We start from the raw sequence: 560,491 nt of genomic DNA on the forward strand, positions 1-560,491 counted from the left end.
TAACAAGGAAGCCCAATAGTATAGCATGCAGGGTTCATTGGGTTCACAAAAAACAGTCTCTGAAGGTGACTTTATATTGCACGAGCACACAACTGCATTTGCATTTTCAGGGCTTGAGGGATGCATGGCTGTGAAGTGTAGGCTTAAGGGAGGATAGAAATGTGTCACTGTGGAGTAAGACTGTTTGAATAAAATCCCTTCTAAAGCAGAGCACTGTGTATTGTTAACCCCTAATGTATCTGTTGTACCCAACATTTGTAATAGTTTACCCCTACTGTTTAACATAAAAAGGGAAAAATTGGGTAATTCACAAGTCCCATTTACCAGGATGAGAACCTGCTGGGAATTGCATCTCTTTTTAAGGGGGTCCTGCAAAACTGGCTACCAATATAATAATAATAATAATAATAATAATAATAATAATAATAATAATAATAAACACTGTAAAAAATGCATGGGGTTTTAATTTTGCACTTTTTTCCAGTTTTTTTGTATGCAAGTTGTATGCGTTGTTGTTGTCTTTGATGCCTTTGAGAAAAATGGTAAAGAATACATCCAGTACAAGCTCTTGTTTCACCACCATATCATAGAAAACAAACAGTAAAAACAGAATGAATACCAACAAAATAACTTGATGGAAATTATCCAATATTACTCTGTTTTTTCTAGTTGACCCCCCTATGACTTAATAAAAAAAAATCTAAACCCATATTGTATAAACATGACTATGAATACTGACACTGTTTAAATTCAATAATAGGTCTGCTTGTGATGTGACCCCCTCTCCCCCTCACCCCCTAAACCTTTCCTAAGCAACTTTGGCATGAGTGTGAATCTAAATGATAGAATTCAATATAACCTCTAGTCTCGCTATAACACCATTTCTGTTCAGATGGGAATGGGGCAGTATAATGTATTTACACAGCTAGTAAAAAGGGAACTTGAAATCTGTTGTTACAATTAAAAGTGGCAAAGCCATAAAACAATGGTGCCAGGAACATTTTATTTGAGTTGGACACTGGTATTGATTTTATTTTCACATATCAGAAGCACAGTTCAGAAAGACTTCTCGTAGTCCTGTCCATTACTGTTGTCATCGCCGGCATTGTCTGCTCAACATCATCTCTGTCTGATAGTTTCTTAAAATCACAAGAGGAGCGGCTGTCAGTAAGCAGAGATTTCCTGACTGGAGAAGCATAATGTGATCTAAAATCAATGGAGTGTTGCTTGTCTAAAGTTGTGAAGATTCAGTCAAAGGCTCGGAGTTCAAATTGCGGGGAGAGCCAAGTGTATCTGACTTTACTCTTCTTTGTTGCTTTGTACAATTCTTTGCATCTCTATTGTTATATACTTCATGCTTTTGAAGCTTTTATAGCTTACAAAAACACACAACTGTAATCCCTGTGGACTTATCTATCTGAATGGTTTAAAGACTCAGTTGTAGCAACAAACTGCATTAACACATTTGAAAGAGAGAAAAGGTGAAACAAATCATATAGTTTGCATTTATTAATAAGAAAACCCTTTTGCACTTTATTGAAACAGCATGTTTTAACCCTTAAAAGGTCACATAGCCATTATGCATAAGGACTTTGTTTTCAATTGTATTTATTGTACATATAGATCAATATGCAACATATTTCACAAAAGTTATTAATTGCATCCTCCAGTGTACCAGTGTAACATTTTCATTTTGTGTACATTTTGTGTAATCCATTTCCAAATTGTGTACTTTTGTCAGAAAAAAAAAACTGATCTTTAAATAATAAATCTAAAATAAACATTGTTTTTTTTTTAACCCCAACACAGCATATTGAAGAAAGAGCCTATCATAGACCAACTTCTGCGCACAACAAAGAACAATGGTTTATAATGTGTTTAGGAACGGGTTGAATTTTGACAAGGCAACCTTGTTTAGAGTCAGATGCAGTGCTGTCTTGAAAACGGATATCAAAAGTTTGAAACACTTCAATAGCATTACATCTGCAACTTTTGGATACCTGGTGCTTAGGGCCCAGTAACCATCAACTGCAGGTGTATTGACAACACCCACTCAGTGTCAAATCAATGAAACACTGGATTTCATTAATGTGTTTATGCTAGTACCTTTCATTGACAAGAGAACCGACTGGTTTTCATTTGACAAGAGAACAGATTGGTTTGAGTGCCTATGAGCTCAAACTATTCATTACCTAGTGGTGTTGATATTTCATTGGGTTCTGAAAATTCCACATCTTTCGTTGCTGAACAACGCCTGAAAACTTATTTTTTCTACCTGTGAAACTTATTATTATTATTATTATTATTATTATTATTATTATTATTATTACTTCATCTACAACTTTGAACGCTTATATGTAAAATACCAATAGATATTATCAAAGTAACAAACATTTTGACAAAAGTTTAAAAGTTACTTTTATTATTACTTTCTAAACTGATTTGTGTGTGTGTGTGTGTGTGTGTGTGCTTACTCTACATTTAATAATACTTATATTCCATACAAAACGCTTAAAAATATATATGTAAGAACTATTCGGTTTATATTACCATTATTCACCTGTCATTTTTACTATCCCTTTTAGCTGTTTTCTGTTTTTCTGTGGAATCGAAGGAGATGTCTTCTTCACTGCTGGAATCCCTCCTGCTATGCTCAGATACAAGGTGTATTCCATTTCTGAGCTGCTGGCTTCACGTATATAATCTGGATCAAGATCACATTCCTCCTCACTTGATGATGAGTCAACATCCGATATCTTTCCATCAGGTGGCAAAAGCGTTGTATGACTATGGGGCCTGCCATAGAGTCCTTGCTGAAATTCCCTACAAAACATATTGTACATTATAGTCACGCAAGTTCATCAGTTGTATTGGACTTTAAAGTCCCTGATGTGGTTTGTTGAGCTATATCTCAAAGGTTAAATAAAACATATATGATAGAGAAGTATAACAAGTCAGGTTTACTGAAACCTGTGTGGCAAAGCTAGGTGGTGCATAGTTCTACAGCTATTTTAGGATTGAGACATCATTAAAAAAAAAACAACTTAAAAATATATGAACATAATTTAGATCTTTTATTTAACATCATGCAATCAAGGAAACTACAAAATGATATCACAGAAGTCTACCAAAAGCCATAGTACAGTATTTCATGTCACATTTTTCAATTTGTCAGTTTTATGTAAAATATATGGAAAACTATAAAGTGGCATGTAATTCAACATATTAACGTAACATTATTCAGCAGCTTTCATTTCACTTTATAAAGCAAAATGAGTTAATTATATAGGATAATGCAAAACCTTTGGCCATAGCTGTAGGTCCAACAAAGGGTTGCAATGTCTGCCATGCCTTTTACAGAGAGATAAAGAAACTGGAGAACTTCACAATGCACTCCTGTTTTCTGTTCTGCCCTTGGCCTCTCTGAACTATTGCCACTTTGGTCATCTACAGCTGTCTGCCTTTGCAATAACTGATCAGCGCTGGCTTTCAACACTTGAGAACCACACCGTGTAATCCAAGAGACAACACAGACCATGCAAATCTGTATCTTAATAATCCCAGAACAGGACACAACAGCTGGTTGATCTTTAAGCTGGTCCTTAGTTCTGCTCCAGACAACAACCAATGGGAATGTATCTTAAGACTAACCATCTCTACAGGACTCGAGTCACTACTGCAGTCTTTAATTTTCCACCAGAGGCTTCTATTCACTAACCTGTTGCGTAACCCATAGCAATTTCACACAGCAACCTATCCACTTAGGTATATTCCCTTTTCTATGCTGAAACAACGATAATGAGGTTAATGCACATGAAATCATGCCTCAATTAACATGAAAGATTGCTTGTCAGCTTTTAAAATCGGTTTACACAAACCAATGAACCAGACGCCTGTATAGAACTAAAAGATGACCCTATATGGTGCTTGTCTCAGTTTAGAGTGAGCATGGTGGTATGAGGGAGGTTTTTTTTTTGGTTCTACAGATATATTCCCTGTCAAGACACTGGGGTCAGTTTCAATGATCTAAACGGCAGGCAATCGTGATACTGTGTCTCTAAAACCTGTAAAAAACATAACTGAGAATATATTTTTGAGGAAAACATCATGAGGAACAAAACACTGTTTAGATCATTACAATTATGTAAATACACAGTAATTAAAGACAATTAATATAAAGTGTTACCCTTTTGTTTTACATTAAGTTCTGGTTAATTTTTAATTGCTAAAAATAACAGGACACTAAAAATATAATTCTTCGCCAACAGCTAAAAATGAATTCAATCTCAACTGTAGTTGTTGTCCTTCGTTTTCTCTCCCACCTCCTTTTTCCATGTCATTTTCAATGATTTTCCATTGAATTTAGGTCACAGCATTGTATATTTCACAGAAGGGTATTGATTTTGTTTTGTTTGAAGAAAGAACACTAAGAACACATAGCAATGTATAGCTGGTTCCAGCAGTTTTATATATGAGAAAAAAACTGGTTTAACAACCGCTGACTTTGAATTAAAAGCTATTATATGATGAATCTGAACCATTGTTCAAATTGAATATGTGTTCCTGTCTAGTGTCTAAAAGTTCACAAATGGTGTTTGTACTTTAAAAAGACTTAAGAAGCCATTATACTTCAATGGAGTCATTCCATCATTTAAAAACAAAACAGAAATCTTTAAACATTAAAAAAGGGTGTTATAATAAAGTAACCAACTGACTTACTTGGCAGCTGTAGTTTATGTATTTGTAACAGGACAGAGGCATGATGTACACTGGTTACCTTGCACACCGCGGGCTCTTCTGAATTCATGGTTATAGAGCTTTTAAATCTCACCGGCAGAGGACAGGATTTGTAACGGCTGGGCATCACTCAGCACTGCCCGGTACATATTGATCAGTGTCTGATTTTGTAATATCAGTCTTACAGGTGTATCCTGTAGAATCAAATCATTATAAAAAACAAACCATTTGTTTTGCTTTCATGTATTTACTTTCTGAAAGTCTTACGCTTCGTAGGTTATTTCACCTGTAGAGTCAAATATTAAGAGAACACATGAAGGTAAGGCAAGCTGAGAACTAACATTGCAAATGGAATAGCGTGACAGATACGAATTTTCAACATTTATAACCCCTTCACGATGCTTTCTTACTCTAAGATACACATGAATTCCCTTTTAAAATACTGTTACTTTGAATGACAGTCAAGACATATCTAATTATGAGCATTTAATTAAAAATCCACTATTAAATGTTTAAGGGCAATTTATCATTGCGACATACATTCTTTTTTGAACACAGCAGTAGAAATATAATTGCTTTGTACAGCTCATATAGAGATGGGGTTCTGCTATATTATGAAATATAGAGCATTCTCCATGACATACCTACATCTACAGTGTGCAGTACAATCATAGGAAATTAACTTGAAAATATACAATGAACCAAATAGAAAAAAACAACAAAAGGAAAAAGAAATGTGCTTTTCAGACATAAGCTTTAAATTACATTTTCTCGTCATTTTTATGTAGTTTATCATCATTCTGAGTTGTACTTAATGAAATTTCTCAAATATATTTTTGTGTGTGTGTGTGTGTGTGTTTATATTTGCCTGACGTAATGTAGGCTAGACCATCTAAAATCTATTGCCAGCAAAACAAACAGAAATCATTAGACTGTAAGGGCATGTGACAGGAGAGCGGCGAGACAGAGACTCAGAAGCCAGGAAACTGCAGTACAAGCGCACTTTAATAAACAGAAATTACACAAAAGTACAAACAAAAAGGCACAAGGGCAAAATAAAGATTTAAACAAAAATACAAAAACTGTTCAGGCTAGGCAGAGCCTTCACTGAACTTTTAAAGACAATGTGGAGACACAAAAACAACACAGGTTCCCAAAGTTCCTCTCTCCCAATGGAGCCCTGGGCTCTCCTTTTGTGGGAGGTGGCTGGAGCCCAATTAATCAATAATTAGCGATTATCTAATTAAGGCTTCAGCCACATTCTCACATGTTTTTGGCAGGGAGGAATTAACCCCATCCCTGCCAACCACCACCAAACACCAATAAATATACACAGGGCTCTTACTTTTAAAAAGATTTGTATTCAAACCCCAACCACCATAATAATTCAAATATACCATGTCCCTTCAAATTTAAGACGCTCTCAAAATTTAAGATGCAGCCCAAATTTCGCACCCTCAATTTGATGAAATGAAAGAAATAGGCTGTTTTTTAGAAAAATTAAATTGTTTAAAAAGTGTGTATTTCGAAGAAATACTGTAATCCTGGACCTACAAGTGACAGGCATCCAGGCCACTGATTCAGCTTCCTGTGATATCTTGCCTCACCTTGAGCCCTGCAGTCGTCTTCCAATCTTGACACAGTATTTGACCGAGCCTTTTCCACAACTGCTTCAGCCATTGCCCTTGATTAGCTTCAATCTGTCTCAAACAGATGGTGCTTTCCAAAGCTACAGAATAGATATCATACAAGAAACGTTCCCTGGCACGAAAACCCTTTCTTCCGTATAATCTGTTAGATCAACAAGACCCATGTAACACATACTAATAACAGATGTTTCAAGCTTCATGGTAGTACAGAGGCCGCAAGGAAGTGCCCTAAGCACAGGCCAAACCTCAAAGTGCAAGCCAGATCTCAACCTTAAAGGAAGTTTTCAAATCCCATTTTTTTTCTGCCTCATTAACATGACTACGTACACAAAGTTAAACCAGCGTGGTGGTTTTATAATCCACCACTGTTTAGATCATTAAAATAGACTCCATTTTCTTTTAAAGGTTCAATATAGCTCAATGACACCAAATTATAGGGAGTTTTTCCTCCATTTGTGGTTAATGCATAAGCCATGTGTGTTAAAGGGTTCCAGGGATGTTTCCAGGGATCATGCATCACATGGTGAGAACGTGTCTGAAGGATGGAGGATCCTAGGTAAGTACTTCTGTATCATTTTAAAGCTTGTTTCGATGGAAAGTAAAGATAATGAATTGTTTCATCGATGTATTGTTTAAAGAAACCTCCCTTGGTCTGTTGGGGCTGGAATGACCCAACAGGTACAGCACACGTCTTTTTCTTCCACACTTTCTTTCACGGTCAGAGTAAACACGTGCAGTGTCATTTTGCTTTACTGAATCTCAGACAGGTGTCTCACAGAGTTCAGTATTTCCTCTAAAGTCACCAAATGTTTGTGCCAATGAAGGCATTAGCTGTAATTACTTATGAGAAGATTAATCTATTTGTAATAGACTAATCCCCTCGCAGATTCATCATAATTACATAACACTGACCTGATTCATTACTTGTCCGTACCACCTTTCCTGTTCTACAAGTCAGCTTCTGCGGTATGACAGCCTTATAAGGCAAGCTGGTATTAGATCGTCAGATTGTAGGCAGCGTCTAAAGCTGTTATGATCAGTGGCTGGATAAAACTTGTCCAGCTTCAAGCCATAGTTCATTCGCTGCAGAGATTCATAGAAATGTCACAATAGCTTTTACAAGATCATGGAAGAAATACCAAAATACCAACCTGAATTGCCAATAAGCATGTATTCTATACCAGGACCAATATAACGTTCTGGGGTTATTAATCTCTTAAGAGCAAATGGTCTATGGAGAGGTTCTCAATCAGGAAGCACTATTCCCCATTTAGTTTATAATGTGTATACTCTTGTGGATCAGCCAATCAGGTTTGTGAGTGGTCATTACCTTCCATTCAGGACACCTAATTATATAGACTGTGTATAAACTGTGTAAATCAACATGTTCACATATCTTACAAATATAACAGGTACCAGTACTTATGATACTTTACTGCATTAGCCAGTTATTATTTGCTGTTCCTCCGGTATAATCTGTAATAAGCATTTAAACCAAAACTGAAGCACTTTTAAAAACACCTCCTGATGCATATTATGTCTATAGCTAGAAGTTCATGATAAAAGTGAAATCAAGGCAGGTGTGATAGAGAACACTAATAAAAGTCCTAAAAAGAGTGTTAACTAAAACCCTGCAAAAATGCCATTGACATATGCATAAGAAATCCTTATACAGAGCAAACATGAATAACAACTCCGATATTCCCATTGGCATGTCCCTGCAAAGCCAAACATCATTTAGCGATGGTATGAAAACTGATTTTGAAACAGTTTCTAAACTCATTTTTAAAGAAAGTAAAACTGGTTGACTCAAATCTTACTTGCATAAGAGTTTATTTAAAATGTATATATAAATTTACATGAAGAATATGACAAGCAGGAACATATTTTCAGAATCTGATGCATTTCAAAGAGAAGCACGGGGAGAAATGTATTTGTTTTCTTTTTAGAAGTTTCTTTCAATTATCATCTGAAATGCGGTGAAGAGCAAGCAAAGTCTTAAGAATTTCAATTTGGCAGAACATTCAACATTCCAAGCATTTTTTTATATATTCAGTGTTTCTCTTTAAAAAAAATATAAATATCATATTTTGTTCCCCATAGCAACCGAATATTTGTAACTAGTTTATATTTGTTAAGTCTGTTTCATAATGGTTTTCAGTGCAAGATTTATAATATATTGTATGAAAGTTGGAAAGCTAGGACAAAATACATTAGGATGCCCCCTGGGAAAACTGAGCTCATAATGAAAATGGAAGCAATGAAGAACCTGGAGCATCTCAAAACAAATACTTGAAAGTTTAGAAGCAGTATTCTACAAAGTGTGGCCATTGGTAAAGGAACAATGGGGCCCCAGCGTTGGGGTGTAATGCATTACTGTAATCGGATTACATTCTTCAGAAACACTTTACATTAAGGGTCTCTCATTACTGTGTATTTACATAGTACTTACACAGTAAATACATGTGTACTTACACATAATGACAATGTTATTATGCATAGTTACAATGTACTTAATGCGTAAATCTTTTTTGCAAGATATACTGTATGTAAGTACACAATTGTATACGAAAAGGGTTAGGGTAAGGGATAGGGTTAGGATTATATTATGCAAAACAAATGACAAATTAAGCACATTTTAACTATGCATAATAACATTGTAATTATGTATCTTGCAACTGTAACGGCTCCTTTTTCAAACAGGTAACTAAATGTGGCAACATAACATAGTTACTTTTAGTTACATTTAACAAAAAAAACTACTGCTAATGCATAATATGGAAATCAGAAAGCACTTCCACAGTGCAAGTTAAAATTTACATGCACATGAACATGATTTTCATATGCTCTTTCTAGAAAATAGCATCAGAGGAGGGAACGAGTGGGTTCGAGAGCTGGCTCTACAAAGGATATATTGAGCTGCAGCCTGACCAAACCGAAAAAGAAAACATCTGTGTAAAATGTCAACTGTGCATGACAAGTTACATTTTTCTGTCAAATTAATAAGCATGGGGGGATTCAATTAAAAAACACAGCTATGTGACCCTATTCTGTGGTCTTTTTTGAAGGATAATAGGAAGGAGAAACAAGTGTCTCTTACTCATAGCAGCGAGCAAGTTTACACAAACTGAAAACGCATACCAAGATAGCAAAATAAGTGGGTAACACTTTACATTGTGTCTCTAATTGCTGTGTATTTACATGGTAGTTACTTCATAAATACATGTGTACTTACACATAATTACAATGTCATTATGCATAGTTACAATGTACTGAACATGTAATTTTTTTTGAGCAATATAACCCAAGCCTAACTCTAACTCTAAACCTAACCCTCTTCACCGTAATCTTTTTATTATACAATTGTGTACTTACATATGTTGCGCAAAAAGATTGACATATTAAGTACATTGTAACTATGCATAAAAACATTGTAATTATGTATAAGTACACGTGTATTTACGAAGTAACTACCTTTACTATGCAGACTTGGGCACATTATTAAAAAAAAAAACCTACTTGTTTCTTCAGAAAAAATATAATGTCCTTACTTATTAATTAATAAAAAAAGTAGCATGTTATATTACTCATTACATATTACTTGTTGTATTTCTTTCTCTTGTCCTATCCTGCGAAACAGTTGTTGTGACTATTGTTTACTTTTTAACTATTGTATAGGTCTGTGTGACAGACAGAATGATTCTTGGTGATAAACCTCCCTCCCGACCTGTGAGGGCGCTGTGTAAAGGGAACAGAGTGCCCTGGACTGGATGGCCAGACAATTCATTCCCAGGGTTAGGCGGAAGTCGGCCATCTAGAAAGGGGGCGGAGCTACGGTACACTAAATCATCGACCTGGAAGGGAAACAATGTGGCAGCCGTGAATTGGAGGAGTGGTTGCAATCGTTAACCAAGGGGTCATGATTGACGGTATATAAGGGGACGTAACGAGATGATCTGTTCCTTTGTTATTGTTAAATCAGAAGGAGAACTGTATTGTGTATCGTGAGTGTTTTGTTTGTTTTATCATGTCTAATTATACTTGTTTGTTGTTATTAGATGGCTAACACGATCCAGAGCTGTCGCTACAGGCCAGCACTAAACCCAGACAACACTGCACTTGTTTCACGATAAATTGTATTTGCACCACGAGCATTACAGCACTCACTTTGGACTTGTGACCATGTGTGTGCATTTAATACCATGTGTATTGTTTCGGGACTGAACCCCTGGGTTATTTACCATGGTCAACTGATTTTGGATTACAAAATAAAACACATTGCACCTGGATTATCATTGTCTGTCTGTTATTGATCACCGCATCACTCCTGCACCTGCACACTGCACACTGCACACATTTATTAAATGTTTCAAACTAGTTTTTTTTTCAATTTTTGTTGTATAAATACATTTTTGGCATATAAACAATGTATTGTATATTTCCTGACTTTCAATAATTTTGCATTATGAAGAGAAAATCATACAAACATTAGAGTTCAATAAAACCACGAATAGCAAATCGACAATAACAAACAAAATCAAAAAAAGATCTATAGAAAAATGAACTATATGGTGATAAAGCAGTAAACATAAAAAAATGATGGGGTGATGCAAAAATGTGGCCACCACTGTGTAAGCAAACAAGCAAATAAATACAAACGGTACATACAGTCAAGTAAGCCTCCTCTCGAGCTTGTCCAATTACCCTTCGAAATATGCGGTGGTCGACACGTTTCCTGTGTTTAAGTGTATCATCAAAATTGGCATGTAGAGATACATTTTTTTTTGTTCCTAGTGCCTAGCCTTATTCGAAGACAAGGCTCAGAAAGACTGATTTGATTGCCCCATGGCTTATTATTGCCATGAGACATCCCAGAAGATATCGAGTCATCGGTGGGGAGGCACCGACATTAGAGCAGTCTAAAAAAGAAAAGACCACTAATGTAGGTGAACAACAGAAAAGGTAACGAAACGTACTTGTTTCTTTTTTTGCGAAAAGTAACTGAAATATTATTACTCAGCTTAAAAAAGTTACTTAAGTAGCGAGTTACCCCAATTCTGGTACTATATAAATGCACAGTAATAAGAGACACTTAATGTAAAGTGTTACCAGTAAGTGTATAGTTAACCAGGGAAGCAGAATTAAGGTAAGATGAGATTTCCCATGTAACATTTGTCTACTTTCATTCCTGGTTTTCTCTGAAAACTGTTCATGCATTGAGGCAGATAATTTAAAAAGTGGTTTTAGTCGTATTTGATGAGAACAAACTTCAATTAATTTCTTGATGGGATTTAATGAGAACGGGCAAAAGGTCAGTGGTGAAATGTGATTAGAACAGTCTGGGGTCTATAGTCCTGCAATTAAGGTCTTTTCATAGGCAGTGCATTTACATACATGTCTTTAATACGGCTAAGTGCCGAACCATGCAGAAACATACTCTCTAGTGAATACCTGGGAGTGATGTTGTTTCTTTTTTCTTTCTAGTTTTGCTTTATAGCCCTTAATTGAGAAAAAAGACACTTTATCACTTATATTGCTTCATTTTTTTTAATCTATAGAAGTCATTAAGCTAAAAGCAACTTAAGGATGTGTAATTGAAACATAATTCTTGGCTATGAAAAGCACAGCAGCAGTGTGGAGTAGTGGTTAGGGCTCTGGACTCTTGACAGGAGGTTCATGGGTTCAATCCCCGGTGGGGGACACTGCTTCTGTACCCATGAGCAAGGTACTTTACTAATATTGCTCCAGTAAAAACCCAACTGTATAAATGGGTAATTGTATGTAAAAATAATGTGATATCTTGTAACAATTGTAAGTTGCCCTGGATAAGGGCGTCTGCTAAGAAATTAATAATAATTTTTGTAACCCCCTTTCTTGGTTGCGTATCCCAGATTTTTAGTACAACAATAATAATGAAGATGAAATGGATCTGTTAGAGTAATGCTGACTCTTTAAAAAAAGGCTAAAGGGGAGATCCTATTCACTTTTCAAATAAAAAAAATCGATTATTGTCAGCTGTCTGTCATTTTAATGCCCTTAAAAAGATTATTTAAGGCATGTGTCTGAATGTGCAGGGCCAATTCAAGTTTTGAAGATCATTCATGGAGTATAATTATACAGGGTTATAAAGTACATAGAACATGTCTTTGGTTTAATATTGCCATGAGCTGCTCAGGGCAAACCAATGTCTTTCACCATGAGTTAATTAGGCCTTTTCTAACTAGTTCAGGGCTTGAAACTTGCACTAGCCCTGATGAAGACAGGACCCGAAACAACTCTCTGCTTGACTTCGTTTTGCCTCGTCTTTTACATTTTATGATTTGGTGTTTTCAAAGTTAACCCATTTAGCATTGTTCTGGTCTCACTACCTGCATTGAATGTAAAACTAAGAAAATGTACATTTTTAAGATATCTCTTTAACCCTCTTGCAAAAAGGAAGGACTTTTATTGAAATAGCAAGTGGACATAAAATAAAAGCAGACATTCTTCTGTACCCTTTTGGTCTTAGAATCGTATCATACAAAATTAGATTCCACCCATCATTATGTGAAATAATAATTTGTGGAAATAACGCATCCATCTGCATTAGAATAATCAGTTGAAAGTCATCTGTCGTTAACCTTTTGAGCGTAGCATTATTTCATTATTTCATGGCCATCTTGTTAGATTTCTGGGGAAAACCACCAGTGAATAAATCATTGCAAAATAACAGGAAATTGCAAATCAGATTAGGTTTTTAAAATCGTTTTAACACAGTTAAACATCAGACTTATTATTTACATCAGTTTCTCATGGAACCTAAATGGGATTGACTTGTATTGTGGTCAAGGGATAAGCCACCAATCTGTATGACCGTTAAAAGAACAGCATTTAAAGGTGTAGCTCCTTAGTTTTTTAAATGATTACCTATTTAAAGCGATATAAGTGCATGACAGATACGATTTATAACTATTTTGTAAGCTACAACCATGTGTATTGGTTCATGCCTTTAAAACCAATGATGAATACAAACATACTTGGTTGTTTTACATTTCTTTTTCAATATTATGATATCACTTTTACAGTATGTTACAGGGCTATGTTACTACACTATTGAGTTACCATAATTTTCTGTACATCTGCCGTTATCAAGCTTTAAGCTGCTCTGAGCTTGTCTGGAGAATCCTAAGTGCCAGGACTGAACAGCCTTCCTCATTCCATTCAAATCATGTGTGGCAAAGCGACATTTCAATTCTGTCAGCCCCACCTACTGTCAGTCTACAGCTGTGGCCAAAAGTTTTGCATCACCTGGAATTTTAGGATTGAGACATAATTAAAAAAAAAAATATATATATATATATATATATATATATATATATATATATATATATGAACATAATTTAGATATTTTATTTAACATCATTATTATTATTTATTCCCTAGCAGACGCACTTATCCAGGTTGACTTACAATTGTTACAAGATATCACATTATACACATTGGGTTTTTACTGGAGCAATCTAGGTAAAGTATCTTGCTCAAGGGTACAGCAGCAGTGTCCCCCACCTGGGATTGAACCCACAACCCTCCAGTCAAGAGTCCAGAGCCCTAATCACTACTCCCCACTGCTGCATCCTGTAATCAAAGAAACTACAAAATGACATTGCAAAAGTCTACCGCAAGCCATAATAGTAGCACAGTATTTCATGAAGGCCTTTCATCAGCAACTATACACAGTTCAATTTATATACAGCTATGGCCAACAGTTGTGTATCACTCCATAGAATTGCTAATTTTGCTTCATAAAGTCAAATTAAACCTGCTGAATAATGCTACGTTAACATATTGAATTACACACCGCTATGTAGTTTTCCATACACTTAACAAAAAACTGGGAAAAAAAAGAAAAGTGTGACATTTCAAAATCTGACATGTCCGAAACATCCTGAACAATAATATCCATGCAGTCTGTCACTATATATCTATATTGTTCAACCATACATGGCTTTAAAACCACTACCTACGTATAGCTGGCAAAACTGCTGAGTCAAAATTGCACTTGTCTGTCTGTGGCCCTGCAAAATAAAGCAACAGAGACACCATAGTCACTTATCCAAAATATCATGTAAGGTGTCATCTGCCCCTGGCATGAAGCACTCACTTCATGTCTGCATTTGGCAATTTTCATGCAAAATTGTAAGACTTTCTCGTAACAATGATCTTTCTATTGATATCTTGAGTTAGACATTGCCGATTCATCTAGGTAGTAATGACTGGTAGCAATCAAAGGGGACTATAAAAGTGATTACAACCAAGTTAGGATGATTACTGTGCCTCATTAAAATAGAAAAAGGTTACCACTGAACGGCCTTCTGCATAGTAATCAGCAGCCATGCAGCTGAAGGAATGTTTCTTTTGAAAGGATTCAAAATGTAATATGTGAAAGACTAATTTGCTGCGACTGTATATTTTACCTTAAAATAATTATTCAAGTATTTTTATTTTTTTATTTATTGATTTTTTTAAGGTCATCTGTCTTATGTTTTCTGGGGAAGCATAAATCATTGTGAAATAACTGGATGCAATATAAGTAGATATTTAAATACCGTAATAAGGATAGGTTGGGCAACACTTTACATTGTGTCTCTAATTATTGTGCATTTACTAGTTACTTAGTGAATACATGTGTACTTACACATAATTACAGTGTTATTATGCATAGTTACAATGTATTTAATGTGACTTTTTGCTTGATATGGAACCCTAATCCTAATCTTAAACTTAACCCTAACCTCACTCACCCTAACTATAAACCTAACCCTAACCTTTTTCTGATGCAATTGTGTACTAACATACTGTATATCCTGCAAAAAGATGTACACGTTAAGTACATTGTAACTATGCATAATAACATTGTAATTATGTGTAAGTACACATGTATTTACTATGTAACTACTATGTAAATACACAGTAATTAGAGACACTTAATGTAAAGTGTTAACAAAAGATGTAGAATTAGTGTCAGTTTGTCAGAGACCACAATTAGATTGACTGAATATCTTTTAATTATCTCATACCTTGGAGATATGTAGAATTTTACATCATTTTTCCATACAGACTGTGGTTCTCCTGATCACAATGCAAATATATATTCTAATAGTCTCAACATCAGAAAGGCTGGATACACAGGGTCCCCAAGTGGATCACATGACTCATGGTCTTCCAGTCAGCTGAGTGCAGGTCAGCGTCCTGGCTGTGCAAACATGGGAAACTTTGCTGGGGAATCCACAGGGAGTGCTGCATTGATAGGGAGGCAAAATAATCAGGGACATGATGCCACGCTACAGGAGACCCTACTGGCCTGGTAGCTCACATCCATCCATTCAAAACCACTGTACTGGAGCTGGGGAGGCCCAGTGCCTAATCCAATAAGGTTGGGCACTTGCTGTCCAAGACTTCACATGTGGTTGTGGATTCCACTGTTCCAGAGGTGGCCCATTTGGGAAGATCTGCTGGTGGTCTTTTACTGGAGCCCTGTTTGATTTAAATAATAGTTGTTAAGTTTATCCCACACAATGACAATTTACAGTAACTGTACAGTTTTTACACATAATGGTATGTTCCGCATTGTAGTTCCTCCACAAACTTTCACTTATAATGTTGTTTCAGCTTCCCTTGGCGCATTGTTCTATATAGCTAGGGGGGGCTCTCTTTTTGCGATTTCCTTAGCTGGGGGTGGGTGCTATAACCACTGCTACTGCATATAAGGAACAAGATGTCAATGCCATGGTTATCATTTTCTGAAAGTCTGTATTTGTGCTGGCTAAATGTTATTTTTCTTCATCCCTCAAAACATCAAGAACTAATTGAACTTCTTCGACCTTCATAGTTTTAATTTAATTGGAACGATTTAGATTTGAGATTAGAAACACCCAAAGCAATAGACCATTTCAGCACACACTTATCCTTTATTGTCAAAAAGCACACCTGCCCCCCCACACAAAGAGGGTTTTTTTTAACAGTTTTGCTTTTAAAGTATTGTGAAAAGTTGAAGTAAGCTAAATGCTTGGGTCAGGCTATGAATATAGGTCAACTAGACCTTACTTTTGAAATGCCTTTAATGGGGATAGCGTAGATAGATGTCAACTAGGCAATTACAGAGATGCCAAGTTGTTGGTAGACATTAAAAAGGTTTAGTAATATTTATGTAAATGGTCAAATTATAATGTTGTAATGATATCTGGTCTACACAGTGTAACCTCAAAGTTCGTCAGGATTTATTATTATTCTCTATTTCCTCTGTACTTCTGAAAAACTTTATTTTCAATCCATCCCCATTTTAGTTCCCATGCTGACACCTCTTATTTGTTTATAAAAAATCTCCATTGAAGGAAAAACAATTCAAAGAAAGGACAAGTTCTGCATGTTTCAGAAGATTATTATATCGAGGAGGCTATGTGGTCCAGTGGTTAAAGAAAAGGGCTTGTAACCAGGCGGTCCCCGGTTCAAATCCCAGCTCACTCACTGTGTGACATTCAGCAAGTCAATTAACCTCCTTGTGCTCTGTCTTTCGGGTTAAACGTTGTAAGTGACTCTGCAGCTGATGCATAGTTCACACACTGTAGTCTCTGTAAGTCACCTTGGATAAAGGCGCCTGCTAAATAAACAAATAATAATGGTTGCAGGTTCTTTTACTGTCCGTTTATCAAGGAAGTACATAAGTGCTGTTGGGGATAACTGTGTGAAGGCTTTTGATATCCATTGTGAAGAGAATGAGATTTTCACTGTTTATATGTAAGGCAAAATGATCCAGAATTTGCAAGGTTAGTCTTTGACATATTCTACAATAGGTCTAAAAGTATCATCAAGAAACTTGGAAATGATTTCTGTGGGGTAGGAGCATGCTGATACAATGGGGCTGCCATATATACTGTATACAGCTAAAGGTTTTGCAAAACCTGGCTCCCGAGTAGCGCATCCAGTAAAGGCGCTCTGCGTGGAGTGCAGGATATGCTCTATAGCCTGGATGTCGCCGGTTCGAGTCCAGGCTATTCCACAGCCAACCGTGGATGGGAGCTCCCAGGGGGCAGCACACAACTGGCCGAGCGTCCCCCGGGGGGAAGGGTTTAGGTCGGCCAGGGTGTCCTCGGCTCACTGCGCACCAGCGACCCCTGTAGTCTGGCCGGGTGTCTGCGGGCTTGCCTGTAAGCTGCCTGAGAGCTGTGTTGTCCGCTGACGCTGTAGCTCTTGGGTGGCTGCATGGTGAGTGCAGTGTGAAAAAAGGCAGTCGGCTAATAGCACACGCTTCGGTGGACATCGTGCATTCGTCTTCGCCGCTCCCGAGTCAGCGCAGTGGGGGAAGCCATAATAGTAGTACAGTATTTCATGTTAGATTTTGAAATGTCAATTTTTGTCATATGGAAAACTACAAAGTTTTTCATGAAGTATATGGAAAACTACAAAGTTTTTATTTGTATTCAAATACATATTAACGGCTAGTTTCACAGACCCTAGTTAGTTCTAATCTTGGACTACCTTACCTAAATTCACATTGAGTAGTCCGAGATTAGTGCTAATCAGGGTCTGTGAAACCAGCTATATATGTTTTTAGATTTTTACAGACAGGTTGAAAGTAGAGGGATTTAACCTGCCATGCTCAGTCATCATCTGGCCCAATAAAAAAAAAAAAAAACAACTGTCTCAAAGCAATTAGCTCCAAATTAAATAAAAAGACTGAGGCCTAGTGTCACTATTGCTTTCTGTCAGTATATAATGTGACCAGTGACTGGGTTATGCTCACTGAACAGTGTCTTCAAAAGATCCTCTGGGCATGATACTATGAGACGTTCTAAAGTGCCACAGCTAACATTGATGTTGTAACTAAGAAAAATACCTTACGGAATGATCTATTTTTGGAGGTATTGCATTTTGCATGAATCAACTTTATTCTGGATTCATTGGCTTTTTATTTTACATAGGCAAATTCTGCAGCTTGTGGTTCCTGATATCGATTGTTATGCTGTCTAACCTTACTGTTAATGCCTGGTACTTCACGCCTGGCATTGAAAGAAGCATACCCTGTGCTAAAATGTCCTGTCATACTCATTAAGATCAATTTCAAGAGCCTTAGTAAAACTTGAACCACAAAGCATGCAATGCAAAAGCATTATAAGCATGGGTGTCCATTGTTTGGTTCTTAATGGGGGAAAGTGACAGCCTACAGCCCTGGTGCCAGATCATGGTTTGCACACATATTTAAACTCCAGATCATGGTTTGCACACATATTTAAACTCCAGATCATGGTTTGCACACATATTTAAACGTATGTGGCTAGTTTCACAGAACACTCCTAGCACTAGTCTTGGACTGCCTAAAGTTATATTAGGTAAGTGTGAAAGGATGGCTTGAGTGGAGTGTGTGGGTGGTGCATTCAGACCAGGAAATGAAACCAAAAACAATAGAACGTACGGGGCTAAACTGAACGCTTTTTATTAAACAAAAAAATAAACAAACAGTTACAAAAACACAATAATAAACAAAAGGGCACACGGGCCAAAGTAAAATAACACACACTATAATTATGTTATACAAACGAGTTCCTTGTTCGCTAGTTGGTAGCATTCGCTCTTACTTTCCTTAGCTCTCTCCGCCACTCTGAGCCCAGAGTGGGTCTTTTATACTCTGGCTGGAGCCTTAATTACCTATTAAACAATGACCTTATTAAGGCTCCAGCCACATTCCCATGAGCTACTCGGGATGGGGATTCAACCCCATCCACGCCAGCTACATTTTGAGACCGGCTTTTTTGCCGGTCTTAAACAATAAATAACAATGATGGACGGCTTTCGTCCGTCCACACACACTCATAATATCATAATACTAGTACTACTACTACTAATATTATTTCTTAACAGATGCCCTTATCCAGGGCTAATTATAATTCTTACAAGATATCACATTATTTTTACATACAATTACCCATTTATACAGTTGGGTTTTTACTGGAGCAATCTAGGTAAAGTACCTTGCTCAAGGGTACAGCAGCAGTGTCCCCCACCTGGGATTGAACCCACAACCCTCCGGTCAAGAGTCCAGAGCCCTAACCACTACTCCACACTGCTGCCCTGTAAAATACACACAAGGGATGGGCACCCTGTCACAGGAAGGTAGTGCAAGATCAGTGCTAATCAAGGCCTGTGAAACCTGCCAACAGTGGCAGATACAGTTTTTGTAAAACTGTTTAAAACATGAATACAGTGTCTTTTTGGAAGTGGGAATAAAAGGAAACTTTATAGAAACAAAACTGAAAACTCCATTCTGTCTCCAAGGGAACCTCAGTCTGGACATTTGAGTACAATATGACAGAAAGCTTTACAATTAAGCAAAGCACAGTCACTTTTTGTTATTATTATTAAATCGCAAAGCTCCCTTTGTGTTTTTCTTCCTATCCTTGGTTGCAATAATTATATATTTTTTACGACTGCGTCATCATTCTAAAATAGAATATCTGGCAATTTGGGGGTGGTTTTGTAATGATGGGTCCCATGTCGATGATTCACTCTGCTAAATGATGAACTGGAAGCTCATTTAATGGATTGTCAATTATATACAAAGTCCTAAATCTTTTCGTAATCACTGTCTCATTGATTATAGTCCAAGTTATTAACGATCAAAAGTCATCAATACTAGAGGACAGCGATGGGGTGTATATACAATGAGATCAGGTGGCCTTGGTCCAGTTAATGCTGCATTAAACAGGTTCCCATTACTAAGCCACAATCATTCAAATGTGTATGCCTAGCTATCATAATGTCCAGCCCGATCAACTGGTTAAGCCTTGCATTTTCCCATATGAAGCGAACCTCTTCAGAAGTGCTTTTTTAAATATTACATCTAGAAATGATTTAGAGATATCTTTAAATATTTATAGATATCTCTAAATGATCATTCGGCTTGCCATAAAACGCCAGCCCCTTCTAGTGCAAAGCAATGTATAAAATAATAATTTATTTAATAATTTATTTCTTAGCAGACGCCCTTATCCAGGGCGACTTACAAGATATCACATTATTTTTACATACAATTACCCATTTATACAGTTGGGTTTTTACTGGAGCAATCTAGGTAAAGTACCTTGCTCAAGGGTACAGCAGCAGTGTCCCCACCAGGGATTGAACCCATGACCCTCCGGTCAAGAGTCCAGAGCCCTAACCACTACTCCACACTGCTGCCCTAAAATAAACATGATATTAGCGTCATTGACAGAAGAACCACTCACTAAGATTGCAAACATTCAATGGTAGCACTTTAGTTTTGGGATCCATTATAACAGATTATGAATAATCTATGAACAATAACAACAACAACAAAAATGGCAAAAGTGTATAATAACTGCATTGCAAAAGCAAAGCAGGCCCATACAATTAGCGAGACAGACAGACAGACCTGGAAAGACAGGCAGATAGACTATATCTGTTATATGCGATTATAAACAATAGCAACAAAAAAAATGCCAAAAGTTAAATAATAGTCTTATTATTTCTAATCATATTCTATAATTGTTAACATAATTAATTAATAGCATGTTTGTAGATTATTTTCATGGATCCCAAAACTAAAGTGATACCACTGAATGTTTGTAATCTTTCTTAATGGTTCTTATGTTAATGATTCTGATATTGTGTTTATTTTATACATTGCTTCGCACTAGAAAGGGCTGGCATTTTATGGCAACCTGAATTATCATTTAGAGATATCTCAAATTAATTTAGAGATATCTCTAAATATTTAAAGATAACTCTAAATCATTTCTAGATATCTCTACATATTTGAAGATATCAAATATTTAACCCTTTGCGGTCCATTTATTCAGTGCGTCAGGTCCAATTTATTTTCACATGCGCAGTTTATTTTAGACGCACTGTTTAAAAGTATTTTTTTCACAGTAAAACAGGTTTAAAAGGCACTGCATATAAACAGGTCACTCAGTACTGCATCTCCAGCCCCGCCCCACCCCTTGTTCGCTGTATTTTTCACATACCTCTTCATAGTAGTGTACACCGATAAATCATCTCCTGATCACTTGTTTTATCACCAAACTCCTCAATAATGCGATCCAAGTCATTATTTTATTACTATAACATCTAAAAAAAGCTCTGCAAATGTCTGTGATATTCTTTGAGCGCTGGATGCAGAAGCAGCCATCTTGTTTGTTTATGTCCATGTTATCTATGTGGTATCTGTATTCATGAGACACACCCCTTTTTTCGGCTTCTCTCGGCTCCTATCGGTCTCACTTAGCCATTGAATGGTTTTCTTGGCTTTGTCCAGAGAAAAAACGACTAGAGACCTGTTTTTTACGTCTTTTTGATGATGTCGGACAGTAATTTAAGCTATCAAAAAATAACTTCCTGTTCATTAGAGGTGACACTAAATCATTTACAGATATCTCAAAATAACATGCTGTTCATTCAGACATACTGTATCTCTAAATCATTTGAAGATATCTTCAAATAACTTCCTGTTCATTTCGAGATATCTTCAAATGATTTACATATACCTCTAAATGAACAGGAAGTTATTTAGAGAAATCTCTAAATGAACAGGAAGTCATTTAGAAATATCTTTAAATGATTTAGAGATATCTTTAAAACCCTAAGTTGGGCGCACCACGATAGCAAAATCCACATGGTTTCTGTAGTATTTAAAGATATCTGTAAATCAATTTGAGATATCTTTATTTCATTTTTAGATATCTCAAATTGATTTACAGATATCTTTAAATTAATTTTAGATATCTTAAAAACAGCGCAATTAAATATATCTGTAATTCAATTTGAGATATTTCGAAATGATTTACAGATATATTTAAATATTTCAAAATATCTCAAAATGCAATTTGAGATATCTCTAAATGATAATTTGGCTTGCCATAGACCCTTGGCTTCTATAAAGACACTGGCAGATCTGTCCTTCAAAAAGTGTTAATGGCACGCAACTAGAACTGAAGAGCATCTCCTGAATTCATAGCCACAGCAACGTAACACTGACTTACAAAAATAACACAATCTGTAATTCCAGTAAGAAGCATTCCAAAAGATTGCAGACAGCCATCATAAAAAGGTAAGGGAACAGTAAATGAAAACATGATTTTAAGCTACTTAATATTTAATGTAACCTGAAAGTAGTGGCTGCGGATGGACTCATTACTGTTTCCATGCTGCAACTACTGTAATGCAATGTTTAGTCAGCTGCCAGAGAGAGAGAGACACAGGGTTTAACACATCGACCGTTGGATTTTTTTTTTTTCGTTTGCTGGGGGCTTTGGAGACCTTTGATGTTTTTTAATGTTTTGTAACTTCAGAATACATTTAACTGGTGTGATGCTGAATGGTTGTGAATGAAATGCCTTTTGAAAGCATGTTTGAGGCATGGGTGTGTAACATCACCACTGACAAATCTGTTGATCACTGGTGCATCTAAACTGCTAGGCAGACTTGACTGACATAGCAGAAGACCCTCCATATGAGAGGAGAATCACTGGAAGTGTTGAGTGCATGTAATACTCTTTTGCATGCCAGATAGATCATCTTGCCTACAGTGCCCGTCATACCTGGTCAGTTACTCTACACTGGCTTGATGCAAACAGCTTTCTCATTTACAGCCAGGCTAAATTGCTGTCTACTTTGCCAGATGAGCCACCTAAAATAGGTACTTCAAAATGTTTTTACAGTGCTCGTATGTTCCAGTGAATAGTATTCAAAATGTTTATTTTCTTCCAGTAAAACAGCGGCAATTTCCAGAATTCACTACGTATGTAAGTCAAGTAAAACATTCCTTCTCTGAGTGTTTCCATGGACACTGTGAATCGTGATGGACCAATCAGTTTCTAGCTTACAAGCGATGTTGATGATGAAGGCTGAACTGTACAATCATAAACCTGAGTCAGTAACCGTACAGCAGAGTTATGAAATTGTATTTTTTTTTAAAAACAAACAACCTACGTTTTCTATGTAAGATCGTCATTTTTACTCGGTGTATGATACAGTGCGTATATGTTATAGCATTGTAAAATGTCTTATGCAGATGGATCTGAAACCTAGCATCTACAATGAATTCAGGAAACGATATTTGCATTGCACAATTAATATGACTGTTGATTATTTTATTTTTGTGTACTTTGTTTTGCCGATTCAGTCTTTATTAAATGAAAAATATCACTATATGAGCTACAAGATGTACCGATGAGATCTTTTGCTGGATAATCAGTTGTTGTAAAACTGTGGTCTAGTAATATTATTGACTGTTTATACACAACATGTATATACAGATAAAAAGTACACACACACACACACATGCACGCACGCACGCACGCACGCACACACACACACACACATGCACATACAAATACGCATAAACACATACTGTGATTGCACGGCACTAAAGATGATTAAAGACAAAGGTTCTTTATTTTAGAAGACTACCTAAATTCCCTTTTTAAGAAGTTCAGATGAATGCGTGTTATATTAAATTGGAAGTACTTAGCCCATACATTGTTTGATATGATTATGTTTACTTGATTCACATTTGTATAAGCCATTATTAATACAAACACTAAACACACCAGATGCTCCGCAGAACACTCTGCAGATATCTACTGGAAGAGTTTTTGCATATTTTGCAGATATGGACTGCTTCTTCTCATCAGTACTCGTCAGAGGCATGTGTCTGCACAGAAGGCAGGGGGTGATCAGGTCAGGATTGAGGTGTGTTCACACAGGTATGAGAGGCAGCTCTTGTGGCTCCTGCTGGCCACAGCTCAATTTCATTAGCACTAAATTGCCAAGGACTGAAAGCTCTAAACAATGGCTGTGAAAGTGCTGCTGAAGGTAGATAAATGGATTTTAATACTTCATTGAATTCTCTAGGGTATGTTTTTTTTTTTTTTTAATAAACGTAGCTCATTGTTAAATTAAAGATTTTTTTCAGTTTTTTCAGATAAAAAGACATTTTACTTCAAATATACCAAGAATACACCATTTGGCATGAATTATATGAAAAAGAAAGCTAAGACAAAAATTTGAAAAAAAAGTTAATTAGCAACCCTTGGAAAATCTCTGCTTGAGCAGTAACAGCAAAGCAAGAGTAATGGATTTTCAAGACATGAAATTAGCTGTGATGTTACAACTAAAGTACACTAAAGGGTTTCTGCAAAGCCGGATAAGAGATGACAATGCCTGATGTGACGTTGCATAGCAACCCTACAATTATCTCAGTGCTCCTTTTTGTGTTATGAGAACTAATTTAAAATGTACTCTGTTGCTTTACCATTAATATAGATGTTACAAAATGTTCAAATTAAAGTTTTCAATTTAAATGGCTTTAATTATATATGTGAGATCTGCTTTAGCAAAAAAAAAAAAAAAAAAAAAAGATATGATTATCTTCAGAGGGGGTAGTTTTCATATTTCCCTAAAACATCTTTAATTAAGTGTTAATAAATATTTAAGAGGGGTTATATGAGATATGAGGTGGGATAATAATTTCAATAACATTTCTGCACAGTTTATTTCAATATTTGCATTTCACATACAATGTATAGCACAGTTACAATAAAGGTTCTATAAAGGTTACATAAAGACTCTTTATATGTATAAATGTTCTATGGGAATTAATACAATTTTGATACATTTTTAAATATATTATTCTGGGAGAAAGCCAGCTGAACCATTAGCAGACCACAACATTTCCAGCAAATCAATGCATTTGGAATGAATGTTGCATTATACAGACTGTAGAGTATCTCTTAGCCAATCAGAGCTCCAGTTTCATGTGCCACATTGCAAGGACACCCAGTCACGACAGTAACCGCGTCGTATGGAGTTCTACTGTTATCTATTCTCTATATCGGTATGGTTGACCCGGTCAGCTGTTTTAAAAAAAAAAAGCATACCTGAACAATTTTCTACAGCAAAGTTAATTTAAAACAGTCGGTCACATACCACTTAACAGACAAAGCACTAATAATAGTCTGTCATGGCTCAAAACACTTTTAGAACGATTTTGTGACTTTTATAGGGCTTCTGATTTTCGGTTTTAACCCATAAAAAATGATAAAACACCCCCGAAGCAAAAAAGTTGAAATTGGTGTATATCCGATAAACATCGGATAAACACTGGAAATGGTTACTCAATACACGTTGACTTGGTCCCTTTCCCCATGAAAGAAGAAATAAAATACCTACAAAAAAAAAAACATTTCCAGTGCAGTTGGGCAATGTTCCTCCTTCCTGTCTTGTATCTCGTATTGATTCATTCTGAATACATTAAACCCACCCCAACTACATTTCCATGTGTACTAATACTTAATTACAATGTTATTATGCGTAGTTACAATGTACTTAACACAGTAAGTACATTGTAACTATGCATAATAACATTGTAACTGTAAGTACACATGTATTTTCTAAATAACTATAATGTAAATACACAGTAACAATGTAACGTGTTACCCTATATATATATATATATATATATATATATATATATATATATATATATTCATGGACTATATTTGGCTTCCATTTGTGAAAAGTCTTTAAGCAACATTAACTAAGTTCTTTTCAGTCATGACGAATGACAGGATACGTGACAGACGGCTGATATGTGCTCAGTTGGCAGGAGTGTCCGTTTCACAGGTGTGTATAAGGATTTGAAATCCTTTAAAATGTGCGCTTTTACAACCTGGATGAATAACTCAAAGCTATTTTGGTTTAGATGAATATCAAACTGTGCTGGCTTCCTTAATGAGAAATGTGAACTATTTGTAATCTTTAAAGAATTAATGTAATGATTTCCTGCTACTGTGGGATAATACAAAGCCAATTATAAGACGTCTATTCTTGTAATTCTTGTTTGTAGGCTTGTGTTGTTCGCCAGCTGATTAGCCGTGTACTTCAATAAAGACCATGCTTCCTGTGCGCTCAGCATTTATATTAAGACAGGCGAGGAAGAAAGAGAGGAGCTGTTCTTTCCTAGATGCAGACACACTTCCACAGCAGTGACGTCTGTTAAATTGGCTGTCTTAAACCACTCTTTAAGAGTGACATTAATTCATTTATTTTAATTTATTTTACCGACCCCCTTGACTTTTTTCACAATGTTTACATTATATCTGAGGGTTCCTATTGCAATTGCTTGTATATTCTGTTTTATCTATGTATTTATTTATTGATAAGTCTGCTCTTTCACATTTCAAGGCTGCTCCTCCTTTCGAATTGCCTGACATGCATGCTGTACAGATAGCATAGGATTTGATAGAAGAGAGAGCTAGCCAAAGAAATGCCTCTTTGAATCAAGTGCCTTTTGTTTTTCTGTCAACTGTTGGCACTAGATAGAGCTAAACAAACGTTGAATGATCCCGTCTCTCTTCTATATGTCTACAGCAGGTAACTAAAACACAAAAGCAGCTCCTGAACTCCTGAAGATTTTAAATCCATCCATCATCATTAACTGCTTACTCCTTTACAGGGTCGTGGTGAGCCGGAGCCTAACCCAGCATACACAGGGTGCAAGGCGAGACTACACCCTGGATCGGATGCCAGTCCATAGTAGGGCACCACACACACACACAGGGCAATTTAGAGTGACCAATCAACCTGGACAGCATGTCTTTGGACTGTAGGAGGAAACTGGAGTACCCAGAGAAAACCCACGTGAACACAGGGAGAACATGCAAACTCCACATAGACAGTAACCTAGGCAGGATTTGAACCTAGGACCCTGGCGCTGTGAGACAGCAGCGCTAACCACTACGCCACCGTGCCGCCCAAGATTTTAAATAAATAAATAAAATAAAAAAACAGAACGGTCCCGATTTTCAAAACGGGTTTCATTTTTGGTGGAAAAATCCGCAGCATTTTTCCACCTGTTAATCCGTTAAAAAATATCTGCCTATTTTCTAATGTGATCCTCCTTTTTATCTGTTGGCGGATCACATTTCATGGATAATTTTCTGCTTTTCCAAATGAATAAGTAATGAGCATTTTAGCAGTTATATCCGCCAAAATAATACTTCCAGTTCAGTTGTCTTAGCAAATGCTATATAAACACAATCGAAAATTGTACCAAACCAGCAGGAAAATTAGTCAAAATGCAATTGCAAACACAAGAGCAAATTCTTATTGCCATTCAGTCTTACCAATCACTTTTTTTAATTAGGACAACATAAAACAAACAAACATGTTCGGAACAAATTATGGGAGTTGTAGGTTTGAAAGGAGGTATAACTGCAGTGTACAAACATGAAAATGATTTTTTTTGGATGTAAACAAAAGGTTTTAATTAATCATTTATTTCAGGATGCTTAATTGTTCCTCTCTACAGAGATGAAGATGGGCTGAACTAAATGCTTTTTTAAACATGTAACCCTTGTGTACATCCAAAAAAATATATCTGTTTTTTTTTTCATTTTTATGTTATGAACCCAAGCCGAAATACAACCTCATTGGGATCGGGTTAACCCCATTGCCTTGAGGAGCGTTCACTGACATTTTTAGAAAGCCGAAATCTTATTCGTCTTGTGCAGATAATTTACTTTACCGAAGCCAATCTGAACAAGAGCAAATACCAGAAAAAGATCTGACCACCCCTTTGTGTCAAAGTGGGACTTAGTTTGAAATATTTTCCAGGGTAGCCCCAAATGTGTCAAACTATACTTTGGAAATAAATTTTAAAAAGTAACAAATAAATAAATAAATAAATAAATAAATAAATGCATTGCAGGCATATGCTTTTAAATAAAATCATCAAACCATCCAATTTATTTATTTATATATTTCAGAAGTACTAAAGTGGGCTAAATAATGTTTATTTGTTAAGTCAATATTGCAACAAGCATAATATCAAAACATTCAAAAATCATAAATATGCACTAAAAATGGAACAGTGCTAAAACAAAATGGTAAAGCAAGTAGCACATATGCATTGAAATACTGAATACTGTATTGTTAAACTGAAGACAGTCCCTGAAGAGAAATGAAAGCTAACTTACTTTAAGGAATGTATTTTATTTATTGTATCTTCATCCACAACTTTAAACACTCAATTATAAATCCTACTTAAAACTAAACAGCAACAGGAAAAAGTCAATTTAACAAACCATTCTGTTGTGAAGTCACTGGTCCAAGTTTACTACTTTATTCTGCACCGTACAGAAAGCAAGTTTTCCTTGTTGAAGTTTTTATTTCTACTTTTCAAAGATAAGCCCAACGTAAGCCTATATCTGAAGTGCAAAGTAATGTGTACACTGTACCATTGTTGAATATCACTCTCTACCCCTAAATAACATTTTAGTTCCGTAGCATATTTATAAGCCTTATAGTTACAGAATCATTTATTAAATTGACTTTTTCTTGTTCAGGTCTATGTGAGTATATACATATAAATAAGAAGCTGGCTGAATAAGAAGTTAACTTCTGCATCGTCACAGTTAGTTTCTTTTTAGTTTGCTTTTAGTTTTTTTTTAATTTTGTGATTTTCCAAAGTAGCCTATAGTTTGACACATTTGAGGCTACTCTGGAGAGAATAATTCAAATTAGTCTCACTTTGACATGAAGGGATGGTCAGATCTTCTTCAGATCGGCTTGAGATAAAGAGAATTGTGTGCATTGCAATGGGATTGTATTTCAGCTTGGGATCGTAATACAAACACACACAGCTGCTTCCAGGGAGACTCGGTCTGACTTGATGTCTCTTTTTTACTGGCAGATAGTCGTATTGACCGTGCTGAAGCATACAGAAGCTAACTGGTGGAAGCTTCCATTATCCACCACCTTCGTCTTTAGAAAATAGACACAGATTCTTAGATCATTACATGTTCCATCAAAAGAAACCGTCAGAATAACTAATGAAACAAACAAATGGATAGAGTCCCGGCGTTTTAAAAAATACTGAATCAGTGGGAAAAACAGGGATGCAGAAAAAAACGGTCGAAATAATGCCATCCTCCGGCAGATCTCCTTTGAAAGTAACCCCCAATATTTCAATACATAAAAAAGTCTTCAAACATTTAAGTAGGACATCTCATGTATGTCTGAAGGAACATGTTTGTCTTCTGTTAAAACGAGATGGTTTTTGTTAAATTGATGTCATAGAATTGACTTTAAAGGCCTCCTTGTTGTAAAACAAAACAAAGAGTTGACAGACAGCCTCCCGCGAGACTCCTCGTTCTCCTTTCATCTTCTTCTCCTCTTTTGCATTTCAAGATGCTAGCTTCCAGCCTCTGTACAAATGTTCGGCTTTATTGTTTGGCCATTGAGTGGCAGAGCCTTCACTTTTACACAATGCATCTATATTCATTTACCAGATTGTAGCTGCTCCTTCCCATCAACGCTAGGTCAGTAGTTCTATTGGGAACAGATGGGGGCAAGGGTGGTTGTCAGCCACTCATAGCAGTATCTTGAAGATTTATAGGTTATACAAAATGTAATAAACAATGGTAGACCCTGTTTAATTGTGTGCCAGTGTCGCTTTACATAAAGATATCTCTTTCTGTAATAAAGAAAAATTGGAATATACTTCACATAAATAGGGAGCATTATCCAAGATGCTATTGTTTAGACGTTAAATTAAAAAATATATACATTTATTTTTGTTCCAGATTATATATATATTTTCCAGTGGTCTTTGGAAAGTCACATCGACAATAAACCTCTAGGAAGGTTCTTCGCAGGCTAACCTTAACTTGTCCAGCTAGCAGCAAAGACAAAAGTGGAAACATCATAACAGCTTAAAATTCAGGTGTATCATTCTTCCTGTTTAGAATCACTTATCGAATTTTCTGTTCCAGTCATCAGAACTCAGCTTTAGTAGCAAGTGACTTTCAAACGAAATTAGTTAATAAAATCAATCCATTAATGCTTTGGAATTGAGTCGATGAGGTCGTTAATTAACACATTTCTCGTTAAAAAGTGTAATTGTCGCAGGTCACGTACATCACTTCCTGTCTCAACGACTAGATAAGGGGAACTCGTTAATCAAAATGCATGTTAACGAGATCAAGAAAAATGGATGGAAGCATAATTTGCTGTTATGGAAACTACCAGCGTACAGGGAGGCGGCTCTTCCACCAGCGAGCAGCAGCCGAACGGAAATAAAAAAATATAGATAGGAATAGATAGGAATATCTATTTTGTGTATAATTTGTAAACTTCATTTTTAATTGTGCATTTTGTCATGCAGAATGTACATTTATTTAGAACACTAAATTTACAATTATCTGGCATGTCGGTAAAAACTGGACAGCACGGATTAAAAAATAAATAAAAATAAATAAATAAAACCCCACGAGTCATTTACCCTCATTCGGGGGGATATTTTGCCACAGCTTACTATATACAACTCTTTCAATGTGCATTTTGCAATCTGTTTTTGTTTAAATAAAAAATACCGTAAGCCATCTATGTAGGCTTGGTTGTAATTTAATTGTACTTTTGTATGTATTTTAGTATGTATCATAGGCTCAAAATAAATACATTTGAAGTGCCATTTGTGTTTGTAGTTGTTAGTTATTATACACGTATACCATGTATGTAACATCATTATATATTTATTAAGCTTTTAAAATTCCAATAGAACTCCCTAACCCAATACACAATGTGTTTATAATTATAGGAGGCTGTGTGGTCCAGTGGTTAAAGAAAAGGGCTTGTAACCAGAAGGTCCCCGGTTCAAATCCTGTCTCAGCCACTGACTCATTGTGTGACCCTGAGCAAGTCACTTAACCTCCTTGTGCTCCGTCTTTCGGGTGAGACGTAATTGTAAGTGACTCTGCAGCTGATGCATAGTTCACACACCCGAGTCTCTGTAAGTCGCCTTGGATAAAGGCGTCTGCTAAATAAACAAATAATAATTAATTGTTCGCTGAATTCCTCTAATCAGGCATTTTCTCTGGTACTCTTTGCTCGCCTCAACATGATGAGAAGTAGCCACCGAACACAGTGGAGTCTGACAACATTGCAAATACATTTAGGCAAAATCCAGTTCAATGATCTGTTGCCTGTAAGGAAACTTTATTGTAATATCTAGTATGCCATTTTCTATAACAAGATTTCATTTTTTACTCTTAATTAGAGGGGGCAGGGCAAAGCGTGTTTGGCAGCGTGGATGGGGTTATAATTCAAATAAAATCTACAGTACAGGTCAGTTGTCATAAAATGTACGTATCCAGAGTTCAGATAGGCTACAGTTGCATTGATCATTTCTGTAACACTACACTAGATGAAAATAACGATATATCATTTTAGCAATACAACAAACATCCCATAAGATCACAAATGATTAAAACAAGTGAATACATCTCATTCATAACTAGAAGTATAAAAAGGCTAAAATATTTTCATAACTACAAATATTGAATTATCTACATAGTCTGTAAGAAATTAACTCTAGTCTTGTACAGTCTCTTTATCGTCAGCGTCCCAGCCACGGTCTGTTACATTTCTGTTTCAAGGTGAGTTATATACTCTTTCGTTAATTAAAATCCAAGTGCAAGTTAACTCCTGATAATATATCATTTTTAATTCCCACGCAAACAAAATAAATAGTCACAAGAAGCACTGCCTGTTAAGATATTAACATTATTTCGGAATTCAACATAATTTCGGAAATCACATTAGGACGATTATTTAATAACGAAATAGGCATAACAACCACTTGAAAATGCCAAAATCAACGCTACATACCGATTTGTTGATTAACACTGGAGTTATCATTTAAGGACTTTTAAAAATCCCCCTCCACCACCACCACATGTAGTATTTCTAACATCCAACAAGAAATAACTGTGATCATTCATCCCCCTTCACTTTTAAAAGTGCTATACGCAATACGCATTAAGTGACTCTTAAAGGTGGGGCAGCAATATACAAACTAGATTTACCAAAGAATACATGATTGAGTAACATTGTGGACAAAAGACTCATTGCATGATCCAGCTAACAGAAACAGATATTCTAGACCAATGAAGACTTTAAAAAAAGACAATGTCGAAGAAATGTGACTTAAACTCTGCATTTCCCATACCCCAGCTCTTAATGTTTTGTATTGGCAAACAGAATTATTGGGCTCTGTTCATGTTTAGCCCAAGGTAACCATTTTGTTTTCCTTTAGTGTTGAATTCCTGAAACATTTAGAATATATTGAATGAAATGTATGAAAAATGAACAGCTGGTGCTGGAAACTTGAGCAACACTAATTCTGTTACAAAACATTACTGCCATGAATCTCAGAAACCTGACCTCAACTGAATGTATAATCAACAAACCCCCAAGGCAACAGAGTCATTTTCCCTAAAACAACACAAATATAACCTAATTAGAAGATGAAGCAAGGGGTCACTGCTTCTGTGTCAGTACACCATATTGTGTTGCAATGTTGCAAAAAGGAATTGTATTTGTCTCCCTGCTTCAAGGTAGTAATACTCTTGTCTTTGGAGTTACTTTTGTTGCTGAACCTTGCTTCATCTTTTAATTAGGTTATATAAAAATACATTGCTTAACATTTTATATATGGGTTCACCTTGTGTAGGTTCACTTCTATGTCTGTATTTATCTGTCTGAGCTTGTCTAGAAAATTCAAACAGCCTAGGACTGAACAACCTTGCTCATTCAATTCAATTCTAATCATGTGACAAAATGGCCTTTTAACTTGGCAACTCACACTCAGTACAGTAGTTTGAGCTAGTAGGCTTTAAAGATCACATGGTTTGTATGGCATTTCGTTGGTTCAGTTCTAAGCAGTTGCTACTTTGTGGCTTAGAACTTGGTTTCAGGAGACTAGGTTTCAGGCTACTGCATGGGAAACTTGGGGTTAGATATGGCACAGTTGCTTTAAACTAGGTCTCCTGGAACCAGGTTTCAAGCCACTGTTCCTGAAAAGGTGGCTTCCTGTTTCCTCAGCTTTAGAAGTTTAAAGCACCCCTGGTGGCCTAACTAGAGCTCTGTAACATGTCTATGGATTCTGAGAGTTCTTGAGAGACCTTGAATTACTGGACTTACTGTAAGTGGTTTGGTTCTACGGTGATGGAAATAAGACTCCCATTGCATAGCAGTTTGACCCATTCCTTGTTTTACTAGTTTAATAAGACACACCTGAGCTTGCTACCTATACACTGTGACTAATCAAACTCGTCGTAAAACCTGAAATGTGTGAAACTGCTATGCAATAGGAGTCTATCCCTGCCCTACAGGTGGTGTTCTGTTTTCAAACAACAGGAGTTCATTAAAACTCTGTGGTCTCTTATGATAGAAGGCCTCCAGTCACTTCAATGTTAGCACAAACGTAGTCCTTTCCTGAAGTTATTTGTACTCAAGAAAGCGTTCAGAAGACAAACACTGCTGTCTAGGATATAATTGTTTTGTCAGGAAGCCAATTCGTCTCAGTCCTTTGGTTATTGTCAACTGTCTGGAGGACACTGCAGTGGTATTATTTTCAGAAAGTTTATTACAAGAACATCTGGAACCTCCTTAAATTGGCATGCCTTCAATTTTCTTTAAAAATAAGTAAATGATGAGCGAGACTATGCAGTGAAACCTTGGTATTAAGACCAGTCAAGAGGTCAACAAAATGTGGCCTTAACAAGGGGGTGACCTTACTACAAAAGGGACATAGACTTTCTTGTAATGTATGCTGGAACAAAAGTCTTTTGCACTTCCTGATTCCGGTAATTAACTTTTATAACTTCCCTTTTTAAGACTGTAAATCATCCTGGATAAGGGCGCCTGCTAAGAAATAAATAATAATAATAATAATAATAATAATAATAATAATAAGTGCTTTGTTTTTCAAAATGGAGCCTCTGTAATTTCTGCTGCAGGTTTGTTCATTCTCAGTCGTGTCAATTTGATTAGTGTTAAAACTATGTTAATACAATCTAATTTAGCATCAGGTTTGCATTGTAATTAGCAGATCAGATACAGGAATACATGACTGTTTACGACTGTAAGTCGCCCCGGATAAGGGTGTTTGCTAAGAAATAAATAAATAATAATAATAATAATAATAATAATAATAATAATAATGGCTGGAGTCTACTAGCTGGAATGGGGATGAACAAATTAAATGTAAAGTTCCTACCACTTGGATACATTGCTGGGCTTTTCAGTTCTGTCCTAGGTATATGAAAAAAAAAATCAATAAAACTTGAAACAACTCAGAATGATTGCAAATACCTTAAAGAAAGAGTAGGGGCAGTTGTTACAATGTCACTTGAAGCTAGAATAGCCACACAGCATTACTGCGGGGATCTGTCAGTACATTTTTTTGAAATCAGGTTTTAAAAATCCCATTAGCGACTGGAGTAAAAATATAAGGAGAGAAAGGTTACTACAAATGGATACAAAATGACAATACACGAGCAATCTATTGGCTTACAAACACTGACAATGTTTGAAAGTAATTTAGTTATGATTGGAAAGCTGGGTAAGGTTTTATAAGGTACTGAATCAATCAAAGGGTTTTAAACCTGAACGCTTGCAACAGTCTCTAATATAGAGGTATCTCTGTACGCCCATTTACAAACTGTAATACATCTGAGTTATTAAAAGTAACACAATCTTTATGAAGTTGCATGGACATCTGTTCATAGTAATTTCACACTATCTTGGAAGTCCGTGTTTAAGAAAATGTACAGTACCACTTTACATTAAGTGTCTCTAATTACTGCCAGGGGCAAGTATGACTATTCATGAGATACGCCCTTTTTTTTCGGCTTGTCTTGGCTCCTGTCGCTCCCACTCGGCCATTGAATGGTTTTCTCGGCTTTTTCTGGAGAAAAAACGATTAGAAACCCGGACAGGGTCCGACATTGGACCGGATAGGAATAATTGCAATGTCGGACTGGACCACAAAGGGTTAATAATATTGTTATATGCTCATTTATTTATATTAGTTGCCAAGTGAAACATATGCTTCAGCATATATGTTAATGACGCTCTTCTGCCAAGTCGCTCAGCACTTCAACGAGAAAGATTAGGGCCCAGAGTCAGATCTTGCCTAATTGTGTTATGATGCCTTAATGACCTGAAATGTCAATGAAAACAGCACTCTGGGCCATCAGCAGACGTGATCAGTCACCAAAAATCAACATAAAGCAACTTGAAGTCTCTGGTGGGTTTTTGAAAGATGTTATTACGATGTGATTTGCTCCCTCATTTCTCTGACAGGGAAATGGAGGGCAGGAAGATATTCAATCTGGCCCTGATATTTTGTAATAATGTATTCTGGTCCTCATTAAAAAAAAAAAAAAAAAAGTGTTCTTGGGCCTGTCCTGGACTGGAGGGAGCGCCCTTTCTTTTAGAGGGTGAGGGAGCAGTTAACTTGTGCACTCTGTAGTTCTCAAATGAAGAACTCTGTAGTTCAAATTATTCTTGATATGATTTAGCTTCTCTATAACCTTGTTTTGGATGGTTATCGCCCCAGTACTGTATATTCATCCCCAGTGTCCTTATTATTTTATGAGCAATCAGTATTGAAAAAATGAAACGATATAGATTCAATGCTGTCACTTTCCGACAGTCGAGAGAGTTAATTATTAATTTAATTCCCTCCTGATTTTTCTGTTTTTAACTATTTTTCAGCACTTAGATCTGCAAATGAAAAGGAAACAATGTTTTTTTGAAAATTAGTTATTTGCCCTTTAAGGGAAAAAAGGGTATAATTTGCAGATAACCTAGGAATTGTTGACAATGGCACAGACTAGCACAATAGTTTTGTTATCTCTTTTTACACAATGCAGAGGTAGCCCCTTTTATTCTGTCTGACAAGCCATTTACATCAATTAACCTTCATTTTAATGTCATCCATTTTCGATCGCTCTGCACTGAGGATCAGGTTAACTGTCGAACGGTGCCTGATCCCATTGTATAAAAGTAAAGAGGAAGCCTTTGAATTCATTACTTAGATACTGAGTAATCAAATACCAGTGCACCATACACACGCCCTGCCCCGTACACTGTTATCTCCACAATGGAAAATGAATACGGAATAACTTTACAGGCAATTAATTGCAGGGAAGTGATTGTCAAAGTGCATCTTTAAAAGCAGAATTCACATTTGTCTGTCACGACTCGTCAGCGTTTTCAAATAAACTGTCTCTAAGGTATTCGCGGGGCACCAGACTTGGCAAACAAATCCGGAGAGCCAGCTTCTCCGTTTATGGACAGTGGAACTGGGACACTAGGCTGATTTGTTGCCTCTTGATGTCTCAAGCCACGTACTGCTGTCATGTTACATGTGTAATCTAAGTGCTCCATAGAAAACTTGAGATGGTTGCAGGGCAGCGCAATCAGGATTGCGATTAACATGCCTGTGCTTAACCACTTTTAAAGAGTACGAAGTTTCAAATGCCATTTGAATTGCTTGTTTTACATTTCGCTTACTTGTGGTGTTTGCAATCATTCTGAGTGGCCCTGGTTTCTCTTGCTCCAATATTGAGTCATTTTTCTCTACATCACACTTTACCTGGCTTTGCGCTCATATGGTAGGACTGGACAACCTTGAACATTCCGTTCAAATCATGTGACATGGCAAGCCCCATCTACAGGTATATAGGCAGAGAGAGAGAGAGAGAGAGAGAGAGAGAGAGAGAGAGAGAGAGAGAGAGAGAGAGATTTGAGCTGGCAGAGCTGTTATCGATCTGAATGGAATGAGGCAGGCTGTTCGGTCCTGGCACTTAGGATTCTCACAGCTAGGTAAAGGCTAATTTAGAGTGTGAATGACCCAGGAGCACTTATGCAAAGCATGCCTTTCATTACTGGAAGCAGCTGATTGGTTAATGATGGGACAGAAGGGTCTGAAGCAATGTGGACAGGTTCACTCTCCATGAAAGTGCAAGACTATCTGAAAGCTTGCAAACAGATATTTATTCAACCTAGTGCAGTACCAGTTATTAGGTTTTAAAATGAAAATGCGTGTTTTCTAAAAGATAGATTTCTTTCAAAACTATACATTTGAGACCTATTTTGCATGGGAAATGTGAGGAATTATTTTGCTAGTTACCATTGCTTTAAATACACACAAAGCCTTTACCAGTGAGGTTTCAAAAGCCGACACAAACCACAAACTGCCTCTTGGAGATTTGAGTCAGCTGGTTTATTAAAAGGCTGAATATCATCTAAGAAAAAAAAAAACATCATCATTTTAATGCTTGTCTTTATTGAAATTATAGCATTCAATCAAATGGCACACCAGACGGTGGCAATAAGTGGTTGCAAATGTCAAAGACCTTCTCTCTCCTTGATTAAGCTCATGGGATGCTATGTATTTCCATTTTTTTTTTTAACCTGTATGGTTCTCCTGACAGCGTTGCTGAACAATAAAAGGTGATCTCTAGGATTTTGGTCTGACCTTGTGCATTCTTTTTCATTGCTAGTGAATGTTTAGGGTGCCCCCTATGAACTTAACTGCTTTCTGTTCATGTTATTCTGTGAAAGAATGCATACCCAGACACGGGTTTGACAACAAAGTTGGAAACACCTGCTGTATTCAGCACACACTTTTGTGTAAATCTATTCTGTAATATACAAAAGCTGCATCTCTCTGTCCAAATGAAGAACTCAGCAGACTGATCTTGATGGAGCTTTGAGACTGTATCAATTACTAATCAATGCAAAGGATGTAACTGGGGACTACCCAAATATAAAGTTTCCAAAAAGTGATTTATTATTATTATTATTATTATTATTATTATGTGTGCATGATGTGTTTTCATAGCTGAGCTACATAGTTGGTAAAATGTACTAGAATTACTAGTACCATAATTAAAAAAAAAAAAAAAAAAAACACCTGTCATTTCTTTCAGTTTTAAAAGGTGTCCTTTAAACAACAGTAGGTACATTTCACCATGGCTGAGCGACTGAGTAGGGAAAAGTCAACACTTTTAATTGATCCCTCTATACCTGTATAGGTCTTACTGGGAGTTGATAAACTAAACCATTACATTGAGAAATGAATTCCACAGGGAGAGTAATGCATCCTGTTGGTTACTGGATATTCAACTAGGGCACCGTCACACAAACACACTTACCTTAGAACCAGCTTTTAAACGAGTGACAGGCAAAAGATTCCTGTGGTACCTTCTACCATGAAGACTCTCCCCTTATGAGCCATTATTCTCAATGCGATTACTTCAGCCTTTAAATAATTACTGTTCATTTTACAAAATTAGAACTAAACAACTGTGTGTATTCTTTGGTTGTACTTCAAGCAACTTTGTGAAAAGGGTGGCAATTTGATCTCTGTAAGATGTTCATGTTGATTCAATAACGCAGCGGATTGTACATGCATGTTGAAGAAGACCAAGCCATGACGGCTATGGAAATTTAGTAACGAGTTTAAAATGGGGTGTGTATGGCACATGGCATGTAATTCAATTGTAATGCAAGTTTCTTCCAGGACTGTGGTATAACTGCATGGCTATAATTAAGTGCATAGTTGATAATACATTTAGATGGCTTGGGTTGGATTTGTGCTATGTAATAAATTAATGGCTGGCTATCTGCAGTGGTGTTCGGTGACTTTTTAGCAAGGCATACAACAGCTTTTAGATGACAGATAAAAACATGTTCTTATAATGTAGGCTACTAATAGCGATTCAATAAACAATACCACAGATCCGTTCACAACTGCTTGGCTGAAATACCTCTTTTCCTGCTTTTCTGTAAGTACTCAGTTTTTTATAATTTCTGTTTTTGTTGCAAAGTCTCTTGCAGTAAAGGAATTAGTCAACAAACATTTCACTACGTTTTTCATTTTGATTTTGACGACAAGAGTTTGCGCGCCACTCGGTGTTCAGTTAAGGAGGATTCAATTCTACAGTTGCATGCCTGGCCTATGTTTTCCAGTGCTCGACCACCAGGAAGTGAGGTGCACGCTGTGCCGCGTTGCCTAAGCAACCCAATGCAACTTGGAGCATTGCATGCCTTGTCAAACAAGTAGACAGCCGAGGCGAACAGATTACTTGCATACAGGTCTATCTTATCCTTACAAATGTTGTAGAATAAACATATTTTTCTATCATATTCTTAAAAATATTGTGGAATAAAATGTATTCCAAGGTATGCAATGCATGCATTGCATAGATAGACAACACGCCACTGGTTATCTGTGCTCAGGTTGCATGAAAACTTGCACGTTGTATAAATGTAAATGTATCTGGATTCTGAAGTGCAGGTAACCAATTGAACAATTAGTGATATGCCTGAACATTGTTCTTTAACTTTCTCGGTTTTTAAGAAAAAAAGTCTGTTCTCTCCAACAGTAACTGTGGAGACCATGTACTGTATCTGTGATTGTGATGTATTCGTATGCAGGTGAAAAGCAGGACATTCAAAACCAAGCTATTGCTCATTGTATTATTTTGATGTGTTTGTGTTATGGTGCAAGCTGTAGAACACACACACTATACTCAGTAATTCAATCACTACGGCTTAACTTTTTCTTTTTTAATCAACAGGAAAACAAATATGCATCTTGTCCATAAACACATTTTTCAACAGGGTGTGAGTGATTACAGCTCCTTCCTCTTCGAATATCGAATGAATGGATGATAAATACTTTGCAACTCCAACTATTCTCTAGATGTTTAATAAGTCACCTAATCAAAGCCGTAGCTGTAAGGAGGGGAGCTTCATGCATTATGAAATACCATTTATTTCCCACGACTTCTTTTTGTTTTTTTCATAACTGCTTCACTGTCCACCAAGCATTTTTTACTGCAGGGGCATCATTTGCTATGGTGCAGGAGGGGCAGGAAGGGGCAACACCCCCGAATTTTTCTGAAATAACGCCCCTGCTTAACTGCTTCTTGAATTGTAATCACGGCTGTAGTATGCTGAACCACCTGCTGCCAAACAACTTATGGATCTGCTGCCGTATAAAAATAAAAGCACAAAGCATATGCCTCCTTGTTAATAAATGCTATTTCCAGAGCAGACCTATAGATGACTCGGTACACAGACACACCCATGGAAGGAGATGATGGATATACCCTCCAACAAGGACGTGAATTCAGTGCTGCTTTGCAGAACCAGGACTGGCCAGAGAAACAGAATCAACTTGGCATTTCACTGCAAATAGGGTTTAGACCCACTATTGTTATTCCAAGATAGCACTGAATTGTCAAGAACTGCTAGGTGTGCATCAGAACCCTTGAAAAAACGTGCAATTTTTATTACAGCTGGCAGCATTCTTTTAGTAGCGGAGGCTGTGTGGTCCAGTGGTTAAAGAAAAGGGCTTGTAACCAGGAGGTCCCCGGTTCAAATCCCACCTCAGCCACAGACTCATTGTGTGACCCTGAGCAAGTCACTTAACCTCCTTGTGCTCCATCTTTCAGGTGAGACATAATTGTAAGTGACTCTGCAGCTGATGCATAGTTCACACACCCTAGTCTCTGTAAGTTGCCTTGGATAAAGGCGTCTGCTAAATAAACAAATAATAATAATATTACTCCATATTGTAGCACTGAATGATTTTTATACTTCTTCGTGCATCATCTACGGCATCACAGGGTCCACTTGATATGGAATCTTGGTATCTTGGTATCTTATCAGTTTTAGGTCACGGGATGTTTTCAGTTAAAACAGATCTCCAGTATATACACATATGTTGAATAATAGAAAGATGGAACCTTTTTGGAAACACTGCATTTCTTTTATATTCAAGTCTCTTTTTTAATATACCCCCTTATACTCTGCAGCACCACAGTGCCAGTGACTGACTGTACTTTACTCTGACGCTCTATAATAATAAGGAATTATGCACTGCAAGTACCACACATATTATCACATAATAATAATAATAATAATAATAATAATAATAATAATAATAATAATAATGAGACACCATACACACAACATATTAACTCATATTAGGGTCTATTAGCCACTTAGACAAAAAAAACAAAAACAAAAAACACATAACTGAAGACAGTGGGTCATATTTTCAAGGTCTTGAGAAAAAAAACTCTCAAGATTATTTCAAGGACTCAAAGCGATGCCGAAGGCATTTATTCTTAGTTTTTTTTTTTTGTTGTAGTTTCAATAATAGAGACCTGATTAAATGTGGCTCTCTGCCATTGCTTGCAAGTTTTACACATGGTTTATTTTTGTATACTTTCTTATGTCCTTATGTTTTTATGTTCTTATAATAGTATGGTAAAGCAGTAGTTAGTAAAGTATACTGACAGGATAGGCAAGCACATCACATTTAAAGCATAGTAAATGCCTGTGACAGGGTAGTCTAGGGTTGACGTACAGGCAGGTAGTCGGGTGAAAGGCTGTCTGCGGTGCCATTTTTATTACCAAAATAAAATAAATATTTAAACAAAAAAGCACTGCTCACAGAACGAAAATAAACGTTTAAACAAAAGTGATCTCGAACACAAAACAAGTACTGTGATGGTGCTTCCCAGCACGAGTAGCAATTGTTTTCTTTTTCTTTTATTTTCTTTTCTTTTTACTCTCGTTCTTGCTCTCGCTCTCGTTCTCGCTCTCACTCTCGATCTCGTTCTTGTTCTCACTCTCGCTCTCGCTCTCGTTCTCGCTCTCGCTCTCGTTCTCGCTCTCGCTCTCGTTCTCGCTCTCGTTCTCGCCTCTGAACACTCAGGCTTTTATACCGGTGACCATCTCCAGACTAACAATAAATTAATCAATTAATTAATCTGGAGATGGTCACCTTCTGCACAGGGTCTACAGGGATGGGGCTGCCAAACAATAACAAAAACACACAAAACACATTCCAAATCATAATACAGTACTTTTAAACTCGTTTTAAATAACCATAAACCCATACGACAATAACCCAACTTATATACCCATGCACATACCAATAACTACAACCATTCAAACAAGAATTAAATTTACCATTCCCTCAAATGCATCTCTGTGTTTCCCATTCAGCACTAGCGGCTTCTGGAAAATGTAGTTTTTAGGCCTCTTCCATGACACCCCTCCTGTGGACTACAAAATCACAATACATTTTAATTACATGCAGGGATTGGCCCTGCCCCCTTTAATTATGTGCCGGGCTCTCTTCTGCCCTGCCACATTCAGTCCCTAGGACATGCACTGGCACCAAGCTTTGTGTTCTTCAGAACGACATCTTCTATAGTACGGAGTTTATCCATAGATTTGAGTAGGTAATTGTAAGATATGCTTTACATAGTGTAGTTTAGTATCGTTTTTAAATTAAACAAACTTTTTAATTTTATACAATGGTCAAGATGAACTATTAAATAAAGATTAGTGTTCCTAATAAAATCAAATTAAACAATAAATAAAAGATCAGTGCTTAAAAAAAAGACTACGGCATTGGGTACTGCAGATTGTGAATTCCAGCTGTGTATACGGCAAATGGCGCACTCTGCTGGACAAAGAAGGTATTGAGTTTACAATTAAAGCAGCATCGCACCAGCATTACTGTAATGTCCACATTAACGAAAAAACATTGACTCCAGGGGAAAAAAAGCAAGCTTATCGATTTGTCATAAAGTGAAAGAAGCCTTGTTAAAATATTTAATAACGATACTTAGCTGCTCTTTAAGAGATTTACCTGCACACTTCGAGATGCTGCAAAGTGGTCCTACATTTAAAGGTATCTCAATGGATGATGTTATTTAGCAGTTAACAGCTGGAACACTTTATAATTGAGGAATTCAGGATGACAACCAACAGCTTAGTGTTGCAGAACAGTGTGGTGTTTTTTTTGTCATTTATTTATATTAACTCATCTGCCTGTCTTATCTCTGTGCAGTAGTTCTACTTTGTATGATTGGAATATGCAGTAATGCTAAGCAGATACCGATTTCACTGGGAATTGTTCATGGCAAAGAAGGAAAAATCTTGAAAGAAAGCAATCACGATGACTAGTGTGCATTAAACATTGCTCTTATAAAGTTCATACACTCACCGTTTAAAGCATGAACACACACACGCACACATACAGTGAAACTAGAGATAGAAACTATAAGATGAATAGGCTTTTTAAAGGTAGGAAATGGACTTTAAAATGACAGCTGATATACTGCATTTGTCTGTCCCAGCTAATGCTTTAAGATTTTATTTTATCAGATAGTAGTAATAATTTGGGTTCAAGGCCCTTTGAGCTTATATATTGTATGAATCCATTTGTATGCTATTTTATATGCAATCCACCACTTACAAAATGCAATGTTGTAAATACTGAATATGGTGCAAGCAGTAAAGCTTTTACATGACCACGCACAAAGTAAAGCGGCTTTAAGCTCTTCAGAGAAAAGTGTTGTTAGTGTATGTTAAGAGGATAATTTCAAGGTAACATCGGTAAGGAGAGTGGGCGATGTAAAACATGATCATTATTTGCTTGTCATCCTTTGTGCTTTTGAATAGAGGAAATAGACTTTGAGACCATTCTTGCTGTCAAACAACTACGCAATCTTGAATAGAAATGCAGTCCAGCTATCATTGCAATTGATTTTTACTATGGTGCAAGATATTTGCAGACTGGAACCACAGTGGCAGAATATTTTGACATACCAATAGTATCACACTGGTTTATCATCCATAACTACTAAATACCCGATTGTACTAAAAAGAAATTCAAGTGACGAGAAGCCTTTCATTACAGTACCATGAGAGCAGGTCAGAGCTACTGTATCAGGACCTCTGTGTTATATTTGTTCCAAATCCATTGCCAGTGCTTGTAAGACTGTGGTCTACAAATGTATCCAAATGTAATTGGTCTGGCAGCTGGTCGAACAATAACCTAAACTAGCTTGCTATTATTAAAGCAAGTTGAATGTAGCTTTTATAATAATTGCTTGTAAGACACAGTTTGACAAATTAACAATAGGGTACATCAATGCCATTTAAATAGGTGGTACAAAGGTGCTCACTGAATGAGCAATGTTGCTTTTTTCCCAGGAGTCGCATGCATTCCCTGCATGCATGTAGAATGAGAATGTGACTGCAATCAGGAGTTCCTAGGAGATGGCACGGAAGCTCACACAAGCCCTGTTCAGTCAGAATCTGCTTCTGGTAAGTCTCAGAGGGAGAAAAGTGTATTTTCCTCATGCTCATGACGAATGCAGCTGTCAGCTGCAACAGACATCTATACACAGCAGACTGACTTATGCCAGACAGGGGCGCCACAGCCTGGGGGGCGGGGGGGGGGGGAGCATGGGGCCCCCTCACTTTTTAACAGAAGGGGAAAAGGGTGCTCGTATAGCACAGAATGTTTAGTTGCGGTTATACTCTGTGTCCTACATAAAAACAAGGTGCAGATTATATCATATACGAACCTACCTTACTACCTCGGTGCCTGATGCGACTGATCAGCGCAGCTTTCCATGACTTCGACGGCTGAAAACCTACCTACAATCATCCTTGACTAAGGCTGAATTTTTTACGGTTATCACAAATTTCACAATTTCTGTGAAATATACCCATTGCCGTGTAATATGTACTGTAGTTCCCCATGAATAATCCCATTTCAAAAAGGGGACATTTCACATTGTTATTTTTACATGTATTTATGTTTTTATTCTGTTTGATAATTCACTGATGGTGAAAATAAAAGGTGAGCATAAAAAACAAAATATTCTACAGTTTAGCATTTACTGTTAGGTAAGCATTTAAATATTTAGGAGCATTTGTTGTATAAATAAATACATAGTATGTTTAATTGTGAAATATCTAGAAATACTTATTTTTAGACTGTAAAATAAGCCATTTTTTACAGTGAAAAAATACCGCCCTATTCATTACTGAGCAGTGTTTAAATGACCTTCCTCCATATTCAGAAACATCCGACTGATTCTATACATCTTATAAATGTTTTACCTAACCTTTGTGTTGCCAGTGACACACCATAGGTTTTTGGAAAGATCTGAAAATGAACAATCTAGTGTTAATGTCAAATTGTATATTAAGGCTTTATGTACAAGTGGCATTGACACAACATGTACACTACAATTTACTTATAGATGTGCCTCTGTCGGCAACAACCAGTTGCGTTTGTGTGTGAACAGCAGAGTAACTTGTTTCAAGGTCAAAGCAACTCTCCAAGGTGAACTCTTTGGGTTTTCTCAAAGCATTTCAATGCTGTTTGTTCTCATAAACATATTGATTGATGGCTCTTATCTGGAGAAAACATTCACCTCCTTGTTTACAGTGCCAATAAACGGAAATTCTGGTAAGGTTTGCGGTTTTGTCTTTGAAGCTGCATTATTTATTTCTAATAAAATATGTGCAGTACATTTTACACCTTCATTTAAATATTGATCGTCATGTTAGGTTTACCATTTCTAGGAGTTATGAGGGGTAGGTGTAAGTAATCATTCTGGGATTATCTCAGTGAAAACGTCAGTAGAGTGCTAAAGGAATATAAGACGGCAATTTTGCCTGCAAGTGTCGGTCAAAATGAAAACTGTGGAAGTTGTTTTACCTTCAATGGACGTTGTCTGTTGCCACATTCTTACTGGTCCCATGTGTATCTAATCCTATGTAGGCCCACTTGTCCAATTGTTCTCATTTAAAGGTCTTTTTTCACACTTCCCTTCCATATAGCATCTCTTTATGCTAAACAACATACTACATTTGTTTTATAAACATATATTCATATACATTTCCAGTTGGTATTTCAAGCTAAATGCTATAAGTATATACAGCTATGGCCAAAAGTTTTGCATCACCTAGAAATTTTGAATTGAGACCTAATAATTAAAACAAAGTAACATAATTTAGATATTTTATTTAAGATAATTTAATCAAAGCAACTACACAATTATATCATAAAAGTCTACCGGAAGCCATGTAACGTTAATGTATTTATATTTGCACGTTCACAATATCGTGTGGCATTTAATATCACATAGATTATTATTATGATTCATCATGTATTATGATCGTTTGTTTTGTTTATTCACTATTGAATTATTGTTTGATCACGACATAAAGCGTGTGTAAATATTTAATTTGTTTTGTGTTCCTACCCCTGCATCCGTGCTTTGAGTGAATGATCCTGCTGAATTTCAGAGCATGGAGTTGATTTCCAGTGATTGACAGCTGTCCTCAGAGTGGGAACAAAATGGCATTGGAAGTGTCGATTGAAACAATTTCCGCTTGCGGCTTATTTAAAACAACAAACCAGGTTGAAATGAGAAAAAAATGGAGGGTAGAAAATAAATCACGCCTGTGCTTCGTGTGTGTTGCTTTGTGTCTGTCTGTCTGTTGTTGTGGTGTGTTTTTGTGTAAGATATCAAGCTACCTTCGGTCTTTTTCATTTCTGTTTTGTTTTTGTCAGTCTAACAGGTTGCAGACTTCATGTGTTGCCGATAGCGAGAAAGAGAAAGCACATTCAGTAGTATTATAATACTGGATCTTTTGTATGTGAGCAAATATATATTGTACAGTATGTAACTCTTAGAATAGTTCTGAGCTATAAAGGTCTTGGGTATTAATTATATTAGTTTTGAGAGTGTAGTATGTTTTATTGGTAGTCCTTTTTGTATTTTATTTTACCAGTTCTAAGCTTGTAATTTTTAAATGAATGTTGTATGTAAATGGTAAGACGATCACAGTCCCAGCCTGGTTGTGCTCTGTGTGTGTAATTGATTCATTAGGGAGGTTATTTGGGCTAAATTTTATTCCTGGTGTCCTGAGGTGTGTATTGAGTGCTGCTACCTGGAGGGGAGCAAGAGCTTTTGAATGTGCCATCCTCTGTACAATAGAGAGTTTGGTGGTGATTGGCTGGTCATGTAGGCAAAAAGCTTAGTCAATGAAATGGCACCATTCAGGTAAGGGGGAACTGCTGGTGATGTGCTTGGCTGCCTAGGGCCATTCCGGCTATAAGCGCTTGTGTGTCCCCTCAGGATATCCGGACCCTAGCCATTGGGGTGGGTAGTGATTGGTGCTTTTTAAATGTACTAATTTACAAGAGACTGCTACTATTTATTGCTAGTAATTGGTGCTACCAATTTGAAATACTATGTGGTGTTAGTAATGATTATTGACATCTATTGAAATGTCATTTGGTGTGATTTAATGATTATTGATATCTATTGAAATACTATCTGTTAATCATTGATACCTGCTGAAGTATTATTCATATATCAGCCTTTCTGTGTATAATTGCTGAGGAACATTGGCCGTTAGAACTGGCTTACTTTTTTAATAGGATGGTACTGTGACAACAATAAAAACTGTTTAATTTTAAACAAACCTTTGGGTGTGGTAAACTTCTTTCTGCATGTGTGGCGAGTGTCCATCTGCTCTGCCAAATAAAAGAACCTTTGTGCATGGAACGACTTTATTCTGGTTTGCCTTTATAGCTGGGAGCAGAATTAATACAACGGATAGTATGTGTTTTCTTTAGGTAGCAGGGCGCGGGCTTCGCTCACGCCAGCCCCCTGTTATAAGCCGAAAGAGTATTTCATGTTAGATTTCAGAATGTCACATTTTTTTTTCAGTTTTTTGTTAAGTATATGGAAAACTACAAAGCGGTGTGTAATTCAATATGTTAACGTACCATTATTCAGCAGTTTTCATTTGACTTTATGAAGCATAATTTGTTAATTCTATAGTGTGATGTAAAACCTTTGGCCATAGCTGTACTACTGTTATGGCTTCCGGTAGACTTCTGCGATACCACTTTGTAGTTTATTTGATTACATGATGTTAGATAAAAGATCTCAATAATGTTCACATAGTTTTTTTTTTCTGATTATGTATCAATCCTAAAATTATACGTGATTATTATTTATTTCTTAGCAGATGCCCTTATCCATCGCGACTTACAATTGTTACAAGATATCACCTTATTTTTACATACAATTACATTATTTTTTACACATTATTTTTACATACAATTCCCCATTTATACAGTTGGGTTTTTACTGGAGCAATCTAGGTTAAGTACCTTGCTCAAGAGTACAGCAGCAGTGTCCCCCACCTGGGATTGAACCCATGGGATTGAACTCCGGTCAAGAGTCCACAGCCCTAACCACTACTCCACACTGATGCACAAATGTTGGCCATAGCTGTACTTGTATCTAACAAAATCGATTATTGTGAAAGTAGCTAGTTACACTAGTTTAACACCCAAGAAGGAACTCCCCAAGGCTTCTGCTGTATCTGTCTTTGAGGCAGATGACCCTGGAGTCACTGAAAATGAGATCCTGGAACTTGCCTAACTCGTCATGACTGGAGTGAGGGGGTCAGGACGCACAGGCACAGAGATGCAGCGTGCTGAGGATTACTGTCCATGCAAGAGACACAGTGCTTCAGGAGTGTAAGAAAAAATAAAATAAAACAGCTGCTATGATAACCCTGGCTAGGTTACTATATCTGTCCCTTTGGATCTGATGTATGGAAAAAAAATCTCTGTGGGCCTGCTGGCTTGTAATGTAAAGACATATTCAGAATGTTTGAGTGGTGTACCGTATTATACAACGCCAATCAGAACTCAGATAGGCAGCATCCAACCAAAATCATTTAAATATACAACACAGTTATACTGCTAACCATGTAATTATACTGGTACAGCCAATTGAATTGAATTGGAGTTGAAGACCGCCACTGAGATGACAATGTTTGTCCTTTCAAAACTGTACAGACAGACGGAACCTTAGACTTTAATGTCCACAGCGTTGTATTAACGAAAGCGAGATACGTCACCAATTCAATGTATTTATTTATGTAGTGCTTTTCATGCCACAGTATCTCAAAGCGCTTTCATATCAGTAAAATCAGAAAGAAGCATACAAATATCAAGAAGAAATAAAAATTACAAAATAACCATAAAGTTATAATATTAATAATATCAATAAATAATAATGCAAAATAAAAAGAAAACAGGAAATGAATAAGAATGAGAAATAAACACCAAATAAGCCAATAAAATTGATTAATATGCGTGTGTGTATATATATATATATATATATATATATATATATATATATATATATATATATATATATATATTTAAGTTCCCAGGGAATTAACATTCTATTCTAATAATCATGACATCATCCACAGAATTTTTGTATAATTGAAAAGTCAGGTTTAAAAGGCAAAACTATAAAAGTAAGCCTTACTCTTCATTTTACAATATTGACTGAAGCAGCTTCTCTAATAGAAAAGGGCGATGAGTTAGTGTTAGGGTTAGTGTTAGGGGGCGTTATAACTGAATGCACTTTCTCCTCTCCTTGGTTTTAAATCAGTCTGGGTCAAAGCTAGGGTCAAGATTTAGCTTGGAGCACTTAACTTATAGTTACATATTGCTAAAGTAGAACTATTAAGAAAAGAAAGGGAAAGATAAATAGTAATAAAGTATTGAGAGAAAGAGAGGGGGCGTGTGTGTGTGTTTAGCGTTGGTGCAAACAGTTTGGTAACATGCAGTAATATTGGGTTTTTATGATAAGCTGGAGTGTTAGTTGCTATTTCAGGTTTTTTTAAACTCCATCTGCTTGTATTTCACCCTGAATTCATTAGAAATAAAACATCCTTTTCCCTGCTGATCACGCTTCGTGCTACTGCGCTTCAGCATAGATGCTCTTGACCTTAGTGACTCAAGGAAGTTTCCATTGCATCTCGTTTGTTTTTTATATCAATAAACCATTTGTTTTGAGTGTGGCGTCTAAGGAAATGTAGGAAAGGATCATTTATTCCTTAATGGATAATGCTATTTTTGTAATAAATAATAATATGTCTTGACCCTGTTTTATCACAATCCAGTGAGTGTATTGCTGGGCTTTTCATTTATAATATATTATTTATCGCATGTTAATGTACACTCTCTTCATTATAAATGAATTGTCCGACCATTTCCAGCTGTTTATGGATGTTTCTGGAATTTCAGCAATGTATGCCATCCTTGAGAAAGTGTTGGATCATCCCTGATATAAAATCCTATCTAGGCCCACTTTCTTTCTATTTTGGTCAATTTCTTTGGTCCATTATGCCAAACAATTAGACTTAAGTCGTTTAAATGTGGTGTTGTCATTTTGTTTCTGCAAATACACCCTGTGGTAGTTCCATTAAAAGTGAAACCACTTCCGTAGTAAATATTGCTTTTATGGTTGTCCCTGGTAGGCAATATTCCCATCTTATAGCCTCTTGTCTTTTAAGGAACCCCTGCATTACCATCAATGACAACATCATGGATTTGGAAAAAATGATCCTCATACGGTAGCACACTGTCTGATACTGATTACCAGCAGTTTGTATTATGTGCCCTTTGCTACCATTGCCCCCTAATCCAAACCGAACACATTGCCATCAGACTGCCATTACTGCAGCTCCACTGAAGATAACAGTCTTCAAAAATGTCAGCAAAAACATTTGAGCTTTCATCAGTATCAGGCAGTCAACAACTGCAAATGGATGTTACAGCTGGCTCTTCTTGAAGTTTCAAAGGAGGAACTGGTTACATAGTCTTAGATAAAAGTCAAATATATAGCTTCGCTAAGCGTTTGATTCCTCAGGTAAATATTATATTTACAGGCCAACGGAATCTGCTATTTACCGTTTACCTTTGAGGACAAACTAATCTAATACCATTTTAGAAAAACTAATTATCACTTGACACACGGCTGAACACATTTCTGCATGCTTAAAGTGCATGATGCTATTGATCTAATAACGCTAAAACCAAACTCAGGAGGTCATTTTTTATTGAACAGTTAATTCAATATATTGAGGCAGAAGATCAGCGTTGGCTCTTTTCTCAGTGGAGTACAGGGTGTTTTTTTCTGATTTGATCACATTTGGGTTAATATTTGAATTTAGTTATTTGTCCATTTGCTGTAAGATGACAGAGGGCTTAAGTATTGAAAATATTTCATTTCAAACTATAGGCCTGCATTGTCTTCTGCTGGAGTCATATTTTATGGCAACGCAGTGACACACAAAGACCACGTGTCTGTACCTAGAGACAAAGGTAGTTCAAGGACAGATTCAATGAATGCCATTGTCAGAATGGTACTACTTTATTTATTTTATTTCTTAGCAGACACCCTTATCCAGGGCAACTTACAATTGTTACAAGATATCACATTATACATTATTTTTACGTACAATTACCCATTTATACAGTTGGGTTTTTACTGGAGCAATCTAGGTAAAGTACCTTGCTCAAGGGTACAACAGCAGTGTCCCCCACTGGGGATTGAACCCATGACCCTCCGGTCAAGAGTCCAGAGCCCTAACCACTACTCCACACTGTTTTATTTTTATATGGCAGCAGATCCATAAGTTGTTTGGCAGCAGGTGGTTCAGCATACTACAGCCGTGATTACAATTCAAGAAGCAGTTAAGCAGGGGCGTTATTTCAGAAAAATTCTCGGGGGGGGGGGGGGGGGTTGGGGGTTGCCCCTCCTGCCCCTCCTGCCCCATAGCAACCCCCACAACCCTCCGGTCAAGAATCCAGAGCCCTAACCACTACTCCACACTGCTGCCCTACTACCATGGCAATATTTTACCTTTTGACATGCCTTTATGAATATTAGCCTGCATATGTCACCTTTAATGGCAAATCCATACACTGGTGTGGGGTATGTTCTCCTAGAATACCCTGGATCCCTTGATTACTCTGAGCCAATGTTGCAGTTCACTTAAGCATCGTTGGAGATCAAGACCACTCAACAATGCTGCACTGATGACGATGGACATTTTCAAGACGTTAATGCTGTCATCCTTCGTGCCAGAATTGTTGCATGGTTTGAGGAGGATGACTTCAATTACTCAGATATGTGTGTTCTCTAAAAGAAAATGTGTATAGGTCAGTGTTAAAGCTGTGTTGAATTCAGGAGCTGCCCTTCATTCCTAGATACCTAGATACCTGCCTGTGACAGGTGACGTCAGGCCAGAAGTAGGAACCAAAAACTGACACCAGGGAAGTACTGCAGTTAAAGGCGCTTGCACCATTTTATTTAAATAATATAAAAATAAATAAAAAGTTTAAATACAAAACACAGTGCTCACAAAATAATCACAAACACAAAAATATTACAATCCCAGGTCAGGCTGGGCAGTTGCTGTCACTGTTCCTGGAATCTTTTAAGTTTCGTTTTCTCTGTCGCTCGTTCTCGTTCCTCCTCTTGAACACCCACCCTGAGTGCAGAGAGCTGCAGGCTTTTATGTAGGTGACCATCTCCCGATTAGCAACAAATTAATCACTTAATTAATTCAGGAGATGGCCACCATCTGCACAGGGTTTTTTCAATTCCTGTGGATGGGGCTACCCATCCACGCTACTAAACAAAATAACAAAACACATGGCTCTGCCGCTATATTTATACAAAAATACAAAAACAAATAAATACAAAACAATAAACTGCACAGGGGCGGAGGGGGAGACCCTGTTCTAAAAATAAACAAACAAACAAACAAACAACACACATGTACAGGGCTCCTCGCCCTGTTACACTGCCATAGCAAGAAGTGTCTTTATGGAAGTAAGAGTCTGTGCCATCTAATGATATGCCAAGTTTTCTTTTGCTGGAAGTGCACTTCTGTGCACTAGAGGGCGCTGGTGCTTACTAATATAAATACATGTTAGCTGATCTAGCCTACATTACTTATGTCTATGGCAGGCAACTGGAACTGAAGAGCAGCATGCAAATATAATATGATATTTAAAAAATATATAGATAATGTAATTGTAAGTTGTTTTGTAGGTACAAACTACTGTTATGTAAGACAACATAGAGGTTTCACTGTTAAAAAAACACAACTAAAGGACATGTGTGCCTTGAAGGGGTTGTCAATGTTAAAGTTAAAAAAAGATTCTGGCAAAGTAATAAATGATTTGACCTGAGCCACTGATTTTTTTGCCTATGGTGACAAATTTAGTAGTTGCTCTACTTTTCCAGGAATGTTTTCTATTGCATGCAGTACACAGTACTTGGATAAGGCATTTGTAGCAATTGCTGTACACAGTATGTATGTGCTGTGCATTGACGATTATTATAGGAAACGGTCCACACAAACGCATATTCTTAATTTGGAATAAGTTTAATATCTTTATTCATGCTAGTAGTTCTAATATATACCACTGGAACTAAACTTATATGATCTTCAATCGCAATGCAGCATCATTGACAATGCAATGGTTTTGTACTGGCAGTACAAGGGTACAGTAGCTACAATGATATAAGCTATTGGTGGAACATACAACACATAGCATTATATCAATACCAGAGTCCTATAGTTAGTAGGGTCCTTTTATAATGCTATAGTCTGTATCCATAGCTACAAGGTTGTGCTATTTGTGTACAGTCTTATAACAAGTGTGAAAGTCCTAGTGGAATGGCATTATTATTCTGCAATTTGAAGCTCTGCAAAGGAGGAGCACTGTTTGTGAATGGCCACTTTTGGTAATGCTTTTGTCATTTAATTTTTTTGTGAAATATCACTACATATTCCAGTATTATTAATACATACACAATGTTTGTGAGGTAGGCATTAGGGTTAAGGTAAGGGAATTGAAAAATGTAAATGCACAATGAAGTGAAGTCACGATAGTAAGTGTAAAAATAACCACCGTGTTCATGTAAATTAACTCAACTCCTGACCTGGAGAAAATTGCTTTTGTGTCAGGGAGAGAACGTTTCCCTGGCCCCCAGTTTGGGAACCTCGGACGTACAGTGCGCCCCCTTTTCAAGGCGGCCCTTTACACTGTGGAACAGGTTAAAAGGCAAGTTATCATGGCTTTCACTTGCCCCATAATGCCACTTTCATTCTCATTATACGACAGATACCACAATACCACTACTGACTATAGCTCCTGACTATAGCTGCATTATAACTAAATCGAATATGAATAACATTTTAGGCAACCTAACTTTAATAACTAAATAAGAACTGTGTTTATATTAGTTCTGTATTCATACATAATTTATACAACAGCCTCAATACATTTTTTAATCATGTCCAGTAATTAAAAGGCAACAGGTACTGACGCAGTGTGCAATTCCATTGACACCAGACCTATATTTCTTGTCATTAATAATTGTTTTACAGCTTCAATGATTACTGATATGTGCACTCCAAGGGCTTCCTATTCTGCTGCATTGACATGCAGAGTGCGAGTTCATTAGTTTGATTTCATATACATCAAGTGCACATTAAACGGAAATGAAAATGTTAACGACCCAACACCTCTTTTGAAGAGAAATCAGAGAACTCAGAACTCTTTTTTTATATATATATTTTTTTTAACAATGGTTCAAGCTAATGCCTTCTGAAATTGTTTACCCGGGACAATTACATATTACAGAGTGCTACCGAGAAGTGAACCTAAAACAAATATCTGTCAGAATGTACTATCAGGGGAGAATTCAAGAGAGGAAAGAAATACCCATTTATTTCACAGGTCATTGTTCATGTCAAGGTCTAATAACACTCAAAGGCATCAACCACACGCATTACTTTATATTTAATTCATACTGGTTTATCACTATCAAGAAAGGCTTTTAAATGCTGTTTTAGCCTGATCATAGCTTCAACCACTGTATGGTGATGCATACTAACATGATATTACATAGTTTTTAAATTGTCTCTCTGCTCAAGGGAACCCTTTCTATGAATCAGTGCTTGCTGTGTGTACTGACAAAGATAACTCAAACGGCATACAATGTGAAATAGTTTTTCAGAGGTAATTTGATATTTGTCTACATAGCTTGAAACTGTTTCATCTCCTCAGAGAGAGAGAACGAGAGTAAGAGAGATAGAGAAAGAAAGAACTCTGTTGTATACTGTGAAACCAAATGGAAACCATTCTTAAAACCCCAACTATATATTTTTTTTTATTCTGAATAAATAATGTTGTCATTCTCTGAATCTAAGCTGGTCCCTGATTGGCTCACCTGGAGGCGTGTTGAGTAAGGAGCATCGCATTGTCTCTGGCACTCCCAAGGGTTAGGAAGGCTCAAAGCTGACACCAGCAGGGCCTCATCCTCCAGGGGTCGTGAACTCACTGTCATGCGCTGTAGAACAGTTGTGATGACAATCCTGTGTTTTGGGGTGTGATATTGTAAGGGTTGTGTTTATAGGTGAAGGTGCCTCCAGGCCCATAAGAAGAAGACAGACACTCACATGTTGCAAGAAGTCTCTGGCTTATCGCAAAATTTCCAGGATGGTCATACATAACCCTAGGCAGGTCAGTTTCAGGCATACATACAGTTTACACGCAAAACTTCCCTTGTTCCTATACTGTATTCAAATACTGTTGTGCAAATTCACAGTAATTAGACACACTGTTACCTGGACAATTTCGATATTACCAGCACTTGCAGTTCAGGAGGACCGAGGAACAACCGTCGACCTTCGCTATCAAGCCAATCATGTTTTTACTGAACCCTGGAAGTGAGGGCCCTGCCTAGGAAGCCTCTGTCCGGACTTGTCGGCACCTAGCCAGTAGGGGTGGCTGAAGTGCAATGAGGTGCACTATCCCTAGACCAGAGGTTGCCAAAGTTGGCCCTTCCACTCCTGGTCTTTGTTCCAACCCATTTCTAAATTGTTCAGTTGAACCAATTCCTCCATCCTCCATCCAAAAACCTGGAGTGGAATGGCCCTTTAGGACTGTGATTGGCCACCTCTGCCCTAGGTGAACCCCACGGGAATGCAGAGCCCAATGCTACACTTCCTTTAGGTCCCCCCACCCCCTCCAACCGGGGGAAGGGGGATATTAAACCACTCTCTATGCATGCTTAATAAATCAAAAGGACATTTGTTTTCTTTGTTCTCCTATAGCAGCAGCTAAATGTAAAAAGTTTCAGTTTAATATGCTCCACCTCCACATCTTTGAATCGTATCTTGAATTCTGTTCCCAACTTTAAAATGGTATCCTGCTCTTCCCCTCCCTAATTTATAATGTAATTTCCTCTTAAATTCACTGCACTCTTCACCAAACCATGCATGATTACTGAGTCTTTTTCTAGGACCAACAGTAGCAATTTCCTGTTAATATGGCGTGTATGACTTCCAATACCAAATCCTTATCTGAGTTTTACTGTTTAACTAATTATCTTTTAATTCAATGAGGCATGTGTGTCTGGAAATAGTGATCTATATATTTTTTTCTGTTGATTTAATAATCCAGATAATCCTTCGATTTTCATTTCCTTTCTATAGTCCAAGGGTGGTTGGAGGGTATCCTTCAACTATTCTAATTTGCTTAGAAAGTGGTCTCTATCAGCCCAATCATCCCATCTAATTATGAGCCTCACAGGTTAGAGAATCCGGTTTCTGAGCAGAGTAAAGCTCTGAAGTAGAGTAAAGCTCTGAAGTAGAGTGTAAATTATTATCCTATGGTACTAGACATTATTTATTATTTTATTTATTGTGCCCAATTATTTTCCCCCTCGATTTTCCCCTCAATTTAGAATGGTCAATCATTTTTTCCCCTCACCGCAGTAATTCCCCACAGAGCTCAGGAGAACTGAAGGTTTAGTGGGCGTCTTCCGATCCCACGACCAAGCCAGCTTCCTCTTCTAGACCCAGGAACTCGAGAGCGGATGTCAGCGAGCTACCGGCCTCTGGAGGACAAAGGACAACCCTGCAGGTGTCTGTCTGAGCTCACTAGGCACCTGGTCATTAGGCTCTGCTGTAGTAAGATAAAACAATCCCTGCATGCAAAAGCACCAGAGCCAATGCAACCCTCCCTCCGGAATCCCCAGCGAAAACCAACGACTTCGCACTGCCAGGAAGCGAACCTGCGCTCCCTTTGCTGTATAACTCACCCTGCACGCCACTCAGCCGTGTTTTTGCCAGCCTAGCCTCTCGGGGACCCTGTACAATACATGTTTTACCATTTATGAAAAAAAAAACATTACTCATAAAGATTACTTAACATTTCTTTCCTATTTTTAACTGTGTTTTTAAATTGAGGTTTAAAAACCAGCCACAGATTAATTACCGACCCAAAAGCCATAAAACACAGATTCATACAGCACTCTGTCCTGTAAAACATTATTGAATAAAATGAAATAAGGTTTACAGCAAATAGAATAATTACAGACAACAAACAGCCGACTTGATTGATTGATAATAGACATTTTTTGTTCTTTGTCCATCAGTACCATTTTGAAATCGTCTCAAACCAGAATCTTACAATCCATAACTATTAAACATTGAATGGGGCTGAATTTAGAAATACTAAAAGAATTAATAAATGCAATGACAAATGCAGGAATGGTTTGATATTCTCCACATACATGATTTTGGAGTATGGACTCCACCCCTCAGTGATAAAGCATGAATGGTCTCTTAATGATCACACTAAGAGGAGTGGGTGTGTGCAAATGATACACCAACGGGACATTGAGCTTGAAGATGTGCGAGTTGCTAGAATAGAAAAGAAACAAAATAATCAAAATAAATGCGTTCCTGCTGAGCATCATGCTCTTGAGAGGAGTAATCGCTGAACTCATTTAGCTTCTTAAAGTCGACTGAAACCTGCTGAGTAATGTTACGTTAACATATTGAAATTGCATACCACTTTGTACTTAACGAAAAACTGTCAAAAATGTGACATTTTGAACTCTATCATGAAATACTGTGCTACTATTATGGCTTCCATTAGACTTTTGCAATATGTTAAATAAAATTATCACGATCATGTTCACATAGTTTTTTTCTTTGTTAATTATGTCTCAATCCTAAATTCCTAGGTGATGCAAAAAAAAAACTTTTGGCCATAGCCATAGATTAGAAGTTACGTGTAACACTGATCGGTCATATATTATTCTTGTTGTAATTGATAAGTTTACACTTAAAGACTCAGTGGCATACATAACTTGTTTTATTATTATTAAATGGTAATAATAAATGAATACACTTTCTCAGATTTGTTAAAAACTTCTTATCAGTTCTTTCCACAAGGTGGTTAGATTTTTATGTCTCAGCTTTTTAAAAGAAGTTTAGGATTTGGGTATTTTCCTCATCCTGACCTGGGAATGCGTTACTAAACATTCTGAATGAACCTGCTTGCTGAGGGAGAGAAGGGCAATCATTGGAACAGCACAGTGCTCAATGGTGTTGAGAACGGGGATCCACGTGTAAAGTGGAAACACAGCTTTGGTACTCTAGCAAAGGACGCGCCTCAATGGGTCAAACCTCCTCTTCATCACTTTCAAATATTCCCTATTTCAGTATGTTTTGTGACTCCTGCAAGACCTCCTTTCTGTCCTCCCTAAGAGCCTATAGCTGTCACGTTATCTATCAATTTGCAACAAATCAGCTCTGCTGGCTTGAAAGACTACTTCACACTTGTCTTATATGTATTGATTTCAACTCCACAAATATTTCGCACTGAAGCTCAGAACACTTAACGACACAGCCACATAGACTGATATTCTCGAAGGATTGACGTTCCCCCCAGTGGGTTTCAGATGTGACAATGGCATGTAACATGTTTCAAAAACCCTTGCCTGTACACTCCAAAATGCAATTTGCACCACATTTTACAAAAGTAAAATCTGTTATTACTCCATAACAGGCCAGTATTTAATGTGCAACATTTATTTTTGTTGGCTGTTTCACAGAAGATTTCAAATATCTTTAAATTACTATGGCGTTTACAATTATTATGATGGGAGACAGGTCCATTGTCATTTGAATGAAATGAGTAAGGCTGTTCAGTCAGTAACACCATTATTAATATTATTATTTATTTCTTAGCTGACCCCCTTATCCAGGGTGACTTACACTTGTTACAAAATATCACAATACAAAGTATCACATTGCAAAATATCACATTACACAATATCACATTAAAAAATATTATGTTACAGATAAGTGCAGTTATAAAGTATAGTAAAATCAGTAGAAAATAAGATCAAATTCAATTAAGGGCAAAATAAAAAATACAGTAAATAATTACATTTAAGAGTGAGTTCAACAGTTCAACAGTTAAACATATAGTGAAAATATTTTCTTTTAAGTGTAGATGCCATTAAGAGCACGTACGATAAATGGATAAGAACAATTTCAAATAAGAGCAACTTTACATTAAGCGTCTCTAATTACTGTGTATTTACATATTGGTTACTTAGTACATACATGTGTACTTATACATAATTACAATGTTATTATGCACAGTTACAATGTACTTTATGTGTAACATTTTTGCATATAACCATAACCCTATCCCTAACTCAAACCCTGATTCTAAACCTAACTCTAACCCTAACTCTGAACCTAAACGTAACCCTTTTGTCTACTTGAATTTATCGTGCAAAAAGATTTACACGTTAAGTACATTGTAACTATGCATAATAGCATTGTAATTATGTGTAAGTAGACGTGTATTTACTGTGTAACTACTATATAAATATACAGCAATTAGGGCCTGCATTGTTCAGTCTGGACACTTTTCCAGAAATGCTGAACGCAAATTCAAATTCAGGTAAAGGCAGAGAAAATTGATGTTAACTCAGTATCAACATAACCCAGAACCGCTCTGAATGTCTGCAGGCACCATAGAGTAGTAAATGGATGTGTAAAAAAAAAAAAAAAAAAGCAATTAAAATTACATTTGACACAACTTACTCTTCAGGTGTGTATTTTAAGATTTATCATTTCACCTGTACCCCTGCCTAAGCTTTTCAGGGCTGCAGGTGGTTCAATCCATCAAGCCTGGCCCCCTTTGTTCTGTACAGCTCAGTAATCGCCTCCAGACACAACTGTGAGGGCAAGGTGGAATTTAAAATAAAAAATAAAACAGCATACCTACTGCAAAAGTACTAGTATGAAGTTTATGTACATCAAACGGTTTACATACAAGTAAGAAATTTAATACATAAGTAACAGCAGCTTGAATTAAATACATAGTTCTTGAGAAAGCTCTTATTCAAAGCAGGAATCCTCACACGGGCCAGAGGAGAATTCCCTCTGTATCTTGTTTTCGGTAGTGCATTTTGTATTTCGCTTTGAAAACCAAATTTTCACAAGTGAGGATTAACCTCTCCTTCAGACGCAAGCCTCATCAAAACCCCGCTTGCCCTGTTCAAGCGAATTGAAAGAGAATTGAAAGCATTACAAAATCAGCTGTAGAGGTGTCATGTTGCCTTCAAAATATACAGCTTGTTAACGCCCTAAATTGGAAACGGGATGTGTGTAGGTTATTTAATAATTTATTTTGTTTTCTTTATATATGGATGCCAAGCCCATTCAAACTTAAAAAAATTCAAACATATTTTAATTTCTGTTGCTGAGTCGGATAAAAAAAAAATTACAAAGGTTTCTAATTTCTTGAGGGATTCTGAAGACGTTCTTTTTTCTGCCTTTCACAACTAGAACCGAAGACCTAGCTATTGGAGAGGGCGGGGCTGAGGGTACTTTAGGGGCACGTCACGCCGTAATCGGTTCCTTTGTTGTGGTTAATGGGAGGAAACAAGGACTGTTAAGATGTGAGTGAAAGTCTTTTTTTGGGTACTAACAGTGTGTTTATCTTCACCAGATGGCTAAATACGAATCCGGGAGCTGCAGCTTTACGACAAAACCAGATTGAACGGCACTTGTACACCTATCAGCACCACTGTTTCCAGCACCGCACCTGCACTTAGAGCACGCACTGTCTGGAGACGTGTCTGTGTCTGTGTTGTGTGTCTGTATTTTGTATTATTATTTCAGGACAGCAACCCCTTGGTTTTGGAGCTGGCAATACCCATAGTTGGGTAGAGCCAGCTGTATTATTTAACCATGAGTCAGCTGAACAGAAACAAGAAAGCAAATAAAAAGCTTGAACTGTGAACTTTGTGTTTGTCCTTGTTTTGGAGCACCTGCGTCTCCTGTACACCCGAGCACTGAAAAACAAAAGATTCACAGCAACACACAAAACTTAGGAGCTGACTCATGTCACATGGCAGCAGTGTGGAGTAGTGGTTAGGGCTCTGGACTCTTGACCAGAGGGTTGTGGGTTCAATCCCCAGTGGAGGACACTGCTGTTGTACCCTTGAGCAAGGTACTTTACCTAGATTGCTCCAGTAAAAACCCAACTGTATAAATGGGTAATTGTATGTAAAAATAATGTGATATCTGTATAATGTGAAATAATGTATAATGTGATATCTTGTAACAATTGTAAGTCGCCCTGGATAAGGGCGTCTGCTAAGAAATAAATAATAATAATAATAATGACTCAAGCCTTCGTTTTGGTTTGCTGTAGTTTCGCTTAGGAACGTCTGTTCAGGACATATGATACATCATTAGAAAGCTCTAGTTCTGTACATTCAAACAAGCCTTGAACCAGGAAGCCTGAGATATTCACACAAGAAGGTCAGGCCTGCCGATACACTACGCCTGGGGTCCATACGGACCCCAAACCTAAAACAATTTGGGAAATTCAACCAGCCTACCTGGACTAGAATTATCCTTTGCATAGTTTAACAGGATGGGTGCTTGACAACTACCTAAAAGGAAACAAAAAACAAGTTACTCGATCCACATAATAACTGATACTACTTATGAGGGTTAAAGCACCCCTGGGTCCTCTATTGAGCTCTTAAACATGTCTCTAATTACAGCTGGTACACCCGAGTGTAACCATTAACCTGTCCCCCTGCAACACTGCCCCCAGTGGATGTAAGAAATACTTTGTACCATGGTGTATTTCTTACTGGTGTAGTTCTAGCATACAGATGGGGAAGAAGAGGGGAGGCAGTTTATTATTATTATTATTATTATTATTATTATTATTATTATTATCATGAGGCGTGAGCAAATTTAAGGTAGTTGCTTTGGCTTTTAAACTATGAAAACGACACATTAAAAATACAGCTACAGGCAGGAATCCAGTATTATAGTTCTCAGAATTGATCTGTGTTTATTTTATGGAGGGGGTTTAGTGTATCGACGTAAAGCTGTATTTTCCTTGATTGTGATTTTAATATTTTGTTTACCAGTACTATATGTTTCAAATTGTAGTGAAATTTCATAGAAGAGCATGAAGTTTGTTTTAAATACATATGTTTTTTGACTGGTTACTTCACACCAAAGCATAGTCACTTTACTCGGGACAGAGTGGATTTCAAAATTTGGTGCACACTCAAGTTGTGAGGATCCGGTACCAGAGTAAGACAGCCGGTATTGTGCCAGACAAATCGATACAGTTGGAGGGTATGGTGATATTTCATATCCATACCAACTTGCCCTTTAACCTTTTCAGTCCTGGATTATTTTTCTTAAATTAAGTTATACAATTCAAAAAGGAACTACTGTATGGAGTGTATATGAGACCAGTACATTAACATACAGTGCTACGATAAGGACTGAAAGGGTTAAACTGTGCCACCCTTGTACCAAACGGTGGAGTATTATTTTCTTTGTTACTTACATAAAATATTTGTTGCTGTGATGCACGATCAACTGGGAGGCTTTTTTCTGGTAATTCAGCACTGGCAAGATGTTATGAAAATAGAGGAGTAAACAAATCAATACAGATCCAGCAGTCTTCGCCTAATGAAACATTGTGTTTCGCACTAAATGGATGTAATAAAATCAAGTGCTTCTTACAGCAACAGGAGATAGGAGCCTGGGTTGAGATCAGTGATAAGCACTGCACTCAACAGGAGCAGAAATAGATGAGACACATTTTATTTTGCTTTTATTACAATGGTTGGGAAGAGGTGGGCGGCAGCTGGTAAAGTAAAGTGCTGCTTCTAGAGGACCGTATGTCTTACAGATCAAATCGTATTGAGCTGCGCTGCTAAAGCGTAATCTCGTTAAATAACATAAAAACACATCACATCAAAATAATGATTCCAAATGGTGCAGGCTTATGCAGTAATAGCCAGTTTACTGAAGTCAGCAATCTCTCAGTCAAAAAGTGGTTTGCTTAATGTAACAGAAATGTGTAATGTATAGGACAGGCAAATTAGTAATATTGCATGTAAAAACACTGTCATAAAATCTAAGTAAATATAAACATCTTACTCTAGCAGACAAATGTTCCTGCCAGTGTCTTTTTCCATATCTGATCAAAACAAACAAATAAATAAATAAATAAATAAATAAATAACTGCTCAAACTGAGTATACCGCATTTCATTGTAACTCTGAATTGGTTTTAATGGATAGTCACTTGAAGGAGATACAAGACGTGTATCTACTTGACATGACTTGAATTTCTTCTAGGTTGTACATGTGTATGAACAGGAAACATGCATTGGTTGGAACCAGATTATGATGCAAAAAGATATTCTAGGATCAAAGTTGGACTAATGGATTTTTTTTTAATTATCGTGTATCTGCTAAATGATCACAATTATCATATTGGAATTGCCATTAATTGGGACTCTGTTCAAAACATCTCGGTAGCAGTATACAGTAGAATACAGTCCTGAAATCTCAGGAGACAGCAGCTGTAATGTGGCTTTGCTGTATACAGGGTTCAGTATTGCTCAAAACCACAAACTAGACATGAATGCGCACATACACCAATGCCACCTTGTGACAGAGACAGAATGATTCTTGGTGATAAATCTCCCTCCCGACCTGTGAGGGCTCTGTGTAAAGGAAACAGAGTGCCCTGGACTGGATGGCCAGACAATTCATTCCCAGGGTTAGACGGAAGTCAGCCATCTAGAAAGAGGGCGGAGCTACGGTACACTAAATCATCGACCCGGAAGGGAAACGATGTGGCAGTCGCAGATTGGAGCAGCGGTTGCACTCGTTAACAAAGGGGTCATGATTGACGGTACAAAAGGGGATGTAGCGAAGTGATCTGTTCCTTTGTATGGTTTAAAGATGAACCGGAAGGAGAACATGTATTATAATCGTGAGTGTTTTGTTTTTTTGTTGTGTCTAAGGAACCACTTTGTTTGTTGTTATTAGACGGCTGAACACAATCCGGAGCTGTCGCCAAAGGCCAGCACTTACCCGGACATCACTGCACATTGTTCATGAATAAACTGTATTTACACCACAAGCACTATATCACTCGCTGTGGACTTGTGTTTGTGTTTTGTGTTACGTGTAGGCGTGGGGACTATTATTTCGGGACCAACCCGTGGATTAAAACAGAGCAACACACACCGCTGTATTGCCTGTTCTCATTGTTATTATTTGCTGTCTTTGTGTTATCAGACCATTGGAATGCAAATAAAATATCATTGCACCTGGATTATCATTGTCTGTCTGTTTATTGCTCACTGCTGCATTCCTGCACCTGCACACTGTTAACCACTTTGCCACACACCTGCAGGGCGTTTAACACCTTACATCAAAATGAATACAGTAGTGTAGGTAGCAAATGACTAACTGTGCTCAAATTAACATCAGGTTTTAAGACCCCAATTAGTACAAATCCTGGACTACTTTAGGTAATACAAGATTGGTGCTTATCGGTCTGCAAAACCAGAAGTTAGTGTTCAGTTTAGCACCTGCAAAAAACTGCCATTCATTATGCATTCAGTTCAAGTGAACCATTGGTTCTTTGGATTATTTGTACTTTAATTTGCACTTTAATTTTGACTGTACCACGGAATCTCAGACCCAAGGGGAATTCATTCAGATCATGCTGCTAGATAAAGATACACTGTGTATCGCTCCAATGCAGCATAGGTTCCCAACAAGAAAAAAAAACATATTTTTTCCATTTTGATTAGCTTGAGGGCTTTTGCTAATCCAATCTTGCAGGATGGGAAACTTCAATGGCTTTTGTATCCTGAAAATATAGTTGAGCCACTAGATTTATTGTGATTGGATAACTTTTCTAGCCACCTGTATCTTTAATAGAGACCTTTCTATTCTGCTCTTCTGCTGTCTACACTATCATATGGCTTGGCTCTTGACTCTTTTCTTTATCATTAATATATTTTGGTAATGGCAGTAATTATATTTTATTCAAAGGAATTCAAATTCAATGAATATAGTATCACAACAATATAAAATTAGTGAAACATTAATATCAAGAATAAAATTAGTTCAGTTAAAGAGCGACTTGGTACGGTTCTGAAATATCACAGTTATCTTGTTCTTAACTAATGTATTCTTTGTGTTTTTTAGAATCATTTTGTATATAATTTTATGTTGCATGCATCACATACTGGTGATTTTTAAAAATTCTGAAGTTAGAAGCAACCCTAGGGTCTCAATACAGCTCTCAAATGTAGTGTCCCTTTAAGATTCACCTGCAAGACTCTGCTCCCAGTGGATTTAAGAAATCAGTAAGAAGAAATACCACATGGGAGGCATACATTAACAGAGATGTGATATTCAGACTGCAAGATATTCCGTGTTGAGAGTTCTAGCATTGAATAACGTTTTCGCAGTGGTTTAAGCATAACACCACTTTTGTATGTATTTGATACATAAACAAAATACTCCATGAACATTCAAGGAGTGCTTGTTTCACTCATAAGGATGGCCGCATACAGCCCATTAGCCCCTTTCCAGGCTTCATCAGTTAATTGGCAATGCTCATTCGTGGAATAACTACAGTACTCCAAGCATGTTCATGGACGATCCTCTATCTATGGGGTTATGATATTGTGAACTTAATTTGTGAGCAATGTTGAATAATGATTCAGAGCCAGAACAGACAGTAGAGGTTTAATTATAGTGAATATCGGTGTAAGAGGGGGTTACGGGATCTAAGGGCTAAGCAATAACCTCGACTGAGTTCTTTTCAACCCTGTGATTATTACAATACAGGGATATTTTTAGACCAGACCTTTTGTGCCCTTTTTAAAGAGGATAAAAATCACAAGCGAGAAAATAACTGATATTAAATAAAATATAAGCTTTTCCAAATGGAACCTTCAAAAGTAAAAAGCTGACTAAATAGCAACAAAGAAAAAGGAAAAGTTTTTACCAGATGAAACTAAGAGCTCATTTTGTTGCACATTGGCTGTGCCTTCAAAAGAGCCATACTGTGAAGGCCAAAGAGCCATGTATGGTTCAAGAACCATCCGCTGGACCCTGCTTTTGACAGACTTTGTTAGTTGAGTTATAGGGGTTAGCATCTCCCTCAGATTAACTGGGCTGAGCCAGTTCTTTGTAAATGTGAAAATGTGTTCAGTGACTATCCTGACCCGAGTCACACCCTTGCAGTCTGAGCAATCAAGCATCCTGAAGCCACAGGGCAGCAGCTGGCATATGCAAACACATCGTCGCAATAATTAAAAATATACAAACTATGAATGATTTCTATCTGTTTTGGCACTGAATCCATCTTTGTACCTTAATAAAAATCAAAGGTATAATTTAAAAAACCTCAGGGCATCGTCTGGAATTAATGAGTTTCTGCTTTGTAAAAATAGCACATGCCAATAGCCATGCTGAATGTATTTCATACGAACATAAGAGCAAGTTTGGGAAGCAGAAGAGGCTGTTCAGCCCATCAAAGCTTGTCCCTTCTTAGCTCACTATTTGCACCTGCTAAGGGAATCTAACTTTATACTGTACAGCATAATCACTTGTTTTAAATATATTCATAGTGTTTTAAATGTTAATACTTCCTGCCCCATTCATGTATACCCCTCTGTTCTAAACATACTGATACTCAGCTTCCATTAATGCCTCTCCTCCTACACTGTGCTAAATCTGAAGTAATGACTTGGGTCTATCTATATCATTTAGCTTTTATAAAATTCAAATACATGCTCTTTACATGTAGTTCTTTTAATCTGTCCTCATAGCTCATGTCATGAAGTCCAGAGATCAATTCCCTTTTTAAAAGCAATTCCGAATTCCAATCCCAATACCCATTCCCTTTTAATGAATTCCTATTCAAATTCCAGTTCCAAGTCCTTCCAATGAATTCCTTTGAAGGGCTTAAGAAAGGGAATTGGCCCCAACACTGTTCCTAGGTGGTGTCTTACAAGAGCATGACCTTAGTGTAGCTAGCATTAGACTTGTATTCCACTCGTTTGGCAATATGACCTGATATACTATCTGCCTCACCACTATATAGGGCAGCAGTGTGGAGTAGTGGTTAGGGTTCTGGACTCTTGACCGGAGGGTTGTGGGTTCAATCCCCAGTGGGGGACACTGCTGTTGTACCCTTGAGCAAGGTACTTTACCTAGATTGCTCCAGTAAACACCCAACTGTATAAATGGGTAATTGTATGTAATGTGAAATAATGTATAATGTGATATCTTGTAACAATTGTAAGTCGCCCTGGATAAGGGCGTCTGCTAAGAAATAAATAATAATAATAATAATAATAATAATAAGCCCAGGATCCTTTTCAAAGTCTTCGATCCCTACGTCATAGCCATGCAGCATGTAATGATTCTCAGCTAGCAGAATGTGGCACACCTAATATTGATGTATTTCAGCTCCTCCCCTTTTGAATGATTTTATGCAGTCTTCCAGTGAACAAGTGCAGAAGGAGCAAGAGAGAGAGAGAGAGATTCAACCCTTAAGGGGGTAACCTGAGAGATGAGCTCTGAAAGTGGGAACGTTCCCCGATGTGTGAAGGAATTTAATATAATATAATGTACAGCTATGGCCAAAAGTTTTGCATCACCTAGAATTCTAGGATTGAGACATGATTAAAAAACATTTTTACATGAACATAATTTAGATATTTTATTTAACATCATGTAATCAAAGAAACTACAAAATGATATCGCAAAAGTCTACCTGAAGCCATAATAGTAGTACAGTATTTCATGTTAGATTTCGAAAATGTCATATTTTTCAATTTGTGTCAGTTTTTTGTTAAGTATATGGAAAACTACAAAGCAGTGTGTAATTAAATATGTTAACGTAATTCAGCAGGTTTCATTCGACTTCATGAAGCAAAATGTTTTAATTCTATAGGGTGATAAAGCTATTGGTCATAGCTGCATCGTGCTAACTGGAACCTACTTTAACCTGTGCGTTCAAATAAAAGTCAGGAAGCTGCTGCAGTATTGCCACTCTCAAGTGTGATGGACTTTCTCCTGCTTCCAGGACCAAGGGGACATTTCATTACCAGCACAATGCCTTTAAAAACGGTCTTTAAATATCTCAAGAGTTATCGCTTTGTGAATAGGGCCCCTAAAGCGGTTTCATATGCACGTGCTTTATTTACAGTACGTGCTTTTTATTTTTAAATTACCACATGCTTTGTTGATTTTTTGTTCAGGATAATATGGAAAAGAACACAATTGTCTGTAAACCATCTGAAGGATGCTACATTGTGTTAGTATGTGAAGGGATCAATAACGATCAAGATTAATTGGTTCTGAATTTACTTCAGCAAGCTGACAGATGGACGGGCAGACAGATAGGGGTTTAATGGTCTCTTTACTTTAGGGCTGGGAAATAACTAATTATTTCAACAGTCGCTGATTGTGATTTAGGAAGTTCATGAAGGACTTGAAGCAGCTGGGCTAACCATTAGGATAATACTGTGCACCAACTGACATGCAATGCCTTTGTTCCAATGGGGAACCTGAGAGCGCTAATGGGGACATCTTAGTTATCAATCAATCTGTTCTGTCTCTTTCTCACACAAGTACCTTCTTCTCCATTAATCAAAAGTGTGAAGATTTGTACTTGTGTGAGAAACCAATCAGCAGTACAAATCAAATCAAACAGGACACTTATGACACCCCTGGGGCTTCCCTGTATCCCTCGAGTGACATGTTCTGCGAAAGTGACAATCAAACCACCTTGCCTGAATTAAATGGCTCAAAGTAAAACACAAAACATGCTGTCAGCCATGTGAATAAGAAAGTAATTTCTTACCGTGGCATTTTTTGCAGTTCCATGAATATTAGCATCTTATCCAAAATGATGACTGAAGGTCAGTTGGCATCCTCCGATTCCACCACCAATCCAGTCACCTCTTTACATTGATGTAGCATTAAGTACATTTCAATATTGGCCACATTTTATTTAGGAATTAAAGTCTGGTGCATTGTAGTGATAGGTTGGGTATAAAATGTTCATCCTCTATTTAATTACTACTGTAATATAGAGAATAGTATACTGTTTGTTCTGCTAGGGGACTGAATAGCAATTTTGTACACAGATTGTGACTTCCGGGTTAGGACTAGGTTTGAGGCTAAATAGTGATGTAATGGGTAACTAGTTATAATAAATATATTCTGCTCATTGTTTGGGTTGTACTTCATTTTTTCAACTTTTTTAAAGCACCCCTGCGGTCTCAGTAGAGCTCTCCAAATGCAGCTGGTACACCAGAGTGTAACCAATAACCTGTCCCCCCTGCAACACTCAGCCCTTAATGGATGCAAGAAATACATCAGTAACAAGCATCCATTGTTGCATGGGGGAAAGGTTAATGGTATACAGTACAGAGTGCATCAAAACACCAAGAAGAATACATTAATATTACTTTAATATTTCTTTACTGGAACGTATTGAAACTATAATGTGTAGAACTATAGATGTTGAAACTTACAGAAAGGTTTTAGTGTCACTGTGTATTTATAGTAACACTGTGCTTTCTTGACTAACACCACGGGGAGCTTTTCATGCTGTGTCAGTCAAGCCGGTTCTGACCCTCATATTAATGTCTCCCAGAGAAGCATCCACTCCCCTAGCAAAGTCTATGGAGACACCAGAGCATTCTCAAGAGGCATGCTGTATGAAATATCTTCCAACAAGAAAAAGTATAAAGCAAAATGACATGTCATTGTTTTTAAAGACCTTGAATCCTCCTGGCAAAACTACATATAAAAATGTATTTTTAATTCAATACCAATTACTTTTTTATCTTTTTTTTCTGGGTCGATTGTCGGTTCATTTGAGAAAGCCTTATGAACAGTTTTCATCAGCACCACGGACAGCTACTAAAGGGATTAGAACATTTTTAATCATCTTTAGGGGGAGAAAATATTCCTTACTAAAGTCAGTCTTAAATCGTAGGATAAAGAGTCCCTCTTTCAAAAGAAGGTGTGAGTTAGATTACACTGGGTCAAGGCATCATTCACCACGCACAACATTGCATAGGAAAGTATTGTAAGCATTTGGTTTAGCATGGTAAACTATATGCATAGTGTAATCATGAGCAAAGCATGCAAAAACTGCAAGAATTAAGCAAACTGTGGCAGGGAATTCATTTTTAATCTTAGATCAAATCAAACATCAAGCATATGTTAGGCGCTTCCAATACCAGATCAAATTGTCAGTCGAATAGCTAGTATCCTATTTGTCCTTCGATAAACAATACATCCAGTGATCGGCAAGGAAAGGATTTATTACCTTAATCCATTACGTCCCTTCTGTGCACCAGAGTTTGCCTTCACCTGCTTTTTGGCTTCTCTAACAGGGGAGGCCAGCTGTCCTGCCCTCCTCCCCATGGCTTCCCTATGGTCAGCCTCTTAATTTGTTTGCGAGCTAATTTACGGGTAGAGGTACCTTGACAATTGAGGCCAAAGAATGTAGTGTAAAATATGTATAATGTGGTCGTGTTGTCTAGTCTAAGCTTTAATAAGCAATCTATCGTATGAGTTTCCTGACTAAATTACTGTGACAATTACCATGGTATACTTTTCTCATGAGCAAAGCACTTCAAAAGCATTGAGCAATCACTTATTGTTCTTATTATCTGTTTCTATCCCCTTACATTTTATGATGCAATCATCCCAATGGCTTCTATTGCAATTACTCAAGTGTTGTGCTAAGGGGCTTTGACTACAAGCTCGGAGGCTTTTTTTATGCCACCGTTTAAAATAAGAACTTGAAAATTGACCTCGCTTCCCTGGCTTAATTCCAGTGTTGGTCAAATAAGATCAATATGACCTCTCCAAATGTAACCTCTGCAATCTACTTCAGTCCCACAATACCCAACACCTACAAATGGAAATCTATTCTGTACATTATTTCCAATTGAAATGCCATTCATTTGTTTATCTAGTTTACTCTGAAAGGAAATGATTTTCTAAATAAAATTCTACTTTTAATTTCACCAGTACAGTTATAACATGGCGTTAAGGTTGACATTCAATCAAATCTAATAAACAAGGCATTTGAAATGCAAAGACATTATTATTTGTTTATTATTATTTGTTTATTTAGCAGACGCCTTTATCCAAGGCGACTTACAGAGACTAGGGTGTGTGAACTATGCATCAGCTGCAGAGTCACTTACAATTACGTCTCACCCGAAAGACGGAGCACAAGGAGGTGAAGTGACTTGCTCAGGGTCACACAATGAGTCAGTGGTTGAGATGGGATTTGAACCGGGGACCTCCTGGTTACAAGACCTTTTCTTTAACCACTGGACCACACAGCCTGTTTTCCCACAATACATTAAGTAAGAGTAGAAGGTTCCATTGATCTTTGCGTACTGTAGTTACCTTGCTACCATAGCTACCTATAATAGTTTTAGACTGCCATTACTGGTGATGTTATTATTATTATTATTATATGGATAAGTACTAGAATTGCATCTCATCCCATATGCAAAAAAGTAATAAATAAGCGATGTTTCAACACTATTTATGACTTTCCCAAGTATTGTTTTTGTAATCCTCTGTATGTCTTTTAAACTGCTGACTGTCATTTTTATTTTAAAAAATTCCAGGCCCTGAAAATGTTGGCTTGTTTTGAAATTCCCCTACTCATAGAAGCCAGAGAATAATTTATCAGAGACCAAGAAAACAAAAACACAGTAAAGGCAACTGCCTTTGATATCAGCCTTGTGAAAACACAGGCCTACCTACAACAGGAAGGAGATACTTGCATGATATTAGCAATAGGGAGCTTGATGCTCATTTAGCCAACTTTCTATTCTTGTGTAGACCGCCATTTAATTCCTATAGCACCATGTGAAAGGATAGCGTCACAGCCAAGGCTGGTAAATGTCAGGAACCAGACCCAGAGACAGCAGCAGCAGTTTAACGGTACTGTTGTACACTTTTATTTAACATAACAGAAAGCAACAAGCACAAGGGCCAAAACCAAAGGTTTATACAAAAGAAAACCTCACTTGTAGTGCTGGGCATTCACCTTCACTACTGAGCTACTCTTTAGACACAAATCATACAAGCAACAACACACAGGTTACTCACCCCAGCTCCCTCTCCCAAACAAAGGATTTCTGGCTCCTTATATACAGCTGTGGCTGGAGCCTAATTAATCATCAGTTATTCACTTCCAGACACATTCTCACATGGATCTGGCAGGGAGAGATTAACTCCTCCCCTGTCAACTCAACACAACCCCTGTGCAGGGCCTTTGCCTTGTCACACACCACCTTCAGAAGAGAGAATGAACTGCTGCCTCCCAGAACATACATGTAAAGCCTATTTTTGACAAGGGGGTCACTGTACAGTGTTTTAAAATGAAAAACCTATATATTTTAACAAGTGTTAGGGAATCCTTATGTTATAAAAAAAAAAAAAATCAAACAGGCTGCAGTGAATTACTTTAGGTATGATTACATCTCAGGGTTCGGGTGAATTCATCGAGCTTTGCTCTTCTGGTTTATAGTGTCACCAGAACCCCTCGATGCCATTATAACCTTATAATTCACATCTGTTATGCTGTATATAAATATATAAATCACAGTTACACATTATCTATCTTGTGTACAGATGTCATCCCGTGCATAGAACACCCACACATCCAAAACTCTTAAACACGCAACAGTGCTGAATTTAGAAATACAAAAATAAAATATACCATAAATTCAATGACAAACCTTCAACTAGAAGTCGAAACATCTGTCATTGAATTTATTAAGTTTCTTTAAGTGTTTCTAATGTTAGTATTTTTAAATACTACCATGATATTTTGAACGTTAAAAAAAAGTAGAGAAAGTTTTATAAATGTCATTGTGTGCATTTTGAGCGCCTCTGCATCTCTTTGCACTTCATATTAGAGGACAACTCCTACACACCACGTATCATTTTGATATTTCCAGTATTGTTGTTGGCAGCACTGAAAGGAATTATGAGCTTTTGAAGGCTATTGACGAATGTAGAGACAAGCTGGACATTGTTGGTTCAAAGACAGAAACCGTACAATACAATCCCCCTTGACTTAAGGTATTTTCAAGAAACAACAAATATTGACACGCGAATCGCAGTTCTGTTGTATGCTGTGTGGTCCAGTGGTTAAAGAAAGGGGCTTGTAACCAGGAGGTCCCCGGTTCCACCTCAGCCACTGACTCATTGTGTGACCCTGAGCAAGTCACTTAACCTCTTTGTGCTCTGTCTTTCAGGTGAGACGTAGTTGTAAGTGACTCTGCAGCTGATGCATAGTTCACACACACTAGTCTCTGTAAGTCGCCTTGGATTAAGGCGTCTGATAAATAATCAAATAATAATAACCTTGCCCCACAACTCCTTTAAAGAAAAACGAGGCAATAGGCAATGACATTGTTTTTAATGGGAAATAGAACTCTGTTATATCTCTATCTTCTTTGAGAATGAGGGGGAAAAAAACTTACATCACTGCAGATTGAGGCCCATAATGATGATTCCACAGTAGGACTTCAAGGTCAGAGTGGGTGGGTGAAAAGTCACATTGTTATATAGCTTAGAAAAGTTTACCACTATGGTTGCCATATATATATATATATATATATATATATATATATATATATATATATATATATATATATATATATATATGTTAACACTTTATATTACTGTGCATTTACATAGTAGTTAGTAAATACACGTGTACTTAAAATGTTATTATGCATAGTTACAACGTACTTAATGTGTAATGTGTGTGCATGATATAATCATAATTCTATTGATAAAACTCTAAACCTAACCCTAACCCCACTAACCCTAACCCCCTAACCCTAACTCTAAACCTAACCCTAACCCCCTAACCCTAACTCTAAACTTAACCCTTTTGTAATACAATTGTGTACTTACACTACATATATCATGCAAAAGGATGTACATATTAAGTGCATTGTAACTGTGCATAATAACATTGTAATTACATGTACATACACATGTATTTACTAAGTAACTACTATGTAATTAGAGCCAATGTGAAGTGTTACAAAAAAAACAATAAAAATGGCATTTAAAGCTACTTAATCTATAAAAGAATACAGGGCTTTATTAGGGCGGTCCTTTGTACCACAGAATCGGTTATAAGGAGGTACAGTCCTGGCTCCCACTTGCTCCATAATGCCAGCACAGTAGCATTTTTATATTTTATAAGGAGGAACACAAATAGTAGTATTGTAACTATAGCTCCTGACTATAGCGTTATAAAGGGGGGGGGGGGGGGCTGTACATATGAATATTGCACAGTGAAGTACACATTGAAAACACCCCTGTTCACCTACCTCAGTCTCTGTTAGCGACCGCTTATCCAGTTTCTGTCCTCACCATCGGTGAAGAATTTTCCTAGCAGCTATAGACGTCAAACCTTTCCTCTGTACAGCTATTCCCCCTCAGGTGAAATCACAGCTCAACAAGTTCAAAGCCCCACAACGTAGCGCAGACAAGACTAAGCATTGTCAGTATCACTTTCTGTACTCAAAAGTTAAGGAACTTAAATTACATTTAGTTATTTGATTGTCCTTTTTTATTTTTTTTTTACAACCTCCTTCCTTTTTTTAAAAGATTTACGAGTGAGTAGTTCTTATTTCAATTGCTCATATTATAAGTTAAGGTGACTATCGACTGGTCTTGGACGAATGTACCTAAAGTAACATTAGGCAGTCCTAACACTAGTGCTGATTTGGGTCTGTGAAACCAGCCTTATGGGTTCAGGAGCATCTCCTCAGTTCTAGTCTCCTGCGGGAGACTGTGACAGGGTAGCGTCATGGCCAAGCTGTTACCTGCAGGAAGAGAGACTCAGAGACAAGACAGCTGCAGTGATGCACTATCTCACATGTTTAATCACAAACGCAGCACTAGACAAAAACAAAACACATGAACAAAATAAACAGGCACAAGGGTCAAAACAAAAGGTCTACACAGAAACTCCCGGACATAACCAGGACACCAACGTTAACCCTCTAACACCTGTGATTTCCCTTCTTATAGACCTGTAGCTGGAGCCTCATTACCCATTAATCATTCAATTATGGCCCCAGCTACACCCCCCCCCCCTCAACACACACAGACTTTATACCGCCCTGCCACATAGACATATAGAAAGCCTTGAGACACTTTAGGCCCTCAAGAAATTCATATTTTATTGTATTGTATTTCCATTCTAAAGTCTAAATTGAAAAATAACCAGGGTGAATTTCTGTTATTGATATTCCGAAAGATTTATTCTAGAACACAGACAGATATATAACTCATTTTGTACAATATTTCTTTTTTGCCATTGTGAATAATTTATTATTTTGTAAAAGGATAGCTCTTAAAAACAAATACATGCAGAGCAATACGAAACACTCTTACCCTTTTATAAACCATTCTAAATACCATGTCCTGAGCATGTCATTCTAATCATTCTTTGCAATCATTCTAATTCGAGTCCTACTAATTGTAATTCGTCAAATACTGTTTTTCTGTTTAGATTTTTGTTTTTAGTTTGTGTTAAAGTGATTAAAACAAAAATCTGTCATGAAACTTACCTGTCCTGCACTTCCATTCACTATATGAGTACATTTTCAGAATAAAACCTATGATATTGCAAACATACATTTTTATTTTAACACATGGCCTCTGGTATTACACTATGTTAAAGAAAGTTCTCTGTTTGCTTGCCCTGCCTTCAAGGAAGTCTGTTACACTTGCACTTCACCTCAGCAGTGCCTTTGGGGTCAAGCATCTTACAGACTGCAAAGCATGTTAGATAGTAGGGGAAGCAACTGGGTGGAGACAATGAAGGTGTACCATGAAGCAATACCCACAAACAGGGATTTCTTGAACCCAGTTGGTATCATGTTTTAAAATGAAAATACATATTTGCTAAAATATTGACTTTTTTCAAAACTGTCCCAAAGCATGGATAAATAAAACAATTGTATTGTTAGATGCAATAATTTCAAGGTGCTGTCATCCGAGTTCAAAAGCTGCTCTTTAGTTCTAGTGGCGTGTCATAGATATATATGTAACCTAGGCTCGTTCAAAAGTGTCTTTTTACAGTGTATGAGTAGATTATAAAACAAAGTGCATGTTTATTTCAGTTTAAGAGGACACAACATTTCCTAATTCAGTCCAGTAGAGCATGTTCACTTAAGCCACCTAGTGGTCCTAATCTGTCATGGCAGCGCGTGCTTTGTCACTGCAGAATGATTGACAACATGGGAAAGTAAATCAATAGATGCCTCGGTACACTCTCATTATTTCACAATGTGCTGTAACTCAGGGCGACATTGTAATGAAATCTTAAGTAGCTGTACTAAAGGCAGCTAGCCCATTGCCGAGCACCTGCTACTGGTAAGGTAGCCAACAGAAGCTTGCTTTGCTATATTGAAAAACATGACTGACATTTATGGATGCCAAGACTCATCAAAAAGCTCCTGAAATGGGCTTAGATGAGCTTTCCACTTTGCAATTCGAGCAACTATTATACAGAATCAAAGGGCACCCTCACTGGTTGTGGTGCTGTGTGGCGTGATACTGCTTGACCTCCCCACAATGACAGGCCTTAGGTTCAAAACCCAGGAATATGCCATTGCACAGTGTGGAGTCCATAGATTGATACTACTTCTTAATCCACAGGGCTCAACTTTACCTCAGAGTGATTGTTCACTGGTGTATTAACAGCAACTAATCAAACAATCTCTCTCTCTCTCTCTCTCTCTCTCTCTCTCTCTCTCTCTCTCTCTCTCTCTCTCGATATTTACTGTACTTGAATTACACTGAATTGGTGTATTGGGTTCATATGTAAGATATTACTTGGTTGCAGACTTGGTTGGATGCACTCAAGTTGGAAATCCTGTAGCTCTGAACGGCTTGTGTGGCAGCTGTTTCTTTGCATATAAAAAATGAGTCTTTGACTGTGATTTTAGTAGTGCAAAGTTACTCAGTGTTGCAAAAGCTGTAAGCAAGTATTCAGATGTTTACAAGTGGGTTTGCATTACAGATGTTTTACATTTTGTGTTGTTTATGTTCTGCTTGTTTAAGTGAATAGACATGTCATCAAGCAGCTGTTTACTATTATCCGCCAGCAGCCCTGGAGAAGTATGTGTGTGTTGTATACAGACAGATAAAGAAACTTGCTGTGTCTTTGCGAGTGTGGATGGGGGGTGACTAGAAGCTTTCTTGTATTTTCTGTAAGCGTCAGAGTGAGGGGATGAGGCAGTTGCCCCCTGCCCCCCAATAAGTAGCTTTAACTTAGCTTTAGCTTTTGGTCGTTTCTTTTTTTTTCTTCTATTTTCTGATGTTTGTAATCATTCGCCGTGGATCTGGGCTCTGTTTCTCCACTAATGAGTTATTTTCAGTTTCATCTAAATCTGTCTTTACGAGGCTGTGGGTTTCTCTGCAGAGTATTAAGTGGTGGAACTGAACAGACTTCCTGAAAGGAGTTCAGTGCCAGCATTCTGCAGACAATTCCAGGCAAAGACAGATTTAGAGACAAATGATAATATCTCACTGGTGGAGCAACAGAACCCAGAGCCACTAAAATAACATGCTAAAATAATTTATTTGATATTTGCTGGTTTGGCCTTTTGGTTCTGCTTCTGTGCTTCACAATCTCTGCTGTCACGTTCAAGTCATTTACAAATGTTTTGTATAAATTCCACTTACATGTGCAACATCTGCAGATAATGGAGCAACATTTTGACACAAAAGGTACATCTCCTGTACGCTATTCATATTTAAACTGCATGTAATATTCTGGGGAAAATGCACACAATACAACCTTATATTTTTCATCACTGTTCCCATGTTCTTGGAGATGTCTACTTCTTTTTCCTGTCATTCTTTGAAACAGATCCATTGAACTCAAAGACATCTCATTATTTGCATTGGAATTAAAATGATATTCACATTTATAACTGTATTCTGCCACATTCTGAATGGCCCCACTGTCCCCACTTTAACTTCTCCAGTTCAAGCAATCTAATGACCTGATTTTCACCAAATACATTCCAATATGGGGTCAGAAATGATGGGCTGGCTTTCTCCTTTTCAAAATCAATTTTCTTTACAACCTTTCCCCTTAGCTGGTGGCAGGTGGACCTTTTTAGAAATGAGACTGAACAAACCAAACCTATTTCGCACAGTGGCATTTCTTTCAACATTCTACCTCTTGTAATTAAATGCTAAAAAGAAATAATATAAAAGGCTACAAGAGGCTGTTTACTGAGAACACTTGACTATGTGATGTTTCCTTCACGTGAAACTTTAGTTCTGTGTCTAAAATGAAGCTACTTTTAAGACTTTTGTAACTTGAGATGACTGAAGTTCTTGCACGGATACATGCTGTACAGCTATGGCCAAATGCTTTGCAACACCCTATACAATTAACTAATTTTGCTTCATAAAGTCGAATAAAACCTGCTGAATAATGTTCCATTAACATATTGCGTTACAGACCGCTTTGTAGTTTTCCATATACTTAACGAAAAACTGACAAATTGAAAAATGTCGAAATCTAACATGAAATACTGTACTACTATTAGGGCTTCCGCCAGACTTTTGCAATATCATGTTGCAGTTTCTTTGATTGCATGATGTTAAATAAAATATCTAAATTATGTTCATAAGTTTTTTTATTAAATAAATTATGTCTCAATCCTAAAATTCTAGGTGATGCAAAACTTTTGGCCATAGCTGTAGGTGGTATTAGTACAAGTATGTCAACAAAATCTGTCTACGTGATCTTGTAGAATGTGTGAGTGTGTTCAATTTAGCAGGACCTCTCAATTGTACTGACTTCCTGTCTGTAACAGCGTATGATCAGATAGATAGTAAATGCTGACCTGTGTTGCTGGGAAACACTTTTAGTGCGTCCTATCACTTTCAATACTGTCATTTAAGAGGTTCGTAAAGAGCAATTCTTTAAAATAAAAACTGTTACATGGGGCATGTGCAACCTTGATCCAGATGCAATTGTCCAGGAACATCTGCATCATATTTTTATATGATTAGATGCCTGGTACTAGGTATTGAATGGGTTAAATAGTAAATATTATGCTATGAATTATATTTAGATCAATGATTATGTAGAAGCTTCACATTTTATTTTCAAAATTGTTCTCCTTTTTATGATGTTTGCAATCATTCGAAGTGATTCTTATTACTCCTAAACAGCTGTTGTTTTTTGTAATGTGTTAAGTTGTGTTCAGAAGCTGCTTTTCATTTCCACTTGCCTGCCATAGATATATGTAACACAGTGTCTTCATAGGAGGAAGAGCCAGGGGCAGGTTGCTAGGTCCACTATATGACACTCTGTGACGTTATTAGTTTAGGAGATAAAAACATGTGAGTGAATCACTTTGAACCTTGCCTGCTCACTGTCCCTGCAGGTTTTACCTCTCAATATGAGGTAACCCTACTCATATGCTGCAGGGTATCTCATGAATACCACAGCACATGAGCAACACCACACACGCTTTAGCCTGCAGCAGCAGAGAGGTGGAGCTGGTCCAGCTTACCCTGAGGCAGGCTTTCCATTGTGGAATTACAGTCTCGTATAACAAACTGTGAGGCTGCGTGTTCTCCACAGCTTACGCAGATCCGTTGTCATTAGTTACGTTGTGTTAATCCACTGCAGGCAAGTGCAATTTGCCCCCAGCAGTACGATGATCTATGAAAACAGCAAACCTGCTCTCGTTAAACAAAACAGCTAGTTCATATGCTGCCTTTCCTTGAAACTACACTGCACAAATGATTTATTATTAGTATTTATTTATTTGGCAGACACCTTTATCCAAGGTGAACTAGGATGCAACAAGTTAAGATTACAACATGTTATATCTACAGTGGAATAGTGCAAAGATCATGCATTAGCTGAGGATCCAGTAACGTGGTGCTGAGGTCAGGCAAATCAAGTGCACAGAGTAAGAGATCTGCAAGTGCAGTATTTAAAGGAGTTCCAGTTAATGAAATAATTCCACTAATGTTACCTGTCATGTATTTTTGCTCACAATGTACAGTAGGTACGCAGTTATGAAAGAAACTTGTTATAAGAAATATGTTAAAAAAAATGTAAATCACATTAGGTTAAGGCTCTCAGTTTGCATGCCTTTTTCTAGGGCTCCAATGGATAGCTCTTGAGCCACAGTCTCCCATTTGGGTGCTAATGGGTTTGAAAAGATGGACAGTCTGTAGTCTTTGGTATAGGTGAGTACAGTTAAAATTCAACAAATCCAACGTTTAATGAGCAGAAAACTACAGAAGCGGTATCTCCGTGTAGTTGAATATAACAGTATATAACAGTTTAGAGACACTTAATGTAAAGTGGTACCAAATATTCACTTTGAGAAGCAGAAAGGAAATGATTCATTTCGTTGTGATATTTTAGAAGCAAAGCAACACTACGCTTTCCTTGTACTGCTCTTGAATTGTTTGTGTCCAGGTTGCCCTGCCTGAGGTCTTGGTTTTCAGTTTATGGATCAAGTGAGCAGAGGCACAACAAAAACAGCTGCAGGCTTAACAATGGGAAGGGACGGCTGTTTATTAATTTCTTACTGGGGACACTGGTGATCTAGTAAACCATTATACGATTCCCATAAGCACATGTATATACATTTGAAGACCAATTTGGTAACACTTTACATTAAGTGTCTGTAATTACTGTGTATTTATGTAGTAGTTTCACAGTAAATACATGTGTGCTTACACATAATTACAATGTTATTGTGCATAGTTACAATGTACTTAACATGTACATCTTTTTGCATGATATATTTAACTATACAATTGTATCATAAAAGGGCTAGGGTTAGATTTAGTGGGGTTAGGGTTAGGGTTATATCCTGCAAAAAAAACGGTACACATTATGTAACTGTGCATAATAACATTGTAATTATGTTTAAGTGCACATGTATTTACTAAGTAACTACTATGTAAATACACAGTAATTAGAAACACTTAATGTAAAGTGTTACCATCAGTTTGTTATAGTTTTACAGTAATGTGATGGTTTCCTCCTGAACAGCAACACCAGCTTGTAAATAAGTACTGCAGTCTTACAAGCAACTGATAAACTTCACAAATACTAGCGCTGACCGACTTGGATTCTTCAAATTGAAGGTCATTGTCAAGTAATGTAGGAGTGTGTCTAGTAGGCCTGAATAAATAATGTACTGGAAGAGAGACCATATAATGAGATTGAAAACAAAAATAATTCTATCCAAGGTGACTGAACAGCACATGGAATGCATTTGAACATTTAACTAAACCAAAATATAAAATGTTGACCCTCAAATTAAGTGCAACATAGAATTTAGACTGAATTGCTCACTTTTTTCAGTTCACATTTTTTATTATTAATGTAAAATGGCTGGTGGTGTCATGTCTGTTTACCCACTCTGCTATCAAAATGAACCCTTGTAATCCGCAGTTACCAGAAATAACCAGTGTTGAAATGAAAACCAAAGGACTGTTAGATAATTCTAGAAATTCTAAGACACAATGCGCAATAAAACATAGCCTGAAGCTTTGATGTATTGAGGTGCTTATAAGACTGAGTACCAAATGTAGTTGGAATCCAATTACTGTGAGCTGATGAGGTAATTCATGTTTCTCTTTATTGCTCTGATGGTGACAGCACTATTCTGAGCATTCACAGGCATCACGTATGATTCTTGACAGCTGTCACTGAGTCCTACCCATCCACAACCAAAATCCAGAGCAGCATAATTATAGATCTCACGTGGTTTGCACTCGACAGGTTTTTTTTAAATACAGGGAAAATATGAATTACAGCCACTTTCCCTTTGTGTTTTAGATTGCAATCTTTGTACTGAATATATAAGCGCCTCTGTAGATATTTATAAACGTGAGTCAGTGTCAAAAGATATTGGATTGATATATATAAATATATATGGAAACACTTTGCATTGTGTCTCTAATTATTGTGAATACATGTGTACTTACATGTAATTATTATGCATAGTTACAATGTACTTAATGTGTAAATCTGTTTGCATGATATATGTAAGTACACAGAAAAGTGTCAGGGCTAGGGTTATATCATGCAAAGAAAAGTAATTAGACTTATAAGACTTCCAGTCGAATCGTTTGCCAAACAATTTTACTGCATATGTTTCTTTAGTATTACAGTACTTAATGTGGGTGTAAACAACTCTTCAGGGGGCTTGTTGGCTATTCAGCCATTCTCATTTGTGAAATCACCACAAGTTTCCTCTTTATATTTTATAACCACCTGTGGAAGGGTGATGTGCAAGTCACTGACACACACAGGAGACAGAAGGTTTATTTGCAACACCGCACTGGTGCCCAGTTTTATTATTTTCTTTTTTTGTGACTTTATTTTCTCTTTACCCCGCAAAGGGCGCTGTTGTTTGAAGCCTCAACGGAAGTCAGGTCCACAGTAATACCAATACAGGTACAGTCCAATTGTTCGCACTCACAGGTGCTCAAAAGAATAATGAAAACAAAAGGCGAAAGAAAAAGGGAAAATAAAACACAGTAATAAAACTACAAAATAAAGGTGCTGTACTCGGCAGCGTTACCCCGACTGTCACTATCCGCACGGCCCGGGTCTCCATCCTACGCTCACCCGTACCCTCAACCTGCTTGTACTGTTTCGGGTTCTGCCCAAGTTTTTCCCCGCTACTCAAAATTATTTTTATTTTTCTTTTTAATGAATTTGTTGTTGTGTAGAGCTTCCGCCAGCTGGCTCATTTCATCTTAGAGGGGCAGGCTGAGGGAACAACAGAGCGTTATCTTATAGGGTCAGCAATCCCCCAAGGCCCGCCTCTCAGCCACTCAGGGAAAGAGAGAGGGAAATCCAACACACCCTCTTCCCCACCTCTCCGTGTCACTGCCATGACTGACAGGCGGATCTACGAGACTTCTGCCTCCTTCCTGCAGTACCACGCATGTGCCAGACAGTCAGCACAGATCTCCCCTATTACCCCATCCTCCTGTCGCCCTGGATGAATGTAGCTGTTGTGCTTTCCAAAATCGGGCATACTGTAAACACATCTGCGGCAAGAGCCAAAGAAATAGGGTTGTCTCAGCACAACACCTGACCTTGCTTAAAGTGAGAAATATCACAGCGGCGATGTAGTTCACTGTATTTCATCATTGCCAAAATAAAAAAACACCCAGATAACCACAGTCACAATTGTCATTAAATGTCTGTGCTGCTTATCTGCTGAAACACCCAGCTACTGCATGCATTTCTAACAAAGAGGTATTTTCTTTTTGTCTGTGACAGCAGCAGAGGTTTTTGCCAGGACCATACTTAATTAGTTTTATATCTCTTGAAACCGCTTTATAATTTATCATGACCTTGCAGCAAAGAATTTGTTAAACAATTTTTATCAAACAGTCGTAGAGGGAGCAAAATGGTATTATTGATCTACATTTCTCCAACGCGCCATAAATAAAACACATGGGCGATAATAAAAAATAAAAAAAAATCTCTGTAAAATGTAATTTGAAGTAAAAAGTCAAGTTTTAAGGTATGTGTGAATGTTGGTATTGAGAAACTAAAAATAACACTGCATCCCACAAGCTTTTAAAAGTTCATCTTTATAATTTTCCAGTTCCCTGAAGTATGAAAGTTAGTTTTAGTTGACCTTTTCTGTACCTGAAGGACATTTTGCCCAAAATAAAAAAAGTTGGCAACTGAAGCATGCCATGTAATACAAATTAATTTCTTTATAATCAGATTGCCTTGGGCTTCTAATCTACAGACCCCAATTTGTTTCAAACTGATGGGCATGTTTCTTGTTTAACCAACTGGGCAATGTGTTCTGGGAGCTCGGTAACATGGTCCATGCACACGATGAAATAAAACCAGAACCCCCATACAGAAACGTTCAACAAATAGCATTGGAAAGAGTATTCCCCTGAAGATCCCACAGCAGAACCATTAGTAGACCACATAATTATGTGCAATGGCAGCAACAATGGATTTAGAACAATATTGTACTATTGCACCTATACAGCATGACATTGATATGGCACCATGACACTGACTTTTACAGAATGACTGCTTGAGTCTTTAAACAAGAAATAAAAAGTACAGCTATGGCCAATACCCATCACCCTATAGGATTAACCAATTTTGCTTCATAAAGTCAAATGAAACCTGTTGAATAATGTTCCATTAACATATTGAGTTACAGACCGCTTTGTAGTTTTCCATATACTTAACGGAAAACTGACCTATTGAAAAATGTGACATTTTAAAATCTAACTTGAAATACTGTACTACTATTAGGGCTGCTGGCAGACTTTTGCAGTATTATTTTGCAGTGTCTTTGATTACATGATGTTAAATAAAATATCTAAATTATGTTGATATCATTAATATAACCATTTGAAGTTGGCAGCTTGGAGTGGATGGAGTGGGTTCATACATTCTAAAACATTCTATGTTGTGGCACCAAATAAAAAAAAGCCTTTGTTCAATCCCAATTCATGTATCTTCATATTCACCAGTGAAGATACATTTTATACAGATGAACATCACTTTTCTGCCAAGAATATGATTTCCATAGAACAGCACTTTACTTATGCTCCAAGGATTTATATTTGACATTCAAGCAATGATTGTCATATATTTGGTCTTTTAAAAGGCTGCAAGGTTTATGGATGATATTTGGCACCTCTAATACATCCTATAAAATGTTATTAGTCTATCCCGGTAATGCAATTTAACTGCAAGGATTGGCGCATAGACTCCTGCTTATGGTGATGTGACTAAAATAATGTTGCATATCAACTAGATATGACAGCAATGAAAACACTGGACAATTCCTCTAGACTGATATCCTGATCTGGTAGAATAAGAATCTGTCTCTGTAAGCAATCACTGCCTGTCAGAATTAAAATGACGAGAAGGCAAAGAGAAAAATGTTTAAAAGCAGAAACTGGTTTGCTATAATATGCTAACTTTGTACTTTTAAAAAGCAATACAGAATAAAGAACAGAGGCAAGCACATGTGAATTCAGCTTGTCTTGTTAGTAAGTGAGTTATTTGAATTGCTTTTTTATTATTATTTTTCCCTTACTATTTTATTGTGTTTGACATCGTTCTGGTCTTGGTGTTCTGTTGCTCCCGTACTGGGTTAATACCATTGTTTTTTAAACCTGCCTTTACCTGCGTGAACAGGATGGCTAGTGGTGACGTCAGACCCGGAAGAAGCGCTGATGCGCACATTTAATAAATAAACAAATAAAACAGTTGAACAAAACACTAGCACAAAACAAACAGCACGTTGGCCAAAATAAACAGACACGCATTGCAATTGTTAGGAGTTTCTGAATCTCTTTTACTTCACCTCCCGACTCTCGTTCCACCTCTGAATCTACCAACCTCGTGTGCGTGAAAAACTGACTCTTTTATGCAGCTGTGCCAGGACTCGCTTGCTAATCAATCATTCACTTGAATCCCGGCACTAATTGTGCACTCCCTATGCCCCCATACAAATACCCACTTTAATCTGCACGTGAAGTGATTGTGCAATCACCGTGCCTAAATACAAATATACATTTTAAATCCCCTGTGCTACATAATCCACACTATAACCCGTGCACCACTTCATACATACAAACAACAATAACACACCATGTATAACACAAAATGCACACAGGGGGCGGGGTTACACCGCCACAACCTGGCTTTGAGCTTGTCGGGAGAAGTCTGTTCAAATCATGTGACAGTGTAACCTTTCAACTCTGTCTCTACAGTAGGTGGGGCTGACAGAGTTTAAAAATCACATTGTCACATGATTTGAGTGGAATTAGGAATGCTGTTCAGTCCCGGCAATTAGGATACTCCAGACAATCTCAAAGCACCTTTAAGCCATAATCTAAATGGAGATTTAGAGAAAAATGAGAACAATAGAAAACCATGAAAACTCATAGATCTATTAACAGCTCTTTTTTATGTTCCCTCACCACGGCCATTCACCACAACAGCTCGAGAGCAGAAGATCAGTAAATCCTCCCACAAACAAGCCAATTGCCTCTTCATCCCCTCGAGAAGGGAAGCTACTGGCCACTGGAGGATAAAAGCCAGCTCTGCAGGCATCTGCCCAAACTCTTCAGGAGCCTGGCCAATAGGTTCCACTGTAGAGCAATGAGGAGACACAGTCCATTCCAGTTCTGCCTAACCCGATGAGCCACTCAGGTACCCTTGCATCTCCACAATTTTGGCCACCATTACTGGTAGTAGAACTTGTACTGGTGATAAGAAACCCACAAAAGTCTGCTTCCAGTCGATTTTCTCATTTTTTTTTAAAAACTGAATGGTATTGCATGGTCCAACAAATATAATATACTTCTTAGGTGTTGTACATATGTGTCTGTATCCACTTCCACATAATCAGGTTAACGTGCTGCAGCTTTTTTGTTCTGCATTGTTAAAGCTAACACATGAAACTACCGGTAACATCCCCCGGAATATATGAGAATGTTCCTTTAAAGAAGCCACTCTCATGACAGAAAGCTCATCAACAATTAAACTGTTTTCTTTTTCTCTATTTCAGCGTCTGAGAATGGGACCGGCTTTAGTTTGTACTCTGTACGCTTGCTTTCAGTAGATCTGAGCTGACAGGATTGTAATCTTCTGCATTGCTTTTGTTTAAGGTTGAGAAGGAACTGTGTCAACAGAACACCACGTTTGCATTTTTATTTTTCATAAAGGAAGAGAATAGCATTCAGTAATATATTCTAACCAACCATTCAAGGCTTGGAGTGGTATTATCTAAAGGGAAAGGGTCTATAGATGGGACAAGTAATGGACAAAAATGAAATATTTACTATTGAAGTTGTTTCGCATTTAATGTAACTAGCCTAGGATATATTTTTTAGAATTGGATTTTGAATATTAAATGATCTGTCTAAAATATTGCTCTTCAAGATCATTTTTCCTACTTGACATGCATTTTTTATGTGAGCACCATCTTTCAATAGCAATCCCTTTTAATATTCATCACATCTCATTCTAAGTAACATACTGCACTGAAGTTGTTTAAGAACGAAGACAGATCTTCCTGAAAATCCTGCTTGTAGGGATTGAGACAAACTCTGGAATGCAATATTGCAATATATATCACATCTCAGAGATGCTGACTTTTGTTTCTGCTAGTCTGTGCTTTGAAATGTGACTGGGGGGGGGGGGGTCTGCTTTGTGGAGTGGGGGTTACAGCCTCTGATTAAATAAGTATGAATTATTTCATTAATGTACTTGCGTTACGCACACAGTCTTCACTAATGTCCCAATTTAAAGACATTATGTCTCACTGTAGCTCTCTGGTAAGGACTTGATGAACATTAAGGGCAGCAACATGATTCAGCCCCGTCTGTCCCATTGATGACAGAAGATATTTATTAAGTCTGCAGTCTGAAGGATTCTTAAAAATATGCAGTACTATGTGATGACATCATGACCACATGAACACCTCATGCCGAACAGCGGTCTTATTCTGCCTTCCTGTTTGATACTACATTGAGGCAAAATCATCAGGGACTGAGTCACTGACATCCACTGTTGAGCTCCTGGGTAAAAAGAGCTGATTGGCTTGACAGTGGGATCGGAGAGGATACTCAAAACCTGTAGGCTGTTACCTTTTTGGACTGACCAGAACACCAGGATGTGATATAGCAGACACTGCGCCTTTAAAGATTAGGTAGCAGGGTTCCAAAAATATAGCGTTCCACGTCCCCATGTGTTGCTGCAACTGTTTAAATAACTTACCTGTAATGCTTCTTTTCATTGTTAACATCTTAACAACTTTTTACACTTAGTGTTTGATCACACTTACCCAGGATGGCAATGATTTCGGATAATACGTTTCAGCTTGGTTCCCCAGCAGAATCGCTGAGCCCCTGTCAGATCTCATAGGGAGTATCATCAGTCATAGTGGCATTGCTGTCAGGGAGTCTGTGAAGACACCATCACTAGAGCCTTTTCAGAACGACAAAGGGAGAGATTTGAGGGGAACACGATCTAATGAAAGATTCCTTACAAACCCAGAATGGAATGCATTGTGACACGATGCGAATACAATCTCTGTATGTACTACCAAGCAATGAAATGTCCCATTTAATGGATAGCTATTCCTCTGGGAAAATGCAATGGCTTTATTACAATATGAATGTGGACCTGCATATTTATTGCTGTAATGCTCGTTGGCAGCTTGGCCTACTGAGAGGCGGTGGTTCAATCTAGAGGAAGGCAAGTACCCAGAAATTACAGGTACCTTGTAATCAAGGGTAGAAGAGGTAGGACTAGCAGGGTTAAAACATCACATTGCAGGGTCCCTCAGTACCTCACTAAGCAGCATTAAAGTTTAAGTAGCTTCAGTTACATTTTCTTATTTTGTTTTACTATTTTGTTGCCTTTGTTTGATGCCAGCAATTATTCTGAGTGGTTCAGGAGCTGCTCTTCAGATCTAGTTGCTTATCTATCTATCTATCTATCTATCTATCTATCTATCTATCTATATATATATATATATATATATATATATATATATATATATATATATATATATATATATATATATATATCACATATATATATATATATATATATATATATATCACATTAAATATATAATACATGGATAAAGGCTATATTTGCATCCTAAGCAAAAACAAAGGCATAATACCACAGTAGTGACGTCAAAAAGTGATAATTCCTCTAGAGGAAAATATGCTTGAGCTTTGACCCATTCAACTCCTCGAAACCAGATCACTTTTAATTCAAACACAAAATGTCTCGTTTTCAATAACCCGACAACACACACAGTACAGAAATGTTCATTAATGATCAACAAAATTAGAATATGTTAAAAAAAAGATGTAATGCTGGTACATTCTGGAGAGGAACGGAAAATTAAAACAAGGTAAAGGCAATCATCCAAATGAAGCTGAAGCACTAACGGATAACAACATAGAACATCTGTACAGCACTGAAACACGACGTTTAAAAAAAGAGAACTGTACTGCTGAACCTCGTCTTCTTTAATATTAGCATCACAAGGATATCCATGTATTATAAAAAAAATAATAGATATCCTCTTCAGTGAGTTACAGGAAAACAATTCCATCTCGGGTTTCTGTGACAGTTTATAAATTACTTGACCTTCGGTCTCGTAATTTATGATGTCACAAAAACCCTAGATGGAATTATTTTTCTCTCTCTCTCTCTCTCTCTCTCTCTATACAGTGGCATCATTAGCTCTTACCTACTCTCTTAAGACTACAAAAACATCTGATCCAGCCTATATTACATGTATCTATGACAGACAAGTAGAACTGAAAAGCAGCTCCTGAACTCGTAGTCAAAGCACCTTAAAACAGACTTATAATAATAATAATGATTGCAAAGATCACTTAAAGCATATATTAAAATTAAATTGGATCTTAAATAATAAATCTCTGATATAATATACACATGTACAGTACAGTGCATTTACTTGCAGAGACCCGATTGCATGTCCCTTGCAGTCAAACCTGAATCTTTCTCTTCATATACTGGCATGTTTTTATAGTACTGGTTTTGACTGCCATTGATACTGGAATGGGAATTCACAGCTGGTCTTGAGATATCCACTGTTGTCTGCCAGTTTGGTCCCTCTTTCACTCACACGGGTCTTCACAATGAGATTTCACACTGAAGGAAACATCATTTTCTGGTAATTTTGATATCAGATTTTTCAGTTTCAAAATCCCTTTTTGAAATAGGTGCACAGTAATTTCCTGTGATTTCACAGAGAATGCAGGCTAGTGCCCCTGTTGCCGTGAAATAAAGGAAAGGTCCAAATGCTAAAAATTAATTGGAATAAAAATGAACTCCGGGGTTGTCAGGATTTATTAAGTTTTCTGACAGTTCCTTTCTTGATGTGAGTACATGCAGTATGTTGCACATGTACACTGTATGTGTGGATATAATGTATATTTTCCCTATATATTCCAAGCTGCAGTTACAACAGTTTATGATCAGGTGGCGCTGTGGGCTATGCAAAACTCTCCTATTTAAAAACTACTTGAAAGGGGAACTGCTGTATTCAGATTTTTCGTGGTCATAGTAATTCAGATGGTCAGTTCAAAACTATTGCAAGGATATTTGCAGCACAGGCAAAAGGAACAAACTGTTAGTTTGTTTAGTATTGATTTAAACATTTAAAAAGGTCTGTTTGTTCTTTCCAAATTTGTTTAACTTATTGGTGTCGTTGCCCTACAGTGTATTAAAACACCTCATTGCTTCTGTTGTTTTGATTTGTTGTGCATATGAAATCAAACTGAACATCTTGGTAATTGTCCAAATTAGTGATTGTCTAATCTAATTGTTGACTTTAATAGGCCACATTTGCAATTCATTTAAAATAGTAAGAGAAAATTAACATACAGTATAGCCACATGGTAAAATGTATGAGACTTTTTAGAAGTTGTTTAAGATGCCTAATTAAAGCACAACGTGGTCAAGCATTTTCACACATGAGTGCCTGTTTTTTCTATATCACTAATTACTGACCATAAATTAAAATTAATTCTCACACCCAGAGGTTTTCATGCAGGTAGGTATATAAAGGATATAAATGACAAATCTTGAGGTGTTTGAATCCATTTGCACACTACTGTAACTTTTCTTTTTAATTCACAATAGTGTCTCCTGTTACACCATGGGTAGGGCCAAAAAAATGAAAACTCCTTCCATATGTAGCACATACCTTTATGTAAATGGGCTGTCCCTCACTTGACTGTTTATTTGTTCTGCAAACCACATAGCTGAAGTTTCTTCTGTAATACATAAAAGTTGCATATCCCTGTTGCAACAGTTTACTAGATGTTGATAGAGCGCAGATAACAGACTCTCGGTTGGTAGGTGCTTCTATTCCCTGACTGCACAGAGCTTTCAAAAGGCAGTGCCAAAGATAATTAGACAGGTCCTAACTTCATTAATCCATCCCTCAAGAACAAATCAGTGACTGTCCTACTCCCTGATGACAGTGTTATGGCAGGTGTTTCTATTATTTTGTCCATGTCCTGTACATATGCTACTAGCCTATCTTACTCCTTTCCTAATCACAGTCAGTCAGTCCATTGAGACAAGTGAGAAATGTGACGTTGCTCCACATGCTGTAGCTTTGGAGATGCATTAATTTAACCTGGCTGTGATTAAAAATGTATACACGGCCATTTACCATCCATACATTAAACACAGTAAGAAAGCAGAGTGCTTGCCCATCAAGGCATATTTAACAAGAACACACACAACAGTAAAAATACAGTGAAACCCTTGCTCTTAAGGTGGGCCTTGGGACCAACAAAATGTGGCCTGAATAGTACTACTTACTACATTATTTTTATTGAATACCAGAGGATTTTTCACTGCTGCTGGAAACAGTATTCATTTCTGACCTAGTAGATAACTGACTGTTGCAATCGGTTTTGAGACACCTATTGGTCATTGCCCTGTACATAACCAACCTTGTCTTTTAACTATTTTTTTAAAGTCTTTCTTGCTTTAAAGCTAGTTTCAAGATTCTACAGTCCTGTCAGCTTTTAGAGGGCATCAACCTGTGTTATAATGGCTGTTACCTAAGATGATGCATGCAGGTTAAAAAGAACAATTTTTAAGGCATTACAGTTTTAAACAACAGTTTTAATACTGGGTGTAAAGGTAATGGAACAGTGTTGGGACGCAGAAGTTATTGGGGTGTGGTTTATACAGTTCCAAAGTTCCCAGCTCACAGCACACTAGTGTATATATGTGTCAGGTATTTTTAGGCCATAGTGTCTAACGTGAGCTATTGACAGTAATTGGCAACTCCTTTGGAAGCGTCAGTTAGGAGATGGTGGACATGGTTGAGTCTGCACAGTCCATGGAGGGCTGCTGCTGAGCTACACTGTGTAGTAATTGTCAGTAAAAGAGGTCCCCAGCAGAGCTAGAGCGAACACAATGCCTGACCCCGAGTGCAAGCCATTCAGAACTGTGCAGCACAGCTCTGCGGCACCATAATGAACACTTAACATTAGTAATGACGGAGCACAAAGCAATCAGAGACAGCGGGGGACCCCCTTCTGCTCCATGGTAGGTGAATAAGGTCAAGAAAGGCTTTGCACATTATTTATTACATTACTGGTTTAGTTTTATAACATTTAGTCTATTTATTTTTTTATGTATTTGTTTGTTTATTTATTTGTTTGTTTGTTTGTTAAATTTTCTGTAGCTGTGTTTGTACTGACATTGGGTCAGCTCATGCACAGCTACGGCAGGTCTGACTCACTGGCACGGCTGTCGTTGTGATCCCGCACGTTGTCGGTGTAGGAATGCCTGCTCACTATCAGTGAGGTGGTAGGATACACCTGTAACTAAGGTGATTCTGTCTAATGTGGCGCTGCTGCAAATCCATCTCTGTCTGGCTCGTAACAAACAGCAGCCGAACCAGCAGGAGCGGAACAACTGAAAACAGCAACGGTGGTGGCGATGAGGAGTATGAGGAGGAGAAGATGGACAAAGAAGAAGAAGCAGAGGTCTCAGACTCACTATTCTCTGACATTCCTGGAGGCTGGGGAGCTTCTGCTCAGCTATCGGAGGGCTGTGAGCAGTCTGCTGCCCAAAAAAAACAGTCTCAAAGGGACCAGTCTCAATTTTCTGATTTTAAGATTTTTTCTAAATGTAGAAAAAACTAAAGAACTGCATGGACAAAATAATTCACCCTGACTAGACTTATTGTATACCTGGAAGAGCAATATTCGATAATCTATTTTTATTTATGGACTTTTTATTATAGCCAAGAACGGTGATGTAGGGCTGGTCTCCTTAGATCAAGAGAAAGCTTTTGATCGTGTTGACCACCACTACCTTTTTGAAACCCTGGAGGCCTTCAGGTTCAGCCTAATTTTCCTCATTCAGTGCCCTCCTCAGCCCCTACTGCTACAGTGAAGGTGTCAGCCTACGCTAATGACATCACTGTTATCACCAGCAGTAACAGAGACATCCAAGAACTGCAGCAGAGTCTCAACACGTTCCAGAGAGCATCATCAGCGGGGATCAGCTGGGCCAGAAGTGACACCTTCTTGTCGGGGAGCTGTCAGGCTCTGCTGTTCTGCCCCAGGTGCTCAGGTGGGGCAGGACAGGGATAAAGGTGCTGGGAGTGTTCCTTGGTACAGATAACTACATGGAGCAGAATTGTGAGGGCCTGATAGAGGTGAAGGGCTGGCTGGATCAGTGGCGGGGGCTGCTGGCTCAGCTGTCCCATAGAGGGAGGGTCCTTATCATTAACAACCTGGACGCATCAATGTTATGGCACAGGTCAATGTGTCTGGACCCACAGAGAGACTTGATGACAAGCCTATAGAAAGCTCCTTGTGGAGTCTTTCTGGGTAGGGAAGCACTGGCTGAAGCCGGCTGTGCTGTATCTCCCCCGTGACCAGGGAGGGCAGGGTCTGATTAGCATAGCTAGGGTGGCAGTGTTCCGACTACTTACAGTTCAGAGGCTCCTATAAACTAGAGAGAGGGCCCACTGGAAGCAACTTGCCTGCCACAAAGTCGGAGGGCTGAGGTTTAAAAATGACCTGTGTTTAATTAATCACAGTGCTTTGGATAGTTCTGACCTGCCGTCTTTTTATCACAGTGTTTTACAGACTTGGAAAAAGGCAAGGGTGAATAGAGAGGAGGCAACTCTGACCAGCCAGAGGTTGTTAGAGGAGCCCCTGCTCTTCAATCCCCTATTTTCAGCACAGTTCCTGCAATCAGAGGCTCTGTGGACCAGCTTTGTGAGGGTTGCGATCATGAGGCTGGCTCACCTGATGGCACCTGGGCTCTCCCGCTGGCTCGGCACGGCTGAGCTGGCTGGCAGACTTGGCTGGCTCTGTGAGAGGCAGGCAGGGAGGGTGGTGAGTCAGGTGAGGTGCTGTCCTTCCCCAGAGTTCAGGGAGGCTCTGAGGGGAGAGATGGCTCGAGGACAGGAAGAACAGAGAGAAGATACCTACTTCCCAGGGCTGCTGGTGACTCCCGCAGAGATTGAGGAGGAGGAGGGGGAGGAGAAAGAGAAAGGGAAGCTTTTAAATATACAGAAGGTAAAAGAACTTGATCTTAAAAATGTAAATAGTAAAAAAAATGTACAAACTGTTTTCTCTAAATAAGAAACTCAGAACGTTCATCTACCAATCAGGAAGCTCCATTGCAGGCCTCTACCACATGGTGAAGCAAAAGTGAAACAGAAGGAAAACCGAGAAAAGGTAAATAAACCTGTAAATTAGACATTTAAAACAGCAACAGGGCTATTTTTGCCAGTAACAGGAATAATATCCTGATTATTGATCTTTACTTTAGTAGTTGACCTTGTCTGTACGTTATCCCATCATCTATGGCTTGGGTCCTGCCTTCATGGCAGATTAATATCAGATGGTAATGCACCCTGATCATGGTTCTATTGCATAATTGCTGAAATGTTTGCACAAACATTTGTAAGTAAGTGTAATGCTAATTGTTGAAAATAATCCCTTTATTAATCTTTTAATAGAAGTAAGATAATAGTATTGATATTGCTTGCCTCGGAACAGTTGAGAATCAATACCTAACTGAGCTGGTGCAACCTGAGTGGAATCACTTACTGAACGATCTTCAATGGCAATGCAGCAGTGGCGCTACAATGGCACAGCACTGGTCCTTTCCTAAGAGGCAATGATATGCACAAGGCAAGCGACAGCGGTATCACATAGCGGTAACTTTTTCATTGTATCTCATAGTTGCAATGCAGTATCATGCCGCAACCAGACATTATCGGACACGAAGGCATAGTCTTTGATTCACTGTGTTTTCATTCTGGAAATTCTGTGGTCGGCTAATGGGTTCAGCTCCAGTTTCTTCAAAGTAATGTAATTGGGATTATAGTGATATTTACGTGTATATCAACCTTGTCCTTCTGAGATACTGGTTGGCACATTCTAGGGAAGTGTCATTCTTGCTATCTAACCAGCTGGAACAGAATCATCCAGTCTATCAGAAGGTCTGAAATAGACCCCTGACTGTGACAATTGAAGTCCACGTGACAGCAGATGAAAGCTGTACTGCTTATATGATATCTGTTTGTTGATTGATTTTAATCTTGACCTGGTGTTTATAGCTTATTCCCTGCTGTGTAGGATGTTTCAGTCCTTATTGCCTAAGAGTATAGAAACTGGTGGAGGTGGGACTGGGGAGCTTTGAGATGCACTCTAACTGCTGCCTATTGAAGCCCCCTCCTAGTCATGACAGGCAGTCCTGATTTTAGGAGCACCTATTCTCACCACCTACTGTTTTAGGTAACACTTTACATTAAGTGTCTCTAATTACTGTGTAATTACATAGTAGTTAATTTGTAAATACATGTGTACTTACACACAATTACAATGTTATTCTGCATAGTTACAATGTACTTAGATCACAGCTGTAAATAAACATAGTTACAATGTAAATTTTTTTGTAGGTTCTTTCAAAGTTGAGAGGTTACATTGTAACAATGAATCTTGATGAATCTCTTATATTTGTATCCCTGCTGCCACCAGTAAGTAAGCTCCTTCACCTGTTGTCAATAGAATAAATACCGTGAGCAACTTCAGACCTGTTGCCACCCACAATTTGTACACTTAACATTTTCTGACCAGTATTTTTGCTTCTAATTAGTTGGTAAATAGTTAGTAAATAGTAAAAAGTAAATAGGACACTAATTAGTTAGTAAATAGGACACTTTGAGAAATACCATGCACAGTCATCTCAATTTTTCTCCCACAATTCTGGCCAAATTAGCGGCACGTAGTAAATCAGGCCCTTGGTTCCTTTCATTTCCTGTGCACAGCTGATATGTCCATAAAAAGAAACAGTGGGAATGTAATGTGATGTAATTAAACTGGGCATTGACAGTCAAAGAAAAAGAGTGCGTGAGAAAGAACTATAAACTAGGGAGAAAGTCACAGACAATGACATTTGTGGCTGCAGGCCAACACAGAATCTGAAATATTCTACATTATTTCTAGATAGCGTTGTAACAGCTTTGCAGCTAGTGCCACCCAGGCCAGAGAATAACACAACAGCTTTGTAAAATAACATCCCCCCCAGTGCACAAAAAACACACAAAACAACGTGTAACACTGATGAAGACATTAGCCATCGTGTGCGTCCTCTCGCCTCTGTTTTATATGGCCTTAGATCTTGTGATTATGTGTTTGAAGTTCTTGTTGGGTCTCTGTGATCACAGTGTTCCATTATGCTGTCACCCCCCTGGAAGATCCCAGTAAATGAAGCACTGGTTTATAAAGGGTTCTGCAGGCTGACCCAGTACACAGCATGGATCAAAGGAGGGGCAGTATCCATGAGGGGGCATTCATTACTCATGCTGGTCCGACCAAGCAGTCTTCTCACGTGCAGCTCATTTCATTTCTCTTCTGGAGGAATGGGTTTCTACATCAAAGCAGGTGTGTACTGTGTACTACCCTGGAGATGAAAAAGATTATTGCTGCAGGAACGCAGGTGATCAATTTTTCCACTGAAAAAGGCTTTGGAAACATCCACGACTATACACTTCTTCTATGAAGAACCTGACTACTCTTTTCTTAAGAAAAAGGTTTGTAACAAATGTGTAATATGCTCCTGGCATATATTCCGTTTAAATGTATCCTTGTGTTAATCTCAGGAATTGCTCATGCCCATTTCCCTCTCTCTAAAGGACAATACAATTGAAATGTTTCAATTTATTCAGCCCTGTTAACCCTATTAAACACATTTCCGCTCGGCAAAGAATTTAAATTGAAACCCGAAAATGAGCTTCCTAAGGCTTTTAAGTGAATAAAAGTAATAAAGAGTAGCGTTCCCACCCCAGATATAATCCCTGTTCTACACAGTGGAAGCCCAGGCCATTGTGCCATTCGGAGGCTTAGAGAAACAACAAAACAGCAACCTAACCCTTAAAGGTATGACATGTATATGAAGATACTCCTGGAGTCATGGATGTTGCTAACCAGCAGTAGAAACACATGCTTACCCCATCCTTGAAACCTGCGTGTCAATCCTAGATCCAGGTCAGTACAATCTATGCAATTACATGCAGTTTCTTAAGTTGAGGAACAGTGGCTTGAAACCTGGTTCCAGAAGACCAGGAGACCTAGTTTGAGGCAACTCTGCTGTATCATGCAGTGGCCTGAAACTTTCTTGTAACCAAGTTCCAAGCCACAAAGTGGCTTTGTGTTTAATCAGCTTTAGAGTTAAATGTTTACAGATCACTTTTTACAAGACGTGCATTACTTTACCTTAACCTGTATCCTGTGTTGCAGGCATCATAATGATATATTTTTCAGCATGATCCCAATTGTTTTTGATAATTTTTACACTGGTTTCATAGACCCTGGTTAACACTAAACTTGGACTATCTAATGTTACCTTAGGTAAGGTGGTCCAAGATGAGTGTGAATCAGAATATGTGAAACTAGCCATAAGATTCTCTATTGTTGAAAAATATAGCACTGAAAGTATACAACACAGGATACTACAAAAGTAACGCATTACATGGTAACTGTCTTAATATTTATCAGTGACAAGCCATGTGCTACCTATCTGCTCCACTGTAAAGTATGTCTTACAAATTGATTGCCATTGCTGGTTATGCTGTGGTCTGCAAATGGTTCTGCGAGCTAATACACAGATATTATAAAGGGCTCCCAGTGGAGTTTTATACATTTTCTGCAAGGGAGAATTTCTGTTAGCTTCCGCTTTGTGCAAAATTGTACCAAAGGATATCAGAAATCAATAAGTATAGCTGGCCTTCTATTGATGGATATTCCCATTCCAGGCCTCTCCCAGCTTCTTGATGCATTATGTTCAAACCATTTTGTAAATGCGTTCGCTGTGATTTGATTTATGACTAACAATTACATTAGAGTCACAAAATAAATGCCATGCCTATTGGCCTGATCAATAAGGAACTGTCCAGGCCTTCTGAATGACAAGGAAAACACAGAACAGGGAAGAAAATGGACTGAAAGGGATGACGTCAGTGATACCTATACTACATAATGGGCACCTTAAGGCTTTTTTCTTAACTCATGGAATCGTACAAGATATAGGGAAGACATTCTATTGCCTGTTATTATTTATTTCTAAGACATCAACCCTTTTGATCGTTTAATTGATTAATTATACTATAGGGCTAGAAACTATGGATTTCCAAAGAAATTATTCAACAGCTCTTCATTGGCCTGTTCCACATATCAGAGCTTTTTTTTATCCCTATTGTATGTCCTTTCATTCTGTAATTCATGTTCATGTATGGCATGAAGGTCATTTATTTAATTTGGCAAATTGATATTTGACACTGAAATACTTAAAAAAAGGTAGAGAAGAAACCTCAAGTCAAGCAGCCAAACGTTCACAGTCTGCCTTCATCTGTGTTTGATTGGCTGTTCTGAAGTTAAAAATAAATAAATAGCAAACTGAATATATTAAACAAACTGGCAGATTGTAAAAAAAAAAATGCATGCAAGAAAAGGTTTGTTTTCAATCCTACTAATCTAGTAAAGTATGTACTGTATTTTCTAGGTTTAAATTAAGACATGAACATTGGTTTTCATTAAGGGGTTTATGCAAATCATTTTTATGTTTCAAATCTCGAAATTAACAATGTGCACACATATTTCAACACATTCCATTGTTGGAGTTATTTAAGAATTCTTGAATCTTGACAGTTCTTGTTACAGTTGCAATTAGTTGAACCTATTTTCCCAAGCATCTTTTTCTGGCTTTCTGTTCTACGCATTCTGGCAAATAGCCCAATAAGCTTGTAATTCTGATTGCTTTGGTCAATGCCAAAATGCTCCATAATAATAATTCACAAGGAATGGATTGTCATTGAGGATTGTTGGGATTCTATGTTAATGGAGATTTTCAATGCACATCAATCAGTTTCTTCCAGAAGGCTGATTCCATGTAAACATATTGCAGCAAGCCAGGGGGTCCATCAGCAGTTCTAATGTTTGCAGTCAGGCTCTCCAGGGAAGTAGCTGGATATCTGGGAGTGCATGTTTCCTGCTGGCAAGACAGAGGAGTCTGATCAGTCAGCAGCAAGCCGGAGCAGTGACTTGCAGCCGTTAAAATGTTTCCTGTTTAAATTGAGACCTTGTCTTTTAGGGTTGGGCATTGCTATATTATTAAAGGTTTACTGAGTGCACAGTATAAGCCAGTATGGAAAATTACAGAGAACATAACACTGAGGAAGGCATTGGCTGGTACGGACCACAGAAGTACTATTTTGTTATGCATGCTTTTTTTTTTACACATAATAAAATCTTTTTTTTTTTTTTTTTTTACATTCCACCCTTTTAATATATTCTGTTTATTTATTTTGAACTTCAGAACGGCCAACCAAGCACACCAAAACGTTTGTCTGCTTGACTTGAGGTTTCCTCCGACTTTTTTTAAGCCTTAAGTGTCAAATATCAATTAGCCAAATTAAATAAATGACCTACATGCCGTATATGAACGTGATTTACAGAATGAAAGGACATACGACAGGGAGAAAAAAACGCTCAGATATGTGGAACTGGCCAGCGTAGAGCTGTTGAATGGTTTCTTTGAAAATCCACAAGTTCTAGCTCTATAGTATAATAAATCAATGAAACGATCAAAAGGGGTTGATGTCTTAGAAATGAGTAAAGTGAGGTTATAAAATGACCTATAAATAGCAATGTCAATGCATATTACAGGCATAGGACACTGTGTAATAACCATGTGCATTTACTGGGGTCAATTTTTACATGGGTTAGGTCTGTGCGTGGGTCAAAGGAGTTTGGTGTTAGGCCAGAAATCAAATAAAAAGCCAAAGTAAGAAAGAACAGGGGAAGCCACAGAGAGGGAGTGTTGTGAGCAGAAAGCACACTGAGGGATGAAAGTGAGAGACGAGGCCACTTGCTCATCGTGCTGAAGGAAACAAAGCAATGAGAAAGCAGCCACCCTGCCCTGGGTTGTTTTGTAAGCTTAACTAGTCTCCTGTGGGTAGTTATTTAACCCAGCTGGCTTTAGAATGTAAACACATACAGTTCTCAGGGCAGTGCAGCTGCTAATTTATGTAACGCTACAAGGAGCAGTGCTCCCCTGTGCTACAGAAATATTTTTATAAATGAATAAATAAATATCCAGGGGGACAGAATCTGCAGAGTTAGGGTTACAAAGAGGATTTATATATATATATATATATATATATATATATATATATATATATATATATATATATATATATATATATATATATATAGTATCAGAATTTATGAATACAATACAGTTTGATATTGTTTTCCAAACCATTTTCATAATTAACATGAATCTCATCTCAAAAATGTATTTCAGTCATAAAAACAGAATTTAATTAATAAATAAATAAATAAATAAATAAATAATAAATAAATAAATAAATAAATAAATAAATAAATAAATAAATAAATAAATAAATAAATCAAAGTGTTTCAAATAAACTTAACTTCTCAACTGATTTGAATGTGTATACTGTATTATATTCTAGCAAATAAATATCCAGCCTGTGTTAATGAAATCAAAATCATATCCAAGCTGAAATCAGGGCAAACGGTGGCCCGACCCCGATATGTGGGACAGGTCCTAATAAAGTGTCCAGACAGCGTGTAGTGTGGAATACAGGGTTAATAATGTGCAGTAGGCAGTGTGAGCATGTCAGATTTTTCCCTGGCTCCATATGATTCACATGTGATTGGTGGTTTGTTCTGTTCTAGAATTCTCTTCTCTTTAAACAATCCAGAACTGTAGGGGCGCCGGTTACTGCAGAAGTCTTTCTGTTGAACATCAGAACATTACCCCAGCGTGAATATAAACAGAGTGCGGAAATACGACAGCAGCTGTGAACATGGAAGTGTAAACATGTCAGTCAGACTTCCAGCAGATCACAGGAACTCACTCTCAAACTGGAAAAGCAGGCATGTAACACATTGGTGGTTTTATCTATGAAGACAATGGTGTTTATTAAGCACAGGAGCTTCAAATTCCATTTCTTTCTTTTTTTTTTTTTTTTTTTGTTATTACCGTTCCCTTACCCAGTGATGTTAGCAGTTATTTTGAGTGGTTCTTAATGCAATCTCTCAAATAAGCAAGAGCCAGCGCCATCTGGTGACCTGACTTTTCGGGTCAAGCTTTGTATTGCTGGGAATCAACTGTTGTGAATTAACACTGGCTGATCTAGCCAAACAGTATTTAAGTAATTGCAATAAGAACCACTCAAAATGATTGCAAACAGCGCGACAAGGACACAGGACAAAGAAATACATAAGAAAATGAATTTTAAAGCTAATTGCTCTTTAATATTTCATCCACGGTGATACTGAGTGGTAGGAAAGCATGCAGAAGTAGTAACTTACAACTGCCCTGAAGCGAAATCTACAATGACAATGCAGTGAATCTGTACTGAGAGGTAGCATATGGTAACACAGTGGTAAGCGATTGCCACTGGTACAGTAGACTGGTACCACAGTGATATGAAGTGGTACCCAGTACGCACTGCTAATCAGTATCCTGTCAGTAGCAGACAGACAGTGGACAGCAATGTAGATCAATGTGCAATATCTTTTCCAAATCTATTGTGCTGCCATTGCTTGTAATACTGTGGCAGTTCCAAGTTGTACAGATGAAATGAACCTGTGTTCTATTAGGCTCTCTTGCTCTCCAAAGGTGTATATTCAGCAATGGAATGCTTGAGGAAAATGTTATAAATTAGCAGTGATTTCTATCAGCTCTTATCCAATCTTTCTTGATTATTGTTTTGCATTTGTAAATACATTTGTGAAAATCGCATCTTTATCCATTTCAGAGACTCGGCCCTTATTGGTATGTATAAACATGCTACGCTGTAAAATACAGACAAAAAAGGCCATCTTCAGATCAACTATCAAAGAGTTACATTGCCCTCTAGAGGAGATTCGGTGGTATTACAGGAGAGTTAGAGGGTAATCTAAAGGACAGGGTGGTCCTTATTGGCCAATAAAACTACTTGAAAGTGTAAATTACCATGTGTTAAATAGAACTAAGAGGGGAAAGGGGATGGAAAAACAGTTTTTGTTACCTTGATAGCTTGGAAAACTCGTTTTTGGACAATATGTGCTATTAGAAAGAAACTAAAGTAATCTTTAGTCTGAATGATTTTTGATGATCAAAATGTATTTTATTCACAAGCTCTTACCTCTAATCCGATCAATGCAGGATATTCTGATCCTGTGGGTTATATATGTTTCAACAGCTTATTAAGAAGTGAGTTATCTAGGAATACATTATTTCAAAATAATAATTTCTAGAAACATACCAGGAAAGAAATGTATAAACACCTAAACATTGTGCCCCTTTCTAGTTATACATGGTGGTGCACACACAATAACAAGAATGTCTTTTATGTAAAAAAAATTGACATGCTAGTATATCAAAAGCTCTGTAGCCAGCACACATAGTGCGTTGATAAATGAACAAAGAGTTCTCACAACTTCATTCACCAACTGCCAGGTTGACAATAATTTGCATGTCGGTTTGCTTTCCAACCACCTTATTATTTATTTAATCAGGATATGAAGCACTGAAAGGCTATCAAGCCACTCCACCATTGATTAATGACGCTGTTAATATATGCGTGTAACGTACTTAATAAGCGCTCGTTTATTTTTTATAAATCTTTCTAATTTACGCGAAATTCCAATTCCAATTAATCAAATGCCTGCAGCTTTAGTAAACTCTGAGGGATGAACACAAGATTGTGGCTCTATAATTTAAAAAGGGCTGTAAAATCATTTTATTTGGATAAGCTATGACTGCATTAATACAGGTTTGATGTCTTAAAGTAAGTGAGAAGTATAGTAAAACTTTAAAAGGGTCTTATGAATCACTACCGTAGGCTTTGATTGCACTGCCCAGCACGCATTAAATTCCACGCTGTGTACTTTCTTGAAAAAGCCATATTTAAGCTTTCAAATTATAATTTCGCTGACTGAGGGCAGGAGCATTGTAGCTATGAAATTTCACAACTGAAGATACATATGGTTTATGATTCATTTTTCAATTCAATTGTCAGTAAGGGGCAGATTTACAGTATGAAGTGGCACAATGGAAGAGATTAAGATCACAGTAGTAGGCTGCAATGGTCTACTGCACCTGTATTGAAGAAATCAAGTTGACAATTGCCGGAATAACATTCTGGTCTCAAGAACCACTGAGCTGAAAAGCGACAGATCTTAATAGCCCTTGGGTGGATTATTTACTCACCTATTAATATTCTAACATGCATTAATAAAATATGGTAAATGGGATCAGAGAAACATTTCATTTGAAGGTAGCTGTTCTGAGATCCTCCCATGTTTAGATCATGAAAATCGACCCGGTCGTTAAGGAAAATCGCCCAGCAGACCACACAAGAACAGCAATCATAGCATGCTACTTTTTTATTGTTAAATTATTTGCATTTTCATACATTTTCAATAGTTATATACAGTTTAAATGTTAAAACACCTTTTGACTGTGCTGTCATTATCACACTCCAGCATGACAATTACATTTCACAGCAGAACTGAAAATAAATGTAATACTACATTTAGACAAACGTTTGCTCAGGTAGTCTTTCATTGCCTTATTTCATTTCATTTTCGGAGACTACTACATGTTACAGTACATTATTTTCTGTGGCCAAGAGGTTGCCTTGTATCCTTGTATATACTATGGCCTATATTTTCCATTGTGGGCAACTTGCAGGCAAATTGCCCACTCCATAGCAAATGTATGAAGTGGGCAACTTTCCCACAGTGGAAAACCAGGCCCTATATCTCTAGCCCATATCTCTTTTTTAAATAGTCATAATTAACATAAGTCTCATCTGGAATGGTAGGTTGTAACTGTGTAGGCTGTAATGACAATGGCCTGGCAATTTATATGCTATAACTAAGATGCATACTACACTTTCCTTATCAGATACTTTAAATCTGTTTTTTTTTGTGGGAAAACAGCAATAATGTTTGTGCTCCCTGTGAAGTTGTGTACTGTATGTATACATATAACTTTCAGACAGATATTGTTTCGGGAATCAAATAACTGGCTTATACATGTGATATAAAGAAGCAGCTTGTGTACAACAAATAGTTCACTTTCAAAACATAACTTATTTTTTGTTTTCACATTAAAAATTTGATGGAATTTGAGCGGTTAAAAGAAAATCCCTATTCAACAAACTCCACTCTTGGGACCAGCTCACCATTCCTCCAACCTCTGTTGAAATCAGTTTTCCATTAAGACCATTTTACTCTATATACAGATAATGATCTCACTCTGTGCTTTTCTTGGCCATAAGCTTCACCATGACATTATCGTATGTGGTATCTAGACTCTCATCCTCCCTTATGTCGCAATCTTCACAGTACTCATCTTCACAAAAAGCCTTCTTGGGCGGCTTAGGAACTGCATAGTCATCGATGTGTGGGTTATACGGGTATTCATGGCCAGAAGGATCTGCAGTACCCTGGAGTTTCCAAGCATGGCCTCGTACCTCCTCAGGATCATCGTACAGAGAGGTTGCAGCTGCAGCCAGTGCACACCCTTCTGGCTCATCGTAGATGTGTTCCACTTTATAAGTTGAGCCCTTCCGTCTTGACTGCACTGCTCTTTCATCTATGGAGTCGTACAGTGGATCGGTGACTTGGATGTGAGTTGAAATGGATGGCTCCTCTTTTTCAAAAGATGCCTCGTCTAGGCTGGGCAGGGAAAATGCGCCAAAGCCGGAGGCCATCAGATTCTTGGCAATGGTGTCAAACGGGACCGCGTATTCGCAGTCTGGGTTTTTCAGATCTGCATGCTTTTTCTCTGCTGCTTTGTCTTTTGGTTGGTCCACCACCATCCTGGAAATCTGGGAATAGGCCAGGTCTGAAGACAACGGAAGGCTTGGATTGTTCTTGACTGGTGCTTTCCTTGGTTTAGGGTCAAGAGTTAAGCTCTTCACTCCTGAAGGCAAGGTCTCGCTTGACATTTCACTCCCCCTGGCCCTGTTAGGAATCTGAGATTCAAACGTTGGCTGGCCTACTGTGCTGTAGAAGCCACTGTCCCCCACCGGAGGAGGCCTAGGGGGTGGTGGGAGGTCTCCTTCAGATGAAGCACAGTGCCAGTTGGGATCTGTTATGCTCGTTTTCTGCACGTCAATGGCAGATTCGATGGCTTGGAAAATGCTGTTCCCCTGTTTGGTTTCAAATTCAAAGTTGCCTTCTCCGGAAACGCACCTGCGTCCTGCTTCGAAGGAGAACGTCACCTGCGAATCAACAGAGTTAATTAGGGGTTAATCCCTTCTATATGCCATGATTTAAATACATTTGCTTTAAAAATCCATCAAAAATAAATTTATCCGCAGCAAAAGGACATGAAATATGTGTATTGATTATCAGTGTAATTCTATTAACAGTGTGGTGCTGGCTCACTTGCTACAATATATACTTTATGTGTGTGTTATATTCCACCTTCTACAATCATTAGGGCTGTATGTCTTCCTATATGTGTTGCTAGCCTTTTTGTCTGCCTGTGCTGCTCTTTTGGACAACATAGACACATGACAAGTTCCCCTGACGATATCTTCAATGGCAATTGACAACAATGGCATTGTAATGGTTCCGCCCTGCCTGACAGGAGTAAGTTGAATAATGTGTGTTAAGTGAATGGAGAAGAGGTTTTATAATGTGCTCCTCCAAAGCTGGTCCTGATCATTTACAGCACAAGCTGCAATGTGCATGAACATAGGAGACATTGGGAACACCACTGCGCATGAAGACTGGGACTATGACGGGACTGTTGAGCCCGTCGAAGCACACCTTGTGCCAGAACACCACGTGCTCCATCAAAGGTGATCTTACATCATCTACAGTAAATGTCTTTTGAATGATCCCGGGGTTTTAGATGTCACTACATTAGTTTGACTATTATAATTGCTAATCTTCACATCTTTTACAATAGCCAGGAACCCTGTTACAAGGGGAGTGGTTCAGCGGTTCGTTTGTGAGTCTGGCTTTCTACTGTACTTCACTTGGTAAGCCCCTTATAAAAGTCTACCACTATTTTTGCATGGTATTTTTGCAGTTTTACCATGTTTTCCCTATGATTATACTGTGCATTTACCATAGTTTACCCTGGTGTGCCATGTTTCTTAGTATGCCTTACCATGCCTAACTATTCTTTACAGTGCTTTACCATGCTTTCACTATGTTTTATTGCACTTTGCTATGCTTTTACCACCGGGAACACCCTGCATCTATTTGTGCAGTCTCATCTTACTGTGCTAAGTTTGAAGCAGTGACTTGGGTATATTTATAAACTGGAATGAAACCCCCTCCTATCTGTCTTTCTGGTAACCTGCAGAGCTTCATTGTTTTAATGTATCCTCATAGCTCATGTAAATGAGTTCTGTGATCAGGGATAAAGGATGACTGCCCCTTTCTGTACTTTCTTAAGTGCAATAACACCCTTTTTGTAGCGAGATGACCAGAGCTGGACACAGTATTCAAAGTAAGATGTAACCTGTTGCATTAGATAAAGAATGCGTAGCGGTCTTCAGAGAGCACAGTATCTGCACGTGGAAAATTAAGCTGTATCCTGTTAGACTGTAGAGTTATCACTTCTGCTAAAAATAAACTAGTGTGTTCAACAAGAGTGGAAAATATATTTCAAATGGGTGTCATAACTGTCCAGACAGGAAGGACTAGTGCTAAGATTGTAAGACTGTACATATTGCATGTGAATGAACGCCAACACAGTCAAGTAATAGGCGAGGCAACATCTTTATATTGGGCTTTGAAATGACTGTATTAGAAAAAATTCTCAAATGAAAGGGGGACGCAACTTAACAGAGAGGAGGAAAGAAACATCACAGTATACTTTAAGCTATTAGTAAAAACTTTTTATATTGGTCACAGCAGCAAACCTTAAAATAATAAATGCACTGCAGTAAAATGATATGAAATTGATATACAGAGGATACTGAATGATCTTAAGTCGTTACTGGGACATCCTTCTGTGGCGAATAAAAAACGTACACCACAAACCATCATTTAATTTTCTGTTTATACGACAAGTATATTTTTAAAATAAATAGCAATGCATGTTTTAATTCAATTAATTCAGGGATTTTTTAACCATGCAGATCTTTACTTTCATTGTGAACAGACTATGCTTCGATGCGGATTAATTTCGAACCCTGTTTTTGGCCTCTTTGCAAATGTCTTTTTAAAACCTTGAACTCAGTCTTGTCAATTTGCAGCCTCAGTAACTGGCATTTCTTGACTAAACTCGATCTCAAGGAAATTGGAGTCCAAATCAAAACAACAATAAAAATTTGAAATTACAAAATTCATCTCGGTGACAGTATTAAGTGGAATAACAAAAATGTATCCCACGCTAGATATACCCACGCTTGTCGTATAAAGTCAAACAAAGTCAAAACAAGCGCTTTTCAGCTGTGTTTCAGTCCCCCTGTTTTGATATTAAACCATAGCACAGAGCAGGTGAGGCCAATATAAAAGGTTAAAAAGCCTCAAAGCCTTATAGAGACTATTTACATCTTTAAAATGAGTGCAAAGAGAAAATGATCTCAATGTTAGAGCTTTGAATTAGATCTCAGAGGCGGAACTCAAAATGCAAAGTAAAGCGGTATGTGAAGTTTTAACCAGAGTGGCACAATGCTGGTCCTTGAGGGCCGGAGTCCTCTTGTCTTTGTTCAACCTGTACCCTAAATTACTGAGACTAACCTCTTTCCAGATTTAATAAGTTCATTATTTAAAGATATCTATAAACCTGTAGGACTGAATTTGTGCACCTCTGCTTTATGCTGCTTAAAATATTTACCTTGTCCCGTCCGAATCTCCTTAAAAACCTGTAGGGCCACATGAACATGGCTTCTCCCGATTTCTTGTCTCGGAGAACCAGGCTGTCATCTTCTGCATTCAGGATGTATGTCCCGCGTAGTCGGCATCTTTCCGTTGCATCAGTCTTTCGTACAGACACTACAAACTCCTTCGCTGATTACAACAAAAAAAACAATTTCAATAAATTACTTTTAAGAAACGTAATAAATCTGAAATAAATCAGCCATTCAAATTCATGTGAACTTCAGGTCACTTTGTGATTGGTGTTTCCATCTGCCAAGCTTGACACAACAGCAGCATGAAGTGACTGCAACCATATCATAACCTAGCCTAAGAAAACAATGCCATGCGTTCTACTATATCTTCTCAAGAGCCTAATTATAAAGTTGTCAGTGTTGATTAATCTATAAAAAAAGTTTTAATTAATTGCTACTTCAACTAAAATTGATGTATCATTTAACAAGAAATATTTATCTGTCCCTAACGTAGTGATAAAAACAAAGAAATCAACGCTGAACTCCCCTCTATCTTTGTTTGCTTTAGATGTTATCAATTGCATTTTGGGACAGCATTTCTGTTAAGAGGTTTTTGACACACATGGCTGATTATACAATAGAGTTTGGTTGTTTATTTCTACAATGACAGGCAGGGTACATTGTTAAACTGCTGGTTTGTCTTTGCAGGCTAGTGTCTACCATGGGCTTGGCTGAGATAACTTAACAAACTCCCTCTCATCTGACCTGAGCCAGATGACAGAGGTTGTGCATTAGCCCACTGTCTTATACTGTTTCCTGTATTCTTTTGGAACATGCGTTTGCAACTGTAGTCCAATATCCCTTATATATATGTGGTGCAATGTTCCGTGGCAAAACCATATTAGTTACTGGAATGTTTGGAAGCTTCAGAGCAAATCCCCTTTTCTCTAATAAATCCGCTGTATGCATTTTTTTCATTTACCCTGACAGAAAACCCTTTTGGATATCCTTATTATTATTATTATTATTATTATTATTATTATTATTATTATTATTATTACTTATTTCTTAGCAGACGCCCTTATCCAGGGTAACTGACAATTGTTACAAGATATCACATTATTTTTTTTACATACAATTACATTATTTTTTTACATACAATTACCCATTTATACAGCTGGGTTTTTACTGGAGCAATCTAGGTAAAGTACCTTGCTCAAGGGTACAGCAGCAGTGTCCCCCACCTGGGATCGAACCCACGACCCTCTGGTCAAGAGTCCAGAGCCCTAACCACTACTCCACACTGCTGCCATTATGATACTAGTTTTCCATCACCAGAAAACCCAGCACAACCAAATGATTGCATTGCCAATATGACTGGGTTCACACAATTGCATTGTATCAAAATATGAAGCCACTGTGGTACCATTCTACCAGGTGCTCACACCATCGTAGCTACCTTTGTGCAAACATTGCCATTGCAGTCTTACTACGCTGCACTGAAGATCAGTACGGAAAGCAAGGTTTGTCACAGCTGCGTAAATAATAGCGCTTGAAAACAGTTAAATCGTTTACCTGGAGTCTTTTCTTTTTGAATAAATGCAGCTGCTAAATTTGATACCATCTAGAGCCCTTCCACAAAAACAGCACCCAATTTCCTTCCTGCAAGGCTGAGCACTATATTAGTACTCCCCTGTGCAGAAAATAGATTCAATAACTTCCGTATGTGGTTTATGTCTCTGCTACTGTGTTTGAGTTACAAACAGGTGCAAACAAAAAGAAATGAAACCACAATATAACTTTGAGATGTGAATCGGTTCTGGTTCCCCCTTTGTTTTCTAGTTGCCTTTTTGTTTCATATACACCTAGCTGAACAAATGCAATCTGATCTCCAAAATGGTTTTGCATTACGTACAATAGGCCTTTCCCGCAGCAACTATAAATACTCTTTTTGCACAAAGAAATAAAAATACCCAAGTGTGGCAAAGTGCCCCGCCCCTGTGTGCATTTGTGTGTTCTGTGTTGTATGTTGCGTGTGTTAATGTTGGTGTATAGTCATTGGTACACGGGATATAAACGGGTCTGTGTTTCACGTGTATTTAAAAAGTGTAGATTTGTATTTAGGCACGAGGAGGGCACAAATCACTTCACGTGCTGGTTAAATGTAATATGTGAGCACGGGGTTGCACAGAATTAATTCACGTGCTGGGATTCAAGTGAATAATTAATTAGTAATTGAATCCCAGCACAACAGTATAAATAGGCACATTTTTAGTCAGTCAGGGTTGGGTGTTCGGTGAGTGGAGAACGGGAGAGAGAGGAGTAACGTAAATATAAGTAAATAGTTAGAGTATCTGCTCACCGTGTTTGTTTGTCTGTGTAGTCCGTTTTGTTTGTCTTTTTATTTTGGCGTGTAGTGCCGTGTGCTGTTTTGTTTTGTCTGTTCAAACCTTTTATTTGTTAATAAACGCTGAGTGCAGCCATTGCACTCAGCTCATCACAACCACTGTCTGTGTCTGTGTATTCCTTTCTGGTCTGACGCCACCCACTCTGGCCGTCTTTGTGACACCAAGTCACTTATTTATAAAGTAATAACAAAGGCAAGTCTCTAATAACATGCAACCTAGTCTTCACCAAGTATGCAAACATTTCTGCTAGTGCCTTCAACACAGTTGTCGACTTCACTTACTTGCTTTTGGTATATGCATAGATTCCAGATATATGTCAATCATTTAGTGGTTTAAGTTCTATTGATGCATTGTCAAATGACTGAGACGATTATCTTTAAAGTAGACAAAGAGAGTTTATCTTTTGCATACACGTCTGAAGGCTGCTTTAGTGCTTTCAGATTCTATATAGAAATAAACAGTACAGGCTTAACCATGCATAAACCTACACTCTACAGAATATGCATACATACATTTTTAGGAAGAGTTTAAATATGCTGCAGAAGCAGTCAAAATTTATGATAATTTGCTGGGTGCTGAGACGTGCAGGAAATAATAGTGTGTGTGAAAACTATTATTATTCTACGGTCAGTTACAGGGCTTAACTGTGGTAATAGCTCTCACAGCCACAGAACAGGAACATAACTGAGCCACATAACTTGTTTCCATTACGTAGAATCTTAAGAACTAGAATAAGCTGACCTAGTTTGAAGCACGGTCAGAAGGGTGTCATGAAACTGTCAAGAATTGATTTCAATAAAAAAAAATGGAAAGCAAAGCATTATATTGTACTGTAGCATTTTGACTGTCATTACTGTACTAAAATGTTGTTGAGCATGTCTTTGTTCTAGCACTTAACAGTGCAGGCCCTACTTTCCCCTGTGTTGATATTATATATTAGACACTGACGGATTTGATTTATTTAGGTCAAAAACTCATTCAACAATCCCACTGAAGTAGACACCTCTTTTTCAACTGTCACTGTATGCAGAAGCATACATTTTCAGGTTTTAATCTTCAAAAGTTCTTGTAGGACTAGGGGTTTGTCCTTTACCACGTGTTTCAATGCACTTTCCATATGTTTTATTTACAATCGTACACCACAGTAAAATTCTAAAATACAATGTCATTTTCTCACTAAAATGTATTAAGAAAACACACACACCCAAGTAAGTCAGGAATCCTCTTTTCAGGTTTATTATTCTGCCAGATTTAATAAAGAAAAAGAGAAGAGGATTTGGAGACTATTTTTTTTACCTTATCTCCTTGGTTTCATGAAATATTTAATGAAATTCAATTGAGATGTGCCTCCAGATATATAGCTTAATAACCACAGTGGCTACGTGGAAGATAGCGCCTCGCATTTTAATTTCCACTTACTTTATTATCTTCCGATCAAGTGTGCAAGTACCATCTGCTATTCGCTCAAGCAGGGGCGATAAGCAGTGACAGGTGAAATCTGCCCACATGGATTTCCCTTCTCTATATCTAATAAGAAGGAAGCCATCTGGATGAAAATCTCCCAGTTTGTATTATTTTATTTGGGTGTACATAAGAAGGAGAGAGGCATTGGTGTGAGCTACATAAGATGCAAAGGGTGACATATTTCTAAAGAGTTTTACCATACGGCAGTGCTGGGCTGACTTTGATGCATTTAATTTGTTTTATAAAAAATAACCCCCTCTAAAGCTGTCAATGCCTATTGTGTTGTCTCCGACTATCCCACCCTAGCGACTATCTTTTTAATATTGTGGTCCAGGAACACGTGCAAAAGTATGAGCCACAGGTAGAATGGTACCATAGTAGTTACATTTCCATACATATAGATGGAAAGTATGCAGATACATTTGTAAAGATAAAAGTGAAATCGCAAATAGAGAAAATAGACATTCAGTCATAAGAAACTCGTTGTGCAAAACTAGCAACCTTGTTCATGGTATATTTTGTCAGAAATGTAACAAAAATAAAATATGTACGAGCGACAGGTACAACATATAAAGAATACAGAATCACTTATGAAACATAAGAATAAAAAAAGGATATGAACCAACACTTTACAAAAAATGAACAATAACCTACAATTTGTAGTTTTAGAAGAAATAAATTAGATCATGTACAATAGCGGCTTCACCTAATTGGGTTATCCTTGGTAATTATTGTAACGCTCCACCTTTGAGGGTATTACACCTCCACTGTTTGTTTTCAATCATACCGAAATGTTGAGAAGTTCTTTTGAGCAAAAACCTATAGCTATATAGAAATATAGATGTATTAATATTCTTGTTTCCTTACCACTTCCTCTAGTGCTGTAGAGGGAGTTTTCCTCCATCGCCACAGCAGACTGTCCCTTAAATGATCTCTGTACACTGCCCCTCTTGCAAGCCAAAGGCTGCTCAGTCCAGTTCATCTAATTGATAGAAAAATGACCCACAAATTAATGCTGCGTGGTCACCACAATGGCAATACATTGAAACAAATACACCACTGTGTCAGATCATTGCAGGTGTCCTTAAGTATATGAAGAGTAAATTGCATAGGTTTACAAAGCAGTTACATACCACGAGCACTGTCTTTTCATTGTGCCCAGAATCCTACCCATTATAAATTGTGGCAGGGCCGAGCCCTGCTTGTAAATAGTGTTTGGTTTGTGTGTTGGTGGTGGTGGTTGCCAGAGATGGGGTTATTTCCTACCCCTGCCAAAAACATGTAAGAATGTGGCTGGAGCCTTTATTGAATAATTGATTATTAATTATCCATATGGGATATAAGGGGAGGAAATCCTTTGTTTGGGAGTGTTTTGAAAAGAGATAAGTTTTTGTAGCAGTCTGGGAGAGGTTTTAGAACTGCATGGAGAGAAAGTAAGAAGGAAAAAAAACTTTAAAGCCAGACCTGCATGATGCCTGTTTTCCTTATTGTTTATTTTGGCCACTGAGCTGTTTTTGATTGACTGTTTGTGACTTGTTTTGTTTAATCTTTTTATTTTACTCTTCGAGCAGTGTTTTTCATTTATTTTTGTTTAATAAATGCGCGTCCCAGCGCTTAAACCCGCAGCCACTGTCTCTGAGTCTCTCTAACCCTTTGCCATCCTGTCACATAAACACAATGGATTTCAAACACGAAATCACCTGGGAGTGGAAAATCTGCCTGGTCTGTGCACTTTTATCAAATCTGCCCCAGAGGCAGAAATCTGATTTACAAAAAGCATTCTGTGTGAGTCACCCAGTGATCCTGATACAATAGCACACTCTTATGGATAGGCTCCCATTCCTAGTGTGTAGAGGTGCGTACTATTGAGAAACCATCTGTATCACTGTGGTCGCATTCTATGAAAAATATATCGGAAATATACTGAAAATATATTTGATTAATTTTCAGTTTTAGTAATGTATTTTTGGGATCAGATATTAAATATATCTATGAGTTATATTATGGAAGATATACTTGCAAGGCATATTTATGCCACCATTAGTGTTAAAAGTACACTATATTTAAAAAATCATCTTTGATGCATTTGTGAGCAGGTGGTAATTATTTAATTCCAGTTATGTGGGTGTGATGTTTGCAACTTCTTTCACAATTCTGCCTTGTAACTCAGCAAAAGGTTTTACATGCACTGACGTCAGGACAGACGACCCCACAATAATGAATCCAACGGGGTCAAGTCCGGTGAGCGAGGAGCCTGCACACAGGGCCTCTGCTACACATCCAATGACCTGGCAATGGGTTTCTATAGGTACGTAATTTGTTTTGGTTTTTTCTTAATATTGTGTGTTGTTTATGAATCACCCTGTATCTATTTCGGAAATATATCCATTATTTGTAAGTGAAGTCATTAGAACAAGAGCATGTCATCTTTTGCAAGACTTGTAATGAAGTGGCTTAAACAGTTGGCAGAGAGACAGTTTCAGGGGTGAATATATCAAACGCCTGGAAGCATTGTTAATACAGAACTATTTAATACATTTCACACTCATTTTTTGGCTTCAGAAAAGTCAATTGAATCACAGCTAATATCATTATTTACGTGGTTTCTGCTCAGTGAATTATTGTATGAACATTTTAAAAATGCCTATCCACATATTTCACATGATTATACTATGCATTTACCATAGTGTACCCTGGTTTCCAATGTTTATTAATATGCATTACCACACCTCGCTATTCTTTACAGTGCATACGTATGCTTTACCATACTTTCACTATGCTTTATTGCATTTTGCTATGCTTTTACTATGGGAAACTTTTATAGCAGACATATTTTTGAGAACCACTTCTCCTATTGTGATGAATTAAGATCTCAGGGTATATGAAGGTATAGTATAATAGTTTATCTATTTTATCATGTCACTGATGGCTCTAATTTTGAATTAAAAGCTGTTGCAAGGGATGTCACTGACATGCTTGTTTCCTAAGTACTGTGGCAGCAATAAACGATATGGCTGCTATCACAGCACCAATCAGAATGTGTGTCAGAGATTTTATGCCACTGTTCTTTCGTTGGTGTTTTAGGTGCTGAAATATCACTGGCCACTTGGGGGTTGGGTTTAATTGTCAAATATTGGTTCTATTCCTTCAATTATTCATAGCCATTTGTTTTGCACCAACTAACCACTACCTCCAGTCTTTAATGATGCCTAAGTTTATTACAAAACTAGAACCAAACATACAATTCTATTTAACATTAGTGTGCAATGTTCATGCTTTCTAACTAGGAGTTTATTTGCAACTGGGGAAATGCTTTTGTCGCACTTAACCAAACTCTGTGTGTCTTACCACACACCATTTCCAAAATCCTTCCACCACAGCACTTTTTAAACCCAACAGGAATGGTAAATGTAACGTATCATCTATGTTATAGCTATAAAAGTGGATTTTTTATCACACTGAAAATCTGCAAAAATCAGGTTGCATGGGAAATGTTAAACTATCTTTCAAACTATACAGGAGATTGCACCTTGAAACCCAGATACTGTTGTCTACCACAAAAAAGGAAGAGCTATATTTATTAGTGTGATTGCTGAGGTGTGGTGAAATGGTCAATAAAAATGCCTTTGCTTTTTCTGAGAAAGTGTTTTTGTCATGTTAGTTGATACAAAAATTAGTTATTTTTTTTTAAATACATACTGGAAAAGCTACTTCACAGAGAGTCTGTGTCCATTCTTCAACCTCTGAGCTCTCCGCTGCAAACACAAACAGTTTCTCTGTTGTTTCCACAAGAAAAGGGATGGATTCTTTTGGGCATCCATCCATCTTTACATCCGTCACTCGGATACAGTCACTCAGTTTGATCACTTTCTTATTCTCCTGTTTGCGAAGATTCTTGTCGAACTCAAAGAACTCCATGCGAGAAATGGAGCAGGTGCTTTCTCCGTAAACAATCGACCACATTTTTTTCCATTTCTGTGTAAAAATAAGAATGATAATGAAGTCAGCGAGGCTGTATTTAAAATCTGAAGTGTTCTGCGTTTAATTTAACACTTAAAATCATGGAGTAATTATGTGGTGTCTACTCCATGGTTTGTGTACCCTACCTATCTAGAAAGCAAACCTGGTTGACAGTCAAGTTTGTTCACATTTGTTGGTGAAACCTGCTTGCACCCTTTTGCTTCTTCATGCAGCAGTTGGAGGTTATAAAAGACATAATCAAGCTTTGTTATAACTGTGACCAGGACGTACAATTCATATCGCCCGATGCCCAAGACAGAACAAGATTTGTGTGAGAGACAACAAGTTTTGCCGTTAATACTTTCCTGTTGGACAAATAGTTTTTATTTATTTATTTGTCTTCTGTTCATTCTGTTACTAGAAAAACTGAATTGCGGAAGTCTAGCACCTCCACACACAAACATTTTAAAAGTGTTTACGCCCCATCCCTATCACTTCTGATTGGCTACCTGTGGAAAAAGCTGATCTTCTATTGGTTACAAAGACACACATAAATGGCTGTCAAGAGAGCCTCTGGCAAAGCACAGACTAATATTTTATTATTATTATTATTATTTATTTCTTAGCAGACGCCCTTGTCCAGGGCGACTTACAGTGGTAAACAAAAATACATTTTAAGAATCACAGTACAAGTATTAATACAATTAAGAGCAAGATCAAATACAATGACTTCGGTTCTAGCAAGTACAAGTATACGACAAAATATGATTCAATAATGGAGCAGATAACAGTGTCATTGATAGTTAGTCATTGATCAGGATATAATTAAGTACAAAATACTACAGATTAAATAACATGTGACAGATTACAGTACTCTAAAGTACAGGATTAAATGCAGTAAAATAGGGAGCAGATCAGAGCAAGGAAAGCACATTAAGGAAGAGTGATAAAGTGTCCAGAGGGAAAAGAGGAGTTCTACAGGTGCTGTCTGAAGAGGGGAGTCTTGAGGAGGCACCGGAAGGTGGTCAGGGACTGAGCCGTCCTGACATCTGTAGGAAGGTCATTCTACCACTGCGGGGGAGGGTGGAGAAGAAGCGGGCTCTAGAGGCAGGGGAGCGTAGAGGAGGTACAGCCAGTCTTCTAGTGGCTAATTTCAACAAGGTATTATTTATGTTTTTTGTAAATTAGCAAATAAGTTGTACTGCTTCCAATACATGAACCTGACATTTAAATGAAGCAATCTAGTAAAGTTACACAAAAGAAAACACCACAGTCGCTAAGGTATTAGCAGATTTGAAAAAATCGTGTTGTGTAATTTATCAAATTATTTCTGAGTCTACTAAGGGTCAAGCGTGTACTTGCTGGGATGTTTCAACAGATGTGGCAAAAAACGGAATTCATTTTTTTGTTTCGATTTGAGTGCTGTTAACCTCGTTTGCCATTTACCACATTTAGCATAAAATTATATACATGAAATGCTTATATATATGAGATTATCTGAACAATATTTTATTATTTTAAAATACATAAGAAAGTTTACAAACGAGAGGAGGCCATTCAGCCCATCTTGCTCGTTTGGTTGTTAGTAGCTTATTGATCCCAGAATCTCATCAAGCAGCTTCTTGAAGGATCCCAGGGTGTCAGCTTCAACAACATTACTGGGGAGTTGGTTCCAGACCCTCACAATTCTCTGTGTAAAAAAGTGCCTCCTATTTTCTGTTCTGAATGCCCCTTTATCTAATCTCCATTTATGACCCCTGGTCCTTGTTTCTTTTTTCAAGTCAAAGAAGTCCCCCGGGTTGACATTGTCTATACCTTTTAGGATTTTGAATGTTTGAATCAGATCGCCGCGTAGTCTTCTTTGTTCAAGACTGAATAGATTCAATTCTTTTAGCCTGTCTGCATACGACATGCCTTTTAAACCTGGGATAATTCTGGTTGCTCTTCTTTGCACTCTTTCTAGAGCAGCAATATCCTTTTTGTAACGAGGTGACCAGAACTGAACACAATATTCTAGGTGAGGTCTTACTAATGCATTGTAGAGTTTTAACATTACTTCCCTTGATTTAAATTCAACACTTCTCACAATATATCCAAGCATCTTGTTAGCCTTTTTTATAGCTTCCCCACATTGTCTAGATGAAGACATTTCTGAGTCAACATAAACTCCTAGGTCTTTTTCATAGTTCCCTTCTTCAATTTCACTATCTCCCATATGATATTTATAATGCACATTTTTATTGCCCGCATGCAATACTTTACACTTTTCTCTATTAAATTTCATTTGCCATGTGTCTGCCCAATTTTGAATGCTGTCTAGATCATTTTGAATGACCTTTGCTGCTTCAACAGTGTCTGCCACTCCTCCTATTTTTGTGTCGTCTGCAAATTTAACGAGTTTGCTTACTATATCAGAGTCTAAATCATTAATGTAGATTAGGAATAGCAGAGGACCTAATACTGATCCCTGTGGTACTCCACTGGTTACCTCACTCCATTTCGAGGTTTCTCCTCTAATCAGTACTTTCTGTTTTCTACCTGTTAACCACTCCCTAATCCATGTGCATGCATTTCCTTGAATCCCTACTGCGTTCAGTTTGAGAATTAATCTTTTATGCGGGACTTTGTCAAAAGCTTTCTGGAAATCTAAATAAACCATGTTGTATGCTTTGCAGTTATCCATTTTCAATGTTGCATTCTCAAAAAAATCAAGTAGGTTAGTTAGACATGATCTCCCTTTCCTAAAACCATGCTGGCTGTCTCCCAGGATATTGTTACCATATAGGTAATTTTCCATTTTGGATCTTATTATAGTTTCCATAAGTTTACATATAATAGAAGTCAGGCTTATTGGTCTGTAGTTACCTGGTTCGGTTTTGTCTCCCTTTTTGTGGATTGGTATTACATTTGCTATTTTCCAGTCTGTTGGTACAACCCCTGTGTCAAGAGACTGTTGCATGATCTTGGTTAGCGGTTTGTAAATAACTTCTTTCATTTCTTTGAGTACTATTGGGAGGATCTCATCCGGCCCAGGGGATTTGTTTATTTTAAGAGCTCCTAGTCCCTTTAACACTTCTGCCTCTGTTATGCTAAAGTTATTTAAAACTGGATAGGAACAGGTCGACATGTGGGGCATGTTGTCCGTGTCCTCCTTTGTAAAAACCTGTGAAAAGTAATCATTTAATATATTTGCTATTTAAAATACAATATAGACTGTCAATCTCACTGCAATGTGTTTATGTATTAATTCATTTATGTATTTATTTTTCAGTGAGAGTAATGCAGGATAAGACTGTTATCTCCCAAAACAAAAAAATGGGTATGAAACCACGGTCACCCTGCTGCAGCAGTGTTCCAGTTAGCCATCATGGGGACAAGAGATTAGATGAGGAAAAATAGCTGTAAAATGTTGTACACTGTTTTAAAGAAAATAAGTACCGATGTATTATAGAAATAAACAAAAGAAAAAACATATTTTTTCTTTGCAGAATTTGATGGCGCCTACTGTAAATACTGCGTGCATTTTGGTAAAAAATACAGTAGAAATGCAGAGAAACTTGACCCGTTCTACACAAGTCCTTTAAAAATCTGGGGTTCAGCAGGAAAGAGACCCCGAGACCCAAGCTGCTTTTGTGCATGTTTAATACTAAATAATGAACAAAATAGACACAAGGGCCAAAACAAACAGTTATACAAAAAACAACAGAAAACTCTTTTCCTACACAGTGGTTTTAGACCTAGCTGCTGCTTCCATTTTAACACGGCTTCACAACTCCCCTAAACACCAATGATAATTCTCACTTTATCAACAGCACCGCAAAAACACCTTCAACAACGCTAACTCTAAAAACTCACACCCCATGATCACCCTTTTTATACACCTGTGGCTGTTCAATTTACGGCTCCAGCCACATTCCTATGCGTTTTGACAGGGAAGAATTTAACCCTGCCACACTGCCACAAGCAGTGAAAGAACATCAAGACAAACCAGAATTCCACAAAGCAGCAGTAATAGTTGGCAATGATTTCGATTCTGTGATGCAACAAACTAAAGTGCCTGTACATCAGGAGTTGAATTCAGCTTATAGAGAAAGTGTGGAAAAAACCAGACAGAAGCTATTTTTATATCAGAATAACTCCAAGATATTATAGTTGTACTCTTAGTATTACATTTACTGGCAAATGTGTTCCAAGCTGCACTGAAAGGAACCTTTTCTTAAAGTATGTTATACATTTCTTGAGGTGAGGCAGGAACCTTTTGTGTATCTTGAAGAATTTAGTGAACCCATCAAGTTACAAGGCTACATCCGCCCCTGTTAATCACTAATTGATTGATTGTGTTCACTGTTAAATAAAACCAAAATCCTACAAGTCATAGTCTACTATTTTGTGTGTGTTTTGTGAGATTGGGAGGGGCAAGTAGATTTTTAAGAAGGATAAGTAGATTTTTCTAGCATTTTGTCCCTTGGACAACAAGTTTTTTTCAAAGATTGCACACCCCTGTATGACATTAAAACAGTATTATATCTGCGTTTGCTGTGTGTGTTATACTGATTTTATAAATAATAATATAAATACATTTTTACAGCATTATCGGACAGCACACCTTCACATGCACGGCAATATCTCTTACTCAGCTAAAACAGAGCTTGAATTTGTCATTTAAAAACTCCTACTGAAGTAAATATGTTGATGAGAGTTCACAGAGTAACAGAAATCCTTGCATATTAGGCATTGTAACTGATTAAGTGATTTATAGTTTATTCCTGGATTGATGAAAATATATTTTATATTTATTTCGTTTTGCAGCAGTGGAGTCATTTTTTGTCGCACCCTATTGATTTTATCAGCGTGACTTTCCAAAAACAGTTTCCCCAAACCATTTTTTCAATTTATTCCCATCTCTTAGTTAAACAATTCAGTACGATCAACAGTAAAAAAGAAAAAGAAACTTACGGACGTACGGGACTAAAGGTTGAAGGGTGAATTTGAAACCAGAAAGAAAAACAGCGGTTAAAAACGTTGCCCCATCGGTGCTGCCTTTTTTTGGCCTAGAGATAAAGCAAGGTTGCTAGGTTACTCAGGGGTTCTTGTCTGCAAGGCCTTAGAGCCAAATGTCATCTGTGCCTTTGTTTCTTACTTTCTTAGTGTTCCTTTAACCATAACCTTTCGTTTATACAGCCTGGTCGTTGTTCCTTTCTTACGGCTCTGCTTCTAGAACACATTTTAAACTATTGTATATACACCATGGAGGATACAGTACTGTATAACGTGCATCGTGTTAACATAGCTTACAATGCTATCAATGATTTCAGTTTGAATTATTGTTATGTACATGTGTAGTTATCCTTCTCACTGTATCGATTTTAATATTGTAGTTGTCCTTGTATTGGTGCTCCAATATAACTGGGGATCATATTACATTAATTCTTACATCAACCAAGGACAAGAATACATGGTCTACAAAATGCCACATGAGTTGAATAAGCTACCATACAAACCGGAGATCTTACAAATGATTGGGTTGTTTATTGGAGTATCATAATAGAGGAAGAAGAAATGCTGCTGTAATATATTTAGGGTTGTGGTGGATAATGTGAAATGCCATTTTGCTGATGTTTTAATTTGTATTTCCTGTTTTTTTTTTCTTTTATGCTTGTAGAAAAAAAAGAAAATATCAACATTACAACAACAGTATTTAAACAAAAACAAGCTAATTACACTGGTAGTGCCGTGTAATCACAATGTTATTACATATGATTAAGGCATTTTTTTAACTCACTGACTTCAGTTGACACCAGTAGTTGATAACATGCCCTTCATAGAAAAATAATTGTCTGCAGCTCTTTCCTGTAGCATTGCCCTTGAACCTTTAGCTCTATGGGAAATAAGGCATAACTTTCTGATTTTCTACATGAATAAAACAGGTGATTTTTTTGCATAGACATGTATGTGAGAACTAGAGAAGCTGACACAAATGATTTGTGTTATCCATGTAGAACGCTTTCACATCTCAGCTGAGTTATGCTGTTTCTCCACAGAATGGAGATTAATGCCAGGTTGCAGAGGTAAGTTTCTTGTACAATGCAGCAAAAGTTTTATTGTAATACTAAACAGGAGCACAACAACCATTTAATTAATGTATTACTCCAGTTGTTTTCAACCTTTTATTATTTAAACTGTACCCCTTCTGTCTGGAGATTTCAGCTCAAGTACCCCTTTACAATTTTGGTTCTACTGAATGGTACCACAGCTGCAATAAAAGGCAGAATAATCTGATTAACTGACAAACTGCTGGTTTAGGACAGAATACCAAACTGTCATACTAAAAACTCTAAATTACAAGTCTTTGGATGCTCAGAATCAAAAGACGGTATTGAGGAACCTCACTGGAAACACACATATTCGCTCTTTATTTGGCAAAGTTATTATAAATAATCCCAAATAGTCTACATTGTAAATGTTTATCACGTTACTATTTACTTCCCATCTCAGCATAACTGTGTGTCCCATTTAAAAAAAAAACTGTATTATTATTTATTTCTTAGCAGATGCCTTTATCCAGGGTGACTTACAATTGTTACAAGATATCACATTATTTTTACATACAATTACATTTTTTTTTTTTTACACATTATTTTTACATACAATTACCCATTTATACAGTTGGGTTTTTACTGGAGCAATCTAGGTACTAGGTACTGTACCCTTGCTCAAGGGTACAGCAGCAGTGTCCCCCACCTGGGATTGAACCCACAACCCTCTGGTCAAGAGTCCAGAGACCTAACCACTACTCTGCACTGCTGCCCATATTAATCCATCATAAAATAAAATCACACTATTAACTGACACTGCAAATGGAAAATTGTTCCTTAATCCACAGTCAATGCATTCTACAGCTTTATCAATAGGATTAGTCGATTTGTATGTTCTTTAGAATGTTACATACAGTAAAAAGATAACAAATGGAAAAATATCATCTAGGCTACTGTTACTCCAGGATCCAGTTTAGCCTGCGGGGAAGCGTGATTGTTTAGTAAGTGTCTGTTCCACCCACAGTGAGTCATTCTTACTGATGCACAACGTAAACAGTTACACATGTTGTTGTTTGTGCTGTAGGCTATGCAATGCTAAAGAACAAACCAATCTGAGATATACAGTCATAAAAACAGTTTTACAAATGTAAACATGTAGTCCACGATCAATGTCTAATTAAACCAGACAGTTGTTTTGCGCACCAGAATGATTGCTTAACTCTTCTAGCATTCTACAGTACCAGGGAATCCACACTGGATTGCAAAACAAGGTTGCTACAAGCCATCGGGTTGCTACAATCCAGTGCTTGGTGTGGAAAGAGTGCACACTTTATGAATAGAGTGCCCATGGCTATTATCATGTGGTTTTACATTGATTGCCATTAGTTAACTTTTTCTAATTGGTACCCCCCAATTAACTCGCCTGGCGCAACCTCCCCCCCCCCCCCCCCCATTAAAAATAATGATTTCATATGTAAATGATAAAATATATAAATGATTACAAATTATTGAAATAGATGTTATGTTATTGGATAGACTGAACATATGCCGAATTTAAAAAAAAAAAAAAAAAAAAACCTGACTGTTTCAAAATCAATCACCACCATTTCAGGCATATAATATAGTTATATAAAGACAATTATTTTTTTTTTTTTTTTTTTTTTTTCCTGCACCTTATATTCCTAATGCCTTAATGCACAAAACATGTAAAAATCAATAAACTTTGTTACTACATGTTTGTATTCACTACTACAGCTATGGCCAAACGTTTTGCATCACCTAGAATGTTAGGATTGATATAAAAAAGTCTATATGAACATCATTTAGATATTTTATTTCACATCATGTAATCAAAAACAAACTGCTAAATGATTGCAAAAGTCTACCGGAAGTCAGAATAACAATACAGTATTTCATATTAGATTTCGAAATGTCGTAGTTTAATACTGTATATGGAAAACTACAAAGCAGTATGTGAGTCGTTATGTTAACGTAACGTTATTCAGCAGGGTTCATTCGACTTTACAACGCGAAATTAGTTAATTCTATAAGGTAATGCAAAACCTTTGGCCATGGCTGTACACTTTTGTAAAGCCCAATAATCGAATGGGCCTTGCTCAGTCTTTAGACTGTGTTACTAGTTAACTTCCCAAATGAACTAAAACAGTTTCCAGACCAATAGATTTACTATTAGCATTCTGTGGAGAGTACAGCACTATTGGCTATTGACTACATTGAAAATGTATAATGTTTTCTACTCCAGCCCCAAATGATACATCGGCTGTCTTGTCTCAGTACACTGAGGTCAAACTACAAGAAACTTCAATGCATTCACCAGTTATCATCAAAAACCACTGCCAACTTGAATTTGACAAAAATTCTAACACAGAATTCACAATGTATTGTCTATTTTAGCAAACCTTCACATTTTTATTTGGAATCCATGCAGATTCAATTCAATTCAAGCATACTATTTACTTTAGATCTTAACAATCACAATAAGGCATCCAACCCAAAAATACATAAATACTGGATCCTAAAATATTAATTCACATCAAGAGACAGGTTTGTTACCTTCATTGGAACTACACATGTATTAAATGTTATATTGCATTCTATAACATCAACTATGAATAACTATGTTCGTGCAAATTCCAGAATAAAGTAATTACTATGTAACTACAGCTTAGTTTATCTACATTTCAAAGTGCTTCCAAAAAGCCTATAATTATATTTTAAAGGTACATGAATACTCCAGAGACTCCTGGAATTACAGTACATAGCAGTCAATTGAGTTTTTTGCACATTGTTTCCATATTTGAAACTTTCTTTCAAAGTCATTACATAGTTACAAACTAGGTCAGCGCCATTGCAGGTAGAGCACTTGAAGATAGTAGGACCATGATGACCGTGTCTTACTTACCTTCCCAAACCTCTGCTGCTGCAAATACAACATTCCCTGCTTCCTGATTGCCTCCTCCATGTCGAAACAGCTTGTACCACCTCTCCCTGTTTCATACCCTAGATAAGCAGTATGCTATGTGGTATCCGAAGATGACGCCTGACATTCTAACTTCCTGTCTCTCTCTCTCTCTCTCTCTCTCTCTCTCTCTCTCTCTCTCTCTCTCTCTCTCTCTCTCTCTCTCTCTCATGCTGTGGGTTAGGTTCATTGCTAATAAACTGGCCTAGTCTCAATACTTGTTTTACCAATCAACCAGATGCCAAATTGCTTCCGGTATATACTGCAACATTTATAGCGAAGCATCACAAGACCCAATGCTTAATCACTCCGTCCCACACATTGTCAAAACTAGTCAAAACACCCATATTGTGATGTGGTGACTGCACATTTCTTTGTTTTGCCTGCACTGGTAGTCTGTAATGCAGGAAACACATTACATTAGGTGTCTTTAAGTATTGTGTAATCACATAGTCATTACTTCGTGAATACATGTGTACTTACACATAATTACAATGTTATTATGCATAGTTACAAAGTACTTCTAGAATTTAGTATAGTACAAGTAGGTCCAGATATTAGCAATTTCACTTCGGTATGCTTTTACTTTGGTAAATTTGAATTGGCATTGCTATTGTATTTTGCTGAGTGAGAAATGTCTGCTTATTATGTACTACAGACACTGTGCCTTTTCATAGAATTGCTTTTTCAGTGGATCAACAAGCCTTTCATATAGTGAAAGATTATTTCGGATGCTGTTCTTTTGCCACTTGTGTCTCTCACTGCCAGTAACAGCTTTCTGTTCTCACACTTGATATCGATCATTACTTCCTGTTCTGTCTAAAAGACTGAAGTCTACTCACCACTTAAACAAACTGCGGCCTATTTGTGCTTTTTCATTTTTTTTCACACATTTAGAAGGGCTATACTTTAAAAGTTTGAGTTCAAAACACCAGCCCTATATGTCTTTCCTGTACAATGTTAACATACAAACAAGAACATCATTCAAGCAAATACTCCTGTTAAATTTACACGGCGAGTTACTAGAGAAAGTTTCATTTTATAAATATCTAGGAATATGGCTTGATGAGCATCTTTTAATTACCATATTGATAAATTGGTTTTAAAATTAGGACACAAGACGTTTTTCACAATCTAGCAGGTTAAAGTTAGTGACTCTGCTACATACAACTAGTCTGGCTCTCACTTATGAACCGCAGGATTTTACCTTGGTATTGTTTTGCGTTTAAGTTTTTTAAATGCTTTAAAGAATCAGCTTTTGCATATTAACTCCCAAAGAAGTGGAATTGTTTCCATCATAGCATGAAGATGAAATCTGATAACCTTTCTTTGAACTGCACATGTTTTCATTGTTATTATTATTATTATTATTATTATTATTATTATTATTATTATTATTATTAGTTTATTTAGCAGACGCCTTTATCCAAGGTGACTTACAGAGACTAGGGTGTGTGAACTACGCATTAGCTGCAGAGTCACTTACAAGTACGTCTCACCCAAAAGACGGAGCACAAGGAGGTTAAGTGACTTGCTCAGGGTCACACAATGAGTCAGTGGCTGAGGTGGGATTTGAATCGGGGACCTCCTGGTTACAAGCCCGTTTCTTTAACCACTGGACCACACAGCCTCCTTGTTTGTACTTTGCTATTGTCCTTGTATTGTTTTCCAGGACCCCCTTGTAAAGGAGGCCTCCGTCTCGATGGGTAAATCTCCTGGTTAAATAAATAAATACATAAATAAATTAAATGAAGTGTGGCCATAGCAACATCAGAACTTGAAGAGGCCATTGAAAGATCACATTTCTAACTGATGCAGCACCAAGGAAAAGAGATATTGAGTCCTTATAATATAAAAACAAAGTGCACTGTCAACAACGTCAACAGGTTCTGCCATCTTTCTTGCACAGGAGGTAAAACATCATGGAATGTTTTTTTTAAGGATGGTATCTATTTTTATGATCTAAACAGTGGTGGAGATGAACACTGCCACTTTCAAACTCTATACTAACCCAGCTGGTGTTTTCCCCTTGGGAATATTTATAAACCTACTTATCAATATTACTACATACAAGACAGAATACAGTGAAATGAGCTTAGTGACAAATAAACTCAGTAATAAAATCTGCCACTGGTTATATCATTAAATAAATTGCATTTGAGGGGAAAATAGTTATTTCATTAGTGTAAAACTAGCAAGAAACTGCTTATTTAACTGGACAGAGGCTGTGAGAGATCTGGGGTCCATGCACTCCCCAAGCAAGCATCCTAACCACTGCACAAAACACTTGTTTGCAAAAGCAGTTAGTGGGATTGTACCCTCATCTCTCCACTAAGGGGTCAGAATCTGTTACAGTAGTGCCTCACACAGCACAGCCAGTAATGCACAAGACTGGATCTTCCTGCAACTAGGTTGTCTAGTGGTAGTTTCATACTGCTTTAGTTCTGTGCTTTGCGTTTCCTTCAAAACAGGACACTTCTTTTTCAAAAGGTATTTGGAAAGAACCCCATTACAAACAAGTCTGTCCACTTCTTAAATGTCTTTTGTTTCACAGTCTTGTGGGAAACCAACACTGTCTGTTTCTAAGACACACATTTCCTTTTTCACTGATAAAGGTTATCTCAAGTTAAACAACTTCCTGGAACTATCACTGCCCATACTGGCTTTGCTAGGAGTTGGTTAGAAAACATTCCTTTTAGGAGCTCTTAGCAATGTCTACTCAGTGACAGGGTCAGAATCACACAACATTTACACCTGCAACTGCTGAACATACTTTATAACCATGAACTCCATTGGTGACCCTTTACATTAAGTGTCTCTAATTTACTGTGTATTTACATAGTAGTTACTTAGTAAATACATGTGTGCTTACATATCATTACAATATTATTATGCTTAACTACAATGTACCTAATGTGTAAAGCTTTTTGCTTGATACATGTAGTGGTCTGTGGCAGATCTGCCGGGTGTGTCAACAGTTTTCTTTTTTTTAAGTGTTTTATTTTGTTTGTTTTTCTGGCCTGGACTTAAAAATTAAACTAAATCTGGTAAAACTTTCCATTTTGTTTTGAGAGTCTCTGCCTTCCTGCTTCGTGACTTGCTCGGCCCTGTTACAGACACACCCACATTGTACTCATAAGTATTTCAGTCTTTTAAAGTGTATAAAACAGTCTGTGGTTTATGATTTTTTTTTTTTTGATAAATTCTAATTGCGCAACAGGAAAGGTGACTCCCAAAAAAATGTAACACACGGAAAATATTATCTTTCTGAACATCCCCTACATAACAAACACTCGTACTTGGTATCTGGAGCCCCAAATATCTTTTTTTCATATTTCAGTTTCCCATGGTTTGTCATAAGATTCACAATAGGGTTAATATATTTGAGCAAGCCAAAATGTGGGTTTCATATATTCTGAAGTGTACTGACTGCAGCTTAAATTCATTATTATTATTATTATTATTATTATTATTAGTAGTAGTAGTAGTAGTATTATTACATATAGAATATCAAGGAGGGTGATGTCCAATACAAGCTGATATCCAACGCACAACAGTGAAGAGCAGCTGTCCGCGAGTGGCTTTCTGACTGCTTGGACCTTGAGTGGGGTCAAATTGAGCTTCCATCTTACACAGAACTCTATACTGTTCTTCTTTTATATTATGTTTAACACTCCAGCTAATCTTAATGCACAATATTGTGTTTTTTCATTTTTTGGTAAGCCTGTGTTAAGATACAGGTAGTGGACAAAAAAATGGAACCACCAATGTAAAGTCACTAAATAGGGTGTTGGGCCACTAGGTATCCCACTCTGTGGAGTTCTCGGCGCACCGTTTTTAATGAAACTGGCTGCTCGCGCCCCAGGTTCAAATTTGCAGTCAATTGATCTGCAGTTGCTCGCCTGTTTTGCCTTGCACTTCGAATTAATGCACGGATATCACGATCCTGGAGTATGCGCTTCCGCCCACTGTTGCCCGTTGCTGATGATGTCTTTCCCTGAGTTCCATGCCGACATCACCTTAGACACCATTGCTCGTGAAACATCAGCAAGTTGAGCTGTCTTGCGCCCCAACAATCACCCCTCTTTCAAAGTCACTGAGGTCTCCTCTTGCAGCCATGCTAGCCATAATTATAGGCAACCAGGCCTGTCCAGCATTTTTATACATGACCCTAAGCATGCTAGGATGTTATCTGCTTAATTAACGCATGAGCCACACCTGTGTGGAAGCCCTTGCTTTCAATATACTTGGTGTCCCTTATTTACCCAGGTGTTTCCATTTTTTGTCCACTACCTGTACAATTAGCTGCTCTTCAGTTCTAATTGCTTGTCAGACAAAGTGGCAGCCAAAGTGTATTAGTAAGCGCCAGCGCTCTCTCGTGCACACCAGAAAAACTAAAGGAAACTTGATCTAGTGTGACAGGATACTAGATGGCTCTTACTTAAGACTTTGGCTGATATAATGTTTGTCTATCATGGGCAACTAGAACTGAAGAGCAGCTCCTGAACTCAGGTGAGAGCACCTTAACACAGACTTACCGGAAAATTACAATAAAAACCGCTTTAGAATGCAAAACATCATAAAACGGGAAGGGTACTGTCAGTTACCAGTCTTTGTGAATTATCCACAGATTCTGAGCTATCCCCTATATATCAGCAGTGGAGCATCGCCAGAATGCTATTGTCTTCGGCTATTAATAAACATGATGCTCGGAGCAGAACAAGCTCTCGGGTTCTCATTTAATTTCATCCGAAGCGTAGCTGCCTGACATTTCGGTCAACTCTCGCAGCGCTAAAAGAATAGGTTATGCCATTTTTCTTTGATGTGCAATATTAATTGCATTTTTTTTTTGTTCTGTACATTGCATATTTCTTTATAAACTTAGTGTTCCAGAATGTCTTGGGGTATCAAAGCATTTACTCAAGCAAGCCTTTAATTATTTTCTGAAAGGATAAAAAAAAAAAAAACACCAGTTAACTATTGTACTTCTTCTTGCTTAGATTCACTTTGTATCTAGTTTTCTGCTTCAGTCATCTCATCTCATACACCCGGTTGTTATCACTAACCCCCTGTCCCCCTGCAAGACTCTGCCCCGACACTTATTTTGCCAGGTTATTAGTAAACTGATTTAGTCCATTCCTTCACTGTTGAGATTTAAACTCAGTCGCTTTGAAGTGACAGTAGAAGTGTTTGGCTGTATTTCCTGCAGTTTGATTCCAGGACTCACTCAGACAAAATGGCGTCCAATGGATATCAAAGCAAATCAGCAGACCAAACAGCGTGAAAGTTTAGCTCATGAGGTCACAAAATTTGATTCACAAATGTCTGGCAGAGGAAAAGAGAGATTGACACCTAACAAGCCCGATAAAGTACCGGAACAAATTAGGGGGGAAATAAGTGACTTGTATGTTTAGATGTGAAATAGCGCAGTTGTCAAAGATCTGGGCTGAACTCTGAAGTGAGAACAAAGCTACATGTCAGATGTGCAGAAGGCAAACAGATTATTTAAATCTTTCAACAAGACAGACCTGTCTACTGGTCTGGGAGAAATAACTCCACTTCAAACATCAGAGCGCTCGAGTAGAATAGGAAAGATAACTCCACTCATAACAGCCGGCCAGTCAAATATACTTATGTATTTAAAAACATATCCTTCTTTTGATTTATTTTTCAGTATCAGGCACTGAAGCTATGTCACTGAAAAGTTATGAGTTAAAAATGGTTTTCTAGTAAAAACCTGCTGATGGAAAAGGAAATTTAAATAAATAAATACAAGCAGTTAAATACATACACTGACTGGACGCTTAGAGTAGGACCTACTGATAACACGTTGGGCCACCGTCTGCCCTGATCACAGCCTTCACGTGATGTGGAAGGTTTCTCAAGGGATTCGTTCAGTCATCACCATTTCACAAGACAGCCGTTTGGTCCTCCCAAACATGCTCAATTGGATTAAGCCCCGGGGGTTGTGTTGCCATGGAAGATGTCTGCCCCTCAAATCATTCACAATTATGGCGCAGAGGATGGGTGCATTACGATTTTGAAAACAGCCATCGCTATCAGGATACACAGCATTGTTGGGCTGGACATTGTTGGGTGGCATTTGTTCAGAGTAATCAAGGGACCGAATATATATCAGGAGAGCATGCCCCACACCAGGGCGATGCCAAATCCAATCAGGTAGACAGATCTGAATAAAGTGAACAGGCAATATCTTAGTTGCAGCATGAACATACTTTACTTTTTATATTTTACTCCTTAAACAAGAAGTCTTTGTGTTTTGCCAGCACTGTCTGCACTTACTCAGCCTACTGAATCTTGAAAACTCTTCCAATCAGTTACCTCAGCTGCTGATCTCATTGCAAGCATAATATTGGCTTAATTTACAAACCTGTTGGGAGTCCCTCCAAAATTAACCTCATTAGAAAATGTTAAGTTGCCAATTGCATTAACATTTTCAGCCCTTTAAGCACAGTGGCAGTACACCTGCAGAAATCATGATGTGATTCATTAGCTCTCACTTTGCATGTGTGATGAATTAATTCAATTTCATTTTGCTAATTAAACTTCCGCACACCAAAAGTTTTATTTTATCAATTAAAACCCATTTTCACATTCATACGTTCTCTGCATACATCTGTATTTTTCGATCATGGTATGATTGTGTAAACCTATTTTTCTATTTAAAACCTACAGGCTAAGATTACATTTATAACACTTCAGCAATCTCTACTGGGTCCAAGAATTAAAACGATTTTGGACAGTTTTTGGTAAGTGCGTGCTGAAAGGTGTCTAGGGATGTTAATCTGCCAGTTAGTGCAGTGGTAAGTAAAGGATCATGGTGATGAATGTGTTGTTCAAGTTCATCTCAAAATGCTCAATTGGATTGCAAGATTATCAGAGAAGATCAGGAAATGTGCAGAGTCAGGACACAAACCTTGGTGGCTTGGTGGTCCAGTGGTTAAAGAAAAATGCTTGCTACCAGGAGGTTCCCGGTTCAAATCCTGGCTAAGCCACTGACTGACTGTGTGTGACCCTAAGCAAGTCACTTAACATCCTTGTGCTCTGTCCTTAGGAAGAGACGTAAAACCAAGGTACTATTGTATGACTCTGCTGAGTTGTTGATAGTTTACCCCCTAGTCTCTATAAGTCGCTTTGGATAAAAGTGTCTACTAAATTATTAATAATAATAATAATAATAATAATAATAATAATAATAATAATAATAATAATAATAACCCTGTGTGTGCTCCTCTGACTGTAAGACTCGCCCTGCAAACATTGTGGCTATGCCCTTACCAGGAGAGACAGTAGGGTTCCCACTAGAATACAGGCATTGTTCACTAAAGATACCCAGGTGATGAGTAAATTCAAATTTGTCCCTGCAGATTAAAGTAATAACAATGATGGATGCAATAAACAAATGTGGGTTCAAAGAGGGTTTTGTTGCAGATTCAAACAAAACTGCATGATCAGCTAATGTAAATTCATATTCAAAGTTACATTTATATTCTAGTTCATCTTTAACTTTCAGGGAAATATTAGATATTGACGTTTGAAAACAGTGGTGTTGTGTCCCATAGGGTTTTATATACAGTGCTGTGAAAAAGTATTTGCCCCGTCTGATTTTCTGCATTTTTGCACATTTTTCACATTGTATTTGGTCAGATTTTTTTGTGGGTTGTAGTATATATAGAGGGAGTCTGAGAGAAAAAAAGACACCAAAATTTGGTGCTTCTTTCATTTGTTTGGTGTGCAAGGTAATCAAACATGCAATCTTCAGGTGTGAAAAAGTTATTGCCGCCGCCCCCCCCCCCCCAGTTAACGCAACCCAATTAAAGGGATAACTAGGGTCAGCTGTTTGAGTACTTTGGTTAACAACCAGGCCTGATTTGGGCCAGCCCTGCCCAATATAAATCTGACTAGCCCACTGCTTTTTTAATCTAAATATTTTCAACGTGTTACATTATAGATAACTACCTATAAAACGAGTACAACTACAGTATGTTCTATACTAGCACTATTTGCCCCAGCTGGGTTTAATGTAGTTTTAATTCCCCACTTAGCTTTCTGGGAACAAGTCCTCCAATCTGGTTTCCATTGTCTGCACTTATCACAGATTCAGACACACAGTGACTTGAGGGAACCTGGGAAGTGAAATTGGTTATATCACACATACAGATAATGGCCAGATATTCCAGAGTCATTCTGAACCAAACCTTAACCTTTTGGTGCCTACTGTATGCATTTATTATAGGGAGTAGTAGTTGTCATAGTAGTGGTAGTGTAACACAGTTGATACATACTATACACAAAGCTGTGGTATACCACAATTGATACATACTATACACAAATCTATGAAAGGTAAAGAGGTTGTGGAACAATGGATAACAGCTGCCATCTCTATCACACACTGTGGTGTATCTGGGCTTTACACCACACAAATACTAAAAAAAAAAGAGATTCAGCTATTTTGCATTAGCTATTATAAAACTGGGTTGTCAGACCATTGATATATGGGGTCTCTATACAATTTATCTAAACCCTGGCAGATCTAAATACTGTTGACATTAAAACCCTTAAAATATGAACCTTATTTAACATATTTTTAGTGACAATAAGCTACAGTTGCATGCACTTAATACTTATTCGACTTAATACCTTGGACCCTTTCCTAATTTAGTATTTAATGACTAATTGATTCAAGTGTAGGACCTTCCAAGTGTCTTTCCCACGTCTTGCTTCGATTGCGGTCACGTTGTTTCACAACTACCCTGTCATTGCAGTCATGAGTAGCAAGTAACGGTTAGGAAAGGGGAAGTGGGTGCCTGCTTCAAAGTTCTTTTCAAAATGTCAGCTCAAGTGCTTGAGATCAAGGTTTGGGATCTGACTATAAGTGAAATTGGTATATTGGGTAAGATTCCATTCAGTTTAAATTATTTCTTACGTTTAGTTTGCTCGGGGCCGGAGGTGCTTGGGTTGTGTTTTTCTGCTTGCACAGCAGGGTGTTCTTGAACATTCTGTTGAGTGCATCCCATGTTATCAGATCAGAGCAAAGACTAACGTGTAGTCTGTAGGGTTATTAAAGTATAAGTTTGTCTTTTCTATATGCGCCCCTATGTTGATAAGTATGTAACCATTGGAGGAGCCTGGGGTGTAGGCTGTGTGCTAGTGACTATACATATCAAATGAAAAGGGGACTCCTTTGTAATTCTCTGTACCATGCAGTTTACCCAGCATGCTATGCTAAATGTGCTGTAATACCATGAAGACTTCTGCTTGAATAAAAACTACTCTACTGAAACACAATTAACGTAAGACTTTGTGAAGCATCTTACACAAAGGTAAAACACCTACACTGTCCGCTAAAGGAAGAGGGATTTAAAAAAAACAGGACAGGTGCTCTGGCTTTTCTGTTCCGTACCACATCATGGATCGTTACTGCTGTGTTACCTGTTTGACAATGTGGGCAATAATCCTGATGCTATCTGAGCACTAGAATGGACATTTTGAAAAGCGCTTTGAAACAGACTTTAAAGTTCTAAGTGTAAAAAGTTGTCTGGATGTTAACAAGAAATGACAGGTATTTAAAGTTGTAGCAACAAGTAGGGGCGTGTAATGCTAGATTTTTCAGAACCCCACTACTTATTCCTTTAAGAGGTTGTAGCTAATACAATGATTTCACAATTATTTCACATCCCTCTGTGTCGTACACTTCCTTGGTCTTTTCACCTGAGCTGTGTCTGACGTCAAAGGATCTTACTGGCTGCAAAGCATGGCAGTCATTAGGGAAAGCAGCTGATTGGTTACTGGCAGGAAAGGGGAGGGGACACGATTACTCTCCAGATGAAATGACCAGGAAGTGTGTAAGCTGTTTTCAAAGCAAGAACTTCAAACATGGATTTGTTTAACCTAGAATAATACCAGACAGCATGTTTTAAAATGATTGCTAAAACAAAAAAAAACTTCCAAAACTCACATCTGAGCCCTATTCAGTGAATGGATGTGCATGGCGTGGAAAATGTATGGAATTAGTTAGTCAGCTACAATAACTTTAATTGTACGACGCTTTACAAAATCAGTCTGTAAATGAAAAGAATAACAATTACACAATTGTGCCCAACGCAGATGGGATTATATGAGCTACTAGACATCTTTAACACTAGAAAACTTCTGGGTTCCTGTTTCCTCTGATTCTTCAAAGTCACAACAATAGACACGCTTCTATGTTGTGAGAGAGCACACTGCTTACAGTTACAACAGGACCACAGCGCCACCTACCTTACACCTAGAACTATCATGCCCAAAATGAATAGGCATCCGGAGCACGAAAAAAGCATTTGCTCAGCATTTGAGTTATAATGCTCGCCAAACATTAAATGGTTCTCCATCCTTATGTCTCACTTTACATTTTTCCATAAATCTAGAGAAAAAAAAACAACCTATCCAGTTGTTAAAACACTGTGTAGTATGTTTTCGGAATTGGGTGTACATGTGGAGGTGTGTCTCTGTCTGTTGTAATAAATCTCTTCCTATCAGCTGATCAATTAATACTGATATCAACATAAGACTTGCCTTTTGACTACAGAGCTTTCTCTGGTAAGACCTGTCTTTTAACCCTATGATATGTGGTTCATGTCCAGCTCTTGTCTTTCTATTCAATTCAATAATGCCAATTCATTACATTGTGCATCTGTATGGATATATATGATGGTGCATATAGATATGTTGGTCTATGCTATTCTGTACTTTGCTGTTGATATATGTAATATATATAGTTTTTGCTGTTCTGTACTTGTTGTTGATATACATCATGGCCATCAACCTTTTCACCATACTAATAGCTCTAATCTTTCATTTCCAGCTGTGGCGGGGATGTATTTTACTGACATGCTTGTTAATATGGTATTTTTTCTCTGTTTTGCAACCCCTAGGGACCGTTTTAGTAATGAGCAGGTAAATTATTGCTCTGAGCAATAATTCCTTGATAGTTTTACTTTGTTAAAATAGTTTTGTGTCTTTTGAAAATGTCCCTGCACCTTTGCAGTTGTAAGCCCCCTACTTTTTCTTTTCTTTTCATTTGTTTTTTATTGTGAGCTGTCATCCTGTGAATGGCTGTATAAATAAATCTCTGCCCTCATGCACAAAGCAGTTTAAACAGAATGTGGTCTGTTTTTATCAGTGCGCACCTTGAATGATAAAATAAAAGTTAAAAAAAGATTTTTAAAAAGCGTTGAGAATGGTCCGCATGTTACAAAGCTTCCAGATCATAAATTATGTATTTCTGTCAGCAGAAGTCATGAGTAATTGCCGTCCCCTTAATGGGAAGCAGATTTTTTTTCTTCTTTCTACTTTTGACAGCATTCCGAGCATTCAGAAACTTCAGAGCACACTAAAAACATGTGCTGTTGACTGTAAGTCAGCGGGTTGCCAAATTTTTCCCTGTGTCGACGAGATGACTGGATGTCAAATCCAACATATCAAAAAAGGTGAAAATAGCACACTTGGTTCAGCTGTATTTTCAGTATAGGGTTGTGGGTTCCAAATATTCCAAACCCCAACATTATTTCCTCCACAAAATATATTGGGATGTATTCAACTGATCTAAACAATGGGTGATCTAAATAGCACCGCTGTTCTAATCATTCAAATGGTGTCCTTACTGGCGTTGTACATATCAGATGTTACAGACAGCAGTACACCAAATAGACTTGTATGTATTGTTAGATTTCTATAGCCTTGGCAAACAAAGAGCACTGTTTTAAAGAATAAGTAGCTTCAGATACATTTTCTAATCTTTTTCCTGTCCCTTTACCTTTTATGATGTTTATGATCTCAGTGTTTCTTATTGAAAAATGTTGTGGGTTTATATACATATATATATATATATATGATTGAAGTTAAAATGAGGAATGGTTTGTAGCTGTATGTCACTCTTCATTAATATACTAATAATCATAGTAATCTTCTGTGTGATCAGAGATGACCGCTTCTGTTGTATTTGCAGATGAAATAGAAGATGCAACATCTGGAACAAAAAAAAAACAGAAAATTAGAGCAAGTTCTTCACTTAAATACTGTACAATAATCCCATGATCTGTTTGGGAGTGCTTGTGAAATACAGTCAGCTGATATACACCACACCTGGTTTAAGACATTGCTAAAACTGCCTCTTTTTATCATTTAAAGTGTCCAACAATCCTGGGCAAATGTTTCCTAGATTCTTCCACGGTGTAACCTTCTGTGCACTTTGCGTAATCAAAAACTTGTTGGTTGACCAGTTTGTTTACATGATCTAAGGACGTTTTAGCTTCACGCACCAACGCCTTCTCCCACCTTGAAACTTTCTGGCCACTGTGAATTAAACAGCCATCATTCGTCACGCATATCAATCTGCAGCAGCCAATGACTAGAATGAGTTTCAAAACAAATTTAAATTAGAACGGTGATTTTCTGAGATTGCTTTCAGCCATAGGATCGACTCATTGCTGACTGACATCTGAGCCTGTTTTATGATTGATTACGTGTTTTTTTTTTTTACTCATTTACTTATGTATTGTGTTTTACGTTGTTTGCTGTGGTGGTGTGAGCCTCTTGCCAGGTCGTCATTGTAACTGAGAATTTGTTCTTAAGTGCCTCATCTGGATAAAGAAAAGTTTGAATTGATTGATCCTGTTTAAGCTCCGAGAAGCAAAAAAAAAACTTTTACCTTCCTCAAGGACTGCCAGCACAGCCGAGGCTGTTATCCAGCCCAGTCTGTTACGCGCAACACAACGGTAAGTGCCCGCGTCTTCTTTTGTAACTCTTTCGATCTGCAGCCAGCTTGACAGCTCGTACTTCATGGGACCGCCCCTGGACTAGAAACAAAAGTTTGTTTTTTTTTTTAACCAACCACAAGAGTTTGAATTCAACGTGAAATTCCTGTTTGTCTTACTGGACTAAAAATCAAACCTTCAAAACAACATATTATTACCTCTCATTGCTACAACAGCCTTTTCACAACTGTCCACACTGCGCAGCGTTGAATACCGTACTTGAGAACTGGACTCAAGACCACCTCAAGGGCTAGTCTCGAGTCTGGTTCTAAATTAGATCGCAGGAGGTAGTGTGGTTTATAAATGTGGACGCTGTAATACCAAACTACATTTTTTGTGTATCCTCCAATATACCACAATGCTTTGTGATATGTTTGGCGAAATACTCAGAGCAGGCATCTGAAGGACTTGCTATTAGTGTACACTCTGCACTGGGTATTAATTTTGATGCTTAAAAAAATGTAAAAAAATCTGTCAGGACATCTCTGTTATACTAGTGGGGAAAATAACAAAAGCACAACGTTAAATTAGGCGACTGCAAAAATGAAATGCGAGTTAAAAGTAGGATCAGGGATGAAAAATTCACTTAATTTTAGCTTTGTTTGAAATAAAATTATGAGGACCAGAATTAGGTTCAGGCAAGATATGAAGGTAAAAACAAAGATTGTTTTGTAATTAACAGCTTTTTCTGAGTTTAATTATGAAACAGCACCAGCTCAATTTGTTTAAAGGGACGTGACCTGATTAAAAATAAAACCGGAAGACATCAAGCCCTACTTGTGTGTTTGCATTTACTTTTTCCAAAATACTTGTTTTATTTTTATTTTTAGCAATATGGGGCATAACACATTATTTTAAAATACAATACAGTGCATGGTGGGATACTATCGTATTAATTTCCACGGTTCGTTGCGCTGCTGGGAATTGTAACTGAACTATTCTAATGGTGTGTGGACGCATTAAACCAGACTAAACATGAAACGGTACTTTAGTGTGGATGCTTTGTGCTGGATTAATTAGAACGTTATTGAGTATGGTTCGAGATTGGTTATGTAGGGTGGACAGGGCCTTAACTCTTGATCAGTGCTGCCAGATTAGCGTTTTTCCAGCCAAATTTGGTTTGTTTTGAAAGCATCTAGCGGGTAAATGTTGTCTTGGTGGTTTGGTTTGTTTTGGCTATTTTTATCATGCATGTTTTCTTTCTATTCTTTTTGATTATGAGGTGATCGCCATCGCAGAACTTCAATCACCACGATGCCCTGCATAGTGTATCAAGTCCTCCCCACGTCTTTCTGGAGCTCTGCATTCAATACAATTACGACTCACACACACGCTCGGGTTATTTGTTATTCGTGTCCAATTTAAAAACGGTATCAGTACAGATGTTTTTTAATTTATTTTTAAAGACAACCTGTTTTGAATTTATCTGCCGACAGTTCTGGTCAAATTAATTTTACACTACATTGTGAATATCTTTTTTTTGTTCCTGGACCTGTCGCATTTGATCAGATAAAAAAACAGCGGTTGTGGTACTGTAAATTGTGAGAAAAAAAAACAAGCAAAGCACATACATAAATAGTTTATAACATTACTTACCAGTGTTTTTTTTTTTTAAATATTTTAAATAAATATGTAGCACTTATTTACGCTTTTGTAATATATATTAAATCTTAAAAGCAAGGGCAGTCGTTCGTGCCAGACCCCGGGTCTCCGCACTGACCGATATATATTACAATTGCTGTAGAGTAGAGGTGTGTGTGACGACTCTTCTGTGGTGTTAATGGCCACCAAGTTTCTGTCTAAACTTATTGTCGCCACCTACTGTTCAGATTCGGCTGTTAAAACTGCTGTGGACACTTAACCTTTTAAAATCTCTGTCTGATAAATATTCTTGAATCTTCCAGTTTTCCCAATATATTTTGCAATACATCCAATAATACCATTTTTCTATTTTTCTTCCATCACCCATTTAAAAAAATAAATATTGCAAATATTGCAATCCCTTAATTCTTTCCACATATCTTCTCTCACCTTCCTAGATCAAACAGATTCAACCATCAGATGCTCCACTGTTTCCTTTACACTACATTCCATTCGTAACCCATTCTCATGCGCTCCAGTTCTATACAGGTGTTCCTTTAATGCCCTAAATCTCTTCTATCACCCTCCCCTCCATTTTTAATCGCCTGTAATCCCGATAAGGAATCTGAAAAGATGACAGCTCTATTCACCTTGACATTTACAATCCATTGCAATGCCAATATAATCCCTATCAGTTCTGCTGTCATAATTGACACATCACCTGTAATACGAACATGCTTTCCCACCTCAAATAATGCTATATAATAAGTTGCTGCATCCCTGCCATTACCTGTATTTTTTGACCCATCTGTAAACAACTTACAATAATCTTCCCAATCATTATTAACCCATCTCAATGCCCGTTTACAAAATTCACTTCTGTCCTTCGCCGTCTCTTTTTCTTTCAACAAGCATAAATTAAGCATAGGCGTTCTAAGACACCACGGACTAATATTAGAATATACTCTTTTTAATCTCAGCCTTCCTGTATTTTATGTACTTTCTGTTCAGTTCTGGTCTCCTCGCTACAAAAAGGATATTGCTGCTCTAGAAAGATTGCAAAGAAGAGTGACCAGAATTATTCCGGGTTTAAAAGGCATGTCATATGCAGACAGGTTTAAAGAATTGAATCTATTCACGCGGCGATCTGATTCAAGCATTCAAAATTCTAAAAGGTATTGACAATGTTGAGCCAAGGGACTTTTTTGACCTGAAAAAAGAAACCAGGACCAGGGGTCACAAGTGGAGATCAAATACAAGGGCATTTTTTACACAGAGAATTGTGAGGGTCTGGAACCACTCCCCTGTAATGTTGTTGAAGCTGATACCCTGGGATACTTAAGAAGCTGCTTGATGAGATTCTGGGATCAATAAGCTACTAACAACCAAACGAGCAAGATGGGCCGAATGGTCTCCTCTCATCTGTAAACTTTCTTATGTTCTTATACAATATTTAAATTTTTCCTGATCCTCAATATCTTTTTGAGTGTGTGTGACTCATGACTCCCATACGGAGTGCACCATCAAAACTGGTATGTAGGGAATCGGACACTGATTTTTTTTGTTCCTAGTGCCTATTCGATGGAAATACTAATTTGATTTCCCGTGGAAAATAGATTGCTTCAGTGGTGGCCAGGCACCGAAATTAGACCGGTCGGGCACCATATAAACATTTTCATAACAAATTGGTAAAGATTCTTAAGTTAATTCTAGAGACAAGGTTCTGCCTATAGAAAAAAGTATCGGAACGATGTTCCGGAGTGTTCCAGTGTTCCGGCGTGTTCAAGACAGACTGACAGGCATCTCCTTATCTCCCCGGATTCTGATAGTCTCAGTAAAAACTCTAAAGTGTGATATGTGTATTGTCTGCCCCATTATATATATAATGGTCTAGGCCAGAGATTTTATATCTAACAACAAGATGGTCGACTATACATTATACAAATATAACTTGAAATGTAATACAATATTTACCAATATTTAACAAGGTGCAACCAACAAAACATGCTGTGTGGAATTTTAAAAAATTGCTTTTTAAATGGATTTTTAACTAATTTACAATGCACTTCTATGGAGATCCCATAACTCCCCTCGCGAACAAGGATCGAAAGCACCAATGGAATACGGAAAATCTGTTTATACTTCCAAAGATACTTTTGTGTACCTGCACAGAGATGTGAGGATCATCGCCAGGGAGACTGCTGTCGTCGCCATCCTTTCTCCATTCTATCACGGCCATGGGAAACGCAAAGACTTCACACAGGAAGATGATGTCACTGCCTGTCACGTTCACATGGTCCTGGGGTGGATGCTGTATACGGGGCACTTTAGAAACAGGAGTTGGGAAGAAAAGAAGAAAAAAATACAGCAGTTTGGTTAATTTCTTACGCACCGGACTGAGTTCAAAGTAAATGTCCCATTTTTTTCCCAATGTTTCTGAAAGGGGCTGGATTGACAGTACTAATGATCCTAGTTATCTCTGCCAAGTTGCCTAGCTACCAAGTTTCCTTAAACTGACCCCACCATATGCTTGGAAGGAAGATTAATGATCTGCAGATTGCACTAAGCTTAATTGACTTGATAATCACTGTTTTAAATAAGCCAGCAAGTTTCCCAGCAATATGATTGAGTCAGATAGCAGTACACATAATTGGAAACACCTGCAGCATCCTGCACACACTTTTCGGACATAGATAATTACAGATCCAGGTATTCTGTAATGCATACAAATTGCACTTCCATGTTTGACACACTAAAGGCATTGCATGTGCTTGGTTGGTAGGTGCTTCCGAATCAACGCCACTGTGTGCCATTCTGTGAGCCACATGGTCCCTGAAGAAACTAGAGGCGATAATCATTGAGGAATGTATACCTCCAGAATAGCATCCTATCGTCAATGCTGTTTCTATTGTTTTTATCCAGCTCCTGTGAATGTTTATTTATGTCCACACATTTCAAATGAAATCTGTTGTGGTCACCAGAAATATATTCTGGCACATCTGAATCATTGTAGGAGGCTGTGTGGTCCAGTGGTTAAAGAAAAGGGCTTGTAACCAGGAGGTCTCCCGTTCAAATCCCATCTCAGCCACTGACTCATTGTGTGACCCTGAGCAAGTCACTTAACATCCTTGTGCTCCGTCTTTCGGGTGAGACGTAGTTGTAAGTGACTCTGCAGCTGATGCATAGTTCACACACCCTAGTCTCTGTAAGTCGCCTTGGATAAAGGCGTCTGCTAAATAAACAAATAATAAAAATGGTTACATTGTTACAGTTCAGTGTCCAGAAAGCTTAAAGTAAAGAGAAAGTATATCTGCTGCTAAAACTACCTTAGGTAATTCAAACAAACAGGTAAAACAACAAAGCCTGATTTCTCAGTGTATGCTAAACTATGATAGAATGCACTAAACACTCTCCCATTAATCATATTGTATGATGTGGTCGTTTTTAAGTTAGAACACATAAAAGATCCTTGTCTGTCTGTTATACCTATCATTTTGGATAAAATGTTTTTGAAGTTATGCATTAAAAATAAAACATACATTCTGCGTACGCACTGACATGTTTCATACAGTAAATATGAAACGTACGTATTATCATTTTATATAATACATATCGTTCCTGTAATCCAAGCTGCAGTTCCCCCGTGGACGCTGTAATGATTCAGTCTGGATCAGTTCTGATAAGATACATCAGACACATGAGAAAAGGGCCCTTGCTGGACACAGACAGTGGTAAGCTCGCAGGAAATGACCAAGCAGCATTGCAGAGCTGCAGCGTATAACCAGTCACAGACTGAGGTTTGTTTTATTACTTTGGTCAGCAACAGGAAATGTCTGCCTGCCTGGACTGTGTTATGTAAGTGCTGAGCGGATGTATACTGCAGAACACATTGGGCCCCCACTTTAATGGTCTTAACGGTTTACATCATTAAAATGAAAGCCTTGCAGGTGTTTTGCAAAGTGACACTAGGGACCGACTCTTATGCACTATGTAGTGGGTGTTGTTTTTCAAAACCATGGTAGGGTACACAAAGGACCTCATTAGATTATGTAAATGGTGATGCAGTATTTACTTTCTACGGTAATTCTTTTTACTCAGATTATCCACATGTTTAGTTAACGTGCAAATGGTTATGGCCAAAATGTTTGCATCATCCTATAGAATTATATAAAAGCTGAATGAAACCTGCTGAGTAATGTTAATATACTGAATGGCATACCGCTTTGCAGTTTTCCATATACATAACAGACAATGTAAGAATGTGACATTCCAAAATCTAACATGAAATACCGTACTACTGTTATGGCTTCTGGTAGACTTTTCCGATATCATTCTGTAGTTTCTTTGATTATATGATGTTTAATAAAAGAGCACATTTTTTCACAGAAACTTCTAAAACAATTGTGAAGAAGAAAAAAATGATTGGTTAGGCATTAAAAATGACAACAACAAGAAATGCAATTACTAGAAAGTTTGGGAAGTTATGATAATATACCAAACAGTTTCTGTAATTCATCCTGCTTATATAGAGAATTAACGAATTAATTAACGGAATTGCCATTTGTTTATATGTATGGAATAGCCTGTGAAAGAATTCAGAACCACCTTTTATTAATTGGAAAAAAAAATGAGTGAACCAATAGTACAGCACTTCACCAGTCAAGGACATGACATAAATGATGTAAAGTTTGTAGTATTAGAACAAATTAGACAATGTGACATACAGAAGAATAAAAGAAAGTAAATGGATAAATAGACTGGACACGATTATGCCAGCAGAAAACAATGAACTAATTAACTTCAATAAATATATAACATTTAAATAAATAAAAAAACAAAATTCATTCAAAAGTTGTGCATGCTGATGCGCTGGGGAGGCCAAATCAAGGCTGATCCTCAGAGCCAGCATTGCATGATAATATAAATATAAGTTTATATAAAGTAATGTTAATTAGAATTAATACAGACTTAAAGATATAAGTAAAAATGATGTCACAATATATAGAACACCATTACATCATGTAAGAATAAATCATGGATTTGAATGTAAACAATAACAAGCAGTTGTCATGCCGTCAAAAACCTATAAATACCTCCAACATTTTGATTCAAACACAGGCTCCCTTGAGAAAGATATGTACAAGCATCCAACAGTATGAAGGGGAATTGGATTGGATTTGTTTGCAGTACATGTAATCTTGCCCCAAGGTTTATTATATATGCTTTCTTTATCATTTAGTGAATAGTTCATCTTTTTCATAACAGATGGTGTGTGACTGTGTATTGTTGCTGTCTTCCAGGACCCCCTGAATTGCAATTGAATTCAGAGAATGAGTGTTTTGAATCAGAAGTAAATACCTACACATCCTGTTAGAGATTCCAACGCCAGATGGAATCAATTAGTGACACTAATTCAAATCTGGGCAAAACTTAAGCACATATGTTTTTAGTTGTAAAATACTCCACTCCAGTGACACAATAATGCACATGCTAATCTATACCATCATGCTTGACAATAACATTAATTATTACATTTATTTTTTTCTAAAATAAATACATACATAACTGATTGAGCCTTTTGCAACAACAACAATCTAGACACTAACTGTTGAAAATAAGTGATGTTGTCTTTGTTGTATAAATGTTTTTTTTTCACTTTGGATGAGATGCATCAACTTTTTTTGCAAATGTTTAAATTATTATTATTATTATTATTATTATTATTATTATTATTTAGTTTGCAGTGGTGTCTATAACATGTATTTAAACAGTACCGCTTACCTGTGAAACATGGCCCGGTGCGGACAACGCTCGTCTGCCCGAGTGCCGCTTCTTTAAATTTACAGACGTTCTCGTAGGTCCTGCCATCTGACCCGCACACCGCCTCCTGAGATACACACACACACTGCGGCTCGGGCACCTCCCCGTGCTCCAGGACCGAGATGTCCATCCTACACTCGAGGTTGTCCCCGCAAAGGCCGTAAAAACTATTGGTGCTGTCCAAATCACACGGCTGAGCCTCGATATTACCGCACTCCATGCAACAACCACAGCGGTCCAATACGAGCCCAGCCCTGCAGTCTACAGCTACTGGGCAAAGCTCCAGGGTACACGGGTGGTAATCTGTGGCATCATCTTGTTCAGCACCGACTACAGCAAAGCCATCGCCCTGTCCGGGGTTAGGAAAACTGTCTCCGTGACAGATACAAACCAGAAAAAACAACAGTCTGCAATAAACCATTGTAGCCAACAGCCTGCTCTCTCTATGTTTCAAATAAAACGTGCATATTTTATCATCGCAAGCCATCGCCGTCTCAGAATGAATTCCTCTGCTCATTCTCCGACGTTTCTTGCTCCAGGTATTCTCCTTCGCTTCATTTCATGCTGTTGTCTAAAGCAAGTTAACTTTAGAAAACTGAGAGAGACGCGCGCATGTGAGAAATGCCAGAAGGGGTCTTCCAATCATACCGTGCTGTAGACGGTAGTGAAACTAATCACACACAGATCAGGCTTCAGGTCCTTTGAAACCGCCGCTTTCCCAGGTAGTGCATCTTGAGTTGATAAATGCTGGTATGTTTTAATGGACTAAATGATTGAGAACAGCCCTCGTTGGTATCCAGCTGCGGCTTCAGCACTTGCTTGCCTGCAGGGCCTCACGTTTAACTGTTTCAGCCGTCTCACAACTTGTGGTGCGGCCAGGTAAAGGCGGTGTAGATAATTTACCCCCAACTGCTGAGAGTTTTAGAAAGCTGTGATGCACATGTCTGTGTAGTCAGTTTTTTCTGTAGGCCTATCTCTTGACTTGACAAACATCTTTCACTTTTAAGAGAATGCGAAATGGCCAAGCAACAAACAAACACTAACCAGTAATTCAAGAAGTGAAACAGATGGTTAGTAGAGGTGTAATAAAAGTAAATTGTAAAATCATTAAGTGTATAGTTTATTGCGAAAATATATTTATTATTATTATAGCGTTCATACCAGTATTTATTCAGTATAGTTTTAGACGGCTACATTATTATTATTATTATTATTATTATTATTATAATTATTATTATTATTATTATAATAATATTTTGCATATTTGTAAATCAAATCAATGCACGAGGGTAGGCTATATACAGATTTTAATTTACGGGGGGGGGGGGGGGGGGGGTGATTGATAATAACAACAGATTTTACATCTGTAAACGTGCGCAGTGTATTTCCCTTACAGCATTGCGCCACGAGGTGGCAGTAGTAGTTCAGGAATTGAACACTGTGGTCTCAAGTGGGATCAATTAATTGAATACAGTTTAATCCCTTAAATCAAACCCAGTGTAAATAGTGACTCTGGCAGCAAATGGAATGGAGTTAATAGGACGGGAAAGGTCGTGGAAGATAGAATTATCTTACAAAACTTCACTCACACTTCTATAGCTACTTATAACACAATAGATGAAAGCACACTATATAATGTCCTTTTAGTTTTAATGACCATTTAACACATTTTATACTATATATAAAATAATTGTAAGTGACTCTGCAGCTGATGCATAGTTCACACACCCTAGTCTCTGTAAATCTGCTAAATAAACAAATAATAGGGGCTCTGGACTCTTGACCGGAGGGTCGTGGGTTCAATCCCAGGTGGGGGACACTGCTGCTGTACCCTTGAGCAAGGTACTTTACATAGATTGTTCCAGTAAAAACCCAACTGTATAAATGGGTAATTGTATGTAAAAAATAATGTGATATCTTGTAACAATTGTAAGTCGCCCTGGATAACTGCGTCTGCTAATAAATAATAATAATAATAATAATAATAATAATAATAATAATAATAATAATAATAATAATAATAATAATGTGACTCATCTGGCGCTCCATGAGTCACATGTATAAAATGCCTGCTCCAAGAACTAGATGTGCCTAGAATGTACCATGCACGTCGTTTCATTTATCCATTGTTGTGAGGCCTGCTCTGTGTGTAAGGGCAATACTGTCCTCAGGCACTTGCAGTACTGGGCTTAAAATACACAGCTCAGCTTTAATGGCGATACAGCTGCATTAACACAGGGCGCATACATTTGTAAATAACAATACAAACAGACCTAGGCAACCCTTTTGAAGGTTACATGCACAGTACGGCGTAAAGCACACATTAGAACATGTTTTTAAATTGAAGTATTGTAAATAAACCAAACGCAATGGCTATAAACGTGGTTTCTGTTTAGATTAGCGATATCATGCCTAATTACTTATCGGATACGGGGTTGCAATAAAGTAATACGTTACTTAAATTAGGAAAACATGTTATGAAAGTGAAGTTTTTCTTCCTGCTCTTTGCAGGGGTGTACTTTCACTTTAAGAATCGTGTAAACAAAGCCCCGCTGTTGGCTTTGGTGAGAAAGTAGTTGGATCTGCTATTCTGGAACAATACGCAGTTCCCGGTTCCTTTGACAACGATGGCGAACCAGACGCGGGAAATGCGTAAGTGTTGTATAGAATTCGGGCAATTACGCGCATGCTCTGTGTCTGGGGGAGTGAGGGGAGCATGAATGGAGCAAAATGGCGGATCATGTGCAGGTAACCCGGGTTTATGTTTTGGAATTACGAAAACAGATCTTTAACGATGCAATTAGTTCATTTAGGGGTTTTTTTTGAACGCAGGAGGATGTAATGCGAAAAATATTTCGGGAAACTGATATCCGGTGTCGTTTACATGTTTTGTTGTGGATGCGATTAGGATTACTACGGGAATGTTGACTTGTGGCCTGTCAAATCATGATCATTGCATGTTTTCACTTGAGAGTGAGGGAATTCAAAGAAAGCAAAGTATTTCTAAATTAGTTTCAATGTTTAACACGGCTATGCTATTCTGATTGGGACGTTAAGCCAAGCGAGTTGTGCAGCCAGAGAGCTGTAGAAATCGATTCTGCAAGTAAACAACAGACATAGCCAGGTTTGGCCTGCTGGACATTTGGGGTATGCTCTCTCTCTCTTTTTTTTGTTTAAACTCTTTTCTACTTTTGGATAAAATAATACTGTACGGCTTTCAACTATTTCGTCTACGTTATTTAAAAAAAAAGAAAAGAAAAAATGCGCCGATGATGATGATGATGTGGATACGGCGCGTTTTAATTATCTCACTCAATTCAGTTTCGGTTCAGACTGAACTGTTGGAGAACTTGTGGTCTGTATCTCCCGCCATATACAGTACAGTATATAGGATATTACAAAACGTCCTTGCATCGTAATTAATGCAATGTTTATTTAGTTATTTATTTTAAGAAATTAAGTTTTGAACACGAGCATTATTGCATATAGGAAAGTTACTGAGTCATATCGCTTGAGCTTAGTGATGCTGCTAGGCTGTAGCACCAACTAGCGCTAGCTCTCTAGTAATAATGAGCTTTTAAATATTGGATTTGGGTATTCAAATAATAAAAATGATGCTATGCAAACGTATGTAAGTGAAAGTATTGTGATCGAGATCATTAAGTTACACTACCACAGACAGGTGCTCAAACAGTGATCAAACACGATTGCGTAATACTAGTAATATGGATTGTATGCTATTATTAGGTTCTTACACATTTCATTATATAGTTAAAAAAACGGACAGCTATGCTTCGTACAATACGTTTTTATTTATTTATTTTTTTCGGAACTAAACGTCTAGTCTTGTTTGGATAAAAATAGGTGAGCAGTAAGATTCGAGAAGGCGTGGGTTGTGCTGGCGTCGTTCAGCGTTAGAGTGGGTCGTATCACTACTGTACAACCGTCGCCTTCAATGTGTCATTATGAATATAAAAGCTCTTGAAATTTTATAAATTTTACAAAAATGAAACCAAAAAACCACCCCTAAATCTTAAACTTTAAGTTGTATTAAACACTTTGTTTAAGAGATTATATATATATATATATATATATATATATATATATATATATATATATATATATATATATTATTAGCAAGACTGTAAGACAGCGAGTAAGGTCAAAGAGATCCCAGTTAAATAAGGACACAGCAAAATGATGTAAAAATTAAACATATATTCAAATATTTCCGTAGTGTTAATGCACATAAATATTATGCAGCCCAGCAGTTACACTGATATAAACTGAGTAGCAGTTAGGCTAATGCACTACCAAGAAAACCTTCACAAAAACAATAATATCACAGGGAGCAGTACAGTAAAACCTATTGTTTTGACTGCTCTTAGCTTGTCTATGTTGTAATGTATACCACTCAGGTCATTAAGACAAACCTTAGAAGTTATCTAAAGTGATTGGATTAGGTTCTTACCCTTAATGGATTTGTATTTTCTGTCATTAGTCATATGGATTGAAAATCCTTTTCCCTTCCCTTATACATAAGGAGTAGTGGTTAGGGCTCTGGACTCTTGACTGGAAGGTCGTGGGTTCAGTCCCAGGTGGGGGACATCACTGCTGTACCCTTGAGCAAGGTACTTTACCTAGATTGCTCCAGTAAAAACCCAACTGTATAAATGAGTAATGGTATGTAAAAATAATGTGGTTTCTTTTAACAATTGTAAGTCGCCCTGTATAAGGACGTCTGCTAAGAAATAAATAATAATAATAATAATACATACATACATACATACATACATGCGTCAGTAACCTTCCATTGATGTTATTGTTTCGTTTTCAGTGCTTGCTTGGCAATACTCTGTAATAGAGTCCCCATTTCTCTCTGTGCTGGGCAGAAAGTGCAGATGTAATATTTAACTCGGAACTGTGAAGGAAGCTGTGATGTTTGCATTCATTTGTCCCACACAATCATGAAAGACTTGGGCAAATTGATTACCATGTTGTGCATGCATTCAGGGCATTCCTCATGGGTAGATTGCGCTGTAAGGACCCTGCTTCCTCCCTCCTCTTAAAAAAATCATGCCCTTATAGCCCCTTTCACACTGGTTCTGGCTACCCAGGTCACAATCCTGCGTAGTGTGAAACAACATACCTGGGTCATACCTGGGTCGTAGCGATCCACCTCAGGATGTGGGTCGACATGCTTTGACCCGGGTTGAGCGAGACAAAATGCATGACGGCCGTTCGTAATCCGACGAAATAGCAAACAGCCACGCCTGCGTGAAGGTTTCACTTCCGCAGGGAACATTTCTGTTTATTTTGTTTAGCCATATTTTTGTTGATTGAGGCACACTATGAGCTAGATTGCAGCAGGGATGAAGAAACATTTGCTCTAATCAATATTTTGGGCCGACGGTGCAATCCAGAGAAGCTTGGATGGAAGCATCCGTAACAAAATGCTTCCAGGGCATTGATACATGCATTGTGTACTTGCATCTGTCACCCAGGTCAACCCTGCTTTAACAAAAGCAGTGTGAAATCGCGTGGCCGACCCACATGACACCAGGTCCTGACCCGGGTCGAGCGTGCCAGTGTGAAAGGGGCTTATGTTGCTCTCTGTGAGTGAACTAGCTGCTGCTATCAACAGCAGTAGATCAGGTTATATTCCACACAAGGCTTCCAGCTTCAGCTCAGAAAGCAAAATATACATTTATTTCCATATGATTTTTATTTTTTACGGTACATATACAATGTTGTTTGACATGAGCAACTTAAGTACAACAACAACAAAAAAATATTGTTTAATTATTTATTTACAATAGAAACAACATGTTGCTTTTATTATGGAATTGGATTAAGAGCTGCATTTTAGGAACTCGAGATTTAGGCTGGATTCCTGGAAAGTGGCAGTGTGTGGATACCAGATAAGTGTTCTTTTTAAAGTGCATGGCATGACTTGCTGAAATTTAGCTTAGCAGCAGAAGTCCATTCCTTGCTGAAGCCGAGGAAACCAGGGTTACTATATACAGTACTTGCTATTTCTCATTTCAGTTAAGACTTTTAACAAAATAGTCCATCATCAAATCACTTAATTAGTAATATTATATAATATGAATAATGCCACTTCATCAGTCTCATATTTATGTGAAAGAAACACACATGATATGAAACAGTAGTCCATTAAGATATGTATCGAGATATGTGTTGTGGTATTGCATCGTTTAAGTGTGCTGTACCCTCTGGGGGGTTATAACTTTTGGCTTTTAAGTGTCAAAGTAAAGTTATAATATATGTCAGAATACTGAACACATGCACTTGTCATTGAAAGAGGCAATTTATTTAATTTCATGGTTCTTTCTTTTTAAGCAGATAAGAGTGTTGGTTGATCGTAGCCTGCGTTGCTTCAGAGGACATGTGTCTCCATTACCTGAGCTAACAGATGCCCCCAAGGCTTGTTTAGACAGCATGTATTAGGAGGGTCCACTCTTAGACATCTTCCACACTTCAGATTAATTCACTCGCTAGTATGGCATCGCTGCAACATTTTCAAGAACCCTAATCCTTTTTTTTTTGTTTTCTCCCTAAAGACCTAACTTGAGTATTTTATAAGAATTGACATATATAATTGTAAACACCAACCGGATATCAGGGAGCCGCATTTGCTAAAATAGAGGGATTGCTTTTAAATTATTTGACAAACTGCTGTATTTTATTGCTTGGAAGATATTTCAGGAACTCTGTCATTTTAAAGAGCTACCAAATTGTGGTAAAATGCCCTGTCCTATAACAGAGGCAATGCCCTTATCTCACATGGGCAGCGCACTCTAGTAGTGCAGTTATCTCTGTGGTTTAAAAAGTGAGCCTGTTGCTGGTCCCCACCCTCTCTGGTTTGGAGTGCTATATAGCACACACAGGTTCATATTCAGGTTAGCACAGTCCCCATTTAAGATAGAGCCGACAGGGTTGCTACGGGCTACTTTTAGAATTGTACAATGTCCTCTGCAGCATATCTGCCTGCTGTAGCACACAGTACTTATTTTATTATGCCAGATGACCATTTTATGTGGTTGTGCTTTACTGTTTTTTGTAGCGTTAACACCACTATATCTTTCACAGAGAGGAGGTCAAATACTCTCATCCAGTGTATTAAAGTAGCATAGCAGTAACAGACGTGTTTTGTTAACTTAGATGTAGCTTCAAATGTCATGGTGGTTGCAGTTATTCTTAGTGGTTCTGGGCTCTGTTGCTCCAATATCGTTATTCTTTAAATCTGTATTTAACTGCCTGGGACAGCCTTCCTTGTTCCATACTAATTATGTAACACTATGGCCCTTCCACACTGCCAGACCCATCTCTCTCTCTCTCTCTCTCTCTCTCTGCTATATGTAATGTAATTACAATGACATTTGAAGCTACTTCATGAGAAGTTTTGCATGCTGTAAGAATTTCTGAAATAAGACTCCCGTTGCTTCAGCAGTTTTATAAGTTTTGCGAAATCTAATTGTGAAGCCTGGCTTATTATTGATTTCTATTTTGTTTTGGTGCATGCTTCCATTTTCTTACTAAACGATTAGCTGGGCTCTGAAGCAAATGAAAAGGGAGTGAAACTAAAATAACAACGTTGTTGCAGGAAAACCAGTTGAATTATTTTTCTGGGAAGACACTTGCTACAGTATATACTGTTAGAATTATTCTGTTCAGGGGGCGCCCGAGTGGTGCATCCAGTAAAGGTGCTCCACATGGAGTGCAGGATGCACTCTATAATGTGGACGTCGCGAGTTCGAGTCCAGGCTATTCCACAGCCGACCGTGGACGGGAGCTCCTAGGGGGCGGTGCACAATTGGCCAAGCGTCGCCAGTGGGGAGGGAGGGTTAGGTCGGCCAAGGTGTCCTCGGCTCACCGCGCACCAGCGACCCCTGTAGTCTGGCCGGGCGCCTGCGGGCTTGCCTGTAAGCTGCCCGAGAGCTGCGTTGTCCTCCGACGCTGTAGCTCTTGGGTGGCTGCATGGTGAGTCCGCAGTATGAAAAAAAGCGGTCGACTGACGGCACACGCTTCAGAGGACAGTGTGTGTTCGTCTTCGCCCTCCCGAGTCAGCGCAGGGGTGGTAGTGGTGAGCTGAGCTTCAAATAATAATTGGCCATTCCAAATTCGGAGAAAATAATAAAAAATAATTGTCAACGACTAAATTTATAAAAAAAAATATATATATTATTCTGTTCCTCCCTGAAAATGTGCCTTGGACATTTGTATTTGATTTGCGTAGGGTCCCTCCTGTATGTGTCCACAAGGCTGCTGATCTGTTTCAAGCACACGTTTGTTTTGCAGAGCCTAGCCCAGCTAGAGATCCTGTGCAAGCAACTTTACGAAACAACTGACTCAACTACACGACTGCAGGCAGAAAAGGCTCTGGTGGAGTTTACCAACAACCCCGACTGCCTCAGTAAATGCCAGCTACTGCTAGAAAGAGGAAGTGTAAGTTTACCTTCTGCCTCGGAAATTTCTCTTCTGTCTTTGTGGAAGCCTCTGGACACTGAAGTCCTCCCGTGGAAATCCACAGTTTATCTATAGTCTTTACTATCTGAATTTTAGTATCTATCCGTGGTATCCCCCCGATTATCCCTAATAGTTCGTTCAATCCGTGTGGATTTCCTGGTTCTGTACAATGCTCTAAGTAATCTTAGCAGAACCCAGTTCCACATTTTATACACCAGAAAAATCAGCAATTTGATAATCTGTGGTTTAATGTCTGATTTTACAATGTTACGTTTATCTACCAATTCCCATCAAGCTACTTTTCACCTCAGAACATTTCACTTTTATGCAGTGTTAATGTTTGCTTGAAGTTTAAAGTTTCCTGCCGCAGATTCTTCACAACATACAGCTATGGCCAAAAGTCTTGTGAAGTATATGTTACTTCTATAGAGTGATGCAAAACTTTTGGCCATAGCTGTAGATGTGACAGGTAACTTGTGCTTTGGCTACTGTGTGCTCCCAAGACTCCGCTTACAGAAGTACTTGAAGTTCTCATTCACCATGAGGGTTGATGGTGATCAGCAAGTGGAGATTCTCAAGGTGGATCTACACTGGAAGCGAGCGATGCGAACACATTTTAAATCATCAAAAGCAAATATTTTAGCAGAAACTGTCACGTGACCCTGTCCTTATCCCTCTTGCTGTTTTCCCACCCAATCCCACACAAGACAGAGGTGGCCCATTCACAACACCACTCAAGCAGCATGTAGACTACAGAACAAGAAAGTGCAACACCACTCACACAGCATATAGACTACAGAACAAGCAAGCAAAGCCAGCACACACCAAAGAGAGAGCGAAGTCGCCACACCCCCAGGAGAGAGAGAGGTCCTGCTGACGGGGGAAGAGGTAAAACATACACAGCCACGCTCGCAATAGTACAACACAAAATACCCCCAGCGTCCACCAAACAGTACACAAACAACTATTTACATAACTTCTCCTTCTCGTCCTCCCTCTCCCACAGTCCCTACAGTCCAAAGCTGTTGCAGGTGGTCTTATCCTGGAACTGGGGCAGGGATTGGGACAGGGATTAGGACTGACCCTGGGGCTGTGCCTGGAAATGGGGCTCGAGCTGTTCCTGGGTGTGGTTTTGCGAGTGGGTTGGGAACTGGCTTTGCTTCTGATTGGTCTGTTTCACGCTAGTCACTCTGTGACTGGTGGGAAAAACAGAACACACCCAATACATTCCAGTCACTTCTATGTTATTGGCTCGCATAACTCTCTTCCAGTGTAGATCCACCTTCAGGCTTTGAATCCGACTATCCAATTCCTGCTCTCTTTTTTAAAACGAGGTGGGTGTGGTTGGCAAATATCTGAGATGTGGTTTTGTGTTGTGGTTCACACTACTGTATACTGAACAGTAGGTTGAGATCCTCAGATGCCAAAACGTGGATCTTGTAATTGCAAAATATATACCATCTTTTTTATTTGTAATCCATGAAGCCCCAGTACCATAAGTTGTCTGCAGTGTGGTGATGATTTATTTATTGTTTTTTCTTGCAGTCATCTTACTCACAGCTGTTGGCGGCCACTTGTCTTTCCAAACTCATTTCACGCACAAGCAATCCTCTGCCCCTGGAACACCGCGTTGACATTCGTAAGTAAACAAAATAAATAATACATGCGTACTGTATATCCTTGCTATTGGGTGTTGAGTTTTTGTTGAAAGTCCCTTGGTTTAAACTGAACACATAATTGTATTGTATTTTACAGTTCCTTATTCCAGGGAAACTTTGTTTCGGAATATTATTGAAGTTTAAATGTGCTCTGTACTGATTGCACTTATCACAGCATTAATAAATCTGTCTGTAGGTTTACTTACAGAGGTTCTTCATGCAGCTATATCATTCAAATAATGTATTGAGTTCTGAAACCCAGGACCAGGTGCAGTGCTTGTGTTATTTTCAAGGCATGCTATTCGAATGCCTGAATTTACTATGTGTTGCTTCTCTCTCTCTCTCTCTCTCTCTCTCTCTCTCTCTCTCTCTCTCTCTCTCTCTCTCTCTCTCTCTCTCTCTCTCTCTCTCTCTTTCTTTCTTTCTTTCTTTCTTTCTTTCTTTCTTTCTCCTTCTCTTTGCAGGGAATTATGTTCTTAATTATCTTGCGACCAGGCCGAAGTTGGCAGCCTTTGTAACGCAGGCTCTTATCCAGTTGTATGCCAGAATTACCAAGCTGGGCTGGTTCGACTGCCAGAAAGAAGATTACGTCTTCAGGAATGTCATCGTGGACGTAACAAGATTCCTCCAGGTAGATGAGTTTTCAACATGGTATTGAAATATACATTGCAGTTGCTTCATCTTGGCTAAGCGAGTCAGATAAAAGGGCATGACTGGAGCCGGAGTACAAGATCTGAACAGAGGGTAGCAGGGCTTGAATTTCAGAGTGGGATCACGAGAATCGCGCATTTTCCAAATTGCTCCCGCATATCTGCAGCTTTCAGTGTGGGAAAATCCCGCAGAGATATTTTAAGACACCAAGCTACTGTATTTTTCACCCAGTTCAGAATGCCTGAAACACTACAACAGTCTCTAAGGAAGTGGGTGTCAGTGACGAAAGCACTATGAGCCGCATTCTGAGTAGTTTTTTTTTTTTTTATTACAATATGCGTTCTGAGTAATATAATGGCTTTTGTTACTTTTTGAAAACAAACACTTATTTAAATTAAGCGAACATGAAAATCCTGTGTTTGTCCCAGCACTAATAAATAGACATTTTATAGTTCTACAGAAACGTCTTTGCTTCATAAATCTGTGTCCTGTTTAATCCTGTAGGACTGAATCAATATCCATCAACTCTGCTTTTCAGCTGTGCCTCGGCCGGTGTATGTTGCGTGATGTGAAGTCCACCAGGCTTTCTTCCCATCATGTCACCTAAGCAAAACTGTTCTCCAGAGCTGAAAAAAAGTGTATAAAACCACTGCGTCCCATGGCTCATTTATTATACATCATTAACTGTGCGCTCTCTGCATTTTCAGGACAGTGTTGAACACTGCATCATAGGAGTAACGATTCTGTCTCAGTTAACTAATGAAATAAACCAAGTAAGTGCTTCAGCGTTCTTCAGTGAAGTAAGTGTCTCATTTTCATTTTCTCTTGTGGTTTTCGTGTGTGCTTGTGTTTGCTGGCCTGCTTTGTGGGTAAGGGCTTTTTAAATTTCTTTTTCCAAAGAGTACTTGAATAGTTGCTTTGCAGCTCACTAACTTTCATGTCATTGCTCAAACTATAAAAGCAATGGCCAAATCAATGACAGTGTTTAAATAATGTTGAGAAATTTTACCAAAACACATGCAAAAAAGTTTTTTAGTATCAGTTTATAGTTCAGTTATCACCTAACAGATAAATTCTAACTGCATTTATCTTAAAAAGTAGTTTAACTCCCATAATTGGTGACTTTTTATCCCTAGTTCTCTCTTTCTCACACACGCTTTTCTTTATCGGTCTGCTGTTTGCTTGTTGGCTTTTAAATATAAAGCCATATCACTGTGCTCTCCCACAACAGAAGGGGGATTAATTGAAGTAATTTTCCGATGGTCAGTTTAATTACATAGCATATAACACCTCCCTCTATCCCTAAAGTGTGAGGGGTGGTGGGCGTTGCTTACTTAATTTTAGTTAGTTCCCCAAAACAAAATGTATTCTTTGTATAGGAATTAGAGAGAGGCTGAACTTCATCACCATCGTTTTTTTTTTTTTTTCACAAAATACATTTAAACCAAATCTTTGGAAACTATGAGTCAACAGGTGATTAATTTCTATGGAAGTTGTTGTTAGGGAAAAAAGCAACCATCAGATAATACAATCATAACCATGACCTTTTATGAACATACAGTATAAGACAGGCTACCACAAATATTACAGGATAAGGGTCAATCAGAGATGGAAATAAGACTCCCATTGTATAGCAGTTTGATCCAGTCCTGGGTTTAATAAGGCACACCTGAGCTTGTTATCTATACGCTGTAGCTAATCAAGCCCGTATTGGAGTCTTATTTCCATTGGTGGCAGTGCAAATGGTTCCTTTCTTCTATGTAAAGACAGCATGTGACCGGTAGTTTTACGTTACAATGCACTGCCAATAGTGTTTGAACAAATTAAGAATTAAAGGACTTTTTCACTAACTTGGCTACATCTAATAATTGCATTGTGTGAATTGCCAGCTGTGCAAAAAGTGGCGCAACAGTGTGTTAACAGAAATTGATATATAGAGTATTTGAAAAAATGAACATGCATTGCCAGCAAATCCTAAGTCCATGAGGTAATGTGTGTGTGTGGTGGCAACATCACTTCTCGTCAAATCATTTTGTCTGAAATGCGTACGTTACAGTTGGATTCCCAAATTCTGATGTAGCTGTCACATTAAAATGCTTGCATTTCCAAAGATGTAGTACTTAAACATGCAACATGGTGGCAATGCATTATGTTTTGGAATCTTTTTTTTTTTTTTTTTAAATCTCCTTTATAGACGGCATACTGTAATGTCTTATATCACAGGGGCTTCCAAATGTATACATTTCTTTCTATACCATCCCATTCAGATGTATATCTGGTATTTTTAATCATCTGTAGGCTTTGAGCCTTCTAATTAAGGGCTGTGCTGTGAGTTTGGAAGAGGTAGCATAGTTTTATGACACGATCGCTTTCTGCAAATGATTTTACGTTATTGGATAGTTTGGATGGCAAGGGTGTGAATTACCGGCTCTCCAAAGACTACCACCAACCTTAGGCCTATTATGTCTTATTTTAATGATCTAAACAGTGGCAGATCTACATGCTGCCTCTATTTTATTACTGCAGACTGGGACAGTGGTGTGATGGCTAAATCATAGTAAATATTCCTCCCCTTTTTTTTATGTAAACTTACAGAAGTGCTTTTTCCTCGGGGTGGTAAAAAGGGTCATTCAATTGGGGTCCCTTCGTGGAGCTGTACAATAGACAGACCTGCTCACTGCCTTCGATTTCCTCATTACAGAATGTCATGTGAGGTTATAAAGGCAGAGTTGAAAGGTCAAAAACTTGCATGATATTCTTGATCTGAGGATGTTAAAAAGGCCTGAAATATTGGAGAAATGCAAAACGCTGAGTAACTAGTACAAATAGAAATAGGAAGGAAAAAAAAAAAACACATGGCACATCAAAGCTGTTTACTATTTAAAGCCCAATCAAACATGCATGCAAAATTCATCCTGCCATCTGAAGCAAATAGAACAGACTTTTTTATTTTTATTTTTGTAGACAAGAGAAAGTGGGGCAATTGCCTTCCCCAGTTCTATTTTTTTTTTTTTTTTTTTTTTTTTGGGCTTTGACAGTATAATTTCAAACTGCATTCTGCTGTTTGCTCCAGATGACACCTAAGTAATGAGACTGAGCCCAGGTTCTCTTGTGAGAGTCACTTTGACCTACCTGAATAAAGAGAAAGGCCAAGGTAAGATTTAGATACTTGAATGTGTGTGTTTTTTTTTTTTTTTTTTTTTTTTTTAATCATGCCATTCAGCACACAAATACTTTTTTCATGACTGCTCAGCATCTGCATATGGCCTTTTTGTAAATAAAATATGCACACTGTGTATACAGTGAGTACTGTATGGTTAAGTCAGTGTGTTGCACTGTTTTAAAAATAAATCAATAAGTAAACTGAAAAAATGAAGGTGTCTGTGATTCAAAAAGTCTAGGTTTACACAAGGGGCTACTCACAAGTGGGCTTTCTGTCTGTTTGTTTTTTAAGTTATGAACTATAGTGTTGCAGGATATAATGCATTGTGGCTTGAATCTTTAGATCAAACATAATCACGTTCTGCTACTTTGTCATTTTTCAGAGCAGTCTTCCTAATTCAATTTAGCATAGAATTACTGCAGCACTTTTCTTGTGATTTAAAAAAAAAAAAAAAAAAAAAGACAAGGACAGTGTCCCGTATTCAGTCGCCCCTGTTATATAAACATTATTTAAAGTCTGTGAATAGCAAATATACAGAGCTAAGGAGATATTGCTGTTGTGTGTGTGTGTACCTGTAATCTGAGGATTTGAAAAGTCTACCATTACAAAACTAGAATTTCACCCCCATATACAGCATCCCATTAATATGCCTTTTTGGTCATGCAGTGTTGCATAGTTCACCTGGGAATAAAACGCTTATTACAGAACATATTTTTCTTTCTTTACAAACAGAAGCACATGATCAGCGTGTGTGCTTCATGTTTAGCAAGTCATGGGCAGTGCCTGCTCATAGCAGAGCCCTTCTGTGATCCAGACAAACCAAAGATATTTAACAGCACAGCATGTGTTCCTGTGTGCCGTGACTTTAATGAAATGAAAAAGACTGTTTCAGTTCAAGTGATCTCAACAGTGACAGATCTAAATACTGCCATCATTTAAAATAGTATTAAAAATATGGAAATCTGAAGCGACTTGAATGCCGTTGTTTGAAGTCAACTGCCTTATTTAGATCAGCTTCAGTTTAGGTCAACTGAATATAGACCCTATGTTCTGTAATAATGTTTTTTGTTTTAATTCCCTGTGGTTTGTGAGTTACCCAGTATGAACCAAAGAATGCATCACTGTAATAGTGCAGTCAACTCTCTATTATCCAGGGTTATGGAAGGGCCGAATAAAACTAAAACATGGATAATGCAAAACCTGTTAAAAAAAAAAAAAAAAAAAAAAAAAAAACACACACAGTACAGCGTACTGTACTTTATAGTTTCTTAAAGTAGTCGGTCATCCTGGATTGTTTCATCGATTTGGCTTTCCTTTTTTCAAATATTTATCTGTAGTGTGCGTGGAAATAATTAGTCGTTCAACGATTAGTCATCTTTCTGCTCGAAGTAATCAAGCAGTGTTTGAAGGCAGGGTGCGGGCCTGTACTGTGAGAAATGCAATCCTCCCGAATCGTCTCTTTCCCCTCCCCTTCACTTTCACTCGACTCAGTTGTCTGTCCTTGGACACGCTTCACAATGTCACCGTCAGTAAGCAACACATTTGCGTTTACTTGCTGACATGTGTGCAGTCACAATGTCACTGACCTAATAATAGAACCAGTGCATGCCTAAACAATGGGTAAAGTATTACCGCACACCTGTATTTGTGTTCCTTTTTTGCAAGCACATTTATCCGCCCATGGAGAATTGAGAGTTCACTGTAAAACTAAATGGAGTAATAAAAAATTGTTTGCAAAACCAGGTTAACTTTTATTGTTGTGCTGGGTTTTATTTTCTCTGTTTTCTAGGCGGACACAACACACCCCCTCACAAAGCATAGGAAGATTGCCTCCTCATTCAGAGACTCCTCGCTCTTTGATATCTTTACACTGTCATGCAATTTATTAAAACAGGTAAGTGTTGTTAATCAGGGCTCTGCAAAATAAGCAATGTGTGTGATGGGTTAACATCAAACTGCCACTATCTCGGTATTTCCGAATAGAGCATTTTATCCCACAAGTGCAGGAGCACCCCAAATTAATTTACTTCCATTACAAAATGACTAGATCTGTTCTTCATTTTACCTCCACAATAGAACTGGTACAGCATTAACGTGAAACCTCTGTATGCACCACAATCTAACAGGAGTGAATATTTTTGAGTCACTACTGCACAGGGTTTGCCATGGTTTAAATCACTTGATTTTTTTCATAAAATCATTGATTTAAAATCATTGTTTCATTTACTACCTATTTTATATAGTTTCTCAAGGAAAAGACATGAAAAGTATGTTTTAAAAATCTTTTATTAACACAAACCTCTTAAACTCTTACTGTCTATAAACTAAAACTGTTAGAGCTGTATTGTGATCACAGTGCAATGTAACTCACGGTACTACAAAAAAAAAAATCCATAATTAAAAAATAATAATAATAATTATTATTTTAATCAAATCTGATTTTTTTAAAAAAATCGCCAACCCTGCTACTGCATAGTACTGAGTTCTGTTTAATCAGGCTTTTATTCTGCGAATACAGATATAGATTAGATGCCAATCAGGTTATAGTGTGTCATAACAAATAAAACATCATCTTAATATACTTCTATTGATTGCAAAAAAGATTTAAAGTGTCACTGATTTATAATCGATCAGTAAAGGGATCTGTCAGGTTAAACAGCTACTCTGTAACACGTTTTTTACACCATTTGCAGGGGAAGTCGTGTTTAACCTAATTTAAAAATTCTGTTCAGGGGTAGAAATTATGCTTTATTGGGTTTAACTCTTTAGCCCCTTGTTGTAGAGTAGAACTTGTTAAGTAGGGTTCTGTAGTCAAAGGGTGGAGTGAAAAGGGTATACAATCTGACTCCGGCAGCTTTAATCTTGTGTAATATGATTCCAGGCATCGGGCAAGAACCTGAATTTGAATGACGAGAGCCAGCATGGTCTCCTCATGCAGCTTCTCAAACTCTCCCACAACTGTCTGAACTTCGACTTCATTGGCACTTCAACCGATGAGTCATCAGACGACTTGTGCACGGTACAAATTCCAACCAGCTGGAGATCAGGTGAGGATGAATTCCTTCTGCTGTTCAGTCATGCTTTGTTAATAGTCAGCAACATGTCGTATCCCCACTATTAATATAGTTAAAGAAATAACTTTTTGATGTGCTTGTTAAATTCATTATTAATTGTGTACAAAATAAATAACTTGTTTGACAAATTGACATTGGCAATTTTAAGTGTTTTGCATGTATTGAGCACTAATTTTTCCTGCTAAGTTGTAGTACTTGGGTGTTGATTCAGCCTATACCCTGAGGATCCACCGCTATTCCCGGATTCCTCCTGAACATGGGTAGCTGATGGAATGTGGGGGAAATTCACTAGTGATGTAAAATGCTGTGTACAAATTTAGGGGTGGCTTATGCCAGTAAGATTTCTCTACAATATAGAAAGTGATTAGGTAGTGTACTAGGAAGTATTAATTACACCTTTAGTGTTGCAAGGCTGGAAATAAGACTTCTATAGCATAACAGTTTCACCCATGCCAGGTTTTACTACGAGCTTGATTAGTCATAGTCTATAGGTAACAAACTCAGGTGTGTCCTACTAAACTCATAGTAAAGCCAGGAATGGATCAAACAGCTGTGCAGTGGGAGTGTTCTTTTCATCCATGGTGTTGTATTTAAACCAGAAAATCTCAGCATTAATGTGCAACAAAGATCCGGAAGAATATTGAGCACATCGTAATAAGCAAATGTTTTTAGTCATTTTTTTAGTATTTAAAAACTGGTTTAGTGTGTGTGTTTTAATTTTTTTTTTTTTATTTGTCTTGTTGCAGCATTTTTGGATTCTTCAACGCTGCAGCTCTTTTTTGATTTGTATCATTCCATTCCTCCCTCGCTTTCACCCCTGGTGAGTTTGCAATAATTCATTATTATTATCCCATGCCGCCCGTCCACATTAGAGCATTTTTCTATCGCTGTAGTAAAATATAAATATGATTTGCTGATATCTTTCTCGGCAAATTAAATCTTTTTTTTTTTTTTTTTTTTTTTTTACTTTGTATAGATTGTCCCAAGCTTTATATTTTTCATTAGTAAATGGATATATTAAAAAATGAACATTGTTGTTTTTTGGGCTTCTCAGGTCTTGTCTTGCTTGGTGCAAATCGCTTCAGTTCGAAGATCTCTGTTCAACAATGCGGAGAGAGCTAAATTCCTGTCGCATCTAGTAGACGGAGTCAAAAGGATACTGGAAAACCCCCAGGTAAGTCTTGTGTGTAAGGTAGTCTGTGATGATGACAGAGGTACCTTTTTGAAGTGGTTTCAGCAAACAAAATAAATGTCTCAGATATGCAATTTTGAAAGAAACATGTCTTTTCATTTTAAAACATGATATCTGGTACTACACAAGAAATCTATTTGCAAGCCCTGCTTTCAGGTATTCTTGCATTTCCTCAGCCATTTGAATAGAGAGTGAAATTGTCTTCACCCCTTCAGAGCCTTATTTCCTGTCTATTAATCAATCTGCTGCCGCTCCCCGTGATGACTGACTTGCTTTGACCTCGATGACAGGTGAAATGACCTAGGAAGTAATAGATTCCTTGCAAATAAGACAAACAAACTGAGAACTTTCTTTAACCTAGTGTTGTAAAATGAAATTACATGTTTTCTATAATGTGTTTCTTTTAAAACACCACATTTTAGCCTTTTCTGTGGATTGAGCAAATGCATGATTCATCAGCTAACCTTGCCTGTATCAGTTCAATTATTTATTTTAATATCATGATTAGGTGTTCTTGAGATCATCTCATCATTTTCAAGGATGTCCTGCAAGCTGTTTTCCGCCTACAGTAAATTTCTTTTTCAGAGCTTGTCGGATCCCAACAATTACCACGAGTTCTGCAGGCTGCTGGCCAGACTGAAAAGCAACTACCAGCTGGGAGAGCTGGTCAAGGTGGAGAACTACCCCGAGGTCATTCGATTAATAGCAAACTTCACAGTGACCAGCTTGCAGGTAGGGTTCAATAGCCTGTGATCTAGGAAAAATGGGAAGAAAATGAAGCACAAACTTTTGAGTCTAATGGACAGAAAATGTGGCTTCTTGTCTACCTTATTTACATGAATTAATGCAATTTGTTTGACCATTCGTTAACCAGGCAGACTTGGTCAGGAAAAATTGCACAAGCAGGACTAATTACTAGCACATAATTGCAACTAATCACAATGTAATTTGTTTATGTTATAAAGTCTTCAACTACAGGATTACAACAAGTTATTAAATCTACAATTACATATTAGTAGTTCAATAGTGCAACGATAGTGCAGCAGCAGTTGAGGCTCCAGTAATGTGGTGCGTAGATCAGGCAAGTCCATAGCAGGAGGGGTAGATCGAGATCTACAAGTGCAGTCTAAACAGCTGGGTCTTGAGGAGGCGGTGGAAAGCAGTGAGAGACAGAGCAGTCCTGAAGTCCTCTGATAGCTGGTTCCACCACAGGGGCTGGGGAAGAGAAGGAGCGGGCACAGAAGGATGTAGAGTGGAGTGTAGGAATGACCAGTTGACCTGTAGAGGAAGAGTGGAGGGGGTGTAGGGAGGCACCAGATAGCAGCAGAAACTTTACCGGTAACATTGTTTTTTTAAAATATCAAAATCTTCCATATCGATGTATATAACAGCAAAAAGATCTTCAACCAAAAAAAGGGAGACCAGTGATTTTTAAAAAATATATGTCCTTAAAACTCCTTTTAAGAAGTTCCTTATTTGTTTCAGCACTGGGAGTTTGCCCCAAACAGCGTGCATTACCTTTTGAGCCTCTGGCAGCGGCTGGCAGCCTCCGTGCCATACGTGAAAGCAACAGAACCGCACCTGCTCGAGACATACACGCCCGAGGTCACTAAAGCATACATCACCTCTCGACTGGAGTCTGTGCACATCATACTGCGGTAAGGGGGACACAGGACATCTTAATGCATCGTTATCATCATTGTTTACGTGAATAATCTCTTTGTATTATTATTTTCTTTGAGGTCCAACCTGTAAATCCAAAGGCAGTTTAGATAAAATGTTAACTTGATATTGGAGCAGAATGATGCAAAAAAGGAATGTTAGAAAGCGATTTTGAGTGACATTGGAAGCTACTTGGTCATACCTTTTACAAGGAACGCACACTTTGATAGACTTCTGTTAATAATGGCTTGGCGGCGGGAATCTGTTCCAGAGATGGCCTGGAGGATCCCCTGGATGACACTGGCCTCGTCCAGCAGCAGCTGGATCAGTTGTCCACCATCGGCCGCTGCGAGTACGAGAAGACGTGCGCTCTGCTGGTGCAGCTCTTTGACCAGTCGGCGCAGTCGTATCAGGAGTTACTGCAGTCGAGTAACGCCAGCGCGATGGACATTGCAGTGCAGGAAGGTAAGGGCAGTGCAAGGCTTGCTGCATCTGGGTAGTGTCAGTATGTGCATCGCAAAGTTTCCAGTTATTCTGGGTGGTTCATGTTGTAGTCACTCAATTACTGTGCTTTTTCTTTCTGTGTTAAGGTGCTTTCACCTGTGTACAGTACTGTGTAAAATTACATACACAGCTTGTGGGATGGAATCAAAGTTGCAGACCTTTGCATGTTTGATGGCTCAGTATTTTAAGCTGTGGTTCCGTTCTCTTGTGTTTCTGTTCTCTGGTTCTTGCCATTCTTGGGAAGCACTATGCTTTTAAATATCCCAAAGTTAACAGCAGCCAGTCTAAAGTAGTTAATGCTTGTATTGTTTTTTCTCTCAATATGCTCAGGGCGATTGACCTGGTTGGTGTACATCATCGGCGCTGTGATCGGTGGGAGAGTTTCTTTTGCGAGTACTGATGAACAAGATGCAATGGATGGAGAGCTTGTCTGTCGGTAAGTATTCCAGAGGCTGAAGAATAGGAACCTGCTTACTTTTTTACCCACAGTAACCAGCTTAAGCCCTCCTCACACTGGACGCATGGCACAAGGAATTGCCTCTACTCAAGGAGTAACACCAAACGCAACAATAACTACCTCCTCGTGCATTGCAGTTTCCACATGAAAGTGAGCGAGAGAGAAAGATAAAACCAATCCATTTCACATTTATATAAAAATAGTCTGGTGTGAAGGCTTTAGTTTACCTTGTAGAATACAGGCAGGCTATATTGCTGGATTTATTTTTAAACATATGTGTCCGATGCAATGTATATAATCGTTGGAATTGTCAACACATATTAAAGTAGTGCTAAAACGAAGCTTTCAAATTCATTTTCTATCTCATTTGTGGGACCTTAAACGGATCCCTTTTTAACTGTAACATGATTAGGTACCTGAAATATCTCAGTTAAAGAAAGAAACAAAAGGTATAAAAATGGTGATAAGCCATAATAATGCTTGTGCTGAAAAAAAAAAAGTATAACCTTGTTGTCTTGCCATGTGAATTGAACCACAGAGGTGTGCACGGTTTCAAAGCTGCATTCATTACCTGTAACAGAAGTAGTGCCCCAACCCTCACCCTGTGAACGTTTTCATTTTCAGAGTACTGCAGCTGATGAATCTGACAGACTCTCGTCTTGCTCAGGCAGGAAATGAAAAACTGGAACTGGCCATGCTCAGCTTTTTCGAACAGTTCCGGAAAATTTACATCGGAGACCAGGTGCAAAAATCCTCTAAGGTAATTTAGTGCTGTCAGCAGTCTGTGATAGAAAGACTGCTGTGAACAGGCAAATTGACAGGCAGTGTAGGAAAGAATGCCTTGTTTCCATCTGCACCATTATTATAACAATGTATCATTATCTTTGCTCATAGTAACACATGAGCATTATGTTTCATTGTACCATATGTAATATAGTAGACCCTGCTACTGATGTCATACAGCCATATTTCTTTGTATCAGATAGTGGTATTAGATCATTGGTATCATATGAAATGATGCCACCTTAAGATTGGCTACACTATTTTTTTTTTAACTATTATTAAAAGTATAGTCTGGTATATGCTAGTAAATTGATTTTGTTTTTAAAACAAGCATTTATTCCTTCAGGGATTCTCAAGTTGTTATAAATGAATCCCATGTAAATGATTGGTCTCTCCACCTGCATTGAAATTAGTGCTTCAGCAATTAAATTTTGCTCAATTAATCTGAATCTAAAATATTTGGAGTAAGAAAATATGCCGCTTTGTGTAGTACCACCTACCCTGGGCTTCTCTACGCAAAGAAAGTGCATCAGCTGGAATGGCGCGTTTGCCTGCTTGCTTTTTCCTAGGATGGTGTCCACACTTTAACATGCTCTGATATTATATTATAACAATATCATTCAAACATCTGTGATATAACCAATTATAAGCACACACGCCTATACATTTCCCAAAAACAACAGCAGAACATATTGGTGTTTCGACAAAATGGAACAACTGTTTTGCAAATCAATTACAGCTCTTCTAGTTATTTGTTTGATTCAATGGAAACTGAGCTGAAATTTCCTTGTAATTATTATTATTATTTTTTTACAAATTTGCAATCTTTTTGCACTTTGTATATTGGAAATATTGTCTGAATTTAATTTAACTTTCCTTTATACTGTGCAGAGTCCTTGACAGTGTGACTAACAAGATAAGTGGTTTGAAATATACAGTGTAACTCTAGTGTTCCATTTTACCTTTTTTTTTTTTTTTTTTTTGGTCAATTTCATCATAGCTTTGTTTGCTAACTTTGTCATTGTTCTCCTAAAAAGTAGAAATTTTAGTTAGATCGCCTTAATTAACTGGTGTTGACTGTGCTTGACACAAGTATGTGATTTAAACAGCAGTTACAGGGATGGAAATAAGACTTGTATGGCTTAGCAGTTTCACCCATTCCAGGTTTTAATACCAGCAACAGTGTATAGGTCACAAGCTCATGTGTGTCTTAATAAGCTCATAGTAAAACCCAGAATAAATCAAAGCGCTATGTAATGGTAGTCTTATTTCCATCCCTGAGTTAGCTTTCATCAATGTTGAATTTGTTTTTCGTGTATTTTTGTGTTTTATTCTGCAGCTTTATCGGCGTCTGTCTGAGGTTCTGGGGCTGAATGACGAGACGATGGTCCTGAGTGTGTTCATTGGGAAAATGTACGTAGGATTTGATCTCACAGGCAAAAATGCAACCTGCTGCGAAGTGCTGCTTTTCTTGATGTATTTATTATTCTATTGCTTTAGCTGTAACACTGAACTTGGCCTGTTTTTAAAGGTGTAGTCTCTAGGAATAAAGTAAGAAGATCGTACCCAATATGTATGGCTCGCATTGTCCTATGTGCTTATGGTAAAGGGGAATTTGTTAATGGTAATTTTATAAGAACAGGTATTGATCTGTCCTTGCAGGTATTGCAATGCTACACTTTACATCTTTCATGTAAGGATATGTCAGTTCTACACTATAGACGAAGGTTTTGCATCATGTTAATTAACTCATTTTGCTTCATAAAGTTTAATGAAACCTGCTGAATAATGTTACGTTAATGGATTGAAATTACATACCGTTTTGTAGTTTTCAATATGCCTAATGAAAAACTGAAAAAAATTCTAAAATGTGACATTTCTAAATCTAACCTCAAATACTGTACTACTATTATTGCTTCAGATAGACTTTTAGCAATATCATTTTGTAGTTGTATTTGAATTCAGGATGTTAACTAAAAATAACTAGAGTTTTTCATTTTTTATTTCTCAGTCATAAAATTCTAGGTGATGCAAAATTTTTGGCCATAGCTGTATAGCCCTAAAAAAATAAATGTTTCAAAATGAAAAACATTAGAAATTAAAAATGTAACTTAATTATAAGAGCAGGTTACTATACCTTAAATATGTCTTTTTATAAATAATCCCTACAGTTTCTTTGGCATGGATAGCTATGTAAAACCTGCACAGTTTTTGTTTTAAAATGCCTTTTATAAATGTTTTGTAAAATAACTGTTTTGGTTTTTTTTTTCCTCAAGAATCACCAACCTGAAATATTGGGGACGATGTGAACCTATCACCTCCAAGACTCTGCAGCTTCTCAATGATCTGTCTATTGGATATCCTTTATTAAAAAAAACAATCCTTTTCTTCTAAATCCATTACCGTCGTCCATGAAATATAAACTGCACTGGGTGTAGTCTGTATACATAAAGACATTATTATTATTATTATTATTATTATTATTATTATTATTATTATTATTATTATTTATTTCTTAGCAGACGCCCTTATCCAGGGCGACTTACAATTGTTACAAGATATCACATTATACATTATTTCACATTATACAGATATCACATTATTTTACATACAATTACCCATTTATACAGTTGGGTTTTTACTGGAGCAATCTAGGTAAAGTACCTTGCTCAAGGGTACAACAGCAGTGTCCCCCACTGGGGATTGAACCCACAACCTTCCGGTCAAGAGTCCAGAGCCCTAACCACTACTCCACACTCCAAAGACTCCAAAGACTTTTGTCTCAATATTTGCCATTGCATTTATTAAGTTTATTTATGTATTTTTTTAAATTCAGCACTATTGAGTGTTCGTAGTTGCCGGTGTCCTCTATATACGAATACATGACAGGCTTGAGGATTCCTTCATGCAAAATGTCTTCATGAACCTTAGTGAGTTTCTGTAAGTTTTAGGATAGAGTTGAAATTCTGTTCCCTGTGTTTTTTTGTTTTTTTTTGTTTAGGTTTGTTTTGTTTCAGCATTGTACTGCATTCTGTTTTGCCCTTTTCCTTGACTTTCTTTGCACTTATAGCAGTGTTAGAAAACTAGTGAAACTCAGCGCCGTTCAGTTCATGCTGAATAACCACACAGTAAGTATCTACACGTCTTTACCATTTTAAATACTGAAGAACTAACAAAAATGTAGTGCTTTACACTGCAGGACTGTGTTAAGTGAACCTTATTGAACGAACTGTTTCAGTGTTTGGCTATTGAAGTAACAGTATTGACTGTGAATATTGGGGGTGCCCAAGCAAATAATTAAAAAAGTTCTAAAATAAGCAGATTTTTTTTTTTTTTTAAATAACTTTTGGTTATAAATTTAGACAATCTATCAATGAGATGTCTCATATTATAGTATGCTTGTCTGAATTAACTGTTTATTTTTCATAGTACTGAATATCAGATGGATGGGATTTTATTTATAAAACCGTAAAAAGTGGGGTAGGGGTGGGGGGCATTAAAAGTGATATTTTCTGTAAACTATTTTCTAACCTGGGTCGATTCTTGTCTCGGAGTAACATTTATTTATTTTTTTTCTCGTCAGAGTGAGCACTTCTCTTTTCTGGGCATTAACAATCAATCAAACTTGAGTGACATGCGCTGCCGCACCACCTTCTACACAGCCTTGGGAAGGCTGCTCATGGTGGATTTAGGTAACGGTAACTGACCTTTAAATTTACTATTTTTATTAATTATTGGATGTTTTAATGAAAAGCTACAACTGTGGCTAAGTCTTTTTTTATTTTATTTTATACTGTTTTGTACATGCTGTTGGTATGTCATCTCTTTCATCCTAATGATGGCTCTAGTTTAGATTGTTTAATGTACGTTACTGGCATACTTGTACCATTTAAATTAACATCATCATAGATCTTACATGCATTGCAAGTACAACGTTGCTGTAGTATATATTTAATTTTGTTTTTAAAATTGTGGTTTGTTTTGTTTAACATTGATTTTAAATGCAATCATTTCAGCTTATATTAAAATATAATGAAATGTATCTGGACCCAGCCAATTCATTGAATTTATCCAGTTGGACTTGGCAAAAGCATGCAAATCATCTATAGGGCAGAATACTCGAGTGCTATCTGGGATTTGGTAAATGGGTTGCGAATTTCGGTTTTGTATCTCAACCAGTTTATGCTGTAGTATTCTCTTAGTAACAGTGTTTCTTAGTGTTTGTTGCTGTCTCTCCTATATGTTCTTGAACTGCAGGAGAAGATGAGGATCAATTTGAACAGTTCATGCTTCCTTTAACGGCAGCGTTCGAAACTGTGGCCCAGATGTTTAGCACCAACACATTCAACGAACAAGAAGCAAAAGTAAGTGACATCTAAGACAATGCCCAACTACATTGTCTTCGGCTGCTCCAACTGTGTAGCATAGCGGATTTACTTATTATAAATTGGAAAGAAAAATTGCATGGCTACACAATTATAAACCACACCTGAGAGAATCAACCAACCAATAATTTGTCCAAATTCCAGTACATATTATTCTGTGTACAAAGTAGTAGGTCCTGCCTACAGCATTAGTGATTTATAATAAGTTAGTACACTGTGTGTAGGGCGTCTCTTATTAAATTATCAATTATCTATTTATACAGTGCCTTGCGAAAGTATTTGGCCCCCTTGAACTTTGTGACCTTTTGCCACATTTCAGGCTTCAAACATAAAGATATGAAACTGTAATTTTTTGTGAAGAATCAACAACAAGTGGGACACAATCATGAAGTGGAACGAAATTTATTGGATATTTCAAACTTTTTTAACAAATAAAAAACTGAAAAATTGGGCGTGCAAAATTATTCAGCCCCCTTAAGTTAATACTTTGTAGCGCCACCTTTTGCTGCGATTACAGCTGTAAGTCGCTTGGGGTATGTCTCTATCAGTTTTGCACATCGAGAGACTGAAATTTTTGCCCATTCCTCCTTGCAAAACAGCTCGAGCTCAGTGAGGTTGGATGGAGAGCATTTGTGAAAAGCAGTTTTCAGTTCTTTCCACAGATTCTCGATTGGATTCAGGTCTGGACTTTGACTTGGCCATTCTAACACCTGGATATGTTTATTTGTGAACCATTCCATTGTAGATTTTGCTTTATGTTTTGGATCATTGTCTTGTTGGAAGACAAATCTCCGTCCCAGTCTCAGGTCTTTTGCAGACTCCATCAGGTTTTCTTCCAGAATGGTCCTGTATTTGGCTCCATCCATCTTCCCATCAATTTTAACCATCTTCCCTGTCCCTGCTGAAGAAAAGCAGGCCCAAACCATGATGCTGCCGCCACCATGTTTGACAGTGGGGATGGTGTGTTCAGGGTGATGAGCTGTGTTGCTTTTACGCCAAACATAACGTTTTGCATTGTTGCCAAAAAGTTCGATTTTGGTTTCATCTGACCAGAGCACCTTCTTCCACATGTTTGGCGTGTCTCCCAGGTGGCTTGTGGCAAACTGTAAACAACACTTTTTATGGATATCTTTAAGAAATGGCTTTCTTCTTGCCACTCTTCCATAAAGGCCAGATTTGTGCAGTATACGACTGATTGTTGTCCTATGGACAGAGTCTCCCACCTCAGCTGTAGATCTCTGCAGTTCATCCAGAGTGATCATGGGCCTCTTGGCTGCATCTCTGATCAGTCTTCTCCTTGTATGAGCTGAAAGTTTAGAGGGACGGCCAGGTCTTGGTAGATTTGCAGTGGTCTGATACTCCTTCCATTTCAATATTATCGCTTGCACAGTGCTCCTTGGGATGTTTAAAGCTTGGGAAATCTTTTTGTATCCAAATCCGGCTTTAAACTTCTCCACAACAGTATCTCGGACCTGCCTGGTGTGTTCCTTGTTCTTCATGATGCTCTCTGCGCTTTAAACGGACCTCTGAGACTATCACAGTGCAGGTGCATTTATACGGAGACTTGATTACACACAGGTGGATTCTATTTATCATCATTAGTCATTTAGGTCAACATTGGATCATTCAGAGATCCTCACTGAACTTCTGGAGAGAGTTTGCTGCACTGAAAGTAAAGGGGCTGAATAATTTTGCACGCCCAATTTTTCAGTTTTTTATTTGTTAAAAAAGTTTGAAATATCCAATAAATTTCGTTCCACTTCATGATTGTGTCCCACTTGTTGTTGATTCTTCACAAAAAATTACAGTTTCATATCTTTATGTTTGAAGCCTGAAATGTGGCAAAAGGTCGCAAAGTTCAAGGGGGCCGAATACTTTCGCAAGGCACTGTATGTGATCTCTTGTATAAAAGCACAAGATGTAATAACATCGCCTGCCCCTGAGCATAGGCTGATTGCTGATTTGCTTCATTCTTTTACAGAGTACATTGGTGGGTCTGGTGAGAGATTTGAGAGGAATCGCCTTTGCTTTCAACGCCAAGACCAGCTTCATGATGCTGTTTGACTGGATGTATCCTTCATACTGTTTTAATAGTCGGGCAAAATTTCAGAAAGCAAAACAACTTTATTCTAGAGAACCGCTTATCCGGTTGTGCAAAAACGTACAGCTTTCTGATCATAAGCTATTAACCCCTTCAACTCAAGATGTAAAAAGGAATGTGAATGCCACGTACCAGATTTTGAAACAATTTGAATTGCTATTTTTACTCCTGAAATTGCTGTAAAATACTATTAATTAGATCATGCATCAAACTCTTTACTTACAGTGGCTCAATCAATCTTGTATGTTAACGTTTTTTTTTATTTGGAATAATAGCAAGCAGGTTGTACCAATATAAAGAAAAGTAAACCAGTAATACTGCAAATAAACTGTACCAAAATTAAAGTAAGTACAATATATACACTTCTAGATCGCCGACGGTTTGCTGCTGTATTGTCTTAACAGTTTTGCACTCACAGATGCAAGGTATGTTTGTGCGAAATGCGATTGGATAAAAACGTCACCGGACACACCCCTAATCCCCCGCCCCCCGGACTGCAAAACTAACATTCCACAGCACCAACACAGCCTATACAGCACGATAGGGACAGGCTGAAAGAAGCCCCACAGAATAGATGGCAAACCTTGACGTATGCAGGTATGGCAAGGTACTGCAGGTGCTCTGTCTTGACGTACCTGCGTATGTCCTGGAGCTGAAGAGGTTAAGGGGATCGTAATCGGGGGGGATATTTTGAAGGAACTTGTCTGTGTCACACAATGGATATTTTCTCTGTACTGTTATCAGCAGCATATCGAGGGACATTGTCTGGCCTCTTTGTCCGTTCACTCAGTTTTCCTTAGCTTCTGCCCTGTAGCTATCCAGCCTACATGCCGATACTGCAAAGAGCTATCGAACTGTGGTACCATGACCCAGCTTGCACTACACCTGTTCTTAAGCTAATGGCAGAGCTGGTTCACAACAGGTAAGTCTGTGTGTGTGTGTGTGTGTGTGTGTGTGTGTGTGTGTCTGCAGCTATACTGAAACTGCTCTTAACTGCCCCATTAGCCCTTTGTGGTCCTATGTCGGACCAGGTCCGACCATGAAAAAGGTGTCATTCACAGGATCTGAGCAATACGCATCGTCCCTTCACCACAGACACATCCAGCACTCAAAGAAAATCGCGGACGTTTGCCAAGCTTTTTTGAGATGTTAAAGGAATAAAGTAATGACTAGGATGTCATTATTGAGGAGTGAATAAAGGGAGTGATCAGGAGATGGATGTATCAGTATGTACGACTCAGATGTATGTGATTAATACAGCGAAGAAAGGGTGGGGCAGGGCTGGAGACGCACTGCCGAGTGTCACGTTGCTATGCAGTGCCTTTTAAACCAGCTTTTACTGTGAATAAAATGTATTCAATTTAAACAGTGCATGTTGTGTAATGTTATTTTTTCATATAAAATCAGTTGGAACCTGACACATGAAGTATAAATGGACCGTCTGTATGTATGTCACGCTTTCATTTTTGCATAGATCTGGAGAATCACTTCTCAAATGAAACATTTCGTTTGTAATTCTTCTATACTGTGCTGTACATCCTGTTGATATGTCACGGTCATCAACGTTTTCATCACACTAATGGCTCTAATTTACTGCCGTGGCGGGATGCATGGTACTGACATCATTGTGTGTGTTATTTGCAGGTCTCAAAGATTACAATTTGATGTATCATCTCCCAATGGAATCCTCCTTTTTAGGGAAACCAGCAAGATAATTACTATGTATGGTAAGTCTTTCACTCAAACTCAGACTCGCACACACTGTTGTAAATGCTGGATGTGTTTGATAATTGTGTCATATATTTGCATTATTTATACACCAAAAAAAAATCAGTTTTAGGATTAATGTAATTAATAAATTATTTCTGGGGGGTGTTTAACATCACTAATCAAATATTTCATAGTTATTTTTATATCACATAATTGTAAGCTTAATGTATTCTTAACCCTTTCACATAGCCTAACTGTTCTTTATGTAAAATTTATTTTTCTTAGGCAATCGTATTTTAACACTAGGAGAAGTGCCGAAGGATCAAGTGTATGCACTAAAACTCAAAGGAATCTCTATCTGCTTCTCCATGTTAAAAGCCGTGCTAAGTGGCAATTACGTGAACTTTGGCGTTTTTCGGCTTTACGGGGACGACGCACTAGATAACGCCTTACAGACATTTATTAAGCTCCTCCTATCAATCCCTCACAGTGACTTACTGGTGAGTATGATGAGAAGCGTGTTTATTCCCCCGCTGGAAAAGCATGTATGTCACGCTTCAGAGTCGTACGTGTGTATTATGAGACCTGCCTATCCTATTGGGGTGAAACGTGGTAAGGCGACTGTCTGTCTGTATGTCACACTTGTGTTTTAACAAAAATATACAGAACCGCTTATCCAATTGCAATGAAGCGTTCTTTAGCACAAGTTAGTATCAGAGTCAGGGAGTATATGGAGGCTGCCTGTTTGTCACATTTTTACTTGTCTAGAGAACTGCTTATCCAATTGTAATGAAACATGGGGAATATTACATTTTTACATGTGATTAGTGTAGTTCATGGTGATTTACTTTATCAATGTACTGATGGCTCTAATGTTTTATTTACAGCTATTGTACGGTGGGGTACGTGTTATCAGTGATTTTTTGTTTTTTTAAACTGGTGCAAGATTTAATAATTTCCGAACACAGCTATATATACTTCTTTTTTATTTAGTTTAGTAATTATATCTATTAATAATAGATATAATTTAAAAATATTTTTAAAATGCAGATGAACCCAGCCCTACATTTTTAGGCTTTAAAAGACAGGAAGGTTTTGAAGTGTAATGTGCTGTTCCCTCCGATCTAGGATTACCCCAAACTCAGCCAGTCGTACTATTCCCTGCTGGAAGTTCTCACCCAGGACCACATGAACTTCATTGCCAGCCTGGAGCCCCATGTAATCATGTACATTCTCTCCTCCATCTCTGAAGGACTCGCGGCACTTGGTAATTACAATGAATCCCACATACCAGTCATAGACATGCTGTTAGAAGGAGAGATAACCAAGGCTTTAAAAACATTGTATTGCTATACTTAGACATGTTTATCACTGGTCCCCTATAATTGCGATGTATTGTATTTTATTATTATTATTAATTATTTCTTAGCAGACGCCCTTATCCAGGGCGACTTACAATTGTTACAAGATATCACATTATTTTTACATACAATTACCCATTTATACAGTTGGGTTTTTACTGGAGCAATCTAGGTAAAGTACCTTGCTCAAGGGTACAACAGCAGTGTCCCCCACTGGGGATTGAACCCACAACCCTCCGGTCAAGAGTCCAAAGCCCTAACCACTATTCTACACTGCTGCCCATTTTATTTTATTTTTTTTAAATCGTGCTTGTGTGTTTTTTGAACACTCTAAATAGATGCAAATAAATAAAAATGTCTTTTTCCTTGTACCTAATCACTTCCTCTGCTGTTGCCAACATTGTAGCAAAACCGTCAGAGTGATATTTACCTACAGCACAGGAAGTAGGTAGGTAACAGGAAACAGCAACAGCTTTTACTATGGTGTTGTATTTGAATTAAAACATTAAAAAAAACTAAAAAGATGTGACAGTGTTGCTAATGCTAATAAGAGGTAAGGCTTTTAAAGCCTTTAGTTAGCACTTGCTTATTCATAGTGTCAAAACATTTTTGGATGTCAAAGACTATATTGGGGTCGACTATCATTTGAATGGAACTATTCATTTGTTGGCGAACCTCTTTTTTTTTTCACGGTATTGACGCCTGTAACATGGCGACATGTTATTGTAATAGAAATACTGTGTTAATCGTACTGCTTGCTTGCTTTCTTTCTTTCTCATTAGACACAATGGTATGCACAGGGTGCTGCTCCAGTTTAGACCATATAGTTACATATTTATTTAAGCAGCTGTCACGCAGCACAAAGAAGAGGTCAACCCCAATGGCACAGGAGAGCGACAGGTTCCTGCACATCATGCAACAGCACCCAGAAATGATACAGCAGGTAAGGAGGAAGCCAGCACTTTTTTTGGTTTATTTGTTTAATCTTATGTTGTGCCCTGTGTTCTATGGACGTAAGATGTACTGGAAGTTCGACAAATCCTTAACAGTGACTTTGTTTATTTCTTCCGTTTTTGTATATTGCTGAAATAGTGTACAATCACATTTTTTCTTCCTTTCAGATGCTGTCAACTGTACTCAATATTATAATATTCGAGGACTGCAGAAATCAGTGGTCAATGTCTCGTCCATTGCTTGGTTTGATTCTGCTAAACGAGAAGGTAATCTATCTCTGCCTTTCGGAGGTTTGAAACCTGGTTCACTGTTAAAAGTGTGGAGTAGTGGCTCTGGACTCTTGACCGGAGGGTTGTGGGTTCAATCCCAGGTGGGAGGACACTGCTGCTGGACCCTTGAGCAAGGTACTTTACCTAGATTGCTCCAGTAAAAACCCAACTGTATGGTGGGTAATTGTAAGTTGCCCTGGATAAGGGTGTCTGCTAAGAAATAAATAATAATAATAATAATAATAAATAATAATAATAATAAAAACACTGTTTCAACCAGCACAGAAGTGTAATCATTACATACGTTGTTTTTCCATGAAGGGATACAATTCCACAGCTGTGGATTATTATTATTATTATTTATTTCTTAGCAGACGCCCTTTTCCAGGGCGACATACAATTGTTACAAGATATCACATTATTTTTACATACATTTATTTTTTAAACATTATTTTTACATACATTTACCAATTTATACAGTTGGGTTTTTACTGGAGCAATCTAGGTAAAGTACCTTGCTCAAGGGTACAGCAGCAATGTCCCCCACCTGGGATTGAACCCACGACCTTCCGGTCAAGAGTCCAGAGCCCTAACCACTATTCCACACTGCTGCCCTGGAAGACATGCACCTGTCCACAGTGCTGGGACAATCATTCAAATAGACGGTCAAGCGCTGCTTGAAATGTACTGGGTAAAAATGGCCCTGTTCATATCCGTTCTGTGAAAAAGATATCCTGCAAAGGAAACCAATGCTTAAATGACTGAAAAAATAACATGCATTCTACCATACAAAATGATATACACTATCTTTCCTTTCTTTAATGGGGTCATTTTGATGGGGTATCAGGTGTTTTTTTCTTTTACTCCTGAGAGATTTTATATTGTAATATGGAACGAATTCCAGCTGATTCAGAATGATCGACTGTTAGAATATTTGTTTAAATTCAACGCAAAAACAAGATTTCAATTTTGTGGGGCTGCGGCACTTTTAAATGGACTGCTAATGTTATCAGATGTGAATAGCCATCTGATTTGTGTTTTGTTTTTTGTTTTTTTAATACTGCCCCTAAGCATGCTTTCATCAGTATTTAAGCTTCTGTATGGACGACTAAAAGTGACTGTAGCTAACAAAATGATTCCATCGTGCATCTTTTTTGCACTTCCATTAATCTATACAGGTCTCAAATCTGAAGTTTTTAAAAGAAACACAAGCAAACATTTAATTTGAAAACATCCGATGCTATATTGGGTTAACGAAAACTCAAATCTGTTACACTTATTAGGTCATTTCACCTCAAATAATGTCAGTAAATGTGGCAAGCTACTGGAAGCATGTCAGTCAATAGAGGAAGCAGCCAGTTGCATAATGACAGGAACGAAACCGTTGAAGGGATGGAGACCTCATTTCACCCTCCAGGAGAAATGACCAAAGAAGGGCAAAGCTTACTGAAAGCATGGCTTGCAAACAGAGATGCACTACTGTAGTTGCAGATACGTTTCCAAATGAAACTGCAGGTTTACTATTACAGAACTTTCAGAACTGCACACTCAAGACCTATATAGCAAATGGAAGTGCACAACAGATTTTAATACAATGATTTTGTCAGCTACGAACACTTGAACGTAGAAGCAGACAGAATTGTCTGTCGAGAAGCATTTTGTACTAACCTTGTTTTTGTATGCATTTCTAGTATTTTGCTGATTTGAGAAACAGTATAGTGAACAGCCAACCTCCAGAAAAGCAGCAAGCCATGCATTTATGTTTTGAAAATCTTATGGAAGGCATTGAACGCAACTTACTGACAAAAAACAGAGACAGGTCTGTACTACTTACCTTTTAAGTTTATGGAGTTTTAAGTAAGCTGCTTCATATTAAATTATTACTTTTGTATGATGTTTGTGATAAAGTGGTTCGTTTAGCAATTGTTCATATAAATTCCTTTGGTAAGTCTAAGGTGCTTTCTCCTCAGTTCTAGTTGCCTGTATATATAACACAGGCTAGAGCTGGGTCTGTAGAGAAGTGAGAGCCAGCACCACCCAGTGATCTTTTGTTTTGCTGGCAATACACTGCTGTGCACTAGATGGTGCTAACGCTTACTTACACTGTGTAAAGACACTTTTCAGCTGAACTTGTGTACATTTACAGGTGTCTAAAGCAGGCAAGGAGAACCAAAGAGCAGCTCCCAGACTTCAAAAGCCCCTTAACACAGACTATTACAAAAAAAAATGTTTTGAGTTATTGCCAAAAACAAAACTTAATAAAAGTTAAGGGAAAGGAAGAATAAATCTAATAAAACGTAAAAGCTGTGTGTGTGTGGATTATTTAAAGGCTGATTGCAACGCATTGAGTTGTGCCTGCCTATTCCCAATTCTAATTCAGCCGATACACCTTGAAAAGGCCATTGCCATCTTTATATAGTAAAATATGTTTTAAATGTGTCTTCTTTGACAAATGAATAGGTGTAGTAGAATGCATCTATTAAAATATTAGTCCTAGAAAATGTACTGATGCATGTTATTTTTGAGCAAGTGGTCTTTTTATTATATTTTTTGTAAATGTATTTACCCTGCCAGTTGACCATCACTGTGCAATCACTTCCTCCAAGTGGTACGTTCTCGCTTGACTGTGGTCTCTAATTTAGAGGATGTATTATGTGTTTAGGGGGCACTCTTTCCTCCCGAACCTAAGCCTTTTTTATTTTTTTCCCAGGTTTACACAGAACCTTTCAGTATTTAGAAGAGAAGTAAACGACTCCATGAAGAATTCGACGTACGGTGTAAACAGCAACGATATGATGAGCTGACATTCCCTAGATCCTGTCTGTACAGAGCAGTGTTTCTTTGGCTTGGCTGAGAAGGGACGGGCACGTTTCCAAAGCGTTCACTTCTGATCTCCAACCCCGCCTTTATCTCTTAAAGTCGGACTTCAGAGGTCAGGGTGTTAAGCGCTGCTCCGCTACCCAAAGAGGTCAAACCTCTCTCCCTCCTCCCCTTATCCCTCCCTCCACCCCCCCCCAGAAAAGGGCAGGGTGCTTTTGTTCTTTGGGGTCCACGGACTGAGGTGGAATAGTGCCCTGCTGTCGCCTGCCTTGTAAAAATGTGTACATTTTTTCATAACATTTTGAACAATGTTTATAATAATTTCAATTTGAAAAAAACAAAAAAAGGAAGAAAAAGTGTGATTGAAATTTTTACAGAGTCTAGTAGTTCAACAATGCTTAAGTGAGGGGTTATGTATGTGTGTGAAGAATATGAAGATGAATAAGGTTTGATGTTGGAATTGAGAATGAGTGAAATTGGATAGAGACATGGGGGGGGGGGTGGAGGAGGGAGGGATTAAAAAAAAATAATGCATTTCAAAATGTTAACCTGTAGTACCCTTACAGTTGAAGTACAGCTGAATTTGTTAGGGAGAGCTTCCATTAACTCAGGCCTTGGACCCTCAATTCACATGTCCATCTGTTTTAACCAGAAGAGAGACTTGAGGGTCTTACTAAAGATCTTTCTAACAAGAAGTCACTGGTACTTTTATTTAAATCTTAAATACAAATAAAAAATAAATACAAATCACACTTTGAATTACTGAATGCATATTTCTGAAAAAGAGAATTAAGATAGATCTAAGAACAAGGAAAGAATGATATTAGCAACTTGTACCATTCTCCAGAACTGTTGCTGCTAATTGTTTGTGAAGACTAGCTCACCTCCTAACCATGTCAACACTCATGGGTATTTTTTTTTTTTTTTTTTTTGGTTCCCTGATGTGAATGTCTGTCTTGGTTGATTGTGTGTTGGTGGATCCATTGAGTGAACAGATAGCTGGCTGATTTGTATGGGTGTCTGCTGCATATAGTGTAAGCATTGTGACTGCAAATAAACGCTGATGGTTTGTACTGAAATTATATTTGTGTGTGTGCATGTCATTAGGGAAAAGTGGCTTTGCACAGACATACAGAGGGTCCTTTTATAATCTCATAGTAATCACGCAGTAACTCAAAGGTTAAGCACATCTGTATAAAAGTTCTATCAGATTATAGACCAATGCATTCTGAAACAGCAATAGAAGGCTAGGAGTGTCTAATAAAGGTTTGGTGCAAAAATCAAGTCAGTTAAAATTCACCATGTAGAGTGCGACGGATATGAAAAGCGCAGAAGGCTCTCCTTTTTTTCTGAAAGACCCTAAAAATGTTAATAATTACACTACAGTTTTGACAAAGTTTTAAACTTTTTTTAATGTATTCTTATTAGGACAACAGAGCTGTGTCACGTTGACATCTGATGTTTGCAGTTGATGTTCTCACTGTTGGATGCATCATGGTTTGGTGCAGCTGTAGTCTTGATTAGGTTTATAATGTTATTATGTAAAGTTAATAACCACCAGCTGGTAAGTTTTAACATGGCATCATTTGTTATAGATAATTGTATTGTACACCTTGTTTCACTATTCTTTTTAACACCACAGTGACCTCTGCTGTAAGTTAAAGACACTGTCACTTATTATAAGATATGCAAAGTACTGTCTTCCTTGTAATTTAAATTTCACCGGCTGAGGGCAAGAACATTATAACTACTTTAATAACCAGAGACAGAAGAAACATGTTTTTATATTAAGTCTTTGACTTGCATATCACAAAACTATCATATCTGTTAGTTACAAAGTCTTCAAGCTAACGATTTTTTTCCTGTTTTGTTGATTTCACCAAACGAGGCGTATCTGTATTGTAGCCCAACCACCCCAGGGCCTTTATAACACATTGCATTAAACTGCATAATATGACCGACGTGTCTAGCGGCACGCAAGATCTTAGAGCAGGGGTGTCAGACTCCAGTCCTCGAGGGCTGCAGGGTCTTCTGGTTTTTATTCCAACTTAAACTCTCAATTAACATCATTTATTCAAATTGTTCAATTGGACATTTAATATGTTTCAAGGTCTTTTACAGTTGATTTAAAAAAAATGCTCTTGATTCACTTATGAAGCATTGAGGCATGGAGAGAAGTGTTAAATGTGTCCAACGAATCAAATGATTACTGAGCTAAATCTGCATCCTTTTTGTAAAACAACCAAGGTGCACTTAAGAGTTCATATTATTTATTATTATATATTATTTGAACAAGTGCGATCAGATTAAATAAAGCTGCATAAACAACTTCTAACAGTAAACTTATTCAGGTGAGACTTATTCACCATGCGATGAGAAGTGTGATCAGTTCATAGATTTGCCTGATCATTTCAATAATATACAAAAGAAGGGGAGTTGTAAAACATGTCTGGGTGTAGGGCTAGTGTGAGTTAACAACTTAAAGTTTCTAACAATGTTTTGTTTTCTTTCTAGAAGAAAAAAAAAACATTTAACTTGGCATGGCGGTAAATGCTTTGTGAATACAGACCGCTGATTTTGAAAAGAAATGCAAAGATACTAATTAGCAACTCGGGGATTTCGTGCAAAGCATTATACCGGCTTCTTTCAGAATGAACTAGAAATGTCTTTATCAAAAAGGTCACTTGAGAAAAGTTCTCCTCTCGAGGATGGGATCAGCTCTTTTTCTGGTTCTTGCTTTTGGAAGTGGATTCATACACAGCGTTGTTGTAGCCCTCTCTGTTCCTGGAGATTTCAACTGCAAAGAACTGGATCCTGGTGGCTGAAAAGAAACTTGCTTTTAATTACGATTCTTAATTATTTCGGACAAGCTGAACTGTAGTATAACAGGGCAAACAGGTACATGAAATAGAGCATGTGTTTCTATTTTAGAAAATGCTGCAGAGAAAGAAAAAAAATCTATCAAAAAATGTCGAGGTCTTTATCAATGTTACGAGCACAATTTACTCTGCTGTTGTGTAGTAATGCAGAGATTTTTAAATATCTTTGCCCCCACATCTTTATTTAAAAAAAGGCTTCCGTGTACAGCTGTGGCCAAAGGTTTTGCATTACCTAGAATTGTAGTCCTGAGAGAATTATAAAAAAAAACTATATGAACATAATTTAGATATTGTATTTAACATAATTTTCATTAGGCTTTATGAAGCTAAATTAGTTAATTCTATAGGGTGATGCAAAACTTTTCACCATAGCTGCATACGAGCTCATCTCACCCGTGACTTATTGGAGACAAGTTACGATCGACCCTTATCATCCGTGCTTGTACTATTTGTACAACTGTCTGTGGTAGATCTAGGTCATCTTTTTCAAAATACTGATCGCTCCGATTTTTCATTTACAGACGTGGGGCAGAGGGATGTACGTTACTAACTAACACAGACAGTTTGCACAGACGTGGAGTTTAAGAATCGTTAATCTTCTTACTAGTTTCCATTCCACAGTTGACGATTGTAAATCCTGTTCCCTTAGCCACCATGCTGTATTGGAACTGTAGTCCCTGCATGTGTCCTGAACTAATCCTAGATCAGCACAGGCCTCTTTAGCAAAGCCTGCTCAAAGTAATGAACCAGATCGCTGAAGCTCTACACACACACACACACACACACACACACACAGGGCTGCTTACCAAAAATTGTGTTCTCCTCTGTATAATCTTTTTGGCAGTCCAGCCGCAGCAGTGTGCCGTAGTTGTAGTCTTCTACGATTCCATCAAACTGCAGACAGAATGGCCTCCACTTCTACAGAAAGCAAATGAAACGTACTTTTAAAATCTCTGCACCACATGTCATGTCCACAAGCTTACTGTAATGGTTTAAAGATTAGCGACACTGGAAACCTCACCTGTTTGGCTTCTTCTGATTTGAGATCTTCTGGGTTCAAGACGTTGATGTTCATGTCACCGAAGGTCTTCTTGAATTCAGTGAAGATCTGGTCGTCGACTTTTGTGAGCTTAAGGAATTTGGGATCAACTGATGAGATGAGCTGCAAATTAAAATAAAACATGCAACTGTATGTAAGTAAGTAACATATGGGCAGTTCCACAATTGCTGACGCACATTTCTGATTATTATAATCACGGCTTTTCACTTGGGCACAGTATATCAATGGATCAGGACTAATTCAGATAGAAATAATTTGTCCACCTTTCTTGATAAGGGAGAAATGTTCATAAAATACCATGGTGTCAGACGTACTCGGACGAATTGACTTTTTCATCCACGCTGGGATGGTATCAAAATATCTGATGTTTGAGGACTTATGTACAATTGTTTCTACGTGTACTTAGATCAGACCCTTATCAATACACTACAACAGAAGCAGTCTACCTCCTTGATTGTAACTATTGTATATTCTTACAAAAATAACCCAGATCACAAAACACTAAATCATTGCCTTCAAAATGACACCCTAAATGCATTATTAGGATCATTTTGAAATGTTGACTCTGAGGTTGCCTAATTTGTGGACCTGCCCATAACAGGTGTTAGAATCCCAATACAGACAGGCCCACGTACCCTACGTCACTGCACCTGGAAAATAATCCAATAAATACCATGTGCAGGTTCCTCAAGGTTAGTACAAAACACAGGATGAACAGTGAGCTGTAAAATTGCTTAAGGCACAATGCCTCAGTTGATGGGAAGACAATGATCAGCCCAACCAATCGGAAGCTAGAACAGCAGGTCACTAATATACCCTCCAAAGAATTGTGCTAAGGAATGTCCATACCAAGTTTTTAACACAATTGGATCATTAGTTCTCTACAGTTGCCTCCACTGCCCACACCGTGGGTCTAACTTACACTAAAATACCGTAAGCATTTTATCATATATTGCACGTCTTAATTTGTATCCAATGATAAAATAAATGATTTAACTTACATTAAAATAGATTTCAGCGTGATCGTATGCCTTCTTAGCCCACATCATTTCCAGTTGAGGCTGAAAACGGGTCACATTGTTAAAAAATAAATTAATAAAAATAAGATTTTCTTACATCAAAAACTTTGCTTTTGTTCGTGATACAGTATTCCTTGTCTTCCTTAGACCCCTCTGTGGTGGAACCAGCTACCGTTCTCCGTCTCTCACTGCCTTCTGCAGAAGACCCACCTATTTAGGCTGCGTTTGTAGATCTCTTTATCTACCCCTCCTGCACTGGACTTGTCTGACCTCAGCACCACGTTACTGGATGCTGAGCTGGTGCACTATTATGTCATTGTAGATACAAATTGTTTTAACCCTGAATTGCTACTTCTTATCTCAAGTTGTATTGTAGAAGTATTTGCACTTACTGTAAACTACACTGTATTTAAATATTGGGGGTTTTGCACTGTAACACCTGCAAGTCGCCTTGGATAAAGGCGTCTAAAAAATAAACTAAAAATAAAACAACCTCTCGTGTTCTGCCTACACCTTGCACTGCATGCACCATGTCAATGGGTTCTCGTCGTGCATAAAATATAAAGGATGTAATTTATAATGCCAAATACATAAACACTTACATCATTCCCATAGGATTCTGCAGGCAGCGACAGTGCACCGGCAGCAGACACTGCCCCGCCGGCACCCTACGAATAAAAAAAAACATGCACTCGTTTTAATTTTCCCTTAGGACAGCAAACTTAAAGAATCACAGGGGGGGAATATGTGATCACTGACTGCCAGTGTCAAATATATATACGCACTCCATAACAATATGTGCTATCTTTGAGGATCAAATAGAGAATCCTTCTCACACAGATACGACACGTGGGCTAATTCGTATCCCACATTGAGTTTTAATTAGAAACCAAACGAAAAAACAAACAAACGCGGGTGTTGCCAAATGTATGTATTAGGATCGTCCACAGCCAAAAGCAACAGAATTTTTCATTATTAATCATTGTATGTTTTTTTTCTCTCACCAAAGAGCCAAGCAGTCCTTCCAAATCCATAACGTTCAACTTTCTCCTTTCAACTTTCACCGGTTAAAAATGTTACTATTTCCGGTGTATAAAAAAAAAAAAGAAAGAAATCCTGCAATTTAATGTGATCACACGGTTGTGTAGAACTTTAAATCGCTGTGTTTGTACGCAAACGGTCACATTTGTCAAAACTAAGCTGTAGTTTTCGTAAATTCTGCACACTAGTGTTAGCAACACCGGAAGTGCCAAAATAAGTAGCAACTACAGTTCATTGAAATAGGGGGCGCTGTTGCTTGGTGTTGAGCTTCTATTCACAGGCTCGCTGTCGTGTCGATAAAATTCATCTGACGTGCCAATAATAATGTGCATTTGTTTTCCTTATTCGCACGGTGAAACTTACCACTCTTCGGGATAGTCTACCACAAATGAAAATAAAAGGTGCACAGGTGTACTTTTGCATGAGGAAAGAACCGATATTCATTTTAAACTTATCTCAACAGTAGTATTTTCACAATGGAAAACATACTAATAGTTGGGCAACAATTTAGCGATTTTAATGAGCTGCAAAACGCAATTAGACAATTGGAAGCAGAGACCCATGCGAAATTCGTCATTGGTTCAAGCAGGAAGGCTGAATCGAGAAATAAGACGTTATCCATGAAGAATATTGCGTATCACCCCAAATTCGTTTATACCAGCGTATCTTTCGCCTGCAAACACTATGGCCAAGCGAGAAAAAGACCAGGCCTCGGCGTTCGGCCAAATCAAAGGTAGGGTTTTTTTTTTTTTTAGTTTGTTTTGGGTTTTTTTTGCGTGTGTGTGTTTTGTTTTAAATATAACTGATTTACAAATACAGCAGCAGTCTCGTCAACGGGTGAGCGCATTCGTTTCTGGGAAACACACACGCCCATAGTTTTGCATTGAATCATAATTAATCATTTTTTATAACTGACATGTGCTGTTGGACATGTTGCAGTCGCAGTAAGTTGCACCCGTTCAGGTCAGTCTGTTCGCGTTTGCTAACGGTAGTTTTAGTCTGACGTATTCTGCTACTGCTGCTTTATAAATGCCCATTACAAGGCATGTTATAGCTCAAGAAACAGAATACAAATGTAAAAAAAAAAATTATAATTGTCTTTTTAATTAACTTTGTTGCATGCTAATAATAACATTTTACAGGTAATACCAACCAGTACATACAATACACGCATTTTTTAAAAGCCTCGGCTTTTTAAGCCACATTGGGTGTATTGTAATCTGAGATCACAGTATTTTAACTACAGTTGCTTAAACACAAGTTAAACTATTTGTAGTAATTATCTCCAGATTGCCTTGTCTATATCTATGTTTTTAAACCGTATTTGCATGTGGTAATGTGGCGCATCACTGCCAAATGACCACAAGAGGGCAGCAAAAGATCAACAACGGGTATCCCCCCCTTATAATTTGTATTCATGTTTAGAACATCATTATTATTATTATTATTATTATTATTATTATTATTATAGACGCCCTTACCCAGGGCGACTTACAGTTGTATACAAAAAATACATAAAGAATTACAGTACAATTAAGAGCAGTGTAGGAGGCTGTGTGGTCCAGTGGTTAAAGAAAGAGGCTTGTAACCAGGAGGTCCCCAGTTCAAATCCCACCTCAGCCACTGACTCACTGTGTGACCCTGAGCAAGTCACTTAACCTCCTTGTGCTCCGTCTTTCGGGTGAGACGTAATTGTAAGTGACTCTGCAGCTGATGCACAGTTCACACACCCTAGTCTCTGTAAGTCGCCTTGGATAAAGGCGTCTGCTAAATAAACAAATAATAGTAAAAGAGCAACATACAAAATACAGTGACTTCAGTCCTAATAAGAGCAAATACAAAACACAGTACGATGTGATATTGGGGCAGTTCGAGAGCAGATAAGTATTGATAGATACATCAGGGTTAGATAAGAGTGCAAGTGAAATACAAGGTACTACGGATTGGGTTAAGTGCACGATTAAATACAATAAACTAGGGAGCAGATAAGTGCAAGTTGAAGTGTATTAAAAGCAGAGTGCTAGAGATGAGTTCTACTGGTGCTGTTTGAAGAGGTGTGTCTTGAGGAGGCTCCGAAAGGTGGTCCGGGACTGGGCAGTCCTGACATCCGTAGGAAGGTCGTTCCACCACTGCGGGGGGCGGGCTCTGGAGGCGGGTGAGTGTAGTGGAGGTGCAGCCAGTCTTCTAGTGCAGGCGGAGCGGAGAGTTCGGGTGGGGGTGTAGGGAGAGATGGTGGTCTGGAGGAAACTGGGTATAGTCTGGTCAAGGCATCGGTAGTCGAGTACAAGAGTCTTGAACTGGAGCCAGTGGAGTGAGCGGAGCAGTGGACATCACTGAACAACATATAGAATGCCTCCCATGTTGCTCTGCAGGTAATAGACACACACACACACACCATGCTCAATAATTTAGTTTAGCAAATAAGCAAATGCCACAGCTGTAATTTGCTTAACACATTAATCAATAACGTCAGGGTCAGCCCATTTTCACAAGAGTGCACTAGATATGGCATGTTTATATAACCCTTAATGTGTCTGTGTGAAACCTGCACACGCTGAGACTGATTCCACGAATGGAAGTGCACACCAGGTACGGTTTCGAGTGTTTTGTTTGCTGAAGCACTTTAACCCCAGGTGACTGCACAGTGTACCTCATGTTTGAATTGCTTTATTCAAGGTCTTTTAAATTGGATTGCCCTGCCCGTGTGCTGGCCTATGCTGACAGACACAAGGACTGCTTCGTGATCTCCAAATCTTGTCTTACTCACAACCATGACGTCAGTGCAGATGCTTACAACCAGTATCCTGAGGTAAGCATGATGGTTAAAACAGAGGTGTCCAATCACGACCCCGGAGGGCCATTCCACTCCAGGTTTGACAGGTAAAAATTGTATAATTAACTATTTCAGGGTCTGGGTGGAAGTTTAATTGGTTCGATTAATCAATTTAGAACCGGTATAGTGTTATTTTCAGGTATAAGGTAAAAAGTGGTATGCAGCACACTGTGCATGCCTAAACAACTTCCGCTAAGAAAGCAGGGAAGCGTCCACTCAAATTTGGTACGTTATGCTGTTTTCGGTCTTTTACATCTTTTTTTTTTATTTATCATATTTTTCCAGTCTTTTACATCATTGTTAATGTAATGTATCATATTTTTCCACCATTATGAAAACAGTATGCAAATATTTGTCTTGTGCAATGGTTAATGTACCTCTCTTTGACAACAGGAAAACACCCATCAGATCGCAATTGATTGTACCTGTACCAAAATCTGACAGCGCACCACTTTCAATTTGACAATGTACTGCTTTCTGACATTACACGGGTCAAGTTTTGGTACCCGTACCACATTCTGACGATGTACCACTTTCTAACACTATACCAGGTTGGAACAAAGACCAGGAGTGATGGAAGAACAAACTTTGGACACCCATGGGTTAAAAACGACCTTGGAGGACGTAAACAAACGTGTCAACAATGTATGCTCTCTGCAACCCAAAGGTTTTCTAAAATACTGTTTGTTTGTTTTTCTTGTCTGCAGTCTCGTCGGCTAAGCCAGACCGAAAAGGAAAAAGCAGAGGAACTATTGCGACTCAATCTTTCTCCAGCAAAAGTGAAGGATTACTTGAATTCACTGACCGGCAAATGCATCACAGCCAAGGATATATATAATTTGAAGCTGAAGCTCAGTAGCATCGACACAAAGGTGGTTTCGAGCCCGTCTATTTCAGACCAAGATGTCGTTCGACGCGTTATCAAAGACGAAGATTTTGCTTGCGACGCTTATGAGGACAAGCCTGTCTGTACTGTCCCAGAGGAGAATCACTGGATGCCGGCGCTTCCTGGCGTTAACGTCGACGCAAATAACTTTATCAAATGTCAACAGCCGATTGATAAACCCACATTCAAGACACAGGCTTCTCAGACCGAAATACTGTGTAAATGTCGTGATGCAGGTACACAATCTGTAGCTATTGTAAAGTATGCAATACATTTATTTATTTATTTAAATCTGTAACACGTATTATAGCAGATTATAGAGACACACTGCAATTCTTTTTTGCATAAGTCACTAAAAAAAAAAAAAGTTTCCCGCCGATTCTGGGCTAATTAGACTGACCCCCAATTAGCGTCAACGTGTGTTTTTTTCTTGCCAGCTGCAGTGTAAGGAACACGTTTGTGTTTGCCAAGTTCTGATACAACGTCTGCATTTATTCAGGTTGTTTTCCCTCCGTTTAAACCCACATGTTAATTGTTCAGTTGCATTGTTACACTGAGTTATTTATTAATGGAACAGTAAATCGCACGCTGTGTTTTTTAAACATCGTTCTGTTTTGCATTGCAGTTACCTCGAGGATAATGACGTCAAACACCAGCAAAATTGAAAAACCTCTTTCTCTGATATGGGGTAGGTGGATAGGAATTGTTGAATAAGCTTGGAGTTGGACATGCAATGTGTTTGTTTTGCTTTTTTTTTTTTTTGTTTTGGTGTGGCGGCGCAAATATTTTAGCAAAGTAATTGTAAGGTCGCTGTGTTCAAACACAACTTTGGGAGTTAACTTTTTTTGTCGGTTGTTTTCACAATTTTGTAGCGTGTGTGTGTGTTTTTTTTTTTTTTATATCAGTTGTAGTATATCAACAATATTCTCAATTCCATAGGGTGCGAATTGAATGAAAAAAACAAGACGGCTACCTTTGTAACCGATGATACAAAATATCAACACCAACTGGCTTTGAGGACGGTATGGTTTAAATATATATATATATATATATAATTATTTTACCACAACATAATACCCACGAAACTTGTATACGTATTTTATTTTAATGTAACGTAACGTGTTTAAGCTACAACATACAACTCTGTTCTTTCGCTACAGATCTGCTTAGGCGCAGAAGCCAAAGACGAATTCAATGTTGTAGAAATCGTGCCAGACGAGGGAGAGGGTGCGGATGCGAAGCCAGTCCCCCTTGCAACATTGAAGAGTTCGGTAATGCCAACGGTAAGGCGTGTTAAACATGTGCAGCTCTGTCCCTATCAGTTACCCTTAGTTTTATTAAACTGTCCTTTAATGATCTCTCTCTCTCTCTCTCTCTCTCTCTCTCTCTTTGTTTGTTTTTTGCAGGTGACTATATCAGGAATTGAACTCCCCCCTCAGGTTACATTTAGACTTAAAGCAGGTTCGGGCCCGGTCTATATCAGTGGACAACATATCTGTAAGTGTGTTTGGAATTTGATATCTCTCTTATAGAAAGTTTGTGTTTGATTTATTTGTGTTTTATGAGTTGGGATATATATATATATATATATATATATATATATATATATATATATATATATTTATATGTTAGTGCTGGGACAAGTGTCCAAATATTCGAACGAATATTTTTTTGACACATTTGGATACAGAAGTCAAATGTTTGTATTTTTACTGCCTCACCAGAATTTACGCAACAGTTTTAAAAAATGGCAAATGAAAAAGAACTCTGAGATTAAAAAATATATATATATATATATATATATATATATATATATATATATATATAAAAATATAATTTATTTAATCAACACAGCAGCTCTTGAGCCTATATTTAAAAGTTTTAGACAGCAAAAAGTAAGCAAACTAGGTTATGTGCATGCACTCATAGTGATCTCTGTGGAAAGCCATCTGGGACAAAAATGCATTGTGCTGCTTTAGAGCAAGACAGAATCCCATGGGACAGAAAGGCAAGCAGGTCATTCTGAAATGCCTTGCTTAAACAGTACCCAACTACCTGAAAATGTTGTGTAGTGATTTTTATATGGACTGTATAGATCATATATAGCTATTTGGCATCCTTTTGTTTTGTAGTTAATTCACTGGGGTAAAGTAAGTCCATTACAACTTATTATTTACTTGTGGGATATTCTATTCTAACATGTTACATAGTCTAAGGTCTTGCTGTAAAATACACACACACGGGCCACGCCCCCCTGCCCCTGCTACTACGCTGTCTCTGCCTGCGTTCTGAGCAATATAATGGCTTTTTTTATTTTGAAAAACCTAATGAATATCCAAACCAATGTTTTTAAATTGAGGGAATATCCGAAAGTGAAATTCCTGCGCTCGTCCCAGTACTATATATAATCAGTGCTTGGAAATTCTGGCCTGTAATTGGTTAAAACCTCACCATAGGAGCAAAAATAGATTTTATTAAATAGTATCTGTAGGAGGCACTTTTTTACACAGAGAATTGTGAGGGTCTGGAACCAATTCCCCAGTAATGTTGTTGAAGCCGACACCCTGGGATCCTTCAAGAAGCTGCTTGATGAGATTCTGGGACAATAAGCTACTAACAACCAAACGAGCAAGATGGGCCGAAAGGCCTCCTCCTGTTTGTAAACTTTCTTATGTCTGTCGTGTGATTGGTTCACATCACTGTCAGTCCCGTCCCTTTTCAAAGGAATGCCCTGTACCTCCACTCCTAAACAACAAGATAAAATGGCTGAAAGAAAAGCTGCTGAATGGAAAATTATTTACAAAACATACCACAAAAGAAAAAAACGTGCGTTATGAACTTCAAAATCATTTTCTGTTATTTATGTATGTTATTTAATTATGCTGTGAATATAATACTGTAATTCAAAATACTGTAAAGCCTTAAATATTTGCAACCAAAATATTTGAATCACAACAATAAAACCTATTTTGCTCCAGAAATGTTGGCTACCTGTTGCTCTGGTAGTAGTGGTATATTACTTATATGTACAGCACTAATATTCGTGCCAAAAATGTTTGCAGCTTTACAGTATTTGGTCATATTTCCTATTCAACCTTGCGCCTCTCATTATTTTGACTGACATATTAAATAAATACTGCAGCTTTGGGCATTTTCGCCCCCTGTCGGTAACAAGCCTTCCGTTGGGTCAGTAATTTTCCACTATAGTCCTCCTCTCCAGTCCATTATATATATTGGTGTGTATGTAAACCAACCAGCTCATAGCCTATCAGGTATTTGCACATTTCCATCACCGTATCCTGTACCTCCGCATCCTGTCCGTCCTTTTAATATGTGGGGTTTTATTTTTTGTTTCCAAGTCCAGGATCTTGATATTTTACAGTGTACATTGTGTTTTGCTTTAGAATATGGTGGATGGTTCTCCACTTGTCCTTGAGAGAATTGTTAGTTTCATCACAGTACATTGTCGTTTTGTGTGTGGTGCAGTATTTTAATGCATTTGAACTTGCGTTTGCAGTGGAGGAAGATTTATCCTTTGATGAAGAGGATGGTGAAGAGGAGGATGAAGTAGAGGAAGAGGAAATTGAGGAAAGTCCTCCCAAACCAGTAAAGAGGGCAGCTTCCAATAAAAAATCTGCACCAGCCAAGGTCTGAATGAATTCCTTTGCAAAAGCTGTTTATGCAGCTGTAGAGTTTTTGAACCCTGGGATTTTGTCACTTTGTGATGTCATCTCTCCCTATATCTCCTCCCCCACCCCAAGTTACAACTGTGTGGTCCCACAAAGTTCACAAACGCTTATTAGCATGTCTCATGTTATTTATTCATCGGTTTTGAAGATTTAATACTTATTTTGCTCGAATTAATCTAATCAAGTGGTAAATCCTGTAGGGCTTCATTTATTCACATAATTGTCATTTGTCTGGACATTGTCCGTCCCCCGTCCCCCGTCCCCCCCTCAGAGAAAGAAGACTGATGAGAAGGAGGAGGAAGATGATGAGGAGGAAGAGGAGTAAGTATTTGTTGGGGAGGGACTGTCTTCATCAGACCCAATGTTAACACGTGTTTGGATTTTACATGTTTTGTATTGGTACAAGTATTGTATTTGCATGAGGGAGGAGATTTAATAAAGCTTACTCCAGCGCTGTAATTCATTATAAATAAAGCTTTGCCTTTTGATTCTGGGATACTACCACAAAGCATGTGTGTATCTAGGAGAAATAGATTTCTCAATCCCAGATATGATCTCACAAAATCAGAGGTAAGTTTAGGTCAGAGCTGGTCATAGGTTTAATTAGTTCAAGTTCAGCAGCCTAATGGCAAAGGAGATACCGAGTTTTTAGAAGGGACCACCTCCATCTATCAAATAATTTTTGCAGATATTTTAACATTGTGTCTTGTATACTTTTGGGCAGTGTAGTGTGTGTGTGTGTAAGTATGCACATGTAGGCTTGATTGTTGAAATATTTTAATCAAGCTAAATGTAGGAGTTTGTACATGTGCTATGATCAACGTATATTTTATGGTTCCCACTGGCTTGACACATTGAATTGTTCTTTGCATAATGAAGAATGGTTTCGGAGGACGAAGAAAGCCCACCTAAAAAGGTAAGACCAGCAATCTGTACGTTACTGATCTATAGAGAATATGAATCTTTGCACAGTTTAACAATTAGTCTTTTGATGCATCTGATGCACCTGACCTGATTGAACTCTCTGTCTACGTAAACCATATCCTAGCACAATAAGCTTTTTTTTTTTTTTTTTTTTTTTTAAAAACCTTGCTTTATACTTGAATACCAATTGTAAAGGCCTCCGTGCCTCAGTTTGCATTGGCTGTAATAAGCCTTGCTGTGTCTCTTGTGTATCGCAGAAGATAACTTATTTTTGAATGTTTTAGGGCAAAGGAAGAGGAAGGAAACCAGCTGTGAAGAAGTAGTTGCTGAGTCTTTCAGGTACTCGTCTGTCTCTTGCAACAGCAGCATGCTATTGGCACGGGAAGCACACGCATTAAAAATAGTTTTCAGACCTGTCAAGCAAGGTAGATCTAGTACTTTTTTATTGGCACTGTCAACCACATAACTACATACAACGGTATACATTATTTACATTTACAGTGTCATTCTATAGATTTTTATAAACATATCTTTCCTTTTCTTATGAAATAGGTACTGCAAATTGCATGGAAGATGACCAGGAACATAACTTGTTCTGTAAATTATTCTACAGTGAGCCCCCCCCCCCGGCTGACTTTTGTATGTTTCAATTGTTTTCTAGTCTTGCTATCCAGTAATTCTAATTCCATTTAATAATATTGTACAGCTCTTTTGCTGAGCATGTTTTCCATGTGTTAAGTTGTTAACCAAAAAAAAAGAGTAATAAAAGTATCATCTTGTTAAATGGGGTGTTTGTTTTCTCTTAATTACAAACTGCATCTGGAATTCCACAAACATGCATGTCTTACTGGAACTGAACATACATCTCTTCAAATTATATTGTGCCGTTAACGATATTGAGTTTGTAGTAACATGACTGTGTCTGTTTTCTGCTGACGATACAAAGTTTACTGTGTTTCATTTAACTTTCCCTGATGTTCCATCTTGGCACTGCAGAGGGCACTGGTGGAGTTGTTAATGATTTAATGGGGTGACAATTAAGTCAAAGCAATACAGTTTTATCCTTGTCTTACTTGGCTGTTGTAACATTGCTTCTACTTCTGTGAAAATTGGAAAATTTTATTCTTATGTCGTCTTATATAACATTTGAGGAGGGTTGCAAATGTACTCCTGTTTAAGTTGCTCACCATATAGGATATACAGTGTTCTGCATAACACAAGCTGGCATCTTGCAGCCCCATATAGTATGTGTATAACTCTTAATTTAGCTACGTAGCCATTTCTGTATGATAAATACCTTTTTATTAGTGATATGTTGCATCATATCACTGATATTTTATGTTGCTAAAGTTGCCTTAATTCTGAAATCTCCAAAGGTGAGTTTTTAACTGATTTAAAGTTATGCCTCTATTCACCATGCCAGTTTGCCTAGTGTAGACATCAGTCCTTCCTGAACCAGAGCCTTGATCTTGGCAAGCCCCAGACAATTTCAGCAGTCACTCACATTCTATGTGTAGTATCTTAACTTGTCTGTCTTATCTGGTTTTAGTCTTTTTCTATTCTGCTCCTGTGTGGCCTGGGACAAAAACAAGTCCCCTGTGGGGTGTGGAATGAAGCCGAGAGGGTGGTCCCTAAACCCGTCCCCCCCCCCTTCTCGCTCATACCTGTTATCAGAAGAACAGTGGGCCTGCTGGGCGTTCATGGTGGCACCGAATGGGGCTTGTTTAAAGGGGAGCTGCGGGCTGATGACAGGCCACAGTCTGACAGTGACGGGCGTCTAGGGACACTCACGGAAAATCCCCATAAAGACGCAGTCTACCCTGTTAACATTTTTCAGGGTTAAGAAAATAATGTCCACAGCAAGCTGGTGCTAACACCAGGGGCCTAGCAGACAAGGGTTTATCTTTTACTGAGGAGACAGCACAGAGTTAGTGAGTGTTTTGTGGTTACTTGACGTGCGAACCAAAATATTAAATTGTATGTATTAAACAGGTAGTGATGCAGAAAGTTCTGTGCGTCACAAGGAGCACGCCTTCTAAATGTGCGTATTTGTGTGAAATTGATATGCTTCTATTTGCAGTTTGAAATCAGTCCAGTTTGTTTCCATCAACAGCAGACTGAAATCAAATCCCATTCGACTGGGGCTCGTGACAGACCCAGATAAAACTGCAGCCTGCCAGAACTCGATCTCTTCATATCGCAGTGCTGGAGAAGGTGGCATGCCTGATTTTTAAAGCAAGCCCTATGTGGACAGGATCTGTTACTAATCTGCTGTTGGTGTGCAAAGCTCACAGTGGGGTTAAGAAAATGCTGTATTAAATTAGCCCTTGCTGCTTTTGCAAACAATTTTGTAATTCTCCAGTAAGTAACCAAATGCATACTTTTGGCACTACAGGAACAAACCAGAAATTAAAGCGTTGTCAGCTCTTTCATGCAAGACCCTGTTGTAGATTTTAGTTTTCCAGACTTTTTCTTTTTTTTCATGCACCCAATATTGGGCCCTATATACAATGTTGTTTTGATGGAATAATTAATTAAAATTTGATAAGCAAGACAGAAACCAAGTTAGTTAAAGTTCATGGTCTAGTTAGTATAATTTCATAAACATCCAAAATTATTTAACTATTACAAAAAAAAAAAAAAAAACTTGTAAGTTAAAGCTTTGTGGATAGAACACTTTTCTTTATGTATTGGTGTTTCATATATAAGCACATCACCAGTAATGAATGTACACATCACAAGGGTGTAATGGGCAATAGCATGAGCCACTGGTAGAGTAGTGCCCATCTGCCATAGCTGCCAGGGACACATTGAGATGTTGTGCACATCCCAGCTCTGCATCTCCGGGGAAACAGATTCTTCGATAAGTTGAAATGACTTCTTACAATATATTTTCAGTAGACATAAAAAATAAAAAAAACTTGGTAATAAAACAAATATAACATTTGGTCTAATTGTATTGTTTTATGTTATTTATTTTTTAGCACTAATCTTGCAATTAAGTGCTTGAAGTTCCGGATGAATGATCCATTGTCAAGACTCCCAGTTGAGTCGTTTGCGTAAAGTAGTTTGCAATCTTGCCTGTTTTACACTGTTGGCTTGTGCTATTCATGACAGATTCATCGAGGTTGGGTTCCCGTCCTCCCGGGATTATAGGTGAAGGTCTGTGGGAGGAGAACACAGTAAGAACATTGATTCTGAAATGTGGTTAAGCTAGTCTATTAGTGCTCTCCTTTTTAATCGTTAGAATTGTGCACACCAGAACCTTCCAACACACTCGTGCAGTCATTTAATGTGTAACAGCCAAGGCTTTAAAAATAATTTGTTAACACTCGTTCACCTAGCAATCTCATGACTGCTGTCTTTTCTTCTGTTTCTTGCTTTGACTCGGACGAAGCCCATTTACTCTGCTGTAATGACTTCACCTCCTGTGTTGCATATAACATCATGACCCCCCTATGTGCAGTACGATACACCAGTGCAAGGCACAGGTGGAGTGTAATTCTCTGTAACTCAGGAAACGACCTCGCAGAGTCAAATTGAAAGTCTGGAAAACAGAGGATCAGCAAGAGGCGAGTTCTTTTTTTTTTTTTCTATTCAAAGTCGATGCACAGAAGGCAGACGCAGGATACTTTTGTGTTGATAACAGTTGTGTTGGCCGTCGGCTATGGCACAAATGGCTGGAGGTTAAGGGGTTAAAAATATAGATCATAAAATAAAGTGGATAATAAAGCAGGAGTGTTCAATGCAAGCACCTGATGTTTCCTTTCAAAACATGAAAAGAGTTTCGAAACGGTCTCAAAACCTCCCAGGTTTGGCGCCCTGTCCCTTTCAGTGTGCCCCTGTTGATAAGTTGAACAGCCTGTGCCCTGCAGAGACAGGGCAATTGGAGGGCATTCACACCTTGTTAAATTTTACAGCACGTACATTTGTCTGTGCTTCACCACTGTTACACTCTGGCTGTTCAGCCTTTGATGTGAACTCTTTGCTCCTCAAAATATTTTATTAACCTCTTAAAGGAATGTCAAACCAAGGTTTTAAAATCCATGTTCTTATTGGTATCAGCTGTAGTATCACTGGTGCCCCCTTTTTCTGCTGTAGTAGAATTTTTGTAGTTCTTTGGTTGTATGCTTCAGTTTGCAACATGCAGATACAAACGCTATAGAAAAGATGCTTTTTGGCACCTAATCCTTTCATCATGTTCAAACTCCAGCAGTTCAGCTACACTCAGAACAAAACCAAAGGTAACAGAATGCAACAGTTTATATATAGTGTTGCATTTTAAAATATTCACATAACTGCAGGATAAGCGGGACCATTATAAACGCTAACAAGAGTACATACCTTTATTTAAAGGATCGGTTTGCACACCTTCAAGCAAGACAAAAGCTTGAGAAGAGAAACAGGGGTCAATCCCGCATATGTGTTTGAGAATACTACAATAACTAAAATTGGTATCCAAATATAATACCCAGTGTATTACCCTAAAAAAACACTCTCCGAAACATCAGCAGCCCAAAGCGTTTCCAACGCAAAGGCAGTACATCAGTCCTGATACAATACCACAGCACTTCAAGGCATCATCGGAGTGCAATGGTTCATTATTAGAACACCACTGGCAAGTCAAAAAATGAAATGCAGTATACCGCCACTGTGGGACCATTCCACTGGTCCAACTGCTATTGCTTTTCAATGGCAGCATTGCCACTTAATGCTGGACTAATGCATACCTACTGTAGTGCCACTGTATTGCCGTTTTTGAATAACATTTTGGAAAATATAGAAATCTCAGCAGACTAACATTATTGATTATCCGTGCAAAGTACGTAGAGACCAACAAGTATTGACAAATAAAAAGTAGGGTGCGTCGTAATTTTGTGGTTTTTCTTTTTTAAATATATCATTATGTGTTGGTATAGGTACAGCACACTGGATAATGGAAAGATTGCACAATTTTAAGTTGGTTGATTTAAAAAAAAAAAAAAAAAAAAAAGATAATACTAAATTATAGTGTGCAAGAAACAAAGGCCGGTGAGCCGGGTGAAAAAGATCAAGTTACTTTGGGGACAAAAGTAAAAGCCAACCAGCCAGCCAACGTCTAATTCTGTGGTTTTCAAAGTTATAATTTAGGAAATTGCCCTTTCCTTTGTCGCCAGTCTGGGAATACCTGAAACTGTTTTCATCAAGCACCTTTCAATGAGAAAAGGCTGGTCCAGCCCTCAGTTTGAAAGTGCCTGTAGAATTAATAATCCTCTTGAGTGTACCTACATTGTAGCACCTGAATGCACAGCAAAGCTAGTTATTGTCTGCAGCTGTATTCCCTCAGGCTACTCACAGCTGCATAGCCACCTCACACTGCCCAAACCTGTGTTAAATACCAGCAAACAATTAGCCAGGCATCAAAACCATGCCACTAGGAGCTCATTGTTTTTAACAGGGCTTTGAATAGGCCCTGTTGTTTCCTATTCAGATTTACACTTTTGCTCACAGAGTGAGACAGATTGGGGGAGGAGTGTCTCTCCGTGGATGACCACTGGGTGGTTAGTTATGTCGAATGCCTTAAACTGGACTTAATTGTCACCTTCCTTTCACAGTACAGGTGTCTTGTGGATTTGCAGTGTGTATTGGAGAATAACAAAGTGTCCGCTGGAAGAGTTTTAAAAAAGAGCCTTGCAGGGGTTCTTTGCTGTTTTGTTATTTGTTTGCTTATTTATTTGCTTAAAGAAAAACATTATCATGGGTTAAAACTACCCTTAATAGCTGTTCTGTCTTTGATATGAAGGTAATATGTAAACACTATTATTATTATTATTATTATTATTATTATTCACTTAAAATAATAAATAAACACTTATGCTTGGATTACATTTTATCGCTATAACTATTTTATAAAATGTAACAAATTACCAAAACTATGATTTCTGTTTGCAATTGTTTAATGAGAACACGCATAATAAAAACTGCATTTAAAAAAATCACTTTATCATAGTTTTTGTTTCATTTGGTTATAAGATATTTAGCCCAGAAGAAAATTTTAAAAAGCAACTAGGATGTTGCTCAAGAAATAAATCCATGGAAAAGTTCCTGTTACGTAACTGGCCAACATTTATAAACTATTATTATACTTTATTTTGAAATAAAAAAATAAAAAATACATTATATTCATACTGAGTTACCAAATATTAATCATGTACAAATATAGTGTTCACATTTACCTTTTCCCTGCTCTCTTGTAATTTTGGTTGTTAAAAAAACATCATTTGGGGGAATCTGACTATCTATAGTGGGAAACACAACTTCTTAACATAAGGGAATGAACAAAGATTACCACCCCCGCCTCCTCAAAAGAATATAGAAAAGGCAAGTATTCTTAATGGACCATTTTAAGGAAATGAATGTTTAAGATAGTTCCTCCATCATTATATATACTACTACTAGGGTTGCCACCTGGCCCCATAATGGGGACAGGACAGGGTTTTGAAGTTGCTTTTAAACTGAAGGAAATCAACACTTGAATTGAGTGCTATAATTTGCTAAATTGATTCTGTTGATTAATTATCTCGAGGCAGCACGACAATACAATAATAGCTTTTAACAAATTAAATACATAAATAACTACCATCAGCAGTGACATACAGAGAGTGGTTAGGGCTCTGGACTCTTGACCAGAGGGTCCTGGGTTCAATCCCAGATGGGGGGATACTTTACCTAGATTGCTCCAGTAAAAACCCAACTGTATAAATGGGTAATGTATGTAAAAATAATGTCATATCTTGTAACAATTGTAAGTTGCCCTGGGTAAGGGTGTCTGCTAAGAAATAAATAATAATAATCATCAATATTTATTTATTTTATTAATAATTTTAAAAATATATATTTTAAAGTTTCTTCATAGTTTCTCCTACTCAAACCATTAATACTGACAGCGTGTACACATGATCAGTGTTATTATTGAATTGGGAGAGTGTAAATTATGGGCTATATATTCCTAATTACCAGGATATAAATAACAACTTTTAAATATTGATAACAGAAATGCTAATTTTACAAAACAAAAAAACATATCTTGAATAAACCCACACACATGTTTATTAAAGAGGCTTTTTTATTTTGTAAGATTTGTATTATCACAATGATTCGGATAATTAAGAAGCAGTATGTATGAAGCGAGTGTTTTGCGCTCAATTCAAGTGTTTATTGCTTTTAGTTTAAGGGCAACTTAAAAACCCTGTCCCGTCCCAAAGGGTTCCGGAATTAAGGGGCCAGGTGGCAACCCTACTACTGAGTGTCTTATAAAGACACTCCATGGTAGTAAATATAGCAATAATAAAAGAAAGTTTATTTTAGTGTTACTGGATAAGCCGTGCTGGTCCGTACACAAAAACTGTCACAGAAATCTATATGAAATCTTTGGAGAAGTACATTTCTCCCTCAAACTAATTATTGGAAATTGACCACTCGTCTGATATTGATGACTCATCAGTGTAACAAATGTACCATGTCCATGGAAGGTTTCAGATGCAGATGTAATGCGTTCTTTGGATGTATTTTAGTAAACTTTGAAATCTTTTCATGTAATTAAAAACGTATCCCAATAATATCTTTACAGTATACCATTGATATCGTCAGCATGTGTAATAACAGTGTACTCTAGCTCCACTATACTAAATTGTCCAACAATCACAAAGAAAGTAGGGTCAGTTACACGACTATAGAGGATGGTCCAGTATAGATGGGCTTTGCTTTCAGTTGGGTTCTGGGAAGCCTCTTGTGATCTGGAATATTTTTCAGAATAGCTCTCATATGCTCACAAAGGCTTAATGATGTTGCACTGGGATTCCAAATGGCTCCCTATTCAGTTCATATATACTGCCCACTGGATTACAGTTCATCTAAAGCTCCAGTTTATCCGGGGTCTGGGGGAGCCTGTGTTGGTTTATGTAGATGAGAGGATCCCCGGACCCCTCTTCTTGTGATTGCCCTGCCTGCGTCCATTAACACGACTGTTGTTTTAATAGGAATGTGACAGTGACCACCAAGGGCTTGGCAAAGCACTGTGATAGACAGCCTGTGTTTATCCCTGCTGTGGACCCCTCAACTTAAGCTGAACTGCCATCTGACAGATATGGGAAGAGGAGGGAGAGGGTGTTTCAGTAAAGTTGCAATGTTAGTTAGGACCTTGCACAGCCGACAGTCTCCTAGCAGAATGTTTATGATATTTCAAACTAAATTTAATATTTACTGTATTTAGGATACAATTCAAAATACAGATACACTAACAACATATAGTTAGACTGTGGTTACTATCCACTGATAGTTCCTTTAGCCGACAGTTCTGTGATTGTGAGGTTGGAACTCCATACATTAACATGTTATTGTCCCGATCATATTGTAAATAATGTAACAAAAGTGTAAGCAGTGTGGTTAATGTACCTGTTAGTGTATCCAAAATGACTTTTAATAATTAGCCCTTTCTCTCTGGAATGAACTATTTCACCCCAGCTATTAGGAATAGTCTTATTAAACTGTACAAAACTAGGTGTGAAAACTTCTGAGTCTTTGCAGATTGGATATGCAACTTTGATATGTCCAAAATCAAATCAGGGATGCTGGGTGGTGTAATGGGTTACTTTACTAGCATCTAACTTGGGCAGCATGGGCTGGAGTCAGCTTCTGGTAGCACAGATGAACTTAGTTTCCTGGTCTCGGATATGTACTTGCACATATGCTTATAAATGTTTATTAACATATGCTTATAAATGTTTATTATATCCTTATAATACACATTTAATATACTTTGCCATGTTTGACCGTATTTTTTTACAACGCTATACCTTACTCATCACTATGCTCCCCTACACTTTACTAAGTTTTCACCATGGTAAACCTTCATGGTATATTTTATTAGACGAATATTATGGCTTGCTCTGACTGAGTACAAGACAGTCGTTGGTTATTATTATTACAAGTAAAGATTGCATTCTCCTAAAAGAGAGAAGCCAGAAAAATAAGCGACTGGCCGATTACCTGTAAGACAGCAGACAGAAAATAAAAGTAGGTTTCGTTTTTTTTACACAACAGACCCCTGATCAGAATACACTTATCTTTGCTTGAGGCAAACTCCTGCACAGACACAGCTGCACCAGTTTTGCAAAAACAACCAACCGCAGCTTACAGTAACTATCTGCAATGGGCTCCCCCTCCACACACAGCCACGCGCACCAACGGCTTTGGACTGCAGCTAAGCATGTCTCATTTACTGTCTGATTGGTGACCTCACTCCATTTTATCAAGTACTCTTTAAGAAACAGCTACAATCTTTAACAACAGCCGTTCATGATTGGTTGATTTGTTAAACCGCAGCTGGATTTGTAGCTCAAAACACATATTCTTGTTTGCCAGGATTACCATTAAAAATAAGTCGGGGATTCCCTGATACCGTAAAAAAAAATATTAATCAAGCCATGGTTATCCTAAAGGGTTTATATTAATTAAATCAACCTCTTAGTCATATAACAGGTGGTAGATGAGATACATTTTGGGAACGTTATTTTAAATCATAAGTGCTTTGATGTAAGATGTAAAGCTAATAAATTAACTGAATAAAAACATAAGAAAATTTACCAACGAGAGGAGGCCATTCTGTCCATCTAAGCTTGTCCGGTTCGTAGTAGCCAATTGATCTTGGAACTTTGTCAAGTTGAGTCTTAAAGGATCCCAAGTGTTTCTGTCTCCGAAAAAACTAAATAGCCCATTCCATACCACTCTCTGTGTGAAGAAGTGTCTCCTTCCCTTCAGTCTATCTCCACTTCATTTCCAACTGTGTCCTTTGGTATTGGTTTGGGTTAACTATGTCAACTTCTTTTAAGATTTTAAAGACTTCAATCATGTCCTCCCTCAATCTTCTTTGTTCCAGGCTAAATAACTTCTGTTTCAGCATTTCTTTGTAGCTCCGTCCTGTGTGTCCTGTAATTAGTCTGGTTGCTGTTTTTTGGACTCTCTCCAAGGCCACAATGTCCCTTTGGTGCTGTGGTGACCAGAACTGGACACAGTATTCTCAGTACAGTCTCACCAGTGCATTATACAACCTCATCATAACCTCCTTGGATTTGTACTCTACGCTTTTGGTTCTATACCCAAGCATTCTGTTTGCCTTTTTGATGGCTTCCCCGCACTGTGTGGTTGGTGACAGCAATGAGTCTATTACCACACCAAGGTCTTGCTCTTGGTGAGACTGTTCTAGATCTATCCCCAAATGTGGTATTTGGATCTTACATTTTTGTTACCGGTATGTAACACTTTACATTTGTTGACATTTGAATTTAATTTGCCACGTTTCTGCCCAGTTCTGTATGTGATTCAAATCTGTTTGGATTTCCTGGGTAGCTGTAAGCAGGTCTGCTACTCCCCCAAGCTTTGTGTCATCTGAAAATTTGACAAGTTTGCTAATTATCCCCTGATCTAAGTCATTGATGTAAATAAGAAACATGAGTGATCCAAGAACGTAAAACAAATGTAAAACTTACCTCAAATGCCATGCGAATTCCACACTTCATACGAAAGGTCAATTTAGAAATACCAAAAGAAAATTCATCGAATTCAGTGTCAGTGCTTTGCAGGATTTCTCTATATGAACCAGCATGGCTTATTTCATTCTACAAGCAAATCCAACTGGATTTCATAGGAGTAATGTACAAAACGTCTAAGATGTATGCGAAAAATGTAACTAGAACAATCCCTTATTTGTGAAGTAATAAGATAAAAGGCATTGAAACAATTATGAAAGCTAGTGACATTTTCTTCTCCCCCCCTCAATCTAGTTAAATGTCTTTGGCGTGACAAAGGAGATGGCTGCTGTAATGACCTGCTTTGGAACCTGGTGACAGTCAGTGTGTGCAGGTGAGTGGAAACAGGAGCTGGACTTTATTTGCTTAAGTGTTTAAGTGCTGTCTCTGGAGGTGTCTAGTTACTCTGCCCTCCATCCCTGACCCCTCTGACCTTCCCGCACCATCAAAGGCAAGCCAATTACATCCATTACTCTGTGTGCGATCGTGAACACAATTGTAAGCTTTTGACTCCTCAGAAATCACACAAAAAAATTAATACATTTCCGCTACTTCGTATGCAAACCAAAACTAACTTGAATTTGAAAGATGATAATATTTCTTATAACCTTTTAATATATCAATCTAGGAAGAAAAAAAATCATCGCATCATTTGTGATAGTTTTGGTGTAGTAAATTTCTAAACAGATTTTTCTGTAAATATAATACATGTAAACCTACATTATGTGCAAACACACAGTTTCCACTCTCCATGTGCCTGTCTATTGTAATAATAGTTTCTGATATTTGTATTGAATTGGTCTAATCAGTGTCTGATATAAATACGCCATTGTTAAAATAAGCACCATCACTGGATTTCTTTCTTCTGCTTTGCATTTACCAATGAAAGTCATTTTTCTTATAAGGTTTTGGTATGTGGCTCTCTGTGTAAAAAAAAAATCCTTAAATATAATTTGTTTCTCTTTGCTTAAAAAACAAACTTTCAAAAAACAAATTGTAGGTCAGTGCAGACCCCTGGTTTGATGTCCCAGTGTGTCTTCCTTTTATCTTGTTTGCTTTTGTAATTATATGCCTAAATATCTTTTTCTGATGGGTTGCGGAAAAAGGGGGTCTGAAACCCAAGCTGGCCCAATTCTTCTATAAAACGGTCTGTTGCAATGAAAACACTGATTGGGAGTTTAGCCTGGGTTGGTAGATAAGGCACAAGATTAAGGTAGAATCTGTTTTGAGAGCGAGAGAGAGGCAGAGGGGGGGGGGGGGGGGGGGAATTAAAAGCCAAAAGATGTGCCGAAAGATTGCAGGACAGCCCTCTGTTTAGGTCCTTTGGAGGTCAGAGAACAGGTAAGAGTCACCTCAAGGAAGCAGATCATTTCTGTACACAAAGAGTCAAGCTGGTTCCCCCAGCTACAGGAGCAGAAGAGCTCTGTTAGAGATGCCTAGTAAAACATGACAGCTCCTAGTAATGCATTCTGTTTTTTTTTTTTTTTTTTAAACAAGAACATCAGTGTTAATAAATGTAATCTAAATTGTCAGTAGCAATGTAGGTAGTCCAGAAATCAGTTTTACAACATTAATGCATGCAAGTAAGAATCTTAGTCCTAAAAGTATCCCTATTGTAAAATAAACGTTGCAACAAAAACAGCAGAAGCTTTTAGCAGGCTGCTAACTTTTATTAACAAGTTCCCCAAATTGTTTTCTGCTCCTACTGCTATAGCACAAAGCTTGGTCAATGTGGCTCGTCGTTTTTTAACCCCAAAAATGTTGTTAACATCGTTAGAGACCACTGAAGATGATCTAGTTTTCAAGCAGGTCCCAAATTCCATATTTGTCTCTAAGAGAAAGTCGAAGGGGGGGGGAGATTCTGTGTGTGGTTGAACTGCAGTTGCTTGGCCTGCAATGACACAGCACTTTCACTACTGGTGCTGTTGCTCGTACAAGGAGGGTCTCTGAGTTTACTTCCCGGCGAGAGAAAACGGAAAATCCCTCCGGAAGCTCAGCCTCGCTGTTGATCAGGTGTGACGTCCAGCCGGCAGTGCTCATGGGGAGTGTGCAGCTGTTACACTAAAGTGTCTGTCTCCCAATAGGAGGTCCTGAGTTGCAGAGCAAAGAGCATTTGAAACAGCAGCCTTACAGGGACAGATCCAATTGTGCTCCTTAAAACATGTCTAATACCTGCCCTAGATCTTTTAATGGATTCCTTATACAATTCAACTGACAGCACTGGATTCGTCAAGGAAATTACAGTTTGGGAAACCACAGCAAACAACCTCCACCTAATTGACCAATACATTGACTGTAGGCTGGTCAGTTAATAAGGTGTATTACATGATTTATTAAATTGTGCTTGTGAATGAGTCAACAACCAGTTTGAATGTATTTCTAAGGAATTCATTTTTTTAATGGACATCTCAAAGGACCTAACTGTATTTGAAAAAAGTTAATTATTTCACTACAGTAGATAAATGTATTAAATTCCCTATCGTAGAAAGGGCGGAAACTAATTAAGCAATATATAATTTATTAGCAGGCATTACCATCGGGTAGAACAGCCTGTACAGACAAGGTCAACTACTAAGGTAATGGAAAAAGAGTTTCATTTTTTTGGAAACCAGTAAGAAGTGTATTTATTGCAATTTTGAACAATTAAATATTGAAAGTATAGATTTATTCTCCTTTTCATTGTTTTGATTTACTTCGGTTTTATTAAACTTGGCATTCTATCTGTGCTCTGCAGTAGCAAACTGGTCCCCTTAAATCTTCTAACTGATGCATACCATCATTAATCTGTACAAAACCAAACATTCATCCCTTTAAATATGCAATCGTAATACAGCAGTACTACAAAGAAACAGTATTGTTTCATGAGAAGTCTTTTGTGTTATAAAACAGAACTGAAGAGAGAACTGAAGGTCAGTGGGTGTCCACAGTGCAGGTAGCTCGCACACAGACGGCAGGTCTTCCTTTGACACTGCACTAAAACTCCGGAACCATTTTGGGGATTCCAGCACCTTCACCATGTTGAACACTCAATTGACTTTTGTTTGTTTATTGTTGCGTGTGAAGAGATGTATTGTATGTTCTTTGTTAGGTGTGCCTTTTGTACAATTCACTTATATCTTAAGCACACCATTATTGGTCTAAAGACATTTCAAAATCAGAACAAAGCTAGAGAAACACAATGGAAGGCACAATCATCTAATACAGTCACTGAAAATAGGGTCACCCTTTACATAAAGTGTCTCTAATTACTGTGTTCTAGTAAATACATGTGTGCTTACACATAATTACAATGTTATTATGCATAGTTATAATGTACTTAACGAGTAAATCTTTTTGCACGATATATGTAAGTACACAATAGTATCAGAAAAGAGGTTTATATCATGCAAACCAAATTACACATTAAGCACATTGTGCAACTATGCATAATAACATTGTAATTATGTGCAAGTACACATGTATTTACTAAGTAACTACTATGTAAATACACAGTAGAGACATTTATGAAAGGTGTTACCGAAAATAGAAAAGCAAAGTTTATAATTTAACAGAAATATTTGTATTCATAATAAAATCCATTGCATGGTATGATACAGTATGTAATCGCTATAACCTCATTTATAACACAGATGGCCGCAGCTTTTCATTTTTCGCATGAGTAAAATAGATGTTTTCGTGTGAATCTTGTAACAAGGACAGCGCATTCCAATTTAGTTGCCGTTTATATTGTATTTCACTTTTTTCAAAGGCTGTAATTTAAAGCCTTAAAAAAAACAGTCAAATAAAAAGACTGATTTCCCCTTTGGGAATAGATTTCACACGAATTTTGGGAGCATAGCATATCTGAAATAAATGGCTTTTTTGCCGAATGTTCACGGTGAGGTCACATTTTAGAATGTTAACTATAGTTACAGCTACTCATATAGTGAATAGGCTATCTGGAAGTGTGGTTACTAGTTCATTAAATACTTCATTATCGTTCAGCAACATCTATTTTCAATGATATACAGTGGTCTAGAGTACTTGTAATTGCAAGCCTTTTGCACAAGTCTGACAGCCTTCTGTTACAATGTGCTGGGGCACGATTGTACACGATTCTAGCTAGAATGAGAAAGAGGTTAAGATGATCTGTGGTTAGCCTGTCTAACATGAAAAGCTTGCACAGTACATATAGCAAAATTTGAGTTTTAATTAAGATTTTGAAAGCACCAGACAGCCTGGACTTAAAAAAAATATTTTCACAATACAAAATATAAAACCACACTAGATATCAACCACAGTGACTTCTTTCTTTTTTTTAACCCAGTTGTATCTATTCTACAACTATGGGGCCACACACAGAAGGCAAATGGTAGCCTTATGGATTCCTATAAGTTACCGATCTTGGGTGTCGCACAGTGTGCTCGAACCCCTTTCCCTTTTTTTTAACTTTATTTTATTTTTTTTGTTTGTTTTTTGCCATTTTTTATTTTTTTTTAAATTTTTGTTATTTTTATTTATTTATTTATTTATTTGGTTTTGTGGGTTTCTTTAATTTGAGATACATGGCTACTGTAGTGATCCAGCAATGGGGTTACTAAATAAAAGTACCTCGGGGTTCAAAATTTTGGATCCAGACATAGCCCTCGACCTTCCCCTGGATGAAAGAGGAGGCCATGCAAAGTTTGGTTGCACTGACTCCTGCGGGTTCCAAATGCATGAAGAAACAGACAGACAGACAAACTTTCTTCTTTATATATTAAGATTACATACATCTCTACTGGCATATCCCACTACTGAATTTGTTCTCAGATACATGGACTACACTGCCTTTTGTAATATTGATCAGGAGGTTAAATATATCTTGTTGATACGGTTATCCACCCGATCTCAATGAAAGAACTGCATACAGCAGTATATATCAGTATCTTGGTGTGTTCCAGTATCCTGAATGTTACACAAATCATTAGTGAGCAGGCAGCCCCACTTGGTAACAGAAGCAGTGTCCCACACCGCTGTGACTGCTGTTTTTAGTTGGTTCCTCCACTAGTTTGCTCCCATATGCCTCCCTCTCTCTCTCCACCTCCAGGTCTTACCTCCTACCAGCTTAGAAAAAAACCCAGGCTTTGAAAACTCAGTGACAACCGTGGCAAGACTTATGGCTCCCTTGTTGTTGACCCAGGCAAAGCACACAAACAAATTGTCCATCATCGGCTAAGTGTTGATTATCACTTTGAAGAAGGTCTAGATCACTCCTGATTGGAGATAAAAGGGGTCTAGTTAAAATTTACAGCTTTGTCAACTGGGTCAAATGGCCGGCTAGCCTTTTGTAAGAGGGGCTCGTGCAGTAGTTTCTGTTCCACCCATTTTTAACCACTTACCGCCGGTCTCTTGTTTTAAAACAAAGTGTCTAACTCCTCACCAACTTTGTGGGAACACAGCCCAAAAGAAATGTTATAGAACAACGATCAATCACAGCCAAAAACGAACACACTGTCTAAAGTGCAAAGATAGCATGCACTTGTATTGGAAATGCCAGCCATATGGTAGAATGGTTTTCTTGAGGGTGCTAGGTGCTTTCTCCACCTTCATTTGACCCAGTCTGAAATGCAGACAGACATATTAAGTGTAATTACTTCTATTATGTATAACAGATTATGTATTGCAACCTATTTATGCTAATAATAATAATAATAATAATAATAATAATAATAATAATAATAATAATAATAATAATAATAATATAAAGGAGAAAAAAATTAAATTGACAGAACTTTACAAAAAGATTATCCTAGGATAACCGATTAAATCATTTCAATGTCTTGTACTGAAAATGAGCAAAGATATGTATGGGCAGCAGTGTGGGGTAGTGGTTAGGGCCCCACATAAATAATAATAATAGTATGTAAATTATTAGTTATTTCCTAGACCTGTATTGAGGTCTGTAATGGCAACACAATAGATTGGACCAAAGATTGCACAGGGTTCCTGATAGCTGACTGTTACTGATATGGTACCATGGTATTGCACTGGTTTACCAGTGTGTATTGGGTTATAACATTGTGGTGCCATTGGTGTCTGAAAATGGTAACACTTTACATTGTCTCTAATTAGTGTGTATTTACATAGTAGTTACATAGTAAATACACGTGTACTTACACATGATTACAATGTTATTATGCATAGTTACAATGTACTTAATGTGTAATTCTTGTAGCACGATATATGTAAGTAGACAATTGTATCAGAAAAGGGTTAGAGTTAGGGTGAGTGGGGTGGGTTAGGTTTTGAGTTAGGGATAAGATTAGGGTTAAGGTTTTGGATTAGGGTTCTATCATGCAGAAAAATGTACACATTAAGTACATTGTAACTATGCATAATAACATTGTAATTGTGTAAGCACACGTGAATTTACTAGGTAACTACTATGTAAATACACAGTAATTAGCAAAACTTACTGTAAAGTGTTACCCTGAAAATATGAACATGTTACTATTGGGGTTTCAATCTATCAAGGCAGCCCCATACCATCTTAACTGATGTTATGTTGTTACAGCCCCCTGAATACAGAACATTGCCTATGTATTACCATTGACGGTCATTCGGTTAGGGTATGCACTGTTGGTCTCTTGGGAAGTAAAATACAGGGACTATCATTTTAAAATGCTGGTTTACAAATGTTGGGGTAAGGACTATTTTAGACGTCAGCTGTACGAGTCACTTTGAAAAGCAGGGAAGCAACACCATGTCACCTCTGTGCTAGTATTTTGTCACATGTGTATTTATTAGCAGGGCTCAAATTAACTTTCTATAGGACTAATTCATGTGGCTCTGAGGTAAACCCTTAAGTCAAGATGAAAAGACATCTGTAAATGCCTTTGCTAGTGCATATATTTATATATAGAACATAAAACAGCGTCTGATATTCAATGCAATAACCAATCAGCAAGCTTGAGTATAAATGGAACAGCAATTCCATTGCTAGGAATCTGCAATCACCAAGCCATAGTTTACCAGAAGAGATTAGTGTTTATCCAGCTATTAGCTGTACTTGGAATTAAGACGCAAATGACTTTTATTTTATTTTTATTCCACAAAGATAAGAGTTAGTATAAACAGCTGTAGCCAATATTTTTGCATCACGTTGAGTGAAACCTGCTTGAATAATGTTACGTTAACATATTGAATTACATACAGCTTTGTATTTCTCCGTTTACTTAATGAAAAACTGACAGAAATTTTAAAATGTGACATTTTGAAATCTAACATGAAATACTGTACTACTGTTGTGGCTTCCGGTATACTTTTGCGATATCATGTTGTGGTTTCTTTGATTACATGATGTTAAATAAAATATCTAAATTATGTTCATATAGATTTTTTTTTCTAAAGTATGTCTCAATCCTAAAATTCTAGGTGATGCAAAACTTATGGCCGTAGCTGTATTTGCTCAATAATACTGCTGAGCGACAATAATGTTAATATTACTAGTGTAATATTTTTTTTATGTGTATAAATGTTAGCAATGTAAAGGTGGCTACCGGCTACTGGAGTGATTTCCATAAAGGCTTAAGAGGATTAAGCTTGAAGAGACACCAGTAAATAAGATCAGGTTGCATGCGTTCAGATCCTGCCTGCACTTTGTAAATGGGGGATTACAGCTGGGTATCTGGATTTCATGAGGCTGCATTTCTGCACATGCCCAATGTGCCGAGATGAGGAGTTCAGCCTCTGCAAGCTCTCAGACATCCAAGTTTGCCTGTTCAGGAACTGTGAATTCCACAGTGGTGAGGAAAGCTGTCACAAACACATGCGCACCCCCGTCTGCAGCCTCCCGGACATCTCCCACTGCAAAGCTCAGGAACGTCTGCCGTCCCCCACTGCAAAATTACCTTTCACCCAATAGCGGTTGTATTTTAAACTCATTTTAGGCTGGCGGTGTTAAGATCCGCCACTATTATTAAAATAGACTGCGTTGTGTTAAGCACTACCTTTTCATGCTTTGTTGTTTGAAATCTAGTTTTCAAATGTCTGTATTGATATACAGTCTGGTTCTGAGGGATTGCAATGCATTCCTTAGGCATATAGACAAGCAATGACATTCATACAAATAAGGCAATACAGCAATGCAGCAGTACAGTATATAGAGGACGCTAACATTGGATCTTATTTCTTCTTTAATTTAGAGTGCCTCATATTATTTTCCCCCATTTTTTTTTTACCAAGTGAGTCACTTAGCAGCAGTTTTATGATCATGCGTTAGTGGCGCCCCATATCAACCAGTATGGCCCTGCCAAGGACTACTTTTGCTCCTGTTTCTGGATGGGGTTGGTCCATTTTCACAGTCAAGTGGTTGATAATCAGAGCCTTCCTGTTAGTCATAAGGACCTGTCTTTACCAGCTTAGAGATCCCAATGCTCTTGTCATACACATAGAGCACTACTAGAAGGAGAGTCAAAGAGATGTGAGAGGGCTATGAAATGTGCTAGTGGTTATCAGTGAAAATAAACTTGACATTATTGATTATTTCCAACTGTAATACAGCACTCACTCGATATATCGCGGGTGTCGGGGTCCAATATGAATCCTCTACATATCGAGGGCCACGATATAGCGAGAGACCCATAGAAAAACAAACAGCATGATAACAAATACTGTACAACCACTCCCTCGTTTTATCGGGGGCGTCAGGGTCCAGTGTAAATCCTCTACACAACCTGATTTTTTTCATTTTTCGTATAAGAAGCAGCACACTGTTTTAATTCGTACTGTGGAGGGTAATTGCTTCTCATCAACTTCAGTCTCCAATTCATTTCATGAGTCTTCATCTCCTTTCTCAAATGCACAAACCCGCTGCATTGAAATAATCCATTGCAACATAGGAGGCTTGTTGCTAGGGAGCTGACATCACTGCCTTGTGGCTTTTGCTAGTGCATTGCTGCCACATGTGAACACCTCGTTGGCTAAAATAAAAACCACTTCAGCAAGTAGATATTTAATTAGCTTGGTGTCATTGTGCAGTGCGTGTGTATATGATAACAGTACAATACTAATGTTTTGTTTGTAACTGTTTTGTATATTGTTGTTTGTGATGTGCAGTACGAAATAAAACGAACAACAATTCTAAGTGCCTATGTATACCGCAGCTAAGGCATACGCAGTTAGACAGTAAAAATGGGGAGCCAACTCCAGGACCACGATATATCCGAATCCGCAGTACAGCGAGGGGCGAGATAACGAGGGGTGAGTGAAGTTTACAAGTTGAAATAAAACCACCACGTGATTTTTGTACTTGTGACCACTAGGGGGCGCATTTGCAGTGTGCACCTGGTCATTTCTTCCCATCTGAAACAGAGGGGTTATTTTTATACTGGCCTCAGTACAGAAACCTTGTTCAGAGTCACAGGTCAAATACGCAGCATTTGATATGCCAGATATTCATGAGAAGGAAACCAGTAATGAAATTTAAAAACACATTATAGGATAGAAAACTGATAAAATAAATAAATAAATAAAAATAATAAAAAAAAACAAGCAAATTCAGAGGGTATGCAGTATTCCTTGGGAAACTGAACAAAATGAAAGGGATGTGCTGAGACATTATCATTGCGATTTTATGGCAATTTCGTGAGATGCTGAACCTTGTAAGAGAAGCTGCTGCCTAGGTTTCATCTGCTTTAGTATCATTGTAAAGCAGAAATCACATTTGTATATGTATGTATTTGTCTGAATGGCTGTCTATACAGCACAGGGTCAGTGCAGAGCGTTGGGATTCGGTGATATAAATTGTATTGCACTGCCTCGTGTCTAGCGGCGGTACCGCGTTCTGTGGTAGAGGCAGAAAAGTGCAGTGGTGCCTATTCCATTCCTACAAAGATAAGAAGACCTGATCTTCTAGTCCATGTTAAAATACGTCACGTTTTCCAAATGTGAGGACAATTAGTAATGAAAGAGTACACGTGAATGGGAAGTATTAATAAGTGAGGCAACGTTGGTTTGGGGGGGTGAATGTTTAAACAAAGCAAAATTGACTTTAAGCCGGTAGGATCCCGCTGATGCAGATCGCTAATACTTTCTAAAGCCTGTGCATATCAGATATCGGCAGATGCTCTCAAAAGGAAATTGATTTTCCAGTCTGTGTGTGCAGACCAGGACCGTCTTGTATGAAACGCCAATAAGTACGTTCTCTCTAAACAGCTTTCACATTTGAGACCTTGGCATTTAACTACAGTAGTCATAACAATACAGCATGGAAACATTTCTAGGCAGTTTTGGTCTTAAGCAATGTGGGAATTAACAGGCGAAAATGTTACGTATTGGCCAACATTACTAGGCATTTACCCATGAAAATGTTGGACTTGTAATAGGAAAAAAAATGAATTTGACTGTTACAAACTACCTTAGCTGTTTCTTACCCTGAAGTTAAAGGTTAAGAATTTGTTTGTTCTGCTATTTATACCTTCACCAGGACAGAAGCCAAATAACATATTCATTCATGCTGTTATTGTATTACTTGTATTGTAACACTTGAAATGTATTTGCTTGCGATTGTAAGTCGCCCTGGATAAGGGCGTCTGCTAAGAAATAAATAATAATAATAATAATAATAATAATAATAATAATAATAATAATAATAATAATAATAATTAACTTTAGAAATACTAATAGAAATTTGACAGAATCAACGTTGATAAGAAAAAAATTAAGACATTGAAAAAATACTTATTTTAGTATTTCTTTTTAATACAACAGTATTGTGTTTATAAAATAGGACAATATTGTTTTTTTCTCTATTTCGCTAAAGCATGGATTTTTAGAGTGTGTGTGTGTGTTTATATATATATATATAGCAGAGCAGAATAGCCTATGTGGATTTAGGTGTAATTCAATTATATGACAGGTGCAATGTCCCTCTTTCACTATTTATAATTGTCACTACTCTCACGGCACCGGTGTAGGCCGCACTTCTCAGGTTTTTTTTTTTGGTTTTTTTTTTTTTGGGGGGGGGGGGTTGTAAAAGGTTATCAAACTAATCAGGAAATCACCTGTTATTTCATTGGGCAACTTCCCTTTCGCATTACCGTAGCGATACCAAACCAGCTAGAGCTTTGAGTGCTTTTGTATCGGTGATTATAGGAACAAGCAGATTGATAATGCAAACAAAACGCGCTCCAGCAGTTTTTCATGGGGACCTGACATCGCGAACACTGTTCGGATTAGATACATGATAGCTGTCTTGTAATTGTTCCGGTATGTAAAGCATCTCTCTTTAATTACATTTTCGTGAGGAAATGCTGAGTTATTTTCGGGTTAGTTAGTGGGGTAACAGCGAGGACAATTGTTTGAATGCGGTAGCTCCTCAAAGCACTTGGTTTGAGTCAATACCTGTAATATAGGCCTACTGTCAAGCAGCAAATTAGAACAGCGTTGCCTTTACATATATGTAATGTGTTGTTAATGTATATGTAACACTTTATTTGAACTAAAGAACAAAACATTACAAAATGAAGGTTTAAAAAATACAAATAAACACATCGTTTTACCAGATTTGGATTTGGGAATAAAGCCTATAAAAGTAACTTTAAAATATATATATATATATATATATATATATATATATATATATATATATATATATATATATATATATATATATATATATATATATATATATATACTGCGCATCAAAAGAAACTGGATAAAATTCACTAGATATGATTGAAAATGACACACGCTGTTTTAGAGCAGGTGCGGTGACTTTTATTGTGCTGTTTAACAATTGACATCACGAAGATGCTGCAAAATGAACTGTCGATCCCGGGCAGATGTTGTGACTCTTGGTCTCCCAGTTGGTGGCTCTGTCATTGACAGTGTGTGTCTGGTTAGACCGTCTGGCCAGGTTTGAAATTGCTGGCTGTGAGCACCCAAGACGGCGAGCCACAGGCGCTGCTCTCTTGACAGACATGGCATATTATATATATATATATATATATATATATATATATATATATATATATATATATATATATATATATATATATATATACGTGATTTTCTTTATTGCTTTTATTCAAGCTTGCAATTCAACAGCTGAAATCACTCCATATCCAGCGTCCAATCAACTGTCTCACGAATTGGGTGATTAAGTGCATATGCTTCAGTCATAATCACTCAAGTGTGTCATGGTCAAGGATGAATGAATGATCGAGTGATTAAAAAGAAACCAAAAATATTTCGTCAATGTCCATCATGTATATACCATATCTTTTTTCGAAAATAAATGTGTTATAATAGTGATAGTTTTCTTTTGATGCTATATATATATAGTGTGTGTGTGTGTGTGTTACGCGTTTAAATCAAGTAGCCTACATTCATAATCTAACATGGCACCGAATATGAAGTGGGTGATTTAAACGCATTGAATAATTTAATTACGTTTTCCACGACGTTAGATGTAGAAGGGTGTCAAATAGTACACACACAAACAAACTAAAAAGTTTTAAACACGCCCTCTGTGGGATACTGCGGGCTCGCGGTGAGCAGGTGAGCGCTCGATTCACTGGCTGTCACGTTTGCCATGGTGTCAACCGAAACCCCCGTTAACAAAATCCACAGACATCGTGAATTAAATTAGCAGAAAGTGTATTCAAAGCACCTCCAGCATCTTGCAATTTCTTAATCCGTTTTAAATGCATATATTGCCACACCCCCAACAAATAAGGACGCACAATTTGGAAAGTGTTATAAAACGGGAGACTAAAGGTATTTCATGTAGAGAAGACGCTGGCGCTCAGTATACTGTATGCCGAGTAAGATGCTGATTGTGGTGGTTCTGTCTTTTATAGATACATTTATTTACGTGTTTTAATGTAGTCTATTCTGCTGTATGTTTAAGACGTTTTCTTAAGATCGAAGATCACATTGTGATCATTTATGCCTATGTATGCACCGCATTCAATACAAAATCGGTTATTTAAGATATTGTCATGAACTTTTCTTTTTTTCTTTTAATGTCCTGGACATTCTTAATTAAATAAATGGATACAAAATATATTTCTCACTTTGAGGTTCTTGTAAGGGCACAGAGTATTTGAAACTTAGTATTTGAAAATAGCTATATATGTTAGGATCGTGATCTAGTAAGATTGTAACGCTGTAGAATCCGCAACACTGAACGATGGACTCTAATCATGTAAATGCGTTCTGGGTTTCCATGCACAGGAATCGGCGCACTGTCCCTTTAAGGTGCCCGTGGATAAGTGTTTGCAAAAGAGATGCCTCTGGGCAGCGATTTGCTACGCAGCCCGTCATTAGCCCCCCACTGGAGGCAGTAGCCAACACTTTAAAACTACTGGGCTTTCCAGGGTAACACCAGTTAGTTCGTTCGCAAATACCCACCCACAAGACCCCTCCCCACCCCCTCTCGCAAGCCACAGCCTCGTTCTCTTTCTGTTCACACCTTGGTTTCATAGTGAATCACCGCACCGGGCAAGAGGCAAGGAAACTTCTCCCTTGGACTGATCAGGGGGAACGCATTGACAGGCTATAGCAGTACCAGATGGAATACGCAGAGTGGCATTATTCATTTAGAGCATTGGAGAATCGTACGCTTTGACTCAGGCGCAAAGGCGTTGCAGATTTGTATCCTATTAAAAAAAAGCGCAACTGCTAAGGACCATGGATTTGAAAGGTTCTTCGAGTTAAAATAATTCCACTTTTGATGAAACTGAATGACAGACGCAGACCGGGCTTGTCGTTGCTTCATGGAACTAGTACTATGCAACCAGTGAATACACGATTCAATTGACTGGTATACCAAGGAAGTAATGCGTGCCACTACGTTACCAATCATTTTTATGGATTTATGATATTTGACAATTTACTGTAATTGCGCAGTAACGACAAGTTGGCTTAAAACCCAACCCCGGACGGTTTGGATAAATTGTGCAAAGTTATTAATGTTATCGAGTTCGTCGAACTGCCAGATTTGGGATTTCTGTCCATTTTGGGATTTACATCGTTTGAGAATCACTGAGGGACAGGCTCAGCCGGAAGAACAGCAGCTATGTATTCACACGGCTACATTTACATGTAAGCGATTTCCCTACAGTTTCATATTCTGCAATTTTGAATGTAGTCCTTAATTCTATTTTTATTATTATTTTTTTATTTCTGTAGATCTTTTCATTTCCTTGTGCTGTGGTGCAATGCACAGGTGAGTTGAGCGAATACAATCAGCACCCGGTGCTTTTTAATACCAATTGTTATATAAGCTACTAACCTGTGTTGTGTGTTTATGGATATAATTATGTTCTGTCGCTAAATTACTTCTTGGACAATTTTTATTTGCTTGGAATATATTTCACATTTTAAATTATTTTAAGTGTCTATTTATTTATTTGTTTGTTTATGTGTTTAATTTTTAAAGCATATTCACAGCATCTGCCTTTTTAGCAAATTTAACTGATATTTTTTTAACGATTCCTTGCTAAAGAATATCTTACAATTAGCAATTAGCATCTCCCACGTATTTTTTGTTAAATTAATTCATATTAATAATTAATAACTGGTAACCGATATTAGCGAAATAAATGCATGTGTTAATGTAAGTTTAATGTTTGATTAATTTTAATATTTTCAATGTGAATCCCTTGCTTAGCTCAAGAGGCAGCCTCACACTGTATATTGGCATGTGTATTTTTAAAAATTATTTTATATACATTTTTTTAATTACTGATTTAGCGCAGTCAGAATTGATTTTATGTTTCCCTTTGCAAAAAAGGGGGAAAATCACCCGTCTCCTAATTTTAACCAGTATGTGAGGGACCAGGGCGCCGTGACAGACCAGCTGAGCCGGCGGCAGGTCCGGGTGTACCAGCTCTACAGTCGAACCAGCGGGAAACACGTTCAGATCCAAGGCAGAAAGATCAACGCCAATGCAGAAGATGGCAATACGTTCGGTAAGAATCCTGCACCACAGAACATGCATCTCAACTGGAGCAAAGTGAATCTTGCTGTAGTGCAAAAACTAATATTTTGTGCACTTATATAATAAGCCATTAGTGATATATATATATATATATATATATATATATATATATATATATATATATATATATATAATCACATTTTGTTATTTAAGGAAATACTAATTCAAGTGGGTAATGTGTATTTGCAATTAGATTTAAAAAGGGTCAATAATAGTTTTATATTGTTATTGACTGTAGCCTATTGATTTTGATTTCCATGGTGAAACCTACAAGTCCCAGGCTGAATATGAAGTTAGAGTGGCGAAATTTAGATCAGTCACTGCTTGGAAAAAAAATAATAAACCCAGTATATTTCTATATAAGCCCATTACATACCATTATACATTATTGGCTCATAAATAAACTGTTTGGAAGTATTTCAAACTAAAATACCAGATTTCTATTGTCATTTTGTTGCAGCGAGACTGTATGTGGAAACGGATACATTCGGCAGCCGGGTTCGGATCAAAGGAGCCGAGAGCGGACACTACCTCTGCATGAACCGCAGAGGAAAACTTGTAGGAAAGGCAAGCCATTCACCTTTTTATCTGCAGTAACTGTTTAAAACCCAGACCATGCCTCAAATATTGAACTGGCTCAAAACAGGTCTTCTATGAGCCTAGATGTAAAGTATTTAGGAATTGGGCTGGAACAAGTGAGAAATACTGCTCGAAGCTTTCTATCCTTACAGTTATAGCTGTTTCGATATACCAGGATTCTGCGTTCTGGTTATGCTATAGTGGGGAATCACAAATCGGAACCTTTTTTTTTTTTTTTTGTAAAGTTGAATTAATAGTACAAGTCGGTGGTGTGTACATATATCGCACTAGTTTACCTTGTGCCAATTTTATACAGTGTAGGTATTTAAGTTGCTAAAATTGATGGTCCACAAGTAAAAAAAAAAAAAAAAAAAAAAAAATGAACAGCATTTAAAAAGTTTAAAAATACCTGGGCTCATAGACATTTAATACATCGGGCATTTCAATAATACATGACTTAAACAATCATCCAATCTGATTTAACACTGAAGAAACATTTTAGTTTCACTCTTATTTATATCAGCTTAAACCAGCTGTCTGTTGCAATAATAAACTGGTAAGGAAATCATGTCCTGACATTTTTAAACTGGGGAGTAATCCTTTAGTCTCTTCATCTGAAGTTCAGAAAGTATAGCTTAAAATGGACTGTGCCGCAGTGAAGAATTTCTTCTAAATTATTTGCTGCTCAGGCACAGCCTGTGACACTCCATTCTTTACAGCATATCTCACTTTGGTCTGTGGGTAACAGTAAGATATAGATTATAGGTCAGAATAGTTTCTCTCTCCGTCACCGTCCCACATAGAATAGACTGTGCCCTCCCAGGAATGGAATATTAAGTAATAGTTAAAGAGATCGCTCTTCCAATAATGATCCTTCCTGTTAAGCTGTGAGGCAAGCCAGTCATACAGATGAACAGACAAGGACCAGCTTCATCATGCATTTAATGCCTGTTTTTTTGTGTGTGTTTTTGATTCTGTAAGGTGTTGAAACTGTATTTAACATGTGTATTCCTGCTCCGTTTGTTGCTCTATGTGAGTTTGGTTCATTTGAAACCTGAACGTTTGAAACACTTGCAAGCCAAGTGTGAAAACACCCAGAAAATAAATAACAGCTTTGAAATGATAGTGTAGCTGCTGTTCCTGTATGTGGGACTACACTGAAGTACTGGTACTATGAAGTTATCTGTTTGTTGCGTGGTGATAGTCACAGACCGTCACATCTAAATTATTACCTAATACAGCTGTGGCCAAAAGTTTTGCATCACCTTAAATTTTAGGATTGACATTCAAAAAAAAAAACTTTATGAACATAATTTTAGTCTGCAGAGTTTTTTCTATTTAGTTTTTTTTATGGATTTATGATCATGACAGGTAGGCTACAAGAAGAGTAATTGTATCAACTTGGTTAATATATGGAACACTACTGGGATCAGGAGCTGCTACTTTAGCTTAGCTGATACAAGGTTGAGCCCAGATACTGAGATCCCTGTGGAAAGTTACAATAGGGGGCACCAACAAAACTGGGTATTAACGAGTGGATGGACCTGTGCTAGCCTCAGGGTGATTTGCATCGGATAATAAAGCAACCACAGTGATATCTCTACTGTCCAGGATCTATTTTTTATGATCTAATAATTCAGCGATGGAAATAAGACTCCTAATGCACAGCAGTTTCACTCATTCCTGGAGCTTGATTAGCCCCAGCGTATATAGGTAACAAGCTCAGGTGTCTTATTAAATAGTACAACCAGGAATGGACCAAACTGCTATGCAATGGGTGTATTATTTCCAGCCCTGTATACAGCTGCCCTTTAGCTGTGCATTAATCACACCAGTGTTTTTATAACCCCCACTTTGAAATCCAATAAATACAGAAACAAGAGTAGAAAAGGAATGCAATGAAGCAGTTTTAGGGTGACGGTATTAAGATCCACAGTTGATTACATCATTGAATTCGACCCCTTTGGGTCCTGTGCTCTGTGTCAATGCAGAACAGGGAGGGTGTTGGTCTGTGTGAAAATCTGTGTCTTCAGACTCAAAGGTCACAAATGTATTTCCTGCTGGGAAATGGAAAAAAGGAATCAATGTTTTCTAACCAGAAAGAGAAATCATGTATTGTAATGGGTTTTAAGTCAATACATTACTCATAGCAACGGTGGTATGAAGAATCTCTACGTATCTTAACTGTTTCATAGCTAGACAAAAAAAAAATCTAAATAGCCAAACCATCCGCAGAGCTGGCAAACATGTTTTTGAATGGCTCTATAGTCCTGCTATATAGCCACATACAATATATGAATATACTGCAGGTCCTGGAACGTATTACTCTTTCTGGGAGCTTAGCAGCTGGACGGATGTTGTTTCTGTAGTGTAAGTAGTAGGTGCCAGTTTTCGGTAAACGATTTCTGCCGATAAATACCTGCCAAATTTAATCTTCACGTTACTGGTATTTATTTTAGAATAATAAAATCAGAATCTCCACTTGTTTTTATTTTGAACTCCATCTCCCAACATCCCCTGCTGAGAAAGAATGCGTGCGAAAGCCTTCCCACGTCAGTTCGTATCTGGTTTGTTGTTGTACTGTGATGGGGTGCAGCCTATTTTGTGGTGGTTTTGTGTTTTTTGTATTGTTTAGAGCGAGTTTGGGGTGTGGTTCAGTGAGAGTGAGAAGACCTGTGTGAGAGAGTGAGTGGTTCTTTTTTGGTATAGTTTGTTTAAAGCCTGTTTTTGTGTTTGTCTTTTTGGTTGGCCATCGTGCCTTTTGTTTTGTGTATTTTGTTTAATTAAAAGTCTTTTATTTTCCCTGCACATCCTGACTCTGAGTCTCCTTACCCCGGTCAGCCTGTCACATGCACACACACTCCTCACATTTCAGAACGATCCTTGATGTCTGCTGCCAGCTTGGGAAAATACGCCTGCATTTACTACAATCAAAGCAGACTTTATTAATTTTAATACTGTTTTGGTGAAAAGAGTGTTTTCATGTTTTTAAGTTGGGTGTACAAAGTTCCTTTCAACAAAGCTGACAAACTGACTGCAGCGCAGTATTTGTTTTCCAAAATTCCTTCATTTGACCTGGCTTTGGTTTTCAGGTGAGCAAATGCCTTCTATTGGTGTCACAAGCTGCGGCTATAACGCGTTTTGTTTTATTGATGTTAGTACTGCTAATATGACATTACTGTTTAACTTGTTTATGTATACAGATTTTTAGCAGTTTCTATTGTGGAACATGGGTAGGTAGGAGGGTTGTTTTAACTGATTTTTACCTGTTTCGTGGTCCTGAAATTAAGTACCGATAAGTACCTTTTATTTTTTTTAATGCTGAAAACCAGAAGCTATACCTTTTTATTAATATTTCTATTTATTCTTTTTTTTTCAGCCGTCTGGAAAAAGCAGAGAGTGCCTCTTTACAGAGATTGTCTTGGAGAACAACTACACAGCGTTTCAAAACGCGAAATATGAAGGCTGGTACGTTGCTTTTACGAGGAAGGGGCGTCCGAAGAAAGCGTCCCAAACAAGAGAGCACCAGAGGGAGGTCCACTTTATAAAACGGCTCCACAAAGGCCCATTGCCTTTCCCCAACGAGAGACACAAACACTTTGACTTCATCAGCTTTGCTCAGCCGAAACGGGCCAAGCGCAACAGAAAATCACCGACTTTACCTTAACGGTATTCAAAGTGTAAATAGGACTGGTCTGTCTCATAGCTTTTTTTTTTTTTTATTAAGAAAAATATTTATTTTTTATACTTAAATCCTTTTAAATAACAAAATTAGAATGTTAATTAAAACAAAAAGGTCATTACAGTATATAAACATGGAAATTAATGTATCTAATTAATATTACTGTATTTGTCAACGCTTTCCAGCTAAAAAGAGAACAGCAATGGAAATATGATCCAGCAATAAATGTTTATATTTGGGCATAAGCTATTCTGTTTTTTTTATCTAGGCAAATATTTTTTCAGAAAAAAAAGACAGGAAAGAGGCGATTTCATTGAAGAAATAAAAATCCTTAAATGGTCAAAATAAAGTTACCCTAGGTCAATACTTCACTGTGATTTAGGATGAGAGGGCATTAATGGAAGCCAAATAAAAGTAGGTTCAGAAATGTAGAAAGCACTTTTTACGCATGCATGAAACAGCCTACCATGTAGTAACATGTAAGACACTAGGAACACTTAAATAAATAAATAAATTCTGTCCTATTAAATAAGATCCCTGTAGCAGGGCATTTGGCTGATAAAATCAACCCGTCACCTTTCACAGAGAGAACTTGCAGATCATAGGCAACGCTGGCGATGTCTGTATCGACCACTGTTCTCCTGACACACAAAAGTGGAATTGCCTATTATTCTGGGGTAAACCACAACTGGATTTCACAACACTGCGGAATCAACCTGGATTACATCAACCACCTATCTGTAGTCATGCCGGGATATCCCATAAAAATCACATGCAATCCAGGGGTACTGTAAAATGCAGGAATATCCAGGATTGGCTTATCCCGGCAGGGTATTGGTTGATCAAATCCCCCTCTTGGCCCAGATGAATTTAACGACACTATAAGTGGTTTTAGGATAAGCACTCAACTCCTGTCCATATTCAGCAGACTCATGTGGGGTCTTTATACCTCCTGCATGGAAAGTGTTAATCCTACCAATGCTGTAGCTGGCTAAATGGGCTTTATACCAGTCAAAGTGAAAATTAAATTTTGGAAACATGAACCATCTTCTGCATTTGAACTCAAATTCATTTCCTCATGGTCCAGCATAATACAAGAAATCTTACGAATTGTCACATGTTTGCAAGCATGCCAGTTTTTAGATTCAACTATTGTTCAACCGGTTTTTAACAGGGTTGGGCATGCTGTTGAGTCGTTATGCTTTCCTGTTGTGAAGCAACATTTGGAATCATAAAAGCATTAGAAAAGTTATGTTGGCCCTTGTCCTGACAGATCATACCATTACACCCTGGGATCGGCTGAGTTGCCCTTCCCTGTAGTGCAGTAATGTCTTTTTTTGTAGTGAGATTTCCTAATCTGGACACACTATCCTAAGTAGTATCTAACTAGAGCATTATATAAATCTTTACTAAACTTTTGGCAATATAACATTCTCTATGCTTTTTAATTACCCTGCCAAATATTTCTTAAGTTCTTTAAAATAAGATATTTTTACCAATTTGAAAATACCTTTAAATTGAATCGAGTCACTTGCGTGTATTTTTTTTTTTTTTTTTTTTTCTGGCCTGAACCTAAGCATCTCGGTTTACATGATTTAAGTCACACCACATCATTTCTGTTCTTTAAGAGGCTTTACCTGGATAGATTGCATCATTTGAGCTGCTAAGCGCACTCTCTCCTAAACGTATCCCGAGGCGATGTTTTCCTAAGCTGCAGTTCTATGGCTCAACACAGAATGCACCCCTTTTCACACTGCAGTACTTAAAGTCATGTTAAATTGCCTGAAAGGGTGTCCAGTTATTTAATACCTCTGATGATAAGTTGAGAATTTCAGATCTAACACTCGGATAACCACAAACTGTTATTTTAATGAATCAATAAGCAGTGGGAACATATTTGATTCAAAGAAGTTCGGGGGGGGGGGGGGGGGGGGGTTCAATATTGATGAAGACCATCCCCAGAAGCTAAAACAGCTATATCAACACAGTCTGCATTGGGAAATCTATTTTTAAAATACAAAAAAGCAAAAATGTTCTATCTTCTTTTTTTTGGCATACCCTGGCAGCTTGCCTACCAAAAAATGCCAAACCTGCACTTGGTTTGTGTTACCGAGGAGGAGTAAGAGCTGGGACAGTTTTCGCCTATAGATCACAGTGTGTTTGCTTGCTTACTACATATCTTGGTATCCTTGAATCCTAGGCAAAATAAACAAATGGTTTCAAATACAGTGGAATGTCAAAGTGTATATTTTCTAGAAATTAACAACACCTAGATGGAGGGGGGGAGTGAGGGGGGGGGTATGTATTACTCATTTAACCCCAATCAGACCTCTTGCTCAATAGATATATTGGTATGAACAGACAAATGACAGGAGGTACCCCAAATCCATTTACTAGTGATGCAGGACTACGGGATGGGATATTTGTTCTTCCATTGAACCCCTAAAAATTGGTTTCTGCAGTGGCACCTGCCAAGACTTGTATCACAGACGATGTAGTTGAATGTTGATTAGCCTGCACACAGTGCTGAATCGCTCCTGTGTCTGAGTTACGGACCCGAGTTGTTATGCTGCTGCGTGTTAACTACAAGCGGAACACTGCGAGATCAAAGTGTTGGAATAAGACCTGCAGTGTATTAAACTCTGGTGAAAGGATGGAGGCGTCAGGATGAAGGTAGTAATCATTTTGCTTGGTTTGGGAAATGAGTCAAATTCCTGTGTTTGCTCTGAATAGACTCCGGGGGGGGGTACACCTGTGGGAAAGTAGCGCCTTAAAAACCAATCATCTTAGAATAGAAGAGAACCTAATGCTGTCGTTACAAAAAAAAAATCGCGTTTTGTTTTGTTCTCCTCCACCCACTTCTTTTATTTCGTCCTTTCTCATTTGTGTGTACAAGGTGTGAAAATGGCTCGGGGGGGGGGGGGGGGGGGGGGTCTTTTGAACACCAATAATTGACTGGAGGTGTCAAAGTCGTTAAGTGGGATTTGTCGGGTTTAGAACAAATTTGTTTTTGAGCCTTTTTCAAAGTTAATGTTTCCTTTTGAGTTAGCCAGCCTGGGGAGGTAGCGTGCTAGTCCGGGGGAACATGTTTACAGATCCAAATTAAGATTAGGTTACCCGTACCTACTCTAGCAATAGACAAAAACGCTATATAGGCGAGTTAAAACGGTGTGTTTTAATACAGTAAATCTGTGTTAGCTCGCCAAGGGAATGTTTAAATAATGCATCATGAAGTTAATTAAATCAATTACCAAAAATGTGTTTCAATTAGCTTGTCAATTAATTACTTGACATCCTACTAAGCACTTGATGACCCCATCTGGTTGCACTACGGTTTACTGTAGGCCTATATAATATTAAAAATGTAGCTACCGGGTACTTTTTTGTTGTTGATGTTTTAGGGGTTTGAGTTTTGCTTATTTGCATATATGTCGGTTGGCATTCACATACCTGTCAAGGTCCCAGGAATTTTGCAAGGGATAGTGTTAAGCGTGCGAAGTGGCACTGGGGAGCCTGCGGGAGGGAACTAAACAAGAAAACAGCATAAGAGTCCTTTAGAGGAGCCTTAGAGAAGATGATGTTGAATCAGGGTTTTGTTTTGTGGTGCTTGTTATATGCCCAAGTGGCAGACTTGCAATCTCTCAAGACTCTCAAGATGTTGGAATCATCATACCAGCAGCTGTCAATGTTCAGTTTGCAGGAAAGCAGGCTTTCGATGGAGTCCTTTCCCAACTCCCAAGTCGTGCTGGGCAACAAAGTTTGCAAACTGCTCTGATGACCTAAAAAAAAAAAAAAAATACAGAATCAATACATAATTCACCCACGCAAAGAAAACACACTCACTTAGGAAGGTATATGTTACATATTAAAAACAACTGCTTGAATGCAACATGCAAAAGGGGCAACACAGTTTATGAAAATGCTTGACACAGGGCTAGAAGTTAACTTTTTTAAGGCAGTGCAGTAGTGAGGATTTGCTATCAGTCTGGAAAGTAGGTAGCAAGATGGTCATACATCGGCCTACTGCAGCATGAGGTATCAGCAGAACGTTGCTGCGTAAAAAGCAAGTACCAAATTAAGAGTGTTGCTACCAAATACATGTTGACTTCGAGCCTTGAATTAAGCTTTCAATAGCTCGAGTTTACATTTTTTTTTATGTATATTCACTGGACACATGCTCTGCAATAATACCATGTAACTGAGTCCATGGAGTGAAGCACAAACTTTCAACGCTTTTTACGAGACATTGAGTGTAAATAAATCATGATCACAATAAATGAAATGCGATGAACCTACCGATAACACTTCATGCTGTCCTGAAGCAACTGTGGTTCTCCTCCTGCGTCGTGATGTAAGACAGATGCATTTTGAATTCCATGTGACACTTAACGTCGTTCTTTCCACCTGCTTCATAACTCAAAGTCATTTGGCACAAAGTACAAAGGAAGGTAGAAATGCCTTTGTCACTTTCGTGAATGCGCTTAAACTCCTTTGTCACATCGTTATTAAATCTCGAAGCACATTTAATCTTTTCGCTCCGCGAGCAGGAGACACACGACGCTTCGCCATTTCGCACATTTGCGCCTGACGCTATAGCAAAATGCGTCGTTCATACCAGTGTTGGCAAGTCTCATAAGAAAAAAAGCGGCCCTGCCTTTCAAGTCAACCGATTTCAGAGGGAGGGGAGTGGGGATGGTTATACAAATTACTTTTTTTTCAGTAGTTACATTTTTTTTGGTACTAGTTATTATTGAACTACTGAGGATTCTAAAATTATAAAATTCTAACGATGTACTACATATATATTTTCTGACAGGAAGATTGGTCTTTAAAACGGGAGGGTCCTGGTCAAAACGGGAGACCTGACATGTATGCATTCACTTAGGTTAAGCGAAGGTAATTACACTTTGGGGATATGGTTACACAGAACAAACAGATTCTAGTCATCAAATAACGACCTACCGCCTAATTTAAAATGATGACAAGTTGGGAAACCTTATATTACAGAAACATGGTACAGTAATACTTAATTATTACACTTTTTAATCTCTGCTTTTTCTGACTCGGTTTTTGTACACCGAAATAAAGATGAAAGGCGTTTAAACTCCCCAGGAATCTTAATGCCATGGCAAAAGAACCCATGCCACAAATCAAAAGTAAATTATAACATTTGGGTTTTAATGAAGCGGGGAACGATAAAGCGTGCGATTATGAGCTCCACAATGAGACCGAGGTGCGACAGAGAATGATTAATAGCTTTACAGCAGATTATATTTGAGTGAATTTTCTTTCGAAGTTTGGTATACAAAAAGTTTAGTGGCGTTTTGAAAAAAAATAAAAATAGAAGATTAAAAAAAAAGTACTGTGTTGGTTTGTCCTTTAAGTACTCGCCCTGAACGGGAATCGATATGCGTGAAATAGTGTACAATACGGCATACAGATTATATTGTTAAGTCCCTTTACCTGTCTCAAAGCTAAACACAAATGGTAGGACTTTGTTCAGTGGAACGACAGCCTTTAATGCTGAATATATTTGTGCGCTTATAATAATAATAATAATAATAATAATAATAATAATAATAATAATAATAATAATAATAATAATAATAATAATGCGACAAAAAGTATAAAGATAAAGTCGACCATACATAATAAAACTATGGAAGAATATTTTATTTATTCTGTTTGCAGTTATATTGTCACAGTCTAACATACATACAGCCAACAATAATGGCTTTAATTAATTTTCAAAAATATGAATAGTCTAATAGTCCAATTTGTTAAACGTGTTTATTTGTAGAAAAGTATACCCAATGAAGCCTAACTGAGATAGCTATTCCGTTGCAATGCTGGGACCCTGTTTTTAGTTATTTATGTCTAAAAATGAAAACACACAATAATAATAATAATAATAATAATAATAATAATAATAATAATAATAATAATAATAATAATAATAATAATGCCGAATGAGTAATCCTAAATCCAACCTATAAATAATAATAATAATAATAATAATAATAATAATAATAATAATAATACGATCTGAAAAATAAATAAATACAAAGCCTTCGTCTTGCCCCAAACCTGCTTCTTACCTGATCCACACCCAGTTGTTCTTTGGGCTTGAAGAGAATCACTCGACCCCGCAGTTCTGTAATGTCTCACTGGCTGTGTCGGGCCGCAGCGCCCCGTTATGCGGGTTTCTCCCCATGCATCATTAAAAAAATGTTGACAATTAGTTAGTACAAATCATTCTGGTGAGCAATGGGTGAAACACACACCAGTGTAATTTTCACCTTCAGCTGGCACAGCGAGTGTTGGAGGCTTTGTAACTGTCCCCGCAGGGAGGTGAGAACCGAGGTTGAAAAGCCCTGACAAGTTTAAAACCTCCCCGCGGGCGGTATTACGGTCTGGCAGGTCCACTGGTAAAACTAGGGTTTAACTGCCCTTGAGAAGTAATTGGTTGGCATGTTGATTACTAGAATACACGCTTTTTACAAGAATGGAGTTGCTAAATTCAATGTCACAAAATGAAAAATAACAAATAACAATAGGATGCAGCGTGTAGATCGACCGTGGGCAGCCTTGCTTGACTTGGTGGCGAGTCACACAGTTTATATCCAAATGCGTTTACTATTAAATTACCTTCGTTGGAAATGAGGTGCGAAACTATTACCCCGCTTGACCCTGTGTTATGACCACTGTGCTTTCCTGCATGTAATCTGCTCTGTGTGTTTATTGAAGTTTATTATACTTGTAGAAAATGTATTTATGGTGTCGACAAAGGAAAAGCACGGTGCACCGTGTAAACCGACATAAACCAAAGTGATGCCTGGAGTGAACCCATTAAAATCACAACTTGGTTTTTAATCTGGGTAGTCTCACCAGTATTACGGTGAGGTGATCTCGTATTATCACTTAAGAAATGTAGCTTTTTTTAGGTTCAACATCGTTCAAGGTATGGCTTTTCTGCAACAGTACCCCCCCATACAATTTTAGATATATTGTAACGCACAAGAAGGCACAGAACTATAATAAAGCGATTTTTTTTCTGAGCTAGCTACCTGTGAGTGCAACCTGAATTTTATCGACTGCTTAATGTCAATAATTAATAGTTCACGAGCTGATGAAACTCACTCGAACCTCGAACAGTCTCTTTCTTTTGTTTTATCAAATAAATAAATATTCATTTTTAACCATGATTTATAATTCCTTATATATATCTAATTTAAAAAAAAAATGTAATGGGATCAGAGAGAGAGAGAGAGAGAGAGAGAGAGAGAGAGAGAGAGAGAGAGAGAGATTGCATATTGTTGTTACCAGGTGAGTGTTCAGTTATTAAAAAGGGAGCACTGCCACCTAGTGTTGAATTACAAAATAGCTTTGACGAGTGAAAGCAGTACAGGTGATAGTGAGTTTCAGGATGTAATGAACGCACAGTAATAATAGCAAGCATTCCGGGCCCTTCTGCTCTGGAGACGTGGGTACAAACACAGCTATGTTAAGATTGATTTTGGTGGTCTGAGCTCTGCCCATCAGAAACGCTAGACAAGTGACAGTTTCTACTTGAGAGAGGCGCAGGACTGAATAGTAAGTAGGGGATGTGAATATCCTTGTGAATGCCTCATAGCTAACCGTCTACTTATTAAGACTAATATTATTTGTTAACAATTCCATATATTTATAAGAAAACAAAATAATATTACCTTAAAATGTACCTTATTAAATATTAGTTTACAACACCTGAACAGGTGGCAATTGATCTCATCAGATCTGGGCTTTGTTTTGGAAAGTTTTAGACTAGGTGCTGGTTGCTCAGCAGAGGGCGATGTCTCCCATGGGTTAGAGCTACTGCAAGGTGTTTGGAGGCACAATGCTGTTAAAGGATTCATTTGAGAAAAAAAAAGTATTTAAAAGAAATGTGACCCCCAGACAAGATGGGCAAAAGTAAACGATTAGCATAAAAATAAGTAATTTATATTATAATTAGTAGTAGTCATAGTACAATAGTCATCTATATGTAATTATGTAAAATAGTATTTATTTCAAACAATGGGCCTTATTTCCAAAGCATTAACTCCAGTCTTTAGCTTGTTGAAAGAAGAAAAAACAGTTCTTGCAAATCAAAAACTAAACAGTGATACATTCCACGGTCACTCAAGTTTTCTCATCTTGTGACATTCAATTGAGGCTTGCCGTAGTTCTAGGAGGGAGACTCAGCTCGCTTCGCTAATCCTATTGGTTCCTCAACCAATGTAGTCCAGGCTCACCTTCCAATACTTATTCTGCCAGCCTTTCTCCTCCACCTCCCCACCGCCTTCTTTGCAACTGTATCTCTGTTCTGGGGGCCGGTAGTCCTTCATCACCTGGCCTTGGTGACCGACGTCAGAGGTCGCACCTCAAACGAGGGCGGCTCATATCAGTCCAGAAGGCGAGATCCTGGGACAAACAGTCAATCATCCCACACGACACTTTACATCTTACAATGCTGAGCGTTGATCTTTGAACATGGAATTGTCTCCTGTCAAGAAAAAGTAGGAGTTAATTACAGTAGGGAGTAAACGCTTTGAAAATGTTTCTCAATAATGTATCCAAACTGCAGCACAGCATAAACAAAAGCAAAAAGAACTTCCTGTCAGCTGCAAAGTTCTGGTTCTAACAAGCGTAGTTCAATATTACACACAGTCAGGTTAATAGGCAATTCAATATATTTAAAACAGAGTTAATGCATAACCCTTACTGAGGCAAACACAGCTTCAAGGCATTTGTATGCTTTTAATTTATACAACACCTGTAGCACATAATACTGAATCAATATGATTTTTTTTTTTTTAAATAGGTTAAAAATGACAACAGTCATTTTCTGGCTGTGAAAGTTAAGCTGCTACCTGTTTTTCTCAAGGAAGTCAAGACCCTCTAGCCCCCCTCTTTACTTCAGTGAAAGGCCCTTGAATATTTGGTTATGCATGACTGGAGAAGGAGGCATGAAGTTACAGAACTGAATCCCAAGTAACTGGACAGTCAGGCTGTAGGAACAGAATGCCTTTCATTGGGGCTTAGACCTGGTAGGCCTGGGATTGTCTTCTGATCCATTTCACTTGTGTGCTTTTCCAGGACCAATTCCAGGTAGGTGTGGAGCTTTGTGTTCTTGCTGCGTCTTGTGTTTTCAGAGCTGAGAGGAAACAGGTTACAATTGATCTCCCTGTAGAGCTGAACAGGAAACAGAAGCACAACGTCTCGATGCACTTTGCATTGCCGTGCCTGACACGTTATTAATGTAACCTTTTCACTGAAAGTAGAAATATGAGATTTATAGGTTTAGAAATCAGAAAAGACATTTAAACAGTTAATTTATTTAAAGCCACTCTGGAGGTGGCATTTTGTTGTATTTGGGAAGGTCAAAGGAGTCTACAGTAACAGTAATAATTTATGCACCAGTTTATTATACTGGACTGTATGAGTACTGATCTTAAAAGGGAGATCTACACTATGACATTATTGAGTCTATTGTTGTGTATAAGAACTTGGGTAGTCTTTACAGCTGTGTCGTTCAAACTCACTCACAATTATTTAGCTTTGAATGTATTTGATACACAAGTGTTTCAAAGAGCTTTGACTTGAGTTCAGGAGTTGCTCTTCTAGTTTCTCAGTGATATATTTGTTACATAGGTTATATCACCGAGATCTAGTGCTGTATCTTACTTCTATAAAGAAGACACTTCGACTGTGTTATATATGGCAGCAGTGTGGAGTAGTGGTTAGGGCTCTGCACTCCTGACCGGAGGGTCGTGGGTTCAATCCCAGGTGGGGGACACTGCTGCTGTACCCTTGAGCAAGGTACTTTACCTAGATTGTTCCAGTAAAAACCCAACTGTATAAATTGGTAATTGTTTGTAAAAATAATGTGATATCTTGTAACAATTGTAAGTCGCCCAGGATAAGGGAGTCTGTTAAGAAATAATTAATAATAATATGTATATCACAGGCAAGTAGACTTGAAGAACAGCTTCTGAACTCCTTCCAAAAAATAGGAGTTAATTCAAGACTGGAGTCAAATCTTTGCCTGTAATCTTTTTAGTACCAGTACAACTTACTGTAAACTGTGCATTGTTTGAAAAAGATGCATGTAAAAATCTGATTTAAGCAGTGAAAAGAACAGTGAAAGAGTGGGTGGCAAGCGTAATGTATGAGGTGCTGTGTATTTGGATCACTAATGTTTAATCATGAATAACACAAGTGCCAGTACTTGAGATTATCAGGGGATTAGCATAACCTGTTCATGGTCATAACTTTCTGCACCATAAATCAATGATGAAAAGCACCGCAGAGGGAAAGGCAAATTTGTATGAGGCTTGTGAAAGTCAATAGCATGAACTATATACAATATGTGTGTGTTTTGGCTTAAGGCCACCGCTGGTGTGGTTTGAATCGCACAGGCAGGCCTGGGGTGTTGTCTCTGTTTCTGTTTATTGGATAAATCTAAGAATCTAAGCATTGTATAGCAGAACACCTCAGCATTTGTCATTTATAAGCTTTATATACCTACCTGCAAAAAAACCTCTGTGTGTTGGAATTTCAATTTTTATGTGTGAAAATGTTTGATTACTTTGTGCTTTAATTGGACATCATAAACAACTTCTAAAAAGTCTCCTGCATTTTATCATGTGTGACTGTCTTCATTTTCTTTTACTATTTCAAATGAGTTGCATGTGTGGCCTATTAAAGTCATTAATTAAATTATGCAATCACTAATTTGCTTATTTTGACAATCTTCAAAGACTTCCAATTACAGTGGTTTGATTTAAAATGCACAACAAATCAACAGAAGAAATTGTGTTTTATTGATGTATACCATTACTGTTTCAAAATATATAAGAACACAGCTTCTTATAGCGCTGATCAGTCCTGTTCTTGGAATTTGGCGTGGTAAGCACAGCTCTCTTGCAGATGCAAATCTCTGACATTCTCCACATTTAGCATTTACGGCATTTTATTGTACTGGATTTGTGTGTGTTTGGCTAATTACCTCCTTGCATTTTAACTGCGAGCTGTTTCCGCTGAAAGGTTCGTTCACCTCTGCTTGGAAACGTGGTCAATCACTAAGGAATGCGTCATTAAAATTAAATGACGTACGCAAGGAAGTAGAGCCTGCTAATTAAAAAAAATATATATAATAATAACAATAACGTTTTCTAAATTACAAAAAACAAGCATCTAAATACTATCACTGGAATGAGACATAAGAAAAATATGTTCAGTAGCCACACAAATCATTAAACCTATTTTTAAACGTCACGTGATTTTTAAAAAATGTTTATTATCAGGCGTTATTTACATCGTACTTTAAATGGAATTGTGTCGACGCCATTCAAGTTCAGATTTCAGAATGAAGGTCAGACAGGGCACGTGCCGGTCCGATGGCATCAGCAGCCCTTTGTTGCGTCAGTGACCTATTCTGTACTTGCAAGCGTTGTTCCAGCATGCCCCTCAATGACCCGACGCTTCTCCCCATAAATAGGATGCAGGAACCCAGCAGTGGCGAAAAATGGGTTGTAAAACTGAACAGGCTCGTCTAAAACGTCGTTTATATGAACGTGACAATAGGGGGAAAAAAGCAAATATATTTAACATGCGTATCTTTGAAATAAAAGCAACTGTCCACCGACTGTATTCTAGAATAGTTTAGTACTTGTATGTATTTTTTAATGCTATCTTGCATTGTTAATAATAGGATATTTATTATTTATAATGCATGCCATCATAAATACATGGGACTGAGGTGCTGGGGATGATAATAAATGAAAAAAAAAAAAAAAAACACCAGACTCCCTGTCTTACTGTATGTAAAAGGCGCGCTGGTCACATGATGAACCCCCGATAATAATAAATCAGTAATCTGTTTAAAGTCCCCATCAGCCAGCTCTATATTCCACCACCAGTGAAGGGGTTGCTAAAGCAACCGGTGCTTGGATGCTCCTGAAAGCAGGCTCCTATTGGAAGTGCAACGCGCGACTGTCTGACGAGACGCCGGAACAACAAGGTAGCTGCATGCTTTTCATATACTGCAATACGAATGGCATTCGAATAAAAACTCAAATTAAAAAAAAAAATGTATTGCGCAAATCCTGCAACCAATATAAGCTTGATTTTTAAGTTATAGTACATATTTATCCCGTGGCCGTGCTTGGAGGTGAATTTAGGTCATTGCTTATTTTCGTGGAAATCTTTTTAGACTTACATATTGTATTTCTATAGACCTTTAATTAAAATGGCTACTTTATTAATGAGTACGTTTCAATAAATATTGGGTGTACCTACCTTTGGTTAATGGGAGAACTGTACTTTTAATTGGTGTCTCTAGTTTTAAAATCAGCATATTCTGGTGCAATAATTATATAGTGTGTGTTTGTTAAATGAATGATTAAAAGATAGCGATATATTGAATTTAAAACCTGCCTTGTATGGGCTGTGTAATTCTTGGGCTATGAACTGGGACATAACCTTGTTTCATGGGCGGTTAGAATACGCGTTCAAGTGCACATCTCTAGTCTAGGACAGCAACATATTGCAATGTCATGTTTTCACAGTACCCCTTGTTACTGAGAATGGATTGAGCCAGTTGCGAGGGAGGCAACGACCGAGAGAAGTGCACATTGCCGCTATCAAAATAGAGCAGACCCGATTCTTCTGGTATAGTCAACCCTGATAGCTGCCGGATGAAACACGCATATTGCCCCTGTTGTAACGGAATGGAAAGGGGTGTTTGGCGTGCGTGAAAACGCAAAAAAAAAAAAAAAAGAAAAAAAAAAAAGCCCTGCCGTGGGATTTAAAAACAAAAGGGATTCGCTATTTTGCTGGATTTTTGAGATTTAAAATAGAATTGTTGCGTTTTTCAGAGGGCAGTCTGCTGCAAAGGTAAGAGACCTAAATACAACCATAATAATGTCATAAGACAATAATTCTGGATTGTATTTATGCCTGACCTAATAATATGCTGTATTTATTTATTTATTTTATTTCAAGGGTATGTATCTGCTTCATCTGTATCCCCGCGGTTGTGTTATTTGTTACAACGTTTTAAGTGAATGTATGCGTGCGTTCATGGGAATAACGTGTTTGTTTTGTTGTTGGCAGTTGTCAGTATCTACTTAATGATTTTTTGTTTAGTATTTTTATAAATCGATAGTTCATTCGGTTTTATTTTGGTCCTCCATAATTGATGTTTTACATAACTGAAATATGTTGGCAACGGGACGGTCCCTCCCTATGCCTCTATCTGCTAGGACATGTAAACAGGGAATTTGAGATGCACCGCCGGGACAGACTGACAAGGCAATGGAACTAACACATTAACACAACAAGGCTGTGGGGATTCACGTACCATAGATCTGAAACGGCACGGGTTTTTCCACCGTTAAAATCTAGATTTTTATTGTTAGATTTTAAATAACTGACTTGACTTTTTTCTGGCTGTTTGTTTTAAACCTATTAGAATCCCAGTTGGATTTTATAAACATGTTTTTTTTTTTTTTTTTTTACAGTGAAAGTTAAGCGATGCACATAATACACTGTTGATATCTGCTCGCCACACCTTTCCCAAGTTTCCCATTTTTGGACAACTTCCATTAGCTGGAAACTTATTAAGATCAGTTCACATCACAACACTTACACATTTAAATAAATCATATATATATATATATATATATATATATATTTGACTTCTTGTTGCTGTTTCACCAATACCAACTTATCCCTTAAAACCAAAAAGTTTTTAAATATCTTTAGCCCTGTATTTTGTATATATCCTTACCGCTCCACATGATGTCTAGCCTTAAGCAGTGTCCCCTGGAAGCCCAAGGTGTGGCCCCTTCAATATTCATCATTGTATTTATCTTGCTCTTAATTGTATTATTACTTGCACTGTGATTCTTGAAATGTATTCGTTTACGACTGTAAGTCACCCTGGATAAGGGCGTCTGCTAAGAAATAAATAATAATAATAATAATAATAATAATAATAATAATATCTAGGTAAACTGAACAGTATTATATTATATTTAGTTTCCAAAGTACGATTCCAAAAAAAATTATAATATACTATAGTGTTATGTAGATCCGACAGTTACTTTTGTAATAGGAAAGTGTGAAACACTGTGTCAATTTACATGTTTAGGGAGCTGATTTTACAACAAGCTTGTGATACCCAACAGTGTTATAATTGTAACCTATTGCTGTCTTTTGGGATATGACTGGACTCTTAAAGTCCAGGCGTATTCTCAAATGTCATCAGTTTTTACCTTGCAAGCCCGTGCAAAATGTTACTCACATGTATGGAAAAACACATATTCTTTTGGTTTGCTTCCCTGAGTTGCAGGTTACATGTATAACCTCCTGCTGCTGCAGGTAGCCGATAGAGCAAACCTATTGAGTTCACAGAGCGACTGGGTGAAGAGAAAGCAGGTAGTGTGGCAGCTAGTGAGCCTGCAGCTGAAACTAGAGGATTTAAACAAACTGGAAATCCAACAAGGCCTGCTTTCTGATGATGGAGTGTACAGAAATGTTAACTAGGGCAGAATGTCGTACAGGGGTCCTGAAGTCAAACTGCAACTTTAAAAGAGTAGACTACTGAAAAGAAGACTGCCACTGGTCTTTATGTTGCATTTAAAGGCTAACATGATTATAAACTTTCCAGGCCCATATTAAAACTGAACTGGCAGGTTTTGGAGCAGTGTGAGTAACTCATCCTTGTACTTGCATAGCTATTTAGCATCAGGAAGAGGCCCTCAGTACTGCTGAGTGTTCCTCAACTTCCACCTACACTAATCACACTGTTTAGCAGCAAGCCCTCGTTCCCCTGAAAAATGGAACATTTGTGGGATTGAATGCATTAGCTTTTGACCTTTGTTAGATCATCAAAATCCATAAAGCTGTACTTGGTTTCTATATAATGCACACATCATTGTGTGCTTGTAGACTTTATTTATGTACAGTATAAGAAGCTGTTTCTTAAGGATCCACGAGCGGCTCACCTATAATGGTGTGCAGAGTCATACAGTCAGAGCAGCGCAGGTTCGAGTCCTGGTGTTGTGCCAGTCCCTGCTAGGGATTCCACAGGGAGCGCCGAATTGGCTCTGCTGCTCCTGTGCCTACTGGTCAACCACCCAGCGAGCTCACCTGCAGGACTGGCCTTTGTCCTCAGGGGCTGGTAGCTTGCCGATATCGTCTGTGATGCTCCTGGGCCAATCTTTAGCTCTCCTGAGTTGTTACCTCAAAAGGTAAGGCCTTTCAGCACAAGGCGTTGTGTAGCTCCATGGAAGCAGCCACTACTATTCCAGTAAAAGTTTTTTTTTTTTTTAAATTGCTAATGCAGTTCTGCCAAAGCCAAGAGATTCGCTCAGTCTAGAGCTTTTAAAAGGAGCCTGTGGTACAGGCTGCACTGAGGATCTTCACAGATTCACTTATTCCAGTTCAGTGGTTTAAATACATTTCTGGATGATGTGGGGGAAAGAAATCCCTCATAAATGGACAGATTTGTGAACTGACCTTTTATTAAATAACTGTAAATGCAAAAAACAAGATAAAATTGACGAGGTAAAAAAAATTACATTTTTGAAGAGCTGTCTTTCATTTTTTTAGTGTTCATGAAATAAGTAAAATAGCATGGAGATGTTACACTTCATACAAGAGAGACTGTTTCAAGTTACAACGCATCGCTAAGCAGGAAAGTAATTCTCTGAATTTGGCTGTTAATTTGACTTTCTTTCTGCATTGTGCTTGTTATATAAACAGAATATTCCATGACAGTTCATGGAGTGCAGTGGTTATTCCACTCCTTGGGATTGCTGTAAACATCCATTCTGGCACATGGAATAACAACATTGCTCATATTTTCTATGTATCCTATGCAAGAAGTCTGTTCAAAATCTGCATGGCTATATTTTTGTATTGTCAGAGTTGAATACTATAACAATAGTTTTTTTTTTTTAGCCTTCTGTGTGCTCTGTCAATGCAACCTGCTGTGACAGTGAAACAAGTTCACCCTTCCCTATACTTATTTCCGGACTTGAAAGACAGCGTACAATGTTGGCACAGAGTCAGATTGAAATATACCAAATTGCTTGTCTCAGACTAATTTAATTAAGTGCTACCTCGTTTACAAAAACTTCTTTCTTTCTTTCTTTCTTTCTTTCTTTCTTTCTTTCTTTCTTTCTGTTATCAGGCATAGTTCATAGTAACACCTGGCTTGGGTTAACACATTAAGTGCCATTCTCCTCATTTGATTACAGGCTACTTTGTAATTTTGTGGAGCCTTTTTTAACTGGCATCTACTTGTTATTTAAATCTTCTCTTTAACTAGATTGTTATGATAACTTACTCTAATTTTGTCGAAATGTAATGTATGAAATTACATAAATACAGCTTGTGTTCTGATTTTTTTTTCAATGAAAAATGTATTTGGTACTCAGTGGGTTAAACTTCTATTCAAACTGTTTTAGTTCTAAATTAATGAACTGGCTTAACTGTGTTTGAAGACTGCATTAAATACTTTTACTGTGTAGTATGTGTAAATAGGACACATAAAGGGACCATAGGTAGTTAAACAAATAAAAAGATTTAAGCAAATCACAAGTACAACTGGCCAGCAAAGTAAGTCTTCTTTTCAGTTAAGTGCTTGTCTGGAAGATTACTAGCTGATTTGAAGGACCTTTTTAATTAAAACCAGACTGACACCAAATGAAAGCACACACATGTTATGCAGCAGAGTAGGTGATGTGATAAAGAACGTGGGTTGTAGGTAATGAGCATGCATCTTGGTTTACAGTGTTATAATATATGAAAAAAAGTATAAATAATGTTTGTATTAACCATTTGATTATTTAACTATAGGGACCCAAGCTCCCTCTACCATGCTTTGTACTGTAATACTCAGAGTGAAATATTCAGAATAAAAGTTCAGCAGTGGGAGGTTATAAATGACATATTTAAAAGGAGTATCAATTAAAAAAATACTGGGTTTCTTTTTACATTGAAAATATTTTATATATATATACAGTATACAGCTCTGGCCAAAAGTTTTGCATCACCTAGAAATTTAGTATTGAGACATAATAAAAAAGTAACTATATGAACATAATTTAGATCTTTTATTTAACATCATATAATGAAAGAAACTACAAAATGATATCGCAAAAGTCTACCGGAAGCCATAATGGTAGTGCAGTTCGAAATGTCACATTTTTCAATTTGTCTGTTTTTCTGTTAAGTATATGGAAAACTACAAAGCGGTATGTAATTCAATATGTCAACGTACCATTATTCAGCAGGTTTCATTCGACTTTATGGAGTAAAAATGAGTTAATTCTATAGGGTAAATTTTTTTGGCCACAGTTGTATATTCAACATGGGCCTAATAAGCTCCTTGAATATCTGAACAGAGCAAACTGTTCTTGCTTCCGTGTCACTTCAATATGTGCTGCAGGTTGTGAAAAGATAGAAGTCAGGTCAGATACTGCAGAAAGAGCAACACAGATTCTGCCCTCTAACCTCTGCAGTACCTCACTTCCGGTGTGGCCACCTATTCATAGGGCTTTACTATTTAAAGACTAGCCAGCATTTCTACAATAGTACGGGGCATATTTTCAAACCACCTATAAAACTAGACCATTGCATTTAACTACAACACATGGAGTCACTAAATACGCAGCATAATCTATGGCATTGTCTTTAAAATATCCTTAAATTAAAGTATACAATGCTTAGAAAGAAACAAAACATCTCCAACACAAAGAAAGGGTCATGGGTTATGTTGCATGTGCCTATGTGAAAGTGGTTTTTGAGACCTACTGCTTTAAATGCCTGTTTAAGATTCAATAAAGTCCCAAATGGGAAGAACTAATGTGCATGCTTTTAAAAAAAAAAAAGGATTTTTAAAGCCCAGAGGCAGCGGTATAATGGGATAATGTCGTCTCCAATGTGCCTGTGATCATTCTGAAAGCAGTGGCTTGTGTGATGCTGCTGTAGGGAAGGAGATTTTTTTGGGTTGGTTTTTCAAAACAGAAGAATAGTGCAACGTTATAAATATATTCTAGAAAAGATCTGTTACCTTTGTCAGTATTTGTACTAGCGTTGAGTCTGAAAAGATCCCCCCAAAAATTGGCAAGAAACCTATACTGTATTGATTTCGTGTTTACAGTACGTGGTTTAGCATATATAAAAACATTGACATATGAGATATTAACCAATCACTGTTAGGGTTTTGTCAGGTTATCTTATCCTGTGTACAGATGTCATTATGTTCTGACAGCAAAATTGCAAAAAAAGTATGCCGCAGTTCTTGATTAATAATAAGTCAATACTTTCTGTGTCGGGTGCTCTTATTATAAGAGACATTATTTCATAATAGGTTTTGCTTTGCAGTCCACTCACCCAAACAGCACAAGAAGACATCTCTGTTACAGTAAGAGACGCCCTTAGTTTGATGCCTTAATAAATACAATAAATCTGCAGATATAAACAGTACAATCTGATTCTAATGCTGTCAAGTAGTAATTGTTTTTTTCAGCCTGTTAAAAATGATCAGGTTAAAGGTCAAAGTTTATAATGCATAATCCCTTGTAATGTTTATAGCAGTTGTGCTTGCTGAAAATTAGTAACCCTGCCCAGGCACCTACATGCTCTGATTTTAAAGACCTAACACTAATCAAAAACCTTGACCCTGGCCTTAACCCTAACCTTACTTATGCATTCCAATCAACTAACAGTGCACCTGCCTTCTTTGGACCTGAATCAGTAGCAAAACAGAAAAGTGTTCTGTATATGAGTGAAGGACACAATTGGAAATGTGACAATTCCTCAATGATTCTACCAGTTAGGGGTGGCGATCAGCAGCAAAGCGTGTGCTCCTGAACAGCTCATAGTGGCATCATAATGCAAGAAATATCAGTGATTTGTGCAGTCTTGGAGAAGGAAGCACCTGCCAACCAATCACCTACAATGAGGTTAACTGATAAAGGCCCAATCCACAGCTTTTGTGTACTTGATTTGTGATTGTCTTTTTAAGGACAGTCACCTCCAAGTCTATAAGCCCAAAGTTTGTCATGCAAGTAAAAGCCTGGTTGCACAAATCTCAACTCCTGTAAGTCATTTGACCTCATCATTGTTTTCTGGGGTCAAACCATGTTACTGTCTGGAATCTCGTCAGTAGGAAGCAGCTGGATGGTTAATGACGGGAAGGAAGGCGTTGAGAGGATGGCGGTAATTTCACTGTCCTGGCGAAATGACCAAGGATGTGCAACACTACCCGAAAACATGCCTTACAAACAGATATTTCTTTAACCTAGTGTAGTACCAGATAACAGGTCTCAAAATGGAAACACATGGTAACAAACATGTTTCTTTTAAATTCACTTGAAACCTTCTCCGAGAATGACATGACAGGGGAGAGATATGGAATTATTTTGCTAGTTACAAGCACTTTAAGAAAAGGTGACAGCAATGAGACACGACACTGCAAGATGCTTTTCATGTACACTGCAGCTGATCACTGAAACAGCGTGTGTTCTCAGTACATATCTTGATTACTCAGAGATCCTGCAGCGAATAACAGTGAACAGCAGAGTTATTAACACGGCTCGTGCTTGTCCTTATCTGAAAGTGCAGCCTTCCAACATGGCTCTCTGCTTCTGAGCTCCTTGGGGAGAAGTCAGCCTGCCAAGGTGATGTATTTGCAAAAGGAAGCAGGGGACCAATGAGACATGCGTTGCCAAGGCGAAGGCAGCTGCTGGCTGTGGGCGTTGGCCTGCCTTGTTTTCCTCAGATAAGGCTTTTCTGTTAGGGTGGGGGAGTGAGCGAGGCTGACTGTTCCAATGTAGGATTTTGTCTTAATTTGAAAAGGTCGGATCCATGGAAACCAATGTGTATTGTACAATAAACCCTACATTTTTCCACTAGCTAATTCCATTTTTTTTTTTTTTTACTGGATTAAGAAGTGGTTTTTAAGCTCTGAGTCAGGCACTTTGACAGAAATGTTATTTTGTTAGTCTGGCTGGCAAGAGTGCTGGAGCTTTCGTTTTTGGTTTGTGAATTTTTGAAAGGGTTTAGGCTGTGACTTCAGTCTGGCAGGGTGCAGGACAGGTTCAAATAAACACCTCTGCCCTGTGCCCCACCCCGCCCTGGTAATCAGATGTGATTCTCTTGAACAAAAAAGACCAAACTCAGCTAACGCATAACAGGGCAGAAACAAAACTTAAAACGTACTCTTTAACCCCTCTAAGAACTCAGTATGACACTTGCAATATTTTATATTTACGCTGGGATAAGACACATTAGGGATTGCGAGCGCAGTGTCTGGGTCTGTGAATAATCAGGTGGGCCTGATTCAAATGAGTAAGCGTATCATGTGAGGCAACAGCACTCTGTCAATGGATAACATGGGAGGCTTGTGTACTTGCAAAGAGAAGATCATTTTCAAGAGAGATATTCTACTTATAGAATAAAAACCTCATTTATAAACAGATATGTTTAAACTGCAGTGCCCCACAAATCAATTTTACACTCCCAATAGAATTCCTTGTATGTTTGCTGCTTTCTTAGTTTTTTCCATACTCGCGCCGTTGCAAAACGTGAGCATGGAATTGTAAACGCTTTCCCTTTCAGCTAAGCATCTCAGTTGAAAACTGAACATTGCAGTTTAGTCCCCTGCAGTTCCCGTGTAATTGCTTTGGCCTGCCAGATACTAATGCAGTGTTAATTATCCCTTCAGAAGTTCAAAAGCACCCAGTGAAGATACTTCAAGTCTTTTTGTAATAATATTTTACATGTGTTACAATCTCTTGTAATTATTTGGCTTTATTGAATATATATTATTGATCGCCATGGCTTTTATTTTGAAAGCCTTAATTAAACAATTATTGATTGATTAGTTGCCCGGGTGCCCTACTTGGAGTCTCACGTCGCTACCCATTATCAGAGGCTTTCTTTGCGAGTGACTGAAGCTCTTCTTATTGTATTTGCTGCATTGATTTTTGTGGATTATTACCTGTCCGATAATCAATTAAGAAATTGGATGCTGATTATGACGGTATTATTAGGTGTCTGCAGCAAAAGAACAAAGGCACGCTAAACCTGTGTTCAATGGCCTTTATTTATTAAAAACCTTTGTTGATACATTTTTCCAGTTGTATTGTTAAGCACGCTGTCCAAGACACAGTACACTTTTACTGATCATATATAATCTGGGATTGGGCTGCCTTATTAAATGTAGGGCATGCCGGCTGTAATCCAAGAAAGGGTTAATTTTGTGCGTTGATGGAGATGGTAATAAATGATTTGCTGCTTGGACAGAAGTTCAGAAACTGTCTCCTTGAGCCTAAATTGCATCTTGTTTTCACTTGATTCAGGGTAAAGTCTGTCTGCTTGTTTGAAAGGTCAGCAAAACGCTGACAATTGACGTGGAGAAACATCGGGCACAAACAAAACAAAACAAAAAAACTCCCACTGCCAATGAATCTTTGTTATTTGCAGCTACAGGAAAAACACAAAAGCCAGCTCAACACAGGCGCTGATAAATCCTGCCTGGTTGTTTGGAAGCGTTTTTAAAAAGACAGCCGGCTCAGAGAGCATTCACGAGGCACAGGAGCCACCGCAGGCATGGTGGTCTGTGAGTTATTTCAAAGAAAAATAACATTGCACAAAAACAGGTCCTTTGCTTGGAGGTATTGTGTTTTTAAATCACCCTCTATTTCATGTCGTTATTTGCAATCTGCAAATACAACAACATTTTTATACCTCAGCTGAACGTGTGTAGAAGGCAACTGAAGAGCAAACCGAAGGTAAAGAAAACTCCACACTGAACGGATGAAGGGTCCTCTGTGGTCTTGACAAGCTGGCGTGTTTTATAGACTTACTCAACTCATCCTATTAAACGGTACGCTTTACCTAATAAAAGTGTGCTTTACATCTCCTATGTGGACCAGCACGGCTTCTGAAATCTGGAAATAAGAAGTACAGTAAATCGCCCCTCTCCCCTCCACGAAAACTAACTACATTATTTGTAACTGTAACTAGTTATTTTTTTTCAAAGCAATAAGTAACTTGCTGCAATTTTCTTAATGTAACTTAAATAACTTAATGGATTACTTTTTAAAACAACCTTTCCCAAATGTAGTTTTAGCTGGAGGGACTTTGAACCCTGATTGGCCTCTATGATGAATAAGCCATGTTCTTTTAACAACTGGTAACTGGCAGGAATAGGAGACGTTATAAACAATACCTTCCTACACAGTTATCACTGAGGATAACAAAGTTGTCAACGTGTCATTTTTGTGTTACAACCTTTCTCAAATACACTAAAACCTCAGTAAAAAGGCTTTTTTTTTAGAGTGCTGATTACCTCCGAATGACAGCAATTTAAAGTCACCTTCACCCCTTTATTCAGAATTAGGGTCACCATCTGTTGCCCCAAACTTATCAAGCCTTTTAAATTCCCTTTCTAATATGCTGTAAACTACTGACCCTTTCTGTGTTAAAACCTCTGAAACTAGGATGCAACTCATTTGCCCATTTCAGTGAGAGTTTTATTTATTTTTTTTAAAAGGGGGCATTCTACAGAGGATCTGCTAACTGTAGCTGTGTAATTAATCTCAGCAATGAAACAATGTTCAAAACACAAAACAGATATCTGAGTAATTCAACAAACGTGTCTGCGTTTGCAAGCTGGGGTTGGATTTCGAGCCAGTTGTCGCAAGCTGTCAGCGTTTGGATAAATAACAGGCAGGAGAAATTCCAAGAGATGACATCTTCATCTTCCCTGTCTCCGGTAATAGACTGAGAGAAAATGTTTGTCAACAGTACTGATAAGACAGGGCTCTGTATTTGCAATCAGTATTTAATGGGCTGGTACTTGTATAGCCCTCTGTTTAAATGTGCGGGCTCAGAAGCTGAATTGTTTAAAGCTAATACAAGTGCAGTAGCCCTTGACCTCCTTCATCCTGAGAGCTATACAATACCACAATACAGGAGCTGTTTTAAATCCTGTACAGCAGTTCGAGGGTTCTTATTGTTCTTCTGTTCCGTTGGAAAGTAGACTATTCCAAACAGCGGCCCCTTCTGATGCTTCGGCCACTATAAGTTATAAGTTATTTAAAGAATGTTTCGATTTAAATACAGTTTTATATTCACAAACCTGTTTATATGCTTTATTCAACATTCTTTAAATGACCCCTGAGTTAAAGCATTGGGAATTTGACCTTTTAGTCTTAAAGGAGGTACAATGTAGGTCTTAAAGAGTAAGTAGCGGGGTTCCGAAAAATATAGCATTATATGTCCCCACGTATTGCTACAACTGTTTAAATAACGTACCTGTAATTATTTGTTTTTTAATTGTTAACCTCCTCACAAATTTGGACACTTATAACTTTAAAGTCTGTTTCAAAGCTCTTTTCAAAATGTCCGCTCTAGTGCACTGATGTTTGAGATCTGTCCTCTAATTCACTGCAGGAAGAGCGATTTAAAAAAAAAAATTAAAAAATTAAGTGCTCTGGCTTTTCTGTTCCGTACCACATCATGGATCGTTTTTTTGCTGTGTTACCTGTTTGACAATGTGGGCAATAATCCTGACACTACGAGTGCACGAGAGCGGACATTTTGAAAAGCGCTTTGAAACAGACTTTAAAGTTATAAGTGTAAAAAGTTGTCAGGATGTTAACAATGAAAAGAAAAATGACAGGTCTGTTATTTAAACAGTTGTAGCAGCATGTGGGGACGGGTCACGTGTGTATTTTTCGGAACCTTGTTACTTACTCTTTAACAATGTATCAGGAAATTATAGCTATAATCGTATCACTTTCTATGCTTACATTCACTCCAATGATATAATACTCTTCAAAACAGAGTCTGTTATGCCTCATACAAAGGCCAGACGATAGCTCCTCAACCAAGCGCTACTTGGTACTGTTCTAAAATATATCTTAACTCATTTCTATTCTTGTTGTTGTTTAGAATCACTTTACATCAATTTTTGTTTCAGTCCTCACTTCCTGGTGGCTTTAAAGGCACCGCATGTGCCCTGAATACAGTGTCAAACAATCTCTCATATAGGCCTACCTCTTTTCCACTGTACAACCAATCCGGGCCGGGGCCACGCTGAGCCTGGTTGTGTTTCCACTGCAGAGCCCGAGTCGCATGTAGATGATGTGGGATTAAGAGGCGCTGTGTTTGAGTTAAGAATGGCGGATCCATAGGTTATGGTTGTTTTTCATGGCGTTGACACGACGCAATGACAAAAATCATTAACCACCGTCCCTGGCCCTGCTCAGCTCCAAACCAGATTCAGATGGGTTGTGAGGTTTCACGGTTTGCTTTTCGCTGGGCTCGACAAATAGGTGTATTAGTACAGTAACCATTAAGAAGTCACCCTGTAACAGTCTGCTTCCAGTGCATGTAAGTAACACCACATTTGTTTTAAATGGTATTTCTTACATTCGTATGGATAACACTGATATTTCATCTTGCTTTTCAAGGTAATGCATTATTTGTTCAGTAAATTTATTTTCTAATTTAAAAACCTTTTGTAAAAGTTTACTAATATCAGTGCAAATTGTTGTAAATCAAAGCGCAGAGAGAACTAGGGTAAAGCGCAGTCTAGTAAAACTAAACCACAATACACTGCAACATGACTACACATTACTAGGTAGAGCTGTGCTTGTTAACCCAAAGCAGCGTTTGTTTGTGTGGTTGCTTCGTGCGCCCTATGGAACACAGTCAAACCCGCTGAGTCAGTCCTTGAATTGAGACACACACGAAGGCAGGGAGGCAGAACAGACACAGGCAGAAAATCAGAATGTTCCGCCTCCTTATTTACACACTCCAGCCACCAGGCTCCGATTCACACTGGGAAGTCTCAATCCCACAGTGACAGGCTGATGTCTGATCTTCTGCAGGGCTCCAGACCAGCCTTTTCCTGGGACTCAAGGCCAAAAATCCATTTGTTGCCACTATGAGCCAGTTTGTCCCTTAGAAAACTTCACCACAGTTAAAGCATAGGAAAAGCAATAAAACATGGTAAAGCATACTGTAGGTAAGCGTTGTAAAGACCAGCGAGGTATGGTAAAACATATCAATTAACATGACAAACAAGGGTAAACTATAGTAAATGCATAGTATAACCATGGGAAAACTGCAAAAATACCACGCAGAAGTACTGTGGTGAACTTTTATAAAGGGTACGTATCTAGAAATAAGCTACAACTGGTACAGTGTGATCTGGTTGCCACTAGACTATTGGAGCGAGTTTCAACCACAGAAAACGCATGTTCTATACTGGAACAGAAGTCTAAAAAAAAAAAACGATTGAGTACATATTCACAGAAATAGAAAGTGTAGCGGAGATTAATCTTCAAAAAAATGTGGAGTGATGAAGAAAATGCTCCCTAATTTCCGACTTCATTCTACAATACGCAATTCCTGAATTCTGTGATTTTTCTTAAGCCTTTTGTGTGTGTGTTTTAAATTCAGCTGTAATAAAGGATTACATTTATTTGCATAGACGTCACTGCTGATGGCATTGTTCAGGCAGGAAAGATGCTAAACCATTGTCACTTTCCACTCTGTAGTATATGTGTGTGTATATATATATAATATATATGATCTAAATGTTGACAGAAGAAAAATGATCTGTTGATGCAGTACTTCGTTTTCTTACTTGAGAAGAGTAAGCTGAAACTCATTGCTGTGCTTCTTGCTGCATATTGATTATAGCTTGGGTATAAATAGAAAGTGTTTCTCAAGGACGTATGTTATACAATACTACCTTTATGTGGTTTGTTGAATTCATGCATGCTTCGTGGTGGATAACGCCTACACAACACAGATTTTCTTTCTTCTCTTTCTGAAAGTGAAGTTGCGTTACCGACTTTATTAATATTTGTATGAGATAAAGTATCAAACACAAGGATTGCAATGTAATTATGGCGGGATTGGCAGGTTTTATCATTATAGCCACAAAGGCATAATTATTATTATTATTATTATTATTATTATTATTATTATTATTATGTTACTTTTTAAAAACCACAATAAAGAAAATGTTATCCATGGGTAGATTCGTAACAGACTCTCACTGATCCGAACTCTGATATTGTCTGAATTGATCTGAACCATGCAATCACAAAACACACTGGTAGCAGCCCTCTCCCGAAGGATGTATTAGTATTCTATTACAGTAGGTCTGGAGGAACACGTGGTTTAAAATGGAGAGCAGTCTCCTATCCCTGTCAATCTGCCTGCAGAGTCGGATGCTTCAAATTGGTCAGTCAGTTGTGACTGAGCTTAACATGTAAAACTACTGACAGTACCCCCGGGAGATCTGCCAACACCATGGGTAATGTGATTTGGAAACCAAACTGCCCCGTGCATTCCGGAAATGAAAACATGATTTGTAGTTTGAGAGATCATCGGTTGTCATGGCAACAGCAGAAACGCGGCCAGCAGCCAATTCCCCTCAGACGCATTGGGATGAGAGCAGTCTGTGTCACAAATTGTGATTGCATTTCATTGTTCTAATGGGAGGCTGTATTTGCTAACCTCACAATAGCTACGTGGTGTATTTTGGAATGCATGTTACAACCCATAAACACGTGCCTATTCTGGTTTAGAACATCAGTACTGTTATCAATTTGACTGACACCATAATAATACGATATGTGGCCTTTGTCAGTCAAACCCACCTGGACGTAATATTGGAAACACCTGCCATTTGTATTTGCTGCATACTTATCCATTTCTGTAAATAGACAATTGGTTGAATGCAAATGACATCCCTGATGCAATATATCAAAGCTGCAGCTCCCTGTTGCAAGTCAGTTTTTATCACAATAGCATGGCCGTAGATTTGCTTGACTTTCATTAAAGGCTGATACTAGGCACTTCCATGATTCCTAAAATTACTTGTTTGAAAGACAATAGATTGATTATTTTTTACTCATCATAAGTTAATTACTGTAGAACAGTTCTGTGTGTTGAAGTTAAAGGAATGCTTTGTACCCTCTGAATTTGTAACTGTTTATTCGTCTTGCTTAATTCATGAGCTAAGAGTGGCTGTTTTTAAACCATGTTTATGCTGTCAGGCAAAAAGATATAACCTAGCTATTTAAAAGGTTTAGTGCCCCCAAAAAACCTTCTTGTCTATTTTGTGGGTTGATGGTTTTTTAAATGTTGTGGCTGCGCAGTTAGTTAGTTTATAGATTTGGAAATGTTTTTATTTATTTTTTTTCCTTTTAAAAAAAGGCAATTACTAAGCAATCGCTTTATGGCTGGAAAGTACTGTAGTTGATGAACTGCACGCAAAGATAAAATAACTTCACAGCATTAATGATTAACAAGCTAATGTTGTTTTGAGGCGATACATTCTGTTTCTAAATCCAAAGGGTTTCAATACCTCTTGCTGGCTCTGCTGTCTTGGCAGCGCTTGGCTAAGCTCCCTCCTGTTTAATTCAGTCCTGCTGTTCTGTCTTTGTATACAGTACTGTGCATTTTGAGGCCCAGCGTTGCACAATAGTACGTCACACTACATGAGTTATGAACCGTCAACAACTGCCTTACTGACATGTTAACAAATGCTGTGTGTTTTTTGTTAATGGTCAGAATGGTTAGTTAACGATTATGTAGCTTCAGATTTCAATATCTTATTTTTTTTTTTATCATCGCCTTGTCTTTATGATGCTTGTAATCATTCTAAATGCAATTACTCAGATACTGGCTTCTTTCAGCTATGTTCAGGAGTCGCTCTTTAGTTCTGGCTACACGCCATAGAAATCAGATCATCCCAAGTGACAGTTATTGGACAATCTGCCAAATAAAACGTCTATGTAAGAACACTGTTTGAGTGATGCAAAAAAAAAAAACAATAACATATGATTGTATGTACACGCCATGCATTTATGAGTTCTTATTTCAAGTTGCAAATTATGTCATTTTGATTCATGTCATGTTGATTCGAAATGTCATTTTAATAATTTAGGTCTGATTAATCATTGTCCAAAATGTTATCGAGGAAGGGGGGATACCACGAACCCCGCCCCACCCCCCTCTCCCACACCCCACTGCTCACCCACAGTCTGGATCAGCTTTCCAGCTGATCGAACTTTGGACCTATAAGAAATATGTAACCTAGGCTAGATTAGCCAGAGGGTCTGTATTTTAAAGCACCAGTACCATCTATTCAACCCCAGTGTATTACCAGTAAAACTAAAAGAAACTTCCCACAGTCGCAGATCACTAGTTAGGGCTGGCTCTTAATTCTATAAGGACACTTTGGCTGATATCTGATACATAGTTAGTGAAGCAGTAAAGGTGATGTCTGAATATTGGTGACACATGACTTTGAGTGTTTAATGGAGTGCGTGGACCCCAACTCACCCCCGTTTTCCACCCTGTTCGTACATCTCTTAAGAATATTATTATTATTATTATTATTATTATTATTATTATTATTATAATTTATTTGGCAGACACCTTTATCCAACCGGGCAGTGAAGGGTTACAATGCAAGCTTAATATTTAAACACAGTGTTGTTTACAGCAAGTGCAAATAATGCTACTAAAATACAAGATGAACTCGGATGCAACAAGTTAAGATTACAGGAAGTTATATCTACAATGACATAGTAGTGCAATAGTGCATTAGCTGAGATCAGGTCGAGCAAGAGATCTGCATGTGCAGTCTAAAAATATCCTCTTCCATTTCAGAATCAAGTCACTTAACTTAATTGTCCAAAGAACTGCACATCCAGTGAGGATTCAAGAGACTGAGCTTTACTGAAATGATCTACCTTGCACTACCAGGTGTGTACAACGTGGAATCCATTATCCAGCGGTCTGCAGTAGCAGTGCGGTACTTGGGACGCAAATCCTGTTGCACACCAGTTTGAGCCTGTCCAGATTGGACTGTGATTTTAATTAGGCTCAACATATACAGCTATGGCCAAAAGTTTTGCATCACCCTATAGAACTAATTTTCCTTCATAAAAGGAAATTAAACCTGCTGGATAATGTTACGTTAACATATTAAATTACATACCACTTTGTAGTTTTTGAAAACATTTCCAGTTTCATGTAATATTTCGCTATGTTTTAAGGGTAAACAAGGAAGAAAACTAGGTTTGTTTGAAGCAGTTGTTAAATATGATCCATTCTCTTTTTCACTTGTCTTATAGAATAACTGGTGCGAGACATTAAGCGTACAGAAAATTGCTAGAAGTGAAATGATGCAAAAGGTAAGGTAACACAGAGCGGTGTTGTGGAGCGCTTTGACAACAGTTACCCACATTCGTCGGTTGGGGGAAAAAGATGTCAAAGTTCAAAATGTTTGTTTTCCCGTGCAGCAGCAGCAGCAGCGCCGAACCTCCCCGGGGAGTGTGTGCTCCTCCCGGGGACCCAGTGTGCCGGGCTCCCCCTCAGCAACCATCGTGGTGAGAGCAGCCTTCTTCATTCACCCCTCCAGAGAGCTTCGTTTCCATCACACACAGTGCTCACAGCCACGGGGCGCAGCAGTCTGAACCATCCCAGTGTTTCACTTGAGTTCTGATTCTCTGGAGCACTTTACTTTGCAACACATTGCCGTCCTCATTTCATTGACATATCTAAAAGATCAGAATGCTATTAGGAAGAAGACTGAGTAAAATAATCCTATAGGGAGAGATTTTGTAGGAAATACATAATGTGGCCACTGGTCAACATAGTTTTCAAAATAGCTGTGTGTCATTGATCATGTTGTCATTTTCCATCTTTACATGGCAAGTTTACGCAATTAAAATCAACAATTGGCTGGTTTGACTTGTGGGTTCATTTTATCAACCTATACCTTTTGGGGATAAGCCACACCTGGATTTTATAGTATTTTACAGCATTGGGAATTATCCTGGATAGCATCGACCACCTTCCCTGGTTATCCCGGGATTACCCTTAAAAACAGGTGCGATCCTGGTGGATTGGCCAGTGCTGTAAAATTCTCAAATAAAATCCAGCTGTGGCGACAGAGTATAGATTGATCAAATCCACTCCTTCGCCTGCATTTACTATATTCAAATCTGCATTTCAATTCAAATCATCTATATTGTGTGTTTGGTATGTATAAGCAAAGTAACTGCTCTTTGTATTATTTTCCAGGCAAGAATGGATAACCAAGTGTTGGGGTACAAGGACTTGGCCGCCATCCCCAAAGACAAAGCGATATTAGACATCGAGCGCCCCGATTTAATGATCTACGAACCACATTTTAATTACTCAGACCACCCGAGAAGTAGAGAGGTTGGGCTCTTCCCTTAAATTTCATTGTAGCATTGTTTTAGTTACCAATATTTATTTATCTATGATCTATTATTATGGTCCCTTTAAAAAAAAAAAAAAACAGGTGTGTGATGTACTCTAAAAGCTGCTCAATCCGCTATACAATAGGGGTTACAATTACAATCACAGTATTTGTAAACTGCACATTGACGGTACAGTGTGGTTGAATAATATACCCCAGGTGTCTACTGTAGTATTATGCTATTGTAAGTAACTGGGGCTATTAGAAACAAATGCACATTGCATTCTTTACTTTGAAGGTATTTTGTTAAGGAGATTAAATGCACAAACTGTTGGCTCTGTCTAGTAATATAAATATACTGTCAGGTATATTTCAGGTTAATAATGGCTTGCTGATCGTTCTGCTAACATAATAGGCATGTTTTGAGCAAATGCACTGTGCTGTTTAATTAATAAAGTATGAGTCCTTCATCTTTTGCACACAGATTTTGTTTTATAATTAAACACTACTGAAAAAAATCTTTCTTTCCCTCCAAGCGATCCATGTCTCCACGATCGATATCACCCCCACTTTCTCCAGAGGTAAGAAAAACAAGAGTGGGAGTGGATGAATTTTAGAGACTAATGAAACTTACGAAACTGCTAACATTTCATCAAGTTCCTATTTCACTAACTTATCAAGCCGTTTAGATCTTTGAAGAAATACAGTAGACCTTGGATGACCAATTGCTGTAATCAGTTTCTTAGTTTATTATATGATCAAGATTCATGCAACCTCATAAATCATCACCATGGTTGACTGTTGCAGACACTTTGAAGTTTACCAGCTTTTTCATATGTCCCTTTAATTTATAACACTTGCACAGAGACACTTTCTGCCCTTGCCATTGCGTACTATAGTAATAGTTAATATGGCAAATGGCTGCACCTGTATCCTTTTCTAGCTCTCATAGCGATCATAAACAAGTAAACGAGAAGATGACCTCTTTTTAGTTTTTAACGCTGATGTTTGCAGTCATTCTCGGAGTGGTGCGTCTTGCTCTACAAGGTGCTCACGGATGAATCTACGCTTCCAAAGAGTCTTTCTCTTCCTAGAATTTCACCTGCAAGGAGCCGGGCGAGTGGGGAGACCAGAGATCTCCAGGAAGCGTCTCCGTGGCTTCTGCAGCTCACAGCCGTCGCAGCTCCAGCGCAGCAGGGATGCAGCACTTTCACAGACCAGGTAGAGCATTCTCAGAGCTGCACCCCACCCCTGCCCACAAAATGAGCCCCACCTCCAGCTGTTTTAATTGTCTGTTGCTTCACTACTGGGTCCTCCCACCTCATCTGGACCGGGGGGAATGCACAACCCCTTCAATGACTTGCCTTTGAGGGAAAGCACCTGAAATACAATTTGATTCAATTATTCAATTATTATTTGTGTCACTTCCTTAGAATTTGGTGCACTTAAACTGGACTGACCCGGCTTCCTTTTTTTCTTCTCAGATAACGGTGCAAATATCTACAAGAAACCTCCAATCTACAAAAAAGGAGGTAACAGTATATTGCACATTTTTTCTCCATAACTTAAAACTTGGTACTGGTTTGAAATATCAGCTTAATGAATGTATATTTTTTTTTTGCTTACATATTATTATTATTATTTATTTTTTAGCAGACGCCCTTATCCAGGGCGACTTACAATTCTTACAAGATATCACATTATTTTTACATACAATTACCCATTTATACAGTTGGGTTTTTATTGGAGCAATCTAGGTAAAGAACCTTGCTCAAGGGTAGAGCAGCAGTGTCCCCCACCTGGGATTGAACCCACGACCCTCCGGTCAAGAGTCCAGAGCCCTAACCACTACTCCACACTGCTGCCCTAAATTATACTTGCTAACTAAATTATATTTATTTTTCTTGTATACAAACATATGAAGGTTTTGGAAGTAAAAAGAAGTACTCGATATATTTTTTTAATTCACTTTCAATTTCTGATTCCTATCTGTACATGTTAAATGTCCCGTTTTAGATGGAAAGTGTGTGTGCATCGTTATAAAGTGAATTTGCAAAACAGAATTAAAAACTAGCCATGTTTCCGTAAATTAGCTGTGAAATAAATCTGCTTTTGTTTGGTTTGTGTGGCTGTGCTTTCAGAACCCTCCATGGCAGTCCCTCTCAGTAAACACATAGACGATATCATCATTGAATCATCCAAGTTCCCAGCCGCCCAACCTCCTGACCCAAACAAGCCTTCCAAGATTGAGACTGACTACTGGCCCTGCCCTCCCTCCCTCGCAGCTGTGGGTAAGAAGAGCTAGATACCGTCATCTACTCTTCTGGAAAGGGAATCGATATGAAAAAATGCAAACGCCTACATAAAAGCTTTACCTAAAGCACAAAGCTACTTTTTCAGACCTATTTTGAAGCTTTGCTGTATCAAACCTCAAGTCTCCCTCGTGTGCCATGCAGTGGCCTGAAACCTAGTCTCCTGAAACTTCATGTTCACTCAGCTTTAGAATTCTGATCAACAGCTTTAAATCTGCAAAAGTAGCTGAATACCTGCAATATATTTTGCCTTATAACTCCATATTAAAGCACCTGCTTTAAATGAATAAGAATCCTAATGCATTGCCAGGGTTTACTGAGAGATTGATTATCCAGGAAGTATACTGTAGCTTGGGATTGTCTTTTAAGCTGTTTGTCAAATCAGAAGTGAAATGTTCTTAGGTGGTGGTATGTATGCTACTGGCATGTCTTGTTAACCATCATAATACTGCACTTGGGAATAAGCCCCTTTCTTTCTACAGAGACTGAGTGGAGGAAACGGGCGGCTACTAAAAAAACAGGTGAGGAAGAGGAAGAGGAGTATGATGACGGAGATCTGTCAGAGGAAGTGCAGCGACTTCAGAGACAAGAGCTCAGCAAGGTACACACGGAGCTGCCAGGCAGTGGCGCTGGAAGAGGGTTTATAGTGGGGGTGCCGAAAGCCCCAAGGTTTACAGCATGCTTACCATAAAACGCTTAGAGCAAGCAAATCGAAAGTAGAGTATGCTGTTATGATCCACTTCAATTCTGCAATATAGAAGTGTTTACTTGTAAAAACAGGTTGAACAGCAGTATTTTAGTTACAGTAGGACAGTCAGAAGCTCCAAAGGCTGAACTGCGCTCCGGTGTCATGCTGAAAATGTATTCATGAGGCAATGGGCATCTAGCACTTCCAGAATGTCCTGTTCGTGTGTTTTTAGCATTGCTTCACAAAGTGGCACCCCCAGTTAGTGGCATTCTTGACGAGCTCATTTTAGCAGGTGGTGCCGCTGAAGAATTTACAAAAAGGAATATTCTTTTTTTAGGGACATTTCCAAAAAACGTTTTAGTGCGTACACTCCCATCTAATGCGTTGCAACTACTAACCAACTCTGATGAGATTGAAACTGTGCGATTCATAAAATATCCTGCCCCTGTTGGAGGCACATCCTTGGAGACGCATTTAAAAATATATATATATATATTTTTCAGATCCAATCCAACCTGGGGAAATTGATCCTGAAGGAAGAAATTGAGAAATCGATACCCATTCGGAGGAAAACCCGCTCCCTGCCCGACAGGACCCAGCTGCATAGTGAGTGTTTGAAGCATCTGTGGACTCCTGCACAATGTTCTTGTGTCTTGAGTGTGCTGTTTGGACAGGAACACAAAATACGTTTCACGTCATTGGTCTGAAAACTGGAAAACAGATTGGCTAAAATAGTCCTCTGTATCTTTCCTGAAACATTGTCAACCAGACTCTAAAAGGAATAACCTTGTATTTTTTATTAAGTAATGACAAGTTTCAATATATATAGATACACTAATATATTTATACAGGGTTACAAATTAATAATTAAAAAAAAAAAAAGTTCTGTATGTAACAATATAAATAATCCACCCTGGTTAGTTGTAATAATGATATCAGAGTTTTAATAATTTAGTACTGTATTGCCATTATTTTCTATTGCATTTTTAGATTGTGTTTATGACCACTTAGCACCACCTGCTGGAACATTTGTGTAGTGCAGGATTTGTTTTTCTTCAACAGAAACAAATGTGAATTTTAATACAGCAAAAGTTTAGCATCACCTAGAATTTCAGGATTGAGACATAATTAAAAAAAATAAACTTACATAAACATTATTTAGATATTTTATTTAACATCATGTAATCAAAGAAACTACAAATTATATTGCAGAAGTCTACCGGAAGCCATAATAGTAGTACAGTAGTATTTCATGTTAGATTTCAAAATTTCACATTTTTCAATTTTTGTCAGTTGGAAATATGTGGAAAACTGCGGTATGTAATTCAATATGTTAACGTAATATTATTCAGCAGCTTTCATTCGACTTTATGAAGCAAAATGTGTTAATTCTATAGGGTGATGCAAAACTTTTGTCCAGAGCTTGTCAATTTAGCCGTGCATAAATCCAGGTTAGTATTTTAGAATATACCTGCTATAGTTCACACACTCCAATTCCTGCCTTTTTTACACAGTTCACTCCTCAAGCACCTTCAAATCAGCCTCTCTCCCAGTCTGCAGCCGGAACAGCCTCTCCAGGGTATGCCAGTTATGACTTTTGAGTTGCATTATTAACAGATAACTAGTGGATGCATCCAGAGCACTAGAAGAGAACAGGCTTCTGAGTGGGGAAATCCATTAGAGGAGTTAAATCATGATACCGATGTGTTAAATGCTGCCAATGTTCTATTGTTTGCTGGGGGAGTAGCAAGGAGATGCATGTCATGTGTTTCTACTAATAATACTGGCATCAGCATAAGACGTGCACTTACCTCTCTTTAGCTGAACCGTATGGTTTGCAGTTTGCATCCAGCCCGTGCCTTTCCATTCAATGGGCTGAGATGCCAGTTCATCCAATTCCCATGTATTGTAATGCATAGCATGCCATGTATTGGTCACTGGTTGACAATCTTTTTGCCTCTACCTGTATCTGACACTGTCTGCCACCCCACCCCCCCAGCTCCAGTCTGCAGAGTTTTCATCACCAGAAAGTAATAACGGGGGACAAGGTATGGTAGCTGTTTGTTGATTCCTTGCTGTGGTTTACTGTCTGTACTGCTGTTTCTCAAGAGTCTTCTCATGAGTATGGCTGTATTTTTTTTCACAGCTAGCTCGGATGTCACGATTTTCGTGAAATCATGCCTTTGCCGTGTAATATCAGTTGTTCCTCATTTCTGAAAGAATAGTGTACATTTTTTTTTTTTCGCTTAAAATAAATACAGCAAACGTTTGCCTGATTGACGCACTGCCTGTTACTCTGCATTTAGGAACCTGGCAGCCAGTTTAGTTTGCTTCCGGTAAACGACTGAACACACTCCTACAGCTGCAACATTTCTTTAAAATGTCTTCATGCAATCAAAGATCGGAAATATTTCTGCTAAAGACCGCTCTGGCCAGTACACGGAGAGAACATTTCACATGCCTGTTGTTATTTTTACATTTATTTATGTTTGTATTTAGTTTGATAAAGGTAAAAACAGAATGTTTTTAAAAGGTGGACATAAAAAAAAGGAAATATTCTACAATGTAGCATTTCCTTTTTTTCAGGTAAGCATTTAAATATTTGGGAACATTTGTTGTATAATAACGCTAGAGAAAATGATCCATTTTGAACGTGAGAACGGTATTTTTTCTGCTTTAATAAATATGTTTCATCGTGAAATATCTTGAAATACCTGTTTTATTAAAAACCGTGATATGCTGTGAAATAAGGCATTTTTTCACAGTGAAGAAAATACAGCCCAAGTTATGAGTTGTTTGCATATCGAACAAGGCAATATTATACCATAGGAGACAGAGTGCCATATTTTCAAAATCTGTTTACTCCACTCTGATTTACTCCTTTCTTTTAAAGGAGAAATTTCCACATTAATGTTCTAAACCTTTAATTATATAGTTCAATTTTGTAAAATAAACAAGTGACTCTTTATTAAACAGAAGATCATTAAACATAATATAGCTACTTATTTTCATATTTAATTTGAGAGTCATCTATTTAAAATCACTGTTTTATATGCAAATAAAATACATAGAATTACCTAAAATATATAATCTCTTTTATAATCTGTAACATAAAAATTGCTGTCGTTTACAAATTTGGTGGAAAAGGCATAATTGTTTTTTCTTTTTTTGCATTTTTTTTTTTTTTTTTTACATTTTTACAGGTCTTCAGGTAAGGCTGCCTTTATTATTTATGTTTTTTTTAACATAAAATACTTTTAAATTATGAAGGTAAGAAATTTTTACTCCAAACTGTAGTACAGTTATACCGTACAAGCCTAACAATCTGCATGGGCACTGACAGCTGTGGCAAAGGTTTTGCATCACCTAGAATTTTAAGATTGAGACATAATTAATTTATATACAGTATATAAATGAACATAATTTAGATCTTTTATTTAACATCATGTAATCAAAATGATATCGCAAAAGTCTACCGGAAGCCATAATAGTAGTGCAGTATTTCATGTTTGATTTCGAAATGTCACATTTTTCAATTCGTTTTTTCATTAAGTATATGGAAAACTACAAAGCGGTGTCAAATTCAATATGTTAACATCCCATTATTCAGCAGGTTTCATTTGGCTTTATGAAGCAACATTAGTTAATTATATAGGCTGATTCAAAACTTTTGGCTATAGCTGTACAACAGAACTACTGTGTGTTTTCATTTACAGTAACTCAATGCATAACCCTGCCTCGTTATTTAAATGGGCCACACTGAGCATTGTGATTAACACATAAACAAGTTTTCTTAATTACCTGTTCGGCACTGCAATGTGAATCTGGTTGATGTGGCTTTCTGTTTAATGTTGTGTGTCTCTGTAGAATGGTGATGCACAAAGGGGAAGGATGGACAGAGGAAACTCACTGCCAAGTATGCTTGAACAGAAGGTACTGTTACTAAACCCAGAGCCTGAAATTTATTGACGATCTGAAGAAATTAAGATGGCATTCCAGTTTTGTCAATGCTGTCTTTGGTCAAATTGGCTGTAGCTAATGAAACACTTCCATAAACACGTTTTGAAAAGAGAAATATTTTATAACAATCCTGGATTTTCAGATCTCAGATTTCTAAAGAAAGATGTCAGTGAGCAACTGGCCTCTGGAGGCCTGGAGCCCTACAGGTGTCTGCTCTGAGCTCACTGGGCGCCTGGCCAGCAGGGTTCGCTGTAGCGCGATGAGGAGAAACAGTTCCTGATGGTTTTACCTCCCTAACCCACGGGAGCACCAGAGCCAATGCGACTCTCCTTTCAGAGTACCCAGCGAAGACTGGCGACTCCACACAGCCAGGACGCGAACCTGCGCTGTACGGCTCAACCTGCACACCACACCTGTGCTTTTACAGGTGAGCCACTCAGGGACCCTAAAGAAGGATATTTTGACATGCCAGGTAGGATTAATGGAATTATTTCATTAGCTAGAAACATTTTAAGGTCCCCCAGAGTTTCCTGAGATCGAAGTATCTTGTCCAGAAATCTCCCAGCTTTGCATGGGCATTGTCACAATTCAATGTGTCTCATTTTATTTTCACAAACCCACGAACACACTTGACACCATCAATACATCTTGCCTTAAGTCTTTTCAGTAAGTGGATAGTATTAATATGCATACCTTCAGCACTCCTTTAAATAAATCACAAACCGCTTCTTTTTAATTAGGACTTATCCAATAATTGCACTGATAACTTCAGTTATTCTTGATAGAATTCAAATTGGTCTTGTTATCATTAAATCTTGAAAAAATAAAGAAATGTTCTGTAACTTTCCCGGATATGTAACGGTTGGTATTTCTGTCCTTTTTTCCAGATTTATCCTTATGAAATGTTAATTGTGACCCACAGAGGGCGTAGCAAACTCCCGGTGGGAGTCGACAGAACAAGACTCGAGGTAGGAGATCTGGACACTGGGTCGCTCTCACAGAAAACTTTACACTTGATAAATGTTTGAGTGTCTTACTTGGAGATAAAACCGTCCGAAAGAAATCAGAGCTGACAGATTGGCTCCTGACTTCACAAGTGTTAAGAGCTGTAGTTGGGGTGTTTTTATGCAGAAAATACTGGACTTGGAGTGCATAGTTAATAACCGGTGTTCACACACTGCCACTCTGACCTTGAGCGAAATCATCTTGGATCTTACAGCACCCTGTTGTATATTTGTGATCAATTCTATTACACCAACATCTGAGTCTGCTGTGTATTATAACATGTTCTATCATTTTCTTTATTTCTTTTATATAGAGGCATCTGTCACCGGAGGACTTTGAGCACTTGTTTGGAATGGAGATCAAAGAATTTGACAGGCTATCGCTTTGGAAACGGAACGACTTGAAGAAAAAAGTGTCACTCTTTTAATCCAGAAAATTTTTTAAAAAAATGTCTTCACAAAACAAATGTGAAGGACAGGAAATCTTTTTCTGGCCAGTTACTGTGCTATATCATATCATGTGATTTAATGAGTCCTGTCAATGAAATATTTATGTAGAAAAAGAAATGAAAGCAACCATAGACACAGACCTGCCCAGGGTCAAAGCAACTCTATATATTATATCTCTCACTGCAGCTATGAGTAGGAATGTACAAATAAAGGCCGTTTCCTGTTCCTGATGGAGCTTATTTTATGTTTGTTCAGTTTCGCCATCACAGGTGTAGCATTTCAGGCTGGGCGAACTTGCCCTGATTTACCCCTGTGACAGGGATGGCGGATGGTGACGTCAGAAATACAAAACAATAACCTGCACAGGGGCGGAGGGGGAGACCCCGTTCTAAAAATAAATAAATCAATCAATGTACAGGGCTCCAAGCCCTGTTACAACCCCATTTGCCCTTTTAAATTTCAATGGGATGTGTACAATATATGCAATTGGAAGAGAGTTAATATTTTTGTAACATGGTACACTGTAAGACCTTCACAAGGCTGCACTGTATAACCATGTGCACAGCAGACATAACATGCATATATTTATTCATATTTTTTTTTGTTAAATGCATTGTCATCACATTGCGCTGGCTTGCTCATCAGTAGTAAACAGTAAACCTGTTGATGTATCATGTTCTTGATTGATTTAACATTTGAGAGTTTCTGGACCACAAACGTACCTACATCAATGTAGAATTTCCATATTCCTTGTTTCATTTTCATCCAGCTTTAAACACCAGGTGGCGATGCAACAATGCAGAGGAGCAAACAGGCAAGCCAGGAAACAACAGCTTGTCGTGGGAAGGTAAACGTGAACTTGAACCTTGCAAAGCTACACTGCATAGCTGTTGGCAAGACCTGGTCCAGAATCTCTCTGTGGCTGTTCACAGCTTAATGCTTTATGCTGTCCACAGGTTACCAAGGCAACCCAAGTGTCAATCACATTTTGTTTTACAGCGTCATACTTAAAATGTGAAACAAAAAAACAGTGCTTAAAACAAATAATGGCCACCCTCATTGAAATAGACTGCACTGGGCTACAATCACTTTTCTTTTAAGAGTGTAACCTTTCAGCTTTCAAATCAAAGTACTGTGAGCCACAGCATCTGCTCCCCCTTTTGTTGTTCTGAAGAACATTGCCTATTATTTTTCATCTATGGTGTTGTATTACTGCATACTGTTGGAAAACTCCTTAGGTGAAGAACAAAAAATGAACCAAAATGGATTTAAATAAAAAAAACCTGGTTATCGCTCCTTTAAGAGAATTCAGAAGGTACCACCCCAACTGGAAGAAGCACACTGAACCAATAAATAGCTGCTTTTTAAAGGGCGCCTGTTTTCAGAGCCGTGCGTTTTCCAAGTGGGAAAGGTTCAGTCTCTTTCCCAGCAGCCTCTCAGTGTTGATGGAGTGGGGGGTTTCTCCAAACTGCAGTCTTCACAGACCACTAGGCAGACTCTCAGAAGGTAACAGCTGGAACTGTTTTCATCAGGAGTGCAATCAAAATGATTTTGTCCGACGCTGCTGTTGTAAGGCACACTAGCTGTACTCCGTGCATTACACTGCAGTGCATGCCAGCCAAACATCTCTGCAATAGCAAGCTTGTATCTGTTTTTTCTAAAATGACAAATAATTTCAACAGCTTATTTCTGAAATGTGTGGAGTGAGATTGAAGACCTGTAGAAGTGTTTAGCGATTTGAAAGGTGAGAGTGGTTTTCTGGAGGGGAGCTACTGTAGTTTTAGAATGCTATTAGAAAATGAATTGGTTGGGTTGCTACTGCATGATACTGGTTTAGTATATTCCCAAATAAAGATTATGACACACACAAACCAACACGTTTCTGTGTGTTATGCTGTCGTAAGTAGACTGTATATCTGTGTGCATACTGAACACAGCTGTGTATATTTTTGTATTCTTTTTTTTCTATCAGTGAGTCCAACCATTTACAAAAAAAAAAAAAATGACATTGATTTATTATTCCTGTTAAAAATGATCATCGTTCTCGAAGATTGTGGATCCTTCATGTTTTTCTCCGCTCTTTGTGTGTGTGTGTGTGTTTTTAATGAGGATCTGTTAAAAATCTATTGCTCAATGCCTGACTGTTTTCCCTAACAGGGTTGAAGTTAGAAAGCAGTGATATATTTAAATACCTTTATCACTCTTAAATCTTTAGAAGTTATGAGAAATGTCAGCAATAAAAAAGCAATGGATGTGTCCTTGCTTTCAGCACCCTTATCCGATTTATTTTTTCAAAAGATTCATTACCTTCACTTTGGCACATCAGACAGCATGCAATGCAAGGGGACGCTAATGCTTGGGTCTTACTTTTGGAGTTAAACACCACGTTAGTCTATTGGAGAAGTTTACATAATGCAGAAGATGGTTCATATAACATTACATATGTGATATGTACTGCTAACATTAAATATGCTCTTCTTTAATAGGAGTAGGGCCTATTACAGGTACAGGAATGGACAAATAATTAGAAACACCTGCCATAACACTGTCAATTGGGTGGAAGGTCACAATTCTTTGATGATCACCTTTAGGGAAAGTGGGTGTGTGAATCTTCAGTAAAGGACTTCTGGGACACCTGTCAAGCACACATCTACCATACCTGTCAAACAAGCATCTACCATACCTGTCAAGCAAGCATCTACCATACCTGTCAAGCACACATCTACCATACCTGTCAAACAAGCATCTACCATACCTGTCAAGCACACATCTACCATACCTGTCAAACAAGCATCTACCATATCTGTCAAACAAGCATCTACCATATCTGTCAAGCACGCATCTACCATCTCCCCTCTTACAAAGTCTGTTCAATTTATATTTTCATCCCATGAGCCTGAAACTTGCAACAGATAAAGGGATGTTAATAAAACTCCTATTGCACAGCAGTTTCACCCATTCCAGGTTTTACTACACGCTTGATTAGCCACAGTGTATAGGTAACAAGCTCACTGTGTCTTATTAAACTTGTAGTAAAACCAGAAATGGATGCAACGAGAGTCTTATTTCCATCCCTGAAATGCACACATTTGCATTACAATAAATGACAACACCTACGTTTTTGCTACATAGGGCAGGTGTTTCCATTTCTATGTCCAGTAATTGCACATGGTAACTGATATAGGAGAATTACCTTATTATAGGCAACAACTGTTATTACAGATCATTTATTTTAAATCGTGAATTGTGGAATAAATTGCACTAAATGCAGTTAGTAAAAAAAATGTTTTGTAATTTTCAATATTGTATCTTAAAGCAATCCAATTAGGGAAATAATTATACACATTTTACAAAACAGAAATGTAATTAAACAAATGGTAGTTTCTGGACAGATGGTAGTAGGGTAATTATTATTATTATTATTATTATTATTATTATTAGTAGTAGTAGTAGTAGTCGTAGTAGTATTTTACATAGCTGCCCACGTAACGGTGGTGCTATTTTATATACTGCAATACCCGCATCACAGAATTTGTAAGCGGCTTGCTTTCCTTTAGATGGCACTATGCTGGAGACTTTAGGATTTTTTTTTTTGTTTTTTTTTTACCCAAAATGTCCCTCCTGAAATATGTTGGTTCAGGGGTCTGTGCGCACAGTGCTGTAACCATTCTGAAGACAGGCGAGGGGGAGTTCTGTTCGCGTTGCTGTCTGTAGCTAGTCTGCTTGACTGCAATTCATTCAGACGCTAAGCAGACCTGACAGCCACAAGGAGCGCAGAGTATACGCAAGAGTGTACTAGTATGTGACATCTGGAAGAGACACGGTGTTGTTGCATATTCTTGAATCGTATCAACAATGGACCAACAAAAAGGTAAACTTTCGCTACTTTTTTTGGAAAGGAGAACGTTTTGCTAATAAATACCCAACGGAAAAGAGTTACAAGGTCTAAGAAAGTATCTGTAATTGACAAAGAGTGACACAGAGTGTTCAGCTTTTATTTTGTTGTGTTTTTGTTGTCAGAAAGAATGATTCTGCAGCTTTTCGTCTTTGCGTGCTTGCATTTTGTCGCCATCCTTTGCATAAATAAAGTTTTTGGCCAGCTTGATTTTTTAAAGCATGATGGAGAGGGACTGCAATGAGCGGTACGGTTAATATCGTAACAACATTATTATTATTATTATTATTATTATTATTATTATTATTATTATTATTATTATTATTATTATTATTATTATTATTATTAAATAAATTGGTGGTAATGAGACACGACTCATCATCTCGAGAGTTACTTTAAGATGTTATATAACCTAAGGAGAATAAGGAAAAACACCGTACGATAAAACTAGCAATGTTTGAGACTTGATTTGGACAAAGGACATACAAATTAGCCTTTTCTTTTAAAGCACACTGCATTATACCGTATTTTGAACACACATACGGGTAGTGCATAGTATTTAGCAAGCTGCTGAGTAACACACTGCGTTTCATCCTCACTGTTGTGTTAAACTACATAAACACTGCAGCGTAATGTTTTTGTGCTAACAACAGATCATTCGAGATTCCTGGAAGAGACTGACATCGGGTACTGGGCAGACGTTATCTTACAGGATTTCTTTTTCTTTTTCTGACCACAGATGCTGTTAGATATTTATTTAGCAGATATTATAAGCTATGCGATTCTGCCACGGCGTTCAACCTCATGCTTAGAAGCTTCTGTTGCAGCCAGCTCTGTCTTACGGAGTGGAGTCGAGTTTGCAGCTGTATCATTGTAAAGGAATGTATGTAATAGCTTCAGAGCAGTAATCGGAAATACACCCCCCCTCCCCCCCCCCTCCAAATCCCCAGAGAGAGACTGAGTCCGCAGAACTGTTTATGTAAAACTAATGGAAGTCTCAGATGATTGGTATCTTTTCAGAAAACTGCCGCTGTGCTGCAGCTTCAGAAAACGTAGCCGATTTGAAAACGATATGACATCATTGTTCGTGATCATTTTACACGATTATTAAACTGTGTCCGGTAAAGAAAGCTCAGGGGACTCTAAAGTGCACCAACGCGGAGGCGAGGGCTGCTCTATAGCGTGGATATTGAAGAGGAGGCTGGCAGTCTTCATGTCACCCTTTACGTACATCAATACAGTAGTTTGACATACAGTCTAACCGGAGCAGGTCCCAGTGTTTGTTCTTTGTGTTTACAGACGTGGCGGTGGATTTTGTCTTTGTTAACGGTCACGGTGTTGGAAGTCAGACGGTACATGTCTGTAGCCAGCTTGCACCAGGTGGTAGTGAATCAGTGTCTGCCTTGAACACAGTGAGTGGGGGAGTGATCCTTCCCAGCTCCCTCATTGCTCTTCCAAAGAACTTCATTAAAACAGAGGAATCCTTACAGTGTCTGAGATCTGTTATACAAAACCGTTTAGGGTTTGTTATTGTAAAATCAGTCAAGTGGAGTAAACATGCGAGATTGCAAAGCATTAGGGAGGTGTCTAAGCATCAAGGCGCTGTCAGAAAGTGTGGCGTAGAACAAGAAGCATCCTTTACTATTGGTGTACTATTGGGTTTCTGTTGTATTACTCTGGCAGACCCATTAGCATTACCAGCAATGGCAACACTGTGGGATTGGAATAAATACTGCAGTGTGGTCCTGATTGGGTAGTCAGCTGTACTGATCTGGTAGCATGGTTCCTGAATGGCTTATCAGTGTGTATTGGTTGAGATCATAATAAGAAAATCTAACTATGGTACCATTCAATCAAGAGCTGGAATCATTGTAGCTCATTCGTTTCCATCAGCAGCAGACCGAGATCAAATCCATTTCAATTGGAACTCCCTCAGCCCCAGTTAGGATTGCAGGCTGGCAGAACTCGCTCTCTCCAACAAACTTAATAAGTGTCCAGTGCTAAGGGTTTGATTGTAGAAAAAAGACATGTAGGCTGAACATGAAGGCTGTGGATTCTGTTATATTGGAGGCTGGGGAATTCATTTAGAAGTGGCATCACACAAAAACGTGATACAGTCAGTTGCAGATTGGATTGAAGATGGCAGGCTGCAGATGGAACCGATTGCAGCCCCAGTTTGATACTGGGAATGAGAGGAGATTGAGTTTTACAGACTGGTTTCATAGTGCAGATGGAACTGTGGCATTTCCATGCCATTATAAAGCTTGTGGGTGGGCGCTCCCAACACACAGAAACCCAGGATAACTGTCCCAAAAGAGAAGCATAAACTCAATGTTGGCGATTATTTCTGTGTTGCTTTGCACCAGGGTCCTCTGTGAATGGCAATGTCTTCAGCAGATCTCGCTTGACTGTTACTGCACTGATAAAATGTTTTTAATTATGTTGCAGAAATGGAAAAAATGTGGCATTTCAAAATCTAACATGAAAAAACAGTACTGCTATTATGACTTGCGATATCATTTTGTAGTTTCTTTGATTACATGATGTTAAATAAAATATCAAAATTATGTTCATATAGTTATTTTTGTTTTTAAATGATGTCGCAATCCTAAAATTCTAGGTGATGCAAAACTTATGGCCATAGCTGTACATATTACCTTATATAAGATCTTGCCAATTTCATGTGCCTTTTCACCTAATACATTACATTATGAGACATGTCCCTGTAAGCGCTGTTTGCTTTGTGTTGTAAACACTTGAAAGCAGGGTGCCCGAGTCACATGCCCTGTCCAGGACGTTGTGTCGAAATCTCTCAAGTGGTGAGAAGGAGCATTCCCAGCTCATTAAGATGTCGAGAGACACTTGCCCCGGCATAATTGGGTGGTTTGCTTAGTTCTTTAGTTTCAAACTCCCGGAAGGTGACGTCCTCTTTCAAAGGTGTTAACGTGGGATTCAAAGCAGACTTGGCACTAGATCATGCTTAAAAAGAACGACGAGTGACATATCAAAATGCAGCTTTTAAACAGAAAGGAAGCTACAATGATACAACAGACCATGCATGAACCTAACAAGCTTATTATCAGCATGCAGTCTGCACTGTTTAACTGGCATGCTGCTTAACTGACAGGGCAGGTAAGTGACACAGACATGTTTAAAGGGCCTGCTCTATACAGGTTAAGTTGAACAAAACAATAGGTTGATACTTCAGGGTGATTCCAGCTGGGCCCTGGGGAGGTGTCTCTTCTATCTGTGATTGATGATCAACCACATGTGACGGGGAAAAGGGTTCCAGAGGCAGTCCTGTGTCTTAAGTTCGCCCATTTTGGGAACCTCGTTGCAGGAGATGGGCTTGACAATAACGTTCATGTTCCTTTAAAGCTGACGTGAGCCTGAGGTTGAGCAACTTCTGTTGGTCTACTTGGGCTGGAATTAGTGACTGCAGCCTTTAATATGATATGGTGAGCGAATGGCTTCAAAACCAATAGAAAATAGACAGTCCACCCCGCTTAATAACGCACCCCACTTATTATCACCCAGCTGATATAATGGGAGTCAATGGAGACAAGTTCCTTATAATATATCACTTTGGTTGACACTCAAGGTTATTAAAACAGGAATGCAATCCTGAGTGCCTATGATCACAACTCTCAAGTGGCTTCTACTACCAAAAGAATGCGTACAAGCAAGTACGAGGACTTAGAAGAGAAATGTTCTTGGTTTAAATGTGTACGCGGTCGTTTAGTTTGTTAGGTTCTTGACAAACTCCTGATAATGTCAACTTCGCTTATTGTCATCATTTATGCTGTCAGTCGCTTTGAAGTGATATTAAGCGGGTTTGACTGTATATGATGGTAGCGGAGTGTGGAAAGCATAGAGAATATGGTATGTCGGTATTATTTACATGGTAGCGGTCAAACTGAACAGATTCCTTATAGCAATGTTATGGAATTCATTGTCGACAAGAGTTCCACCACTGATGCAGAACAAGGGTTATGGTGGAAAGAACAAAAAACTTTAGCCCCTTCCCTGTGTTTAGAGAAAACTGAGTGGGCTTTACAAACATTTCCAAAATGTGAAAAATGTCCTTCTTAAATCATAGCTTTGTTAATTACTGAATTATTTTTTTTCATTTTGTTTTGAAAGAAAAGAAAGGTTGCACACAGCACGTGCCTTGGACTGCACTGAATGAATTCTCTGTGAGTTGTTTTGCAAGACACGACAACACAGTTGGGTGCATAAACACAGCCATGCGGAAGGTCAGATTTCGGAATATTAGAAAACGAGATGATAGTTCATATTTTATTCCAAGCGTGTTTTTTTAAAAATCAGTACAAGATTCAAGTTGGATTACCTGGCATCTAACTGGATTAGATAGATTATTTAAAAAAAAAAAACTGATGTTCTTTTGCTTTAATAGCTCTGTGATAATTAAAATTAATAATGAGATTTTCATTCATAAATCATTCATATTATTTGTTTTTTAAGTGTCTCTACTTAAATGCATTCTAGGCCATACTGTTTTTGGCCATTCATAATTGTGTACATTATTGTCTTGCAGCAGTATGCTATATTTACACTATAGAGATCATTACTAGTACACCCCTTAAACCTACCTTAGAAAAAAACAGATTATTCAAGTGACACTACTGAGTTTTTCTCCAAATTTCAGGGTGCATAATTTCATATGAAAGAAAAATAAGAATTTAAATTTTTCAAAAGTAGGAACAAAAAGGTCAAAAGCATTCTTGAATTAACATAACCAGCCCAATTCTCTGTTTCCTAAAAGTGAGCTAATTGCAATGGAAGACCTTGATAAACACGCCAAATGTGTCCTTCAGCCCCTGTTTATACATCGTATGGTACACTTTAATACAGGGGTGAGCAACCAGAGCTAACCATAAGGCAACTTGGATAATAACATCAATATGTTGAATATATTTGGATATATGTCATCATCTCAGTGCATGTTCAAATGTGCATTTCCACTAAGTACAGAAGTAAAGAGGACAGATGGATCTAAGGTTGCAATCTGGATTAACACATCTGTCTAGTCTGCTGCATGGTCACCCTGAATATGATGTGTTTTGCCAGTGAGGATAGGCTAAGCCCACCAGCAGCCCAAAATATCGGCCCTATGTGAAGAAGAATTCGGAGTACAAGAACTCCTTTGAGAATGTTCCAGTCCACCTCTTGTTTGTGGTTTTGAGTCTCCATATTAGGCTGTTTTGGGTTGATGCGGGAATGCCTGTAACTTGAAGTGAGTCACTGGAGCAACTTCAGCTGTTTTGCTGCAGAACTGCCTGAATTATGCTAAAACAATTGAGTAGTGTGCAGGATACTCTGGTGTTAGTGGTCTGAGGGCTTCATTCAGAGTGATTCTCTGAGACTTGGGCGTTCTTTTCATAGAGAAATTAAAGGCCATTGAACGTGATAAGAAGTCACTTGTTTTAGTACAATGTCTCTGTAGCCGTGCCGGGGCAGAATGGATTATTTAACAAAATAATATATACAGGGGCAGCAACACAATGCTTCTCTGATACACACTCTCCCACTTAACCCTCCGCTGATCGCTGTTTACTGTAATAACATAAGTGGGATTGTGCTGTGTGTGTTGACAGGAGTTTAACCATTTACATGCAGATTGTTATCGTTTGTGCATGTGTGGCAATGCGCCCCGCCCCTGTGTGCATTTGTGTGTGTTGTGTTGTATGTTGCGTATGTTAATGTTGGTGTATAGTCATTGGTACACGGGATATAAACGGGTCTGTGTTTCACGTGTGTTTAAAGTGTAGATTTGTATTTAGGCACGGGATTGCACATCACGCACGTGCATTTAAAATATAATATGTGAACACGGGGTTTCACGTAATGAATTCACGTGCTGGGATTCAAGTGAGTAATTAATTAGTAATTGAATCCCAGCACAACAGTATATATAGATGCACGTTTCTTGCACTAAGGGTTGGGTGTTCGGGAGTGGAGAACGGGATTGGAGACGGAGGTAATAATAAGAAGAAGAAGAATAGTTAAGTGTTTTCACTCACCGTGTTTGTTTGTCTCCGTGCACCGTTTGTCTGTGTAGTCCGTTTTGTTTGTCTATTTATTTTGGCTATAGTGCCGTGTCCAGTGTTTTTGTCTGTTCCAACCTTTTTATTTTCTGTTCTGTTTATTAAATGCTGAACGCGATCACGCGTTCAGCCTCACCAAAACCCCATCTCTCTGTCGTTTGTGTTCCTGTTTCTGGTCTGACGCCACCCACTCCGGCCGTCTTTGTGACACGTGGTGTCATCGTGGGATAGCCGCGCCTCCAAGCGTCAGACCAGGAGGGGTCTGGAAAAAAAAAAAAAAAAAAAAAAAAAAAGGTCAATGGCAGAAGACGCCATCAAACTGCGGGGCTGGTTCCTAGAAAATGCTGGGCTGGAGGCCCAGTCTCTGCCCATAATCGTCCGGGCCCTGTGGATGATGGACAGTGAGAGATGGGAGGCCTATCAGGAGGAACACACCCCAAACACCTTGGAGGAAGGTGTGGAGTTTCTCCTCAGCTACCTGGAGGCAACGATAAAAGGAACAGCAGCCCAGGTAGCAGGCCCACCAGCAGAGGGTGAATGCCTGCTGTCCCCATCTCCACCAGCAGAGGGTGAGTACCTGCTGTCCCCATCTCCACCAGCAGAGGGTGAATGCCTGCTGGTTTTGCCTCCACAGCCCAAATGGGAGGAGCCTGAGCGTCCACAGCCCAAGCGGGAGGAGCCTGAGCGTCCACAGCCCAAGCGGGAGGAGCCTGAGCGTCCACAGCCCAAGCGGGAGGAGCCTGAACGTCCTACGCCTGAGTGGGAGGAGCCCGAACGTCCTACGCCTGAGTGGGAGGAGCCCGAACGTCCTACGCCTGAGTGGGAGGAGCCCGAACGTCCTACGCCTGAGTGGGAGGAGCCCGAACGTCCTACGCCTGAGTGGGAGGAGCCCGAACGTCCTACGCCTGAGTGGGGGGAGCCCGAACGTCCACAGCCCAAGAGGGGGGAGTCGGTGCGTCCACAGCCCAAAAGGGAGGAGTCGGTGCGTCCACAGCCCAAAAGGGAGGAGTCGGTGCGTCCACAGCCCAAAAGGGAGGAGTCGGTGCGTCCACAGCCCAAAAGGGAGGAGTCGGTGCGTCCACAGCCCAAAAGGCAGGAGTCGGTGCGTCCACAGCCCAAAGGGAGGCAAGTCGGGGTTTCCACAGCCCTGGGACCCAAGCCACCAGCAGAGGGAAAATGCCTGCTGGTTCAGCCCCAAGAGCCGGAAGGGGAGGGGTTACAGGCTCAACCCCCTGAAAATTTTTGGGGGGGAGAAGGGCAGGATGCTGGTGTCCCCCAGCAGCCTCTCGCTATGCTGCTGAAGGCAGCACGGCGCGCACATGCCCAGCCGCCACAGCAGAGGGAGCCAGCACCGCCAGGAGCAGAGGAGCAGGAGCTGCCTCTGCCTCCGCCACCACCACCGCAAGGAGCAGAGGAGCAGGAGCTGCCTCTGCCTCCGCCACCACCACCGCAAGGAGCAGAGGAGCAGGAGCTGCCTCTGCCTCCACCACCGCCAGGAGCAGAGGAGCTGGAGCTGCCTCTGCCTCCACCACCGCCAGGAGCAGAGGAGCAGGAGCTGCCTCTGCCTCCGCTACCACCACCGCCAGGAGCAGAGGAGCTGGAGCTGCCTCTGCCTCCACCACCGCCAGGAGCAGAGGAGCTGGAACTGCCTCTGCCTCCGCCACCGCCTGGAGCAGAGGAGCTGGAGCTGCCTCTGCTGCCCGTACCTCCGCAGGGAGTACGGTGGCCGGAGCCCCAGAAAGGGGAGCTGCCGGCCACGAAGAAGGGGGATGAGGTCTGGAGACCACTTTCCCCAGCAGCAGTTTCGCTGCAGGAGTTCTTGTGGCCGGAGCCCCACAGGAGGGAGCTGCCGGCTATGAAGAAGGGGGAGGTCGGGGGACCACCTGCCCCCGCAGCTTTTTCGCTGCAGGACGGGACCAACAGGCTGTCAGCCGTGCCACTACCGGCAGGGGTGCTGACAGCATGGCCAGCCATGGGCCCACTGAAGCCTCCCTTCCCAGCCCGAGACTTTGTCCTGGACTGCTGGGTTTTTAAGGGGGGAGGTGGCCGTTGAGGCCATGTGTGCTGCGCACAAGGGGGGGTATATGTGGCAATGCGCCCCGCCCCTGTGTGCATTTGTGTGTGTTGTGTTGTATGTTGCGTATGTTAATGTTGGTGTATAGTCATTGGTACACGGGATATAAACGGGTCTGTGTTTCACGTGTGTTTAAAGTGTAGATTTGTATTTAGGCACGGGATTGCACATCACGCACGTGCATTTAAAATATAATATGTGAACACGGGGTTTCACGTAATGAATTCACGTGCTGGGATTCAAGTGAGTAATTAATTAGTAATTGAATCCCAGCACAACAGTATATATAGATGCACGTTTCTTGCACTAAGGGTTGGGTGTTCGGGAGTGGAGAACGGGATTGGAGACGGAGGTAATAATAAGAAGAAGAAGAATAGTTAAGTGTTTTCACTCACCGTGTTTGTTTGTCTCCGTGCACCGTTTGTCTGTGTAGTCCGTTTTGTTTGTCTATTTATTTTGGCTATAGTGCCGTGTCCAGTGTTTTTGTCTGTTCCAACCTTTTTATTTTCTGTTCTGTTTATTAAATGCTGAACGCGATCACGCGTTCAGCCTCACCAAAACCCCATCTCTCTGTCGTTTGTGTTCCTGTTTCTGGTCTGACGCCACCCACTCCGGCCGTCTTTGTGACAGCATGTTAGTGCAAATCCTTTTCCTGTTTCAAATATCTTTTTATCACTTTTCATTCTCTATCTCCTCAAATTCAGCAGAAGACAGGCCTTGTTTACATTCTGAAAAGATTCATCTTTAGCTACAAAATGCTCAGTGGTGATAGATGTAGTCATACTAAAAGAATAATATAAAAGTCAAAGACACACATTTGGACTAGAAGTCTTTTTTAATGTAGTATTGAAATTAGTTTTGGTTCACAGTCTTATACAATGAGATTTTGTGTGGAACCCCAATTAATAAAGTCTAATATCCCATGAGTGTGTTGTTTAAAACTAAAAACTCCTTAAAATCTGGGGTAAGTTTCGCAAAACAAGATTCTAGCATTTAGCAGGCTGCCAGCTAGCAAGATATCTTCTTTCTGTCTGTTTTACAAAATATTTACAGACAGAACATTATAGTTTCGTTGAAATCAGCTCGGCTAAATCATTTTTTAAATCTAAATAATTACATTATTTTTAAAATGATCATTTCAGTGAATTTTCTTCTATATAACTGAACTGGATTTTGAAACTGGACCCTATCTGCCACCTTGTCATTCTAGAAGTGAAACCGGCCCCTATCTGCCACCTTGTCATTCTAGAAGTGAAACCGGTCCCTATCTGCCACCTTGTCATTCTAGAAGTGAAACCAGCCCCTATCTGCCACCTTGTCATTCTAGAAGTGAAACCGGCCCTTATCTGCCACCTTGTCATTCTAGAAGCCGTACACTGGTTGTGATTAACAGTGTTTGTTGGGGATCACAGATTGTCTCTTACACTAGTGCCACAGACTTCTTTCTTGTTTCCAGTGGAATTAAACCGGCTCATCTCTGACCTGCAGTCCTTTCTGTTGGTGTTGGACCGTGAGAATCTGAGCTACATCGCTCAAGCCAAAAAGAAGTCCATCTCAGACCTGCTTTCCAAACTGCAGGACCAGCCTAGTAAGCGTCAAGAGCGTTTCTTCATTAAATTGTATAAGATATTGACAATTTTTCATATTTTACCCTGGAAGATTCATTCATTATTCTTTTTTTTTCATTATTCTTTTTTGTATAATGAATTATGTTGCTTTAGCACAAGCAGTGATAATTTGAGCTTTGCCTTATTTGTTTGCAGTATACATTGCGTAGCCACTTTATTAGGAACTGTACCTAGTTATGGGTTGGACCATCGTGTTTGCCCCGATCAAAGCCTTAACACAACATGGTATAGACTCCACAAGGTGCTGGAAGGTGTCTTTAGGGATGTTAATCCATTCAGTCTAATATTTCACAAATGTGGAGTAGAGCAGTAGGCAGAGGATTGTGATGATCATCCCAAGTTCATCCCAAACATGCTCAAGTGTACGTAGCCTTTACCACCAGTGTGCAAGTGCAGCATTTTTGGGTGGACTGGATTCACAACTTTGCTTAAATAAACTACAGCCTTCATTTGTCCTTCAAGGGAGCCAGGGTATATCAGGAGAACATGCCCAACACCAGGGCGATGCCAAATCCAATTGGGTAGACAGGTCCCAATAAAGTGGCCAGGCAGTATATGTTGAATATACAGTATATCAAATACATATTTGTCTGTCTGCTTTGCTACAGGAATCTGTTTGTTGGGGGCGGACAGTGGCGTCCATAAATTCCTCAAATCATTCAGTTGCCGGAGCAAATTAATAACACTGTTAATTTTATCTAAAGAAATAAAAAAATCTAGAGATTGAAGGGCAGAAGAAAATCTGAATTCCTAGTAGCTTCAAAGCCCGCTCTTCTGCAGCAGTTCCAGAAGCAAAAAGATGCAGCAGATAGCAGGTCCCTCAATGCTTATAAAAGACAGACTGAAGCCAGGTTTCCTCACGTCTGGGGGAGCAGGAGAATGATCAATCATTTCTCGATGGTGAATTACTTTAATCGCTGGACACGGGTCCTGCTTGAATTACTGTGCAGCTCTGGCTGAATCACTACACCAGTATAGAAAAAGAATCTTAATGTATTTAGCATATTGCAATTCACACACACACACACACACACACACACACACACACACACACACACACACGAATACACACACACATACAACCACACACACACACACAAATAGTGTGTTGTAAAGAAAACAATTAGGCAGTATTAATCAGTAAATGAGTCGCCTGTGAAAGAATCTGATGGTTTTCTTATTTGACCCTTTAAGGTACAATTGACACGTGTGTCCCACAAATAAAATGATGCTAACTTTCTTATTTTTGCAATGAGGTGCACAAAACAGGATTTAAAATGTACTGACAGGCTGGATCCAAATTGTCAGTCTCCTCCTTGTAATACTTGAGTCGCTCTCAAATGTATCTTAAGAAGAAACCGTTTGAACAAGCGCTCATTTCCTTTTGTACCTTCAGGGGTTAAAAATGAAAATGCAGCCCTGGTCTTTTACTTGTTTATTTATTTATTTATTTGATGTTTGGCAGTCTCGGTTTGTTTTTGGAATGAAACGTGCTTTTACAGCCTGGATTCATGGTGCTAATGGAAACACAGCCTTAAACCCATGCTGTGCTGGGTCTGTCTTCTATTGCAGCAGAAGATGCAGAGTACATGATAATGAACTGCCCCTCTGGTGCTACAAACAGTGACCTCAGCGAATCTCAGGTGCCAGACAGCGGTAAGACAATTGTTTCCATTCACATTTTCCCTCTAGAATTCACAGTTCCAAGAACTGATAAAGTAAGATCAGACTGTAATACAGCATAGGGTCGGTTTTTGACCTATTGGTGTAAAAAATGAGTGTGTCAATTACACAAAGCGGTGGTTCTGCCAGGGAACTCACTTTATCACTTAGATAAATTTAGTACTGTCCAATTATTCTTTTTAGCTCAGCTCACCGCTACCACCCCTGCGCTGACTTGGGAGGGCGAAGACGAACACACGCTCTCCTCCGAAGCGTGTGCCGTTAGCCGCCTGCTTTTTTACACACTGCGGACTCACCATGCAGCCACCCAGAGCTACAGCGTTGGAGGACAACGCAGCTCTGGGCAGCTTACAGGCGCCTGGCCAGACCAATTGAGTGCCGCCCCCTGAGAGCTCCCGTCCTCGGTCGGCAAAGGAATAGCCTGGACTCGAACATGGTGACGTCCAGACTATAGAGCGCATCCTGCACTCTACGCAAGTGCTTTTACTGGATACGCCACTCGGGAGTCCCTAGGATTTATATTTTACCTTAATCTATAATGTCCCTGCTGCGCGTCAGAGTTCGCCTCCTCCTCCCCAGCCTCCACTTGCTTTTTGGCTTCGTCAAACGAGGGAGGGCAGCTATCTTGCCCCCCTGCCCTTGGCTTCGCTACAGTCAGCCTCTAGCTCATTTATGGGCATTTATACCTATTTGAAATGATTCCACTGATGAAGGCAGTAGCTGAAACCTTCGTCTCCTTTTCGTGTGAAAATCTTTCCCAGTTCTCTGGGTAAATATCAAGGGATGGCTGGAAAAGCAGCGACTGTCTAGCTGGTGAAGGTAACCTGCATCAGTTCTGCAGTGTCTAAAACAGACAGCCTTGGCGTGCACTAAAACCAATTCATTATTATTATTATTATTTATTTCTTAGCAGACGCCCTTATCCAGGGCGACTTACAATTGTTACAAGATATCACATTATACATTATTTCACATTATACAGATATCACATTATTTTTAACATACAATTACCCATTTATACAGTTGGGTTTTTACTGGAGCAATCTAGGTAAAGTACCTTGCTCAAGGGTACAACAGCAGTGTCCCCCACTGGGGATTGAACCCACAACCCTCCAGTCAAGAGTCCAGAGCCCTAACCACTACTCCACACTGCTGCTCATTAAAAATGCATCCACCAAGTGGAAAGTTTTTTTTTTTTTTAATTGCTTTTCCGATGAAAATCGGCTTATTACTAATGTATATTTTCTCATACAGGAAGCCATCTTCTGAGCACGTTAGACAGTGAACATTCAGAACCCTCTTCTTCATCAGCTGAGTGGCTCCTGAGAGTGGTGAGTTGGAATCAGCAGTGGTTATCTTTTGATAACTAGCAACTGTGTTCAAATCATGGCAAAGACATTGATGGATGCCGTTGACTTTGAGTACGTATTCTTACTAGGTTCATTTCTAGGGTTATTCCACCCAAGAATGGCTCAGTGCTTTACATAGATCTTACTGTTCTTTCACAGCTCTAGCTAGTCTGTTTCCATTCTTTAGCATTGTTTGGTGGTGCACTCAGTTAGTTAAATGCTTTTGCATGTAAACTAACGTGAGAATTTGTGATGCATTCATATTCAAATTGCATATTAAACCCTTTATTAACATTAACAAACAGGCAAGCACTCTTATGTGTCCAAGTTCAGACACACTGGGGCTTGGTAAAAGAGTTAGGACCTTTTTGTGATGTTTGCAATCATTCAGAGTTATTGCAGTTACTAAAATTCGGTTTTGTTTGAAGGTGCTTTGACAATGAGTTCAGGATCTGCTCCTCAGCTACATGCCTGTCAGGCAGTAAACATGTAGGCTTGATCTTAGACGCAGTATTTGAGTAACTGCAGGAAGAACCACACAGTATGATTGCAGACATCTGAAGAGGGACATTTGAAGCTACTTTGTCTTCAGTGTTTAATAAATTCTGAGAACGAGAGACCAGCGGGTTTGTTCTTGGGAATGGCTGAAACCCAATCAAACCTTGCGGTGCACCATAATTAGAAGGCGTCTGTAAAAGGATATAAATGCTGAGTGGTCGACAGTTGTTCAAACAGCATATGCAATACAAAGTTGCGCGGCTGCGGTAATGAAAGGAGTGAGCTGTGGTTTAGGGAGGTGTACCCAGAGCCCTCAGCGAGGAGGATGAGTACACAAGCACTGGGTCAGAGTGCACGCAGTCAACTTGAGAACAGAACGATACACAGAAAATACTAGAATTTAGAACATGCCCTAGCAGATTATCCAACTGTATTATCCACCAAAAATAGTTTATTGCCTTCAGTCTAATGTTTTTTTTATTTGATTTTAGGAATGTTAAATCTTTTTTCTGCACTCCATAGGGTACGAAAAGATTCCCTGCCAAGACTTTTCATTATAGTTTAGCATGCATACTTAACAAGGTATAGGCAGTGACCCAAGTGTTAATTACCAGTACATTCAAATAAGTGCCTCTTTTCAATATCGTACAGTAAAGTCCCCTTTTAAAGTTTATTGAGGTATGGTGAAGGACAGTGAAAGCAGCATCCGGGAAATTAAGAAAGAACACTTACTGCGCCTGTTGCTGAGGCTCAATGTGAATGAAAATCATAATTATTACCATAACCATTCGAAAATACAGCTAAGGCAGCATTTATTTCTGTCAGGCCTAAGCTGAAAAAGGAGCTACAGCACAGTCATTCGGTTAATGTGTGCTATTTCCAGGGAACACCGATAGCAACAGTAAAATCTCCTTGTTCGACATTCAACTTTTTGTCCGAAAGCTTATACAGATTTCACCAGCAGTTTGAGTTGAAGGGATTGTCTGCATGTGTAGACAATCCCTAGGAGACAGAAAAAAAAACAGAAATCTTTCTGTGTTAAGATGCTGACGTGTAGTTGATAAGGTACTGAAGACGATGCCAAAGCATCCCACAGTCACATATTACCCCAGCTATCAAGGGGAGAAGCGTTTCAGAGAGGCATTATGTTTGAGAAAGGGAATGCAGTGTTTATATGAGAGGTCATGAGCACTCCGTCAGCACGCTGTGATTCTCTGAGACTGGCCTGCGGAGAGGAAGTCACTTTTCATACTCTAATTATTTATGTCTCCATGATAACGTGTTAGAGGCAGAACACCCACACACTGGGGAAACTATCAAAGACACAATCAAGCACTGTTCCACGGGAGCGCGGAGATAATCTCACTGGACTGGGACACGGCTGGTAATTGCTGCTGGGTTGGGCAGGATGGTGGCAGAAACCAACAGCACTGTTTATAGAGATGTGCACAAAATGTGTGAGAAAAAAACCAAATATGCACCACTCATTTTTTCTTCATGAGCAACTAAAATATCTATTCTTGTTGTCATTCACTTCGCGTATCTGTTTCTGTACTTTTTAAAAAGTTTCTATAGAGCTGCCAAGCATGCTTTCTCCCTTTAACCCTTTCAGTCCTGGAGAGACCTCAAGGTCATAGCGCTGTATACTGTATATACATTATATACATCTACTGTCGGAAGTCACGTTGGAAGATCACAGGACTCCTAGGTCCCAGTCTGAGGGAGTGGATAAATATATGTAAAAAAATAAATAAAATGTTGTCCTGTTCTCAGGTATACTCAATAAAGGAGTTCCTTCTTCCCTCGACAAAAAAATTCACTGAAACGGTTAAGAAACTTTTAAAGTTAAGGGTTTGCATATAAAAAAGTGTTTATACTGTATGCAGTTTAAAGTTTTGTAAGATTTCACAAAAGACTGTTTGTTACAGTTTAAAGTGAAATTAAGAAGTGAGATATGCTTTATTTTACATTGTATTTTTAAATTTACATTTTAAACTGAGACAATGTGCTTAGGACCGTGATGACCGCCATGCTTGTACACATTGGTATACCAGAGTGTAACCCTTAAACCTGCCCCCCTGCAACACGGGTGAATGTAAGTTGTCAGGTATATTTTAAGATTTCATTTGAAATGCCTAGGGGGAAATGAAAGCCAGTTAAGTATTTCAATTCATTATTATATCTTAATGCAAGTCGAAGGGTCCCAATGCAAGGTAAATAAATGTCATTAAAATGCAAAGATTAAAGTTTCACTTAATAATATATTTAATATATCCTTTAGGTTCAAAGATACTAATATCAGCGCTTTAAGTGTCAGACAAAAATATACAGACACATCTTGAAAAGTAAACCAAAGACACATAATCACTAACAAATGTATATGAGCATTGTCCGAACTGGCATTCAAAGTATATTCAAACGTGTATTAATGACACATTTCAGCAGAAACCCTTAAACAAAATGAATTTCCTATTTTTATGCACTGCATAATTACCGGAAAAGTTTACGAAGGAGTCTCGGATACAACAACAATCAAGCGATGAACGTTGTTTCTCAATCTATCTAGATTTTGTAGAAATAAATATGAAGGAGAGGGATTCAATGTCCTTTGTCCTTCCGAAGCTAGGTGATCCTGTTCCAGTGCTTATAGGGTTAATGTATAATTAACATAGACTCTTGAAGGAGGAAAGTATTCTACTAGCGCCATCTCTTAGATAAAGCAGTCTTTAGGGTTTAGTCAAAACAGCACCTTCTCCAGTAAGCAGCATTCAAAAAGTTAGGCGATAGAGTTTTTCAGAAGAATTTTTTAGGATAAAGCGCAAGTTTCATTAGAATCACAGGTTTAAATCTGTAGGAGAAAATGGGAAGGTAGTTCAATACAGCCACTCACACAAGTAATCATTAACATCCAATAAACAACCATTGTTGTCCAAATGTCACTATGATAGGTCCACTGTATTACAGGGTGCGTTCTCCCAAACCCTCATGACTAGGTTATTACCATATTCTCAAATAATTGGCTAGCATTTAAACAAAGGTGGGCCCGGCAATTTAATTGTTCTTTCAGCACGTCAAGCTTCTCAAAGACAGCAAGATAACTCTCGCCAAATAATGTCTTATTTATTGAGAATGTCAGCTAAGTTTTTCTGAAGAAATTTCCTATCTTTACATACTAAATGTTTGACAATGCGTTCTAGTCTTGTAGTTCAATACAATCGTCTTTAAAATGTAGTAGTTTTATTAAAAGGTAAGTTTGGCTAATTGTTGGAGAATATAATAGTAAACATCTCATATTTTAAGTCCACAAGTTTTAATAGAGTAGGAGACTGAGGGGTTGAGGGTGACACCGAGGTTCTTGGTGGATGAGGAGGGAGAGAGGGTGGGGGATTCATCATAGTTTAGCATTCATTTCTGTTTCGCAACCTTTTCCAAGGCAATACTGTGCATTTAGCATACTATGCATTTAGCGTTTAAGCAGCAGTGTTTTACAATGCGTGCCTGTTGTATATAATGTGAAATCAAAAACTTTTTAACTCAATCATCGATGCTGAGGTGAAATAAGGAACTAGTATATTTTTTCCTTTTTTTATTTCACTATGCTTTCCTAAGCTATGCTACGCTTTTAAAAAGTAAACTTGTCTATATCAGTTAAGGCTACCTCTTCTCATTTTAAGGATGCTGTGACACCGAAGACAGAACTGTTAACACGAGGCAGCCCTGACATACATATAAACGTATTCTAGAAATCTGAAGGAAAATTTTGCAAACTGCTAAATAAATATTTGGTTTTCCAGTATTTCGGATACAGGCTACAGTGAGTGTTCTTGATGGAATTCACTAGGATAATAAAGATAATGAACTCAGTCAGCTGTGCGGCAGAGTTTGCCTCCTCCTCCCCAGCCTCCACCTGCTTTTTGACTTTGCCTAATGGGGGAGGGCAGCTATCCTGCCCATGGCTTCTCTACGGTCAGCCTCTCCACTTATCTGCAAGCTCATTTACTGGCAGGGGTACCTCGAAAGGCGAGGCTGAAGGCTAAAGAATGTGGTGTAAAAATATGTCTATTATCTAGTAATCTAGTAGTCTGTTTTAATAAATAATGTGACTGAAATGGAAGATATCAACGTTTTCAGCTGGAGTCCGAGTTCTGGTTTGGGTTTAGAGTTTTGACAAGGTTGTGTTTTCTTTCTTTTTCAGATAAACTTTTGGGAGTAAGAAATCTTTGCCATGGGCATATCGCTTGTTTACACGGTGCGGTAGGAGAGAAAACACTATTTTTAGACGGTTTTATTTGGATTTTCATTAGCAGAGAAAAATAAAAGCCCTAAATGAAAGACTAAACTGTTATTCACATGTCTTTAGAAGCCAAAAAAGTGGTAACTTTGAATTCCTTGAGGTAGCTTTTACAAATTCCAGCAACATTCTCAAGAGAATCTATAGACATTGTCATATATTCCATATTCCAAAAGCGAATGTTTTTCTCATTTTAGACCGCGTGCTAAATGACCTTTGGAAATAATAGTAGTTTTCCACATTCCAGTAAATCACCATGTTGTGTGGAAGCTTAAGGGATTCCGTTGAGGCATGTTGGCTCTTGAACAGCTCTGAAAAGTAGCTTTCAGTTCTTTACATATATGTGGGTCTATAGAAGGCTCCTGTAAATGCATATGCTGTCCCAATATTTTGTGCTTGAACGGTGTATATTTTGACCTGCTTTTTGGGTTTTTTTTCCGTGTTAGTCTGCACTAAAACTGAGTTTGGTTCATAACTGTGAAAATTGTAAAATGCGTAGTAATAGTCTTTGTAATTCATAGTGAAATAAAAAGGTAAAAGTATACTAGAAAAATTATTTATTTCACCTTAACATTTCTTATATTCCAATATCGTAATCTAAAAAATAATATATGCTTAATAGAGTAAATGTTTAATATAACTGTTTAAAATACCGTGCGCGTTTTTTGTTGTTTGTTTTTACATATATATCTTTTGCATTATTATGTTCTAAATCTAATATTTTCTTTTTGTATTCTCCAGAACGCTGTGCCTGCTGTCCCCTGTTATTCCTCGGAAACTCAAGACGATGACTGCTATGAAGAGGCAGAGCCTTTTAACCCAGCGAGTCAGTCTACAGGTGCGCTGTCCTGCTCAGTCAAGGGACTGAATCATTTAGGTGCCCTCGAATAAGCCACATCCAGACATTTTAGAGCATTTTACAGCACCGGGGAGTCTACCTCGATGGCATCAACCTATTTCTTAGGAAGGGCGGTTAGTGCAATCCAGGGTACTGTAAAAATACTCTAAAACATAAATCCCTGACTTATCTTGGCAAGCAGACAAACGATTCAGCCAGGGTTTTTAACAGTGCTAGCCAAAACGCTGCTCTACTGTATATAAGTTTTTGCTCAAAAGAAATGACTTCCCAACGTTTCGGCATGTCTAACATTTGTCAAGAGAAAATGTGTTTGAAAACAAACAGCGGCGATACTTATAGGCTTTTCGATGCCATGATAACTGTACATATTTCTATTTAAATCTATTAACGTGTATGTGATGTCATTTACTACGCAGTTAGTAACAACCTACTACTGTTTAAACCTTCGGGCATTATGGTATTGAGCCTATTTATCCATTGTAATCTGAGCTCTAAATTAACTTTGCTCTTTGTGCCTCTCGCAGAGTGCGTGGACTCGGACAGCAGTCATTACGAGTCGTACGGGGAGGAGGAGGACTATGTGAAGGACCGCGCTCATTACATCCAGTGCTCATCCTCTCTGAGCTGCCTGCGGCCCGTGCCAGAGTCCCGCATCTGTGGCTTCCTCTGGAGGAAGAAGTGGCTCGGGCAGTGGAGCAAGCAGCTCTTCATCGTCCGGAACCACCTGCTGCTGGTATTATTATTATTATTTGTTTATTTAGCAGACGCCTTTATCCAAGGCGACTTACAGAGACTAGGGTGTGTGAACTATGCATCAGCTGCAGAGTCACTTACAAATACGTCTCACCCGAAAGACGGAGCACAAGGAGGTGAAGTGACTTGCTCAGGGTCACACAATGAGTCAGTGGCTGAGGTGGGATTTGAACCGGGGACCTCCTGGTTATAAGCTCATTTCTTTAACCACTGCACAGCCACACCCACCCTTCTGCCTGTATCAGGCGTGGCCAATCCTGGTCTTGGAGAGCTGCAGAATCTTCTGGTTTTCTACTTAATTAAACCAATTATTTTCTTAATTGGTCAACACTAACTTTTTTTTCCATGTCATTCGACATTGATCATTCCATTGTGGCTCTCCAGGACCAGAGTTGGCCACCCCTGGCCTACATGCACAAAGACCACCTCACAATTAAGGCCACTTATATACCGTCCAGATTTCTATTGACGTCTGTGTAAAGCCACGTTTAACATTAAGGCCATCCTTGTATTGAGGACACCATCTGCAGTCCCAAACTAATAAGACTAATATGCAGCCCTTTTTAAAAAACAAGATCATTGGATGCAACTTGATGCAACTCAATTGCCTATTTTATTTGGATAAAAAAAAAGTCAAACAAAAATGAGAACAGCACATAAGTAATATCTTTGGACACTAAACTCTCTTCTTTTAAGGGACATATACAGTATAGCAAGGGTGCCCAATCCTGGTCAGGGAGGGCCGATGCCCTCCTGGTTTTTGTTCAAACTGTACACTAAATTGATTAATTGGACCAATTAAGCTTCTAATAAGGGCTTGATTGGTCCAATTAAGTAATTTAGGGCACAGTTGCAACAAAAGACAGGAGGGACATCGGCCCTCCAGGACCAGGATTGGGCACCCCTGCAGTATAGCGAAAATATTATATGCCAGATTCCTTCTGTTCAAGAAAACATGTGAACCCAGCATCAGGTTAGTTATATATAAGTTATATATTATTTTATATATAATTACTTATATATAATATAACACTTTCCCTTGTCTGCTAAACATTCCAAAACTATATCCAAGTACAAATATTTGAATTTCTGCTTTTTTTAGGTTTTTTTTTTCTATTTTTACATTATATTGTTTTATGGCCGGCCACAGTAATTGAATTATTCCTAATTCTTTTAACTTCTTCGACCAGACCGCCTGTTTTTATTTCCATCTGCAGAAAAACTAGTAATTGAAGCCATCAGTGCTGTAACAATGCAACTCAAGCTGGCAAAGTTCTGTTAGTGAGCGGCTTAAACCCTGGAGCTGTGGGATTGGACCGAGTCAGACAGACAATAGCACAATATTATTATAGGTGTCTGTAATACTGTAAAGCCATAAATATTTGCAAGCCTTTTATGATGCGTTTTTTGCATATGAAAAAAAAAATCACGAATATCAAATTCACTAACAATACATGCTTCGTATATTGCAACAGGTTGGTAAGATTTCTGGACCAAAATAGGTTTTATGGGTGTGATTTGCCAAATATTTTGGTCTGAAATATTTATAGCTTTACAGTATTTGTGTTAGGGCTAATTGCGGACTGCCTAATCTAAGGTAACATTACGGTAGTCCGAGATCGGCGCTAATCTGTGAAACCAGCCTTACTTTGTGCACAGTATTTTTTAGGGGAAAAAAAAAAAGTAAAATAAATCCTGTTGGCTCTGGTTTTAGGATATGAAAAGATAATATACTGTTATAAAATAGCAACACATGGTAGGATATAGCCTTTAGAGATGCAATGAGTGTTCAATTAACCGACTATTTATCACTATGACAGATTAATCACACTGGTTTCCTGCTTCCAGCCTCACATAGCTAGCTACCCAGAAACACCTGCTTTCCTTGCAGGCTGCGAGACTAAAGCTCTCCCGTTATCCGTTTGTTTTTGTGTGGAGGAATAGCAGAATCTAATGATGGGTCTTCTTGCTTTTTAATAATAATGTTTTCTCAATGCTTCTATTACACTACTACATGTGATAATATGCACAGGCGTGCCTTCAGTTGTAATTTTAGAAGATTATTCTACCTGTCTGATATCAATTAGGCACCTCACCTCATGATAATCCTGTAAGTGCTTTCTGGCTGTATTTGATTTCTAATAGAATTAATAGGAAAGCCTTGTGGGTCAATGGGTGGAGCAAAAAACAAACTAGTCAGAAACTCTGGGCCTCAAATTCCAGTGGGCAAGTCACATGACTGGAGAGGTGGGCAGAAGCAAGACCCGACTAGAAACGAAGTAAAAGGGATAGAATGTCATTGCATCTTCAGATGTGGCCACTATCCATACATTCTGACCTGTTGGGGGGTGGCAAAGCATCCCCCCAGCTTCACGTCAGGATTTCAAGATGTAAAGGTAAATAAAAGCAAATGTGAAATTATTTCAGCCGTAATAGTTAACTTTTTTTGCACATCCATTTTTGTATGTTTATTGGAGAGTCTGAGTCCTGCCAGCTCGCAATCCTTACTGGGACTGACAAAGAGGTCCTCATTTTAAAACCGTCTGATCTCGATTTGCTGCTGATGGAAACGATAAAGTCTGATTTTCAGTCCAGTGCCAGGTGGAAACGTGATATAAACGTTTCATTTTTGCATTGCTCTAGACCAGGGATCTCCAACCCTGGTCCTGGAGAGCCCCAATCCAGCAGGTTTTATAGGTGTCTTTACATCATCAGTGGCTAAATATCTGGAACACCTGTTAATCTTGGCTAATTAAGCCAATAACTTGTGCAATTAATTAACTGAGAGCTCGGTTGAAATGAAAACCAGAAGACCCTGTAGCTCTCCAGAACCAGGGTTGGAGACCCCTGCTCTAGACTGTGCTTCTTCTTCGTGAGCTTGGCACAGTCAATACGTGTCGAAGTGTAAACAGTAGAGATTAGCTCACTTCGTGTGCACATTTCCAAATCAGCTCTGTCTAACAGTGTGCTTGCTCCCCAGTGCTACAAGTGTGCGAAGGACCTGCAGCCCCTCCTGGAGCTCAGCCTGCCAGGCTGCCAGGTGGTCTACAAGTCCAAGCACAGTAAGAAGATGCAGCACGAGCTGAAGGTCACGTCTGGATCCGACTCCGTGGTGATGGGCTTCCAGAGCTACGAGCAGGCTGAGGAGTGGAGGAAGGTTTGGAGGTGTTTACAGTATAACCGTCCCATCACAACGGAGAGGCACAGGGGGCAGCTGTGCGGCTAAAGACCGTTTGTGCGCCTGTAGAAAGATTAGTGTACAGCTTCCGTGGATTGTAGGCATACGTAATAGCAGACCTGCGGCGTATGCCTATGATCTCAAACTGAAGTTTTAGGGATGCTTTCTTTTTTGAACCGCAAGGGACAAAGGTCCTAGAAGCGATGGCTAATAATAAACGATTTACTTAGACCTGGATATGCTTTAAGTGGTTTAATTATTGGATATTGTTGGAAGGAATACCTGAGCCACATTGGCACTCACTGTGCATTCCTAATACAGTATAAAGGTATAAAGTAATTGCGTCCTAAAACTGGAATAATATGTGTAGTGTGCTCTCTGCTGGGCTGATACGGTAGTGCAGAATATAAAATGTGTTTCCAGCAGATCACTTGCATGCTTTCAGACAGGCATGCTTTATGGACACAGCCAGAAGGAGGACGGAGGAGCCTAAACTTTGCTTGCTGGTGTGTTTTTGTATCAGATCATTGAAGAAGTCCGCGGTTCCTCCTGCAGTGAAAAAGAAACACATGGTTCATCCTGTTTACTAAAATCAGACAAGCATGATTCTTGCAGGGTAAGTCACATGTTATTGATGTTTGATCACACTCTCAACTAGAGAATATGCTATAGTGGCATCAGTTTACTCGTAGTATCGTAGCAGCCTGTAAGTCTTTTGCATTGACAATTTATTATTGAAAATGACATAGCAAGGAGTGAGATCCAGTGGTAGTATGCTAATGTTCTTCTCTTACAGGCAAGTGGAGTTCTGCACACATATTCAGAAGATGAAAGGAGTTCAGCTCAGCCTACTGCTTTCAGCAGCACAGAAATCACACACAAGGGTAAGAATATGAGCAGGCCAGGGGGCTGTAATACAGGGAGGGAAGTGTAACAGCAGGGGAACTCCTTCTAGCTTATCCTAGATGAAGGTCATGTGTTCAATATAGATTTCAGCATTTTCATTCACATTTTTAGGTAACGACCACTAGGGGTGTGCAGCTGTAAATTCGGTCCCCTTCTTTGATTTTATATAGATTTTCCAGTTGCTGAGGGTTCCACCTCTAGAGAATGATAGAGGATATTTACCTGTACGGCCTGTTTAAAACCATAACGTACAGCAGCGTCTTGACCTGTAAACCCTTGACAACTCTGTTTCTTTGATTTCGTTTTTCAGGTTTTCTCAACGTCCTGATGAACTGCCAGTGGCAGAGCCTGTGGTGCCACGTTGAGAATGACCTCCTGCAAATGTCCCGGGATGCCGTGTGTGACGAGAGCCCTCAGTACTGCATCCACCTGTCAGGCTGCGAGGTCAGGCCCGGCCCGGACACGGCTCAGGGGTACAGGATCACAGTGTCGCAGCACGGCACCGACATGGCTGTTCTAGAGGTACAGTGGGCCCCATTCTCAGAACGGGAACGCCTTCTGTCAAGTGGAGGTCTGTTTTTTGTCAGCCATGGTCCGTGGTATCCTTAAAAGGACCATACAGGGAATGGTGACCAGCAAAATAGTTTCTCAGCAGTCTCAAGGTCCATTTATGTTTGGCTGTCGATAGTATGTTTTTTATCCTGTCCCAGTGCTGCTGACCCACTGTGATACAAGTAATAGGAGCCCATGCACCTACTGCCCATAGGGAACAGATGTGGGGTCAGAGAAGTGCCAGTTACCTGTAACACAAAATATGAGCATTTACTGGCGCTGTGGCCAGATTAATGTGCCTCACAGGAGTCGAAGTGAAAATGAAGTTTATAAAATAAAAATATCAACAGCAAGGAGAGGTGAGACATGTTTTAAAGACCTTGGCTAGTCCCCCTGTCAGCACTGTGTTATGACAGTGCTGATATATCATAGCATCGGGGGTGAGAGGCCCTACGTCTTCAGCATCTGTGACTCCTGTTTTATAACGCGCTCTCTTCTGTGGTAGTAAATATGTTCCCTCTTTTCTGCCAGGCTAGCTCCGCAGAACACAAAGAGCGCTGGTTTCATCTCCTGCAGGCCGGGAGTCTAATCCAGTCAGAATCAGGTTTGCTGTACGAACCAACCAACATAGAGCTCCCAGCTCACTCCACATCTACACATTCATTCAGGTAATGTATGTATGCATGTGTATGTGTGCATGGGGATGGAAAGATAGAAGTTTGATCCATTCCTGGTTTTGCTATGAGTTTTATAAGGCTCACCTGAGCTTGTTACCCATACACTAGAGCTAATCAAGCTTATAGTAAAACCTGGAATGGGTGAAACTGCTATGCAATAGGAATCTTACTTCAATCCTGATATGTATGTATTTGAAAGACTGCTTTTTTTTATCAAATTGAACTGTATTTTCTCTTTTAGCGGTCTAATGGGGCACAGATTTCCAGCTCCCAACATGTACATCGATGACCCGTTTCATCAGCTGCACAGAGCAAGCCATGCAGACCCAGTATACTCCAACACTGACGTCTTAGAGCACATGGTATTTCATATTAACTAATGCATTTTTTGTTACACTGGATCCTATTCACAAACCTTTAAAGAATGTCTATGTTTATGAATTTAAAAAAATGCTACTGATGAAACCATTCTAAACTGTTTTTAAGTAAGCCCATGAGAACTTTAAAACATTCTTTGAACAAGCCCTATTGTTTTATTTTTGAACAGCTATACATATTGGATCCCATTCACAAAACTGGAAGAACTCGTTAGAGGAATGTTTTGTTAAGGACTGATTTTCCGTCAAACCCCACTTTGCTTAATTAAATCAAAACTCAAGTTCATGAAAGGTTTTTCTAGGTTTTCGTAGCACTCATTAACCAAAAACGTTCCTTAAAAACAGTCCTTAAAATTTTGAGAATAGAGCCCATTGCTGTGTAGTATAATGCATTTCAACCATCAGCATTTAGTATAGTTGAGGTAACTGTTGACTGACGGATTCAGCACTCATTAATGTTATTTTTGTTCAGTTCCAGAACTCCAAAAATGATACCCAAACAGCTGTATTGCATTCCAAAGATTCAAACTGGTACGGCAACAATGAAGTGTTTGCCAAACACACTTCTCAAAGTAAGTATCTTCAGTCTATTGTTCAATCTGTTCATGAGATGGTAAAGTTCTGCCAAAATCCACACTGCAGAGCTGGAAAGCTCCCAAATATGTTATCTAATGAGATAAAATCCATTTCAAACGGGTGATCTTAATACTGCAATGTGCTGGAGCTAAACAACTGTGTTATACTTTCAATGAAAAGTGATTTTGTGTGATAATCAAAATGAGTACATTCCAAAGCCCTGCAGGGTTTTAAAAACAAAACTAAGAGGAATGTTGGAGCCTGTATAATACAGCATCATAGTACAGGGGCTCCCAAACATTCTTAGCGGAATGTTGGAGCCTGTATAATACAGCATATTATCACGAGTGTCTACTGAAAAACCATACATTGGCATAAATCCTGTGTTTATTTATTTATGTATTTATTGATTTATAATTTTAAAAAATTAATTTGTTATAATTATAAAGTGCATTCATATAATTGCCTATTTCGTTCTCCTTACAATCACCTCCTCTGTTGTATAATGGTACTGTTAGCGAGGGAACTGGTGGATGCCAATGTTGCATTCAAAACCCCCAAGCACCTCACAGCAGCATTCGTGTCAATTAACTGATCCCCTGGTCTGGGAAGCATTGCTTTGGTGGGGTCATTTTGGAGAGAATTTTCTGTATGTGCTACAGCCCCCTGAAGCCATCTCGCGGCCCCCAGTTTGGGAACCTCTGTCATAGTATACTGAAATGAGACCAAAAGTGTTTCATGTTTCCATTGGAAAACATATTATTTGCACAAACTTTTTGGCATCACTATGATATAGCATTAGTATTTTTATATGGGTAGTTATATAATGGAAAATAAATTCTACATCTGTTTTTGATAGTGCATGTATTTGAATTATGGTTGGATGTGATTTTTGCTTGTTTTATAAACATTTTTGCATGTGTTATATTATACAGTGAAAAGCCACTACATCATTGGAAATTAATATAGCAATTTCATAGACTCTTAAAGCTGCAGTGTAACATATTATTTAAAATATATGTATTTTAAGACATTTCATAAGGTTGTCATGTTTATTAGTGCATTTAACTAATGGATTTCCTTTGAAAATATTTTTGGAAGTGTGGTTTTAGAAATGACCACAAGGGTGTGCAACTGGCATTTCTGCCCCCCTTGCAACTGGTGGTAAATGGAACATCTCTATACAAAATCAAAGTTAGAAATGGGACATTTCAGCTGCACCCCCCAAGTTGTCCTGTTTCAAACTGTCTCACTTTTTAAGGCTGTAAAAGTTTTAAACAAATCCTGAATAGCATTTATACTAAAAGCATGGCTTGAAACTCACAGTAGCCCTGCACTGGGATTTTGGAACTACCTTAAATATATTATATAAATGATCAGGAGCTAAGAGTACCATAAATAAAATGCTCCTCCCTGTAGCTGTCTGAAGAAGTCCTATAAACCAATTGCCTCAGGTGTGACCTATTCCTGCTGTGATGAGGAGGGTTTTTTCAAACTCCTGGTCATTTCAGTAATACAACTAAAGCAGGGAAGTTCTAAACCCCAGGACTGGGTGCAGCACTAGTGCAAGCACTAAGAAGTTTATCTGAACATGTAATCTATTAAACTCTTTTTTTCTGACAAAAAAAGCCTTGCCTAAGCTGGAGGAGAAGGTCCAGAAGCTGGACGTAGCCTGCAGGACCAAAGCGCGGATGAAAGCAGGGTCTGAATTGAACCTTCTGTCTCTGGGGAAGGCTGTAAAACACACCTCCTTCAGACAGTCGCTGGCTTTCAACTCGACAGGGTCAGAGGTATTGAACACAGAAAACAATTCAAATACTGTACTGTAGAATCACTCTGTCAGTCCTGCTAGTGAAAACCGCAGATCTTCTTTACCCTTGAGATTTTGGGATGTTGTGGTGAAAATAATCAGGTCAAATCTGGTGGATTGCAGCGGTTGTGGTTTATAGGAGAGAGTCTTAGCAAGCACAGTGTTTTGTAAAACAGTCGTTTACATTGTAGACACGTGATTGTTCATTAGAAATATTTTTATCTTGTAATCCGGATCTGAAGGGGTTGATTGTCAGAATGCCAGATTCTCCTGCCCCTAATGAAGAGTCTTTTACAACCCAAATGTTGGCCTGTGTTGTTCCTTCCTTGAATCAATAACACTTCGTAAAAACAAATGCCAGCAATTCAGATATAATTACAAAGGCGCAAACCTGATTTCCTTAATTACTTTAATTCAGAACATTTTCAATAACACATCCATTAAAAAGTGTTGCCTTTAATTTGAACAGCATTGCTGACCGTTAGTATTATTGTTGGTTGTGTTTTTCAGGGAAGCTTTCTGAGTCCGTTACTGAGACGAACTGTCTCTGCAAAGAGCTCACTGAAAAGAACCCCCTCTTCCTTTCTCAGAAGAAAGGTTTGTATTTCACTTGATTTAGTAACGCTTTTTCATATTGTGGTTTAATGACACAAAACCTGCTCTTTCTTTCGAAAATAATCTCAACACAGGGTTGTACGTTGGTTGAGCTCAGATCAGTTTTTTGAGAGCCAGGGGCTTATTTTAATAACCTACAGTGGTCAGTCTTAATAACGCCACCTTAACAATTCTAAGCTTGATTGACATTGTATGTAGTAATGTTAGTAAGTGGATCAATAGATCACTCCTGATGAACCCCTAGCTGGATTAATACAAAGTTTAAGAGTGGCGGTATTTAGCTCCGCCACAGTTTAGATCATTAAAATAGACCACCGAGGCGTTAAAGCTAAATATTCCGATTGATCTGTTTTTAACTCTCTTGTTTTTTTTGCTTTGTTTTTACAGGAATGGGAAACAAAGGCTCCTGTTTAGTTCAGTCCTCCCTTCTATCTTCACCTCTATCTACCGCTTGCCCTAGCAAGAGAAAGAATATATTGCAGGAATATATTATTACTGTGCATGTGGATCATGCATTCGTTTTTTGTACTTTTTTTATAATAATTAAACATTTAACTTTGTATTATATTGGTATTTTCACCTAATGTTGTGTCTGTTTTGAAGCAATGGCTGTCTTACGAGAGTGACCTGTAATTGCTTTTATTAATGTGTATCAGTAAAGACAAATACTGTACTTACACCTCAATTAAAATCACTAACCATTTCAAGAGGACTGTTTCTTTCAATGTTTCTTTTCTAAGGAAAGTGCAAATGTAATGTCACAAAAGGTCTCCCTGTCTGATGGCCACACGGCTACCAAACATTTATTCAGATCCATTTCTGTCGTGCATTCAGCATTCAGCATCCTTTTACCATACAGGGTCTCAAACGTGTAGTTTTGAAAGAAACACATGTATTTTCAATTCATATCTGGTACTACATTAGGTTAAACAAATCTCAGTTTGCAAGTCTTGCTTTCAGATTGTCCAGCACCCCTAATAACTGACACACTTTTCAGCCAGTAAGATGCTTTGACCCCAAAGACACTGTTGGGGTGAAATTACCTTAGAAGTAAAGCAGTGTGTTACTTCATGGAAGGCAAGACATGCTAACTGAGAACTTCCCCAGAGTCATGCAGCTAAACCAGCAGAACTCAACAAAGACATTATCCAGTGTGTGGAATCCTACCTTGTACCACAGTATGGAAGCTAAGAGCACCAGTGATACCTTTCATGTTTTAAAGTTCAAATTTACTGGGGTCATTTGTCCAAGGGCAAAGCCTTCTGCGTCACCAGTGAAATCCATGTTAGTCCTCTTTGACAATTGTGACAGAGTAGGGGGAGGATAAAGGAAAATGTAGTCTTGGGGTTAAAAAGGGTAGCAGGACTACATCCCCCATAATGCCTTGGGGCTGATTGGCTATTGAGCCAATAATCAGACGCACCAGCCTGTGATCAAGTATATAAAAGCAGGACTGAACTGGTTGTCTGTCTGCCTCTGGGTGAGAGGCCTCTGTGGGCAGACCTGGTTTCATGGAAGGACTTTTCTAAGTTTACCTAGCGCTCCTTGGTGGAATTAGACTTTTGTTTTGTTTTTGCATGAATAAATATACAGGTACCGCCTTGTTAAACTCATCTATTGTTGTGAGAAGTGTTTCTTTTTCATTAGAAGACAGTGATAAAGGAACTGAAAGTGACGAAGCAAACCCTACTTTGCCACACAATGTATAGTTTTGTCTTTGAAAATGTACACCTTCAAGTACTGATCGTGGTGTGGCTAAGATAATAGTGAAACCTGGATTTGCTCAAACTGCAGTGCAATTTCTGGAGTCCTCAGCGTTCTGTCAAAGATATTTTTTGGTTCTGTTGTCTGAGTAACAATCCCAACTTCCTGTTCTGTTGTCTGTGCCTGTTTGACGTTGATAATGGGGGCGTAGCCCACGAGTGTATGTGGCAAACGTGAGCCGTTTCAGGGGCCGCTGCATTCACAGTAGAGAAAAAAAAAAAAAAACAACAGACCAACACTGATGCAAAGCCCCCCTCTGGACACTTTTAGGATGGCTGCATTTACACTACAAAAAAAAAGGCTTAAGCCGGCTTAAAAGTGTCTGGTATAAACATGGTATCAGTAACTGCATGTGCAAACTGGGACCTCCTTTATAAAAGACTAGCGGAATCTAGCTGTTTCTGCTTCTCAGATATTTGTCAATAAATGTCAAGGAATTAGATTTTTTTTTTCAAAGCACCTAGTTAAAGGTATCCATTTCAATAGGTTGCATTTGTGTTAGAAGTCATGGCACAGGGACCTATTGGAGGTAACAAGCTACAGTGTAGGATTGAATGAAAACATCCATTTCATTTTAAAAGTAGTATGGGGCCTGAGTCAGGAAGCAAAAATGAGTTCAGAACAGAAGGTCGAAACAAAGTCATTTTGTTTAAGTAATAAATGCAGGGTTTGGTTTACCAAGCAAACTTTTAACAGCTAAAACACAGGGATCATTCTAAAATGATATTGGATACGGCCCTAGGGCAAGCCAGGTGCTAGCAAGGGAAAAAAAGCAATCACTTGTTTTATGTCCATGTTTATTCAATTAAAAAAAGGCAAGGATAAGTAGATGATTCAATCAGCACTGAAGAAAAACAGGCATTACAGTACTACTGAACCACTGCAGTCAACGATTTAGTGATTCAGTTTGGATGTTTCAGCAGTTTTTTGTTTTTTTTTCTCATTTAACTGAAATTATTTCTCCTACCTTGGAAATGATCGGGCGTTACTTTCTTCCTAGTATATGGCCAACTATAATTAGCACTGTTCAGACTTACGCAAGGTTTAATTTGTGCAAAATCAGTGTACACACAAACTTTTCTACTTGGGGGTGAAACTTGTTTCACTATTGAAGACATTGAGACTCCAAATGACGTTTCTGTTAGTATTTCTAAACATACAATTATCAATTGCTGTTTTGTTTTTGTTTGTTGTTTTGTGGCAATATATATATATATATATATATATATATATATATATATATATATATATATATATATATATATATATATATAGCCACAGACTACTTTTTGTTTTTGGAATATCTTCACAAGAACTCACTTGTAAAATATTTCCATTAGAATTTAATTGAAAAAAATAAAAAATAAAACGTGGATCAGCTGTCTGAAACACATTTTCCCTTTCCTGCCTTATTGCACCATATTTGGACAAGGTTACCTTATTGAGCTCCCTTCTAAATAATATTTTTCAGCTTTTGTATTGTCTTTGAAAGCAGGTGCTGGTTTAAATCAATTAGCAACACACAGTTTAGCACAGAGGATAAAACTGAATACGTTAAAAACATTAAGGCCCCACACAAATGGGGAAAATCCGTTTCCACATAACTTTTAATGAAAAGGTGTCTGCACGGTTTCAGGACTAAATACATTTGTTGTGACGGCCAGACCAGTAACTCGTGAAATGACACATTTATAAATAGGTAAGCCGGGGGAGCCATTGTTAAAAAGCCAACACATTATACATTTGTTGAAAATACAGAGACTTCAGACTAGAGTTCACCATACAGCCACGACAGAGGCACTGTAATGTTTGACAACATTCCTAAATTCTTGCCTGCACAAGACACTCCCACACCCGAAGCCAGCCTCGACGAACACACAGCTGTACCAGCTGACAGAACATGGAATAGCAGTTTGTTTACGTGGTAATAGTGGCGTCGGAACCGTATAAATGTATTTAAAAATATTACTTCAGCACAGTTAAAAACGCCGTCGACCGACGATGGAGGTGTTCAGCAAACTGACATCTCTGTTCCAGCAGGCGCTGGAGACGGTAAGTAAAGAAGAGGGAGTCAGAGCTCGCTGCTCCCGCAAGAAAATACACTTTTGTCCCCGGCTTTATCATGGCCTTTTGGCAGTAAGACACGTAAAAAGAAGTGCTGTTCTTTATTTTTTAAATTCAGTATTCAAAGTGAGCACTGTAGTTGATGTTCTGTATTTAATGTATTACACGGTCATATATTTGCTGATGAATGTCTCCGATTTTTCAGTTCCAAGAATCAACAGGTAGTTTTTCATTAACAAACAAGCACAGGCTGAGCTAGCTTTTCCTAAGTCAGGTACGCTGCTGGAGTTATATGAAGCTGGAACTAAATAAATAAAAGGCTTTTTAGTGTTTGTTTTTAAAATAGTGCAACACCCCCGAACTGTCATTTAAAAAGTTACATCTTTTTTTAGGTTGCACAGGTCCAGGACACTGATCCTCGACATTAGTGACCCTAAGCTCAGATACCGTAGTCTATCTACCGTATTTACGTGGAAAATGCCACTGGCAAATAAAGGGACAATACTCTATGCATATTATATAATGTCATTGTCTCACCTTGATTTAACATGCCAAAAACAAATCTCTTTTACCATGTTGGTAGTATTCAAGGGTTTCCCATACGATCAATTTCTTATCTGTGGCGTTGGTATTATTATTTTTTTAATAAAACATTAACAATGTTTTTGTTTTTTTCCCGCACCCAGCGAGAGCCCTCAGTTAATTTACACGATTCCTTTGTGGAGCACTGGAAAGGAATCACAAACTATTACATAGAAACCTCTGGTAAGCACCCAGCCAGACTTTGCTGCTGTTTCAAGTTTGTCTATTCCATTCTTCATTGATAGATGTCGAGCAGATTGAAGTAGGGTGCTGTGTAATTCTATCTTTTCAATATGTTCTAAAATGTGCATTCATGTGTATAGAGCTTCCACTCAATACAAACCCCGATCATTCACACACATTTAGGAATGGTTTCATAGACCCACATTATCCCAGCACAACTTTAACTAAGGTAACATTAGGTAGTCCTAATTAGTGGTAATCAGGGTCTGTGAAACCATAATGTTGCATTAAGCCAATTCACTTCATGCTGTCGAGGAGTTTTCAGATTCCCAATAAATGCTCTATAATACGTAGATTCATGTGAAACATTATACCATCTATAAAAATAATGTGAATGTAAAAAAATAAAAGGAATTGCTTTTTGACGTATATTATTTCACTGGTATTTACTATTTTTTCTTTATCTCAACTGTTTCCCATCAGAAGCTATCCATTCTAACCATTGGCCATTGACGTTAAGTGTATTTCTGTGTAACCCTTATTACATTAATAAAAATACAGTAAAACATAAGCTGTGACAAAGTATAGGCAAGCATGATAAAGCACAGAAGAGCATGGGACAGCTTGTGGGGGGGAAAGCTGTGCAAGTGTAGCAGGGTAAACCTCAAATGGAAATTATCTTTCAGATGAAACGACCCCGGCTAAGCAGACAGACATCCCATGGCGTCTGAAACAGATGCTGGATATTTTGATTTATGAGGAGCAACACCAGGAGGTGGAAGAAACAGGCCCTTGCATGGAGTATCTCCTGCAGCACAAACTCCTGGAGACTCTCGGTACATTAGGCAAAGCGCAGGTACCACCCCTAGTTTTATACTGGAAATGTGCTGTTTACTAAATTAAGCTCGCAAGTAGTAAGTAACGAACTAAAAAATAGATCCCCAATGTTATTGTTTTTTGTTTCCAGTATCCTCCAGGAATGAACCAGCAAGTCCTCATATTCTTCACAAAGCTCTTGGGACAGATTCAGCAGCCAATGCTTCATATCATCAATGTGTACAGACCAATACAGGTATGCAAAACAATAATCAATGCCTTCTCGTTAATTTATTGCACCATTCCTGCTTCAAAAGTAAATGTAACCAGAGGTTCTGTGGAGCGTCTCCTGTGCCGCTTCAAAAGGGTGGAAGCAGAGAGCTGAGAAAGTCTCTGGAGGTGGTAAAGACATACATCGTTCTGATTTATTTTTTGCTTCTTTTTAAACAGAAGCTAATTCGACAGTGTGGCATTCTTCCTGGATCACAGTCAGAGAAAGAGGAAGTCCAGTTTCTGTATGTGATTTGCAATAAACTGAAACAGGATCCGTACCTCCTTAATTACATTCTTGAGGTATTTATTTATTTATTTATTTTTTAATACTTTCTTTCGGTCTCGGACAGTTTAGTGCCATAAAAGCAGCCACTAAAATCTAATTCCTGAGTCCATGCACCCGCTGTTCTTGTTCGTGCCAGCATAATGAAACACGCAAAGGCAGTTAATGTGGTTGAGTAACTGCAGCTCTAATGCTTGTAAGTAAAAACTAATATATATTGTCATTTAAACATTATCTTTATACAAAATAGTGTCGCGCTGGTCATTACAGAAGTGAAGGTAGAGCTCCGCTACCTTTCCCTCTGGGAGTGCGGCGGCCACACCTTCAAGATCACAGGGAGGACATGGAGCGTGTCTCGCTGTCTCTCCTGTGCCTAATTTATATGCCTTCATGAAGCTGTGAGCTTGGCTTGTTGTCAACTGGTTCTTGTTAACTTGCTCATTGTTTTCAACAGCAGTAAACAGAGCAGTAAGCAGAGTGCGTGTTCTTGAGCTCAGCCAAAGTGCACTTCCTTCAGACAGACAGACTCTCACTTCACATTCACCTCAAATGTCAAACGCAAGTTGGTTCTTCTCCTAAACCCCTTAATCAGCATTCTTAACATAGTTGTTTTGTTGCTACACAGATCTGTTTTACAATTTATGTCTGGTAAATTCAGTTTCCAATTTATTGCTCTGTGTCCATGTATAACCCCACTACAAGAAGACATTACAGAGAAGGGAAACCAGGCTAGTCTGAGGGCTTAATGGCATGAGCTATGAGGGCAGGGTAAAATATTGAAAATCAGCCTAGAAAATAAAAACAAGGTAAGATGGGATTTAAATAAAGTTAATAAATGGTCTAGCTACATTTAACCCAAGGAAGTACTCCAAACTTAGCCAAGAGATCATGATGAGAGGGCACGATAAATGCATGGAATAAACACTCGGAACACTGAGCAACAATTATATTCTAACCAAAGAACCTAGATTCCATTGGATGGAACGTATGGGTCCAGATTTGTCAAGATCTTTACACCGAAATTACAAAACTGTTAAGGTTAATTTAAGCACTGAAACGTGTACCTTCAAGTTCATTCATTTTGGTTTAAGACCTTGATGGCCCATGGTATACTAGCAAGATGCAAACCTTGCTAGATCAAACAACTCTTCCCATTCCCAACATGGCTTATGTTCTGATGTCCTTATGTCAATCCTGCACCAGCATTATCTGAGCATACGAGGTATCTGCATTGCAACCCTTTATGTCGTCATTCCAGGCCAAGAGTGAAGTAGGCAAGCAAAGGCACAATTCTACCTCAGGGGATGAAGATGGTCGGCACAGTGCAGCTAAACCCAGTACAACTGCAGCTTCCTCATTGAGTCCATTGAGTGATTGTACAGCACTGGGTAGCAGGGCTGCTGGATATGCAGAACCCTCCTCTGGTACACAAGCGAGACCAGCCTCGTGCTCCCTAGCACACAAAGCAGACACCAACCTGGTCCAAGCCTTAATCAACTTAAGCAAAAGTCAGGTATGTACAGCTGATATAATGATTATTTGTTTATTTAGCATACGCCTTTATCCAAGGCGACTTACAGAGACTAGGGTGTGTGAACTATGCATCAGCTGCAGAGTCACTTACAACAACTTCTCACCCGAAAGACGGAGCACAAGGAGGTTAAGTGACTTGCTCAGGGTCACGCAGTGAGTCAGTGAATGAGCCGGGGTTTGAGCCGGGGACCTCATGGTTACAAGCCCTTTTCTTTAACCACTGGACCACACAGTTCATAAGTACATCTGGATAACGTAGCTGGATGTACATGTACAGAATAAATACACAATACTGTTAAAAAAAAAAAAAAAAAAAAAAAAAAGGTAACTGCCCAAAAAAATAAGCATCGATCTATATGTCTATCACACTCTCCTATTGATGTTTATTCTTATCATATGTACTAGTCAGATGGTTGGATTGGATCTCAATCAGATTAAGTGCACATAATTATGATATTGAATAAGGCTAGCATTAATTTAATCCAAAACATGTCTGGTTCTGTTTTTCAGAAAAGCAAAATTGCACTCAAATCCTGTGAAGCCCTGCTGCTATTGGTTGGTATACCAAAGGAAGAGACAGCCAGTTACCTGATTGAGAACACTGCGCTTTGCCAGCTGGTCACAGACAGGCTGTGTGAGCTTTACAGCCAGGTCCCTACCTCTATAGACCCTGCGGATATTGAGACAGTCGAGAGGGTTAACTGGAGGTACGTGCAGCAGCCTTTAAGCTTCACTTCAAAGGCCAATCAAACATCTACTGTACGTTTTCAAAGAACAGAAACCAGGGATTAAAATGAGCATAGTAGTTGCTAATCAAGCATGTGTTAAAACCTGAAATTTTTTATGCAGTAGGAGTCTTATTCCCATCCCTGGAGACTGTCCAATTGTAACCTTATAATTAAGAAAAAAAAAAAAAATGGCGATCACTCTGAATGACTCCCATTCCACAGCACGTAATCCATTGCTGGCTTTACTATGAGCACAATTACACCTGAGAGCATGTCCGCTAGGATATCTGCAAACAAGCTGTGTTGTGACTAGTTCAGCTCAAAGCTTGAAATTGCCAGTGCTGTTGTGCAGTGGAAGCCTGAGTGTATGTCACTATTAGACAATATGTGCTATTCAGTGTTTTGCATGTGCTGTACTTAGTTGCATAGTTCTGTGATAGATTAGTTGTTATGCTTCAATGTTTAATATGTATGTGCTTTCAAGTAGTTTGGTATGGCAGTTAATGAGTTTGAAATTATGAAATTAGATACCAAAAACCTCAAGTTGGCGTTAGAGGTTCGCTTGAACATTTGTAAAGATAACAATTCAGATGATTTTGTGGAACCGCTGTTCTGAATTGTGTATTGTTGTTTTTTATTCTTATGCTGTATTTGAAATGATCTGTTTCAGAGGCCAGTTTTCAAAACGTCGCACAGAAGAGGCTGCTGTGTTTCCAGGGAGAGAGCACCTTGAAGCGTTTTTACTGTGGGTAGACTACTGCGATCACCTTCTGAAAGAAGCTCATAGGGTAAGCCAGTCAAGATGTTTATTTCTGTACTTACAAAATGGAAATGCAGCATACTGTTTGTGCATGACTGGGCTGCTTAATCTGTAACAAAATATTAACAGCAGTCCTTTTGAACGGTGAATGGATGCAGAATCGTAAAATCATGTTTACACATTAAAAAATAAATTATTTCAGGGACGGAAACAAGACTCCTGTTGCATAGCAGTTTCACCCATTTCAGATGTTAATGTGTGTTTGATAAGCCCCAGTGTATAGGTAGAAAGCTCAGATGTGTCTTACTAAAATAAAACTAAACCCAGGAATGGAGCAAACTGGTATGCAATGGAAGTGTTATTTCTAACTCTGTATTTTCAGACTGGTAGTGTTCTTTATATATATATATATATATATGATCAATAATTATTAAACACATTTAAAAACATGGAATGCAGTAATTGTTTTCTTTTTTTCATCAGTTACTTGCTTCAAGTTTGGCAAAAGTAATACATCAAAGATGGCTTATTGCAGTAATACAGCCACAACTGCTGCAAATGTAAGTCACTTATGTTGTTTCCTATTTCTGAGCAAAATAATACCTTTGATCATACCATACACATCTCACCTAGTATGAGTTTGAACGTATAGAATTTTCCGTGAGTGTTTAACCAGTCTCAGACATATGCAAACATATTGTGTTTGCAAAGCAGTAAGTGTACAGGGCAAGGCAATTTATTTCATGTTCCGTATTTCTACGCACTCTTTTCCATGTGCAATTAATAGCTGGACACATGGAGTCTTCTACACATCCTACACATTGCAGTAATAAATAAAAAGTGATAGAGAGCTTCTCATGATGACATATAATTTTAAATGATCTTTATGTAAATTAATTTTATGCATAACATAGGTCCTTTTGTTCAAGGTCTTTTGCCTGATTGAAAGGGGCATATGCGGTCTTGAAAGCTTCATATATACATGTATTACCAACTTCAGCATTGTACTTTCCGTTCCAGGTCAGAAATTGGGATGCTGATCACCACGATACTATTAACCTTGGTAGTGCGTCAGATCTCGTCTCCCGTGATGTTAGGAGAGGTGGTTTTCTTTTTATTAGGAAATCAGAAAGAGCCCGAGCTTCCGATGGACAGTGAAAGCCATGCGTTACGATACCATCTCATAGAGCACTGTGACCACATATCTGACGAGGTGGGATATATGTTTCTCTATATGTGCCTCAGCATGTTCAAGCATTATAAAAGGAATGTAAGTACTAGTTAATGTATTTCTTTATTTTTTTTTTTATTTTACTCAGATCAGTGTTGCAACACTGAGGTTATTTGAGCAATTGCTGCAGAAACCCCATGAGCACATCATCTTTAACCTGGTTCTGAGAAACCTGGAGCTGAGGAGCTATATTGCACATAGCAGTGCCTGTGGACTGGAAGACAGGCATGCTGTGGCTCATGAACAGCTGGATGATACAGAGTAGGTGCTTCCCGCTGCTCACCTTCTCATATACATCAGGTCCTGGGGTGATCCTGTGGGCATTTTCACCATCACTTAAAATAACACTGTTGAATCCCTCTAATAGTCACATAAATGGTAGTATACATATAAAGTATTGATATAAGTATTTATAAAAGTACACAATCCAGTGCTATTAAGACAGTGTGGAAGAAAGCCAAAGTTATTGCAATTTAAACATGTCCTACAAATGACATTCTCTGTCTTTCTCAGTGATTCAGTGGGCTGCCACAGGGTGTCACTGTTGCTAAAAGAAGTCCAGATAAGAAGCACATCTAAATTTCGTAACATTTTGTCTGATACATAAACGGTACACTAACCATGTTGCAAATATTTGTTTCTATCGTTTTTGGGTGAGAAATATTTCAAGAGAGGTGTTAGAAACTCCAAACGGTAATATGTCTTCATGGAAGCGGAGCTTTCCATGAAATTGTTTGCAGCAGATAAGAATTCTCTTTGTAAGCAAACTCTTTTCCCTGATAACCGCTAAACTTCAAATTACTCGCAGGGAGTTGGAAGAGGATCCCTTTTTCACAGGCATGTACCCAGAGAGTGGCTTCCAGGGCTCCGAACAACTGCTGTCTTTACCCCCCAGAGAAACAGCAGTGCGGCCTGCTGGAAACACAGGGGTAAATGACATTGTAAATAGGTGAGAAGCTTACTTTTTTATTTTTTTTATTTTTTATAGTCTGAACCTCCTGCGAACTGGTGTACCTAGTCTTTCTCAGGGTGTCGGACGATTGGGCACAACTCCAGTTAATACATTCTTGCATTTGTGGCTTACAGGAATTAAAAACAGGCAATTTTCTTCTTATTAGCACTAGCAACAGTATCACTGGCAGCCCATTTCATTGCGTTCCTTGTAGATAATTTCTAGCAACTTTGCAGTAGGCTTTATTTTAGTTAGTCACAAAATAAGTAAAATGTTACACATTTGTTTGCAGTGTAAACTCAAGTTAACAGACTGTCCTTAGGAATGTGTTTACCTTATACCTGTACATGGCTCTTCTCAGTTTTTATTAGTGAAATAAAATGGAGGCCAGCACTACTAAGGATGAGAAAAGTTTAAAATGGTTGCCTTCATATTCCAGCTTTCTCTGTCTTGTTCCACAAGAAGCAAAAACTTCTCAAAATGTACTTGAATCGGGATATGACACCTACGTGCACGATGCTCACACACTGGTAGGTCTATACCAGTAACTCTTCCAAAGCTGTTTACATAAAATGACTTTTAATTCAACATTTACCTTTTGTAAAAAAAAATAAAATAAAAATAAGCATTAGAAAGAATCGTCTGTCCTACTGTGCACATTATTGTAATAGTGTATGTTTCACTGTCTGTCCAGTTTCAAGATTGCACTTCCTACTCACTAGAATGGGGCTGGCCACAAGAGCTGAGACCACTAGAGTCATCCACGCCTGACTCCGACTTCTACGAAGGCCACTTCCTGAAAGTTCTGTTTGACAGAATCACAAGGATACTTGATCAGGTACCCTAGCACTGACCTTTCACTGCATGACGGTGTGTTTTGTTTGTATGTATTCTGATGTACTTTTATTACATTAGATGTGTGTTGCCGCTGTAAATACTGTGTTGGATACAAACAAATATATATTTAAAATTTTTATTTTGCAGCCTTATGAATTGAATCTCCAGATTACATCAGTTGTATCAAAGCTTGCTGTATTTTCACATCCTCACTTGCATGAGTATCTCCTGGACCCCTACATTAACTTGGCTCCGGGTAGCCGATCCCTGTTTTCAGTACTTGTGAGAGTAAGTATGATCAGCTGATGATGATTAGAATAACAACAGTAAAGTGCCGCCAAGCATGGGACAGATGGCAAACTGGTGATGTAACATTGTATTAGAGTGTGGCAATAAAAAGGTGCAAATAACATTGAAAGAAAAGGCTGGGCAGTGGGCCATTCTGCTAACAATCAAACTGTATTTGTAGGTGATCGGAGACCTAATGCAGAGAATTCAGCACATACCCAACTTCACTGGAAAGTTGCTGCTTGTCAGAGAACAGCTAATAGGACTGGAGCCTGAAGCAATGTAAGTCCAACGTGCAAACATCGTACAAGAGGGAAGAGTTGATTATGTTTTCAGTTGTCTCTTTATTAATGAAGGTAATAGAGACAACAATCTTCAGTGGCTAAATTGGCTCTCTTTTGTTCTCCACTTAGGACGGATCACCTGACGCTGTTAAAGGGGGTTACAGTCCTGGAGGAGTTCTGCAAGGAATTGGCAGCGATAGCGTTTGTCAAATACCCTGTGGAAGAACATTAGCACACGGCACAAACATATTGTGGGCAATGGTCTGACAAAAGTGTGTATGAGGTCTACAGGAATGTCTTACACCTACAAGAAAACTGAAGTATACAGGAAAGAAACAGTGCTGCAGATTTGCATTGACTATGCAAGAACATATAGACACATGTGCACCCTTGTCCGACACAAATTACAGGAGAGTTATTTTACTGGTCCAAGTGCTGTGGTTATCGTCCGTGTCTGTTGAAAACTTTGTTGTAGATAAGCCATGCTAATGTATGACACTGCTGGTTTTTTTTTTCATGTTTTAAGTACTTTATGATATTTATGTAATCACAGTATTACATATATATAGGTGATTTATTTTAAAAATACATCTGTTGTCTGCAGTTGTGGAAGATTTCCATTAATATTTTAAAGATTTTTATTATTTGTGAAAAAAATGATGCATAGTATTCCATGTGAACCTGTTTTATGTTTGTCATACTGCTGTGACATTTTATCTTCTTTTATTGGAGAATGTAACTTCTTTTATTTAAATAATTGTCCTTTTAGTTTGGAAAGAAGCCATCGCTACTATGCAGCAACATACCAGCATTTGGACTTGCAGTCTTAAGATACAGTATGTGCTGAAAAAGTGTTAACTTGTCGACTCACGAGGTTTGGTACGGTGTATGAAAGCATGTTTTATGGGAATTAAATCTCAAAAGAACGTCATATAGTCCAGATTTATCACTTAGAGTGCATTATTCTAAATGGAATACATTTACAGGAGAAGATTTTAACAACAAATCAAGGCTGTACTAATGGATCATTTCCAGAAGATGTACTCAGATATGTGCCCTGCAAGTGCATTTTCTTCCAATGGAAAAGCTAGGGGTTTGTGGTCCCTGGCCTTTGATGCATAATTGGTTAGAAAACAGCATTTAACTATGGAGTCATGGGCTGCATTTAGCACACTTGCTTTCACCAACACAAGTTGTTCAAAACCACATATCCCCAATTAGATGGGACTGACATCTATAAAGGTTTGGTGAAGCTTTTAATATGCTTGTGTAATCCAGAATCTTATAAAGGTGTTTACAATGTTTAATCCCACCACCTCGTATGTGACTGGTAAAATCTTAACACATAACAAAAAAAAGACAGGCAAAAAGCACACAGACTGGAGGAACCCTGTTTCAAAGTGTTGCTTCCGTTCAGTTTCTGGATGTGATTTCCACTGTGAGTAGTAGTCTCCATTCTGCAAACTAGTGGGTTTCACTTTAGTGAGAATTGCATGCAAAAAGACTAAATGAGCACACATGGATCAAACATGAAGGTGAGTAAAATATCTTTACAGTCCCTTCTTTAGCACAGGTTATCATGTAAGATTTTAACATGCATCTAAGCATGGTGACAGTGGACAATGGAAACATAGTATTACTCCTAAACCCTAACCGCACCTGAGATTATTAACAATACATTATTATAAGGCAAAGCCTAGCAAACAACCCTGTTCCCCAGCTCTTCGTTAAGTAGAAATCGCTTCATTTTTTACATACAGTACAGTGCAAAGTTTAATGGAAGTTAGGTGCTCAGTTCTTGCATGCTGTATCTGTGTTTTCTCTTCCGTTGATCTCTTGAGTCAGTAGTATTTCGGTTTTAAAATAAGGCATGGATAGGAACAACAGAAAGCGAAGCCAGTCTTTGCAGGATCTTGTCTTTCAGACTGTCATTGTCTACCTTCCACCAGCGGAACTTGTCATTGTTCAACACTGGAGGAAGCCCATCCCTTGCATCGCTGGTAGAATTGTGTTCGATAGACAGCAGTGTATTAAAACAGATCCCGTCCGTGTTTCCTGGGTTTTTTCCGTGATGCTGCAGTCCTAAAATACCCAGGGTTTTAATCTTTACTTGCGAGAGCTGCATGCATTCCTTCACTAGCCTGTAAACAGCTTCTTTGACCGTATGTGATCTCTCGGAGGGAGGGGTACCAGATACTGTGACTGGAAGGTGCTCACGTTCCCCAGCGGCAAGCATCAACCACAAGTCGTTGTTGGACTCAGCATATGCTACCATGACTCTTTGGCAGATGACTGAGCATGGTAGTTCCACAGGCAGGGTGTGGGGAAACCAAGGGCTCTCTTTATACTTAACGCCAGCCTCAATCAGAGGAAGGATGTCCTTGGCTCTCAGAGGAAGGGGAGAAACTCTGTCCCACCACTGAGCCTGAAGGGATTCTGAGTCAGCTTCTGCTGTAGTCTTTATACTGCCACCTAGTGGCGGGAAATAATGAAGAAACATTTTACAGATACAGTACAAAATTTCCACTTGAATATAGAGCCAGTAGAAATTCTACTGGTGGCAGCCTCTTTGGGGTTCCTTCTTAACAGTACAAATTCTTCTGCCATTAACAACAACTGCTGCCAGTAGTTAACTGTAGGGCTCAAATAGAGAAATAGTTTATTATTGGCCTTAATGGAAATGGGTAGTTATATTAAGAATCTGTTTTTCTGCAGCAGCAAAAGCAGCTGCCTTAGTACCAGTAAAAAAAAAAAGGTTTTGTTCACACGGATGCTGATTTTTTTAATTTAATATACAAAACAGCCTACTGACCTGTCACCTCTGCAAGAAATGTAAATCTGATCCAACTAGGACCGCTTTCCTCGACGAGCAGAAGGGTGACAGGGTCGCACTCCAGTCCAGTCTCTTCCTTCACCTCTCTCCTCATCCCCTCTACAATGGTCTCGTTCTCTTCCATTCTTCCGGCCGGTAGATACCACATCTTATAGCAGTCTCTCTTTGCCTCCTGCATCATCAGGACCTCATTCTGTAATTGAGAAAAATAAATGACAATTACACAGTCCTGTTTTGTGCCTCGGAGGATTGGAAAATCCCAGAAAACTATAAAAAAAAAATATGCAGGTAAGAAGTGTTGTTGTTATGGCAGATGTTACTGCTAGTAGAATTTTGCTGCTACCTGTAGCTAGACAAAACTAATTCTCAATATAACAGCCCAATTTTCCTTTCTCTAAACTTAAGTCCAATAAATTATGAATACAGTATTTCACTTTCTTCACCTCTGATGTTAAACAAGTGGGTTTGTTGGGGGTTTCTTACCAGCAGTAGAATTTGTACTGGTAACAATAAGAACCTCCAAAAAGGCCTCCAGATTTTCTACTGACTGTTATTCACTTTTATTATTTTGATTTTCTATGGAGTTTGATAACGTGGCTGCAGTTATTCTGTGTGTTTGTAATTTCCTGTATTATACTGAAAGTATTACCTTTTTTTAAAACTAGTTCAGTGATTGGGATACTGTACAGTATTTTGAAACGCTTGCAGATTGTGGTGCATTACCAGTATACTGGTGTCGTGTTATTTTGTGGTACATGTCAAAAAGTGGTACACCTTGTACTGCGCAAATTATTTTAAGTCAGAAAAGGAAACGCCCATCTAAAAGGGGTAGGATGTGCTGAGTTTGGTAAACATGTGGGTGAACTAGTTTGTCTTGTTCCTAGTGATATTATTATTATTTATTTCTTAGCCGACACCCTTATCCAGGGCGACTTACAATTGTTACAAGATATCATGTTATTTTTATATACAATTCCCCATTTATACAGTTGGGTTTTTACTGGAACAATCTAGGTATAGTACCTTGCTCAAGGGTACAGTAGCAGTGTCCCCCACCTGGGATTGAACCCACGACCCTCCAGTCAAGAGTCCAGAGCCCTAACCACTACTCCACACTGCTGCCCCGCAGTAGTCAATCACAACACTTCCGAATCAATGTGCCCTCCCATTTTCTGACGTCACAGGGATCATGTTTTGGCCCTACACCGGCACAGTGTGATATTAGCTCACCTTATCATTAAAGATGACTGCGCTGACAATATAGCAGACATTTTTCCTTATAGCGACTGATCGAACCGTTTCAGGAGATGAATCAAAGCCGGATACCTGGATCGCCTCGCCATTTAAAATCTTGTCCACCTGATCTTCAGCAGAGCCCATTACTATGAGTGTAGAATACAATAACGTATTATATTATTAGTACATCATGTAGGCCTATTGCAACTGAAGACGTTTATCAATGCACGATTGATTAACCACAGGCACGACGCTTATAATATATCGGTGTCGCCCGATGTCTTAAAACACAACATCAAACTGTTAATCGTTTAAAGTATTGTAGCTATCTCTACAGTATTAAACTCGTCGCTTGAAACAAACCGTAGGCTTGCGTACACTGTCGTGCATGCGTCTTTTGCATTTGTGCTTCCTCGATATTGATCCATTCACAGTGTGTACTGTACGGCAGTGCTGCACTGTGATGGATTATAGTTACAGTAACAGCTGACACAGCTCCTTGGCTGAGATTCTAGTAATACAAATCACTGTGACGTGGTGCTGTCACACACAGAGAAGCCATCGTCCGAATTACAAAAAATAATCACATGCCTGGAAAAAATGACATAAGATTACCACATACCTTTTACTAGTCTGTATGCTTATTTCTTCACGGTAATTACAGTACCAGCGGAAGTTCTACTACGCGTTCCCAATGGTTGGCTCGCTGAGGTGTTGTATTCCTAGGGAACGTCGTACAAGTCCCAAACTAACGATCCAAAGAAAACTATTTCTGTCACAATACGGGCGTCATACAAAATGTAAGCAGCAAGTTATGAAACGTGTTCAATGTTTCAATGCCTCGATTTCACAATGTAAAAAGAATAAGAAAAAAAAAGCCGCGAGGTTGATTTCTCAATATATATATATATATATATATTTTTACTTTTAAATAATGTATTGCTATATCCTTAATCTCACGTGATTTAATTTACCTCAAGAAAGGTACCGCATTTACTATAATTTGTTAATGTAATGTGCATTCTGCTCGACGCCTTGTTTTCTAGTACTGTACACGTGGCTTGGTTGTTTACCAACTACATACAAAGTGGTCAATAAGGGAAACCTGCAAAATGTGGCACTTTGTAGACACTTTGTGTAAATGGAGGTCAGTCACGTAACTGATGAATTTCTTAGGCTTATTATTATTATTATTATTATTATTATTATTATTATTATTATTATTATTATTATTGGCCGATGTCCTGTTTCGGGGTGGAAAATGTATTGCATATGATAAATATTTGCATACTATTTTCTTAATGCTGGAAAAATATGATACATTAAACAGCATAACGTACCATATTTGAACGGGCACTTACCTGTTTTCTTAGCGGAAGTTGTTTATGCATGCATGAGCAAGCGCAGTGTGTTGCGTACCACTTTTTACTGCGTACCTGAAAATAACACTAAAAACCAGAAATTGGTACATCGTCAGAATGTGGTACGCTGTGACTGACTACTGCACACATCACTAAGAACAAGGCAAACTGTAGTTCACTCACAAGACCGTATGTTTACAAGTTTAGATAACCCAATTTGTTGCTCATCAGTTAAAGTCACGTACATTTGCTAAATTGTAAAAAAATATATATATCAAAAATAACTTTAAGGGCCAAACTCAGTACACAGTACCCCCTTCAGATGGGCGTTTCCTTGTTTTCTGAGCTAAAATCATTTGCACATGCCCGGGTAAGCGCAGTACACGGTGTACCACATTTTTACGAACACCACAAAATCACACCACACTGGTAAAGACCATCCCTAGGCGGCTTACCGTGTACCCTATTTTAAGTTACTGTGTACATAAAGCATGGAGATTGAGCCCAACAAATAGGCCTAAGCTCCAGCATACAATAACATCCTCCAATAAAATAATTTTACCTTCAATTATTTTCTTTCTTTTTATTTATTTTTTTAAATATTTGTGTTGTTTTGCTTTTAAAAGAATGCAAACCAATGTTTTAAAATTATATTTCTTATTAAAAGTATGACTTGCCCTCCTTTTTTGTGCTAATCTCTTTCAAGTATTAAAATCAGTATCTAGCATGTGTTTTCGTCTGTTGTATTGTAGCCCCTAACTAATACAAATACAGAAAAAATTGACCCGCGTCTAGTTTTTGTTTTTAATCGGCATTATTTGGATCTATGTTCAGTTTTTATTAAACTCTGAACAATTATTTTAAAATACATTTTAAAAAATACATTAAAAATAACAATAAACCTTTGATAATCATTAAAGTAAACTGTTTCTCAAACAAAATAGGGCTATTAATTAAATACAAGAATTAACGATTTGAAAATGTTTCCCAGTAGAGAGGATTTGGAAGAAAGCAGAATTTCTGTTTACGTTTATTTACAAAACATTTTATCCCTTAATCAGTCAGGTGGGTGTTGCTATTGCAAAACAAGCACGTATTTATTTATTTATTTTGGTAAAATAAATAAAAAGCTGACGGTGACAGCACGCATCGTTTTCTTTCACTACTAGTTGACACCTAAAGTTAGAAGTTCGTATTACACACATCCTAACTTCTGTCAACAGGAGAGTCGAGGGTAAGGGTTAAAAAGGGTGACACGCTTTCTTTCCTTTTTTTTTTTTTTACTCGCGCATGCCCAGTTTGGGAAATTATACAGACTCCTGATTTCAACTGGAAGGCACTAGCCAGCCTGGAGCTGCTCCGAGAAAACACAGCGAAGTCCGCTTTGTAAAACAAAATTATAGAATCACACAATCTTTGCTTTTCAAACAATACACAGGAAGATCTAGAAACTTTCAAAAACCCAACACGATGCAGAAAACGGTTCGATAAGACTGGGATAAGCGTTCTAATATGTGGAGTAGACAACGCCAACGCCTGGATCTGGGAAAGATAATTACTGGGAAGGAATCGGCGTTGTTAGCAAGACTACCACGGAGCAGCTGCGTTTATTTTCAATTTTCACGAACATGGGTACAACATTAACGCAACGTCGTGGTGTGAATTTATTTTCCTTTTGTATTTTGCTCTCAAGCGGGATCGCAAGTGAAAGTAAGTAAGGTAACTGTTTGAACTGACGGGTTTTGATTGACTAACAAATATTTTCCATTGACTTTGTTTTATAACAATCAGTTTTATTCGCATTTTTAGCCTGCACATTATCAAACCAACATTTTTTTTATACTAATAAATAGCTACTTTTAATTTGAATAAATATGCATAATATAGCTTTGTTTGAATTAGTATAAAACATGTTGGCTGGTTGTATTTACTGTTAATAATTGATTCATTTGAGTCACGGTTACAGTATTTGAACCATTGGAACTGACTACTTCTGTTCACAGTCCATTGCGTTGAACCATATCCCAAGCGTAAAAACATATAATTCAGTTTATTATGTATCATTGCTCGTTACAAGAGCGTAATAACTGATGCATTCTATTTGAAAAGGTGTTACATGTGGACCACGGTTTGTTTGTTTAAGGGGAAAAAAAGCGGAAGTGTAGCAGTCATCACATTTCTTTTATAAACCGCTTTCTCCGAGTCACGGTTTCCTTTATGCTCTAAATAAATCCGGTCTTATTTGGAAAATGCCTATTTTTATTACTGCCAAGAAGCAGACTTAACTTATCCTGTTTACAATAGTGTAGAGCTTAGCTAGAATTTACCTCACAAATTCACGTGATGAGGGTACACATGTCTTATTGGGCGATGTCAATGTTATTCTAGTAGGGGGATAAATAACTAATATTTAGGCAAAATAGTATTGTAGTAATATATATATATATATATATATATATATATATATATATATATATATATAAACATTCCTTGTGGAAAGAAAGGTGCAGATGTTATATTACTGTTTAGATCGGCACCTGTGTTACAACGGCTGAACCACGCAAGGTTTCAGCTAAGTCCCAAACCTCGTCTCAATGAACAAGCTGTTACTCACATTTCTCTGCAAGCAGGTTCATTTTAGATCTCGTGTTCAGAACGGGAAAAGACGTCATAGGCGCTGGTGGTCAAAATTCTTTTGGAAAGCTGAGATACAAAAACAAATTAACATCGTGGAGTAATGTGAAATAATAATAATTGATGCTTAATACATTTTATTAACGACCGAACTGACTGTTCGTTTTACACATTTAATCTGTAAACAATATGATTTATATAGTTTAGCAACTTCAAATGAGTCCTACGCTTGATCATTTTTCTTCAGAGCCGTGCTTGTCAATTCTCTTGGCGACTACTGCTAAAGCAAGCATACATGCTGAGGCTGTGTTCATATATAATACACACTTAATTAAAAACGGATTTGGGTTAAAGTTAATTTAACTAATGTGGGCCTGGAACAATGAATCGCCACAGAAATAGACACTTCTTAAAATAAGCATTATTCTGATGTCAGATTGTAGTGCCTGAAAAGCAGTGCATTCATTATCGCAGCTGTTGGAGCACAATAAAAAGTTAATATATTTGTTTAGGAAGCGTGAAGACTAGCAGGTGCAGTGGAAATGGCGGCTCAGAAGGAGAGGTCACGTGCTGGTTTATTAACCCCCAACTCTCTTCCATAGAGCAGAGCTTGACAACCGTGTTGTCTTGATGTGCCCCGTACAAGACCAGAGACTTGAAAAGCAAATCAGATTGACCGCTCATTCACTGGGTTACATGTTTACATACCTACCCTTGAAACCTGGTTGCGACATTTTTTTTTTTTTCTTTTTTTAATAATGCATAATGTGATAACGTGATAACAGCATTATCAAGCTCTCGAAACTGAGAATCTGGGCACTTTGAGGAACCTGTTAGTTCACCTGTATGTCATCCTTACATCTGTACCTCCACTAGGTATAGTTGATGCGTTATGCAGGGATGGAAATAAGACTCCTATTGCATAGCACTATGACCTGTTCCAGGTTTTACTGCAAGCTTGATTAGCCACAGTGTATAGGGAATAAGCTCAGGTGTGTCTTTTTAAACTCCTAGTAAAACCAGGAATGGATGAAACTGCTGTGCAATGGGAGTTTGATTACCATCCCTATTATGGGACTTTGTTATAATGCTAATGGCTGCAATGCGATCCTCGACTCCTAGACATTTCAGATTGCACTCTGCTCTAATACGTTTAATTCTCTGTTATACAAACATTTTCATATGGAGATGCAGTACACTCAGTAAACTTTACAGATTTTTTTTTAGTAAAAATTAGCCTTTGCACAATGACATAACATTAACACAGCTTGAACTGAATGCCCCTATTCAGGAACAATGCTGGAAAAAGCAGTGTTGTATTGTTTTGCTTATTGTTTTAAAATCAGACTGTAGTCAGTCTTTTTCCAGAAGCTTATCTCCTAACCCCCCTTTCGCTGTAAACTAGTGTTAATCCTGTCAGCAACAAATTCATAATTTATTATGCCTTTTAGAAGTACGTTGGGGCTTTTTACATTTGTTCTACACAGCACAGCTTTCTACATTTGTTTTACAGTGCATCTTTCTGAACCCTAAGTGCTCAGATTTATAGGCAGTCATTTCTTTTCTTGCCACTGTTAATTAATCATTAAACCTTTCCATGAAGGAATATGTGAACTCCAGGTCTGCTGAGCTGGGCAACTTTAGTTGTGTAAAGAAATAAATATTGCACACGCAGCATATATGGCTGCTTTATTAGCACCAGTCTACCCAATTGTATTTGGCAAGGTGGCAAGGGAGCATTTTGAACCCTGGGTCCCTTGATTACTCTGGAAGGTCAAACAAATGCTGTAGTTTATCTAAATAGGACCCTGATGATGATGGTGATGATGATGGTGATGATGGTTACTTTCAAGTGGACAGTGCACCCATCCACCGAGCCAAGTGGTTTGAGGAGTGCGACGCAGACTGCATGTGTCTTTCATGGTCCGGATACTGATCCAGTTGAGCATGTTTGGGATGAACTTGAACAACGCTTTTGTCATCGTAATCAACCAGAAAATGAATGTTACCGCTCCATTCTGCTTTGTAGTAATAGTTTGAACGGCATGACAATTTAAGATAACTTCTAAAGTAGAAATCGAAGTATGGCTCGGGGGGGGGGGGGGGGGGGAGGGATTAAAAAACGATTTACTTGAATCTATTTATTTAGCGGGACATTCCTAGCTACTGGTAATTATTAGATCTGAAGTCGATGTTGAACACTGTACTGTGCAACACCTTTGATAAGAACCTTGATCTATTTATAGCTCTAATCTTTTCTCAAGACTCCAGCGTATGGCCTTTCATTGGACTGAAGTTGTAAAACAGACCAAACTGTTAACAAGTAGAATGCGCAGCAGGAAGTAAATGAACACCAAAGACCAGAAACAAACATACCCTACATCCTGTGGTCACTCTGTTTGCTTGTAAAGGACTAGCAGTAATACATCATTGGGGGTTCCTGTGAGAGGAAGTGTCATTGTGGGCTGTCTTTACTGCCTAGTGATAAATTTCTCAAAGCGAAAAACTCCCCTTTTTGTAACAATGGAACCGTAACCACTGCCACTAAAAAAATAAATAAATAAATAAATAAATAAACCTCCATTCTTAAATAGCAATCACTTTATTTACATGCCCTTAGTGTTTGTCAAACTGCTGTGTCAGCTGCAGAGCATGTGGAATATGTATTCTGCTCAATATGTTTCCATGGTAGCATGCTGAATAGAACACCAGTCGATAGCATGCATGGGTGAAAATCCCATTCACACAAATTAAGTTCAGTGTGCATATCAGTGGCCCTGTCTTCTGGATGAATTCCACATGTACAGCTATGGCCAAAATTTTACCATCCCCCTGCAGAATTAACTAATTTTGCTTCATAAAGTCAAATGAAACCTGTTGAATAATGTTACATTAACTTATTGAATTACTTACCGCTTTGTAGTTTTCCATATACTTCACGAGAAACTGACAAATAAAAAATATGACATTTCAGAATCTACCGTGAAATATTGTACAACTGTTATGGTTTCTGGTAGACTTTTACGATATAATTTTGTAGTTTGTTTGATTACATGATGTTAAAAAAAATATCTAAGTTATGTTCCTTTAGATTTTATTTTTATGTCTCGATTCTAAAATTCTAGGTGATGCACAACTTGTGGCCGTAGCTGAGGCCTACATACTTTTAGTATTATGCATACTGTTGGCATATATACTGAGCATCAAAAGAAACGCATCACTTATATTTGAGCATCAAAAGAAACTTATCTCTTATATTTGGATAAAATTCACTAGATGTTATCGAAAAATGACAAGCTCTGTTTTAGAGCAGGTGCAGTGACTTTTTATTGTGCTAATTAACAATTGACAACACGAAGAGGCTGCAACATGATCTGTTGATCTTGGGCAGGTGTTGTGACTCATGGTCTCCCAGTTCGTGGGCTGTCACTGACAGTGTGTGTCTGGTTATACTATCTCGCCAGGTTTGAAATTGCTGGCTGTGAGCACTCAAGACGGCGAGCGACGGCACGCTGGCCTAGTCCAGCCTCCAACATGCCGATCACACGAAGGCGCTGCTCTCTGGACAGACGTGGCATATTGTTTTTTTTCTGTGATTTTCTTTATTGCTTTTAATAGATTCAAGTGTAACCTGCATTGTTTCACAGTTAAGGAATAACTGAGTTAACCCCTTTGGTGCCAGATGCATTTTTCAAATCCATGTTGATTACATTATTGAGCTTTTCAACAAGCTCTGTGACACAGATGTAGCTCTGACCTAATGTGTTGGAAACAAAGTAATCAACCAGTCATTTTTTTGTAGTAATCCTATTGTGTGCTACAGTGTCACATAAGGAAGGCATTATTGTTAATATTGACTTTTTGGAGAAGTGTGGCATGTCTTTCAGCAAAGAGGAAGTAATTCATTTTGCTGTGTGGTGCAGCTAGTCAATGGGGTGTGGCTGCCAGATTTAACTGAGAACATCCTTATCGGCAGAATATATGACAGTGTCTTCTATGCCTGACTTATGGAGCACCCGGTATATGTATGCAATATTATACAAGTATATTAGAATTCAACATTGAGTTGAAACATTTGTAACAGAAGTGTTTTTTTTGTCATACTAGATAGATTACCATTGTGTTTTTTATAGTTTTGGATGAATCTGTACATGGACAAAATCTAAAACACCTGCCATAACACTGTCAATAACGTGACCTGCTTGTCCATTCCCCAGTGATTACTGCCTCTCATTCAATTGGGGAAAGTTTGGGTTGGAGATCTACAGCAGAACAGTCATCACTTTTGAGACTTCCCTGTGAAACCTCTATAATTTGTGCACTCTTGGATACAGAAGCGTACATTTTGTCAACCTGTACACTGACTGTTGGTTTTTCTTTTAATTAACAGGTTCGGCTTTTTCCCAAACCTCGCATCTCTCTTCGTATGAAGTAACAGTTCCAAAGTTAATAGGAAAAGCAAAGCGGGACCTTGACAATGCTGTCTCCAAAAAGGTACAGTATTACAGTACAACTCCTACAGCACTGTACACCTGCATACAGGTACAAGAGAACTCCACTCACAACAGCAGAGAGCTGTAGTAGTATAGGAAAGAGAACTCCACTCAAAATATCAGAGTGCTGGGGCTCCCGAGTGGCGCATCCGGTAAAGGCACTCCACTCGGAGTGCAGGATGCACCCTATAGTTTGCAGATCACCTGTTCGAATCCAAGCTATGCCACTGCCTACCATGGACGGGAGATCCCAGGGGGTGGCGCACAATTGGCCATGCGCTGCCCGGGCGGGGTAGGGGTTAGGTTGGCTGGCCGGGTGCCTGCAGGCCGTTCTGTAGGCAATTCAGAACTGCATGGTTTTCCGACGCTGTAAGTTCTGGATATTGCTGCACGGCGGACTTGCAGAGTGGGGGAAAAACGCGGACGGCTGACGGCACTCATTTTGGAGGACACGGGTGCTCGTCTTCGTCGCTCCCGAGTTAATTTGGGGGTTGCAGCGGTGAGCCAGGTTGAATAATAATAATTGGACATTCCAAATTGGGAGAAAATTGGAAAATGAATAAAAATAATTGTTAAAAATATCAGTGTGCTGTAGTAGTGTAGGAAATAGAACCCCATTCAAAACAGCAGCCCAGTACTGATCAAATCAAGTCCTCCTTGGACTACATTACCTAACATTTAGCCTACAGTGTCACTGTCACTGTCTTGGACTAGCTAATTCTCCCTTAATTCAGGCAATCAGAGAATAGTGCTAGGGTCAGTGAAACCCTCTGTGAAACTGATGCTATCAGCTTACTCTAGGTTTTGCTACAAGCTGCAGGACATATATCCTTTGGACTGTTCTCTTATCAATGACATGTCCTCCTTCTGACGAGCGCATGTGAATTATCCTGGAGATGTCCCATTGTGCAGTAAATCTAGTGTCCAGCATGGTCTGGCAGACTGACAACATGCAGTGCTTATCACAGCCAAGGCTATAAAACATGAAATGAAGTTTCAGGACAACAAATATGAGCTTTAAACTGTCAGGGCCTGTGCTAGACTGGAGTATCCAACTGTTTTAGTTTTAGTGTTAAATAAAGTTACTTGTGTCTGTTTACTACAGTACGTTCCATGACATGTAAAGTTTTGCATTGCATAAGACGTCAATGTAGGACTACTGGCAAAAGAGCTTTAAAAATCTAACTTCTGTGGATTAGGGTATACTACCCCCCTAAAAATGGTGGGCTTGCCATTAGTCTAAACATGCCCTTTACATTTCCACCATAGGCTTGCCTTGGCGCTATACCTGAAAGAGCACATCTTGTATCTTGTTAGCAGACCAGTTGGTTTACATTCTCCACAGGTGGTTGCCAGGCTTACCCCTGTTATTACTGGACTTGCAACAGTACTGTGCTGATGCTTTCAACCTTTTTAAAATGGAAACATTTGTTAATCCACATAGGGCACAGTTGCTTTGACGTTTGCAGTTGCATGTGTATTTAAAATAGTCTCACAATGTTGTTTGTACGCAATGGCTTTTTCTGAAGCAAGCGCAAAGGAACAGTTTCAGAAAGGAGTACTATTAGATGTAAAACCAGCAGGACACTACTGGGAACAGCCAACAGCATTCTTATTGCTTCCCAGTTTTATACGCTTGATTTACTCTCTCAGAGAACGTGCCCTTGCCTGTGCACTTGATTCAGAATTGGGCCCATGGACAGCTGACCGCATACCAGAGGACAGAGAGTAGGAAATAAAATCTCTTTCGCTGCCAGAAATCATGTAGGCTTTTAGGTTGAGGTTCCAAAACCTCACAATGTATCCTTAAAGGCTGCAAGTCTCTCAGATTCAGTGTTTAATCCTTCTGTGTTAATAGTGCTTTAAACTATCCTAGCCATTTCCTGTTTTATTCTGTAGCAACAGGAAGTGCCAACGCATGTTTTACACCTTTGGCGGGGGTCCATAAATGCATTTGTTTGTGTACCAGATCACTCTTAAAGCATCTAATATATTTGCACAATTGTACAAAGCAGGAAACAGTGGTTACTTTGTGGTTACTGATGGGAGTTACTGGCTGTGTAATGTTAAAAAGCTACATCGCCACTTTGGTTTAGCCTTTTGTCTACAAGACAGTGTGCTGCACATTGAGACCCGTCCTATTAAACCTGCGGCACTGCCTGCTCTCCTCGCTACGTCAAGCGCTTGTTTTCACCACAGAATAGGGGGCATTTAAAAGGAGTTTGCAGTTTCTATAGGCTGCTTTAAAAAAGCCACCTGTCAAGCACAGCTGCTGCAGCAGCATGGTGGCTCTAGAAAACCAAGATGTGGTAATGGAAATAACTTGCACGATAGAAAAATAAAATGGGAACATGTGATTACAGTGCACTTTACCTTTCAGTTTAGCTAGAGTGTGTGGCTTTAATTGCTTTTTTTTTCCAAACTACAGTATTTAATGGTGTTTTGCATTCATTCCGAGTGGTTCTTGGGTCACAATCTGCTTTTACTGTGCATTCATTTGAGCTTGTCTGCATTCATTTGATTTTGGACCGAACAGCCTTCCTTACTCCTTAATCACGTGACAGTGTGACCTTTCAACTCAACCAGCCCCACTCAACAGAGCGTAGGTGGGGCTGGCAGAGCTGACAAGTCACATTGTCACACGATTGAATGGAATTAGGAAGGCTGTTCAATCCTGGTATTTAGGATTCTCCAGACAAGCCGAAATATTGCAAACGTCTTAGAACAGTCTGGGGGGCCAAAGAGTAAACGTGGCACTTAAATATGGTTTTGCTAAAGGCTGCTTTATGTGTAAAGAGAAATCTGTGTGCTAGGGTGTGCTTGGGCCTTTTACTATAAAGATAGTTTAGCTGATCTAGCCTGTGTTACACGTGTCTCTGGTAGACAACTAGGACTGAAGAGCAGCAGCTGAACTCTGTCACCTTAACACAGACTGATCACACCAGTGCGTGCACATACAGAGGAGCCTTATACTTGAGTAGTAATCACACAGGACCTAAAAGGTTAGCTATATTTGCAGGCAATTGATTTTTGGATTAGAGCTAAAAGCAAAACAAAAAAAAAAGTGTGAATTTCGGCTAAAGTGACAAGCCGAACTGATATCTCCCTCTGGGGATGCGTGTATATCTATAGGATTACTGTTCAATTGGGATGAAACCTGCTTATTCTTTTTGACCAACTATTAGAATCTGATGAGACAGTTTATAAAGCATCTTTCTGTCTGTGTGTCAAACTTGCATTTTAAAGTTATGGAGGAGACGTTAGAAAAGTCATTCAAAGACTCCGATCGCAGCCCCCATGGATCCTGATCTAGAGATGTGAAGGTGTTCACATTCCTGGGCTTTGTTCTGCCAGCACACCGTGACGGTGGCAGATGGTACCTTGGCATCGGCTTCCCACTCTGCGGGGATTAATGCCTTTTCCTGTTGGTGTGTGGCTGAACTCGCTCCAGGTATTGGGACTAGAGGAAAGTGAGAAAACCTGTTAATTTGGCAACGCTGTCATTTCATTAGGGTTTTTTTTTTTACCTCCCTGCTTGTCGTTGTATTAATTTTCTCCCTCCGAGGGTACAGCCCCCTTCTCCGTGTCGTTCCGCACTTAGTGGAGTCTCCCTGTTTTGTCCAATTTTAGTTTGATCCCCGTACTCTGCCATCCTGCTTTATTCAAACCATGGAGCAGGTGACTTTCAACATGAAATTCTTTTGGAGGAGTGCTCGTATTGGGTTGTACTTCTCAGTAGTGTTTCAAAGTTAAACTAAACAATACAAAGCAGGGGGTGAACATGTTGGTAAAGGTGGAGATTTTAAAAGCTTGTTCGTTAAACCTTTCACTCCACAAGCCCGTCAAATACTACAGATCAGCGGCAATGCAGCCTCCCCACGTCTCACTGTTACAGTTCAAGACACTCAAGAAGGTGTTGGAACACGTCAGCCGGTTTTGATTTGAACTTCAGGAGGCCAAACTCGGCAGTGATGCTTTTGACTTTGCTTTGCAGGTGTCGTACGTCATACAAGCAGAAGGAAGGGACCACGTTGTCCACCTGGAAAAGAATGAGTAAGTACCAGTGATTTCTTTTTATTACTCCCTGCAAAATGCTACCAATGTTCGACACTGCGGTAGAAACATGAGAGCTTGAATTTGATATCCAGTTCTGAATCTAATCAAGCATTGCTTTATCAAGTTTGAGAGGTTTCTTCATATCATTTTGTGCCCATTTCAATATATTTTTCAATAAGACACTGAAACTATTCAGCTAGTTATCTTAGTGTTATCTTTCCTGATCAGCCTGCACTGGGAAACCACCTGGATTTCATCAACAAGCTATTTTTAAGGGTGATCCCGGGATAACTGATCATGGATAATGCCGCTCAGGGTGATTCCTCGCCTCTGTAAATTAAACCTTTTTTTTTTTTTTAAAGCATTTTGATGGGTTCCCTTGTGATGTTATTATTTTTTATGGTTTGACTCTTGCACAAAAGGTTATTATGATTATTATTAAAATAATTCTGTGGCTTCTTAGGTTGAACAAACCACCTCCTTGGTACTGAAAGAGTTAAGATCTGCCCTTTAGATCATTAGTGTCTCAGTGTTGCCAGCTTATGCATATAGATGCTGATTTTTTGAGAAGCCAGTATATACAGGGTTGTCAGGAAGTTAATGCGTAGCGGTGAGGAAATGGAGCTGCTCTTTCAGTCAGCATTTCTGTCTTGGCTGCCCCAGATTGATTTTAGCATTAACCTTTTTTATATTTATGTAGTGAATAACATGGAGCCACTTTGCCTAACTCATGGGGGGTGAGGGGAAAGTGGACTGGTGTAAATTTAAATTCATATATAAATTCATGCCTATGACTCCTGTAGCTTTATTGTAGTGCAGACAGTTGTAATTGCAATCACTTGCATGCTGAGTTTTATGTAAATATTAAGGAGTTTTTACATGAGTTCAGGATCTGCTCTTCAGTTCTGGTTCCCCACCGCAAATGCATTTACAATCATAGTTACGCTGGCTAAAGTATCATTATAGACTTGAGAGCCAGCACTCTAGTGTACAGCAATACAAAAGGAGATTTGATCTAAAGGCGCCCTGCGCTAGATTGTGCTTGGGCTTATTAATGTAAAGAGACACTCCTAATGATCACAAAACGAACATTTGAAGCTACTTTAAGATGCTGGACTTGTCCCACGCTTGTTTCTTAATTACATTTGCTTTTACTAAAGGCTTTGCTCTTGTTTTGCAGACAGTTTCTCCCAAAGGACTTCACCGTGTTTACCTACTCCAAGGAGGGGGCCTTGATCTCCAAGCAGCCTGAGATGCAGGTAGGGTTTCAGGGTCTGTCCTGCTCATATCCGCTCAATACAGTCTCTCACTTTCCACATGCTGATTCCGCTGCCTCTGCAGTGCTCTCTATTCTAAGAATGGGACGCACAGAAATAGGAAGGAAATGAAAAATTTGCATGCCTGTCTGCTGAGTGGGCTGTTACTGAAGTTTCAGAGTTCTTGTAGCTTTTTCCATTCGCCTGTATGGGTTAATTTTAGATAAACTGCTGCATCCTGGTGGCTGAGCTGTAGGTAACCAGCGGTTCTTAAACTGAGCGGTGGAGAATGTATCCTGGGGGGGAGGTTTAAAAAAATAAATACGTGCCCATCTTAACCTATATATAAGCTAAAGCACATCTTACGCCTGACGTCTCCTGGCATGTCAAAGTTTTTAGATGGCACTGTGCATCTCACTGGTTCACTGGTGCCTTTTAAGCTTGCATATATATATATATATATATATATATATATATATATATATATATATATATATATATATATATATAGGGCAGCAGTGTGGAGTAGTGGTTAGGGCTCTGGACTCTTGACCGGAGGGTCGTGGGTTCAATCCCTGGTAGGGGACACTGCTGTTGTACCCTTGAGCAAGGTACTATACCTAGATTGCTCCAGTAAAAACCCAACTGTATAAATGGTTAATTGTATGTAAAAATAATGTGATATCTTGTAACAATTGTAAGTCGCCCTGAATAAGGGCGTCTGCTAAGAAATAAATAATAATAATAATACTGTACGTTGCTCACTGAGCTGCACAATAGGTCAATGCAGCAAAATGTATGTTTAAACATGCAACGTTTATGAATGGAAGCCTGCTGAAGCGGTGTGTGCAGTGGTTGCAACAATGTAGTAGGCTTTCTGGTCAACTCGATATTTTTTTTCTCCATTTTATTCAGTGGCTCTAACAACTCCCTGGTAGGGTTGGACAGCTCTGCGTTCTTGCATTGCTGATGTGCTAATCTGAAGTGTACATGTCAGGGCAAACTGTATACACATGATCAGTTTTAAAAACTCTCTTGGTTTTTGCTCATTTTATATCGGACCCATGCCTTTTTTTATTAAAGAATTGTTTGCTAATTAATTCTTCCATTGTGTGATTTTTTTTTGATAAAGCGTATTAAGTTTTAAATTAATATATTAAAGTATGTATCCATTTGTGGTATGTTGTTTCGAGTCTGGTAGGACATGAAGTCTCCTTGTGATCTCAAACTTTTAATTGGGCAAGTTTCTGCTACTACTTTCAGCAGTTAGAGGTTATGAATGATACTGTCTCCTCCCTCTCTCTCTCTCTCTCTCTCTCTCTCTCTCTCTCTCTCTCTCTCTCTCTCTCCCCTTAAAAGACCTTTGACTGAAAACACTGCCATTGATATCAAAGACATTTTGGCTTGGGCACATGCCTGACCCGCTGTGTAATTTCACAATGCTGTGTGTCGGCTAGACTTTACAACATGCTGCCAAGCTCCTCTTACATACACAGTAAATAGACTTTACAAGAACTAGCCAAATAAAAAAAAAAAAAAAAAAAAAAAAAAAAAAAAGTGGGAAGAATTTCCGGAATTCACTAAAAGGAAAACAAACAGAAAGCAGAAAGTCTTGCCGAGTCTGGTGTTCCTTCCCCCTTCAAAAAACATTTTGGGCATTGTGTTACAGGCTTGTAGAAAAACTCCTACAGTGTACAGCACAGCGCCTCCTTTGTCACGTGAGTAGGATCTTAATGGCAGTGTTCTGGGAAAAATATTTTTGTCCAGTGTACTAGAACTGGGAGGTGAGGTTAGTTAGCAGACAGTATTCAGAGTACTGTGAGCCAGTGCTTAATATTGAGGCATCATTTGAGTAAATTGGAGAAGTTACACTACGTGCATGCCTCAGATTTTGTAATTGGGATTACACATGACCTGTGATTAACCATTCTATATATAACCTTTCGGTTTTTAACACATGAAAGAGTGACATTTTTGATCCGACGTCGATATTTATTTTTAAAATTCGGGATCTCGTTTTCTTCCCATTTTGGAAAGCCCTATTATTTTATTTCAACCCGGCTCACCGCTGCCACCCCCGCACTGACTAGGGAGAGACGAAGACGGACAGACGCGTCCTCCAAAACGTGTGCCGTCAGCCGTCCGCTGCTTTTCACTCTGCAGGCCCGCCATGCAGCCACCTCAGAGCTACAGCGTCGGAGGACCACACAGCTCTGGGCAACTTGCAGGCAGGCCTGCAGGCGCCCAGCCAATCTGCAGGGATCGCTGGTGCACGGTGAGCCGAGGGCACCCTGGCCGACCTAAGCTCTCCCCACCCGGGCGCTGCTCGGCCAATTGTGCGCCGCCCCTTGGGAACTCCCATTCACAGTTGGCAGTGGAAAATATTATATTTTTAAAGGAAGAGTGCCAGTCGACCCCCTCCTTTTTTTTTCTCGTTCGACATTCTGAGCATTTGTAATGGTGGCTACCGCAAGTGGATTGCTTATCTCTGAACAATGACTTGTTTGTAAACTCTGTTACAGTCTATGATTTTTTAGGTCTGTCTATTTTGGAAGCTCAGACTATTTTGGCTGTCTATCAAATTAATCTCTTGCCAAGTACAGTGCACTGAGTGTTGACATTTTCAAGGCGGACTTGTCTTTTCAGGAGTTGTTGTAACTATTTCAATCAGCTGTGTGCCCCTGCTGAATAAATTGCAGAAGTGTACAGCAGTGTGATTAAGTAGCAATGCTAAAAGAAATGTTTCAGATTCAATGTGCCATTGATTGCTGGCACTGAGAAAAAAAAGTTGAAATGTTTAAACGCTTGTCATTGAATTTTATACCTTTCTTGTATTACTATATCAGTGTTTTATAGTTCTGGGTCATTGATAGATGAAATGGTAGTCGCATCAGTCCAGAGATGATGGACAACGAGAAGGAGAGGGGATACCTTTTATTGGACTAACTAAACAATAATTAATCACAAGGTTTCAAGACCTTGCAGTGAAAGTAGAAAAGAGCAATTCATCATATTTCACAGGTATACAAACCCTGTATAAAGGTATGTCTCACACTGATGCTGTGCAGATTGTATTTCATCATCTCTCCAGTCAGAAACCACAGAGAAATGGCCACAACCCAAGGCCCTTTGCCCTGTTAGTCACCATACCTCCTGATCGTCTTCTTAGGACCTTGTCATTGCTTAAAGACTTCAGTTCAACATGCTGTCTGGGATATACAGAAACCCTGACTTGTCGAATTACCGGGCCAACCTTAAAACAAACTATATACCGGTATACATGTGTAATGAAGTGTAATAAACTGAAAACTCACTGTTTTATTAATTGGCTATGTTTCGGCTTCTGCCTTCTTTAGATAGCATGGTAGAGATCGCTAGGCTGTCTACCTGGCTGATTATTAAAATGGCCCAAACATAGCCAATTAATAAAACGGTGAGTTTTCAGTTTCAGTTACTTTTCTTCTGGATCCTGATTCTCTTTGGATATCGAGCGGTTTGCTGTTTGAATTCTCTGCTCCTTCTGTATTCTGTGCGTGTATCAGCTTGTGTATTTTTATACTATTTCTTCTAACCAAAATATAAACAATATTGCCGCTTTTAATGTGATGTCTATATCTGATCTCAGAGATGACAATAGACTCCCATTGCATAGCAGTGGGATCCACTCCTGGTTTCATTGTGAGTTTTAAGACGTTACCTTTTCACTCTGGCTAATCAAGCTTGTAGTAAACCCTCAAATGGGTGACACTGCTATGCAGGAGGAGTCTAGTATTTCCATTCCTGCGACCTTATCAGGGTCTACTGTATAATGAAAATATATTTGAGTGGGGTAAAATATTTGTGCATGTATTTTTGTTTTTGTTCTTCCCCATGTTGCAGCTAATAGCTCTATCCCTTATAAATTGTGTGTGATTTTCCTTTTTGAATGGCTATAGCCGTTTTGCAGGTTTCGTACTGCAGTAGGAACGAAATGCAATCGCTCCATGGGAAACGGTCTATGAAACAAAATAGTTCCCAGCTTCTGTCTTTTTTGTTTCTTTCAGCACCATTGTCATTATCAGGGTTATGTGGAGGATATTCCCAACTCCATGGTGGCACTGAGCACCTGCTCTGGACTCAGGTAAGAGCACCGCTGTATCAGTGCTGCACTGAGGTCAAAGGGGAAAGGAAGCGGGTCAGAGATTTAAAGGAAGGTGTTACGATTATTAAATGTCTTGGCTGTGTGCAGATCTCGAATGGCATTAGGTAACTGCACATGTGGAGTTCCTTGTTGCGCTTGCACTAGAAGACATGGGCGGGGGGGGGGGTTGTGTTCTTTTTTTAATTGAATTAAAGCCCTTAACGCTACAGAAATGTGCAAACACATCAGCTGATAATACCCACTGCTTTCAAGAGCGCTTCTGGTTAATCCACGTGTGTCAAACTTTTAAGATTTACTTAAGACGGTTCACAAGCTAAAAATCTGAAAAATTAGCAAGAGGTTCCCCATTTTAGAAATAAATACATATTAATTTTTACTGTGTTCTGTAATTTTCTACATGTTTTCATGAATACAATAATAAATATATAGTTATTTGTTTTAATTACATGGCACCATTGATTCCAAGGCTATGTCAGAATCACCTACCTGAAACTTTGCGTGGGCATTTGGTACAATTTTTATAAGGTACTAATATAAGCAGACAAACGTTTGAGCCTCAATCGGTGTAGTGAATTAAATCGCGTATTGAATTGTCGCTGGCAGTGGTCCCAAATATCACAACATTACCTGGAAACACATGATAGCCCGTCTCGCTTCCTGCTCATAACTGTGCTGGGTGTGAAGTATTTCCTTATCCAAACAGCAGGAGGAAGACCATACAGCCTGTGCTTTTCCATGATAAACTCCCAGAGCATCTTCCCAGCGCATTCATTAACAGTGTTTCAAATTCTCGATAATGCTCAACACTGGCTCTTCCACTTGACCTCTCCACTCGCCATGCATTAAGGTGGCCTGGACAAAAGATAATAAGTTTTTAAAGCTGGTTTCAAGGGCTCTCTAGACTTTAGGGCTTGATCGACCCCACCCCCACTTGGTGTGACCTTGTTTGGCTGTAATCAGTACAGTAAACTGGGCTAACTGTATGTCTAGGTGTTGCTTTGCTTTCTGTATTTGTGTGATTCAGTAATTCCCTTTTCTGTATGTTTCCTTGCGCAGGGGGATTCTGCAAACCGCCAATGCCAGCTATGGAATAGAGCCCCTGGACTCTTCCTCTACCTTTCAACACCTTATCTATCGCCTTGAAAACCTCCAGTCCCAGCCTTCAGCGTGTGGAGTGCCGCACACACACCCAGAGACACAAGACACGCAGCACACGGCACACTTTGATCTGCCAAGCGTGACCCAGCTACTGAGAGTAAGAAGCTTATATGAATATGAAGGTTACACTGATCAAATATGTAGCGCTTGGGTAGAGGATAGGCTTGCCCTTCACTACCAGTAGAATAACCCTGACTAAGATCTGATGAGTTGATTTATAGTGAGTGTTACAATTGTCATCATTAATTACTGTTGTACAAACTAAAGCACTTGTGTTGCTATTGAATCATTGATGTGACATTAAAGTTATGCATTCTGTGTTGCATAAGATTTTTTTTTTTTCTTACTTAAGAGAAAAAGAGATGTGTTACCCCAGACACGGTACGTGGAGCTATTTCTGGTTGTGGATAATGAGCGGGTAAGTGTGTCCGAATCTTCTCTTTTTATTTCTTTTTTTCCCCAGACGTTTGGTATGAGAAGGTGATCCAGGTTTTATAATGTTGAGGGAATGAAACAGGCACAAAATTTTATAACAAACCATTTCCCCCAAAAACAATCCCCCTGCTGAATAGTGTGTTTGTCCCATCAAGGCTTATCCCTTCCTAGCAAACTATTTGTGCTATAAGGCAACAGTGTGGAGTAGTGGTTAGGGCTCTGGACTCTTGACCGGAGGGTCGTGGGTTCAATCCCTGGTAGGGGACACTGCTGCTGTACCCTTGAGCAAGGTACTTTACCTAGATTGCTCCAGTAAAAACCCAACTGTATAAATGGGTAATTGTATGTAAAAAAATAATGTGATATGTTGTAACAATTGTAAGTCGCCCTGGATAAGGGCGTCTGCTAAGAAATAAATAATAATCATAATAATAATAATAAGGCGGTCTAATTTTACATATCAGTACTAGATGTGTGGGAGTTTTAGCTTTACACTCATGTAGTTTTGACAGAGATCACATTAAGTGAAATGTTATCTGTGGGTATCAGATGGGTATAGCCGTTCCTCAGCCTCACAAACGTGCAGGATGGAGTGGATTTGATCAGTGAAAAAACCAGTCTTCTAAAACCCAGTGAGATGCTGGGTCAGCTAATGATTGTATTGCAATCAGGCGTTGAGACGCTGTTCTGCTTGCTCACTGCAGTGTTTCTTTTTTTTTCTCTCCTTTTTCTTCAGTTTGATTTTTCGAACAGGAACCAGACTGCAGTGCGCGAGGAAATGGTTCAGCTTGCCAACTACATTGACAGTGTGAGTCCAACACTGCAGAGCTGCCAGGGTCCAGTATGCTCCGAATATGACGGAGCCAAGACTGTAAAAAAATATTGCTGACACTTACATAAACAGAGTACATTCACAGAGCACCGGCATGGAAAGAAGACTCAGACTGCATAGCAGTTAGATCCATTCCTGGTTTTACTCAGATTTTTAATAAGGCACACCTACAGCTATGGCCAAAAGTTTTGTATCGCCCTATAGAATGAACTAATTTTGCTTCATAAAGTCGAATGAAACCTGCTGAATTAATGTTACGGTAACATATTGAATTACATGCTGCTTTGTAGTTTCCATGTAATTGATGAAGAAATGACAAAAATTGAAAAATGTGACATTTCAGAATCAAACATGAAATACTGTACTAGTATTATGGCTTCCGGTAGACTTTTTTGCAATATCATTTTATAGTTTCTTTGATTACAGTAAAATATCTAAATGATGTTCATATTTAATTGTCTCAATCGTAACATTCTAGGTGATGCAAAACCTTTGGCCATAGCTGTATATACCGTGGCTAATAAGCTTATATTAAAACCTGGAATGGGTGAAAGTGCTATGAAATTGGAGTCTTATTTCCCTCCCTGAAGTGCTGTGTTTATTTCACTTGTGAGGATAGTCGCAAACAACCCAGGATTGGCGGCTCATCGGTTATTCAACCATCCTTGTGGAATAGATACAGTACCCATAGCATCCTTTATGTATTTCTTAAAACAAACACTCTTTCAAAAGTGTCATGTCAAGGAACTTCTCCTAAACTGCTGGCTTTGCTGTTTTAAAGCCAGTCTGTCTGCATTTGGAGTTTTCTTTCCTTTTTTTTTCTTACACAATTTCTAAATGGTAGTGCTCAAGGCTTGGCCAGACTGCAAGTGGGGGTTTAGTAGACTCTCAAATCATCTGTGTGTCTCCTGTCCTGTTTTTAGATGTACATTGCCTTAAACATACGCATTGTCCTAGTGGGGCTGGAGATCTGGAATCTTCAGAATAAGATCAACATCGATGGGAGTGCGGGGGAGGTGCTGGGGCGGTTTGTTCAGTGGAGGGAGAAGGAGCTTGCAGGACGCAGGAGACACGACAGCGCCCAGTTAATCCTGTGAGTTACAATCCTGTGCAGCTCAGATCCATAAGAACGGCGAGGGTCAAATGTTTGTATCGCAGAATCCCGCGGAAGGATTGCCAGAGTTGTGGTTCAGTCTGAGTGTGGAGTACTAAGCTGTTTGGGGTTTATTCTCTTTCCCCGCCACTTCTAGAAAGAAGAGTTTTGGAGGCACAGCGGGAATGGCGTTTGTCGGGACTGTGTGTTCAAGGAGTCACGGCGGGGGGATTAATGCGGTAGGGCGTCCCTCGGATTTCTTGCATAGTGTTGTTTTTGGTGAATTTAAAGGAGTTTGCTAACTTGTTCCGTGCGCTGCCTTCCCACGCAGTTTCCACACAACAATGTCCCGATGTTCGCGTCTATCGTTGCCCACGAGCTGGGGCACAACCTGGGAATGAACCATGATGATGGGAGAGACTGTCACTGTGGCGTGTCTGCCTGTGTCATGAACTCCGGAGCCACGTGAGTACAGAGCCTGCCTGCCAGTAACACGAGGCTGCTTCACCGGCTTAGGTGACCAGCTTTGCCCTCACAGGACTGTAAACATGAGAATGATCAAGGGGGGGAATGTGGAGCGTTTCACTCTGAGCTTCTGAACGCTCTCTTGTGTGTCCCAGTGGCTCGAGGAACTTCAGTACCTGCAGCTCTGATGACTTTGAGAAGCTGATTGTGAACAACGGGGGGAGCTGCCTGCTGAACCTGCCCCACCCCGACGAGGCCTACAGCCCCCCCTTCTGCGGGAACAAGCTGGTGGACGTGGGGGAGGAGTGTGACTGCGGGTCACCCAAGGTAGGCATCGCAACCAGCACAACCTGTCCCAACCATTCATTTTACTCAGAGATAACAGGCCCAGTTGTCTTTCTGTGTCTCTTGTGTTTTTCAACCTAAACCCAGCTTGTTTCTTGCTAGCTTTATAATAAGGTAGCTGATTTGTCGTCTTGTTGGCCCGATTATCTGTGGTGTGGATATTGTGGAATTTTTAAATAATTTGCTTCAGTCCCCAGGGTGAACCTTGTAAAAAAAAAAAAAAAAACACAGAGCTTATTCTGGTGAGCCTTTTACTGAGACATTCTACAATTACAGTAGTTTTACAAGGTGGAAATCGATCCATAGGGAGCTGGGCTGAGGACATACAGCAGTCATCTTATGAACCATGTACCGTAGCCCTCCACCAAAAGATTAGCCTTAATGATTACTGCCTTCTCCTATAGGAATGTGAAAAGGATTCTTGTTGTGAAGCTAAGACATGCAAGCTGAAGCGAGGGGCCCAGTGTGCTTACGGCGTCTGCTGTAAAAATTGTCAGGTAAGAGAAATAAACACTCTAAACTGGTGAATGGTATGCAAACAGAAAGCCGAAAGCCGGGCTGGCCCTTGTCTGTACTTGCAGGGAATACCAGTGAGGCTGTGTGGTATGAAGCAGTGATGGAGGCTTGATGAGCTCAGAGCTCAACTTATGGCCCAGTATGGTTTTGGTAGAAAACCACAGCGCCTGGCTTATTTATTGACATTCAAAGAGTCATTATTTCCAAGCCATTACTGATAGGTGTATGCATTGTATGGATAATTCAGAGGTCCATGTTTAAAAATGCTTAGTGGCAGAGGCACATTTTAACATTTTGTCCTTTTCATATCAACCTGCCAGTGCAGCATTTTATACAAAGCCTTCCAAACCGTCATTCTGTTCTTCCAAAGAGCAATCCAAAACTAGCATGATGTTTGTCCGACACAGCAAATCACGCCAATGTAATCTTGACAACGACTTTGATCAGGGATCTATTTAATAAGGTGGGTGTTTTAAAAACACTTACTGTAATCTTAAATTGTTCATGTTTTGGAGCAGCCGTGCAAACGGCAATACCAATTCGATGGGAAGAGTGTAAAACGTTGATGACGAAGTAGAACAACCGAAAACATAAGACATGGGAAGACATTTTTTTAATATGGTGCCTAGAGTTTCATGTACGCGATAGATAAACGAAAGGTGAAGATACAGTTCTGCATTTCCATAGATGCGTTTATTTGACTGCTTGAAACCTATGTTGGAAGGTACAGGTAGTCAGTTTCTCACGTGTCGTTCCCCCGCTTGTCCCAGTTCATGCCCGGGGGGACTGTGTGTCGAGGAAGCAGCAACGAGTGTGATCTCCCGGAGTACTGCAACGGGACGTCCCAGCTTTGCCAGCCTGACGTCTTTGTGCAGGACGGGCATCCCTGCAAAAACAGTAAAGCCTACTGTTACAATGGGGTGTGCCAGCACTACGACGGGCAGTGCCAGGCTATCTTTGGACCAAGTAAGCAAATGGAAATACTTCATTCATGGTTTTTACCATCCCCTTTTTAAGATGGCAGGCAATTGGTACCGAGAGCAGCTTCTGAACTCCTACAACACAACATTTAAAAAAAAAAAAAAAAAAATGCAAAGTTCTATTAACTCAAAATGATTAGCATAAAAGGGAATAGTAAAAAAAGAAAGTAATTTGAAGAACATTGAGCTCCAGGGTTCATCAAGTGTACAAGGAGATAAGTCTCCAAGTAAACTCAAACAGTGCATTGCTGTTAATGGGAGCCTTTGTGATGTTTGTGTATCGGAATTGCACCGTAGTACAACAGGATTATCCCAAATGCTGAGAGACATTGCACTCATTAACACGAGCCAGAGTTTAGAGCACAATCTGTTGCTGTTGGCTTATAAGATGTGTGTGTGTGTGTGTGTGTGTGTGTGTGTGTGTGTATGTGTGTGTTTTATTATTTAACTCCACAGAAGCCAAGGCTGCTCCTCAAGTTTGCTTCAAAGATGTCAATCTGAAGGGAGACAGATTTGGAAACTGTGGTTTCCAGGGTAATGGCTATAAGAGGTGTGAAAGCAGGTGAGTCTGACTAAGTCCACAATCCAAACAGTGATACACTGGGGAGCAATACAGGCTGTGATATTTGTATCTGCATCACCACCTAGTGGCCAAATGTCAAAACTGCATCTTTTTATTAAATTGTCCAATCTGAATTCTGTGAACCTGTGCATGAACTAGTGTGATACCTCAGAGACAAGCCCTGACGTCAGCATTGGTAACAGCTGTTGCTTTATTCATCAGTGCAGTTATTAAACATGCAAATTATTTTACTGATCGGCTGTTTTGTTTGGGCATTTTTCCTATACTACTAAAGCAGTTTTGACTTCCCTAGGACTGCACACGGGTCTGCATTGAGAGAGTTTAAACTGGGGCAGGCTCTTATTTGCATACATTATTGTTTTGCTGCTTGTCTGTTTTCAGAAACGCGATGTGTGGTAAGCTGCAGTGCGAGAATGTGGAAACCCTCCCAGTGTTTGGCATCCAGCCTTCTATCATCCAGACTCCGATTGGGAACACCAAGTGCTGGGGAGTGGATTTCCTGCTGGGCTCTGATGTGCCGGACCCTGGCATGGTGAACGAAGGAACCAGGTGTGAAGATGGCAAGGTACAGCGCAGTCCCGGGAGCACAATTCTTTGTATATCATTTTACAGGGAAATACTTGTACAGTATTTAATAATGGAAGTCAGATTCTTAAAGTGGTTCCTCCTTTTTTATCCCCCCTGAAGGTTTGTTTGAATTACCAATGCGTGGATGCGGCTGTTCTTAAATATGACTGCGACGTGGAGAAGATGTGCCATGCCCACGGGGTAAAGAACTTGGCTCACGAGAACTAATGCGCTAGCACTGAAGCTGGCTGTTAAACACTGCTTTTGTTACGTTGTATTAAATGCATGGCAGGAGTAATGTACAAATTCCTGACCAAGAAATCTGTCTAGTACTGTTTAGAACAGGGATTCATTCTGTTCAACTGGGATTTTAACTTGAATTTAGAGTAGTAGCAATCCAAAAAATAAAAAGGTATGCTGAATATCAAATGTGCCACACAAATGCCAAGGCTGTCGGTCAGGATGGTCGGTTATGGCCACGTGTGTAACCAGTGTGTTATATTTGGAATAAACCATGTCCTAAATCTCTCCCTTGTTCCTTCTTCCCTGTTAGGTCTGTAACAGCAATAAGAATTGCCATTGTGATAAAGGCTGGGCTCCCCCATTCTGTGAAAGCAAGGGGTATGGTGGTAGTGTTGACAGTGGGCCCGCTTACAATGGTGAGTGACAAAACAGTGAAGAACTTCAAATCATTTTGAACTGTACTAAACTCAGAATGTATACGAAGTACTTTCTTAATATTGGGTGTTACATACAGAACACAACTTTTATATTATTGAATGCATCTCTTCTATAAGGGGAATCGCACATAAGGTTAAACTCAATTCATGCTTAACAATTTTAAATGATTAAGTTTAGAGAGACATTTATAATGAAACGGTAGACTTGAGTTGGTATTTTAGGTTTTGCATGGATTTTTGAATATAGTATTCAATTAGTGGTGCACAATGCATCATGCGACCCAACAGGATATTTATGATTTCCATTCAGGATTCTTATTTTCATTAAACATTTACTTTAAAACTGAGAAAAGAACTGATTGTAGAAAAAATTACTGTAACACAGAGTAGTACTACAGCTATGGCCAAAGGTTTCGCATCACCTAGAATCTTAGGATTGAAAACCTATATCAACATAATTTAGATTTTTTATTTAACATCATGTAATCAAAGAAAAAATGTATCGCAAAATTCAGGATAGTAGTGCAGTATTTCATGTTAGATTTCAAAATGTCACAATATATGGAAATCTGCAAAGCGGTATGAGATTAAATATGTTAGCGTAACATTATTCAGCAGGTTTCATTCGACTTTTATAAAGTCATTCTGTAGGGCAGTGGTTCCCAGCCTTTAAATGTCTAATTTTGACAAGACAAATGTGCCTTCATACTGTGCAAGTTATTAAGTTAGTATTTTGTTCAACATTAGAGAGCTGTTTCAATTAATGGTGGCTTTGAAGGCGATGCTTGGTATTGCATCAAAGGAGCTGTAATGTTAATTTTATAAACACACCTGTAATAAAAGAAAAAAGGAGGAAAAATGCAGACTTCATAAATATCTTATTATATATCACGTGGTTAAGGCTATTTGTTGTGTTGCTTTAGTAATACTAGTAGCACAACGTGTGATTGTGTAGAAATTGTTTTTTGCAAGAATTGTGTAACTGAATTTTGGGAGTTGTTTGCGGAGCACCTGGAGTTTTCTCCCGGACCACAGGCTGGGAGCCACTGTTATAGGCTGATGTAAAACCTTTGGTCGTAGCTGTATATAGAATCCTTCCTTGCTGTAGCACGCTCCGTGAATCTGGTGCCCACGTATATAAAGTAGGTAGAGCTGGTGTGTTTTCTGGAATGTCTGCATGAAGGTTGGCCCTTCTCTCCTCCAGACAAGGATCACTCTCTGCGTGACGGGCTGCTTGTCTTCTTCTTCCTCATCGTTCCTCTCTCGCTGCTCGGCTTGTTCGCCTTCTTCAGGAGGAATGAGCTGAAGAGGCAATTCTGCAGGAAGAAGAGATCCCAGACCTACGAGTGAGTGAAGCGCTGTGTGCGTGTGTGTGGGGATTAGAAACACGATCATCTTCATTTCAGTGTCACATTGGGCGAGGGGAAGAAGTAACACAGTGGTGCTTTCTTACACAATACAGAAGTTTGTGAATGAACTTTGCAGTGACTGATTTATCCACATGTGATGGAACTTGGTTTGGAAATTCTTTTAGTACAGTTTTTATTGATACTATCAAATCAGGGGATATAATGCAGGGATGGAAATTGGATGCCCATTGCATAGCAGTTTTCACCCGTTCCAGGTTTTAACACAAGCTTTATTAGCCACAGTGTATAGGTAACAAGCTTGCTTGTCTTAAACTCAAAGTAAAACTAGGAATGGAAAAAATGCTATGCAATGTGAGTCATATTTCCAACCCTGTACTGAGTTGCCTTTGTGTCTCTCTTTTCTTGCTTGGTATGTCACATTTACTTGTCAGATTTGGTATTGCTTAGGGCATTCTTCAGCACCAGAAGGTGGGGATTCTGGATGAAACCATACTTGCCTGCTACCGTCTCATTTTCATAACCAGGGACTGCACTGATGTAGACCATGCTTGTCTACTGGATCATGACGCAGACATTGGTTATGATGTATGCATTTAGCAGTGTGATTGGGTTTTTCATATATTTTTTTCATAAGGTCTGACGGCAGGGCTCAGCCAGCAGCAGGCAGAGGACAGACCCCACGAAGTGCCTCTAACAACATAGTCAAAGAAGGGGTAAGTAGCAGTGGGAACACACATAGCTTCCTTTTACCTGTCAGTCCATGATTTAACTCCATGCATGTGCCTTAGAATCACACAACCTCACTCCTAACCTAATAATTTTAGCAGGGCAATACATATATACTGCATTCAGTGTAGAATATATAGTATTCAATGCTCCAGCTAACGTCATGGCTACAGTGTGCACTGCAGGGTTTGTTCTATAGTGCAGACAAACCCCTGTATCCAGTTTTAAGTTAGTTCAGAAAAGGTTTGTATGAAAAACAGTGACCAGGATTGGAGACATTAAATCTGAAGCCCAGCAGTTCAAGTGTTGCTGACTCCCATACCCTCCACAGAGCAGCTTACTCTTTGCATTGATTCCTGTTTATTTTTAATATTACTTGACTGTTCGTCTGTGGGTCACTTATCCATATTTAGATAAACCAGGCTTGCGTTTTCACAATCACTAAGGCTCCGTTTTCTCTCTCTTTTTTTTTGTATAAAGCACCAGGTTCAGTTATTACCACCAGAAGAGGTAATGAGAATGAATGGTTTTCAATGCGGGGGGGATGTGGACTGGCTGGGAGTTGCTCTGTGTCGGCAGTGTACTGCTTCATTGTATCAAAACTGAAATCTACAAAGCTCTTCAGAAACTGAACACATCAGCTGAGTGGGCATTAATCCAGTATCGAGGCTACACAGTGCTCAAACATATGCACATTAAGTTCAAATCTTCCTTCAAAAGGACTTTTTTTTTTTTTTAAGGAGTGTTGGTCTAATTTGGGGGAATTCCGTCTTCTTTTGATAGTTAAAACATGAAAAAATCCAAAAAAGCAAATGAGCCATTAGCCTCAAATTGACTGGGTTATAAACATTTGATTTTCCATGCTGGAGAATGCTTGTCCAGTTTCCTTTTGTGGAATCTGCATAACGTTATTCTGAAGTAATAACGAGGCACCCACATGAAAACTTATTCCACTAAAATGCCTACTTCATCTGACAGCGACACAATTTGCAATAACTAACATTGAGCTGCAGGCTCTCGTCACCAGTAAAACATGCATGGCTTAGGGCTCCCGAGTGGCGCATCCAGTAAAAGCACTCGCTAGAGTGCAGGATGCGCTCTATAGCCTGGACGTCGCCGGTTCGAGTCCAGTCTATTCCACAGCCGACCGTGGACGGGAGCTCCCAGGGGGCAGCGCTCAATTGGCTGAGCGTCGTCCGGGGGGAGGGAGGGTTAGGTCGGCCAGGGTGTCCTCGGCTCACCGCGTACCAGCGACCCCTGTAGTCTGGCCGGGCGCCTGCGGGCTTGCCTGTAAGCTGCCCAGAGCTGCGTTGTCCTCCGACGCTGTAGCGCTGAGGCGTCTGCACGGTGAGTCTGCAGAGTGTAAAGAAGCGGGCGGCTGACGGCACACGCTTCGGAGGACAGCGTGTGTTCATCTTCGCCCCTCCCGAGTCAGCACAGGGGTGATAGCGGTGAGCGGAGCCTAAAAATAATTGGGCATTTCAAATTGGGGAGAAAATAATAAAAACTAATTGGCAACGACTAAATTTAAAAAAAAAAAAAAAAAAAACCATGCATGGCTTCTAAAGCAGTTCCTGGCTTATGTAGTAGATGTCTGACAGTTTTCTTGTCGAGCTTTGTGGTTTCTGAAATGCTGGCTTACATACTTTTACCTATAATCCCCTTGCATGCTCAGTAGTCTGTCTAGTAACATTAGTGTACAACAATGAAAGTGTCTTTAGGATCCAAGTACAGTATCTCCATACCAAACTGCCAAGCATATCCGCTTTGTAATATTGCCTTACTGCAAAGCACCGTCCAATGGCAAAACTGTCTGCTGATTGTATTGTAATAATGGCTAGAGCTGGAGGTTGACATGGCTTGCTATTATACTTGTCGACTTTAAATTTGAGTGAAATGCAAATGTAGGGGAATGATCCAAAAACACCTTGTCCTGCGGTAAGTTGAAACATATGGTGAGCTCGGCCAGCAGCCTCCCCTGCTTACTGGAAGAGATTACGGGTAGTGGGAGGGAGGATATGACTGGTTTCATTTTGACTGTCCTGGTGAGATGAAAGTTAGTCACTTGCTTTTAAATGTGTGCAATTTTACTGTAACTTCTAGCCAGAGGAAGTAATGTATTACACCAGTATGACGGTTCCTGATGTAGGGCAATAGTTAATAATTTGACGCTGAATAACCTTTAATTTAGTATCACAGATTTCACACTATTGTTTTGACAGATTCTAAATAAACCAAAATGCTTGGTTTAAATGACTGTTGGGCACAGTAACTCAAATCGGTCCTGTTAATAATATTGGGTGCAATGCTGTGATTTGGGCTCTGCAGTGGGGGCAATGCATGTAGAGTGTGTTTGTAAAGCCAGATCCAGCTCTCTATTGTCATGTGTGCTGTTTTTTCACACAGGTTGTGCAAACAAGTCGGACGGCAGCAGTGCCATCGTATGCTGTGAGGGATCCGCACACAACCCCGTTAAGGTGTGTGCTCTTCCATTCTCTTGTGTATTGAGCATGCCTTGTACAGCACAGTGTCGTTCCTACACTGTACAGAAGCACATGCTTGTTGTCTTGCAGTCAAAGCTGCGCTATATATAAAGCACAAGTTAATCGCTTTAAAAAAAAAAAAAAAAAAAAAAGTACATTTAATCATCATCCACTTTTGAAAATACCCACCAGGGGCTCCGAGTCCCGCCTGGTAAAGGCTTGGTCATGTGGTGTGCTGGGTGAGTCATACAGTCAGGGGAGTGCAGGCTTGCGTCCTCGCTGTGCCAAGTTCCTGATCTTTGCTGGGGATTCCACATGGAGCATGACGTTGGTTCAGGCTCTCCTGCAGGTTTGGGAGGTAGAATCAGCAGGACTCTGTTTCTTCTCACTGCGCTGCACAGATCCCGCTTGTCTACTGTAGCGCTCCTGGGTGTAAAGGTGTAAAGAGGCGATTTAGGTTGGCAGTGGGATCTTCAGTTCTCCTGAGCTGTTGCGGGGAGTTGCTGCAGAGAGGGAACATAATTGGACGTTGGGGAGAAAAAGAGGAGGGGGGAAGTGTTTGTCCACACAATCATTTTGGGGGGGAAAAAGACCCACTCAGTGTTGTGGTTTTGACTTTCTTTTTTCCAGACCGCCTCCTCCTCCTGTCAAGCAGCCAGTGCCTCAGAGACCTGCCCCTCCACCTCCGGTATAGCCTGCGGGTTTGGTGCGACCGACTTGACTCTACGTGTTCATACCTGAAAGAATGTCCAAACGAATGGCTGTTTTATAACTATCACACACACACACACACTCCTGCAATGCTCTCTCGAGGAACGGGGAACGCAATACCTCCAGCCAAAGGATTTGTCTTTGTTGTTTTTTAATCACACTCGCAGTCCTAGGAATGTATAGGTAGCATATGGGCAAATTGAAGTAAGATAGAGGTGCAAGTTTTTTATTATTAATAATATTATTATGATGATATATTTTAATGTTGTGTCAGGACACACACAGTGTAAATCTGTGATCATTGATTTTACTTTGAAACATTTTGGCGAAATGCACTTTGCTTTGTAACAGGAGGGACTTTGCTGCAGCCCCGTCTTGCTTCAGTCCAGCTCTGAACTCAGAACCACTCTTTTCTTTTCCAAGTTTCTTCTCCCCAATTTCCCTGTAGTACTGACGGGACCTGCTGGGACAGGGGTGACTAACCTTGCACTAGAGCTAATGTAGATCTCGCAATACACGGGATGATCTGCGTATTGCTACGTGCAACGCTCCCAATGAAGTTCTCTTGGCTCTTTGACGGCTCTTGGATGATGTTTTGGATCATGTCATAGCAGTTTGCTTGCACACTCTCTGCCTGCCTATCCAGTCCCCCCATGTATTGTACAATAGTGGATTTTATTAATCGCTGATTCACTTGTACATACTCTGCCTGCACTCGTAAACCACAAGGAGAAGTTTTAACATGCATCGTGATTTTCTTTTAAAAGGCAAGACGGTATCCTCCTTCTCGCAAGATCCGCCAATGCAGTAGATAAACGGTTTTGTAAAAATGTGTGTTTTAAAACAATTAATAAAAAGGAAATAGTATGTTAGGACTGGTCGTCCTATATCAATAAATGAGTGAGTTTGTACATGTAGTGTATCAGAGTCCATTTGTGCAATTGATAGGGTTACTAAAGGGCAACATCTTGAAAGGTGCTGCCTACGCTTTTAAAAAAGTGAAATATAAAATGAATTGTTTAATTGTGAATAAACGTGCAACACACAATTTAAAAACATGTATGGTATTGTTAAACAGGTGTATATTTAATGTGTTTATTTTACATAAGAAAAGCTTGTCCATTCTATTTTTTAGTTCTCTAATTGGAGTAATAACAACGTACAGCCTACTGTACTTTACTGTTAAGTCACACACAGACTTTTTAAAGTTTATTTGAATTACATATTTTTGTCTCCTCGAAAACTTCTTACCTTCAGGAAAGCAGCTGCACCTGATGTTACCAACTGGTACGGTTCTGCACCAAACAAAATGAGCTTCTAGATTACAACTAAAAGCCAAGAACCAGGTAGTGGGGCAGCTAACAGTTGTCTGGTGCCTATACCATGCCGCTCTGTAGTTGGAAATGACAGACAGTAGGTGCAAGCCTCTCTTCCCAGCATGTTCTCAAGCAACAGGCAGGAGTTAAAACCAAATGCATTTTCCAGGCATGCCTGCTCTAGATTTGCACAAGCTCTGATCCGGGAGTAATTTAAAAGAACACTCGTAATATTGAAAACCAACAATGGACCCCGATCCCAGCCCCATTTCACTACATCAGCAATAACACTGTACAAATTTACACTGCAAATGCAAAATAAAAATCCTAAGCAACATTATTTAAATTCTTTGCAAGCAACAGGTTTAGCGATTAGGATCTGTGCAGTATTACCCCCACTCCTCTCTGTAGGGATTGCATAGTGCATAGAATGCCCAGTCAGACGAGTGTAGGGGAGGTGTCGGCATGGAAGCGAGTTTACATTTCTCCAAAAATAAATAACTATTAAGATGTGAACAGTCTCCAGTATCGAAATAGAAAATAAGCCATAATCAGAGCTGACACTCTACCGAGGACAAACTTCGGTTTCAAGCCACAGCTGGCAGTATTGATATGACTGCTTGGTATTTACTATTCAAACTCCAAATCTATGTTAGACAGCAAAACGGAGAAAATGAAGGAGTCTTTTGTACTTTACCAGAATTTGTACATGAGCATCAGCATTGATGTAAAAACAACCAAGGACACGACCTTGGTGTCCTCATCGCTAGTTACGGCCATGGATGCATGGTACTGAATCAGAGTTATGTTGCTTCAAAGTGATTGCAGATGCTGGCTTGAACATGCTTGAAATGTACTTGTCAACTCCAAATGGTTCAAATCTAAGGTTGCCTGCTCCCTTGATGTTTCCCTGAAACCACTCGCCTGAATAAACAACATGTGGGCCTTGTTGTGGTTTGCAAGTGCTTACGTGGTTTTGTTTCAACACCCGTTCCCAGAAGGCTAATTATTATATAAATAACGGAATATGTAAATACTGGTGCTAAAATAAGTGTGGAGATAAAGTAGCTGTACCCTTGGAGTTACTTGACATATAAGAACATAAGAAAGTTTCTAAACGAGAGGAGGCCATTCAGCCCATCTTGCTCGTTCGGTTGTTAGTAGCTTATTAATCCCAGAATCTCATCAAGCAGCTTCTTGAAGGATCCCAGGGTGTCAGCTTCAACAACATTACTGGGGAGTTGGTTCCATACCCTCGCAATTCTCTGTAAAAAAGTGTCTCCTATTTTCTGTTCTGAATGCCCCTTTATCTAATCTCCATTTGTGACCCCTGGTCCTTGTTTCTTTTTTCAGGTTAAAAAAGTCCCCTGTGTCAACATTGTCTATATCTTAGGATTTTGAATGCTTGAATCAGATCACCGCGTAGTCTTCTTTGTTCAAGACTGAATAGATTCAATTATTTTAGCCTGTCTGCATACGACATGCCTTTTAAACCCAGGATAATTCTGGTCGCTCTTCTTTGCACTCTTTCTAGAGCAGCAATATCCCTTTTTGTAACGAGGTGACCAGAACTGAACACAATATTCTAGGTGCGGTCTTACTAATGCATTGTAAAGTTTTAACATTACTTCCCTTGATTTAAATTCAACACTTCTCACAATATATCCGAGCATTGTGTTGGCCTTTTTTATAGCTTCCCGGTTATGTAATGCTGATTCAGGTATTAACATACCTCAAAAACATCTAGTTAATCACATGAGAAGCAGGTAATGTTGATTCAGGTATTAGCATATGAGAGAAACACTTCCAGCTAAGCATATGTGGCTATAGAAAAGCAAGCAGTTAGCAGGATGGTGGTTTGGATGTATGTGCGGAAAGCCACGTCTAACTCATCCTGCTCACAGCTACAGTCAAAACCACAAACATATTTTATACTTTCATAAAAGCAAAGCACATATTATTCTATATCTAAAGCTCTGCTTGTCCTACGAACCTAGCAAAGCCATCAAAATGTACAGACAGTAAAATGTAATTTTTCCACACTACACTTAAAATCATGAGTGTACATCTATCTATCTGACAGCACTCCAAACATTCGATATGAACTGCTTAGCTGCTATTCCAGACAGAATAAGAGACTTTAGGATTATTAAATATTGCCTTAGTGAAAAGATCCTAATATTAAAATCGAAGTGTGTATCATATACTGTAAAGCCTTTTATTATGTGTTTTGCGTATAGGGGGCAAAAATAAACATTTTTGGCACGGATATCAAATTGCACTAACAATACATAGTTTGTATACTGTAGCAGGTAGCCAACATTCCTGGAGCAAAATAGGTTTTATGAGTGTGATTCGCCAAATATTTGGGTCGCAAATATTTATGGCTGTACAGTAACCTTGCAGAGTTTTGCATGCTCTTTATATCTGGTTATACAGTCCATTGTAAAAGACAACGTATTTGGTTTAAGCGCCATTAAGGATATGCAGCGGTGTTAAATTAATTTTACTCTTGGACTTTAGTCCTTTTCGACTGGTTTCTCAACTCCTGATTAACACTAATCTTGGACTACAGGGTCTGAAATAACATTTGAGCTAAATCGGGGTCTGTGAAACCAGACCTGAGAGGTATATAGATTTTAGCTGCTTTTAAAAAAAAAATATATAATTGTTTCACAGGATAGTGTTTCTGATGCTTTGAATGCAAAGTGAAACAGTAAGTCAATGACTACTAACTTCTTAGGTCAAACGAGTTGCTTTTTTTTTTTTGAAAAAAGCAAATGTAATCTTGAATGACTTTGATTTGTTTTATATAACTATTGTTAAATGTGTAATGTTTTGCACTCATTATTATTATTATTATTATTATTATTATTGTGTGTTTTTGCATTGTGTTTCATTTCCAGGTTGTAGTCTTTGAATGCCCCATTTTTATTGTTTTAAAAAATAATATATGGACAATGTACAAAAAGCAATAATCAAATAAAGGTGACTCCCCACCCCCCCCCCCCCCCCCAAAGTTGTTGAAACTTTAACAATTCCTAATAGTCTGTTAATAAGTCACTACCATTCTTTAATTCCCTTTTTATTTACCAGAGTACCCTGCTTTCGACTTAAATACCAACATTAGAGAAATAGACAGATATGCAGTACAGCAGATCCATATAGATATACCAAAACAGATGACTACATATACAGTGCCTTGCGAAAGTATTCGGCCCCCTTGAACTTTGCGACCTTTTGCCACATTTCAGGCTTCAAACATAAAGATATGAAACTGTAATTTTTTGTGAAGAATCAACAACAAGTGGGACACAATCATGAAGTGGAACGAAATTTATTGGATATTTCAAACTTTTTTCACAAATAAAAAACTGAAAAATTGGGCGTGCAAAATTATTCAGCCCCCTTAAGTTAATACTTTGTAGCGCCACCTTTTGCTGCGATTACAGCTGTAAGTCGCTTGGGGTATGTCTCTATCAGTTTTGCACATCGAGAGACTGAAATTTTTGCCCATTCCTCCTTGCAAAACAGCTCGAGCTCAGTGAGGTTGGATGGAGAGCATTTGTGAACAGCAGTTTTCAGTTCTTTCCACAGATTCTCGATTGGATTCAGGTCTGGACTTTGACTTGGCCATTCTCACACCTGGATATGTTTATTTGTGAACCATTCCATTGTAGATTTTGCTTTATGTTTTGGATCATTGTCTTGTTGGAAGACAAATCTCCGTCCCAGTCTCAGGTCTTTTGCAGACTCCATCAGGTTTTCTTCCAGAATGGTCCTGAATTTGGCTCCATCCATCTTCCCATCAATTTTAACCATCTTCCCTGTCCCTGCTGAAGAAAAGCAGGCCCAAACCATGATGCTGCCACCACCATGTTTGACAGTGGGGATGGTGTGTTCAGGGTGATGAGCTGTGTTGCTTTTACGCCAAACATAACGTTTTGCATTGTTGCCAAAAAGTTCGATTTTGGTTTCATCTGACCAGAGCACCTTCTTCCACATGTTTGGTGTGTCTCCCAGGTGGCTTGTGGCAAACTGTAAACGACACTTTTTATGGATATCTTTAAGAAATGGCTTTCTTCTTGCCACTCTTCCATAAAGGCCAGATTTGTGCAGTATACGACTGATTGTTGTCCGTTATGGACAGAGTCTCCCACCTCAGCTGTAGATCTCTGCAGTTCATCCAGAGTGATCATGGGCCTCTTGGCTGCATCTCTGATCAGTCTTCTCCTTGTATGAGCTGAAAGTTTAGAGGGACGGCCAGGTCTTGGTAGATTTGCAGTGGTCTGATACTCCTTCCATTTCAATATTATCGCTTGCACAGTGCTCCTTGGGATGTTTAAAGCTTGGGAAATCTTTTTGTATCCAAATCCGGCTTTAAACTTCTCCACAACAGTATCTCGGACCTGCCTGGTGTGTTCCTTGTTCTTCATGATGCTCTCTGCGCTTTAAACGGACCTCTGAGACTATCACAGTGCAGGTGCATTTATACGGAGACTTGATTACACACAGGTGGATTCTATTTATCATCATTAGTCATTTAGGTCAACATTGGATCATTCAGAGATCCTCACTGAACTTCTGGAGAGAGTTTGCTGCACTGAAAGTAAAGGGGCTGAATAATTTTGCACGCCCAATTTTTCAGTTTTTTAATTGTCAAAAAAGTTTGAAATATCCAATAAATTTCGTTCCACTTCATGATTGTGTCCCACTTGTTGATTCTTCACAAAAAATTACAGTTTCATATCTTTATGTTTGAAGTCTGAAATGTGGCAAAAGGTCGTAAAGTTCAAAGGGGCCGAATACTTTCGCAAGGCACTGTATCCCTCTGATAATTTGTACAGCCAGTCCTTCTGGTTCATCTATCGTATAATAGGGTAAAAAAAAAACGATCACATGGTTTACTGTTTGTATTGTACAATGTCTCTTTGTTCCCGTTTTACATACAGGAAGCTGGAATTTCTCAAGTCATATCCTTCAGCAGTCAGCTGTTCCAGTTTGTTCAAATTGTGTCCTCCCATGATATCAGCAGCAATCTGAACAACCACAAACCAGTCTGGTCAGTTCTTATAAAAAATACATATGGGGAAAAACCACCGGGAAATCTGAGCAACTGACAACACAGGCCATCAATTCACAAAAAATAAATAGGGGACTCCCAAAGAATTATTGCTCAAAAGTACCAGTAAAATCCTGGACAGCAATAATTAAAACTGCAGTAGACGGCAACATTTATATTCTATCATATATAAAAAGGCAATCTCCCTGTAAGACTTTAGCACTTAAGGATTACTGGGCAGACATAAGACTGTAAGAACATGGTAATAGATGGTTAACAGCAGCTCATACATGGTAAGTACTTGTGTAATTAGTTACATCAGGTACCAGGATCATTCCCATGTAATTGCACAGCAAGAGCTGGAACCATTAGTAATTATATAGTTATTACAATGTAATTACATGACCGCTCATACCCTGTACTCAAAGTGCTCCTGAATTTTCTGAAGATTTCTATCCATCATTTTCCCAAAAAGGAATTGGAGAAATGTACACATACCCACCCCTCTGCAAAATATAAAAAATGTCCAGCAGCCCAGGGAAGCAGTGACGATGCTACTGAGAGGCAGGCTAAAGGATTGCGTTGGCTTTGTGCTCCAAGTATGCTCCTGCTCGTCGGAACACGCAGTATGGTGGTGCAGCACAGATAAAATGCAGGTGTGCTTTCGCCATCACACAGCCAGTCTGCAGACACGTTTGGGGTATTTCTCAAAGCATTGCCATTCTTAGTTCTGCATTACAAGCGTACATTTCCATTAGGCTTCTGTAACCATATCACATGCTTTTTAAGTTGTGTTAAGAGCCTAAATGGAAAGTCCAGAGCTAGAAATACCCCATACAAGCATGCTATGAACCTTGAGTTTACGTGTGTTTCGTGAACAGGGAAAAAAAGGAAGTGAAAAAAGAACTCCACTGGCGCCTTTTTGAAACAAATTGCCACACAATCTAAGAATGCAAGCAGAATCCTAGAAATCGTAAGGCTTTGGGGAACATCTCCCATGTGATCACATTTGCTGTCAACACTAAACAATCAATATACAGGGCAGGACTGTCCTGGGTTTCAGAACCTCCTGGGTCAATTGCAACATACCGAATTTAGTCCACTTGATGTGTCTAAACAGTGGATTAAGCAGGTTTAGTAGGTTTATTACTAGGAGTTGTTCATGCAGCTGTAAGAAAAACATTTTACATACAAATCAGGTCAATAACATACTTAACTGAGAATACTTCTGAAACCCAGGACCGGGTGCAGAGTTAGCGTGAGTTTCAAGCTCTGTATATATTAGCCAACTAGGTTCTCTGCTCTGTCAAAGTTTTCTCATCTAGTGCAAAACAGCAGACATAAGAAACATTTTAAAATGTCTATTCAAAGCCTTAAAATGCAGCTCCAAGGTTAATTGTCAGGCAGGAAGGCACACTATCACTAACCTTTCTCCATATGAAATGCTCATTCATAACAGAGTGTTAGGAATGTCAGTAGCCCACCTTATTGGACTCATTATTGTGTTGCACCTGTAACCAGTTCTTGCTGTCAGATTGCTGGTAATGTTTTACGATGGTGTTGGCTTGTTAGCTTGCAGGCTCAAGGCAATTCTGCGCTGCAGCTGTGCTCGACAGCCAAGATACCACACCTGTTCTACCATAGCAACACTGCAGGATTATATGTATGCAGTCAGAAACCCCACATTAAACACATGTAGCTTAGGGTGTAGAGCACTGCAGGGTTACAGGTTAATGGTTGCACTCTGGTGACCCGGCTGTGCTTGGAGATTAGACATGATTCTGAGAGCTCCTTTGAGTGCTTCAAAAGGTTTTAAAAAGCCACCAGAATGGGATGACAAACAATTAATCCAAACAAGAAAAGTAGGTCTAATATATCATACCCACACCAAGTTATTGTTTAGAGGGGAATGGCGCTTATTCTCAGGGTTAGCCAGGTTGGGCAGAAATACCAGTAAATTCACTGGCAATACATTTCAACATCAACAATGCAATAATAAAACCCCAAATAGGAAGAAACAAAACCAAAAAAAAAAAAGGATGTGAATTAAAAAAAAAAAAATCAAGTGAAAGGAATCACAAGGAACCAATACACGTGGTTTATTAGTTTTCATTATCCAATGAGCGCTGGCTACGCTGGGCTAGTGCAGGACAGCCCACATACTTCGAATACATTTCACAGACTGACAATGAGTACTCTTTCTAGTGGAGGGACTGCAGCCTCACTGCACTTCAAACACACCATGGACAAAGACTTGCACAGGCTGGTGCTAACTCAGGGAATCGACCTGCAGGAGTTCTGTGTGTCTCAGGAATATGGGTTTGTTCTTTCAGATCCGCTGGTAAGAAAAAAAAAAAAACACTTTACAAAAACTACAGTATGTCTAGGGCTTCTGATTCTTGGTGTTTTACCCTGAGTTTTCTACTCTCCTTTAAATTCAATTGATATCTGTTAAGCCATTTGTGGATCTCAGATCACAACTGAGAAACACGTAATAGTACAATTGATTTAAGGTATGTGTCTTGTCTGTAAAACTGAATGGGCTTTTAAATCGTAAGTCTTACTTTTTCATTTAACAGCAGAAGCAACTTGTCTTTATTAATGTAAACACAGTCACACATCGCGATTGTAATAAAGTGGATAAAATACTTCATTTTTGTTGTTCTAGCTTTAATAAAGATGAGTCGCTTATTAACATGTTGCGATCTCGTTTGCACATTCAGCTTGTAAATGAAAAATGAAGGCTTGGATGATTTAAAAGCCCATTATGAAATCAATTAAATCAATTTTATTATTAACGCGTTTCTCAGTTATTGATTGAGATACACAAAATGGCTCAACAGGTATCAATTGAATTCTTAAAGTACAGTTGAAAAGGTTGGGGTTAAACCACTGAAAACCAGAAATATGTAATATGGCAATATCTGTCGATTGTGTTTATACAACAACTGATGGATTACAAATTTAAATGACTGCATTAAAGTAATTTGTATTTACTGCAGTAATTAACTAAAACATTATTTGTTTAAATGACTGGATTTAGCACATTGAAGAAACTGAGAAAAAAGTTTTCTTTTTCTCATACACATTCCAGCATCGGCTGTTTTTAAGGATAAGTGATGACTTTAGGTTGAAGATGTATTTTGCATTTTTGAACTGTAGCATGCGAAAGGTGTCATTGTGTTCCCTTGCTAATAATGGAATGGATATATGTATGTCATTGTAAAATAAATCTCTGAAATCTTACTATTATTTCAAGAGAAACGAATATTAGTAAAAATCAATTTGAATTCTAAAAGAAGTGCTGTAGGTTACCATATTGGGTTAAAGAAAGACTTGCACATGTAAGTGGAAATATGTCAACTGGAATTATTTGTTTAGTTAATACCTCTTTAAAAAGAATCATGAGTCAAATCTGAATTTCTAGCACGCTATCCTAACAGTACCACTGACGGCACAGATGTTTTTCGTCACCATTAGGTGTAACCCTGTCAGCTTCCACTTTGGTCCTCATGCAATAGCAACGAATACACAAGCTACCTTTATAAAGGTTTAACATAGTATAGGCAAGCATAACAAAAGCATGGTAAAGCCCAGATAGGTATGGTAAAGCATATACAAAAAACATAGCAAACCATGAAGGCATAGTATAACGATGCAAAAACTGCAAAATTACCATATAAATGTTATGTGGTAGTGCCCTCCTCTGTGCTCGCCATACTTTGCATTTCTCCCTTTCCTGTTTTACCAACTACCGCCAAACTAGTCAGCCCTCCAACTCAATACACTGCTTTCACAAGCACTGAAGCAATTGATAACCCCTGCACTCCTCTTTGCAAATTAAACTGGATGAGAGACCACCACTGAAAGGACATACTTTAAATTTTCCTTGGGTCTAGTCTACAAGAACACAGGGATGGAAAGAAGAATCCCGTTAGATTAATGTTTCTCCAAATTTGGGAAAAAGTCAAACCGGACGCGTCTTATTGATATGTCGGTTATGTTTAGACCAGGACTGTACAGCGGATGGCTCTTAGGCCAACCATGGCTCGTTCCCTATGACAGTTTTCCCATAGCAAAAGCATAAAAACGTGTGACAGAGTATATAGAAAGCGCTATAAAACAAAACTAAGCCTTGTGAAGCCCAGTGAGCTTTTTTTATTTCTTTGCTGCTATTAACTTCTTAGCTTAAGTATTTTAGATTACAGTATTGTGTCTAGTCACTGGTATATTTTGTTTCTATGGCCTTTTTAGAAGTTCCTAGTCATCACTACAGCTCTTTTAGACGGCTCTGGTTTTGACCATTTGCACTGCTTCCTTCCAAACGTCTCACGCAAACATTAAAGTGCAGGGCATCCAGAGCAAGCAAACAGATGAGGAGACATAAATGAAGGAAGGTTCTGATTACAGGCATGTTGCTAGCTTGGTGTTTACTAACCTAACCTGCTTTCCTTCCTTCAGACTGACCTGCCTGAGTATTACCAGCCCTGGATGGAGATAGCCAAGCACGTGCCCAGCTTAATCGAAAACCGTCAGATTCGCTCCAGAGTCAACGAGGTACAGTAGGACTCCAAACTATATCATCGAATCAGCTTTTTCTTTGTTTAAATAAGAATAGTTTTTTGTCAGTTTTGTGTCACGAAACTACTGTGGCTGCTGGACAAACCGAACACACTACATTTTGAAAACAGAAAACCATTGAGTGTGACCTGAATTAGTCACACCTGAAGTGAATTCACAGGCATGAATTCACTTCAAGAATGTTTTCGGTTTCACCTCCTCTTATCCACTCCAACATGGAGGAACCAAAACGAAAACGTCAACTTCCGAGTCGACCTGCTCACAAACATTGTGGATTGCAGAAGCACAGAAATTCAGAATATGTTTTAACTAGGCACCTAGAAGGCTCCCACACTCCATAACTCGTTTTGTCCAAACCGAGCTTCATCATAATTGGATAAGCGGCTCTCTACATATATGTAATTAAAAGTCTTTAAGATGACAAGCTAAGCCATAAGAACACCATATGCCCCTTAAAAAGGGGGCAGTCATAACAATAAAAAAAAAACCTTCTAATGTCCTTCACAGATGCCTCTATTGAGCACTGTCCATCTACAAGGCCACAGAGAGCAGAGGCTGGCCCACCTCGCACTGGGCTTCATCACAATGGGCTACGTCTGGCAGGAGGGGGTGAAAGACCCAAGCAAGGCGAGTTCTTATCCCCCCCCCCTCCCTCTTGGGGGCTCCTAAAATTGCAAGTTGTCTAGCGCCAAAAGGGCACTCCATTGTGTGTAACAAACAGGACAGTTTGTATTGTATTCCCAGGCCTTCCACATGCACCTCATAGTGATTTTGTTGGATTTTTACTAATTCGATAATTAGTTCTTATTTTCTCTAATTATTTGAATATAGGTATGTTTATGTAAAACTGATATGTAACACATATGGCAAACAGTAATTCAACATTCAAATGACATTCTACCATGACATATCAATTACAGTGACACCAAAATAAAATAGACCATCATCACTCGGTGTAAGGTTTATGCTCTTTTTTTTTTTTTTTTTTTTACCAAAAATGTATATTTAATCATCATTTTAGGAGCAAGATATCAAACTGCAACAACTTCTATATATATTAGTTTATAAGTTGACAGCCTAACACAGAACGAAAGTAGTATTTACTACACCTGGACGATTGCTGGTGTCAGTGTTGAACAGTGTGTGTTTCACAGGAGCACACTGCTCAGGCCCCTTGTTCTCTCTTATATACCCCCTGTCATAGCTTGTTGTGATGCTGCTGTTTGGCTATTGTTTCCTTTGGGGACTGATATTCCACACACCCGGTACTATATGGTCAGCTTCTTGCTGGCACCCCCCTCCCCCAAAATATGAGTGCCGCACCCAAACTGGTTATTTAGGTTTTACAAATATTGTAACAATGCGTTTTGAAATACACACACACACACACACACACACACACACATTATACACATACAGATTGTACAAAAGCAGCTTATTATTAAAATATATCAAGTTAAGCTCATTCCAACAATCTTGGTGTCATTTATGACAGGCCCTCCCAAGGAGCCTGGCTGTACCCTACTGTGAAGTCTCAGAGCTTCTCGGCCTCCCTCCCATACTGGTCTACGCAGACTCGGTCCTGGCAAACTGGAAGAAAAAGGATCCCAATGGGTATGTGACAAGCCTGATATGTTTTGCATGCATCTAGCACATAGCAGTGTTCTGCCAGCAAAACAAAAGGACTACTGATCCAAATGAGCGTGTCATGAGATGGCACCAGCTCTTCTATAAAGAGACTTTGGCTGAACTAGCCTGTTACATCATTTCTAAGAGCAGGTGAACTCGACACCTTAACACAGACTTACCAACACACAGCAAACATTCTCCTCCAGGCTTCTAGAACCAAGGAACTGGCTTGTCAGCGTATCTTCTGACCAGGGCTAATTGAGAATTAATACATCAGTTAGGACTCATTCTACACCTGTCTTAGCAGAGATGGGATTCTAAACCCAGCCCTGCCATATTTAACACAAACTTTTTTCAAATGAAGCAAACTTCATTTTTAAAACATGAAAAAACGTCGTATTTCACAGTCGAAAAAATGTCAAGATATTTCACGATTAAACATAATATTTATTAAAGCAGAAAAAATGGTCACATTCAAAATGTATTGTACAACAAATGTTCCTAAATATTTCATACCTGAAAAAGAGTAAATGCTAAATTGTAGAATATTTTGTTTTTTTATGTCCACCTTTAGCAGAAATATTTCTGATCTTTGATGCAGCTGGTGTCTTTTTTAATGAAGACATTTTAAAGAAATTGTGCAGCTCTATAAGTGTGTCCAATAGTTTACTGGAAGCAAACTAAACCGGCTGCCAGGTTGCTAAATGCAGTGTAACAGGTAGTGCGTCAATCAGGCAAACGTTTGCTGTATTTACTTTGTGAAAAGTATTTACACAATTTTCATAAATGGGATTTTCCCCACGGAACTACATATTACACAGCAATTGGTTAATGTCACAGCAATGGTGGAATCCATGAAAAAAAAAAAAATAGTCTTACTAATGGTTAGTTAATAACGTAGTGACGTGTTTGTTCATGCTGTGCGAAACTTTGTATTTTAACATGTCTCCTTTGTTTCGTTTTCTTCTTTCTATCTGAACATCTGAAAATCGAAGACCTCTGGAAATAGGGTAAGCAGCACACTGCTGTTTTATTTGCCGTACAAATTAACGAGGTATGAACTCTGCTAGACATAGCTTTCAAGCCTTTTGTGAGTAGTTCAGTAGCACAAATTGATTTTTTATTCATGCTGCATGGGGATCCTGCTTGATCACACTTACATGTTTAGATATAGGCATTCATCATAACAACTAATAAACTAAAATCAGGTAGACACTTTTTGTAAAACACAGGCTTAGGGGACAAGGTCTGCTTTGCAATGATGTAAATCAAACTGTCCGAATCAAAAACTGAATTTCTCAGCTCCACAACTGAAGAAAGAGAAGGGGACCAAAATATGTGTTTACTCCAGTCTTTAATCTAACTCCTAATTTTCTGTAACAGGTAAAAGTACCTGTTAATTTGACAGAACTAGATCCGAACAGTTCAGTTACTTTTTTAAAATCCTCTGAAGGACTCTCAAAGTGTTTTTCATTTTGTTACATTAACAATTTTTTTTTCTCCTTTCAAAGAAAATAAAATAAAATAGGGATTTAAAGAACGGAGTAAGCGCTTTGAAAACACAAGCTGAATTCGCTGCTTCTAGTTTGGAATGCATGCTTGAGAACATTAGAATCGTGATCGGGTTGTGATGCATTTAACTTACATGTTTTCTGTGTTTTTATCCTAGAAATTTAGATACGATATTCACATTCCCGGGAGGCAACTGTGCCAGAGGATTTTTTTTAGTTTCTCTGATTGTCGAGATAGCTGCAGCCACGGGTATAAAGGTACACTTGAATTTTGTTACACACAGAAACCTTATTTGCATCCAGCTCTAGCAGCATCATTAGGAGCTGTGCTTTTATCACCTTTTTTTTATAAATATTGAAAAGATAGACAACTCTTGATGCAGCAACAGTAAAGTAATGCTTATCTTGTAAACACTGCAGATTGATCTAGAAAAATGTTTAAACTGCAACCCACTTTAGGGTTTGGGGTTGGATAACATTATACTGAAGCAGAGATTTACTGTATTCAGAGTAATAATTCATAATGCAGTTAGTTAACCTCTGCCTTACTGTATTCATGCAATTATAATTTGGTTTCAGGCTATTGCCACAGCACTGAACTCCATGTCCCTATACGATACCAACTCCTTGCATGAGGCTCTGCTAGATATAGCAAAGTCTCTCAACAACATGAGAGAAGCGTTCAAACTAATGCATGGTAGGTGAGGTTCAAACCTTTTTTTTTTGTCTGTCATTTCAAATCTAGAATAAAGAATTGAATTGTATTTTAACATTCTATTTTTTCAGGCAATGTAGACCCAGGAGACTTCTATGGACAACTAAGAATATTTTTGCACGGGTAAGCAATGGTTTGTGTCTAAAAATAAACAGACTTTTCTTCCTGTTACATCAGCGTTGATGCAATCTGCAAATTCCCCCACCCCCCAAATTCAACTGTTTATTTTCTACTTATTTAGTAGCCAAATGACCTTGTTTGGCACCTGGCCCCTAAACCCCAGAGCATTTCCGCCCTATCCACGCAACCTGCATCGTCCGGTATATTGAATTCTGAAATAAACAAAAAGATAACTCACATGCGGTGGTATTTTCCTTCTTTTTGTAAGTTCAGTATACCGGACTATCTGTAGTTCTTTACCTTAACACAGCCAGCCCTTAGTCCTATATATCTCCCCTCTACAACCTTACCCCATACCTTATCACTAAAAATGATATACACACACACACACACACACACACACACACACACACACATATACATACATACAGTTTTTATATAAAAAAAAATAACACCCATTCATTGACATTTTTGGTTTGCTCCCTGAGCCACAGCACAGCTCCCAGATGACATTCTTTCATACTGTGGCAGCTCATTGTCAGTTTAGTACACAGAATGACAGAGGGGTGGTGCTGTGCAGTTGAGTGACAGAGGGGCGTGGCTGTGCAATTGAGTGACAGGGGGGCGGGGCTGTGCAGAGTGACAGAGGGGTGGGACTGTGCAGAGTGACAGAGGGGTGGGGCTGTGCAGTGACATAGGGGTGGGGCTGTGCAGAGTGACAGAGGGGCGGGGCAGTGCAGAGTGACAGAGGGGCGGGGCTGTGCAGAGTGACAGAGGGGCGGGGCAGTGCAGAGTGACAGAGGGGCGGGGCTATGCAGAGGGGTGGCACTGTGCAGAGTGACAGAGGGACGGGGCAGTGCAGAGTGACAGAGGGGCGGGGCTGTGCAGAGTGACAGGGGGGCGGGGCTGTGCAGAGTGACAGAGGGGTGGGACTGTGCAGAGTGACAGAGGGGCGGGGCAGTGCAGAGTGACAGAGGGGCGGGGCTGTGCAGAGTGACAGGGGTGGGGCTGTGCAGAGGGGTGGCACTGTGCAGAGTGACAGAGGGGTGGGGCTGTGCAGTGACATAGGGGTGGGGCTGTGCAGAGTGACAGAGGGGCGGGGCAGTGCAGAGTGACAGAGGGGCGGGGCTGTGCAGAGTGACAGAGGGGTGGGGCTGTGCAGAGGGGTGGCACTGTGCAGAGTGACAGAGGGGTGGGGCTGTGCAGTGACATAGGGGTGGGGCTGTGCAGAGTGACAGAGGGGCGGGGCAGTGCAGAGTGACAGAGGGGCGGGGCTGTGCAGAGTGACAGAGGGGTGGGGCTGTGCAGAGGGGTGGCACTGTGCAGAGTGACAGAGGGGTGGGGCTGTGCAGTGACAGAGGGGTGGGGCTGTGCAGAGTGACAGAGGGGTGGGACTGTGCAGAGTGACAGAGGGGTGGGACTGTGCAGAGTGACAGTGGGGTGGGGCTGTGCAGTGACAGAGGGGTGGGGCTGTGCAGAGTGACAGAGGGGTGGGACTGTGCAGAGTGACAGAGGGGCGGGGCAGTGCAGAGTGACAGAGGGGCGGGGCTGTGCAGAGTGACAGAGGGGTGGGGCTGTGCAGAGTGACAGTGGGGTGGGGCTGTGCAGTGACAGAGGGGTGGGGCTGTGCAGAGTGACAGAGGGGTGGGACTGTGCAGAGTGACAGAGGGGCGGGGCAGTGCAGAGCGACAGAGGGGCGGGGCTGTGCAGAGTGACAGAGGGGTGGGGCTGTGCAGAGGGGTGGCACTGTGCAGAGTGACAGAGGGGTGGGGCTGTGCAGTGACAGAGGGGTGGGGCAGTGCAGACTGACAGAGGGGCGGGGCTGTGCAGTTGAGTGACAGAGGGGCGGGGCTGTGTAGGTGAGGTGTGAAATTGTTCCTGCTTCTTCCAGCTGGAGAGACAACCCGCTGTTGCCCGAAGGCATGCTGTACGAGGGGGTGTGGGAGGAGCCGAAGCACTACTCCGGGGGCAGTGCTGCACAGAGCTCAGCGATCCAGTGCTTCGATGAGTTTCTGGGGATACGGCACGGATTTGACTATGGTGCGGTTGTGCTTCTGCTCACTTATCGTAATACACAACTTCTAACACGAAACAATACTACAGTACAGCAGCTGAGAGATGTAGCCTTGAATAACTCTCATATACAATGCTGCTAGCATTTTATCATATCTCCTTTTGGAATCTATCTTGCATTCATTTCAATCCAAACTGGCAGAGCTAAGAAGTGAATTCCCTGAATTCAGCTGTGTAATTAAGGCTTAAATATAATGTCCTTTGCAATCAATGTACTACTTGTTATATAAACATATTTCTCAATGTAAACAATTGAAATAGAAGACAGAGAAAGACATTTTTTTTCCTCTGTATTAGTATGTAATTAGCAGCCTTGGTAAAAAAAAAAACAACAGACATCACAGAAGTAGCTCAAATTGACGGTCCTTTAACCACGCCATTCTCCCATTCGTTCTTGGTTCCAGAAGCTCCATACCTCTACAGGATGAGGGACTACATGCCCCCGGCCCACAGGGCCCTGATTCAGGCTATAGCTGCTGGACCCTCGGCCCACCACCACATCATAGCCACTGGGAGCGCTGAACTGTGCCACGCCTACAACAACTGTGTCACCGCGCTAGTGGAACTGAGAAACTATCACATCAACACCGTGGTCAAGTACATAACAATCCCAGCCAACAAAGGAAAAGTGACCAGCGGCTGCATCTTTCAGATACACTCCTCAGCTGTAGCTGAAACAGGGACAGGAGGCACAGATCTCATGTGTTTCCTGAAATCAGTCAGAGATACAACCCGAAGGGTGTTAATAAATGACATTTAGATTACTAGCGACTACATCCTACTGACAATAAACCTCCTATAAAACTACCACCCCATTCTCCCAAGCATTACAGAGCGTTACCAAGACTTTATCATTCCAGCAATGTGCACCGATGGAGCTTGATTACCAAAACTCCACTTCATTGAAAACAGGTTTACATTCAGGCTAAGCCTTATTAATAAGCCTTATTAATATTTACACTATAGGCGCACTGTGAGATCACAGGATGCGGGGCTGCTGGTTATTCCTAGGGTCAACAAAAGCAACACGGGAGGCAGGGCTTTTCTTGTAGAGCTCCGAGATTATGGAATGCTCTGCCTTCGTTTGTCAGTCTAGCTGGGACTGTTACAGTTTTCAAGTCAAGACTAAAAACGCAGTTTTATAAAATGGCTTTCTTTGTGGGTTTTAATGTAAATTGTTGCTTTTGTATTATTATTATTATTATTATTATTATTATTATTATTATGTATACTGTTATTTAAATCCTGTTATTTAAATGGTCTGATTGTGGCAGTTGTATGTGTGACATGCTATACAAATGTATTGTGGTTTGTTCTTTTTTTCTGCTATGTACTGTATAAAAAGCACTATATAAATGTAATAAATAAAAATACATAAATAATTACTTGCCCTGTAACAGCCATGTTAGACCTATGTTTTTAACTGCAACTATGGCGTCACACATGACCCTTGGCATGAGAGTTGTGACAGCAGGTAGAGTAAGCAGGCAGGTAGTAATCAAGTCTCAAAAAGAAAAGAAAAAAAAAGTGTAGTCTGGAGCAATTCCTATTTATTAATAAGCAATTAATGATCCACAATACTGTAAGTGGATTTATTTTTTAATATTCCGATTTATTACGGGCTGCTCCCGACATATTTAGAAGACCAGGCACTTTCAAAACAGTAATTACTAATATTGTAAAACACAGGCCCTGGGTAGGCCCAAGCAGATGCAATATAGCTCAGTAACCGTGGCAACCTGCACAGGACAACAAAGCAAGAAACGACAATGAAGACATTCGTTGCTCAGTTTGAACAACAAAAGATACAAAGACGCTCTTTTGATATGCAGCTGGTTTTATAATGACAAGCCAACCTCAACAAAATATTCTGTTTTTGTAGCTGTGGAACTGAAACTGAGTTCTTGAGGGAAAGGCGTGAGACATGATGACAAACAGTGAGTCCTGTTGATAAAGCGAGCTATTTCGAGAAGTGTTTGTTTTTATGACAGAATAAAGTTTCATATCTCGGAAAAACTGACTCTCCCTCTCCCTCCCAGTTCAGTGGTCATTTTGATGCTCTCTATGTGAATGATCTGATCAACCTATACCCAGCCAGGATAAGCCACAGCTGGATTTGTAGAGCATTTTACAGCACTCGAGAATCCACCCAGATTGCAACAATCACTTTTTTTTTTTTTTTTTAGGGATAATCCTGGGATGAGGTAAAGGGTGTTTAAATGAAACCCTGCGTTTAGAATCTTGAAGATAAACTAAAAAGAATGTTAAAAACATATATAAAATATCTTGGAAACCCCTCTCAACTCAATGATCTCGTCTTTGATTAAGATATCTCACCTCTGTTCGTTATCTAGCACGTACAACTGGCAACGTACAATTTAAAAGAACAACAAATAAATCAAACCTGGGCGTTAATTCCCATCTGGGAGCGTCCCAAAGAAACCGATAATAAAAATCCTGGGGCTACTCATTTAATTACATTTCAAGCTATTGAACCTGCATTGCATGTCTGTTTTTGAGTTCCCACTTTGATCCTTATTTTCTGTACCAACTCCTTAATAGAGAATTAGCAACCTGCACTAGTGGCTTGTTTTAGTTTTCAAAGTCCCGTTAAGCTTATAATAATGCATGTCGCCAGGGGTGAGATTCTGCCGGTCGTGGGTACCTGGACTTACTTTTCAACTCCTCTCTTCAACCTTTTCTCAATCGGCAACGCTATCCAGATTTCATTCACCATGCTGCTTGCATTCCGATTCCTCACACTGCTTCTGTTAGCTGCTATTGGACAGCATTACTGCCAGTATAATAACTGCATGTTGATTGGCTGGGCTTTCATTCTGATCGGATTTTAGCCTGCTTCACACATTTCCGCCCATTTTGCTTTGCGTCAATGTTCATTGGTTGATCAACTAGAGAAGACTTTAGCAGTGCGACGTGAAAATGCTTTTGTTTGAAGGCAAAAATCCAAGTCAGTGTCCGCTATAAATGACATAATTGATAATAAATATCAGAAATAATTACCACAGCGTGTTTTGCCTTGCATCGGTGTACCACCTTGATAGAGTTAGAATCAAACACTCAAAACATTCAAAATCCTAAAAGGTATAGACAATGTCGACCCAGGGGACTTGTTTGACCTGAAAAAAGAAACAAGGACCAGGGTTCACAAATGGAGATTAGATAAAGGGGCATTCAGAACAGAAAATAGGAGGCACTTTTTTACACAGAGAATTGTGAGGGTCTGGAACCAACTCCCCAGTAATATTGTTGAAGCTGAAACCCTGGGATCCTTCAAGAAGCTGCTTGATGAGATTCTGGGATCAATAAGCTACTAACAACCAAACGAGCAAGATGGGCTGAATGGCCTCCTTTCATTTGTAAACTTTCTTATGTTCTTATGTTCTAATCTGCGCTACAGTTTCTAAAGGCCTGTGATTAACATAAAATGGAGGATCAACAAAGTAAAGTGTTGCTTTAGATGTGACAAGCGAGTCAGAATCCGGGGATACAGGTGCAGGTACATTACTCGAAAATGCTTCACGCTTTGCAAACACAAGCCCTACTTGCAAGGTAAATGTTAAGTATAGTGTCAACATTTTGTTTTATTGTGATCCTATCTTCTGTTATGAGGAGAGTAAAAAACAAAAAACAAAAAAGGTGAGTTTTTTTGACATTTATTTGAATAGTTTATTTAAGTTCAACTTGAGTTTTCACTTGCGTGTACATCTAAAGAAGGCATAAGTAAACCACATTAATTCTATTACTTTGTAAAATTTTAGTTTTTTTCCCCCTTTGTTTATTGTGCAGAAACTACAATGGCAGGGATTAAAAAAAAAATAATAGAAAATGTCTACTTTTATAATGTTTCTGCCTGAAATACACAACTTTAACTTTAACTATATTGTTTTATAGTTAATTTCAGTGGGGTGAAGTAAAGCCTAAACAACCTATTACTCCTGGATATTACAGTTTGGCATATCATTTTATGATATAACAGCATTGTAAATCATTATACTTCTGTTAGATTTAGCTGGGAATTGGGCAGAAAGTTATTGGAACAGGAAAGTGAAAGTAGTTTATTTTATTTAACTTTTAATAATGTACTTTAACCATTGTACTCATTTCTATCAATTTATAGGATTGATTGACCTACAGTTTAATATTAGAAGCAATAAGTAAAAAAATAAATTAAAAAAAAATAGAGGGGTATATGTTCTAATCCAAGGCTATTATTGTAGCATGGCCAGGTCCTGTTGTAGGGGAGCACCCAAAGTCTGGAAAGTATGGGGATGATTTCAGACTTGGACCTTATTGTATATATTTAATCTATTTATATTTAAACACACACATACATATACATATATACATACATACATACATATACACACACACACACAGTGTGTGGTCTGGCGAGTCTAGTTTCGCCAAGGGCTTCTGGGAGAATCCCGAAGTTACCACTTTTTTCCAGTTCTCCCCCCGCGTCCAATCAGGCGAATCGAGGCTGGCCCAGAACTTGAAAAATAAGATGTTTCAACAGTTTTCACTTAATTTCGGGACTAGACAAGGCGAGTCTAGATTCGTCCAAAGCTTCAACATCGATGCTGGGCCAATCTAGTTTTGCCTATGACAATTATTTGCCGAGTCTAGTTTTGCATTTCTACACTCTTCCTCTGCCAGCTTCCAAGTGCGTGCCAGGGCACCTGCCTCGCCTCAACTTTTGACAACAATGTAGCGGAGGTGCTACCAGGGCTGGTTTTAATAGCGGTTAAAACCACTCTATTTATTAGCGCTCTCTCCCAAAAAGTCCAGTCAAAAAGGATCGCTCCTCCATACGCGCAGACAAACTCGCCACACACGAGAGAGAGAGAGAGAGAGAGAGAGAGAGAGAGAGAGAGAGAGAGAGAGAGAGAGACGCAGGCAAACTCACCCCACACACACAAGAGAGAGAACGGTTACTATCGGTTACAATCTTAACTACCATTTAATGAAGACGAAACAAAAGAAGATTTGAACATTAACACTGACATATTATTTTTTGCTCTTGTGTGTGAGGCGAGTTTGCCTGCGCGTATGAAGGTGCGATACTTTTTGGGAAAGAGATTTAAGGTTTAAATTAAGGTTTAAACCGCTATTAAAACCAGCGCTGGTGTCCTGCCTTTTCAGCACCGCCGCTGGAAACCCAGCACACCGTCACATTGTTGTCAGAAGTGGAGGCGAAACAGGTACCCTGGCACGCACTTGGAAGCTGGCAGAGGAAGAGTACAAATGCAAAAATAGATTTGCCCAAATAATTGTCAGAGGCAAAACTTAAACCCAGGTATGTTTTCTTCAAGCTGTAGATAAGAACCAAGTATTCTAATCATCTTTACTCCATTATCGTCCACAAGGTCACTGAAAACGATTGGGCACAGCACACAAAAACACCTCAAACAGACATTTCGTAACATTTCTGTGTAAAGGTGAAATGCAATCTCCATTCAAGGCTAGGGGTTGTTGACTGCAGGTGCACGTCAGCGTGTTTCAGCCTCGCACACTGACAGCGTTTCTCAGCATTGCAAAGCCACAATGACAAGCAGCACACCAAATACAATCCCAAATGTCCCGTTCACTTTAAATAAATACCATGTCTCAGAAGAGTACGGATTTCTGCTTCCTCTGCCACGGGTAGGTAAAAACTACACGTTTTCTATTGGTTAAAACTGCATTCTAATTAATAAGAAAAATCTTGTTTAAAGCTATGCATTGCATAATTTATATTTTGTTTAAGACAACAAAGCTGCTAGGAGTGCAGTCTTATTGTCTTCATATCAAAGGCAATACCAATACAATCTCTTATTAAAAAAATAAATTTTAAAAGACAGTTTGTTTACAAGACAAATCCTGGTGAATATCGACATACTTGTCAATGGTTATAACAAAAATAAATTAAAGTTAGCACCTTTTTTGAAGCAAACTCAAAACATGAAGAGCTACAGAAAAAACAAAGAGGGTTTTCAACGGGGTAAAACCAACTATTCAGAACAATACACTAACAAGGCAACCTACAAAGTTATTTTAGCATTATACCGTTCAAATTGTTTTTTTAGGTCAGTGCACAATTGGAGTGAGTCTGAACCACAACACACAGAGATTAGATACTAGGATACAACTCCTCTGAGTGCTGTCTACAAGCTCATATTTGTGTATTTGTCTCATTGTTGGAAGGGCAGTGTTGGGATCAATCCCTGCTTTTCAATTCCAATTCCAATGTATCAAACATTATTATGAAATCACAGAAACTAAGATTGCACTCAGGGACTAAAATTAAGCAAAAAGTGTTTTAAACTTTAGATCAGAGTCCTATGCTTTATGCACAGAGTGGTATTTATGCACAAGATAAGATGTACTGGAATTCTGGAAACATTAAGATATGTATGGGCAGCAGTGTGGAGTAGTGGTTAGGGCTCTGGACTCTTGACCGGAGGGTCGTGGGTTCAATCCCAGGTGGGGGGACACTGCTGCTGTACCCTTGAGCAACGTACTTTACCTAGATTGCTCCAGTAAAAACCCAACTGTTTAAATGGGTAATTGTATGTAAAAATATTGTGATATATTGTAACAAGTTGCCCTGGATAAGGGCGTCTGCTAAGAAATAAATAATAATAATAATAATAATAATAATAATAAATAACAAATTAAAGCATAGACCAAACAAGGGACCAGTGATAATATCTCAAATGGCAGCGGAGAGGTAAGAAAATGGACTTTCAAATCTTGGTTAGCACTCCTTGAAGTAAAAGTGGGTGGTACGTTTCCATTAGACAGATCTGCCGGAGTATTATCAGCCCTGGATGAAGATTGCCAGTAACCTCACAGACTTGATAGAAGCACATACGCTACGCAATGAGGTTAACAAGGTAAGCATAAATCACCAAATTCAACACAATACAGAGGTTTGACAAACACACACAAAGTTACGGTAATGGATACAATCGGTTGCATTCAGAGCTGCTCAAAGTCTTCTACTTTAGTGCCCACTGCTCTCTGCTGTGTGTCTTTGCAAGTAAAACCACAGCAGCATGACATGTGTACAGCTATGATGTGTGCATAGCTATGACGTATGTACAGCTATGATGTGTGCACAGCTATGGCCAGAAGTTTTTCATCACCTAGAATTTTATGATTGAGACATAAATTAAAGAAAACAAACTATATGAACATAATTGAGATCTTTTATTTAACAACTTGTAAATCAAAGAAACTACAAAATGATGAGTCTACCGGAAGCCATAATAGCAGTACAGTATTTCATGTTAGATTTAGAAATGTCACATTTTATAGTTTTTCATAAAGTAGATGGAAAAGCGGTATGTAATTCAATGTGTTAACCTAACATTAATTCAGCAGGTTTCATTCCATTTTATGAAGCAAAATTTGTTAATTCTATAGGGTGATGCAAAACATTTTGCCATAGATGCAGTATACAGATTCCTGATATTCCTAAATAACAAATTTACAACTTCTGCAACTAAATAACATGCTAGTTTTCTACCATTCATTTTAGAAAATGCGTCTTTTTAAGGCACTCATGGAATGCAGCTTGAAAATTAAATAAATAACATATTTTTTGTATGTCTATACCACAAACAAAACCAATGTCTTCCTAGAGATACCAAAAACAGCAGATCAATGGAGGTTTCAGCTATAAAAATAACGAGCGTTTCCCCTATTTACCAGTTGCCATTGCTGGACACAGGTTACCTACAGGGGCACAGGGAGCTGAGGCTGGCGCGCATGGTGCTGAGTTTCATTACCATGGGCTACGTGTGGCAGGAAGGGGAGCATGGCATTGTAAAGGTACTGCAGCCCTGTTGACTCTACAAGCACTTCATTAACGCAGGCAGGTCTGCTAAACATCAATAGTGCCCTCTGCTTATAGTCAACACACTGCAATATCCCAGCCAGAGCAGAATGGCAGTCAATGGATGTAATATACTAAAATGCATGAGCAGGTCTACTTACTTTAAACTGAAAGACATTTAGAAAGACTTGTAGTTGCAATGTTCGTCATTGAATTTTACAAAAACTATTTTAGTATTCTAAACCACCGAGTTGTTGTAATAAACCAAAATGTAAAAATAATCCATTAAAATGGCACTTTGAAGCCAAGATGTTTAATCAAATCTTGTTCCAGACCTTACCAAGAAACCTGGCGATCCCATATTGTGCGTTGTCACGGTTACTTGGTCTGCCTCCTATACTGGTTCATGCAGACGGTGCGTTGAGCAACTGGAAGAAAAAGAACCCCAGTGGGTAGGTTGTGTTATTAAAAGATTATATTGTTTAAAGATGGCGCTTACATTAAAAGATGCAAAGTGAGAAATATGACCTCAAAATGAGCAAAAAAGTGGGCCTAAAGATTCCATAAGCGAGGAAAGTCCAGCGTCTTTCTGCAAATGTACCCTATGGTAGTTCAAATAATGTTGAAAGGACTTCCATAGTAATTATTCAATTTTTGTGCTTGTAAGACAAATTCCCATAGACCCCTTGTGCTTTACTACCTGACTGTATGATGGTTGTAGATTTTCAGAGAGAAGCTAATGTAACTACTGTAAAGACCTTTAAGGTACTAATACCGCTAGAGTTTATCTCCCATTTAATCTCTACAAGCGCTTCCATTAAACTAATGCACAAATACTGAACCATGCCAAAGGAATGCTTTAAGTGACCTTGAAAATTGTCTTATAAGCAGCTTTCCTGGCAAGTCTTAAACAAGTTGTACATTTAAGATACAATATTATATTAACTAAAAGAAAGTAGACAAACTTCTCAGCTAACCCGTTCATCAGTGTTAGACTGGCTAGATTACAATACAATAGAAATGCTAACGTGCTTTTATTTTTTTCTTCCCCTCCACTTTCACTTCTCATCCCTGCAATCTCACATCAGCCCTATGGAAATAGAGTAAGTATAACTTACCTCCATTTTATACATTTATTTTTTCAAAGCGTTTAAGTCTAAACAATGATGGTGTGGCACTGTCTTGTCATGAAGTGCCCGCTGATAACCCAAAGAGAACAATATATACAAGTCAAGGTGGAGTTCTAGTACCAAAAGCTAATCTTCACCTCGCTGCTGTTTGTCTGGAAGGGTTACCAGGGTTGACTGGTTCAACTGTAGAGTCTTTTTAACAAGCTTGAATAGAACAGGATTGGACATTTGGAGCCCTTGCCAGTGCAGCACACTCCTGGACTGTCGCACACGTAGAACTGGTGGGCAGCTGGAATTAGGGTTTGCTCAAATTGCAATTACAATGCTATTTTTTTCAATTACCCTAAAAAGTAACACAAACAACTCCACACATTAGCATGTTTACTCTAATTATTCTAATCAACCAAGCTATAAATCACAGGTACAAATACAGAAACATACTGTTTTTGAAACAAACAGGGGTCACCAAAAGAGTGGTAGAAAAAACAAGAATAATGATCGAATGACAAATAAATGTAAAATCGGTCAATTATATGGTATAATTACAATTACGCAAGTGTGCCAAGGTTCAATTGCATTGTAATTGCAATTCACTACGAACTGCACAATTGCAAATGCAACTGAGCCCAAGACTGCTCTCTGTAATGCAAATGTGTTGCTTATACAGAAGCCGCATCTCCCCCTTGCAAATCAGTTTGGACGAGATAGACTTTGAGTGGAAGCGGGCGTTTGGTTAAAAAGTGTTTACTGATGTTTCACAACAATCTCCAAGCATTTTAAACCCTTCTTAAAAAAAAAAAAAAAAAAGTACCCTGATAAATGTGTACTTTCCTCATGTTTTCATTTTTTCAGGTTATACTATGCATTTACCATAGTTTGCCGTGTTTTTTGTTTTTTTAACATATGTTTTACCATACCACTCTTGGCTTTACAATGCTTTCACTATGCTTTATTACACTTGCACCCTATTGACAGTGTTCGTGGCAAGTGTTTTCATGTATAGTATCTGGTAAACACTTGTTATATTATTAATGAAGGCAGTGTTACTGGTGTGACAGGACAGTAAATCAAGCTACTCACAGAGGTGTGTGTTCTCAGGAATCTGGACCTGATCGTGTGCCTGCCTGGAGGAGACAGTTTCAAAGGTTTTTTTCTGGTGACCTTGTTGGTCGAACTGGCAGCCGTACCGGGAATCAAGGTACAGCAAGCCATATTATATACACACACACACTGGAGAGGAGGCGTATAGTGGGAAACTATGGTCACAAGAACGATATAGTTACCAACAGAGGACTATAATGCTTGATGCCGCAGGCTGAGAGAATTGTCCACTGAAGGTAACTATAGTTCTTCCCAAGGGGCCTTTAGTTTCCCACTATGAGTCTGCACTATGAGGTCTGCATTCCATATTTGTTTTATGAATCAGTCAAGAAAGAATTGTTTTTGAGGTCCATAGCGCATTGTTATTGAAGTTTTTATTTACATCGTCGATTTGGACTTGTTTGAATTTTAGGAAGTTAGAAAACACTGAAAGCTATGATGATTTTAGTGTTTGCATTATCCTTGTTTTGTAGTGTATTTTGTAATTCGTTTTCTGTTGTCCTGTTGCCATTGTGTTTGTTGTGTTAAGAGAGGAAGGACGCTCAGCGTGTAATTTGAGGGAGTTTGTCAAAAAAAAAAAAAGAAAAGAAAATATTGATTGCAAGCAACGCCACAGGGGCAATAGTTGGAGCAATTTTTGGTCATGTGATGAGGTTTTAACCAATCACATGCTAGAATTTCTAAGGACTGATTCATAAATATTTATATATATATATATATATATATATATATATATATATATATATATATATATATATATATATATATATATATATATATATATAATTTTATATAAATACTGTGTTTACTTGAATTTGTCATCCTTGAATTCAAGTCACACGCCCAAATACGGACACCAAAAAAAAAAAAAAAAAAGACCCTGAATGCAAGTCACATTTTACTCTTAATAAACACACTAATTAATGGTTAAATTACTTTTCAATTTCTAGGTGCCAGCAGGGAACACTGTATTGTACATTAAAGCATCAGAGTACGTCACCTACTATATTACAAAATGCAAATGAGAAAAGAAAATATGTACAGTACAGCACTTTCAGTATTGAACGACAGTCACTGCAGTTTATGGTAGCTGGGAAAGGGTAATTTACCTTGAACTTGATTTCAGTCTGCTTTACTGTTCTCGTTTGTTTAATTTTGCCAACGTGACTCTGTCACGTTCGCAAGCAAAATTAGTGCAAGACAGAAATGTGTAGTTCATGTTAGGTATGAGTTAGGACTTTGGAGTTTACACTAGTGGGGTTACCGTAGTTAAACCAGGCACAGACCATAATAACAGTGAGTAAATCCACCATTACCTTAGTGTTCCTGTTTCTTATGCTCCTCCAGATAGAGAAAGAAAAATGTATAAATAAATGATTGTTCATTTTGAAGCCGGACCCGCGTTGATCATTTCAACAAGTACTATACTGGTAATATTATAGTATTGCATAGCCTTTCGATTGCGTCTGCATCTTCTGACACATCTCAGATGCTGCAGTTTCTCTTTTCTTCAGCAAACAAAATTACTTTTCTTTTAAAAGCTGCATCAAAAAATGTTCATGAAGTTCGCTGTGCAGCCATTTTAATATACCGGTACTGTATATGTGTGTGTGTGTGTGTGTATATATATATATATATATATATATATATATATATATATATATATATGCCAAATAAATAATAATAAAATAAATGTGTGTGTTTGGAAGGAGGTATAACTGCAGTGTACAAAAAGGAAAAAAAATGAAAAGGATGTTGTTTTGGACAAAAGCCTTTCAAATGTGTAGAAAGAACTAAAACATATTTTAGTACTGATATACTAAACACAAGATTCACAGTGTGCTATCACAGAATCCTCCTTTCTGCTCATTTTAGGGATAGTTTTCACACCAGTTTTATCTCTTAGATTCCTAATGTTCTTCAGAACTAGGAACGTATTTGACATTATGGCACAGACTTATTTTTTTCTTTCAAAGTAACAAATCAAAGCTTGTTGCTCTTGCTCCAGGCGATGGCTGCAGTGATCAATGCTGTGCTTGAATGTGATGACCGGAGCCTCAAGAGGGCGCTAGAGGACCTGGCCAGCTCTATCCAGAGCATGACAGAAGCTCTGAAGCAAATGCATGGTAACTCTCTATTCTATTCTGATCACACACACAAAACATAGTGACAATACTGTCATTTTATATGATACCATTCTTTCAATGAAATAAATAAAAGAACTGCTGGAAAACGATAAATGAAATGTGGGTTTTGCATGCATACACTGCACGTTCCTCTCTAAAGATGTCTTTTTCATCTTTATTTCAGCTCACGTTGATCCTGCAACATTTTACGGAATGATTCGTATCTTCCTTTCTGGGTAGGTTGTGCAATATTTTCGATTTGGTGAAAGCCCTACAAAAGACTTGAACAAAAAACACAGTGTTGAAGCGTTTGTGAGAAAAGCCACTCAGAATGATTGCAGCCATCACACAATGGGCCAGAAAAAAAGACATCGAAAACTGTCCGGCAGGGATAGAAATAAGATTCCTATTGCACAGTTTCACCCGTTCCAGGTGTTACAACAAGCTTGATTAGTTATAGTGCAGAGGTAACAAGCTCAGATGTGTTTTTATTAGACCCTGAAGGTACATTTCAGAGTGACTCAAGTATCATGAGGAGGAAACTGCATTGGAAGACCAGATCCAACCTGTCAGCAAATTCAAAAACCCTGTTTCATGCACCCCGTTGCAAAAACAAGAAAGGTAGCATCATTTTTATTTGTGGGACACATGTGGCCCTTGTACCTTAAAGGGTTATACTCATACTAAAACCAGGAATGGATCAAACTGCTATGCAACGGGAGTCTTATTTCCAGCCCAGACCTTTAAAGCTTTGTGACTCACAAGATAAATCTCCAATGGAAATGTCCCTCTTGTCTCTTTGGCAGCTGGAGGGATAACTCCTCTATGCCGGAGGGGCTGGTGTACGAAGGCGTGCAGGAAGACCCCTTGCAGTATTCGGGGGGCAGCGCAGCTCAGAGCAGCGTCCTGCACTGTTTCGACGAGTTACTGGGTGTGAGACACGGCAAGGATAGCGGTAAGTCATAGCACTTCTGTACCTTCCTATTTACACACCTGTTCTGGGATTCATTACTTAAATTATTTGTTTTTGCTTACAGCCCTCTAGTTGTCTGCAATAGTTCTGAATGGTTCTTATTGGGTTTTTTTTAGATGATCTCAGGCAAATTCAAAAGCCACTGTAGTTCTAGTTGCTTGTCATAGGTAGACAGACACACGTAGCACAGCGATATCGACCATGCTTCCTTACGTTATGATTATATAATGACACTTGGGCTGATCTAGCCTACCTAAGATATGTAGACAGCAGGCAAGTAAAGCATAAGAGCCGCTCCTTAACTCATAGTCAAGCACAGAACAATCAAACAGACACAAGAACCTCTCACAATGACTGCGCTCATCAGAAGGAAACGAAGACAAACCTGTGCTACAGAGAGTGCTTACACCTGGAATTGCTCAAGATGCTGAGCCCTCTTTCTTTCCTGTATATCCCCAGCTGCTTTCCTGAGCAGGATGCGAGACTACATGCCTTCCTCCCACAAGCAGCTGGTGCTGGACATCTCCGCAGGGCCGTCGCTGCGGCACTACGTCCTGGACGTGGGGAAGTCGGAACTGACGGGCGCTTTCAACGGCTGTGTGGCTCAGCTCGTGGCCCTCAGAAACTATCACATCGTGGTGGTGAGCCGATTCATCACCGTCCCGGCAGCCCGGGTGAGGGAGAGGAGGAGCCGAGCCGAGCCCTCCGCTGAGATCCTGACTCGAGCCCCCTCCTCGCTGGAGGAACGAGGGACCGGGGGCTCCGGGGTCATGAGCTTCCTGAAGAGCGTCCGGGACACCACCAAAGAGGCCACGATACCATGGGATGGAAACAAGATTCCCACTGCATAGCAGTTTGATCCATTCCTGGTTTTACTACGAGTTTAATAATGACACGCCTGAACTTGTTACAGAACCTCTACACTGGGGCTAGTCAAGCACATATTAAAACTTGAAACGGGTGAAACTGCTATGCAATAGGTGTCTTATTTCACATCCCTGAGACTGGGTTGAGAGCTCAAAATCTCATTGCAGAACAGGATATATCTAGCCAATCCATGTTTATTTTCTTGCTACTTCTACTTCCCACCTACAGTATTTCAAATAAGACTCCTATTGTCTTCAAGCACAACACATTGCATCACAGGTCCTCTTCTTTCTTGCCATTCCTGTTCCTTTGGAAACCGCAGTCTCTTAAAGCAATTCCATTAAAAGGCCAGATGAATAACCAATTTGGCCTTATTCACCCAAGGCAGATAGAGGGCAGTGACTATTCCACAAATTACAATGGCTGGCTGATCTCCTGAATCGATACCAGAGGGCTGGAAAGGGAAGGTCGTACTTTATTGAGAGATTCATTCTAAACTCATTCTGCATTCAGAAACTCAAACACACAGTACAATGCCGCAATTGTATGTCCTTGCATCTGAATCCAACTGCCCACATTCGGAGGTTCAAGGGATCTCCCAAAAGTAAATATGAAACAGCTTATTCTATGAATCAGTACTTTATTAGTGACTAGGAGTTCATACCTCCCAGGCCATTAGGATGTGTTTGTTCACAGGATAGAGATAATCATAGTCTTAATAAGACTGGCACTTAGGCCCTAGTATACAGCCAGCAGCACAAACAATGACACATAAATATAACACAAACATTTCTGAATAACCCCAATAAGCACAGCTGCGATTCCAACTGAGCTTCAGTACATCAAGAGCCCCGTAGGCAACAGGCAACGTTATTACTGTTACTATTCACCAGGAGTCAAACGAGTTTGGGGTTGCAGCTACGCCATTAGTCCACATCCCAAAACCACAGTACAATCTGGAACGGATACGAAAAAAAGTCTGTGGCACGGTCAGCAATCCTAAAGGTTTTATATGTTTTAGAATTTGGGGAGATGCTTTGGCCCAGACAATGTTGCACGGTATGCTCATTATGATCTGCTTAAAAGTTTAGTTGCCGACATAAAAAGACACATACCGATATCAGGATCACGTACTATTATTAGTATGCCTACCTTGCTGTATTGCATGATGTGCTACGCTTGGGAGTATATGTTCTTAGGTGTTGGCTGACTTTCAAATGGATGCCTTGTTCCCTTCACCGGACACAGCAGGGGGGTGTTCACAATTTGATCTAGGGAAGCAGGGAACAGTTACACAGAATTCCTAATAATGCATATTCATTGAATTGCAATCTGAGCCTGGAAAACCAAAAGGCATTGGAGCATTTACAACGTGAATCAGAAGACTTCTACTCACGGCACCATTACTGAAACATTCTGAAACTTTTCTTCTGAATGAATCCGTCACGTATAAAACTGAAAATCGACCAACACAAGCTGATATTCAGAGGCTGTTTGGTAATTGCAGCACAACACAAATGCGAACACCATGATCACAGATTGTGCTTCTTTAAAAACAGCTTAAAAAAGAGCAGGCTAATCCCCTACTTCAGCTTTCCTCCCAAAAGGAATCCTGTATCAGTTACTAGCATCTCCCACACAGGAACAAAAAAAGCACTTTGTAAACCCCACATACAGGAAGGATATACACATTCTAACTCTCCTCATACACTTTCTAAAACTGGTCTTTGACTGTTGCTAAACTGCATTGTGTTGTTTAATGATAATCAAACAACCCCTCTCATTTCAATGCAGGCTGGGTGTGGTTAAGGGCTTAGGGTTCAGCTTCGTGCACACCCTGTTCCAGTTCTCCGCACTGTTTTTTAATTAACGAACCATTTTGAGCCTTACTGTTGGTGGAAGTGAGCACCGTGCTCATGAAGAACGTATCTCAGTGTGCAGCTGAGAACTGCAAAGCTGGGCAGTGGAAACAGCTCGACGTGCCCACTAGACTAACTAAAATGTGTTTTAGGAACCAGGAGCCCTTCAAGGAAAAGAACGTACTGCAGAGTAGGTAGTGGTGCTCAGTGGCTCTTCCCATTCAGCGAAGCCCCAGTCTAGATCTCGCCCCAGTAGCGCTCTTCTGAGCCTGGATACATTCCCCTGGCCAGCAGCTCCCCTCCCCACCTGTCCTGACCTAGACCTAACCGATTAAATAAAGGATTTTATTTGATTTCCTGATGTTTGAATAAAACCCTTTACAATTGCTGGAAAGCTGTGGCAAGAAGGCGTAATTTAAAATCACTATTGCCACAGGAGTTTCTTTAAGCAAGCTATAAACAGGCAGTGGGTGAGAGAGCAGAGATTGGCTTTGCATGTCCTTTAGTCTGGAAATCAATGCCTGGTGTTAGGATGCACTGTGCATGTCATTCCTTTACCTAAAGCTGATAGGGCCTGTCTTCATGAGCAGTGAAGTCTGCAAGGGATCAATCATTTCTGAGGGTCTGTTTGAAAAATACGTGCGTCACAATATTTGCAAAGGAATGACTACTGAATGAAATAGTCGGTAAAAAAAAAAAAAAAGAAGTAGTATTCAGGTATCTGTGTAATTGTCACCAGAACATTTGTCAAATACAATGAAGCAAAATCTCTCAATGCATGTATTTCTGTTTTCTCTCATACAGACTTTCAAATTGGATGACCATGACATATAATCAACAGTATGTACAGAACAGCATACAATAAGAAACAGCCATGAATAGGTTTAAGGGAAATTGGATAAGTGGTATTCAACCTCTTCATGCACGGCAACCTCATAGGGGGATGGATAAGAAATTTAAAACAAACAAAAAACACCTATCCTAGTCTTTGTATGGAGACATATGGAAGACGTAAATGCAGGACAGCCTCACATGAGGATGGCCAAGTATACCAACATTACTGATTTCCTGTATGTGGAATAACTTGTACACCAAATAATGTTAATAACAGGTTTCAGCACAATTTAATGAGTGGTTACCCAGATACAGTAATATGCAACAATGTAGGTGTGACACAAAGATGGATAAATGTATGTAGAAACACACCCCTATATAACCTCAGAATCGAATACTCTCAGGAGCTTATGCTCATTAATGTTAATACCTAGTTTCATAACAACTGGATTAGCTGTTTTACATATATAAGGAGAAGTGTAAAGTGTACATACATACAGTATTTATGGACGGATGCAGGGATAGGACCTCCACTGTATCCTGGTTGCTGAAGACTATAGCAGTGGACAGTAAGACTGGTTTGCAGGACTTGCTGCTGACCTAAAGAGAGATAAAGCCTTCTTGTAAAAATGTTTGATGAAATTCATTACAAAATGTATATTTGGTATCATTTAAACCCTGTTTAAGATTGGCAAGACAACAACAACAACCCCCCCTTCGTATATGGTCACCATTCCAATTAATTTGATCCTTAGCTTTAATAAAATTCAAAAGAGCTGTTTGAGCTAAATCTTTTGACCAATTGGACACACACTCTTATCCACTGGGCATTTACTGTTTTGAAATGGAAGTGATAATTTAGACTTTACAAGTATTGAAATGACTATTTTGGGACTCGTTTCTGAAACAGGATTGCATCCAGAGCTCAGCTGCTCCAAGCCATTTCATTCTCTTAGTTCTTTTTTTTTTACATTCTGCACATGGTTCAGATTTAGGCTGAAAACACAGTTGGCTTGAATCGATGCCCAAACCAAGGCTCTACCCGCAGCATCACATAATATATGGTTTACTGGAATCCAGTTTTTAGTGTTACGAGAAACACAAACATAAAACTGTGGCACAAAACATTTTGTCTTTTGTTATTTGAAACAGTTGAATCAAATAAAACTGTACAGTGACGTTAAAAAGAAAGCACCCAGATTTACAGAAGCGACTCAATAACTGTGGGGTTAGCCCAGTGACTGGGTTTTTAAAAAAAAAAAAAAAAATATTTGTACTAGGGATGTGCTTTTGGTACATTTTTGTGAACATTTAAATGCTATTATTATTATTTATTTTTTAGCTGACGCCCTTATCCAGGGCGACTTACAATTGTTACAAGATATCACATTATTTTTACATACAATTACCCATTTATACAGTTGGGTTTTTTTTACTGGAGCAATCTAGGTAAAGTATCTTGCTCAAGGGTACAGCAGCAGTGTCCCCACCGGGGATTGAACCCACGACCCTCGGTCAAGAGTCCAGAGCCCTAACCACTACTCCACACTGCTGCCCTGTGCAGGTGTCAGCGTTTAAACCACATCTACATGCACACACAGTCTTTATATTACATTGGTATGTATACCAACAGCCCTGGTTAATATTTTCTAAGCAAAGAAACCCTAAATAAGCAAATAACGTTTTAACATTGCAGACGTAACTACAAAAAAAAAACACACACACACACACACCAAAGTGTATATTGAAATTAGGGCTGTCAATTCAAATTTTTGATCGGTTCATTTACAGGCATTAGTTGATCAGTAGATTCATCCATGCACATGTTTAATAAAGGGAATGATCTTACAGCGGCTGTCCTGCATGTAATACTAAAAAAAAAAAAAAAAAAAAAAAGCTCAACGGGAATCTGGTCTTTTTAAAAGCATGTGTATTATTTTTATCTTAGTAAATGTCTCTCTTTGTATTTGTACTGCACTAGATGTACCCGTGCTGGCCCTGTGGGCACAAAGTCAATAAACTAAACCTTTTATATAAAATTCATTAGATGTGATCAAAAAATGACAAATTCTGTTTTACAGCAGGTGCAGTGACTTTTTATTGTGCAGGTGTTGTGACTCTTGGTCTCCCAGTTGGTGGCTCTATCATTGACAGAATGTGGTTATACCGTCTCGCCAGGTTTGAAATCGCTGGCTGCCAGCACCCAAGACGGCGAGCCACAGCACGCTGCCCTAGTCCAGTCTCCAACATGCCGATCGCACGAAGGCGCTGCTCTCTGGACAGACGTGGTATATTGTTTTTCTTTCTGTGATTTTCTTTATTGCTTTTGTTCAAGCTTGCATTTCAACAGCTGAAATCACTCCATATCCAGGGTCCAATCTACTCTCACTAATTTGGTGATTAAGTGCATATTCTTCAGTCATAGTCACTCAAGTGTGTCATGGTCAAGGATGAATGATCGAGTGATTAAAAATAAAACAAAAACATTTCGTCAATGTCCATCAATTGTATACCTTATTTTATTTTTCGAAATTAAATGTGTTATAATACTGATAAATTTTTTTTTGATGCTCAGTGTATATATATATATATATATATATATATATATATATATATATACACAGACGTGCTCAAATTTGTTGGTACCCTTACAGCTCATTGAAATAATGCTTCATTCCTCCTGAAAAGTGATGAAATTAAAAGCTATTTTATCATGTATACTTGCATGCCTTTGGTATGTCATAGAATAAAGCAAAGAAGCTGTGAAAAGAGATGAATTATTGCTTATTCTACAAAGATATTCTAAAATGGCCTGGACACATTTGTTGGTACCCCTTAGAAAAGATAATAAATAATTGGATTATAGTGATATTTCAAACTAATTAGTTTCTTTAATTAGTATCACACATGTCTCCAATCTTGTAATCAGTCATTCAGCCTATTTAAATGGAGAAAAGTAGTCACTGTGCTGTTTGGTATCATTGTGTGCACCACACTGAACATGGACCAGAGAAAGCAAAGGAGAGAGTTGTCTGAGGAGATCAGAAAGAAAATAATAGACAAGCATGGTAAAGGTAAAGGCTACAAGACCACCTCCAAGCAGCTTGATGTTCCTGTGACAACAGTTGCAAATATTATTAAGAAGTTTAAGGTCCATGGAACTGTAGCCAACCTTCCTGGGCGCGGCCGCAAGAGGAAAATCGACCCCAGATTGAACAGAAGGATAGTGCGAATGGTAGAAAAAGAACCAAGGATAACTGCCAAAGAGATACAAGCTGAACTCCAAGGTGAAGGTACGTCAGTTTCTGATCGCACCATCCGTCGCTTTTTGAGCGAATGTGGGCTCCATGGAAGAAGACCCAGGAGGACTCCACTTTTGAAAGAAAAACATAAAAAGCCAGACTGGAATTTGCTAAAATGCATATTGACAAGCCACAATCCTTCTGGGAGAATGTCCTTTGGACAGATGAGTCAAAACTGGAGCTTTTTGGCAAGTCACATCAGCTCTATGTTCACAGACGAAAAAATGAAGCTTTCAAAGAAAAGAACACCATACCTACAGTGAAACATGGAGGAGGCTCGGTTATGTTTTGGGGCTGCTTTGCTCCGCCTGGCACAGGGTGCCTTGAATCTGTGCAGGGCACAATGAAATCTCAAGACTATCAAGGCATTCTGGAGCGAAACGTATTGCCCAGTGTCAGAAAGCTCTGTCTCAGTCGCAGGTCATGGGTCCTCCAACAGGATAATGACCCAAAACACACAGCTAAAAGCACCCAAGAATGGATAAGAACAAAACATTGGACTATTCTCAAGTGGCCTTCTATGAGTCCTGATCTGAATCCTATCGAACATCTATGGAAAGAGCTGAAACTTGCAGTCTGGAGAAGGCACCCATCAAACCTGAAACAGCTGGAGCAGTTTGCTCAGGAAGAGTGGGCCAAACTACCTGTTAACAGGTGCAGAAGTCTCATTGAGAGCTACAGAAAACGTTTGATTGCAGTGATTGCCTCTAAAGGTTGTGCAACAAAATATTAGGTTAGCGGTCCCATCATTTCTGTCCATACCATTTTCATTTGTTTTATTATTTATTTACAATATTATGTTGAATAAAAAATCAAAAACAAAGTCTGATTTCTATTAAATATGGAATAAACAATGGTGGATGCCAATTACTTTTGTCAGTTTCAAGTTATTTCAGAGAAAATTGTGCATTCTTCGTTTTTTGTGGAGGGGTACCAACAAATTTGAGCACGTCTGTATATATATATATATATATATATATATATATATATATATAATTACACACACATTCATTCAAAAGAACAAAACAAAACTAATAAATTATAATTTCAAATAAAACACAGCTTACATATGTTACAGAATCTACCAAATGCAGATTCCAATACATTATTATATTATTATTTATTTATTTATTTATTAGCAGATGCCCAGTTCAGTGCAAGTACAAGACAATGCAAGCACTGGTACAACTGGGTGCCATCTAGTCCAGTATAGTCGAGAGTTGTGAGGTTTACAGATGCTGTCTGAATTGGTTCGTCTTGAGGAGGCGCCGGAAGGTGGTCAGGGACGGGGCAATCCTGATTCCCATGGGTAGGTTGTTCTATTACTGATGGGCAAGGGTGGAGAAGGACAGGGATCTGGAAGCGGGGGAGCAGAGGGGGGGTATAGCTAATCCAACAGTGGCAGAGGAGCGGAGGCATCAAGAGGGGGTGTTGGGAAAAATAATAGTCCGGAGATAGGAGGGAGCAGAAAGGTCGAGGCAGAGATAAGCGAGTACAAGAGTTTTAAATTGGATGGGAGCAGTGAAAGGGAGCCAGCGGAGGGAGCAGAGCAGCAGTGTAGCGTGGGAGAGACGAGGAAGGGAAAAGACAAGGTGAGCAGCAGAGTTTTGTTATACGTATTCACAGGGATGTAAGAGCAAATAAATGTCAGTCGCCATCAGTGTTCTGTTTATTATGGACGTTTGCTTTTTACTGCCATTAGTAACTCCGCGCAGTAATTTCTGAATGTTTTCATTTCAAATGGTGAAGCACTGAACTTGTGTTTTTGTGGTACAGCAATTTTGTTTGGCATAATTATTCACATACCACGGTTCCCTCGTCCGGTTCCTCAAAATACTTCCAAATGTGGCTTCACCTCGTTCCTTTGTTTAGAGATGCCATTTTATTAAAAATATGTAACAAACATCCGACTTTCTTAACCCATGGACTGGATACCATACCACGCCCCCTACAGCATGAACACAGAGTGTGCCACTAAAGCGCCAGATCGGCCATGAATAAAACCTGCCCCAGTGTCAATCTTATAAGAAAAACTACTTGGAGGCAATTGCCAATCCCCTTCCTATTTATAATATCCGCCCTTACTGTGGCACCACAGCAGTCGGATATGTGACGGACTACTGTATATGATGATAAATTACTAAAATGAATACATTAAAAAAAAATATATGTGTTTGGTGAAATTTGTCACGTGACCAGTCACACATTTAGCATTTTATTCAGTGTTTATCCACTTCTTTAGAGTTTATATGTTTAAAATTCCCATCCTTAATTTGTAGCCCCCGACAATACAAACAATGATGGCTACTAAGACTATGCTCAATATGGGGATTATAGGGGGCTATATGACATTAAATGCACAAGATATAGCCAAGAAACTGTATATAAAATGGTGGGATAGGTTAACAAATCCATAATATAAAATGGGATTAAACAATTTATGCAATATAAAGTTTTTCTGATGCATAATATGGGAAAGAACGTAAAAATCCCGGGTAATCATGCTTAATGATGCTCAAGTACATTCTTCACCCTTTCCAGGAATTCACCAGCAGTAAAGACGGGAGGATGTGTTTGGCACGAACACACTTGCCAGAGCTTGACATTCCTCGAATCCCTGACCACGCCTCTGTTGTTAAACCTTTTCATTTCAGTGCCAGCCGCTTCACATCGTTACTCTAGGAAAAGGACCGAAACAAAACCAGCCAAAAGAAACCACTTCAGGAGTGCAGGAGTATGAAAACTGATAGAATTTGGTCAACCCATCAAAAGAGGTGATAGTTAATAAAAGCCCCGAACCATTGCCTGAGGAAAGATTACTCTTATCCTTTTAACCCAGACACATTTCTGCTCCGAGTCTTGTGATAGACAGCCTCTTTGGAGTAGGAATGTGTACTACAGCATGCTTGCAAACATCTCTAATAGAACAAACACAGTAGTTTACAATCCACAAGCGTTTGGAAAGCTCCCAAATCGCCAGGGAGCAATAACAGCAGAACATGGGGAGGAGGAGGTATAGATGGAACAGGGGAGGTATGAGTGGAACCTTGTAAAATAGGGCATCTAGGAGGCAATTTAGCAAAAGGATGCCAAGTTGTGTTGGTTTAGGGATGTTACTAGTTTTAGTAGTAATAGTAAAAGAAGCATCACTTCTTGACTTCAAGTGGTTGCAGCATTTGTCAAACTACATATTCCACTAGTGTTTTCATTATGAATAGATGGATGAAAAATATATATATATATGCATGTCATATGTCAGCTTGTGTTTATACAGTGGCTTGTGTACAGTGTGTCCATTTAGTTCATAGTTAATATCAAGTCCATACACACATCAATGCTGTACACGTGTGTTCTTACTCACACGCATGTTGTACTGTAGTAAATTTTAAGAGAGTAAGAACACTCTACTGGACTCCATGGTTTTTCTGATTGGTTACAAAGATTCTATATACCGGTACGTCAAACTCTGATTTTTTTTTTTTTTGTTGTTTTCTGTTCCTCTGTTCCTTTTGTAATGTTTTGAATCATTCGGAGTGGTTCTTTTTTTTTTTTTTTTTTGGCAAATATTTAAATATTAGCACTGCGAATTACAAAATGAAACTGCATGGATCATGAAAACGTAGATCGCCATTATTTATTTCCACAGAACGTATATGTAACAACGTGTGCGACAGGCAAAACACAATCCCAGATTCTTAAACTCTCAGTAACTGGTGGTAAAGGATTTTGTTCCCAAGTTTAAATCGCAATTGGATTTTTTAGCTGTGTAACATACAGTACGATCTTCTTCTAATAAGAGTATATGGAAATATCTCATTTTAATGAAGCCAGCCCTGGACATTCCCTATGCAAAGTGCCTAAAATAAACCACTTTCATCCAGCTACACCAAGACACAGTGTCTAGCCAGACCCAACACAGCGATTGCCTCCAGCCCCACATTTACGGATAATTTATCAGCCAAAGAACACATGTGTATCAGTTAGCAAACCACGTTGGCATACTGTTCTCTTTCTCTACTCTCCAACTGCAGTCTTTAAATTGAAAGCTCTATAAAATGTAATTACCCTGAACAGAGACTTGTAACCCCACAGAATATATTGTGTCTTACATGCAACTTCCAAATTCCTCTTGTATTACAAATGTTGATTTTCACAGATTACTCAAGATAGAAATAATTTATACGCTAATATACCATGCCATAGATTATTTACATGCTCATTGTTTTATGGAAACAATTACTGTTTTTGTTTTTTTCTAAACACCTGTTTTTGATTTTGCGTCACAAAGGTCTTAAAATACTCTCCGAATTCCTTCTGCATTTTTTTTTTTAAAAGCCATAAAAGATTGTAAACTGGCTTTTATATATTTAAATTGGAAACATGTAATAAACCACAAAACAGGTAAAATGTAGGAATCTCATTATTGGAAGAATCAATGTCTTTTTTTTTGGCCCACCTACGGTGTTAAAGTGGAGGGGAGTTTTTTTTCTTTTTTTTTTCTTTTACTGATAAGTTGACATTTAAAACTGGACATTTCAAAATGACCTTTTTGACTCGACAGCCCCTTGCATGTGCTTTTAATAACACTCCTTTTTCACATTAGGAATATTCTGGAGTAACCACAGGATTTAATGGAGAAAAGGAGGCTCTGGCTCCCACACAAAGTATGCACTTCTGTTTCTTTTCAGCAGGGAGAAAGGCTGCTGCAGTTCATTTTGTCCCAGCCAGCTTTGGTGGACTGTAACTTTATATTAAGTGTCTGCAACTATACCATACATAGAACTCCCTACCCTAGCTCATAACACCCAACTTCAGCCAGCGCTGTATACCCGTAAACAGCGAGATATCACATTATTACATTACCTCAGAAACAGGGATGCTAGTTTTTCGTAATAACAAAAACCTAAATCCACTGTTAAAATCAACGTTTTTCTGCTTTATCCCACACCAAACTGATTCCTAGCACATCCCTGCTTCTAAGTTATGTTTTCCAGTGTTTATTTATCCTATTTTCCGATGTTTAATCTTATATGACAGACACATTTAATTTATTTTTTTATTACTGTTTAAAACCCAAATCAGAAACCCATGATGAAAACATTCCCTTCATAGGGTCAATGAAACTTAACACACAGAAAATGCAAAATTCCATCTTTAAGAGCCACACTGATTTTATCTTTTTATAAATAGCAAGGTTACAAGCTAAAATAGCATTCTAAGGTTGAAGAGCATAGACAGCTGCGCTCTACCAGGTAAACTAAAACTCTGGTGCTTTCAGTTTGGTCTACTGCCGAGGTTGCTGTGGCCACTGACTGTGTACGAGGTTTCTTTGACAACAGTAGAGAAGCTGGAAGCTTTAATCAGTTCATACATCAGGAAATGGTTGGGAGTTCCGCGCTGCCTCAGCAGAGTGGGACTTTATGGTAAAGGAATACTGCAGCTACCAGTCTCTGCTCTAACCGAGGAGTTTAAGTGCGCCAAGGTCAGACTGGAAATGACATTAGTAGAGTCACGCGATAAATGCGTAAGGGAGGCAGCACCTGTGTTGAAAACTGGAAGAAAGTGGGCGGCAAAGAAGGCTGTGGAAGATGCAAAGGCTGCCCTTCGAATTGGTGATGTCATGGGGCGGGTTCGGCATGGAAGAGGGGGTCTTGGTTTCAGTTCAACTCCTCCTACATGGCACAAGGCGGCCCCAGCTCAAAGGAGGAAGCTGGTAGTCAACGAGGTGCAAAAGCAGGAGGAGAGGATGAGGTGTATAAAGGCCATTTCCCAGGCCAAGCAGGGAGAATGGATGAGATGGGAGAGTGTGGAACAACGCAAGATTGGCTGGCAAGACCTATGGTCAATGGAACAGAGCAGGATCAGTTTCCTCATCAGGTCAACATATGATGTTCTCCCATCACCACAGAACCTAAACCTCTGGGTAGGAGAGGATCCCTCATGTCCTTTGTGTTCATCACCTGCAACATTAAGGCACATTTTGACAGGATGTAAGGTGGCTCTTAGCCAAGGACGGTTTACTTGGCGCCATGACCAGGTGCTGCGATGTTTGGCCTTAGCAGTGGAAGACAAGCGTAACATGACCAATAAGTTGTCACTTGTTCCATCAAAACATTACACACAAAAGACAACATTCCTCCGCCCAGGAGAGCAACCACCAAGAAAAGGTGTTAAAACCAATCCTCGCCCAGGACAACTGGAAGCTGCTAGAGACTGGAAAATGCTGGCAGATGTTGGTCAACGGCTTATTTTTCCACCTGAGATTGCCACCACTAACCTTCGACCAGATATTGTCTTGTGGTCTGGATCAGCACGCCTTGTTCACCTGGTAGAGTTAACAGTGCCATGGGAGGATGCTGTAGATGAGGCGTATGAGAGGAAGAAACTGCGGTATGCTCAACTAGCCACTGAAGCGGAACAGCGAGGATGGAGAGTTCGGGTTTACCCAGTGGAAGTGGGTTGTCGAGGATTTGTGGCACACTCTACAACCCGGTTTCTCAGAGACGTCGGATTCAGTGGCCAAGAGTTGCGTCGCATAGTGAAGAACTTATCTGAAGCAGCAGAGAGGAGCAGCAACTGGCTGTGGTTGAGACGGAAAGATTCTGGCTGGGGACAGGTAAGTAAGCTGGGCTGAGTTGAGTGGGGGACGGAGGGGGGTGATGCTGGGACGCCAGAATCACCGTCGAGCCCTCTTGAGGTGTCGTGGGCTAGTCGATGAAACACTGAGGATGGAAGGTGCCCACTTGAAAACCCCAGAGATGTACCCTACTTAGCTCAATCCAGACGGTTGTCATGCTGATGCGCTGGGGAGGCCGCACTTTGGTTGATCCCCGGAGCCAGCATCGCAGCCGTTGTGTGTGCTGATGCGCCAGGGAGGCAAAATAAGCTGATCCCTGGAGCCAGCATTACACTTCAGCCATTAACACCAGACAGAAGGATATCTACATCATCATATGGAAGGAAACGTAAATGGATGGAGACACATATGGATCACATTAGTTTACTGTAAAGCTACGTCTTAGTTGGTGCTTATCTTGGCGAGAGCCGAGTTCAGATCAGCATGAAGTTTTAACATCTACTCTCGTGTAATGGAAATCATTTTTTTCTGAAACATCTGTTTAGAGTTAAATAAAACTGAAATCATGCAATCCAATAAATGCATCACTCCTGGTTCCACTTTGTCAGCTTCATTTACTTTCACAAAAGTGAAATGTTAAAAGGGAAAGTTGTACGGCTTAAATAACTTTCCCTTTTAAATTTCACTTCTGTATCACCTCTTTAGCAGAATCCAAATAAAAGAAATGTAATCCATAATGCATCAAAAAGCCCTTTAAAAGATATTGAAACTTTTATTTTCTAAGCCAAGGCCATGGATGTGTGTAACAAAACACATTTGTGTTCTACTTCATCTACAGTATAAAATGCTTGTTTGGTAGACCTTGTGGTCATTTGGTAGCTATTGACTACGGTACACTGTAACAGTTAGCTATTGCAAAGCATTAAAGTGTCTTTACAGCTACCGATAGTAGGAACATGTCTTTGACTCGAGTGACGTGGTGGAAACAAAGGTGGTCAAACAGAATGCACAGGTACTGTAGCTACACTATGGAACAGTCTAGTAAAACAGCACAAAGGAATTCTGTTTTTAGTGCAAAAGCACTAAGCGGCAGGGATCTGCTGCAAGTGAGAAAGTCTATAAACATGTTATTAATTATGCTATTAATTACAGAATTAGAAATAAGACTATTATACACTTTCGCCATTGTTTTTGTTTTGCTATTGTTTATAATCGCTTATAATGGATATAGTCTGTCTGCCTGTCTTTCCAGGTCTGGCCAATCGTATGGGGCTGCTTTGTTTTTGCAATACAGTTATTATACACTTTTGCCATTGTTTTATTTTAAATTTCTGGCTATTGTTTAGAACCCCTTATAACTGATCCTTAAATGTTTCACCGAACATTTAATGCCTTTTCCAGCATTACCTGCAGAGTTATTTAAAGAAAGATTTTTCGAAAAATCTCTTTATAGAAATGAGACTGTTCTACACGCTTCATGGTTTCTTTGAAGACCAATTAGCTTCCAATTACATGATTTTTACTGTTCCCTTTTTAAAGGATGTACATTTGATTGCAATCAAATCAGGGTTATTTAGTCAAATAGTGTTCAAGTGATTTGACTATAATTTGACTAAGAGCCAGTCCTTACTACTAGTAGCCTTTAATGCAGGCTAGATCAGCCAACGTGTCTAAGCTATAAGCCCCTTTTAGTGCACTGCAGTGTATTGCTGGAAAAACACCAAGAAACCCTCACAATGATTGTACGCAGCATAAAAATGAAAAGTCAATTTCATTCAAAGCTACCTTTGCTTTGACAGTCGTCTTTATCTCATTCATATGGTAACTGTAGGAAACCAAAATCATAGTTGTGTGATATGAGCATTTAAACTGTTAATATTCATAAACCCAATAATGATTCGGGCTGCATATCATTTTGTTTAACATTTTTCACCCACTAAACCCAAAGTTGTTGCTTGGCTGTTAAAAAGGAACTTCTGCAGCACCTTTACGTCACATTACAGCTCTCCAGATTTCCTCTCGTTTCCCCTCCATTACCACACACTTGAACTGAAAAGGGTTAAAATGGAAAGTCCACAAAGGAAAGTCACACGCGGTTGTGTGCTGCAAGCTATATTTAGCGCCAGTAGTTTTTCCCGGGGCTAATTAAAAGAATGTAAAGTTATAGATTGCATTCTTGATCCATACCCAGGAGTACAATTAACGTGTGAAAGTTCACATCAAAGCTGGCAAAGACCTTTGCAGAGTGTTTGGCGAAACGGCAGGTCAAAACAGCAGGTCAAAATGCCCAGGTTACTATTGTGCCAGTGAGTTGTCAAATATATTTAATGTTAATTAGTCTGGAAGTGGGCCCAGTTATTCCACATTACTTTCCTCGCAGGGGCTGTTTTTAGCAACATGCATTACACTTGGTAGGAAATGTTGAAGCACAAAGTTAAAGATCATCACATCCGCTCGAAATAGAACAAGCACACGTGCGATTATTTACTGTACAGCATGCTGAAAATCACTCCTCCTTTGCTTCCTTCCGAAACATGTTTTTGTTCCTGTTTTTAGGTCCCCCAACAATAAACTTCTGTCAAAATAACTGGAAAAATATACAGAAGGGGATTATTCATAAATGGTAAGGAAATATTTACAAATATTACATCTACGTGGTGTATATGAGTCATCCCTCTGCCAGTCACATTCATTGGGATTCCAAATCCCATAACCAGACACTGTACAGTTTCAATAAACAAAACGTCACAAAGACTCCCATTGACTGCACAGCGGTCTGTCATCCTTAACAGGAAAGTTACCTAACTCAGGGATACCCAAACTTTCTCAGTAAATACATTGAAATGTGACATTCCGTGCTTTTCAAAAGCCCTCTTTAAAATGTATAACGGTACATACTGTTACTGCAGGCATTGGGAATAAATATAAATGAATGATAGATCAAAGTAGTGTTAAATTCAAAAAACAGTCATGCAAAACAACGTTCTGTAAATTAATTAAGGGGAACATTTCTTTGGCAGGTATTGGGGACATTGGAGAAAATATTTACGCTGTGGCCCTCCTCCGAAAACCATCTTGAGGCACCCCAGGGACCTCAGCTCCCAGTTTGGGGACTCCTGACCTAGCTTACCCCGTGTGACACATACTGTGAAGGTCAGATGGACAGCGTGTACAACGTGTACAGCATCATTCTCATATACTGAGTTTTCACAAGGCTGTGCATCACAAATCGACAGTGTTCTGCTTCGCATTAAGTTTTGAATCTGACTTTTCTTGTCTATTCTTTTGAACATATGTAGATGGTTTAATGGTGCTTCCCATTTAATTCGCATTGGTTTACTGGCACGCATCGCGGTAATCCTTCTCATCTGCCACAACAGTTTGAATATTTCTTTCAATTTTGTGAAAGATTTTCATTTAATTGAGCACTTCATTGTGCACGCAATGTTTCAACACCTTCTTGATTTAAAAAAGAGACACATGTTTCTGGTCAATATGAACTCTCAGGACTTCGATAGGGCTTCAGTTCAAGTTACACATGGGTAACACAGAGTTTGTTTTCAAGTGTAGCGTGTCTAAAGTGTTTGGTGTCACCCTATAAAGAAGTAAAACAATTAATAAATCTGACAACTTGCTCAATGCATTTGCCTGGTTTCTGTAATTCAAGAGATCTAGTTTCATTATCGGTGAATAAACAGCACTTGTACCTACTTTGAAAGCGTTTTTAAAACAGATGCCCTGTGTTCTTAGAGGAACATTTTCTATAACCACAAGGGTGCACTTGTGCTAAAGTTGTTTGTTAGAAAAAAATGTTCCTTAATTCCATGAAATCCCTTTTTTTTCAAACTGAGTTCCATTTAGTCATAACGAATCTGAATGCAATTACAAGAAGACAACTTTAAAAAAGCATCAGATGTGGATCATATGGAAATCACTTCCTCTTGAGTCTTTTCTTCTTCTTGTTGTATAAATAGTCAAACCACAAGCTTAGATGCACACACAGTGTTGGCACGAACATTTCCTTTTAAATAATAATAAAAAAAAATACAGTATGATGATGTCCAAACAGGAAGTTTAGAACAAAGTATGGAAAAAAAGGAGGCAAAAAAAAAAAAACACACACACACTACACCCCCAATGTTGCTGTCAATTATCTTTTGTAATATAGAAATACGACACCAATGGCAATAAAAGAACAAATAAATCCTTCAACGCAAATATATTTGTTCCTGCCAATCAAACTTAATATTTCTAAATAAAGATGTCCGTTTTGTAGCCTGTGTGTATGTGTGACTAGCTTATTTTCCAACTAAAAACATCTCCAAGCTAATAAAATCGCTGTGTGCGTACATGATTTTCAATGCCGTTACACCACTATAGAAAAGTATCACAAAACCAAGTAGTGAGTAGCAAACATGAATCTGACCTTAAGTGTGTTTGTAGTATGAGTCTCTACGTTTTTGCTCAATATTTCCCATGCCTTCTAATGTTTCCAACAAACAGTCCCCAAGGCTGATTTTCCAAGGTGGTTGAAGTATACCAGCGTTGCGCTATGCAATGAAGCCCCTGCGCAACAATGATATCCCCACCTCCCTTCATAAAAACAGAAGGAAGTGTTCTCAGAGGGAATTTTTGTTGGAATAGTCGGTATGCGTGACATGATCTAAGCTGATGTATCAGGGCAGAGGCTGGGCGCAAACCGACGACCCAGAGCACAGCAAATGAGAGTCTTAACCACAATGCAACAGACTCGGGCTCGTTTACATTCATGGTTTTAGAGCTTTTAACCTCATCTCATCTCACTGACAGCAACGCTACCCATTAAACTGAAACCACTATAGAGGATCGCTGCACAGAACATGCACAATAGGATATTAAGCAGACAAGAAATCCAATACTATGTGGAGTTTAAAATAATAAATCAAAGCCTTACGAGAGTCAATGCAAAAAGCTTCACAAGTACAGCAATGCAACGCGGGTTTGTGCGCCTACAAACCCACGTTAGGGCAGCAGTGTGGAGTAGTGGTTAGAGCTCTGGACTCTTAACCGTCGTGGGTTCAATCCCAGGTGGGGGGACACTGCTGCTGTATCCTTGAGCAAGGTACTTTACCTAGGTCGCTCCAATAAAAACCCAGCTGTATAAATGGATAATTGTATGTAAAAATAATGTGATATCTTGTAACAATTGTAAGTCGCCCTGGATAAGGGCGTCTGCTAAGAAATAAATAATGTTTGTGAATAGGCCGTTTTCATGAGTGACCTACACCTTTTTAAATGGCTTTGCATTGTACAGTGTTCGATAACGCATGGGGAAACTGCACTCCCAAATACCCCCAAGTGCAGAACCCTGCATCTATATTCATACAGTCATGTATTATTATTATTATTATTATTATTATTATTATTATTATTATTATTATTATTATTATTATGCTGGTAGGTAGCCTTATTCGATGGGTAATTGCTAGTCTTATATCTACAGAATATCGACATTATGATGTTCATGCATCACAGCTTAAATTTAATGTGTTTGTATGACTGACTGGTTAAGCCAAGAATATCATAATGTCGATATGCTGTAGATATAAGACTAGCAATTACCCATCGAATAAGGCTACCTACCAGCATAATAATAATAATAATAATAATAATAATAATAATAATAATAATAATAATAATAATAATACATGACTGTATGAATATAGATGCAGGGTTCTGCACTTGGGGGTATTTGGGAGTGCAGTTTCCCCATGCGTTATCGAACACTGTACAATGCAAAGCCATTTAAAAAGGTGTAGGTCACTCATGAAAACGGCCTATTCACAAACATTCCAGGATGTAGCGGTTATCTTTTGGAAGGAAGCTGGCACACATGTATGGGCTATACACTGCTTATCAGATGCTTTAAACAAGAGGCTTAATATTAACTTGAACAAAGAACAGCCACTTATCAAGCACAACAGTAACATACAACCTCTGCAATAGCTGCCCATACAAATGCAGAGCTAATCAGCAAGAAGCAGATAACCACCACAGCACTAAACAGGAGTGTTAAATGTGTACGTTTGAAAGAAAGGAGTGTTCCAACAAACATGCATTTTCATTGCAAAACGTGATGGCTTGGTAAAAGGAGGCTGTCCGTGTGCTTGCCAAGTCAGTCGCAAGGACAAGCAGCTGGTTGGTTAAAGACAGGATAGGCGGTGTTGAAGTGCTGGGGACAACTCCCCTTTCCAGGTGAAATGCAAGAATACCTGAAAGCGATGCCTTGATTTCTTTAAGCCAGTGTAGTACCAGATATACATTTGGAGACCTGTATAGTATAGCCTTTTGTATGTACAGTGTAATATATGTGTGATATATTAGCATAGATGTGTATATGTGCAGCCCCAACAGGGGTCATAAAGCTATTTTTTATGAGGCTTGCCTTGGGTCACAGACTGGTTTGCTTTACTTGCTCATTATCAAGGCTTCTTGTGGGCAGCAACCCAACCCACCTAAACAGGCACTGGAATAAAGTGCTGTCTAACGCCAGGTCTGTAGGAAGGCACATTTGTATAAAATTCAAACCCGGAAAAGACTGGGGATTGCAAATGCCAGGGACTAGACATTATCCCTGGTTTTCATTTGCCATTAAAACAGTTTTATTTCTCTACTTTAGTGTTAGCGTTGGATGACTTTAATCAAATTCGGTTGCTTTAAAAAACTTCAGTGCATACCTGATTACTGTACTTGCATATTATAAAGCATAACCTTCGGCAGCAAAAAAAAACAGCAAATGAATGTTAGGATATTTACAGGATTAAGGGAGTAATGTTCCTAGTGAAAGGGGACTTCATTGTTTAATGTACTAGAAATTCCCCTCTCGCTACAGTACACTAAATGATTTCATGCATCACAGCTTAAATTTAATGTGTTTATATGACTGACTGGTTAAGGCAAGAATATCATAATATCGATATGCTGTAGATATAAGACTAGCAATTACCCATCAAATAAGGCTACCTAACAGCATCAGATTAAACTGTATGCAGATTCTTTACTGCAAAACACAAAGACCTCCCTGTGCTAAAGAAACTGCTCTCTGTGTGGGAGTCAGAATTCAAGAGCTTTATTATTGGAATCGGTCTTGATGCTGGGCAAAGAGACAGCTAAAGAGATTTTAAAAAACCCTTACCAGACTTGACTAAGCACTTTGTGCATGACTGCATGACTCAAACGTTGAGGCGTCATAAAAAGAAAAAAAGAAAGAAACACATCAGATGTGATATTCAGGGACAGATGCCCTTTTGAAATGTATACATGCAATATGCCCAACAAAAGGAGTAATTGACTGGAATGACTTTTCAATCTTTATAAATAAGATAACAATCTTAATGGGGTTCTTTTTTCTATTCAGTAATTTTAACTTCTGTGCCGTGAAGTATTTCAAATAACTGATTCTTTAAAATATATATATATATATATATATATATATATATATATATATATATATATATATATATATATATATATATATATTCTATTTTAAATGAATTACTAAAATTATTCTTTAACAATAACCATCTGGTTAAAGAATTTTCTTCAGTGTTTTTTTTTTTTTTTCTAAGTTCTAGATTCTATCTGAATGTTCCGCAGTCACCCACCGTGTGGAAGTGCCCTGGAATGGAGCTTCCTGATTGGTGGTTGAAAATTCTGAAGTTTCTAACACGAAATATCTTATGGCGAGTATTTAACAATATTGATGAAAAAAAATAAAAAATAATAAAAAAAAAAATCGCACAAACGAAATCTACAAATCAGTTGCAGATTTGTCAAAATGTCGATGCTTAAAAAAATGCAGAAGTTAAAAAAAAATTAAACTCAGTTGATCAAAGTATCTTCACGTGGATTCTATAATAAAGAACTATGTTGTGTGTAGATTGTCTCAATGTATAAGAGATGCACATCCTGCCTTATACTGTACATTGCAAGACACCCTCACATGTCCCATTTACTTATTGTATAATCTACTTAAAAGGTGTTTCATTATTTTATTAGTTTTTTTGTTTGTTTTTTTAGGGGGGCAGGCTAATTGTGCAAGTAATTTCACAAACACGATCAAATGAAAGGCCAGTACCCACACCTGCCGAATTACTGCTTTCAAACCCGCTGCGGGGTAAATCAAGTGGAACTAATGTTTTTTTCACACCAGAAACCATTACAAGTTAATGGGGATTGTCATGGAAACCAATTCACTTTCTGCAGCGTACTAAAGCCTAATAAACAATGCTACTGTAGATAAGCCTCCCGGTTTTCCAAATAAGCCTTGTGTGGGAAATACATAAAACTGTCCAAACGCACTCCTGAAACAGCTCAATCGAATTAGAGAGTTTGATTAAGACATGCACAAGAAGTCTAGAATGGCTGTCCTTTTATGACTCTGTCACTGATGCAAGGGTTACCCATGCATTGATACCGTCCGCCCTATAAAACGATACTGTCTATCTCAAGCAGCCAAATAATGCTGCCTTCGAAAGGGAAATGTCATGAGCAAATGATATTGTTTCAATAGCCTAACTGATGTCTGGCATTCTCCCGCCTAACATGCGAAACTCTCAGACTCAAAATGTAGCTATGAAAATCAGTTTTCATTCGAGAAATCGAATTTTAAACTCAAAATTATGATTAGTATAAGATCCGGCTAGTTCGTTTGATTGTGACGTCAAAACCACAGAGTAAAAATGTATAAAACAAAGCGCTGCGTTCATGTCATCTAATGTGATAGAATTATGAATTTCACAACTCTAAACTGTAAAGCCATCAATCACTGCCTGTCAACAACCAAGAACAGTGAAAGAAATCACTATCATCCCAGAAAAAGCCATTTTCAATGGCTCTGAGAAGCAGGATTAACCCTGAATGTAGTGACATAAATGGGTTCTTATTATTCCCCACTGGGAATACAGCCTTACGTTTACAGCTACATACAGTCTGTCACAGTTATACACTCAGTATACAAAGAACGTCCTGCTGTAGGTTTACAGAAGCATTGCTGTGGATCAAGCCCACCCAACAGTACTGAACTTGCACCCTGGTGGCGATGGCTACTTTCAAAGACAATAAAGCAACCACTCACGTGGGTCACATGACAGAAGTCTGCACCACCACAATCCCTGTATCTCAATCCATCGAGCATGTGTGGGATGAACTTAAACAACGCATTCATCATCACAATCCTCTGCCTACCTCTCGGCTCCAATTGCGACTGAATGGATTTAAAAACCCTCAAGCTCCTTCCAGCACCTTGCTAAGGCTGTGATGAGGCTGAAGGGGGGCCCAGCCTGATCATATGTAGACATCCTAATAAAGCGGCCAGGCAGTGTACAACCTGCATTGTACTGATGTACTGATATTTACTTTATATATCAGTATCTGGTTGAATAATACAATGTGTCCAGCTAATACTGCAATGCACACAGCTTCACTTACCACATGAGTGATTCTGATGCTAACTTTCCTGCAATAGTGTGGCCCTGATCTAGGAGCACCAACAATGCCCCTTAAAAAGGGAATAAACCAGTTTCAGATGACTGATATTTCCAGTATGAGTCACATTATGGTGTTATTACATCGATTGGTGATGAGGATCATTAGAAATAAAATGCTCTGCGGTCATCACACATGCAGTCAATGCACAGACTTCTACATCAAGCAAAGGATGTGCTCCTAAATCAAGATACATGATCAAAGAGTGTGCTCTCCAACTGGCTGAAAGATTTAAAGGCTAGGTTTATTACGGGATCAGTATTGATGCCATCATTCCTCAGAGAAGCCCCTGGCATAAAGAGATGACTGCCAGCCTGCGAGATCGATCAATCAATCGATATTTACATTGCAAGACAGTGAGCCCTTTAGAAAAGGTAATCAATTCATGTCCATTTAATAGCGAGTGAGATCATTCGGTAAATCTTCCATCCATTTGCGATGCAGATCTCATACACGCTCGCATCATGTTATAACAAACACAGATTTTTGATTTTTTTTTTAAATTGATATCTGATACCATACCAAGTGATTGATCTGATCAAACTATACCCTGCCTGGACAAGCCACAGCTGGATTTTTTTAGGGCATTTTATGGTCCTCGGTATTGCCACTTGTTTTAAATCAGGGGTCTCCAACCCTGGTCCTGGAGAGCCCCAATCCTGCAGGAAGGAATTTCCTAGAAGGCAAAACTACAAATGGTCTCTACCTGACCACCTCTGATTTAAAAGCACATTGCCCGTAGTTTAGTTTGGTTTTTTACTTTATATGGCTACATAAAGGTACAAATTTAGCCAACGCAAATACTGACCAGTATTTTAAGAACATAAGAAAGTTTACAAACGAGAGGAGGCCATTCGTCCCATCTTGCTTGTTTGGTTGTTAGTTGCTTACTGATCCCAGAATCTGATCAAGTAGCTTCTTGAAGGATCTTGAAGGTTTTTATGGGCGATACAAAACAGCATCAAGGCCACAAAGGTCTCTTCTTCAGTTGAGACGGAGAACCACAAGATAAAAAGCTGACCTGTAAAGCTGAGGGAACAGTGGCTTGAAACCTGCTTCCAGGAGACCTAGTTTGAGGCAACTTTGCTGTATCAAACCCCAAGTCTCCCCTGGTGTGCCATGCAGTGGCCTGAAACCTAGTCTCTTGAAAGTTCCAAGCCACACAGTGGCTTTGTGTTCCCCCAGCTTAATAAGAATACAGCAGTGTAAATAAGACTCCTACTGCATTATCACCCATTCCAGGTTTTAATATGTGCTTGATTAGCCATGGTGTATAGACTGTAGGTAACAAGTTGAGGTGGGTCTTATTAGAATAGTAAGACCAGGAATGGATCAAACTGCTGTGGAATGGGAGTCTTATTTCCATCCCTGGAAGAACTTTTTTCTTACCTTCAGTTCACAACTCCTCACCTGAAGACCTTTGTGGTTTTCGAAAGCTAGTGTATTTTATACATATTCAGCTGATCCTATTGAAAAGGTATCTTAGAAATCTTCTCCACACTTTTATCATAGACTCTTATAGAGCTTTTGGGTTGAATCTAGGTGTTATCCGATAAACTGGTGATTTTGTATACATAACTTCAAAAAGGCATCATTAATAACAACTCACATTCCACGGTATGCTGTTGAGTAAGTGTGTGTTAAAAGCTGGGCAATGCGATAAACATATGTATAGATGCAATCAAACAATAATTACAATGAACTATTGATTGAATTGCACTGCAGTAGATGGATATTTGATCAAAAACTGTCAGGAGACTACAGCTTGAAAACACCTTTTATTAAATATTGTGAAAAATGTGAACTATTTACTTATTGGCATTTGTGTTTGGTATTATTATTATTATTATTATTATTATTATTATTATTATTATTATTATTATTATTATTATTATGACCCACTAAAATGGAAAAGTAATAAAACACAAGAACTTGACCTACTTAAATAATTACTATACATAAAAAACGTGGGTGGTGGTAGTCATGTATTTGATATTCAAGCATGAATGCGCAATAAGCTAAATTCTCTTGGGAAACTGAGATCTCTACTGCCAGTAAAACAAATAAAAAAGGGGATTATAACTCAGCTTCGTGACGCACTAGTTCTATGTAATTATTAGACTAATAAGAACGTGCGCGGTTTGTTTGTGTCTGTCTGCTGTGCATGCTACTAATAAAAAAGACCACGTACAGCAATAGTACGTTTCTCAGGGTAGAGCTAGTAATATTTGCGACAAACTTAGCAGATGCAGCCCAATGTCTTTTTTTCTCTCCTGGATCAGAGCTCGAAGATTTGGTTATCAACTACTAGATGGTTTAAAGATAGTGTTATGATTTCAATTGAAAAGTACCTGGTCGGTAAAAACTATTGTTTATGTGTGGTGTGAATCAATGTACAGCTTCTGGCGTTTTCCTATCTAATCAACACGCGTTGAAACCACGTGACTTCATTCACCGTCACTAATGATTATCGTGTATTATGTGTGGCCCAATGTGTTTTCCAATATACCAAACACTTGCAGGACTACTTAGAACCGGTTAATAATAATAATAATAATAACAATAATAATAATAATAATAATAATAATAATAATAATAATAATAATGTAACATTTCTGTTAAATTAATTCTATGACATAACAGAAGATGAATTTAAATATGTTAGGCACTCTAGAAGACAATACAATGCATACCCCCTTTTAAAAGGCAGCCCAGTTGGCCTGTTATCAACACTATATATATACTACAATGAATGCCCCCATTCACAAGACAGAATGAAAATGCTTGACTAATGTTAAACAAGTGTGTATACTGTAATCCATCGTAAACTTTTACACACATATCCTCCCTATTATTTCAATTATAACCCTGGTTTGGCAAGCGTCTCAGTTCATGGAACAATATCTGTCATGTTTGGGTGCTATTATCTGTCTGTCAACAAACCACATACAAATGAAGCGTTCTTTAAAAAAAGACAAGAGCCTGTTCATGAAGGATTAAGCCTTAAATGAAGGTTTATCGTTGCTGTGCAGGATGATTTAAATGTCAAGAGGAAGGACTGCCTCCATGCGTGGATTAATCATCTCATTTGAATGAATCTGAAGGGAGAAGATTGAACCCATTAGGTTTGTGTACAGGTGATTCCACTATGGTTTCTAAATGATGGCAAATGAAAAATCCATTCCAGTAGTTTAAAGAACCCATGTGGCCTCAACAGAGCTCCTCGACAGGTACATTTCACAATATACATAAATATATCATGCAGGGATGGAAATGAGACCCCTCTTGCATAGCAGTGTCACCCATTCCAGGTTTTAGTAGGAGCTTGGTTAGCCCCAGTGTCTAGGTAACAAGCTCAGGTGTGTCTTATTAATCTCACAGTAAAGCCAGGAATGGATCAAACTGCTATGAAACTGGAGTCTTATTTCCAGTGATATCTTATCATATCAGCTAACAACAAACTGTTTCCTATAGCATTTTTAAGTGGTTGTCAGGATGTTAACTATGAAAATAAATTGCAGGTAATTTATTTAAACTGTTGGAGCAACACGTGGGACGTGTAACACTATTATTTTCAGAATCCCACTACTTTAATATATAGGTTAAGATGTGCCCCCCAGTTTGAGAACCACTACACTAGAGAATGCTTTGTGGTTTGAGAAATAACTGACTCCACTGCAGGGGTGACATGTAAATATGCACCAGTGGTAGAGATAGCCTTTTCATGAAATGGAAAATCTGACATCACCACCAGACCACAAATTACAAAAAGCCTAATTATTTTGCAAGATGAAAAATATGGAAAAAATAACATCGGTCACAGATGCGTGTTTCTTTATGCAAGCTCTTGTGGATGCAGAGATTATTAATAAAATCTAATATCCGAGCTAAACACAAACGTGACCAGGCATCTTTATTTTCCGATCAGAAGTGTACCGTGTCTTTTGTTTCAATCTTTGAAACAATTTACTTTTTCCACAGATCCATCAAATAATACATGGTTCAAGTTCAGAGGACTGTAATTAAAATCTGCAGACTTCTGAGCTGTCAGTGAGTATGGAAAGATTTTTTCAAACCTATATTTATAGGTATTATTGTTGGTGAAATTACCTGTCCATATGTTTTGCAGACCTTAAAAGCAGAGGTTAGAGCTCTGAGAATCATATCTAACCCACTTCAGGTACACCAATCACCAGTCCCCCTGCAACACTCTGCCCCTAGTGGATGTTAAAAATACCACACTTGTTCCATGTTGTAACTCAGTGGTTCCCAACCTGTGGTGTAAACGCCAGGTGGTCCGCAAACAACCATTTCTATACAATCAGTCGTTGTGCTACTACGATATGCAACACAACAGCTTGATACCACATTATTATATAAGATACGTAGTCTGCATTTTCCCTATATATATATATATATATATATATATATATATATATATATATATATATATATATATATATATATATATATATATATATAATTACAGCTCCATTTGATGAAGCTTTCTAATGTGAAATAAATGCTAACTAAATAACTTGCACATTATGAAGCCACATTTGTTCTGTCAAAATTACACACATTATTTAACTAGCATTAATAATAATAATAAAAATAATAGTAATAATAATAATAATAATAATAATAATAATAATAATAATAATAATAATAATAATAATAATAATAATAATAATAATATAAAATTATTAGCATACACGTAAATGCACATATTTTCTACTGCTTGTTTTCACAACTCAGGAAAAAACAAACAAAAAAAAAAACGTAATCTGGCTGTCCCAGGCTTTTTGCTCCACATAAAAATAACGCACTACATTGAATATTCTTAACTCGGTTGGAATGACTAAATTAAAACAAACAAACAAAAAACACATTAAAACCACAGTTTTAGTACTTTTCATTTTTAACAATATAAAATGTGCTACAGTGTTGCCAGGGACACCTATCCATATTATTTGTTTTAGAGAGGTTAGCTGCATATAATAGAAGTTAATGAGAAACAAAAAGGGGCTATGTGTTGCTTGACTCGTGAACGGTACCACGGTGTGAATGATCTATTTCAACTCCATGGGTTTATTCAGCAGGTTTAATATCTCACAACACTATATGCCAAAAGGAAATTTTCTTTACTTCTGGAAACACTCGCCACTCATTTTTTAATTTTTGAAACTGCATCCCACCCACCCCGTCTTCCTATTCTGGTGTCTTTTTTTGTTTTGTTTTTAACATCGCTTTTGTACATCGACCAAAGTTGGCGACTCCGTGAGCGCAACAAGTTGTGTTATAGATGTGGAGGACCAGCACTGGTATTTACATTTACCGGATGCGAGGACGACCTAAAGCCCCAAATGCATTATTTGTCGTTCGGTTTTTTCAAATGAAACTTAAATCAGCAAAATTGAGACGCCATTTATCTACAAAGCATTCACAATGTGAAAAAAATTAACGTTTTTAACAAAAGAAACGTGGACTTTCAGTGTGCAAAATGACAACATTCCTTGATGGACTGGTAGTGAAAATTCAAGCCCAGGAATCTCGTTAACAGAATACTTATACATATACACATAAAAATGAGTTTCAAAATGCTGGTGTGAAAAACACCAAGGTGGCCCTTACATTGAAAAAGGTTGGGATCGGAGGACGCCCACGAAACCTTCAGTGAGCGACCAGGGTTGATATTAAATGGAAAAAGCATATTTCTTCTCATGTTGAGTGGATCTTTCAATGCCATAGGTAGGTCATTCAGGCTCAAAACGCTCAATCATCACATATTTATAAAAGTATGGCTATTTCAGTGGGCTTATTTTCCTTGGTTTTACAAATGTTTGCTCCAGTATTTAATTTCCATCTACTGTTTAAAGAAGAAACACCTGTCTTAAAACTATAACTTAACAACTGGAGGCAGTATTATAATTCATGGGCGCAATCCAAGTTTGAAAGAGTGTCTGGATGAATGACTGATAAAATCGCAATAAGCAGGGCTGAATTTGTTGGTTTTCCAAACTCAGGTAATGGCCACTTATCTGCTGCAGAGATGGGACTACTCTTTCCATTCACCTTGTGTGTGAGAGTTTAATCAGGATCTCTACATCATTTCCTAGGTACACCATGGAACATGCTTATCAGGTGGGGCCCTAGTACCTGCTACCCAGGAAGTGATACAAATAATGGAGCGAAAAACCAAAACGATCAGCAGAAAAACTAAGGAACACTAAACTCCAATAATGAAACAAGAAGTCTGCTTCTGAGCTCCGAAACCTCTTCTATTGCACCACTGGATCTCTATAGGTAATACAGGTGCTATTTGGAATCTGTTTGTAAATCACATTTTAGACATGCACATATTTACATGCCCTTACCTACATGTCCACCTTCTACAGTGCATCCAGCTGTTCAAATCCATTTGCCTGCAATTGCCGGAGTGTTATTGAAAGGCATTGTGGACAATGACTTTTGACAGACCCTCTGCAACACACTGGTCTGATACCTCTGTTAATGCTTAGGCTGCCAATGTAGGCAAGTGGTTTTAATCCCCTTGGTTGTAAAACACACATGTTAATGGCACAGCATGTTTTAAAACACTCTGCCTTAGGGGTGATGCCTTTGATGTCGGGAAAAAAAACCAAGCTCTTCATTCCAAACACGCAACACAGGGACTCACATGCTAGCATGAAACGAGCCAGGAAAATAAACCCCAGTGTACAGCAATAAATCACTTACTAAGTTTACCAAAGATTCTATCTAGGCTGAAGATATTTCATTATATATTTTTTTTATCCTGTCCTCATAGCTCATGTCATTCAGTCGTGGGATCAGCCCTGCTCTGTACCTTCGAGTGACAGTCTTTTTTGTAATGAGGTGACTGAAATAACAATAATAAAAGAAAAAACCACAGCGTAGTATCTGAAATATTTGCAGATATCCTGAAGAACTAAAATATTCTCAACACAATATAAGGGGACCAGCAACAATTAGAATGTAAGAAAATAGACTACAGCAATTCCAGTAAACTCCATGCAATGTGAACATTATTTCCCTGCCTTTTAACTTCTAACATATTTAATAACAGTATAGGCTTAGTGCTAGTGACATTCTGTATATTTTAATGTGTGGGCTGAGAATTCAACAGTAAGGTTGCTTTGGCGGTTACAGTCACAAACAAGTTGCAATCTGTATTCACCTGATAGGTGAAAAGACAATATACTGTTGCTATGAGCATAGCCATAATGCGAGGCAATTGCAGAAATACTTTTTTTTTTTATTGAGGCAACAAAACGTGTACTCATCTTTGTGTTTAAATATTATGTGTTTGTTCAAATTATAAGGCTAGTTATTAGAGGGGTTGCATTGGAGTAGAAAATCTTAAGTCATCATTAAGGCTTGCTAATTAGCTGCATAAGTGTGAGTAAACTGTGCAATACAAATTAAATCCGAGGAGAACCGATTCAGATTGAAAATACATTGCGTGAGATTCTGATCTTACATTGCTCAGCTACAAATGACAGAAGTAGTTTCAAAACAGCATCTCTGGGGAGCATTAGTCAGTCTAGACAAAGGCCAGCTAGCTACTTGACAAACAAACTGCAGTACTCAAATATTATGTTTTTGTTAAGGCGTTTTGACTAGGAGTTCGGGAGCTGATCTTCAGTTCTACTTCCCTGCCTTAGACATATATACAGTAATATAGGCTGGATTAAGAAAAATGTCTTTCTATTAGACAGCGACATCTAATGCACAGCAGTGTATTGCCAACAACACAAAAGGAAACTTGATCCGAAGTGGCAGATTACTAGATGGCGCTGGCTCTTATTTTTATAAAGTCACGTTGGGTGACCTAGCTTGTGTTGCATATATTTACGGTAGGCAGCTTGAACTGAAGAACACCTCCTGAAACCTTTTAAAGGAGCAATATAGCTGTTGAGTCAAAGATAGACTTGTTTGGGAGATTAGCTGTCTATCGGGTTAACAGTTCAATCTGTAGGAAACACATTATAAATCCTGAAGCAGCATGATGTTACTTTATTAGCAGCCTACAGAGGGTTGGCTTTCTCCACCTGTTAACAATAGATTCCAGAACTTATTTTAACGTGACACTGACTGTGTGTTTAGATTTTTGCAGATGTGTAAAGAAAAAAAAAAACACAACACTAACATTAACATGATAATTTTCTGGCAATATAAATTGTCTCTCTTGTTTCATTTCTAGCAATGCATTTCTGGCTGCTTCCTCGTTCCTTTTTCTTGCTTTGCATGTTAGTTATTAGTTTTCCAAAAAAGAAACATACGACGCTAATACATCAATCAATCTTTACTTCTTATACAGCGCCTTTAGTGATAAATCACCTCAAAGAGCTTTCCAGATAAAAACTAAAATGAATAATATACAACACAATTCAGAGAAATAGTAAAACATATGATAAAATACCCCTTTACATGAAAAATGATGCTGCATGTACACTGAAAGTATTGTATACAAAGAAAAGTAGACATACTGAAAACAGAGGACGAAGAAATGTCATTCAAACAAGCTGATCCACCTGGTGTGTCATGTGATGACCATACAACAGATCGAAGCATGTGTACCATGGTAAGTGTCCGACTGTATCTATGCTACACTTTCTAGCACAAATGTTTTACAAAGCCTTGGCAGAGCAATTTCTCGTACCCTTAAAACTCCAGTTTAAAAAATAAATAAATAAAATAACAGAGCCCGAAGCGGATATGTTCCTAGGATTTGAGTAACACAGAGGAATCAGTTGGAAAATAGGTGGAGGTTGACAGAGTGGTGAGGGTATGGAATGGGTTACCTAGCCATGTTGTTGATGCTGAACCACTGGGATCCATGAAGACCTGACTTGACAACGTTTTTAGATGAATCAGCTACTAGAAACTGGGTGAGCACTGATGGGCGGTTGATCATTTTTCTTATGTTCTTATAATGCTAATAATAATAATAATTATAATAATAATAAGCCAGTAATACCCACCTTCCTGTACATTAGCATGCCCACTTTAACAGCACAGGCATTCCCTTTGCAGTGCAGAGTCCAGAAGTGATACAGACTTGCACAGTGAGAAAGATCACGGACAGTTCAGTGGTTCATCAAATAACAGAAGTTGACTGCAGGGGAAGAGGCTTCCGAATGCAATTCCTCGGCGCTTTTAACACAAACCATTTAGAAGGACTTCAAAAGGCCATTGTCAGGAAGGCTCGTGTTCGCTTTGTTTCCTTTCTCAGAATTCCTAATCATTTGTAATCAGGGGTGCCTTGTCATCTTTTATTGTGAAATTCATCTCACAGGGCAATGTTGACAGGAAACATGAACAAATGCACCCAGCTTGTTAATTTTTAATTAAACTTTCAGGAAGTTGGAGGTTGTTCCCCCCTTCCCACCCCACCAGAGAAAAGATTATTGTTTCTGATTTATTGGAGGAGCAACGCTTGCTGTACCAACAGGATGCACAGGGACAAAATTGAAACCCATGCAATTTGTAGCGCAAAAAAAAAGTACAGAAATCGAATCTCCGACGTGAATTCGGTAAATTAGGCTCTTGGTTGGCAGGTACTTCCATTTCCACTGAACAATGTTTCAAAACAGGCAAGTCTGCAGATTTCCAACGCAATCACGCAGGAATGGTAACGTGTTCCTTCAAGACAAAGCACACACATTGCAGACTCCTCGCGTCACAACACTCCATTGACAGGAGATTTCTAATATTTTTGTGTCAGACCCCTGTATATTACAGGTACAAAAACAGCAACAATAATACATTCTTGTACAGGGTGCCTCACAAATCAAGACTCGTTAGGCAACGTATTATGGCGATTAAGAAGTTCTGAGCTAAAAATCTGGAGGCCACACCTCATTGACTATCTGGACCATTAAAATGTACTGAATTCTCTCCTGAAAGAGACAATCAATATTAACAATTATTCCCTTGAATCCTGACTTACGGGTATGTATTTGCGACGTTTGTATCTTATGTATAACCTTGTCGTCTCGGCCACATCACACCTAAAAATGAGATGAGATTTCTCTTAAACAAGAGTAGATGTTAAAACTTCATGCTGATTTGAACTCGGCTCTCACCAAGATAAGCACCAACTAAGATGTAGCTTTACAGTAAACTAATGTGCTCCATCTGTGTCTCCATCCATTTGCGCTTCCTTCCATTTGATGATGTAGATATCCTTCTGTCTGGTGTTGATGGCTGAAGTGTAATGCTGACTCCAGGGATCAGCTTATTGCCTCCCTAGCGCATCAGCACACACAACGGCTGCGATGCTGGCTCCGGGGATCAACCACAGTGCGGTCTCCCCAGCGCATCAGCATGACAACCGTCTGGATTGAGCTAAGTAGGGTACATCTCTGGGGTCTTCAAGTGGGCACCTTCCATCCTCTGTGTTTCGTCGACTAGCCCACAACACCTCAAGAGGGCTCGACGGTGATTCTGGCGTCCCAGCAATTTCAGTGTGTTTTACATGGTTAAATAAAAACTGTTATCTTGCAATTCTACCGTTATGTTTTTTATTATTTGTGGCCTCACGGAGGACCACACACCATTAATTAGATGACGGCAGGCACTGAAAAGCCCAGGCTTGAATTCAACTGAGAGCAGATTTTTTTTTTATAAATGTTGGCTCTGATAAGAAGTTGCGAGTCTGAAAGCTGCTTCCAGACCCCAGCCTGGTGAGAATGCCGTCCATTGTTGGGAAACTACCAAGCGTGAACACGCAACCCCCCTCCCCCACCCCCTCCTACCAAACCAGCAGATCACGAAATGCTTGAGTTTTGTTGGTATTCTTCATTGACAGACAAACAGCTGTCAGGTTTGTGTTGGCGTACGCTAGCCAAGTGACCTTTTAAGAAGCTGTTTGTGTTGAGCAGTGCCGTGACACATTCCCATTCTTTATCTCATAAAAAAAACAATGTGACACAAGACTGACTGTCCCTTATTTCACATCATTGTTAGGAACAGGGTAAAAGTTTTATTATCCATTTTGTGCATGTCTGTAGATTGAGGACATGTAAAAAAAAAATTTAAAAAATGGTTTTTCGTTTGGATAAGTATCTTGATATTTGGGTACCAGAACAGTCACCATATGTCTGTTCAAAGTAGACACATGTTTATTAAGAAAACTATTTGTATTCTTGTGTGACAGTATGCAGGTGCAAGTGATCAATGAAGACAGACAGACATTTATAATCCAGGTGCAAAGTTGTTTAATGGGTTTGTATGTCCAGTGCCTGACGGCAAAACAAACAGTAAACAATAATGATGGCAAGTAATACAGCGGCTTGTATTACTTACTTTGTAATCCCCGGGTTTGTCCCAAAATAGTCCCGTTTATTGTACACCCACATGAAACACAAAACACACACAAGTCCAATTAGTGCCTGAATTAGTGCTTGTGTTGAAAATACAGTTATTTGTGATACAAGTGCAGTGCTGTTCCGGGTTTGTGCTGGCCTCTAGCGACAGCTCCAGAACGTGTTAGCTGTCTAATAATAACAAGTAACAATTAGACAAAACAAACAAACACTCACGAGACACAAAACACAGGTCCTTCCGTGTTCTTTTTCGTTAACCAAAATGACGAAACAGATTACGTTGCTACTTATGCCGTCACTCATGACCCCATAGTAAACAATTGCAGCCGCTCCTCCAATCCGTGGCTGCCACATCATTTCCCTTCCGGGTTGATGAGTTAATGTACCGAAGCTCCGCCCCTTTTCTAAATGACCGACTTCCTTTTAACCTTAGGAACGAAGTGTCAGACCAAGCAGTCCAGGGTACTCTGTTCCAGTTACTTAGCGCCCTCACAGGCCAGGAGGGAGATTTACCACCAAGGATCATTGTCTTTCTATCATAATTCTCCAACCAAATTTTGGATTAAGACATACCACAAACAGTCAACAAAAAAATCAAATACAGGCTTTGCAGGTCGATTAATTATTTTTAATTTTCCATCTAGTTGAGTATGCATCACACCATAAAGCTACCCCTTTTACAATTTAAAAGATAGAGTACTTATAAAAAGACACTTTTCTAAATCTGTTCGATGAAATTTATTCTACTTCTCTGGACCTGATTTCAAGATAATTCCATTTGCCAAATGATTTGACTGTTTGTGCGCAACATTGGACTTTTTTGTACCCCTATCACAGAGAATGACCCATTTCAATTTGCTTATCTCGATCTCAGTAACCCAATGTCCTTCTGAGTTCTAGTTTCTAAAAGATAGGCAAATCACCATTTGCTCAAAATGTCAAGTCTTACGTGTTTAGAGTGAGACTCACCTTAGCATTGACATAGTTATAAGGCATTTACCCAAATCTCACACCTACAGCTATGGCTAACAGTTTTGCATCACCTAGAATTTCAGGATTTAAACCATTTTAAAATAATAAACTACATGGAAATAATTTAGATATTTCATTAACATCATGTAAATCAAATACACTACAAAATGATTGCAAAAAAAGTCTACTGGAAGCCATAACAGTAGTACAGTATTTCATGTTAGATTTCTAAATTTTTTAATTGTTGTCAGTTGTTCGTTAAGTATATGGAAAACTACAAAGCTGTATATAATTTAATATATCAATGTAACATTATTCAGCAGGTTTCATTCGAATGTATGAAGCAAAATGTTTGCTTCCTTGGAAAATAAATATCAACTTCCTGGGAAGCTGGCTCTTACTTCAGAGAAAACAAACAAACAAACAAACAAAAAACACAATAAATAAGGAGTTTTGACTTTGTTTTGGGTAAAAAATAAATCTAATGATTTTGTGCATTTTAAAAAGGAGTTACTTTAAATCAGAATGTATGTCTGTGCAGACATACAGAATAGGATCAAACCTGGTTCTATCTTATCATACTCTTAACAGTACGATATCTAGCAGGTAACGACATTAAAGCTGAAGTAAAAAAAATCAGAAATTCAACATTAACAGTTCCTTTTATTAATGAAAAAGTACTCGGGTTTATGTTTAAATCAGGTAAAATCCCTAAAATCTGAAGCCCCTTATTATTATTATTATTATTATTATTATTATTATTATTATTATTATTATTATTATTATATTAATATCTCACCCCACCCAATTTCCACTCAAATATTCCCTTTTTTCGTTATCAAAGATATGAAAACAATGCTTTATGAATATGAATCATGATGAATACACCAGGGTTATATCAGGTATGGAAACAGAATATTATTCATCACTGACTTGCTCTTTCCCAACATTTCAGGCGACACGAAACCATCGTGCATAAGAACAGGCCCTGTGCCAAGCTGATAGTGGCATCGTCTGCAAGTGTTCACGCGAACGAGTGATGACATTTTCCAGGCAGGCCGGCCTTGGCTACTCCCTGCATTCCTCATTCCTAGACTGAATGATCCAGGCACCTCGCAAAGGCAACTCTGTCTGTTTCCAATTTAGCACGTCAGTTTCAGGAACTCAAGAACCGGCCACGTCACCTGACTTATACAGTCACCTATACTTCATCTGTTGCCATGGTAGCCAATTCTGTTTTTGACCCCTTGGCACCACCAATAAACACAATCTAGCACTCTGGAATCAATCAGGGTGGTCACTGTGCATTTACACTAGCTGCTGACTCTAGCATACATGCTATTGTATTTAACACGAGTAACATGACACAGGGATGAGTATTAAGAATGTCTTTAACACGACAATGCATGTTTCTTGACAGTAGAATATTAGTTAGTAGGTCTCACGTGTGCAGTGAGACCTGTGAGAAAGTAACATGCTTTTTAAATCTTGTGCCTTAGTACATAAGAAGCTTGTTATGTGGCAATTTCCTTGGTCATTTCAGCTGGACAAAAAAAAAAAAATGTAAAAAAGGAACCAGCTGCTTCCCCTTCAAATAACATGCGTTGCAGTCAGCGACCTGCTTTGACCCTGAAGAGCTAGCGCAGGCAGTGTTGAAAACAAGGCATGCAAACAGAGCTTTCTATACCCATGCACTGCACTGTATATAATATTTGCTATAACATTTGTGTCTTTCAAAATTAAACACATGACATCTACAAAGAAAGTGCAGGGTATATGGAATTAATGTGCTGCTTTTGCCCCTTTAAAAGCACAAAAAACAAAATACTGTATCTATGTCAATAAAAACGTTTTGGAACTGCCAATGTTTAGTGTTAATTACTATGAAGCTCACATTATCAAATAAGGCCCATGTAGCCTTCAAACTTCACTCTCAAAATGTACATCAACTGGAGCCTTCCGACTGGAAGCTTTTATCAAACTCCCATTGAAGACTCGGTCCAGCTGCCTCTCATATCCGCTAACACTGCCTGCTGCTGTTGAAGGGACGGGGTTATCAATACCAAGGGAAGGAGGAGAGCGAAACATAGAAACAAAGGTATTAGGGTGCTTTTATTTGCAAAAGAACACCCACATAGAGTAGTAAAATGGTAATTGAATGAAATAAAATAGATGAAAAATAGATGAGAAGAAAGTATGTAAAACTCAGCAGTGTATAGTGAAGACATTTTAACAGGACAGGCCCCCTGAGATGATTGACAGTTTCAGGAGATGGGCTGGAAATGCCCACGCAAACACGTCATGAAAAGACCAAGATGACAAAGAGGGGAAGTTTATAGAATCCTAAATTTTATTGAGAAAGTGAACTCAAATTTTGCACCGGAGAGCAGGACGGCAATGGAAGCAGAAGCAAACGTAGGAAGCACTTTATTTTTTTGCATCCAAAAATGTGGTAACGTCTAGTAGCAAATCTAAAAACAGTAAAAAATGGATTTGGTCTTATTAGCTTCAATCCCCTTAGTTGGCGTCATGGCAAACGACAAGCCTTGATGGGTCGAGCTCGTTCCCAAACTTATGTTCTTGTGCGTCATCACTTCAGGCAGATACATTCCTTTTTTTTTTTTTTTTACTTCTCCTTATCTTAATATCATTCCCACAAGTCATTTTGAGATTTTTCAGATTTTATTTTCACTTTGAATCAAGTGAAACCTATACCCAGCCACTGCACTGTGATCATCATTGCAGGTGGTCTAGCTAAACAAGATACAAGATAAAGCGCCCTGAGTCGTCGGTCTGGGATTATGTTTGTTGTATTGCAGGAGTAAGACAGCAGCTGCTGCATTTAATTAGCAAGATCGTGTTCATCCAGGCAGCCTTAAAAGACCAGACACATTTCTAACTTTATTACTAAGTGCTTATTCAGGTGGTTTGCACGTTGCTTTCTTTTTTTAAAATTTTGTTTTAGGAAATTAAAATGTAATAAATCCTTGTCAAAATATCAACCTGCAAAGGGAAATTGTCTTAATGACTAATTGTTTTTGGAAGTTTTTCAAAATCATCCTTTAAATGATTTAAATACCATAATACAATATCCCCATTGTGTGCCTTCCCACACTGACATTTTGGTATAGGAAATCTGTATTATTTTATCATAAAATGAAAGACGCCATCTAAAGATGCCATCTATTAGACATTTGAGAGTGACAAACTCTAAGCAAAACGCTTTCAAACTGTAGCAAAGTGTCCCAGTGAACCAACTCTGCTCTCACTCCCCCAGATAATCCAAGAGGGTTAAATTATTATTTATTTCTTAAATCCTATCAATGGGAAAGCTATCCATCTTTGGGGATGAATACGGTAGTGTGCGATCTCAAGATGACTTGGACCATAGAGGGCATTGTATACCAATGTGGTGTAATTCTCCTAGAAATGCTATGTGCTTAAGAAACAAACTTTGACTGCAGAATACAGACCTTCTTGCTAATTCTTTTCGAGCAGACAGAGGGTAAATCTAGCTCGTTGGTGGGCTAGCCAGCACACCCATACTCTGCCAAAAACTGCAGTGGGACCCCTATTGCTGCTTCCGAAGAATGGCACTTCCAACAATACAACGCGCCAAACTGCTCTTGGTAAATTGAGCCGTTCCATTGAACTGACATTGCCACGGAAACCCTGCACAGGAACAACCTTAATGTTACAGAGTCTACTGTCTGTGAGGGGCTGAACTCCTTTATTTTACAACTTCCCTGTTTCCATGGACACAGATGAGTAATGCTTTCCTCGTGGTGGCCCTTCCAGCAGCGAGCCTGACTTAGCGAAAAACCTGACAAGCCAGTACTTTACTATTCTGGCTTTCAAAGGTAAACCAGCATCAACCTGGGGTAGAGAGTTCTTAGTTTCCATTCCTTCTTCATGAACCAAGGCCTAATCTGCAGTAGCATCCATTCCTAATGAAGTGACAGCCTGGCCTAAAGCAATCAAGAGCTCATTTCTTAACGGCAAAGAACTACATTTCATATAGATACACAGACCCCAAGACTAACCAAACTAAAACAATTGAGCTGGACTCCCAAATTACACAAAAGCTTGCATATTGGTTAATGTTACTGTTATGCAGCAGTGTGGAGTAGTAGTTAGGGCTCTGGCCTCTTGACCGGAGGGTTGTGGGTTCAATCCCAGGTGTGGGACACTGCTGCTGTACCCTTGAGCAAGGTACTTTACCTAGATTGCTCCAGTAAAAACCCAGCTGTATAAATGGGTAATTGTATGTAAAAAAGAATGTAATTGTATGTAAAAATAATGTGATATCTTGTAACAATTGTAAGTCGCCCTGGAAAAGGGCGTCTGCTAAGAAATAAATAATAATAAGAAAATACATCATATATAATTCCATTATCTGCTTGCCTACGGGTGTCAAACACAAGGCAAAGCTAAATGCTGGAAATAGTCTAGGCCTGTGGATTTTGGACCATATTTAAACACCCTGGCATATTCTAATGCACTTCTAATATGATGCCCACCCCCAAACCCCCACCCCCACACCCTCATCCTACACCATCTCCCCCAAACTTCAAAGCTGTATTCTGTTCATTACTAAATGTTATTAGTCACACAAGCATAGTAGAAATGTTTAGTTTCTTTGTGTTTTTTTTTTTTTTTAATAAAAAAAATATGAGAAATAAACATATAACCTCTTGCTGAATTTCATTTATATTTCAGCCTTCTTTACATCAGAAAGTTAACATATGACTAATAAACCTTCCTGCCTGTCTAATTAGTTTGCATTCCACAATGGCAGTATTCCACTAGAGTGCCTGTAGCAATATGAGATTTTGAATCTACAGTACCAGCTTTGGGAGCAGCACTTCTTTTCTATGTTATAGTTTACCTGTGCGTTTTTTAAAAAACTTTTTAGGATTCTTTACCTTTAAGTTCCAACTCTTTGTGTCCATTTCAAGCAGAAAAAAAAGGAACTCAATTAGCATGCACATTGGGGGAAAAAAAATTAAAGAGCAATGCTTTGTTTGGATTAATCGAGTGGCTGTGTGTTGCAGAATAATATCCCTTATCAGTTTGACCCTCAGCACTAGGTGAGGTACAATCCCACAGGTGCATTGATCAGGGCATTTTCTGGAGTATTATTAGAACTCATTAAAATGCAGGAGCATTGTGCTGGATATGTGGAAATAGACTTAGGTAATGCATGAGCAGGGACCAAGCACTAATTTTGCTTAAATGTCATTAAAATAGGATGGCCACTGGTTCCCTGAAATAGAAATGTAACCAATATTCAATTAGTATTTTTTATCTCCTAAAGACCCGAATGCTGAATATTGCATACCAAAGCTGCTCACTAGCCTGTGACAGTCATGACTCCGCCCCCGAGATATCAAAAGGACTGCGCTCACAGATCTCAGCGTCATTTTTCTTTCAAGCCTGCTGCAATCATGGACGCAGTGACCTTGAAGGTTAATGGTTGCATTCCTATTTCAGGGAACCTGGGTTATGATAATAACCTAACGTTCCCTTTCAAGTATGAAAGGTAACCATTACCGAATGGGTCAGTATACCCAAGGGTCAAGACTGCCAGACGACCGGAATGCTACAAGGCTAAGCCAAGAGACTGCCCTGTGTGTTAACATTTGGAACCCCTGTAATTAACAAGGGTGTAAAAACTGAGGGAGAAACTCGTCTCTATGCCTGTGTTGTAAGGGTCGACTGGGAAGCCGCCCTTAACACTCTAGTCCCAAAACCAGGGTTTTTAGTATCCACAACATTAAGTCTGTAGAATCTAGTGAAGGTATGGGGAGTAGCCCACACTGTCTTTGACAGATGCACTATGGAATAAAGCCCACGAAGTTACCATGCCCCTGGTGGAATGGGCAGTGAGCTTTTCTGGAGGGGGCAAGTTGGCCAGCTCATAGGCAGTCCTGATCGTGTCTGTTATCCACATGGACAACCGCTGCTTAGCAGACAAGAAATTGTTCGGACTGCCTCCAACTTTTCGTCCTGTCAACATAGTAAACCAGGGCCCAAACTGGGCAGTGTATGGAGCTGTGGCTCTCTGGATGGAAAGCCTCCAATTTGCACAGACTGGTTGACATGGAACACTGAGATAGTCAGGATTCGTACGGAGCATGACCTTTGTCCTGGCCTCTGTAAAAATTAAGCAGACTGTTGGAAAACATGGATCGAGAATTGATTAGCAGTTTGCTACGCATGTGGACTGGCAGAGCTATACTGGTGTTCTTTTCTGAAAAGAAACTAATATTGCAGATAGCAGACTGTTTGGTTCAAATTGCATGTACTGCTAACAATTGATAAGAGACCTTGTGTCTACAAGCTTCTTGTCCAACATTGACTGCAAGCTAACAAGATAACAGTGCTATGGACCAGAAGTGGCCAGGCTCTAAGACTTTTGGGAATACAAAGCATAAAGGAGCTAAAAGGCTCCCAGGGACTGCCGTTGGACCCAAAGGTTCACAGGGAGAGTAAGAGATAATGCCACTGGACTCAAAGGGTCTAAGGCAAAACGGAGAGATAGTTACAAGGAAGATGACAAAAACCAGATGTATGGACCTTTTTGGGGCACCAGGGGTTTGAGGAATGCACTGAGTTCAGAGGTCGTCACACTAGACTCACACACACACACACACACACACACACACACACACACACTCACACTAAATGAAATATATGTTAACAGGATAATGAGTTGTACCTTTTCTATTGGTTAAGTGTCAGAGAAAGAGGAGGAGAGAGACACCTATGCAGAAGGGTATTTAATGTCATGCAGCAATTGTAAGAACGAGTATTCTGTGTCCTGTACCTGGGACCAGACTCCCTGCATATTTCAATAAACCTAACAACTGACTGAAGAAAAGGACTCTGTGCAGTTTCTTGAATCTACTTACTCACCATCCTCTTTTTTAAGTTACATCACAGACTTAGCCTGTGGCTTGGCCTGCAGCTTCTGTCTCTGCGCAAGGCAGTGGAACCTATTATAGCCTCCGTGGCGAGCAGCCATGGGCTGGTCCTGAACAACACCTCTGGCAGCGGGTGCAGCGGGCACAGCGGGTGCAGCGGGCACAGCGGGTGCAGCGGGCACAGCGGGTGCAGCGGGCGCAGCCAGCAGTGCCAGTCTTTTAGGCTGCTGGGGCCTAGGATGCCAGTTTGCCGCTGGTTTCCATACAGGAGGTGGTCGCTTGGGAAGCAGACAAACCAGCTCTTAGTGGATTCCCATGCTGCAGCACCTTATCCACTGTGGGACCGAACGTATGCCCTGAAGTTATCGGGGCATCCAACAGCGGTGCTTGTCCCCGTCAGGCAAACATACCTGGGGAAGCCAAACCTGCTTGCGGGCGGCTAGACACACAGAGCAGGTTTTTGTTCACCAGTCGCCGCTCATCCAGCTGTTGTGGCGAGGGCCTGTGGTTCACCGAGAGGGACCACAGCAAATGTGACTGGTAGGCTACCAGGCTTCTATTGTAGTTCCCTGGCTGTGCGGTGAACACCCCGGCTGAATACTCTTGTGAGGATGACTTCAGAAACCCCGCACTGCTTGTTAGGGCAGGCAGCATTCTTGGATAGGTGCGCCAAATTAGGTGCCTGGACCAAGGCAGCAAATGGAAGCCTCAACCGGAGGAAAATTTGCCAGGTCCAGCTTTTCCGCATGCACCCTATATAGGACGTCCATCGAACAGGAAACAGGAGCTGTTGCCGGATATTTAACACCGGGTCGGTACTGGTTCAGAACTGGTTTACTGGTTTAGACAAGGCTCTCCGATCAGGTCAATCTTTATAGGAAAAATGGCACGGAGATCTGTGAGCGCAGTCCTTTTGGTACCTCGGGGGCGAAGTCATGATCGCATCACAGGCTTGGTGAGCAGCTTTGGCATACGGTATTCAGGATTCGGGTCTTTAGGAGGTAAATACCCATCCAGTAAGGGTTACATTTTGTACTTGAAAGGGAACCTACTGTTTGTGACGAAAAAGGGTCCAAACTCCAATTCTGGTACAGGTCATCAGGGAGACAAGTACATGTACACTGGAAGAATGCAACAATAACAACAAATGAATGGGAGGGAAATACTGGCACAGCCATGTGTAGCAGTGACTGTACTTTAATGCATGCCTTTTTAATTGCAATATCCAAGTAAATGGTTTATCGTGCTCATTTCAGTATTTTAATTGAATATGCTGCTATGAGTGCAGTTCTGTGTATTCTGGGCTGCCAACGCATACTTTATTTACAACATAACTGAAAAATGCGGCACGCTATCAAGACCAAAACCAGAACACAGCTCTGCACATGGTTTTCATGAAAAGAACAAGCAAATTCCTAAAAGCTCTCCCAGCTCGTCGCCCATGTCCTCACGGGAACACCACCTGCACTATTGCCATGATCAATCTGAAAGCAATCCCATAGCCTGACTCTGGTGAGTATCATATGGACTGCAAAGACACTGAAGGCATCTCAAAGCTCAAAAAGGCTCTTTATTACAAGCGCCTCTATTAACTGCACTGTAACTCACACTTTACCTTATTCAAGCTAATGCAAAACGAACAAAACTCACGTCGCTGTGGCTGCAACAGTAAACTTGTGTGATGCCAACCAAATAAAATAAGGAAAATACATTTAGATTTACCGATGGTTCACAAAAGGATCCCCCCGTGCACAACACATTATATAGGAGGCTGTGTGATCCAGTGGTTAAAGAAAAGGGCTTGTAACCAGGAGGTCCCCGGTTCAAATCCCACCTCAGCCACTGACTCATTGGTGACCCTGAGCAAGTCACTTTACCTCCTTATGATCCGTCTTTCGGGTGAGACGTAGTTGTAAGTGACTCTGCAGCTGATGCATAGTTCACACACCCAACTCTCTGTAAGTTGCCTTGGATAAAGGCGTCTGCTAAATAAATAAGTAAATAAAATTCACAACTAAAACTTTGGAAATTATGTAATTTGAAAGGTCATTTTATTTAAATGTACACAGGGATATTTTGAGCGATACACCATATTACACGATTCTTTGCCTAATTTGTACAGGAGAATTTATTTTACAAAGGTCACACACAGTGTGGAAATGGTGTGTGTTGGGGGGGGGGGGGGGGGGGAGCTTGCAAGAACTTTAGATGAGATTCCATTACAATTATATATATTTTTATATCTTCAACTGTCTTCTGTGTTATGAGTGTATTGTTCAACAGAAGGCTGTGGGAATCCATGTATCCACTTGACATATGGCAAACCACTTGTGGCTAGTTCGTAGTTAACCTGACAGTGTTTTGCATTGGTCTACCACTGGAACTTGGCACCACAGCAGAACTGGAGCCCTCAATTGTAGTATTGCTCAGATCATTTTACATTTCAATGAGGAAAGGTCTGAATTAAGGTATTACTGTAACCGCCAAGTAATTTTGAAAATGTGTTTTTTTGGAACTGGAACAAGTACTGTGTAGTGTTATGCTTAAAGCCACAGCTACAGGCTACCAATCCCTATTGAGGCATTTAAACTCTCATAGTTGAAAACATTTGTCTTCAGAAACGGATGCGGGCTTTGTTCCAGATATATTCTTCACATTCCTGTATGGGAGAGATATCCAGATGGTCCGCATCTGGCAGTTAAAAAAAGGGACACAAATTAAGGGGATAAAAGGAAAGAATAAACGTCTTTTCTCACTATAGACAATGTGCAAACATTCAGTTGAAAATTGTGTCTGACAAATCTCATTTAAGTTGGGAATAAGCTAATATTGATAGAAAACAAAATGCTTTATAGAGAGCGTGGGGACACGTAATAAAACATTTTAAAATTGTCCCCATTTAGTTTAATTCAACAGACAAGTGGTGGTATCATTGACTCACTATTGCCTATATTAAAGTTTAACGTCACATTGGTACAGTGCTTCTGGGCATTTGGTTACCAGGTTATGAAGTAAAGCACAGGGTGTAGTTTAGTCAAATTGACGATTGTCTCCTTCCTTTATAAAAGATTAACCCTAAATACTTGGTGCTTTCTCTCTAATGCAGCGATCACAAAAGGTTTTGATTTGATTTATTTTTTTGCATGAGAAAGGGTTCATGTATTGGATTAAGAGGCAACTCCCACAATGTCAACCTTCATTCAGTGGCAGCTACCAAGAGCATTCAAGCCAGGGCAATTTGAACCCTCCTAACCCCCCCCCCCCCCCCCCCCCCCCCCAATATTTTACATTGAGAATCATTCAGCACTTCCAGGGTTATTAGTTTCTTCTCTGCAATGAAGACGAGCACTTTGTTTCAGTGCCAACCCCACTGTAGCTCGTAATCAGGGGGCTTGTCTTGTACATTCGCAGGAGAAAGGCTCATAGCAGGGCAGGGTCTTCAGTCAGCCCATTTCAACATGAAGAACACAGGTTGCTTGGCATCAATGGTGCTTGTCCTATCTATCTGAAATCGAGAATCTAGTGGCACATGACTCCTCCTATCAACTCTGCCTCTGTTTCTGCTGGGCACAGGGACTCACTTGCTTTCACACACCCTATAACATTGCTTGCCTTGGCACTGCGGTCGCTCGGGTTCGTTGCTTTGCTGTTGTCTGCACAGTGGATTCTTGTAATGCAATTTGTGCGCTACATATATTAGCTGCTCCATTGATTTCCAGCTTGCAAAGGCAAAAACAGACTCTCCTTTGTTTTGTTTTTTTAAGTTAGTCTTTTTCTTTGTGGCAACATGCGCTTGTCCTTTGATTTTATAAAATGTATTTTATTAAACATGCTCTTAATATCACTCATCTATGTCAACCTCCAAATATTATCACCACATTGAAATGTTTAATGGGAGTCAATGAGGAAAGCTCCTGCTAATATTACTTCAGTTATATATCCCACTCTGGTTAATATCATATATCAGTTTTACGACTGATTTCCATCCCCCAATTCATATCACAAAGACGAAAGACTAGAATGGTGTTGTACAGTACTGAAATGTGCTGATAAAGTAGCACAAAATCAGATATTTTCAAGTATTGACTTTATGAACGAAATTGCAATCAAAGCAATAGTACCATGGTATATTTTGAGATCCACAGAAAACAAACAAACAAACATAGTTGTGTCAACACTGTGTTTTAATGTAAAAGGTTCCCCTTTTTTTGGTTTGTTTTAGCAAACTCTTGCTAGTCACACCTACTGCTCAGAACTGATATTAAAACAGTGTGCACAATGTATCCTTTAAACAAGATCCACGCACACCCACCCCCCTCCCCGTACAATCAAGGTTTCCATTGCCAAGCCTAGCAAAGGTTGTTATTAATAAGAATGAACACGTGTTGATTAGGATGTGTTCAAAGTAGATTGGCAAACATGTCTGCCTTCATTATTTACAACAGTATCAGCATTATTTACAACAGTATCAGTCACCACAAAAACCACTTGGAAGTTTCAGTGAATCATTTGCCACGCATCAGTAGCTGAATCCTAGCAATATGTTGTCAGCAGTGGGTTCTTGATAAGGGCTTTATTAATTGCATGTGGAAGGACATATTGACTGGATGGATCACCACGTGTCATATAATCGGATTTTCTCCGGCTGTGTGAAACCCCCCCACCCCCACGCGTTTTCTTTTCAACTTTTATTACGTACACAAGGCTTCTGTGGATCTTTGGGGGAAAACAAAACGCTTCAATATTTTTCTTGGTCAGAGCCATACGAAATCTTTCAGTCACCACTGTGGAGAATGTTTTGGTAGTCCTGAGCTGTCATTTCTGCAATTAGTCATATGCAGTTTGTGTGTTGTTTGGCCATCATTTGTAGGGTGGAGAAGCAGAAAGCTACTCCAGCCAGTTGAAATGTAGTAAGGCTGTGTGGTCCAGCGGTTAAAGAAACGGACTTATAACCAAGAGGTCCCTGGTTCAAATCCCACCTCAGCCACTGACTCATTGTGTGACCCTGAGCAAGTCACTTTACCTCCTTATGATCCATCTTTTGGGTGAGACGTAGTTGTAAGTGACTCTGCAGCTGATGCATAGTTCACACACCCTCGTCTCTGTAAGTCGCCTTGGATAAAGGCGTCTGCTAAATAAACAATATATTTTTATTAGTAAAATTAGAATGTAGCTTCAAATGTCAATTGAATTGCTTTTTTATATTCCCTTACTATTTATTTCAATCATTCTGAATGGTCGGGGACGGAAATAAGACACCTATTGCATAGCAGTTTCACTCATTCCAGGTATTGCTAAGAGCTTGATTACCATAGTGTATGGGTAACAAGCTCAGGTGTGTCTGATTAAACTGAGTAAAACCAGGAATGGATCCAACTGCTATGCAATGAGATCCTTTTCTCTAAATGTGCCTGTGCCAGGATAGGGTGAGGGGTGGTGTAATTATAATAACAGACACAGTCCAACAAGAAAAGAACAGGTTTCTTATTTATTTATTTTTAAACACAATAAACCAGAGTGACTGGGAGGCACGGCAACAACAGGCTGTGAGTCTCGTCCTGAACAACCGTCCGTGATATTTCAGGTCTCCTTCTCCTTGCTGTAGCGATCTGTTTCAGAGCAAACCCAGCCATTGTACTGCCCTCTTTAAAGAGATGGTGCCTCCCACAAAAGTGACTCGCGTCATGATCACGTGATCTGAAAAGAATCATTAACTTTGCTCAGCGCCCTCTACCTGTTGGGCGGCTGAATTCTAGACCGAAACTATCTTGACTCATCACAGTGCCTTTACCTGGCTTTGGGCTTGTCTGGAGAATCCTAAATGCCGGCACTGAACAGCCTTCCTCATTCCATTCAAATCATGTGAATTTTCAACTCTGCTGGCCCCGCCCACTTTACACAGCTCTACAGACACAGCAGGAGGGGCTGACAGAGTTAAAAGGTCACAGTCTCATTATTGGTTTGTCTGGATTGAAGAAGGCTGTTCAGTCCCTGCATTTAGGATTCTGCAGACAAGCTGAAAACCAGGTGAAAATGCAAAAAAAAGCAATTCAAATGACAATTGAACCTACTTGCTCATTATTAGTCTTAGGAATTACAGTTTGAGAAGACGCAAGGGTAACACTTTAAATTTTAAACCTGACAGAACGTTTGGAACTCAAACAAGCATTGATTAATCTCATCGATTACTGTTCATGACCTAGTACAGAACGAAAGACTCCAAGTATGAGCTCCTGAAACAGTAATAACGGTTTTAAATGTATTTAAATATAGCAATAATATAGCAATAATGACTTCAGCCAAGTTAGTTTCCAGGAGAACTAATAAACGTCTGGTTATTCATTTGGGTCACCAACTCTCCCAGACAGTCATTAATCCACAGGAAATACCTCAACTGTCATTGCTTAAAGAGTAAGTCATTTTCTTTCTTTTTTGTTTTGTTTTTCCATTTCCATTAATATTGAATCGTGTTTGGTATCATTCTGGGTGGTTCTGTTGCCCCAATATTGAGATCATATTTTACGTGTAAAAATTCACAGACCCAGATTAGCAATCTTGGACTACCTAATATTACCTGAGGTCTTTACCTGGCTTACATTGAGCTTGTCTGAAGAATCCTAAATGCCAGGACCAAACAGCCTTCCTCGTTTCATTCATATCATGTGACAATGTGACTTTTCTAGTCATTGAGAGGTCACATTGATATTTTTAAATGGACACATTTTAGGACAGTACATAAACAAACAACAGATGGAAATCATAGCTGTCCTGCCTGCCCATGGTGACACTACATCTTATTGGCAAAAAAAACACCAGTTTGTATACGTGACTGGAAACATTTGTTTCTTTATAAGTATAACTTGGATCTGGTTCTAATCAGCGCAAGCAAGTCTGGTATTAATTGAAATTGAATAAGCCACTGCAGGAGAATGGTAGTATAGTGAGCTGATTAAACATCAGCTCTTGTCAATGCTGACACTGGGAAGGGACCGTGCAGATAGATGCTTGAGGCTACAGCCTGACCTGCACTGAATCCGTGGGAGAGGAGCTTGCACACAAAGCAATTGCAAAGTAATTCTTGCCAAACTGAATTTCGTGTGGGACTTTAGCATTAAATAAATGGAAAAAAATGTGCTGGAGCAAGTCCAGGCAGATTTAACTCAAAAAAGACGTCAGAAAACAGTCGTTGAGCAACTCGTAAAGTTTGTAATTGCAGGGGAGGGGGGGGGGGGGGGGGGGAATGTATGACATTTGAGCAGTAAAGCACATAAAAGTCGGCATTTTTATTTGTAATCAACAAAGGTAACATAAGTTTGCAGGAAAACAAGCCGCTTGCCAAAAATTCCTCCCAATCCTACACTCTTCACACGGCGCGTCACCATAAAAATAAATCTTTTAAACTGCGTGGTGAGACAGCGAACAAATATGTGCGCTTAATATTTAAATAAAAAGGTTATATGAACTGAACTCAGCTTCCTAGTGCTTGCACTGTTGTAATGGTCTTTGCTTTTGTCCTATTCTGATTTTCCTAGTATATTATAAACTGGCGCTTCCTGGTGTGCTTCTTGTTTAAAAAATGTAAGATCTTCAGCACAACAGCAGTATTTATGGAACCGAGCTACAAACTGCTAACTCATGCAACAACTGCAGAACCTCAAATGCTTTTCATTGGTTTCAGAAAAGTGGGACTTAAGTGCACTGATGTCTTTTTTTTTTTGCAATTAAGTTTTTATTGAAAAATTATATACAAAATGAACAGAAAGACATTGGAAAGATTCCCCAGCCCCCCCCCCTTGTTACAGGGGTTGACGAGAAATAAATGAGCAGTGCATACTGGTCACAACAATAGTAACTTCCTAAATGCAGTTGCCGAGTTTCTCCACATCAGCAGAGTTGAAGCTTTGGCTCCATTGACTCTGGTTGAAGACATCGCCAAAAAAATAATGTCTATAAACACCTGTAGCCAGTGCTGCATGGAGAGTTGATGAGGAGGGAGCCAGCGCTGCACAATCATATTCTTTGCATGCTTGCCAGCCACAATCTACGCTCATTCTCAGAGAGAGGAAATTTAGAAACATCACCCAGGAGAAAAAGGGCAGGGTCCAGTGGGAAGCGCCTCCCCATAATAGCAGAAATGGAATCGACTACCTACCCCCAAAAAAGCTGAACATCTGGGCATCCCATAGTATATGCATTAGAGTGCCTGGTACTCCTAGGTTGCACAAAGTACAACGAGGATGAGGGGCTAGCCCCATAAAGTGTCTTTTACGAGGGGTCAAATAAGTTCTGTGGCATATTTTAAAGTGAATAAATTGGTGATTTGGAGTCTTAGACGCTCCAAAAACACTACCCCACACCACTTCCCAATCTATAATCCCTCCCGACTGCACTATATCCTTCTCCCATAGCTTTAAACAAGAGAGAGGAGCAGGTGAGTGTGCAGTGAGATGTTTATATATATGGGAGACTAAGCCCTCAGGTGCTGCCCCCAGGACCCAATCCACTACTGGGTGACAGATTAAGTTGGAACCCCAGGGAACCCCATATGTTTTTAAAGCAGATCTCAGTCTAAAATAAAAAAAAAAACTAAAAGGTGCTAGGGATACTATAGCGAGAAACTAGGTCCTGGAACTCTAGGATAGACTCCTGACCGACTACATCGTTCAACACGTTTATACCCAAGGAGTCCAAGGAAAGGGGTTTACCACCAGTTAAATTATTAACATTGTTCCAAATGGGCGAATGTCTGTGCCACTTAATTCTTTCCACTGCCAGAAAAGTTTGCACAGTGTATGTGATTATGGGGCCATAGTTCAGGGAACACCTTTTGTAAGTAAGACCAGAGAACAGTACACTTGGGTTCATCCATTGGCTTAATGTACGTAGTAAGAAAGACCAGTGGTAAAATTTAAAATTTGGACAGACCCAACCGCCTTGTGCTTTATTGCGTTGTAATAAAGACCATTTAATACAAGGGTGTTTACCATTCCAGATAAATTCTCAACAAGGAATTGAGTTTTGACCAGTAGTCCACCGGTGGAGGCAATGGGAGCATTGAACTAATAAAATGAATACGGGGAAGAATATTCATTTTAAATCGAGGCAATACGGACAGGAACTGATAGTAGTAGCGTCCATCTGTTCAAATCCCACTCAATTTTTTTTAGCGCTTTTGTGTAATTATTATTTTGCAATTGTTGATATGGAGGGACGTATCTCAATACCCAAATAAGTTACTTGACGTGAAACTGGAATGATGGGGGGGGGGGATTAACTCTGCCTGCCTCCGAGTAGCATTAACACTGATTTTGACCAGTTAATTTTATAACCAGCTATTAAACCAAAATTTTCAAATATCTTAAGTATATTTGGAAGAGCGCGCTCTAAATCGGACACATATAAAAAAGTGTGTCATCGACATATAATGAAATTGAGTGGCAGGACGATCCGATTTTTACTGGTGAAACTAAGGAGCTTTGGTGGATAAATTGGGCTAAGGGTTCTAGTGACAAGTCAAAAAGTAGAGGGGAGAGAGGGCACCCTTGTCTGGATCCACGAAAGATACTAAATAAGTCTGAAAAGATTCCACCTGTGGAAACTCTCGCAGAAGGGTTAAAGTACAAAACTTTTATCATTCTAATAAAATTTGGACCGAAAGCAAATCTATTTAAAACACACCATAAACATTGCCATTCCAAAGGGTCGAAAGCTTTTTCAGCATCGAGAAATAATAGCCCACTCGGTGAATTCAATTTTTCAGCTATATTTTCAGCAATAACATGTAATAAGCGACGAATATTGTTGGATGCTTATCGACCCTTAATAAAGCCGGTTTGGTCAGGATTAATCAAACCATTGAGAGCAATAACCCAAGCGTACATTTTAAAGCAACCCTTTGCAATTGCAGAATTTATGGTGAATAACCGGATTGGGCCCAGTGTATCCCACAATGCTAGATATAGTTCAGCCGGCAAACCGTCGATCCCAGGGGAGCTGACTTTTTTAGTGGTTTTTACAGCTTGATGTAATTCGTCTATTGAGATTGGGAAGTGCACTGATGTCTTCAAATGTAGCCCTGTTGCAATGGCATGAGTTGGTTATCATTAACCCCTTAAGGAATTGAACGGTTGTTCAAATGGTTTCATCATAAAATACATTTGAGAGTGACTTGAGTAAACTAGCAGATCCAACTTGTCAGTACATTTTAAATCCTTTTCCTGTGCACCTCATTGCAAAAAATAAGAAAATTAGCATAATTTGTATTTGTGGGACAGAAATGTCCCTCGTACCTTAAAGAGTAATTAGCGGGGTTCCAAAAAATATAGCATTACATGTCCCCGCTTCAACTGTTTAAATAACGTACCTGTAATATTTATTTGCATTGTTAACATCCTGACAATTTTAGACACTTTAAAGTCTGTTTCAAAGCTCTTTTCAAAATGTCTGCTCTAGAGCACTGGGGTTTGAGATCCTCTAAAAATCACTGCAGGAAGAACGATTAAGAAAAAAAAAAAAAAAAGCATAACAAGTGCTTTTCTGTTCCGTACCACATCATGGATCATTATTGCTGTGTTACCTGTTTGACAATGTGGGCAATAACCCTTACACTATCAGTGCACTAGAGCGGACATTTTGAAAAGGGCTTTGAAACAGACTTATAAGTGTAAGGATGTTAAGTTATAAGTGTCAGGATGTTAAGAATGAAAAGAAAAATGACAGGTATGCTATTTAAACAGTGGTAGCAACACGTGGGGACATGCCACGCTATATTTTTCAGATCCCTGGTACTTATAAACAGGTTGCTACTGTATACACAGGTGTGCCACTGAAAAAGATTCAATTACAAGTTGATGTCTAATCTAGTGAAACAAAGTGTGACCAGACTTCCAAACTCTCGTTAATTCTACACTCTAGAATTCTAATAAATTCTCTTGGTTTCACTTCCTGTTCCAGTCCGTGCCTCATCACTGCACATAGCGCCCCTGTCAGTGCAGTGTGGATCTCACCCCTGAGATCATGCCAGTGCTTGTTACAGCAACAGTTGCTGAAACATGGCCTTGTAACACTGTGAGATTTTTCTCAATGACCAGTTTGCTGATGTGTTTCATTCTGCACTGTGACGTTATTAGCAGACCCCTGGTGACACAGAAAGGAAGTTGAACAGGAAATTACTTTTATCTAAGAGGGGAGGGGAGGGGGAGACCATAATAATTCATTAACTATACTGAACTTTTTTCCTACAACGGGGCATGTACAGGTATTAAACAACGCTGCAACACCTTTAAAAGAGTGTAGGGCCATCATGGGCCACCAGGACGACACCAATAAGGCCAGGGTGTTTAAATTGTTCAGAATGGATGCATGATTTTTCCTCAATGATTAATAGTTTTTCCAATTTTTTTGTTCATCCCTTGTAGGAATCTTTATTTTGCGTTAATTCTAAAAATCCTCCCGGTTGTACACTTCCATTCACAATAAAGCTCTCAAAATGTGTAGTTTTGAGAAAAACACTTAATATAGAAAACATTATTATTATTTTTTTTTTACCTTGGCAGAGCACCACCAGGTGGACAACTGAAGCAACTGTGGGTTTTCTGATTGGGTTCTGAACTGCTTTTGTACAATATGTTTGGACTTGTCTAGAACAGATCACCTGACCGGTCTCAGCGATACAAGCAAAGATCACACACAAAACTGGCTTTTGCTAATACCGCAGTCTCTGGCTAACAGAACACCCCTCGGGAAACAAGCGAAGTGTTCTATGACAGAGTTGACCACTGGGCACAATATACTAAGACCAATCACAAAATGAATCAATAGATACAAATGTATGTATTACTTATGTCATGACGCATATACATCAACATATGAAATGAACAGAATAAGTAAGAGAAAAGCAACAGACAACGGTATTTTAATAAACTATAATAATAAACTAACTGACAAACTAAATAAAAAAAAAACCCTACATACAATAAAAATGCAGCAGCGGCTCGCACGGTAATTATGAATACGAGAATCATTTTTAGCATAATGGTTATTAGTAAATAGCCAATTATTTTCTCCCAATTTGGCATATTAAATTATTTTTAGGCTCAGCTCATCGCTATCACCCCCGCGCTGACTCAGGAGCGGCGAAGACGAACAAACGCTGTCCTCCGAAGCGTGTGGCGTTAGCCAACCTCTTTTTTTCACACACCAGACTCACCGTGCAACCACCTCAGAGCTACAGCGTCGGAGGACAACGCAGCGCTGGGCAGTTTACAGGCAGGCCCACAGGCACCCGGCCAGACTACAGGGGTCGCTGGTGCATGGTGAGCCGAGGACACCCTGGCCGACCTAGGCCCTCCCCTCCCGGGTGGCCAATTGTGCCCCCTGGGAGCTCCCGTCTACGGTCGGCAATAGAATAGCCGACGACCTCCAGGTTATAGGGCGTATCCTGCACTCCACTCGGAGTGCCTTTACCAGGTGCGCCACTCGGGAGCACCCGAATAAACCATTTGAATTTGAGTTTGATGATTAAGGGGTTCTCAGGTTAAACCATACTGTATCAGTTTTGAATCGGTTAGCAACCAATCGCTAGAGGTGCCAAAAAGGTGTTCTTTTAAGCAAAGTTCCTGTTCCTGGGAAAATTCAGTTTCTCCACAAGATTCCCTAAGCCGAAGTGTTCTCTTTGGTGTTCCTATAGACGGTGACTACTGCATCAAACCAACTCTTTGTTAAACCCAGCTCATCATGACCTGCCAGCAGGATTTCCACAAGCACAGAATGTGTCTCACTCTAGTGGTCTGCAGGGGCATTGCTACTAGTTCAAATATACTGTGCAGCAGTCCCATCCCACCCTATGTATTAGCCGGTGTCAATTACTATGCTTTTTTGTTGCTGTGTACAGGGGTTGGACTCAAAATTGGAAACACCTGTGTCATGTAGCACACACTTATCTAAACAAACTGTCCCTCCCAGGACTGATGAATTGCATCCCTGACATGTATTTGTGTACTATATAAAAGCTGCATCTCCCTGTTGCAAGTCAGTTACAGTGCTTGGATGGAGAACTGATTATGTGCTTGGCTGGCAGGTGCTTCCGTATTCCGTATGCTTCACAAGGATCAGTCTTATTAAAGAGGCTTCCACTGCCAACACATTCAACCTCATTTCATTAAGCCTGGGGAAGGTTTCAAAGACGACACATTAATACTGAGAGCGCAGTGTCAAACCTCAAGGTACTACATTAAGTCAAATTGATTTCAGCTTGATCAAAAACTTCCAATAGTTTTTTTATGCATCTTCTCATTCCTCCAGGCCAGTTTTGTCTAGTCAAAGTTTTGCACGCAATTCAGGTTTGTGATAATCAACAGCTCTCTGGCTGCGGTCAGCAGCAGATTTCATTTAGTTTGTGACGCAGCTATGGGTTATAAAACCTGCACGGCCTTGGATTCTACAGGAAGAGGGTTTCCTATTAACATCAAGCATAACCTTTATAACCCACCTCCAGAAACTTGCCCATAAAGAGCTACAACATCCCCCTATCTGCTTTATATTCCCAACAACTGCGTGACTCATCCACAGTATACACAGACATTCATTTAGTAGAGAAATGGTCTGTGTAATGGGTTTTTTTTTTCTGTTCAATGTTTAATCAATTCCTGCACTCGTTGCTCCTTATATAAGACAAGCTATTTGGTTTTATTGCTAAATTCTTCCTTGCTTCATCAAATCCCCTTTCGGCAAGTGGCACTGGCACATTACTTTTTGGTCATCCAGTATCACGGTATTAATTGTATAAAAAGTACATACATAAAATGTAATGAAATCCATTGTGTGATACCCAAACAAGGAAGCTGGATTACACGTTATTTAAGATCCTTATTAGGTCCTATGTAGGTCTATGTAACATATAGTACTGCCCATATATATATATATATATATATATATATATATATATATATATATATATATATATATATATATATATATATATATATATATATGTATATATATATATATATATATATATATATATATATATATATATATATATATATCACAAATCAAGGTAAATAAAGCTGTTACATCAATAATCTAAACCCCTTCAGTAAAATAAACACTGATCAATTCTGTGAAATATAATATTGGATTCCTGCCTATAGATATATTTTTTCATGTCTAGTTTAAAAACCGACCAAAACGACCTTAAATTACTACTACTACTACTACTACTACTACTACTACTACTAATAATAATAATAATAATAATAATAATAATAATAATAATAATAATAATAATAATAATAATGTACATATTTTAATCTGTGAAATGTTGGACGGTATGTAGATATACCCCAGGCTTGGGCAACAAGCTTGTCCGTGCTTGGATAATCTAGAAGCAGTGATGTGGCCCAGAGGCCATATCAAATATTAATAATAATATGGCTGTCAGTACTTACAATCCAGAAGTTTCTTTACCAAATGTATTATTTATTTGGGAGTTTTGTCTAAGCGAGGGCTGCAAACTATCATCACGGTTGCGTTTATACTTGGTTTTGCAGCTGCTTTTTAAAAGCTATAGCTACACTCTTATTAAAAGAAAAAAGAAAAAAAGTTAGATAAAGCATATTATTATTACTCCTTGAGAAACCCGGATACCGTAAAGCTCTGTTTTAATAGTGCGCTGTTCTGCAGTGTGAGTGTGTGAGCGTGCATTTGCCCTGAAACAATTTTCCACAAAACAGTGGTTGAATAGAAACAAACAAGCTACTAAATGGTTTCAGTCTTTCAAATTCTTAACCAAAACAAGATGCGCGTGTTGTATTTTTATCCCGCAATCAAACGTTTGCTCCGGGCTGCAACACGGTTGCATAGGGATTACTATAAAGAAGCCACAATAACTTTCCATGATGTGTGGCACAGCTAACTTGAGCAAGATGAAAGTGCAATAGCACAAACAGCATTCCAAACCTAACTTCACGCATACAGGGCATCTGTGTTCATATATACTGTACATCATAGACTCGGTTAAAAATCAAATGCCTATCATTTTACATCTATAGATTAATTTGTTTTGAATGACTTAGACCTGGCACTGTCGGTTCAGTGGTATATCGATGGAAAATTTGGCAGCAATTGTCATCGCTATTTTCATTTATAAAACTGGACAGCTTAACTTAAAAATAATTTTTCCTAACAATTATACAACAGATGGCGTTGCAGATATCAGGAAACCGGTCAATAAGGGGTGTCAGTCTTCATAGCGTGAATTGATTCCTGATTGCGCCGCATATTTGGAGAGCGCCTGTTTCCAGAGCTGGGTCATTGTTAGATGCGTATCAGAAGCATGATAAAGCTAAATTAAAATAATTAGTAGTAACTGCTTAGTCTCTTCCAGATGTCGAGTCGTTTAAGGTCTCTTGTTGTGTACATCCCAAAGTGGGTCGATTGTTTGATTCCATATGAGCTCAGCGTATATATTATGATCACTCTAAGAATGTCTAAGGGATGGATGTATCTTTGACAACAGCCCAAAACAACAAGCAAAAAACAAACTTATTGTTCATTAGGAAACTATTGTTTTCAAATATGTATTGTGTTGGCTCACGTATTATTACATCATCTGTAAAGATAAAGCAATTTCCATTGTAGCCAACTGCATACGTTGCTTGACGTGTCTTTTACGCACGACGCCCACGAGTTAATTGTTTCTGAATATCTTCCTTAAATCAATAATGGATGTGTTATTATATCTTACCTGCATCTAAAAAGGATATGACCTTCTTTAATGTGCGTAGGTCAGCTATAGATTTAAAAAAAACAGTTCTGGGTGCCCCTTTTAACACGTGAACAATAGTCAATTCAAAATTGCGCACTATACTGTGCCTAAAGTTATGCCCAGTGAAACAAAATGACATTCTGTAAATTGCAATGTAATACCGTCAGGGGTAATTAATTGTAAACGGACAGGGGAGATATTGTTATATTACACACTGTAGAGATGTACAGAGCCTTAGGTCAATAGCCCTCATTCTTTCTCCAGTTCTAAGAATAGATTCTTTCGAATCGATCTGCTTTGACAATAAGCACTGAGAGAGCATGCAGCAAAACAAGTTTGCAGATCAGAGACGTATTCACCTAAACTGCAGTCAATATAACAGAGGGATAACACATAACTCACGTTAATACAGTGTTGCATATTTTGTATAAAAGGTATCGGTTCTGATAATTTTGGGGGTCCACAGGCAATCCAATTTGGGTCCCCCTTTAGAATACTCATGTAGATTAACATTTTTTAAACCAAATATAAATATATACCGGCACGTGTAGACAGTATAGGCACCATCCTTATACAAGTGCGTTGATATAAATGTATTTATACATTCACAGGTCTGAACCCTGCCTGCGGTACTCCGCACACGGACTCAGTGTGCCAGAACCTCGGTATGGTGCGTGGCGCCAGAGGTAACTGATATTTGGTTGAGGTGCCGTCTTGTTCCTAGGATAGTCAAAATCAATCTCGGAGATTACAGAAGAAACGTTTGGCGCAGGCAACAGACCTCGGGGTGGGGGCTTCGACATTCCATTGCGGGAAAGCAAAGCAGCTACGTTATTGGAAAAGCGCATCTGCGCGCACAAATTTGCAATGTTATAAAAATACGATTTAAAAAAGGTCTTTGCACCCGCACCCACCCTAAATTATACACACACACACACACACAAACACACACACAATGCACTGTATAACTATACACAAACGCGTCTGTTTCAAAGGTAAGAAATTGTGCGACACAATAGCATTTGGAGGATACAGAATTAACGCTCCGGCGAATACTCTAGCAGTCTATGCGCAACGGGCATTAAAACACGCAATACATCGACTCGTCCATACATACCATACATAGCCTACATATTTATTGATACAGACAGAACACTGATGACAGATTAATATTGCCAAATTGAATAGGCACGCTTAAGAATATATAGTGAAACCAGAAGCACCCTCTTCTTTCACCGACTAGCCTAGTCCCCCGTACGGATGTTTCTTGCAGCAGCAGCAGCAGCAGCAGCGAGAGAAGACGACCTGCAGCGATGCACACGGTCACAGCCAGGATTTGCACAGCGTGAAACTCTACGGGCGGGGCCTTTGTCATTTTCATTGAGCGTGTCCGCTTCATTACCGCATGCCCTGCGTCTAACACAGCAGAGAGACAGGCGCTCATTATAGTTATAGGAACAGACTTTCACATTCACTAGGCTTATACTGTATTCTGTGTCAGATGGTTCCTTTCAGTGCTTTCCCTTTCTCCCTTCCTCCATCTACAGGGGACGTGAGTTGAATGTGAAGACTCTCTTTAACGTTAGGAATGAGCCTTTGGGTATCCTTTGTTTTTAACCACATAGGTGCCGAATTAGATATAATGCAGGTTTCATTGTGGGAGTTTCTCCTATATAATATGGGATGGCTATTAAATGCGGGTATTACAGTAAATCAAGTAGTTAAAATGTTAAAATAATAATCCCAATTCCAACAATGTTGTGTGAAAGGAAAAATAATCTTAAAATAACTTTGCACTCGAGTCAATGCATATACAGTTATCCATACAACATACCGTTATAAAAAAGGAAAAATTGAACCTAAATTCTGGTGAACAGCAAAGGGTTCAGTGTGAAATCAAATGCTTCTAAATAGATGCTTCGTGTAGGGATCCCTAATGTATGGTACCAATTGTGAAGTATTCAGTTTGGAACCCCCTAGGATTATGAGAATGGTTCTAAATAGAACACATTTGGTTCTATTTTGTACTTAAACGCTTTGGAACCCTGTTTTTCTGGCACATCATTTCAGGTTAAAAAACCCCCAACATGATCCACTCATGTTTAATGCCTCTGGCCATTCATAACAATGTACAATTATTTTAAACCGTAAACATTTTAAAAATAGTATATATACTGTATTGGCAAGTGTTCAAGTCATATGTGTAGTATAGTGTTGTGCCACATGCAAGTCATTATATTCAATTATCCCCCCTCCCTCCCAGATGAATCATATTTTAAATGCTGTATCTTGTTTGGAAGGACATTGCTTGTGGTTTACTTGTATAAATGCTTTCAGTCTCTTCATTGTTGGTCTGTTGGTCTCTTGAATAGCATAAAGGGTAGAACTGAAATTATATTATATATATATATATATATATATATATATATATATATATATATATATATATATATATATAAACAAGAAACAAAGAAAGAACACAGAACCGTTTTAAGCAGCTACAAAGCCCCCTTTAGCAAATATTCAAATACAATCCAAAACTGTGACCTTTTTTAAAGTAATCTGATCACCGACTATATTTTCTGTTTCTGTTGCAGACAAAGGGGTTAATTTTCTTAACAAAAGCTTAACTTTAAAAAAAAAATGTTGGAAGCGCAGTTTAATTTAGTGGAAAATATTCATTCAATGAAACACTGCTCTTGAGTTTGTGAATGGACGCTTGTGAGACACAAAGATTTGATTGGACGGAGCGGTCGGCTCCTGATTTGCTCCAGATTACCACTGTGATAAGAAATTCCTATATAAACTGTACGTGCGGTGGCTACAGTTAGCAATAGCAAAAGGCTGCAATTGGGACGAATAGAAGCGTTGAAGTAGCAAAGAAAAAAAAGAAAGCAAAAGAAAATACATCAACGTTTGTCAGAAAAGAAGGTGGAAAATCTTGAACGTACTTCACAAACAATGCTGCACAAGACGGGCATTCTTTTTCTCCTGGTACTTCTTACCTCGGCTTATGAAATAGACCAGAACGAGTCTTTAGCGCCACGGAGAACACGAGACTCTATGCACAGCTCAAGTAAGCGCTTGTCTTTTTTCTTTCTTTTTTGTTTGCGATTTAGAAACTGTAAATCACTATCTGGAAAACTACACAGAATAAATTGAACAGTTGTTTATTTTATATTAAACGCAGTACAGTGTTTAAATATTATTTTATTGGAATTGCTTTGACGAACACTTTGTAATGCATTGTAATTTCATCCGTACCGGTATTCCCTAGAGTCAGAAGCATTACAAGGGAATGTGGCACTGCTAGTGTTAACGGGACACGATTACAATGCACAGCACAGTGACAGCTGTAGATACCTACGTGCAGAGTTAGGCGTACACTTCGACAGTATTGATGAGCTTGGTCAAAACCGTGGCTCGATTGATGAGTGAGTGTATTTGCACGGTATGCGTTCAGTAAACAGATGAATGGAATGAATGATCTGCTGTACAATACTGAGTATGAAGAACTCGTTAATAGGCATATTTGTGTAATGAAATGCATATGGGTTTGAAACGTGGTGATTATTGTGCGAATCGCCTATTTATATCAGTTATCACATACAATGCATCAAATTAAGAAATGTGAAATGTTATCAGTCAGTATTGAATTATAAAAGCAATCTTTTATAATTCAATACTGACTGATAGATATTTGATACTATATCTATATCTATCTATATAATATCTATCTATCTATCTATCTGTCTATCTATCCACATATATATATATATATATATATATATATATATATATATATATATATATATATCATAGAGATTTAACAAACGGTGCAAAAGCAGAGCTTGGGAGCAGTTTTGAGTTGTACATTGCAACAGCCTCTGCTCTCCTCCCAGTATATACGTACTGCAGTGTTCAGCTGATTTCACAGGCACACCACTCATACAGGACTGGTCTACAGTTGCTCTCTCTCAGAAACTCTTCCTAGCAGAGCAGAGCTTGACTAGCTGCCAGGGTCATCACTGCCAGTCTGAGGGCAGCCTGGGAGGTCAGCACCAGAGCGTACCCACAGCCCAGTGCCAAAGCAGGGAGACACTGAGCTACACAAACCCTGCTCCGACCAGGATGGAGTATTAAAGAAGGATATAATAGAAGTGTAGCCCGTGGTGCATTGACACATTATTAACCCAGTCTACCCAGTCTGCACAGCACTGTATTTGCAGATTGAAAAGGGAGTACGTTTCACTGTGGGGCTACTTATCCAGCCTTAGCTTTAGCTATGGGAACTACTGATCTGATGGTGCTGAAATTGAATATTTTTTAAAAGCTATTGCTTAACGCAATTTAATGATGCACATAAAAAAAGACTTGAACATTACATTCCAGTACCCAAATGTTGTAAAAAGAAACAGATCATGGCTCTGAACTATTTATGCAATAATGTGCACATTTAAATTGATAGCTAAATAAATAAAACAGTCATTCCTTTTGGCAATGAGTTTTACAGTAGCTTCCTTCATTTTTATTGTATTTATTAACAGACAGTAATGTTTTTTTTTTATTTCTTTTTTTTTTTTACGAGGGTTCAAATTAAAACACCAGTCTACTGAAGTGAAATCCTGTGTCTTTTAAAACGGCCCAGTTCCGCTGCTTTGTCAGACTGTGCCCGGTATTTGCAGAACTGCCTATTGTACTTAATTGCTATGGAAACATATAGTGACTCAGTGTTTCAGCATGCTTTTATAACAATAGAGGAAAACCGTACTGTTAAGTCACGTTAGCTAAAAACGCATTTTCTTGCTGATAATGCTGCATCACGGTTTTAATGCAAGTCCAATTCCAAAAGGCAAAATTGTCTGGCAACTTCAACGTGTAATGCTAGAAAAAATTGAGTCACAGACAGATCAGTTTAAAGATTTTTCTTGCTGGTTTTTACACTGGTTAAAATGATTTGTCTTTGCAAATAAGGTCTGACACATTAAAAAGTTTCGAAGCAAGTTTCATCACAATATGACAAGCGGTGCTTTAGATACAGTGCTGCCCATTATAACACTGTAGTCGGGAGCCATAGTTAAGAGACCGTGATGTTTGTGTCCCGCCTTATAACGAGAATACTAGTGTAATGGCATTATGGGGCAAATAGGAGCCATAACCGCACCGCCTTATATCCTGTTCCATAGTATAACGGGCCGCCTTATAAAGAGGAAACACTGTATATCCAAATCCTTAAAGTGTAAAAACACAGTGGTACACATTTAATCTCACTGATGAATAGTGTTGGGTATTTCCATTACTCTGTTAGTTGGAAGACTAGGTGATTTGCCAACGGGGGCAAAAACATTACTGGTATTATTATTGTGTCTCACCAAGACATTACACCTACTACTGGAGCCAACTTCGACAAAGAAATGATTAGCCACACAGAATCACACTCTTGTGCTCCAGAGCCACCCATAGAGCCCTTCCTCCCATATGCTTTACAGCATATTTGCTTCCGCATTGTTTAATGACGTCCGGTTATGCATTTCAATATATACCTGCCTACCTTTCAGTGCAGAATATTAAAATCGTACAAAAGTAATACAGTATATGGTATGAGTCAACGGTAAAAAAAAATTACCTGATTTACAAATGTGTCCACATCCCAACTGTGCTGATAGAGGCCATTCCTTTTAATGTGCTTTTGTACACATTCTTGCTGTGGTACAGGGTTAGTAAGAAGAGTCGGTGCAAGACTGACTCCAGGGTGAATGAGGTAACTATTATTATTTATTTAGCAGACGCCTTTATCCAAGGTGACTTACAGAGATTAGGGTGCGTGAGCTATTCATCAGCTGCAGAGTCACTTACAACAACATCTCACACAAAAGACAGAGCACAAGGAGGTTAAGTGACTTGCTCAGGGTCACATAGCGAGTCAGTGAGTGAGCTGGGATTTGAACTGGGGACCTCCTAGTTACACGCCCTTTTCTTTAACCACTGGACCACACAGACTCCTTAGGTAATGCATGCAAAGGGAAATACACCAGGTCTGTAAAAGCTCATACAAGAGACCCTGGCTCGGGTACAGTGCTTGAGATCTGGTGACTGGTTTGTAGCCAGACTCTTATATTGGGGACACACCAGTAATCCTGCTACACTATCAGAGAGATCTTTAAGGCCCTCAGTATGAATACCATGAAAGCCTAAAACACACACACAAGTACCATTAAGAGATATTTTATTTGCTTTCTATTGATTTAGTAAAAGATGTCTAAACTGATTGCAAATCTTTAAAATGTATATCCAAGCTTTTCTGTTTGCAGTTTTCGCGCAATGTGGGTCAAGCAGTAGTTTTAAAATAAGAGTTGTTAATTCTGTGGGTTTATTTTTTTATTTTTTTAAACCACTGCTAAAATGAACAATGCAACAATATGCTTCATTGTCTATTGATTTTGCTTTTAGCTTACATTTCTCCTGAGCCCCCAACCTGCCGGGCTAGTCAGCGCACATCGGAGACATTGACACCCATTATTCCAGTTAATCATCCAGATCTTATTTATGATTCATTAAGGATCACATCTCTTTATGTTGAGGGGGGTTCTCTCCAGTACCACACAATAGAGGTCTATACCTTGAACAAGCCCTTCTTTCAAGGGTGTTCCAACCGTTTTGTTCTGTAACCCAAGAAATACTTGTATTATTGTAAAACAAGCCTTTATCGTTATGTCTTTTTAAGCCAGTATGATAATTCAGTGCAGTTAGAGGAAACCCAACCTAAAAGTCACCTCAGGTGATGTCATGATGGAACTATGCCTTGGAACAACAGAAACAGCCCTAAATTAGTAGGTAAACTTGGATCAGACACTGATGCAATGCCTTCTTTCCGCTTTCCAAACAAACTTAATGCAGAAGTCTGAACTCTTAATTACACATCACTTGCCGTTTTTCTGAAACCCTAAATAAAGATGTGCAATGCGCTTAACCACAAAGCTCCTGTTCTTTTGTTAACCACATCGGTGAACAATTGGAGCCATTGAGTTTCAAACCCAATTCATTTAAAATTGAAGGGCGTTGTACGATGCCTTAAGGGCACTTAGAACACTGTTTAGGCTATCCAGTGCAATCTAGGCAGTCTTAATCCACAACTCTAAGAGGTTGCTATTAGTTTATAATCTATAGCAGACCCTGATTTTGATGCTATACAGCTATCGAAAAAACATGGCATCAAATGGCTTGCAAAGGATAGTTTGCATCCACTGGAAATCACTCTGAGATTAGCATTGCTGTTTAATTATTCTTCACATAGCACAGGATCCTATCAGCAATAAGCTGATCTTTACCCCAGCCTCTCTTACCTTTTGTGGGGTGGATATATACTTGTATTGCACAGAGCCTTATACGATATTCTAAATGTATCTTTCTTTGTAGCTGAAGTGGTCCGATGCTTGAACAGTGCCCTCCAAGTGGGCTGTGGTGCTTTCGCCTGCCTGGAGAACTCTACCTGTGACACAGATGGCATGCATGACATCTGCAAGTCCTTCCTCTACAACGCTGCAAAATTCAACACTCAGGTAACCCGGGCTGTTTGATTCTGTTCGATTTCCTAAACTATTAGATGAACCATCTTTAAACTTGAACACATTGTAACCGGTTTGAATGACCTGAATATTGAGTATGAAAGAAATGGCATCACAGGGTTGATTTGGAAGTTTCATTTATTATTTGTTTATTTAGCAGATGTGTGAACTATGCATCAGCTGCAGAGTCACTTGTAACGTCTCACCCGAAAGACAGAGCGCAGGGAGGTTAAATGTTTTGGTCAGGGTCACACAGTAAGTCAGTGGCTGAGCTGGGATTTGAACCAGGGACTTCCTGGTTACAAGCCCTTTTCTTTAACCATTGGACCACACAGACTCCAAGGCTATTTACTGGTGGAGCTCAAAGTTAGACTCTTTACCCAGGGAGTGCTTTTTCAAACCACACGTCTCAATTGCAAAACATATTAGGGACTCTATTAAATCCTTAAAAATGAACCAGAGACGCATTTTTATAGTTTGACACTATTTAGGCCTCTATATTTTAATATTCTGTTTGTCTTTTTCGATTGTAATTTGGCCTTTGCAACTGTTTGGGCCAGTGTTTTAGAACAGTAGTTATTATTATTATTATTATTAGTCATTTAGCAGACACTTTTATCCAAAGCAACTTACAGAGAATAGGGGGCGAACTATGCATCAACAACTGCTGCTGCAGAGTCCCTTACAATAGGACCTCAGTTTTACGCCTCATCTGAAGGACAAAGTTTTGTGTTCTATACCAGGGGTGTCCATTCACGGTCCTGGAGGGTCATTCTAACAGGTAAAATGAGATAATTAATTCAGGGTCTGGATGGAGGTTTCATTGGTTCAGTTAAACAATTTAGAACCAGGTTGGAACAAAGACCAGGACTGGAATTGCCACCTCTGTTCTAATAAAGTATGCACAGAGTTTTGAAGTGAGTGTTTTGTTGTTGCGGTGTTGTAAGCGTGGCTGTGTTGTGCTCGACAGGGCAAGGTCTTTGTGAAGGAGAGCTTAAAGTGCATCGCTCACGGCATCACGTCCAAGGTGTTCCTCACTATCCGGAGGTGCTCCACCTTCCAGAGGATGATCTCAGAGGTGCAGGAGGAGTGCTACAGCAAACTGGACATCTGCAGCGTCGCCAAGCTCAACACCGAGGCCATCACTGAGGTCATTCAGCTGCCAAACCACTTCACCAACAGGTGAGCCGGCCCCCGCCTCATTACTGCTCAAATAACTGTGCAATTAGCAGTTCTGCACTGCATTGGTAGATCCAGGGTTCCTCCTGTCCCATCTTCAATATATATATTCCTGATTGTGTCTTCCATATCAGTTGTTTCCACAATAGCACACTGCACTGTACTTTGCATGCAAATATGATGACAGCTTACTGTTGTTGCTGTGGAAACAGTGAATTTATTATTTTTATTTATTTATTTATTTTTTTTAAAACACCATAACTTTTGTCCACCAGGTGGCGATATGGGCTAAGCTAATCCTGTATTGCAATTTAAAATTCTCCATAGTCACACTCTGCTTTCAATCTACCAACTATTGCTCATTTGCTGCAGTGTTAGTAAAAAGAAACGGAGCCTCGTATAGATCCCATACAATGTATGGCATACATCAAATCCAGCAACGATCAGTCGTTGCATAGATTCACAGTTGAATGCTATGGAAACGATCAGTCGTTGCATAGATTCACAGTTGAATGCTATGGAAACGATCAGTCGTTGCATAGATTCACAGTTGAATGCTATGGAAATGCTTTATCAATTTCTTTTAGGAGTGACACTGCAACAAAGAGTATCCACACTTGTTATTTGTTATTAATTATTTAAAACCCCAGTATGGAATGCAGTGACACTCTATAAGGAGTGGTCTGCAGACATGATGCATTGGGACTTCCTGCTAAGGGCTTCGGTGTCCTTCTGTTGACAGATACTACAGCAAGCTGCTCCGGAGCCTCATGGAGTGCGACGACGACACTGTGAGCATCATCAGGAGCGATCTGATGTCCAAGATGGGGCCGGACATGGCCAGCCTCTTCCAGCTGCTGCAGAGTGACCGCTGCTTCACCCCTCAGACGAGAGCGGAGTTCAACAGGAGACGTCCCTCCGAGTCCCAGAAACTCAAAATCTATTTCCGGAACCTGCGTGATGAGCGGCCCTCCGCACTCATGAGACGCACCTCTGGAGAAAGCGCTTAAGTCCTTCAACCTTTTACCAAAGCAGATCCATGACCAAATACAGCTAGTCAAAAAAATAAATAAATAAATAAATAATATATTTTATATATATATATATATATATATATATATATATATATATATATAGTCAGCTGTATAGGACTTTATATTCCCTCAGTTCGGAACTTTCAATTATGACAGCTAATCATAATACAACATTTTTTTTCTTCATTTAAAAAAAAAAAACAGCTTATATATTTACTTTGTCCAGATCACTTTGCTATCAATGCCACCTATTTTTAGATTTTATCTTGCTTGCACTTGACAAATTCAGAAATACCGACACCAATCTCAGACTAACATTTCGAAGTCTTGATCAGTGTCTACTCTTTTAATTGCACGTCTGAGATTTTAAATGTAAGTTCTTCTGCAGCCTCTACAGAAACTGACTCAATATTTTTTTGACTAGCTGTATAACAATGGAAATAGGCCTTTGACGAGACTGTATTTAAACATTTCCATTAATAAATCAATTTGGCAACAATTAAGCAGCTTTAATTACACTGTAATTACATAAAACGATTTATGCCGTAACCACATGTCATATTTCAAAAGGTGTTAGCCAGTTCTAAAACCTTTCATCTTGGAACTACACGTTCAGATAATGCATGTTCAATTACAGTGTAATTAATGCACAGAATCATTATCAAAATATTTACCACCACTCAAATGTAGACATTTCCCTGCGCACCAAAAGTTGGAAAAAAAGTTACTCAACTTCTAGTCTAGATCATGAAACATATAACTATTTAAAAGCATTATTTGTTATAATATTAATTTATTTTCCTACTTACTAATTCTATTTTATTTAATATATTCTTATGTTATTTTATGAAGATGCAGTGGCTATTACTTTTATATGCTAGAGCTAGACACATAGGTTAAGTTGTCTAGTTTGTAAATGGGTGGTGTTCTTGTGGTTCCTAATTGTATGGGATATGGAGACATTTTCTCATCGACTAACGGAAGTCATGTTATGGCTCTATGCTGGCCGTAGAAGAACATGCATGCCATTCTAGTGAATCTTGGCTACGCTCAGTTAGCGATATGAGGGACCATATTTAAAGACTTAAAAAGTAGGTGGAGAAGGAGGATCATGATTGTATTAAGGAAATGAGAACAGTCCTAAAATTCATGGTGTGGGTGCATTTTATTGGGAGAGAGTACATCACAAAACACACTACCGTTTTTCATTCCAAGACCTCTACTTCGAAAACGACCAGGATGATAGAGAAGAGTTGTGAAAATAACTTAAAGTAAATGATTAATCATTGTTATTGATTATTAATGATTATTCTATTATTATATATACAGTCCGTATCACATCTAAACTTTACAAGTACTACTATATCACAGTAAATGACCACCATAAAAAAAATAATTAAAAGCTCAAGACTGCTTGAATTGATATAGGTTATTTTTGCTGTAATAAAAAAAACTGGATATGTAGAAACTAATTGAATATATATTCAACCATATATGGTTGAATATATATATATACAGGTGCATATATATATATATATATATATATATATATATATATATATATATATATATATATATATATAGTTTTATGCATTTATGAAATGGATAAAATCATACAACTGTATAGGTGCTGCTAAAACTGCTATCTGAAATTTAGCAGGTCCCACTGTACACCCCTTTACAAGATTATTTCTCAGCACAGTTATTAGTCTTATTTTGTGCAGCTATTGCAACTTAAAAGCTTAAACCCTTTCAAAGACTTTGACAATTGGACAATCACCCCCAGATAATTATTTTCAGGCTAAAAAAAAAAAAACTCAATTTCGGCTGCACAAAGGTGGCTCCCACGCCTAAATGGGTGTGCAAAAGATTGGAATTCTTCGCCCTTTAAATGTGTCTTATTGCATAGAATAGACTGACACTCGGTGGTGAAATGCTGTAATTGTTGTTTATTGAAATGACACACACAGTGCCCTCTGGTGGATACATGTTGCAATTGCAGCAAACCTAATCTTCTGCACACCTCTACTCTTTGTGTTTGAAAGGGTTTAAATATGATAGAGAATGCATTTAGTTCCATGCAGTTATAGAAAACAATAGGGCATTGTCACAATTTACACTTTCCTATCAAGACTTGAAATTAAACACTTATCCCAAGTAGGGGATCGTTAATGACAGATGACATTTGAATCTTTCCACATCTTTGTAGACCAAATATTTGTATTTATATGAATCAATTCTTTAAATCAAACAAACGAATAATTAATCAATCAATCAATCAAATTGATCAAACAATGACATTTTTTGAGATTTGTTAATTTGTTGAAGTATGTAAGCAAGCATGATTGAATTTTGTGATTTATTTGCACTTTAGTAATTTTGTTTTTCCTCGTGCCGTTCGTTTGCAGCTGTGTATTTAAATCCTTACAGAAAGACATTCATTGTATGATGATGTTTGGCTGATTCATAGAATAAACGATGAGCATATCTGGCATATGTCATTATATTTATTTTTTGTTGTCGTCTGGTTGTTTAAGGGTATGACAAACAAATCAAATATGCATAGCAACGCAAAAAAAAATGGTCATGCTATGTGCTTATTTTTATATTTAAAAAAATACGTATTTCATGACTTTCAGGCATGTTTCTTGAGGAATTTCAAATAAAACAATGAAACTAATATTCCTGTTTCTATTGTCATTTGTTAACTTATTAAAAAGGTACACGTCAGCTCCTTTCAAACTAAATACATTTCTCACAATATGACAAATCACAATACGTGGGTCAAAGTACAGGGTAATAAAATTGCCATTACAGAGAAAGTAATTACACTTCCCATCCCAATCATTCTGAATGGGCCTTGGTTCTGTTCCTTCAATACAGAGTTATAATTTTAGATTTCTGTAGACCCAGAGTAGGTGGAACTTTGCAGAGTCGAAAGGTCACATGGTCACATGATTTGAATGGAAGGCTGTTCCATCCTGGCACTTCGGATAATCCAGACAAGTTCAAAGCCAGACAGGCAGATATTGAACTCCCAGAACCCCTTTAAAATGATTGCTGAGATTCTATTCTATGTTATGAAGTCTTGGTTTTAAAAACACAGGGTGATTAGAAAGTAAGTTTACCACATCAATGACATGCTGCTTTCTACTCACCTTGTACATCTTATGATTCATTAAAAGTACCTTCACTTGATATTTATCTCAGCTTTCTGAAGAGGAGCTTCAACAAACTGTGTGGTCTGTGTGGTCCAGTGGTTAAAGAAATTGGCTTCTAACCAGAAGGTCCCGGGTTCAAATCCCACCTCAGCCACTGACTCATTGTGTGACCCTGAGCAAGTCACTTAACCTCCTTGTGCTCCATCTTTCGGGTGAGCCGTAATTGTAAGTGACTCTGCAGCTGATGCATAGTTCACACACCCTAGTCTCTGTAAGTCGCCTTGGGTAAAGGCGTCTGCTAAATAAACAAATAACAAACTCGAAAATGAAAAAGTTGTAAATCGAACACAAAGTTGTGATAGAAAGCATCTCTCTTCAGCAAAATCTCCACTCCATGAGCTGCCTTCTGCAAGAGTTCTGCACTGCTGTCCAGAGATGGTGCTCTTTCAAAGTGTTAATTAAGCATACACATAGGAGAGAGAGAGAGAGAGAAAAAATATATATGAATATTTAAAGTACACTAAAACTACACTCCCTCAGGTTGATATCGTGTCCAATGGCATTATATTGACCTAAGTTTTTGGCTAAAGACAATATCATCTCCTGTCGGACTGTGAGGGAAACATTATCTTTCTCCCTCACTGTCTAAAAAATAATAATACTAAACGACGGTGTGCTGACGGCGGGACTGTATAAAACAACGCGTTATTAATAAAATTGGACATTGAATATTAAATCTGGTACACTAAACAGACACCTATGTAAAAGATCTGAAACAATATGTTCTCTGTTCTGTGTTTGTTTGGGACCTGCGGATAAAACCCTTTCTGGTAAACCGCAATGAGAAGTAAACACCGTAAAAAGTTATAAAAATAAAATGCAACAGTTTTACTTTCTTTAGAAGGGTGCACACTTTTATTGAAGAGAAAGGTTGTGTGTGTTTAGTATAACGGGTAAAATAAAGAAAGCTTACTGGGTTTGTTTGATAATCTGTGGCTTGTCTGAGTGCTGGGTGGCGCAGAGTGATGCAGTGTCTCTGGCTGCAAGTTCGGCTGTCGCTATGGGAGAGGCTTGGTCCACCCAGGTATATATAGGACTACCTGATCTTGGGAGAGGGGATTTCATTGTTGTTTTGTAAGGGAAGGGGTAGCAGCTGCAGACCTCTATTAGAAAACCCTTTGTGTTACTTAATGCATTTTGCAGATTGCAATAAGTTATTTTCTTAAAATAAATATTTTATTACATTTATTTTGAAGTTATTTTATTCTGTTCTGCAAACCACAACTGTCAGGAAAAAACACAGTCACAACTCTTGTGATGTTTCAATAATTTGAACAACTTTATTGGCTCCCAACAATAACAGCCTTGATTGACTCTAAGCTGTATAAATATACTTCTACCAGTAGATGGCAGTATAAACACAAATTAACTCTTTATCTTACAACAACTGCTTGGGTCGCCCTCACACGGACTCAATAGTTTCCCACTATAAGCCTCCGCTTCAGTCCATTTCTGTATACTAACTGGATCCGTCACACATGTTGCAGGGCTACCTCTTATCATATTTTGTTTTGTCTGTTCCCCTTCATCGTCACGAGCCTCACATACAAAGAATGCACGAGACAACACTCTGTTCCTTGCTTTCATACAAGTCAGACGTGCCCCATGCACCTCCCTCCTCTGCTCACATCACCCTTTTAAATCAGCTTCCGGCTGCAGGTACTTAGTTCTGCTGTGCCTGCAGTTTTCAGCCCAGAGTTACCCTACACCTGCATAACTGCCTAAATAAAACGCTAACAGAATAAGATGGGGTGTGATCTTCTCGCTGCCACTAGTAGAACTCCTTTAGACCTGGTAGTAATATAAGGGGAGATTAGAATACACTGTGGCACACTGGTCCGACCCAAGTCTTTGAATGATCTGAAATGGCTGAGATGACAAAAGGATTCGCGAAAAGATTTCCTGAAATCCGGGCTGCCCCAGCTGCCGATTGCCAGTTAAGGAGCTCTTTGGAAACCCAGCATTTCTTTGGCACTCGCCAAATCATCCGAAACAGAGCCTCCAAAACTGCAGGTCCAGTGCAACTCATCGTCTGAGACACGTTAGCTATAAAAAGGACAGATGAGTGCATCCATATATGGGCAGCAGTGTGGAGCAGTGGTTAGGGCACTGGACTCTTGACCGGAGGGTTGTGGGTTCAATCCCCAGTGGGGGACACTGCTGTTGTACCCTTGAGCAAGGTACTTTACCTAGATTGCTCCAGTAAAAACCCAACTGTATAAATGGGCAATTGTATGTAAAAATAATGTGATAACTGTATAATGTGAAATAATGTATAATGTGATATCTTGTAACAATTGTAAGTCGCCCTGGATAAGGGCGTCTGCTAAGAAATGAATAATAATAATAATAATAATCCATATGTGGAATTAAACTCTCTCAAACTTGCAGGGCAGAACCAGCTGAAATTGCAAAGTTCTTTGGGGCACTGATGATCCGGGAGGCAGCAATAGCTATCTCAATTATTTAAATTTAACACAAATTTTCACTGCCTAACAGCTTTCTGTGTTGCTAAAAGTTTCCCATTATAAAAAAAGCACAACAAAGTGTAATCAAATATAGTGCAAGAATGGCAAAGCATAGGTAAGCATCAAAAAGTGCAGAAAAAAATGCACATGGTAGACTATGGCAAATGCAAAGTATAATCATGGGAAATATGCTAAATTACTATGCACATTTACTGGGGTAAGTTTTCATTCAGGTAGGTTCTATTTCAGCTCTGAGGATGTGTTCCTCATTTGGGTTTATGATGCACACTGTAAAACACATCTGCTGGAGAAAAGGGTTGCAAGGAAGGACCATGCAAAAGCAGAGCTGTGTAACTTGATCCCCAATATGGTGAAGTGGAAGGAGATACACGACAATGTTCAGAAGAGAATGTAAAGCTTTGCAGGAAACTCTAGATGGTAATTAGGATTCGATGCAACCAAAATTTCCAGCAGACATTGGACAAGGTAACTCCCATGTTCCTGTCAGTCTTCAATCAATGGCAGCTAGTATTGAAGGTACATTTAAACCTGTGCATGCTGGAGGTTCTCCTCCATCTCATTAAAGGTCTCATTTTGGCAGAACAGCGGCAAATACATTGAGTAATGTATTCATTGACAATGTGTTAGTTATTATTAATTAGTCATTTAGCAGAATCTTTTATCCAAAGACTAGGAGATGAACTATGCATCAACAACTGCTGCTGCAGAGTCATTTATAATAGGACCTCGGTTTCACATCTCATCCGAAGGACAGAGCACAAGGAGGTTAAGTGACTTGCTCAGGGTCACACACTCCTGGTATCAAGCCCTTTTCTTTAACCACTGGACCACCAAGCCCCCACTTATAAAAGATAGAATTTGAGAAATGTTTTGAAAGACAGGTCTTTTAATAATGTGCAAGGGTGATCTCCAGAAAGACCTACATAATTACTTGAGATGGTTCATAATAATAATAATAATAATAATAATAATAATAATTATCATGTTTAAGAAGTGGACAAGATGGGATACAGTAAAAGTCACGTAATGTATTTTAAAGAACTTTCCCATTCCCAGGGGCTAATAATGACTAACATGGGTTCTTGCAGGAGCTGCTGTGCTTCCTCTGGTTAAATACGCCACACACATGAAGTATTATTTAAACAGTGCTGTATATAAAAAACAAAAGAAACAATTGGGCCCGGAGGCAAACACAAGGAAATGATTCACTTCTGGGGTTCGGTTGGCATTTGTGAGGTTTGCAGTGTACTAAAGCTGGGGTCTCCCTTAAGGAAATGAATGCACCGCACTCACTGAATTGTATCACACTTCAAATGCGTCTCATCCTAAATTCTGTGTTGACATGCAATGCCCACATGAATGCAGTTGTGTTAAGACTGTGCTGAAAACTTCCCTCCTTCAGAAAATGCTCCTTCTGATGTTAGGATTTGATTACTCTAGCTACTTGGCTGCAGGTCTGCCCGACACGTCTAGAGTCTGCTTGAGGAACTGAACAACCCCTGATACACCCCCCTTCACATCCTCATTTTCTGTGTTCATCTATCACCCGGACTGAGTGGAAACCAGTCCTGCCTGTTTCCATCTGTAAACTAGACCAAAATGAAAGCGATGTGAATTCAGCTTCATTGCTTCTTGCTATCACACAGGACTTGCTGGCTTCTAACAGGAGCAGCAATCAGTAGTGAAGCCCAGCTTGTCAGAAAATAGCCCTCATAAAAAAATAACCCTCATAAAAATAGCACCTAAACTGGAAATCCCGGAGCGGCAATTTGTGCCAGCTCCTTTACCCACGATAGTGTCTAGCAAGTTTCCGCCTCCACTTTTAAAACAATCTGGAACTGCTTCTACATTTTATTTTGTAGGAAAATCATGGCTCAGAGACAGACCAGATGATAAACTGGTTTGTGTGCTACTCCTGTTTGTACAATATTCACTTTTGGTTATTTTTGGCAGACAATAAATTTGTTTCTGGAGCCACACGACTTAGAAACTTTGAGACTTTCCAATTCATTTATTTTAAATGCCAAGCATCTCTTTCAAAATGTGCTTCCTGGTAACGAATCAATTCCAGTGATGGAGAGAAACAAGAGCAGGGAATTGATTTTAAAAAGGAATTGGAAATGATTTATCCCAGTGCTGGATAAGAATTACTTGAATGGTCTGACTGCAATCTGACCTACTGTGCAAAAAACTTTACATTAAGTATTAAAGTATATAAGCTTAAAAGGAGTCCGAACAAAGGTTAAAAAGTCAGGGAAGACTCATTACATAGCAGTTTGATCCATTCCTGGTTTTACTATTTTACACACCCAATCTCGTTACCTATACACTGTTTCTAATCAAACATGGATTAAAACCTGGATTGGGTGAAATTACTATGCAATAGGAGTCTTATTTCGATCCGTGAAAGTCTGTTTCTTACCTCTTATTAGCTCTAGCAACATTAATCACCGTCCCCTTTTCTTCTGTTGAAGATCAAAGAAATACGTTGTCATATTTCCTATGTATAATATGCAGATACAGCAAAGAAAATACTACAGATAAATAATTGCTCCACTTGCCTCATCCCTAACATTTAATGTCATGTAGCTCAAATTCACTCCAGTGGTGTACATCATAAGTTTAGCACCACCCTATAGAATTAACTCAATTTTGCTTCATAAAATTGAATGAAACCTGCTGAATAATGTTACGTTAACATATTGAATTACATACCGCTTTGTAGTTTTCCCGCATTCTTAACGAAAAACTGGCAATTGAAAAATGTGACATTTTGAAATCCAACTACTATTATGGCTTCCAGTAGACTTTTGCAAAATCATTTCATAGTTTCTTTGATTACATGATATTAAATAAAATATCTAAATTATGTTCATATCAGGTTTTTTTTTTTTCTCAATCCTAACATTCTAGGTGATGCAAAACTTTGGCCATATCTGTAGTACCAGCTGCACACCTTTTGACCTGCAGCAAAGGTACATGGATGCAGCAGTTTATCTACTACAGTGTTGTATTTCAGAATATTTGCAAAATCGGAATTAACATAAGAACAAAATAGAACCTAGTGTTGCGAGTCATATTACACTACATATTACACTACAATGTCATTGAAAATATAAGTTGTTGTAATCCTAACTTGTTGCATTTTGTATTCTATTAGTTTTATTGCACTTACTGTAAACTACACTGTATTTAAATAGTAATGTTGCATTGTAACCCTGTACTGCCCTGTAACACCTGTAAGTCACCTTGTATAAAAGGCACCTGGCAAATTAATTAATTAAATGAAAATCAAATATGGAAAGGAACTGTGTTTTTCGTAGCTCACAGCCAAAATCTTTGCAAATGCATGAATTCGGCAGCACCTGCCTTTTTGCTTTTATTAAAATACTCCCATAGTTTTCCTTGGACCTTGACTTTCAGAGGCTGCCAGATGATTTTGCACTGGTGACAGGGCAGGGAAAGCTTACTGAAATGCAGAGAAAAAACATCTGGGCGATTTCAGATCTTACCAATCCAACAACAGTGACATTAGTCTGCTCACGTGATCTACGGCAGCACTGCCAGGCTCCGAAGGGCATTGCCTAACATAGTGGCTCTCAATCCTGGTCCTCGGGGACCCCTGTGTCTGCTGGTTTTCATTCCAGCTGAGTTCTCAATTACTTAACTAGACCCTTAATTGAAATGATAATTTGCTTAATTAGACCTTTGTAATTGAGCTCAGCTCTTAAACAGTTGCATAGTTCAAGTTACTTCTAAAATGCTATAGCTAACTTTAAATCTACAACTGTTTAAAAGATGAAAACAACGTAAAAGGTTCAATTAAGCAAATTATCAGTTCAATTAAGGGTCTAGTTAAGTAATTTAGAGGTCAGCTGGAATGAAAACCAGCAGACACAGGCACAAAGAGGATTCAAGGCAGTCATGTACTTTATTGCCTGTAGCGGGCAGTGTTTACTGCTGAATGAGGCTGCAGGACACCATTCTGGAAAGAGCAGTGTTTGCAGGAGAAGTATCAAGATTGTGGAGGATTCAGTTCAACACTGAATTCAAAAGACTCAAAGATCTCAAAACTTTGACTGTTGCTGTTGTTTTAAAGCATATCGATCCAGTATCAAAGAAAACAAAAAATGCCATACATAACACACTTATATTTTTGTCTCCAAATTGCACAGAAAGCATAACCTAGATAACCGGCCCTATCCTTCTGCTGGGGGCGATTACTGTGAATTCCGATTGTCTAGCAGATAATGTTCACTGCAATACAATTATAGAATTGCATTGAAAATATCAGCACTCTGTGTTCCCTCCAAAATGTTTGCAATATAAAACACCAGAAAAAAAAAAAGTGTTTAACCTACGTGAGTCTCAAAGTGACATAGTGACAAGGAAAGACCTGTTTTTACAGATTCAGGGTACACGTGTTGCTAAATTGTAGGTATTTATTACAGGATAACATTTAAAAGTTAAGAAGCAAAATACAGGACTGTAATAAAACTTTGCTACAATGTATCAGTGCAGTTTTTTCCCTTTGTTTTCACGATGTTGTTTTATAACTGTTTGAAGGGAGAGGGATTAAACCATGGCTTATTTCATCTGCAGTGATTCTGGTCTTTTTACAACATCTAGTTTCTAACTTTGCATTCATGCCCTGCTGTTCCTTGTTTCTTCCAGTAAGAGGCAGTACATAACTCTTTTACATGCCTTTGTATACAGGATGTCTATATCCCCTTCGGTCAAGATTTTTTATTTTAATTTTTAAACTTATTTTAACTCTTTTAGGAAGATCTCATCTTTTGAACAGGGTCAAACAGACAAGCTCACAACGTAATTCAAACGACTTGAATGATATTTGCATTGTAACCCTCTAAAGCACTTGAAAAGGGGTTCATAAACTGCAAATAAAAAGTCCTCTAAATGTTTTGGAAATAGGGCCCATTATACTCTGGAATTTGTTATAACTACCCAGCCAACATTTCTAACTATACTGGTAACTTCAAAAGGGGGAAAACAAAATGTCTGTAGTTCTAAAAGATATCCAGTATACCGCACACCTGAATATATTCTCTGTGGATGCTGCAGTGGCTGAGGTAAACCAAATTGGATACAGAATGCTAGGAACTGCAACAACTGAAATCATTCTAAGACTTTAGAATGCCATCTGTGTCCACCAGGCGGCGTGGCTACACAACATTTCCTGTCAGAATCACAGCACTACTGGTGTGCTCTTCATGTACCAAAACTTTGAGATGATTTAATCAAGGGTCAGCAAAAGTAACCAGTCTACAGCTATGGCCAAAAGTGTTGCCTCACCTAGAAAAAACCTATAAGCACATCATTTAGATCTTTTATTTATCATGTAACCAAAGAAACTACAACGTCTACAGGAAGCCATACTATTTTTCAATTGTTGTCAGTTTTTCGTGAAGTATATGGAAAACTACAAAGCGGTATCTAATTCAATATATTAATATAACATTATTTCAACAGGTTTTAATAGATTTTATGAAACAAAATGTGTTAATTCTATTGGGCGATGCAAAACATTTTCATTCCAACTGAGCTCTCAATTACTTAACTAAACACTTAATTAAACTAATAATTTTCTTAATTAGACTTTTTTTTTTTTTACTGTGAGGTTCCACACTTTTTCGTCACTTTTCATTTCCACCTCCCTGATAATCTTCTCCCGCAGACAAGCCCTCTGAGAGCTGTCAGGGGTGTTGGAGGAGAGGAGATAGGAGACAGACGCATGAAGCAGACGAATGTGCTTAAGCCCTTCAGATAGCAATCTCATAAGCTGCTCCACATAAGGGATGTCTGCCTGGCCTGTCCCTGCCTATCTGTTCCTATCCGTGGATGGTGTCAGGTGGGCAAAGTAGAGGAAAGGACTAATGCAGATTAGGAGACTCATTGGTGAGCTTGTTAATGGTAATCAGAAGGGTTCAGTTTCAACATAAGAGTCATGATACTGATGTAGAGGAAAGCAATCTGGCTCACAACTTGATAAAATCACAAGGATTATTAATGTATTTTAAAATGATACATGTTATGTATTTTTTTTCAGCATTTATGACAAATCAAAGTCAGGGCAGCAGTGTGGAGTAGTGGTTAGGGCTCTGGACTCTTGACCGGAGGGTCGTGGGTTCAATCCCAGGTGGGGGACACTGCTGCTGTACCCTTGAGCAAGGTACTTTACCTAGATTGCTCCAGTAAAAACACAACTGTATAAATGGGTAATTGTATGTAAAAAATAATGTGATATTTGTATAATGTGAAAATAATGTATAATATCTTGTAACAACTGTAAGTCGCCCTGGATAAGGGCGTCTGCTAAGAAAAAAATAATAAAACAGGAGTAAGTACCTTTTAGAACTGATACTACACTATAGAAAAATACCTGCTTCAAAATGAAATAGGGTGCATACTGACAAATACTCTCAAAAGAAGCATTTTTAAATAGCATTAGACCTAGCCTTTGTTCACGCCACATAAAACGTGCTTGATGTTTCTATTAAAAAGCAGGCAATCCTGTGTAAGCAGTTCCTAAAGCATTCTGTTGTGAACACCATACATTATTTTATTTACTAAAATACATTTTGGTCTTTTCTGAAACTGCAAACCATACATACAGTACAATGTATTTCATTTTTGATTTCTTTAATACTGATCCTTTTTCATTAGGTGTTAAAGTTCTTGGGCCTACATTGTTATATACCCACCACATTTAAAAATAGGATTTTTAAAATCATTTTTAAAGCTGTTTATCTGCACAGAATAGGGTACATGTATGCAGTATAGCACAGACAGAAACATTAACATGGTACAATTATACATGCAGTGACCATAGGGGGTAGAATACTATGGATATTGACAGTGTTGCTGTCTGGATAATTGTTGGTGCCACTGTAACATATGTATGTCAACTGTATACTGGACATATTCAGCAAAATTAACTGAGTTAATAAGCCTAAAGCACTTAAGCATGTAGTGGGACAATATAAAAGGCATGGTGCACTGCATTGAGACGATTAGCTCCGATTATGCTGCTGAGAAAATAAATGAAGTGTTTATTAAATAGAGGGATTTCAGGATTGAAGGGGGAGTTTATTAACAGTGGATTGGAGTTTCTATCTGAGAGGTTTAAATCCTGGGTCACAGAGCTCAGCTTCAATGTCAACAATGAAGAGCAACTTCCGTGAGAGATTCCAGACACCAAATGCTTTATAGCGAAAGCCCTTCGCCAAAACACATGACACATACGCCCTAAACCTGAAGGTTACTTTGTTTGGAATAATCCATCTCTTTTGTTATTCCCACTTGTTACTGCCCTTTTCTTCATGAACGCATTTGTTTTGTTCCTCATGGCATGTATTGTGCAATGGACTTAAATGCGCATTAAGCATGATTCTTAAGGGTTTTTTCACACCAGTCTAAATCAACACTCCCATGTTTACAGAGCCCATAAAAATTAATATGAATGCTGCTTTGAAATGCTACTTTATTCCTTTTGTCAATAGATAACAGTCAAATGGCAGCAGTGTGGAGTAGTGGTTAGGACTCTGGACTCTTGACCGGAGGGTTGTGGGTTCAATCCCAGGTGGGGGGGACACTGCTGCTGTACCCTTGAGCAATGTAGTTTACCTAGATTTCTCCAGTAAAAACCCAGCTGTATAAACGGGTAATTGTATGTAAAAATAATGTAATTTAATGTGATATCTTGTAACAATTGTACGTTGCCCTGGATAAGGGCGTCTGCTAAGAAATTAATAATAAAATGAACTGAGGCTCATGCCACTTTATTACAAAACAAAGCTAGTAATATTCAGATTTATTTATTTTTATTTTTTAATTATTTTTTGAAGCTTGTAAAAAAGTGCCACACAAAGTCTGTTGTGTCGGGAAGCACAAGTGATTCTTCATGAACGTGATGTTTTACTGTGAATAAACTCAGCTCCACCAAGGAGGCAATTCAAACTGCAGCGCTTGATTTAAATAGATTATAAGAAATAAGCATTTTTTCCCCACATTAAAACCTACCGCGCATCTGGTAGCTTCAGCAAACAAACTGCCACCAGCTGAACTCATATAGAATGGGTGGTATTTGTTACACGGCTGCTGTTTAGATGGTTATAGTGAGTATTGAATGCACATTCATATGCATCCAAAGCAATATACTGGTAACAGGGACTATGTTTTAAATTGGATAGGAATGGCTGAATGGGTATTAAATTCTATTGTATAATAGTAAACATTTTAGCACAAAAGGTGCATTAGCTCCACATGCAGTTACACTCTAGTTACTGTACCATTTACTACATACACTTGGCCCACAATTATGCAATTATCGTGATGACAGCACTCCATATATTAACAACATACGTGTCTAAATGTCATTTTCCCCAATTATGCTGTTATGAATGCATGCATTAAAGAATGAAACAGTCTATATTTTGAGGTGTCTTAATCAGCTGCAAGTAGCATAGGTAGCGATGTCATCCCACGCATCGAGTTCTTAGCATGAGTTAGATTTGCATGTTTGTGATTTACAATAAAACTATGTTTTGCACAATGCAGTCTTTAATGAACTAAATCAGGGATGTCTTAGATGGCCCATTGAGTTCCACAGTTCACCAGTTCACCAACTTGGCAAACACAGCAGAGCCAGGTGCTTTGGAAAACAAGAGTAATTGGCCCGGTGCCCAGAAACAAGCATCAGCGAGATGGGTGTGTGGAGAATAGGCAAACACAAAACAAAGAGTGCTGGAGCCCCACAAGCAAGCTCTCTGCCTTGAATGCAAACCCCTCACAGCCCTTTCTAATCCTCTGAAATCGCTCACCAGGCCCAGTTTCTCTGGTATCGTCTCTCACTCTTGTATAAGCGCTGATCCATTTGGTTTGGCTGTATTATCTGGATGTCTCCTGTCTGCAGCTATACCAGCGGTCTCCAGGTTTCAGAATGCAAGCATGGGATCTGGTCACAGATTTCAAAAGATTTGTTATTGTGACACGACCAAGAATCCTGTGGCAGTTTTTAAGCTCATGATTTGTGAGTTATTATTTGTAATATTTTTAATAAATGTTTATCGTATGAATGGTTAGAAAGTGGTTTCTAGCTCAAGAAAAAGAAAGAAAGAAAAAGAAAGAAAGAAAGAAAAGGCAGTGGGCCTTTATTAATAAATAAGGAATATTTTAAATTAAAAAAACATGTGTAGAAGTTGCTCAGGCCATGAGTTCTTATTTAAGTAAGGAGGATATACCAACAATGGTTATAATGCATCAGTGCAATAATAAGGATGCATTTACCTGAAATACGTTTGCATTATGGTATATAATATATAATAACCATAATAATACTCAGTAGGGAAATCAAGGAGGCAAAACTAGCATCAGTTAATTACTTGTTTGCAATTATTTGTTTGGGGCTTGCAGACCTTTCTGTATTGTGCTCCTGTCCCAGGTAAGATTAGAGTGCCCTTTTCATCTTCTGGATGAGCACGTCCTGCTTTGTGCACGAGGTGGGCGGGGCTTTCTAAAAGTGCTCCTATTGATATGTATGAGCTAGACAGACTCCTCACTCGTCCTGGAGGAGCTCATCTGCTGGCTGGGAGGTTTCTGAACCAGTTTGAAAACAACCGGATTAGTGACTTCACTGTTTCTGTTGACTTTTGTAAGATGCATGAGTGGTTCAATGACACTGAAATGGAATGCATTCACCCTGGATCTGAAACAAACTTTCCCTGAGGGAGAGCCCTGCAGGTCTCTAGGGCTTCAATGTGCTCCTCCTGTTTTTTGTTAACAGGAACGCATGTCTTTCACTGGCTGACCCACTGTGTTGATTTGCAGCCCAGATTTAACTTTTTTTTTATACCCCCTTGATATTAAACTCTTTGAAGGTCAAAACCCAACTAAATCATTTAAAGATATATATTTTAAATACAGCTGGACTGTGCAGTCCAACAGGATAAGAATCTGGGTAAGTTGCACTATATTAGGTTGTTCAAAAATATATTTGGACCACTATTAATGTCCAGCAGGTGACAGGTTAATGGTTACAGATGCTCTTGAGGGTTAGACAGGATTCGAAGAGCTCTAGTGGGCCCACAGGGGTGCTGATGTATCAAGCTGCCAAGAGTTTTTAAAGAAACCAAATCACACCAACTACAACAGCATAAATGACAGAACCTTATAGATAAACACAATGCTGTCCAGCTCGACTGGAAAGCCCCACATTCATAATATTTAAAACAACTGAAGAATCTGGAACAGGAAGGCGTTCTTTATATGTCAAGATCAGTGTTCTGCTTTCCACGCAAGTCAAACTAACTTATCTGCAATGTGAGGAGCCACAAAAAAAAAAAAAAATTAAAACTATATAAAAAACATTATTTTAGCTGGTTTGCTGTCTGCATCAAACTGTATGACTGTATGCAATAGGCATCCAACAGTGAATACTGTTGGAAGCCTATTGAACACTTTAATGTGGGAACAAATGCTTGTGTACATTGCTCTTGCCAGTGTCTTGCATTGCTGAAACGCAGAGCAGGTGTTATGTGTAAAATATCCCCAGTTTCAGGGAGCTGGTTTCATCACTAGCTAAGCAATGAAATGCTTGCTGATTAAACAGAAGCATAGCTGTGTACTCCAATTAACCACGATCCTCTCTTTACTTCCTTCCAAAGAGTACATGAAAATGACAGTATGTGTCTAGTGGGCAATTCAAATACATGTGGTTTAGTGTTTAAAGAACCCTACTAGTATAATACTCTCATTACACTCTTAAATATATCATTAAACCTGGTACTGTACATATCAGTTCTCCTTGTGTAATGTAAAAACTTTGTATATAAAGAATCAATGTGTGCATGATGGGTTATTATTACATTTATGATGTAATGTTGGCATTAATTACAAACATTTCATTGGATCCTCTGGAGCATTTCTGCTGTGTTGAAACGTTCCTGTTGATTAAACTTTTGACAGCAGCTAAAGATGCAGGTATCATTTTGAGGGGCAGGACACTTATTCAAAAGCTTCGTATTTCTGAGTGTAAGACTAGATACCTCTGGTGATGGAGGTGTACTGTGAGACGTGAGAAACAGGACACCCCTCCAGTGATCTGTTTGAGACCCAACACCATGGCATTGGTTCAGCCCAGCTCAAGGGCATGTAAGCTGTCAATACAGGGTCTCCTCCTTGCCAGCCAGGTGGAACAAAATTAGCTTAACTGACATGGGTTTCTCTCTTTATAAATGACCTAGTACAGGAACCGAACAATAAGCAGCTCACACAAGCAATCTGAATAGCACAGACACACCTAAATTAAACTTTCCAGAATGCTGCAGCTGTACCTGCCAAACCGCCTTCTTGCATTCTCACAACATGTGATTTCTCATGCGTCCAACTAGAAATTCATATTTCATTGCTTGAATTTGAATTGAGTACAACTGTAAAGTATTTTACTGTAGCTCATGTTTTTATCTGACCTTTTTTTTGTTGTTGTTAATGATTTACACAGTGTTGTTAAATAACTTTATGATGGTTCATTATGTATGCAGTTAGACATGTCGCATGTGAAATAAAATCACTTTGATTAATTAATTCTGTAGCTAAAATAAAATGTACAGAAAAGTCAGCATTTGCTGCACATCCTTTAGGTTAGACTCAGTGCATGGTACAGTTTTCTATTACCTATCAATGTGTTTGTCTGAACTTCTTTAAAACTGCCTATTCCAGACACAGATATAAGACTTCCTGATGAACTGATTATTTGATGTGATTTATTATTTTCTGCTACATAAATGGGTGGCTGTGGACACATACATCTGGAATGTGCACATCCAGCCTCTCTTCAACGATTCATACAAATTGATCACTTTTTATGGCTCTAAAGCAATTGTTTTGGGGACCTTTTGCCCCAGTTTATTCTAACAAAACCAAAGTGGCTGTGGTTCCTGAGGAAATGTCAGTCCCATACAAATGAATCATGCTCTTTATGCTGCTTGTGGATTATTCATTGGGTAATAACCATTCTGAGTACCATGTGCTCACCAATAAGCAGTATAAATTTTACAAAACAGAAATGTCCGTTTAAGATGGTACTTCCCTTACAATCTGATAAGGGGTGACATGGTCCCATAAAGTTACTGAAAACAGAATTCTGCAATCCACTTGGAATGAATGTGTAGAAATGTATGGCATCTGGCAAATTAATACATTGCTAGACGCTACATGTTAATCAAATGTCTCTTTTGGCGCCTACAAAACATGCATGAGGAAGATTATGCAGTTTTCAATTGAGTTTGTTTGACCTAATGTTCACAGAGATATATATATATATATATATATATATATATATATATATATATATATATATATATATATATATATATATATATATATATATTTATATATATTTATATATATATATATATATATATATATAATTTTTTTTAAATATTGTTGGTATTTTATTTTTTAGCTTTCCTGAGAATATAAGATATTTATTTTAATTTATAGAGCTGTGAACATGAATTTAAATATAGTTAAAATACTTATTATTTAAATAAATGATAGAAGTAATATTATTTCTTCATCACACATTTTTTTTGTACGGTGCTATTGATCTTAAACGTTTTATTAATTGTACAACACTGTATAAAACAGCACCATCACCCCTGTATCACACCCATAAGACAAGAGAAATGCATTGCATATGGCTATCCACATGTCTTGTATTTGAATTTAATTATACCGCGTAATAAAAGGCTGACACGTTTAATGCTTTCTTCTTTTAAAAGGTTAATGGTTAAAAACAAGGGCTGCAGGTCTGACAGCACCGTTTATACAACGTCACTACAAAGAACTATTAAGCAACTAAACATTTAGTCTAGAAAAACACACGCGCTGCAGCTGGGCAGTAAATCTGCTGTTAACAAAGACGCAGATGAAGAATTTATGATTATTGGTTAGACTAGTTCCTTCGGTCGTTACCAAAATATCGATCGTACTTGAGGACATTTTCCATACGGCAGCCAGAGTTTATACGGCGTGTCTTTAGTTAATACTGAATGTTTTATTTTAACATTTTATTATTATTACAATTATGAACAAAGCTTCCGTTTGTTTGGCTTCCTGTTGCTTACCAATGAACAAAAGTATAGTTACCAAAGTGAAATGATATATATATATATATATATATATATATATATATGTATATATATATATATATATATATATATATATATATATATATATATATATATATATATATATATATATATATATATATATATACATATTTTAATTGTAGTGTTATTATTTTATCCTTGGCAGACGGCAGACTACATTAATATTTAGTTGTTTGAATAAAACCAATATTACTATATGATTAATTGTATTAATTCCTGTTTTATTGAATTTGGAGAGCACACGGCAGTTCTCGTTAATTGGAAACCGGATTCTGCTCGTGAACACGCTGGTTCAGCCACCTGAACCCGTCTACCGGAAGAGATCAATTAAAATTACCAATAAAAACTAATAAGAAAAATCGATATGCCTGCTGTAAAGCTCCCAAACTGGAAATGCAATGTGCTTTTATCAGCATGAAAACCGCTAACCGCATCCAGAAAACTGTATTTCACTGGTCGAAAGAAACCACGGAAGCCATTATTCCAATTACATTGTCTTAACATGCTAACCTCACAAATTCAATTTACTTCTCTCACTCGCTTGGTAATTTTTTGGCTTACAGCCGTCTATTTGTGATGTTATAATTGAAAGAAATAATGAAATCCCTAAAATTACTAACTGATTGTGATATTTATTAAAGGTTTGCTTTTCTAAAAATACAGAAATAAACTACACATATATAGTTACATTAATATTATTACGATTATTATTCCGTCATTACTTCAATTCTATAGCTGACTTTATGATAAGTTTAATACTTTTAAATATTAAAAAAGGAAAGCCTAAAAATCCAAAATAAATAATAATAATAAAAAAACACAACCGATAATCACACAATTGCTGTTTTCAATAAACACAGCATTGACAATGTGTGGCCAAAGGGACTTTTGTTTTTAGATGGTCAATACTTCTACAATATTTCTCTCAACAGAACCTTTGAAGATATAACATTCTAATTCAATGCAGATCTTTAAAAGTAGGCCTATGTATTAGAAACTTGACTCGCATTACGGCTAATGTTATTTATAAATAAAGTGGGTTTTCTACAGTACTGCGCGCATTAACCAATTACAGTTTGCGTCTGTGTAACTTGGTCTACACCATGACCAATCCACTACTCTCTTACCAGATGCACCACTTTGATACGTTTGCATTTCTGTTTAAAGGCAGAAGACTATAGACCAATAAGAAGGGCCTTTGTTCGAAACATCCTGAAATAAGTTTTAAATGAAAGGGTTTGTCAACAGCCACGTTTTTCATTTTACATTTACAAGAGTTATACCTCCTTTCAAACCTATATAAGGAATGCAAATTTAGTTTAATAAGCTATGTCTATAAAACACCACGTGGGTTTAATCTTTCTATTACATCTTAATATGTAGAGAATATTTGTGACACTTGTTATTATATTATTATTATGATGATGATTAAGCAGTTGCATGAAAAAAAAGGTGAACAAACAGTGCCCACTTATTTTCGAAGTAAGATTTTGTTTTTAATGACTATGAACAGCAATACAAACATATTAAAATATAGAAACAAAATAAGTAATATGTATAATAGTGTGTTTATCTTAATATCTGTACATCATAGAAAATGCATTAGACAAGTACAGATGAAGACAGGGTATATTCTGTTTATTTCAGTTAATAGAAAAATGTATTGATTTTCAAAAGAAGCCATATACACTGAACATATTACATTCTACATAAAATACCTGACCATCAACAAAAGTTACAAACCCTGTAACCCATTACACAACTTCAACTCACTGCCCTCCACAGCTGGTGCTTTGGGTTCATATCCAGTAAGAAGCATACCCACAAAGCTACCCACAGTTACTTAGTTTGACAGTCATAAAAAAACTAAGGACTGTGTTAAGGAACCCAATATTTTCATTAATATCAAATTTAATGGATCAAAACATACTTGAAAACAGTCTTTAAATAGCTTTGTGAATACAATCCAAGATCAAGGCAACACATATGACCTCAAAAAAAAGGAATACAAAAAAAGTCAATATATACAAATTAATTATAAAAATGTGAGCTTTTAAAAACAGCAAAAATGCATTTATAAATACATCAACAAAACTAAATGTGCATGAGGTTACAATGCTGACACTAGAACAGTATGTAATAAACATGTCCATCTCACCTGTAATCTCAGATTATTTACCATATCCTAATCCATGACTTAATCCATTTACTTCTCATATCATAGTCAAGTGTCTGTGAGCAGTGCTGAGCCATTTTGCAAAATGGCTCAGGCACAAAACAAGCGGTATCTTTAATATTTTCCATACCCTTATACATAAACTAAAACAGCAGCCTATATTTAACAAGAGCATACAGTTTGACAGAAGATATGCAAAGGGACATTATAGTGTGTCCTGTACTAAATTCTCCCAGGTGTTGTCCAGGTAGGAAGGCAATAAGAAATGGACTGCAATATGGGGACCTTTACTGTGTGGTGCAGGATTTTATCATACAGTCGGATCTTTAATCTTAATAGGATAGAGCTCATTAAGAGAGGATAAAGGTACTCATCCCATCCCTTCCTGTTCGTCAGTCCCAGCCAAGCATTTCACCTTGGCGCCGGCTGCCTCTTCACTCCCATGAGATAAGGTGTAATGTTACTGTTTGTTGTTGCTTTGCACACTAATAGTCCAGTGAACTGAGAATCAATGTAAACTTGTGTGCAAAAAAAAAAGTACACCCTGGACACCACAGGGCTAACCAGCTGAATAGAAAATACATTTGCCACATCGTGTGTTAATGCAGTACTGTACGACAGACTAAAAGGGTTGAGAAATAACTGCAAGCTCTTGCTTTTTGGTAGTGGTCTCTTTTTCCTTCTTCTCAAAATAGTTACATGTTTCTTTTTATTCCTCCTAAGGGGGTCCTTCTGTTGCATCTGTAATGGAAAACACTGGTGACACGAATTCACACTAATTATAACAGCACATTTCTGGCACCTGGTCTTTTCAAAAATCCCTAAACAACTGAAAACCCTTACATGGGTTTTGAGTGACATTTTCTGCACTACAAATTCTACAGAAAAGGTCTCCATTACCAGTGGCAATGTCAGTCTAATTGCCTTCCAGTATTCCTGATATACAAATGAAGATAATGATGATGTCACCTGATAATGTATTGATGATATCACCTGTAAGCTCACACTGACATCATAAGCATGGGTTATGGGAATTCTAGAATATTTTTACACATGCTTATTTCACAAGCATGTAAAAGTGTTAATTTCAGCATAATGGTTACCATATTGTCTGTTCTCTATAACCACTGCAATAATAATCCTCAGAACAAGACTACAGAATGCAGTGTAAGTACATTGGTTTTTGTCTTATTAAATATATAACTGAATGATACAAAATGTATAGCTGTTGTTCAAGGTGTGATAACTTTGACAACGCGAGGCCACAAGTTTATACACATATACGCACATATACACACAAAATGTGAAACAGAAACACACAATTTATACTGAGAGACATCTACAGCCAGAGGTGCCATATATATTGAGAGCAGAGATGACTGGCATATCCTAGATTATTATCACAGTCATAAGCCCTGTTTAGACCCTTTGAATATATAACTTTAATGTTTCTTTCTATAAACATTGCAATACATGCAAACAATTTAATAGTAGATTAAACATTAAGGTCCCTATGTAAAAACAATGTTATAATAAATGCAAGTATTTTGGGGGGAATCTGGTCTTTTGAATATGACCCCCCCCCCCCCAAGAAGACATTTAAAATACATTTTTTGGTCAAAGTATGATAAAAGAAAAGAAAATGGATGTTTCCATCAAATACTTAAAATCCCACCAATAACTATAGATCTTCTGAAGAAATTGGATTAAAAAAATAAATCACGCTTCTGCAATATTCGTTTTGTTTTTAACGCATCCTGCAATGAATAAATCTCTAATGTATTTGTTGTGATTTACCGCGTGCACATAAATAATATTCATGTGTAGGCAGTGCAGCCCTGTGTCCTTACAGAATGGTCCTCTATAACACTGTACACCACAAACAAATACAGCTTCAGCAGACTTTATTCTCTGATATTGTATTATAAAGTGCCACTGTCTAAATGCATTTCAATCTGATCAATATAACATTTATCATCAATGTAAAAACAATCGTTAGTGAAGACTAAAGCTAACGTCCTTTGTTTCAGTTTACCATATATATATATATATATATATATATATATATATATATATATATATATATATATATATATATATATATATATATATATAGACTCTTACATATTTATATTTCTTTACAAGAGAAAACACGGCGGACCTTTTTAAATATTATTTCGTTATGATTATCTTCACGCAATATACACAGTAAAAAGTAGTACAATCTAATATAATAAATATTACTGCACAGGAATACAGGAATCAGTAAAAGTATGACACATTGAAGAATATATTGAGGCTTTTTATACTGGTTTTAATTCGCCGAATTGAAAGTCTGTTTAATGCCAATAATTGTATAGCTTTTAAGAGAATACAGAAAAAAAGGTGAAATTCTAAAAGGGGAAAATTGCAAGTATAATCTTGTTTTATTTAAAATGATCAAATATGCCGATTATATTTAATCTGTAATTCCGGTATGTCATGTTTAAAATACACTTGTTGAATGAATGATTTAAATATATATTAGGTTTCTGATCCGCTAATCTGAAAAACAGTTGTGTTTTTTGTTATGTTTTTTTAAATACAACTTTCGGTTAGCGTTTTTCGTTTCTCATTTAAAATTATTATTTTACTATCATTTGAATATATATATATTATATATATATATATATATATATATATATATATATATATATATATATATATATATATATATATATATATATAATGCAATGTCTTTTCTGCGGTTTATTTTTCTCTGGGCAGGTCTGCCGTTGTTGAAGTCCCGTGTTGGGCACGAGGAAGAGCCTGGCGATGGCTGTTTTGTCAGGGCTGTCAGCAGACACCAGTCCCGAATTCATGCCGAGGAATTTTAATTGAAATGGATGTACTGCTTCAAGGTAGAAAAGCAAAACAGAGGAAAAAAACAGATAAGGAAACTTAAACTTTAAAAGAAAAGAAGCGTTCGCGTCTGGACCAGCTAAATTGTCGATTTTTATTTGTGCAAAAGATCAATCTAAAAAAACCTTTTGATCGTGTAAAATACAGTAAAATAGCATCATTTGTTATATCGTTTTATTTAATTATTACACATGTCTGAGCAAATTGAATATAGCCTATAAAACAAAATGTTCAGGAAGCCACGCTTTCGTATTAAATCTGCAAACACCGTCTGCTTAAGCTATGCTTTATTAGTTTTCTTGTGGCCTGCTTTCATGAAACAATATGCCAACCAATCTGAACGCTCTGCTCTCACAAGAATCCACGAAAAGGTTAATTATTATTATTATTATTATTATTATTATTATTATTATTATTATTATTATTGGTATATTTCATGTGTATGTTGTTTCCTTTCTATTCCCATTCAAAAGAGTTCTGATAGTTATCATTACTACTCCTTATTGTAATATACGGTAAATATGTGTGAAAAAAAGAGGGTTTTTTTTGTAAACAGTGCTTTTCTTTCTACACAGTGAAAGGGTTTTTTTTTCCCCGAAACGTCCTGAAACAAGTGGTTGCTTAATCATTTAAACCGTTTGGTTTAATTTATTTACACTGCAGTTACTACGCCGCCTTTCAAACCTCTCTCTCTCTCTCTCTCTCTCTCTCTCTCTCTCTCTCTCTCTCTCTCTCTCTCTCTCTCTCTCTCTCTCTCCTCTCTCTCTCTCTCTCTCTCTCTCTCTCTCTCTCTCTCTCTCTCTCTCTCTCCTCTCTCTCTCTCTCCTCTCTCTCTCTCCTCTCCCTCTCTCTCCTCTCTCTCTCCTCTCTCTCTCTCATATACAGGGACAATATTACAAGGAATGGTACGAATATACAAATTGAAAAGTATCCTGCAGACCTGTTTTCATTGGCATTATTACAGAGGCACTGCGCTGGTATGGTTCGCGTTGCTGTGTATTCCACGCCGATATTTACTGTACGCTCTAGCTGTTATAAGAAGCAATTTGACTAAACGACTTCAGTTGCCGTCGTTGTACCTCTGAGAACCTGCGAGGTGGTCCTTATCACTTCTCTTATCTGCGAAGTCTAGGGCCTAATATAGACACTAATGTGATAATAATGGGGGTTACACCATTGAGATTGGGGTTATTGCCCCCCCCCCCCCCAATTTCTCCCCTATTGTTTTCTTGTAAAGCAGTCTGGCTCCCTCTCTATCTGACCGGGCTGTCAGATAGAAGAGCCATCGATAAGTAAAACAAACACGGATCAAATCAGGGGGCGTGCAGACAGCCAGGCATCCCAGCCTAACACAGCCCTGCGGAGATGGGAATCGGAAGTAATGCTTCAGCTTCATTGTTTTAAGCGATTTGGACACTGTCCAGGATTCCAGAAACAATCGCTTTTGCACATTAGGACGAAACACGGCGTGCAGTGCAATCACATTCAACTTTGCGCATTAAACCTTATAGAATATAGTCCGCAAATAAAAGCCATGTAATTATTAAACACGTATAGGCTTGCGTTCATTTTTAATGTGTCAAAAAAAATGTACAATGCATGTACATCACGTTTACAGCTCATTTCTGATTAGCCTATTATTTATGTATCATTGTGACGTTAAAGCCACAACGGTGGTAATATTTATGTGTCATTATTAATACATCTAAAATTAGCCAATGAAGTTGCATGCGATTGACGTCACCTCGTTTGCAAATAAGGTGTGTTTCAAAACACTTACAATATCAGTAAACTATCGCGCAATCTTTGGTGAAAGTCACGTGGTAGTTTTGCATAATGGGTTTCACAAATCTAAACACAGCTAAGATTGTTTATATTTCCTATCTGCGGGCGATAACCAAATATTATAAAAGGGCGTGGTGGGAGAGAGATACGGAATTAGAATGGATGACATCACGTGTTCCCCAGCCAGCCAATGCCCACCTGAGGAAGGTTTTTTCAATGAGAGCTGAAAGGTACATGCAGACCTCATTATGGGGCACTACACAAAGCCGTAGGGAAAGTTAATGAATCTGCAGGAGATCTACATTGTTTGAGGAGCAGCACAAAAAACCCCAAAAAACAAGCATATTTTACCCTACAGAAAGCTTGGCACATGTACCCGAGGTTGATAGGGTTAAAAAAAACTTCTACTTTGGGCATATATCGTCTTATTTGTTTTGCTTTTATACTTTCTCTCCATTTGCTTTTGCGATGATTCCGAGTCCGATCACTTCGACTCCTTTCTCGGTTAAGGATATTTTGAAACTGGAGCAACAGCACCATTCACGCGAAGCTTTCCAGCACCAAGAGATTCTGGTGAAGGACTCGGACGTGTCTTCTGCGCAGTCGCCTTACTGCATGTACGCCCCAATGAAAAACTCTGACGCTCTGCTTTACAGCCCGGAGAGACTCGACTGCACGGCCGAAGAGAATCTCGTGAAATGCGACATCGGTCCAGACGAGTTTGACATCTTAAGGAGTTCTTGTGGATCTCCAACAGAAGAAATGGATCCCAACGAGGAGCCGGGTAAATAACTGCGTGATGTTTTATTGCGAATTTGAAATTATTTTAATCTGAAACTGTGACGTAAACATTCCAGATAAATAAAACACGACTATATCACAGCAATAATAATAATAATAATAATAATAATAATAATAATAATAATAATAATAATAATAATAATAATAAATAATTGTTATACTGTACATTAAGGAAGTTATTCAAAATAATAAAACAAATATAGGCCTATCCTCAAAATGGAAATTCTTTTCAATAGGAACCTCTTAGACTTTCGACCAGCTAATGTGTCACTTTGTTGACTATTTCTACATGATAGCTTTAAACTTTAATTACCAATGGCTGGAACCATATTTGTTCTAATATAAACAACGATGGTAAAAATGTATACATTAGCTCCATAACTAAACGCTTAAAAACATATTACAATTTATGCTTAAAAATCCTGAAAAAAAAATACTGCCGTGTACCCGCCTTCCAAAACATAATGTAAACTGGCAAATTATAGAAAGTTATCAGTAAAATAAATACATTTTTAAAAAAGTTACATTTTTCAAAGTAATTACAACATTTTTCCACATGAATTTATAAATAAAGGAGATCTTTTAAGATAGAACCAAAATAAAAAATAAACATTTGTGTTTAGGATGATGTCATGCCCTTATTACAAACAGTTTTAGAACTGTCTGTTTTTTAATTGCATGCTTAATGATACACAAAGATACAATCAACAAAAATCAGATCTATTAACACCAGGGAACAATATGGAAGACCAAATACATAAATAATAACGGAGAAGTCCGATATATTAAATTATACAAAGTATGACTGAAGGTTAAGTCGTGTCGTAATGGCCTGTAGTTAAATGGTATATTATTTAAAAAATGTATAGTTTACCATTTGCGAGCATGTGCATAAACATATTTATTAACGTGCTTGAAAATGTGCTGCCAGTTATATAGCATATTTCTTACATGTCTTATATTAATTGCTATAGGAAGCTGCGGTCTGGGTGATTCTCCAAGCAGCGGCAGCAAAAAAGAGGGTGACTCAGCCGACCGGCCGCAGCAGAGACAGAGAAGGAAACCCAGAGTTCTGTTCTCTCAAGCGCAAGTCTTCGAACTGGAGCGGAGGTTCAAACAGCAGCGGTACCTGTCGGCTCCGGAACGGGAGCACCTAGCCAACATGCTGAAACTCACCTCGACCCAAGTCAAAATCTGGTTCCAGAACAGGAGATACAAGTGCAAGAGGCAGCGGCAAGACAAGAGCCTGGAGCTGGCGGGACACCCGCTTCCACCGCGAAGGGTCGCCGTGCCAGTCTTGGTTCGAGACGGCAAACCCTGCCTGGGAGGGTCCCAGGCATACACTGCTCCTTACAACGTGACAGTCAGCCCCTGTCCTTACAACACGTACTATGGCAGCTACAGCAACAACCCGTACAGCTGCAGTTACGCAGGGGTACCCGCGGTGCCAAGCGCGGCACCAACTGCGGGCCATTTAATGAACATGAATGTAAACATGGGAAGCGTTGCGCACCATCAGGGGCAACAGGCGTATCTGCAAGGAATCCGGGCCTGGTGAGGTGGTGGGCTTAAATCACAGAACAAAAAAAGACATGTGTTCTTAAACAAGAGTGTACAATCTATTTCACGGTGAACCAACTTGCAGTTGATTTGGAGGTTCAGACTATAAACCACAGCAACATAACCGCACCAAATTCCTGTTTCGATCTCGTGGATTTCTATATGTAATATCGTATTAGTAATAGATTTATATGTTGTGAAAGTGCACGCGTTGTGGTGCTGTCGTGAGAACTCTGTGACACAAACGTGTATGTTCATATTTCAATGCACGGCAGCGAAAATAATACACGAGACGTTTACATTTACACAGGCTCGTGGGAATTGACTTCCGAGCTGAAGAATTGTTACAAACTGTTTTGATGGCGCGTAAGGTCCATTGCGCCCATTTAAAATAAGGATCGGCTAGAACCTTTGAACATATGCATGTTTCTTGCAGTAAAAGTGCATTACATCCAGTTTTGTAGCTGTTGAAAAGTAGGGACGTTTTTCCTTCCTTTTTTTATATTATGCTACCCATATAACTGAGTGAGCATCGCTTTTCAATATGGTAAACGCTGTAAAGACGGCCTGGTTTTATTTCTACAATTACTTAACCATGTCACAGAATCCAATCGCTCTTCTCGTTCTCAAATGTAAAATTGTATTATTTATCTACTCTTTGTAAAGAAAAAAAACAACTTTTTTTTTTGGTGACATTTGTACTTTTGTATACAGAAGTTCTCTCAGTTTACATGTTGCTGGTTCGATAGACTCCCATTTTAAAAAGTAAAAAAACATAGAATGTCAATGTCAAACACTTAGTATATGTATCTGCGAAAAAAATCATTTGTATATATATATATATATATATATATATATATAAATATATATATATATATATATATATATATATATATATATATATATATATATACACAAGATCATGATATGCAAATATTAATATGTTAAATAAAATGCATTGTAATTCTAATTGATTTGCATTTTGCCCTTCTTGCCGTTAAAGGTGTACAGGAAACCTGTTATTCAAACTTGATATATTTTGAGCCTAGACAGTAGCGCAGATATTTCAGCAAGGCGTCTTTACTGTCATCTTTAAGAATGAATGTATCCATCAGATCGCACTTGAATATATGGTACAGCTGATGCTATTAAGCATGAACGTTCTTTGGAATACACGTGTTTCCTGTTAAATACGTAACAGGAACACTTTAAAACTATAAGCGACTATAACGCTGGGGAGCATGCCACAAAACATTAGGCTAATCCGGGTTTACATAAAATACATGCTAAATCAATAATTAAAAACAAATCATTTAACAAAAAGGACATCATTTGTGATTCATGTCCGAAAATATTCGCTTAGGGTCTTAATAATAATAATAATAATAATAATAATAATAATAATAATAATAATAATAATAATATTAATAATAATAATAAATCATATGTTTTGTTTTTTTAAACTGTCAAATTGAAGGGTTTAATCGTGTAGGCTTTTGTATACTGTATGTAACCTAAAAAACTTAATGAAATTAAAATATTTGAATTGCAAGCATGATTTACAAACCTAAATTAACAATCGGAATTGGTTTTAACTTCATGGTTCACTGTTCAAATGCGCTCATTCAATAAGTGTTAAGAAAGAAAACCTTTAAATTAAACAGATTTATAAGTGAACACTATAGCCGTGGGATATTAAAGCATATACAGCCTAAACCAATTGGTACAAGTTTGCAATTTTTGGCTGGGGATTGTGTTTAATTATCACATCACGGTATAATTATGTTAAATACACAGTGAGTTGACAGGTAGCTTTGATTTGTAAACTGGTTAGATGCCTGATTCTCCTGGTTTGCATTAACGCTTCACTGGCGTTCTACAGGTCTGTTGATGCGCTTGGTTTAATTTGCAAGCTCAAATGTATTGGATAAAGCCAACATTACATATTTGAACGAAAAAAAATACAACTTTGTCTGACAATCATTGCTGTTCGAACGTGTTAAACACAGCTGGGCAAAGGGTTTGCATCACCCTAGAATTTTAGGATTGACACAGAATTAAAAAAACATATCGCAAAAGTCTACCGGAATCCAGAACAGTGCAGTATTTCATGTTAGATTTAGAAATCAATCACATTTTAAAATTTCCCAGTTGTTCGTTATGGGGACACAAACTACCAAAGCGGTGTGTAATTCAATATGTTCACGTAACATTATTCAGCAGGATATTGTCCTATATATATATTGTTAAAAAAAAATAGCAGGAAAGCAATTGTTCGAAAATATATTTCCTTTGGGGCTCTTAAGGTTTTGTAAATGTAGGCTAAACGAACAGTGAGTCCTATCTAATACAACGATTAGGGGTCTATATACGATTATTCATGCGTTATAAAAACACATAGATCTGGACAGATAAAGAATGAGTAAAACACATCTTACTAATAATTACTAATTTAAAAACAACATATTGTCGTTATATCCTTGACTTCATCCTGTGGGCATATATATATATATATATATATATATATATATATATATATATATATATATATATATATATATATATATATATATATTCTTACGCACTGAACTACATATCGTATATAACGGGTTGCATTTAGAACACCCGTCCACAGGACCACCTCTAAAAAAACAATAACCCACAACAATAATTCAAGACTAATTTCTAATTAATAAAAGTACAACCGGCGCTATGCTTTAGTGCGAGAGGTCCCGGGTCGGCGCCCGCCCTCCGCCTGTGTGTGGCTTGCCTCGCTCTGCGTGATGCGCCTGCCTGCGTTAACCGAGATCGCTACAGTATTAGTGCATTTCCTTATTTCGTTTATCTGTATGTTTATATTGAAGCTTTCACGTGTTCACTAAGTTTAACCATGTAATGCTAAAATTTAAGTAACGAAATTAATTTGCAGTCAGTGTGATACCGCGAACAAAATGCGCTGAGCCGATAAAGAACCGTGCAGAACACGCGTGGTTGTATAGTTTAACACTGGAGTTCAAACAGAAGGCTCTTTTTCAATAGTTACCCCATTACCAGTCTTCAAGGTAATGTTGCATTTTACCCCCTGAAAAAATAGCATTTTACTCTCCGTGTCAAAATTAGAGTGTACGTCACTCCCAGGCCTAAATCCTTATCTGGAGGCTGATTAACAGGGTATATCAGGACTCTAGCCTCGGTGTGAAACACCTGTAAACACCACATGAAAACCAAACTGAAGGCTGTTGCATTGCCCCAGCAAATTTCACTTCTGAGTACAGCCTATAACTCAGGTGCATGGAGCCGATAAGCCTAAATAAACGTGGCGTCCTTAAATAATGCGGTATAGTAAAGTACGCTGTTGATGGGAAATCAAAAGCACACACGCGGGATAAAAGCGTGTCTGAAAATGTAGCAAACGTGTGAAGCAAAGGCGACGTGCGCTTCCTGTTAGCAATGTCACATTTTGAGAGCAGGATCGCCTACTTTAAACACCACGAATAAAAACACCTTAACAGGGCACACACAGTTCAGATAAGGACAACAAATGTAATTGTATATAAATAACGAGCGGCGACAGAATTATTATTTTTTTTAATACATGAAGGACTCTAAGGAATGCAAACGATACTATAGGCTAATAAATACCAATGATAGTTAGTAGACGTTTTTATATTTATAATGTATAATAGCGAAGAGGGCTGTTTTCAGACGATAGGCTTTTTTCCCCCCCACAATACGGCAGACTGGTTTCTGCCCCAGATAAACTAACAGAAAGCAGCTTCTGTGCATGATACAACAAATAAATAAAAAGAAAACCAAACAAAACAAAAATCGAATTGTGCCTGCAATCACCATTCGGTAATTTCGAGTTCACCTATTATCAATTGTCCAGTTTAAGCCTACATGTTATAGCGTCTAAAGGGACATGCTAAAGCACAGTAATATCCGTAGGCTTTAATTTTACTAATGTTGGTTTGTGTATTTTCTCTTTAGCAAATTCGGATGTTGAAATTTAAATGCACAATTATGATACAAAATACAAATACAAAGGCATTTACATATCCATGTGTATCATTATATTTACATATAGGCTATAATACCGTGCCAATAACAAGGTGGGTGTGTATATGTATATGTATATATATATATATATATATATATATATATATATATATATATATATATATATATATATATATATATATATATATATATATATATATGTATGTGTGTGTGTGTGTGTATATATATATATATATATATATATATATATATATATATATATTACTTATATAGGAAAAAAATATTTTGCTACCAACATTAGTTTTGAATTTCACAATGAAGATTAATAACTACTTTAAAAAGAAACAAAACACATCGTGTCTATTGAAATGGGTCGTTTTCCTTTAATCAATCAAGCTGGTGTCAAACAACTCAGCTATGAATGGAGTTAGCAGTAAATCCGAACACCGCGGTGCGATTGTAGATCGCAAGTCCTTTTAAAAGGATTTTGAAAGTAAAGATGATATTTAGATAAATCTGACATTGCATGTCGATATAAAGGTCAGAATATGATGTTTATAATCCAATAAGCGGGGACACCCGTTAACCTGAATGGTGCGGCTGTAAAACTGACACACAACGGAAATGCATGTCGAGATGTAACTAAAGAAAGGATAGAGAAGGTGTTTGCATAACACGTGTGTGCCGCTCAGCGGTATGGAGCAAACACCAATTATGACAACTGAACACATAAAGAATTTCAATCCAACTGATAAATGAACTTTGTTCTCTTTTAAACAGGGGTTGCAGTGTATATATAAAACATAGGCCAATTGTGTATGCCGATAAACAGTTCTGCCAATTCGATACGAAAAAAAAAAAAATGGAGACTTTAATTTTGGCAAAATTAATACAAGGTAGATAATCTAACTGATATATGGTACATAGCAAAATATATAGTATACCCTGATATTGATGTGATACAGCCACCTGAAATCTCTTTATAATTTCTAGTAGATCCTGCATATTGATGACATGCAGCGACCTGAAATGTATTTGTATATAAAACAAAGAACCACTAATCAGATGTCTGTATTCAGCTACATTCCCCACTATATAGGCACTTATATTTGAGCTGTCATAGGGTCCGTAGATTCTACAGTATGCTTATCCAGTCTTAGTCTAATTACATACAGTAATTTAGCTGTCCGCATGCTGGATTTATAGACTTGATGAATTACAGACAGCATTAAAAGTCATCACCTGATATCAAACCAAATCGGACAAATCGTCTCTTTTGATAGCAACCTGCAGGCATACAAACACCATTCATAAGGTTGAACCTGATCACTTCTAAAATATTTACATAGAGACAGACAGCTTAGCTGGGATCTGACAAAACCAAATCTGTTCTTGCAGCCTCTTTAATCCCACACATCTCAAATCCTTCACTTAAACATGTGTAACCCACACAGCATTAATACTGGATCAGTCAATTCAATTAAATAAAATAAACCAAGAGACCTACAGACTGTAGTGCTGGAACAGAGTTTTTCAATTCCTCCTCCAGATGCTACAGATTAGCTTTATCTTCAGTGTCTCTTTCACACACTGCGAGTTAACATCTGATTACCCAATTAACATCTCAGACCCTTCACCTGGGATGAGCCTCTGGGCAACGAGATCCATTGAAACAACCCCAACACAATTAGTGGACGGGCTGATTGCATTGTTCCTAGTTGCTCAGGATGCTACAGAGCCAGACACAGTGGAGACCAGGCCACTTGAATGCTGCAGATTATCTATCCCTGTTGGTAGTGGCTCCAGTCACCCTTATGAGATTTAGTGTGGCATGCCGAACACAAGGTAGAGAAGTAACACCAGAGAAACTTGCCGAAACTTGCCACACTATTCACTTGGTTAATCTGCGTTGAAAGGTGAATTACAGAGGAAGAAGTAATTTTTCTGTAGTACAGCGAGATCTCTCGATTTAGGACAGTCAATGGAACAACTAAATGTGGCTTTAATGAGCGTTTTGTTCTTACTAATGGGGTGGTCTCACTACTGAAGGTACATTCCATTCCTGGTAACAAGTTAATAAATTAAAGTTATTTGTTTGATACATTTATTTAATTGGCTACCACTTTAACCATGTTCTTCATATTATTTATTTGAGTTTTCTTTTATGCAAACTGTTCAGATTTGTATTTGTATTTTATAAAACTAATATACTGAAGCATTGCTATATTGTTAACTAGTGGGGTCATATTTACTGCATCAAGCTAAACATGATATATGCAATGACTTCACATTGCTTTTTTCTCACCAGGTCACACACGCGAGCAGAATTTAGCAATGATACTTCAGATATGAAAGCCAATGGGTTTTTACAGGAGGACAGCATTTGGGATCATCAGTCACTTATGCCAAAACAAAAACTACACAAAGCCACGTAAGCAGAATTTTAAACAGAATAATCGGAAGATGATACAGACTCCCTGAGGCCTCAATAGCTAGACTACTCTTAACTAGTCAGACTTGGGACTTCTACAGCAATTTCTAACTTCTGAAATCACATCCAAAATAAACGACTTTCTTTCTGCATTTGGCATTTGAAAGATTGTTCATCCCCACCCAAAACTAATCCTTCTTCTAAATAGAAGCATTGTGAGTCATGAATCCTGTCAATTAAAACATGGTTTAAACATTTTTGTAAGATATATCTATAAGCTAGGCACCCATTTGTCTTGTGATATGCATATGCATGTTGCTAAAAGAGGTCCAAAGTTGTACCACATCCAAAAAAGAGTAACGTCATTTTGATTACCTGCAAGTTTTATCTTTCACCATTTGAGCAAACTAAAACCCAAACTAGAAATGTCTTGTTTAGGGTGGTAACCAATTATAATTGTATTTCTCACTTTTCATTTAGAATATCATATAAACCTCAAAAGAGCAAGAATGGTTAAAACAGTTCAAACCCCAACAGAAACATTTCAATGTCATAAGTTTGTCTCGTTGGTCACAAATGCAAATGACTTTACTAAATATATGGATCACCCAGTGTGCTTCCCACAGTGAAATTAAATATAAATCAATCAAAGTGTCCAGGCTGGCAGAAGATTGCATTATGAATCCCAGAGCCAGATTGCCCAGTTACTGAGCATTCATTTAGCCAAGCCCCAAAACCACTGGAAACAGGGTCCGGGCCAAGTTGAACAAGAACAAAAAGTTTGATTAACTCCAACAAAATGGGTGTACGTTCCAATGTCTGTCCCAGTTCTGGTTGAAATGGGACTGTTCTGTTTACTGCGGCCAGTGTAAGTAATACACCTCTGAGAGTAGCACCCCACATGCGATATACACCATGAGAAGGGAGTCCAGGGCGCGGTTCATGGGTGAAGCACATATCCAACAATGAGAAAAGACACAGAAACAGCCAAAAACTTTCCAGTGATTGAAGGTCCTCAACTAGTAGCTTTGTCGATTCCTTTTCTTCCCACCACTGTTTTTTTTGTTGTTGCCACATTTACAATCTAAACCTGATTTACTAGTACCTCCAGCCAAGAGCAAGTGACTGACAGCAGATAACATACAGTGTATTTACTTCTCACTTCAAGCCATTTAAACTCCTCAAAATTCCAGAACCACTCTTCAAAACTATTGGCTGCTTTTTTTTTTTTTTTTTTTTTTTTTTTACAGACATCTTGTGGGAAGTTTTATAGAGATTACAATCGAGATTGCTTGTACTGCTCCCTCCATAGGAACATGCAAGGTATCTGTCTACCGTTAAAGCACTTCACTCATCTGGGATGTAATGGAGCATAAGGTCTGCTAACTATAAACACGTCCTTGAGAACTTGAGCAAAAAAGTGAATTGTAGCTCATCAGCATTCTGGTAAAACAAGATTATTTCTTATAAACACACAGCTGTGTGCTGGCAAACTCCACTCGGTCCTGTTTTTTGCTTATGTTTAAAAAAAAAAAAAAAAAAAAAAAGGACCCAAGCTTTGAAGAACAAGTTTTGGTATGCTAGCATTGATGGCATGTTTTATTTATTTATTTGCATGAAATGTATCCAACTAAAAAGCAAAATTGTGTGAAATAAAAAACAAAACTTCACCCAGGAAACCATGAAAAGGTCTTCTATATATTTGATGAAAGATTCAGCCGTAAATTGGTGACAATGACATGGTAATGTAGTAACCTGACACTAGAGGGAGACATTTCATTCATCTTTATTTATTCCATACAAACGGTGAAGCATAGTGAACATTGCTATCTCCCCCCCCCCCCCCCCCCCCCCCAGCAGTTTCCAAGACCAGTAAAGGGCCAGAAGACAAAAGCATCCCACCATTCTCAAGAACACATTGGATATTGCTATTATAACTGTGAGAAACCTCAGCGATCAGATTACTGGTGATATTTTGCACTTGGTTTCCTTTGAGTGTGTTTAATAGCACTTTACGAGGTTACAGTATTGGGTTGCAGCTTGTTATTCAGTACATTAACCCTGTATTGTACAGACAAAAGGGTTGGCAAGAATGAATTCTGGTTACAGTACAGTATGTTGCTCTTTTTAATTATTATTATTTTCTGTCTGTCCTGATTTTCAGTTTTAAATGTTTTTCAATCCCATTTTTCATTACAAACTGCTTTAAACCATGAGATACATTGTAGCTGAATCTAAACTGCCTGTGGTTTGTGTACATCAAGAAATTAATGGTAGGAAGAGCCACACGGTGCAGTCTGTGTGATGTAATGGACAATCAAGTCACAATGCACCATCTGGTGGACAAATTCAGTATAACAACATTAACAATTATGCAGTGCTAAATGGGTTAAAAAAACAGGCTGGTCCATGGTATTGGCCTATACATATTATTTACTTTTAGAAAGCACTAAGCAAATAAACAACATGTATTTATTTCCCTTTTCCTCCAAGGTTTAACACTGAGGGAATGACAAAACTATTAGTGATAGTGAACTGAACTAAAGCAGGCATGTTGTTGAAATACAGCACCCTACTTTCAGATAAGTTGTTTTTACAACAGAACACTTATTTAATTTAGATTGCCCAGATACCCTCCTCTGTGTAAGTGAAGAAATGAAAACGGTCGTACAGCCTGGCTGCAATTGAATTACACCTATCATAGGATAAGATATAGACGCTTTCAGGGATGCATTTGGCAAATCTGATAAACCACAAGCACCCACCATTACGCACTTCAGTTTTAATGATAGCCTCTTGAAACTCTTTTAAAAACACACAATAACATGATTTGTTATTTGGCCAATGCAAAACAGAGCAGGCAATGGGGAATATTTTCATGAATTTCTCTCCACAGCTATAACCGAAAGTTTGGATCACCTAGAATTTTAGGACTGAGACAATAAAATAAAATAAAATAAAGAAAAAATATGAACATAATCTTTTGTTTAACATCATGTAATCAAAAGAAACTACTAAATGATATTGCAGAAGTCTACCGGAAGCCATACTAGTAGTACAGTATTTCATGTCAGATTTCAAAATGTCACTTCTCATTTGTCAGTTTTTCTTTAAATATATGGAAAACTACAAAGCTGTATGTAATTCAATGTGTTAACATAACATTATTAAGCAGGTTTCATTTGACTTCATGATTTTTAAGAAGGAAGGGCATGTTCAGCTTTTAATAACTTCCCCCATAAAGCTCACAGTCATCAGTAATGTTATGCAGTGATGGAAACAAGACTCCCATTGCATAGCAGTTGCATCCATTCCAGGTTTTAACATGTGTTTCATTAGCCTTGTTGTATCATTAATAAGCTCAGGTGTGTCTTATTTATCTCATAGTAAAACCAGGAATGGATCAAAGTGCTATGCAATTAGTTCCGTCGCTAGTAAGAGCTGTTGATAACAGACAAGCCACAAGCAAAGTCCAGACAGCAAATGATTGTGGGAAGATATTCAACTTGGTTTTCAGCTGAAATGTGTTCCTGTTCCCCATGGAATCCAGCCTCTTGTGAAGTAGAGTGCTTTTACACAGGATGACAGGCGAGTGAATTGGAATCAGGTTAAAGTGCAGAGTGTTCTATACTTCTAAAGTGCTTGAAAACAGTTCTGTAGCACGGTCTCTTTACCGCTATCATTCTTCTACTGCAGAGAAAGAGAAAAGCCAAAGAGTCTACTTGTGACTTCATTCTAGTACACTTAAAGTCTTCACTTAAATTCTCAACTTGTCGTTACTTCAGATCCCAGTAATTGGAACCGAATGTAGTGCTACTGACCCACTGCAGTGGAAATGTTCTATCAGACATTAGATACATAGCAATAATCACACTAATACATGTGTAGATTATTCACAATAGCTTTTAAATACAACTAAAAACATGCATGTGCTAGTAATATAATATATACGCGAGGCGTGAGGCACCAGGGCGATTCATCGATTAATGGGTGTTTAATTGAGGCTCACCAAATGAGTTATGGCGATTCCAAATTAAAGTGTGATACTATGTAACCACAAGAGGGCGCATTACACCACTTTTACCACATCTACAAAAATACCTTATTGTCTTTCTTCGGCATTCCCAGTAGAATGGCTATTCTTATAAAGAAATATATATGTTAAAAGGCATTTAAGCAAACTGAATTAAGGCTCCATATCCTTGGTTAACTCTTCCAGTCCTTCTCCTAGCTCCCCGTACGTTAACACATGCAGTTGGAAATCACGCTGGAACCTCGTGGGACTCTAACCCTAACCCTACCCCTAACCTTAACCCTACCCAGTCTGAGGTCGTGTAGAAATATGTGTACAAAATCTTTTTTTTTGTCCTGTTCTCCTGTATACTCAATAAAGGAGTTTGAATTATACAAACTTCATTTTGACCAAAAATAATTCAGGACTGAAAGGGTTAAAAGTTCACCTATTACTACATTGTAGTGTGTTTAATCAGTTTATTACGCAGTTACAGTCACATATTCAAAGACGGAACAACGTAGGTCTGTTAAGAAGATAAGGAATTCCACTATTCAAGCCACACTACTAGTAACTTTTGTTGGTTAAGAATTTTACAATTGAAGGGGTCTGTTTTAACGATCTGAACACTGGGGTATCAGCTATTAGCATTGCTGCAAACTATTCAAAATACAACAAAAAAAGGCTTTGCAGAAAAACATGTTTATTACGTCTAAGGTGAAGCTATTAAGATGTGCCACTGCTTAGATCATTAAAACAGAACTCAGCGTGTTTATTCAAAAATACACTTTGCATTCCAAGTAAACTCTCGTCTGAAGGACAGTCTTTAAATAACCGATGAGCTGAAATACTTCATTGAATCCTGTTTTGTTTGCTAGATGATAAACTGAGCTCTGAAACGCAAGTAGGCTCCGAACCATCAGCGAAACAGCCAGGATACATTTAGTTAAAAAAAAAAACAAAACACAGAGTTTAAGACATATGTCTTCCTGGATCAAAAGGTCAAACCCTACTTCAACAACCGGTGTTGGGTTATGCTGCTACAGTAATATGGTATACACGTGGTCTCTGGACAAACTGCCCTCTCAACTGATAATATCATTTCAAACTACCCGATTCAAAAAGTACTACATTATTTGAGAATAAAGTACAGGCATGGAAAGAAGACTCCCGTTGCATAGCAGTTTGCTCCATTGCTGGTTTTACTATGAGTTTAAGAAGACACACCTGAGCTGGTTGACTATACACTGTGGCTAATCAAGCTGGTATTAAAACCTGGAATGGGTAAAGCTGTTATGCCATAGAAGTCATATTGGACAAACTTAGAATCATAGAATGCAGCTGCGTACCAAATGTAAAGCCAATATCTCAAAGTGGTTTTAGTAATCCTGAAACCAGAAAGTCACATAAACACAATGGCAGCCTTATAAAGTCACAGGTGAAAGTGAAGTTGACCATTACATTTTGCCCATGGAGTTTCCATACAGTTGAGAATATAAGGTTGGTATCTCAAACAGTCTGAGATACGAGCCCACACAGGATTTAAAAAACATAAGCTACAGGAATGCTTAAATATGATATATAAAGCTTTTTCAGTTTATTAAAATTACATTTTACATTGTTTTTTCAAAATGTGCTGGCATTTTGCAGATGAGAAAATTAAAGTTTTAAATGGCGTGAAACCAATATTAATATAAAAACTTCCCTCGTTTAGGTCCAGCACAGTATATTACTGAAGTGACCAGGTAAAGGAGCTTTAACAATCAGACCCCTTCTATATCTAAATCTACACCTTCACAACATGAAGAAGTCAACACTCAAGCATGTTTAATAATTAAAAATGTAACAAAAAATAATAATCTTGATTAAAAAATCTGGATCACTTTTATCCAAGTTTTTTAAAGCTGGCCCCTGGGCAGTTACATAACATAGTTTATTGAAGGTAGTTCTTAATCCCAGGACTGGCTGCACGGCTAGTGTGAGTTTTAAAGACATGTTTACAGGGGAGCAAAGAATGTATTTGTTTCCTCCGAAGCACTATGCGTCATCCTAATTGAGACACTGCGATAGTGTTGTTGTGATGATCCATCCGATTTTCCACTGAACACAACTTTCCCTGGCCTGTCTAAGGAGGTCAATTCTTAACTCCAAACAAACAAACAGTTCACAATGTGTGTTACAGGTGAGGCTTCCCTGCTAATCTATTCAACATATTGCACAGGAGGCGCTCCCTCCCCATGGCCACCCAGCATGTTTTGGCCCTCAGAACTACAGGAAGTCATGTTGAATAACTTCATTCACTCCCCAGAACATGGGTCTGACACGGAGGGCAGCCTTGAAAATACTACATGGATCCTATTCCCTAATAAATCTGTCACAAGGGGTTAGATAAGGAGTGCAGGAGATGCAACCAGCTCAGCGATGTGCAATACAGTTATCTGTGCATACCGTCTTATCTGTGGAACTGAAGATGAAAAGCATGCCTTTTTGGGGGGTCTGCCTAGAAGTGATTGCATTTCATTCATACTGCTGTGCATGATCTGCAATAAACAGCCTTACTTCACAGTGTGTTTAACAGGAAGGAGCGGTTTGGGAAACGTACTGCAGATCTGCAAAAATCTCACAGTAGGAAAGACTGGAGAATTAGCCCACTGCACCAACTATCACAACATCATTCTTTAGGGTATATGATTTAACAGCTATTAAATAATCCCACTGCTACTTATGTGTAGATTCAACCTATATGGCAACCGTGCGGTACATCCAGTGGTAGCTGGCATGTTAAAACCAGTGTATTAAGCTAGCTTCATTGTTTATTATTTATTCCAAATCACTTCGGCAGCTCTCTTGGGGTAGTGTTCCTCATGCAGCTCCCCGTCCCTTAGCGCCCATCTGTCAAATCAACCAAATGGCACCGCTATTAGTGGAGGATCAACAAGGTTATGGGTTCAAATCTTTATCAGGGTTAACTCTGCCAGACTCAAGTCAAAAAGTCTGTTGTAGATAAAATGTAGTTAGAAAAAAAAAAACTAAAAAGGTATTGATTGGGTAATGTAGACCTTATCATAAATGCTGTTACAAAACAAAATGATGTGGTACACTTGCAATGTAACCCTAATACGATGCTGCTGAGTAATGTATGATAAACTTTGTAAAGTTACATTTTTTGCATTCTTTCCCTTGAATTGCAGGTCGACCAACATGAACACTGTAACAAAAACAAATAACCTTGATACTCTGCAATGATAAAGAAATACTAAATTAATGAAATGATAAATGTTGTGATTGGCCAAGTGTTTTTAAATGTCTTCAGTGTAATAATGGACTTGAATTTGTACTTATCCATAAATAGTAAATTAATTTTAAAAAAATGCAATTTTACTTTATTTAATAATGAATAATTCTACAATAAACTCGATTGACACCCATGAACTTCAGTATGTATTCATCAAAAGCCATGTATTTATTCAACAGAAAAAAACAACTATGACTAATATGTGGCATATTAACCTATTCAAATGTCTAATAAATCTACAAAATATATATGAAAAAAAGAATACAGTTTATTGTGTTTTATTATTTACAGATAATATTTAGCTTTTCTCCACATGTCACTACTAAATCATATTGCTTCCCCTTTACTATATTTTGTCCAGAGCGTTCTCGTGTGTGTTTTTTCCATGTTTTATCAGATCCATTATCCCACCTGCACGTCTTTCAGCACATGAGGACAAAGTGCGCGGCACTTAAACTCGAGACGTGTATTCAAAATATCACTGGTGTACACAGAGAAAACAAAGATACTGACAAAGATAGCAATGACAGGGAGAAGGTTCCAAGCTGGACTGACTTTATAATGAGCTTTTTAAGGCAGAAAATGAGAAACGGTTCAATGTAATTGTAATTTTGAAACTATATTAAGATATTTATAAACAAATACATAATTATTTGTTAAAATAATACATATAATACAATAAGACGTGCCGAGCACAGGCCTTAACACAGCATTGCGAGTGAACGTTTACAAATGCGCATATTGTTATATTGTGGTTTTATAACATGCGGTCAGTTTAAAATACATATGAATTCAAGTTACAGGAAATCTTTAAACTTGTTGTATCAGTAAACATCACCCAGTTCCTCTTACAGTAGCTCGCGAGGTCCCGGACACGTGGATAAGTTAACCATGCAATTTATCTGCGGTGATAATAATCACCGGTGGAATCTGAATTAGCGTGTAAGCTAATCGATGCCCACTTACAGGCTCACTGGACTTAAAGTGACACGATACACAGACACACACACAAAGGTTCTTGCTGTTAAGATAAAACACGTCCATCGATTACAGCCCCCGCTACCAAGCTACCTTGTCCTTTTTCGTCTTTCTTCAAACCATTTTCTTAATTATTATTATTATTATTATTATTATTATTATTATTATTATTATTATTAATATATATATATATATATATATATATATATATATATATATATATATATATATATATATATATATATATATATATACACACAGACACACACACACACACACACACACACTATTATTTATTTCTTAGCAGACGCCCTTATCCAGAGCGACTTACAATTGTTACAAGTTATCACAGTGCAAAGTATCGCATTATAAAACAGCACATTACAGGTTATCGCGTAATAAAATAGCACATTACAGAACATCATAATACAAACTATATAGACAGATACAGAAAAGGTGCACCTTTTTGCACACATTGCAACTGTACGAAAATAAATCACATTTATTATAAGTAATTAGATTTGCATTTGCTATATATTTGCAACTAAATTGAATGACTACAGTTTAATCTTTTTATCTTTTAATTAATTAAATACCGTCACTACTATAAACTAGGCGAAATAAACAATTCCAGTATATAAACTATTTAAATGCTTGTTTACTCTGTTTCTGTCTTCCAGTTCTGTGCGGGACGTTTAACTACATTGAGTGCTGTAGAGGGCCAAAGACAGCCAATCAGAAGCGGTGTAGCTCCGCGTCCAATAGGAAGGAAGAAGCTGGTCTGTAAGCAGTGTATAAAGTAAGGTGAAGCTAGAATTAAAAAGAAAAAGTTTAGACACTCAAAGTCTTTGGGGGAAATAAATAGAAGCGTGCTTTTTTATCCGGGAGACATTGGTTTCTGTGTGGAGAAGACTAAATCGAGGAAACGTTTGTCAGAAAATATGTCAGCTTTTGTCAGACCTTTGACGTCTTTTCTCATCCAAGACATTTTGGCAAACAGGGAAGACGATACATTTTTCCCCAAAACCTGCAGCAACCGGGTGGAAGAATTCTCTACTAGAGAAGAGCGCTCTGCCGCTGTAGTCGCAAAGTTACCTTTTGGGGAGTTTGAGCTGAGTGGGGAAAACGAGAAAAAAGAAGTGGCAGAAATTGTTCAGGATTTTAGCAATGTTATAAAAACCGACTCGCAAGAAGTGGGACTAACAACAGCTGGCGTGTCACCCACTCACGGAGAGAAAGGTAAGATACACTTAACTGTTCTGAATGAATCTGTGTTTTAGGCTTGGGTCGTGTTCATGACTAAATACAGAAACAGCATGCACTTATTTTAAATAAATAAATAAATACATAAATAAATAAATAACATGATTTGGGGTCTTTAATATGTTAAACAAGAAAGTCTGCAGTTTGTTATACTTTATCCTCTACCAGGTTCTAAATTGGAGGTTATTTTTGTTAATTTGGATACTAATCCCCGTTGAAATAATAAACGGTGTATTACATAGCTTTCTAATTTAAGATATTTAAGCTAGTTTACCTTACAGTAAGCAAAGGACTTTGAAATGATACACAATAATCAATACCTTTTATTTTATAGGTTAGCTTCATTAATTTTGTGTTCTATGATTTTAAACGCATTTAACTATGTAATAATGATTAGTGTACATATTATTATTATTATTATTATTATTATTATTATTAGACTCTCTGATACATGGCGTTGGTTTCTTCTCACAGAATGGAGCAGATCGTCCTGTCCCACTACATCAGACCACGCAAGCCAAGGAGTGTCCGCCAAACAGAAGCGCTCGAGGGCCGCCTTCACTCACCTGCAGGTGCTAGAGCTTGAGAAGAAGTTCAGCCACCAGAAGTACCTGTCGGCCCCGGAACGAGCCCACTTAGCACACAGCCTCAAACTAACCGAGACCCAGGTCAAGATCTGGTTCCAGAACAGAAGGTACAAAACCAAGCGGAAGCTGCTGACTGCCGAGTACGGTATGGACCCCCTCCAAAAGCAATCACCGTTCCTGCCCACAGAAGATCTGATCAGAGCGTCCCTGCTGAAATCCATGTACAAGGCCTACCATTATCATCCATACCTCTACGGAATGAATGCCTGGAGCCGTGCCGCGTGGTGAAATCGCTGTCCAGTCGAACATTTATTTAATGAATGAATACAAGTAGTAATGTATACCAATTCAAACAGGCGTTGTTGCTCTTTAAATGTATTGTCAATTATATTGTCGGTTTAACAGATCCACATGCATGCATTCCCCTATAGAATAAGGTTTTAGTTTTTCAAAAGACTGTTTTAAATTTATCTGGTATGAGCCTGCAACCCATTGTTTGCACTTGCATTAAGTTTTGGGTAATACGTTCTTTAACTTTTGCATTTTAAGGAAGCAGTCGTTTTAACAACATCATTTCTAATATGTAATGCTATTTATGTTCTACACAACCGTACATGTAACTGCTACACAATGAGTTAAATGTATTTATTTAAGCAATAATTGACCAAAGGCTGTTATACAGATTTGGAAGAAGACAAATATTTGACATTGACTTTTCTATATTAGAAATATTTATCAAGCTGGGGGTTTGTTTTAAAAACCAATATTTAATGTTTATTTTTATTTTGATCTTTTCAACTTTTGCAAGCTGTATTATCTGCTATGGATTAGCTGTACACACACGTGTTTTTTTTGTTTTTTTTTCACTAAATCGGCCGCTATTGAATACTAGTGTTGGACCAAAGTATTATTTGTTCATCCTGCTTGTAACACATTTGTTCATGGCTAAATCCGGGCCATTTTCGTGTACAAAATATAGCGAAAGTCGTCTATCACATGCTGTGTCTTCTAATCTTAAAATTAGGAATTGCACGTGTTTTGTACAAACTCTTTGTAATATATATTTTTTTTAAGTGTGTGTGAGTGATATGTGTCTACTGTCATTTTTATATTTTTTTAAAATAAATAAATAAACCTTTTAATTCTAATTGATTTATCAAAGGCATTTGTTCCTGGTGAATATGCTCCTAATGATTCATGGTGTGTGCTTTGTGAGGTCTGCCCAGAAGACAAATTCAAAGAAATAAAGTCGACAAACACCACAACACAACTGCAGCCACTCCTTGACGACACTCCTCGATCAGAATGGAACTAAAACACGCTCGTTTCTAGACTTCCCAGTTAAGGCCCTTTCGATGACGATGATAAAATGACCATGCGTCTCTTTAACTGAACTGACATACGATTAAGCATTCTCGCTTTTGGAACTCCTGGGTTGTTTCCTGGTGTATGGTCTTGTAATGCGTACCAACACCTCTAGGCGGCAGCAGTGGAACGATCTATTATTATTATTATTTGTTTATTTAGCAGACGCCTTTATCCAAGGCGACTTACAGAGACTAGGGTGTGTGAACTATGCATCAGCTGCAGAGTCACTTACAACTACGTCTCACCCGGAAGACGGAGCACAAGGAGGTTAAGTGACTTGCTCAGGGTCACACAATGAGTCAGTGGCGGAGGTGGGATTTGAACCGGGGACCTCCTGGTTACAAGCCCTTTTCTTTAACCACTGGACCACACTGCCTCCTAATCTAGTTCAGGGGTCTCCAACCCTGGTCCTGGAGAGCCCCTATCCAGCAGGTTTTATAGGTGTCTTCACATCATCAGTGGCTAATGATCTGGAACACCTGTTAAGCTTGACTAATTAAGCCAATAATTGGTTCAATTAAGTAGCTGTAACGAAAAGAAAACCAGCAGCCCCAGTAGCTCTCCAGGTCTAGTTCGTACTGTACTGTAATAAGCAATCATCTACAATGAAGCTAGCTCAATACGAAAGACAGCATGCCAAAGCAGAAAAAAAGTGCTTCGAGGGAGGGAGAAAAAAATAAAAAAAAATTTAAAAAAAATAAATTGTACAAATAAGCAGCTAAATAATGGGGGCTCTCAAAATAAAAAGGAAAGAGTAACATAAGCGAGTGCACATTAACACAGTGGTACTCAACCCTAGCCCTTGAGATCCATCCCAGTCCTGGTCTTTATTCCAAGCAGGTCCTAAATTAGTGCCTCTTAACAGCTTCAATTAACTACATTAGAACCTGCTTGGAGTAAAAACCTGGACTGGACTAGATCTCAAGGACCAGAGTTGAGTGCCACTGTGTTAGCACATCCAAAGTTCTGCATGTGTGACATGAACATATTCTTCATGGTGGAAGCAGCAGCTGACCAAGCGGTCTCTTCCCTTGCACTGGCATGATGTCATCTAGCAGCGCTTCTCTCCAGAAGCTCAGTAACAGCTGCCGAGCGTATGCTCAGGTGCGGTGTGGGGCGGGCTCGGTCTCCACCCAGCCCTGCAGAATGGGCTTGTGTAGATTGGTTCTTAATAAGGGTATACCCTACACACGTCTGTATGCGTTTTTAACATTAATATAATCAGGACAGTGCTTGGCAGTTCTATAGAACATCATATTTGTATGTCCTACCATTGTAATAAATATTTTTATGGAATTACATTTCAATGATCATGCCAATGGTGAGGCTATATGTGTTAGTTGTTTTTAAAATAGCTTACTTGTCATAATAATAATAATGTCAGTATTATCACCGTTTCCCTTTTTCTTAACATCTTTTGATGGAATATATATATATATATATATATATATATATATATATATATATATATATATATACACTACCGGTCAAAAGTTTTAGAACACCTCCATTTTTCCAGTTTTTATTGAAATTTACGCAGTTTAATGTCTCAATGTACTCTGAAATTAAAGCATAGAACAAATAAACAATTGGAGATAAAAAAGAAATCATGGAATCGTTTTGTTTAACAAAATTTAATCTAAATTTTTGACTCATCAAAGTAGCCACCTTTTGCAGATATAACAGCCGAACACACTCATGGCATTATTTCTACAATGGAAATCAAATATTGTTCGGAAAGTTCTTCCCAACACTGTTGCAGAAGTTCCCACAAATGTGTTGCACTTGTAGGTTGCTTTGCTTTCACCCTTTTGTCCAGTTCATCCCAAACCAGCTCGATGGGGTTTAAGTCTGGAGACTGTGCTGGCCATTCCATGATTTGAAGCCTACCGTCTTGTTCTTTTCTTCTAAGGTAGTTCTGACATAGCCTGGAGGTATGTTTTGGGTCATTATCTTGCTGTAGGATGAACCCCTGACCAACTAGGCATATACCAGAGGGTATTGCATGGCGCTGCAAAATGCTGTGGTAGCAGTTTTGGTTCAGGGTGCCACTCACTCTGTGCAAGTCGCCGACTCTGGCGTCCAGCAAAAGAGCCCCAGACCATCACGCCTCCTCCTCCATGTTTGACAGTTGGTGTCACACACCGAGGAACCATCCTTTCGCCTACTCGACAGCGTACAAAAACCCTGCGTGATGAACCAAAGATTTCAAATTTTGATTCATCGGTCCATAAGACCTTCTTCCACTCTTCAGTAGTCCACTGGCGGTGCTTCATGGCCCAGGCAAGCCTCTTTTTCTTATTTTGCCATCTTAGCAATGGCTTTCTTACTGCCACTCCACCTGTCAAACCTGCAGCTCGAAGTCTTCTCTTCACAGTTGAAACTGAGACTTGCTTACTTCGACCAGTGTTAAGCTGTGCTTGAAGCTGTTGTCCTGTGAGCCGCCTATCACGCAAGCTGTTGACTCTCAGAAACTTGTCTTCTGATTCTGTTGTGGCTTTGGGTCTGCCAGACCTCTTCCTGTCACAGTTTCCTCCAGTTTCCAAGTGCCTTTTGATGGTGTAGGAAACTGTACTCACTGACACCTTGGCTTTCTTTGCAATTTCTCTAAAGGAAAGACCTACACTTTTAAGGGTTATAATGGTCTGTCTGTCTTCCTTTGTTAATTGCCTTTTTCTCGCCATTATGAGAGCAATATACTACTTCCTGCAGTACAATACTGTCCAAATAATGCTTAAGAGGGTGTAGTAACACAGTCTGTTCCAACACTGCTTTTATACAGACAGAGGGTTCGTAAGTAATCAACAAAAGTTGGGACACCTATAGGAATTGTTAGCATCAACTTTCAGGCTTAATTTACTTCCATTGCTGCAGAACAGCTGTAAGTTATTATTATTATTATTATTATTTATTTCTTAGCAGACGCCCTTATCCAGGGCGACTTACAATCGCAAGCAAATACAAATACATTCAAGTGTTACAATATAAGTCATACAATAAGAACAAGAAATACAATAATTCTCAAGTGTGACAAACCACAATTCAATAATACAGCAGATAATAGTGAAAGTTACATCAGGATATGATTAAGTAGTGATAGTTACATCAGGATATGATTAAGTACAAAATACTACAGATTAAACACTTGGGAGATTACAATATTCTGAGGTACAGGATTAAATGCAGTAAAATAGGGGGCAGATAAGAGCAAAATAAAGCATATTTAAATGAAGGGTGATAGTGTCCCAGGATACAACAGAGGAGTTCTACAGGTGCTGTTTGAAGAGGTGAGTCTTAAGGAGGCGCCGGAATGTGGTCAGGGACTGGGCAGTCCTGACATCTGTAGGAAGGTCGTTCCACCACTGCGGAGCAAGGGTGGAGAAGGAGCGGGCTCGGGAGGCAGGGGAGCGTAGCGGAGGTAGAGCCAGTCTTCTAGTGCAGGCGGAGCGGAGAGGTCGAGTGGGGGTGTAGGGAGAGATGAGGGTCTGGAGGTAGCTGGGTGCAGTCTGATCAATGCATCTGTAGGCTAGTACAAGAGTCTTGAACTGGATGCGAGCGGTGATCGGGAGCCAGTGGAGCGAGCGGAGTAGTGGAATAGCGTGGGCGAAGCGAGGTAGAGAGAACACCAGGCGAGCAGCAGAGTTCTGGATGAGCTGGAGCGGACGGGTGGCGGACGCAGGGAGGCCAGCCAGGAGGGAGTTGCAGTAGTCTAGGCGGGAGAGTACCAGGGCCTGGACCAGGAGCTGGGTAGCATAGTTGGTGAGGAAGGGTCGGATTCTTCGGATGTTGCTCAGGAAGAATCTGCAAGTGCGTGCCAGAGTGGAGATGTGCTGGGAATAAGAGAGGCAGGGGTCCAGGGTGACTCCAAGGTTTTTAGCTGAGGAAGAGGGAGAGAGTGTGGTAGATTCCAGAGGAACAGAGATAGAGAGATCAGAGGAGGGGGAGGAGGAGGGAAAGAAAAGGAGGTCAGATTTAGAGAGGTTGAGTTTGAGGTGATGCGAGTGCATCCAGGAGGAAATAGCAGACAGACAGGTAGAGATACGGGAGGAGATGGTGGAGTCAGAGGTGGGGAAGGAGAGGAAAATCTGAGCATCATCAGCATAGAAATGGTATGAGAAACCATAGGATGCGATGAGGGGGCCCAGGGAGCGGGTGTAGAGAGAGAACAGGAGAGGACCCAAGACTGACCCTTGGGGGACTCCAGTCAAGAGAGGGTGAGGTGTGGAGGTTGCTCCACGCCAGGTTACCTGGTAAGTGCGGTTGGAGAGGTAGGAGGAGAACCAGGCCAGAGCAGTGCCAGAGATCCCCAGGTCAGCAAGAGATGATAGTAGAATAGAGTGATCAACAGTGTCAAAGGCAGCAGAGAGGTCGAGGAGAATTAGGACAGAGGAGAGAGAGGCAGCTCGGGCACACTTAAGTGAGTTGGTGACAGAGAGAAGGGCGGTTTCAGTGGAGTGAGCAGAGCGGAAGCCAGATTGGAGAGGGTCAAGCAGAGAGTGGTTGGACAGGAAAGCAGAGAGCTGGCGGTGTACAGTCCGCTCGAGGGTTTTGGAGAGGAAGGGTAGGAGGGAGACAGGACGGTAGCTCTGGAGGGAGGTGGGGTCGAGGGTAGGTTTTTTGAGGAGGGGAGTGATCGAGGCTTTTTTGAAGGCAGAGGGGAAGATGCCAGAAAGTAGAGAGGTGTTGAGGAGGGAGGAGATGAAGGGGAGTAGAGCAGGAGCAGCAGCTTGAAAGAGGTGAGTGGGGAGGGGGTCCAAGGCACACGTGGTGGGTTTGTGACCCTGGAGCAGGGAGGAGAGGTCAGAGTCTGAGAGGGGCAAGAAGGTGGAGAGGGAGGGCGAGTTAGTAGGGGATGTAGTGGGTGTAGGGGTTGGAGCAGGAGGGGGTGCGGGGGAGGGAGAGGTGTTAAAGAGTTTGCGGATATCTGAGATTTTAGAAGAGAAGAAGGAGGCAAAGTCGTCAGGGGAGATAGAGGAGGGAGGAGGAGGGGGGGGGAGGGTTTAGGAGGGAGGAGAAGGTAGAGAATAGTTTACGTGGGTTGTTAGTGGAGGCTTGGATTACAGATTGGAAATAAGCACATTTAGCAGAGGAGAGAGTAGAGGAGAAGGAGGAGAGAAGAGTGCGGTAAAGGTCTAGGGCAGCAGGGAGTTTGGTTCTCTTCCATTTCTTTTCAGCAGATCGCAGTGTGATTCTTGCCGAGCGGAGCACAGAGGAGAGCCAGGGATGGGGAGGGGAGGGGCGAGCGGGTCGGGAGGTGAGGGGACAGAGGGAGTCGAGGGAGGAGGTGAGTGAGGAGAAGAGGGTGGAGGTAGCAGAGTCTACGGAGAGTTGTGAAAAGGAGTCGATAGGAGGGAGGTGAGAGAGAGCAGTGGAGGCAAGGACAGAGGGGGAGAGAGAGCGGAGGTTACGGCGAGAGGTGACAGTGGGGGTAGGAGGAGCAGGGAGAGGGGGGAGAGACAGAGAAAAAGAGATGAAATAGTGATCAGAGAGGTCCAGGGGGGTGACAGAGAGGTTGGAGGGGCAGCAGGCCCTGGAGAAGGTGAGGTCCAGTTGACGGCCAGCTTTGTGGGTAGGAGGGGACGGAGAGAGACAGAAGTCGAAGGAGTGAAGGAGAGGGAGGAATCCAGCAGAGTGGCTGGGGTTGGAGAGATGGATGTTGAAGTCACCCAACAGGACAGTCGGGGTAGACAGAGAGGGGAGGGAGGAGAGTAGATAGTCGAGTTCATCCAGAAAGTGAGTGAGAGGCCCAGGGGGGCGGTACAAAACAATGAGCAGGAGTTGACAGGGAGAGGTTAGTTGGACTGCATGAAATTCAAAGGTAGTGACAGAGAGGGAGGTGAGATCAGAGGGGACAGAAAAGAGTAAGGAGGGAGAGAGGAGAAGACCCGTCCCACCTCCCCGTCCGGTGAGACGCGGGGTATGGGACAGGACGTAGAGAGAGGACAGGGCAGCAGGAGTAACAGTGTTATCAGGGGACAGCCAGGTTTCAGTGAGAGCAAGGAAATCGAGCGAGAGGTGGGAGGCAAAGGCAGAGATGAAATCAGCTTTGTTAGCAGAAGAGTGACAGTTCCAGAGTGCACCAGAGAGTGTGCGGGAGGGGGGGAGAGGCAGAGAAATGAGGTTAGAGGGGTTGGAGGAGCAGTAGCGGAGGGAGGGCAGAGGACGAGGACGGGAGGACAGAACAGGGATGTGAGAGACGTTGTTAACCCATTACTTGTTCCCTGAAAAAAGGCCTTTTTGTATAACTCTGAAATGTACATTATTTTTCAGTTTTTGGTAACCTAAACTTTTTTTAACCTCTGGCAGTTTATCGCTTACCTTTGTACCATTTCAGGTTATTCACTGGACTTGAACTGCTTAAATTTCAATAAAAACTGGAAAAATGGGGGTGTTCTAAAACTTTTGACCGGTAGTGTATATATATTAAACATTCCTTCAGCTGCGTATTAAGTTCTGGTGAGACAATGCCCAGTGCTAAGATTTCAGCTTTTATTTTTAAGCATTACATAATGTTACATGTAAAGACTGAGTGGTTATGATCTTAATTATAACTGTGTGTGATGTTTTACAGAATGTTTTCCGTATGCTTTAGCTATGATCCGACTTTAATCAGCTGTGTTTTGTAATAACCAGTATAGCCTACAGCAAAACAACAGTAAGATTAGTTTCAAAAGTTTAAAACATTTGCAACATAAAACCAACTGTATTGGTATCCGCTTAGTGTTCACAACCAGGTATACATTGGCAAGGACCATTCAAATTATGTTTTATATTTTTTAAAATAATATTTGTATTTGTATTTAAGCGAGCGTAAATACTCATAAATCAAAGTGGCACTTGCAATTCAAGGTTTGTTTAGCGTGCCAGATTGTCAGTTTGACGAATTTCGTTTTGGGTAATAACATGCCTTATTGGACCTCGCTGTCGTGGCCCTGTGCCTAGAAAATAAGCAACCAGGCAGAAAGCAAATTGTTTCAGAAATGTTTCCACAATACATGGAGGCATAAACATTGTATCAGCAATGGCATTGCTATAAATATGAGAAACGTTTCTTTTAATCAAACTGTATATCCCCAAAACATGTTATAATCCTTTGTTTAAACTTGACATTGCCAAACTTTTCACTACAGGTGTCCACACACACACACACACACACACACACACACACACACACACACACACACACACACACACACACACACACACACACAAAATATCACCACCATAATTATTACTTAGCTCTGTCTTGATTGGTGAAAATAAAAACAATATTTAAATCTGTATCCGGATACCATTTATAATATCATAATGGACAGGGGAGACCGGGGACAGTTGTAACACGGGACGGTTGTAACACCTTGAATTTCTCCAATCAGAAGTAAGCTGTGCCATCCATCACTCACTGGGCACATGCAGTTCAAGCCTCTGTCTGCCTGTGGAAGAGGAGCAGTCTGTGCCAAAGTCCTGAGATTGTAGCTACAAAAATCGATTTTTGACCTAGAAGAGTACATTTTTCCCCCAATTTTCTTCTTGTGATATATACCTGTTTTATCCAGTTTATGAATCCAGGCTTTTAGCATCCTCATCCCTGATCCTTGTACTTATAATTGACACAATTGATTGCTCTTAGTTTTGTTGTTTCTTGCTAGAACATGAGGTTTAGTAATGGCTCCCTGGGTTGGGGCCTGTTGTAACATGTGTTACAATTGATCCCATACACCATTAGTTGAACTATATTTGGGCACATGAATCTTGCACTGAAGGAAACAAAATGTTCATATATCACAATTGTGACTCAGAGTGACATATTCTTGCTTGATAAGGCCTAGCATTTTAGGGATGTTAAAAAGTTTTAAAAGTAGGATAACGACAAAAAAAAGCCTTATATGAACATTTTTATTTTCCAATAAAGATTCAGTTTTTGAATTAAATACAAGCATATTTGCTTCATGTGAAAATTGATCTTATTCAATAAAACATTACATTTTTGAGTTAAATTAAATGTGCTGTTGGTTATTTAATTATTCTTCACAGATAGTTACATCTGACCCCACCACCGTTACAATGGACCCTGGCTGTGGGTTCATCCGAACCCGTTACATTTCAAGAGCTCTTGCTGTATGTATATCAGCTCTTAAAATAGGATAACTATGGGGATTGGTAGAGGACAAATGTAATTTGTTTGTATCAAAGTCTGGTCAAACTAGCTCTGTGCGTAATGGAGAGAAAGGTAAAAAAAATGTTACAACTGTCCCCGGTCTCCCCTATAATAGAATGCAAACAAAATCACTGTTTGTTACATGTTATTAAATGTAACAATAAGCAATGGATTTGCAGCCGTTATTTTGAAGTGTTACGCACAGTGCAGTATTTAATAGAGGTTGAAGGTCAGAACGTGCTGGGGGCCCTTTTAGCCTTTTTCTGACAGTTGTGGAATGTATCAACCTCCGTCCAGTAGCAGTGACCTTTCCAGAACATTCTAAAAGGTATCTAATTAGAACTCCCCTACACGCTGTAAACAGAAGTAATGGATCGCATTGCCCTCCCTTTCCTGCTGCCCAGCACACCGCCTGTGCGCTCTGACATGTATCAGGGTGCACCGAAGTACCCCACTCTATAGTCGCGGCCCCTTATTAATGTATGAATTGACCTGCTCTGTTTCAAGTGCTTTAGACAGAAAAGAGATGTCATCGAGTCTTTATATTACAGGGTAGTATGCAACTCGTTTTTGGGACTGTTTAAAGGTGCAGCGTCCCAAAATCACATTAAAGATTGGAGTATGGTTTCTCTGTGATACTTCTTTCTTTCATTGTTTTGTGTACTTTAATGCAACACTAGTTTTTGTTATAGCTTTCCAATTGATCAGAAGCTGCCTTCTCAGTCTGTCTTTTCTACAATAAAATATTATAGAAAAGACAAACAAGTAAAAAGGTCTAATTATTAGTTCAATTCAGGGTCTAGTTGAGTAATTGAGAGCTCGGTTGGAATGAAAACCAGCAGACACAGGGGGTCCGGAGGGGGTCCCCAGGACCGAGTTTGAGAAGCAACTGGAGTGCGAGAGGTCCCGGGTTCGCGCTCGCCCTCCGCCTGTGTGTGGATTGCCTCGCTCTGTGTAATGTGCCTGCCTGCGTTAACCGAGATTGCTATATATATGTAGAGGCCTCCATGAAATTGACTTTTTAACAAACAATTTTAAACAGATCTTTAATGATGGCCAAATACATAATTCATAACACTCAAACTTATTAACTTATGCCTGTTATACATTGCAAAATTGTTTCTATTTTAAATATCCTTATATGACTCATCCTGACTGGCTGGAGGAGGCCTTGCTTGAGACGCTCCAATGATTTGCATAATGTGAAAACTCGACAGTGCCAGATGGATCGATATCTGTTTTCGTGTTACTGTTTGTTTTGATATTGCCGTTTCTGCTTGGTTTATGATGTACTGTTTGTACAGCCTGCTTAATGTACATCTGACACGCTCTGTCTGTAATAAATAAAGGGCCGCTGCTAGTGTGATTACAACAGCAGCGAGCAGCTCAGTTAGGGAGTGCTGTTCTATTTATCGTTTGTTCCCCCAGTGGCACTCTGTGGTCACCGAACTGTTAAAAGTCTACAGGTGACGCTCAACGAACTTTTGTTAAACTTGCCGATGAGCCACCACTCACCTGGCTAGAAAGCTGGTGAGATTCTCCAAAAACCTGCTGACCCGCTATATCCCAGAATGCAGCTGCCAGGATCCTTACCAGATGTAAAAAATTTGAACACATCAGTTACAATCATAAATAACCAATATAATACAGAGTATAGTCCATCAATATGGCAGCAGTGTGGAGTAGTGGTTAGAGCTTTGGACTCTTGACCGGAGGGTCGTGGGTTAAATCCCAGGTGGGGGACACTGCTGCTGTACCCTTCAGCAAGGTACTTTAACTAGATTGCTCCAGTAAAAACCCAACTGTATAAATGGGTAATTGTATGTAAAAATAATGTGATATCTTGTAACAATTGTAAGTCACCCTGGATAAGGGTGTCTGCTAAGAAATAAATAATAATAGTAATATGTCAGACACATACTACAACCATTCTAAAAATGTCATATAATAAGAAATAAAAAAATCACCAATTAAAAAAAATAATTACCTATTGTACATACATAATAATCAGCAACTTGCATAATAGTCCTAATGCATTATTAACCAGTGATACAGTTACTAAAAACATCCTAAATAAGTTAATGATTACACAATTGAGTATGTTTAAGCCAAATCTTAACTTTGTTGCAAAAGATTTTAAAGTCACTTAAGACCTTAATTTCAGAAGGAAGCGAGTTCCAGAATAGAGTGCTTTTTATTCAAAAAGCTGTTTGAGTGAGTGCTGTTCTACGTCTTTGCACTCTAGAATTCCCACACACAGCCTCTCTCGTAAGCTTGTGAGTCTTCAGAGATCTTTTTCTCTTTAGTCGACTCTGAGACAGGTATTCGTTGAAGACGCTGGCATCTGTTCATTGATTTCCCCTCTTTAGGGGTGACAGCATTTTATTCTCCTAGCCTGTCCAATTAATAGCCTCTATTTTGCCAACAACGATGCCACACTTTGCCATGGCCCCCATGTTACTTGCAGCAGTAGGGTGTTATGGATTATATATTCAAGTTCTGTTTCGCTCAGGTCTGCTGATAATGTGAGTTTGGCTTTTGCAGGCTTCACAGCTGTGCTTTTAAAGAATGTAAAGATAGGTGCTTGCTGTAGTTATCATTTTTAAAAGGGTGTTACTTTCAAGATGAATGTCAATTCCTAAGACAATCAGCTAACCACACCCTCTATTAGTCAGATTATTATTATTATTATTATTATTATTATTATTATTATTATTATTATTATGTGGTTACATAAAACATATATCAAAATAGTTTAAAATTGTGCTATTTACATTATAACTACATTGTAAGTGGCATAATACTGTAAGATTATAGCTGTGGTTACTGGTGAATATATATATATATATATATATATATATATAGTGTATGTTATAAATATTCATCTAGAAAGACGCTCATTTCAACTTTTTTTTCTCTAAACTGGTTAATAAATGATCTATCTAATTCTAAGGAAATGGCACCCTTTTAGAAACACACAGCTTGGCAAATTAATATACTGCAGGTGGCTGTGAATTGTCTTAAAGGAGGACTGTCAGTATTTTTTTTTACCTCCCTAGGACAAGAAATTGACAGTAGCCTCTGCTAATGCATATCAGACACAATTCATGGCTGAAGTGACATTGTTTAACATAACATCGATTCTCTGGTCCAGTATTAATTAGCATGCTCTTGAGAATGTCCAGTCCCTTGTGTACACACAGTAAAATCCAACAGTAAAATGCCTTCAGTTTGATTCCTGGGTATTGTCATGGCATGACTTGTGTTAAGCCTACAAATCTGTATGCAAAGGTCTTAAGGTCATGAAAGGGTCAAGACATTCCACATCAAAGTTCCCAGCCAGTATTTCACTCTACAGTATCTGCTGTTTGAGCCAAATCCTTGTACAGTTACAGTTGATTTTTTTTTATGGAATCGTTATTCAAATGTCATTGTTGTGGTGAATTTTGGGGAAATTTTAGTGAACATTGTGATTAAAACATAACTATAAAAGAAAAAAAAATGTTATATTTAAAAATTAGACCACATGTTTGCTTAAGATGAAAAACAAAAACAATATTTTCAATATATATTTTAATGTATGGTCTATATGAGTCATACATTTAAAATGTATAGCTTTATATTACACATGGGGAACCGATATCTTAACTAAATAAAACATATATAAACATATATGTTATGTAACTTGAAAATTCTGCAAACATATGCAAACAATAAATTCAGAATGTATTTTGTTTCCACTGGTAGAACTCCAAATATCACCCTACATTTGTATTTTTTTCACATTGCTATTGATTATTTCATTATTTAATACCCCAAACATTTCCACCCTTAATTCTCTATTCCAAATACAATATCTTTTGACTTTTGCTGCGTGTAATTCTGCGAGGTACTGTACTGTATCTTGTCAAATTAACTCAGACATGACAACTATATTAACTTGCATTTCAATGGAAGATGACATCATTCATGTTTCAAAACAGATGTTACAAGGTACAAAAAAGGAAACAAGCAATGTAACTGCTTTCATGCACACACTCAGTATACTCTATAACAATGACATGCATTCAACAAAACTGCTGCAGTGTGAGAAGCCTGCGCTAGAGCAGCGTTTATTTCTTAATAAGCTCATTACATGAGGTATACCTGTTCCATATAGCTGGCATACCAGCTCTGTGTATAACGCTAAGAGACGAGTCTGATGAAAAGGGCAACGAAAATATCATGGATGACTTACTTCCAAATTTTTGTTGAATGAAAAAGAAGACAGTTGTGGTGTTTTTTTTTCTGTTTCTGTATTGATCTTTTTGTTCTATTTCAGATTCTGTTTTCTTTTCTAAAAATTGGGCAGCCTCTCCCTGGCAGTCGCCATCCTCACTCGGAGCCCAATACTCACTTGGCTTACGCGCTGGAAGGAAGGCTTATGCAACCTCTGAAGCCCTTATTGCCAGCGCGTAAAACAGCACGTAACCCGAGTGAGAATAGGGCCCTCCGAGCTGAACTGTTAAAAGTTATTTTGGCCGAATGACTGAGAACACCAGCTGTCTCTGTAGTTTATTCGTGGGTGTGCGAATAAACAATTTGTCGACCTAAGTGGCTTAAGTCTGATACTTTGAAGACGTTACCCCTACATTTGATGTATAACATGAATCATATTATTATTTATTTATCTATCTGGCAGACGTCTTAAGTGATAACATCTAGGTTTCGTTTTTACACCAGACTTTTTAATTCCAGTAGATTTTTATTTTTTATATGGCCTACTGACCTGCTGTATAATGTCTTGGAGTTATTTTTATTTCATTTAAATGTGTTTTTTTTATTTTATTTATTTTTATCAAGACTTTAGTTATGGGACTCTTAATGCTCCCATATGGAAAATTATTATAGCCTATATGAAAGGTATGTTCATGTTCAGATATCTGAATGGTATGTTCATGTTCAGATATCTGTTCCGGATTCAGACATGTATTCAGGGGTGCTGGAACTAGGGGTGCTGTGGGTGCGGCAGCACCCCCTAGCTTTGCATGGCTTCCATCATATACTGGGGTTACAGTTTTGTCCAATGGCTTTCAGCACCCCTACTATAAAAATTGTTCCTGCGCCACTGCATGTAATTGAATATTTGTTAATTGGCCAAACGTTATCAAAGTCATTCTGTGTAACACTATTAAAGCTGAAAAATATCCCAGAAGCAAGAAAGGCCTGGCTGTACGCTTGTGAATTAATTACAAAACAAAGCATGCCGTACAGTAGCTACTGTCAATAAAATAATAATCCTGTGTGTATTTCAGGTAAAAACATAAAGCAGACGACGCATATTTTTTTAATAATCCCTGCCATTGCAACTTCATATGTGTGCAGAGATCACTATTTGGCAGCTAGTGTTGCGTGCGCAGTTTGATCTTGACTAGCTAGAAGTAAATAGAGGACCAAGAGTAGCAGTGTTGATCTTCTGTTATATATATATATCCCACACCGTGCTATAGCAGCTCCTGGCAAGGTGGTAGGTCTGTGCAAGTTGAAACAGGTTGTGGTATGTATTTCTCATTTTCTGTCAACTGTCATTTCTGACTGACACAAAGATTTGTTCCCCTTCGAATACAATATTCCTTATTGAAATTTATTTTACTGTACGTTCTATATTATTATTAGACCAAGACAGAAAATATACAATAAAAAACTAATACTAATAAAGACTACAGGTCTCAAAATGTTACAACCCTCCTAGAATTATTAGACATATTACATAAACACATGTAAGCAATCAATTAACTTTTTTTTTTAATTGCTTTTGTATATAAACCTGCAAAACAAATATTGGAAAAGGCTGTACACAAAAAAGTTAGATCTGAAAAGAATTCATTAATTTAATTAAATTGCTTTTTCTTGCAAGTTTTTAGTCTTAGTTTCATTTTTGTAGTTGCCTCACAAATTTACAGTAATTAGCCATATTTAAAAATTGATAATACTAAGTGTACTAAGTGTTTGCACAATTAACTCCTGTCCAACTCCTGTCCAATATATGTAGATCCTTAGCAGGTCATTGTTAGATCAGTGGTTTTGGTTCTTGGTCAATGGTACTTTGAGAAAGGCTATTTTGACCTATTTGCGATAAACGCATTTACTTCAAATGCAATAGGAACCAAGTTTGTACCTAGTTGATTAATTCTACATGTTTGTATTCAAATCCGATTTATTGGTTCTACTGCTGTCGTGAAAAAGCCAAAAAGAGAGAATCAGCTCGGTATTCTATGACCTTGACATGGAGGTCAAAAGTCAAAGGTTTCCCACACTCCAGGTATATGCTTTAATCTACCTGTGTGACAATGACCTCCAAAACCTACTTACTTTGTGAGTTATGGAGTGTAAAATTAGAGCATGATTTTAGTATCCCCTCCCCACTTCGTGAGCTCCGATTGAACAATCCTGGAGCTGGAGCAGGGTCTGCCGGAGCCACCCTGGAGCTGGAGCAGGGTCTGCCGGAGCCAGCCTGGAGCTGGGGCAGGGGCTGCCGGAGCCAGCCTGGAGCTGGGGCAGGGGCTTCCGGAGCCAGCCTGGTGCTGGGGCAGGGGCTGCCGGAGCCAGCCTGGAGCTGGAGCAGGGTCTGCCGGAGCCAGCCTGGAGCTGGGGCAGGGGCTGCCGGAGCCAGCCTGGAGCTGGGGCAGGGGCTTCCGGAGCCAGCCTGGTGCTGGGGCAGGGGCTGCCGGAGCCACCCTGGAGCTGGGGCAGGGTCTGCCGGAGTCAGCCTGGAGCTGGTGCAGGGTCTGCCGGAGCCACCCTGGAGCTGGAGCAGGGTCTGCCGGAGCCAGCCTGGAGCTGGGGCAGGGTCTGCCGGAGCCAGCCTGGAGCTGGAGCAGGGTCTGCCGGAGCCAGCCTGGAGCTGGGGCAGGGGCTGCCGGAGCCAGCCTGGAGCTGGGGCAGGGGCTTCCGGAGCCAGCCTGGTGCTGGGGCAGGGGCTGCCGGAGCCACCCTGGAGCTGGGGCAGGGTCTGCCGGAGTCAGCCTGGAGCTGGTGCAGGGTCTGCCGGAGCCACCCTGGAGCTGGAGCAGGGTCTGCCGGAGCCAGCCTGGAGCTGGGGCAGGGGCTGCCGCAGCCAGCCTGGAGCTGGGGCAGGGGCTGCCGCAGCCAGCCTGGAGCTGGGGCAGGGGCTGCCGGAGCCACCCTGGAGCTGGGGCAGGGGCTGCCGGAGCCAGCCTGGAGCTGGGGCAGGGTCTGCCGGAGCCAGCCTGGAGCTGGAGCAGGGTCTGCCGGAGCCAGCCTGGAGCTGGAGCAGGGGCTGCCGGAGCCAGCCTGGAGCTGGGGCAGGGGCTGCCGGAGCCAGCCTGGAGCTGGGGCAGGGGCTGCCGGAGCCAGCCTGGAGCTGGGGCAGGGTCTGCCGGAGCCAGCCTGGAGCTGGGGCAGGGTCTGCCGGAGCCAGCCTGGAGCTGGAGCAGGGTCTGCCGGAGCCAGCCTGGAGCTGGAGCAGGGGCTGCCGGAGCCAGCCTGGAGCTGGGGCAGGGGCTGCCGGAGCCAGCCTGGAGCTGGGGCAGGGTCTGCCGGAGCCAGCCTGGAGCTGGGGCAGGGTCTGCCGGAGCCACCCTGGAGCTGGGGCAGGGTCTGCCTGAGCCAGCCTGGAGCTGGGGCAGGGTCTGCCGGAGCCAGCCTCTAGCTGGAGCAGGGTCTGCCGGAGCCAGCCTGGAGCTGGGGCAGGGTCTGCCTGAGCCAGCCTGGAGCTGGGGCAGGGTCTGCCGGAGCTGAGCTAGCAAAGCCAGAGTCCGGCCAACCCTATTTCAGTGTATACCTGATGCCGTTTTTATTATTATTTATTATTATTTATTTCTTAGCAGGCGCCCTTATCCAGGGCAACTTACAATTGTTACAAGATATCACATTATTTTTATATACAATTACCCATTTATACAGTTGGGTTTTTACTGGAGCAATGTAGGTAAAGTACCTTGCTCAAGGGTACAGCAGCAGTGTCCTCCATCTGGGATTGAACACATGACCCTCCGGTCAAGAGTCCAGAGCCCCTAGCCACTACTCCACACTGCTGACCATATAGCTTCACCTCTTGTTTACCTCAAGTTAGGTATCCATGTTTGTTTATCCTTCTAACTTCTAATTATGATTCACCTTCTTTTGTTGTACTTGTCATGCAAAACAAAACCCTAGACTTAGAACGACTGTATCTCTGAACCGAGTCCCTCCTGCACGCTAGTTATTTAACTGCAACAAACCATGGGCTTTGCTATTTGAAGTGCATGCTATGCATTAAGTGAATGGTTCACTTAAGAGGAACGCTGGCTCATTAATAAAATGCGTATAACAATCAAAACAAGTTCTGGCTTCTTCTTTTTCAAACTGTATAAATAGCAACAAAGGTGTTAAGTTCAGAGTTGTGTGCATTTTTTTTTCATCTGCCATGACATGTCAAATGTTCTTTCAACTGCAATCGCTAGCTTTACATCGTTTAATAGTTTAACTAAATATAGTTCTATTACTGACACTGAAGATAATGTTTACAAGATAGCTCTGTCAAAGCAGCTGGTTGGTTAATGATGGTGTAACGCGGAAATTGGTCCCTGAAATATGGTTCCCCCTGCCGGACTAAATTTCATTATGAAATCTAGTGCCACTGTGAAAAAAGGTCCCCACCTTATGGTCCCCCCGAGAAATATGTTTGAAATTTGCATTTGGACTATTACGGTTCCCCATATATTGACTGGGGTTTACCTTTATGTAGGGGTACAGGAAATGAGAAGGAAAGAGAACACTTGAGAGAGTAGTGAGTAACTAGTTAACTCCGGTCCTTCACGTTCCATTGGCTCCCACATTTTACTCAAAACCATACACATCAAATATTGCAGCAGCAGTGACGAAACAATACACTTCTCCAATATGACTGGACCTGACATATGACAATAAACTCAGATCTGGTCAAGTGAACACCATCCCAGCCAGGCAATGCTGTGCATGAGGGTCAGCAGCCACTAAAGAGAGAGAGGGAAAAAAATTAAAAATTCCAAAGATATATATTGGGATTGTCTTCTCATGCATCAGGATGCGGGACATTTGCTAGGAAATCGGGACTGTCCCGATCATATCGGGCCTGTTGGCATGTATGGAATATAATACACTGTCCCCCATTGACCTCAAGCCTAAATTAAATGAACACACCAACTGACAAAAGACTTTTAGGTTCTGCTAATAACCTGCACCATGAAGGCGCAAAAGCCAGTGCTTCTAAAGCCTGCCTTTTTAGTCTGAAATAGCCTTACTAGTTCATCCTGCTTTCTTTGGCTCATTAAGCAAATAGCTTCTGACAACATTAACAACAATCCAACACCCACAGGTGAACTTTAAATGTGAGACCAGATTGAAATCTAAAATTCTAACTATACTGGTTATGAGATTGTGACTTCTTTATCATATCAGATACCGAGACGATAACAGGAACCAGTTGAGTTGCTGTATTATTGTGAAATGAGAAACATTGGTAGAGGGAGGTGCAGAGTCCTCTTCTTCTTCTTCTTCTTCTTCTAGCACCACTACTCAGCCATGCTTACTGAACACCCTGCTCACAAACTGAATTCCTTCAGTCACCACAATTTCTCTAATCCTCAAATAACTTATTAGGTTTCACTCTTGTGGTTTATGCAACAAGAGCCCCCTGATGGAATTACAACCTTACCCCTCCAATTGGTTTTACATTATTCTTCATATTATCTCATCTCATACTCCTTACATGAAATGACCACTGGGAGGAGGGGGGAAGGGGAATGTAATTCTTGCCCCTTCTAAAACAGTGACAAAAAATGGAAACTCTCAATACAAACCTACAAAGGGGAAAGCTAAACACCCCTAGTGGTCAAACTACCTCACTTCTGAAATTCAGCTCTTTGTTTTGCTATCTGACTTGCACATTGAAAAAAGTGTGAAATACTGAAAATAATGAATTAGTAAAACATGGCCTAACCGTGAACTAACCAAAATCACGAACTAAAATGAGATAACCGTATTAGTATTTTCAGAAGTGTTGGGTGGAAAGGGGACCTTTTTTTCTGGAAGCGCTGTTTCCTCCTCTGAACTACAGATCATCCACGAACGCAAGAAGCAGTGCAGCTCTGAAGACAGATACTCATCTTGAAGTCGTCAACAGCAACCTCCCACACAACCTCGAAAACAACCTGCCTCTTTCAGACTGATAGCAGCAATCAGATAGCAGTAAGTAAAGGATGGGCATTTGATCATTTCATGTTTCAGATTCTTAGTATTATTTCTGGCAACCAGCTACCAGTATGTTTTTTTGTTTTTTTTAGATATCTACGTAGCTACATTGAAAGCCAATTAAGAAGAATATAGGAGTCCTTGTTAATATGTTCAACCACACACCCCACAAACTGCACAACAACAAAGTCTACCTGTCTCAACAAACTTGCCTTTCATACAGAAAGGTGCACTAACAAGATACGGACATAGATTTGAATCACCCAGACTGGAATGGCTTTGTTTACATGGTGTATACAGCACTGCCCAAAAGTATTGACACCCTCCTATCTTTTCAATAGAAAATGCTCAAATTGTTTGTCTGACCATTCATCCATCCCTCTGTATGTCTTGTAACAGGGGGACGTGTGTGGGACGTCACTAATCAATACTGAGGCAGACACAGCGCACTGGGTGTTGACACATGCCACACATACGCTCAGATTTAAGTAACACAGGTGCTACCACGAGGTTACCAGCAACGGTAGCCCTAGTGTCAGATTCAATAAAGAAAACAAAAACAAAACCAAAAATAAAAGTTTGTCACCCAAGGCGAGTGCAAGTCCCACTAAAACAACCGTCCCGCTCCAGGAACCTCCTTCTCTATGCAAACTTACACTCTTTGGGATCAACATCCCCTAAACTGAACTACTTCTGGGCTCCTGGAGTCCGGGTATTCTCACAGCGACTGTGGCCTCTTCAAACAGAGTTTTCAAACTTCCTTGGCTGGGCAATGCCTTCACGAGCACCGTGGTGCAGTGGAAGGGTTTCGTGTAGTAGTTCCTGCAGAGTGGACACTCTCCTCCTTGATGTCAACAAACACAAGCTCTCACTCAGGGCTGTCTGTATGGCTATGGCTGTGCAGCCTACCCGGACACGCCCCCCAGCCAATCAGGACCTCCAGAACCAGCGACAGGGTCTGCGACAGTGCCACATTTACATTTTTGCATATATCTGAATAACCCCTTAATAAATTGTCATGAAACTTGGTCATTCTTATTTTACACTATTTTTGTTGATAGATGTCAGGGTCATCAACATTTTCCTTAAAAAAAGTGTCGAGAAGTATTTTCATAAATCGTACATAGAGAATATCAAAATAAAATAAAAATAAATTACATATTTGCTATAGCATGTGTTTCTTTTGAAACTGCACTTTTAAGGCCAATGTAGCTGAGAGAAGTGCAAAACAGATTTTTGTTGTAATTGGGTTTTGTACCATCAGCATACAGCCAGCATTCACCTAGAATTCTAGGATTGAGACATTTTATTTAGATATTTTATTTAACATTATGTAATCAAAGAAATTACAAAATTATATTGCAAAAGACTACCGGAAGCCATAATAGTAGTACAGTATTTCATGTTAGATTTCGAAAATGTCACGTTTTTCAATTTTTGTCAAGTATATGGAAAACTACAAAGCAATATGTCGTTCAATATGGTAACGTCACATTATTCAGCAGGTTTCCTTCGACTTTGTGAAGCAAAATTGGTTAATTCTATAGGGTGATGCAAAACTTTTGGCCATAGCTGTATATATTACATGTTTACTATTTTGGGGAGGGTAATTAATTACATTGTGTTTAATTGTGTACATTCATTGTGTAACCACTGATCAATTAAAAAAAAAAAACTTTAATTTTATTAGTATTAGTACAGTAACTGCCTTTTCAATACAGTATACGTTGAACATAAAGCTGTCCAGAGTGCAACTGAATCTTGATTGAGATCAAGTTTACTACCAACGCCTGAACAAAGAAGTAGTAATGAGATGGATTTGCTTTCCATACCTGGAGACACACTGACATCTTCAAACTATAAACACAGCCTTCCGTATATAAACAGCATGCTGTGTTTGTTATGAATAACACCACCTGCCATCAGTCTGATAAACCCACCTTTAATCAAGCAGCTACGTCAGTCCCCAGCAAGGGAATGGATGGGATTATCTTGAGCATCATCAAAAGGCTTTTCATGGAGGTAGAGAGGATGGAACAACCCTGAGCTCAGGAAAGCAACAAGAAGGAAGGAAAGAAAACTGAATGAAAAAAAGGTTTTAAAATCAAAAGTTGCAAGAGTTTAAATACTAAATTAAAAAATGCGGTATAATTTTACTAAATTAGTCTTAAAAACTCTCAAGAGAGATGATCCTTCTCGTAAAACACTGAAGGAATAAGAGGCGGTGTTCACTGAGCAATAGAACACAAACCTGGCTGCCAACAACGACACCATATCGAGAAGGCACCACCATTCATACATCTAAAAATGCTCTTAAAGCAGGGGTCTCCAACCCTGGTCCTGGAGGGCTGCTGTCCCTCCTGGTTTTTGTTCTAACTGTACACTAAATTAATTAATTGGAGCAATTAATCTATTAATAAGCACTTAATTGGTCCAATTAAGTAATTTAGGGTACAGTTGGAACAATAACCAGGAGCGACACCACCCCTCTGGGACCAGTGCTGGAGACCCCTGACTTAAAGCATTGCACACTGGCTGACAGGCTTGTTTTCTGTGTCAGCTGAGATCCCATCATTACACCCTGTTTGTGAAGCTACTAACAGAGCACCCCAGAATAATATAGATAGAGATAGATAGATAGATGGATAGATAGATAGACAGATAACAGTCTAAGAATGTAAGCCACAAGTCTAAGTACTTTACTTAAGTCACCCTTTTTGGACTCTGAGCAAAATATATCCCTTGACTGATTGAATTTCAGTCCTAACATTGACACTACTAGACCGACACCATGCTGCACAGGGTAATAACAATAGAAATGAAAAGAATTTAAAGCTAATGAACCCATCTTACCTAGCACTCAGTGTTATTTGCTATTTCAACTTTGTGTAGGTCGGCTATGATGGGAGCTGCTCACCACTGATACAATCACGCCTGATAGGAGACACAGCGACTGGAGGGATGTCGTAACAGTGTGTCTGCCATTGTGCTTTGTACTGCAGTGCCACTGCATTTCCATTGGAGATCATGCGAGACATGTGTATACAAAAGTAAAGGCACAATATAATACTGTTTCACGAGTTATCTGTATCTCCAATCAATCTCTAAAGCCTCGTTGAGTTTTTCAAGACAGTGTGGTCATGAAGTCTTACCACTAGCTCTTCATAGTTGGCATTGCTGCATAAGAAAAACAAACAGATAGACAAGAAGAGATGCTTTGTTAGAGTTCAAATATGCCGTGACTGGCTGGCAAAACGCTTACTGCCCTGCTGATAAAGCCCTGGGAGTCCTCGGAGAACAGATTCATAAACTCCCAGGTCAAACAGTGAAAGACAATAACCTTGCAGTACCAGCACAACTATCCTATTAGCTGATATAGTTTCACATCCGACTGATGCTTTATTTAGATACAGCCAATCCCCTATCATGCATTGTCCATGTTGTCCAACGTTATGACAGAGCTAAGTACACAGGCTCTGTATTGTGTGATGTGTACAGCCCACATCGTTTACTTTCAAAGCCCTTCGATGTTGCTCTTATCTTGAAAGACAAAGTAGCAAACTGGTAGGAAAGTTTACGAGAGATAAGGTGATTACAAAAGGATCAAGTTATCAAGGATTTGGCTCCACAAGCTTAAGGTAAAACTGGGAGCATTGATATACAGAAACAGAGTTAGGATAGCCAACAGCACAGTATGCTTTTCTATAATTTGTTGGGCTCACAGTATGTTTTTTAAAAGGTGTCCTAATGCTTTTGGATGACAGCAGATGTTTTTTTTTTTGTTTGTTTGTTTTTTTAATATTATTTAGCAAAGCACAGGGGAATATTCGGTTCTTTTTCTTTTATTTTTTTTTCTTTTTCTGCCAAGTAAAGCCAAAACAATGATGACATGCATTTGGGTAATAAATAAAAAGCTGTGTGACAGATACTTGGGTCAGTTATCACACAAAGAGACGGCAAGGGCTGAATGTAACCGCAATGTTTCAAACGATACATCATGATTCCATGAACTCGTTTAGAGGGTAGAAAGTTCAGACAAACTTTACTGGCTTTACCATTGTTCTTTAACAAGTCAAATGGTTCAAACCAAAATTGCGGAATTGGAAAGGAAATATATATAGATATAGATATATATATATATTATATATATATATATATATATATATATATAATATACACAGTGCCTTGCAAAAGTATTCAGACCCCTGACCAATTCTCTCATATTACTGAATTACAAATGGGACATTGAAATTTTGTTCTGTTTGATATTTTATTTTAAAACACTGAAACTCAAAATCAATTATTGTAAGGTGACATTGGTTTTATGTTGGGAAATATTTTTAAGAAAAATAAAAAACTGAAATATCTTGCTTGCATAAGTGTTCAACCCCTGTGCTGTGGAAGCTCCCAGTTTACAATGATGAAATTGCCCTAACGAGGACACAATTACCTTACCATTGGCCTCCACCTGTGAACCATTAAAGTTGCTGTCACATTTTCTGGATAAAAACCCCACTGTTGAAGGGTCATTGGTCAGGCTGTGAATCTGAAGTACCACTGTATATTAGTTTAGGTTATGGCTCCTTTAAACCCAAACCTCCCGGCACTGCAGGCAGACTGTTGTTTTGCATTGTGGCAATAGCACACCCTACTGGAAAAACCACGCCTTGAGTTTTATCCAACAAAGAGGCACTTGCTTCAAATTAGGACACTGTGGGGGTTAAGAATCAATTAAAAAAAACACACATACACACCAGCCAAGAGCATTTCTTTACTATGTGTCTTCGCTCCAGTGTTATAACTGCAGCAGCAATATAAAATCATAAAACATCTGTATTTTAATATTTAAAATTATTTCAGACTCCAGATGGCACTATATATTTACAAGTCTTTACTCCTCGTGTGCGTTATGCAACAGACAGCAGCAAAACAAAATGCATTATACAAGAAAACAACAAATAATCATAATAATAATAATAGTATCTGTACATACTTTATCTAAAAGGATGAAATGTTCAGTTCTTTCGTTAGATTTGTTACAAAATACACATTTGCATAATTCAAACATGGTCTCCCACACTCCTTGGTCCTCATTCCCCAGTGCCAACACTAACGGACTGAAATGGAAAGGCATTTGAATTGGAAATCAATACATTGGGGAATACATTCATTTTAAAAAGGACTGGACCCTTTTAGGACTAGACTTTTTTCGGGGCTGGTTTCACAGACCCTGATTAGCACCTTGCTCATCAGGGTCTGTGAAACCAGCATTTTTTTTTAAACACACATGTATGTGATCCCAGCCCTGGATGAATAAAGAGCATGGGTAGGGTGCAGTGGTAAGGCAATGGTACACTTTTGGTCATTGTCAATCATCAAGGCTGATTCGTAAAGCTCCAGGTTGCTTAAGAACACCAGATGTTGTTTTTTTTAGGAACATACAGCAAACTAGTGGCCTGCAGATGACTAGATGTAACAAACCCAGCATGCCTACTAAACCTCCATTCAACTAGATTTAACTGGCATTTTTTTACCAATACAATAACAAGAACAACAACAAAACACTGAAAAAAAGGTTCCTGTGCAATACAAGGGTGAAGTTCAAAGCCTATTGCAAAAACGGACAGATTGCGCACAGACTCTCTTTTACACACTGCAAGCCGCTCTGTGTGCTTTCACTTTTGTTTTCAGTTGGAAGTTGGAAGCAGCGTCCCTCCCTCTGCGTTTCATGTTTAGCATTGTGAGAAGGTGTTTCTTTGCAAAAGGGAGTATGCTGCCCTCTGGTGTAGTATTAAATCAAAGCACGCTTTTGACCTTTCCCCGGTCACTTTGCTTTCAGTTTTGTTTTCAACGGGTTTTCTTTTAAAGGTGATGCCCGCTTTTCTTTTTTTGTCTGCGTCTCAACTTTAAAAAAACAAAACAAAACAAAAATGTGAAAATAAATCAAAGCTGGTCTGGCCCTTGTTTCTATAGGAATCGTAAGGACACTGTGAATAAAAGGATACGATTATATGATTATTAATAAAAAGAATAGCAGCAGCAGCAGCAGAATAAAAAGCCATTAGAACCTAAAAGTACGAAGCCAGAGAATATACTGAGAAGAGAAACAAAGACGGAATGGCTCCAGTTTTCTGTAATTGACATTCTTTTATATGAATCAAAAGTCCAGGAAACGGATCTGTGCCCCTTTGCTTTTGATTTCCTGTTTTGTTTTTTTTTTAGGGGAAGGCGGGTCTAGCCTGTAACTCAGCTGCAGAGAAACACAAAACCAGCATTAAACCCATCAAACATGAACTACAATAAGAAAGCCAACACATGGCTCAATGCCTGCGACGTGCACAGCCTCGCAAGTACGTTGATTCAGGGTTAGGAGAATAATAGCTGCACATTTCCAATTAGCAAATAAGCCATCTCTGGTGACTTACAGCAAACGAAATACATTCTCCGGACAGATTCTTCACTGTCCACACCATACATTTACTACAGCTCAGTGGAAAGAAGATAAACTGTAACCTAGCCCTCTGTGCGTATTACAGCATACACATTTAATGCATAACAAGTGTCTCTAAACATCATTTAAATACAGAACAGAATTTAATAAAAAAAAAAAAAAAACACACTGTTCACAGAAGGCGTGATCTAGAAAGGAGAACGCAGTCCTCAAGCATCTTCGAGGGAATGATTATCCCTGTAGTGTGCGCTTGGTGACAAGTTCAGTTATTCGTGAACTAACTCACGTTAAGGTTACACGGCAAGGAGCAGTGTGTACGGTAGACAGAACCTCTCATCATTTATCACAGGACTTGTTAGAAATAGCAGCGGAAGCTCTCTCACTTTCACAGTACCTGGTTGAGGCAAATCCTCACGAGTCCCCATCATGTCCATCAGCTTTAGTACACACACACACACACACACATATATATATATATATATATATACACATATATACACACACAGTAGAGTGCAAATGTATTAGAACACCCCATTGCTTCTGTTTTCATTTGTTGTGCATATGAAATCCAACCACTGAAACTGAAAATATTGGAAAACTGTCAAAATAGGCAAATTAGTGATGGTCCAATTTAATTGATGACTTTAATAGGCCACACGTGCAATTCATTTAAAATAGTAAGAGAAAAGGAACACATTGACACATGGTAAAATGCAGGAGACTTTATAGAAGTTTAAGATGCTTAATTAAAGCACAAAGCGGTCACACGAGTGCCTATTGTTTCTATATCGTCGATTACTGACCGAAAATTGAAATTCTCACACCCAGAGGTTTTCATGCAGGTAGGTATAATATCCAATACATTTGCACACAACTGTATGAACTTGTTTATTCATGATGACCCAATTTTGACCCCTAGCGATCACGGGACACTGAACTGACCCACTGAACTCTGCCCGCTGATCTTTAAAATATTATATTGGTCCTGTCCTGATCAATTTTTGTCGTTCAAGGTCATGTGGCACGATGGGGTCAAGCTCAGGCCATCAGAAACAAACACCACTGTGCAGGGTATGGGGGGGGAAAAAAACTGGAAACACCTGCCATATGCAGCACACACACTTGTGTAAATGGGTGAACATGACAGATTCCTTTGTAATGCAAATTGCATACGTTTATATTCTGTAGTATATTTAAGTTGTGTCAGAAGCAGTCACAGTGGGCAAGAAAGCAAATCTGACGGACTGATACTGGGAGGACAAGCCTTGACTACAGAAACAAACCAAGGAACTGTTTAACAAGGTTTTAATGATCATTAATAAGAACAGAATTCTCTGTAGATTTCCACTAACCTAAAAAAGGCAATGATCATTAGAGAATGGTCACGTATCTCTTAAGAGCAAGTTGCTTAAAAATATGTGCCATCCTGCTCATTGTGGCACTGCATCCTATTGACAGTGCTATGGGAGGTGTTTCCAATTTTGAGTCCAATCCTTATACATTTGTGTGGAAGCAAACATGACTATCTTCAGATTTGCACAAAACAGCGGATGTTTGGGTTCAAACAGACCAAACTGTAACCAGCTTTCAAGCCCACACTCGTCCTACTGCTGCAGGCATGTCAAGCAACGCAACCCATGACACCAGAGAAGAACTGCCTGTGGGCTACCTGATATTAGCTTTTTAATAAGCTATTGTACGTGTTTTAAAACAGCAGATCGCCTTGCCTGCTATGATTTTTTCCAATGCACTTCTCTTGAAAGTTAATCCAGCTTCCTACTCGAGAATATAAAAGTAATGTAATGTTTTTTTTGGTTTTTTTTAGGGAAACGGAATGAGGTAATGCTTGCAGACTAGGGTGAACAAAGCAGCGCGTAAGAACTTAGCGATAGCAACATTCAGTGCTTAAGGGAAATGAATTTACTCAAGAAGCTCTAAGTCCAGGAATAGGTAACCTTGAAGTCAATTAACGCATCAATTATTTACAGTTATTTTAGGTTAAGATCACGTCTTAAAGTTTGGTCTACAACTTCCTTTTCATTTAGTTTTCCTCATTGGTATAAAATGATTACGGTACGTACTGTAGAAAAATATAGGATTTCAATTGTGTAGGTTACTTGAGAAATTGACAGCGCTGTTTGTGACAAGAAAAACACAACCCTATGGAAAGTCTAGGCACTTTTTAGTAAACGATAAAAGGAATGATATTTGCTGGTAATCTTGACAGCTTAAAAAAAAACTAGATGTCCTACTTTTGAAAGACTGCAAAAAGAAAAAAAAAAAAGATATATGCCAATATAAACATTGACTTACTGCAGGGCTCTCTCTGTAGAAACATTCAGAAATTGCAATTTACATTACACCATTTCGGTTGATACACGAAGTAAAAATTGTCCCAATTGGTTAAAACCAGATAAGACAGGACTACTGATAAACAACACACCCGACGAAAAAAAAAAAAAAAAAATCACCCACTGCATTAAGGAACATATTCAGATTGAGCTCCGGCTTTGATTCCAGTTAGCTAGGACACTGTGCAGATGATTGATCGTTCTGATGTTTCTTTTTTTTCCCCCCACTGTACCCATGGTGCAATGGGGGAAAAAAACCTACATTCATATAAAATAGATCATGCCAGGGCGTTTCTGAGATCTGATGAACATGACCTGTCATTTATAATTTCCTATAGCCCACTCAGTTTCCTATTGACACATACTTCAGTTTCGAACACCAAATCCCATCACTAACACACTGCATAATGAAGGCTTACTGGAGTGCTCACTTGCTTCTTATGGCACAGTAACGGTGCTCATCAGTGCCCTTACCAATCACTGCACCTCCACACAGAAGACAAGCAGACGTGCAGATCCAATTAAGTTCTGCAGTCAAGGGAAAACAAGAAGTAAAAAAAATAAAATAAAAACATCTCCCGATTCTTGTTGAAAAACGGGGTCCCAACGGGGTCTCAATTTGCTCCCTATTAGCAAGAGCGCTTAACTGGTTTCGTTTTCTGCCCCTCTTCTTCAGGACAAGGATCCGCCGCTCTTTTCTAGGTTGTGCTTGGTGAGGAAGTACTTGAAGAACTCATAGACCGACCAGGCGATGGCTGTGGAGGGCATCTGGAAGATGATGCGAGCCTGGGCCCCCTTGAAGTAAGCCTGGACGCCTCCCAGCTGGTACACCGTCCTGAAAGCGTTGGCCATCCCGGAGAGGTGACCGCTCACGTGGGCGGAGTTCAAGGCCACGTTCTCCTGCGTGTTGAGCAGCGTTTTGCAGACGTCCAGCGGCGTCGTGGCGGCTGCGGCCACGGCTCCCGCCAAGGCCCCGGAGATGATGTGCGTCTGGGGCTGGTACTGCCGGTGCGGGTTCAGCTGCTCCTGCATGAACTCGTAGGTGATGAAGTGCAGGGCCTGGAAGGGGATGTTCATGGTCAGCTGCGTGGTGTAGCTGCGGTAAAAAGCCGCCAAGCCCTCTGTCCTCCTCACTGTACGAATGCAGTCCCAGACGCCCTTGTAAGGAGAGTTGTACATCTGCATTCTCGTCTTCACAACTGCGGAGCCCCAAGAACAGAGATGTTAAGGTTTGTTGGAACAGTGTTGGAAAAACGGGGGGGGGGAGGGGGCATTTGACATGAAGGGTCATGAGGATGGAAAAAAAGAAAATGGTTTATCTAAACTAAAAAATTAAAAAAACCTTCCCTGTAAATTTTGATAGAATATTAAAAAAAAAAAATTTCCCCCCAGCACATTTCCATGTACTTTGACTCAGGCCTGAATAAATGAATGCATACATTACTGCAAGCTGTTCACTCAGCATGCTGTACTATCACACCTCTGCATCACATTACCTTCTGCCGGGTTCATCACTGCATCGTGGAGCACTGTAGCCATGCTGCCAGCAATGCCTGGAAACAATCGAAATAAATAAATAAAATCAACACTGTGCCACTGTTACTGTCATACAAACACATCTATGGAACCTGTGTAAGAAAAGGCAGCATACAGCCAAAAACAATAACACACCAAGGGAAACTTTGTTTTGCATGAAGCAGGGATGGAAATAAGACTCTCACTGCATTGCAGTTTGGTCCATTCCTGATTGTATCATGAAGTTTTATGAACTTGTTACCTATACACTAGGGCTAATCAAACACATATTAAAATCTGGAATGGGCAAATCTGCAATGCAATGAGTCTTGTTTCCATCCCCGATAAAGGCGTTTCAGTTGTTTGAAAAGATGACTGTGTAGGGGAGCTGGAGTCTGAATCTTACTCTTTGCTTCACAACTCTGATTAAATACGCAACTACCTGCAGAAGCCTTGTGGCCAAACGAACATTGATGTGGTTTGCATGAAAGATTCCTCTGGGTTGGGAGGTAGTGTGCTCTTTTGCGATTTATCATCAACTTATTTATGATAGTGGGGAGGAGATGGGCGTGCTCAAAAGTACAAGGCGTTTGTAGCAAGAGTAAAGGTAAAGCAAAAAAAAAAAAAAGATCTTTTACAATGTTTGCTTTGGTCTGAAGGGCAAACATTACAAACTCTGAAACCTGTTGCAGTTCAGCATGGGGAATGCAAGAAGAGTGTTATCCGTGCAGTCTAGCACACACGGGCAGCAGTGTGGAGTAGTGGTTAGGGCTCTGAACTCTTGACCGGAGGGTCGTGGGTTCAATTCCAGGTGGGGACACTTCTGCTACACCCTTGAGCAAGGTACTTTACCTAGATTGCTAGAGAATAATGTGTAAAAAATAATGTAATTGTATGTTAAAATAATGTGATATCTTGTAACAATTGTAAGTCGCCCTGGATAAGAGTGTCTGCTAAGAAATAAATAATAATACAGGGAAATAAAGCTCTTTTTTCCCCCCATTGTGCTCTAATGAAGGCGTGATTTATTTAAATTAATAAAGTAAAAAAAAATCATGCAATAATCTCAGTTCTACTTTATTCCTTTCACTCGTAAATTACTTTCACACTGCTTGTCTGTTAAACTGGGATATTTAACTTGCAAGAATTAACACAATTAATAAAGGAAAGCGGTACAATGTAGGCCAATGGTTACAAAACCAAAATGGAACTAAGATTTTTTGCTCTTGCCTGTAATCTATAACGGTCTTGAGCTCTAAAGAGGGTGAACAGGAAAGAAAACAACAGCAGATAGAAACCTTTTGACTAACAACAGAACACAATAAAAACACAGTGTGGCGGCTTGTCTAAACTGTGATCTGGGCAGCAGCCAACGAAGACTTGGAATAAACAGCACTTGTTTAGTTCAATCTCAGTACACAGACGGAACAGAACCATTTATTTTGCTTGCAGCCTTGCTACTGCAACCTTAATGCTGTAGCTAGCAAAATGTCTTCGGACAGCAGTTTTGTACCACTCTGTTTAATTAAAACCAGACACTGGAGAGGATTGTATTTCAACAGCGGGACTTGGCGTACAGAATGCATCTTGTTTCTCACTCTGCCTAGGAGGAAAACTGATCTCGTAAACAATAGGTAGAATTCAAACTGCTTTAGCTGCGGCATGTGGGTGCAGTAAGAAAAGTAAAATGTGTGTTAATGTCGACCCAGCAGTATGAACAAGGGGATGAAAACACTTCTGGATCTATGACAGCGGCGCTAGTCCTTTTCAATGGAGTCATTGTGATTTAAAAGGAGTAAGCTACTGTTGGTTAAAGAGCTTGTGCTTGACAAATCGAGCCACGCAACTTGGTTTGGACATTCACACTGAAGTCAATGGAAGTTATGTGGGAGCTGCTGCAGTAACAGCATTCTTATCCGAGACATTGGGCGCTATTGTCAGCTTTTTTAACACATTGGAAGTGTACGTGAATCTATTGATTCAAAAGAAGAAAGGCAAAACTGAAGTTACAAAACTAGAAATAAACTGAGAGTTTCATTTAAAAGTAATTTTAAAAGAACGACATTTAGAAACCAACACAAGACGAGACTTCACCTGTGGATCTGCAATTCAAATGATGGTTTTGAAATAAAGCCCCCTTTTTACATCAGTTAGTTTCAGCTTGCTTCTTTCATTAGATTTTTATTTTTTATTTTTTTTTATACCGTTTGCTGTGTGGCTGTTGCCGCCGTGCTTGATGATGTCACTCAGAGTCCATTTCATTTTCTCGTAGCAGGCGAAGTAGAGTGCGTGCGCAGGCCCCGCCCCCAGGATGGTGATGTTCATCCCCCTCAGCGGCCGCCACACCCCCTCAGTGCGCACGATCCTGCTCAGCGCCTCGTACACGCTCCGGTACTGCGCCCTGGGGTCTGGATACAGACTCTGCATTCGCGTCTGGAGAAAACACACAGCAATACAAAATCAACAGCAAGCCATTTATCGAACTACATTTCCTTCATGACCTTAGACCCGCTTTCTTTAACCGTTATAACAAACCAAGTTGAGTAGACAAACGTTTCGGCTAGTGCCTTCTTTAGTCTGCTTATGGTTTTACCTTAGAAATCTGATCTAGTTTAGAGAGGGAGAAGTGCATATCTAGCAGTGGAGGCTCCTTAGAGGAGGCAAGTCTCCGTTATAAACTCCTGTTTGTTATGAACGTAGCAGTAGCAGATCACGTGATTTGAGCACAGGTTTTAATTGGAGGAGCCCAGAGAGTTTTTTTTTTTTTTTTCATCAGGAGGAGACAAGCCTCCATTATAAACTCCTATCTCTATAACCACAGCACTAGCAATCTTGAAATCGAAATGCTATATGAATGTTGTGCATTTCTAAACATATGCTGGCAGTGTGTAACAGTTAAGTATATTAGAATAAACTCTGATGGGCTACTGTTTTATTTTCTCTGTTGGCTAGTGGAGAAAATGCATTCAACAGCCAAATTGGGGTAAACCTGTTTAGGCAGCACTTGTAGATCTCTTGATCCTCCTGCTATGCACTGGACTTGCCTGATCTACACACCACGTTACTGGATCCTCAGCTGATGCACTATCCTTGCACTACTATTACGTCATTGTAGATATAACCTTGTAATCCTAACTTGTTGCATCCTAGTTCATATTGTATTTTAGCAGTATTATTTGCACTTACTGTAAACTACACTGTATTTAAATATTCATCTTTCATTGTAACCCTGCACTGCCTTGTAACACCTGTAGTTGCCTTGAAATTGAAGTGTTGTCAGACCGAATACAATATGATTCTACTGCTGCTGGGAGTTTAAGGGACTCTACGTCCTCTGCCTTTTTTCTGCTACCCCATTTTTTTCCCCCACCACCCTATCTAGCACCCTCCGCCCTACCTAAATTAGTGAGAAGAACGGCAGCTCTCTCCACCGTGGAGTTTAAAGAGATAACCGAAGAATCTGCCTGCAATTGTTTTTGATTCGTTATTACTACCGTACAACGTATGTGCAAGCACATGTTTATTTGCAAGGACGTGCTACTGTAGCTGTCTTTCTTCACAACAGCTATCCGGTCACTTTGTCACTTTCCAGTATCCACACTCTATACCTGTTGCAATGGAATTTCAGGCAGGTACTGTAATACAGTAAGCCAAGTCAACACCTGCTCCTCTTATCCCTGTAATCCATGCACTTGAAAGATCACTCTGCATGCAGCAGGGGAGGGGGGGGGGGGCAATGAAAGGTTTGCATTGCATCTGTCAAATGCAGGCAATTACTTCTAATGTCGGTTCAGTTCTGAGGATGAAATGCACACAATACCAAAGGTTTCAAAGAATGTGCCGTAACAACAACTTGAAATATAAACCAGCAGAGAGATTTCAATCCACTTTATGGCGGAGCTTTGTCCTAATCCTATAAACACAGTATACGGTAGAGCAGTTTTGAGCGCCTATGTATTTCTTAGTACATTCTTCTGATAGAAAGCATCATTTCTTGCTCATTTTTTGGAGTGGCTTTGACCCAAATGCTGTAAACCTGCTCCTTGCACAGGACTGTAGTGATTTGTTTGCACTGGTGGCAACGTTGGGACAGTTTTATGACTGAAATATACAGATCATAAAACTCCCTTGAAATGACTGTGTACTTTTCAAACGATTTCCAAGCAGCAATGTACAGAGAATGAAATGCTGTCTCTCTGAAATGTCCCCAAAGGCTGCTTGTAGAGAGTATCAGTTTAATTCTGCTGGAGTAAGTGCAGGCTAGACTGGGGATGAATTCTCACTGGCTCGTGTTAGGAACGCCTCAGTTACTGACACAATGGGTACCGAACAGAGAACAACCACCAAACGCTGCATTCCAAGGATCTGAAATACCAAAAAAAGAGCATCCCATAATACTGTGCCATTACTACACACACCCATGGTCATAAAAATATGATCCCATCAATAAAAATGACATCCATGCACCCTCTTCCCAATGTACACTGTACTAACTCTCTGAAGCGAGGTGGTTTGAATGTGTGTCCCCACGGAGAGTGTGATTTTATCTAGAGATGTACCGTTTGCTCCTGTACAGTAATTCATTTACCACAGCGGAAGAAAGAGCCAGGAAATACAAAAATCACCTCACTTCAGAAATCAGTTTTGCGAGTTATAAAAAAAAAAAAAAAATGTACAGAATAGTGCAGACATCTGGATGATTTGTGCAGAAAAAAAGGAGTACAAAATGAGACACATACTTTAACACGATGTTAAACTGGTATAAAGTAAATGAATTATTCTACAAATCTATCCTTGTCAAGTAGCAATACATTCATTGAACCATTATAAGGAAATGAAAACAGACTTCCAGTCAAAAGGTTTGTCAATTTTAGTTTCTGTTAGGATTTCTAAATGCAGCACTACTGGGAGTATGGATGGTAGATTAAGAACCAGCCAGTAATGGAGGTTCCGCAATGACAGGATTCTCACCTTTGCTATGTGTGCCCAGAATAGAATTTCCTTCTCACTCTGCCAGTAACCTTGTCACCTAGGAGTGGGAGTGACACCTTTCAAACACTCCCTATTCGTTACATTGTAACCACAAACAATAAGACTGCATTCACTCACTTCCTCACCTTTTACATTATCTAAAGATTACTGGAAGTCTTACAACAGCTGAAGGGCTCCTTCCTGAAGAGTGTTCAAAGGTTCATGCAAGAAGTGCCAACTTTACCAGCCATTAAAGAACAGGAATCTTTTTTTTATTAAAAATAATGAGATGTGTATTACGTTGGCTTTGTGCAACTCATCAGCATAAGATCACATTTCTTGATCCAAGTGCTGTAAACCTGCAGCCTGATATCTGTTATTAGCTGTTGTCTAAATTGCTATTTCAGTATTCGTATGATTCTGTACGAAACACGCATCCACAGTGTTTAGAATTCACATCCTAGCCTTGTATTTAATGTATTGTTTTTTTACTGTTTGCATATAATGTATTATGCATTGTTCCTCACTATCTTGTATAGCGCTTTGGGATGGTGGTCCACTATGAAAGGCGCTATATAAAATAAAGATGGATATTGATTGATTGATTTTTATGCAGTAACCTTAGTGTGCGTTCTGTAATTTTATAGAAATGTAACACAATAAGTTTCGGTGTGTTATACACAGGATGTGCAGTATGTAATAGTATTCTATAAAAGTACAATAGAGTGTTTTGATAGGATTTTATTCTACCAATTTTACAGAATAACTAACAGTTGGCTGTTCCTTCAGACTGTACAGAAGACGTGACGGGTCACAGGACTGAGCTTCTATGCATATCACGACCTCCTGAAGAGCCGACTGTGTTTTAATTCAAATGGAAAGACGTGGGGTTACACCTTGATTATGCTGCATTTAGTTATACAGTTTAACAGTGCCTTTACTTTGAATCCAAAGGGAATTAGCCTCCTTAAAAAAAAAAGGTAAAACTGTGTGGAAAACACAGAAATTCTGCAAAGTCACGCACAATGAGCCATTGTCTGTGCTGGTTTATTGGCACCAAGTTCTGTACCAGGAAATAGATTACTCATAGGCTTCTAGCACATAATGACACGTGTGGATAACCACTAGTACGATTACAAATACAACAGAATACAAATAACACAGTAATGGTATGCTTAGATGGTTATTGGGTTTAAGCTTTTTGTTCAAAGTGTAAACATCAGAATGCTCAAAAGAAGATCAAACATTTCTAAGCATCAGAATAAGTTCCCGAGTAGGTATGGCAAAAAGTATAAACTTTTAAAATCATACATTTCAACTCAACTCGGAGATTACAGCGTTAGCCACTAAATGCATTCGGGCATGTTATCCACTTGCTTTGTTGTTAATCAAACAGTTTATTTCAGTACATTCTTAAAAAAAAAAAAAAAAAAAAACCGGGGATCGCTGTAAATTAGCAAGGAGTTTAATTACACAATTTCGGAATGTCATTGCGCCCACTGATTTTTAAACACTGGCTGGCACTCCTTGTGATGATTTCATTATTATTTAGGTGACTGGCTGGTTTGATGCCAGTCACAGCTGATGCTGCGTCAGAAAGGGCGAGGTGCCCAGCGGTTGCGTGACAGGCAGTTTGCTAATCGGTGTCTGTTCCAGCAGCGCAGAAGTGAACCCACCCAGTGCCTGCATCGGACTGATTCCTCTCACCAGGCTTCTGTGCTGGAGGCAAGCTGCTGACGATCACCCACAAGAGCATGCAGCGGCACCACGGCATGATGCGCAAGAGGTAGAAATTCACCAAAACAGACATTGAGGGGTCATCATTATTATTATTAATTTCTTAGCAGACGCCCTTATCCAGGGCGACTTACAATTGGGGATCGGGATCTCGATTGTGCTTTTGCTAGTTTTGCGACGTGGGCTACCATCCTCTGAGGAGACAGTATAATGCTTTCTGTACTTAAGCAGTAACTACAAGGCACATCTAGTGTCCGCTGAGTCTGACATCAATGGAACCAGTCATTCAGCAGCCTCTGCTGAGCTGTGAATGGGAGACTTTGTGACGGTACCTTTCCTAATGAAACTTAATTGGTTAAGATAGTCCACCTTGAATATAATGTGAATTAACAGCAGATTTTTAATTTTAGGGTGCTGGATACTCAAGCACCGTTTACAAGTGTCAGTACAATAAAAAATAACTTCGACAGCTATTTAAACACAGTCATGCTGGATGTCTTCACAGTCACAGAACAGATGTGTTTTACAATACTGACTTCACGCTGTGTAATGACATCCCCTCCCCATTGTATTACATCTTCAGAAGACAGAAGTGAAAGAAAAAAGTCCACTATTGCACAAGAAATAGCTGTTGCACAACTTTGGGTCACTGATGTTGTCATATGTAAATGTTTTCCTTTTCATTGATTTCATTGACAGAATTATAAAACAGACAAAGAGGACATTACTAGAACACCATCAGCCTAATCTGATGTACTTTCAATGTTTAAATTTAAATTTAAAAAATATAAAATGGAACCAATCTACGAACAACTTGTACACAGAACTAATTATTATTATTATTATTTATTTCTTAGCAGACACCATTATCCGGGGTCACTTACAATTGTTACAAGATATCACATTATTTTTACATACAATTACCCATTTATACAGTGGGGTTTTTACTGGAGCAATCTAGGTAAAGTACCTTGCTCAAGGGTACAGCAGCAGTGTCCCCCACCTGGGATTGAACCCACGACCCTCCGGTCAAGTCCAGAGCCCTAACCACTGCTCCACACTGCTGCCCCAAATGGTACAAGGCTGTGACGTGGACAAGAACTGATATTAAAACCTGCAGCTACTGGACTTTTTAGGGAACACTTGAAATGTGGTGCTGATGTGACCCTGTTCTTGTGACTTAGCAGCAAATCTCCATAATGCAGGAGGAACCAAACAGTCAGAGCACTCTGTTGAAGAGGGAGCTTTATTAGAGGCAACACACTGCACAATGGTCAGCTGTCAGGAAACGCTGCAAAGACATGACTGCCATGCACATGTGACGAAGGCACCAATCCCACCACTAGCGGCAGTACAGAGGGTGTGCTTGAAAAGTCATGTCACACTACTCCTATGTAGTCCGCAGCGTACGTTCAGGGAAATAATTTCTTTGTAAGGAATCCCTGAAAGCACGCACCAGGCAGGTGAACTAACTCTGCTTCACTGTGCAGCAACGTCAGGAACCACTGCAACTGTTTGTCTTATTGAATGCCAATAGATGCTACCTTAGGACAAAATACAATTAAGGTCATTGCCACTAACCAGTGTACTCTGCTGTTCCCATGCATTTCCTGCTCTTCATCACGGATAGCAACCATTCTTGACCACACTCTATACATTTTTCCAGTATTTCCAGATTACAACACTATGATCTAGCAGGCACACATTTGCATCTTATCAGTGATTTACCTTGCTTGTCTGTGATGATTTCTCTATGCTTCTACAGTAGATTGCCAGGATGGAAATAAGGTTCACATTGCATAGCAGTTTGATCCGTTCCTGGCTTTACTAGGAGTTGATCAAGTCAAAATTTATAACAAAACGTGATAGTTTGTTGTTAAAAGCTACTGTAGCAATTGTCTCCATCTACATACAGTATTACCTTTGTATTAGACGGAAGAGTTGCATGTACCCAACTTCAGAGCTTTTCAGCACACAAAAAAAAGTTCCTGCGTCAGACAGTTCAGTAGTTCGGGACAAACACCAAGGACTGACAATACAGAATGACACGGATTATAACATTAATTTGGCATCAAACCTAACTTAACTTGACGACTCACTGCCTGGCCGAATGGACCAGACAGAAACCCCCAAGACCATAACTCTATATTTTGAAAAAGGTGGGGAAGGTGAGGTGGTGGGTTACGATGAAATCGAGATGCAATGAGAGGTAAGTGAAGAGGGTATATATTTTACTAGCAATCTTGGTTAGCTAATGTGCAAATTGAATGATTGAAATTGGTGACGTGGCGATTGATGCCTGACCCTCCTCCAGAATTTTAGTTATTAACTACAGTTTTCAGATATCGTCCGTAACTACTGAGATTTCTCTTAGTATTTCAAAACTTTTCATGACGCACAATCTGGATTTAAGAAGCACAGGGTAATTATAAAGTCAGATGGGGCACTTCGCTTTGCTCTTGTGGGAAAACAATTCACCACAGAAACTATTTCAAAATGTACCACTACTCAGTGTTTTGCAGTTATGGATGATATCTGAAAACTGTAGTTTATGTAACTGTCTGACGCAGCAACTTTTGTATGTGCTGAAAAGCTCTAAAGTTGGGTGTAGTTTTTTTTTTTTTTTTTTTGTCTTGTTTTTATCAGGGTGGTGCAGTGGTAATACTCCTAAGATATTGTACACATGATCAAATCCAGAGAACAAAACTGAATGGAAAAAACAACTGACACTAAAAACTGTGCAAAAACAACGCATCCCATGCAACTCTTCTGTCTGATACAAAGGTAATACTGTATGTAGATGGAGACAATTGCTACAGTAGCTTTTAACAACTTATCAACTTTTGTTATAACGTTTGACTTGATATGCTACTCGTCTGTACTGTAAGTACATACTTAACTCAAAATCTCTGTTAACACGTATTACTATTTAATATTGTCGACTTCACGTGTTTATAATTACGTCCTACACAAACGACTCTTACACTTTGTTCCGTGTCCTAATGACATTAGGCTGACATTGTCGTTGCAAGTTAGCATGACTTGGCAAAGGTTGACGTCTGCCTTTACTTTCTCCCAGCGTGTCAAACCGGTCTGCACCCTAGGACGGTAGGCAAATGTGAGGCTGCAATGCAACTTACAAGACAGTCACCGAGCACATTTCCGCGAGTCCAAATGAAAAAAAAGTAGTTTACTAGTGCACACGCAAATGCATTAGTAATGTACCTTATGGCAGCGCTAACTAAATTAAATATAATAAAAACAGACTCTTTTTTTAGGCTTGCAATTTAAAGTATAAAACTAAAGCTCAAAACTAAACGGGTGGAGATAGCAAACAAAGAAACACATAAGCTAGTTGTGTGAGTGACTGTGTGTTTTCTTTAGTGGTCAGACACGTGTGTGCGTGTGCGTGTGCGTGTGCGTGTGCGTGTGCGTGTGCGTGTCAGACAGAAGTCCACGCTTCCTTACCTTGACAGAATCCACTGGGTACATCACCGTGTGCTCAAGAATGCCCGCAACGGCGCCGGCTGTCATCTGTGTCCCCAGCGAAACGGTGAGCGGCAGGCTCTCGTAGTCTACCACGTCCACGGGCTCGTCGTCGTTCCTTTCGCTGCTCTCTGCCATCTCCAACGCGGCTACAACAGTGTCTGCACGCAACTCCATCCCAATTATTCACACACTCGGGGCAGCCAGCTACCACTGCTCCTTGCAATCACACCGCTGTGACGTCATTCTACATAGTTACACAACACCCCGGGTGAGCCAATGAGAACAATCATACGGAGTAGAATTCTAAGGCAAGGCAGTGATACGACTTCAGAGGGCCGATTGACAGTGGAGATAACCAATGGGAAAGCTAAAAAAAAAAGCTCGATTGCCGGGGATAAAACTATGACGTCACTACTGTATGTTAAGCGATGGGAAAGAAGTTTTTTTTTTGATCGACTTAGGTTTTGACCAATTGTAAACTTCACAATTTGGGTTGCGACCAATAAGGAAACGGGTTCGGGAGATCTTGTCTAGTGCAGGTTTTGAAAAAAATAAGAAAAAAAAATGTCAAACTATTTCAGAGTAGAAGTTCGCGTGTTGTAAAATGAGCAGTTAGGAAAACAACGAGCAGGCTTTTAACATTCTTAGAACTGTCACACATATTGCATTTGCAATTAATATTGATAATACGACTGTCTATACACCATAAACAACACATCTATATATTAAATAACAATTTCCCATGGCATGGGCTGTGGGTTTTATATCCGTATGTCACATGTGTGTATATATGTGAGTGGACGTTTGTATTACAAGAATACAGTTAATTTGTAAACTATATATATATATATATATTTACATGGATTTTCCATTTGTTTTAATATATTTGAAGTACAGCAAAGTTTACTTTTAATGATAGCCCTTTTAATAGGATCAGCTGAATTACGTATATACTGTAAAAATAGACGTAAAAAACTGAGTAGGAAATATTGTATGCCATTTTTTTTATTATTATTATTAAATCATGTAAGAAATTAATTGGAGTGTCAGTGTTGAGAAAATTCCTTTGAATACTACTACGACTACTACTACGACTACTAATAATAATTTAGCAATGTGTTTTCAAAGGGAGACCCAAGTTGCTTAGTTTGAAAGTTTGAGAATGGCGTTTCCTGTGTTCCAGTAACGTGGTGTAATGATTACAGATACAAAACTCCACAGAATGGGTGTAACAAGGGAGCTGTCCTTGTGTTAAGGCAATGGTTTGGGTGGGTCACACAGATTAGGTGTCCCGGGCTACCTTTATCATAGGACATCTGCTGAATTATCCAGCAGGACAGCAAAGGCGGTAAGACAGTGACTCAAAGATAACAGTCCGGCTGCGAAGCTCGTTCTTCATCTGATCCAGTGGTCTTCAAAGTTCATTTTTTGTTGCTGTTGGCAACGTGCACATTTGTGTATTTCTCACCCGGCTCAGAGCATTATAGTTTCTCTCTTTTAATATTTAACTGACTACATATTCCAAAATGTTACAATTGTTACAAGATATCACATTATTTTTACATTCAATTACATTATTTTATACACTTCCTGTTACACTGCCCCAAATACTCAAAAATAAGGGAATCATATTTTCCAAAATGTTTAAGTCAGGTAAAAGAGTTTCCACACTTTCCTGATTCAAAGAAACTGCCAACCCTGCTAGGAGAGGGAGAGCAGACAGCAGAGCTAGCAGCTCAATACGTGTCTGCCTGCCACAGCCTGAGGAACAGTATGTAGACACATTTTCTTTTATTTGCCTTGGGGGTATCTGTATGCATTTTGTCTTTTTTGATGTTCGTTGTGTAAGTGCTTTGGCAAAACTTAATTTTAATTTTGTCATGCCAATAAACCCCTTTTTTTAATTTGAATTTGCATAGCAGTTTGATCCAATCCTGATTCTGCTATGAGTTTAATAAGACACACCTGAGCTTGTTACCTACACACTGTGGCTACTCAAACTTGCAGTTAAGTCTGGAATGGGGTTGAAACTGCTATGCATTAGGAGGCTTAAGAGGTCTTTACTTACAGAAGGATACAATGCGACACGAGCAGCGTTCTTTAAACTTCTTCATGCTTGATCTTTAGTTCATTATTTACTAATAATCCTGCTCAACATATATAACAACCTTGACTTGCATAAAGAAGGAAAAACATTGAGTGAAATAGCTTGCATCACTCGATTTTCAAGGTGTGGGATCCGAAGCATAATCAACAAGCACAGAGAAACATCATCTGTAATTGACAAACCCAGGAAGACCCAAAAAGCTGTCTAACAATAACTGATTCGTTTACTTTGCTTTTAATAAATATTTTTATAAAAATGTGTAAATAATATACATGCAATCTTATAATACAAACATAATGTTAATTATATAGCTTTAACATTCATACATGTATGACTCTAAATCCACACCCCATACCTTCAGTGATGAATAATTATTACATAATAATAAGAACAATATGATAACAATTGTTACAACATTTTTTTTCGCTGTCACTGTAGTAAGCCAACAGTAAGGCTAATTCAATGCATTTAGGTTTTTTTTTTCTTCTTACATTTAAAAAACAACACTAAGATATTTTATTCATAAAAACAGACACTTTGTATTGTTTAATAGTACAAGATTCCATTCGTTATGAATCACTTTTGAAACATCCACCATATCTTGGTTTGAATAAGTTCATTTTGGGTAGGGTGTCTTTTTTATTCCTGTTCATGCTGCCAAACTGCACCAGATGACAGGATATATTTGCAAAGCGTTTGCTCCAGTCCTTAATCAACTCTACTTTTTGAAAGAGGTGAAAAACCCGGTTAATTTGACAAAACTACAGCTATGGCCTAGTGGCTTCTTTTGCAATGTCATTTTGTAATTTATTTGATTACATGATGTTACATAAAATATCTAAATTATTTTCATATATATATATATATATATATATATATATATATATATATATATATATATATATATCCTAAAATTCTAGGTGATGAAAACTTTTATCCATATAGAACCAATTCACTATGTAATATAACCCAAGTTGTCTTAGTCACTACCAAGGTATTTGTTTCTCATTTTGTAACATTAAGAAACATTTTCCCTTTTCAAAAAATAGGAGTAAATTAAAGAATGGAAGAAACACACTGGAAATATAGCCCTACATCTCTTAGAATAATAATAAGTGACACCCTACACAACATGCATTTATCGAATGAGATGTATTCATTTTGGTGACTTTTAATGGTCTAAATTATTTAGCAGTCTTGCTCAAAAAAGATAGTAATTAAGCATTTAAAAAATCTCACTCTTAATTTTTTCAAGCCTCGCTCTTTTTGATGCGCGATCTACGCTGCAAGACTGGCATAGAAATCCCTTCTGAATGCATTCCAGCAGTTAAGTTCTGAGGACATCACAGCCCTGAAGTTAATTTCATACAATTGCTGCATGCAGGCCACCATGCATAGCTTCCTACTATCATGTGATTGGTAATCACAAGCTGGCAGCCTGAGGGAATAGCTCACCACCTAACAGAACAGGACGGAACTTCAGAGCAAGTTTACAGGCCGGCAGATTCCATTATCTCTGCTTCTCAGAATCAAGGGCAGAAAGGGGGTGCATGAATCAGCCATGTGGAGACTTATGGTTTTTAGTCAATTGAAGATACGGTGGACTGAAGTACAATATGATATTTTTGCATGAGCCAGGTGGCAATTAAAGGTACTGTAAATGCATTACATTTTTCAAATGTAGTTTTTCTTCCTAAAGCTTACCCCATGTCCCCCTTTTCAACCCAACTCGCCCCTGTGTAACTCTGTTCCCAATGTGCAGGCTCATGCTATTATTTGCTGCAATAGAAGCAGTCCTATGTTCCAATGGCTCATTGAGGACAAGGGGGAAACCAATTAAATACAGCAGAATTTAAATTAAAAATATAGTTTTTTATTATTATTATTATTTTTTTTTTTTTACAGGAGTGGCTATAAAATGTATAATAAAATTAAAATAAAACAACATTAGAAAAGGTTTTGAATCACTAATTGTATTCTCTCATTAATATCATTCTAGATTGCACGACTTCTTCTGGTGACTCATCCATCATTTAATGCTCTGTTTAAAAGCTCTTCCTATCTTCTGTTGTGAACCAGCATTTACTTCTCTTTCCCTACTCTTGTGTTAAATTTGAAATAGTGATTTAGATTGACTTTATCTGTATCATTTGTGATTTAAATACCTTTTAGGATTTTTTTTTTTCATGTTCTTGTAAAGCCCTAAACTAATGCAATGGTTGCTGGAGCTCTTGAAACTGTATATTTCGTATGTTTGTGATGTGCATTCTGTGTCCGTCATGCTTTAATGAAAGGGAATCCATGTATGTTAATCCCATGCATTGCTACTGCGGTTCCCTTTCAATTCGAAGATGACCACCAGTGACATTATGTTTGGGATATACCTTCTCAAGATGGTACGGTAAGACTTCTGTGTTGAGCTGAGCGTGTTGATAGAAAAGAGCTTCTCAAGTCGATTGCATTTCTCCTGCATTCGTGCTGAAAGCCGGCTTGCCACTTTCCTAGAATCAACGACTTAAAAATTCGAGTTCTTTTTTTTTTTCTATCTTTCAGCAGCCTCCTCGCTTTGTAATGTTACAGCGCTAGTGCACGGCCGCACGGTGCCTCACGGTACACAGTGCACGTAGTGCTCACGGTACACAGTGCACGTGGTGCGCACGGTGCTCGGTATGCGTGGTGCACAAGATACACGGTGCAATCGGTGCTTGAACGCACGGTGCTGTATACTACAGTGCACGTGGTCTAACGCACACGGTGCACCCAGTGCAAGCAGTGTTCCGTACACGCTGTGCTCAGTTGGTGCAGAACACTCCGCTATGATGTCGGGCAAGACTGGGTTCCACACCTGTACGTCCTGCAGGGCCAAGATCCCTCAGGAGGACTGGCATACCCTCTGTGCGTGGTGCTTGGGCGTCCAGCATGCCACCATGGCCCTTGAGAGAGAGGTGGCCTGCAGTATCTGTGCGGCTCTTCAGCCCCGGGTGAAGGAGAACAGGTTGGAGAGGGCCACGAGGGCGAGTTCCGCGTCCGCGGTGGCCGGACAGTCGACGGCTCTCGGAGCCCCACAGCCCCTCCTCCATGGACTGTCCCAGGACCCCCTGCTGGACATCCCCGACGCACAGGCCCCCCGTAGTCACTCCACATCCCCGCAGACGAGAAGGGTGAAGCGTTCTAAACAGGCCAGGGACATTATGGACCTGAAGGCTCAGGTGGCCCAGGCTCCAGTCGCAGTCTCAGCTGTAATACCGCCCCAACTACCGCTCTCTATAGCGGCCTCCTGGGGCACAGCCTCCTTCACCTCTGGCAAGGAGGTAGGAGGGGAGCACGAACCCCCTGTCGAGGCGGAACCTAGCTGGCTCGGAATCATAACAAAAGCTGCCAACTGGTTTTATAAACGAGCAGGCTGGACTGGGAAGTGTGACCCTGCCCAGCAACTCTTTAAAAGAATCGGCCATGGGAAAAAAAAAAAAAAAAAGCCTCACCAAAATAAAACTAGCGAGAAACTACTTTTACACACTGCAGGCCCACTATGCACCCACCTCAGAGCTACAGCGTCAGAGGACAATGCAGGCACCCGGCCAGACCACAGGGGTCGCTGGTGCGCGGTGAGCCGAGGACACCCTGGCCGACCTAAGCTTTACAAAGTCCCACATAAATGTCTGAGAAGCCTCACATCTACCTGCTATTGGCACTCAAACTGTAACTGAAACCTGCGCTTAGTGCCAGTAATGAAGCTGTTTGGACAACATCCTACTCTAGTCTAGTCACCACACCGCAGCATTGTGCATTCCTCTCAACATTACTGCCTTTGCGAAAAACGAATCCTTTAGCTTATACATACTGAGAAAGCCAAGGCCTCTTTATTTTAGTAAGCTATGAAAGAAGTATTGGTAAGTAAAGTTTCGTTCAGTTCCGTTCTCCGCCCTGGCCGAATCCTTTACCTGCTTGACTTGGCGTATAGTTTTAGATATTAACACTTTTTGGAAAAAATCTTTACTGGTAAATCATAAAAATAAGAAATATTCAAATCGGTGGCAAAACAAACGGTAATATCCGAACAACGTTGACCACGGCTGTGTTTTGATATGGTTCCTGTTATCTTTGGGTCGCTACAGCGCCACCTGCTGGCTGTAACGGCTCTAGTTGCTGCAGGACTGTAGTCAGAATTGACCCAGTGGGGTGTTTTACTGGATGGATTGAGCGGCGCGCATCTTGTTTCCAGGATGAATTTGTCGAGGTCTTTACCAGCTTCTCATCATTGTGGTTTCATAAAACGAACAGGGCTTTTTTTTTTTTTCAGACATTTCAGTCAAAAGCCTTTTCTTTCTACACAACTGAATAAGGGCTTTTGTCTCAAATTCCTGTAATATGTTACTGTATTGTAGTAATGATTTGCAAATGAGATCAGTTTTATATTATTATACCTTTAAGAACATAAGAACATAAGAAAGTTTACAAACGAGAGGAGGCCATTCAGCCCATCTTGCTCGTTTGGTTGTTAGAAGTTTATTAATCCCAGAATCTCATCAAGCAGCTTCTTGAAGGATCCCAGGGTGTCGGCTTCAACAACATTACTGGGGAGTTGGTTCCAGACCCTCACAATTCTCTGTGTAAAAAAGTGCCTCCTATTTTCTGTTCTGAATGCCCCTTTATCTAATCTCCATTTGTGACCCCTGGTCCTGTTTCTTTTTTCAGGTCAAAGAAGTCCCCTGGTTCGACATTGTCTATACATTTTAGGATTTTGAATGTTTGAATCAGATCGCCGCGTAGTGTTCTTTGTTCAAGACTGAATAGATTCAATTCTTTTAGCCTGTCTGCATACGACATGCCTTTTAAACCCGGGATAATTCTGGTTGCTCTTCTTTGCACTCTTTCAAGAGCAGCAATATCCTTTTTGTAACGAGGTGACCAGAACTGAACACAATATTCTACGTGAGGTCTTACTAATGCATTGTAAAGTTTTAACATTACTTCCCTTGATTTAAATTCAACACTCCTCACAATATATCCGAGCATCTTGTTGGCCTTTTTTATAGCTTCCCCACATTGTCTAGAGGAAGACATTTCTGAGTCAACATAAACTCCTAGGTCTTTTTCATAGTTCCCTTCTTCAATTTCAGTATCTCCCATATGATATTTATAATGCACATTTTTATTGCCTGCATGCAATACTTTATACTTTTCTCAATTAAATTTCATTTGCCATGTGTCTGCCCAGTTCTGAATGCTGTCTAGATCATTTTGAATGACCTTTGCTGCTGCAACAGTGTTTGCCACTCCTCCTATTTTTGTGTCGTCTGCAAATTTAACGAGTTTGCTTACTATACCAGAATCTAAATCATTAATGTAGATTAGGAATAGCAGAGGACCTAATACTGATCCCTGTAGTACACCACTGGTTACCTCGCTCCATTTTGAGGTTTCTCCTCTAATCAGTACTTTCTGTTTTCTACATGTTAACCACTCCCTAATCCATGTGCATGCATTTCCTTGAATCCCTACTGCGTTCAGTTTGAGAATTAATCTTTTATGCGGGACTTTGTCAAAAGCTTTCTGGAAATCTAAATAAACCATGTCGTATGCTTTGCAATTATCCATTTTCAATGTTGCATCCTCAAAAAAGTCAAGTAGGTTAGTTAGACACAATCTCTCTTTCCTAAAACCATGCTGACTGTCTCCCAGGATATGGTTACCATATAGGTAATTTTCCATTTTGGATCTTATTATAGTTTCCATAAGTTTACATATAATAGAAGTCAGGCTTATTGGTCTGTAGTTACCTGGTTCGTTTTTGTCTCCCTTTTTGTGGATCGGTATTACGTTTACTATTTTCCAGTCTGTCGGTACAACCCCTGTGTCAAGAGACTGTTGCATGATCTTGGTTAGCGGTTTGTAAGTAACTTCTTTAATTTCTTTGAGTACTATGTTTGTACTTTGTTTTAGTACTTTGTTTTAGTTTATAATGGGTATTTTTTAATGAAAACATCATTACGCAAATGAAGGCACGAGCTGAAATGTCTACTTGACTGTTTATAGTTTTACTAAATTAAGCCAACATTATTATATTGGCAGAATTATAACAGATACTAATTAAACAGGAGTTTTGTTGGAGTTCCTGAACTCACACACCTTAACACAGACTTACAATAAAAAATAAAAAAAAAATGACTAAAAGCGATAAAACCAGCAAACATCATCAAAATGAAGGAAGCAGTGAAAACAAAAATGGAATATTTTTTTTAATAGGAGTGTATCCTTTCAATGAAACATATTGAACACATAGCTGGGCATTGCTAGCTGAGCCAATGCTTAATCAATTTACTTCACCCCGGGTATTTCAAATCCAAATACAGTGGCAGTGCTCTCCTGCTGTGCGACAGACTGCACGTTTCAGCCTGGCTGGCTCTTCCTAGCAGCAGCACTGATGACATTTCCAGTGAATGGGGCTTTGGTTACGTTGTAAGTGGCTACACACTGTGTGGCAGAAGCATGATTCGACAGGGGTAATGTACGAGCCAGGCTGCGCTGCAGTGTTTGTGGAGACCCGGTGTGTCTGAGTGCTGGTGTAACACAATGCTGTTTTCACTGGAGCCTCCCTCTGACCTCCACTGTCTCAAGACCGAAACCAGGATGATTAATGACCAACGTAGCACGGTGACGCTGTTCTGCTCTGCTCCGGTTCGATGTGTGCTTTTAACGGAGGACTGTGTTTTGTTGTTCACTGGTATTCTTTTAAACAAATACACGGTACAGATTCCAACCTATTAGTGCCAACCAATGCTATAAAATCCATTACAAATAGTAATCTTCATTTATGTATTTATTTATTCTTTAACCAGGAATAACCCCACTGAGACCGAGGCCTCGTTTACAAGGGTGTCCTCCTGGAACCGACTCAAATAAATGTACTCTACGTACACACACAGGCTAAATGCGGTTTGAAAAGACCGAGCCTTTTGCCTTTCTGTCTTTCAGCGGCCTCCTTGCTTGCGTGGTAGGCCGCTCTTTGTTATCTGTCTGTCGTGTGTGAGAGTACACAGTTCTTCCAACGGCGCTAGGCCTTGCCATATCCCCGCTGTCGAGTGGACCCTGCCGACTGTGTAGGCCCACCCACCTCAGTGAGTCGGGCCTTTTAAACAAACAGTGTGCTCTCCCCTATACTAACTTTCTACTGTGTATTTGCTGTCTGCTTCAACTTGCCCCTTGTCTTGTGTCCCCCTGGTACACCCCCCCCCCCCCCCCCCCTGGTGTTTCGGTACCATGGTGCATGCATAGCCCTTGATACTTAGGTATCTTGGTGCAAAAGTACTCAGTGTATACGACACGTGGTGCCCAGCGCCACAGTGTCACATGGTGCTTGATACCCACTGCTACCGTGCTAGTGCAAGAATGCATAGTGCTGCACAGTATGCGGTGCACATAGTGCAGGTTACTCTGTGCACACGGCACTCGGGATGCACGATGCATGCGATGCACACGGTACTTGGCCACTGCCACAGACCCAGCGCAACAGTTCATGGTGCTGCACGTTACTCGGTGCACGTAGTGCCACGGTACTCTGTGCGCACGGGGCTCAGCACTAGCTACAGCGCTAGTGCAATGCAAGCGGTGTTTAGTGCACAGCCCATGCACAACACCAGGCCCATGTCAGGCAAGTCGTGGTTCCACACTTGCATGGCCTGCAACGCCAATATCCCGCAAGAGGATAAACATACCCTCTGTGTGCGGTGCTTGGGCGTCCAACATGCCACCTTGGCCCTCGAGAGGGACGTGGCCTGTAGCATCTGTGAGGCTTTCCAGCCCTGGGTGAAAAAAGCTCGTTTGGAGAGGCCACGAGGGCGAGCTCCGCGTCCTCTATGGTCGGACCGTCTGCAGCTCTTGGAGCCCCAGAGCCCCTCCTCCATGACCTGTCCCAGGACCCCCTGCTAAGCATCCCCGAGAGAGAGAGAGAGAGAGAGAGAGAGAGAGAGAGAGAGAGAGAGAGAGAGAGAGAGAGAGTATATTAACAGGACAATATTTCTATGTCAATCCTAGAGAAAAGAAAATGCATAGAGAAAAAAAAAACGATATAAGAATAGATTTTAGGAATCTCCTTTGTAACCCTGAAAAGATTAAATTAACAGTGGTAATGCAGGCTTTTTTGCGTCGAGGCTAGGTCTAGATACCTGTCAGCACTGCAGATTCAGTCCCCACTCCGGAGTCAGTGATCCAGATTGACAAGACCCCAGGGAACAATGGGAAAAAGCCCACCCATTGACTGAGACACGGCAGCCAGCAGCTCTGCAAGGAAAACAAGAGGCTTTAACTACTGTGCAAGGCCCGGCCTGCGTAACTGATTTAGATAAACGTTCAATTACTGGTGTTGAAGTGATACGGCTATTAAGCCCGTCTGCATCGCACTGCTCCTAATTGATAAGGTCCATGAGATTTTACCAAGGGACCAATTCAATTATTCACTGTTTGGCTGTATTGTAATTGGAGACGATGAAATATTAGCACATTACCTTTGTAAAGGTTACATTTCACTGTCTAACTATATGCTTAAAACAACCAATCATGCTTAGACGTATACAGTTATGCTACAAAATGATACCATTTATTATTAAAAATTGTAATAGGTATGACTAGTACATGCATTTGAAATGCTGAGCTTAATAATGGAAATTAATAAATTCAATTAAAGTCTTTACAGAGTGCAATATTTCACAAAAATGGCATAATTAATGCTGAGCATTCAATTCAAAGCACTTTTGGTTTGTAATAAATGTTATGTCAAGTTACGAATACTTACACACACGTCTTTTTAAAAAATGATTCTGAAGGATTATGTGTGTAGTTTTATAGTGTGTATAATTTATAAGAATGTAGAATTTATGAATGGTTTTGAATAGTACTTCTTATAAACAATCTCCAATTCCAATTAGGCCATTCCGAGTTCCGGTTTGTATCAATTGCTTTGTCATTTTCCAATATAGAACCATTGTCTTGTAGATGGAACTCTGTTTAATTACTCTTTCGGTACGTTTAACATACCTTTGTCAAGGGAAAGTGTGCTTGAAAACAAACACTGGAGGTATTTACATGCTTTTGATGCCATGTTAACTATACTCATGTATTTCTATTTAATTCTGTGAATGTTTTTATATTGATATAGTGGGAAAAAAACACACATTAAAGAAATGACATTTCAATTGTTTTACTTTTTAACTAAACACTTTGACACAACAAGAATATTAAAAAGCTGTTTAATTTCAAACGAAGGATTTTTTCTTTTCTAGTTTGATCTCACAGAATAAACTGTAGCACAGCTACCAAATTAAAACAGATCCTTTGTCCAATATCTGTTTACCAATAGAAAGTGATCTCTTGTGGTTCAGATTTCATTCTCTTAGTTTTATTTTACTGTCCTGCAACCCTTTCCTTCCCACACAGAGCTATTAGGGAGGAATCTGTCCGACACTTGGCTGCTGGTAACAGGGGTGTTGTCTGTTTGTTTTGTAACTGAGGATGGGGCTGAAGGCTATGACAAATCCCCATCATAAATCAAAGAGCTATCTGAGAAAGCTGCTGGAATAGGCTTGCTTTGTCATGTGCTGTGGTACTCGAGAGACACAGCAATTTCACATAGTATTGGTCTGCAATGATTTCTGTATTGTAAACCAAACAGACCGTGCCAATACATAACCCCTTATAAAACAAGCATGTCGGTGATATACAGCTGTGGCCAAAAGTTTTGCATCACCTAGAATTTTAGGATTGAGACATAATTAAAAAACAATATTATGAATATAATTTAGATCATGTAATCAAAGAAACTACAAAATAATATCGCAAAAGTCTACCAAAAGCCATAATAGTAGTACAGTAGATTTCGAAATGTCACATTGTTATATTTTGTGTGTTTTTCGTTAAGTAAAACTACAAAGCGGCGTGTAATTCAATATGTTATCATAACATTGTTCAGCAGGTTTCATTCGGCTTTATGAAGCACAATTAGTTAATTCTACAGGGTGATCTGTACACCCCCTGCCACAGCTGAACATTCAAAACAAGAACTCTTAATACATGCGAAAGTAGATCCACTGGATGCATGTGCACAATGTATGGCAGGGGGCAGAACTTCTATAACAACTTCAGAGCAACCCAGAGACTTCAGAGGTTCCAGGTGCATGTGCTTGTGAAGGGCAGCCTTATTGTCGTTGATCTTCACCCAGCTTGCTTTTACAAGGTAATCGAAAGCAGAAGCAAAGGGGATCTTTCGATGCAGAACAGACTGAAAAGAAAAAAGAAAAATGCAAATCAAAGTTCAGGATGTGAAATGTGGTGCCGGGGTGGGGTAAGTCGGGGAAAGCCCAGCTTTCATGTTTGTAAACACAACAGAAACGTAAGTGGCAGGTCACTGGTGTCAGCATCTCCCCAGCGTAGGTACATATGAAAAGCAGATTGTGATAACACAGCTGTATGGGAATACCAAGAGGAAATGCCCCATCTCTGTAGACCCACTTCCTGCGTGCTTTTATATCTATTCTATCTTATTGTCCCCTGTGAAGGGGATGCAGTAGAGGGATTGTACATGCAAAGTTTACTATAGTGAAGCATAGCAAAGTGTAATAAAGCATCGTGAAAGCATGGCAAAGCATAGGTAAGCATGCTAAAGAATAGTGAGGTATGGTACAGCATCTTAAAATATTACGTTTATAAAGCATGCATAAAGTAATGTAACGTGTTACTGCAGCTGGTTACCTGAAGAGCACTGGCTCTGTATGAATGCTGGTGGCTTTCCTGTGCATTTGTATGGGTTCGCTGGAGTTGAGCGCCACCTTGTGATAGTATTTGGTACTGTTTCCAAACAGCCCACAAACCCAGAATAAAAAGTCTACAATGTTATGATCTGGTTTCATAGCCCCCTGATCAGCACTAAAAATAATAATAATAATAATAAAAAATGTCATTGTATGTAAAAAATAATGTGATATCTTGTAACAATTGTAAGTCGCCCTGGATAAGGGTGTCTGCTAAGAAATAAATAATAATAATAATAATAATAATAATAATAATAATAATAATAATAATAATAATAATAACTAATCTTGGATTACATTACCTAAGGTAATACTGGATAGTGAAAAATGAGTGACAGTGGGTTTGTGAAACCTTAGGTATGATTTAATATCTGATTTTAGGGTTTTCCCTCAATATAGCCTATGCTGTCAAAAATTAAGTTACTGCATAAAAAAAAACCCTTAAAAATAATACATAATCCAACCATCCCGAGACCTCGGTAATGTCAGAATAATAAAGTTATCCATACACACCATGTGCTGTATAGCTCCTTGCATTTCTTATTTGCTCATTTAATATTTTCATTGACATACAGCAGCAACACTACCCACTATTTCAGGACTAAACCCCAATGACATCTCAATAAAACCAAAAGCTATTACATAGCCTTTGGGATTTCCCCTTGGCATTATTGCCCTTATAAAAGTGTACTATGGTGCAACATGGTAAAATAAAAAGTGTAGCAAATCATCCATAACTTCAAAACAGATCAAAATAAAAGGTCTGCTTGACATATCAGAATATGTCAAGTAGACAAATGTTAAAGTTTCATCTAAAAGTGTAATAAAGTAGTGAAATCACATGTGCTTTTGATAAAGAAAAAAGATATCCACACGGTGTATGATTAACCATTTTATAATCATGGTAACTGGAAATCGGAAGAAACCGGAAATAGTGGTATATACATTATCAAAATACCCAAATATAACCCAAAGTTGCACAGCACAAGTTTTTTTAATATCTAATTTTGCATGACGTTATTTTCTCCATGAAAAGTCGTTATCATACTTCCGGCTACATGCAAACAAAATCGCACGCGACGACTTGAAAGTGTCTTACAACAACAAACCTGAACAGTGACAATACCAGCAGCTACTCCAGGATTCGCAAGAAAGATAGCCTCCACCCCTGTCTTAACTTAAATTACTGCTAGCAACCAACTCCTCTGTCAACAAACAATGGAGTCTCGCTAACACACTACAACCAGGGGGTTGGATATTTTGAATGTGTTTTTGGGAGCTATGCACCCACAGGATGTTTGCACAATGCTAATCCCCAGCAGTGCTTGCTCAGCACTTGTTTGATGGCCCCAGTCATTAAGGAGTGGAACATCAGTGCACTTCACCCAAGTATGTTGCCACCCCTCCCTTCAGCTGTATAGAGTATGTCACAGAGTCCTAGTCACACTCTGAAGTTGTCAGCTGCTCTGACGAATGCAGCCTTTGATTCTTCTAAGCATTACCTGGACACTCAGGTAGAGGTGCAGAAAGACGGGCCACGCTCTTTACCTGGTGCAGAAAGACGGGCCAATGTGAAACTGTACTACATTATTTTAGATTAGGGTTAGGGTTAGGGTGATTTCAAACTTAAGCTCAGTATTCAAATTCTCTCAGCTGACCCGTCACTGAAAAGCCTGGCCCGTCTTTCTGCACCTGTGCCAAAACTAATCATACAGGGTTTAAATAAAACAACAGGGAGAGACCTATTGGCTGTATATAGTGACCATCAAGTGGACATTCATTAGATAGGGTTACTGACATGAAGGAAAGCAGAGAGGGGGACATGTGCATTCTGAAGAGTCCAGCCACACAACCTGTTTCAATCACAAGTGCCATCTGCTTGAACAACTAACATCTGTAGAATGGGATTTTTGAGTGAATGTACCCACTTTTATTGTTTTCAAAAGTATAATACTTTTTTTATTTCAATTTGTGTTGTAAGTATGTTTTGTTTTCCTTGTAAAGTGGTGTTGTTTACACAAGGTATGATTCAGCTTTTTGGTTGCAGAGATGTTCTCAACGTGTATTCAACGTAGAAACCTCTGCAAACATTGCTTTGAGCTCTCCTTATTATCCCAACAGTTTGCATTTGCTTACAGAAAATACTGTGCAGATTTAACACTGCAGAGAGTACCATCACGTTACCTTTACACACGGGCAACTCGTTTTAAATATCCAAAATTAAACCTTATATTAAACCTAATATAAACGTTTGCAGGCGCAATTTGTTAATATTATTATTTATTTCTTAGCAGACACCCTTATCCAGGGCGACTTACAATTGTTACAAGATATCACATTATTTTTTACATACAATTACCCATTTATACAGTTGGGTTTTTACTGGAGCAATCTAGGTAAAGTACCTTGTTCAAGGGTACAGCAGCAGTGTCCCCCACCTGGGATTGAACCCACGACCCTCCGGTCAAGAGTCCAGAGCCCTAACCACTACTCCACAGTTTCATATAGTTTAGAAATAAGTTACTATAAACACCATGTTATCAGTATTTTAAAAGTTTTTTTTTTAATAATAATAATTATTTATTTATTTATTAGTTGACGCCCTTATCCAGGACGACTTACAGTCGTTGCAAAATATCACGTTACAAAATATCACATCAAATAGAGTAAAGCGTATGTTTCGATTTCTATCTTCAGCATAGCTTCTTATTAATTGGTAGCCTGCACCGTGTATTAGCTTACACGCTAACTACCATTTAAAAGTAAGCAGCTTAAACTACCTTTGGGGAATGTAAACAATCTGAACTGTCAACGATGTCTGCTTAATGCTATTCAAGAGTTGTTAAATGTGGACATTTTTTTTTTTTTGCCTTGTCCTGTAAGTTCAACATTTGCCTAAGCAATGTGGCAAAACATACGACGTTTTTAAAAATAACGGATAGATCTGGTTGATTAAAAAAAAAAAAAAGAACATTGATTTAAACTGAGACCTAAACTGGATTAAATCGCAAACTGTTCACGAATTTCAACACCGCGTGTACAATGCAGTGTAGTTTTTTGTGTTTTTTTTTCAATCAATAAAGTTTTCTTTGGTGCATGCGCAAACACTCAAGCGTAGAGTTCATCCTGCGCATGCGTTGCCAGGTGTGTGTTTTCGTTTACTTTACTATAGCAACTAAACTAGGTCGAAGACGTGGCAGTTTTTTTTAAAATGACATCTGTTGAGAGGTACTTCTAAATATTTTTTTTCTTGTATCATAAAACGAGCTTTGTGTCCTTGCCAGTGTTTTTTTTTGGACCGGACATTGCTTGTCAGTAAGTTTTGCTTGTTGTGAACGAGGAAGCGCTATCCTACGACGATGTTGTGAAACAGCCCGCTTGTTCGCCATGTTGGCTCCAGGCGCTCTATAGTTTACTAACGACGGGACGCTCCGTGTTGAGCCGCAATGGCGTCAGTTTCAAACGGATAGGCGACAGCGACTATCGCGGTTATCCAATTAGCTTTATCAGTGAGAGCAGGGGGCGGGGGGGTTGGGTGGTTCAAGGTAGGTTGCAGTGGAGGAAGTTTGTCATTTTAAACACCTGAGAGCAGGGTGAAAAGTGACACATCAGCAGCGTCAAAGGGACCGGTTCTGTACAGGTGTTCAGGTATGCAAACAGCTTAACAGTGGAGCAGTGTGCTCGAGTTACGTTGCAATAATGTATGTATATATGTATCTGTTGCCTGGTCGAAACGCTGTGCCAGTGTGTCACAGTACCGATAGGTTATTATTATCTTTTTTTTTTTTTAACTTGGAACATTAGTTAACACCGCTGTGCTAGTTGTAAAAATATAAGCTATACCGTTACATGTTGGTCGTAATTGAGGAATAGTTATTTTCTTAATATCAACAATTCTGGGTAGTGTGTTCGATACAGTATTGTGTCGAAGCCGTAGGCCACCCAGTTGCGGTTTATATTATGCAGTGTTATATCGCGGTATATTGATTTTAATCGCAGCGAGTACTATAATGCTAACTTCAGTCTAGTACACTTATCGATTGTGATTTTTAAAGAGAACGGTGGGCGATACCTTTTATTGGAATAACTAAACAATAATTAATCGCAAGCTTTCAAGATCACCGAGGTCTCTTCTTCAGGTGAAAGTAGACGACAGCAATTCATCATATAATGGGATTTCTTGATAGAAATAAAGGAAGCGGCTTATTAAATGTGTTTCTACATCCATTTCAAAGATTTCGTGGACTTTATTCAAATTCACAACTTCAGTCACCACGGTGACAAAACCGTAGCCTTGGGTATAGCTGAGTGTCAGTGGAAACACCTTCCAGCTACACCTTGTCCAGGCCGCTCAGCTCTGTTATACATGGGGAAAGGCAGTGGAAATGATGCATTAACGAGCATGTCTTTCATCAGGTTTCAGGATGGTGTCCATTTGGAGGACCTGTGTTCTCTGTACTGTAAACCGGTGAAGATGCTTTGACAAAACACTTGCTGAACCCTCATTGTATTCCCAGTGCCTTGATCAAAGGAGACGCTATCATGGTGAGGTAGGTGGATCTCAATCAATTTATTACCCAGCTTTTACAGGTGAGGGAGGGCAATAAGACTCCCATTGCATAGCGGTTTGATCCAATCCTGGGTTTGCTATGAGTTTGATAAGACACACATGATCTAGTTACCTACACACTCCTAGCAAAACCTGGAATGGGTGAAACTGCTATGCAATATGAGTTCTGTTTCCGTCCCTGCAGTTTGACTTGAGTAAATACACTGTAAGGAAATTAAGACTTTTGGGGAACAGCCCAGAAGCTTGATTGATACAAAACTTTGAAGTACAGATACACGTAATTCATTCTCTTAACACTAGAAGGACCGGAGATATACTCATACCTAGAAGCCCCGCAGCAGTCTTTCTGACGACTGTATTCAAAACACTGTAAATAGTATAATGAAAGGAGAAACCGTCAGATGTAATTTTTTTTTTTTTTATTGAGTACGTCACATAAACATCTGAACAACCAAAGCATTATATATATATATATATATATATATAATATATAATATATATATATATATATAATATAGCAATCGGTTTATTATCAGAGTGAACAATGTAGATAGTTAGAAAAAAACATTTTGCAGAAGCGCACAGCTCAAGTTATAAAAGAAGTCTAATTTATTTCTTTTTTTTCAACAAAAGGGTATTCCTTTATCTTGAGTCTAAGGCTGTTCACAATCAACACAGACAATGCGCTTCTCAACGCCGCCTTTCTGCTCAGGGCACAGCTGTCTGAAGTTTTATTTTTATTGCACTTGCCAACCTGGCATTGGCGTTTCTTGCGGCTCTCTCCGGGGTTGACAGCTTCAGCTGTGGAAACACGCTTGGCAGTCTCCCTCTCTTCCAAATGCTTCTTGCGAAGTTCCTGTTCTAACTGTAAAATATATTCTCTCCTTGGTAAATTCTTCTTCGTGCATTCTTTGTAAAGTACCCAGGAGTTGATGGCTGCTGGGTCCAATACATTGTAAAACACCTGAACAGACCACCGTCGAGAGTCAGCTTTCACAGAATACTTCCGTGCCATCTGATCCAAAACATCAACTCCAAATTTTGTTGCGTTGTAAAACTCCACGGTCTCTGGTATTTATTTTCACTAGTCCCGATGCTAATTGTCTGACCAAAGCACCGCAGCTGGCAAGTAGGCGCCAGCCTTTCAAAAGGCTGATTGAAAAACAGTAGACTTCCAGTTATTCACTTAGGCAGAGAGTAGAGACTAATCTAATTACAGCTAAACACATTGCGGACTGGTAAATAAAAATAATAAAGTAGAATACCGTTCTGTATAATAAATGCAATTGTTTTTTGTGGTCGTCAATGTGACTGCTCCTGCGGCTTTTAGGTATAATGTAATATATCTCCTTTATTTCTGCAGTCCCACATTTCATGCTTTGTGAGAATATTTAATCCATACGGACAGAAAGGTACACGGACGCGCAGCCCCATATGTGTTACACGGCTGGAGAAAATTACATTTTAAAACCAAAAACCGCCAAAGTGATTGCCGCGGGGCTTCTAGTGTTAAACCATTATTAAGTTGGTCTAAGTACACTGTTTTTTTATTTGGGTATCAAGGTGTGCTTGGAATTGACCCATAAGATATCATGTCAATCTATTAAAATGATCTGAAGAGGGACCGCCAGAGTTGAAATAGTAAAGTAGGAACAATCCTGTCCTACTTGCATTTAAAATACATAAATACAGTTAAGAGACACAAACGCTGTTAGTCAAACTTCCCAATTCCTAATGGTTTTAAAACCGCGTCTGTTCTAATGAATGCCTTCGTTTAAGCAAGTTGAGTAGCTGGTAATGATGTTTGTTTCAATTTGTTTTCAGGTGCAGTTTTTCCTGTTTGTTCCCAGCCTCCTGGCACTTCAGCATAGCACCGGTCGGGTTTCCTCGTATTCTCATCACTGCCCTTCGCCAAATAATCGTGATCGGACTTTGCATCGCGCTCCTTGTCCTGCTGTACTTCTTCCTCGTCCTGGGGAGGAGCAAGCAGGGCTGGCTACACAAAGACAAGAAGTTTCAGAGGTAGGCTTTGAGTATCACGTGCAGGGTAACATTGCAACATGGGCTTGCAAAGTAACCAAGTAACCAGTTTGTTGTGTGTGTGTGTATATGTATATGTATAGGGTTACGACACCTTTTCAATGCGGTTGGTAGTCTCAGTTCATCTCTCTCTTAAGAGAAGCCAGTATCACAAAACCACCACATAATGAAGCACTGTCAATTTCTGCTAGGGAGGGTCGGTGTTTAGGATTACTGAGTTACGTTGAGCTTTGTGCCTAAGCTAGCATACTGCCTGCCTGTCTGTCACCTTTGCTATTGTTAATATGCCTTTTTAAATTTAATGTGAAATATGTAAGTGTTGCACACTGCGGCCATGTCAAATGTCTACTGGATTTTTGAAAAGCTTATAATAATGTCTGTTTATAGACAGATTGGTTCTGTTTCTTCAGTAATGGCTGCAAATAAGATATCCGGTTAGTATAATACTGTAAGTCCGATTTAAATGCAGAAATCTTGTTTTGCTGGAGAAAGAAAATAGCTTTTTTTTGTGAAAACACCAGATTGGATTTTCTGTCTGTTGTAGCGACAGTTTACAACCATGGGGTCAAGTTTATTCTGCCAAATTCAAAACTGCATGCGGTAGAAACGCATAGATTCTGTGGGACGCCAATAACACATGAAAGATTTCAAGAGACACAACAATACACGATCAGTAACAGTATACCATCGATCTCAATAAAACAGAACCCCATGTGCTTGATTCGAGCTGGATTCTGGATTTTTTAGTGACTGTGTACTGTAGAGCTATGACCTAGCATCACCCTATAGAAGGTGGAATAAAACCTGCTGAATAATGTTACGTTAACATATTGAATTAAATACCGCTTTGTAGATTCCCATATACTTAACAAAAAACGGACATTTCTAAAATTACATTTCTAAATCTAGCATGAGATACTCTGCTACTATTATGACTTCCTGTAGAACATTTGCGATAAGTTTGGCAACTAAGAGATGTCTCAATCCTAAGATTTTAGGTGATGCAAAATGTGTGTCCATAGCTGTACATTATAGAAGGAGCTCCTGCTTCGACTGCAGTCACTCATGTTCCTCTTTTTGCAGGTACCTGGCTCGAGTGACTGATGTTGAAGCAACAGACACCAGCAACCCCTACCTGAACTACGGCATCGTGGTGGACTGTGGCAGCAGTGGCTCCCGAGTGTTTGTGTATTGCTGGCCAAGACACAACGGGAACCCACATGACCTGCTGGACATCAAACAGATGAGGGACAAGAACAGAAAGCCAGTGGTCATGAAAATCAAACCAGGTAAGAGCTCTGGAGTGCAGAGCAGCAGGTCTGCCCAACTCCATGCACGAGGAGTCATGCAGCCTGCGCAGGACTGCGGTATTAGAAACAGCACAGCAGCACTAGAAGCGCAATCGGCAACCGCTTTCCAGTCAATATTAGGAAACATCCGGGGCATTGAGAACACAAAAGTATCTACTCTCGCAGAAGCATAACTGAAAACATGCACGTGCTTATTGGTATGTGTAGTGGACTTGAAGGCTTCACTGAAGGGAGCTGTGTGTAGAAATCACACTTCTGGTTTCCTCCCTTTTTCCTTTTTTTCTTTCCTAGGGATTTCAGAGCTGGCAATCACTCCAGAAAAAGCCAGCGATTATATTTACACCCTCCTGAACTTCGCGTCTCAACACATCCCCAAGGTGAAGCACAAGGAGACACCTCTCTACATCCTCTGCACCGCTGGCATGAGAATCCTGCCGGAGAGGTAAAGGGGCTGGGGATTGAGACCCCGGCACTACATGCTTTAACATGTTCTTACCAGTAATTACCACATCGTTTGAAAGCCACGATTTCACATCAGGGGTGCATTACAGTGCCATGCAATAATGTTATGTAGAGGATGGTTTGCTGGTTAAGTTGGCTGTGACAAATCACAAGTTTGTGCAACTTGCAGTATTCTTTTGAATGTATTCAGGAAAAACTCTTATCGGTTGCTCATATTGAGACAGCACCCTTCAATGAGCACTGACATACTTGCAGATATATACAGCTGTAGCATCACCTAGAATTTTAGGATTGAGATGCAATAAAATATATGAACATACTTTTAGATCTTCTGTTTAACATCATGTAATCAATGATATTGCAAAAGTCTACCAGAAGTCATGATAGTAGTACAGTATTTCATGTTGGATTTTAAAATGTCACATTTTTCAGTTTGCGTCAGTTTTTCATTAAGTATATGTGAAAACTAGAAAGCGGTGTGTAATTCGATATGTTAACGTAACATTATTCAGCAGGTTTCATTTGACTGTATGAAGCAAAATTTGTTAATTCTATATAGAGGTTAATGCAAAACCTTTTGGCCATAGCTATATATGCATTAGAAGCAGCACTTGAGAGATAGTGACCACATTATATATATATATATATATATATATATATATATATATATATATATGTATATATATATATATATGTATATATATATATATGTATATATAAAAAAAAAATTTAAAACGTGTGTTTTCTAACATTGAGAAAGCACACTCTAGCATTAGCACTCAGGTGTTTGTTCCTGAATGTGACTGGGTCGATTTGATTATTGCTTTTGGATAAGATGCAGCTGGATTTTATTACAGCATTTTACAGCACTGAGGAATTGCCATGGGTTGCATCCACCACCTATCCTTGGTTATCCCCCCTCAAACTTAGCGGTTGCTGTAAAATCAAGTCCAGCCGTGGCTGTGGGGTACAGGTTGATTGAAAGCGTTTCTGAATGTGGCAGTAAGATGTGTGTGTGTGTCTGGTCTGTGTTCACAGTCAGCAGGAAGCCTTGCTGGAAGATCTCCGCACTGATATCCCAGTGCATTTCGATTTCCTCTTCTCCGACTCGCATGTGGAGGTTATATCCGGCAAGCAAGAGGGTAAGAAACTGTAGCCAGCGCCACTCAATTGGAAGTTTTCTACAGGAAAGTCGGTCAGTGATAAAGAGGTGGATTAAGTTCAGTATATTACTTCTAAATGTTTAGCCATTCTCCAAACTTTTAAACTATATTAATTGCATTTTTTTATTTTGCTTTTTAACTTGAACGGTTTTTATTTTTAGTACATTCTGTATAACCTATTAAATCCAGTTTTGAAATGTTAGTTTTACATTCTCATTGCTTAGATACCAGATTGAGTTTGGTACAATCAGTAAGTGTCGTTTTACATACCCCTGTTAGCACTCATTTTGTACTCTTGCCTAAGGTAACATTAGGTAATGCAAGATTAATGCCAATAAAGGTTTGGGAAATCTGAGGTAAATGTCTAAATGAAAAAGGTGTGACCATTTGGGTGGGGATCAATGTACAGTATAAGATGGTAACATTTTATAAAATACTAATTCTTTTTTTCCCCACATTATAGGTGTCTATGCATGGATTGGCATTAATTTTGTGCTTGGAAGATTTGATCATATTGAAGATGGTAAATCTTTTAAATTCTATGATTCCTTTAACCATAGAATAGGGAAATAATTGGGGGCGGTAATACTTTAGGGTTCAAATGGAGAGTGTTAAACATTCAGCTGGGGTCCTGGACATGGGCGGCGTCTCCACCCAGATCGCGTACGAAGTCCCCAAAACTGTAAGCTTTGCCTCTTCACAGCAGGTTATTATCCAGACATTTTTTTATTTCCTTGTTTTTGGTCAATCCATTTCTTTTAATCCTGATGTAACTTTTACTATTATCTGCTGTATTATTGAATTGTGGTTTGTCACACTTGAGAATTATTGTATTTCTTGTTCTTATTGTATGACTTATATTGTAACACTTGAATGTATTTGTATTTGCTTGCGATTGTAAGTCGCCCTGGATAAGGGCGTCTGCTAAGAAATAAATTATTATTATTATTATTATTATTATTATTATTATTATTATTATTTCAAGTGTTCACTTTTTTTGTCAACAATATGCAGGTCAAATATGGCCTGAGTGTTTTCATAGTGCTACAGATTCAGTCAATTTCATTTCACATGCATTCTTCCTCATGATTTTACATTCAAGTACATGCTGCAGTCAGTTCTAAAAATGAATCGTGGGCTTATGATAGCTTTTCTGATTCTCCTCAGATGACGCAGTGGTGGAGGTTCAGGTCCCAGGCAGTGAGAACCAGGAGGCTGTGATCCGAAAGCGCACAGCTGGGGTCCTGGACATGGGCGGCGTCTCCACCCAGATCGCGTACGAAGTCCCCAAAACTGTAAGCTTTGCCTCTTCACAGCAGGTTATTATCCAGACATTTTTTTATTTCCTTGTTTTTGGTCAATCCATTTCTTTTAACCCATTGTTTCCCATCCCTCTCGCCTTATACTGGAGTCCCTCGATCCCTCGGCACAGGGACAGTTTCTGAAGGAGAGGGAGGATATTGTGGAGTTCTGATGGCAGCTAAGCAAAGTGCATGCTCTACGTCTGTTGGGTGTGTCGCTTCTTTAATTTTTTAACTTGCCAAGTTCTCTCTTTTTTTTTTTTGTGCTTTACTAACACAGCATAAATGTGCGTTTTTTTTTTAAGTGTTAAATAATTTCAATATTTTAAAACAGGAGCATAGCTAATCCAGGAAAGTATTGTGTTTCAGTTATTTGGAAGATGTTCCTTTCAAAAGCGCATTCAGGTTTTAGCACAATAATGTGTATGTTCTATAGCACAGCAAATATAAATGGGCTCAAATAGCAAATGGATTGAAAAAGAAATGAAACATTGCAAGGAGCACATTGGGAACCACTCAAGCATGAACCTGTAAAACAAACTTAATAAACCCGGAGCTTACACTAGGTCAGATACTAAGAGAAAGACGTATGCAACAGACGTGTGCAGAACGGGCATTCCACAGTTGTGTGTCTGAAACCTTGCAATGCTGTACCAGCTGAAAGCAGAAACTGCAAGTAACATTAAATTCCCTGTAAAGGATATAAATAAGATATATCTGCATGGATAGTACACTTACTGGTCTAATAGTCTGCAGCACAGACACCACTGGATGCCTGAAAGATACCAGACTTCTCTGTCTTTTTCTTTTTTTTTAATGGCGCACCAGTACGCTGTTGCAGACAGAGATTCCGTGGATTTTTCTAATTTTGTCTGAAGGGAATGTCGAGAGCTATTGTGACAAGGGCATTTGCAGCATCTGACAATGAAACGGAATGTCCTGTCTGGTTTTAAAGCATCCCCAACACAGGCAATTTACATTTTTCATATAAAAGGCAGCAGTGTTCCAGACACATGCTACTGTGGTTTTGCCTGTTTTGCTTCAACAGCAGAGATCAGCAAATTGGATGTAAAACCAGTCTATTCAAATGTTGGGCTTAAAGCTTTGAAAAGCGTGTGTATCCAGTATAAATGTAGGTTTTTGGAAAAATATGTATTTAATGAGTTATGCCCGTATTTAATATACATCATAAATGTATGTGTAACGTGTTCAATGAAACCAAGGCCTTCAAACCTTAAACGCTGATCTAATTGCTGAAAATATTTTGGCACCTATAATTTTAGATATGCAGACATTTCCTATACAGCACTCACATTAATTACACTGCTACTTCATGGTCACATGCTAAGCCATTGCTGTGAGATTGACCTACAGAACAGGAAATAGTTAGGTACCAGGAAACAGCTGCAGCAACTTTGTCTACAGTATAAGTGAAGAGTGGGGCAAATGAGGTACAAGAGGTAAGAAAAGCCATGTGCTGAAGTACCACAGATAAAATCAGTGTTTTTTCATTTTTCATATATATATATAATCTCAGTAACAGGCCTACCTAATCTCAGACTGTTTTATTCAGAAAGGTAGCATTACAGTCTTCAAAGTTGGCATGCTGCAGTTCTGTGCTGTTCGTGGCGTGCTAATGCTTTTAAAGGAACAATGCAGCATACAGTTACAATGGGGTTAAGAGCTCTTTATTGTATCTCACGCGATGCCCATTGCCCCATCACAGGAAGAAGTGGCAAAAAACTTGCTGGCTGAGTTCAATCTGGGCTGCGACGCTCACCGCACTGAGCACGTGTACCGGGTGTATGTGACCACCTTCCTGGGGTTCGGAGGCAACGCTGCCCGCCAGAGATACGAGGAGAGCATCGTCGCCAAGACCGAGCTTGAAAACAGGTAGGCATCCATCCAGCCCCTCACCACCTGTGCTGTTCCTCCTTGTACTGTCCCCAAAGGCACACCCTGTATATAAAATACTGTCTGTTCTTGTGTAGGCTTCTAGGAAAACATACAGGAGAGACGTCCGAGTCCCCTTACTTGGACCCTTGCTTGCCCCTCGATATCGTTGACGAAATCCAGCACAACGGAAAGACTCTGCTGCTCCGTGGCACGGGGGACTTTGATCGCTGTCGGGTTTTGATCCAGCCTTTTATGAACAAGACCAACGAGACCCAGTCCTCCCTGAATGGAGTGTACCAACCCCCCATAGACTACCAGAACAGCGAGTTCTATGGATTCTCCGAGTTCTACTACTGCACTGAAGACGTTCTGCGCATGGGGGGGATTTACAATGTGACAAAGTACACAAATGCTGCTAAGGTAGAGAAGCAACCAAAAAAAAAAAATTCCACATAAGAAAAAAATACTTTATGATTTAATTTTTAATTTCTTACCTGATCAATATCCTAGTATGTATTGTCGTTATTCTTTCTAACCATTTTTTTTCATCACTGTAAAAGCACAACTAATTTCTGCCCCCTCTGAACGGACCGGGGCAGCTGTGAGTTAGTAAATGGGAAAATCTGTAGGTTTTAAAGGAGACAGACATCCATGTTTTGGGTTGTATAAAAGGGACTTGCAGGACTAGTTAGTAAGCCTGGAAATAATGATCTTAGCAGAAATAACGATGGAGAATAATAGAGAACACACACAATGGAATATTTAAACTGGTAAGAAATTAAATATTAAGGACATGTGGATGGCACATAGTATCCCTTTAAAATGGAATCCTGTGCATCACGTTACAAAGTCTGAACCAGTCAAACTCGTCCGTGCTTTAGAGAGATTAGGGCTGAATGGCACGGAGTGTTCAGGCAAGGACTGTGGTCCAGGCCTGGGATCAATTATACCTGAAATTGCAATTCCAATGCTATTTTGTTAAATTACAATTAGTTACAATTGTGCTGCAGTAATTGCAATTATAATTACAATTACACTAAAGTAACATAAACAAGTACACGCATTTAAAGTGCTTACTCTGTTTATTCTAAATAACCGAGCAATAATCTCAGGTACAAATGCAGCAAATGGGGTCATCAAAAGTTGTTGAAAATACAAGAATAACGAGCGAATGACAAATGTGTAATTGAACTGTAATCGATCATTTATATGGTACAATTACAGAAGTGTACCAAGGTTCAATTGTGTTGTAATTGAGATTAATTACGAATTGCACAATTACAATTGAAATTGAATCCAGGTCTGCTCCACTTACTCACACAGCAAAGCCAGATAATTGAAATCAGTGGTGTTTGTCTTTAGCTGTGTGGTCAGTTGCATGGCACATTCTTCTCATACAGGCCTCACCCCTTTAAACCACTCAGGTATGCACATTCCTTAGCACATGCTATTGAGGGGTTCAGAATCTAGGTGATCTGCTTTAGCAGGAGTTATGGCCTCTTATTGGAAGGCTAGATCTTCAAAACCTCTCTTCCAAATGTTTATGAAACTTTGCATGAACATCTGCACCTGGGAGTGTTGTAAAAATGTGTGTCTAATTAAGTTAATAATTAAGTCTGGTTCAAACTGCTTGTAATGGGGGTATTTGTATAACTTTCATGCATTGTTGAAATCCTCAAGATATACTGTTGTTGCAGAGTTACTGCGCCACCAAGTGGACAACGCTGAAAGAGCGGTTCGATCGTGGCCTGTATGCAACGCATGCTGATCTTCACAGACTAAAGTAAGTTCTACACTAGAGATGTTACAGGCTTCGTCAGCAGCATTAATGAGTTAAAGGTCTTAAAGATGACTCTTGTATTTGTGAAGTTTTGTGTTTAGGTGAAACACAGGACCACAAATGACTTGCACATAAAAATTCAAGGATGAAAATAAGACTCCTGCTGCATAGCGGTTTGATCCATTCCTGAGGTTTAATACGACACACCCCCCAAGCTTGTAACCTATACACTGGGGCTAATCAAGCTTCTATTAAAACCTGGAATTGGTGAAACCGACACGAAATGGGAGTCTTATTTTCAATGCTGAAATTCTATAAATATTTTAGCCATGCTTGTATATCTTAAAGGATCAATAACCAAGACTAATAGAGATAAGCTCTGCACAGCTCTTAAGATGTTTTCTATGTTTTTCTGCTCCAGGTACCAGTGTTTTAAATCAGCCTGGATGCATGAGGTTTTCCACGTAGGATTCTCTTTCCCAGAAAACTACAGGAACCTGAAGACTGCTCTGCTGGTCTATGATAAAGAAGTACAGTGGACCCTCGGGGCCATCCTGTACAGAACAAGGTTCCTGCCTCTCAGGTAAAAAAAACATTCTGAACATAACTCTCCATGGAGCCGCTAGCAGTCCCTGCATTGATTTCAGCTGTTGCCCGTTTGAGTATATGCATTGCTTTTAACCCTTGTCCCCAAAAAGTTACATTCCTTAACCTTTGGGGTGCCAACACACACAGAAAAGAGAGGGAGAGAGGCAATCGGCAGACAAATAACAACATAGACAAAGGCATTAGCCAAAAGTCAAGAACGCTTATTTTTATAATCCAGGGATAACTAAGGATAGGTGGTTGATGCCATCCAGTGCAAAAAAAGCATTTTAGCCTGGGACATTATTCAGAATGTTTCTCCACAGAATTTGAGTGTGCATGTTGAATTTTGAAAAACGTGTGAATATATATAATTTTATTTATTTATTTATTTATTTATTTATTTATTTTTAGGGACATTCAACAAGAGAACTTTAAAGCAAACCATTATCACTGGAGGGGCTTCTCCTTCGTTTACAACCACTATTTATTCCTGGTGTGTTTCCTGGTCGTCCTGCTGTCCATCCTGCTGTACCTGCTGCGTCTGCGCCGGATTCACCGCCGCATGCCGCGCAGCACGTCCTCGTCGGCCCTGTGGATGGAGGAGGGGGGGGCGGCACTTAAGATACCCGGCACGCCGTAACCAGCAGCCTCCAGAAACCACATCCATTCAAGAGCAAACAGGGCTGCGCTGGTCGGCTGCACTCCATGATTCCCGTTTGGATGAAACGCTTGCAGTCGGTACACCTGGGTACATGACCGCTTTTTACCCCTGCAGTGATCTGTGTGGCAATGAGATGCACGTTGAGGTTACACAGCGCTGGATTCAGTGGAACTTTTCTTGAGCAATTCCTTCACAAATTTTCTGGCAGCAGGTCATTGTGACATGTTTTTACCTGTAGCAAATACCTCTGGCTCTGTCACACCACACTGGAACAGACCGTGGGTGCTGGTGTGCTTCACATTAACGTGGGCAACGTTTCAGTTAGCCTGTGAATGGGGCTGTTTTAAAATTGTGGTTACATACCAACTTGCATTTAGACTTCCTAGTGTCGATTTTAATGATCTAAATACAGCTCTATCTATCTATCTTTCTATCTATATAAAATGTAGCTGTGGCCAAAAGTTTTGCGTCACCCTGTAGAATTAACAAATTGTGCTTCATAAAGTTGAATGAAACCTTCCCAATAATGTTACGTTAACATATATAATTACAGATCTACATGATTTTCAAAAATGTATTTAATTTTTTTTTTAATTGTCTAAATCCCAAAATTTTAGGTGATGCAAACTTTTTTTTTTTTTTTTTTACAACCTCCCTATTAACATCCCTGTACAGTTCAAAGTGGTCTTGAAGATCATTATAAACCTATGTTTCTGTGAACTCCAGTACGTGCATATTTGATGTGTGTTTTTTTTTTTTAAATAGTAAATTGTGAAAAGGTTACGCATTGCATTGGATAAGTGATCAATATCGGACTACTGGACCACCACCACCACACATCATGACTGTGCTGTTAATGATATTGATGACTGATTGTTGTGCTTGGAATGACTCATCTGCTTACTTTTGTTTGTTTGTTTATTTATATTATTATTATTAATAAACTAGATGTAGCTTCGTTTTCTGAAGCACCAGTGTCACTGCTGTAATAATGCCCACTTTTTCTGTTTTTATTTTTTTAAATAGGTGATGTAACAGACTGCCGTATTTATAAAGAACTGTATTTAAATTAATTTATCATTTGCACAGAAAGGTGTGTCGTCGTTCAAATTGTATTTTTTTTTTCTCTCTGAAAATTGAAATGCAGAATTCGACTGTAATAAAAATGCAATTAATGTTTTCGGTTTGGGTTTTCATTTGCGTCGTGTGTCAATTTGAACAGTTTTTTCTGTATTTTGTATTTCTTTATTCAGTTGTGCCCTTGGTGCTTTGTAGGTACAGACCATTGTGCAATGGATCCATTCTGTCATTTATTATCCAATGTTGTGCGCAAGTTTACATCGGATGCATAAGCGATGTTGTGCATCTGGCACTACTTTAAAGAACTCTAAAGTTCCATCTGTTGGTTTCTTCCTAGTTTTACACCCTTTTATATCAGTTTTATTCTTCTGAAAATGTGTCTGCTTCTCAATAGATCCCTATGTTGTATATTTAAAAACTAGTAATAAAAGGCACAGATAAATGCACATGCAAGTTTAAAACTTTATGGTTCTTTATTTCTAGTTTTGAAATATTAAGAGGCGTGCGTTTGGTTTTTGTGTGTGTTTTTTTTAAAAAGCTGTACAGATTAATAAACCTGTCTGTTACTTCCTCTGCCACAAAACATCGGAACACCCAGTAAGAAATGGAATGTCCATAACTCCTGGCTGCCCAGGCAACAGTTGCTAAGGAAGCTGGGGAGAGTTTAGTAGTGTCAGGCCTGCCTCTATTGTACTTTTGCCGTGAGTGGAACGCCATCAATGAGTTGAAAGCGTACATGAAACCCTGGAGTGAATCAACGGGTGGTCCACATTTTAACAACCCATACGGCCCAACTAAACAGATCCCAAACCATTAAAAGACAAGTTCATTAGTGTTGCACAGTTGCATCACAAATCCTAAACATTCTGTCCACAGAGGCTGCACAAGCCATGGCTATTCAAGATGAGCTTCTCCACATTAGTCTGGGACTGTGCTCTGGGATCTACTATCTTCATAGGCAGGTAAGGGAGCAGTTCAGACTCCATGCCTATCTAAATCTTCACTTTTCTTTGTTTAGACTGTTCAGCCAGGGCTAGATTTAGACCGCCTAAACTATTTCACCTGAGAGGAGATATTGTCACAATAATTTAACAAAAATAGAAGTAAGGCTGCTTTTATACAAAGTGGGGGAACAAACCTACTTGTTGCTGCATTGATGCAGGGTGTTGTATTGTGTTATGGCTGATATATTTAGTGGTATCCCAGGGAGTGGGTAGACTAACTCTCTCTCGCTGTTTTTTAGGGGATCCCCTCTCCGTGTACTTGGCTAAGAAGCAGGAGGGGCTCCAGGATTCAGGGAGGAGAGTGGTGAATGGGGTGGGTGCTCAGACGAAGAAGCATATGAGCTATGCAATCCTTTTATTTTTATTTTAAGTGCTTCTATTGAGATAATGTTCTAAGATGCTCATTTGTGCCTTATTTAACTCATAGTAGTTCACCAAGTGATTATATGCTAATAAACAAGTCAAATAGTCCGTGCATGTGCGTATCTATCAATGCCTGCCGTTTGAGCTCATGTTTATGCGTGTTGTTGAGTATGTTTTTTGAGAGAGAAAAAAATACAAAGACTGGCATGGTGTAGCGTTAACGATATTATTCTATAAGACATCCACACAACCTAAATAATGCGCATTTAAGCCACATTCACGTTTTCAAATTGAGACGCTCGTGTGAATAGGGCATTACTATAGCTTCCTACGCCAGGCTCGTCGAGGCAGTGAAAATCCACAGGTGGGGATTACCTGTGTAAACAAACGGCGGTTAATAACCCAGTGAATCTCACCACACTGTCACTTTTCTCTTAACTCCTGCTGCTTTTATCGGCTCGTCAACTTTCAAAGGCAGTGCTTATATGTTTGTGTTTGTTTGCATGTTCCAAACGCGGCCCCGCCCCCGGTACGCAATAAGCCCTGGAAAAGCATACAGAAACTCGGATAGGGTCAGAGAAAGGAGTCGAGGCCTTTGACCTTCTCCTGTGACGGTTATTCATGCGAGCTGAACAAAGGTATCTCGGTTTCACGGACACTTCCTCCCGTCAGTCATCCGGGGGGGGCCCGGCTTCAAACATTTGCCATGATGATAAGAATTTTTCTTGGCTGAAGAAATCCGAGAAATAACGACCACCCAAAAACCCTCAGCTATAGGTAGGGCTACAGTGTGCCGTGCGAACAATGGACTAGGTTGTCGCTGTCAGTGATTGCTTTTGCTTTATTAACCAACACAATGAAAGACATTTAAGTTGGTCTTAAAAATATATGAAGAGTAATAATATAGGCTCGTTTTATAGCAGTGCAAGTTACACAATAATTTACAAACTAAGTTAATAAAGAGAACCTTAGCGCCATCTAGCTGCCTTATAATAAACAGCACGCTCATCTCTTAGTGTCTGCATGAATTTTATCTGTGGCAAAAGCAGTTGCTCAACTTTCTCTAGCGAGTGCTAAAGAAATGACAATGCAATGTTTCTGGTTTTAATGCAGAGCTTTTAGCACCTTGGTTAACTATATCGGATCAGGCGCCAAAATATGCCCCCACGTTATCCATGTTGTTTAATCATATTTGTAACCAGTTGCGGTGCTGGTACACCTTCAAATTGCACTTAAAAAAAATAAAGTGTAGTCGTTTCAACAGAGATACTCTTTTAAGACGAAGACCAGGTGGAGAGTTCGTGGTGATATTAATTATACCCGAAGCGTGAGAACTGGGTAATTCGATATCAGTCTGCGTTATTTGTCCTGTTAATATCACAGGAACAATGATTCAGAGGGAAAAAAAAGACTGAACACCCAGGCCGGCCGCGAAGTGACGGGAATTAACAAGATTGATGCCATATGCCGCCTCTTTTCCTGCCTGAATGTTTTCACTCTCGGCTCAAGCTGCGTCTTGCCACCCATTGAAGTGAAATATATATCCCACTCGCCTTAATGAGGAGTGGGGATTTCCTTTCACTAAGCGTCTCTCGAACCTCAAACTATCTTAATAGCTGCGTTTAGGAAGCTTCGGGTGTCGCTGCGTTTGTTTGTATTCGGACATGAGGCGTTCAGTTGAATGTTTTGAGTGTTTATTACCATTTTAACACATCAAACGAGGCATGCTGGTAACATTCAGGGACTGGACTGCAAACTATAAACACCTGCAGCACACTTTCTTCTCTGTGTAAGCAGGCTGTCCTTTTGTGGTACTGGCACCCCGAACGCGAATTCTGCATCGCATGACAGATCTTCCTTTTGCAAGTCTGTTTCCAGGGATCAAAGTACGTTTCCCATTGGATAGCAGTTTCATCAGCAAGAGAGCAGTCTGCTAGACTTTGATTGATGGCTCTCGGTTGGTTTTATTTGAGAGATCTTGATACATTTTATTTGAGAGATCTTGATAGGACTAAATACGGGGGTGGCCTTAATATTGAATATTACTTTGCACTGTTGTCAGTAGGAGCAAAACAGGATTGTAAAAAAGTAAAGACAGAGCTATTGTTAATTTATAATGTTTGTCTCTCATTCCAAACTCATTGTTCATTCAAATGTACTCATACTGTATATGCTAATCCACCCATTTAAAATACTTATCTTGAGTTTTGATATAGTGATAGTTCATATGAATTGTCTGGATTCCATCATGACCTGCAAAATAATTACTGCATATAACCCAAAACACAGACGGGTTCCTTGCAGTAAATCATTATGTCCACAAGACGGCAGACATGCAGTATGTAGTCATTCGAAGCACAGTCGGTATGCTGTTCTTTGCCCTCTAGTGGCTAAACTGAGTGTATTGCAAAGCAATTTGTTGCATTAAAATTGTGTGCTGGCAGCTAATGCCAAGTACACTATATATAAAAGTTTAGAAAACAACAGATGATTTACAGCAAGGCTAGGGGCGGGGATTGGGGATTGTATTGCCCATGTCTCCTCACTCAGACCCCTTGCTTACTAAATACCCTGGTATCTCTGAATAGATAATTGTCTCCTCTTTAAAAATATGCCAAGGATTTTAATGAGCGATCCGTCTCACAAGTTCAGTGGTTCCCTAAACATGATTAATTTACTAACAATGCTGAATGGCTGGGTGGAGCATTTGTTGTCTGTTTTCCTGAGTGGTGATGGCCAGGAATGGTACAGTATTGAATGTAGTATTGTCCTTGGCAGTCCTCAGCCAGAAGCATATTTTTCAGGGTAAAATGAAGAGAGAATGCCACTCAGTCATTCCGCATTGATAGCAAGTGGATTATATTTACGGTACCACAGCACTTGTGAGAAAGTGTTCATTAAAATCTCTTGCATATTTTCAAAGAGGAGATATTTAGTGAGAAATCCTCAGTACTGCTTTCCTAGAAAAAGGAGATCGCTTTGGGGTACTTGTGAGATGTCTTGCTCATTAAAACTTTTGGCATATTTAAATAGATGATTATCTATTCAGAGATGCCAGAGTATTTGAGGAAACATGGGCAATACAATCCCCAACCCTAGTCTTGCTGTAAATCATTTGAACCCTACTGTGTGTGTATCTATCTATCTATCTGTCTATCTATCTGTCTATCTATCTATCTATCTATCTATCTATCTATCTATCTATCTATCTATCTATCTATCTATCTATCTATCTATCTATCTGTCTATCTATCTATCTATCTATCTGTCTATCTATCTATCTATCTATCTATCTATCTATCTATCTATCTGTCTATCTATCTATCTATCTATCTATCTATCTATCTATCTATCTATCTATCTATCTATCTATCTATCTATCCTCTATATATCTATCTATCTTTAAAGAGATCATATATACACTAAGGGGCATTGCAACCTGTAAAAGCACATGTAAAGTGTGCAACTATGTTGGTAAAGATCAAAGTGAAATCACAAATAAAGAAAATAAACATTCAGTCTTAAAAAATCCGTCCTGTAAGGATGGCGACCTTGTATATGGTATATTTTGCATAAAATGTAATAAAGTAAAATATGTAGGAGAGACAGGTCCATCATTATATAAAAGAATACAGAACCACCTATCAAATATAAGAAATAAGAAAGTAAATGAACTAATAGTTCAGCACTTTGCAAGGAACAGGCTCACCATGGATCTGTGGTTTTAGAAACAATAGAATTAGATCATGTACAGTATAAAAGAATAAA

The 560,491-nt window shown here is 38.8% G+C and overlaps 18 protein-coding genes and 1 long non-coding RNA gene across 35 annotated transcripts; 13 read left to right on the top strand and 6 right to left on the bottom strand.

Annotated features, from left to right (window-relative positions):
• Positions 1–103,809: 103,809 nt before the first annotated feature.
• On the bottom strand, positions 103,810–125,230 carry LOC117971671 (docking protein 2-like). Its single transcript, XM_034919855.2, has 5 exons — positions 125,028–125,230; positions 115,809–116,084; positions 112,977–113,091; positions 108,243–108,415; positions 103,810–105,663 (listed from the first exon to the last, which is right to left on the bottom strand). The coding sequence occupies exons 1-5, from the start codon at positions 125,085–125,087 to the stop codon at positions 104,689–104,691; spliced, it is 1,599 nt and encodes a 532-aa protein (XP_034775746.2). The 5' UTR covers positions 125,088–125,230; the 3' UTR covers positions 103,810–104,688.
• A 10,170-nt stretch (positions 125,231–135,400) lies between these two features.
• Positions 135,401–146,169, bottom strand: LOC131720993 (kazal-type serine protease inhibitor domain-containing protein 1-like). Of its 3 annotated transcripts, XM_059013697.1 has the most exons (5): positions 145,262–146,166; positions 141,645–141,805; positions 137,794–137,941; positions 137,421–137,493; positions 135,401–137,112 (listed from the first exon to the last, which is right to left on the bottom strand). In XM_059013697.1, exons 1-5 carry the CDS (start codon positions 145,815–145,817, stop codon positions 137,061–137,063), a joined length of 990 nt encoding a protein of 329 aa, XP_058869680.1. In that variant the 5' UTR covers positions 145,818–146,166; the 3' UTR covers positions 135,401–137,060. The 3 variants fall into 3 exon arrangements, with proteins under 3 accessions (XP_058869680.1, XP_058869681.1, XP_058869682.1); XM_059013698.1 differs by lacking the exon at positions 137,421–137,493 and having other exon boundaries at positions 145,262–146,162; XM_059013699.1 differs by lacking the exons at positions 137,421–137,493; positions 137,794–137,941 and having other exon boundaries at positions 145,262–146,169.
• A 1,794-nt stretch (positions 146,170–147,963) lies between these two features.
• LOC117397726 (exportin-7) lies at positions 147,964–181,281 on the top strand. Of its 4 annotated transcripts, none has more exons than XM_059013755.1 (28): positions 147,964–148,048; positions 153,623–153,769; positions 155,336–155,429; positions 155,913–156,079; positions 156,807–156,899; positions 161,052–161,156; positions 162,144–162,309; positions 163,083–163,156; positions 163,391–163,510; positions 164,114–164,260; positions 165,014–165,186; positions 165,462–165,655; positions 166,019–166,130; positions 166,776–166,911; positions 168,274–168,347; positions 169,211–169,291; positions 169,999–170,062; positions 170,518–170,632; positions 171,192–171,298; positions 173,301–173,389; positions 174,235–174,342; positions 175,065–175,147; positions 175,416–175,630; positions 176,259–176,397; positions 177,274–177,434; positions 177,613–177,711; positions 179,406–179,533; positions 180,425–181,281. In XM_059013755.1, exons 1-28 carry the CDS (start codon positions 148,031–148,033, stop codon positions 180,516–180,518), a joined length of 3,303 nt encoding a protein of 1,100 aa, XP_058869738.1. In that variant the 5' UTR covers positions 147,964–148,030; the 3' UTR covers positions 180,519–181,281. The 4 variants fall into 4 exon arrangements, with proteins under 4 accessions (XP_058869738.1, XP_058869739.1, XP_058869740.1 ...); XM_059013756.1 differs by having other exon boundaries at positions 170,518–170,626; XM_059013757.1 differs by having other exon boundaries at positions 166,025–166,130; positions 170,518–170,626.
• A 1,506-nt stretch (positions 181,282–182,787) lies between these two features.
• Positions 182,788–186,722, bottom strand: LOC117971677 (protein PBDC1-like). Its single transcript, XM_059013759.1, has 6 exons — positions 186,497–186,722; positions 186,095–186,160; positions 185,475–185,534; positions 184,435–184,575; positions 184,220–184,331; positions 182,788–183,355 (listed from the first exon to the last, which is right to left on the bottom strand). The coding sequence occupies exons 1-6, from the start codon at positions 186,524–186,526 to the stop codon at positions 183,249–183,251; spliced, it is 516 nt and encodes a 171-aa protein (XP_058869742.1). The 5' UTR covers positions 186,527–186,722; the 3' UTR covers positions 182,788–183,248.
• A 79-nt stretch (positions 186,723–186,801) lies between these two features.
• LOC117971680 (uncharacterized) lies at positions 186,802–195,649 on the top strand. Its single transcript, XM_034919868.2, has 12 exons — positions 186,802–187,266; positions 189,210–189,342; positions 190,074–190,488; positions 190,878–190,940; positions 191,192–191,274; positions 191,413–191,535; positions 191,659–191,749; positions 193,770–193,900; positions 194,213–194,262; positions 194,821–194,857; positions 195,150–195,204; positions 195,418–195,649. The coding sequence occupies exons 1-11, from the start codon at positions 187,010–187,012 to the stop codon at positions 195,186–195,188; spliced, it is 1,422 nt and encodes a 473-aa protein (XP_034775759.2). The 5' UTR covers positions 186,802–187,009; the 3' UTR covers positions 195,189–195,204; positions 195,418–195,649.
• Positions 195,650–218,626: 22,977 nt separating this feature from the next.
• LOC117966100 (fibroblast growth factor 17-like) lies at positions 218,627–225,134 on the top strand. Of its 2 annotated transcripts, none has more exons than XM_059013773.1 (5): positions 218,627–219,500; positions 219,588–219,624; positions 220,192–220,369; positions 220,859–220,965; positions 224,357–225,134. In XM_059013773.1, exons 1-5 carry the CDS (start codon positions 219,475–219,477, stop codon positions 224,642–224,644), a joined length of 636 nt encoding a protein of 211 aa, XP_058869756.1. In that variant the 5' UTR covers positions 218,627–219,474; the 3' UTR covers positions 224,645–225,134. The 2 variants fall into 2 exon arrangements, with proteins under 2 accessions (XP_058869756.1, XP_058869757.1); XM_059013774.1 differs by having other exon boundaries at positions 220,225–220,369.
• Positions 225,135–237,148: 12,014 nt separating this feature from the next.
• On the top strand, positions 237,149–265,648 carry LOC117971667 (dematin-like). Its single transcript, XM_059013656.1, has 16 exons — positions 237,149–237,577; positions 253,406–253,501; positions 253,873–253,931; positions 254,037–254,127; positions 254,825–254,965; positions 255,503–255,547; positions 256,061–256,187; positions 256,451–256,498; positions 257,108–257,257; positions 257,761–257,879; positions 258,470–258,572; positions 259,481–259,545; positions 259,966–260,022; positions 261,834–261,899; positions 262,814–262,894; positions 263,245–265,648. Exons 3-16 carry the CDS (start codon positions 253,921–253,923, stop codon positions 263,356–263,358), a joined length of 1,218 nt encoding a protein of 405 aa, XP_058869639.1. The 5' UTR covers positions 237,149–237,577; positions 253,406–253,501; positions 253,873–253,920; the 3' UTR covers positions 263,359–265,648.
• Positions 265,649–267,045: 1,397 nt separating this feature from the next.
• Positions 267,046–295,872, top strand: LOC117971674 (actin filament-associated protein 1-like 2). 3 transcript variants are annotated; one of them, XM_059013690.1, is made up of 16 exons: positions 267,046–267,251; positions 276,874–277,005; positions 278,618–278,701; positions 279,983–280,059; positions 285,608–285,743; positions 286,250–286,458; positions 289,459–289,635; positions 290,180–290,272; positions 290,453–290,540; positions 290,873–291,084; positions 291,646–291,782; positions 292,033–292,153; positions 292,641–292,740; positions 294,374–294,534; positions 295,065–295,151; positions 295,557–295,872. In XM_059013690.1, the coding sequence occupies exons 1-16, from the start codon at positions 267,236–267,238 to the stop codon at positions 295,581–295,583; spliced, it is 1,857 nt and encodes a 618-aa protein (XP_058869673.1). In that variant the 5' UTR covers positions 267,046–267,235; the 3' UTR covers positions 295,584–295,872. The 3 variants fall into 3 exon arrangements, with proteins under 3 accessions (XP_058869673.1, XP_058869674.1, XP_058869675.1); XM_059013691.1 differs by having other exon boundaries at positions 278,621–278,701; XM_059013692.1 differs by having other exon boundaries at positions 267,047–267,251; positions 285,608–285,704.
• Positions 295,873–298,705: 2,833 nt separating this feature from the next.
• Positions 298,706–308,673, top strand: LOC117397912 (FHF complex subunit HOOK-interacting protein 2B). Its single transcript, XM_059013764.1, has 17 exons — positions 298,706–298,985; positions 299,684–299,762; positions 300,449–300,618; positions 300,730–300,834; positions 301,029–301,151; positions 302,393–302,647; positions 303,178–303,374; positions 304,066–304,183; positions 304,639–304,715; positions 305,176–305,368; positions 305,475–305,647; positions 306,195–306,335; positions 306,778–306,868; positions 307,033–307,176; positions 307,323–307,463; positions 307,645–307,745; positions 307,877–308,673. The coding sequence occupies exons 1-17, from the start codon at positions 298,935–298,937 to the stop codon at positions 307,977–307,979; spliced, it is 2,262 nt and encodes a 753-aa protein (XP_058869747.1). The 5' UTR covers positions 298,706–298,934; the 3' UTR covers positions 307,980–308,673.
• Positions 308,674–308,984: 311 nt separating this feature from the next.
• On the bottom strand, positions 308,985–316,102 carry LOC117397913 (8-oxo-dGDP phosphatase NUDT18). 2 transcript variants are annotated; one of them, XM_059013765.1, is made up of 5 exons: positions 316,039–316,102; positions 315,792–315,880; positions 311,811–311,962; positions 310,560–310,773; positions 308,985–310,219 (listed from the first exon to the last, which is right to left on the bottom strand). In XM_059013765.1, exons 2-5 carry the CDS (start codon positions 315,847–315,849, stop codon positions 309,606–309,608), a joined length of 1,038 nt encoding a protein of 345 aa, XP_058869748.1. In that variant the 5' UTR covers positions 315,850–315,880; positions 316,039–316,102; the 3' UTR covers positions 308,985–309,605. The 2 variants fall into 2 exon arrangements, with proteins under 2 accessions (XP_058869748.1, XP_033852758.3); XM_033996867.3 differs by lacking the exons at positions 315,792–315,880; positions 316,039–316,102 and adding an exon at positions 312,439–312,562.
• LOC117397858 (disintegrin and metalloproteinase domain-containing protein 9-like) lies at positions 314,448–343,612 on the top strand. 2 transcript variants are annotated; one of them, XM_059013762.1, is made up of 23 exons: positions 314,448–314,887; positions 320,202–320,305; positions 324,299–324,357; positions 325,541–325,619; positions 329,660–329,736; positions 330,814–331,012; positions 331,268–331,333; positions 332,087–332,158; positions 333,106–333,275; positions 333,433–333,514; positions 333,607–333,740; positions 333,896–334,067; positions 334,490–334,582; positions 335,372–335,567; positions 336,038–336,143; positions 336,546–336,729; positions 336,852–336,932; positions 337,285–337,390; positions 338,616–338,757; positions 339,416–339,494; positions 339,988–340,017; positions 341,914–341,984; positions 342,621–343,612. In XM_059013762.1, exons 1-23 carry the CDS (start codon positions 314,806–314,808, stop codon positions 342,682–342,684), a joined length of 2,448 nt encoding a protein of 815 aa, XP_058869745.1. In that variant the 5' UTR covers positions 314,448–314,805; the 3' UTR covers positions 342,685–343,612. The 2 variants fall into 2 exon arrangements, with proteins under 2 accessions (XP_058869745.1, XP_058869746.1); XM_059013763.1 differs by lacking the exon at positions 339,988–340,017.
• A 7,680-nt stretch (positions 343,613–351,292) lies between these two features.
• Positions 351,293–361,082, top strand: LOC117397807 (indoleamine 2,3-dioxygenase 2-like). 2 transcript variants are annotated; one of them, XM_033996680.3, is made up of 10 exons: positions 351,293–351,420; positions 353,541–353,636; positions 354,168–354,287; positions 355,156–355,274; positions 356,285–356,299; positions 356,959–357,058; positions 357,380–357,497; positions 357,587–357,638; positions 359,527–359,675; positions 360,113–361,082. In XM_033996680.3, the coding sequence occupies exons 1-10, from the start codon at positions 351,322–351,324 to the stop codon at positions 360,466–360,468; spliced, it is 1,224 nt and encodes a 407-aa protein (XP_033852571.3). In that variant the 5' UTR covers positions 351,293–351,321; the 3' UTR covers positions 360,469–361,082. The 2 variants fall into 2 exon arrangements, with proteins under 2 accessions (XP_033852571.3, XP_033852572.3); XM_033996681.3 differs by lacking the exon at positions 354,168–354,287.
• LOC131720991 (uncharacterized) lies at positions 351,329–377,032 on the bottom strand. 2 transcript variants are annotated; one of them, XR_009319802.1, is made up of 4 exons: positions 376,937–377,032; positions 374,898–375,016; positions 367,889–367,976; positions 351,329–351,417 (listed from the first exon to the last, which is right to left on the bottom strand). It is a non-coding gene; the product is annotated as an uncharacterized LOC131720991 (long non-coding RNA). The 2 variants fall into 2 exon arrangements; XR_009319801.1 differs by having other exon boundaries at positions 376,933–377,032.
• Positions 365,205–373,844, top strand: LOC117397802 (indoleamine 2,3-dioxygenase 2). Its single transcript, XM_059013693.1, has 10 exons — positions 365,205–365,372; positions 366,509–366,604; positions 367,425–367,544; positions 367,882–368,000; positions 368,637–368,651; positions 369,777–369,876; positions 371,788–371,905; positions 372,090–372,141; positions 372,712–372,860; positions 373,338–373,844. Exons 1-10 carry the CDS (start codon positions 365,274–365,276, stop codon positions 373,727–373,729), a joined length of 1,260 nt encoding a protein of 419 aa, XP_058869676.1. The 5' UTR covers positions 365,205–365,273; the 3' UTR covers positions 373,730–373,844.
• A 56,621-nt stretch (positions 377,033–433,653) lies between the features above and the next one.
• Positions 433,654–440,653, top strand: LOC117971670 (stanniocalcin-1-like). The gene is made up of 4 exons (XM_034919854.2): positions 433,654–433,933; positions 438,274–438,416; positions 439,393–439,604; positions 440,344–440,653. Exons 1-4 carry the CDS (start codon positions 433,819–433,821, stop codon positions 440,609–440,611), a joined length of 738 nt encoding a protein of 245 aa, XP_034775745.1. The 5' UTR covers positions 433,654–433,818; the 3' UTR covers positions 440,612–440,653.
• Positions 440,654–466,550: 25,897 nt separating this feature from the next.
• Positions 466,551–469,569, top strand: LOC117397821 (homeobox protein Nkx-2.5). The gene is made up of 2 exons (XM_033996709.3): positions 466,551–467,181; positions 468,173–469,569. Exons 1-2 carry the CDS (start codon positions 466,866–466,868, stop codon positions 468,754–468,756), a joined length of 900 nt encoding a protein of 299 aa, XP_033852600.3. The 5' UTR covers positions 466,551–466,865; the 3' UTR covers positions 468,757–469,569.
• A 14,708-nt stretch (positions 469,570–484,277) lies between these two features.
• On the top strand, positions 484,278–486,473 carry LOC117971681 (homeobox protein Nkx-3.1-like). Its single transcript, XM_034919874.2, has 2 exons — positions 484,278–484,733; positions 485,232–486,473. Exons 1-2 carry the CDS (start codon positions 484,436–484,438, stop codon positions 485,630–485,632), a joined length of 699 nt encoding a protein of 232 aa, XP_034775765.2. The 5' UTR covers positions 484,278–484,435; the 3' UTR covers positions 485,633–486,473.
• A 23,367-nt stretch (positions 486,474–509,840) lies between these two features.
• Positions 509,841–525,878, bottom strand: LOC117397786 (mitoferrin-1). Its single transcript, XM_033996642.3, has 4 exons — positions 525,576–525,878; positions 517,604–517,832; positions 515,381–515,437; positions 509,841–515,083 (listed from the first exon to the last, which is right to left on the bottom strand). The coding sequence occupies exons 1-4, from the start codon at positions 525,768–525,770 to the stop codon at positions 514,557–514,559; spliced, it is 1,008 nt and encodes a 335-aa protein (XP_033852533.2). The 5' UTR covers positions 525,771–525,878; the 3' UTR covers positions 509,841–514,556.
• Positions 525,879–541,624: 15,746 nt separating this feature from the next.
• LOC117397948 (ectonucleoside triphosphate diphosphohydrolase 4) lies at positions 541,625–555,455 on the top strand. Of its 5 annotated transcripts, none has more exons than XM_059013608.1 (13): positions 541,625–541,649; positions 542,922–543,055; positions 544,900–545,097; positions 546,199–546,404; positions 546,717–546,867; positions 547,926–548,029; positions 548,514–548,573; positions 549,218–549,369; positions 551,078–551,244; positions 551,343–551,667; positions 552,945–553,030; positions 553,449–553,610; positions 554,027–555,455. In XM_059013608.1, exons 2-13 carry the CDS (start codon positions 543,048–543,050, stop codon positions 554,253–554,255), a joined length of 1,848 nt encoding a protein of 615 aa, XP_058869591.1. In that variant the 5' UTR covers positions 541,625–541,649; positions 542,922–543,047; the 3' UTR covers positions 554,256–555,455. The 5 variants fall into 5 exon arrangements, with proteins under 5 accessions (XP_058869591.1, XP_033852817.3, XP_058869590.1 ...); XM_033996926.3 differs by lacking the exon at positions 541,625–541,649 and adding an exon at positions 541,660–541,733; XM_059013607.1 differs by lacking the exon at positions 541,625–541,649 and adding an exon at positions 541,799–541,820.
• The last annotated feature ends 5,036 nt before the right edge of the window (positions 555,456–560,491 follow it).

Source organism: Acipenser ruthenus, chromosome 46, assembly GCF_902713425.1.
Source record: "Acipenser ruthenus chromosome 46, fAciRut3.2 maternal haplotype, whole genome shotgun sequence".
Classification (NCBI taxonomy): domain Eukaryota; kingdom Metazoa; phylum Chordata; class Actinopteri; order Acipenseriformes; family Acipenseridae; genus Acipenser; species Acipenser ruthenus.

Excerpts from the sequence above, each read along its gene's own strand:
- LOC117971671 (XM_034919855.2), bottom strand. The coding sequence starts at position 125,087 with ATGGAGGAGGCAATCAGGAAGCAGGGAATGTTGTATTTGCAGCAGCAG. Across the intron at positions 113,092-115,808 it reads TCTGTGAAGTAGCTTTTCCA|ATGAACTGGACTGAGCAGCC; the intron begins GTATGTATTTAA and ends TCTATCAATTAG. Across the intron at positions 108,416-112,976 it reads CTACAGCACTAGAGGAAGTG|CGAAGGAGTTTGTAGTGTCT; the intron begins GTAAGGAAACAA and ends TGTTGTAATCAG.
- LOC131720993 (XM_059013697.1), bottom strand. The coding sequence starts at position 145,817 with ATGAGCAGAGGAATTCATTCTGAGACGGCGATGGCTTGCGATGATAAA. Across the intron at positions 137,494-137,793 it reads GCTGGCAGTCCTTGAGGAAG|TCATTGGCTGCTGCAGATTG; the intron begins GTAAAAGTTTTT and ends AACTCATTCTAG. Across the intron at positions 137,113-137,420 it reads AGTGGCCAGAAAGTTTCAAG|ATGTTGCATCTTCTATTTCA; the intron begins GTGGGAGAAGGC and ends TTTTTGTTCCAG.
- LOC117397726 (XM_059013755.1), top strand. Across the intron at positions 169,292-169,998 it reads CTCAATGATCTGTCTATTGG|TTATAGCAGTGTTAGAAAAC; the intron begins ATATCCTTTATT and ends CTTTCTTTGCAC. Across the intron at positions 179,534-180,424 it reads CTGACAAAAAACAGAGACAG|GTTTACACAGAACCTTTCAG; the intron begins GTCTGTACTACT and ends TTTTTTTCCCAG.
- LOC117971677 (XM_059013759.1), bottom strand. The coding sequence starts at position 186,526 with ATGGATTTGGAAGGACTGCTTGGCTCTTTG. Across the intron at positions 184,576-185,474 it reads ACGCTGAAATCTATTTTAAT|CTCATCTCATCAGTTGATCC; the intron begins GTAAGTTAAATC and ends TTTAATTTGCAG. Across the intron at positions 183,356-184,219 it reads AGAGGAGAACACAATTTTTG|CCACCAGGATCCAGTTCTTT; the intron begins GTAAGCAGCCCT and ends GTTTCTTTTCAG.
- LOC117971680 (XM_034919868.2), top strand. The coding sequence starts at position 187,010 with ATGGAAAACATACTAATAGTTGGGCAACAATTTAGCGATTTTAATGAG. Across the intron at positions 190,489-190,877 it reads GTGTAAATGTCGTGATGCAG|TTACCTCGAGGATAATGACG; the intron begins GTACACAATCTG and ends TTTGCATTGCAG. Across the intron at positions 191,275-191,412 it reads ACCAACTGGCTTTGAGGACG|ATCTGCTTAGGCGCAGAAGC; the intron begins GTATGGTTTAAA and ends CTTTCGCTACAG.
- LOC117966100 (XM_059013773.1), top strand. The coding sequence starts at position 219,475 with ATGTATTCACACGGCTACATTTACAT. Across the intron at positions 219,501-219,587 it reads TCACACGGCTACATTTACAT|ATCTTTTCATTTCCTTGTGC; the intron begins GTAAGCGATTTC and ends TTATTTCTGTAG. Across the intron at positions 220,370-220,858 it reads AGAAGATGGCAATACGTTCG|CGAGACTGTATGTGGAAACG; the intron begins GTAAGAATCCTG and ends ATTTTGTTGCAG.
- LOC117971667 (XM_059013656.1), top strand. Across the intron at positions 260,023-261,833 it reads ACGGGGGACAAGGTATGGTA|AATGGTGATGCACAAAGGGG; the intron begins GCTGTTTGTTGA and ends GTGTCTCTGTAG. Across the intron at positions 262,895-263,244 it reads TCGACAGAACAAGACTCGAG|AGGCATCTGTCACCGGAGGA; the intron begins GTAGGAGATCTG and ends TCTTTTATATAG.
- LOC117971674 (XM_059013690.1), top strand. Across the intron at positions 277,006-278,617 it reads CAAACTGCAGGACCAGCCTA|CAGAAGATGCAGAGTACATG; the intron begins GTAAGCGTCAAG and ends CTTCTATTGCAG. Across the intron at positions 295,152-295,556 it reads CTTCCTTTCTCAGAAGAAAG|GAATGGGAAACAAAGGCTCC; the intron begins GTTTGTATTTCA and ends TTGTTTTTACAG.
- LOC117397912 (XM_059013764.1), top strand. The coding sequence starts at position 298,935 with ATGGAGGTGTTCAGCAAACTGACATCTCTGTTCCAGCAGGCGCTGGAG. Across the intron at positions 299,763-300,448 it reads CTATTACATAGAAACCTCTG|ATGAAACGACCCCGGCTAAG; the intron begins GTAAGCACCCAG and ends ATTATCTTTCAG. Across the intron at positions 307,464-307,644 it reads TGTTTTCAGTACTTGTGAGA|GTGATCGGAGACCTAATGCA; the intron begins GTAAGTATGATC and ends CTGTATTTGTAG.
- LOC117397858 (XM_059013762.1), top strand. The coding sequence starts at position 314,806 with ATGGGTACAACATTAACGCAACGTCGTGGTGTGAATTTATTTTCCTTT. Across the intron at positions 335,568-336,037 it reads CCAGGCTATCTTTGGACCAA|AAGCCAAGGCTGCTCCTCAA; the intron begins GTAAGCAAATGG and ends TTAACTCCACAG. Across the intron at positions 336,144-336,545 it reads TATAAGAGGTGTGAAAGCAG|AAACGCGATGTGTGGTAAGC; the intron begins GTGAGTCTGACT and ends GTCTGTTTTCAG.
- LOC117397913 (XM_059013765.1), bottom strand. The coding sequence starts at position 315,849 with ATGACGTCTTTTCCCGTTCTGAACACGAGATCTAAAATGAACCTGCTT. Across the intron at positions 311,963-315,791 it reads GAACCTGCTTGCAGAGAAAT|TAATGGGCTCTGCTGAAGAT; the intron begins GTGAGTAACAGC and ends CTACACTCATAG. Across the intron at positions 310,774-311,810 it reads CAGTCATCTTTAATGATAAG|AATGAGGTCCTGATGATGCA; the intron begins GTGAGCTAATAT and ends TCTCAATTACAG.
- LOC117397807 (XM_033996680.3), top strand. The coding sequence starts at position 351,322 with ATGGACAAAGACTTGCACAGGCTGGTGCTAACTCAGGGAATCGACCTG. Across the intron at positions 354,288-355,155 it reads GGGTGAAAGACCCAAGCAAG|GCCCTCCCAAGGAGCCTGGC; the intron begins GCGAGTTCTTAT and ends CATTTATGACAG. Across the intron at positions 357,639-359,526 it reads CTAAGAATATTTTTGCACGG|CTGGAGAGACAACCCGCTGT; the intron begins GTAAGCAATGGT and ends TGCTTCTTCCAG.
- LOC117397802 (XM_059013693.1), top strand. The coding sequence starts at position 365,274 with ATGACAAGCAGCACACCAAATACAATCCCAAATGTCCCGTTCACTTTA. Across the intron at positions 367,545-367,881 it reads GGGAGCATGGCATTGTAAAG|ACCTTACCAAGAAACCTGGC; the intron begins GTACTGCAGCCC and ends ATCTTGTTCCAG. Across the intron at positions 372,142-372,711 it reads ATTCGTATCTTCCTTTCTGG|CTGGAGGGATAACTCCTCTA; the intron begins GTAGGTTGTGCA and ends TCTCTTTGGCAG.
- LOC117971670 (XM_034919854.2), top strand. The coding sequence starts at position 433,819 with ATGCTGCACAAGACGGGCATTCTTTTTCTCCTGGTACTTCTTACCTCG. Across the intron at positions 433,934-438,273 it reads AGACTCTATGCACAGCTCAA|CTGAAGTGGTCCGATGCTTG; the intron begins GTAAGCGCTTGT and ends CTTTCTTTGTAG. Across the intron at positions 438,417-439,392 it reads CTGCAAAATTCAACACTCAG|GGCAAGGTCTTTGTGAAGGA; the intron begins GTAACCCGGGCT and ends TGTGCTCGACAG.
- LOC117397821 (XM_033996709.3), top strand. The coding sequence starts at position 466,866 with ATGATTCCGAGTCCGATCACTTCGACTCCTTTCTCGGTTAAGGATATT. Across the intron at positions 467,182-468,172 it reads GGATCCCAACGAGGAGCCGG|GAAGCTGCGGTCTGGGTGAT; the intron begins GTAAATAACTGC and ends TAATTGCTATAG.
- LOC117971681 (XM_034919874.2), top strand. The coding sequence starts at position 484,436 with ATGTCAGCTTTTGTCAGACCTTTGACGTCTTTTCTCATCCAAGACATT. Across the intron at positions 484,734-485,231 it reads ACCCACTCACGGAGAGAAAG|AATGGAGCAGATCGTCCTGT; the intron begins GTAAGATACACT and ends TTCTTCTCACAG.
- LOC117397786 (XM_033996642.3), bottom strand. The coding sequence starts at position 525,770 with ATGGAGTTGCGTGCAGACACTGTTGTAGCCGCGTTGGAGATGGCAGAG. Across the intron at positions 517,833-525,575 it reads ACCCAGTGGATTCTGTCAAG|ACGCGAATGCAGAGTCTGTA; the intron begins GTAAGGAAGCGT and ends TGTTTTCTCCAG. Across the intron at positions 515,084-515,380 it reads AGTGATGAACCCGGCAGAAG|TTGTGAAGACGAGAATGCAG; the intron begins GTAATGTGATGC and ends GGGGCTCCGCAG.
- LOC117397948 (XM_059013608.1), top strand. Across the intron at positions 546,405-546,716 it reads GGTCATGAAAATCAAACCAG|GGATTTCAGAGCTGGCAATC; the intron begins GTAAGAGCTCTG and ends TTTCTTTCCTAG. Across the intron at positions 548,030-548,513 it reads TATATCCGGCAAGCAAGAGG|GTGTCTATGCATGGATTGGC; the intron begins GTAAGAAACTGT and ends CCCACATTATAG.